Here is a 576,716-nt window from a genome sequence, read left to right as displayed (position 1 = left end):
TTAATAATCAAGAAATTGAACTGTGAAAAAATGTTGAATTTTAGGCAAGATTATGGTCTGAATCATCTTGGAAAACGTTGTATGTTCTTTTGAAAACAGACACTACCCCATGCTTCACAGCTAAACACCCAGCTCATCAAGTTTCTTCCAATAAAAACAACAGTCTCCGATTCTGATTAACCTAGGCCAAGCAGGGATTTAATGAAAAGTGAGTGGGGCTGTGGGGAGAGGGTCTAGAACTGAAGGAACAGATGAAGCCACAGAACCAAAGATCTTGTCCTGACTCTGGCTGAAAGTGGCACCAACTGTGTTCTGTTTTAGTGTGAGTACATTCTGTGTAAGGTTTCAAAGTAGCAAGGGTCCCTCTGGGCAGCCTGGAGGAAGGGCACAAGGGGCACTCAGTGGCCATGCAGAACCACCTACTGGGAGACAGGTAAATCAGCAAAGGCTGTGACTCAGGGAACAGGAGCGGATGTGGGGCCGTCACACCTCGCATTTTTCTGCTAAGCCACCATATCTCTGCCTGAGCTCTTGCTTGCCTTGGAATGTCCCCAGTCAACCTGACCACCTGTCAAACTCCTATTTCCAATCAAAATCCAGATAAAGTAACCCACTTCGATGAAGCCAGAAGAGGACATCACTTTGTATTCTGTCACCCTGTGTTGTAATGGCCTGTATCTGCATGAACATCTCCTATTAGACTTTAAGTTCTCTCAAGAGTAGACATAGTGCTTCATCATCTGCTGCTTGTGTGCCTGGGACAAGTTCCATCACAGAGTCAGCACTCAACAAATCATTGTTGAAATAAATGCAAATAGAAGGGCTGGGGCTGAGCTCAGTGGAAGTGCACTTTCCCACAGGTGTGAGTCCCTGGTGTTGGATCCGAAGTTCTATCAAAGAAAAAAGTATCAGGAGAATGCAGGGGAGATTCTACATAAACACAAAATAATGTTACCTTTGCAAATCTGCGTGATGTTTGAGAAAGCCTGGCAATGTCTTCAAGATCCAGATAAGAAATGATATACAGGAGCAAATCATCTGAGAGCCGTTCGAGGAAATCAAATTTACCTTCACACATATTGAAGACATAGTCTAATATCCTTGCACCAAATATTAAGGCAATTTGAACTGTAAGTCAAAGAAACCAATAAACCAACATGGTTATTATGTGCAATCACCTAAAAACTATAATAATCAGTGAGACACTGGCTTTGGGGCATTTCTTCCCTCGGGAGTGGGTTGCTAGACTGCTGTCATTCCTACTTTCCCCAAGCAGCCTTTGGGACTAATGACTTAAGGGGGGTTTGGTTTGGTTTTTTGTTTGTTTGTTTGTTTTTGTTGTTTTTTGCAAAGTCGGGGATGGATCCCAAGATCTTAAGTGAGCTAGGCAAGCGCTTTCCCACTGAGCTACAACCCCAGGCGCATGGCTTGAATTTCTTGAGGCAATTCTTCCTAATTGTTGCTGGACCCAGATGTGGCTACTTGGGCTGGATTGCCAAAGACTTGACAGACAAGGTGCGGGAGGGGGGGCAGGAGCAGTCTTTAGTGGAAACTAGGAGACCAAGAGCCGGAGGCCCTCAACACAGAGCCCATCTGCCTGCCCCCTGCAGATACTTCCTGCATGTTGTCACATGGAGAGGTGGGCCTATCTTATGCAGGTGCAAACATCCTCTGGATGGAGAATTTAGGACTAAAATTAGCAAAGGGTTACTCCTGGTGAAAAAAACAGAGGGCGCCCCTTGGGTGTTCTTAAATTCTTACAACTTAATCAACAAGAGTTAGTTTAAATCTTATCACTACTTTAATCGGCACCTTGTTATGTGCAAGCAAACTCAAAGACAAGATGTGACACTACAGAGCAAGCTGTGAGGTACAACCTGAGCTAATAGGAAATGGAACCTTAAAAGCACCAATAAAAGAAGTTAAAAAACAGAACAAAAAACACTTTTTTCCCCTGTTACAGATCTCCATTGTCAATTTATTTCATTGCATAATCTTATGTGGTAGGAGTGAATAGGGTGGCTGGGGATGTGGCTCAAGCGGTAGCGTGCTCGCCTGGCATGCGTGCGGCCCGGGTTCGATCCTCAGCACCACATACAAAAAAAAAAAAAGATGTTGTGTCCGCCGATAACTAAAAAATAAATATTAAAAATTCTCTCTCTCCCTCTCTCACTCTCTTTTGAAAAAAAAAAGAGTGAATAGGGACTTTGAATTGCTCAGCTACTTTCTGCTGGGTGGGAGCATGATGGGGGCGATAAAGTATGGAACAAATGAACTTGGTCAAAAACCTCTCTAGTTCTCTTTGGTCAGGAAGCAAGCTTTACTTTCTTGTTCCACATTCCCTTCCGTGTTACCTGATATCATAACATTGGCTTTAGGTATGGTATTCTCCATAATTTTGTCCTGAAATTCCCCTGTCTTAATAATGATCTGCCTCCTTGAAACTTGCCGGTATGCATCTCCAATAATGCCCCAGCCCAGGAAAGTGCCCATGGTTTGGGTTCCAGCCAGGGTCTACACGAGGGATGGCCATATTTGGTTCCTGCATCTCTGCCAGATTTTCCTGATGGAGACGACCCACTTCCTCCTGAGCCTTGTAAGTCACCAGTGGCCTTTCCCCCGTGGTTAGGAGACTATTCATTACAGCCTGCACACCTGCCCAGGTTGGGTGTTATGAAGCAAGTGGGCAACAAACAGCCCGTCATCCTCTGTGGGTGGCCCTTGAAAGAAGGGAAGTTATTTTTCAAAATTATTAAGTCTGAGATGGAAACTGGCCCATGAACTCCTAAGAATGCAACTGGTTATCAGGCATTGCATCAGAGGAATTGCCCTGCTCCACTTACAGGTACTCCCTAGCCAAATTGGGTGCCCTGTTGGGTCTTGCAAGAGATCATTCCTGACTCTGGCCCAGGTTCAGACTGAGGTGGAACTTTGCTTATTAGGAAGTCGCAGTACATTTTTTTTTTGAAGAGGGGGTGGTAGTGGTAATGGCAAAGATGGCATCGCCTCATTATATTCAGGTCCCAACTTGGGGGTTCATTCTGCTTCCTGTCCTTTCTTCATACCATGAGCACTGAATTCCCCTTTTCTCTTCCTCATGGAGGTTTAGAAACGCTCAGATACAGGGAATTCATCTGCCTTGTGGCCGGCCTTCTGGATGATGGCATTGTGGGGGAGTAGACACATAGGAGCAATGAGAACACAAGGTTAAGGGAATAATTCTATAAACTGAGCTCCCTGTGCCAAGCCTCACGTGTTTCTTCTTTTTCTTTTTTCAAAAAAGCAATTTACCTGAAGCCTTGCTTGGATTAAGTTGATAGGACATATTCCATTCCTCAGCAAACAACCTGTTATCTGCAGGAGAAATGCAGGCCCAAAATACCCTGAAGCAGGTAGACTTCTGTGACCCTTACACAGACCAGATAATTGCCCCTAACCATAAAATCTGTAAGAACAATTAGAACCAGTCAGCTCGGGCCAAAGTGACCAGGAGTTGTCATGGCAGTGGGAACTTCAAAGTCTAATGTCATCCTGCTGTCAGTCAAAAGTCAAGAGGTGGACCTGTAGGAGGTGGGCAGGGGTCTGGGGAAGCTTCCCTGGGATTCCCCAAACACTGGAAAGAAGGGGAGGCATGCCTTCCTTCCTTCTAAGAAGACCCACCACTCTCCCTTGAGAGTGTCCCCTTTTCCCTTTCTCCATCCCCTCTAATATAAACTCAAGCCTGCTTACTCCGAATCTGAGCAACATGAAATCTTTCTGGGATGATTGCAAGAACCGAGTTGGGAAAGGACAGCCATGGCGCCGCAGCTCTGGGCAGACCCACGCTCTGTAACAGTAGAATCATTTAAAGAGCCATTTGTTGGCCACCTTCCCTCAGACCCCAATACATACAGTGGTCAAGCAGCATTGCAGCAATAAAGCATTCTCTTTTTAACCATGGGGGCAAAACAGGAATCAGACCATTTTTCTAATTTTTTTCCTAAGGAGCTGTCAGCAGAAATTATGCTGGTATTACCCATGTCTTCTTCAGGAGTACGAGAGGGAAGGGAGAACAAAAAGATCCCAGCAAGAAAAAGAGGAGAACTGACTTATACCAGTACTAGGCAACAAACATGCGTCTTCCCACATCAAACCCAGACATGGAGTCCAACACTGTCTTGCCCTGCGGCAGTGCCAGAAGCAAAATGCAGCAAATCCCAGATCAGTGAGGTTTCACAAGCTGAGGGGACCTAACAGGCAGAAAAGTAGTCGGAGCCATGGCACAGGCCTGTAATGCCAGCAAAGAGGCTGAGGCAGAAGGATAGCAAGTTGGAGGACAGCCTCAGCAACTTAGTGAGACTCTGTCTCAAAATAAAAAAATAAGAACTGGGAGTGTGACTCAGTGGTAAAGCCCCTCTGGGTTCATTCCCCAGTACTTCCCCCTCCAAAAGGCAGAAAAGTCCATGAGCTGCCTGTAGACCTCGCTGTCGGGAGCCTGTCCATTGGTTTTCACTGAATGAAACTGGATTGAAAAAGTTCAAATTGGAAGGACAAGGAAGTTGCTCCTGCAGTGTAGGTCGGAGCGACTCACCCAGTGAGGACCCTCTGTTCTTCCAGACACAGATTCAGGGTACCTCCGCCACAGCTGGAAAGAGGAAGGGAACCCCAGGACCAAAAAGGTGTCCCAGCAGTTGCAGGGAATCTGATTGATTTTTGTGAGTCCAGATGGTCATGTGCTGCAGCCAGGTTGTGACCAGGACCTGAATTTAGCTACTAGCACTCGACTGCCATTAACTCTTGGTCAAGAAAGTAGAGGGGCTGAGTGCTATGGCTCACTTAGCAGAATTCTTGGAATTCCTACTACTTAAGAAGGGTTAGTTCACATCTTATCACCACAGTAATAGGTAATTTATTTATGTGCCATTTATGTGCCCAAGACAAGAAGTGGCCCTGCAAAAGCAAGACACATGTAGAGCCTCGCATCTACACTGCTAACTGTGAGTTACAACCTTCTACTATTGGAAAAGGAACCTCAAAGCACAACTAAAAGGAGTAAAGCAAAAAAATTTTCCCATTTTATACAATTGCTGTCCCTGCCCTAAAATCAGAATCTTCTAGGAACACTCATAGTTTAACACAGTGAATTCTGTATCCTTTGATCTCATTGGCACCAAACTCAAGTCTAGACCACAGATTTAACCTGTCCTGCATCAGCCTTGTCCTCACAGCCCTCCCTGGCAACAGCAGAGAGGAGAAACTACTGGTCCCTGTGGTTCTTCTATCACGCTGAGATAGGGATTTAGGAAAAAGAGAGAAACACTGAATCTTAAAGGCAACACTCACAAGCCATTGAGATGTAGAAAGCATAGCAGTAAATCTTGAGCAACACACCCTTGGCCCCTGCCCTTGTAAAAAATGAGAGAAATATGCAAGGGCAGGGGAAACTGACAGGGAAATTGTGCATCTCCACCCTGGGTCCACTCCAGTCTGGGCCCTGATACAGCCTTTCTATAAATGTTGGACCCCCCGCCCAAGAGAGGGCTGCTGCTCACTCTCAAGACAGCCTGCATGCTCCCTTGAATGTGTGTCTACCTTGCTAAATAAACCTGGTCTATGCCTTTGTCTGGCTTGTGCTGAAATTTTTTTTCTGTTATATATGCCAAGAACCCCACTGTTCCTGAGTTGAGATCCCCTCTTTACTAGGAACTCCTCGGACCCTTCTCTGGAGACATCTGTTCTTCTGTGACATCGCCACTCTTTTTTTTTTTTTTTTTTTTTTTTGAGACAGGGTCTCACTAAGTTTCCCAGGCTGGTCTCAAACTTGCAATCCTCCTGCCTTAACCTTCCAAGTAGCTAGGTATTACATGCTGCACCACGGCTCCAACTCCTGTTTGTTTGCTGTATCAGATGTGTTTAGGTAGGCCATTGTATTAGTTGATTGTTTATGAACTACTTCTTTGGAAACAACTAAAATGTATAAAAACACTCATCAAAAGTTATAATAAATTCTATGAAATAGCCAGGCACAGTGGCATATGCCTGTAATCCCAGCTGCTAGGGAGGCTAAGGCAGGAGGATCCCAAGTTCAAAGCCAGCCTCAGGAATGGCAAGGCGCTAAGCAACTCAGTGAGACCCTGTCTCTGAATAAAATACAAAATAGGGCTGGGGATGTGGCTTAGTGGTTAGGTGCCCCTGAGTTCAATCCCTAGTACCAAATAAAAAAAAAATCTATAAAATATCCGTCTATTTTTCTCTTTGCCTCTTTCAGATGACCCCGTGGTGTAAAGCACGACAAAGGTAAAGAGGAAAGGCATTTAAAACGACTCATAGGGTCTGAGTGTGGTGGTGCAGGCCTGTAATCTCAGCTACTTGGGAGGCCAAGACAGGAGGATCAAGATCAAGGCCAGCCTGGGCAACTTAGCAAGACCCTGTCTCAAAATTAAAATATTAATAATAAAAAGGGCTGAGGCAAAAATAAATAAATAAATAACACCACCACAGATAACAGATCCCAGCAGCTGGGGAGGCTGAGGCAGGAGAATCATAAGTTCAAAGCCAGCCTCAGCAACTTTGTGAGGCCCTAAGCAACTCAGAAAGACCCTGTCTCTAAACAAGATATAAAAAGGGGCTAGGGGATGTGGCTCAGTGGTAAAGTGCCCCTGTGTTCAATCCCTGGTATAAAAAAAAATAATAATAATAATAATAAGATTTCTTACCCCAGCTCCCTGAATAACTAAAGAAGGGAACATGTTTGGAAGAATTTGAACAGTGGTTAAATATGGGTGGTGACTCATTTTCTTCCTTTTGCTTATTTATCTTTTCTGATCCTCCTCCCTCCAATAATCCACGATTACCAATGTACTTTTTCGTTTTTTCTTGTACTGGGGATTGAACGCAGGGACATCTTTACCAGGGGGTTGCATCCCCAACAGTCCCTCTTCAACCTGGGACGTTCCTCTGGAGTAAGTGATGGAGCTGCCAAGAGTCCTGGCTCCTGGAGGAGAGGCAGACCTCTGGGATCCCAGGGGCTGGGCTCTCTGATTCCAGCACGGCTGGCAGGTGTGGGCTGGCTCCACATGAAAGCCCTGATTGTGCTGCTTGGAAGACCAGCCATTGGAGTCTCTCTAAAACTGGTTAGTCCAGCTTTCTCAAGGCATTGAGGTTGTTTAAGCTGCTCCTCAATTCCAAGAGCTTCCAATTCAGGGCACTTCTAACGTGCATTGGCTTTCTTGGGGGGAAAACCACCCTGTCACAATGCAGCCTTAACCGTAGGCATGGTGGGAAATCCCTGGCCACCAGCAGAACAAGAACAAAAAGCAATGATTTGGGTTTTTTAATTAGGAAGAAAAAAAGGCTATGACATATTGGAGGTATATGTTTTGAACACTTTAAAATGCCAAGAAACATGCCCAAAGCATGCTCAGAGGTACTTTAGGAAGTCTCTGCCAGTGAAGATGGCAGTGAAGTGTTACATTTACTCTTATCCCTCTGAAGTTTAGGAAACTTTAGTGTATGAAATAAACTGACAATAGACAGATAACAAAAAGAAAGAACGTGCAAACTTTTTTACATACCTAATAAACACAGGAGTGTAAGATGCCAAGAGGGTCAAGATGGCTGGGCCTGAGGGTATGGCAGTACCAAACCACAAAAAGAAAGAAAGGAAAGACAATGAGGGTAGGAAATGAATTCATCTGAACGGTAAAACACCTTCCTATGGAGATATGAAGACGATCATTAAAGCAATGGAGAGTTGATGGAAGCCAGATAGAGCACGGGAGCAGAACCGCCCTGGACAGGACAGGTACACACTGGAACCTGGATCATGAAACAACGGTCTTCCAGAGCAGCGTGGGATGGCTAGACAGACTACCGTTTACATCAACACCGAACGTCCTGCCACCCACCAATACACCTACACACTTGACTTTGAGTGAAGTATTCATTGTTGCAAAGGCAGAAGTCACCTAACTATCCTCAGTGGGGGAAATGGTTGAATAAACTGTGGCTTCTTGTGCAATAAACCCTATAATCCAAGCCACTGAAATGAAAGAACTGGGTCTGAGTAGCACAGCAGAAATACAAGAGAGGCAGGAGACAAACAGGTCATGGAGACGGTACCTTCAATCTGAGGCCTTGTGCAAAGCTCCTCAGGCCTTTCTCCCCAAGCCAGTTTTCTCTCCCAGGCCTGCCTCCAAATATCGGGAAATCCACAAATCTTCATTCACAATCTTAAAGTTACTGGAAATTCATTTATGAAAATTGCCTTAGCCAGGAAGATTGCAAGTTTGACACCAGCCTGGGCATCGTAGTGAAACCTGGTCTCAAATTTTAAAATATTTTTAAAAAGAGCTGGGGATGTAGCTCACTGGTAAAGTGCCTCCGGGTTTACACCCCAGTATCACACGCACACATACAGAATTGCCCTTTGCACCCTCAATTAGCCATCACTACACATGATTTTAGAAAAGCTTAAGCAGAGGCAGATACAAAGTCTATGACCCAGGGTGCTTCCCAATGGTTCTATGTGTCAGATAATGGAGAAGGAAACAACCTAAGGATCCTGAGATTTGACAGACCACCAGAAAGCATGCCGTGATCACTGATGTCATCCCCACATACCTTCCCACCAAATTCCTTTATTTGTTTCTGAAAATTTTATTGGTACATCATGGTCATACATAATAGTGAGATTCCTTATGCCGTGTTCATAGAAGCACTTACCATTATTTGACCAATCTCATCCCCCAATCACTCCCTATGCCCTTCCCATCTCATCCCACCTCTCCCCCACTCCTTTGCCAGTTCTCCTGTGTCCCTTCTAGTATTATTTTTAAAATAGTGCATCTTAATCATGTATGTAAGTGATTCATTATGGTATATTTGTATAAAAAGTCTTTTAAAAGAAGAGCCTGAGGCCTGGCACAGTGACCTGTAAATCCCAGCAACTTGGAAGGCTGAGGCAGGAGGATCACTAATTCAAAGCCAGCCTCAGCAACCTAGCGGGACCCTAAGGAACTTAGCAATATCCTGTCTCAAAATAAAAAGGGTTGGGGATGTGGCTCAGTGGTTAAGTGCCCCTGTTTTCAATCCCTGGTGCCAAGAAAGCAATAATAAAAATAAAATAAATAAATAAAAGTGGTCAACAAATATATGAAATATGTTCAACATCCTGGCATTAGGGAAATGCAAATCAAAACTGCACTGAGATTTCTGCTTGCTCCTGTCAGAATGGCAGCCATTAAGAATGCAAACATTGGGTACAATGGTTCACACCTGTAATCCAAATGACTCGGGAGCTTAAGACAGAAGGATTGGAAGTTCAAGGCAATGTAATGATGCCCTAAGCAACTTACTGAGACCTTGTTTAAAAATAAAATTAAAAAAAAAAAAAAGGGCTGGGGATGTGGCTCTGTGGTAAAATGCACCTGGGTTCAATGTCCAGTACCAAAATAAATAATAATAATAAAAATAATAATAATAAATGCTGGAGAGGATGTAGAGAAAAAGAATCCTTTTGCACTGTTGATGGGGCTGTAAATTAAAAGTATAACCACTATGGAAATCAATATGGCGATTCCTTAAAAGTCTAAGAACGAACCCACCATGTGACCCAGCTATACCACTCCTCAGTATTTATCCTGAAGAATTAGTCAGCATACTGTAATGATACATGCCTATCTATGCTGAGAGCAGCACAATCCACAATATCCAAATTATGGAACCAGCCTAAGTGTCCATCAATAGATGAATAAAGAAAATGTGGGTATATATACACAATGGTATTTTATTCAACTGGAAAGAATGATGGAATTGTGTCATTTGCAGAAAAAATGAAAGGAACTTGAGAACATTGAGTGACATGAGCCAAACTAAGAAAGTCAAGGGTTATAGTTTTCTCTCATATATAGAATCTAGAGAGGAAAAAGGAATAAAAAGATGGTGGTAGGGGGATCTCCTGAAAATTGAAGGAAGATCAGTGGAGTAGAAGGAAGGAGCCAAGGGACGGGAGGAGGAAGCTAAAGGGAAATACTGGGGATTGATACTGACCAAATCATTTTTTATGCCAGGTGCATCTACAAAAACGGAACAATGGGTCCCCAGCCATTTCCTTGGATCTTTAAAGTTCTCAGAAAAAAAGATTAGATTATGCTAAGCGAAGCTAGCCAAGCCCTAAAAAACAAATGCCAAATGTCTTCTTTGATATAAGGAGAGTAATTAAGAACAGACTAGGGAAGAAGAGCACAAGAAGAAGACCATCATTAAACAGGGTTGAGAGGTGGGAGGGAAAGGGAGAGAGAAGGGAAATAGCATGGAAATGGAACGAGACCCTCGGGTTTATACAAAATTACATACAAGAGGAAGTGAGGGGAAAGGGAAAAATAATACAAAGGGGAGGAATGAATTGCAGTAGTGGGGGTAGAGAGAGAAGAGGGGAGGGGAGGGGAGGGGAGGGGGGATAGTAGAGGATAGGAAAGGCAGCAGAATACAACAGACACTAGGATGGCAATATGTAAAGCAATGGAAGTGAAACTGATGTGATTCTGCAAGCTGTATAAGGGGCAATATGGGAGTGCATAACCCACTTGAATCAAAATGTGAAATATGATATATCAAGAACTATGTAATGGAGGGGTAAGACAAGATAATACAAATGGAAGAAATGATTTACAGTAGAAGGGGTAGAGAGAAAAGGGGAGGGGAGGGGAGGGGAGGGGGGATAGTAGAGAATAGGACTGACAGCAGAATACATCAGACACTAGAAAGGCAATATGTCAATCAATGGAAGGGTAACTGATGTGATACAGCAATCTGTATACGGGGTAAAGTTGGGAGTTCATAACCCGCTTGAATCAAACTGTGAAATATGATGTATTAAGAACTGTGTAAGGTTTTGAACGACCAACAATAAAAAAAAAAAAAAAAAAAAAAAAAAAAAAAAAAAAAACTTCAGAGACAGGGCTGGGGATGTGGCTCAAGCGGTAGCATGCTCGCCTGGCATGCGTGTGGGCCTGAGTTCGATCCTCAGCACCACATACAAACAAAGATGTTGTGTCCGCCCAAAACTAAAAAATAAATATTAAAAATTCTCTCTCTCTCTCTCTCTCTCTCTCTCTCTCTCTCTCTCTCTCTCTCTCTCTCTGTCTGTCTCTCTCTCTCTTAAAAAAAAACTAAAAAACTTCAGAGACAAATGAACAAAGGATACAAACAGACAAATGACAGAAGGAATAGAAATGGCAATTAAACATGACAGGATGTTGAGCTTGCTGGTTATCCATAACAATGCTGATTAAACATGATGCTATTTTTACCATCTGATTGGAAAAGATTAAAAAGAATAGCAATACCTAATTAACAATGGCAAAGGTCTAAGAAAACACCTAAGTCCTCCTATTGCACAAAATAGAATGCATACAGCAGTCTTCTGGGAGGACAATTGTGAAGATATTAAGTGACTGGCATTATGTAAGTTTTAAATTATTCAAAATTGAAATATTGTGACATCAAAATATTAATGAACCTCATACTTAGGCAGTAATGTTGAAATAATGTAAGTTGCTTAATTTAAAATTCTTTCAAAAATAGCATGAAGCTGACATAATTATAAAGGTCAAATGCACTGCAGAAGGCAAATGTGCTACATCCCACAGCAGTGCCATGGAGCTGGTTAACAGAAACATCACCCTTCATCAAGTCAGCCTTGAAATATGCAAGGTCTTCAGGAGTTCACCCTCAGATAAAATCCACCAAGACATATAATGTATGGAGCTTTGGATTTAGCCACTCCACATGTTGGAATCCACATGATTTAATTAAGTGTACAGATACACACGGCACAGAGTGCACCTAAAGGCTTCCGTATGGACAGCAAAACTAAAAGACCATCTGAAAATAATTATCCAATGAGGATTGAATGTTTGTACAGTAGAATACCATACATTCTTGGAAAAGAATGGGCTACTTGTTCATGAACAATAACAACTTAATGAAATATAAAATATATTTTTATAAACACATACACACAATCCAAACAGAAAGAATTCAAATGCAAATGAAACTGCTTATAATGGATCTCTCTAGTGAAAGGATCTGTAAGGGAGAATCTTCAATCTTTAAGATTTTTAACAACTGTTATAGCTAGAATTAACTGAGTACTTACTATATTCTAGGCAGATTCTAAGCACTTCATTTAATCCTTATAAATACCCTATAAAGTAGATACTGTCATTATTTTCATTATCAATAGTTGAGAAAACGGAGACTTAAAAAGATTAAATAATTTGCCCAAGGTCACATATTTAGTGGGTTTTAATCAACGTAGTTTATATTAAGCAACATTCTTAATCACCATGCCAACAGTTCTATATACTATGTAGTGTATGAATGACTTTTTTTTCTTTCAGTACTGGATATTCAACCTAGAGGTGCTCTATCAGTGAGCTATATCCCCAAGCCTTTTAATATTTATTTTGAGACAGAATCTTACTAGGTTTCCAAAGCTAGTCTCAAACTTGTGATCCCCCTGCCTTAGCCTCCAGAGTTGGAATTATAGATGTGTGCCTGCACACCTGGCTAATAGGGGTTACTTTATACCTATCTGTACAGAAACATGTCTATTCCATAATTTAAAGCATGCCTGGCCTGATTTTTATTCAATCAGAAATGGATAGTCTTGGGCTGGGGATGTGGCTCAAGCGGTAGCGCGCTCGCCTAGCATGCGTGCGGCCCGGGTTCGATCCTCAGCAGCACCACATACCAACAAAGATGTTGTGTCTGCCAAGAACTAAGAAAAAATAAATAAAATGTTAAAATTCTCTCTCTCTCTCTGTCCCCCTCTCTCTCTCACTCTCTCTTTAAAAAAAAAAAAAAAAAAAAAAAAAAGAAATGGATAGTCTTTCCACAACATGGTTCTTTTGTAGCCAGTGAGTTTTATAAACTCTTGCTATAGGAATTCATGATATTGTACACATAATAATGATATTGGAAGCAATCAATCCAGACCTTTATCTGATAAGTCAGTTTATCATTGCTGTGACAAAATACCTGAGAAAACCTTAGAGGAGAAAATATTTATTTTGGCTCATACTTTCAGAGGTTTCAGTCCATGGTCAGCTGGCTGCATTATTTCTGGGCCTGTGACGTGGCAGTACCTTATGGTGGAAGAGCATGTTCATCTTATGGTAGCCAAGAAGCAGAGAGGGAGATAAGGGGGCTAGAGAAAAGATAAAATTCCCAAGGGCACAACCGCAAAGACATACCACCTCCAAGTAGGTCTACTTCCTACATTTTCCATAACCTGTCAACAATCCTTTGGCTAGTATTCCATCAGTGGATTAATCCATCGAGGAGGGTGGAGTCCTTATGATCCAATCACTTCCCCAAAAGCCCCACCTCTAAACATTGCTGCATTGGGGACCCAGCTTTCATCACATAAGCCTTTGAGGGACATGACAGATTCAAACTATAACATGGCCCCTGTTAGGGTCTGGAGTTGAAGTGTCCTCCAAAAGCTCCTATGTGAGACAATGCAAAAGGTTTAGAGCAGCAATGATTGGGTTATGAGAGTCTCGACCAAATCAGTGACTCAATCCCCTGCTGGCATTAACTGAGGGTGATCACAGGTGGGAGGGTGCTGCTGGAGAGAGCGGGTCACGGAAGGGGGGGGCGTGCCTTTGGGATGTGTGTTTGGGATCTGGTGAGTAGAGTCTGTCTGCTTCCTGAACATCATGTTACTGCTTCCTTCTGCCCTACTCTTCCGCCACCATGTTGAGCTTCCCCTAAAGTCCAGAGGAACACAGCCAGCCGCCAACGGACCTCGGAAACTGTCAGTGTGCCAATAAACTTTTCCCCCTCTACAATTGTGCTGGTCGGATATTTCAGTCACACCACTGAAAAATCCGACTAAAACAGCCCCCAAAGGCTCATATTTATCTCATTATGTAAAACACAGACAATTTCCCTGAGTCCCAATAACCCTAACATTCCAGCCCTGCTCAAAAGTCCAAGTCTAGCCGGGCATGATGGCACCTGCCTGTAATCTCACAGCTCGGGAGGCTGAGGCAGGAGGATAGCGAGTTCAAAGCCAGCCTCAGCAAATTGAGGCACTAAGCACCTCAGTGAGACCCTGTCTCTAAATAAAACGCAAAATAGGGGTGGGGATGTGGCTCAGTGGCTGAGTGCCCCTGATTTCAATCCCTGGGATCCACCTCCCCACAAAAATAGAAAAGTCCAAGTTTAAAGTCTCCTCTGAAACTGGAGGTAATTCTCAGCTGTGAGCCTCTGTAAAACTCACAGGGTGAGTTACCTGTTTCCAGCATACAATGGTGGGATAGGCACAGGGTAAACATTCCACCCTGACACACACTGCAAAAAAGATGAGGAATGGGCACAGAAAGGAGAGATGGACCCAAACCAGACCAAACAGTAAATCCTGTAGCTCCAAGCCCAGCTCCAGGGCATATGGTAGGAAGATGTGGGCTCCAAACCACCGAGGCTGCCCTGCCTGTGTGGCCATGCTACTTGCCGGCCACAGACCCCTCTCCTGTCCTGGCTCTGCCTGTTGCCCGTAGCCTTCCTCCGCGAATTCCTGGCGGCTCTGGCTTGCTGGGTTCACCATGCAGCTGCAGCTTCACTCCCAGAGCTCCACATATTGCCTTCTGGACTGCCTGCCGGGCTCCACCCTGACACACTCTGCTCCGCCTCCTAGGTCTTCCTTTGAAATCTCAGTGGAAGGCAAGCGTGGTGGCTCCCAGCACCTGAGAGGCTGAGGCAGAAGGATCACAAGTTCCAGGGCAGTCTCGGCAACTCAGAGAAACCCTTAGTAACGTAGCAAGATACTGTCTAAAATTAAAAAAAAAAAAAAAAAAAAGACTGGGGACGTAGCTCAGCACCCTGGGTTCAGTCTCCAGTACAGAGAAGAAGAGCTGTGCCTCTTCGTGGAAGCCTCCAGGAGCTGCAACTCTTGCATTCTTTGTGCCTGCAAAACCAGTGGATGATGTCAAAGTAGCCTACTTGGGCCACGGCTGCCACGGTGTCTGAGTGCCTGGGCAGCTGAACACAGTGCAGGATCCTGAAGAAGTAAACTCATAGGTGGCCTCTGGCGACCCGCTTGCCCTGGAGTTGTCTTTTTGAAAATAAGTCTTTCAAATGAGTTTACATTTTAAATCCTAAAGACTTTGATGAATCCACTGGTTAGGTATGGTTTTCATAATCTGATCATTTCACCTCCCAAATTAACATAGGAGCTTTAGGGGACCACCTCATACCCAAAGACTAACTGAGAGTACAGGTGTGTGCCCATGTGCCCAGCCTCGCTTCTTTTTAGTTGCACTAATTTCTTCAGCAACTATCTCTTCCTTAGACTTAACTTTAAACATACTCCTTTTGTGACCAAACTGCAAGTTTTTCAAATCTTTTTTTTTTTTTCCTGAAACTTTAATCCAGGGGCACTTTAACACTGAGCTAAATCCCCTGAATTTTCTAGTTTTTATTTTGAGACAAGGTTTCACTAAGTTGCTGAGGGTCTTGCTAAATTGCTGAGACTGGCTTTGAACTTGGAATCCTTCTGCTTCAGTCTTCAGAGTTGCTGAGACTGCAGGCATGTGCTGCTGCATCCAGCTAAGTTTTTCAAATATTTCTGATCTGCTGGTGATGTGGCTCAGTGGCCAAGTGCCCCTGACTTTTTTTTTCTCTTTGTTCTCACAGTAAACCTGGCTAAAAGCAGCTAGCAGTATCCATGTTACTACTGAATGCTGTGCTGCCTTGATATTTCCTCTACCAGATAAGTCTTAGCTTTGAACAAAGTCTCAGGAAATGGATAATATGTAGACCAGTTCTTTGTCAAAATGTAACATGAATGGTTTCTAGTCTAATTCTTTTTTTTTTTTTAGAGAATTTTAATATTTATTTTTTAGTTTTCGGTGAGCACAACATCTTTGTTTGTATGTGGTGCTGAGGATCGAACCCGGCCCGCACGCATGCCAGGAGAGCACGCTAACGCTTGAGCCACATCCCCAGCCCTAGTCTAATTCTTTTTAAAGTCCTAATTCTAATCTGAAGTCTCATGAGCACAGTCTTTACTGTCTGCATTCCTATCAGCATTCTGGTCTTCTGAAATCACTCCAGAATCATCTATTAAGCTCTTCTTACAACATTTTAGGGCTTCTATTACTGCATCTCCAAACCTTTCCAAACTCCCCCCACAAATCAGCTCTGAAGACTTTTACATCACATGGTCAGGCAAAGTCACAACAGCCTTACTTCTTGGTACCAATTTTCTATGTTAGTCAGCTTTACATTTCTGTGAAAAAACACTTGAGAAAATCAACTTCAAGGAGGAAGGATTTGTTTTGGCTCATGGTTTCAAATATTTCAGTCCATGTCAGCTGGCTCCTGTTTCTGGGCCTATGGTGAGCAGTACATCTTGGCAGAAAGGTGTGGCAGGGGAAGGTGTCTCACCTCTTAGCAAACAGAAAACAGAGGAGAGACATAAACCCTTCCAGAGCATGACTCCCAGTGACCTAATTCATGGTTTACCACCTTCTAATAGTCTATTCCATTATGGTACTGAATTGATACATGGTGATACACAATCCCAGCAACTCAAGAGGCTGAAGCAGGAGAATCACAAGTTCAAGGCCAGCCTCAGCAATTTAGTGAGATCCTCAGCAATTTAGCAAGACCTTGTCTCAAAATAATAAAAAACCAAGTAAATAAAAAGGATTTGGGAATGTAGTTAAGTGGTAAAGCACCCCTGGGTGCAATCCTCAGTATTAAATTTTTATTTCAAGACACTGTTTCAAAATAAAATTTTAAGCTGAGAATGATGGTACACAGCTATAACCCCAGTGACTCAGGAGGCTGAGGCAGGAAGATTGCAAGTTCAAAGCTAGTCTTAGCAATTTAGTGGGGCCCTAGTCAACTCAGTAAGACCCTGTCTCAAAATAAAAAAAATAAAAAGGTTTGGGATGTGACTCAGAGATTAAGTGTTCCTGAGTTCAATCCCCAGTACCAAATTAATTAATTAATTTAAAAATTTTTAAAAAGGACTGGAGATTTAATCCAGAGGTAAAGTGCTTGCCTAACATGTGTGAGGCTCTGGGTTCTACTCCTATTACTACTACTAGATCATCATCATCATCATCATCACCATCACCATCGACTACTATACTTGACTTTTTGACTTTCCATGCTTAATCTTGGTGACATCAATATTTCCCTATAAGACCTTGAAAAGTCACATCTGTTGTAAATCTCATTATCTCATTATCTTACAGAGATATTATAACAATAAAATGGGAACATTCAAACAGAGTACTTGATATTAATACCATTGCTAACTATGACTAATAAGAATTTCTAGAGTTACTTCTAGTTTTAGAATTTTAGTATTAAGGAAAAATTATTAGAGTTTAGTTGAAAAGATTTCCTTTATTTTTAATGGATTTTATTCATCTTTGCATATGTAATGCTTTTTTTTTTTTTTTTAAAGAGAGAGACAGAGAACTTTAATATTTATTTTTTAGTTTGGGGCGGACACAACATCTTTGTTTGTATGTGGTGCTGAGGATTGAACCCGGGCAGTACGCATGCCAGGCGAGCACGCTACCGATTGAGTCACATCCCCAGCCCGGAAAAGAGTTCCTTTAGAGATACACAAAGAGCCAAGCACAGTGGCACATGTCTGTAATCCCAGTAACTCAAGGTTGAAGCAGGAGTATCCTAAGTTTACAGCCAGCTTTAGCAATTTAATAAGACTGTCAGCAACTTGGCGAGATCCTGTCTCAAACTTTAAAAACATAATCAGAGGCCTGGAGATGTAGCTCAGTGGTAAAGTGCCCCCAGGTTTGATCCCTAGCACAATAGATAGATAAATAGATAGATAGATATAAATAGATAAAAATAGAAACATATACTGAAGCAGCTTAAGAGGAAATGATGTACCAACTGGGATTTGCTTCAAAACAATCCAGGGCTCATTCATAGCTTATTTGGTCACATGTTGTGCATTGTTTAGACTAGGTTACAGGTACTTGAAAGCCATGAAAGAAAAAATTCTGCCTTCTTTTTATGTTTGAAACTTTCAGATTGAGGGAGGTTAAAATAATTGGGAGGCCATTAGGCTAAGATAGCTCCAGTGCCCTGAATTCATACCTAAGCAAACTGAAACCCAACTGGAATGAAGGGTCACAGCCCAGGAAAACAAAATGTGAGGTCAACCAATCAGAAACTGCCAGCTAATGTCTAACTGGAGAATTTACAAATCAGAAACCACCAACTAACCTCCAACTGGGACTTTCCACTTAAACTAGTAAAATATTTTCCATATTTTACCTCTATGAACACCTTATAAAAGTTTTCCCTTTCTGCCCTCTTGGTTGGGCCCAAACTGCTTGTGGTTTGGCACCACCCAATTCATGAATTTCTGTCCACTCAAATAAACTTGATAAAATTTTAACATGTGCCTACGTTTATCTTTTAATAGGAGGGAAAAAAGGAAAAGGGAAATTGGAAAGAAATTTCTATTACTTACTCTAATGTTCTACTTAATTAGAACTACTTCTCCAGAAAATCTTGATATTAAAAGAAACAGAGGGCCGGGGTGGAGCTCAGTGGTACAGCACTTACCCAGCATGCTTGAGGTCAGAAATGAAAAAAATAAATAAATAAATGGGAATTTCATTTTATTCATTTTTTAAAATCTCTACTTTCTTAGAAACAGATTTTAAATGACCAGCAAGATACAAAAGAGTACAAGAATTTGATAATTTCATTAAGTTTTCAAATAACCTTCTAATATATTTTTAACTAAAGGACCATTCTACATTCTCTTTAATTAATTTATTTTATTTTATTTTTCTGATATGTGAAATTGAACCCAGGGGTGCTTTACCACTACACTACATCCCCAGTGCTTTTTATTTTTTATTTTGAGAGAGGGTCTTGCTAAATTGCTGAGGCTGGCCTCAAACTTACAATCCTCCTGCCTCAGCCTCCTGAATCACTGGTATTACAAGCATGTACTGTTATATTGTTATACATGTATGTGTTATGGTTTGGATGTGAGGTGTGCCCCAAAAGCTCTCATGTGAGACAATGCAAGAAGATTCAGAAGAAAACTGATTGGGTTGTGAGAATCTTGACACAATCAGTGAATTAATCCCCAGATAGGGATTAAATGGTAACTGAAATGTTAGGGCGTAGCTCGAGGGAATGGTTAATTGGGGACATGGCTATGAGGAATGTATTTTGTATCTGGAGAGTGGAGTCTCTCTGCTTTCTGATCATCTTGTGAGCTGGTTCCCTCTGCCACACACTTCCTCCATGATGTTCGCCTCACCTTGATCCTGGAGGAATGGGGCTGGCCTTCTATGGACTGAGAGGCTCACCTCTGAAACTGTGAGCCTTCAAATAAACTCTTCCTGCTCTGCAGTTGTGCTGGTCGGGTCATTTAGTCACAGCAACGAGAAAATTAACTAAAACCCCAGGCTAGGAAACCCATTTTAAAGAACTATAGCAAAAAAAAAAAAAAAAAAAAAATTGACTTCCTTAATGGAATCCATGTTAATGTGGAATCTTAAAAACTTTTGAGATTTTTCCCCAAAGAAATTTCAGGATATTTTAACAATTTTCTGCTTTTTAAGAATACAATATTGTATATTAATTGTATATCAGTATTTCAAAAGATGATTTATTTGATATTTCTCTGACAAAAATCGATCACTGGACTGGGGATGTAGCTCAGAGGGAAAGCTATCGTGTCACATGAACGAAGCCCTGGGTTCCAACTCCAGGATTTCAAAACCAAAAACAAACAAAAAACTATCACTGGGGTTTGGCATAGAGCAGTAGAGCACTTGCCCACCATGTGCAAGGTCTTGGTTTCAATTCCCAGTGCCATAAATACATAAAACTCTATCACTAACCATAGAGAACTTAACAGCAATAAGTGCATAATATGTCCCTTGCTTACTTTGAAGGTGAGAATTCTCTAGGAAGTCTTCATGAGTTTCTTTTGTTTCCCCAGGTTTTGATGATCGATGCTCACTTCTCAGAGATATCTTCCACCATCTAAAAATTATCTGCAATTGAAGAGAAAGTGACAGGTTAAAAAACCGATTCCAGGGTTGAGGTTGTGGCTCCAAGGTAGAGCATTAGCCTAGCACATGTGAGGCACTGGGTTGATCCTCAGGAGCACATAAAAAATTAAATAAATAAATAAATAAAGGCATTGTGTCTACATACAACCAAAGGTGGGAGGGGGACTGATTCCAATCCTAGCAGCTATCCTATGTTTGGGGTTTTGAAAGATCACTGTGGAGCTGGGTGCAGTGGTGCAGGCCTGTAATCTCAGTGGCTCCAGTAGGTTGAGGTAGGAGGATAGTGAGTTCAAAGCCAGCCTCAGCAAAAGCAAGGTGCTAAGCAACTCAGTGAGACTCTGTCTCTAAATAAAATACAAAATAGGGCTGGGGATGTGGCTCAGTGGTCAAGTGCCCCTGAGTTCAATCCCTAGTACCAAAACCAAAAAACAAAAAACAATGGAATCAGGGCATTATGGGTCTTGGCTATAATCCCAGCTACTTAGGAGGCTGAGGCTGGAGAATCACAAGTTCAAGGCCAGCCTCGGAAGCTTACTGCAATTCTGCTTCAAAATAAAAAATAGAAAGGGCTGAGGGTGTATCTCAGTGGTGGAGTATCTCTGGGTTCAATACATAGTGCTGAAAAACAAAATCTATCAGGTCAATTGATGAAATCACCCAGTGCCAAATGGTTGTGTTCTTGAGAACAGAGATTCTCTAACTTGGGGAACTAATTCCAAAGTAATTGCTTGGCTCTCCTATTTCCTTCCCAGGCAACAGGGCAGACAAGATGATGGATAAATCCCTCAGAGAGCATGACAGTTACATGAATAGGAGCAGAAAAAAACACCGTTGTGCTTTGTGTGATGCATGAAAATGTGTCAGACACAAACACTTCTTGGTAACAGATCTGAGAATTTTGTCCATCTGAAGCAAACCTCATTCCCGTGGCATGGGCTGCACTCTGTTCTTTATTGATTTCATGGTAGTGTCACCTCCTGGGCCTGGTGAAAGCCCCTTGGAACAGACCCAGCTTTGGTCATGTTTTTAAACCAAGAGTGAAGCAGGGTAGTAAAGTGAGGTGACAGAACTTCCACCCATTTGAGAAACAGACCCTTTTCTGCACTTTGATGATGACATGGGAGGAAAGGAGGGATGTACCGTCACACTGGGGGTCAGGGCATCGGGTAAGGACTTGGAGGTGGGGAGCCTGCCCTGTATGCAGGTCTGTAATCACAGCGACAGAGGAGGAGGCAGGAAGACTGCATGTCCCAAGCCAGCCTGGGCAGCTGAGTGAGACCCTGCCTCAGAATAAAACTGAACGGGCTGGGGGTGTAGCCAAGTGGTAAAGTGCTTGCCTAGCCCAGAGTTCAACGCCCAGTACTCCAAGCAAACAAACAGAAAATGAGTGTGGAGGGCAGACAGTTCAGTCCATAATGAGGGCGATTCCAGTAGAAACTGCATGCATTGTGGAGCAGTGTAGTCCTGGACGATTCATTTCATCTCCCTGCAGTATAACTTTCTTTCTCTTAAAAATTAATATTAAATATTATAAAGATATTTCCTTTCTATTGAATGAAGACACCAGGCAGTCTGGATCTAAAACCCATGGGGTTTTCATGTTGTTTGGGGGTTTTGTTTCTTTCATTACTGGGGGTTGAACCCAGGGTTGCTCTACCACTTAGCTACATCTCCAGCCCTTTTTACTGTTTTATTTTGAGACAGGGTCTCACTCAGTTATTAAGGTTGGCCTGGAACTTGCCATCCTGCCTCAATCTTCCAAGTCTGTGGAATTATAGGCGTTCACCACTGCACCTGGCAATCTAGCATTTTGGGGGGAACTGGGAAGTAAAAATAATGTAGTCCAGCCAGGCACACCCCTATAATCCTAGCAACTCAAAGACTGAAGTAAGATGGCCAGTTTGAGGCCAGTCTTGGCAATTTAGTGAGACCCTGTCTCAAAACAAAATAAAAAGATCTGGGGACATAGCTCAGTGGTACAGCACCCCTGGCTTCAATCCCAATTATCACTAAATCTCTCTCTTATATTAATAACAATTATGATAATTTAGTCCATTTCTTACAACCATCCTGCAGATGAGCAAAGTTTCAGAGAGGTTAGAACGAACCTGTCTCCCTCCCCCGACCTTACTGCTAGGTGTCTTATGAGTGAGCACAAGTCTCAGACTGAATTCCACCTCAAGAGCGACAGTGCCATGGAGGTATCACCAGAGCCCAAAACATTTCTGAAAGTTCAGCAGAGACCCCCCTTTCACCATTCCTCCAGGTGCTGTCTGGCAACCTTTGCAGAAGTTTCTCCCTGAGGCAGGTGTCCCCATGTTATAATTAAAGGATCAGCTAAGCCTGCTGATCCAGAGCAAGCAGCAAAATACTTGGTTGGGGGGCGGGGGGAGTTCTGGGAAAAAAAAAAAAAAAAAACAGTTCTAGAGCCAAACGTGATTCTCCAGAGAGGTGTTGCAGACTCACCTCTGGAGGTGTTCAATGGCGGGCAGAGAGGGTTGTGCACATCCTATTGACTTCACCCCGCATTCCTTATGTAATTAACCAGCCTGAGCCTGACTCAGGAGGCAGTTATTTACAGTGCTTGTCATAATGCTCTCTGGAGGGAAGATCTCTGGGGCTTGGGTTCAGGTTAAGCACACACAAGCTTCCCACAGGCTCCCCTGGGGTGCTTAAAGCAAATTATCAGGAATACATCACCTACCTAAGGAAGCTGGCTGGCTAGGACCAGAGTCCTCCTTGCGCTGCAATGAAGATTCAGACTCACAGTTCAGCCTTGTCAAGACTTGGGTCTGTCCTGTATAATGTGCTTATCAAAAGAGGAAAATGGGTATCTTGAGCCGTTTACTTTCTCTTAGCTTGGTAACAATTTTTTTTTTCTTTTTGGTAAGTGATAAAACACTATTTTGGTGAGGACAAGGGAAACTGAGAGCCCCTAAAAGTCACTGAGAGGAGCTGGGTGTGTTGGCATACACCGTAATCCCAGAGACTAGGGAAGCTGAGGCAGGAGGGATGCAAGTTTGAGGCCAGGCTGGACAACTTGGTGAGATCCTAGAAAGAAAGAAGGAAGGAAGGAAGGAAGGAAGGAAGGAAGGAAGGAAGGGAGGGAGGGAGGGAGGGAGGGAGGAAGGGAAAAAAATTTCTCATTGTGCCTAGCATGAGTAAGGCCCTGGGTAAGATCCTCAGTACGGTGAAGGGCGTGGATTTCCTCAGTTTTGGACATACTACCCAACCTTTATACTCCTTCAGTGTTTTTTGTTTTTCAGGGCTGGGGCCAAACCCAGGGCCTCTGCATACTAGGCAGGCACTCTACCACTGAACTACCTCCCCAGCCCTTTATTTTTATTTTTGAGATAGGGTCTTGCTAAATTGCCCAGGCTAGCCTCAAAGTTGTGATCATCCTGCTTTGCCCCCTGTCTTTGAGGTCACAGGTAAGAGCTACAGTGCCCAACTAATATTAATTCCCCTGGATGTAGCAATTCTATTTTAAGATAAATAGAATCCTATGGAATTTTATCAGAAAACAACCAACATTTTATAAAAGATTTATCAGAGATGTGTACAACATTTTTAAAAGGATGGTTATTGGGGCTGGGGTAGTGGCTCGGTTTAGAGTGCTCACCTGATATGCACGAGACACTGGGTTTGATCCTCAGCACCACATAAATATAAAATAAAGATATTGTGTCAACCTAAAACTAAAAAATAAATACTTTTAAAAAATAAATAAAAGGATGGTTATCGTAGCAGCATTACGATAATGAGTAATAAGAATCTACCCAAGGCTCAATAGGTGGGACTAGTTAAGTAACTATCTCACATTAGATGATGCAGAGAGCACTCTGCAAACAACAAAATAACTTGTAGAAAAATAGCACTGTAATCCCAGTGACTTGGGAGGCTGAGGCAGAAGGATTGCAAGTTCAAGGCCAGCCTCGGGAATTTAGTGAGATGCTGTCTCCAAATAAAAGAATAAAGAAAGTAAAGAAAAAAGAGAGGGCTCCCCTGTAGCTTGGTGCTAGAGTACTGAGTCCAATCCCCGGCACCACAAAAAAGAAACAAAAGAAAAAGAATAACACAGAAGGATGTTAATGATCATTTGGTAAAGGGCTCAAAAGTATATGCATGACTGATCCAAATAGTCAAAAGAAAATATTTATTATGCAGGAGGAAGGAACATTAGTTGTGGCAGTAAGTGAACTGTGTCACACAACAGATGACAGATGCAGCTTGAAGTGAGCTCCACTCTAAGAATTTCCACCCAGTACTCTTAAAAAGGTAGCATCGATTATGGTATTAGCATATTTTAAGTTATATACACATACAAAGTTGTATTCGTATATTTCATCTCTATTTTGAAAACTTGTCAGTACTGCTTTACACATTTTGGATCTTATTGACTGCGACTGTTCTATTAATGTCTGTTAGCACGCCTGCAAGAAAAGCCACAGAGGCGCTCCCTGCCAGGTCTGCAAGACTGTTTACCTCTGGATGGAACACGGAGTTCACTGTACTCGCTCCGGGGTTTCATGAATTCTCCCAACCTCCTGTGAGCCATGTAAGACTGCCCTTTCATGGGTAAAGAAACCAACGGTGGTGGGACAGACAACCTGCAAGAGCTCCTCTCTCCCAGCACTGGTTGACCTAGACAACCTGCAAGAGCTCCTCTCTCCCAGCAGTGTTTGACCTTGAGTCTGTGCCCATGCATTGCCTCACATTCCTCAGGAGGGCCAGCCACCGGCCTCATGATAGGACACTTGCCTTACTATAGGTGACATAGATGACTCTCCAATATTTGGTACCCTAATTGAAATAATGTGGCCAGGGGTAGAATTCTTTAAAAAGTATATACTTAGCATACTTTTAGACTTAAATATTTCCAGTAAAACTTTTTAATAATCTTGCTAATTGAGTTTACTTTTAAGAGGGGTCTAAGACTCCTCATGAATCTCCGTGTACCTCCTCTGCCCAAATGACATTTCAGCAGGATGAGGAGGCAGGGCTGTTAACTCAGTGAAGGCCCCTGACATTCCCCACCATGTTGAGAGCCACAGTTTAGTCTGAATGACACCTGGCATTTTGCTAGAGGGAATGGTTGATAGGTGACCCTGCTCCTGGATTAGGGCAGCTCCAGGATTAGGGCTGATCCTGCTGGGATTAGGGCGGATCATGCTGCCTCGGGTGCCTGCTACTTTGGAGTTCCCGTTGAGTTCTCCAGGGTTTTGGGAGAACTGGCATGCGAGCCCGGTAGAGGTAGTGTGTTCCTGGGAAGTGTGTGTAGAGGCCGGTGAGAATTCGGGAATAAAGAGTTGCTGTTTGAACCTACAAGGCTTTTTGGTAGCTCAGTTATTTGTGCCCAGACAGACTGCGGCACCACCAGACAGCTCACAAGGAGGCAATAGGAAAACATGGGGCCAGCTGAGCGTGTTGGGAAATGCACACCTCCTTCCTCCACACCCAGGCTCAAGACTGTGACACTCCCACTACTATCTCCCCATTGGAAATCCTGTTACTGGGGCAAAGTGTAGACTCTGGGGGTTAGATGAGTCCGGGTTTAGACCCTGGTCTTTCACTTCCCTTGGGCAAAATGCTTCATCTCTTCTGGCCTCAGTTTCCTCATCTCCATAAAGGAAATAATGGTGGTTCCCAGCTCACTGGATTTGGAGGGATGACAGGAGACATATCTAGTGTCCTGCACAATGCCAGGCACAGAGAGGGTGCTCCACATATGTCCTCCTTCCTTCCCTCTGTTCACTCATGTACCAGTGTTTCATATTTATACCAACAAATTCAGCTGCAAATGCTGAGATAAGAACCCTCCATTCCGGCATGGTGGTGCATGACCATGATCCCAGCTACTCAGGAGGATAAGGTAGGAGGATCACAAGTTTAAGGCCAGGCCTGGGCAATTTAACAAGACCCGGTCCTAAAATTTAAAAAATGGACATAGCTCAGTGGTAGATTGCTTCCCTAGCATGTGTGAGGCCCTAGGTTCAATCCTCATGTCACTCTCTCTAGCCGCCCCCCCATCTTCTTTCTTATTCACTAACAATATTTAACCATAATTACACTTTGCAGGCATAGTGGTATACACATGTAATCCCACAGATTTGGGAGGTTGAGGTAGGAGGAATGCAAGTTCTGGACAGCCTTGGCAACTTAGCAAGAGCCTGTATCAAAACAAAAAATAAAGCCAGGCACGGTGGCACACGCCTGTAATCCCATAGCTGAGTGAGGAGTTCAAAGCCAGCCTCAGCAACTTAATAAGGCCCTAAGCAATTCAGTAAGACCCTGTGTCTAAGTAAAATGTTTAAAAAGGGAGGGGCATATGGCTCTGTGGATAAGTGCCCCCGGGTCCAATCTCCAGTATTAAATAAATAAATAAGGACCTGAGAAGTAGCTCAATGAAAAATGTACCTGGGTCTGATTCCCCAGTACCCCTCCCACCACACACACATTTCACTAAAGTCTACTTTCCTAATCATATTCTCTGAAAATATTTATTTCAGCTTTACACTCAGATCTGTTATTTATTTTTAAAATCATCTTTATAAATATTTTTCTAACTACATAACTGAAAAGAATCATCTATACATCCAATTAATAATTTGCTCATAAAACATTAGAGTGACTTGTCAGGTACCACATACTAAGTGGGGCATTCTGCATCTTTCCAAGAAAACACATTTGTAATTTAGTGTGCAAACTGTGCTTGTCCCAGCTCTTCTTTCCCTTGCCAAACTACTGTTATGCTACAAGGTCAAATTTTTCTGGGTTGGTTTGTTTGTTTTTTGGTACCTGGGATTGTACCCAGAGGGCATAACCAGGAGGCACAACCCAGCCTTTTTTTTTTCTTTAGAGACAGGGTCTCACTGGATTGTTTAGGGCCTCCCTGAATTGCTGAGGCTGGTTTTGAACTCACAGTCCTCCTGCCTCACCCTCCCAAGCCTCTGACATTACATTATAACTGTGTGCCACCACACCCAGCTTTTCCCGTTTTGAAGGTCCTGTATAATTAGGGGATTACATGTAATGGGATTGAGATACTATGACCTGGAGAATTTATGGAATTAGAACTTTTATTAGGTGAAGAAAGATCTTATCCGAACAATCTACTGAGAAGTGGAGAAACAAGCTCACACAGCACTGGCATTCCAAGAGGTGAAAAGGGTATTATTTTCCTAAAATGAATTATGAACATTAATTAATTAATTAATTAATTAATTAATTTTGGCAGTACTGGGACTGAGGCTGAAATGAGAATGAAATAAACTGAATTTCCTCTGTGGTTTACTTCCTTGTTCAGAAGGAGCAGGTCTTTATTTTTGGTTTGGTTTTATTTGGTACTGGAGATTGAATCCACAGGTGCTTTACCAATGAGCTACATCCCCAGCCCTTTTCATTTTTTATTTTGAGATAGGGCCTCGCTAAATTGTCCAGGCTGGCCTCCAACTTTCGAATCCCCAAGCTCAGCCTCCCAGGTCACTGGGATTATAGGCTTGTACCACTGCACCCAGTTTAGGAGGTAAATTCTGATCTGAACATGTCTATATTCCCGTTGGGGATCTAGTTCTTCATTACTGTTACTTGGGATGGAGCTCCGTGGCCAGCGCACACAAGTTCCAGCTGAGTCCTGGGGCAGGTTCTCCCGCTGTTATTTCCATAGCTCAGCTCTGACTCTCATCTGAGTCTGTTTCTTACCTTCATCATGCGACACACTGCTGTTCCTGTGGTAGCTATGCCTTCTCCAAAGAAGGCTGAATCTCAGCGTAGGAGGGAGGGGAGACGGCTTTCCTGGTTCTTATGTTCTTTACGGTCTATTCTCCACCAGCTTACAGGTAATAATTTTTTTTTTCTTTTTTTGCAGCTGCTACTTCTGGTCTCTCTCTTTTTTTAAATATATATTTTTAATTGTAGTTGGACACGATGCCTTTATTTTATTTATGTATTTTTATGAAGTACTGAGAATCAAACCCAGTGCCTTGCATGTGCTAGGCAAGTGCTCTACCACTGAGCCACAACCCCAGCCCCTACTTCTGGACTCTTAAGAGCCCTCTTTACTTCTTTTAAGTTCTTAATCATCTTCTGTCAGTTAACAGTGGTTTTTTAATAAATTTTCCCCAGAAAATAACCTATAAAGTGTCTATATTCTGAATATACCAACTTTGATATATTGGTATGATCATTATACAGGGCATTTAGTGTGATAAAAATTCTTGGTTAAAGGCCAGAGGATGAAGGCAAGGAAGAGATAAGAGGAGTTCATTTTAAACTGAGAGCATGTAGGTTGAAGGTCACCCATCAAGGTGACATCTTGCTTCTGCTGTAGAACCAACACCAAGAAGCATCAAGCTCTTCTCTGTAAGGACCCCTCCTGTTCCAGACATTGTGTGCTTCCTGGTGTCCTGCCTCTCTTATCTATAGCCAATGTAGGTTCCATGAAGATGATTTATGCTTTCTTCTTTCCAAATTTTTATGTTAAAATATTCAAGCTTCGCAGATCTGGTAGACATTTTCCATCTGCCCCTGCCCATGCAGCTGTTGGCTTGGGAATCCATTCTCAGGACTAGCTTCTCTAACAGATCAAAAAACCCTTGTTTCAGAGATCTCTCTCTGGGTCTCTTTAGTTTTTGATTTAACAGATGTTAGTCAGTTTTTCTTCACTGTGACTAAAATACCAGACAAGAATAACTTTTAAAAGATAAAATGTTTGTTTTGGCTCATAGTCTCAAAGTTTCCATTCATGGTGGGCCGACTCCATTGCTCTGGGAAGAACACTCTGGTGGAAGGGTGTGTGGAGGAACACTGCTCTCCTTCTGGGAGACAGGAAGTAGAGAAGAGGAGGGAAGGAAGGGGCCAATCCCTAGTGACCCACCTCCTCCAGCCACTCCCCACCCAGTTACCACCCAGTCAGTTCATTCAAACTAGGATGGACAGATGAGGTTACAGCTCTCACAATCCAATCATCTCACTTCCGGGCATTCTTAGATTAATACCGAAGCTTTGAGGGGATACTTCATATCCAAACCATAACAACATGTGAGAGCTTTTATTCCAGCATATATACTTTATGCCTAGGCTTTTTTTTTTTTTTTTTTTTTGGAGGGGGTGTATAACTTTTCTAGAACTGCTCCCCTCCCCCGCCCATTCTCTCTACAAATAATGGATCTCTTGGTCTAATTCTCTAATTTTCTCTTCCTTTCCCCATATTGTACCTATCTCTCTCTCTCTCTCTCTCTCTCTCTCTCTCTCTCTCTCTTTGGAGATTTTTCTCAATTCTGTTTCCAACCATTCTATTGAAAAAAATTTCATTTTTTTCTATCATATTCTTATTTTCTAAGAGCTCTTTTTAATTTTCAGTGTTACTTTTTTATTATGTGCTATTCTTGTTTCATGAATATCTCTACCATTTGAGGATATTACTAGTATTTTAATTGCTTGTATACATAATCTTTGTTTTCTTCAAGATTTCACTTAATGTATTTGTTGTTGATTTGTTTTGACTTTCCTCTAAAACCTACTGATTCTTAGCTATTCACTTGTACTTAGGATTGGGGAACTATGAAACTAATGGGCAATGGGCATCTAAGCAGGACTTGTCAGAGGAAGTGAAGCCAGAAGTAGTCAGGCAGTCAGAATAGATAGGTAAATCAAGTCAGGTCTGAAGGAGGAGGCCAATTTTGAGTGAGTCTGGAAACTTGGAGACTGTCCCCTGAGGGATTAAAATGTTAATTCCTTCAGAGCCCTTCCTCCACCCTTATCTAGAACCTGCCCCTGCTCCAACCTGTTGCCAAGGTAACCTGTCCCAGGAACTGCCCCTCCCTACAGGGAGCTATAAAGTTGTTGATGTGTCCTTGCCTACTCCTTCCTGCCCTTCCCCCTTCAGCCCACCTGTTTCCACCTTTGGGCCCTCCCACGGAGCACTCCTGGGCCTAGCCACACTGCAGGAAGGAGAAAGATAAGGGGGAAAAGGCAGGAGAATAAAGGAAGCCTAGGACATATAAGAAGGGCAGAACACCTCGCTTCAGGATACCAGCTATGGCCCCCTCTTCCTCCTGGGAGAAGTCTATGTTGCCCCTTTTTATATAAACCCTGCTTTATATGCTTGCCTCGGCGTGCTTCTCTAATGTTCAAACTTCAACATAGGGGGAAGCAGGACTTGTCATGGACTACCAGCAGTATCAGAAGGACTCAGTACAGGGAGACCTACTGGGGTTCTAGCCTTGAGGATCCCATTCATATCTTTCAAAATATCACTTTTATTTGCATTTACTTTACGTTGAATTTATTCCTGTGCCATAAGTTTTTGATTCTTTATTTTCTTGGGGGATATCTTTTTCTTTTGTGGAACTTCTTCTGGTGGTTCCTTTTCATTGGGGATCACCCCAGAGTGATCTAACCATGAGCTCTGTAAGTTTAGTGGTACATTCTGGGTGCCTTGTTCACCTGGATACGCTCAGGAGCCAGAGAATCTATATTTAAACCCTTAAGTTCAGCATTACTTTTGGTATTTTTAAGAAAGTGCAGCAAAAATTCAGCACTCTTTGGGCTACAGACTGTGTCCAGCTCCATTGTTTGGCCTAGACAAACCAAACAACTCCACTACTCTAATGCCAGATGGCACTGGCTGCTTCTTTAAAGTGATCTCTTTCAGCTACTTGGTGGCCTTTGGGATATGCATACTCTTGTTGGCCCAGGCAGTTTCATGGATGTTCCTAAAGTGAAGATGAAGATCTGAACCTCTTCATTTGCATGATTTTGTGGGGTTTTCTGAGTCAAGAGAGTAGCAACCATTTTCAAAGATCACTGAGGCCATTTTTATAAGTTGAGGTTATACCTTGAAATCTCTTGCACTGGTCTGACTTCCCAGAGAAGAATCTTCAGTTTAATGCCTGGAAGTTATGAGTCTAGTGGCCTAGAGCTTCCTGGGATCCAATGGGAAGTCAAAATGAGTCTCCTAGTACAGTATACAGATTTTAATTTAATCCCTTGTGTAGGAACGGCAGAAAAGCTCCGTAAACTCAACAAGCCGAAACATCCATTTACCTGTCCAAGATTTTATTAGCGGAACTGTGGCAGCCAGTGGCAGAAGAGAAGGAGGGAGAAAGCGAGTGAGTGCGAACAGGGTGTTGAAATTTATGGGCTCAAAAATAAAAAAAAAAAGAAATTTATGGGCTCAATGCAGGATGAGGAGGAGCAGGGCGAGTGGGCTGTTACTTCTTCGTTGGCCGAGAGTTGGCGCCACTTCAGGGATTGGAGGTGCGCCATTCAAACTTCGCGCCATTCACAGGGATTGGAGGTGACAGTTTGCGCGCCATTCAGTGCATCATGGACCTGCGCTCCCGGGAGAGAAGCACTCAGGGCGCCACCTTTGCCAACATTCCTGAGCTCCCGGAAGAGAAGCAAGAGAAGCGCTCCAGGCGCCATCTTTACCAGCACTTTGACATTAAAATTGTTTTTTGGTATGGGGATTAACCTCTGAGCAGCATCCCCAGACTTTTTTATATTTTATTTAGAGACAGGATCTCACAGAGGTGCTTGGAGCCTAAGTTGCTGAGGCTGGATTTGTATTTGCGATCCTCCTGCCTCAGTCACCTGAGCCACTGGGATTTCAGACATGCACCACCGCACTGGGCTCCTCTACCACTTTTATCACCGAGTCTGTGTCCTTAGCTGCCCAGGGTCCTAACAGTTTCTCTAGCAGACTCCTCCAGAGACCAAACTTCCAGTTCTCTGTAGGTGGACAGCAATTGTTCCTTGTACCTGGGACGGAAGGAATAAAGCAGATGGTGGTTCTAACAAATGTGTGTGCTTTTCAGATGTCCAGATGTTGCTACAGTTTCAGCCTCTTCTTTTTTTTGGGGGGGGGGGATTGAACCCAAGGGGACTCTATCACTGAGCAACATCCTCAGCTCTATTGATTGATTGATTGATTGAGACAGGACAGAAACTTGCTAAATTGTTGAGGCTGGCCTAGAACTTGTGATCCCCTTGCCTTAGCCTCCCAAGCCACTGGAATTACAGATGTGCGTTACTGTGCCCAGCTCTTCACTCTCACTTTCAAAGAAACTTATTTCCACTCCTTTCTTTTTTTTTCTTCTTTTTTTAAAAGAGAGAGTGAGAGAGGAGAGAGAGAGAGAGAGAGAGAGAGAGAGAGAGAGAGAGAGAGAGAGAGAATTTTTAATATTTATTTTTTAGTTCTCAGCGGACACAACATCTTTGTTGGTATGTGGTGCGGAGGATGGAACCCGGCCGCACGCATGTCAGGTGAGCGCGCTACCGCTTGAGCCACATCCCCAGCCCCTTATTTCCACTCCTTTCTAAGGCAAACAGATTCTGGAATAAAAACCTTATCTCTTTTTAGCTTCCTAACCCCTAGGATGAATTTTAGCTTTTTCAAAGCTGCTCAAAGAGCTACCATTAAGTGATCTATCTATATTCTGACTTGCAAATGTGTGTGTGTGTGTGTGTTACTAGGGAGTGAATTCAGAGGTACTTCACTGTTGAACCAAATTCCCGACTCTTAAAATTTTATTTGAGGGCTGGGGATGTGGCTCAAGCGGTAGCGCGCTCGCCTGGCATGCGTGCGGCCCGGGTTCGATCCTCCGCACCATATACCAACAAAGATGTTGTGTCCGCCGAGAACTAAAAAATAAATAAATATGTAAATATTGAAAATTCTCTCTCTCTCTCTCTCTCTCTCCTCTCCCTCTCTCTCTCTCTTTAAAAAAAAATAAATAAAATAAAATTTTATTTGAAGGAGGATCTAAATTGCTGAAACTGACTTTGACCTTGTGAAGCCGACTTTGACCTTGTGATCCTCCTACCTTGGCCTCCTGAGTTGCTAGGAGTACTCATGTGTGCCACACAGTTGACTGGCTTGGAATTTTACTGCCTTTTTACTTCCTTAATTTTCTTTGTCTTTATAGGTTTATGTTTTAGAAAAACCCTGTAATTGTCATTTATGGTGGTATTAGAGGGAAAGTAAATAATAGTTCTTTTATAGATTGATTGATTGCAGAAATGGGGATGGGAACCAGAGCCTCAAGCATGCTAGGCAAGTGCTCTACCACTGAGCTATGCCCCAACCTCTTTTAAAATTTCACTTTGATACAGCATCTCACTGTATCAGCATCTCACTAAATTGCCAGGGTTGGCCTAAACCTGAGATTCTTCTGCCTCAGCCTCCCAAGTAGCTAGAATTATAGGTGCACACCACCATGTGTATATATATATATATAGTCTTAAGATGTTTAAAATGCCGATAACAAGGATAACAAGGACTTAGACTTTTCACTCTTTCCTGCAAATATCTGATGAGTGGCTTAAAGTAGGATTAAAGACCTGGCATCTCTGCCTCCATTTTACATCTGTCTCCTTTGCTCTGAGTCACCCTGGATTCCAGGAAAAACAGATCTGCTAGATAAACATCTTAGGATGAGCTTCAGCTAACCCTCAGGCACCAGCAACTTTCTTATCCATACCAGGCCTTGCCTGAACAGACCCAAGATAACTACAGCAAGACCACACCTGATCAAGGTCACCGCTTAGAGAGCGGCACTAAACCTGGGCCAGGAAAACCCCCAATGCTTGCCCTCCTTCCCCTGTACATGCAACCTCACAGTCATTGGCAGCCCGGAGGACAGGATGAGTCCCGTTCTTTTCTCAGGGTAGCTTCACTGGTTGAAGTTCCTTTCATGCATGTGGGGGCAGGGTAATAAAGTCTTTCCTTTCATGCTTTTTCAGCATTACCTTTTCTGCTTGGTTCTTGGGGCTTGTACCAGAAATGATACGTTAGATTCCCAGAGTCAGGCCTCTGGCGCAGTAATAATACTACAGCTGTCATTTTATTTTTTTTGAACTTTATTTATGTGAGCCAGGTGTGCTAGCACATGCCTATAATCCCAGCGACTCTGGAGGTTGAGGCAGGAGGATTGAAAATTCAAGTAAGCCTCAGCAATTTGGCAAGGCCCTAACAACCAATTGAGACCTTGTCTCAAAATAAAACATAAAAGGGCTGGTGATGTGATTCAATCCTCAATACAAAAATTAATTAATTAATTAAAGATGTGCAGAGCGCAGTGGCGCATGCCTGTAATCCCAGCGGCTTGGGAGGCTGAGACAGGAGAATCGTGGATTCAAAGCTAACTTTAGCAACAGTGAGGTGCTAAGCAACTGAGGGAGCCCTGTCTCTAACTAAAATACAAAATAGGGTTGGGGATGTGGCTCAGTGGTTGAGTGTCCCGGAATTCATCCCCAGTACCTTCCCTCAAAAAAACAGAGGGCTAAGGATATAACTCTGTGCTTGACTACCATGTACAAGGCCCTGGGTTTAAAAAAAAAATACACATACACACACACATATATATACACACAGATATGTATATATAAATAAATGAATATATACATATATAATTTTTGAGTATAAAAGAGGGCTACAGATATACAGATGTAGTGTTGTGGTGGAGTGTTTGCCTAGTATGTGTGAGGCCCTAAATTCAATCCCCAGCAACACACACACACACACATCATACTTAAAAAAAAAAAAAAAAGTGTAAAAAAGCTGGATACTATGGTGCATGCCTGTCATCCTAGCAATTCAGGACTCAGAACTGAGGCAGGAGGATCCCAAGTTGGAGGCCAGCATTAATAATTTGGTGAGATGCTCAGCCACTTACCAAGAACCTGTCTCAAAATTATTATCATCATCATTATCATTATCATCATCATCATTATCGCTATTACTTTGGCACTAGGAATTGAACCCAAGTGCTTAACTACTTAGCCACATCCCCGGCCCTCTTTATTTTTCATTTTGAGACAGGGTCTCACTAGGTTGCTTATAGCCTTGCTAAGTTGCTGAGGCTGGCTTTGAACCTGTTATCCTCCTGCCTCCGTCTCCTGAGTTACTGGATGCATCACCACACCCAGCCTCAAAATTAAAAATAATTTAAAAAAAGTACTGGGAGGGCTGGGTTGTGGCTCAGTGGTAGAGTGTTTGCCTAGCATGTGTGAGGTACTGGGTTCAATTCTGAGCACCACATATAAATAAATAAACATAAAAAAGATCCATCAATAACTAAAAACATACATAAAAATAATTTTTTAAAAAGTACTGGGAATGTAGCTCAGTGCTAAATAGCCCTGAGTTAAATCCCCAGTACAAACAAAAATTTAAAAAAGTTTGATCTACATTTTTCAGTTTACTTTATTTCAGCTTTAAAAATTCTTGATTTTATTAGATTTGCAATTATGCCTCATTTGATTTTGGAAGCACTTGAGAAAATCAACTATGTTACACTTTTGTGATTATATATTGAAACGAAGGAGAATGTGTCCAGGGGCAGAACTGGGGATCGAACTCGGGGCCTTCAGCATGCCAAACACATGCTCTAGTACTGAGTTACAAACTCAGCCCTCACGTGAGATTAAGAATATCTATTTAGCTATAAAGGATTTGGGAATCAATAGATGGCCTTTAGAAAAACTAAAATTGATTCATGACTCATGCCCAATAGAACAAAGATCTGCATGTGAAGAAATGAGACCATACAAGTACTGAAAGGAAAAATAGTAAATTCCTTTATTACCTTTCTGTGTATCAAAATCTAAAAACCATAAGAGATTGATAAATTTGTCTGCATACATATACAAAAACTTTGCACAGCCAAATCTCCAGAAGCCTATACAGAAATGTTTAAAGCAGCTCTGTTCATAACAGCACCAAATTCAAAACACCCAAAATATCCATCAATTATTAAATGGATATAGGACAGTCATATAATGAATTATTCAACAATGAAAAGAAATACTAGCTGGGCATGGTAGTGGACTCCTTTAAATTCAGGGACTGGGGAGGCTAAGGCAGGAGGATCTACGTTCAAAACCAGCCTGGACAACTTAGGGAGATCTTGTCTCAAAATATAAAACAAGGTCAAGGTGTGTAACTTAGTGGTAGAGAGTCCCTGGGTTCGATACCAGTACTGCAAAATAAGAAAGAAAGAGACACTGATGCATGTAATAACAATAACATGGTTAAACCTCAAAAGCTTTTCCACTGCTGGGACTAAAGGATCCATCCAGAACAACTGTAACCGAAGAAGGATTTATTTAAGGGCTCATGGTTTCGGAGATTTTAATCCATAGACAGCAGTCTCCATTCCTTAGGGTTCAAGGTAAGGCTGAACATCATGGTGGAAGAGTGTGGTGGAGGGAAGCAGCTCACACCATGATCAGTAAGCAGAGAGAGACTCTACTGGCCAGATACAAATGTATTCCCAAGCCCAGGCCCCTAAGGAACCACTTCCTCCAGCTATACCCTCCACTTCAGCTACCACTCAGTTAATGCCTATCAGGGGATTAAGTCACTGATAGTGTTAGGACTCTTACAACCTGATCATTTCTCCTCTGAACCTTCTTGCATTGTCTCACATGTGAGATTTTGGGGGACATCTCATATCTAATCCATAACAAGCATTATGTTAAGTAAAAGAGACCAGATACAAGAGGAAAATTCTGGGGGCTGGGTGTATGGCTCAGTAATAGAGTGCTTGTCTAATATATGAGAGGTCCTGAGTTCAATTCCTAACACTAAAGAAAAAAACAGAACAAAACAAAACAAAAAAGTGTCTGTTTTCCATATGATTCCATTTAGGGTGTACTGAAAAAAAGAAATAGAAATCAGGTCAGGGATACCAAGGACAGAGGATAGGAGGGGAGACTGACCACAAAGGGACGTGAGGGCACTTTCAGATTAATGGAAATATTATATTATCTTGATTATAATGATGGGATACATTTGTCAAATTCATGGACTCTGAAAAGGATAATTTTTCCTGTAGCAAAAGTGTAGCTCAATAAATATGATTTGCTCTAATCCCAGCTACTCCAGAGGCTGAGGCCGGAGGATCACAAATTTTTCAGGGTCTTGTATGTGTGGGGCAAGCACTCTACCTAGGAGTAACATCCCCACCTGATCACAAGTTAGAAGCCAGCCTGGGCAACTTGGCACAAACCTGTCTCAAAATAAAATAAAAGGGGCTGGGGATGTAGCTCAGTGGTAAAGTCCTTTCCTAACACATGCAAGGCCCTGAGTTAAACCACACCAAAAAAAAAAAAAAAAGTAACATACATAGTCTTTATTCCTAATATACTAATTCATATTATATTGATAATATCAGTAAGTTAGAAATGGATATGGGAAAAATACACCCCATTATTATAGTTCAAAACCACAAAATACCAAAAATAATGTGAGGGTTATAAAACTCAACAAAACCAGCACAATGGCACATGCCTGCATTCCCAGCTACTCGGGAGGCTGAGACAGGAGGATCACAGATTTGAGGCCAGGATAGGCAACTTAATAAGACTATGTCTCAAATTAAAAACGAAAAAGGAATGGGGGGAGGGCGGTGGGGGAGCTGCGGTTGTAGTGCCATGGCAGAGTGCTTGCCTAGCATGGTGAGGCACTGGGTTCAGTTCTCAGCACTGCATATAAATAAATAAAATAAAGGTCCATTAACAACTAAAAAATATTTTCTAAAAAAAAGTATTGGGGGATTGGGGTTATGGCTAGTGGTAGAGCTCTTGTCTCACATGTGGGGGGATCTGGGTTTGATCTTCAGCACCACATAAATAAATAAAATAAAGGCATTGTTCCCATCTGCAAAAAAAAAAAAAAAAAAAAAAAAAAAGACTGCTCAGTGGTAAAATGTTCAAGCCCCCCGGCACTGGGAAAACAACAACAGTAAATAAATGAACAGCGGTGACACGATGAGCCATACATCACAACAAATCGTTTGAACCCCTACCATTCACAACATGTAAGAGTAAATTCTAAGCCAGGTGTGGTAGCGCAGCCTGTAAGCTCAGTGACTTGGGAGGCTGAGGCAGGAGGATCTCAAGTTCCAGGCCAACCTCAGCAACTTAGTGAGACCTGTCTCAAAAAATAAAAGGACTGGGGACTTAGCTCAGTGGTGCAGCACCCCTGAGTTCAATCCCCAGGACAAAAAAAAAAGAAGGAAAAGAGAAAAAAAAATCATTTTCCTTAAGTTACATCCATGACCACACAGCAGATTTTCGAGCCCAAGCTTTCCTAATATTTATGCGGTTCTATCCTCAGGCTAGTGCAGTCTGTTCCTTTCTATTTAGGCTCAGCTGGAATTAAGCAAAATCATGTGTAAGCATTCAACAAGTCATGGTCACGCGATCCACGCGTTACTGACATCGCCACACCTCCACCTATCCCTCACTGCAGGTTCAGCCCTTGCTTCTGTCCCTGGACTGCAATTTTAAGTCAGCTCCCTCAGGTGGCTCCTGGTGGCACCGAAGCTACAAGCTCAGTTTTATTTCTCCTGAGGAAAATTGGTGTAAAACTGCCTCCAGCTGGCTGCTGTCCAGCCTCTCCTGTTCTTCAGAGACCAGTTTTTCTAAGTGTGGTCTGTGAAAAGCATTTTCCCAAATCCCTCGCCCAGTCCCTCTGCAGCTCCCTGGGCCTGGCTCCACCCTGCTTCACTGACCCCACTATGCCTTAGTCAGCAAGAGCCCTTCAGTGGTTTAATAGGAAACAGTCATTCATCCAACCAGTACTTACTGAGTGTCCACCAAGGCCACACAGTGCTTTAGGTGCCAGGGAGACAGCAGTGCAGAAAATAAAAACGCACAGTCCCAGGGGAGCTCACGGTCCAGTAGCGGAGACCATGTAGGTTTGATTGACTGGCTGATTGGCTGGTGCTGGGGATTGGATACAGAGGTGCTCCATCACCAAGCTACGCCCCAGCCCTTTTTATTTTTTATTATGATGCAGGGTCTCACTAAGTTGCCCCGGCTGGCCTTGAACTTGCTATCCTCTTGGCTCAGTTTCCGGAGTCACTGGGGTTACAGGCAAGCACCATTGTGCCCCACTATTTATTTATTTATTGTTGGTGCTGGGGTCCCAGAGCCTGATGCATGCCAAGAACTCACTTTATCACCCAAGCCCTGCCTGATTCTCTTCCCTATCATCCTTATCTCAGTGTTATTCAATCCCAATCACCCAAGACAGAAACCTTCAGTCACCAATGAGTTCAGCTCCTAAGTCCCTTTTGAATCCACCCCTTCTCTCTCTCTCTCTCTCTTCAGTACTGTGGTACTGGGGATCAAACCCAGAGTCACTCTACCACTGAGCTACATCCTACATCCTTTTTATTTTTGATTTTGAGTCAGGGTCTCATTAAATTGTCAGCTGGCTTGAAACTTGAGATCCTCCTGCTTCAGCCTCCCTGAGTTTCTGGGATTATAGACATGTACCACTGGTGCCCAGCTCTGATTAAGGACCTTAAATCTCTTCCCCTTGGACAGCTACAAAGGTTTTCTGTTCTCTCCGCCCATTGATTCAACCTCCTGGAAGTTGTCCTTCATACAATTGTTGCCAAAGTCCTTGCAAAACACCAACATGTAAGCCCTGGGTTCCACCCCCAGAACCACATACATACATACATACATAAATAAATAAATAATTGAAGAAAACATCAATGTATCTATAATCACCATCTCGGGAGGCTGAGGCAGGAGGATGTCCAGTTCAAGTCCAGCCTGCACAATATAGTGAGACCCTGACTCTAAACAAAAAATAGGGGTGGGGTGGGAAAATGGCTCTGTGGTAGAGCACTTGCCTAACATCATAGAGACTCTGAGTTCAAATTCCTGCATCAACAAAAATAAATAAACAGGGATCAGGATAGAGCTCAGTGCCTTTATAACTGAGTTCAATCCCCAGTACTGGAGAGAAGAAAAATACAAAAGCACTCCTGGAGAGGGCAACTGTCTTATTTATCTCTGCATGTCCCAACATCTGCCATAGAAGCCAATTATATGAATGAATGTAAACCTCATTCATATATTAGTGACTCATAGTTCAGGAAAGTGAGGTTCAGAGGGTGAGTTTCACTGAACAAGGTCAGACAGCTAACGAGATTCTAATTTAGATCTAACACCAAAACTCAAGCTACTCCACTTATACTGAGGAAGAACAGAAGAAATGAAAATAAGTAGAAAGGAGATGTAAAGGAAGGACAAGGAAATAAAATTATAATTCAGAATTTCCACATACTTTTCTAGGCCTGTAAGTCTGTAAGCCACTCTCTCTCAGCCCTGTCACTCCTAGAGTTTCTGGGAAATCTGTAAATTATGCACTGTTAATTAACCCCACCCTACAAACAGACTAAGTAGAGAGACACAATATTTTGAGAAACCCCCATAATCTCAGGGACTTCCCAGTGTTATCTATGGTTCAGATAATGAAGACTTGTAGCCTAAGGATCCTGAGAATAACCACCTTGAACAGTCCTGAGACTACCTGATATCCTCCCTGCATACCCTCCCATGCCTGCCCTTCACTAAGTTTCCTTAAAAGAAGAGCTGGGGGGGCTGGGGATGTGGCTCAAGCGGTAGCGCGCTCGCCTGGCATGCCTGCGGCGCGGGTTCCATCCTCAGCACCACATATAAACAAAGATGTTGTGTCCGCCGAAAACTAAAAAATAAATATTAAAATTCTCTCTCTCTCTTTCTTAAAAAAAAAAAAAAAGAGCTGGGAACCACAAACACACCTCTCTCTTGAGTGTGTATCTACATTTCTAAATAAACCTCTGACTGGCATGTGCTTTAGTTCTTTAGTTCTTTTCTATCAAGTGAGCCAAGGGTCCTGCTGGTTTCGAATTCCCCTTCTTCCCAAGAACTTCCCACCTGTGATAATACCACCTCTCTCCCTCTCTGACACTGGTCCACTTTATGCATTGAATATAGCCCCTGCTGCTCTGCCACTGCAACTGATTTCAAAATGGACATATTTCTTTGTCTTCCTCTCTCCCTATCCTCCCTAATCTTGGGGAAATAGGATTACATTTTTCCCCCTATTTTAGGCAGATTTATCTGTCCTTGAGTACACACTCCCATAGGAACCAAGTAATCCAGACTTTGGGGATGGCACCAGAAGATCTCATAAGTGACCATCTCCCAGATTAACAAGTGAATTACACGTCCAACAGAGAACACGTGGAATGTAGCCTTTGAATCACCTGTTTCAAAGCCTTCTGTTCCTGCTGATGGGCAGAATCACAGCCTTTGGGACAGGAGTCCCCCTGTTTCTCCTCTGCTAGCAAAACAATAAACCTCCTTTTTCCCTTTTCTCAAAACTGTGTCCTTGTTATTGGATTGACATTGGGAACAAGGACAAAGCTTTCGGTAACACTTCTCCCATTTTGTCTTCTTCAGTTCTTTGGCTCTTCCCCTTGGTCTTAAACACACTCAGACTTCTCTGATTCCTCCAGCTTTATGGTCACACCCATCTCTCTCTCTCTCTCTTTTTTTTTTTTTTTTTTGGTATGGGAGATTGTAGGTGGAGCACTTAACCACTGAACCACATCCCCAACCCCCACCCCTGCCCTTTTAACAAATCTTTTGTTTAGAGATAGGGTCTCACTGAGTTGCTTAGGGCCTTGCTAAATTGCTGAGGCTGGCTTTAAACTTGCTATACACCTGCCTCAGCCTCAGAGCCACTGGGATTACATGTGTGAGCCACCAGCTCATACTCATCTTTATTTTACTTCTCTGCAGCATTATTTTTTAATTTCAATTTTTTGCATGGTGCTGGGGATTGAACCCTGGGCCTTGCACGTGCTAGGCAAGAGCTCTATAGCTGAGCCACATCCGCAGTCCTTCTCTACATTCGACACTTTCATTTTCTGGGTTCTTTTGGGATCTATTCCCAGGTTTTCTTTTCTTTCTTTGTATTGGGAATTGAACTCAAGGGCACTTAACCACTGAGCCACATCCCCAGCCCACTTTATTTTTTGTTTTGAGACAGAGTTTCCTTAAGTGGAAGACCTCGCTAACTTACTGAGACTTGATTGTATTCCTTGTGGCTTTGAAACTTACATGTTCCTTTTTCCCAGCCTTCTTCTCCCTGATCTTCTTTTCCTTGATGTCCTTCCTGATCTCTCCTCCCTAATCTCATTTTCTCTGAATCACCTCATTAGAAGACCCCTGTTCCTGCTGATGGGCAGAATCACAGCCTCTGTGACAGGAGTCCCCTGTGTTTTTCCTTTGCTAGCAAACCAATAAAACATTTTCCTTTTTCTCAAGACCTTGTCTTCATTATTGGATTGGCAGTGAGGCTCCAGCTTTTGGTTACAAGGCTGGCCTTGAACTTGCAAACCTCCTGCCTCAGGCTCCCGAGGTGCTGGGATTACAGGTGTGTGTCACCATGCCTGGCAGGTTCCCAGTTTTTCAAGGTCCTGCTCTCTAAGGATTCCTGGCCAAGAGTGCAGTGGTTCACTCTGAGACTGAGGCATGAAGATCACAAACTCAAGGCCAGGCTGGTAAACTCAGCAAGAGCCTGTCTCAAAATAAAAAAAAGGGCTGGGGCTGGGACTCAGTGGTGGGGAACCTGAGGGTTCAATCCCCAGCAGGTATGGGAAAGGCTTAGAATCCCTTTTTTACATCCAGTAGGGTCTTCAATATCTCACACTCCACCTAAGCTCATTGGTATGTACGAAGAGCTTTACCTAGTGGGCATGGAGCCCCCCAAATCCTAGTTCTTTGTACATAAAATTATAAAATCCTTTTTAAAATAGTCATAATCATTATGCATTTATGTATACTTTACCCTAAAATTCCAAAAGAAAAAAATACAAAGCAATTGGAATGACTGAGAAATATTTTGTTATAAAGTTACCATAGAAGTGTTTTTTTCTGGGCTGGGGATGTGGCTCAAGTGGTAGAGCGCTCACCTGGCATGTGTGCAGCCCGGGTTCGATCCTCAGCACCACATACAAACAAAGATGTTGTGTCCGCCGAAAACTAAAAAATAAATATTAAAATTCTCTCTCTCTCTTTAAAAATTTTTTTTTTAAAAAAATTAAAGAAGTGTTTTTTCTGAGAATGAGGAAAGATTATTTTGTAAGTGAAATTTAGTTTTTTAGGGCTGGGGATGTGGCTCAAGCGGTAGCGTGCTCGCCTGGCATGTGTGCGGCCCGGGTTCGATCCTCAGCACCACATACAAACAAAAATGTTGTGTCCGCCGAGAACTAAAAAAAATATATATATTAAAAAAAAAAGTAAAACAAAAAAAAAAGAAATTTAGTTTTTTAATCATTTTTAATTGTATTAATTACATTTAAAAAAAATGAAGACTAATTCAGTCACATCTGTTTTCCAAGCAGACAAGGAGCTACACTAATGGGCCAAATAACCCTTGCCCATTGCTTTTCTCCTTTTCTGAAAAGCTAAGTGAGGACAGGTGCTGAGAAAACCAGTGTGATAAAAGTGAAGAAATTATCATGCAGAGCTGCTTAAATAGCCATAAAAGAGGAAGAATAAGTTCCACAAAAGGGCTAAAAATATTGCAGGTTGGGCTTCAGATTTCTAACCAACTATCAGGCAATCCCTCATGTAACACAGGGGGATGGCATACTATTATAGAATTTTAAGACCTGGAAGTACTGGGGTAAACAGATCTCTAGGTAAACAGACTTGAGTAAGTAGCCTTATCTCTGTGTGTCCTACAACTAGATTTCCATTGAATTACTATGAATTGTGTAAACGCAGCTCATCTCTTTTTATTTCTTTTCTTTTTTTTTTTTTTGGTGTTCCTGGGGATTGAACCCTGAACCTCATAAATACAAGACAAGCTCTGAGCCACGTGACCAGCCTATTGAGACAGGGTCTTCCTAAGTTGCCCATGCTGGCCTTGAAGTTGTGGTCCTTCTGCCTCCACCTCCTGAGCAGGGATTATAGATGTAAGCCTCAGTGCCCAGTCCATCTCATTTCTTCATGAAGATTTTTAGAATAAAAAATAGGTCAAACCTTAAAAATACCTACATATACATGAAAAAAAATAAATGACCATAAGTAGGGGTAGGAAGAAAAGCTGTCTAGAGTTACTTTGTGGTCAAGGCCTGTGATATTATGATCATATTCTTAAGTTGTCGTCTGTGATTCCTGGGGCTCATAACTGCCTCTCCAAGGCTGGCCATAGAAAATCGACTTCCTCTTCCCTACGGAGAAATGGCAAGTAGTCCCCAGCTTTCTGTTTTGGAGCTGGTAGTAAAGGAATTCTCTGATCTTGGGACTGGGGAAGGAGTTCAGTGGAGCACCTGGTTGGTATGCAGGAGGCCCAGGGTCAGATCCTCAGCTCCAAAATAATAAAAATTTTAAAATTATTTGGTTTACCTTGTCTGACGTTGTTCCAAAGACTCTCATGTTGCAAGGAGTCCTGTCTCCTATCCAGGAAGAAGGAAGAGTGGCCAAGAAGAATCTGGACTGGCCCCTCTAGGTTAGATTATACCCTTGGTGTCCATCACATTTCTACACAGTTGTCCATCTTCAGTCGTGCTAAGGTAATGGAATTTCCTTAACACTCAAAAGCACAGCAGGCAGAGTGCTACTGAATGGCTGAACACTTGGAGCTTCTTGGCAGGTCGTAGGTCCAGGATAGGGAAGCGCCATACCTTGCCTTAGGCATCTCTTCATCCCTATACTTTATTTACTTTGTTACTGAGGATTGAACCCAGGCCTGCTTTACCACTGAGCTGCACCTTCATTCTTCTAATTTTAAATATTGAGACATGGACTAGCTAAATTGCTGAGGGTCACACTAAATTACTAAGGCTGACTTCAGACTTGAGATCCTTCTACCTCAGCCTCCTCTGTCTCTGAGATCACAGGCTTGTGCCACTGTGCCTGGCTCATCTGTATCCTTTCAAAGGTAACAACTCAGGAGGCTGAGACAGGAGGATCTCAAGTTCAAGGCCAGCCTCAGCAACTTAGGCTTTCAACAACTTAGTGAGACTCTGTCTCAAAATAAAAAATTAAAAGGGCTAGGGATGTAGCTCAGTGGTAAATTGCTCCTGGGTTCAATCCCTAGTAGCCACCCCTCCACACACTAAATAAATAAATAAATAAATAAATAGTTAAAAAAGATAAAAAAAAAAAAAAATAAACTGGTATTCCAAGACTCAAGAGGTGGAGGCAGGAGGATTGCAAGTTCAAATCCAGCCTCAGCAAATTAGTGAAGTCCTAGCAAATTAGTGAAGTCCTAGGAAATTAGTGAAGTCCTAGCAACTTAGTCTCAAAATTAAAACAAAATTTAAAAGGGCTGGGGATGTGACTCAATGGTAAAGTCCCTGGGTTCAATTCCCAGGACCAAAGCATAAAATAAACTGGCAAATGTATTACCCTGAGTCCCCTATAGCAAATTAACAGAACTCAAGGAGTTGGCTAGTCAGAGGCCCAGGTAAGACAACCTGGGGCTTGTAACAGGCATCTAAAGTGCAAGAGGCAGGCGGTCATGGGAATTGAGCCCTCAACTGGTGGGATCTGAGCCATCTGTGGGGGAAAAACCCCCACATAACTGTTTCAGATCACTGAAGTGACCTGTGTTGTCAAAGTATGGTTGGTGAAAATGAGTCTGAGTTGGTTCTTCCTTTCACATCTTCAGAGCCCATCTTTTTTTTTTTGTTTTTGTATTTTATTTAGAGACAGGGTCTCATTGAGTTGCTTAGCGCATCGCTGAGGTTGGCTTTGAACTTGAGATCCTTCTGCCTCAACCTCCCCAGCCGCTGGGATTGCAGGTGTGCACCACCTTGTCCATCTTTAAACTCAAAATTTCGATGACATTAATGAGTTCTTATTCTGTGTGCATAAATAAATGTCTTGTTAGATTTACTAATGATTACTATGATTATATTTCTAAAGAAAAATGCTAGGAGTACTAAATGACTGAAAACTACTCAAACCATACATAGAATTTCTTTCCCCACCTCAATCCCCCAGATCTGTAAAAACTAAAATGGAGGAATTAAAACATGTTACCCATTAAGACTGTCAACAAGGTTCCCATTGTTCTAACAGCAGAAAGCTCAAAAGTCTGCCAATGAGGATGTCTCCACCTTATGTGGACACCAAAAAAAGGTGAGTCAGTTTTCCTGGAGTATTTTTTCATTTATTTGATTTTTTGCAGCCATGGCCACACCTCTTCCTGAACAGTTAGCTGGCAAATCCCCCGTATTATTTTGTTGATGATATTGTTTTTAAAAGGAACATTTTTTTTAAAAATTAAAAAGGCTTCATAGTTTTTACAACTGACACAGCTGATCATAAATAATTCAGATAATAATAAAGAACATGTGGAGAAAGAAAAAAGAAATTTAATATTCAATTTCTAAGCATTAAAGTCACTCCGTCTATTTTTTTTCTCTCTCTTTTTTCTTTTTTACTGCTGGGAATTGAATCCAGGGCTTCTGGTACCCTAATCAAGGACTTTACCACTGAACTACATTCCCAAGCCTAAAGTATAATCTTTGACATATCCACCACACTTTTCTCCGATCTCTGTGTGTTTATCGACAGACTGTGGGTGTGTGTATGGGTGAGAGTTTTGCTTTTGTGGTGGAGGACTGCACCCAGAGCTGGGCAGTGCTCTACGGCTGAGCTACCCCCTCAGCCCTTGCATATGAGTTTTGCATGAAGCGGGTAAAGCTAAGCATACTTATTTGTGATGTCTTCTTTCACTCTATGTCACACACATCTACTCATGTGATGTCTAAATATAGCAGCATCATTTTTAGTGGCTTTACTGCTTTTTTTTGCACAGAAACATAATTAACCAATTTTCTGTTGAAGGCTTTTTAGCTGCCTCCCCCCCACATTTGTGTGATCATCTCTTTGGGGTCAATCCCTGAGGGGAAGCCTGGGGTAAAGGACATGCACATCTTGCCTTGGACTCAGTTTTGCTATCTTGCCTTTGGGAATCGCGAAGGTCAGGGTTAGCTTCAGCTGAATGGGGCAGAGCACCACCAGGGGCTCACAAGACTGAAGTCTGTGTGCAGGAGGCAGTTGGCCCCTCTGGGGTCAGGCGCCTTCCATTTTGGTAATCGTCTTCAGATTTGGCTTTCTTTCAGGTTTTTTTTTTTCTTTTTTTGTACTGGGGATCAAATCCAGGGGTACTCTACCACTGAGCTACATCTCCGGCCCAGTTTTTTGTTTTTGTTTTTTTCAATTTTATTTAAATATTTATTTTTTAGTTATAGGTGGGCACAATATTTTTTTATTTTATTTTTATGTGGTGCTGAGGATCGAACCCAGTGCCTCATGCCTGCTACGCGATAGCTCTACTACTGAGCCCCAGCCCCAGCCCCGCCATTTTATTTTTATTTTGAGAAACAGTCTTGCTAAATTGCAGAGGCTGGCCTTAGACTTGCAATCCTCCTGCCTCAGCCTCCCCAGTTACTGGATTATAGCAGTGCTTTACCATGCCTGGCTTTGGGCTTCCTCTTTATGGTGTGATGGATACCCAAGTCCTAGTCATTGAGTTTGCATTCTAGACAGCAAGGAGAAAGGTACAAATAAGGATCCAACTTTCAAAAATGCCTTTGGGAGGTCACACTCACCACCTCCACTGACACCCTATTGACTGGAATTTAGTCATGTGACTAAATGAAGCTTCAATGGAGGCTGAAAAAAGCAGTTGCTTTGTTTGTATACTCTGAATTCCATGTGTTCAGCCAAAAGTTGGGTAATCTTTCAAGTACAGAAAAGGAAAATTAGACAGTGGGGGCTACTAATGGTTTCTGCCACAGAAGGCTGTACCAGTTACCATCCCGTGGCCACCTTACAGGAGAAAACCCCCTCCCATGAATTTACCAACACTTTCATCCGCAGGCAAACACCCCATATTATTTTAAATGCATTTCATCACTTACAAGGAAAAATATTTAGCCTATCCTCAAATAATTTTCGTATCTTACGATACCAGTATTGATGTATAGTTCTTCCCCAAAAGAAAAAAAGAACGTGCACGTGTCATCACAAAATGTGAATCACAACCAATTTCTACTAATTTCACTTTCTTTACATCACTTGACATTCTTTTCATCTCCATGGTTCTCCATAGGATTGTGGCAAAATCTTTTTAAGAAGGCTGTCTCCACACTTTTTTTTTCTTTTAGAGAGAGAGAGAATTTTTTAATATTTATTTTTTAGTTTCTGGCGGACACAACATCTTTCTTTGTACGTGGTGCTGAGGATCGAACCTGGGCCGCACGCATGCCAGGCGAGCGCGCTACCGCTTGAGCCACATCCCCAGCCCCCTGTCTCCACACTTGAACCAGCTGGCCTAGCCTCACACAGCAGCTAAGACCTCTTGCTAAGCTGCTGCTGTGGGCGTCATCTTTCTGTATTCTCCATGGCCGAAATCCTGGGGTGGTGTGCAAGGCCCCGCGTGATCCCAGCCACCTCTTCAGCATAACTCACACTAGCACTGGACTGTGCCCCACATTTCAAGCACGTTGCCTACTTCCATCACCACAGAATTCAGTGATGGCTAAAAGGACTTCTTCTGCTTAGAATTGTTCCTTCTATACCCTCCTTTCCTTGGAAAACATCTATTCCATTTTTTAAAGACTCAGATCCTGTAGTCACATCCCATATAAGATCTTTCCTGACCTACTTCCTTGCTTTGTGACATTTCTTTCAAAATATTCCAACAAACAGGACTAATATTTACCAATTCAGCATCCACTTACTGATTCACACTGTGCTCAGCACTGTGCTAACAGCTGCACTCGTGACGGTGTGAGCTGAACAGAGGCTGCAGCTCTTGAGCCTTCAGTCCTCACACTTTCCATTAATCAAAGCTAACTTCCATTCATCACGACCGTTTGCTAGAAAAGAAATCCTCGCTCCTCTATCAGTCTCTTCTTAGCATCTCTTAGCCTGTTCCAGATCATGTCAAGAGATATCCAAACATTCACTTATTCTTACTTTTATGACTCCATGTTTTATAATCAAGTCACTGGATTTTAAGAAGAACTGGGCATAACTTTCATTTGTCCTGTTATTTCCTACATTTTCTCCTCAAACTCATCCCTGAAAAAGGCCGTGCTAACGGCTTCCTGGCAATGACAAAGGCAAATCAGGATAGCCAAGATCAGGGAAAGGATGAGCCTAGTGGAGAGTGGCGGAAGTAAAGGCTGAATGAAGGACAGAGATGACATTGGGTGACATTCTTATGGGGAAAAGCTACACCCCAGCCTTTTTTTTTTTTTTTAAGTTTTTTGGTACTGGGGATTGAACTCAGGGCACTTAACCACTGAGCCACATCCCCAGCCCAATTTTGCATTTTATTTAGAGACAGGGTCTCACTGAGTTGCTTAGTGCCTGGCTGTTACAGAGTCTGGCCTTGAACTCTCGATTCTCCTATCTCAGCCTCTTGAGCCACTAGGATTACAGGTGCACACCACCATACCCAGCAGCCCCAGCATTTTTATTTTTTATTTTGAGGCAAGCTCTCACTAAATTGCAGCCACTATCCTTGAATTTATGATCCTCCTGCCTTAGCCTCCTGATTTGCAGGGATTACAGACATATGTCAGTGCACCCAGCAAGAATCTTATTTCTGTGGGGTTCCACTGCAAGATTTCTAATCGTGTTTTACTTTTCATCTTCCCATTCCCAGTTTCTTTTATTGTCTATCCCAAATAAGAATGATCCTGAACTAAAAAGTTTTCAGGATGCAGATGGGCATGGTGGTACACACCTGTAATCCCTGGGTTTTAGTGAGCTATGTCACTGCTATGACTAAAAGACCTAACAAGAATAATTTTAAGGAGGAAAAGTCTATCTGGGGGCTCACGGTTTCAGAGGTCTCAGTCCATTTTCAGCTGGCTCCATCCTCGGGGCTCAAGGTGAGGCAGAATATCCTGGCGAGAGAGTGTGGTGAAGGGAAGTGGCTCAGGACACCACACCAGAGAGCAGGGAAAGTCTAAACTCAGTTTACCAAATACATACCCCAGAGGCATGCTCCAGTGGTCTCCTCTCTCCACACCCTACCTGCCTGCAGTTAGCACTCAGTTAATCCCTGGCAGGGGGTTACTTTACTGACTGGGTGATGCCTCTTTTTTTTTTTTTTTTTTTTTTTAAATATTTATTTTCCTGTTTTCAGTGGACACAACATCTTTGTTTGTACCTGGTGCTGAGGATCGAACCAGGGCCACACGCATGCCAGGCGAGCGTGCTACCGCTTGAGCCACATCCCCAGCCCCTGGGTGATGCCTCTTATAACTCAATCATTTCATCTCTAAACCTTCTTGCTTTGTCTCACACATGGCTTTTGGGGGGACACCTCATAGTGAAACCAGAACCCTCAGGGACTTGGGAGGCTGTGACAGAAGGATGGCAAATTCAAGGTCAGCCTTGTGTTTTAGACAGCTTTTAGTCACCGATGTGACCAAAAGACCTGACAACAACAATTAGAAAAGTAAAAGTTTATTTTGGGGCTCCCAGTTTCAGAGATCTCAGTCCATAAAAGGCCGGCTCCATTCTTTGGGACTCCAGAGGAGGCAGAACATCATGATGGAAGAGTGTGGCAGAAAAGAGAAATTGGGAACAGGGCACCAGGAAGCACAGAGAGCTTTGCTCAGTAAGGACAAAATATAAACAAACCCAAAGGCATGCCTCCAGGGGCCGCCTCCTCCAGCCACACCCCACCTGCCTACAGCCAGCATTTAGTTACTCCCTATTAAGGCATGAATTTACTGATTAGGTTAAGACTCTCAGAACCTAATTGCTTCATCTCTAAACTTTCTTGCATTGTCTCATAAATGAGCTTTTGGGGGATACCTAATATTGAAACCATAAGACCTGGGCAACTTAGCAACACCATGTCTAAAAAAAAAAAAAGAAGAAGAAGAAAAGAAAAATGACTGCGGAAGTAGCTCAGTGGTAGAGTGTCCCTGGGTTCAGGGCTTGGTACAAACAAACAACTTCTTAAGGACAGATGACATAGAGAAGGAACTTCAAGTACACTAAATTTTGCACAAAATAGGGAGAAACTTAAAATTAGAGTGAATTCCTGATAGATCAAAAAGGCTTGGGCATACTAATTCAGGACTGCTGGCCTCAAGAAACAAAAATTCACCAGGGCCTGGTGGTGCTCACCATAATTCCAACTATTCCAGAGGCTGAGGCAGCAGGATGGCAAGTTGGAGACCAGCCAAGGCAATTCAGCAAGACCCTGCCTGAAAATCAAAATTTTGGAAAGGCCTGGGGGTGTAGGCCAGTAATAGAGCACTTGCAATTTTGGAGTCCCAAGTTCAATACCCAGTCCTGCAAAACAAAACAAAAACAACAAAAAAGAGAGACAGAAATTCAATATCACATAATTAAGAAAGAAGGCAACTGTGTTGGGTTTTATAACTTGGGAAATAGTGATGTGGCTGGCCTGGGGCACAACAGGATCCAGAGGTGCCACAGGATAGTGTCAGATTATCAACCCATTCTCTTTCCTTCTGTTTACTCTCCCCTCTGTTGTTGGCTCCTTATTGCCAAAGGCAGAAGTGTGCTTTTCATGAGTGGGGGGACCTGACAAGAGTCAATCCTTGAGACTCCCCAGAGAAAATCCAACAGAAATTGAAAAATCCCAAGAATGATCACATTGGTTCAGGACGGCCTGGTGCCCAGTCTTCTTGGAAGTAGGGGACAAAAAGGTGTAAAAAGTGGGGTGGGGCAGTGACTGAAGTGAACTGAAGTCAGGGCAAAAATAGTTAATTTGACTAGAACAGAAACTTTGTAGCAGGGTATGAGGACACCAGTTCAGGGTGTGAAGGGTCCAGATTATACACATCCAATCTTCCATATGTACAATGGAGCACTGGCCATCCTGATTCTCATTACTCGTGGTCATTATGCTCTATGAAGTCACTGCAAACACCGAATTAGACTGTGAACCACTGTCTTGGGAGAAATGTAGGGTTAGAGTCCCGTGAACCTCTGGTCACATCTTATTAGTACATGACTTTGCTTCATGTGTGTTTCTGTTTAGTACCTTATTGGCTGTATCTTCTTGATTCATTGACATTAAGCTCCCAGGCAGCAGCACTGCCAGTTGTCCAAAGGGAGTAATAAATACGTCTATTTTCCCTAAAGCATGTCCTTCTTGTACTTAGGAAACTAGACAGCACTTTAGCCCCAAGTTCACTGTTAAACAGCAAAACCCACCAATATAAAGCACGAAAATGTGGCGCTAAGCACAGTATGAAAAGGATCCTTGCTTACAGGTTGAGGGCTGAGACAAGCAGCACAGCAGCTCCTTGGAGGACCTGGGGGCGGGGGGGCTGCATCTTTTACGAACCCTGGACATGTTCAGAAATGACTGGGAAAGCCCAGGGTTACACGCATATTAGCGAGAAGACAACTTCAAAAATATGGAGCCTGTGGATGATCATTAGGATCCACAGGTACTTTCACTTCCGTGTATTTTGGAGGGCAGGTTGAGGGAGGGAGCAGGATTCTTGGGACCAGGTGGGAGAAACAGCAGTGCCTCTGTGTCACTGAGGGCCAGGATGGGGGAGGAAGGATGAATACAGGCATCAGGAAGGCAGGAGGATCTGATTTGCCTCAGGGCCTGAGGGGAGCAAGAGGGCAAAGGTCAGTAGGAGGGTGGAGTCAGATTCTGGAGCCTAGAGTAGGAGGGACCCAGAGTGGAAAGGAATCTCACTTTGAGGGGCAGGGTAACAATTCCAAACTGAGTCTTTGCTTTTGTCAAAATGTACATTTATAACTTAAAAGCAATGGGCTGGGTGCCTTGGCGCATGCCTGTATTCCCATGACTTGGGAGGCTGAGGCAGGAGCATTGCAACTTGAATGCCAGCCTCAGCAATTTAGCAAGGCACCAAATAACTCAGCCAGACCCTGTCTCTAAATAAAATATTTTTTAAAAGGGGGATGGGCCGGGTATGTAGCTCAGTAGTTAAGTGCCCCTGGATTCAATCCCTGGTACCAAATAAATAAATAAGTAAAAAACAAGACGAAACCCCAATAAGTAATGAATGGGTAGTGCTCTATTGAATCTCTCACTGATGATCAAAACCTCACAGTGAACCCATACAGTACTCACTGGCACTCCAGGCAGTGTTCTAGGTCTTTTACATTTTAGAATCCACTTCTTCCTCACTGCCTGTGAGGTGATGAACCGGTTTCAGAGGAAGAAACTGAGGCAGAATGGCTATGCGCAACTACCAGGGGACACTAGTATTTCTGGTTATGATTTAAAAACTCTCTTTTTAGCACAAGGCTCCCAACCTGCCTCTCTCTCCCCACTCCACTCCCAACCCGGAGCTTTGTCAATGTCTCTCATCTCTTTTCATCCAAAACAGAACAATAACAAACCACATTCACCTTAATTTCTGTTAAAAAAAAAAAAAAAGAAAATGAAGGATTTTTCAAACTAGCATACAAATCCCTAAATCTTGGGCTGGGATTGTGGAGTGCTTGCCTGGCATGAGTGAGGCACTGGGTTTGATTCTGGCACTGCATATAAATAAACAAAATATAAAGTCCACTGACAACTAAAAAATTATTTAAAAAAAATCCCTAAATCCCGTTTCTTTCCTGAATAAACCTAACTAGATTCTTTATTTTATCATTTACTCGTGGTGCCAGGGAACAAACCCAGGGATTCATGAATTCTAGGTAAAGTGCTGTACCACTGAGCTTTGCCCTCAGTCTTCCGATTCTTCACAATTTTGTACTTTAAAAATGCCAGATTTTCCCCCCATCCCCAGTTTTGGGCATTCATTCCAGGGGTGTTCTGCCACTGAGCTACACCCCCAGCCCTTTTATTTTTTATTTTGCTAGGGTTTCATTAAATTGCCCAGGTTGGCCTTGAACCTGGGATTGTTCTGCTTTGGCCACCAAAGTGGACAGGATTATAGGCATGTGAATACAGGGCTTTTTGCCTTAAGCCACTCATTTGATTTCCTCATGATTAAAGGGGTGATACCATCTACAGAGTTGAAACACCACAGACCATCTATAAAACAACTGTAAAGTCCAAAATGGAACTGTTAAGTAAATGCAAGTGTTTCAATGAGGAAACGTACACTTGCCTAGACCATCTATCTCTTCTGTTTACTGCCTTTATTTTAGCTTTCATTTCACTTCAATTTTCAAATACTGCTTTCTTCTCAAGTGGAGCGTACAGGAGAGAAGTCTCTGAGGAAAGGGGGAAGGATTTCACTCGGTCAACACATACTATTCTCATCAGCACCCTGATGCTACACAGTGACCTCATGAAGTTTTTATACATGGATCTCGGGAGCTGTCCCCATCGGCAGTATATCTAGGTTCAAGTACACACATGGCCACGGCTCTAGGATGCCTCTGACTTCTTAACTCATGATTTCCAAGGCTATTGTTTTTTTTTGGTTTGATTTTTCTTTTGGGAAATTGGGTCTCATAATCACAGCACAGTGACTTAGGAACTCCAGACCTATCATCTTTGCCTTCTATACCCTTATTTATTTGGAAAGGCTGGGCTTCAAACAAGTATGCTCAAAACAAGTCAGTCCCAGAGATGCCCCAAAGCCATCTCTGGGACTGACTTGTTCTGAGCACACTTGTTCTGCAGGGACAGCTTGCCTGCTACTCTTGCCAAGGCTCATCAGCCAGGGTGACCATCTGACCTAAGTCAATTAGGAAGTTTTGTTATAGGTGATGGAAAACTCTCTCAAACGGAGTTTGAACAAAAGGAGAGGACCATACTGGTTGATACAGATGTGGTGCACAGCTGGCTCCAGAGGCTCAACTGATGCCACAGATGCCGCCTTTCTTTTATCTGTGGGCCCTTTCCCTCAGCAGGTGGGCTGTTCCTGGTGGTAACAAGATGGCTGCTAGCAGATGCTGACTGGATCCACTACAGTGTCAAGTTCGGGGACAAAGGAAATACACCTTTCTCAAGAGTTTGTAATTGGCTTGGATTGGCGAGTGGACTATCTCTGAATGACCACGACCACTAAAAATGTTGGGTATGGCTCCTTGAACCATCTGGCATAAGGTTGAGGGAGGTAAGTTCCCTTTGGAAAATTACCACAAGAAGACAGACTCAGTCTGGTGGTTAAGACATCAGCCAGGCGAGGGAGCGCTTGCCTGTAATCCCAGTGACCAGGAGGCTGAGGCAAAAGAATTCCAAGTTTGAGACTAACCTGAGCAACCTTAGTAAGGCCCTAAGCAAGTTAGCCAGACTCTGTCTCAAAATAAAAAATAAAAAGGGCTGGGGATGTGGCTCAGTGTTTAAGCACCCCTGAGTACAATTCATGGTACCAAACAAACAAACAAACAAAAATCAAAAACCATAACAGGAGCTCCTGCCACATGAGCCAGACAGGCATATTCAGCCCTCCTTGGCTGAATGAAATCATCAGATCCTTTCTCTGGAGGAAATTGGAACTTGAGGCTTAGAACTGAGCTCTTGGCAGCAGCAGCAAAAACAGAAAGACATGGAGTCTGGGTCATCCAGGGGCTCCAGGTCCTCAATTCTCCGGGGCTTGGCTTATCTGTCAGGTGTCCTTACCATGGTGTCCCACGCATTTCTCCTGGAAAAGACCCACTACTGCGCCAGGTAACTGGGAAAGGAACCCAAAGGTCCTAACCAACATAGTTGTGCAGGGGGAGGCAAAGAAAAACAAAAAGGAAAAGAAGCAAAAAGGTATCAGGAAGAATAGGGGACAAAGAGGGAGAAAGGACAGAAGGAGGTACTAGGGGAACATGGAGTGCTACCACCCCAAGTGCTCTAGAGCGCTCTGGTGGGGCCCGCGGGGTTGTTATCAGAGATTTTCTTTTCATTTTTGGTACTGAGGCTTGAACCCAGGGAAGCTTAACCACTTAAGACACATCCTAGCCCTCTTCACTTTTTATTTTTAGACAGGGTCTTGCTAAGGTGCTTAGGGCCTCACTAAGTTGCTAAGGCTGGCCTTCAATTTATGATCCTTCTGCCTCAGCCTCTTCAGTTGCTGGAATTACTGGAATGGCCCACTGCTCCTGTTTTGTTTTTTATGTGGTACTGGGGGATGAACCAGTACCACTGAGCTATACCCCCATCACTTTTTATTTTGATTTTGAGACAGGGTCTCACTTAAGTTGCCCAGGATTTCACTAAAGTAGGAAAATTACCACAAGAAGAGAGACAGTCTGGTGGTCAAGACATTTTCTGGTGGTCAAGACATTTTCTGGTGGTCAAGACTTGTGATCATTCTGCCTCTGCTTCTGGACTAGCTGTGATTAAGACATTAGCAATCAGGCTCCTGATTTTGGTTCTAAGCAGCTAGTTGAAGAGACCCATCCACAGTCCACTCCGCTTTTTGGTGCTGAAGATTGTCCCCATGGTGTGGCACAAGCTAAGTACACTACCACTGAGCTCCACCCCTAGCCCTCAGTTTCCTTTTAAGGGAATGTTTAAGTCTGAGTACTTACTGCCAGGAGTTTAGGACCTGCCATCATCCGCTGGGAGGCATTAAGCCCAACTCTATTAGGGTTACTAAAAAGCGAGAATGGCTGTAGAAAGGGGACATCCAGTTCCAGCTGTGGGTTCCCTCCCCGCCGTCATGTCCCTTCTCCGGGTGTGTTTCCCTGCTCCTGTCTTGCACAGACTTTGAAAGCTTGCATAAACTCCAGAATGGCCACTGAAGCCTCCAGGCACTTTCTACTTCAGTCCCTGAGGCTAATCCTGCAACTATATCCGTTTGAGTCTCTTAGTCCTAGTTTTGAAGAGAAGTTCACCTTTCCATAGGTAGCTGTACAAGTGCTTTCAGTGGAGTCACTGAAATAATCAGCCGTCCCTTCTTGGCCCAGAGTACTACAGCAAGATGTGGGCCAGAGGATGGTACCACATAGATGGTGACTCATCTCCAATGGAGGCTTGGACAAGTATGAAATGCCCAACATAGGCAACTATTTTCCTACTATTTGGGTAAATCAGGTAGGTGGGTCCCAAGTATCTTTACCTACTGTATTGATTTTTTCTTTTTTGGGGGTACTGGGGATTGAACTCAGGGTATTCAAGTCATATCCCCAGCCCTATTTTGTATTTTTATTTAGAGACAGGGTCTCTCTGAGTTGCTTCGTGCCTCAGCAATGCTGAGGCTGGCTTTGAATTTATGATCCTCTTGCTTCAGCCTCCTGAGCCGCTGGGATTACAGGAGTGTGCCACCATGCCCAGTCCCTACTGTATTAATTTTTTAGGGCTATCCTAACAAAGCACCATAAACAGGATAGTTTAAAGCAACAGAGATTTCTCATCTTCCAGTCCTAGAGGACTGAAGTCCCAAATCACACTGCTGACAGAGCCATGATTCTTCTGAAACTTGTAGGGGTGTCCTTCCTGGTCTCTTCTCAGCTTCTGGGAATTTACTGACCATGTTTGGCATTCCTTGTTATATCATTCCTATTTCTTCCCTTGTGAGTTTGTCTTCACAAGCTATTTTTTGGGGAATGAACCCAGGGATACTCTGCCACTGGGCTACATCCCCAGTTTTATTTATTTATTTATTTTTAGACAGTGTCCCATTAAGTTGCTGAGGCTGGCCTCAAACTTGTGATCCTCCTGCCTCAGTCTCCTGAGCTGAGTCCCTGGGATTATAGACATGTTTTACGACACCAGGCAGATGCCTTCTTCTTTTAAGGGTAGCAGTCATATCAAAGCAGGGGCCCACCCTACTCCAATGTGACCTCAACTTAATGAATTGTACCTCCTTTCTTCCCTCCCTTCTTCCCTCTGTAGTACTGGGGATTGAACTATGGAGCCAAATTCCAGCCCTCTTTTCTATTTTTAATTTTGGGGCAGGGTCTTACTGAGAGGTTGCTCTTGAACTTGGAATCCTCCTGACTCAGCCTCCCTCCTGAATAATTGAGATTATAGACATGTGACACCATGCCTAGCTGCAATGACCCTGTTTCTACATAAGGTCACTAATGTGAGGAACTGGGGATTAGGACTTCAACACATCTTTTTTGGGGAGGATGTAGTTCTATCCTTAACAGGGACCTATGTTGGCCATAGAGCCTCTTTTCCCACAAATCAGATAAACACCTCACCGCTACAGCAGAACTGCTCCCAAATGCAGATGCTCTACCGCCAAGCTACAGCCCCAGCCCTAAGGTGTTTTTTTTTTTTTCCAGTTGTAGATGGATACAATATTTTGTTTATTTTATGAGGTGCTGAGGATCAAACCCAGTGCCTCAATGTGTTTGGTGAGAGTTCTGCCACTGAGCCCCAACCCCAGCGCCCCAACCCTAAGTTTTAATTTTTATTTTTGAGATACAGTCTAACTAAATTGCCTGGGCAGGGCTGGAACTTGTGGCCTTGCAGCCTTGGATCCAGAGTAACTGGGACTACGAGTGTGCTCCACCTTGCCTGGTTTAGGTAGAATTTTCCCCTATTTTGGGGGATAAGAAAATAAGTCCAGGGCTGGGTGTAGCTCAGTCTAGAGCACTTGTTCAGCATGCACAGGGCCCTGGGTTCAGTCCCCGCACAGCAATGACATTTTTTTTTTTTAAAGAAAACAAGGCCCTTTTCCCTGCTCCCTTCTCTCAGCAGCCTCCTCGCTCCCTCCCTCTCTTGCCTTGAGCAGGGTTCCAGCTCTCTTCTGTGACTGTCATCATTTTATTCTGTGCAAAAATCCTGGGTGAATCCCTATGACCTAGACTAGCATTTTTCTTAGATTCTCTAAACAGAGCCCTTTATTAAGGGATGTTTTGTATAGATTTTATCAATAACCATGTTTATCTCAATTTATGCTTATTTGTAGAGTAAAAGGGTATTTTATGAAGACTTTAACAAATTCAAATGAGTGGAGCCAGATGTGGTGGCTCAGGCCTGATGCTCCAGCTACTCAGGAGTCTGGGGCAAGAGGATCACTTGAGCCCAAGGTTGGAGACTGCCCTGGGCAATGGAGTGAGACTCCATTTCCAAAACAAAACAAAACAGACTAATAGTGTTTAATTATTATGAAATTCGTAAGAACAAAGAGACTGTGGATAAAACAAAAAACTCTGAAATCAGGCAGCGAAATACAGGTGAAAATTAATATTAGAATCCTCAGCATTGGTAGTCTATGTCTCCATTTTATTATAAAGAAAATCATAATCCATGCACATAATCACAAATGTTTCCCGCATTACATCCAATGTGATCTTATAAAAATGCGAACCTGACCATCATGTCATCCATTCTAAATTGCCATCCTCCTCAAGATGCATTATTATTTTACATATAGCCCAGAAAAAAAGCAAAGAAAGCCAAACTTTGATTTTAGAGATATAAGAATGTACTACCTCTGCTGCTCAAAAGCCAAAGGTCTGTTTCTCAGCTTCAGAACAGTGCTCCTGATGGTGTTCTAAGCAGCCTGCACAGCTGTGCTCTAGCTGGGCTGGCTATCTTTCCTCTCACACAGTCTTCCAGGACTCAGGTCAAGCTTCACTCCCTCTGGACAACCTTCCCCAATGCACCTGACCAAGGCTACATCCTGCCTAACAGCCTGGACATTCCCACTGCCTAGATTGAACCCAGGGCCTCCTGCTGTAGGCTCCAGCCTTCTGGGATATCTTCTTTTAATCTTTTGGTACTGAGGATTGTACCCAGAGGCACTCTACCACTGAATCATATCTCCAGCTCTCTCCCACCCCCACCTTTTTTTTTTTTTTCTTTTTAGTTTTATTTAGAGACAGAGTCTCACTGAGTTGCTAAGGGTTTGAATACATTGCTGTGGTCTCCTGCCTCAAACTCCCCAGCTGTTGGGATTATAGGTGTGCAACATAGCACCCACCGGCTTTATGTTTTAGTTTGAAACAAGGTTTTGCTAAATTGCTTAGGGACTCATTAGGTTGCTGAGGCTGGCCTCAAACTTGCCATTTTCCTGCATAAATCTCCTGAATTGCTGGGATTACAGGTGTGCCTGACTGGGTATCTTGATAGCATTTATCATGGTAGACATCTTAGTCTGGTTTATGTTTACCTGATAAGTTTCCATCTCCTCCATTGGACAAGTACCAAGAGGGCACAGAGAATGGACTTTTGCTTCCAACCATATCCTCAGTGCTTGGCACAATACCTGGTAGTACATAGCAGACACTCAGACATTAGTTGCATCAAGCTGGGAATGTAGCTCAGTGGTAGAGTATGTACTTAGCATGCACTAGGTTCTGGGTTCAATTCCCAGCACCACCAAAAAAAAAAAAAAAAAAAAAGATCAGTTAAATGAGTGAGTTATGAGTTGAAATCAATCTTTTAAAATGTTGCTGATTTTAGGATACTTTTCAATTCTAAAGTCTAAAAGATCCATAAATGTAGAGTGATAAGACTTTTGTGTCAAGAGTTGAACCATTTGAATCATTAGCCATGTCCACCAAATTTTCTTCTCTATCACAAATATCAAATTTATATCAAAATCATTGAAAATTCCTTACTATGTGTAATAGCCTTCCTAGCTTGATATTATCAACTCAGAGTGGTCACTGTGTTTTTGTGAACTCTCACTGTTCCACAAGTTGGTGCCAAGCTGGAGTATCTGAACCTGCCATGATCTTCAGGTGTGCATTCTTCTCCAACTACACCTGATTTGTACCAGAGAGGGCTGGTCAGATAGAGCTCAGCTTCCCAAACAATGAAACACTGTGTTTTTGTTGTTATTGTTGTTTTGGCACTAGGGATTGAGCCCAGGGGTACACTACCACTGAGCTGCAACCCCAGCCCTTCTTATTTTTCATTTGGGGACAGGGCCTTGCTAAATTGCTGAGGATGGCCTTGAACTTGGGATCCTCTTGCCTCAGCCTCCTGAGTTGCTGGGATTATATTCACCTGTTTCTGAATAATGAAATACTTGTAAGAAATTCTTTGTATTCATAATGATGACGAATGCTTTCCTTTGTTGTCTTCACCAAAACACGTTTATCTTGATTTTGGAAGCACAAGGTATTAAAACTTGGTATATAACACATTTGAGAATATAGATATTTCTTTTGTGTTACACTTTTTAAATTTTAAATTTCCAAAGAGGAGATTTGAATAAAATGCTCAATTAACAGGCTGGGGATATAGCTCAATGGTAGAATGCTTGTCTAGCATGTACAGGTCCTGGGTTCCAGCCTCAGAAACATATTTATTTTCAAAACCAAAGAATAATTTGCAAACTCTTGACTCACTTTATCAAGTCTTAATTATTTTATTTATTTATTTATTTTCTTTCAGTAATGGAGATGGCACTAGAGCCTTTCACATGCTAGGCAAGCACTCTGCCACTGAACTGTGTCCTTTTAAAAAAATGTATTTTAAGACAGGGTCTAAGTGGCCCAGGCTGGTCTTGTGATCCTCCTGTCTCAGCCTCCCAAGACGCTGGGATTACAGGGATGTGCCACTTAGCCACATCCCCAGCCCTTTTTAATTTTTTATTTAGTGACAGGGTCTTGCTAAGTTGCTTAGCAAGTTCAAACTTTCGATCCTCCTGCCTTTGTCTCCTGAGTTGCTGGGATTATGGGTATGTACCACTGAACCCAGCCATAATCTGATTTTTAAAAAACCTATAGTGTAGGGTTTAATTTTAGGGCAAAATATTAAAAACTTTCTTCATAAGTCCATGACTAAGAAATAAAGGGATGAATTTCTTTTTGAAATTTTCATGGAAATCTCAGCCAACACAATAAAGCAAGGATAAAGAAGACATGAGGATTAGAAAAAAAAATAAGTCATTATTCAGAGATGACATAAATATATCATGGAAAACCCAAAAAAACCAACAGGTAATATAGCAAGTTCCTTAGATAAAAGGAAACTTGCCAAAAAAATCAAATGTGTTTTGCCACATTGTGTAGTGGTGTACAACTCTAATTCTAGCTACTCAGAAGTAGAGGCAGGAGGATAGAAGTTCAAGGCCAGCTTGGGCAACTTAGCAAGATCTTGTGTCAAAATAAAAAATAAAAATGGTTGAGGATATAGCACAGGAGTAGAATAGCACAGGGTTCAATCCCTAGTTTAAAAAAAAATCAGTTGGGTATTTATTGCCAGCCATGAACAGAGGATACAATTTTGAGAGGTAATATCATTTATAATTGAAAACCCCCCACAAACACCTAAGCTAAAAGTCTAAAAATGTAAATGCAAATATGTGTTTGCTATATTATACGTGATAGTGACCAAATTAAAGAATATCTAAGGGCTTGGTGTATAGCTTAGTGTAGTGGTAGAACACTTGCCTAGTATTCATTGAGCCCTGGGTTCCACCCCCAGCGCCCCCGCCTCCCCCCCTTTTTAATACACACACACACACACACACACACACATATATGTGTATGTATGTATGTATCTATCTATATAATCCCAGTCACTTGAGAGGATAAGGAGGGAGAATTGCCAAGTTTGAAGCTAGCATCGGCAACTTAGTGAGACCCTGTTTCTTTAAGAAAAAGAAAAAAAGGGTTGGAGGTGTTGCTCAGTGGTTCAGCACTTTCTCAGCATGGAAAGGCCCTGGGCTGTACCCTAGTACCTCAAAAAATAAAACAAAAGGTAAAACAAAAAACCTAAAGTAGAACTGGTGCCTTGCACACATATGGGTTCAATCCTAGTACCACAAAACAAACAAACAAACCTGAAAAGGAGGGTTTTATTATATTTTTATAATAAAATAAAAACATTTGAAAAGGAGGGTTTTATTATATTTTTAGATTGGAAAGTTTAATGTTGCAAGATGTCAATTCATCACAAATTGATCTATACATTCATAGTAATTCCAGTCAAAACAACCTACATATTTTGGTTTTCTGGGGGGTGCTAGGGATTGCATATCCTAGGGTCTTGTGCATCCTAGGCAGATGCTCTGCCACTCACTAGGTATACCCCAGCTCTTTATTTTAGAGGAAGGACTGCTAAATTCCCCAGGCTAGCCTTGAATTTGGGATCCTCTTGCCTCAGTCTCCCAAAAGCCTGGAATTACAGAGTACCTGGGATTAGGTGTATGTAACGGTATAGCAACAAGAGGTATTTTTGTGGAAAAGGAAGCTGAAAAATAAATAGGACTGGGGGCGTAGCTCAGTGGTAGAGTGCTTGCTTGGCACATGTGAGGCCCTGGGTTGGAGCCCCAGCACACCCCCACCCCCAGACTAAATAAAGTAATGTGAGATGATTAAAGGGTTCCTATGAACTTCTCATGGAAAAGGTGAAGTTTGACTGCTTTGGGGCTGGTATTAGGCGAACATCTCTTTGGCATTTCTTTGGTTTTACTGCTCTAGGGATACTGTTGGGTGTTTTCTGAAGAGTGTTCCAGAGTCTTGGTTCTTGGATCTTGAGGGCAAAGAGCATTCTGCTGTCACATGTCGTTAGTAAAAGTTTCCTACTGCATTCTCCTCTTAAGGAGAAGAGAATTCATGATATGTAGTAAGATTTTAAGACTTAGAAAAGAAGCAAATATAATTTTGTTTCATTTAGGATTTTCTAATCTTCCTTGATCATGAACATTTTCTTTGAAATACTGGAGTGATTTATATATATATTTGTTTCTTGCCCTATCTGTGAAGTAGCCAGGGGCTGAATTGTTAATTACATGGATGAAGAAACGGATGGTCAGGCAAGTGAAGATTTACAGGAAGTCACAGAGCTATAGAGTCTTTGATGCAAACCCAATTTTTCTAAAGAAAAAAAAAATCCAGTGCTTTTTTTTTTAATATCAAACACTACTTTTCATGTGAAATAGCATTTTAGAGATGGAATAAACCTTAGTGATATCCTTGACTAGTAATCTTATTATGTTGATGAGGCAACTGGGGACCAGACAAATTAAGTGCCTAGCCCCAGGTCAAGAGCTTGCAGACTAACAAAAGGAATGAAAGGATCCGTGACTCAGTGACTCCCAATTAAGTGCTCTACTGCCCTACATAATTATGAAGCAAATCTGTGTCAACGTAGGGTGAGACCAAATTGACTATCCAGATTGGGCAGGTGCTCATAGGTGCTGAATGATTTACCTGGAAAGAGAGATACCAAGCTCTGCCCAGGTGTCATGTAATTTTGAAATGAAGACTCAGGATCCACTTGGTGACTGGGTTATGATAAAGCCTAGTATTGAATATTGTTGTTGTTTTTTTTTTTAAGAGCTTAATTGCTTTACTTGTGTCATGTCTTTCTTCTCCTTCTCAAAGTGACAAATGCCATTTAGAAGGGATTTAAAGTTTCTGATTAGAAGTGATTTCACAACTCTAATTAGGTGCGTCCTAGAGTGTAACAAGGTTGGGAATAATTTTTCTAAAATGTGTCAGACATGAGGAATACAAGAAGAAGAATGCAGTTTATTATTACCCACACCTGGCCTAACCTGTAGGGCAGGGAAGGGCATGTTCACCGCAGTCTTGCTGTCAGGAAGCGCAGGTGAAGATGTGAATGGCAGGAGTAGGTAAAATCAAAACACACCTTGATGAGGGCTGGACCACAGTGGGCGAAGGTCCTCAGATGCAGTGAAGAAGGGCAGAGAGGAGGAGGGACCACGAGAGGAGACAGACAAAAAGACAGCTGAAAAGAGGAGGGTAAGTCAAGGCATATAAAATGGGGTTGAAGAAAATAAGTGAGTACAAGTATCATCCAACTTTTGGACATTAAAAGGAGCAGTAGTTCCTTTTATGTGTAAACATTTGAGCTGTAGCTGGTGGCCAGTGAGCAGAGTGGACAGCCTGGCTTGAAAATCTGCAGACTTCCATCAGTGGGCGTGGTTCCCTTAGGGACAAAGGAAAAACAGAAACAAAGAAGGCATATATACCTTCTCCATCTCTCTGCTTCAACTCTCTCTTAGGGACCTTTTTGTGAGTGTGAATGGAGTGGTGGTGGCTGCAGCAGAGTATGATTCTGAAATTCCAGAGTCCCCGAGGAAAATACTGATATCAGGCTGATTGCACCCCATCAAGCTCCCAGTGTGTGCAATCTAGTATTTACTTAATATGGTTTCAAGTTGCTTGAGAAAATCTGTTAAAAGCAATCCTTCAGCTGGGCACAGGGGTGCTATAACCCCAGCAGCTTGGAAAGCAGGAGGATCCCAATTTCAAGAACAGTCTCAGCAATTTAGTAAGGACCTAAGCAACTTTTCTTTTTTGGTACTTGGGATTGAACTCAGGGGCACTTGACCACTGAGCCACATCTCCAGCCCTCTTGTATTTTATTTAGAGACAGGGTCTCACTGAGTTGCTTAGGGGCTTGCTTTTGATGAGGCTGGCTTTGAACTCATGATCCTTCTGTCTCAGTCTCCTGAGCCACTGTTATTCCAGGTGTGCGCCACTGAGCCCAGCCAGCCTTAAGTAATTTAGTGAGACCCTATCTCTAAATAAAAGATAAAAAGGGCTGGGAATGTTGCTCAGTGGTTAAGCACCCCTGGTACCAAAAAACAAAAAAAGCAATCCTTCATTTTCTCAAAAGTAATGACCTATATTCGGTCCAGTGGTGCATGCCCTGTAATCTCAACAATTTGATAGGCTGAAGCAGGTGATCACAAGATTGAGGACAGTCTTTGCAGTTTAGCAAGATCCTGACTCAAAATAAAAAATAAAAAGGGCTGGGGATATAGCTCAGTGGCAGAGCACCCCTGGGGTCAAGCCCCAGCACGGTAGGAAGAAATAAAAAAAGAAGAGAAAGAAAAATTTAATACAACTAAAAAGGGGTCAGGGTCTGGGTATGTGGCTCAGTGGTAGAGTGTTTGCCTAGCATGTGGGAGGCACTGGATTCGATCCTCAGCACCACATAAAAATAAATAAAATAAAGGTATTGTGTCCATCTACAACTAAAAATATTTAAAAAAAAAAAAAAAAGAGGTGAGCCTTTAAAATAAATAAATAAATGGGGGTCAGGTCTGGTAGGTGCATACCTATAATCCCAGTGACCAGGAAGGTTGAAGCAGGAGGATTGCAAGTTTGAGGCCAGCCTCAGCAAGATCCTGCATTAAAATAAGAAATAAAAAGGACCTAGGATATAGCTGAGTGGTAAATTACCCCTGGGTTCAGTCCCCAGTGCCAAATAAAAATATTAATTAATTTTTAAAAAAGGAAACAGTAAAGTCAGGAGTGTGTAGATCCTAAAACTTACTTAAAATTCTATGAGAATCATTAATTTATTTGTTGATAAGTCTCTCAATTTCTAGTATTAGAATTATTCTCTGCCCACCAAACAGCAGTTTTAGGGATCTACCTATCAATGCTGCCCAATATTTAAGAGGCAGCAGAGGTAGCAATGGTAAAACAGGAAAGCTGAGGTGAAGAACAGGGCAATTTAAACAGTCTTTTTTTTTTTTTTTGGTACTGGGGATTTAACCTAGGCTGCTCTATCACTGATTTAAACCCATAGCCCTTTTTATTTTTTTAATTTTGAAACAGTCTCACTAGGTTGTCTGGGTTGGCCTCAAATTTGTGATCCTCCTGCTTCAGCCTCCCCAGTTGCTGGGATTATCGGTGTGTGCTGTCTCGCCCAGTGTATTTAAAATCTTTATTATATTACTTTTCTCTGGTTATAAAAATAAATGTCCACTGTGGAAAATACAGCTCTTTGAGAAATATGAACGCAGAAAGTGAAAGTACTCCGTCCCTAAGAGTGAATCACTTGTTTTCCCCTCTAACATTTTATTTGAAATTTCAATAACATTTATTTAAAATAATTTCTTTTCTTAAATGGGACCATATTATGTCTAACAGCAATTTGCCTTTCAATGCTAAAGATTTTATTTGGTCAATTGAGTACACAGAAATCTACCACATTGTTTTAAAAGATTGCATAGTATCCTATGGTATGAATGAATCACAGTTTAACCACATTTCCACTAATGGAAAAATGTTTTTACAATTAATTTTCTTTGGTGGGTATTCTTGTTCACTCACATATCCTTGTGTATGTGAAAGCACTTTTGGACATAAAACCCTAGAACTGGATTTGCTGGGTCTAAGGGCGCATGCATTAACATTTTTATTAGACTGCATTTAAATTTTAAATTTCCACAATCGTCTGTAGTTTGAAATGGCACTAGCACAGTTCTTTGTTGTCGCTCAAGCAGCCCTCAGCAAGCCTAGCTTTAATTCACTGAAATGATGGTTTCCTGCCACAGACTGGCATGTGACCTTAGGTGTTTTTAGTTTACACTTCAAAACCAGTTGCAATGAGACTGATGATGCAGTAGTTGCCTAGCATGTGTGAGGCCTGGGGCTTCACCCCCCAGTACCAAAAGGAAAAAGAAAATCATCTGTATTTTTTTGGTGGTGGTGGTGGGCTTGATTCCTTTTTTTTCCTCCCAAATTGACATTAGTTTCGGATATATTTTTGAAGTTTTTTTGTTGTTGTTCAATGGTGTAAGGGATTGAATAAGGGTGCCTAAACCACTGAGTCACATCCTCAGCCCTTTTTTGAGACAAGGCCTCCCCTGAATTGCTGAGGCTGGCTTTGAACTTGCAATCCTCCTGCCTCAGCCTCTTGAGCCGCTGGGATTACAGGCGTGCATCACTATGCCTGGAATGTTTTCGGAGTTTTGAATAGCATTTAGTAAAACAGATGAAACAAGACTAATTTATTATCCAATTCTTCCTTCTTTCATTGGTTGGAATGTATATGACAAGTTGGTGTCCTTGGGAGGGCCACTACGTTACTGGCTGCAAAAGGCCATACCTGCCAATTCTCATTTCCTTAGCATATGGTTACAGTTTCTAATGCTTTTCCCATATGAAACCTAAGTCATCAGTTCTGGCCACCTTAAGTCACACTTCCATTTGGAGAGGACAAAAAAGACATACTTTATTTCTTTTGGGGTACTGGGGATCAAACCCAGGGAGGGTCTCCCTTAAGCTAGGTAAGTGCTTTCCCATTGACTTACAATCCTAGAACCAGAAGATGAAATTATAAGAACACTGATAACAATACCTTTCTGTTATAAAGTGATTTTTTGTTTCCTATGGAATATGTATGTATGTATGTATGTATGTATGTATGTATGTGTGTGTATACACACACACATATTTATGTCCTACTAAATATATAATTTAGTACTGGGGATTGAACCCAGGGATGCTCTACCACTGAGTGGAATCCCCAACCCTTTTTTATTGTGAGACAGGGTCTTGCTAAATTGCCCAGATTTGACTTGCATTTGTAATCCTCTTGCCTTAGTCTTTAGATACCTGGGATTACAGGTGTGCACTACCATGCCATCTTGAATAACAGATTTTAAAGTATCTGTGCTATTTATTGGAACTAGGCATGGTTGTGCACCCCTATAATCCCAGTGGTTTGTGAGGCTGAGACAGGAGGATCTTGAGTTCAAAGCCAGTATCAGCAAAAGCAAGCCGCTAAGCAACTGAGACCCTGTCTCTAAATAAAATACAAAATAGGGCTGGGAATGTGGTTCAGTGGTTGAGTGCCCCTGAGTTCAATTCTGAGTACCACAAAAACCAAACCAAAACAAAAAACTGTACCATTTATTAACTGGGCAATTACTAATGAACTTCCTTAGTGTTAAACACCACCCCCACACACACACGTTAAACCATATAATTGTTTATATAAATCAAATACTGCATTATCCCTACCAGATTATATATTTCATGAGAGGAAGAAACTTGGTTTTGTTCATTGATATTTCCCTAGCTTCTAGAATAGTATTTGGCATATAAATTATGTACCAAAAGATGTTTGGTATGTATTTGTTGAATGAATAATGCATTCTTTGAAGCTAGAAATATCCTATATTTTGTGTCCTTATAGCAAATGCCAAGTTGTTGCTTAAAATTAAGGAAAAACAAATCCTCATTCAGGAATAGAAATATAAGACTTTCTTAGAAGCTATGTGTAAAATATTTCTGGCCTAAATAACATTCAAGATTCTTTCTTGCCTTAATATACTTTTTTTTTTTTTTTAAAGAGAGCGAGAGAGGGAGAGAAAGAGAATTTTTAATATTTATTTTTTAGTTTTCGGCGGACACAACATCTTTGTTTGTGTGTGGTGCTGAGGATCGAACCCAGGCCGCATGAATGCCAGGTGAGCGCGCTACCGCTTGAGCCACATCCCCAGCCCCTTAATATACTTTTTAAAGAATCAAAATTCAATACAAGAACACATACTCGTACTATAAAAACTAGAATAAGTGGGTAAATTTTTTTTTTTTTAGTACCAGTGATTAAACCCAGGGGTGCTTAACTACTGAGCTACATCCCAAAACTTTTTATTTTTTCTTTTGAGACAAGGTCTTACTAAGTTGTTTAGGGCCTTGCTCAATTGCTAAGGCTGGTTTTGAACTTGCAATCCTTCTGCCTCAGCCTCCCAAACCACTGGGATTACAGTTATGTGCCACTGGGTCGGGCTAAATATTTGATTTAGAAAGCAGTGCACTGTTTTTTTGTTTTTTTTTTTAATTGGTACTGGGAATTGAACCTAGGTGCACTTTACCACTGAACCATATCCCCACCCCATTTTGTAAATTTTGAGACAGGGTCTCACTTAGGGCCTTACTGAATTGCTAAGACTGGTCTTCAACTTGCAATCCTCTTATCCTCCTGTTTCAGCTTCCAAATTGTTGGGATTACAGGCAACCACAGCATCCCAGCTGTTTTTTTTTTGTTGTTGTTTTGTTTTGTTTTTTAAGATTTGAGATCATTGTTGTAAAAATCAGATCTGAGAGTTAAACTTCTTGGTCTCAAGCTATATAATTAAAGTCAATTTTCTGACAAAGCATAAAAATGTCCACAAAAATCAACATGGCATCAAATTGTTAATAGAAAGCATAAAACTATATTTTTTACTGTTACTTGTACAAGCAAGAAGACAAAGAAAATATTTACATGTAACATTTATGCTCTGGACTGTGCTAATGTTATATACATAAATGACACAAATGAGATATCTGTCCTCAAATACATATGACATGGATGGGATATTTGCCCTCAGATTCATGCCAAATGTGCAGTTATTTGGATTCAAAGCCAACAACAACATAACAAATGCAGAGAACAACAGTCCAAAAAAAGAAAAAAAAAAACAGAAAGAAATCTTCATTAAGGCAAGATCCATTTAAATTTAGAGCTTATACTGGATAATAAACAGTTTGTGAAATAGTCAGAAGAGAAGGGAGAGAAATATTCAAGCAACAATTTAAGGAAGTCCATTTTATAAGATCATTTAATTCCAGTTGTTCAGTACTTATTTATGTCAGACCACCTCTTTACTGAATGTTGAGTTTCCTGTACTCAGACTTGGAAAAACATCATCTTGTGGTTTGAAAATAGCATACTCTCAAGATAGTTGAGTGAAAAGTATATTTTTGGCTTGCTATTTTTTTTTTTTTACAACAAATTCTACTTTAAAATGAGGGTGAATTAACCAGACTTGAGATTAACTCTCATTGGTAGAACTGTGGGAGGTTATTCACTATGCTTGGAAGATAATGGACCAGAGCTGGGCGAAGTGGCACACCCCTGTAATCCAGCAGCTCAGGAGGCTGAAGGAGGAGGATGGAGAGTTCAAAGCCAGCCTCAGCAACAGAAAGGCACCAAGCAAGTGAGACTGTGTCTCTAAATAAAATACAAAATAAGGCTGGGGATGTGGCTCAGTGGTCAAGTGCCTCTGAGTTCAATCCCTAGTACCCTCCCCACCCCCCCCAAAAGATAACAGATTAGATTTTATTTTAGGCAGGGGGAGGGGTGGGAATCAGGGATTGAATCCAGGGGTGCTTAATTAAGAAGCCACATCCTCAGCCCTTTTTAAATATTTTATTTAGAGACAGGGTCTTGCTAAACTGCTTAGGGTCTCATAAAGTTGCTGAGGCTGGCTTTGAACTCACCATCCTCCTACATCAGCCTCCTACCTCAGCAACTGGGTTGCTGGGATTATAGGCATTTGCCACCATGCCCAGCTATAGATCAGATTTTCAAAAGCGTTTTATACATAAATCATTGACAGAAGAGGACCTGAAATAAAGAAGAGTTTTTGATCTGTTAATTATTATTTTTTTAAATTTAAGAATATAAAGGGGGCTGGGGATGTGGCTCAAGCTCGCCTGGCATGCATGCGGCCTGGGTTCGATCCTCAGCACCACATACAAACAAATATGTTGTGTCTGCCGAAAACTAAAAAATAAATATTAAAATTCTCTCTCTCTCTCTTTTTATTTATTTATTTATTTATTATTTTTTTAGAGAGAGAGAATTTTTTTTGGCAAGAGTTCCAGGCGAGCCTGTGCAACTTAGCAAGACCCTGTATTAAAAAAAAAAAAAAAAAAGAAAGAAAGAAAGAAAGAGGGCTGGGGATGTGGCTCAAGCGGTAGCGCGCTCGCCTGGTATGCGTGCGACCCGGGTTCGATCCTCAGCACCACATACCAACAAAGATGTTGTGTCTGCCGAGAACTGAAAAATAAATATTAAAAATTCTCTCTCTCTCTCTCTCTCTCTCTCTCTCTCTCTCTCTCTCCTCTCTCACTCTCTCTTTAAAAAAAAAAAAAAAAAAAAAAAAAAAAAGAAAGAAAGAAAGAAAGAAAGAAAAATTGGGGGAGCAAGAGGGAAGCTTTCATAAAACAGAGTAGAGGAAGAATTGTGCTCAAGTTAAAGGACAAAATCTGAAGAATACCAACAGCAGAAGCATTCTGGAGTAAAATGAATGCCAATAGCTCTCTCAATATGAATTTACTAAAATTAAAAGGTAAACAGCCTCAACTTGTGGAGGCTTACAACATCAGAATGTGCAGCACACTTGTGATACCAGACCTTCTAGGAAAAAAAGAAATACTCAAAACAAAAAAATTTTTTTTTTTTTAAGAGAGAGTGAGAGAGAATTTTTAATATTTATTTTTTAGTTCTCGGCGGACACAACATCTTTGTTGGTATGTGGTGCTGAGGATTGAACCCGGGCCGCACGCATGCCAGGTGAGCGCGCTACCGCTTGAGCCACACCCCCAGCCCCCAAAACAAAAATTTTAAAGGGTATGGAAATGACTCTAAAGTGAAAATTAGAACATTCTAATTTACTTTCAATAAATGAAAATAAAAATCACGAAGGATTATTAGATACTATTATGTTTTTGATCACTTATCCCAGAAAGTGAATTATTAGGATCGTATCTCTTCAAAGCCAATGGAAAAGTCAATGATCCTTCTAAAAATATTCAGAATAGGGTACATTTCAACATTTAAGAAATCGCGAAATAAATGTGTAAATTATTTGAAAAAAATGTAAAAATTAAAAATTTGACTGATATTATGCTTGTAATATTTCTAAATCATTTAAAAATATGTGAATATTATTACTTCTATTTTAAAAGATATAAGAAAAATTACTCTTTTGGGGGGCTTCTAGGAAAACTGAAGGCATAATCAATATCCACACCTAAACGTGCATGTGTGTGTGTGTGTGTGTGTGTGTGTGTGTGTGTGTGTATCTCTAAATTTCTTTTTAGGGATTATTATCTATTTAAGGTGCATGAAGAGCTCAGTGACAGTCCAGGAATCAGAAACCAGCTCAAGTGGATCATTTCATGAGCATAACAAATCACCCCAAAGCCCACCTTTAATAACTAAAGCAGTCATAAAAACAGGCCGATAGTTACCCTACTCCAGCGAGAACATAATCCTCGGGCTTATTGTTGTGAAGCAGATGTCATTATGGGTGGGGCTGACGCGCCGAGCAGCCGAAACATTTTTGAACCACCCCCCGCCCCCCGCACACTTTCAATGGGATAGAAGGGGCTCCAAAAGGTAAGGGGAGGACTCCCAATCGCCCATTCCTGCTAGGAATGAGCAAGTCTCGACGTGGCCGTGGTACTCGTAAAGACCACTGTGAGATTTCGTCAAATTCCCCACAATTAAGTCCTACTCTGCGAAAGAGACCGTCCCTCTCTCCCCTCCCCTGCCGGCTCCTCCTCGGGACACTTGGCTGAGTCTTTCTTTCCCTTCTTCCCACGCTGAGGTGAGGCGGCACGCAAGCTGGAGACGCCTGTTTTTCTCTGCGCGCGGAGGGAACGCTGCGGGTAGGAAGCCAGAGAGGCGGGAAGGGAGCGGGCGGCATTGTGGGGAGGCAGAAAAGGCTCGCCCGGGACGAGCCGGGCTGGGGGAGAGAAGGGACACGAGGGCCGCCGGGCCGAGGTGACGAGGGAAATCTCTGACTCCGAGCTGGGACAGGGCGCTTCCGGCGGGCCACGGTCGCTCTGGGCCTGGCGCGGCCCACCTTCCAGGCCCCAGCCCGGCCGTTTAGGGGATTAGGAGAGAGAGTAAACCGCGGCTCGCACTTGCCTCAGAGCGGGTGACCAATAATTGATAATAGTCTTTGCTGGGCGCCGGGCCTTGTCCTACAATTTCGAACAGTGTCTCCGGCAACCACGACGCCATCTTGGGACGCCACCGCCGTCGCTAAGACAACCAGGAAGGGGCGGGGCTTGATTGGGGTCAGGAGGCCAAAGCCCTAGTTTAAACCGAATCACGCTTTTGAGCTGGCAGGGGTGTTTCTAACTCGGAGAGATCGTTTCTTCTTCCAAGGGTCACAAGGAACCCTGGTCCGTGAAATTTCCACGTCCAGGTCTTGGGTGACCCGAAGGGGAATTAGTTCCTGCTACCACAGAGGGGAGGGGGTGACCCCGGCGGAGGGATACCAAGCGGAGTCCCACAGTCCCCTTCCTGGTCCCTCGAAGGGATCGGGAGGAGATCTGAGGCCGCTTGGAGAGTTGATCCAAGGCCTGGGGAGGGAGGGGCGATGTGATGGCCCGCGAGTAGGCAGCGGGGCCGGTCCCGCGGACGCTCCAGCGAGCAGGGGCCAAGGGGAAAAGTAGTTCCCAGAGGGTGTTGGAACGGGCGGGGAGAGGCGGCGCGGGCGGAGGCGCACGCCGGGCGGGGTGCTGCGGCTCAGCTGATAATTGAAGGGACCCGTAGAGCCGCCGCCGCCGCCGCCGCCAGGGGGGGGTGGGGGGAGCGAGTGGAAGTTACTGCCGCGCCACCGAGTCCGGACCGGAGACTTTGGGGCCTAACTAGGTAATTGGGGAGCAGTGCTGAGCGGCTGGGGCAGGCTTGGGGGAGGGGGCCGTACTGAGGGGTGGGGGATGACGGGGGGGGGGGAGGAGCTGGAACAGAAAGTCCCAGGAAGCCCGGTTGTGTCATCGCCGCGTTTCGGCCCCCGCTCGGCCTGCTCTTGGCGGTGGCGGCTGGGCCGCGGAAGGACCGGCCCAGGGGTTGACGGGCGAGGCGCTCGAGGAAGACCGCGGCCTGAGGGACCGGGGCCGGCGGGAGCGGGGCGGGGTCGCTGGGTCCCCCCTCCGGCCCCCGGCAATGAGGAGGGACCTTCACGGAATCGGGGTGAGGCATGTGGGTCTTGGGGAGTCCAGCGGGGATTGGGGGGGCCGGAAGTGGGCTTTGGAGCTTGGAGGGCGTCTAGGAAGGGAGAAAGTGGGGGGCCGGAAGTGCAGGTGGGGGGTGTGAAGACGGCAAGGGTTCCCCGGAAATGGGACTGGGGGCCCGGAAACCGGGAGAGGGGAGGCTTCGGGCCGGGGACGGCCCGGAAATGGAAACTAGGGAGCAGCTCGAGTGACAACAGTTGTGGGAAGCGAGGGTCAGAGGAGGGAGAGGCCGGAGTGACTTTAGACCGCAGTAAGGGGTTTCCTGCCGGGGGGACGGTTGGGGGCGGGCGAGCTCGGAGCCGGGGCAGCGCGGGGCAGTTGTTTTAGCCGTGGGAAGTTGGGGCTGAGGAAGGGTGACGACGTGAGGGTTGGTGGCGGGCATGGAAAAGGCCGAGAAACTTGGCTGAGAGGAAGGGAGCAATATCCGTAGAGATTGATGGGACTGGGAGTGGGTGGGTGGGGAGGTTAACTAGGACTTGGGGAGGGAGGTGGTCCAATTGTCACCTCAGGCGCATTACATTCATAGAGACTCAGGCGATTAATTTATATATGGATTACATAAAACCTGTTATGATGTCTGCCCCCTCCTCGTTCCTGCCCCGAAGTGAGCGGGGCGCTAGTACCGAGACAAGTCGGGGGGAGTCGGAGTAACGAGGGCTGCGAATGTCTGACCCTATGGGGGGGGGGGCTCTTGATTCCTCAGAAACGGAGAATATCTTAAATGTAAAGCTCGTGCAAATTGGGAGGGTGATAACTTACACCCTTGAGCTCCTGTGGTGAGGGGAGGAAGGGGCAGCTTCCAAACCCTCAGGACGGGCTTGTTTTGAATAATGCCGTTTTACTGTGGGGGAGATTGAGCTGGAGCGTCGCGCCTGGCTATGGGGATGGTTGAACCGCTTCGTTACTGAATTGGGGGAGGGACGGTGTGGACGTGTGCGTGGTGGTGGGCTGCTGACTGCGCTTGGATGTCTGACTGTCCTCCTGCCGCCTCCCGTACTAGTCGGCTCTCCCGATCTTTCCTGGGCTGCCAAATCACCCGATCTGCAGGCTTTCCTTCGTTTTGTAGGCCCTTTAATGTGTGTTTAACTTTTATTCCTCTCGAGAGTCTCATTAGATATTTTTGGCATTTCATTTAAAGACCTGGCAAGTTGAGGCTTAGAATCTCGTTTAAAAACAAGACAAAAATACGTGATAGAAAGTTGAAAGAGCTATTGAGTGGGGTAAAAAACGGACGCTGGGAACAAAGGTCCTAGTTGTGTTAGGGGAAAAAAAAAAGGGCAGGAGGCCTGTGTGTGAGGCCTTGTGTGTGTGTGTCGCATCTACTGGATGTGGGGACAGTTAGAGTGAGGAGTGGAGTTACCATAGGTTTAGAGACAATAAATTGTAGGGAGTTTTATACCATGCAAAGACTTCAGTATTAAATGTTGGAGTAAACATCAATATTAAGTTTTGAAATAAACACAATTTCTTTCTTTCTTTTTGGTACTGAGAATTGAACTCAGGGGCACTTGACCACTGACCCACATCCCAGCCCTGTTTTGTATTTTATTTCCAGACAGGGTCTCACTGAGTTGCTTAGCGCCTTGCCATTGCTGAAGCTGGCTTTGAACTCATAATAATCCTGTTTCAGCCTCCTGAGCTGCTGGTATTACAGGCATGCGCCACCGTGCCTGGCTGAAACACAATTTCTTATTGACTCCTTGTGCCCCGATTAGCCCCACCAATACAGAACTGGTGTGGGTTTCTAATTTTGTGCCATTACAGAGTTTCTACATTTCATTTACTTTAAGCTTAAGAGAACATTAACGTGGTTGGGCTTGTGGGCTTTGTATATGTCTGCTTTTCCATGAAAGTACCAATATCCAAAAGAATTGTAAACTGTAATTAAGATTTATCATTGTTTCCATCTGCTTCCCCTTTTCTCAGGAATGGGTAGGTTTTAAGTCCACTCAGCTGACATTTACTATTTAATTTGTGTCTGTGATCAGGTATTTTTGTGTGTGTTTTTTCCCAATTATCCAAAAGTTTGAGAACTCTTCTGGTATTTAGAGTTCCACAAGGTACTATAGTAAAATATTTTTAAAATGACTGGGATGCTAGACTAGGGTAAAAATCAGTGCTTTCACCTAGCAAAGTAAATTTTGAGTATTGTTTATTTTTCCACTTTAACTTTTAAGAGTACTATATTTATGTTATTTAGATGAGGTTTTCTGATCCTATTTTAAGAACCTTATCCTAGCAAAGAAGACACATCTACGCCTTGGAAATTCACACACTGCCAGTGTGACCTTGAACTAATCACTTCCCTATCTGCTCCATTTATTTTATCTATAAAATGAGGATGGATAATTACTCTTTTACCTTACCAGGTGGTTTTGAGACCCAACAATGGCTGTGAAAAAAGCCATAGTGTTAAATAAGTACTAGATATTGTCAGTTTTACAAAGTTGCATTAACTATTTTGAGGTAATTTAAAAAGGTGCAGTTTCTCACCATGGTGTGGTGGTCATCATCTATAAGGTAGGTTGAAGATATGAAATATAGCACTTTATAGGTAGAAATTGCTGCTTAATTGGTAGTGGGCACAAATTTTATCTGTTAAATTAATTTTAAAAGATTTTTGCATCAATATGCCAGAAACTTTTTCTCATGTCCTACTGAATAAGCTTGTTAATAAAATTCCTCTGAAGTTTTTCTAAATATGATTATTGACCACATTTATACCTGTTCTGGTTTGTGGTTGCCATGAAATTGACTTTCTAATGTCAGAGATCCCAGTAAAAAGAAAAAAATTTCTGACTCTTGGTCTCTGTTGACTTTACACAGTATAGAGGAAACTACCCCACCACCCCCCAAGTTGAGTTGAGGTCTTTCTGAGCAAATGTGATACCAATTGCTTCTTTAATTTTCCCTGTTTGCCCAGGTAATTTGGTGGACTTGAGTCAAAACAGCAACCTACTTGTTGCTTTTCTTTTTCACTCAAGTTAATTCTTGGCTGTTGCTGACCTAACATGCACTGTTCCTCATCTAATCAAAGCAAATGCCTATTACATAGTAACCTAGTAGCCATAGAATGTAAAGAACAACTTCATACCTTCAGCTAGGATCCTCAAACTTCTACCCTATGAGTTTTTTCTTTGTAATTCTTGGATTATAGTTCTGCATTTGTTGAAATGTTGTTTCTCCAAATGGATTATAGGCTTCCTGAGGGCAAGAGTTATCTCACATCACTGTGATATATACGAAGGTGCACTCATAACCCTGACTGAAAAATGTCCATTTCATTCCCAGACCAGACCAGTATGTTAGCCTTGTTTTGCCAAACATGTAGTCTTATGCTTGGAAGAATTCTCTCTCCCAACAGATTCTTCAGAATGCTTTCTGAGGTTTGATCAGTGATGGTGACCTGTTTATGTGACCCTAATATGTTGTGTGAATGCCTGAGTAGATGTTAATTGTCACCTACATGTTTCAGTATTAAGCCAGTGGATTATTCTGTGCCTTTTTTTCTGTAGGCCAAGCTGCAGTTAACAGGGTCAAGCCTGAAGGGAGTCCAGGCCAGATAAGATGGAAGAATAAGGATCTGGTGGATATTACTCAATAAGTATAATTGTAGTTGTTGTATAATCTTGGTGCTTGTAGTTTTGTTTTGTTTTTTTGCTACTGGGAATTAAATCCAGGTGTGCTTTACCATTTACTGAGCTGCATCTTCAGCCCTTTTTATTTTTATTTTTAGATTAGGTCTTGCCAAGTTGCCCAGGCTGGCGTTAAACTTGTGAGGTTCCTGCCTCAGCATTCCAAGTTGCTGGGGGTTTTAGGAAGTATCTTTAAGGCTTTGACACTATTAGATTGATCCATTGTGGATTAATAATTTCTCATTAATGAGAGGTGTTAGAAATTTTGGATTATGGGCAAATTGCTGAAATTGCAGGCATCTGCCAACACACCCAGCTCAGTCTCTTGATTTTTAAGTAAAATTTAATTTGGTTAATGTTTTGTATTTTAAAAAGTGTGGTTCTTTGATTAAATCTAATACCTTATTGATAGTTTCAAATTATTGGTTGAGATTTCCAGTATTAATACCTTCTATGGTATTTTAAACTGGATTGGTCAGAAGAAAAAGGAATTTATTATTCAGGCTTATTTGCTTTGTTTTGAGTGTGTAGAAGCTTGGTAAATTCCATGGTTATACTGACTGAAAAAGTCATAGCCTACAATGGAAAAGCTCCCCACCAATCTTGTTTTTGGTAGTGAACAGCGTTGTTCAAGTGAGTATCCTATTTGAAGAGAAAAGTTTCCAATTCTATGTCCTCTGTCTTTGTGATCTTGGGCAAATAATTTAAACTTCTGTGTGTTCCAAGTGCATAATCTGAAAAATTTCACTATACCTCCCACTTAAAGTTAATTGTTATTTACATGCTAGTTATTATATTTAGGAGATTAGGCTACACAGGTGAATTAAAATACAAGGCCCTTCTTAGAATATACCTTTAACATATACATATAATTCATATGTATGTAATTTTACCTGAAAATACTTAATTATATAATAATATTCCTTAGTCAATTATAAATTATTTGAAATCAGTATTCCCGAGTTTTTGCCTTAGTATCTTACTGAACCATAACAGATTTTTAAAGTGTTTGTTGAAAATAAGCCTTTTGAGAAAAAAGAAGGTACTATTAAAGAAGTGTTTTGAAATGATTTTGTATTCTCTTTTGTTTGTTTTGATCCACATTCTGCATCATTGTTAATGCCAAAATGATTTTTTTTTTTTTTCCTTTTTGGTAGGACTGGAATTGAACCCAAGGGCACTCTACTGCTGAGCTATGTCCCTCAGCTCTTTTTATTTTATTTTGAGACGGGGTCTCAGTTGCCAAGGCTGGCCTTGAACTTGGAATCCTTCTGCCTCTGCTTCTCTAGTTGCTGATATTACAAAAATTTGCCACTGTGCCCAGCCAGTTTTTGGAAGTTTTGGATCAATTGAGTGTGTTTTAGGGACTGCAAGTTCTTTTAAATAATACACTTTGTCAAAACCATTGCTGATTTTTTTTTTTTTTTTTTTTTAAGTCTCAAAAATGGTCCATGGAGTGGATGTATCTTAGTAGTAAGTAGAATGCCATGGGTTCAATCCCTAGTACTGTAGACATAAATGAACCATTTCATGTTATTCTTAAATTGCCTGTTATTTGCATTTAAAAGTTCGTTTTTATTTTTAAAATTTTTTTATTGTTTATTTTTTAGTTTTGGGCGTACACAACATCTTTGTATGTGGTGCTGAGGATCAAAACCGGGCTGCACAAATGCCAGGCGAGCGCGCTACCGCTTGAGCCACATCCTCAGCCCCTAAAAGTTGGTTTTTAAAAAAAACTGTTTTTGAGACAGGGTTTCATGCTATTGCTCCAGCTGGTCTCTTACAGGTGGGCTCAGGCAATCCTTCTAACTTAGCCTCCTGAGTAACTTGGACTGCTACCACCTTTGTTACCATGCTGGGCTTTAATATTTGATCATTTGAGGACCAAATATTGCTTTGGTATAATGCTAAATGATTAGTGTTTTCAACTAGTTTGTAATTTTATGAATCATTTTCGTTTATTTTTTTTGGTACTGGAAATTGAACCCAGGGGCACTTAACCACTGAGCAACATCCCCAGTCCTCTTAATTTTAATTTTATGTTACTTACAACCTTGCTGATTTGCTGAGGCTGGCTTTGAACCTGGGATCCTCCTGCCTCAGCTTTCCGAGCTGCTGGGAGTACAGGTTTGCACCACCACTCCCGGCTACTTTATTCTTTAGTTTATTCCCTTTTTTTTTTTTTTTTTTTTTTTTTGTAGAGAGAGTGTGTTTCTCTCTATAAATAAGGTGTTATTACCTATACATGTTTTTTGAAGACTATTTAATCAATAAGCCTTCAATACATAAAGTTACAGTATTTTAATGTACATTTTAATCAACTTGTTGTTAGCTGTCATAACCAATGAGTTCTAGCCTGACTTTAAGACTCTTTCTCTATCCTCGGGCAGCACTCTGAATAAATAGATTTACCTTTTGTTATCTTCTTAAGGTCAGATTAACTCAACTTGAAGTCTTTATGCTGGTAAATAAATGTGGAAACCTGAAGTGAGTTTTTATGGAAGACCGACTCAAGTTTACCATTGACTTGTGATTTAAGCTACTTTGTGTCCTTAGCAGTTTCAGGGAGATCATATGGAGTGCTTCCCTCTTTGTTTTTTTCCCCTCAAAGACCAAATTTAAATAGCAAATATGTAAAAATGGTATTAACTTCTGTGGCTCCAGCATCTTGTTAAATTTCTTTTCCACTCTTGGATATAGTGAGACTGAACTATAGTTCATCTCTGAAAACAAACAGAAACTCTTCAGCATTCTTGCCCTTGCTTTTATTGTGTCTATTGTGTCTACCTGAATTTTGATATTCTTCCTTATATGGTACCTCTTGTAGCTACATATCCATGCTTAACTTTCTTCTGACAGCTCCCAAAAGGTTTTTTACTCTGTATTCTCTAGTCCCGCTCAAATAACATTTTACTTACAGCTTTTATAGTCTCTCTTACATAATCAGTTATTTATACTACTTAATTAGATCTTTGCTTTTTTTTTTTTTCTTTTTGGTAGTGGGAATGAACTCGGGTGCACTTTACTGCTAAGCTGTATCCCCATTCCTTTTTATTTATTTGGAACAGTGTCTTTCTAAGATACTGAGGCTGGCCTCACAAATATGATCCTGTTACCTCAGCCTCCCAAGTTGCTGGAATTAGAGGTGTGTGTCACCATGCCTGGCTAGATCATCTTTTGGCTCTTTTTTTTTTTTTTGGTAATGGAGATTGAACCCAAGGGGTACTTTACCACTGAGCTTCATTTCCAACCCTTTTATCTTTTTAAATTTTGGAACAGGGTCTCCTTAATTTGCTTAGGGCCTCGCTAAATTGCTGAGGCTGGCCTTGAATTTGAGATCCTTCTGTTCCAGCCTACCAAGTGGCTGGGATTACAAGCACATCCCACTGCACTGGGCTAATCTTTGGCTTCTTGAGGGTAGAAATATATTATGCCCAAAGGGTCTGGCACAAGGCTTCCAACATAAACATTACATGGGTCAGTGACAAGAGTTTGTTTTGCTGTATCAAAGTTATTATTTTGCGAGATAATTTCAGCATTATTTGTCAAATTTACTGTTAACGTGCTTTTATTTTTTCAGGGCTTGGTACTTAAGTGTAGGATATAAATTTTTCAAAAGTAGGCCCATTAAAATTAAATACTTTGAAGGAATTGGTAAGGCATTAGAATATTTTATAACTTGGTCACAGTAAATTTAGCGTCTGGGATAATATTTATTAGTAGATGATGGTTTATTTATTAGTATGTATTTATCAAGTGCTTAATTTTTGCTAAAACTGTGCTGGAGAAATACAAAAGGTACTTAAAGCCTGGTGCAGTGGTTAATGCCTGTAATCCCAGTGGCTCTGGCAGGAGGCTTGATGATTCAAAGCCAGCCTCAGCAATTTAGCAAGGCCCTAAGCAAAAGGGCCTTTCCTCAGTGGTTGAGTGGCCCTGAATTCAATCACCAGTAAACCCCCCCCCCCCAAAACAAAAAACAAAAAACAAAAGGGCTTAGTTCTTGGGTTAAGCATGGGGCCAGCATATCTGTAATCCTAGCTACTCTGGAGGCTGAGGCAGGAGAATAGCAAATTTGAGCCCAGCCTCAACAATTTAGGGAGATCTGTCTCAAAAAATAAAAGCTAGTGGGGTAGCTCAGGGGAGAGCTCCCCTGTAAAAACAAATCCTTGTCCTCTTAGTTCTGTTGTTTCATATAGTTGATACATAACTTACTTGATCATTAGCTGTCTATATCTGTATGTGGGGTTGGGAATGTAGTTGAGTGGCAGTGAATTTGCTTGTTAGCATGGATGAAGCCCCTGGGTTCAATCTGGAGCACCAAAAAAATCAACAAAAACACCCTCCAAAATATCAAATAAAAAAGCCCCTAAATTCTATATGACATTTAATATTATGCATAGTTATTAAATACAAAATTAAGTTTTATTAAGTGGGCAGTCTGAAGTATGTAAATTTACATCTGGGTAGAAGTTATTCAGGAAGACCTGCAGAGAGGAGTTACTTGAACTGGCTCTGATAATTTTTAAATAGATACAGAAAGAAAGGAGAGCTTAAAGGTATTATGGCCAGGATCCATGTAAGGTTAATGAGGCCTTTGGAGTATGGGATCAGTATTTATGAAGTAACAGCAATTTGGGTTGGCATTGAGGTTCTTACAGATAAAGAAATTGGATTATTTTCTTTTTGCAGTACTGGGATTTTGGGGTTCTTTAAAATTGAGAGTACTATTTAGACCTAATACATGATTTTTTGAGATGCTCACTTAGTAATTTGTCAGTATTACAAAGGAGAAATGTTTGCTTAGCATAATGTAATGAAGAAATTGTATTTAAGGGGCTGGAGTTGTACTTCAGTGGTAGAGTGCTTGCCTAGCACATGTGAGGCACTGGATTTGACCCTCAGAAGCGCTTTAAAAAAAAAAAAGGCTTTGTGTCCATTTACCACTAATAATAAAAAAAAGAAATAAGGAATTTAAAAAAGAAATGATGTTTAAGATGAGTGAAGTGTGGTTCAAAAATTTGTGTGTGTGTGTGTGTATCTGCATCTGCTCAATGCTGGGAATTAAACCTAGGGCCTTGTGCATGCTAGGCAAGTGCTTTACTGCTTAGCTACTTTCCTAGTCTGAACATTTATATACTTTTAAAAAATACATATTAATGTTTAATGTTCCTAGTTTCATCCAATTAATTTTTTGGGGGGGGCGGTATGGAGGATTAAACCTAGGTATACTTTATCACTGAGCTGTAGGCTTAGAATTTGTGATCTTCCTGATGCAGCCTCCAAATTGCTGAGATTACAGGCATGTGCCACTACACCTGGTACCCTTTTACTTTTATAAAAATATGTGGAGCATAGTGATGCACACTTGTAATAAGTCCTAGCAGCTTGGGAGGATGAGCCAGGAGTACTGCAAGTTTGAAGCCAGCTGCAGCAACTTACTGAGACCCTGTCTCAAAAAAATAAAAAGGTCTGAGGATGTGACTCGGTGGCTAAGTGCCCCTAGGTTCAGTCTCTGGTAACAACAAGAAGAAAGTGTGTATGACAGGATTTTATAATTGAGGTTAGATCATGGCTAACAGAAACTAAAGAAAACAATTTAGCTTTCTTTTAACAGTTTTTATTTCTGGCATATTCTTGTAGATTTTGCTGATTGTGTTTTGAATTAATTTGATTCTTTATGTAGAAATAGCAGAGATGCTAGCTGTTAGTATAATCTAATGACTCAAAATGACACCTATTTAATCAGGAAGGTTGTATAGTCCAACATTTATGGGTTTGTGTGGACTTTAGAATCAGAACTAGAGTGAAGTCTGTTTTATTGCTACAACAGGCAAAAGGGATGTATTTCTCTGCAAAGCAGACATATTAGCTTTATGTGTTTCCTTTGCAAAGCATTTGTTTTCATTTCCTACCCACCTAGGGAAAGCAGCTTAGTCTCAGGAAGGAATTCCACCTTGATCCTTTCTCCTCCCATCCCAGATCCAAATATAGTTTTTGCCTTTCTCTGAATAGATAGGAAAAATTAATCTGAATTTTGAGAAAATTGAATAGTTTCAACTTTGTGATCAAACGCTAATTATTTGTCAGTTATAATTTTGACTTCAGAATTCTTTTTAGAAAATTAGAGTGTTAACTATAGAGTTTTATCTCCCTGCTTTTTAAAATGTTTGGCATTTCAGTTGCTGCTGATGAGGTAAGACTTAGAGAATTTCAGCCTTTGGTGTGTAAGATAATCTACTCCTGCCTCTTCTAACCATCTAGTGTTACCTTTCAGCTGCCTGTACATTAGGCTGGGCCATTTTTTCCCCCCAGGCATTTTCTCTTTACACAAACTAAGGATTGAAAGGAATTAAGGAAGAGACAGTAGGCCATCATTTCTTCTTTGTGGCACTGTTTTAATTGATAAATCTCTTAAATTATCTAAGCAATTGGTAAATTCAGGGTTTTTTTTCTATTCTATAGGATGTGCCTCACTTAATTCAAGTGTTTACTTAAATTCAGCCATGTGTATTAATATAATTTATTCTTTGTTACTAAAAAGTTAAGATGACTTGATTAACTTTAGAGTTTACTATATTAAGAAGCTTAGAACTTTTTCATGATGCCTCTGCTAAGTTTACATAAGTTTTTAATGTGAGTAAAAATTTTGAAAGTTTTTCATTTTATTCTTTCTGGTGCTGGGAATTGAACCCAGGCCTTGTGCATACTGGGCAAGTGTTCTGTCACTGAGCTTTATCCCCAATCTTCTGTATTTCTCTCCCCCCCCCCCCACTACTGGCGATTGAATCCAGGGGTGCTCTACCACTGAACTACACCCCCAACCCCTTTTTAATTTATATATATATATTTTGCAGTACTGAAAATTGAACCCAGGGGTGTTTTACTGATGAGCTACATTCCCAGCCCTTTTTATTTTGAGAGAGGGTCTTGAAAAGTTGCCTAGTCTGACCTCAAATTTGCATTCCTTCTTCCTCAGACTCCAGAGTTGCCTGGATTACAGGCAGGGATGCGCCACCATACCTGGCTTATTTTCTTTTAAGTCTAAAAAGGTTTGAGAAGAGGGCTATCTCAATACCATCTTGGAGTTGGGTGGTAGAATTTTAAGGTGGAGAAGAGATCATTGAGAGTATTGATTTGGGTTGGGTTAAGCTAGTTACATAATTTATAATTTATAGAAAAACATGTTTATCGGGCGTTTTCTGCATTTTTATGAGAAAAGTGAGGTCCTTAATACAGAGCTCACAGTTAAGTGATCAAACAGTAGTATTTTATGTTAGATCCTAAACATAGTTTAATAATAGCTTTTTTAAACAATTAAAAAAAATTTTTTTTAGTTATAGATGGATACAGTATCTTTTTATTTTTTATTGAACCCAGTGCCTTACATGTGTGAGTCAGATGCTCTACCACTGAGCCCCAGCCCCTAATAATAGCTTTTATTCTTTTAAATGATACCTTATTTGCATAGATGATGTAAAGGTGTAAAAAAATTATAATCAACAGGGTGTGTGAGTTTATTATTTTTAAGGTATAATTTAGGTATTCAGAATTTTTTGGTGGGGGGGTGTACTGGGAATTGAACTCAGGGATACTCGACCACAGAGCCACATCCCCAGCCCTATTTTTTTTGTATTTTATTTAGAGACTGTCTCACTGAGTTGCATAGTGCCTCACTGTTGCTAAGGCTGGCTTTAAACCTGGGATCCTCCTGTCTCAGTCTCCTGAGCTGCTGGGATTACTGGTGTGTGCCACCCCAGTAGCAACTAAAAAAGTAAAAGAAAAAAAGAACCGGAAGTAGATTAATGTTAAGTGCTTAGAGAAGTTTTTTTGGGGGCCAGTTTCTAAATTTGATCCAGGTTCAAATGTTTTTTTCACTGCTAATTATAGTATCTTATATTAAAATGTCAAGTAAGTTCAATGTGAGCAGTGTTATTATATTGTTATTTTTTCATGTCTTTATTTTGATAAAATATTAGACTTAAAAATCTTATAAGAAGTATCCCATATTTCCTTTTCCCTGGTTTTAGGTAAGTTTTTTTTTTTTTAGATGAGAAATTTATTAATGTAAAGTTTATAATTTATTTTTTCCTTAAGAAATGTTAATCTGTTGGAAAAAAATCAGAGTGAATGCTTTTTTTTTTTCCTAAATGTGGCTCTTTAACAGTTGTCATATACTTCTTGACTTCTTTGTCCTTGGTCATTATTGCTGAATGTTCATTTGTTATACCAAACCTTAAAACTCTTCACTGGTGATTGAACATTCCAAAATGGCCTGCTTTTTCTTGACTTTGCTTTATATAGTGGTATTTGTTGGTAGGTTTAAGTATTTTTAGGCCCTCTGTGTTGCACCTTACTCCCAATTTTTTAAATAAGTAAATTAATTAATTAATTCTGACTATGATAGCGGAATGCACTTTGATTCATTGTACACAATTGTTCTACATTATGTAGCATTGCAGCATATGTGCAGTCCTACATGTACCTGGAGTAATGATGTGAATTTCATTCTTTTTTTTATTAGTTATTTTATTATGATCAATTGTAAGTCTCATCCATTTAAAAACATTTATTCTAATTTGTTATACATGACAACAGAATGCATTTCAAATCATAGTACACATATAAAACAGTTTTTCATAATTGTACACAAAGTAGAGTCAACATTCGTGCCTTTATACATGTTGTCACATTTTTTATTGCAAAAGTGCTTGGTACCTTCAGAGTGAAGGTTTTCATGATGTGGCTAAGAGAGGGATGATGATTTTGATAGTTCAAATGTTTTTGTATTTTGATACCAGGGAATGAACCCAGGGGCACTTAGCTACTGAGCCACATCCCTAGCCCTTGTAATTTTTTTTTTTTTTTTTTTTTTTTTGAGATAGGGTCTAAGTAAGTGGCTTAGTGTCTTGCTAAGTTTCTGAGGCTGGCTTTGATCTTATGATCCTCCTGCTTCATCCTCCTATGCTGCTCCAGTGCTCAAAGGTAGTTTTAAAAGTACATTGGTTTGGGCTGGGGATGTGGCTCAAGCGGTAGTGCGCTCGCCTGGCATGCGTGCGGCCCAGGTTCTATCCTCAGCACCACATACAAACAACGATGTTGTGTCCGCCGAGAAATGGAAAATAAATATTAATTCTCTCTCTCTCTCTCTCTCACTCTCACTCTCTCACTCTCTTCTAAAAAAAAAAACCTTAAAAAAAAAAAGTACATTGGTTCTCGGTCCTTTTCTTGAGGGTATCAGTAGGCTTTATTGTTTATTTTTGATACTGAGGATTGAACCCAGGGGCACTTACAACCAAGGTACATCTCCAGCCGTTTATGTATTTGTGTTTGTTTTTTTTAAGAGAGAATTTTTTAAAAAATATTTATTTTTATTTTTTTTAGTTCTCGGCGGACACAACATCTTTGTGTATGGTGCTGAGGATCGAACCCTGGCCGCATGCATGCCAAGCGAGCACGATACTGCTTGAGCCACATCCCCAGCTCCTTTATTTGTTTTTTAATTTTGAGACAGGGTCTTGCTAAGTTGCTTAGGGTCTCACTAAATTACTTGAGGCTGGCCTCAAACTTGTGTTCCTCCAGCATCAGCCTCGTGAGTGGCTGGGATTATAGATGTATGTCTCTGACCTGGCTCCTTTGGTAGTGGGTATTAAACCCATGGATATGTTGCCACTGAGTTACATTCCCAAGCCCTTTTAATTTTACTTTGAGATAGGGTCTTGCTAAGTAGTTCAGGGACTTGATAAATTGCTGAGACCGGCCTAGAACTTCCTGTTTTTATTGTGGTCCCCCCACCCCCCCCTTTTGTTGTGAATTTAGGTGTGAACTACTATACTTTTTTTTTAATTTTTAAAGATGCTTTAAAACTCTTGTTTCTGAAAAATTAAATTTTAAGAGATTTCAAAGAAGAGAATAAAATTAAGTGAGGCCCTTATCTATAACAAGTGAGGACTTACCAAGTGCCAGCTATACATTATTATTGTTTAACCCTAACACCCCCCTTCCACCCTCTGTGTCTCTACCACTTAGCTGCATCCCAGGTCTTTATTTGAGAACAAGGTCTTGTTTAGTTGCCCAGGCTGGTTTTAATCTTGCAATTCTTTTGCCTCAGCCCCCTAGTTGCTGGAATTATAGGAGTGCTCCACTGGTTTGGTTGAAAGCCAAGTATTTAAAGTCGTTTTCCTCAGCTTTTGTATTAAGTTGGGAAATGTTCTCACATACCTGAGGGATTTGTATGTGTGTTTGTTGCAATTCATTGGGAAGAATCTGAAGGCTCCTTGAGGTTTACAAGGTCCTATATGGTCTTGGCTCTTGTTCACCTCTCTGACATTTTCTTGTACTTTTCTGGGCTTTGTGGTATTCTTGCTGCCTGGAATGTCTTTGGGATTTTACATGTCTCATGTAAGGTTTTAGCTCAGATGTTACCCTTCAAAGGGCATTTACTTGGTGACCTTGTGGATAATAATTTATCTGAAGAAATGTTTTCACCTGCAGGTAATAGAAAACTTACAGGGCTTTAAACAGATCAGTTTATTTTTCCTCATACAACAAGGTTCACCTGTATAGTGGCAAAGACCAGGCTCTTGTGTATTACTTTGCCCTGCCTAGCAGGTGATTCTCATGGTCACTAACTGACTCTCATGGCATGAAGTCATTGTGTTCACTACATTTGAAACAGGAACGGAAGAAAATATATTTTTTTTTTAATCCAGAAAGCAAAATTATTTCTAGAGATGACTAGTATACCTCCCCAAGTGAGTCTTCCTGTTGAGAAGGAGGTCATACCTTAAAAGTTCAAAAGTAATGGTGTTCTGTACAAAGACAGGTTTAGACCTCTGGTTCTTAAATTTTTTTGATATGCAGTCTGTATCATCAGTGTATGGATGTATATATGTATGTGATAGAAATAAATTTTATAAGCAATGCTGAATCATTTATGCATGCTGCCATTTTTAATATGTATTTCATTGGAAAGTTCTGGTTAGAACGCTTTTGGGGGGGGGATACCAGTGATTGAACTAAGGGGTGCTTAACCACTGAGAAATATCCCTAACCCTTTTTAATTTTTAATTTTTTAAATCAATTTATTTTTTGGTACTGGGGATTGAAGTCGGAGACACTCAAACACTGAGCCACATCCCCAGCCCTATTTTGTATTTTTATCTAGAGACAGGGACTCACTGAGTTGCTTAGCACCTCCCTGTTGCTGAGGCTGGCTTTGCTTGCGATCCTCCTATCTCAGTGTCTCAAGCCGCTGCGATTACAGGCTTGTGCCACCAAGCCCGGCCCCTTTTTATTTTTTATTTTGAAAATGGGTCTCACTGAGTTGTTTAAGGCCTCATTAAGTTGCTGAGGCTGGCTTTGAACTCGATCTCCTGCCTCAGCCTCTCAAGCTGCTGGGATTACAGGCCTGTGCCACTGAACCCAGCTGGTTAGAACATTTTTTTTTTTTTTTTTTGACTAATGGCACTTTATTGGTGTCTGAAAATAGTGCTTAGCCTTCAAGGCTAAGATAAAAAGCAGGAGAAGCTGTCTTCCCCAGACTCAATACCAATAGACTTTCTTGTGTTTCCAAGTCTCCTGGATCCCCATTGCTTCCATCACCTCTTCCTCCAGTGTCTTCAGACGAGGCACATAAGTTCTTTCCATAGCATCTTCCACTGATATGTCTTTGTGGCCATCAATCCATGTTTCAGGGACAATGCCATCAGCTCTGGGAAATTCAGGTTTGAGGATAATTCTTTCTGATCTTGTGGAGACTCATTCTCCTGCCTCATTAAATCTCCACTCAATCTTAGTGGGTTTCCTATCCACAGGATCCACAAGTTTGACCTGGGAGTGGAGCAAAGGGGCTTCACTAGGGATCTTGGTTCCCAGAGAATCCTTTTTCTTGCCAATGTAGCGGAAATGTGTGTTCAGCCCCTCCAGGACTACCCAATTCCGCTGCCGGCTAACTTGAACTACCTTGCCCTGCTTCCCCGCGTCCTTGCCTTCCAGGATCTGCACCTTGTCCCCACAGAACAGATGCCAGTCTTCATCAGAGATGGGGTCCACACCCACGGGGTGCCACCTGGTGTGGGGGGGTGATCTTCCTCTTGACTGCCAGGGAACCTGGGTGGCTCATCCCATAGCGGTAGTGAGGGGGCAGAATGACCTTGGATGCCAAGGCCAGCAATACAGAGAGACGCATAGCTAGGAGCTTTGAGAATTCTCCTCGCCAGTGAAGACTCAGAAACTTTGCTTGTTAGCTCTGCCTCCGGATGAGCCCAGGAATTGCAACACCTCTGGGCTAAACGGCGGTCACTTCCCTTTGCATTGCACTGCTGAGCTCCACTGGTCACCTCTGAACATGGGTCCTCAGCCTTGCTCGTCCCAGCCTCTCGGCCTTTTTCGAACATTTTTAAGTCCAGGAATTCTTAACCTTTTTTGTAGTGTGGACCCTGAAGCAGTCAGCTTGTTGGTACCTCAAAATAATTTTTTCTTTTTCTTTTTGTATTAGGGATTGAATCCAGGGGTGCTTAAGCCACATCCCCAGCCCTTTTTAAATTTTTCAAAATTTAGAGTTAGGGTCTCACTAAGTTAGGGTTAGGGCTTTGCTAGGATGCTGAGGCTAGTTGTGATCCTCCTGCTTCAGCCTCCCAAGTCACTGGGATTACAGGTGTGTGCTACCATGCTTGGTGGCAAAATTTATATATACATATATTTATATTTTGTGGTGCTGGGGATTGAATTCCAGGGCTTTGTGCATGCGAGGCACTCTACCAACTGAGCTATATCCTCAGCCCCTAAAAATAAAATTTTTAAACTCAAAAAATAAGACTCAATAAGGGGCTGGGGATGTGGCTCAAGCGGTAGTGCGCTCGCCTGGCATGCGTGCTGCCCGGGTTCGATCCTCAGCACCACATACAAACAAAGATGTTGTGTCCGCCGAAAACTAAAAAATAAATATTAAAATTCTTTCTAAAAAAAAAAAATAAGACTCAATAAATCAAATGTATCAAAATGTTGACACCTAGCTCCCGAACTTTTAAGCTTGTTTTAATACAGTAAGTAATGTGTTTATTAGAACATTCAGTAACATGGTCTAGCAGATATTCAAAGTAATGAACAGCATAAATGATATTTCAGAGTATCTGCAACACTTGTAATGTGCTATGCTATGATGATATCTGCCTTCTCTTGGAAAGTTAAAGGTACCAGCAATAATGCTGTGGTTGGTTGCCTGTTAATACTAGGAAAAAAATGTTAAATTTCAATTAGAGGTTAGTGAAATTATGTCTTAAATTCTAAGTGTATGAACTCCCGGTTGTGAATGAGTAGTGGGCTAACTTACTTTCGAGATTTAATTTTTTTTTTTTTTCAGTTGTGGAGATTGAACTCAGGCACTTGACCACTGAGCCATATACCTAAGCCTATTTTGTATTTTATTTAGAGACAGGGTCTCAAATGAGTTGCTTAGTGCCTCGCTGTTGCTAAGGCTGGGTTTGAAATCAATATTCTGTACTGGGGATTGACTCCAGATGTATTTTACCACTAAGCATATCTCCAGCCATTTTCATTTCTTTATTTTTGTTAAAAGGGACTGAACCCAGGGATGCTTTACCACTGAGCTATATCCCTAGCCCTCTTTGAGACAAATTCTTGCTAAATTCCTGAGGGAAGCCTTGAACTTCTGATCCTCCTGCCTCAGCCTCCCCAGTTGTGAATATAGCATGTGCCAACATGATCTGCCTCTTTTAATTTAGTATATCTCAAATAGTTTGTAAAGCAAGAGCATTGGTATTTCTTATCTTAGTACAGGAAGAATGAAAAAATTACTTCCAATAAGAAAGGTATTATGAGGACATTATTCTAAATCTCTCTAGTTTATATTTTGTACCCCTCTCCTTTTTAACTTCAAGACCATCTACTTTGCTTTCGTTGAGCATTCTTTCCTTTTTAAAGGCAGTTGACTTGAAACTTTATTAATGAAAATGCTAAAACAATTGCTTGCTATCATGAATTGGAATTTTGTTTCAACTTGGGTGATTAACTACCCTTCGCCTTCATACTCAGAATTGAACCCAGGGGCACTCTTTATTGAGCTACATCCCTAGCCCTTTTTATTTTGAGCCAAGGTCTTGCTACATTGCCCAACCTGTGCTTGAATTTGTGACCCTTCTGCCTCAGTCTCCTGATTTGCATTCTGGAATTACAAGTGTGTGCCAGTATACCCCAGCTCTTCATTTTCCTAACACATCAATGCCTTTTGCACAGTTTGACTGCAAATTTTTGCTGATTGAATGGAGATATATAGATATAGATATATTTTGTTGTTTTGTTTACATGTCTACTTGGAATAACCCTTAGATTTGGGTTATTTGAGAGTTATTCAAAGTACACGTAGTTTCTGGGTTTAGTGAATCCTAGAAGAACTTCTTTTCAAATAGATAAATGGCATTATTCATGTTGGATTTAATTAGTTTTAGAAAAATAAAGTTATACTGCTTAGGTACTTACAATTACAACATTAGTTATATTGTAGAATATAATAGTGAATTTTTTGTAAATACTTCTGTTTTTCAGTTTTATGTTTACTCCTAGTGTGAGAAACAAAGACTTGACTTTTTAACAAGTATAAAGACTGAAGATGAGAAGGCGAAGGGGTAAAAGGCTAGATGGTTTATTTAGTTTCCTAAGTTTCAGAAGGGATGGGGTTTTAAGAGTTTTCTGGGGTATACGGCTGCAGGATATGGGAAAGGGAGGGAGAAAACGAAATGAAGGTGGAATTGTGCAGATAAAGCCTTTCAGGTAGCCCCTCACAAAAGAATAGGTGATAGGTTGTGCTTTGCTCACAGAAGAATAGGTGATAGACTGTGCTATAAGTCTGTTCTGAGCAAGGTCAGTGACCTTTAGCGTTCTTTCTTGTGACTTGAGTTGATCTTAACTTGGTTTGATGAGATTCTTGGAATTCATGATAGTTGGGTTCTACTGTTGAACTGCTTTTAGTGTTGGATATGGGAAATATTAGAGACACCCCCCACCCCCACACTTTGGGAAGAGGGTGACAGGTGGCCAGAGACCTTCTGTGTCCTTCAGTTCAAAGCCTTGACAAGGTATCATATTTTGGGGTGAGGTTTTCTGAATCTCAACACGAGCGTCATTACTTTATTAAAATAGAGAATAGAAAGATGTACAGGTTATTAAGGACATCAGTTTATTAGTTTAGAAACTGCATTGACAAATGTACTTTAATATATTGAGAATTTTTTCATTCTTAACAGACATTTGTCTTTAAAATGTCAGTTGGGGAGCTGGGGTTGTAGCTCAGTGGTAGGGTTGAGTGCCTGCTTAGAATGAAGGAGATTCTGGGTTTGATCTCCATCACCACAATAAATATAAATAAATACATTAATAAGTAAAAAATTCAATGTTAGTTGGTTTATGGTATTTTGGGGGAGAGGTCTGATGCATCACATTGTTGGCATAGTTGAAGGTTCAAAAGCAACAACTTAAAGGTTTTCCTTGGGGCTGGGGATGTGGCTCAAGCGGTGAGGCCCGGGTTCGATCCTCAGCACCACATACCAACAAAGATGTTGTGTCTGCCGAGAACTAAAAAATAAATATTAAAAATTCTCTCTCTATCTCTCTCTCCCTCCTCTCTCACTCTCTCTTTAAAAAAAAAAAAAGATTTTCCTTTATGCAGTACTTTTGAAGGCAGGGAACATTTTCAGAATGAAATATTTTTAAAAACAGCTTCATTGAGATTTAGATCATGTGATATGTAATTTATTCATTTGAAAGTATGGTGTTTCTAATGAAGCTACAGAGTTATGCACTCATGTCATCCCTAGCAAATTTCTTTATTTTTATCTCTACAAAAAAGAAATCCTACACCCATTTCTTTTGACTTGTACAGGTAAAGGTTTCAGTTGTTGTGATGTACTATTTTCTTAGTTAAAATCTTGCTAATTAAAATCTGTAGTTTGGTACTTACTACAATTGGGACAAACTGGTTCTTTTTCTTTTGGCAATTTCAGTTTACTGTTTCTACTTAAACTATTATTTGAATTTAAACATCCTGCTAACTAGAAAATGTGCTTATTTGTTGGCTATAACATTGTCATTTTAAGAGGGTTGTATAGGATACTCTTGATGGAAGATGCCAAATTCACTTCAGAATCAAACTTGGTTGCTCAGGGAACAATTTACCATTCTTTTTTTTTAATATTCCAAGAATGTAGAAGCCTCAACTAAGAGATTAAAAGTTATGTGATTGATTCTTTAATTTTTGCTGCTAAGAATTGAACCCAGGGTCTTGGCATACTAAGCTCTCCCTGTGCCACTGAGGTACTCCCTCAGTTGACTTCTAAGGTCTTATATCTTTCTTATTTCCAGGTTTATAAGGAATGTTTTGTTTTAAAGGTCCTATTAACACTTTATATATTTGGTATGTAATTTCTTTTGAATAGTGTATGTGTGACTGGGATTGGCTCATGACTATAATCTCAGCATTTTGGGAGGCTTAGGCTAGAGGATTGCAAGTTTGAGATCAGCCTACTCAATTTAGCAAGACTGTCTCAAAATAAAAAGGTTGGGGATATGGCTCAGTAGTAGAGCGCCCCTCCATTCAATCACCTGTGCAAAAAAAAAAAAAAAAAAAGCGTGTGAATTTTTTATTTAGAGTTGTTGAGGTTTCAGGCTTTCTTCTGAGTCCCATTCCGAGTTATTTCCTGTACGTTTATTCATGACCTTTCTAAATTTGTTTCTGTCTGGAACACCCCTTAAACAGTTATTTCAGACCATCACCCTTCACTCCTGGGGAAATACCACTTTTATCTATAATAGTCTATATATTTCCTCCCCTGAGAGATGTAGTTTCTCCACCAGGACTTGTGTGCTCTTTTGTAGTAGTACTTAGGGTAGTTCCGTACTCCGTCACCTTTTATTCTGGTTATTTGTTTGGTTTTTCATTGGTCTGAGGTTTCCAAAGTTCTTTTAAACCTTGCATGACTTCTACCAAAGGCTCTCTTTCAACTCATTCTGTGTGTGTGTGTGTGTGTGTGTGTGTGTGTGTGTGTGTGTGTGTGTGTGTGTGTGTAGTGCAGGGGATTGAACCCAAGGCCTCTCATAAGCTAGGCAAGTGCTGTACCGCTAAGCTATACACACACCGTCTAGTCCTTTTTTTTTTTTGTGACCCCAAACTGCCTACTCCAGAGAAACGTCATTGTCTAATATTTTAAATTTTTGAAAGTGTGATAATAAGTCTTTTCAATCACTCCTTCCAGTATGTTATAGCTGGTTTTCTTTTCTTTGGAGGTGAGAAATGATTGACATAGACATTTCATGGCTGTGGTGGGTGTTTAGTTCTTTATTTTCTGCTTTACGGGTTTTTGTCTTTTTGGCAACAAGTTCTTAATATCTTTCCCAGGTTGTTTTTTCTAATTCCTAGACTCAAGCTTCTTCCTACTCAGCCTTTAGAGTTGGGGGTTCTGCAGGTGTTGCACCATCAAACGTGACTTTACTGGTTTCCTAATATTTTTATTTTAAAAACAATGGGAACAAAGGATACTAAACTAATGTTTTATGATACTGATTTATTAACATTAATATTGGGCAGTGCTTTTAGGCATGAATATTATTTTCAGATACTTTTATGTGTTATAACCTAAAAATGTTGATTATTTTGAATAAATGACTAGATATAGCATTCTGATAATGGAAGGTTATAAACTGCATTTGAGTTTATTCCATTAAAGGTAAGTTTGTAAGAAAATTAATTTAAGCTTAGATACTTCAGTTTAGTTGAGTTGCCTTTGAGCTTTTCTTCTATTAAATTAGTATATTTCTGATGTTGCTAAGGTTAAAAAGAGTGACATCAGAAATCTTTGTACACTGACTTAAGAGTTTTGTCTTTGTTGGGGAAATACTGAGACCATAAATGAGTTTGATTTACAATATTATCCATCTCACTTGGGAGTGAAAAAAAAGAACTTTAATATAAAGTTCAAACATTAATTGGACACTGGATTAGCTAGAATTATTACTTGAGATTGATTATGTCTAGTGAAAATTTAAGAATGGAATCTGGTAGCTAAGCTTTGGGAACAATTAACTAGAATCAGAAATTCAGATACCTATTTGTCTCTGTATCTGCTTCCTCTCTCTCTGAAGACTACTTTCTAATATGACTATTTTGAGTATTCAGTGAGTAGTAGATAGAGGCGGATGAAACATGGGAATAAAAGTATCTACTTGAAGTAGCATCTAATGAAATGTTGAAGTTTGAAAATTTTGATGAAGCTCCTTTTTTTTTTTTTTTTTTTGTTTTGTACCAGGGATTGAACCCAGAAGTGCTTTACCCCTGAGCTATGTCCCCAACCCCTTATGTTTTATTTTGAGACAGGGTCTTGCTAAGTTGCTTAGGGCCTCCTTAAATTGCTGAGGCAGAAGTCACTGAGATTACAGGTATGCACCACCATGCCCAGCTTGAATGGAGCTCTTTAGAGTGGTAATATGCAGAAACATTGAATTTTTTTTTTTTAAAGAGAGAGAGAGAGAATTTTAATATTTATTTTTTAGATATCGGCGGGTACAACATCTTTGTTTTGTATGTGGTGCTGAGGATCGAACCCGTGCCTGGTGAGCGCGCTACCGCTTGAGCCACATCCCCAGCCCAAACATTTAGAATTTTAAGGCAGGTGGAATTCATAAAACTACAGAGAATTATCAGTGTCCTTTACTTTTTAATCTCTTGTTATATTAGTTATTTAATCTCTTGTAATACTAGTCATGAAGAGAAGTGTTTGAAAATCCACCCTGGATTTGTATATCTTTAAAAGAAAAACATTTGCAGCCTTGTATATAAAATTATTTGTAAATTAAAAGTTGCTGTTTTCCTTTCTGGGTGTGGTGGTGCATGCCTATAATCCCAGCAACTTGGACAGCTGAGGCAGGATGATCACAAGTTTGAGGCCACCCTCAGTGACTTAGATCCAATCTCAAAATTAAGGAAAGAAAGAAAAAAAAAAAAAAGGAAGTCAAGACTAAGAATGTAGTCCAATGATAGAATACCCCAGGTTCAGTCTCCAGTACTACACACAAAAAGTTTGCTATCTTGCTGAATTAAATATTTTTATCATTATGAGGGTATCCATTTTATCACCTCCCCTACCCTTTTAAAAAAAGAAATTTTTTTTTTTTTTTTTCTAATTTTGAGACAGGGTCTCATTAAATTGCTTTGTGCCTGGCTATGTTGCTGAGACTGGCCTCAAACTTGCTATCCTCCTGCCTCAGCCTTCCAAATTGCTGGAATTAGAGGCATGTGTGACCATACCTTAATTGATCTTTTTAATAAGGGCATGATTGTAGTCTTTTTGGACCTGTTTTAGAAATTAAGCAGGGCTGGGACTAAGTGGAGCTTATTGTAGAGTTCTTGCCTAGTGTCTGCAAGGCCTTGAGTTCAATCTCTAGCCCTGTAGGGAGAAAAGAAATTAAAATATTACGTCTAACAAAATAATTAATGTACCTTCCCTGCTAATAGAAAATATACTTAGCCTACCAACTTCTTCTTGAGTTTAAGATATTGTTATCATTTTACTTTTACCGGTTAAAAAAATCCTCTGCTAGATATTCTTCTATAGTGTTAATGTTCATTTGTATTTATATTTGCTACTTTATTTTTTTGTCCTATCTCAACTATCCAGGTCCCTTTTCTTCTGGTGGAAAAGTCACTAATTTTAATCTGCCAGAGACTTGTTCATAAAAGGTAATTTTACCTGGTATAGTATTCTTTATATATCTTTTTTTTAAAAACACTTATTTGTGTGTTTATTTATAGTTGGACACAATACCTTTATTTATTTTTTTTTTTAAAGAGAGAGAGAGAGAGAGAGGGGGGGACAGAGAGAGAGAGAGAGAGAATTTTAACATTTATTTATTTTTTCTTAGTTCTTGGCGGACACAACATCTTTGTTGGTATGTGGTGCTGCTGAGGATCGAACCCGGGCCGCACGCATGCTAGGGGAGCGCGCTACCGCTTGAGCCACATCCCCAGCCCCCTATTTTGTTTATTTTTTTTAATATTTATTTTTTAGTTGTAGTTGAATACAATATCTTTATTTCACTTATTTATCTTTATGTGGTGCGGAGGATCGAACCCAGTGCCTCATACATGGCTGGCAAGCACGCTACCACTTGAGCCACATCCCCAGCCCTTGTTTGTTTATTTTTATGTGGTGCCAAGGATCGAACCCAGGGCCTTGCACATGCTAGGCAAGTGCTCTACCGCTGAGCCACCACCCCAGCTCCTATTGACACGTGTTTTACCATGCTGAACAAAATTAGAAATCACTTTTGTCTTCCGGTTTTCTTCACTGCTTTTGAGAAATCAGCCATGTGTCAAAAAATAGTGACCCCCACCCACCTTAATATTCTTTTCTGTTTTGGGTGTTTTGTGTTTGTGTTATGATGTTTCTAATTATAAACGTCTTTTATTTATCCTGTTTGGGTTCATTTGGACCATTCAAATCTGAATTTGTATCTCAGCTACTGTATAATATTTAGATATGCCTTTGCCATGTTCTCACTTTTCTGATATTAGTTAATTCTGTTTTTGTGTTGTATTTTACCCAAAATCTAGCTGCCTACTAAGGTCAGTTTTTTAAAATTTATTTATTTAATTGTGTGGAATTGTGGATTGAACCCATCACTTCATGTAAGTACTCTACCACTGAGCTATACCTCCAGCCCTGAGCTTTATTTATCATATTAGAAGTTCTGTTTGGTTCTTTTTCAATTCAATGTAACTTTTTTTTTTTTTTTTTAAGAGAGAGTGAGAGAAGGGGGAGAGAGAGAGAGAGAGAAAGAGAGAGAGAGAGCACATTTTTAATATTTATTTTTTAGTTCTCGGCGGACACGACATCTTTGTTGGTATGTGGTTCTGAGGATCGAACCCAGGCCGCACGCATGCCGGGCGAGCGGGCTACCGCTTGAGCCACATCCCCAGCCCTCAATGTAACTTTTAATGATTTTTCTATTTCTTTTGGGATTTCAGATTTGTCCTTTATATTCTTATGTCTGTGGTACTGTATGTCTGTGGTACTGATGATTGGACCTAGGGCCATAGGTATGCTCGTTAAGTAAGGTTAGGCAAGCATTGTATCCCCAAGCTACATCCTCAGCCCTTTTTATTTTTTATTTTGAAATAGGGTCTCATTGAGTTGCTGAGGTTGACTTTGAACTTATTTTTTTTTGTGGTGCTGGGGATTGAACTCAGAGCTTTGTGCATTTGAGGCAAGCACTCTACCAAACTGAGCCATATTTCCAGCCTGACTTTGAATTTACGAGCCTCCTGCCTCAGCCTCCAGAATCATTGGGATTTGCACCCAGTCACCACCATGCCTGACTCCAGCCCATTATACATTTTATTTTGAGACAGTTTCATTTAGTTGCCCCCTGTTTGAATTTGGTGATCTTCCTGCCTCAGCCATGCAAGTTCCTTGGATTATAGGTTTACATCATTGTGCACAGCTTGTTTTAAGATCTGATTATTCTGATATCTGAAGTCTTTGAAATTTTGTTTTGTTTTTGCAGGTTTGCTTTGTTGACTTGTGTGTTGTCCATATTCTGTTCATTGTCTCTAGATGATTTATTATTTGTAGAATTTCCCAGAGACCTGGAATAAACATTTCGCCAGGAAAAGTTTACCTACTTCTGTGTCAATATTTAGTTGTCTTACCCAAGACATTGATATCCATTGTGGTCCTTAGACTAATGGGAATTTGTTGGAAACATTGCAATCCTATCCTGTGTTTTAAAAATAATTAAATTTTAATAGTATTTCAAATAATTCTGCGACAAATCAGCAAGATTTAAATTACTTGGCGTGATGTTAGATCATTCATCTGATTTCAAAATGTCTGCAGATCTTGACCAGGCATGTACAAATTCTCATGAATAGCTTTTCTTTTTTTCTTTTTTCTCCTAATGTCTGTCTCTCTGTTCCTTTTATTGTTTAGCAAAAGGCAATCTGCTAGCAGATGGGAGGTATGGGAGTCATGAATTCTTTAGGTCATCTTAAACCCTGAAAGTGTGGCCCATAGATTTTTTGCCTTTAAGTTTGAATTTGGGTTCTTGAGTATTGTGGGTATGGAAAGTAGAATGGGGAGTGCTTCAAACAAAAGTATTCATTATCACTAGGAAAGTATGTCTTAGAACAATAAACTAATACTCCTACAAGCACATCAGAATATTTAAAGTTCATAGTACTGATACCACCAACTATTGTTGAGTATATGGAGTAAATAAAAAAAAATTATACTAATAAGTCTAATACTAATGTCTATAAAATAGCTGCTTTTAAAGAAGATATATGATTTTAGTTGTCAGGGTGTTTTTTTGTGTGTGTGTGTTGATGGGGATCAAACCCAGGGCCTTGTGCATGCAAGGCAAGCACTCTACCAGCTGAGCTATATCCCCAGCCCATCAATGGATCTTTTATTTATTTATTTAGGTATTGAGGATCCAACCCAGGGCCTCAAACATGCCAGGAAAGTGCTCTACCACTGAGCCACAACTCCAGCCCCCCAGCCCTGGTAGTTTTTAAAAAGTTTATAATCCTTATAATTTAGTGTTTCTATTCTTAGTATTTACTTAAGAGAATTTAAAAGCATATACCTATTGAAAGAAATATAGAGGAATGTTTGTAGCAGTTTTAATGACTCAAATTTAGCAATAGTTGTTGGCTCATAGTTGTAATCCCAGCTACTTGGGAGGCTGAGGCAGTAGGATTTCTGTTTGAGGCCAGCCTGGGCAATTTAATGAGACTTTATTTCAAAAAGGGTTGGGGGTGTAGCTCAGGAGTAGAGCACCCCTTGTGCCCAGTACCACAAAAAACAAAAAAAACTTAAGTTCACATATGCATTGACAGAAGAATGAAAGGATAAACAAAAATGTGATATATCCATACAGTGGAAAACTTTTCAGCACTAGAAGGTATAAATAATGATAGACAGCCACATGGGTAAGTATCAAGATATTATGCTGAAACAAGCTGAAATCTATGTAAGTGGCTATTTTGTGGGATGTGGGAGAGTCATGTAACCATTGCAAAGGAATAAAAGATGATAAACAATTACATACAAAATATGTACATGAGAGGGTACATGAGAGGATACACAGTTCTACTTGTATAAAGTCTGGAGTAGACAAAACTATATAAGATAAAAATCAGAACTATGATTTCAGAATTGGAAAGGAAGGTGCAGAGATTTATCCCGGAAGAGCATGAGGAAACTGGGTGGTAAACTATCCCTTTTTTTGTTATTTGGTAGTAGGTATAGAACCCAAGGCCAAGACTTCACACCCACATCTCTTTTTTTAAAAAAAATTTTGAGACGGGATCTTGCTAAATCGCACCATTTGGCCTAGAACTTGGGATCCATCTGCCTTAGGCTCCCAAGTAGATGGGATCATAGGCATGTACAACTGCACAATCAAAGTCTTGATTTTTGTTTGTCGCAACTCATTGAGTTTTACACTTAAGATTTGTGCAGTTGATGGAATTTAAATTTAACTGAAAATATGAAGTTACAATTGAACACTTATTTTATGGTGCACACAAAGTGTAACAGTGTCTGCAGTTTACTTTGAAATATATCCAGAAATTGGATGAGTGGATGAACAGGTGTCATAGATGAGTAGACATGGGTAAAGTACATGTAAAACTTTTTTTTCCCTCCCCCGGGATTAAATCCAGGGGTGCTGTACCTTTTTTTTTTTTTTTTGGAGACAGGGTCTCATTAAGTTGCCAAGACTGGCTTGTAACTTTAAGATCCTCCTGCCTCAGGCCTATTCTACTGTGCCTGGCTCCATAAGTTTTTTTTTTTTTTTAAATTTGCTTTAATTAGGTTTATATGACAGCAGAATACAGTTTGATTCATTGTATACAATTGCAGCACAATTTATCATTTCTCTGGTTGTACAAGATGTAGGTGTAGCACCGTATGTGCAGTCATACATGTACCTAGGGGAATAGTGTCCATCTCATTCCACCATCTTTTCTGCCCATGGCCTCCCCTCCCCCAAATTAATTGCAGGAGGTAGGCGATAGGGTTGTAATGCTGAACCCTCAGCTATTAAAAATATTTTATAATAAACTATTAGTGGGGAAGATAACAAGAAGTAAAAGAATTAAAGTGAAAAGGTTAGGAAGGGAATTGGATTTATATAACCAGCCCTGTTTTACAATATTTGTTCAATTTGTTTCTGCCCTTTTTGTGAGCCACATCCCAGCTGTATTTTGTATTTTATTTTAGAGACAGGGTTTCACTGAGTTGTGTAGTGCCTCACTTTTCCTGAAGCTGGCTTTGAACTCTTGATCCTCTTGCCTCATTCTTCTAAGCTGCTTGGGTTACAGGTGTGTGCTACTGCACCTGGCTTATTTCTTATTTGAAGAATCCTCCTGCCTCAACCTTCAGAGCTGCTGGGGTTACAGGTGTGTGTCACCATGCCTGGCTTATTTCTGCCTATTTGAAGAATGAAAGCTGTAGTCTTGTTGATGTGAACATGGACATGTTTTTCTCTCTTCACTTGTGCTGTCCCTCACATATGGCTCTCCTACTGTGCTATCCCCTGAACATGGCTTTTAGATTTTTGAATTTAACCACTGTATTCAGCTGAGAAAATTTCAAGGTTAGGAAGCTTGGTAACCACTGGTTGTTACCCACTTTTGTGTCTTGGAGATCTTTGTAGCTCATCATTATTTCCATATGGATATACTTCTGTATATATATAAGAAAAAGATCCAGTTTATGAAAAAGATGTCAGGCTGTAATCCCAGAGACTTGGGAGGCTGAGGCAGGAAGATTGCAAGTTCAAAACTAGCCTCAGCAACTTAAGAAGGCCCTAAGCATCTTCTGAGATCCTGCCTCAAAATTTTTAAAAAAGTTTTAAAAAGGATTAGGGGATATTGCTCAGTGGTTAAACACTACTGGGTTCAATTCAGTGTATTTAAAATACTGCTGATTAGTACTTAGAGGAGTTAGAAAATGTCTGAAGTATAAGTGGAGATGCTTTCTCTCTGTGGAAAACATTTGGGTCTCTGAAAAGAGACCCAGGGGAAGATATACACTGTTAACTCTTGCTGACTTTTCAAATGGATAGAAAAGATAGAATATATATATATTTTTAATGTGTCTTCAACTCTTGAGAGTCATGTTTTCTTTGATAATCTCTCAGGGTGTTAGAAGTGGGAGACATGGATTTAAAGGATGAATTAATGAAATGTAGGTTGACACATTTAGGTCAAGGATGATTTGTTCTGAATCAAGCTTAGCTTTTCTTATTTATTTTTTGGAATTTTTTTTTAAGAGAGAATTTTTAATATTTATTTTTTAGTTTTCGGCGGACACAACATCTTTGTATGTGGTGCTGAGGATGGAACCCGGGTCGCATGCATGCCAGGCGAGCGCGCTACCGCTTGAGCCAAATCCGCAGCCCCTTGAGCCACATCCCCAGCCCTGGAATTTTTTAATATAAGTGGTTTATGAATGTCTCTTTGAAAACAAAATCAAGTTTCTTTCCCTTTCTAAAGATAGTAACAACTTACTTTTAGTGCTTATTATTTTTTAACATTTATTTTTTAGTTGTAGGAGGATACAATACCTTTATTTTTATTTTTTAAAAATATTTTTTAGTTGTACACATACCTTTATTTTTTTATTTTTATGTGGTGCTAAGGATCGAACCCAGGGTCTCGCCCGTGCTAGGCGAGCACTCTATGGCTGAGCCACAACCCCAGCCCAATACCTTTATTTTTATGTGATGCTGAGTATCAAACCCAGTGCCTCATGTGTGCTAGGCGAACACTCTACCTCTGAATCACAACCCTAGCCCATAGCGCTTATTATTTTTAAAAGATTTTTACATAGAATATTTAATTTTTTTTAAAGATAGAGGTTGGGGGGAGAGAGAGAGAGAGAAAATGTTTTTTAATATTTATTTTTTAGTTTTCGGCGGACCCGACATGCTTGTTTGTATGTGGTGCTGAGGATCGAACCTGGGCCGCACGCATGCCAGGCAAGCGCGCTACCGCTTGAGCCACATCCCCAGCTCGTACATAGAATATTTTAAACATACAAAAATAAAAAATCCTTTCAGAGAGCCTAAACCCAGAGTAGCTTTTCCTTCCTCTTTCCCAATATTCTCTGCCTTTTCCCTGTTTCATCCTTCATGGCATTTACCACGGTGTGCCAGTAGTTTGGTTATTTGTCTTCCCAATTTTGTATGAACTCTAGTGTTGTAGATTATTGACACCAGTTATATAAGCCTTCAAATATTTCTTGAAGGAATTAGCAGTGTTTAGCAGTTAGAGAACAGTTCAGTATCTATGGCTCTACCTCTTTAAATTCCTCTCATTATTTTGTAGAATTGATACAATGTATTCCTTTTCTGAAAATATTTGGATCATGTGACATATGACATATCACAGTGTTATGATTACATAATTCTTGAATACTCAAGCAAACACTATTTTAGGTTAGAGTCCTAGAAAATTCTTAAAATTGAAATTGCTGTACATTAAGTATGATTTTTGACATTTAAAATTTAGAGGTATAAGAGAGTCTCATAAGAATGACCACAAGGAATAGATGCTGATATATAATTATACCAAAACAATGGCATAAAACTGTCCTCACACATAGCTGATATGAGAAAAATATATTCTGATTCTGAAAAACAACACTTGGTGATAGGCTACATATTCATTGTTTGGACCAGTCTTTATCAATATTGAAGTATTGTTGCAAAGCAAGTATAGACTGTTTTGTATAAGCTATGTTAAGTACATAAACCTCATTCATCTCATTATTATGATGTTCACAATTGTGATAAGAACATGTGTTGAGTACTCCAAAAGTATTGCCTTATTTTGTGCCTTTATACTCTAAAGGTCATTTGCCAAACATAAAATTGTTTTTGTTCGTAGGGATCACCTTGCTGTAATCTACAAGGTATTTGGTGTTTGACTTTCAGTAATAGTTCCTGGGTAAGAATCACTATCAATTTGCCCCCATGGGGGAGAAGGTATTTGTCATTCTCTCTCCTTTCCCTCAGTAGCTCACATGATCACTGTGCTTAATAAGTGTGTTACTAAGTCTTTATAAAGAAGAATTTTAAAAGTATTCCATTTAAGTGGAAATAAATGCTAAGTTAGACTTGAATAAAATGTGGAAGTGAATTGGATTTGAGACACTTTGTAGTCTTAATACCCTTTTCCCTTTTGTATCTTGATTACTGGGTAGATGTAAGAAACATCTTTAAGAGGATGTACTAAAAATGTTATAGTGATAAGCTGACCTACTACCCTCACTGACTGGCTAATTATGGTAGCCAAGCAGGACTGCAGACCTGTTCAAGCCAGATATGAGAGCCTTTTTTTTTTCTTTTTTCTTGCCATGTAGGCTAAAAGTTGCTGATTCTGGTCTAGTCTATGAGATCCTAAAAAGAAGGAAATATTAAGTGCATTTAGTGTTTTAATGATTATGCAAGCTATATGACCTGAGAGGATTTATATGACAAAATGACTTGCTCTATATTTTAGAAATAGTTGGGCATTGTTAATGAGGAGTGGTTGATCATTTTATAGTATTCTCAGAGTAGACCTTTGGTCCCTTGTTCTCATACCTGTTAACCATATATGAAAAAAGCAAGGCAAACGAGGCATAGTGGTACATGCCCATATTCCCAAATACTTGGGAGAGGCTGAGATGGGCAGATTGCAAGTTCAAGGACAGTCTGGGCAATTTAGCAAGACCCAGTTTCAAAAAAAAAGAGAAAAGAAAAAAGACTGGGAGGCATGATGGTATAGGATTAAAATCCCAGTGGCTCCAGCATTGTAAATTCGAGGGTAGCCCCTTTCTTACTTAAGAATTTGACTTTTGAATATATAATACAAAGCTGCAAATTTTGTATTGCCTCTTTCCTAAATCAAAGTGAAATAATATACTCTCTCAAATGTTTAACTTTTTTAAAATATATATATATATTTTTAGTTGTAGATGGATACAATATCTTTATATTTATGTGGTGGTGAGGATTGAATACAGTGCCTCATACACGCAAGGCAAGTGGTCTACCACTGAGTAACTATTCCACCCCTCTCAAATGGTTTGGTAGATATTTTTGGCCGTTTTCCTTCTCTAGTTCCTTTTTTATTCGTGATGGTGGACCTATTGTCTACTTACCTTTTCTTTGAAATTTCAGTTATTGAATTGTATTTAATAGATACCCACCCATTGGGTTAGGGGATGTAGATAACTGGTAGAATGCATGCTTATGTATAGGGTATAGGTATGTATAAGGGTCCTAGGTTCTATCCTCATCACTATACAGAAGGAAAAAGATGACAGCCATCATGTTAATAATTGGCAATTTATTGGAGAAACAAACTTAGATGAAGGTAACACATTTGTAGATCTTATTGGGTTATTAATTAGCATAGCCAGGAAATGAGCCCAGTAGGGAGATATAGAGCAGTAAGCTAGTTTCTGGTGAGCCAGAATTGTCTTATTTGCCCTTATATCTCAATACCTCTCAATCTTTTTTTTTTTTAAAAAAATATTTTTAAATATTTTTTTTCAGTTGTAGATGGACACAATACCTTTATTTTATTTGTTTATTTTTTTATGTGATGCCGGGGATTGAACCCAGTGCCTCAGGTATGCTAGGCAAGAGCTCTACCACTGAGCCACAACCCCGGCCCCTCAGTCTTTTTCATTCCTATGTTAAAGACAGGCTTACTTGAAGTCCTTGGCATTCTCACTTAAGAAAGAATGATTTCTGTCATAAGCAAAGGTGATTTTTCTGTTCCATCTTATTGTAAAGTTGTTTAATTTATGCTGCCTTTGTGTATGTAACTTACCATACTGTATAGGACATAGTCATTTCCTTCTTTGTCTAGTGTGGGTAGTTGTTCAGACTTGCAGTACCAGATGTCATTTATTCCTTTTTTGTTGGAGGGTCCAAATGCCATTACTTGTTTCATGCAGGCTTCTAATTTTGTAACACTTCAGTTTCCTTATTTGAAAAATAGGAATGAAGCAATGGTTTCTAGGGTTCATTGGCAGATTTAAATTTACTCCTACAATAAACAAATCGGTTAAACATTATGCAAATTATATTTATTACTATTGTTATTTAGCTCCAAGTTCATATTCTAAATCCAAACCCAGTCTCTGGAAGACCCATGAATAAGACATTAGTGGGGACACATTAGAAAAATAAGATTGGTTTTAAATGTCAATTTAAAAAGTGGAAACATTGCATATAATGCATAGGATACACAAGCATTTTATTTATTTTATATTTATTGTAAAATAGGTACAGTTTTCCTTCAGTTTTTAGCATTGCTTGTCAAATTCGTGATAGGTAGTAATGTTATTTATGAATATATTATCTGGCTTTGGGTCTGTTCATGAGTCTGTTCTGGGTTACTAAATTAGAGATTTGTTCCTCAGTCCCATCAGATATCATTCCTCTGATAAAAATTTTATGTAAATACAAGCAGCATCTCTATCCCTTCCATACTTCTGGCCATTTGACTAGGAAGCATACCACATCCTAAAGTGTCCCCCCCCCCCCCAAGTCTTTTTCTCTTTCTTTCTGGAGCCCAGGGGTGTTCTACCGTTTTTACTTTTTTTTGAGACAGGGTCTTAAGTTGCCTAGACTGGCCTTGAACTTGAGATTTCCCCTGCCTCCTCAGCCTGTGTCACTGGGATTTCCTTTTTTTTTAAAGTTTTACACCAAGGGGAGGATTGAAATAAAAAAAAAAAAATATATATATATTTTACTAGCCATAGTAGGCTTTCTTTTGTGTTTATCAGTTAGAAGTAAACCAATTTCCAAAATGTTTCTGATTGAGGTTTTCCTTGAAGGACCACCACTGCATAATCATCAGAGAATTTATGCTCCTTTTTTTTTCTTTGCAAGAGTGAGGTGTGACCATTATGAAGCTTTTTTTTTTTTCTTTTAAATTGTGCCAGTATTACTTAAACATAATTTCTTATTAAACTGTCTTTGGTGCAAGAACTGCAGTGACAGTGATTATGTGGTAATATTTTTTTTTTGTAATGCTGGGAATCAAACCGAGGACCTTATACATGCTAGGCAAGTGCTCTATACTACTGAACTACATCCCAACCCTATTTATAAATTTTGTTTTTTACTACCAGGATTGAGCCCAGGGGCATTCTACCATTCTCCAGCCCTTAATATTTTGTTTTGGAGTAATCTGAAATTTTTTCTTGGCTGTTCTTGAGCTTGGGTTCCTCCTCCTTCAGCATTCCAAGTGGCTGGGATTACAGGTGTGTGCTACCTTATCCAGTCTTGTTGTAAAATTTAATATGCAATTCTGTTTTTCCTAAATGAAGTTTTCTTATAGAACTATTTTTCACTTTCAATTAATAATACCATTTTACTCAAGCTACGAATATTTTTGTCATAGTTAGGCTGCAAGCAGAGTTGTAGGATTGTTTTTAACCTTTAAGGTGCCCATTAACCTTTATTATTATTATTAATTTTTGGTACCAGGGATTGAACTCAGGGGCACTCTACCACTAAGCCACATTCCAAGCCCTATTCTGTATTTTATATAGATAGAAACAGGTCTCACTGAATTGCTTAGTGCCTCGCTTTTCCTGAGGCTTGCTTTGAACTTGTGATCCTCCTGCTTCAGCCTTCCTAGCTGCTGGGATTTCTACCCATTAGTCTTTTTATGTTTTCTTCTTTGTCTTTGTGTTGTGTTATTTTGTCTTGAACTCAGTGTTGTACATGTCATCTATTTTATTTCAGTGTTTTAGGATTTAGCATTAAAGGTTTTATGTGAAAAATCTTAATTATTCCCACAGAAATGAAGGGTGTGTTCATTGTTAGAAGAGAGTGGTTTGTTTCAGTAGTGTATTTCATGACTTAATGGGAGAATATTAACAGATTGGGCTTAAAACTTTTAGTTTCAATAATTATTTATGAGGTAGCCTATTAAGATGGAATTTTTGAGTTTTTTTATGTATTTCAGGTCACCAAAACAAACACATAATTTCTAGCAGTATTTTTTTTTCTTTCCTTTTTGTGGTACTCGGGATTGAACCCAGGGCCTTGTCCATGCTAGGCAAGCACTGTATGAGTCCCTTTGTTTGTTTTAATTAGTTTTTCTTATTCTGAGACAAGGTTCATGCTGGCCTTGAACTGCAGATGCCTCTCAGCCTTGAAGTAATAACAGTAGGCATACATAACAAATTGGTTAAGACAGTACCGAATATTCCCATAGCAAGAAGGAAAACATGTCAGGTGCTGTGGGGCACTCCCATAATTCCAGTGATTTGGGTAGCTGAACAGAAGGGTCACAAGTTCAGGCCAGCCTGGGCAATTTGGCGAGGCCATGTTTCAAATTAAAAATTACAAAGGGCTGTAATAAAAATTACAAAGTTCAGTGATAGAGTACCCCTAGTTTCAATCCCCAGTACCACTTTAAAAAAAATAAAGAAAAAAATACCATTGCATGGTGAACTATTTTGACTTTTTGGGCTTTTATCTGGAGCCAAAGAGGAAGGAGTGGATTTTGATTAAAATTGAGGTGATGGTAATCTGTGGAAGGTAAAGTGTTCTCAGTATCAAGATTCAGAGAACTGGTTCCTCAGTAGATTTCTTGAACTCCATTTGGATTAATCTTGTATGGAAAGGGATGAACCTGACTGTCTCCAAGGGGAGGTGCCTTTCCAGCTATGATTTTTGTTTACCTGGTAGAGGGGAGATTATATATGTTAACATGCATCCCCTACTTCCTTACTATTTATGGACCCCAGGGCACTGGGCACTCTAGGCAAGAGCTATACCGTTGAACTACACGCCCCACTCTCATGTTAATCTTTTATTCTGATTCCAAAGTTTGACAGTCTGATTTCCTTCCTTAAGGATCAATTTTGACTTTTAAAGGCAGGGAGCACTTTGATAACCAAATGTGTTTGTGTTTGCCATTCTTTCTCTATTAAATCTCAAGAATTGTCCACAGATGTTTTGTGGACTGATAATAGTGCCGGTTGACAAGAAGAGGTATTAAGGTTCTTTAAAGACCATAGGTAAGTTATATTTATTTGAATGACTTACCACCCTATGACATAAAGTAGGTGTTTAATACCAGAAAGTGGGCAGATGAGAACTACCAACCCTGTTTAATAGTAGCATACTTTGCTTTTCAGAGTGAGAAAAACAGTATTTTGTACTATTCTGTACAGTATCTGTACTATTCAGGGTCTAGGTGAAATGGTATTGAGATGATGTTTGAAATACTGAAACTTCTAGAATAAATTCTGAAAAAAAAAATTGGCCTTTTACTTCTTAATGTAGTACAGTTGTTTTTTAGTATAATAGTACAACCAGGAAATCACTTTAACTATGTCTTCCATTTCTTGTACTCACAAAATGAGAATCTAAGAATGTAGGGGCCAGGTATTCATATTTTTAACAAAGCTTTCCTACTGATTGCTTTACCCTATTAAAACACTATTGATTGTCTTTTAGAGCAAAAACTCACTTCTGACGTAATTTTCCTAGAAATTAACCCATGTTAATGGTGATTTTTTGGGGTTAAGTTTCTACCAATTTGTCATATTTTTGTTTTTCACAGTATTGTTTTTATTCTTTAAAGAAGTGTAGATGCTTGTCATGCAGTGAGCCCTTCTATAAGATTGGCACTTTGATCTTTACTTGAATTTTCTTATTTGATCCTTACTCTATGAGGTAAATTCTTTATCCTCATTTTATTGATAGAGTGAGGCACAGAGAAGTGTATATGCACAGGGTTATACAACTTGGTGTTGCAGTGAGGATTCATTCTTGGGCAGTTTGACTCCAGAGCTTTGCACTTTGAAATGTGTTAGAGCAATCCACATTATTGTTTGAAAAGGAGTAATGAAGATTCCAGACTTCTAGCCCTCTTTCACAAAGGCAATGTTAACAAAACCTGTCTTATGAATCCTTCCCTTTTTTTCCTCTCCCTTCTTTTTTCTGGTACTGGGTGGGGATTGAATCCAGTGCCTTGAGAATGCTACAAGTATTCTACCAAAGTTAGGTTGCTGGCTCTTTTAAAAAGTTTTGAGGCAGGTCTTATGAAGTTGGCCAGACTGCTCAGCTTGATCACTTCTTTCCTTAGTGGATTCCTTCCTCCAAACTCCCAATAGCAGGGATTACAGGCCTGTGCACCACATCAGAATCATTCCATTAATTTTTTGGAGGGTGGGTGGATGTCAGAGATTTATCTCAGGGCCTAGGGCATGCTAGTTGAGCACTGAGCTACACCCCCAAATCCTATTCCATTAATTTTTTAACACGTAGACAATATTAAAAAATTATTTTTAGGATTACAGGCATGCTCCTGTATGTATGTTTACACACAAAGAAGATTTCCCATAAAATATAGTGGGAAGATGCTGAGCTTCTACATATTAGTGCCTGTAAATTTTAAGGTTTTTCTTCCTTTGTTTTATTATTATTATTATTATTATTATTATTATTATTTTGACCATGCTGGGGATTGAACCCAGGGCACCCCATATGCTAGGCATGTGCTTTACCACAGTGAGCTACATCCTCAAACATCTCTCTCGTGCTCATTCTTTCTTTCTTTGACAGGGTCTTGCAAATTTACCTAGCTGGCCTCAAACTTGTGATCATCTTATTTTGTCTCTGAGTAACTGGGATTACAGGCATGTAATCCCATGCCCAACCATTTCCCATTCTTTTCATATTTGCATAGCATTTTATCATTTTTTCTTAATGAAATTGACAATTCTTAAATTAGTAATTTGAACTTTCTGATTATAATTTACTTTGTTGTGGGCATGTGTGATGTAAAAGAACAATTTTTTTCTACTGAATAGGGTCAGCATATAACTCAAAAGAAAACCTTTTCGCATTACAGTTCACAGAATCTCTTTAAACAAAATCAAGTATCAAACTTGGTTATGATTAATTCACATTCTTTCTTGGCACCAATTTCTATAAAGTATATGGTCATTGTTATGCTGCCTTTCCCAGTAAATACATATAAAGAAAGAACTCTAGTTGGAATTTGAAGGGAGGCTTAAGGCTCAAAAATTGTGAAAAGTTGGATTTATATAAGTAGTACTTTTCTTGTACCAAAGAGTGAGCCCAGAGTTGCTTAACCACTTAGCCTCATGCCCACCCCGCCTTTTTTTGTTATTTTTATTTTGAGACAAGGTCATACCTACAAGGTCAGCCTCCTGAGTTGCTAGGATTACAGGCATGCTCCACTGTGCCTGGCACAGGGGTACTTTTTGTGACTGTAATTATTGGCTTGTTTTATCAGTGAAACTAATCTAATTATCAGCATTTTATCTGTACAATAATTACATTTCTTATAAAAACTGAGAAAGTTTATACTGGTGAAGAACTGTTTTGAGCTAAATTGATATGAAATACATTCATCATTTCTTGTTCCTGACAATCCTGTAAGATGGGTAATATACTGATTTTATAGAAGAGGCAAATGAAATCTTGGATTTATTTGTCAAAGTTTATGATCAGCAGAGCTGGTATTGAAATCCATGATATCTGGGACCTTTGCTCAGTTTATTGTACTTCACATGCTTTCTTTTCACCTCTGCACTAAGATAAAATAGTTTTGCTGGATGTGGTGGTACACTCCTGTAATCCAGGTACTTTGGAGGCCTCTAACTTGTGAAGAATCACAAGTTGTTTGTGATTCTTTTCAAGTTAGAGGTCAGCCTTGGCAACTTCATGAGATCCTGCCTCACAAACCAACAACAAAAGGGCCGGGATGTAGCTGGGGATGTGGTAGGGAGCCCCCCTGGGTTTAATCAAGGGTACTTAAAAAAAAATCATTTTCTTTGTATTATTTCATTTGTTACATCAGTAATGTGAAGTAGGTATGACTGTTGTTTTTAATTATTTGGTGAGGATTCTGAGGCTTAATGGATGTGATTTTTACAAAGGCAAACTCCTTTAATACTTGTTGTGTCATAGGACTTGAGGCAAGGTGTTTTGACTTTAGGTGCAGTGCTCATTTCTGTTGTTCTACTAGAGATTCAGGTCTCTGTATAATACTAGAAATGTGGAAACAGGCATATTCTCCTGTTCTGTTTTCATTGAATTGATAATTTCTTGGCTATTCCATGATAAATTTTGGGTGCTAGACCACATACTTTGAGTTTTTTTTTTTCCCTACCATTTTGTAACACATTGGTGTCTTACACTTCAGAGTGCAGCATTGCTAAATGCTATCATGTCAAATTTGCGTTAAATTTCCTCCTTTGGTACTCCTTGTTTCTTCTCTGTGTTGTGTGTGTACATCTAATTTTGTTGTTTTGTTTTTCTTTTAGTGAATGGTAGTGTCTAGAAAGGGTATGTCCCTTCAAGAGAGAGGTGCCAATGTCCAACCGGCCTAATAACAATCCAGGGGGGTCACTGCGACGTTCACAGAGGAACACTGCCGGGGCCCAACCACAAGACGACTCAATAGGAGGAAGGTATGTATTTCATGGTAATTTGAAAAGGAGTTGGGAATAAAAGGAACCATTCTTAAGGACTAAAATTTGAGTAATGATCCTAAAAATGGCTAATTTTTCCTGATTTCCATGAAACACCCAACTGAAACTCAAAACTAATGTCTGACTACTTCCCTAAATATGGAAGGCTGAAAAAATAGTTTTCCATCATTGACATATCAAACCTAATTTAAGGTTGTTAGCATATGATGTGTTGGGTTTGTCTTTTCTTTCTACTCTAGTACATGCTACAGTACATTTTTCCGTCATTTAGATCTTTATTACATGTTTTGAATTGATAATACTTATTGAGCAGAAGTTTGATTTGTCTTAAGAACTTATGACATCCAGCTTTTGGGGGTTTATCCTCATTATACCTTTTGACCACATATGAATGTGGTCTGAATGGTGAAGTATTCTGATTTTGTTAGCACCTGTCTTCTATCTCTAGTAATCTGGTGTTGATCTTTTTTTATTTTCTTTCCTTTTTCTCCAATTGGAGTAGTTTTACATGAAGTAGAGCAAACAGTCAGATGTATTCTCTGTATTATAAATTTCTGGATTTGATTGAGCTAAAGACTATCATTCTGGGTAAAAATTGCTCAACTCTGCTTGTAAGCTGAGTTCTCTAATCCAGGCAACTATGGAATGACCATATTTGGCTTGAAGTAGATAGGAAATTGTTACAGGATTGCCTGATGTAATTTGAGGCATAATCATGTATGTAATTTGTTTGGTAAATTATTTAAGCACTTTTAAAGTTCAAATATAAAGAACAAATTGAAACATACCATAGCAACATCAGACTATTTAAGTGGTTAATAAGTGGACTTTGGAGTAGGACAATTCTATGTGATTTCTACCTCTGCCATTAAATAGTTGTGAGTATTCTGTATGTGGGTTTCAGGAAATCTTAGTTTATTAGTCTGTTAATGGAGATAACTATTTTATAAGATTATTGTCTTTTTGTTCTGGCACTGGGGAATGAATAATATGGTGAGTCTTGACTACTGAGTTACAGCCCTTTTCATGTTTTGAGTGAGGTCTTGCTAAATTGTCCAAGGCTAGTCTTGAACTTGTGATCCTCCTGGTTCAGCCTCCCTCCCAAGGTCAGTAGGATTACAGACAGGCGTGCACCATCGCACTCCCTTCTTTTTTTTTTTTTTTTAATTTGAGATGGTCTCACTAAATTGCTGAGGCTGGCTTGGAACTTGTCATCTTTCTGCCTCAGTCTCCTAAGTAGCTGGGATTAAATAGGCATGTGCGCTCTGCCCAGCTTTTTATAAATATTTTTGTTTTGTTTTGGATTCTGGGAATCCACCCCTTTCTACTTGGGAGGTAAGGTCTCTACTACCGAATCATACCACTAACCCAGATTATCGCTTTACTTATGCTGAGCTTTTAGCACCATGCTTGGTGGAGAGTACTATTCTGAAAACTTTAGCTTTTTACATTCAGATTGTTTTTTGAAGTAGCCACCTTAATTTTATGATGATTTTAAAAAACATTCCTTCCATTTATTATAAAGAGTACTACATACTCATTTTGAAGAAATTTGAAAATACAGAAAATTACATTTCCACATTCCATATAATGTGGTCACTATTAATACAGCAATATGTCTTCTCAGGCAAAAATTTTTAAACTATGTCTATATGTGCATATGTGTGCACATAAATAACTTGTATCTTTTGAATAACTAATTTTATACATATTTATCTTCAGATTGTATTTGGATGATTACACATGAACTGACAAACATTTTGGGTTGTCTTAGTGCATTGGTATTCCTGGGTTCAATCTCCAGTACCACCACCAAACGAGAAAAAAAAGGTTCTTTGAAACCTGACTTTTCAAATTTTTGTGTTCAACTGTGTTGTGTGGCCACAGCACAGTTTAGTAATTTAGTAGTAACTTTGGATATTTACACCCCCCCCAATTTTTGTATATGGATAATTATCAGGATACAGAAACTAAGAAATTGGGCCAAAGAACCTTATCAAATTTAACTAAGAATGCAAATTAGAAGGTATTAGAATATCATTCTGCCTTCTTAATTGTTTTTCTGAAAGTAAAATCTCAGAGCAGGGAAGGGACTTTGAAGGTCTTCTCTTCAGACTCCAGACTAACTTTTGCAGCCCCTATAGAATGTGGTATACTATCTGTTAACCTAATATCTAAGAAACTTCTCCAGTGATTTTTGGGAATGAAAGGATTTGGATTATTTGGGTGAGAAACTTTATGACTATATTTTCGTTCTCTTCATGTGATTCCCATTAGTCAGCTTTCCTAAGTAAAATGTTGTTATGGTGGTTTTGTTTCCTGAAAACAGAGGCTCTGCTTGTAAAGATACATAACCAACAGTGATTGAAATAATGATTGTAACAGGATGTTACCACAGTAGCATTAGTGAAGTATTTTATATTTAAAAGATTGTTGAACATATTCTTTTAATTAACATTCACAGAAACTCTGTGTACCAATATGGGGTTTCTATTTATTAAATATAATCCCTATCTTATAAATGCAGAAGCTCCCTCACCCATGTGCAGTCAGTAGTCAGGACTCACTTCCAGACTGCTTGACATGAAAGTTTGCCATTCATTATGCCAACCTGTTTTCACTACACAGACCACTTGATTCATATAATGAAGGACTTAGAATAGAGGATAAAGTACTTTCAACTGAAGAGTGTTAATTTATTCAGGTTAGGATTTAAAAAGCAGGTTTTAAATATCCTTTATAATAAACCAGTAAAAGTGGAAAAAGAAGTAGGTTTTACTCCTAGAATTTTTGAATTAATTCATTTTTGATCTACTCTGTTTTCCATATCTGCATCAAGCTCTGCTGCCTTTGTAGCCTCCCTTTGCTGACCACTCCTACCTTTCTTCCAAATCAAGGTCACTTATTTTTTCCTAGGGATAAATGTAAATTATTATTCAAAGATAAAAGAAATTAGAATCTTTGGAATATATTTTAATCTCTCATGATTATTCCCCTCTGCTTTTTTTCACTCATCCATCATTACCATCTGTAATTAAACTAGATATCTTACTCCTCTTCTATAATTTTTCTCATTCCTTTCTCTCTGTGAATTTTTGGATGATAGCTGATCTGTTCCTCTCTTTTCTGTTCTCTTTTTCTTCTTTAGGAAATCACTACCTTCCACTGCTTCTCTGTTGGCTTGCTCTCAGGGATACTTCTAGCCTTTTCCACCTCTAGCACAGGTATTTGTAGGTTACCCCTTAGTTTTTTCATTATATTATGTGCTTTCCACCTGTTTTTCCTCAAATGTCAGTGGTGGGATTGAATTCACTTTTATAGCAATTTTGCTTAAAGTTCACATAGTGATAGTTTCTTTTTAAATTTGTTCTAATTAGTCATACATGGCAGTAGAATGCATTTTAACACATTGTACACAAATGGAGTACAGCTTCCCTTCTGGCTGAACATAGTCACACTAGTAATGTAATCATACATATATTTAGGGTCATAATGTCCTTCTCATTCCACTGTCCTTCTAATCCTAACACCCTCTCTTCTTCCTTTACTCCCCTTTCTGCATAATACAAAGTTCCTTCATCCCTCCCTTCACCCCCATTATGGATTAGCATCCGCTTATCAGAGGAAATATTCAGCCTTTGGTGTGTTTTTGGGTTTGGCTTATTTTGCTTAACATGATATTCTCCAGCTTCATCCATTTACTTTGCAAATGCCATAATTTCATTCTTGAAGGCTGAGTAATATTCCATTTTGTATATGTACCTCATTAATATTATAAAAGTAGTATATGGAGAAGAGAAAATTGAGAAGCTTCGGAAAATTAAATAATTCGAATCCTACCACTCAGACAACCATGGTTCATATTTGTACTCCATGTTGTAATAATTTTTCTGTACATATACTTCAACATTAAAATAGTAGAGATAATGTAGTAACCAGTTGTCACTAGATCTATTTTTTTGCAATTCTATAACATTATTACATGAGAATTTTCAATGGCTTCATAATTTTCTTTGATATGAAAGCCTGTGATTCAAATTTGGACTTCTAGTCTGGCTCCTCAAGTGTTTTGCTGTAAGAAATATGGATATTCTTGTTACATTTGAGTGAGATTCTGCTTCAATTAAATTCTTGAATATGGATTTATAGGCTTTAAGGTTATGAATACCCTTAATGAATTGCCAAATTGTCTTTAAGAAAGATGGGATCAGTTTATACTCCTAATACTTCTGAGAGTGCTCATTTCTACAAATCCTAGTCAATATAGCACCTTTTTTGTTTTTTCATATTTTTATTGGTGTATTGTAGTTGTACATAGTGATGGGATTTGTTATGTATTTTTACATTCCCCAGCATCCCTCCTGAGCTTACCGTTTTTTAAAAGAAAAGTTTGCAGAAAAAAAGGATTCCTTTCGCTCAACTTAGCATTTCCTTAGTTATTATAGAATTGAAAATCTTGCCACATTTTGGTCATTTTAATTTATTATATGTGTGTTATTTGTTAGTATTCTTAGTTTTAATTTCAGAGATGCTTCTTTTTTATTTTATTTTTTTAATTGTAACCCTTGGGGACTTTGCCAAAATATTTTTTCTTAATTTTATTTTTAAGTTTTGTTTTAATTTATAGAAGTTTATAAAATTAGGTAATCAAGTCTACATCACTGTCTATTTTTTCTTTGCCTTCTCCGTATCAAAAATAATAATTCTTCTCAGTTCATTATGAGTTATTTTTACATTTGACTATAGTCTATTGAAATTGTTTGAAGTGTGAAAGGAAATGATTGAATGTAATCCATCCAACCCCTTATTTCCTTTAAAAATTTGTCTACAAAAATGTAATAATTATTAATTACTGTGTCAAAGTTACTTGTGAGAACTATAGGCTATGGCTTTTCATTAATTTTTTCAAAGCTGAGGATTTTAAAATCAGCATTTATTGTATACAAAGAAATAGTTTTATTTTTGTTTAAAAAGTGTTTCAAAGGGATGAAACATGGGAAAGTACAAGAAGATGTATACCTTCCAGAGTTAATCCCTTACTTAACATTTTGCTTTTTATTTATCTTTGAAATACAGTTTGGCATGTAGATGATTTCACCATACATAATAGTATGCTCTCCTGCTCTTTTCACCCAGCATGGTAACATAAACATTTGCCTATGTTCTTATGATCTTTTGGTAATGTTTATAGGTGAACCATAACTGAAGAATATGGATTTACCATGATTACATTTCTAGGTTTGAGATAGCTAAATAGTCACAGTGGAAAAGTTGTTTGCTCATGCATGCTTAACTGTTTGTATTTCAGACGTCTTTGCAGTATAGATTCCTGAAAGTGTAATTGCTTTTTCAAAGGGAGATGTATCTGCAGTATAAGCTTCTGAAAGTGAAATTGCTTTTTCAAAGGGAGATATTTATGATCAACTTGTTTTACATTAATCTTTTTTCTCCAGTTTACATTATCACCATCACAAAGAGTAGTGCTTTTTAAAATTGTTCATGTTATCTCCATTTTGTATTTTTCTACTAGTGTGAAACTCAAAAGTTTTGTTTTACTGGTTTTACTCATTAAGTTTTATTCCCTAGTAATGAGATTAAACATTGAAAAAAATAGAATTAAGGGGTAGGTCTGGCTGACATTACCCAACTTGTGATTCTTCTGTCTCGGCCTCCCAAGTAGCTGTGACTGTAGGCCTGTGCCACCAGGCCTAGCTGGGGATACAATTTTTTCTCCCTCTTTTTTAAAAAAGTAATTATTAGTGCATTTAATTGTACAAAGAAATAGGTTTCATTGTGACAGTTTTATATAAGTATATATGTTATTTGTATCTACCCATTTCCCAGTTTTTCACCCCACCCCAAACTCTATTCTTCTTCCCTAATAGTCATGTCTTCCTTTTTTCCCCCCTCCCAGAATACTTTTTTATGTAAAGATTCTCACATGTTATCTCTCTTTGTACTACAGGAGAATTGACCTTTTATTTTGTTCAGCTGATATTTATTGGTTCATTGTATAAAAACTATAGTTCAAGTCCCTAAAGGTTGACTTGGAGAAGTATAAGGCAGTCTTATTATTTAGCAAGAGAGGAATTAAAGGGTAGAAGACAGGTGACTCACAACCTGTAGGAAGTGGCGACTTGAATCCTATAATTCCCATCTGTTTATAAGGATAAAGAAGATTTATAGAAGGGTAGACTTTTGAGTCTTTAAAGACAGGAGATTTGGATAATTGGGCATTCATCATAGCTTTGAATTTTTATTTGAATACATTTATTTATTTTTTGGATGAGGGTACTATGGATTGATCCCAGGGGATGCCTTACTACCTATTGAGCTATAACTCCAGCCCTTTTTATTTTAGAACAAGGTTGCTGAGTCAGGTGATCCTCATGCTTCAGCCTCTTGAATTGCTGGGATAATATGTGTGCACCACTGCACCTTGTACATTTATTTCTTTTTTAAGAGAAGAACATTTCATTATGTTTTGTTTATTCTGTTTCGTTATGCTTGCTAGCAGCCCCTCCTTTGGGGATCACTCAGCAAAGCACACTTTAAAATAGAATTATTACAAGAGAGTTCTTTTTTACGAGAAAGAGAAAAACAGGACCTTGAAAGTTAAACCATTACAAAGGGCAGTGACCTTTACCAAAACCAAAGTATCATATATGCTAACATAAAATATTAAGTAAAAATATAGGATTTAAAACTTTAAGAAATCCCTAGCACCACTAAAAACAAACAAATAAATAAAACCTTAAAAAATGTAAAAACCAGATGTTATTAGTTGTGGGCCATGGGGTTTTCCACTTGACTTATAGTGCTTTGGCACTCAAAAGGCAGAGGTGTGGGTCCACTATTGTGTTTGATCACCTTGCTGCCAGGCTGAGATGAACAACATGGCACAATCCACTCCAAGGCTCAATTGGCAAATGGCTGCTTTTGTGGCTCTCACTTTCCTTCATGCTTTGGTCAGTGTTGCTTACAGGAGTAGCCAGGGACAAGGATAGCTCTTCTTCTAGGGTTCCTGAACATGCTGTAAGAGTGCTCTAGATGGGAAATGCACAGGCCAAGGCTACCCCTCGAACTCTAGGCTGAAAGCAGTTCTTCTGGAGTTTGGCCTCCCAACCCATCCACTGGGAACACTGGTTGTCCTCATTAGCAGGACTGGGCTAGTCATGGTGCATGGGCAGCTACTCCCCAAAGGCCTGATTAGAGTGGGGGATGGAGGCAGCTGCTCCTCTTGAAGCCCAGAGACTGGTTGGCTGTGGCTGGGCTTGGCTTCTTTGATGTACAGCTCCAGAAGGACATTGGTGGGGTTCTTGTCTACCCTATCCCTGGGCATATCATGGCTAAGCAGCCAGCCTGGTGTTGGGCCCCAGCATGAGCTTGGCATTGCTTGGCTGGCTCCTATGCCAGAGCAAACCCACATCAACAGTGGTCTGGATCTCTAGCACGGCCATCAACATATCCTTGGCCAGCAGGCTGACCAGTGAGAACCCCTAGTGAGAACCGTAGATCTGGAGGTGCCACTTTCAGCACGTGCTTCTGCAGACCCTGAGTGAAGGGCATGTCTGCTGGTGTTGCATACTGGGCATAGGAGGTGAGGGTGGCAAGGACAGTTAGGGTGGCTCGAGGGAGAGCTTGTCAAGCATGCCCAGCTCACACACCAGCTGGATTTCCTCCTTTATGGTGGTCCATGGATAAAAAGGATAGTTCAGTGGCCTCAAAGTATAGGAAGGAGTCCCCATGTTGGCACCAGGCCTTCAGCAGCCAGGTGTAGCTGGCCAATAGAGTCTTAACAGTAGCAGTTGAAGGTGGCATCATGGGTTAGGTCAACTAGTAGCAGTGCTTGGAAAAGTCAGGGAAAAACAGGACCTTGAAAGTTAAACTATTACAGCTGCCCAGAATTCAGGGAAAGAGCTGGGCCCCCCCTGTACTCCCACGGAATCTAGGTGATCATAAGCTCCTTGGTGTTCTGCTTGAAGTGCTGAGAAATGGCCAGTGTACATATAGTAGCAGTCTCCCTGGTCCATCTGGGTGGGTAGCAGTGCACTCTCAGCCATGATCACAGCAGGAGGGAAAGCAGGACATCCAGACACTTGCAGAAACCATCAAGATGGGATGATTGTGGGTAGCCCCTCTCAAGAATATACACCCTGTCCTGCTACTCTTCAAAGCATCATTGCCTTCTATATCCAGGCCTTATATTAGTGACATGCTACTGGATTTTCAAGGTTCAGACAAAATTTCTTTTGATGTGGCCTATACTTAACCCTGCTCCAGTCTCAGAAATCCCACAGCACTTTGAACTGCTTTTGACACATTTATTTTGGTACCATGTACCAGGAACTACAGACAGACTTGATATCTGCCTGGCTGCTTCCATTGTATTTCTTTGTCGTTATTATGTCCATGCTCCTCTTTTTCACATCCTATCAAGCATATTTTGCTGTCTATTTATACATCTCATTTCTTTCTTTGTGCCTTTTGTTATTGTTAAGGCTTTTTAAATTTTTATTTTTGTTGATATTGGGGATTAAACCCAGAGGTGCCTTTATCACTCAACTGTATCCCTAACCCTTTTAATTTTTGAGAGCATATCTTGCTAAGTTGCCTGGGCTTGCCTTTAACTTGAGATCCTTCTACCTCAGTCTCCTGAGTCACTGGAGCTGTTATATGCCACTTTGCTGGGTGTTTCTAGGTTTAACTTGAGGTCTCTCATCTTCTCAACAATAGGTCAAGTTCTCTTTCTTTTGAGTTTTTCCAAGCATTATACTGTTTGCATGGGTGTATGTGTAGATGTTCTATCTCCTCTTCTTCTTATAATAGTAGTCCTTCTCTGTGGGATCTCCCATGGTCTTTCTCTGAGTAGCCATTGCCTAGATTTTGAGTGGGAAGAATGTACAATACCTCATTTTTTTGAGCACAGTGATGGGACTGGTGTCGTTATATGATAAAAGCTGAGTAAAATTGGAAGCTTTAGCCTTTTCCTTTCTGCTTGCAAACATGGGAAGATGTGACTCCAAAGTTGGCAGTTGGCATTTTTCCTGTGTTACAAAAGAAGATGGGCTGGCAGAGAATAGCAAAGGTATTAAGAGAGTATGTGTTTATTAAAGTTGTGACAAGTTTCAGTTCCACAGTTCTTTAGAACTTGGGTGAACACTTGCTTTTTTAGGCTTAATTTTTCTACTGTCTTGATTCTGGAGATATGTAATTTAATTAAACTTCTTTTGCAGGTTAGAATCCTACCTTAATACACTTGAAATAGACAGTCAATGTAAGACCATATTCATTTATTTGTAGAATATCATGTGCAATGCTTCCTAAAGCATTATACTTACATAAATAAGAATACGGTATCTTTTGACATAAGCAGTTTCAACCTGGTAGGGGAAAGGTGCATGCAAGCTGCTACTAGAGACAGTCAGGTGAGAAACTTTTCTAGTGGTAACCTATTGATCTGGACTCTGAAGGCTGAGTAGTGTTTAAAAAGTCACATGTAGGCTATGTTGTATTTACTTGATGGGGATTTATTAGTTACTTAGAGAGTTTGGATTTTATTTCTAGGTGTTCAATGAATACTAGTTTTGGTTAGAAATCAGGAGATTTGTTTTCAAGGCACTTCTAGGCACAGAAATATGAGAGCTTGAGAGCAGGGCGGGGGTGGGGGAGAGTGTGTGTGTGTGTGTGTATCCTAAATGATAATGAAAATGATTGCTGGATATTGTGGTACAAGCCTGAAATTACAGCAACTCTGGAGGCTGAGACAGGAGGATTGCAAGTTCAAGGAAGTCCCAGCTACTTAGCAAAGACTCTGTCTCAAAATGAAAAGGACTAGGGATTTAGCGCAATGGTAGAGTGTCCCAAAGTTAAATTCCTTGTACAGGAAACAAAACTTGATCAACTGGAGTGAAGGCAGAATTGAAATAAGATAGTTAAAATGGGCTATGTAGTAAGGTGGGCTAGAACAAACAGCTCCTAAACATTAGTAGTTTATAAGCTAGTGACTGATAAGTTGTTTATCTTATATCAGCTGAAGGCTGTACTCCATGTCTGAACCTTAAGATTCTGTGATTGTTGGTGTGTTGCTAGTTTCCTTGCTGAGGCAAGAGAAGGTGGTAAAAAAAACAAAAACCTCCATCTCTCCACAGCATCCTCCATAAAAATTATTCATTTCTGCTTACATTCCTTCGACCAAAGCAAATCAAATGGCTACACATGATTTCTATGTGATTTGACAAGTAGAAACCTATCATTTGTTTGGAAATAGGAGAACTATAATACTTGTGATATACCTATAACAGGTTAACTATTATTTTGCATTTTTATTTGCATATCTGTGGTAATTTGCTTTCTTAAAATGCTGCTTAGTAAAACATATCATAGTTTTGGTGTGTTCTTTCCCCCCTACTTAACCAGGATGAGTGCCTTTCAAATTTTACTTATTCCTTCTCTTTGTTTATTCTGTCCTTTGTTTTTATTTGAATGGACATTCAAGTTTCATCTGGTTGGGGAGGGAGAAGAGTGTTGGGGGAGACATGATGTGATGTGAACGTGACTTCAGTGTCTCTTATAACTGAATTTGAACCCTTTTTTTTTTTTTTAAGAGAGAGTGAGAGAGGAGAGAGAGAGAGAGAGAGAGAGAGAGAGAGAGAATTTTTAATATTTATTTTTTAGTTCTCGGCGGACACAACATCTTTGTTGGTATGTGGTGCTGAGGATGGAACCCGGGCCGCACGCATGCCAGGCGAGCGCGCTACCGCTTGAGCCACATCCCTAGCCCTGAATTTGAACCCTTTTAAGAACAATTTATAGTAGAATTGACTGAGTAACTTGTAGCTTGCTTCGTTCAGTTTTAGGACATCTCAGTGCTACAGTTGTACAGTGTGGAGTTTTAAGCTGTGGAAACATAGGGGCACACTTTTCCACTTGAAACACTGCTTTGGTAATGCTGAGAAAGCTAGTCTGTCCCATCTAGCCTTGGAGCCCAGAGGCAAGATTGTTGCATTGTGTTAAACACTGGCATGGTTGCCTTGGTCTACAGAGGAACAGAGGCCACTTTCCTCTAGATGGAAGTTGTAAACATTTGCTTTTTAACAGTGTCCATATTCAAATCTTTTCTTGGACCTACTAAATAATACCTTAACATTTAAAAAGTTTTCTTGGCCATTTATATTTCCTGCTTTAATCAACAATAGTGAAATTGAAGGGCTGGAGATGGAACGGACTAGTATAGTGTTTACGTGGCATGCGTGAAGCCCCAAGTTCTATTTTTTTCCCCAAAAGATAAAAAAGGGCAGGTGAAGTTGAGTCTATAATTCACATCATAAAAATGTATTAACTTAAAGTGTTGAGCTCTCATAGATTATTTCATGTCCTTTGCTGAGGATTTGCTTTCATTCTTACAGTATTCCATACTCAGTGTCTTCCTGGAAAGGTTCAGTGTGACCAAAAAGTGAATATATACAAGTGCTTCTTAACACTAACCAGTCTTTGCATCACATTTGCAAAGCTGTTTTCTTTCTTAAAATACAATTAATAGAAGATTTAAAGAAAAAGCCTACTTTTTTTCTACCTCATATAGCATCTCCAAACTCTTAAGTCATTTGTTTTGACCTATACACAGAATGGATAGGAAGAATTTAATAATTGTAGATGCAGGCCTTTTGTTTTGACTACTGAGCCTCTACTTTTAGCTGTGCTGTTGCAGATTTTTTTTTTTTAATATTTTTATTTTTTAGTTTTCGGCGGACACAACATCTTTGTTTGTATGTGGTGCTGAGGATCGAACTAAGGCCGAACGCATGCTAGGCGAGCGCGCTACCCTTTGCGCCACATCCCCAACCCCTGCTGTTGCAGATTTAGGGAGTTAAATGCCTGGGTTCAGTATTCCCTTTTCCTGCCTAGGAGCTGTGTGTGTGGCAAGAGCCTCCCTTCTCACACCCTTAAAATGGGAATAAGAAATGCTTTGGTGTCATTTGAGAATTAAGTTTGATAATGTATTTAATATAAATGTAATATGTTAGCATATTGACAAAATTTAACCTGTGGTCATCTGAATAGGTTTTTACCTAGGCATTTGTCAGTCATTTTAGTTTATGAGCTATTGAGTACTGCATCACTGATTTATCACCAATCACTTTTTGGTTATTTAGCTGTTTTTGCCCTACCTCCCACTACTTTTCAAATGTTGGGTTTAAAGTTTCCAGCCTTTTAAGGAATATTTTCCCCCATGGTTTTGATTCTGTACAATCTCTCTACCTGTTTTCTTTCCATAAAAATGAAAGTTGTTACAGTTTACTCATGCATACTCATTGTACCCAGGTCATTGAACATGTCGATATGTTGCTTTTGCACATTGCCCTGTCAATCTCTTACTGTAAATCATCAGAGAAAAGAGAGATCCTTCAGTAATACAGACAGAAATTTTCCCTGTCTAGCCTTAGCCTGTTCTTTCAGCCTTGTTTGCTTATAGATCTCTTTGTTCAGGGCAATTCATATCATTTTTTGCCAGGTGACATGTGGGTTTTGTAGTTTTTGATCTCTTCTTTTGTCTTGGTATACTGCTTTTGATTGGAACACTCCTTTTTGTATCACTTCCTTTGTCAGGGCCAGGCTTAAAAGCTGCATGAATTACAATACCTGTATTCTCTTGGTAGAGGTCATTTTTTCCTTTCTTGGGAACTTTAGTCAAGTACCTGGTGGTAGATCACTTGGTCTTATGAGACTGTGTCCTCTTTGAAAAGAGTGACTAGACTGTGTTATACATATTTCTGTGAGCTGTCATGAATTGAACATATTTGTTGGTAAACCTTTACATCTGTTGTGACTAGTTTTAGTATAGTGGTTCTCAACTCTTGGAGATCAGTGCTCCCTGTTTGTAATGATTATAATAGAATGTAAATCATGAGTTCAGAAATGCATAAAATGCCTGCCTACCTACCCATTGTTTAGAAATACCAGTATCAGGTACTAGAATTTTACAAAGATAAATGTAAACAAAAGGAGAAGAATTGATAACCAAATAATTTCTAAGTAGACTGTGAATGCTTGGGTATGGTAATACAAGATGACAGTGTACTCAGGTGTTTGCTTCTGTATTTGAATTCATTGAATATGACCACTACAATAGACTTAAATGTCATAAGCAGGATTTTTGGTGTAAACTTTAAAAATGGTGCACTATTCAGTAAAGTTGCAAAAAACCAGATTCTTTATTGATACTCATGCTTTCCTAAAAAATATAGCATATATAAAAACCAATCAAAACAAAATATAAGCTAAGAAATTGTTAGCATATTTTAAAATTTATGTAACTGCCACATCCTCAGGTTTTTTCACAAGGTCTTCATGTATTACCAAAGCCATTTAAAATACATGGGTCACAGGATGGTTCTTGATCGTGTCTGTTCTTTTCTGTGGACCTGGGGATTGAACTGAGGGCATTGGGCATGCCAAGCAAGCACTGTTTTTATTAACTGTATGGTATATATATATATTTTGGTACTGAATATAGAGCGTAGTGGTGCTTTACTACTGAGCCACATCCCCAACCCTTTTTATTTTTAATTTTGAGAGAAGGTCTTGCTAAGTTGCTTGGATTATAAAACCTGTATTCTCTTGTTAGAGGTCATTTTTCCCTTTCTTGGGAACTTTAGTCAAAGTACCTGGTGGTAGATCACTTGGTCTTATGAGACTGTGTCCTCTTTGAAGAGAGCAACTAGACTGTGTTATACATATTTCTGTGAGCTGTCATGAATTGAACATATTTGTTGGTAAACCTTTACATCTATTGTGAATATGTTGTAAAATCTTCATATATTATCACATCTTCCTCTTTAATTCAAAGGTCTTTCCCCATTTTAGTAAATGTGTCAACATTGTGGAAAACTACTAAGGCTGGCTATAAGATAATCTTGAAAGCATATAACCCAGGCCAGCCTCATTTGTGATCCTCTCATCTCATCTTCCCAATTACTGGAATTATAGGCATGTGCCATCATGCCTATCAAATTTAAACATTAAACCTACAATAAGGAATTACCTATTTGTAACTAGCTACTTTCTTCAGTTTGTACAAAGTTTTAAGTCTCCTTTGTCTCCTGTGGGTTAGAATTGTTGTGTTTTTTTTTTGTTTGTTTGTTTGTTTTAAAGGATGCTAGGATTGAATGCAGGGCCTCAGCCATGCTATAAGCATGTCATTTATCACTGAGCTATGCCACAACCCCTAGAGATATTTCTTAATCCTTTTGGCTACTGAGGATTTTACTAAATAGCAGTAAAAGTGATTAAACTATATAAGGGTACAGGCAATATTGTATGCCTTAAAGTCAAGACTTGCTTTCACGAAAAAAAAAAATTTTTTTTTTTTTTCCTTTTGGTAATACTATGAATTGAATTCCCGGTCACCACATGATAGGTAAATTCTCTGCCACTGAGCTGTACCTCCAACCCATTTTATTTTAACAAAGGAACTCACTAAATTGCCCAGGCCAGGCTTCAACTTGAAATTCTCCTGCCTCAGCCTCCTGAGTGGCTTGGATTAGCAGGCATGTACCACTAAGCCTGGCTTTAAGATAATCTTGAAAGCACATAACCCAGGGTTACTATAGTCTGTTCTTTTGCACTCATATGCTTGTTAAACAGGGAAATGATGTCAGTATAATGTGGAAGTAGTTTTGGTTTTTAGGTAATTTTTACTAAAATGGGGAAAGACCTTTGAATTAAAGAGGAAGATGTGATAATATATGAAGATTTTACAAAACCCTGCAAGTTTTGCAGAATTGATTTAAACATACCATTTAGTATAAATCATAGATAGGTAGATCAGGGGCTCCCAGAATCACTGTACTTTATAATGCTAAAACTATGATGAGAGTGCTGGGGATATAACCCAGTGGTACAAGTGCTTGTTTGTGGTATTTGTGGTGCTGTTTTGATCCACAGCACCACAAACAAACCAAAATAACTTGGGAATCTCAAAGCCATTTTGAGGAGGAGTTTTGATCTTGTTGAAACTTGTCTTAAAATGTCTTTAAAATTTTACATTTAAATGAAAATGTAAAAAAATAAGATGCCAAAGGATGAATTGACCAGTAACTCTTGCATATGTTAGTAGAGGTTTAATCTGTTAATCTGTTTTATTTGGGTGGAGGAGGGTGTTAGGGATTAATCCCAGGCCTTGTGCATGCTAGGCAAATGCTCTAACTGGAGTCACCCCCCTACCACAGCCCTAGATTTGGTCTTACATTAAAACTGATGTTTCAGTAGGACTCACTATAAAATAACATAGGTTTGAGTGTTTGTGTCCAGTCTAATTTTGATCACTATCCCTGTACCTTGTAATTAGTTTTAGGGGCTGGTATATATAATATATATATAAATTCATATATGTATGTATGTATGTTTTCTTTTAATAACATGAGATTTTTTTTTTAGGAACATTCATATGCTGTTGCAAAAACTCCTGAAAAACACACACACACACACACACACACACACACACACACACACACACACACTCTCTCTCTCTCTCTCTCTCTCTCTCTCTCTCTCTCTCTCTCTCTTTCTTTCTGATTTACTTGATGGGCTCACTCTAGTGCTCATTAGTTTGTCATGAATTTTCTATGCTATTCTGCAAATTTGAATTATAGAGAGTATAAATTTTACTAGACCTAAAGAGATTATGCTTCTTAATAAAAATTAACGTTGAGCATCAGGACACGATAAACAAGGGAATTAGTAAAATGGTCTACAAGGAGGTAGCAGCCAAGACTTCTCTGTGATTACTGTGGTGTTCTAACGGACTCCTTTAGATTGGGCATCATCAGTTTATGGAGGTTTACTTGACAATAGTCTTAGTATTAGTACTTTATAAATTCTACAACAAAAGGAACCTCATTTTCAGAGGCCCAGTGTTGTCACTTCATGTTAATCTGGTTGTCTACTCCTTGTTCTAAGCCAGGGTTGGAAAAATACAGTCCATGCATTTTTTGAATCTGGCTCACTGTCTGTTTTTGTGATTAAAATTTCAGTTGGAGCATTACTGTGCTCATTGGTTTGCATATTGTCTGCATCTGCTTCTGTGATATAATATCGCCCACAAAACAAAATATTATCCTTTACAGAAGATATTTAAGACTCCTTTTGCTAAATGTGAGCACAAGTGTGATAATGATAGATAGATATAAATTTAGATGTAGCCCTTGATTTGATCACAATTACTGCAAACAAAACAAAAAATTAGGTGTGTTTTAAGACTAAAGAATAATTTATTTGGAGATGAGAACTGCTACTACGACTATAGTAGGACCAACTTTAGGTAATGTAGATTAATTTGAGGTGACAGAGAATGAGATTTGTTAGGGATGTATAACACTTTTAATAACATTCTTAAAAGACTTTAATGTTTTAAATTTTATGTTTCATTAGGTTCTCTAGTTTTGAATGGATAATTTTCCTTCACGATTTTTGAATTATAAAACTTAATGAAAATACAAATGTTAGAGAACCTTCTGGGGCGTGGTGGCACACTCCTATAATCGCATGATTCTGTAAGCTGAGGCAGGAGGATCTCAAGCTTAAGGCCAGCTTCAGCTACTTAGCAAGGCCCTAAGCAACTTAATGAGACCCTGTCTCCCCCCCCCCCCCCAAAAAAAAAAAAAAGTGGGCGGGTGGGGGGGATGTAAAGGACCTGAATGCCAGAATTTGTAAATATTATTCTATGGCTATTGAATTCTGTACCCTGAGCACAGAATATTATACCTCTTTTTAAAATTTTTTATTTTTTAAGTTGTAGATGGACACAATACCTTTAGTTTGTTTATTTAGTTTTTTTAATCCAGTGCCTCATGTATGCTAGGCATTGCTCTAACACTGAGCCCCAGCCTACATTATACCTTTTTAAGTACTTATGGAATGGTTTGAAAAATCACTTCTCGATCCTAAAGAATAGAACTTTTGACATTCCTAAAGAAGAATAGAACTTTTGATGTCATAAAAATTAAAGGTCATGGGTCAAAGCAAGATTTTAATATTAAATGGATGAAAAATATAGGAAAAATAAAAATTCAGTGTATAAAAACCTTACAAGCTTCAGCTTGGTTTTACCTTGAGAGGAGAGAGATCTTATAGGAGAGTAGAAAAGGGGAAAGACTGAGGATCAAGTAAGAGAAGTGAACCTTTGTTACTAAAGTAAAAATTTAATACTTAAAATGAAGGTGTATTAGACTGCTTTGTGGTTCTGGGCCCGGAACCCAGAACCTTGTGAACACCAGACAAGTGCTGTACCACTAAGCTATATTCCCAGTGCAAAAGTAGTATTAGAGATCCAAAAACGGTTTCCTTTTATTGAAAAGCTCACTTCTTCAAGAATCTATTATTGAATTCAGGAAAAATGGAAGAGTAAATAAATATATTCAAAGAGAAACCCTGGGTGGTCTTTTTGAGGAGATGGTTTCACTTTTATGTTGTTGGAGATTTATAGCATCCTTGCAGATTCAGTTAGAGATATCACTGTGTGAGGTTTTCATTGATTTATTGCTAAATTCCTTTGAGAAGGTATTTGCAATGGAAGTCTTTAAAAATTTGGTGCTGTGTATTGGATCCAAGGCCAGCCTTATTCCTTTGAAACCCAGGCCCTAGCACTGAGCTACCCACCCCAGTCGATTTTTGTTTGAACAAAATATATTGATATGGATGAAATTTTGTTCTAAGTTCTCATTAGTATACAGACTTTTATATGGAGAATGGATGTCTGCTGTGAATTACATAAATTGCATTTATTATATGAATATCTCATATGTATAGTACCAATTTTCCTGGGTCTATATTAATACATGCTCTTTTTATTGGTTATGTAAATCTTCTTAATTATTGCTTGTGATTAAAAACATCTAACAGTTGAAAACACATCATGTTGGAGATTTTTTTCAAACTAGCTTTTAGAACATTTTTGGCATAAGGTTTGATTTGTTACAAATGTGATGCAGCCATATTAATAATGGACTCTTTTGAATGTGTTTGGAATATTTTATGGTAAATTCTTAAAGTATCTCTGTAGGACTTTTTCTTTGTGTACTTTCTATTGATATTTTAAGTTCTTGGCACACTGTCACTATCTTGATTTGATGTACATTACTATTAAATGTTTCTAATAATTTTCTGTGTAAAATCAGTTTGGGAATTTGTTCATCAGCCTCTGCATTACTATGCTTATCTGAAAGAAAAAATTTGTTTTGCTTATTTGAATTTTAATGTACAAATTGGAAACCATTATCATTGTGTGAATTACAAACTGCCTTTTCTGTAAATTTTTAAAAAATTAATAGTCATGCTATCAAGTTAAATTTTTAAATTATAAATTTAAGTTCAATAAATAAAAACAAAAATAATGGGGCTCCATGTGATGTTTCAGTGTGTTTACATTGTGTAAATGCTTAAATCAGGTTAAGCATATCTATCTTGTCATTTATCATTTCTTATAGTGAAAATATTCAAATTCTTAGCTTGTTGGGAATATACAGCCCATTGTTATCTATAGTCACAGTACTATGCAATATCACATGCTGTTTACAAAAAGTGGATTCTAAGTCTGGTTTTGCTTTTTGTAAAAATTTAGCATACTTTGATATCTATAGTAAAATTACTGAAAAATTCATTATTAAGTTGCCTTAATAATGTTACAGAATTATGACCACTGGTAGTAATAAGAAATCTTAATTTGCAGGTATGCTATAGCATTAGTTTTAACAGGGAAATTTCTTTGGCTATATTATTTGAAATAGAATATTTAATAATTTAATATTTAAAAGAAGGGTAGGTCAATAATGAAGAATTGGGAGGCTTTTTTAATGTAAAATATTTCATTTTCAATTTTGTATTTTCATCTCAGTGTCCTGATAGATTTCTGTTTTGATTTTCTGCTGACAGGTCACATTTAGGGCAGGCAAAACATAAGAGATATAGCCCTCCTGAGAGTAGAAAATCTAATTCTAAGGCACCCAAAGTGCAGTCTAATACTACTTCTGAACTGTCAAGGGGACACCTTTCTAAAAGGTAAATCTTCACATTGCTTATGTTTTCAAGGCACATCTTTTTTGCATTTGAATTACTGCATATATTAAAGCTTACCAGGTTATTCCAAACTGTTAAAACAGGTTTTTATTATTCTTGAGTATAACTTTTAGGATTAATAGTTTACCACCTTTGTAGCAGTACCAGTGCACTTTGCCCCAGACAGTGAAGTTTTTCCTTGTTTAGAGATCTCCGAGATTGCTTAACAAAGAATTATAGGCATCTAAAATGCCTTTTTACCATTTTCTTTACTATTTGTTGGAATTGTGGTTTAGGTCAGTGATCCTTAAGATCTGATTTGTTAGGAGTCTTTGGAAAGGAATGTTAATGTGAAGATTTGATATCACTACAAAGTAAAAGTTTGTAACACTTGTATTGGAAGTGCCTATGTTACATCCTTTGAGCTTTGACAGTTGTGTTTGTGAAAGGAACATCAAGATTCTAGTTTCTATTGACTCTGAACCACTAAACATTTTTTTCTTGTAATCTTAACTCTTGTTTTACAGTGATTAATAGTGTTTAGTGTCATTAATCTTTGTGCTGAAGAGTACCCTATCTTCTAGTCAAATATTTTTGCCATCCAAAATCACACATTTTTTTCTCCCTGCCTTCCAATTTTGAACTATTTGAAAACCTATGTTTTTTTTTTAATACTAGACTTATAAGGAACTCCCCTAACCCCCACCCCAAGCATTTCCAAAGGTTTAAGAAGTTAAGAAATAAGTGTTATATGATAGGTTTACAGGCTGTTACTAACTCTTTTCTTATCTAACTTCTTAGAAGCTGCAGTTCATCATCTGCTGTCATAGTCCCACAACCAGAGGATCCAGACAGAGCCAATACTTCAGAAAGGCAAAAAACGGGGCAGGTGCCTAAGAAAGACAATTCTCGAGGAGTGAAACGCAGTGCTAGTCCAGATTACAACAGGACCAGTTCTCCTAGCTCTGCGAAAAAACCCAAAGCACTTGAGCATACTGAGTCTCCCTCAGAAACGAGTAAATCACATAGTAAGTCAAAGAAGAGACATTTAGACCAGGAGCAACAACTGAAATCTGCACAATTGCCATCAACAAGCAAGGCTCACACCAGAAAGAGTGTGGCCGCTGGCAGTTCACGGAGTCAAAAAAGAAAAAGGACAGAGAGTTCTTGTGGAAAGAGTGGTTCTGGGTCCGAATCAACTGGTGCGGAAGAGAGATCTGCAAAACCTACCAAGCTGGCTTCAAAATCAGCCACCTCAGCCAAAGCTGGGTGTAGCACCATCACTGATTCTTCCTCTGCTGCCTCTACTTCCTCCTCGTCCTCTGCTGTAGCCTCGGCCTCTTCCACTGTACCACCAGGTGCCAGGGTGAAACAAGGAAAAGACCAGAACAAGGCTAGGCGTTCCCGTTCAGCATCCAGTCCCAGTCCCAGAAGAAGTAGCAGAGAAAAGGAACAGAGTAAAACTGGTGGCTCTTCAAAATTTGATTGGGCTGCTCGTTTCAGCCCTAAAGTTAGCCTTCCTAAAACAAAACTGTCTCTTCCAGGGTCTTCTAAGTCAGAGACATCAAAACCTGGACCTTCTGGATTACAGGCCAAATTAGCAAGTAAGTTAATGGAAGATCTTTTCTTTAGGGGGTTTGTCAAAAGTGATTATGTTTTTAAGTTATTTTTTCAGTCTGAGGAAACATAAGATTTATTACTTTATTTATATAATAATACTTGATAATTGATATTACATTTACTTTTATGGAGACAGATATATAAGAATCTTGCTTTTTTCTTTTTTTTTTTTTGGTAGTACTAGGGATTGAAAATGGAGGTGGGTGGGTGGTATTCTACCACTGAGGTATACCCCCAGCCCTTAATTTTTATGGCTTTTAAGGAACTTGGACTAAAGATGAATACTGCTAATGCCTCGTACACTGCTCTGGGTCCTAAGTTAGTGGGAAAGAATATTGCCCTTTTTGAAAGTTGGAGTGGACTATAAAGAACTAAAGTTTGAGAATAACGCATTTAAGCAAAGAAATGAGATGGGGGAAAACAGTGTTATGTATGTTCCTTTATGAGGTAGCTTGAGATCTTTGGGTACTTTCCCATCTCCTTTTCCTGAAAGGTTTCAGGAAGCTTCTTATTAGAACTGATTAGATCTAGCGATGACCCTCTTCAGTTATGTTTCCTGAAGTGCTAAAATATTTTTTTTTCTTCTAGTAGTTAGCTTTTTTTTTGGGGGGGGGCGCGTAGGAGGGGTGGGCTCAGGTAGGAGATAGGTTCTGTTTTAAGAAGTCAGAAAAAAATAGAATAAGAAAGCACTTATGCACATTTTCCCCTTATTTTGCAATATTGGAGATAATACCCAAAGCCTTGAGCGTACTTCGCGGGCAAGCACTATACCTCTGAATACATTTCTAGTCCTTTTTATTTTAAGACATGGTCTGTGTATCTGTGTCTGTCTCTCTCTCTCTCTCCTGGGGATTGAATCCAGGGATGCTTAACCAGTGAGCTGTGTCCCCAGCCCTTTATATTTTTTGAGACAGTTTTGCTAAACTTCTTAGGGCTTTGCTGAGTTGCCGAGGCTGACTTTGAACTTGAGATTCTCCTGCCTCTGCCTCTTGAGCAGTTGGGATTAACAGAGTACAGGAAAGTACCAGTGCACCTAGCTATTTATCCCCATTTTTTAAAAGCATTGAATTTTTGTTATAGATTACCTTTTTCCCTTTTGTGTCCTGATAGAAGATTGTGGTTTCAAATCTACATTTTGATAGGGCTAGGACCTTTTCTTGCTTATTTGAAGATTTTACATGATGTCTACCAGCATTCTTGTTGGTTGAGTTAATATTGAATCAGTTTAACCTAATATTGAATCAAAGCTCTTAGCTCTGTTTAACTATAATCTCTAACTACTTTTGATTTAGTATTAGTTGAACTTTAACAAGGATACTAGTAATCAACATTTAAACTGCACCGTAGGGTTATTGTGTTGGTAATATTTTTTAGATTGTAAAACTTTGCTCTATTTGGTGTTTTAAATATGGTATACATATGTATAAAATCTTTTCAGTTACAGATAACGAATCAGAACTTGTTAGATAGGAATCTTAACCTTAAAAGGAAATAAAAGCCCAGGTTAAAAAGGAATAGCAACTGTTTGTTTGTCCTGCAAAAGTTTTCTTGATAATTGAAATTATTTATTTCAGGTCTTGTACCTATTCTCTTCACATCTTTTAAGTGAAGTAGAAGCATGTGTATAACTCCATGTGGGTGTGTCCATTTAGTAGCTGTGTAATCTCCATAGCCAGTGGACCAACTTGAGTTCATAGTGAGTTCCATGGAATTCATTCTTCCCCTTTTCCCTGTTCAGTCTATCTCACTTGAAGAGCTCATGTTTTTTAGGTATTATTTGTAGGAGGATTCAAGTGCTGGGTGATATAGATAGTATTAGTGTGTCATAGCTTCAACACTTCTCAAAGATCATGATGTAGTATATTGACATGATTAAAAAAAAAAAAATCTGGCCCTATCAGTGGCTGATTAATGGGGTTTCCTAAGTTGTAAGGGAGCTCTCAGTCAGGAAACACCAAGATTTCTGGCAATGCCATTGAGCTAGTAACAGATCAGTTCAGAGAATTCTCTCAAGTGTGCTTTACACATAGTTACAAACTGATTTAGTATTTTAAAACTCATTTCATAATGATTTTCCTTATCTTCACAGAACCTCGGTGTATTCTATTATCACTATATTGCCTTTTTAGCCTTACTTCTACTTCTCTGGTTCTGATCTCTATTTATAGCCTAAGTCCTGGAAAGAAAAGAAACCAATCAACCATTATTTGTTTTGCATCTAGTAAGTGCCAGGTATTTTACATATGCATTCACATGTACTTGTCAAAATTGTGCTTTAGGATAGTTATTGAGTAACTTTATTCCAAGGAGGTGAAATAATTTCTCTGAGTTAGGATTTGAAGAAAGGAAGTATATGTGACTTTAAAGAGTTACCTGTATTAGTTCCTGTGTTTTACTATTTTAACATAATTGGGTCACTTGGAAATTTTAAGACCCCTGAGGAAATGAATTTTATTTTTTCCTTCTTTCCTGCTATTGATTAATCTTTAGGAATGATTAATAGGTGAACCCAGGGATTCATATACCATTCACCATGTATTTGCTTCTTTTCAAATAAACGAAAAACATTTCCAAACAAAGTAATGAAAGGCCTGTAAGTGCTTGACAGTTATTCTAATACTTTATATGGATACCTTTTATTTACCCCTCATCATCCCTGTTTTGCAAGTACGGGTAAGCCACCTTGAAATCATTGGTCAAGTTATGTGTTCAAAGGCAAAGAACTAAGAAGTTACAGAGTCGAGGGCATATTCAAGTCATGTAGAAATTGACCTTGAAAATAATGCACAGGAATATCGGATCAGGTGAGGTAAATCTTGGGATTCTTGAAGTCATACAGGGTGGGGTGTATCTTAGATATATGTTGGGGATGCAAATCAAGTCAAGATGGCGCCTGGCAATTTGCCAGGAGGAGTGGTTTGTGAAGCAATGCCAGCGTGCCATTAGGATGGTGAGGATTCCTTATTGGCTGACTGCTGTATCTAGATGATGATAATTGAGTCAAGCTATGTGTAATCAGTTCAGTTAGGTATATATATCTCTGCTGTCCCGCAATAAAGCTGCTCCTGCTGCCTTGGGTGCCTGCTATCTTGAGTTCTCGCTCAGTTCCCACTGAGTTTCCCTGCAATAAAGCAGTTCCCGCTTCAACCTTCAAGTTGTTTGTCACCTCCTGGTTATTTTTGCCCAGCCGGACTGCGGCAGATATGATTAAATAAACAGATTTCTTTTTTAAAAAAATTTATTTTTTAGTTGTAGTTGCACATAATACCTTTATTTATATGTGGTGTGAGGATGGAACCCAGGGCCTCACATATGCTAGGCTGAGCCACAACCCCAGCCCCAAATAAATGCATTTCTTCATAAAGAGTTTATATAAGAAGGCTTAGAATTGGTAGATAATTTCTCTGGATTTGAAATAATGGTATTTGGGATGAGGAGAGTACTTCATACAGAGCTAAAAGTCTTAGATTTGAGTCTCATCTTACTAAGTTGTGATTATGGGAAGTTTGTGAGTTTTTAAATTACTAAATATGCACAATAGTATTTGAAGAATAAATGAATATGTGTGGAGACTTGGCATAGTGCTTAGTACATGGGCATGACAAAATTTAGGGTGTACAACTGAAATTAATACCTTAAGGCAGAAAATATAGAGAACAACATTTTGAGACTGAATATTGAAAAATCCTGACCACTGATCAGGTTAAGGTAGTTATTTTTAGGTTTGGGAGACTCAAATTTAACATGCTGTTATTTCCAAGTTTATGAGGTTGAGGAAATAATTTAGCTATAATTATGATGCTATTCTTATTACAAAGTAATAATATTCATTCTTATAAAAGAGTAAATGTGAGAACCACTTTGTGAAATTAAAATATCATTTAATCTACCAGTATAAAATGGTGTATGAAGAATTGTGGTCTTGTATTTGACGGGCTTTTTATACATCAGGGCTTATTGGTTGCATTTGTTCTTGCATTAATCCAAAGGGCAGAAGTAGTTTTGATGGAGAAAAGTTGATAGATTTCTTATTCATTTAGACCTCAGTGGGAAAAACATATAGTAAATGGAATAGGCCTCTTAGTGATATAAATGCTTCAGACTGGGTAGTTTTTTTTTTTCTCCCGCAGATATTATTTGTTTCTTCCAGTTTTTAAGACTCAGTAAATCTGTTTGTTGGATGTTAAACCTTTCTTTAGGCAAAGACTGATTATAAGGTATGATTGGTTTATTGGGTAAAGGAAAAAAGTTTTTGAATTATAGAAATAATGGTACCTTCACGGTGCTTCTGAAAAATGATTTTTCATGGTCAAATATTACCCAATGATATCTTCATATAACTGCTTAACCCAGTTTTTTTTTACAGATTTATTTGACCAACTGTTCTTCCCTCAGGAGATAGCAGTGGATTATGTAGTACACTTTTGGAAGTGATACAGTCAGGACACTTAAGTAGAAAAACCTTTTGTAGTTTGTTACTCTGGGAAAGGTTGATAGGTTGGTGAACATGTATGTTCCTTGTGAGGAACTAGGGCTGGTAGAAGAGCTGGTGAAATAACTATCTTAGTCATGGAGTCTTCTGGAGCATTACTGCTTGCCATCTCCAACTGATCAAAATAGCTCTGTGATAGAGGTCACTCTGTATCAGTTGGTAGAGATCTTGAGACTACCACAGAAAGGATAGTCCTGTGTGATAATTTTTAATGTGTATTTGTAAATTATTGTAGCTATTATGTTCTGTTTAACCAAATCAGCAAACATTCTTACAAATTTATATAGCATAAATGTAAAACCAGTAGGATGGTTTTAAAATATAATGTTTAATACTTTAAATAACTTAGTTTGCCTTCAGAATATATTTTGCTAATCTGCCTTTTTAAAAACCACAATTTCAAAGTGAGATTAGTAGATGGTAGCACAGAATTATAAGACACAATTGGTGATCAAAATCTGAGTAATTACGAAACTTATTTATAGAAAATTTTAAAGATATTATATTTCCAGTCTGTGTCTATTTGTAGCTCTAGTTTACTCTCCATTATTTAAAGTGGACAACATGTGCATATTATTAATAACATGGTGAGCTTATTTTCATCTTGAGTATTATACTCTGCTGGTGACTTGCATACAGCTTGTGGCCATTATTAGAACTAAACAAGAATCAGGCTAGTGATGAATTTTGAGAAGCAATTCAACTTGAATTTAGGGCCCTTTCCATCAATCTGAGACATGTTACTTTTCTCCTTACTGAACTCATTCTTTCTTCTTCCCCTTACGCTAGGGATGAAAAGAACTGGGAAGTCAGATGATTTTTGGTTTCACCTTTTTGTGTCTTGTAGGATCATCTCTCTTGAGTTGAAAAGTTGTGGGTTATCTTTGAGCTTTTCTATATTACACAGCTTATGTTAAAACAACTTAGCAACTTAAAAGTTTTACTAGTTCCCAACAAACAGTATTTTTTGAGGCTTTAAGAAATTCAGTAAATTAGAAAAGACATGCCAAATTTAAAAAAGATCAGTAAAAAGAAACATATCTTTGGCTTTGTTAAAAAAGACTTTGCTTTGTTTTACATTGCTCATTAATTATAAGTGACCATGTTATATGTTTGAGTAAACTACGAATTGTCAAAATAATCTGATCCATATCAGGTAAAATCAGTCTTCTCTACTCTGGCCTGTGTTCTGTAATATCTTTGACACTTCTAATTCTAAAATATGCTATTAAAAACAAAAATCCAGAAGATACAGAAATCGATAAAGAAGAAAAAGATGTCACTTTTAATTTCGTTCATGAATGGCTACTTCTTTTTTTGGTGTGTATCCTCAAATTTTTCTCTTATTTATTAACAAGTAAGAGAGGTTTAGTCAAGGATTAAATAAGATTTCTTATTAAAAATTAGCAGTCATAGCCTTATGTGGAGGTGTATCTCTCATCCAACTTATTATTTTTTCAAAATAATAATAAAAAGGGCGGGGGATGTAGCCTACTGGTTGCCTAGTATGAATGAGGCTCTGGGTTTAGTCTCCAGTACTACAAAACCCCCAGCAGTCTTCTCATCACACTGTTTTTTCCCCATAGTTGATTATCTTGATATTCACTTGTCTATCTTGATATTCACTTGTCTGTAGATTATGTGCTATACATGTCCATTTGATTTTTTTGCCTTCCAGCATCATCTTATCTCCTCACCCAGTAAACAAATAAATACTGCAGATACTTTCCCCGTCAGTTACCACCAGTTTATGTAAATGTCATCTATACCAGCCACATGGGAATGTTTCCTTTCTTACTGCATGTTTGTTTTTCCTGCATTTAATGATGATATCTTTGTTTTCCTTACTTTTCAGTGATGCATCACTTCCTCACTCCATGCTGTATACTGATTGCCTAATTTTTTCCTCAAGCTGTCTTCATGGCATCTGTTTCATCTTCCTGAAGACATGAGGCCTGGGAATAGTTGATATTTAGGCCTGGTTACAGTACCTTTTTTTAAGCTTTGAGGTTTTCTTTGATCTTTAGTTTTTCTAGATCCCATTTCGTGTCTTTTGTTTTAGTGGAACACATCTTCCAATTGCTTTCTAAGAAAAACTAATGAGATTTTTAAAAAGCTTTGTCCTTTTTTTTCAGATTTTGAATACCTGGAAGTTATCACCTTGTTACCTGTTTAATAGATCAGTTGGATGTAGAATTTTGAATCAGGAAGTATCTTCAAAATTTTTGAAAAACTATATTATCTTAGTTTTCAGTGCTAGAACCATTTCTATTCCTGACCTTTTGTCTATGTAATTCATTTCTGTGGAAGCTTGCAGGTCTTTATTCCCAATATTTAGAAAAGTCAAGATATTGCCCATTGTTGGGTGTTTTGGTTTCATTCCTTCTAACCAATTATCCTGGCTCCCCTGGGTCTCAGATGTTCCCCAAGACAGTAGTTTCAGCTCTCATACCAGGATGTTTTTTCAATCACTCTTACCTTGTTTTCTCCTTCTTCATTTCCTATAATATGGGGATGGTCTTGATCTGACCTCCTTTTTCTTGCTTTATTTTTAAAAATGTTCTGTTTCTGATAGGTTGGAAGACAAAGAAACCATTCTGTTGATATTGCTTCTGTTAACTCTTTGTTTTATTTTCAAGAGCTTGTTTTCATATTTTATTCCCCATAGAATCCTGTATTTGGTCTGTGGAACTAAGTTTTTTGTTTATTTTTGGAGGGGATTTATTTTGGGGTAGATTTCATTTTTTAAACTGAAATTTCTCAGATGCTGTTAATTCCTGGTTGTTTTCTCATACTCAAGTGTGAGGTGAGACCAAAAATCTGTGAAGTTTGGAGTAAGAAAGTGAGATTTGGCGAGATTCATTGTCTACTGATCTGATCAGGCTGTTTTGTTGTGAAACCTCATTTTATTTTTAGATTTATTTCCGGGTAATTCTGTAGGCATAATTATTTCAAACTCCTGCCTTAAGGTAAAGGCTTAGGTGCCAGAGTGCTAGAGGAATAAACTGAAGAAGAGGTTTGAGAAAGAAGTGGAGAGTATGTCATCTAATATTTATGCACTTGATCCTCCTTCCCTCTCTGCATTTATGATATGGTGCACCTATTTATGATATGGTGCTGTGTACTTTGAGAATGTATGTTTTATACGCAGTAAATAATGATCCAGAGGTTTTTTGTTTTTTTTTTAAAGAGAGTGAGAGAGGAGAGAGAGAATTTTTAATATTTATTTTTTAGTTCTTGGCGGACACAACATCTTTGTTGGTATGTGGTGCTGAGGATCGAACCCAGGCCGCACGCATGCCAGGCGAGCGCGCTACCACTTGAGCCACATCCCCAGCCCTCCAGAGTTTTGCTGGCCCAAGAGAGATGCAGTTGTCCAGCTATGCAAGTGGGGGAGGGGAGCTGGGAATCTCACTGTTTCACAAACATCCCCTCAGTTAATCCTCAGTTTTAACACCAGAACTGCCCCCAGAGAATCTGGTATCATCAGCACCTGAGCCTTTTAGGGTTTCCATATTTTTTAATCTGTTAGTTGGTACTTATTTTAGTTTTATACTTAGAGCTTTTGGACTTTCCAGTGCATATACCTCTGGTATTGCAGTCTCTCTTCCATTCTATTCATCTGTGTTGATTTGTTTCAATTTTTTTTTTTTTTAAGATATTGTCTCTCTTTTTTTTTTTTCTCTCACCTATTTTGCTCAGTCTGGCCTCGAACTTCTGATTCTTCTGCTTCAGTCTCCTGAGTAGCTGGGATTAAAGGCATGTGACACTGTGCCTGGCTATTAGTTCTATTTAATAGTATTTCATGAGGGGACAGGAGTAAATGCCATGTTCAGTCATCTGTGTTTACCCAAAGGCAGGTACTTTTCTGTGTATGTGCACATCTTTTCTAAGAAGTAGGATCTTGCTATACATGATGGTGGTAACTGAGTGTGCATTTTGTGCCTGGCTCCATAATTGATACTTGACATATGTCAGATTTCATCCTCATAATTACAGAATGAGGTAATATCCATATTTTAAGTGTAGAGACACCAAAGTGTTTTACTTGTTCAAACATCAAGACTTTCCTCCTGTCAGAAAACTACAAACTGCTTGATATTAAAAGTAGCTACAAATGGCTATATCTTAGTCAATTAGTAAATGACAGCATATACACTATTCTAAATTTTTAAATTAAACATAGCTTTGTAATTTACATCCTTATTTTCTTGTTTGGTCACTGGTTATGCCTCTTTTAAATATTAATAGATGTTTTGAAATTGCTCATAGAAATATGAATTTATATTTCCACTAGTGGTTTAAAGGTGCCAATGTATTTGTTTCATTAACTAATAATTGTTTCTATAGATTTTAATTACCATATTGTTCTTTATTTAACCATTAATAATTGTTTCTATAGATTTTAATTACCATATTGTTCTTTATTTAACTTTCTTCTATTTTTATTTTCAGTTGTTCCTTTCTGCAAAAAATAGATCAATATCTTCGTGCCTTTCTGCTATTTTTAATATTGTTTGATCATTGCATGAAGTGTGGCTATGCTTTGACTACGAAATAATACTTTTGCTTAGAAAATTGTATTTGGATTTAGCTTATTATTATCCACAAAAATCAGTCTCTTATTACCGAGTTATTTAAAAATTTATGATACCTTTTTATGTGATCATAGATTACTTTTTATTTCATGAGTTTATTGTATCAAAGTAAACTATTAATAAAGATATATATGCTTGAAGGTAGTCATAGAGTATTCAAGGCATACCACAGTCTCATGATTCTGTTGACTAGTTTCAGGTGTAAATGTCTTTTAAAGGACTTAAAGCTGTTTACTGAAAAGGTACCCAGTTATTTTTCTTTATTAATCTAATAATCTAAGATTATTAATCTTAAATTTTAACCTAAGTTTTCTCAGCAAAATAGTCCTAATATATGAATGGTAAGTTAAATTCCTGATGGGTTGTAATAATCCAAAGAAATGGATGATTCTTACAGTGAAGATTATGGAACACTGATGAGAGAAATTGAAAAGGACATACACACACAAAACAACAACAACAAAAAAACAAAAAACAAGACATTTTATGTTCATGGGTTGGAAGGATTAATGTTGTTAATATCCATTCTATCCAAAGTAATTTGCATTGAATATGCAAGTCAAAATATCAGTGACATTCTTGAGTTAATTTTTCCTAAGGTCTGAGACATTTCAGATTAAAAATTGCATACCATTTTTCCTTTTTTATTTTCAAAGTTCAGCTCTGTGAACATTTTCTGTAAAGGGCCACATAAGTATTTTAGGTGTTTCTCACCCCATACAGTCTATTACATCACCATCTGCTTTTATTACAACTCTATAAAAATATGGAAACCATTCTTAGCTTGTGGGCTGTATAAAAAATACCGTCAGCTGGATTTGGCCTCCAAGGCACGATTTGACAACACCTACTTACAGTGAAATTTTTAATGTAGTAATTTCTTGTAATCAGAAGTTTGGGGTTTTATGTGATACTCAACTAAAATTTAACGGAAAAAGAACTCCATCCACATGAGTGGTAAAGCCAAGAGATTGGCTGACTTCAGGCTTGGATGGATCCAAGAAGTCAAATGAACATGGCCTAACATCCAAACCTTGTGGCTTAAGGACCCATCACCTCCTCTTCTCCTATAGCCCTCCTTCCAAAAAACAAGGACACACTGTCTCATCATTCATCTATCAATTTGTAGGGACGTCACTAGTTTCCTTGGGTCATATGCTTATCCTTAAATCAGAATCACTGTGATGATTAGAGATCATAGAATAGTCTGGTCTGAGTCCCACTTGTGCACAGATTGATGGTCTCTAACTTGTCTTAAACTTTTCTGACTTTACAGTGGTGTTAAAGTACACCAGTCATTCTGGTTTTCACTTTTAATACAGAATTCAGTAAATTACATGAGATATTATTCAATAGTTTATTAAAATTGGATTTGTATTAGATGATTTTATCCAACTGTACATTGGTATATTTTGTTCATGATTAAGGCAGTCTGGGTAAAGCTAAGTTGATTGGATAGATATATTAAATACATTATTGACTTACAGTATTTTCAGCTTCCGAGTTTATAAGAATGTAATCCCCATCATAAGTTGAGAAGCATCTGTCTTTGGAGTGTAACGTGAATGACAGTTTCTTCTGTACCACATGGAGAAAGGGCAGGACATAAGCTTCCTAGAAAATTGAAAAAAAGAAAAAGCATGGTGCTCAGAAAAAGGATTGCTAGACATTAGGTATAGTCATCTTGTTTGTCTTTTATCATCACTCCCAAATGAAAATATAAGCCTGGTATGGTGTCACATGCATATTATTCCAGTTACCTGGGAGGCTAAGGCAGGGAAATTGCTAATTTTAGGCCAGCCTCAGCAACTTAGATCCTATATCAAAATAAAAAATGTGTAGTTTACTGATAAGAGTACCCAGGGTTAAATCCCAAGTACTGAGAGGGAAAAAATTGGAAAGTTCAGTAAGTTGCATATTTAGAATACTTGATAATAAAGGGGGCTATATTTCCATTTAGGATTATGTAATAGATCTGATATATGTATATTTCATATAAAATATTAGCATACCTTCAATAGAGATTATGTAAGAATATTAAATATAAAAAATGACAGTGAATATGTACTGTTAATTTTTTAAAATATTTTGTTAGTTGTTGGTGGACCTTTATTTTCTTATATTTATGTGGTGCTGAAAATCGAACCCAGTGCCTCACACAAGCTAGGCAAGCGCTCTACCACTGAGCCACAATCCCAGCCCTTAGTTGTTAATTATTAAGTGATTTAGCAAAATTAAAGAATAGCAACTATATAATGTTCTATCTTGTTGGTTCCTTTAGTAGACAGACATGTACTAGTATTTGTTTTTCCTTCAAAGAACAGAATTGGAATCATGTCACAGTTGTGTACTTAATAAGAAATACCTAGAAAATTTAAAATAGAAAAGAAAAATCTACTGGGTCCAGTGGTGAATGTCTTTAATTCTAGCAGCTTGGGAGATGGAAGCAGGAGGATATAATTTTGAGGCTAGCCTCAGCAACTTAGGCCCTATTAAGCAAAATAGTGAGACCCTGTATCAAAATAAAGTCTGTGAATGTAGCTTAGTGGGGAAGTGCCCCTGGATTCAATTCCTAGCGCCACCCACCCCCCAAGAAAAGTAAAGTGCACCCAAAAGTGTGTTAACTCTTTTTATTTAAATGTAAATATCCAGAAAATATCTAGGCCACTGTCAACACTTTCTCTCTTGATTCATTTAAAATGTTTTCTCTTTTTTTTCTTCCCCAAAAAAGCTTAAGGCTACAGTCAATACATATGTAGTTTAAATGTTTCATTTTAAAAGCCACCCTTTGCAAAAGGACTCACTTTTTAAAAAATGATGAAGCTGTGAGCTTGAGTAAATCAAATTGGGGCTAGCAATGTACATTATTGGGGGAAAAAAAGTATATTGTAGAACAAATTACATTTTTTTAAAAGCAATATCAGGTTTTGTTTTTAGATACATCTGAAAGTAGAGTGTATTTTCACATTATACATACATGGGCTATAACATATTCTAATTAAGATCCCATTCTTGTTATTGAACATGATGTGCATTTATACTTGTGGTATATTAATATATGAACATAGGAAAGTTCCATCCCATTCATTCTACTGTCTTTCCTATTCCTATCCCTACTCCCCTCCCTTCATTCCCCTTTGTCCAGTCCAATGAACTTCTATTCCCTTGTCTTGTGTGTGTTAACACTTATTACAATTCTTGAGAATACAATATAGCTACCAAATTCTTGTTCCCATATAATGTCAAGAGCTTTGAGAAAAGTAGCTTGTTTGCATTTATTTCTGACTTGATTATTCAAAGACTTTGTGGTTAAGAGTATATTAATCTTATCAGTGATATTCCGGTTGCTTTTCATAGTGGCATCATAAAAATAAATGCTGAATATAATTTTTCTGCGTTACTGAACTTGGGAAAGAAATGTGCATTTATGTAGACCTATGCACATGTGTTCTATTGGTTTTATCTTCTTCTTACTCTTTGCTTGGCTAGTAAAATGAAGGAAATAACTCTGCAAATACTGTATTGGTTTATAGGTAGTTCTAAAATTTTCATTTAAGCCAGTAAGGTATAATTTTTATCACCTTGCCAGAAATATATTGAAGATGTAGTAGTCTCTTAGGCATCAAAATAAGCTTAGGAGTCATGTAGTTGATTGGACTACACACTTTTAAGCAAGTTAGTTAATATTTTTGTGTTTTGAATAAGAAACATCATCATCATAACTTATCTATGAAAGTGCTTTTGAACAACTCAAATACTTCAAAATTGTAAAGATAGTATATTAGAGCAGTGTCAGATACTGAATAGGCAAAAGAAAGTTAAGCTATCTTTTTTTAAATTATTTTTTTAGTTGTAGTTGGACACAATACCTTTATTTATTTTTATGTGGTACTGAGGATTGAACCCAGGGCCTCATGTGCTAGGTGAGCGCTCTACCGCTGAGCTACAACTACAGCCCAAGTTAAGCTACCTTTTTCTAAAAAGTCATTTACCAAACTGCTTCATCTTGTACTTTGCCATTTCTAATCTTCTAAAAACATTTTAGACTTTTGGGAAGAATTATTTATAAAAAAATTTTTTTTTTACTTGGTTTGTTTACAAATACTAAGTAGTTGTCATCGGGAGCAAAGATAATAGTAATTATTCAGAAGAGCTAGTTTTTTTCTCCCATCTTGGTTTTAGGCAGTGTTGCAAATAGTGATGCTCCTTTTCCACTGGAGAGAGCATAACATGTAATAACTCTTTCACCAGGCAAATGGATGACATTCTTTCAGAAAACAAAATGTTTGGAGTTATCTCTCAGTTTATTATGCTAGATGGGGGTCATGACAATAGCCTAACTAGTTATTTTATATTATAGTATGATTATAATATCAGCTCTAAATGTTTTTATGTCTGCTATTTTCGTTGTTCTTCTCTGGCGTACCTCACTGCAACTTAGACTGGTGCTCTTAAAAGTTTTAACACCACAAATGGATAACTAGATTGTGGCATGTAAATCCACTCAAGAATACCATTTAGCAATGAAAGGAATGGACTACAGCCAGGCCCAGTGATGCACATCTGTAATACCAACTGCTTAGGAGGCTGAGATAGAAGGATCATGAGTTCATGAGTTCAAAGCCAGCCTCATCAACGATGAGGTGCTAAGCAACTCAGTGAGACCCTGTCTCTAAATAAAATACAAAGTACAGCTGGAGATTTGGCTCAGTGGTTGAGTGCCCCCGAGTTCAATCCCCATTATCCCCTCCCACCAAAAAAAACAAAACAAAAGCCTTTTCTTTGTCTACCATCATTTGATTTCGGATGTACACGTGTCATGTGTATAACACATGGGTAACTATATGCCCCTCTCCTCCCCTCACTCCCTGTGCACATTCCAAAGTTTGTTCATTCTTGCCTACTTGGTTCGTTTATAAATACAAAGTATTTGTAAACAAATTTCTTTAGTATTTGTTCTTGCCACCCCCCAATGAATCAGCTTCCTCTTATCAGAAAAAATATTCCACTTTTGGTTTCTTGGGATTGCTTATTTTACTTAGCATGGTATTCTCTAGTTCCATCCATTTGCTTACAAATGTCATAATTTTATTTTTCTTTAACACTGAGTAATATTCCATTGTGTTTATATGCCACATTTTCTTTATCCATTCATCTGTTGAAGGGCATCTAGGTTGGTTCCATAGTTTAGCTATTATGAATTGAGCTGCTATAAGCGTTGATGTGGCTGCTTCACTGTAGTATGCTGATTTTAAGACCTTTGGATATTGACTGAGTGTAGGAGAGCTGGGTCAAATAGTGGTTACATTCCAAGTTTTCTGACAAGTCTCCATGACTCATCTTTAGCAATGTGTGAGTGTATCTTTTTCCCTACATCCTTGTCAACACTTATCATTGCTTGTAGTCTAGATAATTGCCATTCCATCTGGAGTGAGATGAAATGTTAGAGTCATTTTGATTTGCATTTCTCTAATAGAGATGATGAACATTTTTTTCATGTTTGTTGATTGATTGTAATTTCTTTTGTGAAATGTTGGTTCAGTTCCTTAGCCCATTTGTTAATTGGGTGATTTGTTGTTTTGATGTTGGGTTATTTGAGTTCTTTATATATCCTGGAGATATCCTGGGGTAAAGTTTTTCTCCATGGGTTCTATTTTTTAACTCTTTCTTTTTCCTGTGCAGAAAGTTTTTAGTTTGAGGCAATTTCATTACTGCTGTTACCCTTGATTTAGGGTCATAACTAAGAAATTATTCCTCAGGCCAATGTCATGGAGCTTTTTTATTAGGTTTTTTTTTTTTACAGTAGCATTATAATTTTAAACATTGCATTTAAGTAATTATTTTTGTATATGATGAGAAATAATGGGCCCTGGTTTCCTCCTTCTAAAAACAGCTATCCAGTTTTTGCAGCACCATTTATTGACAAGACAGTCCTTTTTCATTGTGTGTTCTTGGCACCTTTATGGAGAGTCAGTTGACTGTGTGGTGTGCGGTGCTATTCTGTGCTCTGTGTCCTGTTTCATTGCTTGATATGTCTGTTAATGTACTATTACTGTGCTGTTTTGATTATTACAGTTTTGGAATACATTTTGAAATGCAGTAATTTGATACTTGCGGTTATATTTGGTCAATATTGCTTTGGCTACTTAAGATCTTTCATGTTTCCACATGAATTTTAGGATTTTTTTTTTTAATTTTGTGAAGAATGACATTGAAATATTGATAGGGATTGCATTAAATTTGTACAACACTTTGGGTGATATGTACATTTTAACAATATGAATCCTCCCATTCCATCAACACAAGATGTCTTTTTATTGTGTCATCATCAATGTTTTATAATTTTTAGTACATGCATCTCTCACCTTCTTGGTTGATTTTGTTTTCAAGATTTTTGTATTTTTGTTTAAATACCAACACACCTGGCTCAAGCTCCATATTTTCCTAATGATTTTTGTCCAGATGATCTGTCTAGTTTCAAAAATTTTGCTGTTTCAGATTTTTGATATTTGCTTTATAAATTTCAGTTTTCCTAAATATACTTAAAATTGTTATTTATTCTTGATGAATTGACTATCATTATTTAATGACCTATTGTTTCTTTTGTTAGTGTTTGACCTAATGTTTATTTTGTCTGAAATACGTTTAGGTATACTTATGTTTTTGGTTTCTGTTTGCTGTAGTATCTTTTTTCATCCCACAAAGGGACTTTATGGACATGAGCGAATACCTTTGTCAGATTCATTGAATCATACATATAAAATCAATACTTATTATCATACTTGAATAAAGATTAAAAGAAATCTAAATACTAAAGTCTTATCTTCGTGCCTAAAGAGTGAAAGCATAAAACACTTTGAAAAATTACATCGTGCCAGGTATGGTGTTGTACACCTGAAATCCACCTTCTTGGCAGGTTGAGGCAGGAAGATTACAAGTTCAAAGCCAGCCTGGTCAATATCCAGACCCTGTCTCAAAATGAAGAGGGCAGGAAGTGTAGCTTAGTGGTAGAATACTTACCTAGTATGCATGAAACCTGATTTCCATCCCCAATAACACCAAAAATTAGCATTGTTTCAGTAGCTCACAATACATTCATTTAAATATTTTAGTTTTTTGTTTTTCCACAGTGCCTTTATTTATCTTTATGTGGTGCTGAGGATCAAATCCAGGGCCTCACACATGCTAGACAAGCACTCTACCACTGAGTCACAACCCCAGTCCTAAATATTTTATTTTGATTTCACTAAACATGAAGATTTGTGTTGTCCATTTACTGTATCATGGTATATTATATAGGTAGTTTAGTATTCCATGCGTTAAGTCACATTACTGACAATAATAGGAGGTTTTTTTTTTTTTTTTTTTCTTTTTTGTTGATGCTGGGGATTGTGAACCCAGGGCCTTGTGCATGCAAGGCAATTTCTCTACCAACTGAGCTATATCCCCAGGCCTAGAAGGGTTTTAAAAGTGACTTATTATTATATTAATAAGTGATAGCACTTCAGTTTTGGAATGTTTTAGTAGGATTTGTACTTGTGTTTTCCCCTAAACTGTATGTTTTTTGGTTTACTTTCACTTGTTAATAGAGTTCATATTATAATTAAATATTCTGAAACACTGTAAAATGTTTTTAATATTAAAAAATACTGATACAATTAACTGAATGCATTAAACTTGCTCCCTTGCTGTGTCGTGTTTTCTGTGTGTTTCTCAGGTGGCCAGGGTGTGTGCCAGCGCAGAGATAGAATAGATAGGGATAGCAGCGTAGGTATGTGCTTACATCAGATAATTCTGGTGATAAGTTGTATAAACAATCAACCTCAGAATGGAATTGAAATTTAAACTTTGGATGGTGTTCACCTATGTTGCCCAGGCTGGATTTGAACTCTTGTGCTTTTCAAAGTCATCTTCCTACCTCAGTCTTCCAGGTAGCTGGGACTATAGAGATCTGCCAGTGTGCCCAGTTAAAGTATCATTCTTTGAACCTTTTCTATGAGCTTCAGATGTCCAGATAAAATTCCACAAAAGTTATTTTTTGAGAAAAAGAAAAAGTCCCAGAAATAATAATGCCTGTCAGAACACAAGCTTTTGCTTCATGAAGCATGTGTTTTGTTTAAAGATTATTGAATAACTTTTCACTCATCAACTTTCTGTATATATGGTGTAAAGACTATTCCAAGTTGAATGAACTGTAGTATTGAGAGTTTAAAGATCAAGATGTCTAGAATCCTTTTTATCACTTATCTCTTTGACCTTTCACTGGTGCTTTTAACACAATTGAGAGGAAAGAATAACTTGTCTTTTCACATTTAAGCAATTAAAACTTCATGACAAAATGGAGGGGACTTGCAGGAGTATATCATCTCTGAAGAAGCTTACCTTCAATTAAGATGATGCCATAGTTCTTGTGGAAATATGTTTGCTGACTATAGAGATCTTTTACTGTTGAAGTCTCTGTTCAGAGAGAGCCTAGTACCCAGAATGACATCATCAGTGGCATTGTTTATAGAGTTGTAAGGGGCGGGGTGGATGGATGCCATCATGGCTTCTCCATATTGTCGTTATTTTTTTTAGAGACTATTAACCCTATATAAGCATTAGGTCCAGAAAAGTTAATCCAGCACACTTCATATGTTTTTCTTTCTAATTATACAATATTCTATAAATTGAACATTCTCGTAACATTTATTTGAAATATATGTTCCTTGTTCATGAAGTGGTATAAAGAAAATATTTTTTCTTAATTTATTGAAAAAACACTGCATAAACACTAAAGTGGAACAGTTTAAGGATAATATAATAAATTTAGGGTAAATTTAGCACATTTTAAAAATATATATACCATAACAATTCCTTGGCCTTAGTGGGGAGGAGTAGTGAAGAGATTAAATAGCTCTTAAAGGATGGTTTGGGAGAGGTGGGGCTGTCTTGCATTTTATGGGAGAGCTTGAGTCAAATTTGAGCCAAAGCAAGAAGACTGATCTAAACTGGAATGCCATGTACCATTAGCTTTCCCATTATTAGTAGGCTAGGTCAAAATCTGACTTTAGCATAGCACTAGATAAGTCATGTAATGATTCTGTGCACTTTTAAATAGGATGATGACCAGGAGAATTTTGTAAGTTTTAATTACTAATAGCTTCTCTTCATAAAATTTTACTTTGGTATTTTCCACGTACAGGTTTAAGAAAATCTACCAAGAAGCGCAGTGAGTCCCCACCTGCTGAGCTCCCCAGTTTGAGGCGGAGCACACGCCAAAAGACCACGGGCTCCTGTGCTAGTACCAGGTAGGTAATTAGTTTTGTTTCCAGTTAACTGTTTCATTTGCTTTCTTTTCCTAAGCTTATTAAAGTCTTGTCAAAATCCTTATTTCTAAACTCTTTTTTAAAAAAGTTAATAATAATAATAATAAAATATATAATAATAATGTCATACGTGACATTAGAATCCATTTTGACATGATCAGACAAGCATAGAATATGTCTTAGTAATGATCTCATTCTTGTGGATGTACATGATGGAGGGATTTACCATAATGTTTTCATATGTGCATAGGAAAATTATGTCAGGTTCATTCCACTGTCTTTTTCCTACCCCCCACTCCCTTCCCTCCATTTCTTGTTCTCTAATCTACTGAACTTCCATACATCCCCCTTATCGTGAGTTAGCTTTCACAAATCAGAGAAAACATTTAACCTTTGGCTTTTGGGAACTGGCATTTCACTTAGCATGATAGTTTCCAGATACATCTATTTACTTGCAAATGTCATAATAAAGTAATTCTTTTTTATGGCTGAATAATACTTTATTGTGTATGTATATACTACATTTTCTTATCCATTTGGGATGCCTATTTTAATGGTTGTAGTATTGCCTTGTTTCTGAAAGTGTTGGCCTTGGTTACTAAGCTAAATGAGAAAGGAAAAGAAAATCTCTTAATTTTTATATTTCAAAACCTGCCTATCAAAAGAAAGTGTAGTCATTTGAGTGTGTTCTTTCTTTAATTTCTGTATCTCCCAGTTGTTGTGGATATCATTTTCAGACTGTCCACCAGCCTTGATGTGTGGAACAGAATATTATTTCACATAGTTTTATTAAAACTCATTGAGAAACTTAGGTTAAAGGAAAAATCTTTTTCCTGAAATTTTCCTGAGACTTTCAGGCTTGGTGTTTGGTTAAGTGCACTTGTACTGTTAATTACTCTGTAGCCAGATGTTAATTCTCCCTCTTTCATATGTAGTTTCCCCTAGTAATTGCATCAAACCACTGATGAGGCTATGAATTTAGCTTGTCTCTTTCTTACCCTAACTCAGATAAGCAGAAAAAGGTTTTAAGCACTTAAATTGATTCTTCTGTTTTGATTGTTATTAGTGGTAATAAATAAGTCATACTATTGTATGACTGGTACTAAATCATAAGAAATGCCATTTTAAATTCTCACTTCTCCACTTTTTGGTTTCATTTTTTCCTCCTAGTGCTAGTAAAAAAAAAAAAAAGGGCCTATACTAAACTAATGCTCCACTAGCAAGCAATATTCCTAGCACTTGCAGTTATTTTCTAATTCTTTAGATTGCTTAAAAATATCTAGAATTTAGTACACATGTTTGGTTTTGAGGTTTCTTACTCATACTTCAGGACTTTTGAGAAAAAATTCTTCAGAGTTTTAGTTTTAAACTGTATTTGAATCTTAACTTACCAAAGGTTTTTAGTCTGAAGTATAAACTGAATTCTCTTTGGTTTAAAATTGATTTTTAACTTTTATGGGAAGCTAGATAATTTAGTGTTGTAATCGTCTTACTTTGTCTTTCTCTGTAGCCTTTTTTCCTTCTGCACGTGAATACAGAACTGATACGTGTTAAATGACTTGTAATACACATGGTCATGCTGTGCACAAGCCATCTAGTTCAACTGCCTGGAATACCCTTCCTTAAAAACCTCTTCTGAATTACTTGGGCTTCCACTTAAATTTAGTACCTTGACAGCCAACTGAGGTTATGTCTCTATCTTTTCTTGAAGCAAAAAAACTCCTTGAGGGCAGCAACCCTGTGTATCCAAAAAGTTCAGACCAGTGTGTTGTACAAATTAGATGTTGAGTGAATTTGAATCCCTGTTTTTTCTGGCTTTGATGAGTAGTGTTTGAAATTAGCTCCTTTTACCTATGAAAGAAAGTTTAGTTAAACCAACTGGATTTCGGGAGGATTTTTCATTAATTAGGAAAATAAATTCTTCAAGTATTCTGAGGTAATTCGGAGCTTTCATGTACGTATCAATTTTGCCTGCTCTCATCTTCAGGAGGCAGAATTTCACTAGTTTCTTAGTCTAAAATGTTTAAGTATATTTCTTAAGGTAATTTGGGGAGTTGCTGTTTAAATAATAGTTGTAGTACTGTGAGGTCATCTTTTATTTCTGATTTTTCTATGATGACAAGATCATCATCAAATATAATTTGTTTCATGAAAGATGAATAGTAGTTCTCTTTTCCATACCTTATTCTGTGGCTGTTTAATCTAAACCAATGTGTTCCCAAAAGCCATCTGTTTATAAATATTAAGTCTGTTCTTCTTACATAGGATGGAGTTACTGTCCATTTTTAGAATAGTTATTTTTGGATGATTTAGGTAAACTGGAATGTCTTTCTGTCCTCCTCTTTTCCGCATTGTCAGTGTCTCTTCAATCCAATGTATATTAATCTACTTTTTAGCCCCAAAGTGGGGCTCTATTTTAAGTGAATTGAATATTTCTCTTCAGGAGTGGTCACTTTCCGATTTATTTGGAAGTGTTTAAAAATAAAAAATTTCTGCCTGTAAGGATGACAACAGCTGCTAGTAACACAAAAGCACGTACTGTGAATGCACTGTAACTCGGAAGAATTTTAAACATACAAAGTCTTGGTTGTTACACATAGTGATTTTCTGCAGCAATTTTTATTTAAAAAGAAGAAACTGGCTTTGTCCTCTATGAATCTGAGCTTTGTGTTGTCTATACATTGCTCCTGGTTCACTGGTTATGCTGCCTATGATGACATTTTTCTGTTGCAGTCGGCGAGGCTCTGGCCTGGGCAAAAGAGGAGCAGCTGAGGCTCGGAGGCAGGAGAAAATGGCAGACCCTGAAAGCAACCAGGAGACAGTAAATTCTTCAGCTGCTCGGACAGATGAAGCTCCCCAAGGAGCTGCAGGTAGATTGGCATTTCTTAAAACACATTTCTCTTATATATATTTATTTAGACATAATTATTTTTTACCTGAATATGATGAAATGAGAGGAACATAGTATGCTGAATGTTACCATTAAATAAATTTTGTTCAAATTTGTTTTACAATATAGCCTTAGTATTTAGATTAATGGGTTTGCCATTTTAAAATTCCCATCCAGCCCAAGTTTGTACAAATAATATTCAAAGGGCTGTCAGGAGGTATTAATTCATTTCTGTTAAAGCTTTTTACATATTGACTAGTGCTTATTGATTGAAAGAATTTAAATTCATAATAAATGAAAACGAGAGGATACAGCTTGAATTACTTTATAAATAAGTGAATTTTAATTTAGAATTTTGTAACCCCTAAAAAATAAGTGTTCCATTTGCACCTAACCTATTTTAATAATAGTATTTAGATTTTTATGGGCTTTTAAAATTTCTTCTTGAACTCTTAGAACAATTAAGGTGCTTTTTTTTTTTTCACCCCTTGATTTAACTTTAAATGTGTAACCCTTGCCATTACCAAAACAAAGCTAATACTCTTAGCTGTTAAATGTGGCTACTCAGTTTTAAAATGTAGTTTATCATTGATGTTTCTTACCAGATAACAAAAATCTTATGAGTCCCTTAAATCAATGTTATGTATACAGGTTTAGATTTAGATAGCTACCCACTTTGAACAAAGGTATTTCATGTACTGTGTTTTAATATTAGAATGTGTGTGTGTGTGTGTGTGTGTGTGTGTGTGTGTGTGTGTGTGTGTGTGTGTTGCTTTTGTTACTTGGAATTGGACCCAGGAGTGCTTTACCACTGAGCTATATCCCCGGCCCTTTTTATTTTTTATTAAATTGTTTAGGGCTTCACTGAGGCTGGCCTGGAACTTGCATCCTCCTGCTTCAGTCTCCTAGGTTGTTGGGATTAGAGGCGTGCAACACCATCCTCCTCCTGGCTTTTCTAGTTTTCTTTCATGCCTGTGGTGGTCATATTTCATAATGATTTGCTAGGAGCATTCTGGTTTACCCACTACTGTTGTCTTGTCCTGTCTATCTTAGCACTTTTTCTTTTTTCTTTTTTTGAGTCATTACTCTTTTCCAGTTTGTACAATAAATTACATGGTAGGCTAATTTACAGGATATCTTCTTTGGGGAGATAATTTTTTTTTCTCACAACTTTTCCCTAGAAGAGTCTGAATTGATAAATATTTGGAAAAATAGAGGCCATTTCATGTGGAGTTCATTGAAGCCAGTCATGTTTTCTTCCCTATGTTGTACACTTTTGAGTCTTAGTGTTTATTTCAAGTCTATATATGGAAGTGGGGGCATTTCCAAAATGAATGACAGAAATGGAGCTGCTGAATGTGGCGTTGTTACATTAGACTCTTTACATTAATTACCATAGCTAACATTTATGGAGCATACGCTCTATTGCAGGCACAGTATTAAACACTATTCATATATTCTTGTTTACTATTCAAAAGAACCTGGTGAAATTTGAGTGCTGTTATTGCCATTTTATAAATGGGGAAAAACTGAGGTGCATTCAAGTTAAGCTTACCTAGTTTTACAAATTAGGATATGTGACTCTCAAATCCAGATCTTAGAAATCAACTGCACATTTATAACAGCTGTCTTTTCCCTGGGGGGTTATAAGAGTTTAATTCATATGGATGTAATTGAAGGCTAGAGTGAGGGGGGATATAGTGTAAACTTTTGTTCCCTGGTATATTATCTAAGAATAAAAGCTTCAAGTGAGTCAGGATAATCAGCTGACTTCCTAAACACTTGAATGTATTTCACTTCCATTCATATTTGAAATTGCAATGTGATATAGGTATTTTTCAAGTTTATGTATTGTTTCTGCTGATAAAAGATACGTGTGGGGTGGTCACTGCTGTTAGAGGATCAGTGGCTAGACATTTGATGGGTCCCTTTCGGATTGTAGGAATTCCTCTGTTGGCTGAATAAAGTATTTATGGGGAAAGGAGTGAATTACTTATCAGCTTCACGTTAATTCTTCCATGTATTATGCTTTAGTTTCTCTGTGTATGAAGTATAAAAATCAAGCTTCTAAATTTGTGTAGAGTATAGGTTTGTGCTTTTGACTTTTAGACTACCATTTGATGAGCATCCAGTTCTCAGACAATGCTTCATCAGTTGGTATGATACTCCCTTCCAAACAATAAAATAGCAGGGAAAAATCGGCATTGTTTTGCTTATCTGTTCTTTTGCTTTAAGAATCTTCATAATTTCAAAAGAAATGATCAGGGTCAAATCATAAAATAAAAATCAGCCTAGTTTTGCAGACTTTTCTCCTCCTAATTACTTTTATTTAGTATCACTACAAATGTCATGACTTTTCTCCTCCTAATTACTTTTATTTAGTATCACTACAAATGTCATTATGTCATGACCATTTGGACCTGTTGATGGAGCCCATGATAAGGAATCATTACATTCCTATTGCCATTTCTCTAGTTTTATGACACTAAGGGGGTGGCATGTGTTGCCTCCCTTACTTACACATTTGGTAAATGTTTGCAGTTCCTAGCAAGTAAAATCAAATTTCACAGCTTTTTAATATTTTGTCTTTCTTTCTGTGAAAGAGGTGCCATTGGTTAAAGTATTAAAATTTGGAGTTTTTTGATAGAATTTTTTACATTGCTGCCTTCTAATTATACATAATAATAGTATTCATTATTCCATATTCAAACTTGCACAAAGCTATTTCATCAATGTAATCCCAAGTATATGTTAGAATTTTTGTGTTCTGATTTAAACAATATTTTCTCAATTGTTTTCATTGAAGTATTTATTGTAAACCATAGTTCTGTGAAGATATGGTAGGACTAGATGGGAGACTACCTGGTTTAAGGAAAAAGAAAGATCAACCATCCTGAAAATCCAGTTATAGTCAAACTAACATTTGACTTTGGGGACAGATTTGTACATGTGCTCAAGGAGGTTTAAAGTAAAGACTAAAGAACTTTGTAATTGACTCTTTTTTGATTGATCACATTTTCTTATCTATTGGTCTTCACATAACAGCTACCTCTGCTCTTAACTCAAACTAGCCATGTCTTTGGACTAATTTGTCTAATTTTTAACAATATGCACAAAAGGAACAACCATGGGTAAATATTTTACACTTGCCATCAAAAGGGTTACAGAAGGATCCTTTTCTTTGCTTCTAGTAATTAATTTCTGTCAAGACTGGTACCGCCCCCCCTCCCCACACACATTTCCACTGAAAAACAACCAGCTCTGCCTCTTTTTGTAGTGGTTCTATGGCTGCACTAAAGATTGCAACTCCACTACACTAGAACCTTACCAGCTCTTTATTATGTGCTTTTATAATTTTATGTCTTGGTTAATTAATGTCTTTGTGGCACTGCAATTTGAGATATTCATTATGAAAGTCATAAGTATGTTTTAACGAGTAAGGTAAAGTAGAAATCTTTAATGTATGTAAATCTGCAGGACATTTTAAAGTAACACCTAATAAGCCCTCTGGTTAAAACAAAACAAAACACCAAAAACTTTAAAAAAACCAACATTCCCTTAGTGAGGTTTTGGTGGAGTTTTTTGGTTTGCTTTTTAATGTATGGGTTCCAGAGAATGCCTAAAAAACCAACCATTTCGTTTATTAAAACTTTGTATTTGCTTTCCACATGCCAGGAAGAGTCACTTTAATAAACTCAATCATTATTGGTACCTAATACCAGTATTTGTTAACAGGGGCTCTGTATAATGTGAAGAAACAACTGTATTTGAATTAAAAATTACTGCTGAAGAGTATGTTATGGATCTTAAGAGTACAGTCAGTGAAGTCAGACTGTCTGGGTTCAAATCTCTGGTCCATTTGGAGTTCTCTGACTTGGGCAAGTACACTCAAAAGTCAAAAAGCCTCAGTTTCATATGCATGATGAATCTTACACCACTTTCTATATTGTGAGGAGATATTTAGGCGATTTCTATAGACAGTAAGCATTTTATAAATGTTGCCTATAAGTGGCATCATACAGTGCAGTTACTGGATAATCTCCTTTTTCTTCACCAGCAGTATGGATTTTGCCAAACATGATACCCTTTAACATTAGCATTAGCATTAGCATTTCGGGTTAACCTACAGCTCTAAACCATGAAGTTAACATTTTCTCTAAGTGGCAGGACAAGTGTTTTAGACTTGATATGGTTTTTGTTACATTTACTCACTTCTATGATTGTGTCATGAAAGCAGCCACAGGCAGTATGTCAACAAATGAGTACAGTTATATTCTAATAACTCATATGCACAGAACCTTGTGGTGGACTGGATTTGGCCTTTGGGACATAGTTTGCTGACCTTTGTTCTTTTTAATACATAAATTTTTCTAAAAATTTTTTGAAATCTCACTGAAGTTATAGAAAATACTCAATGGTGTGTGAAGAAAGGTATAAAAATTCAGAGTTGGTGATTGGTGGGTGCATTGGCATCTTTTTCTTCAGAAAAGCTAATCTTAAATTTCACTTTCATTATACCTCTTTAAAATAGTCTTTCTGGTTTGCATTCTGTCACTCTTAAACGGGGCTTTTAAGGTACTATGAATGATGTGGTTTTTATTTATGTAGATCAGTCATTTGTTTAAAAAGACTTAGGACTCAGCAGACTCGTGAAGGTACAGCGGGCTGCTAGTTGTGCAGGAACATAGTTTCATTTTTGGTCAGTTATAATAGAATTCACTTCTGTTAGCATATGCTGGTCTTTTTTTTTTTTTTGGTTAGCATTTTGTGTAGTAGTATCCTTCTCAGTCTTCATTCTGTACTAAGTGTTTATCTTAGTTGCCTTCTCTTCTGTGCTTCATAGCAATGGTTTGCAGCCATCCCTTAGTGATAGTACATATTTCCAGTATTTTGTCCTAGAAATAAGAATATGTAATAGTTTTGCACTACTGAAATTAGAACAGATAAATTATTGTTAGCTATTTATGATACGTCACAGTGGTCTTAGCAATGTTTACCTTAATTGACTTCTATTAGAGGAGTCCAGGATAAGACTTAATTCAAGAGCAGTTTCAAAGGCATGAGGACACTGTCAAAAGCCATGTGTGAATAAAATGCAAAGTTTATATTTTTATACTTGTTTAATGCTAAAGTAGTTGAGTGCTGCTTTTATTTCTAAGTGTTATAGAATGATGTCTAGAATAGCTGAGTACAATAGAAAGGCAAGTTTAATTGAGTTTATTTATTGTAGTCTGTAAAACTTCGGGTTTTCTTTTTTAAAATAAGCCAGACACAATGAGTTTAAATGCTCCTCTCCTAACCTCACCTTCCCCTTCCCCCAAGCCTCTAGTTCTGTTGCAGGGGCTGTTGGCATGACCACCTCTGGGGAGAGTGAATCAGATGATTCCGAGATGGGACGATTACAAGGTAAAGACAGTCGTTGAGCCTACAAGAAAGAGTTTCAATGGACTCTCAGTTACTACTGTTTTTTACTGAAATTAGTTCACATATGTTCAATTGAATATTATTTAGCAGTGCCTGCTCCCCTTAGTGGTGATTTGATGATTTGGATTCAGAAGATAAGCTATCTGCATCTTTAATTTTACCATGTAACTATAGAAACCCCATTTTTTTGGTTGTTTTCCAAAATTGTCTTTATGATACTTGTGCAATTGGTTTTAATAAAAATCACAAATAGTATATTGTTACTCCTTGGGGGGAAAAAGCTTAATATATTGTTCCATTGAACATAATATTATAAATACATAATTGTTAATAGATGCCAGATGCATTCTTAATGTATCTACGAAGGTAGGTATTTTGGTTTTGTTTTGTGTTTGCCAGGATCTTTTTTTCTCTTTGATCACCTATTTTAAATAAGTTGTATAGTAGTATATAAATAAATTCCAGATTTTTTATGTTATAGGAGCTTAAAAAAGTTACATTATAACTAGATGGCTATATATTTTTATCTCAGGGACTTGACTTTATAATCTCCAGTGTGAGGCTTACATTTTAAGAAACATCGTTTTTAAGTCAGTTTCAGGTTGCTTTTACATTCCTAAGGAAATAGCAAGGAGTAGGATTCTCGTGAACACTTAAATTTTCAGGTGACAAATGTCTTTAGATCATGAGATCAACATCTGATTGGGGAATAATGTCAGAAGGAAAGTGGGGCAAAGGTGTTTAAAGTATAACTTCAAAATAGATATGATATGACATTGGGTTTTTCTTGGACTATTAACACAGTTCCTGTTGGCACTGAGCTTTTAAAATTCTCCATAAAACTTTAAGATAACTTGAAGTTTGCACATGTATATTTTATGTTAATTATATTAATTATGAGGGTGGTCTTGGAAGTTTAATGTAGCCTCTCTTAAAATTCAGAATGGAAAGTGACATTGACTAACTCAATTATGTGAGATAAATCAGTTGCTTGACATTCTTAGGTAAGATCAGTTGCATTAAATCAACTCAATTACTCCCCCCCATCCCTGCCCTTCTTTTTTCTTTAGCTCTGTTAGAGGCCAGGGGTCTTCCTCCTCACCTGTTTGGTCCTCTTGGTCCTCGGATGTCACAACTTTTCCATAGAACAATTGGAAGCGGAGCTAGTAAGTGCATAACTAACTTTAAATTTTTTCCTCCCTTGAAACCTCTTTATTAGTTAAATGCTGTTTTTACTATTGATGTCAATAAGTATGAGGAAGTTTTAAATTTTCATGAAGTTTATTTTTTAAAATAGGGCACGTGCACGCACTCACTTTAAATATAGCATCTATTATATTTTCTTCTGTACTTTTATTTTTGATTGCTAAATCAGAATCATTAAAAACTAGCCAGATTTTATAGGAAGAGTGACTCAATTTGAACTGTATAAAAGTAAAGAATTTATATTGAGTAGCAATGGCATTTGATTGCACAGTTTTAATTCCATTTTTTTATGGTTTAATAAACTGAAGCCTGTAAGACAGTTAAGATATAATATGAACCTGAAAGATTTTTAGCAGAACTCTGGTCACTACACTCATACCAGATTAATGTTATCCATTGTAGTGAGTGACTCTTGAAGTCCCAATTTTAGTAACAAAGAGCAGTTAAAATTACAAATCAAGTTATTTTTATTTCAGAGTATTATCTTTAGCTTCCTTAAAATTTATGTTTTATTTTTGTTAGAATTTCATCGATAGTGTTCCCATAGAATCAGGTTAATTTATAGACTTAAGTCTTGCTTAACTTCAAAATTCCTGAAGTGTTATTGAAGCTTATTAGCTCTGACCTTATTAATATGTGCCTTTATAATTTGTGTCAGATGTTTCAATTTTTTTTTAAGGCAATGAAATGTGTGTACCTGCTTTTTTCAGTTTCTGGCCTTAATATTTGACAAGGAAATTTAAGAAGCAGCTGGTATTTTTGTTTCTGTTTTGTTTTGCTTTTGCCACCCTGACACTCAAATCTCAGATAATATATCCTCTTGTAAAAAGTTGTTATCAACTCTTGAACATGGATATTAATTTACTCTATTTGGGAGGGGTAGGAATGTACTGAATCATAAATAAGATAAGCAGAGCTATTTCTCCCTGAAGCTTCCATGCTAGAGCGTGACCCTGGCAACTAACAATTACTATATAGTAAAATTTCAGAGACTTAAGTGAGGAAACCAACCATGCACAGGTCTGAGGGAAAGAATATGTGCAACCCTAAATCCATCAGTAATCACTAATTCATGGCAATATTGACATCATTAATAGCCTGAAGATTAGTTTTAATTAAGTCCTAGGCATTATTTAATCTGCTTATATTTGAATTTATAACTAAAAATAAGCTTATATTTAACATAACCACAGTGTTTTCTTTTTTAAGAAAAAAATATTTACTAAGTTCAAATATCTCCATCCTTATAAATTCATAGGAAATTTTGTTTCATTGAATCTGGATCAAAACCCAATTTATACATTGCATTCAGTTAATGTTTAAGTTTTTTTATTAATAGAAATGTTATTTTTTTTAAAAAAACATTTATTTTTAAGTTGTATTTGGACACAATACCTTTATTTTATTTACTTTTATGTGGTGCTGAGGATCGAACTCGGGGCCTTACATGTGCCAGGCGAGCACTCTACCTCTGAGCCACAACCCCAGCCCAGAAATTTTATTTATTTTACCACTTCATATACTACTTGGAAGAAGAGTGATCACAGGTCCTACATATTAAACATCTCAAATTCATGTTTAGGGTTAATTATTACACATGAAATTAAACCATAGATTGGAATTGGGGGATCAGTGTCTTTTCTCTTTGTGCCCTTGACCTGGCTTCAGCAAGGCCTAGCTCATGTTTAATATTTAGTTTATTCTTACCCATATCCCTGCTCCCATATTGGTTTGAAATGAATCACAAATGTTATATATTTTTATCTGTAAATATATCATCATGTAGCTCAAGGGTACCTACTGCTCCTTGAATTAAACATACGCCCAGGCACATACACAGGTTACTTTTATCACACTTAAATAATTCCTTAATAGATGCACAGTGTCAAACTTCCATTGTTTAGAATGTCTTAAATATTTCTTGGAAATTGGTAGTTTTGGGGGCTTTTTCAGATTTGAGTGTAATCCTTCTCTCCCAAGGGAAAAAAGGCTATTCAAAAGTGATAGTATACTCTTACATTAGAACTGCATGTCTGATTGTCTCTTAACAAGCTCTTGAAACTCAGTTTCAAGGTAACAAGGGTTAAAAGAATGGTGATACTTTAGGTTGAATAATTACTCTTCATTTATGAGAAGTAAAGCAACTTAGTAGAAATACATAAAAGAATATCTTTCCCTTATTTTCTATTTGCTTATTTAGGAGTATAGTCAATATTAGAAAAATTACTTTTCCCCCTTTATTTGCCAATTTTCAAAATAGTGGTTTGTATGTCTTCTACCAATGCCAAGGCTTTTTTGTGGGGTGGGGGTGGATGGAGGGTGTACTATTATAAACAGTGGTTGAGACATATTTTAGATATTTCGTTGAGTTTTACTGATTCTTAAATTGTCTCATCATTGGATGATGGGATCATTTTGTGAGGTACAGAATGTACCAGGTTCAGCTGACTTATTTTCCCCCAATCCCTGAAATAGAGCTCTTGCTACAAACTCTTGGTTTCTTTTTGTATGAAATTGTATTTAAAGATCACAATCTGGACATATTGCTACTGGATTGAACATTATTAGTAAACTTTTAATGGAATCTCGGAAATAATTGTATTTTTAAACACTCCCCCCCCCACAAGTTTATATTGATAAAGATGATTCAGATTTTGGGCTGAAGTGAAGGGTTTTTATTTATCTTAAGTGATGTTATCTCTCCATTCTCCGTGCTAAAAGTTTTTATTGCCCAATGGTAATTACATTGTGACCCATTTGCTTTACCCCACACCAACTTAGTAAGATTCCAAAAGAATTATTAATGAGAAAGTTGTAACAATTTTTTAATAGTTCTTTTGGTTCTTGAAATATAAGAATACTTGTGGTCAGCTTTTTGTCCTGTATAGTCACTTATTATGATTCCTGTGTTTGTTTATGCCACCAAGTGATTTGGTTCATCTGCCATTTATCTTTCTTTCTTTTTGGTATTGGGAAGTAGACCCAGTTTGCTTTACCTACTGAACTTCATAACCAGCCCTTTTCATTTTTTATTTCAAAACAGGGTCTCACTAAGGTGCCCTGGTTGGCCTTGAGCTTGCAATTCTTGCTTCAGCCTCCATATTGCTGTGATTACATGTATGTGCCACTATGTGTGGAGCTTTGATTTTAAGGGATTACTTTTTAAAATTTAATTTTGCTTTTATAATTGTGTAATAATTTACATGGTTTTAGAATTCAAATTTACAAATAAGGTATATTCAGAAATTCTTTTGCTGTCTCTTTTCCCTCTCTCCTCCTTCCACATATCAACCGTTTAAAATGTACGGCTTGTCCTTCTATTAATTTAAACAAAAAATCCTTATTATCCACTCCTCACATACTGTCTCTCTTAGATAAGAGAAGTAAGCTTTATAGATTCTCTCTAGCTCCTCATATATTGAGGGCAAGAATGAGATTCCCAATTCCTTTTGTAAAACTGTCATATTACTTCATTATTTGGAAGTACATAGTTTAATTTGACCAAATCTCCCATTATTAAACATTTGGGTTATTTCCAGGTATGTTTGTTGTTTGCTGTTGATGTTTTTTTTTTTTTTTCTCTCCATGCTGCAGTACAATAGAGTTTTTGCATTTTTTTTCTTGTATTCAGACTGGATTTTCAGAAGCAACTTGGAAGTGAGTAAATGCACTGCACTAACAATTTTGGTAGATGTTGTAAACTTGCACTATTGGAATTGTACCCCCCAATTTTTTTGTTTCTACAGTAATGGGTGACAACTGTATGGTGTCACACTTTTGGATATATGTTTTTAAAATTTTATTTACTTATGGAGTCGTACTGGGATTTGAACTCAGTGGTACTTTACCACCGAGCTACATCTTATCCATTTTTTGAGACTTGGTCTAAATTGCCAAGGCTGGCCTTCAACTTACTAGTCTGCTTTAGCTTCCTGAGTTGCTGGAATTTCACTGTACTCAGCATTTTTTTAGATTTTTTTCAAATGTACAGGTGCAAAATGGTAATTTATAGTTTGAGATTAATCAAATATTTTTAATAATTTTTTTCCTCTTTGATTAACTTTTCTTTGAATATTTCTTTAAGTAGTTACCCAAGAGATTATAATACATATACTTGTTTATTATAGCCTGCATTAAATTAATACTTTATCATATCCCAAACAGTGCAAGAACATCTATCCATCTTTCATATTGCTGTTTTAATTTGTTAGACTTATATACATACTAGAAACTTGATAAGGCATAATTTTTGTTTTAGACATCCATATTCTTTTATTTGTTCTTTGCAATGCAAATTCCTTCTCTGTTCCTTTCTTATCTCAAGAATTGTTTCCCTCTAGCTTGAAGAGCTTTTTTTTTTTTTCAAATAATGCAGGATTGCTAATAATTTCTCTCTGGTTTTGAGAAATTCTTAATTTTCCTTAATTATTAAAGGATATGTTCCTCAGGTGTAAAAATTCTCATCACTATGGAAGGCTTATGTAGTCTCTCTTTAGCAGCCTTGTTGGTCTTTAAAGTCAGTATCTTTTTCCCTCTGACTTTTTTTTTTTTAATGGTTTGACTATGCTAGGATGAGGTGACTTTTCATTGACACTTAATTTGCTTGGGCTTTGTAGCCTGTGAATATGAGATTTCGCATTTTTATTAATTTTGGAAAAGTTTTGGCTGTTATTATATCAAACATTGTTTGGTTTTCATTAGCTATTTTTTAAAAAAATTAGGTTCTCCTTTTTCTCTTTTTATTCTTTTCTTTTTCTTAGGTGTAGATGGATACAACACAATGCCTTTATTTTTATGTGGTGTTGTGGTTCCAACCCGGGTCCCACCCAGGCTACACGATTGCTCTACCGCTGAGCCACAATCAGTCGCAGCCCCTTCATTAGCTTTTAAACTATTCTACTTTGCTTTTAGGAGTATCAAGATCATACGTGCTCAGACTCTGGACTTTATCAACCAACTTGTTTTTTTGGCTGTGAGATTTTTTTTTCTCTGTCCAGTAGCTGTTGACCATTTTCAAATTCAGTAATTTTTTTTTCTGCTGTCATCATCTTTTGTTAAACCCATCAGTGAGTTCTTAATTTCAGGTGTTTTTTTTTTTTTTTAATTTTAGGCAATGCTTTCATTATTTCATTGTAGGTTCTAGTAGTGTTTAAATTCCATATATTGTTATTCCCAACCCCTTTTGTTATTTATTTTGAGACAAGATCTTACTCAGTTGCCCACGCTGGCCTTGAACTTGGATCTTCCTGCCTTAGCTTCCCTAGTAGGGAATTGTAGGTGTTCACTACTACAATTGACTTTGTCCTTTAATTCTAATATTGTTCTTTTATTTTCTCTGTCCACCTCTTGATCTCAGTTCCACATTCCTAGTTCTTCATAAATCTACATTTTATACAAAAGAACTGAAGAATTCCCCATATGATATCTTCTGCCAATGATGGTTTCCACTTTCTCTCTTTGAAAAATAAAGGGTCATAAGCTCATCACTCTTAACTCGAATTTATTCAAGACTTGAGTTTATTTTTAACAGAATTGCAGTTTTGGTGTGACTCATTTCACCTGTGGCTCATCAATGTTTGGTGGGGCCCTCCCAGGATTTTTTTCTAGAAACTTATAAATCTTTGTGTGCTCAGGGGCTTAAAAATATAACAGATATCTTGGGGGGGGGGATCTGGTACTATCTGTGTGCATTTGAAGAAGGCGGCCTCTGACTCTTGAGAATACAGATTTTTTTTTTCTTCTGTTTAAAATCAAAATGTTTTATGTAGCCCCTGTTCCTTTACATAGTTTCAGAACTCAGCAAATAAGTCTGGTGGGGTAGGTTCAATTCAATATGTTAGGCTACTTTGATAGGATTCAGCAAACTATTGCCCAACTGCCAAATCCAGCCTCCTGCATTTTTTTTTTTAATATAGCCTGTGAGTTAAGAATTTACATTCTTAAATGGCTAAACAATAATATTTAATTTGTGTCATGTGAAAATTAAAGTAAAATTTCAGTGTCCTTTAAGTTGTTTTGAAACATAACCACATTCTTTTGTTTGCATATTGTTCATGGCTGCTTTTGAACCAGGAGTTGAGTAGTTGCAGTAGAGAGTATATGGCCTGCAAAGTCTAAAATATGTTTCTGGCCCTAGATAGGAAATATTTGCTTGCTAACTCTTAACCTACAGTAGTGTTTCTCAAAGTGTGGTCTCAGTTTTTGAGTGAGGTTCTATGAAATCCTTGTATGGAGTAAGGTGAAAACTAGTAATAGTAATTATTTAAGTTTATCTTTTTCTACTTTATTGATGTTTAAATTAATTGTGTAAATGTATGTTGAGTAAAATTACTGGTAACATATAAGAATAAAAGTAGTGGCTCCAACTTGTCCTCACAGTCATTGTATTCAGTAAGAGATTGAATGTAGTTGTTTATTGCCACTCCTAGTTAAAATAATAATAATAATAATTCTAGTTTTACTCAAGGATATTCTTGAAGAAAGTTAAATAACTGAGTTAGGTCTTTATTTGTGAATTCATGTTGTTTTAATAATCTTTGTGACAGAATGGTGGCTAGTTTTTTATAGATTTCATCTCAAATAGCATCTCCACAGATTGAGTTTAGAAGTAGAGTTGAGAACCTGGTTGTCATTAACATTAGGATGTCATTAACATTAAGCTTAACATTAAGATGATTTGCTACAGATATCCAATGATGCCATCTTCTATTTATTTAATTTTTTTTTTTTTTTTTTTGTACCAGGGATTAATCTCAGGGGCACTTAACCACTGATGCACATCCCCAGCCCCTTTTATATTTTATTTAGAGACAAGGTCTCACTGAGTTTGTTACAGCCTTGTTAAGTTGCTGAGACTGGTTTGAACTTGAGAGGTACCTCAGCCTTCCAGGCCCCTGGGATTACAGGCATGTGCCACTGCACCTTGCCTGTTTATTGTTTTAATATTGTCATTTTCCACATAATTTTAAGAGTATAAAATGGCACTACATCCAAAATATACTGATATCAGTTGGATTTGCTTTACATATTAGAGAATATATTCTTTTAGTTTTGGCTTTCTTTTATTTTCAATTTGGCATGTGTTGTTTTTATCTCATGGTATTGGGTGATATTGGTCTTGTTAAAGAGTTTCATATAATTTGAATTACCAGCCCAGATATAAGACCCCTGTTGAAGGGCATTGTGTCATTTTTTTTCCATTTTAGATGGTTGTGCTGTTTAAGATACACTTAATATGAATTTCTTCATCCTTTTAAAGTGAATTTTGAAGCATCTTAGTGCCCCTCCCCTTCACATAAACACAAAAATAACTGGAAGTAGAGTATACTCTAACTGTAAGTACTTTCAGATCAACACAAGACAGGTAGTCAACAGTAATTATGGAATTCATTAATAGTCACAGTCTTAAATAATAGAGAAAACACATCTTCCAAGGATCACCATGTGCACTTTTTATCTCCCCTGCAAAATTACTGAAGCTTAATTACAGTAAGAAACTTTAGGCTTTGTTGTGAATTACAAATTGGTTATCAGTATCCCTCAAATATCCCCCTAAAATTCCAAATTCTTTGCATTTAAACAGTTACAATATGGAGTAGAAAAACCTGATAAAGAGTGAAAAGGTATAAGAAAAGAAAGGGCTTGAAACATCAACTTTAGGCTTGGTAAACATTAATTGGAATTAATTATGGTTTCATGTAGGAAAATGTCTGTGAAAAGTGAAATGGCTTTTTGACTGTCTTATTAAGCTTATTGACAACTCATTTCTCAGTGGTATTTGAGTCTCAGTTTTTGCCAATTGTTTGGTTAATGAAATTGTGTCTTAAAATAGGAAATACTCGATAGCCAGAACCTACACATGAAATGAGAGAAGATGTCAAGGCTATTTTGATGTTTTTACAGAATCCTTTGTTCTTTCTCATTCTTCTTTGTTAGATGTATTATTCTATTTGTCTTTATTTTCTTGCCCTTTTTTCTGTTGCTTGTATCCCATTTATTTTGGTGGCACATATTTAGAGGAATATAATGTTTCCTTTGAAGTCTTGGTTTTTATTATTGCAGAAAGCTTTTACTTGGTTTTTTTATTCCTTTAAAAGTAGGTGTATTAAAGTTATCAGGTCATAGTATTTGTTTTTGCTGTTAAAAAAACTAATGAGCTTCTTTCAATCAAATGACAAAAAATAAATTGTATGAATACCAAATAAGGTAGAACAGATCCAACTAATTTGATTCTTCTTTAACTATGCTAGTAGTGTGTATTGACCTATAATAGACCTAGCCTTTAGTTGCAATCCAAGGAAGATAAATCAGCCACTTATCAGTTAGTCACACCTTAAACTAAGCAATACTTTCCTTAAATGTTTAAAGATAATTTTTTTTTTTTCCCACCTGAAGGTTCTAAGGCCCAGCAGCTTCTTCAAGGACTACAAGCCAGTGATGAAAGTCAGCAGCTTCAGGCAGTGATTGAAATGTGCCAGCTGTTGGTCATGGGAAATGAGGAGACACTGGGGGGGTTTCCTGTTAAGAGTGTCGTTCCAGCTTTGGTAAGCATATGATGTCCCTTTGTTTCATCTTAATTGTCCTGTGAAGGTTCTTGAGCTTATTGTCATTATAATTTTAAAACATGATAGAACTAAGAGGAGTCTGTGCGTAGGTACTTTTATCTTGTGCTTGTAGATATTAGGAATGATGGCTAATGGTAACTTAATGAAAGTTTGTTTTCTTTTTTTCTTGTTTTGACGTTCTGGGGATGAAACCCAGGGTCTTGAACCTGGTAGGCAAGTGCTCTACTAGACTATTTTTTGATGAAGTTGCTTGATATTTGATAATGACTGGCTTTCCATTTTTAAATTGTTAATCCTGTCAATAACACCTTGACTCTTACTGTGTTACTGGGGGTACCAGGGATTAAACTCAGGGGCACTCAACCACTGAGCCACATCCCCAGCCCTATTTTGTATTTAGAGACAGGGTCTCACAGAGTTGCTTAGCACTTCACCATTGTTGAGGCTGGCTTTGGACTCTTGACCCTTCTGTCTCAGCCTCCTCAGCCACAGGGATTATAGGCATGCGCTACCACACCTGGCTAATAGTGTAAGCTTTTTGTTTTAACCTCCTGATCTATGGGGCAATAATAACAAGAAACTCACTTTGGGTTATCTTTGTGGACAGGAAAGGTTTAGTGTTTGGTAAGTATGTGCATGACAACAGTGGACAAGCCAGTATTGCCATATAGATCCTTCCAGTTTAAAAGGCTTTCATTTTTAAAAAGGTTTTATGTTAAGAGGGAAAAAAAGACCTTTTTAAAAAAGTATATTAAAAAAGTTTATATTGGTTCATGATTCTGGAAGTCCAACATCTAGGGACTAGGGACTACATCTAGTGATGGCCTTTTTGTTGTCAAGAGTCTTGAGGAGAGACAGGAACCACACTTATCTTTTCTGGTCATCCTTCACCCTCCATTTCTTTTATTGATGCATTAAAGTTGTATATTATGACATGCACACAATATTACAAGATAATTTGTCCAATATCATTCCCCAGTATATCTCCTTTCCTTCTTCTCCCCCCTCTACTTCCCGTCCCTTTACTCTACTGATCTCCCTTTGATTTTTATGAGACATTCCTTATCCCCTTTCCTTTTTCCTCTTTAGCTTCCATATATGAGAGAAAACACGACCTTTGACTTTCTAAGTTGGGCTTATTTCAGTTCTACTCATTTTCCTACAAATTAAAAAAATTTATCTTTTGGCAGAATAAAATTCCATTATGTATATATGCCACATTTTCTTTTTTCATTCATCCATCAGTGGACACCTAGTTTGGTTCCATAGTTTGACGATCAAGAATTGTGCTGCTGAAAACATTTATGTATGTATTGCTATAATATGCTGACTTTAGTTCTTTAGGGATAGATACTGAGGAGTGGTATAAATGGCTCATACGGTGCTTCTATTTGTAGTTTTTCTGAGGAATCTCCATACTGATTTCCATGCTGCTCTTACTAATTTCCAGTTCCACTGATAGTGTGTTCCTTTTTCTTTGTTAATTTTTTTTCCTGTCCTATTTAGTGTTCCTTTTTTTTTTAAAAAAACAAAACAAAACAAAACAAACATCTCTTCAGCTTTTATTATTGTTTGTTTTCTTTATGGCTGCCATGCTGACTGGAGTGAAATGTCATCACAGTATAGTTTTGATTTATATTTCCCTTGTCGCTACGGATGTTGAACAATTTTTTCATATATTTCCTGGCCATTTGTATTTCTTTTGAGAAGTGTCTGTTTAATTTCTTTGCCTAGTTATTAATTGGGTTGATTGGAGGCCCGGGGGTATAACCTTTGAGTACTGTATTTCGGATACTCTGCAGAAGAGTAGCTGGGTAATTGGCAAAACCCTATCAAAGGGTTGGGGATGGTGTTGCTAAGTATGTAGCTCAGTGGCAAAGTACCTATGGGTTCAGTCCCCAGTAACAAAAAATGGATGAATAAAGCAACAAAGACCTGAGCTAACTTTTGCTATTTGCTATCAATAGTTAAAATGAAGAATCAATGAAGTGTAGGAAGAATTTTGGGAGGATGAGAGTACCTGGGATTGAACCTCAGGGCCACTTACCCGTTTAGCCACATTTCAGCCCTTTATATTTTTTATTTCTAAAGGGTCTAGCTAAGTTGCTGAGGCTGGCTTTGAACTTGCAATTCTCCTGCCTCAGCTTCCTGAGCTGCTGAGGTTATAGACATGCGCCACCAGGCCTAACAGGAGAAATGTTGACACATAATTGAATTTACTTAATTTTCTGCTTATTGCAATATTAAGTACTTATTAGATTTGAGCCTTAGATGATGTTAATACTGACTATTAATGAGTTGTCCAAATTTATCAAAAATAGATATCTACCTATTACCATATACTCATGTAACCATAAATAGTCATTTTTGGCTTATGGGAAGCTATAACCATTTGTTCCATACATATTCCATCCAAAAGTTGGGCACTTAAAGTACTCTTTCTGTTAACATGACAACCCTTGTAGTTTAGACTTAAGTGGTTGATTGTAGGTGATTTGAGATGTTCAGTGTTGTTTGATCCTAAAATGTGAGGCCTGTGGGTATGTATTTTTTTTTTTGTTTTAAAACAAAAGTTGTTTTCAGGACCTGGTATGTTAGTATCCTGTACCTGGTATGATTCAGAGCTGAGAAGATACATATTCAATTGAGCATTGTATTATAATATGTGATATCTGTTATTGTAGTTAAGACATTTAACTTAAAGGATACTTTGACTTGTCTTTAGTACATTTGAAATTTTCCATTGCTCTTAGAAAACAATGAATTGACTGCCTTAGCTCCAAGGAGGAAATTCCTTTGGTGAGTCAGATTTCAGGAAGATGGAGTATATATACTGCTAGCAGTTTTGCATTCTTTTTGTTGTTTTTTTTTTTTTTTTTTTTGAAAAACATGGTTGAAATCTATTCAGGATCTTTTCCATAAAAACAAATAAAATCAGGTGTTCAGAATCACTTAGGTGGAATAATTACATTAATTTGTCTTAATCAGTTTCTGTTATGATCAATCTTGTTTTCAGAATTTTAAGCTGAGCTAAATGGTGCTTATTGTTTAGAAAGCTTGTTCATAAGTGTTGTAAACTGTGATCCTGAACCTGGGCTGACACTTATTTCTTGTTTTTGTGGTGCTGGGGATTGAACCCAGGGCCTCCTACATACTGGGCAAGTTCTCTTCCACTGAATCACATCCTTGTCCCTGTGCTGACATTTGCACTGATATACAAATGTCAGTGCAATTTTAGTCTCTGTGCATTTATCTGGCAAATATTTATTAACAGAGATAAGTCTCCAGTGATCATTAGTGGGATTCTGAAGGTGGTTAAATCCACCCAAAGGTTGGGTTATAAGCAAGAGAAAGGATTTGACTTTGACCTGGGTCATGTGGTGATGTTTAGCAATATGCTTAAATTAGAACTGTAGCATGTAACTAATGCCATCCTAAATGTACATGTAAGTTGTGCACAGCCTTCTAGGCTTTACCTTTATGTTATTTTTGTGAGGAAAAGTCTTGGATTAATGCTTTTCAGCCAGGCACAGTGGCTCACTCATGTAATCCCAGTGGCTCAACAGGCTGAGGCAGGAGGACCTTGAGTTCAAAGCCAGCTTTAACAACTTAGTGAGACCCTGTCTTTAAATAAAAAGTCTGGGGATGTGGCTTAATTGTTAAGTGTCCCTGGGTTCAATCTACAACAAAAAACAACAAAAAAGAAACCTTTCCATTTCAGTTAAAGAACAAGAAATGTTTCTAGGGCTATTCTAAGAATATAATTTCTACTTTGTTGTCTTTTTAACAGATAACATTACTGCAGATGGAGCATAATTTTGATATTGTAAGTATATATTGTATTTTTAAATACACTTTAAGTTTTGCTTTTGAGTTTTTGAGTAAAAGCCTTCTTTCTTTCTAGATGAACCATGCTTGCCGAGCCTTAACGTACATGATGGAAGCACTTCCTCGGTCGTCTGCCGTCGTTGTGGATGCTATTCCTGTCTTTTTAGAAAAGGTAGACCTGGGGAACAGAGTTTAAAACTCTGGAATTCCAACTTTCTTTAAACTAAAGTATATTTTTTAGCCAAGATTCCAGAAAAATATTTTATGGTTTACAGACCATTAAAGTTTGAAGCTAACAAATCGTTTATAAAATCGGCCCCATGTTACAATTTTTAGTAAGAACAGTTTCCACATTAGTTTATTATCTTTAAAGAACATCCCAAAGGGCTTGGTTTAAAAATAATGTTTCTAGGGCTGGGGATGTGGCTCAAGCGGTAGCGCGCTCGCCTGACATGCGTGCGGCCCGGGTTCGATCCTCAGCACCACATACCAACAAAGATGTTGTGTCCGCCGAGAACTAAACAATAAAACATTAAAAAAAATTCTCTCTCTCTCTCTCTCCTCTCTCACTCTCTCTTAAAAAAAAAAAATAATGTTTCTAGAAAATCCATCAGTGAAGTTGATAGCTGTTTATATCCTATCCTTATTGTGTAGCTGAAAAGGTTGAGGCAGAGTGCCTTGAGTAAAGACATAAAATTAAGTCGGTGGACAAGGACAGTTTTTTTCATATGGTGTATGTATGTTGTGCTTCTGGTTTGTCTTACGAGTCTGTCTTTTGATGTCAGTATGTGGCCCAGGCCTATCTTGAATTCCTGGGCACAAGTGATCTTCTCAACTTATTCTCTTGAGTGCTTGGACTATAGGTGCTTGCCAATATGCCTTTTCAGTGCACAGTAAAAGTTGTTTTATTTGATAAGCATGGAACACGGTGTGTAATTCTAAACCTGATTTTAAAATATTATTATGCAAAACAACTTGCCTATTTCAAATGTGAAGATTTATTCTCTACATAAAATGTATTTTCAATATCTCAAAATGGAACAAATTAATTGGGTGGAAACTATTAGTTGGCTCCATTTTATAGCTTAAGCTCAAGGAACTTGTTTCTTATGGTGGGTTTCATTTAGAGACTAAGTAGATGGGTGTAGAAGTTAACTTATTGGAAAAGAACTTAAATGATAACCTTAAGTTATTTATTTATATTTATATTTTCCCAGCTGCAAGTTATTCAGTGTATTGACGTGGCAGAGCAGGCCTTGACTGCCTTGGAGATGTTGTCACGGAGACACAGTAAAGCCATTCTACAGGCAGTAAGTGTCGTTACTAAAGGACTATATTTCATTCAGTGTTGTATTTTAGATCTGCATTTGTACTAATTCTGTGATTACAATCACTGTAAGAAGCACACGTTGTTTCCAAAGTAATTAGCTAGGCTTTTTAATAGTTAGTTTTTTGTTGTTCTTGTTGCCTTAACAGTTTTCTGTATTTTAGGGTGGTTTGGCAGACTGCTTGCTGTATCTAGAGTTCTTCAGCATAAATGCCCAAAGAAATGCACTAGCAATTGCAGCCAATTGCTGTCAGAGTATCACACCAGATGAATTTCATTTTGTGGCAGATTCCCTCCCATTGCTAACCCAAAGGCTAACCCATCAGGTAAATTATGAACTTATTTTATGTGTCACAAAATAGTTTTATTATGGTTATTCCAACTAGTACTATAAATCTTCGAATGGGGATAACTTTAATAGGTTACTGTGTAAGATTTTGGTGTATTTACCCAAATTAATAGTAATGTGTGTGTTTGATATTTTTAATTATTTTGATTTTAAGATTAATTTGTTATTGTAGCAAACATTAAGTGTTTACTATGTGATATGATCAGAATTTATTCTGGAAAGATCACCTTTTCTTGAAAGGGTAAGGATGGGATCAGGTTGAGGATATGGATTAAGAAGACCAGAAGAGAGACAAATCTGTCCCAAATAGAAATGAAAAATGTAGACTGAAGCTGTTTGGCATTGGCTAAGAGTAGTCATGTAGAAGGTAGAATCAAAGGAATAGAATTGGTGATGCAGTATGAAAAGCAGGTTTGTAAATTTCAAGGTTGTAGAGAAACTGAGTTTTTAAAACTGTAAATAAATGTTTAGCATAGAATGTATTTCCTTCTGATCTCTCTCTCTCACACACACACACACACACACACACACACACACACACACACACACAGAAAGTGCGCGCAGTACAGTAATGTTTTACAATTTTGTTGTTATGCTGAAGAAAGTTTTAGAAATCTGGCTTTAAAATCACCCAAAGTATGCTTAAAAATGTGGGAGATTAGGTACATAAAATACGTTTGAATAAATAAGGGATTTATATAAGATGGATAAATGAAAATGTACATTGAGTCATCCCTGAAATTTTTATGATCAAGACAGAGTAATGCCATTCACTTTTTTCTTTGTTCTTTAAAATACAGTTGACTAAGGTAATCTTTTTATAGGCTAAAAATATATTCTCTAATTCATTGTGATAATCAGTACTATATAATGTCCTTATTTAGAAATAAGATATAAAAATCAGAGAAGTTAAATACTTGGCCACTATTTGGTAGCACTCTTTCTGGTGTTACATAGTGGAAGTGAAAGGTGTAGGGCTTTATAAACCTCAATTTCTATTTTTTACAGAAGTAAGTATTTTTTTATGTATGAAGTCTACTTATAAATTAGGAAAAAACAAGGTCTGTCAAAATACTAGTGAAACTAGTAAAATATTCTTTCACTTATTATGAGGATTATTATAAATGTTTTCTCTAGAGAGATCATTGTAATTTTTATAGTGAATAGCAACTTGTTTTAATAGTAAATCATTTCTCATTTTGTAGAATTGAATCTTTCCTAGAATGTTTTTATACGGACTATAACAAATCTATGCCCAAGTTTTGGCATTATCAATACAGTTTGTCCTTTGGTATTTGTGGGGAATTGATTTAAGCCCTCTTTCCCCCCATTTAGAAAATTTGTAGATGCTCAAGTCCTGGCATACCCCTGGTTCACAAACTTAGACTTAACTATTTCTGCCTTTTTAGTGTGTATATATTTAAATATTTCTATTTGGAATATTTTAAAATATTTATTGACATAGCCTTTATTTTAGGTATTTGATTATATAAGCACAATATTTATTCTTCCTTTACTGTGTTTTTGCTTTTCATCTAGTAAATCAGTATAATTAATAGTACCAACGTTACCTTACCTAGGCTCATTTATGTTTGAATAACTTATATCTACTAATTGAAGTCCCCTCAGAGAATTAGGAGTTAAAAAAAAAGATAATATAGTGTATTATATTTTTGTATGAAGTATGACCATGCAAATTTTTTATTGATAAACTTAATTTTTTTTCTTTAAAAAAATAGGACAAAAAATCAGTAGAAAGTACTTGCCTTTGTTTTGCACGTCTCGTGGACAACTTCCAACATGAGGAGGTAATCAGCATTTTGTCATTGGTCATACTTTTCTAAAGTTGAGTTATCAAACCACAGTTTAACCTTTTTTTTTTTTTTTTTTTTTCCTTGTGTTCATGAAGAATTTACTCCAGCAGGTTGCTTCCAAAGATCTGCTTACAAATGTTCAACAACTGTTGGTTGTGACTCCACCAATTTTAAGTTCTGGGATGTTTATAATGGTAGTTCGCATGTTTTCTCTGATGTGTTCCAACTGTCCAACATTAGCTGTTCAACTTATGAAGCAAAGTAAGTGCTGTTCTATGACTGCATTTTAAGCAAGAAAAGTCGCTTGTTTTTCATTGATAAGTAAAGTCCACATAAGCCAAACAAGAGATTTTGAATGACATAGGATATTAAGGAAGATGGGTTGGGGATGTAGCTCAACGGTACAGCACTCACTTAGCATGAGCAAGGCCCTGGGTTCAGTTTCATGGGGATGGAGCAGGGAGTCATGGAACATACATATATATGGATGGGTGTGTGTATGTATATAAAATTTATATTGGACAATATATTAATGTTTCTAACACAGAATTTTAATACTGTCACTTAAAATATTTAAAAAATTAATCCTTGGTGATTTGGGGCTATTGACCCAAGATCATTGATTTCTATATAATATGAATCATACAAGAGTTTCTCATTAGAATTTTGAGTTTTATGTTATCAGTAACTACTTGCATTCAGTTTTGGGGTACTAAAATCATTTTTGCCCATATTATATTTTCCAGCAGCTTATGTGATTCTGGAATGTTTTCTTCCCTCAAAAGCTCAAAGTATTTTACTTTATTTGCTAATTTTGTGTTTCCATACCTTACCCAATGTTCAGGAAATAAAATTTTATTGTGTTAGTATTGCATACAGTTGATTGTTTTCTGCCTTAAACCTTTGATTTCACAAATTAATGTCAGAGGGTTGAGACTTCAGAAAACATATTTTGTTTATTTCTAGTAGAGTATTGATCACATTTTTGGAACACCTATAATTATGATTAATTTCATACCCATAATTCTGATCTCTGAGGGTATTAGTTTGGGAGTCAGCAATGATATTCACTGATAATGTTTGGTACATTAGTTCAGACAGTATATTTAGCAGTACAATATTTTCTTTTGGGGGAAACTTCAGTTTTTATGTAATTGAATTTCTTGTGAATGAGTGCATTGGCACAGAACTTGATAGAAAGACCAAGTGTTTGTTGAGGAGACTATTGAAAAGATTAGTCTTTCCTAAAAGTACTTCAGAGATGACTGTTTTGCCTGTGTCATGAATAGCAAGCTCTTGGCCTGAATAAGACTAAGAAAGATTTGATTCCTTCTCGAATAGTCTCAATTCACTTTTCTTACCATTAAAGTCCCCAGGAGCTCTTTAAACTTTATATTAGCTCAGAATTTCCATGACTTTGATTTCACAAATTATCTGCAGCTGTTGTGTTATATAGTAGTACATACAAGTTTGGGAAATTACTGCTTTACTTTGTTTTAACATTTTGGAATTTAACATGATGCATATTTTCACCTCTTTAACTCCCAAGAAGTTTCGCACACATTTATCATGGAGGCTGCTAGACATAATTTTTTTTTCCCTATATTGATATCAGAGAGGAAATGTGGACTTTTTCTGTTTGTTTATGTTTCTGGTCATTCAATTTCTTTAAAAAAAAAAAAATTCAAGAATTGATGACACTTGCCTAGCGTGTGCAAGGCCCTGGGTTTTATCCTTAGCACCACATAAAAATAAATAAAGATATTGTGTTCAACTACAACAAAAAAATAAATATTAAAAAAATTGATAATGCACAATTTTTTTTTTTTTTTTTGTGTGTGTGTGTGTGTGTGTGTTGCTGGGGGTGGGGGTTACTGGGATTGAACCCAGAGGCACTTTGCTACTGAGCACCAACCCCAGCGTTTTTTTAAGTTTTTTTTTTTTTTCCTTAAATTTGGCTACAGGGTCTTAGTTTCCTGAGGCTGGCCTTAAACTTTTGGCCTCTGAAGTCACTGGAATTACAGGTGTGCACCATCATGCCCAGCCTTTCACATTTCTTGAAAAAAGAAAAACTACCTTTTTTAGAAATTTTAATCACTTTCACAATTGTACATTTTTGCATATCTGTAATAATTACAGAAACACAAACACACACTAGCAACCAACAGAGATTCAGCTCTGTCCACAGAGTGACTAAACCTGTGGAGACTGGAAGTTCTTTCTATTCACACTATCAATGCACCTGGGCAGTTTTCATGCAGCATCTTCCAGAAACTGATTAGTATCTTCTGGGAATGGAAACTTATGTAGAGAATTATTAAAATGAGCCTCTATATGAAGTTGATAACTAAGCAATGTCACATAAGGCAGTGGCTTTCCTGATCATAGTAGGGAAGCTCCAAGCGTTCCCAGGTGCTACATTAGATCCTATTTGCCATACATTTTCATTATATTTGAATCAAAGGTATATATATCAATGTATGTGAATACGAGTATGTTGAGTGTACTTTTGTACAAAGTGCTGTACTCCTTAAGGAATGTAGTAAAAAAATTCTCATTCTCTGGTTAGATGGTTGTAATTTCAATTAGGAACCCAGTTAGAAGGTTTGGATTCAAGAGTGAAGTCCTTAGAAAGAAATGATTAAAATCTACATAAAATGTCTTCTTAGGTTTTTATTGTAGTTAATTTGGATTTTTTTTAACTCTTATTTTTGTATTATGTTGTTTTATAAGACAATGTGATTGTTTTCCCCTAGGGAATGATTTATTTATCCCCCACACCCCCTTTCTCTTTTTTGGTACCAGGGATTCAGGGACAGTCAACCACTGAGCCACATCCCCAGAGAAAGGGTCTCACTGAGTTGCTTTTGATAAGGCTGGCTTTGAACTCAATCCTCCTGCTTCTGCCTACTGAGCTGCTGGGATTATAGGCATGTGCTACCATGCCCAACTTGATTGTCTCTTAAATTAGGTACTACAACTAATTTAATAGGCTGTTGTGTTTTCTTGCTGGTTTCACAGATATTGCAGAAACTCTTCACTTCCTGCTGTGTGGTGCCTCCAATGGAAGCTGTCAAGAGCAAATTGATCTTGTTCCACGGAGTCCTCAAGAACTATATGAACTGACATCCCTGATTTGGTAAAGATGGGGCTAATAATAATTCTGTAGTTTGTGAGGTTATTTTAGAAGTCTAACATTCACCCATAGTTCAGGAAGCTACTTATTAAAATAATTGCACTTTTTGTTTTCAGTGAACTTATGCCATGTTTACCAAAAGAAGGCATTTTTGCAGTTGATACCATGTTGAAGAAGGGAAATGCACAGAACACAGATGGTGCGATATGGCAGTGGCGAGATGACCGGGGCCTCTGGCATCCCTATAACAGGATTGACAGCCGGATCATTGAGGTAGTAGTTTCATTGTACCATTTAAATATGTCTGTTTTGGTGGATAGTGGGTGTAGGGATGGAATGGGAGGTGGGTGTGTATACTTCCGGTGTGCTCAATTTTGAATTAACTTAAGATTCTCTCATTTTGTCTCCTGAGAACAAGGTCCTCATTTCTGTTCAGGTCAGAAAACATGATGTTCTAGTCCTGCTTCTGCTGCTAACTACCTGATTGACTTGGAGCAAGTAATTTAAGTTCTTTGTTCCATAGTTTCCTCATTCTTGAAAGGAAACATTGGAGAAATTAGGCTACATGCTTCTAAAATATATTTACTTTTACTTCAATTCAAAAGAAATCTCCCACAAACAAAGATTTACATACCTCCGTAATTTTTAAGAGCTACAACATGAAAACAAATATCTAGCTCTGGGTGAATGATAAGGAAATTATGATATATATGTAAACTCATAATTTGGTTATTAATGGGATAGATTTTGATGACATAAATGAAAAATATTATACACAAAAATTATATGAATCTTTTGGGAACTTCATGAGAGAAGAATAATACAAAAGGAAAGTACCAAAATGTCAACAGTGATTTTTTTTTTTTTCCTGGCTTATTTATTTTGATATTTCATTTTTATTTCTATACTTAATGTTTACACTGAAATATTTTTTTAAATTCTCAAATCAGCAAAATGTTTGCCACAGCTTTGAAATATTGCATTGAGATGTTATGTATCCTTTACTAATATTTTCTATATATAAAATGCCTATAAATTTTATTTTCTAATTTCAGCCTTCATATTTGAATATTCTTGGAACATCACACTTCTTTAAAAGACATCCGTCTTTAAAGATGTTTTCCAGTTAGTGTCTGAAAATGAATTTTTGAAATAAAATTTAACCATCGACATACATTTTAAAATTAAAACCTCTCATGAAGAAATCTAAACTCATAGTGAGGCTACTATTAGTGAAAGTGAACTTGGTTCTTTTGTGCATTGTTAGCCTTAGAATGTAAGCAGACTACACTTGCTAGTGGTCTTCATCTCTTAAGTGTTCTGTTTAGCATTTTCCTGGTAATTGCACTTCACTATTAGCTTACTCTGTTGTGTTTCCTAAGAGTCCTTTCTTACATTCAGTCTTGCAGTGCCAGCCTAAATTGAACTCTAAAAATGAATGAATAATCTGTGGCTTGTAAGACTGTCTGAAGTCAAACAGTGTTCCATCTGCTGTGTTCAACCTTGGAGATTACTCTCTTAGTTTTACTTGTGTTCCTTTGGATCTTGAGAGTACCATTTAAATGTAAAGTCTTCTTTGTGTACTCAAGGACAATTGTATAGGATCATTTTCTTTAAAGGAGGATATTGTGGGTTACAAAGAATTCATTATATAAATAATCTTTCTGATTTAGGAATTGGATTCTAAGATTATGGATAATAAATTTTTTTCTCTCAGCTATATCTTAAAAGCTTTCGTTAAGTTGGGGATATGGCTCAGTGGTAGAGCACTGGGAAAAAAAACTTCTTTAATGCAAATGGTAAAATGGTATCTTCATGTCAGTGTTGCTATATGGCTTTGTTTCATTAGAGTTTTATATGCATTTATGTCTAAGGGTGCCTCATAGGAACTTAGGTATATATCTTTGTTTAATTAAAAATGATTTATTGAATAAATGAATTTTGTCATATCCACACTTATTAAATCTTCCATATTCTGTTATCTCATCATCTAAGACCTGATTGGGGGGAAAAATGTAAGATAACATGTATGGAGGGTTCCCGCTGTGTCTTAAGGTAATGAATTTCTCCATGTTTATATTCAAGGTTTCTCTTTCTTTGCTCTCAGGCAGCCCATCAGGTCGGTGAGGATGAGATAAGCTTGTCCACTCTGGGACGAGTTTATACTATTGATTTTAATTCTATGCAGCAAATCAATGAGGACACGGGAACAGCACGTGCCATTCAGAGAAAACCTAACCCATTAGCCAATACTAACACTAGTAAGTACTTTGGAAGTTAAATAGTGCTATACTGTAGGTAGTGTTTTGTGTTTGCATAATAAATAATTGTTTCATTAAATATCCTTATTTAGCTTAAGGCACTTACTAAGAGTAATTTATGGGTTTTTTTAGTTTGTTTTTGCTTTTTAAAAATTATGTTCCTTATTTGATCAATGAACCATATTACTTAACTCTGGTGTCTTTCTCACAGTTATGTCTCAGAACTGGCCGGTCCTATTAACCCTCTACCTTTAGTTTTATTATTGTTTTTATTTTATGCCTTTGTGACAAAATTCTCTTCTTCACTGATGAAGAGAACAGATGATAGTGATTTTTTTTTTTCCATGTTTCTGACACCACCCATTTCTTGCACCCACTCCTTAATTAAGAATTTCTCTCAGAATTTCCCCTGGAATTCAGTCCATTGCTTTTGCAGCTCTAGTTTAGATTGCAGTGGTCAGCAAATATTTTTTCAAAATGGGTCAGAGAGTAAATATTTTAGACTTTTTAAATCATAATTCTCTATATTGGCCAGTGTCTTTGTAGTTCAAAGCAGGCATATACAATATACAAACCAATGTGCATGGTTTGTTCTAATAATAATTTATTTACAAAGCCAAGTGATATATTGGGCTGGACATTCCAGACTTTTTCCAACTCCTGGTTCATCAGTTACTTTTTCCCTATACTTCTTTCCTCTAAGCAAAGTGTGACAAAATCCCCTTGTTTATCCATTTTATTTAGCTTTCAGCTAAGTACTTTGCATTTCTTGGACTCTGCTTATTTCTTAAAAATGTTTTAGTTTGTTAGTATTGAAATTTCCCCAGTATTTCTCTGAATTATGTATTAGTTAAATAAAATGATATGGTGTGGTGATATACTTCATTATCTTTAGCTGGCTATAACAGTCAATAGTTTCCTGTGTATAAATTTTGACTTAGTAGTATTTTTAGTGTGTAGACCACAGTTGAATTCAACAATGAAAATAATGTTCTATAATGAAAAAATTTTCAAGCAGATAATTACATTGACTTAATTAAATACGTTGTGTATTGTGTTTCTGAAATCTTTTCACTATAGAACTGTATTTTTTTTTTTTAAATAACAGGTGGATATTCAGAGTTAAAGAAGGATGATGCTCGAGCACAGCTTATGAAAGAGGATCCGGAACTGGCTAAGTCTTTTATTAAGACATTATTTGGTGTTCTTTATGAAGTGTATAGTTCCTCAGCAGGACCTGCGGTCAGACATAAGTGCCTTAGAGCAATTCTTAGAATAATTTATTTTGCGGATGCCGAACTTCTGAAGGATGTTCTGAAAAATCATGCTGTTTCAAGGTGTGTTCATGGAAATAGTAAAAACATTTAGAAATTCAAGTCTTTGCAAATAATTTCAGGAACCTCTAGAATCAGTATACAGAAAAAAATATGTACATGACTGGAGCATAGGAGCCCTGTATTAATACAAAACTTTAATAAAAAAAGTATAAAATATAAAAGTTAAGAATTTAAGAAAAAATGTTAGAATGATGGCGTGGTTTCATGACAAAAATATTTTGTTCTCAAATTTAAGGTGATGTGGCCAAAAATAATGTCAAGTTCAGACAAAGTTTTTATATATGAATGCTTTCTTTTTTTAGTCACATTGCTTCCATGCTATCAAGCCAAGACCTGAAGATAGTAGTTGGAGCACTTCAGATGGCAGAAATATTAATGCAGAAATTACCTGATATTTTTAGTGTTTACTTCAGAAGAGAAGGTAATGTCATTCCTTGTAATAAATTAATGATCAATCATTCAGTCTAGATAGTACTTAAGTAGAAATAGTTTTAAATGTACAGACAATCTGAGCTTTTTAAAATACCAGATATTTACACAGTTAGAGCTTAAGTGCCTGTAGAATATCTTTTATGTATTTCTAAATGTTTGTATATAATATAAATGCAGTTAGTATGCTTTTTAATGTAGTCAACTAATGAATACTTAGTATTTTTCAATGAGTTGAATGTTTCCTTAAATACTAAATTTAAAATCAATTATGGACTTTTAACATATAGGTAATATATGACCACCCATAAAGATTCCTTCAGAAAGTCAAATGTTGCTTTGTTTTTTGTTTTCTAGCTATTTTATTTTTATTTGGTCTTCTTAGTTATACATGACAGTAGAATGTATTTTGACATATCACATATACATGGAGTATAACTTCTCATTTTTGTCGTGTACATGATGTGGAGTTAAAATAATCGTGTATTCATATATAAACATAGGAAAGTTATGTGCAATTCATTCTACAGTCTTTCCCATTCCCATCCTCCTTCCTAATTCCCCTTGTACAGTTCAGTGAAGCTTCACCCGCCCCTACCTGTTGCTTTGTTTCTTAGAATCATATCAACACACCAGAAAAATTCTCATTAGAAGATATATTTTTCATTCTTTTTAAAAGATTTTTTAAATTTTTTTCTAATTTGTTATATATGTCAGCAGAACACATTTCAATTCATGTTACATATATAGAGCACAATTTTTCATATCTCTGGTTGAATACAGTGTACAGTCATACCATTCTGTCTTCATACATGCACTTAGGGTAATGAAGTCCATCTCATTCCACCGAGGATGTATTTTTTATTGTGTGGATAATGGAATATTTTAAGGCTTGGAACAGTCTTCTAGAATGCAGTTTGTCTAGTTCTTCAGTTTGCACCATTTGAATGTCAAAATCAACCTGGTAGATCTGGTACTTTTCCATTTTTTTTTTAATGAAGATTTCAGAGATAAACCTATCAGTATTACCTAATTGATCAAGAAGTTCTTAACAGAAAATTTTTTAAGCCTTTCTGGTCTTTTAGGATATTAAGGTCTTATGGAGACATGGGGAAAAGTTATTTTCTCCCTCAAGTAATTTTTTAGTTTCATTTTCTGTTCTTTTGACCATTTTTTCTTCGACTGTGTCTTAATTTCTTCATATCTTGAAAATGAAATAGATAATATAATAGTATTGAACAAAATGGGAAGAGGCTTTCATCATTAAAGTAGGTTTCATTTAAATAACACTGTTTTGATTTCCTTTGGGGCCGGGGGTGAGGGGATACCAGGGATTGAACTCAGGGGCACTTAACCACTGAGCCACATCCCCAGCCCTTATTTTGTATTTAGAGACATAGTCTCACCTCGCTTTTGCTGAGGCTGGCGTTGAAGTAGCGATTCTCCTCTCTCAGTCTCCCAAGCCGCAGGGATTACAGGCAATGCACCACATGCCCAGCTTTTTCTTTGTTTTGAACAGTTTTCTTTCTTTCCTTTTTTTTCCTTCTCTTCTCTTCTCTTCTCTTCTCTTCTCTTCTCTTCTCTTCTCTTCTCTTCTCTTCTCTTCTCTTCTCTTCTCTTCTCTTCTCTTCTCTTCTCTTCTCTTCTCATCTGGAGTCTTCCTCAGCACAATGAGAATGTGTTTATTTTCCCTCAAATTCATTCAGATTTCTATATAGTTTCCTTGCCTTCATGTATATACAATTCTGTGATCCTACCCCAGATGAGAATCCCACCTTATAAGTTTACAGTTTGGCTTTCTTCATATGCCGCCAACAGTGACAGTCACCATCTTGGACAGCAGTGTCAACTTGTAGCACTTGAAGTTATAAAACAGTACTATGTTCCTCCCTCTCCCCTGATTGATCATATCATAAGATGTACTATATTTCTGTAATTGATTATTGTTTTTATAATGAATATTCTAAACCCTGAGTAGGACTTTATTTGCAGTCCTATTAAATTTTATATGATCTGGTTGTTTTTGTTTTGTACAATACTATGTATTGAACCCAGAGGCACTCTACCAGTAACCTACATCTGTATCTCTTTCTACTTTTTATTTTGAGGCAGAGTTTTGTTAAGTTATTGAGGCTATTCTCAAAACTTTTGTTTCTGTTTCCTTGGCCTTCCAAGTAGCTGGGGTTGTAAATGTGTGCACCTTGCCTATAATCTAAGAAAACATATCAATATAAATATCTTTTTTATAATTTTCATATCTTTATGATTGAGTCATGTTGAAATATATGGCTTCTAAACTTTCCCCCATTTGCCAGCTATTGTTTGATTAGGGATTTTGTAAGGTGGGAGGTGGCCCTCACTCCTAACTGAAACCAGCTCCTTTTTATTCCCATTATTATAAAGGTGTAATGCATCAAGTTAAACATTTAGCGGAATCAGAGTCTTTGTTGACAAGTCCACCAAAGGCGTGTACGAATGGGTCAGGATCTTTGGGGTCCACAACATCAGTCAGCAGTGGAACAGCCACAGCTGCCACTAATGCCACCGCTGATTTGGGATCTCCCAGCTTGCAGCACAGCAGAGATGATTCTTTAGATCTAAGCCCTCAAGGGTAAGTGAGGTTTTCAATATGATTTTTATATTCTTTGACTTTAGCTCTCTTTTGGTACCTGAGACTCAATAGGGATTTAAATGGTAGAATGTCAGAAAGTGAAAGAATGTCAGAAAGTGAACATTTTGTTTTTCTATCTTTTGTTAGACATTTAGCAGGTAAGAGGAAAATATTTTGGGAAAAGCTGCTTTATTTTTATTTTGCCTTGCTTTGGAACTACAAGATATATGTGCTATTTCCATTGACATAAAAGGCTCAGAGATGTTAGTAAATTGCACAACATTACAGATATAGTATTTCAGCTTTAGTTTCCATAATTGTGTGATTGTTTACTGTATTGCTGCATAAATATAACCTCTGAGACATCTAGGTACTGATACTGTGAAAAATATTAAAAATTGAAGTTCTAGACAAGGCAAAGATAACTGATTTTCCATTTATCTTTAATTAGCAAATAGAAGCAAATACCTTGCTTTGTTAACAAGTGAAAATGGGTAGTTCTTAAAGAATTTATCTCTGATGTACTATGTTAAGAATATTGGCAAACCCTCATTGATTTTCATATTGTTGAATTGGAAACATCACACTTTCTTGAACGGGTTTTTGTTTCTTTGGTGTTAGAAATTTTAATATTGCTATATGAATGGTATATGATGAAAAGATTCTGAAATTTGGAATGTTCTCTGATTTGGGATGTTCTCTGTGTAATTTTGCTCCTTTTTAACTGAAGAGTAAGTCTTGATAAAACAGAAACAGTAAGTGGGGCTCAAAAATTAAGGCTTGGAAACTTCAGGGTAGCATTGTCCTGTGCAGCTCACCAGTAGTAGAGATAGAGCTGCTTTTGGTGCCACCTGCTGGCAGTTGTCTACTCTAGCTTAAAGACAAATTTCAGTGGTTCTAGGCTTTGTAGCAAACTGTGAGTGTTACTTTAGGAAAACTCCTTAGTTTTGGTGGTATCTGTGTTATTGGCCAAGTTTGATGAGACTGGGCCAGGAGAATAGTGGGGGCTCACCACCTTCCCAATTCTGAGGTTGCACATGTATTGTTTTCCCTCATGTGTTGCTTTCCCTTCTAGCCACACATCATCCCTTCTCCTTCCTCCCTAGCCCCACTCCCACCCCTGGAGGCTGCAGTAAACCTGTTATTGTAGGATTTAACCATATGATACAGGCACAGTGTTTGAGACATCCATTATAAATGTACAAGTGAATTTCATGGTACTGGGATATAGCTCAGGTAAATGCAGTATTGTTGAGCCACTCTTAAGAAGTTGATTGGAAGGAGAAACTTTAAAAGTATTTTCAGAGTTTTAAAGGGTTTTATATTTCAAGTTCATTAATTCAGTTTTAAAGTAGAAATTGTCTTATCATATTTTAGTCTTATCATTTTTCTTAATTATCAAGCACATTTGAACACATCATTAAACATGTGCTGTAGAAATGTCAGATGTAGAAGGATTTTTCCAACTTTTTTTTTTCAATTTTACTTGAGCCACAGACTAATAGAAGTGAAGCATACATTTATGTATGTATTCATTCATTTATTTTGGTGCTGAGAATTGAAAGAACCCAAATATTTCATCTTTTCCATTTTACATAGTTTAGTTATTTAAAGAATCTGTTGCTACTTAAAATTATTTCTAATGTTGTTAAGAACAGTAGTTATAGACAGTTCAGTTTCAATCATGGTTCTAATTAAAAATAGGTTCCTTACACTGTCACTCAACTAGATACATACATAGGTTTTAAAAAAACCCCACTGAAGTGTTTATACGCTCATTTATTTAGTTTGTTACTCCCACTGGTGCACAACTTTGTGTAGGATAGTGTAAGCAGTTAGGAAAGAATTTTGATTGTGTGATCACCAAGTGCCATGCATATTTTAATTGTTATCATTTATATTAGGAAGAGATTTAGTACTCATATTTGACTGCTCTTCACACAACTTTTACTAATTTGGCTCTTATTATATTTGTTTTATATACTTTATACACCACATTTGAAAATAAAGCTGAACACATAGAGGATTAATCAGATATTCTAGTTGTTTCTATTTTTAGTCCTTATTAATCATTTCTTTTATCAGTACCTGTTTGAACATGACTGGTACAGAGTCAGCATTATTAAATAATCACTAAATGAAAGTTACCCTATTTCAATGTAAAATATATTGTGATTCATTATTTTTGCTACTGTTTTAGTGGTGATTACTAAACTTATACCATATTTTTCCATATTAGTCGATTAAGTGATGTTCTGAAGAGAAAACGACTGCCAAAACGAGGGCCAAGAAGGCCAAAGTACTCACCTCCAAGAGATGATGACAAAGTAGACAATCAAGGTAATTCCTTTGTGAAACTGTAGGGGCAAGATGAGATAGTAAATACCCAGTCTGAAGACCCAGTGATGTTAGTTCTTTTATTAATTAATGCATTAGGGCGGCGAGTCTTAAACTCTGTGGTTCTCATTAATAATGCTAAAATTACTTAACTGTTCTTTTTCTTTTCATAGCTAAAAGCCCCACTACTACTCAGTCACCTAAATCATCTTTCCTGGCAAGCTTGAATCCAAAAACATGGGGAAGGTTAAGCGCACAGTCCAACAGTAACAACATTGAGCCCGCTCGAACTGCAGGAGTTAGTGGTCTTGCCAGAGCTGCCTCAAAGGACACAATATCCAATAATAGGTGAAGTGGGGGGGGTTAATTCTGTTTTGCTTCTATTCTTATATCAGAAACCTTAACATTGTTTCATTCAGCACATTTATTGTGTGGAGATGATGCGTGGACACAGAACTTTAATTTGTTCTCAGAAGTGGCATAGCTCAAGGATGAGGTATATTCTCAATTCATGAACCCTGCATCTGTTTTTTTCCTACATTGCATCTTACTCCCAGCTTGAGTTTTAAAATGTAATATATATTCAAAACCAAATTATGTCCCGGATGGAAACTTTCCCTTCGTTTTGTTTTAGAGAAAGAAAAGCTGGTATTTTCTGTCCACACGTGTTTTTATGACAGAAATTTTCTTCCCATTTCAATCGAAAGTAAAGATTTGGAGGAGAGCCTTTTTTTTTTTTTTTTTTTTTTTTTTTTTTAAGAACTTGGAACTGTCAGCTAAACTATTTCAAACTAATTTACAAATTAGCTTTTGAGGTCTTTGGGAGTTTTTGTTTTGTTTTTTTTTGGCTCTGAATATAGAATACCAACGTGTAACTTTCTCTGCAAATGAGAAATTTCAAAAAATTAAATGCCATTGAGAAAATATGCACACTTTAAAAAAAAAGTGGTGATTTTTAGTTTTTTGGTTTTTTTCTGAATTTCACTTAATAAAAATAATTAAGCAAATATATTTCTGAAACCACCAGCACTTGTAATTTAAAATCCAGATCTTTTTGTCATACCTTATCACACATCTACAGGGTGCCTGTTTCTCAATAGTTTTTTACTTCAGCTCTCCAGGGAGCACAAGTAAGGACACCTTGGATATGTCTGTACTTTAAGAAACTACCATGTAAAATTTCATTTTGGTAAACACTTAGGAAATCATTACCTTGGTAGAGTAACAAGAAATTAGAATATCTTGCTTACTGTTCAAGTAATGACCTAAAGTGTATTTTAAGTACCTCAAAGTGAAACAATTTGGTTACTATGGAACCTGAATTTATTCATCTGAGCCTAGGCCAGAAAGTGTTTAAAATGTGGTTATTTACTTTCTTTTGATCAAAAGTCATAGTATAAACACTGAGAATTTAATATCTCCCTTTTCCTTGTAGAGAAAAAATTAAAGGTTGGATTAAGGAGCAGGCACATAAATTTGTAGAGCGTTATTTTAGTTCTGAGAATATGGATGGAAGCAACCCTGCACTGAATGTCCTTCAGAGACTTTGTGCTGCAACTGAACAACTCAACCTCCAGGTATCATGTCTCTTCCAGCATCTTTTTATTCTTGCTATTTCTTTTCTTGATGACTCTCCCTTACTGTGGATTTAGCTATCATAGGTCTACTTTTTTAAAAGAATCAAATATGTATCTTTACTACTAACATTTCTTTTACTTGTCTCTTGACTGTTGTGATTCATCATCTTGTCATGAAATGTAGAAAGTTAATCTTTCACTTTCTTTTCTTCACATTCCATTATTTCTTGATAAATGAAGAAATTTCAGAAATGTCCCTCAAGCATATATCTTTTCTAAACCTTTTTGAACTGATAATAATAAAGTTGGCTGGTCTCTCCTATGCTTTTCTCTACCTGGGATCTCATAATGTTGGAGGGGGCAGAGGCTTAACAATCCTTGTACATTTCATATGGTTGTTTTTTTTTTTTTTGAGGGGGCTTTTTGGGGGTGGAGGGGTGTGTTTATGTACTTTGAGCAACTTTGGTTAATTTTTCTAAGAAATCATCCATTACTTTAGGATTTTGAGTGTGTTAACTTGAAGTCATATTTTGTATTCTTGGGTCATCTTTTCCTTCTGGTATTATATCCTTTTATTTTTCAATTTATATTCTTTCTTCTCTTTAAAGAAAATGACATTGGTTAAATAAGTAGATCTTTTTTTTTTTCCCTTGTTATTTTGAATAGATTTTCTTTTTCATATATAACATTCTTGTGTGTCTTGGTATCAGATTCTATTTTTCATGGATTTATTAAGAATGTACCATTCCCTTGACCTCTTTGGGCTCTACATCCCTCACCCCCTTTTAAAAAAATATTTATTTTTTTTTTTAGTTGTAGTTGGATACAATACCTTTATTTACTTTTATGTTGTGCTGAGGATTGAACTTGGGGCCTTGAATGTGGTGAGCAAGCACTCTACCACTAGCCACAACCACCTCCACCCCCACTGCCCTTTTAATGTTTTTTTTTTTTTTTTTTGCAAATTTTGAGGCAGGTCTCACTAAGTTGCTGAGGTTGGCCTCAAACTTGCAATCCTGCCTCTTACTGGATTACAGTTGTGCATCACTGCCCCTATCTTTATCCTTCTTTTTAAAAGGTATTGAGAATATATTTATTTCCCTTTGGGGAAATGTGAATTTTGTGTTAATAAGTGTTGTTTAAGTCAATATAGAAATACTATTCACAACTCTTCCCCCCCCCCCCCCCCGCCCCCAGGTGGATGGTGGAGCTGAGTGCCTTGTAGAAATCCGTAGCATAGTCTCAGAATCAGATGTTTCGTCATTTGAAATCCAGCATAGTGGATTCGTGAAGCAGCTGTTGCTATATTTGACATCTAAAAGTGAAAAGGATGCTGTGAGCAGAGAGATCAGATTAAAGAGATTCCTTCATGTATTTTTTTCTTCTCCAGTAAGTTGTCTAATAATGTTTGTGTATCTCAATATCAGAGTCAGTATTCACTAATGCATGTTTTTTCATCCCAGTAATAAAATTTTAGTAGATGTTAGTCAGGATATCAAGGCAAAGTTTCTGCCTTGCTATAATGCATTTGGGCTCCTTGAATTGCTATGTATCATAGTAAATAGTAAATCAGTGAAATGATGATTTTGATGAAGCCCATGTTAATTTGTGTGGTTATGGTATCCTTTTTTCCCCCAGTTATAGTTAACCACGGTATTTTATTTATTTTGATGTGGTGCTGAGGATCGAACCCAGGGTCTTGCACATGCTAGGCGAGCACTCTACCACTGAGCCACAATCCCATGGTACCTTGAGGTGTTTTTTCCCACCTATAAGATAAGCCATTAATCTCCTACCTCTGAATATTTTTTTCTTCTCAACATTTGTTTTAGTTTTCAATATCTACTTTTAGGAAAGTAGGTAGATATAGTGTAGCTATGGCCATAAAACAGGCTATAAAATATTTCTATTTTGTACATAAAAGAGTCCTAGCAGTTCCCTTCAAGGGTACTCCTTCATCATTTTATAATGTAGATTATATATCCAGGAACCAAAGGCTGGCTCCCCCATTCTTCACTCACTGACTACATTTGAATTCTCTTAATTTAACTTTCTCCTGTTTATAGGTGCCTTAGAGAAGCATTCCCTCAGGAAGTTTCTTTCTGGATTATCTGGGTATTGGGCCTACAGGTTACTCTTTTATATTAGCAGAACTCTTTAACTATGCCCTTATAGTGCTCACAAGCATTTGAGACTGCTTGTATTATTTTAATTTATGGGACTACCTAATGCACAGTTGATGCTTATTGGAGATTAAACAGATAACATGACACCATTGGATGTTTTATGCCATGCTTGAGGAAAAGATAAAAATAAGTAGAATAATTCTTTTTCCTAAAACTGTTTATTAAATTTTCTTGTGGGAGTAGTATTCTATTCTCAAAAGACCTCACTTAACCAATGGTTTATTTATAACTTTAGCTTCCTGGAGAAGAGCCCATTGGAAGAGTAGAACCAGTGGGTAATGCACCTTTGCTGGCATTAGTTCACAAGATGAACAACTGCCTCAGCCAGATGGAACAATTTCCAGTCAAAGTGCATGATTTCCCTAGTGGAAATGGGACAGGCGGCAGGTAAGGACCATTGCTTGGGTATCCCCTTGCCACTGGAAATTTGGTGGTTATTTTAAGGTAAAGTGGCAAGGGGTCTGGTAAAGTCTTAGTCTGCCTGAAGAATATTCTTCTGTAATGAATAAAGAAACTGAGTATCTAAAGAAAGAATCAAATGCTTTTTATCTTTAAGATTATACTATGTGTCTTAAGTCTGATCTTTTAAAAGTATGGAAACCAGTGACTGTTGGTAACTTTTGTAAGAAACTTAGTTTTCCTTAAATTGATATACCTTAATATAAAGCCTCTGCAAGAATTTTGTGGATATGAATAATAAAATATTTACATAGTCTGATTCCATATATAAGTTGTTATAACCTTGTATTTTGATGGGTTTTAACAAGTAAGTGTAATTTAGAAGTTTTATTGACAGAAATTGCTGGTTTTTTTTTTTTCTATGATGTAGATTTAAGAATTTGTGGGATTACAGAAAGAATTGATTATAAAAGTTAATTTGTTGTGTGTTATGGAATGTTACAGACATCATGGAATATTGTGACTGAAAATAAGAAATCTGTTTCATTCTAAAACCCACAGACTGAGGTATTCTAAAAACATTTGAGAACTTTTGATTGACCAAAAAGCACATATTTTTAAATAAAGCTATCACAGCATAGACTAGGGTTGTTTACTGCCTTTGAAAGTTAAAATGTCACTAGTGTGATGTTGTATTCATTTTGGATCATTATACTGCCCTGCAATAACTACGACATAAAAGGATATTTTCAGCTCTGCTTAAGAAAATCATGAAGCTTTTTATTTCTGTTGAAAATTTGTATGAAATATGCTTAATATGTATATAATAGAATATTATACTTCTATTTGCTGCTTTTATATAATCTTTTAGAGAAACACTTTATAAGTTTGTTTATCTAACTCTTGCCTAATGGAAATGGGACAGAACTTTTCAGAAATGAGATATTAAGCATCATTACCAGATGTTAAGTGTAGTAGCTTAAACAGTTTTCATTCCAGAGTATGTGGTAAAATAAATTTCACAGGTTAGTTTTTAAAATAACTTCATAGCTGAAATCTTTGGCAGCAAAAACAGAGGTTTCTATTTTTTTAAATGGAATTTTATATGAAAGGACAGAATATTATACAAGTGGGTATGCTCAAGTAATTAAATAAATTTTAATTTCAGAGATACAACCAAATATCCATGATGTGGTATTTCTACTCACATGGATTCATGGTAGGACAAATTGAATGTTGATGTGTGCATACACATTCATCTTTTACTTCTTAGCTTTTACTATAATAACTTGCTTTATTGGCTTTCTCATTTATGGAACTATAAGTGCTTTTTTATGCTCTAGGAAAATGAATATATAACTTTTTATATGAATTAATGTGTATCAATTATGGAAAATAATAGAATAACTTTTTTTCATAAATTATTTTGAGCTTTTCTCTCAACAGAGGATCACAGGCTTTAAAATTTTTCAACACACATCAGTTGAAATGCCAATTACAAAGACATCCTGACTGTGCAAATGTGAAGCAGTGGAAGGGTGGACCTGTCAAGATTGACCCTCTGGCTTTGGTACAAGCTATTGAGAGATACCTTGTAGTTAGAGGTACTTTTCATATATGCATTTGTGTATCTATGTATTTGAGATGGAATTAGTAGTGAGAGAGAGATGCACACTATTTCCATATTTAATGCTGCTTCTGATCAAATCTAGACAATATCAACTTGTGTTCCTTCTTTCAACCAACCCCCCTTTTTTCCTGTTTTGCAGTGCTGGGCATAGAACCTGGGCCTTGTGAACTCTAGGCAAGCACTCTATCACAGAGCCATACCCTAGCCATTTCTTATTATAGGCATATGTTGTACTTATTAGGGGTTGACTGCTTAATTGAGAAGAACTAATTTTTTATGTTGGAATGCAATAGAAAGGTCATTTTGTGTTTGAGAATTTTCTTAGCTCTTTCTGTTTTAGAGCACAGACTATGATATGAACTTTTTTTTTTCTTAAAATATCAATTTAATAGTACATATAGGCTTTTCTTTCACTCAGTAAAATTATTAGACTTTTAACATTATTCTTTGTATGTAGGGTATGGAAGAGTAAGAGAAGATGATGAAGACAGCGATGATGATGGATCAGATGAGGAAATAGACGAGTCTCTGGTAAGATAACTAGTCCCATCATGTTGTATAATACAGTAGTTAACCATTGTCAACCACTGTCTGAAAACATAATGTGGAAAATTCCAGAAATAATTCATAAGTTTTAAGTAACTTTCATATAACTTTTACCACAGTGTATTGTGATAGTTATATTTTATTATTAATCTCTTACTGAGTACCTGGTTTATAAATTAAACTTTATCATAGTTATGTGTATATAGGAATAAATGTGGTACATACAGATTAAGCATTTCTAATTTGAAAATCCAAAGTCTGAAACGTTGAGCACCAGCATGATATCACACGTGGAAAATTCTGTACTGGACATCATGGCTCAGGTTATAGTCAAAATGAATTGTGAAAATATAATTTCAAGGCTATGTGTATAAAGTGCATATAAAACTAACTTGAATTTCCTGTTTTGACTTGGATCCCACTCCCAAGATAACTTGTGATATATATGAAAATATCCCCAGATTTGAAGGAAAAAAAAAAAAATCAAACCTGAAATACTTCTGATCCCAAGCATTTCTGAAAAGGGATCCTTGGCCTATATGGGGGCTTCAATACTGTCTGCTATTTCAAATATCCACTGAGGAGCCTAGAATGTAACTCTGACAGATGAGGGTGGTCTACTGTACAAAGGTAGTACCTATAGCTTAAATGGATTTTCCTTTGCTTTATTCAGGCTGCTCAGTTCTTAAATTCAGGAAATGTAAGACACAGGCTACAGTTTTACATTGGAGAACATTTGCTACCATATAACATGACTGTGTATCAGGCAGTACGGCAATTCAGTATACAGGCTGAAGATGAAAGGGAGTCCACGGATGATGAGAGCAATCCTCTAGGGAGAGCTGGTATTTGGACAAAGACTCATACAATATGGCAAGTGTGAAAATTACTTCTTTTGGTATTTTATGAACTTTGAAAACTGTTCATATGTCTTGGAACTCATATCAAAGTCATGGTGGGCTTTTGTAAGGAAAAGGGTACCTTAAGTTTTAATTATGAAAAGCCACTTCAAGTAATCATGTGCACATTTGTGTGTGTATGTAGCTTCCTCATTCAGTCTACTAGAAAACTTATTCAAGGGCAATAATAAATGACAGTTTACCTTTCTAGATGTATCGCAGTTCTTTAATTGAGACAAAAGTGTTTCCATAAGGTGATATTCCATTAGGTAATAGGAAGTTTGGCATCTTAGACTTCAGAGAGGCATTTGGATTTAGCTTGCTGCATTGCCTGTTAATGTAACTACTTATATTTGAAGAGAGACATTCTTCCAGAGCCACTCTTGGAGAGTCTCAGGTGGCCTCTCCAAGGAAGGTGGTAAATGTGGTCTCTTCTAGGAAGCCATCCCATTGGTAATTCTCTAAATCCAAACTACAGGGAGACAACATAGACTTCACAGAGTTCAGGGAACTGTTTGGTTTTGAGGAATAATTTGCAGTTTTAAAATCTACATTTGTTTTACACACTGCCTTATCATTTTAGGTACAAACCTGTGAGAGAAGATGAAGAAAGTAATAAAGATTGTGTTGGTGGTAAAAGAGGAAGAGCCCAAACAGCTCCAACAAAAACTTCCCCTAGAAATGCAAAAAAGCACGATGAGTTGTGGCATGGTAAGATGATGCATAAAGGGAAAAGGAGTCTTATTGTGTTCATGGTTTTAAATATATGTGAAAAAATATACCTAGTAAAGTCTTATTGAATATATTAGAAATGAATTACTACAAATGGTTTGATTGGTTTGAATCAAATCCTTGACTTAAGTATATAGAAAATGAGAAGTATCCAAAAAACTCATTATTTCATGAAGGGTGAAGCAAATTTCACTAGTAGAACATACTCACTAAAAAAGAGACTGGTGACTGGTTTTGGTAGATTGGCCCTTAATTTTTATTGTCATCGTTATAATGATGTAACCTAACAAATTATAGAAAGACTAAAAAGTGAATGACATGATATAATGGCTATATAATGAAGCACAGTCACTTCCCAAGTGACTTACTTTCCCTTGTAGTAGTACTACAATTTGACACCCTACTCTCACCATATTTTATATGATGGTAAGAATACCTTAGAGTTAAGTAACATAGCCTAACATGGAGCCAATCCCATTACAGTAATGTTCGGATACTGGTTTCCCTGGTCCAAGGATATAAGAGCATTATAGTAATATTGTTCATAAAACTAAGTTTGTTCCATTTAAAGGCTCTTTAAAAGCCAGGCATGGTGGCACATTATTGTAATCCTAGCAGGTCGGGAGGCTGAGGTAGGAGGATTTCAAGTTCAAAGCCAGCCTCAGCAAATTTTCATTTATTTATTTGTTTGTTTGTTTGTTTGTTTGGTGCTGGGGATTGAACCCAGGGTCTTATGCATTTGAGGCAAGCACTCTACCAGCTGAGCTATATCCCCAGCCCAAGCCTCAGCAATTTAGTGAGACCCTGTTTCCAAACAAAAAATAAAAGTTACTGGGATGTGGCTCAGTGGCCCCTGAATTCAGTCCCTGGTACCAGAGGTGGGGGAGAGAATGGAGGGACCTCTTAATTTTGAGATGGTATGGTGTTTTTCTTGGTCTTTAAATAAAAATGTCTTTTTTTTAGCTGAGTGCAGTGGTGCACACCTGTAATCTCAGGGGCTGGGGAGGCTATCTTGAGGCAAGAAGATAGAAGGTTCAAAGCCAGCTTCAGCAACAGCAAGACCCTAAGAAACTCAGTGAGACCCTGTCTCTAAATAAAATCCAAAATAGGGCTGGGTATGTGGCTCAGTGATTGAGTATCCCTGAGTTCAATCTTGGTAAACCTCATCCCCCCCCCCAACAAAAAACAACAACAACAACAAAAAACTTTAAAAAAATATTTTTAGTTGTAGATGGCAGAATAACTTTATTTTATTTATTTATATTTATGTGGTGTGGAGGATGGAACCCAGTGCCTCACACGCTAGGCAAGTGCTCTACCACTAAGCTATAACCCTAGCCCCAGCGTCTTTTTTTTTTTTTTTTTTAAATAGAGTGATGTTGGGATTTTTCATTTTTTCACTTTGTAAAAATAAATGACAATTGTTTCACTATATTCAGACCTTATTTTTTTTTTAAATGCAGTTATTAAAATCTAAGAACAAAGGTACTGCGGATCCTACTTAAGAACTATCATAATCTCTTCATACTCCTAAACCTTGGATTAAGTAACTAAATCTCTTTTACTAGTACAATTTAGGGATATTTATCTGTCTTATGTGACAGTTTTAAGTTGTATATGAAAAATTCAGGATATTTCCTTAACAGACAACTTAGGTTTAATAAGTCTGTTTTTATTGTTAATTGCCATTTCTGGTATAAAGGAGAGATGTAAATGAGTTTGTTTTCTGTTTTATATTGAGTATTGGTATAAGCCTGGATATTTTATGTAGAAGATGAAAAGGAGAAAGTAACTGTGTTTTGATACCTTAACAGTAGTAAGATCAAGAATTAAATAGCTTCTGGCTGCTGTTTTAGCCCTGCATCCACTGGCTTAATAGTTGGAACTTTAATTAAAACTTAAACTTTGGTCTTTTATTCTCTAGATGGAGTTTGCCCATCAGTATCAAATCCTTTAGAAGTTTACCTCATTCCCACACCACCTGAAAATATAACCTTTGAAGACCCATCATTAGATGTGATCCTTCTTCTAAGAGTTTTACATGCCATCAGTCGATACTGGTATTATTTGTATGATGTGAGTAATGTTACCTAAGAAGTTCTTATGGTCTGTTATTCATGACCTATTATCTCATGGGTTTTGTTCAGTTATAAATGTGTTAACCTAGAAACAGTGATTCAGCTAGCTAAACGCAAGGATCCTAGCCTAGTGAAGTACAACATACCTGTTCATGGAAACTTTGTCCCCACTTTTATTTTTCCTGTATTACATTCTTGGATTAGTTATCTTGGCTTTAGGAAATATTCTCTTGGTATAAATTTATTAAATTAAAACATGAAAATTAACCTTGAATTTAATAGCTAAATTTTTTTCAGTACATTTAGCCAAATTTTCATTTATTGAAGTTATGGTGTATATCAAGTAAAATGCTGGGTTGCAGTTGCATGCTGCTTTTGATATTTACATAATATGTAGGGGAGAGAGGAGGAGTTGGCCTCTATTGAGCCCGTACCTGTGGCTTCATGGGAGTGGGCTGAGGGTAGTCTCAGCATTGTGTCATAGGAATTCTTTAAATTAGGACAGTCTAGTAAGAGGCTGTATGTTGGAAACTCAGAGGTGAAACCTAGGTGCTCTGCATACGTTTTGTGATGAAGGAATTGTAAATATAATCTTAATGTTTTACTACATGTAGACTTTTGTTTGTTTTTAACATTTTACAGAATGCGATGTGCAAGGAGATTATTCCAACTAGTGAATTTATTAACAGTAAGTTGACAGCAAAAGCAAATAGGCAGCTTCAAGATCCCTTAGTAATCATGACAGGAAACATCCCAACATGGCTTACTGAGCTAGGAAAAACCTGGTAAGACAATTACTTTTTACTGGTCCTATGAATGTTATTGAGCTGGTGTTAATATATTTTATTACAGAATTATTGTCTTCAGTGGATCTCTTTATTAACATTGTCATATTTAATCACAACTTACATAGTAGTATAGCTTTATCATACAAACTAGTCAAGCTGCCGCTGGTATTAGTTCTCTCTGAAAGTATGTGTCTAAATTAAATGTGAAATGGGAAAAACCTGAAGATACTTGATTGAGAAAAGTCAAATCTTCTGCCATCATAAAATTAAGACTCCAAAAGTGTAGTTGCTTACTTCTATTTGAACCTATTTGATCCAGAGGCTGTAAACCTACACTGATAAATACAATGTCCACTCATCAAGTGTGGCTATTTACATTGAAATTATTCCAGTGAAATAAAATTAGAAATTGATTTTTTTCAGTGGCATCAGCCACATCTTTACATGGCTGCTGTACTGGACAGAACATCTGATACAGAACATTTAAGTTTGCATAGGGAGTGCTCTTGACAGCAGTATCAGGGACTCCCAAGACCTACATCAAGAGGTGGCCAGACCCTGGTGCAATAGTGCTGCAGCATTTATTCTTTGAAAATGAGTGCTGCCTTTGACAGTTTTGATGAGTTAAACAAAGACCAAAGCTGGAAGGAAAAAATAATGAAAATATTTAAATAATAAAAATATTATTAAATCTATCATTTATGTCTATGAGGCATAGTAGGGGTGGGTAGGTTTGCTGAATTCACTTTTCACGGGGCGGGCATTGATAGCCTTATGAAGTGGTGGTGGTCTTTAAAATTTACTGAAATCCTTGGGGAAGATTAAAGATGATCCTGGATAGACTTGATGTAAGTGTGGGAATTTAAGGTTAAATTTTAGGTTTTTATATTAGGCCATTTGTATCACTTGGCACTTAGAAATTTCAGCAAGAGCTGGGTGAGGCATCGTGTGCCTCATCTATTTTGGAGGCTGGTATGAGGGTTGCTTGAGCTCAGGAGTTTGAAAACAGTTTGGGCAATATAGTGAGACCCTGTCTCAAAAAACTTCAAGATTAATGAAATTCGTTATTTTGCTTAGGCTACTTTATTGGTTCTATTTATAATTATTACTTTGATTATATGAGAAGTTGTTTCTAATACAGATTACTTAATGACTCGTCATTCTTATCCAGACTATAAATTTATTTTGCATTTTTTTTTACAGCCCATTTTTCTTTCCTTTTGATACCCGGCAAATGCTTTTTTATGTAACTGCATTTGATCGGGACCGGGCAATGCAAAGATTACTTGATACCAACCCAGAAATCAACCAGTCTGATTCTCAAGATAGCAGAGTTGCTCCTAGATTGGATAGGAAAAAAGTAAGTATCTCCCAAAATACTCAACATGAGCTTTTCAAAATCATGAGAATATTAGAAATGGTGGCATACCAAATTATGTCTGTTGAATCAGATCCATTGATCCTTTTCACTTCATTAACAAACCACTCTCTGTACCAGTCAGCTCTAGTGTTGCTGACTTTGTCTCCTGCACTTTTAATCTTTACTCCAGAGTCATGACTGAGTTACAGTGCCGAGACCCAGTCCTACATCTTAACCAGCACTGCCTTTTACTTATTATTTTTCTGTTCATTTCCCTCTTCTGCTGAAGATTCAAGTATCTGTTCCAAAAGGCTTTATCTCCAAAATGCTCATAGGACCTATTAGCCATTACATAAAGAAGTCTCTGAGGACTGTGGGAGGAGTCTGTGATGAGAAACAAAGGAAATAAGATATTATACTTAAAATCATGTTATTTCTGTTTTAATTTGTCTCAGGATTTCCTAAACAGTGGTGATGACGCCATACTTTAGTATGCTGACTATGGCAGGTCAGAACCAGTAGGTTTCCAGCTTACTACCTGTCTCATCTGCCATCTCCATGCCTTTTTTTTTTTTTTTTCAATCTTCTAAGGATAAATATGCATAGGGCTGCAGCTCTGGATTGTATTGATGTTAGGGTTACAGAGATCTTTTTTCCTCCAACTTGAATTTTCTGTACTTATCATGGGCTCTAGATAGATTCGTTACTAAATTTGAATCTAGTTTTTCTTTACATATGCCAGGATGCTGTTGATGTTTGTAGCAACGTAACTACTTTTTAACCTTTCCTAGAGTGTGCGTTTAAAGAAATAATTTTTAACAGTTTGGGTTCTCTTGCCCTTCAGGAAATGCCACCTAGTGATTAAAGTGCATTGTCAGTAGAGTGTAATGGTTTGCTCATGTCTGTACTTTCTTTGTAGCGAACTGTGAACAGAGAGGAGCTGTTGAAACAAGCTGAGTCTGTAATGCAGGACCTGGGCAGTTCACGGGCCATGTTAGAAATCCAATATGAAAATGAGGTGAGCTTTTAAGTGTAGTGATGGTGTTCAGCTTGACTTGTGCTCTGGATAACTTGTCATTTGAGTTTCTTAATGCTAAGAAGTTGTGAAAGGCAATTGGGAAGGAAATTCACGCAAAACACTTAAGATGTACTGTATTTTCTCCTAAATGATTTGTTCAGAGCTCTCTTTTTCAAAAGTGTGTGATTAAAAACATGCTCCTCACCCCCATTCCCACATTAAAGCATATTTGTGCAATCTTTAAGTTCGTGAAATGAACAGCTATTTTAAGGATCTAATGACTTCAGAAATGCTTGACTGCTTTTTTTAAAAAAATCAGGTTTACTGAGACATAAAAGTAAATTGTACGCTTTTCAATTGTATAATTCTAATAATTAGTGGATGGGTAGTCTAACCACCACATCAGGATGAACGTCTGCCATTACCCTAAGTTTCATCAGATCACTTTGCTATAAGTTCCCCTTCTCATCCTCTGTTCTAGCAGTGTTGGTCTATTTTCTGACCCTGTAAATTTTGCTTGTTACCAGCTCAATAAATGCTGGCAACAAGCAAAGTCATGTAGTATGTGTGTGATTTTCTTTGACTTGGCAATCATGCTTATGAGATCCATCCATGTTGATGCATTTATCAGTTTATTTTTCTTTATTATTGAGAGTAGTCCATCATACAGATGGACCATAATGTTTACTAATCACCAGTTGATGTACATTTGAGTACTTTTCAAATTTAACTTGAACATTGTGTTCAAGTCCTTCTGTAGACATGTATTTCTAGTTATTTTGGGTAAATTTTTCAGAATTGAATTGCTAAGTCATTTGGTAAGACATGTTTTAATTTCTTAAGTAATATTAAACATGTATAAGTTCTAGTTGCTTCCCATGCTTACTCATACTTGGTATTCTAGAGTTTTATAGTGATTACTTACTATGGCTTTAATTTGCATTTCCCTGATGGTTAATGATATTGATGACCTTTTTATTGCTTTTTGGTCACTCCATATATCTTCTTTGGAGAAGTGCCCAAGAATTTTGTCCAAGTTTTCATTAGTTTTTTTGTTTTATCATGTTCCTTTTTCTGGATTCAAATCTTTGGTAAATAAATAGTGTGTAGTTATTGTCTTTCATTTTGTGGCGGTTGTTTTCCATTTCCTTAGAGTATTTTTGGAACAGCATAAGTTTTTAATTTTTATCCAATCTAGCTTATCAGTTTTCTTTTTCTGGTTTATGCCTTTCTTTCACTCTAAGAACTTCTCCCCTAAACCATACATTAAGTTAACTTTTAAATATGGTTTTAAGGGTTGAGGGTTTTGTCCTCCCCAAGACTATTAACATCGTTCATTGAAAAGACCATTCTTTCCCCTATGAATTACCTTAGCACACATCTGTTGAAAATCAAATGACATGAATTTTTGAGTCTCTTTCTAGATGTTCTATTCATTTCTGTCATTCTGTACCATCTTGATTAATATAACTTTATATAGTATCTTAATTGGGTAGTGTAAGTCCTCCAATTTCTATTTTCTCTTTCACAGTTGCTTTCGTTACTCTTAGTGTTTCCATAAATTTAAGTAAGCCTAAACACACATCGACAGGGTTCTGATTAGATTCTGTTGAATTTTGATCTTTTTGGAGAGAAGTGACCTGGTCACAGTACTGTTCCTTCTGATGTAAGAACATGGTGTAGCCATTCACTTATTTAGGTCTTTAATTTTTCTTTGTATTACTTTATAATTTCATTGTCTAAAATGGTGTTTAAAAATATTACTGTTCTTTCATTTCAGTTTTCAGTTTGTTGTTGGTTTATGGAAATACATTTGAGTTTTTGTGTATTGATCTTGTTTTCTGTGACAGTCATAAACTTTATTATTTTTAACAGATCATTTAGGATTATTGTAGACCCAGGACTTGGGAAACTTCTGTTAAATACCAGACAGTAATTATTTCAAATTTTGGGGTCTCATGGTATCTATCACAATGGACTTGTAAAAGTCACAAGGCATTATATAAGTGAATAAGCTTGGCTGTGTTCCAGTTAAACTTAGTGGTTACAAAATTTGAAGTTCAAAATCATTTTCACACATCTTGAAATACTATTCAAGATTTTTTTTTAACTGTTTAGAAATGTAGCAATAATTCTTAGTATGCAAACATTACAAAAACAAGCATTACAAGAACACAACAGAGCTGTGATTCGACCACCAGCAGTAGGTTTCTGACCTGTATTGTAGACAGCCGTGATGTCCGTGAATAAAGATGGCTTTACTTCCTCCTTTCTAAGCTTTTTGGTAGGTAAGACAGTACAACAAAAGCTTTAAGTAAGTAATGCCTTTTTTTTTGTATATTTTAACTACAAATAATAAAAATAAGAGACTTTTGTGTTCTCTGAAGGTCTTATGGTTTAAAACTAACGAACTTCCCCTACCAATTTACAGTAGCAGACTGCTTTGCCCTTTAGTTTCCTTATCTGTAAAAAGTGGGTAGTAGTACAGTCTCAAAATTGTGATGAGTTCATTTACCTGAAGAGTTATGAAATACATGGTAAGTACTTTATCTGATAGATTTAACAGTTAACCCACAGTATTGTCTGTAGATATCCAGGTAGTTTAAATCATGACTTTCCCATCATTTTTTCCTCCTCATTAAAACTTGAACATTCAGTCACCAAAATTAAAACTTAAGTTGTTGTTCACTGAGAAGTATATAGCATGCTAGTGATCCAGGATGTTACAGAATTTTCACACTCAAAAGATTACAGTGTAGCTGGGGAGGCACAGGACAAAAGCACAAAAGGGTGAGTGGCAAGTGAGTGGTATGGGTGCCAAGTGATAAGGCTTTCACACTCTAGGGGTCCTGTCTTGGCGATATGGGGAAGGGCTTATGGGAAAATAAGCTGTTTAGTTAGACCTTAGTGGAGTGATGGGGGGTGGTGGGGGCACTGGCTTCCAGCAGTAGGTGGGGCTGAATCATAGATGGGGAGAGGTGGTAATTGGTGAGTTCTGCTCTGGAAGTGTCATTTTGTTTTCCATCCCTCCCCATCTTGGCTTTTGCTCAGAGAATATAGTTTTTATATATTTACATATTCTCATTTCTTACTTAAATGCTGCAAAACCTTTGCTCTAACCAACTTGGTGTGCTTGCTTTGTTTAAACATGCTTTCTATTTTTTTATTCCAACATACTTTTCTCTCGCCAGGAATATCTTTTCCATTCTTCATGGTTCTGTTCAAATTGCATCTTACATGAAACATAAACAAGCTCAGAATGGCCTCACACTGACTGTTCTAAGACCAGGATTGAAATGCTGGTGCAGAAATCAAGGTTCTATGATCTTCCTTGATGGGTCTTACCTATTGCAGGACCTGGCTTCACTGGGGGAGGAGGTGGTCCCCCTATCCTTTAAGCACTGGCTTTAAAGATGCATAGGGCTGTGAAGCTGTGAATCATAATCAGCTGTAGAAATTACTTAGGAAGATTTTATGACTAACTCCAGAAGAATTCTAATCTGAAATATCACATCAACATCACTTGAATCTTTAATTGGAATGATAAGTAAGCCAGGGAAGAATCAATCAATCTCTGGGCTTCAAAAGCCATCCAGATCCTAGGACTTAAGTCTACAAAACACTTGGTCTCCTTGGGATGGTGAAAGGTTGGGGGCATACATTGAAGTCTGGTGTCTCTACTTACTGTATATTTAGGCAAGTTCCATAAACTCAGCATTGTCCTTATCTCAACCATGAGTATAATACAAGCATCCACCTTGTCATATTGTTAGAATGATTAATGATCTAGAAGATGTAAATCAGGTAGAACATTGTCTGTTGTATGGGAAGTATTTTTGAGGGGAAAAGACTTGGGTTTGAAGGCAAATTGTCAGCTTTTATGTGTTTTTGTTTCTAGAGCCTTAGAGTTTCCTTCCTTTAAAAACAGAAATGAATCAAAACCTTTTTCACAGAGAGACTGGGTAGAAATTGTTGTCTAGAAAGGTCTGTGTGATCTAGAGAGTGCTGGGTAGCCCCAGGTGGGCCATGTGTTGCCCGTGCAGTTATCACCTAGGCCTTCTTCCCCTGGAGACTCATGAAGGAAGCACCTTCAGTTATACCCATGGGATTTAATGTTTTAAGTTAAGTCTGTTTTAGTATTTGGACAAAAGAAATAGACTAATTGAATCAGTGACTACTTCTTAACATAGGATAATTTTATACCAAAAGAGAAGGAATTAACTAGTTTTAAAGCACCCCATCTGGTGGATGCCAAGTATTACTGCAGGGTTTTTTGCTTTTTCTTCCTTTCCCTCTCCTCTTTCCTCTAGTGCCTTGGATTTAGTGGAAAATGAAGTATACAAGGCTGCTATTGTTATAGAGCATTTCTTTTGTTTGGGGAAGGCTGACATACATTCATGTACACATGTGTTAGGCTGGGTGGTCAAGTGATGTTAAGGGTAGTATAAGGTGACTTTTGAGCGCCATGTGAGAGAAGAGTGGCTATGGCGGGCTTGGGGGGGGACACACAACAGTGAGGCAGTATTCCTGGCCTGTTGGACAATGGGAGTGATTAGAACATTATGAGCAAGGGTAGAGTCAAGGTAGAGTAGTGAGGGTCAGTGATCAGAGATGTTGGGAGGAAGCAGGAGAGAAATCATAGGATGTCAGACCACAGTGAGAATTTTGCTTCAGGTAAGGTAGGAAAGCATCAGGATGTGAAGGAGTGCTGTGGGCTTCTGTTGCTTCTGTTTGCTAATGTTCTGTCTTGCCCTGTGAGAATAGGGTGTTGGGTTGGGAATGCCATTACAGAAGTCATTTATCTTATCTAACAGTAGACAAGATAAGAGAAAAGGCAGTTGGGTCAGGTTGCCAATTATTTTAAACTATTGAGAGCAGAGCTTAGTGTGTGGACTGTGGGAAGTAAGGAAGAAGAGAGCCAAGAATGGCTGCAAGGTTTCCATTGGAGCTTGCCTTGTGGGATGACTAGTGATGCCATTTACCAATGTGGAATCCTAACAGGGGTGGCGGTTAATCAAGTCATCTTCATGATCCACCTGATCACCATTTTGAAAATCGGTTAACTCTGGTGACTGCATTTAATCTTTTAATCTGTTTTATTTCATTTTTTAAAGTAAATATAGCCAGGCATGGTGGCACACACCCATAATTCCAGTGGCTTGGGAGACTGAAGCAGGAGGATTGCAGGTTCAGAGCCAGGCTTAGTGAGGCTCTAAGCAACTTAGCTAGACCCTGTGTCAAATTAAAAAAATAAAGGGCTGAGGATGTTGCTCGGTGGTTGGGTGCCCTGGGGTTCAATCCCTGGTGTCCCCCCCACCCCCCAAAAAAGGGTAAATGTAATAAGGTAAATATTGCCCTTGGTGTTGTCCACACTGATACTTGGGAAGCTACGGGGTGAGGTGCCCAGAGAGTTCCAGTCACAGGAACAGTGGTGAAGCTGAGAGCTTTTGAGAAGCAGAGAGAGAAGCCTGGAAGAGGAGGGGTCCTGGCCATGTGGGCTGGCATTTGGCTGTACTGTGTTGGCCAGCCTAAGGTGCGGAGGGAAGCAGCTGATCTGATTTGACTTTATATTATAGAGAATTTTGAGCATACATATGAGTCTAATGAATCCCTCCACCTTGGCCAGCCCACCCCATCCTCATTCCCACCCATGTCTCCCTCTTCTGTGTTAAAGTAAAGCAAAGCCCAGACATTCTGTGGTTCCACCTATAAATTTATATTTCAGTTTGTATCTCTAGCAGACAGAGGCTTTTAAAAATAAAACTACCATTCATTATCATATCTAAAAAATAATAAAAATTCCTTAACATTATCACAACATATCCAGCCAGTGTTCACATCTCTCCATTGTCTCATAAAAGTCATGTTTATTTTTTTTTTAAATAGTGCCTTTTGTTTACACAAACTATAAGTGAAATGTAGCCTTCTTGACAGATTTCAGTTAGGCTATAAATTGTGATGTGAACTTGTCATTAGCTGCAGTCTTTTCTTTATGATCTGAGTTGGTAGGATCTTGTTAGAACATGAAGAAGTGATGAGGCTGTGAACACTGCCCTAGGCATGTTCATTTCATGCATCTTGTGGAGTAATGGCTTCGTTCAAGGCTGCATGGATACTTTTGGAGCTTATTTTTTAAATGCCACTACGCAGGCACTAAACCAGATCAAAATCTTATATGATGTGGCTTCCCCTCCATTGTGAATGATGATAAAACTCTTAGGAACTTGAATATACTGTGGGGGCTTAAAAAGCACTTAAAAGTGTCTTGTCTGTTGGCCCTGTAGGTGCTAAGGATCCAGACCTTCCTTATTTGTATTTCCGCTACCATGAGTTTTGCACTATAGGGGATGCGAAGTGACTGAAATATATTTTCATGTGAAATATGTAAATATGTAATGAAGTTTTGGTAAAGTATTTCAATAAGTGCTGAAATGTGACCCCTGAGATGAAGGGGACATACTGTTTGGCAGCAGACAGGGAAGCTTCCCCTGAGAAGGTGATATTTGAGTTTGTTCACCAAAGAGAAAAATGGGGAAGACATTTATACCCAGACAATGCAGTGTTGTTCCCTGAAAGCAAGACATACAACTGTGGCATTATCATCAGTACTTTTATCAGTATATGTTCAATTAGGACATTTGGAAAATCTCTAATACATCCTGGTAAACAGTTGTCGTTAGTGTCCAAGTTGCCAAGAAATTGGCTGGTGGGAGGGAAATAAAGAACCTTAATTTCTAAAATTTGAAATCAGTTGGCCAGGCATGGCAACATACCCCTGTAATCCCAGTGACTACAGGAGATCAAGGCAGGAGTATTTTACGTTCAGTGCCAGCCTCAGCAACTTAGTGAGATCCTGCCTCAAAATAAAAAGGGCTGGGGATGTAGCTTCGTGGTGAAGTGCCCCTGGGTTCAACTCCTAGTAACAAAACAAAACAAAAACCTAAAAGATAAAATCCTGAAATCATTTTACTTTCATTTTTGTAGGTTGGTACTGGTCTTGGGCCTACACTGGAGTTTTATGCACTTGTATCTCAGGAACTACAGAGAGCTGACTTGGGTCTCTGGAGAGGTGAAGAAGTAACTCTTAGCAATCCAAAAGGTAATTTAATCTGTGAGTCAGCGAGTATGTTATTCAGGTAATGGAATTACAGTTTATGAAATAAATTTAATTTCTATTGAACCATGTTCTCTGCCCTTGCTTTCTTTTAGCATTTATTTTTTTCTCATTAACCAAACAGGGAAGGTCCTTCAGCTCTAGAGGACTTATTCAGTAATCTGCTCTCCAGTTTTGAGAACCCTGAATTTCTTAAGTGTTCTTAGTTACGAGGTTTTTGGTTTGGTTTGGTTTGGTTTGATTTTGGAAATATCATCTGAAGTTGGTGAATTGCTCGTTTTACAGGAAGCCAAGAAGGGACCAAGTATATTCAAAACCTCCAGGGCCTGTTTGCGCTTCCCTTTGGTAGGACAGCTAAGCCAGCTCATATCGCAAAGGTTAAGATGAAGTTTCGCTTCTTAGGAAAATTAATGGCTAAGGCTATCATGGATTTCAGATTGGTAAGTTTAGGATTATTTGTTTTTCTACAATTTTGATGTACAGTGTTATGTTAAAGTACCTTAGTCCCCTGCACTCAATGCTATATTTTCAGCACTGCTTCTCAAACTCTAAGGTGCATATGGATGAGTGGAGATTTTATTAAAAATGTGAGTTCTGATTCAGTAGGACAGTAGTGAACTGTCTGACTGCCCAAGACAGTTTCAGAGCAGCATCTAGAGGATGTCCAGTTCCACTGTGGACCACTTCTTTAGTAGTCAAGGGTTCAGACAATCAGGCAGCATTACTAATAACATTTAATTATATTTTTAAAATTCTTTGACATTGCATTTTTAATTTTAAGCATGAACACATAGCTGAACCTTGTTAAATTTTCATTAATGTGCTCTTGTGAAAATAACTCAGTATTCATGGAGGTTTGAATATTTCTGGACTTTTCTTCATTTCCTCTTACAATTTCTGAGACAACTTTATCAGTATATGTAAGACATTTTCATCTGATGTCAAATTCGCAAGCTTACATTTCTGAGTATGGACAATTTATCAGTTATTTTAGAAGTTCCATTGTTTTTCTGTTTAAATATAATGAGTTCTTCACTTAAATCCCTTGTTTCATAATTTGGTAATATAAACTACAGTGGAATTGAGTTTACTTGACTCAAAATAGAGTAAAATTCCTCTAAACACCTTTTGGTATTTCACAGGCCGTCATGTAAAACGTGTTATAGAGAATATATGTCCACCATTGGAAGATTCCTTTTTAGCGCTAGTGTTTACTGAAGTCTTTTTTTTTTTTTTTTAAGGTATTTGTGTCTCTTTTTTTTTTTTAATATTTACTTTTCAGTTTTTGGTGGATACAACATCTTTGTTTGTATGTGGTGCTGAGGATCGAACCCGGGCCACATGCATGCCAGGCAAGCACGCTACCGCTTGAGCCACATCCCCAGCCCTGAAGTCTTAATCATTCTGAATTCCTTTGCAATGATTAGGGCACTGAATTGAAGTATTCAATTTCATGTAATGGGAGAAAACAGTTCCTACGTTATTTTCTTTCTTGGGCATTATTTGACCTTTAAAATGATCTCTAGAAGTGCCTCTTAGAGATTTGAGGTAATTCCAGAAGCTCATTAAGTGTTTTGCATGTTCTGTTTCAGGTGGACCTTCCCCTCGGCTTACCCTTTTATAAGTGGATGCTACGGCAAGAAACTTCATTAACATCACACGATTTGTTTGACATAGACCCTGTTGTAGCCAGATCGGTATATCACCTAGAAGACATTGTCAGACAGAAGAAAAGACTGGAACAGGATAAATCCCAGGTAGGCTTAGTAGAGGTGGTTAAGAGGATCAATTCTTTATTTTAGGAATATCAGTCATTGATAAGTGGTTTGTAATTGAACCAGTTGTTTTATGTTGAACTTTTAATAGAGATTGTTTAACAATATTTTTATACTAAGTGAAATGTACTATTTTATAGTAGGCCAAATAATCTATAACAACAGCAAGTAATTAGTAACAACTTGATTTCCAAATAAAATATCCTTCCAAACAAATGATAAATAAAAACCTTGTTTATTGACTATATAGACTGAAATCTAGAGATTTCAGAAAGGTCTCTTTGAAGGTCCACTATTTCTTGGGAGCACAGGTTGAGGTTTCTCTGTTATATCTCATGGATAATCTGAAGTTTCATATCATTACTATATTTTTATGTACATATTAACAAATTTAAAAAGTCATTTGGTGCAATCTGAGATTAATAGCAGTTCTGTATCTGGTATTATAAGAAAATAAGGTTGTCTTGTTTTAAAAGTGTCACAGTCCCAGATAGCTTCTATCTGGGCAGGTAACATAGACCAGTGTTTTGTTAAATCAGCTCTCTTCATAAAAAGTGTAGAAAGTGGAGAGTAACAATTGTGTTTCTGAATCAAGGGGGAGTGTCAGTTGTCTTCATGAGTTAGAAAGGAGCATACAGAAGAGGGTTGGGGTTTTAGAGTGCTTTTTTTTTTTTTTTTTAATAGGGGAAATGATTGGTAAGGAGCTTCATTTTTGTTTCCCAAATTGGTAATTATTTTTTTAAAAATATTTTTTAGTTGTAGTTAGACACAATACCTTTACTTTATTTATTTACTTTTATGTGGTGCTGAGGATTGAACCCTAGCCCAAGTGATTAGTAAGTGATATTTTCTTGGAAAAATGGTTATTAAGAGAAACTAGCATTTAAAGAATGCAAGCCCATTTTTTTATTCCCCATACAAGGTCTGATGTGTTAGAATTTTTAGAACAGTTTAGGTTTACATTGACCAATTTAGCAAGTTTTAAAGAACTGCAGTGTTGTTTAGGATAGGGTCATAGGTAAATAATGCCCCTGCCTTCCTCTCTAAAAAAGGAGGAGGAGGGAAGAGGTAAAACTGTGGCACATTCCAGGTGCCTTACACGTATGAATTTCTTTAATCCTCACAACAAACCTGTGAGAATTAGGTATTGTTGGTGTCTCACTTTACAGGTGGAAAATGGAAGGGCAGATAGGTTAAAGCTGGAACTTAAGCCCAGGCTGTTAGATATCCTTGTCAGAGACCATGTGCTACCACAGCTCTCTTCATAGTGCTTTACTTTTGATATTTGTTCTTTTATCCTTTATTATTCCTGATGGTTGTCAGTTTAAAAGTATAAAACTGCATAGTACAAATTCTGTACTCCAGAAATTGACTTATTGTATTAACCAACTTTCAGCCAGAGAGTGAGAAATGGCCACATTCTGAAATATCCTATCCTGTTATTTTATAAAGTATACAGATGAGGCTGGGCATGGTGGCGCATGCCTGTAATCCCAGCAGCTTGGGAGGTTGAAGCAGGAGAATCATGAGTTCAAAGCCAGCCTCACCAAAAGTGAGGCGCTAAGCAACTCAGTGATACCCTGTCTCTAAATACAAAAGAGGGCTGAGGATGTGGTTCAGTGGTCAAGTGCCCCCGAGTCAATCCCTGGTATCCCCATCCCTGCCCAAAGTATATAGATGAGGCAGATTGTTTTGGCTCAGATTCTCCCTGGTAGTTAAATTCTCAAAAGTTACACGGAAAAGGTGCTAAAACTTAGCTTTCAATTTAATATATGAGGTCTAGATAACAGTAAATTTCTTGTAAACATCCTGGATGTATTTATGTATTGTGGATTCCTATCCTATGCACTTTGTTTGTGTTGCATGCCTACATAATAAATAGATATGAGGGAAGAGATTTAGATTGGAATAATAGTGACTGGAGGTATAGGGACAGTCTTGACTTTCTAGTGGGTGACTATAAACTAATACCTCCTTTAATTTTTTAAAAAAATTGTTTTGTTGACAAAAAGATGTGAATGAAAAAGCCTCTGTTTGGGAGTCCTCAAGTAATGGATAAAAGCTTAACATGGGTCTTGTTTTGGTGGGAAAGTAAAAGTGCACATAACCCTCAACAACTACATTTCCTCTTAAATCTTAAGTAACGTGCTACTTCCCTTTTCAATTCCTTCTCAATTATCTAGTATCCTAATAACTTTCCTAAACAGTTTTCGTTTCCTTCCTTCCTTTCTCTTCCTCCACTTCCTCACTTCCTCTACTGGGGACTGGGATTTGAACCTATGGCCTTGTGCATGCCAAGGAAGTATTCTACCACTAAGCTATATTCCCACCCCAAGTTTCCTCTTTAAAAAAGTAATATAGTAGTCAGAACTTCCTAGCCTTTTGCAGTTTGAATAAGTGATTTTTCTGCACCATAATCGCTTATGCACAGAGGCACTTCTACTCTGGAAAGCCATTTGCCTTTTACTTCTCTATAGAATGTCTTTTATTTTCAGACAAAATGTGCATTCTTGCACATTGGTCTTTGATTCTTGATCTGATTAACAGTATTTTATGTAGAGACCTTTTTAAAAAATGAGTAATAGTCTGTTTTTATTTTCAGAGTATGATTCAACTTTTTTTAGGATTTTCTTGGAAGCTTCTTTCTTCATCACAGCATTACTGTATGAATACAAATTGGTTATGCTTGGAGGCCAAAAGTAGTTGAAGGAAGCATCTTCAAAGTGTTCTTTAGAGTTGAGCTTTGCAGTGTGTGTGTGTGTGTGTGTGTGTGTGCGCGCGCGCAAAGTTAATTACCATTATTAAATAGTACATTCTCTATATTTACAATTTTCCAACTGTATTATTCATTATGTGCTATCTATTTGGTTTATCAAGATTAGCTTAGAATTTACAAAAGGTTTATCTGGGTTTTTCTGGTTCACTCTTCAGATCAGCTATTACTCAAACTGTAACAGACTGTGTGAAATTTGATTTGTATATGCTTAAAGCAAGCAACAGTATCTCTCTGTAGAGGATCCTCCAGCAATCTTGTTTCCTAATCCAACAAAGGTTGGATTCTATGGTGCTTAACAAACTTTTTTATGATCTCAGATTACAGTGACTTGGTCATGTGTAGAGTATGTCTAAAAATAAATGAATAAATAGGTTTAAGAGATGGAGAAAAAAACTCATCATCTGTATTGGATTATATTTTAACAGTGAACTCTTGTGTTTGACACCTTTTTTTTTTTTTCTTCCTACCCTGAAGACCAAAGAGAGTCTACAATATGCATTAGAAACCCTTACTATGAATGGCTGCTCAGTTGAAGATCTAGGATTGGATTTCACACTACCAGGGTTTCCCAACATCGAACTGAAGAAAGGAGGGAAGGATATACCAGTCACTATCTACAATTTAGAGGAGTATCTAAGAGTGCGTAATCATGTATCTTTTGGGGAACAGGTCAGCTGTGGGGATTAGGACTTTGCCTCTTGTACTCCCATGAAGGGGGAAGAGAAGGGACCTCATTCAGTGAAGCCAGTTCATTTGGCTTCTGCCTATATGGACCGTCGCTTAAGCGAAACCTTCCCTGTTCTCAGACCATTCATGAAGGCCACTTTTTCAGGTCTTAGCTTCTGTTTGCTGTTTAGAGAACATACCAGATATCTCTTTATGCCTTTTATAACCTAAATTACCTATCCTCAAGCTTGGATATAATGCAGTTATACCACATTCCCTTGAAGAAAAAAAAAATCCATAATAAGGAGCTGTCACTTATGTTCTCATTACTGTGTTTCTGCCTTTCCTTCAAAGCAACTAGATTGACAAAAATGCCTCCAAAACATACATGTGTATGTACGTGTGCACACATACACACACACTTCTCTGTTTGGTAAGACGATCAGATTATTAACTTGTGGGCCTTGTCTATTATTTGCTAAATTGAGGAAAAGTAATTTTATATCAAAGTTAAGTTTATATTACCAATGTTAGAAGAATTTGTTTTGATTGTATCCTGACACTGGGTGGAAATAGCACTTGTTTCAAGCCAGAATATCTATATACACCTAGGCCTCACTTTTATATACCATCTTGGCTGTGGACAGCTAGCTTATTTATCAAGTTCAAAGAAAGAGAAAACATAGATTAAATAATATCCAAGCTCCCATTACCCATCAATTTTATAATCTCTAACTAATTTTAACAGGTAGTAGGACTATTTCTTGTACTAACTGTGAAAGAAATTACTAGCAAATAAATAATGTGTAATAATGCTTGTATTTTTCTATCAGCAAAACACTAATGTTTTCATTTCTATCTGAATATGTTCTCTTTCTGTAGCCAATGGATTAGCCAGGGCTGTTGATAGCTAGATTTGCTTTTTCTTACCCTTAATTTTTATGTACCTGCATGCCCAGGTTCTGCCTATTTCTGAGAGGAAGCATACACTGCAGAAAGGTTGGGTCTCCAGAACTTAACTACATTTAAAACTAAGCATTCCACTTTGAAAATCCTTAATAGTTGCTAATTTTGAATCTTGAAGTATTGTCTTTAATTCTTGATAGAAAATTCTTACTAACTTCTTATCTGGTAAGGTTATGTAAGTATACTGTAGGGTTTTACATAAATGAATTTTTAAAACACATTACATGTAAATGCATTGTCCCATCCCTACCAACACACACCCCATTTTCAAAGCCTGAAGTTGACCTGACCTTTTCCTCATGCAGTTTTCTGAGAGGTAGTTTCAAGACTGAACAGCATGGTTTTGTTGTTGTTGTTTCTTTTTAAAAATGATCCATAAAGGCAGTTTACTTTATATTGCCACATATTAAATAGTAGAAAGACATAAAATTTTGTTTTTAAAATACTTCTCTGTTTGCAGCTGGTAATATTCTGGGCACTAAATGAAGGCGTTTCTAGACAATTTGATTCGTTCAGAGATGGATTTGAATCAGTTTTCCCACTCAGTCATCTTCAGTACTTCTACCCAGAGGAAGTGAGTAGCTTATGTCTAAAGAAATGTCCATTTCTTGTTTTGTACCTATAATTATCTTAGTAGAATGTTTATATGCTATCTAATTAAAGACCCTGTTGTTTAAAAAAGGGGAAAAAATGGGGTTTGGGAGCAGGGTCTAGAATTTGGGAAAAGACAAAAATATTAAATTGGTGTCCCCTCTAGGAGAGGGGAGTGGGTCCTGATGCAATAGGGTAGGCATAATATCTCTGTCAGTAGTCATCCTTGATGCTCTTGGTAGAGAATGGGACTTGGGGTGTATGAGGCATACTCTGCAGGTCAGGCTGCAGGGACATTCTCACAATGAAGTGACACTGGGGAGATTTTACCTTTTAACTAAAATTTCTGGACTAGATGAAACATTGTTTCATTATCCAAATTAATCCTTGTGCTGGGATGTGGCTCAGTAGTAGAGTGCTTGCCTAGCATGCATGAGGCCCTGGGTTCAATCCCCAAAACACTCCCCACCCACACCCTTAGACCTCTAGCCACACACACACACATACAGTGTGTGTGTGTGTGTATGTGTGTGTGTGTGTGTGTGTGTGTCTGTCTGTCTGTCTCTATCTCCCCCACCTTCTCCCTTCCTCCCTCCCCTGCCCCCACTCCAGTTAATCCTTGACGTACAATAAGACTCTCAAAAACGACTTAATTGGAAGTGAGATGTCATAGAAAGTCCTAATTGTATTAGGTTTAACAGTTTAGAAACCTTGTTGTTTGCTTGTTTATTTAAGAGTTTTAGAGTGCACATTTATTTACTGACTGACTCTGGAAATCTTGGAGTGACTTAGTATTTTAGTCTCAATTATTTTTATGTCCTCTTTGATTTGCTGCTTATTTAAGTATGGCATGTTCTTGGCACTTAAAGGGACTGTGTGTCACCTGGAATTGAAAGCAGCAAGTATGGTTTCTGGAACTGGGGCCTGGTTCTTATGCATCATTTAGCTGCATAACCTTATCCAAGTTATTGTATCTGATATGACTATTTCATCTGTAAAATTAGGATAATCCCTATCTTATATAGAATTGGAATAAACTACAATTTATAGGATAATGAAAATTGAACGGATACATAATATACTTGACAATGAGTGACATAAAATAGGTATTAAACTTCATTTTCCTTGAACTGAATTTTCTCAAACTTGCAGTCTTCCACAAATGGGCAGTTAACCAGAGGAAAAGTGTCTTAGTTTGAAATTAATGTTCCATTTCATAAGGACATAAAAATACTTCTAATTTTTACTTTTGGTCCCCAAACAAACATCCATGTGGCAAAGATGTGCCTCTTTATAAAATATAAAACCCTGCCTGTTTGCTGTGTCCCACTTTAGCTTTCTTGTCTACCTTTCTCTAGCTCAGTTTTGGATCTCTTGACTTCTATTACTCTGTTCTGTTACTGTATTTCTGAAAACCAGAATTTACTGGGGAAAAAAAAAAAAATCCCCCTGGTTGGAAGCAGATTATCAATTTACAGCCCCTAAAGTAATGATACAGGATAGGAAAAGTAGAATTCAGGGTATCAAACCCTTCTCTAGAATCTAGTCCCTGCAGATGCACAGGATACCTATTAATGTGCAACTGAAGAGAAAAGGAAATATCTGAATGTGATAGAAGAGCATAGCCTATGAAGAGGTCCTAAAGCAGAAGGTTTCAGTACTGAACATGATAATCCTACTTGATGTATAGACTTTTATTTTCACTCAGGTGTACAGATTTCTTCTTTAATCATTCTCTATCCTTACTTAAACTCAAAGCTGGATCAGCTCCTATGTGGCAGTAAAGCAGACACTTGGGATGCAAAGACCTTGATGGAGTGCTGCAGGCCTGACCACGGTTATACACATGACAGGTGAGCACTGCGTCTGCCAGCTTTTCATCTGATAGCCACAAATTTGGAAGGGGTGTGTGTGTGTGTGTGTATACATAAAAGTTTACAGCTACAGTCATTCCTTGTAGATTTCAGCTAAAACAGCCAAACTAACAAATTTGATTTCATAGTGAATTGTAATGAGAATACACATTGCAACCGTATTGAAATTATCTAGGGTTGCAGATTGGGTAAATTTTAAAACTGTATTTTATCATAAAGAAATAATTTTGGTATATTTCTTTTTGTAGTCGGGCTGTGAAGTTCTTATTTGAGATTCTCAGTAGTTTTGATAATGAGCAGCAGAGGTTGTTTCTCCAGTTTGTGACTGGAAGCCCACGATTGCCTGTTGGAGGTGAGTATGATATGATGTTGATACTTAGCTATTACTCTACCTGTGGTTGTACATGTGTGTGAACTTCAGTACCAGCATAGAAGATTTTTAACTATTCCAATATCATAATGTTGTAAGTTTTCAGTTTGTTTCTAGAAGTACATTAAGATAACCACTAGCAGAAATATTCATAGAGATTGTCTTGAAATAGAATCACATGTAATGCTACTTCAGTAAAATTCTTTGGTAGTTGTACATCATAAATTTTAGTTGACTTAGATGAGAGTAGTGGATCGTTAAAATAATTAAGTTGTATTAGTACTCTGTTTTGAAAAAATCAGAAAATGAAACTATTAGGCAACGATTTTAAAGTGATACATAAATAAAGCAGGTTCTGAATACGTATTGAAAGTAGTTGGCAGGCAAGAAAGAATGCCTCATGCGTGTAGTAATACCATACAGCACAGCAGTATGGTGTTCTGAGAGTAATAGCATTGGAGGGGGAAAAAAACAACTCACCAAATTCCTTGGTCTGTCTGCTTTTTCTCTTACTCAGGATTCCGGAGTCTGAACCCACCTTTGACAATTGTCCGGAAAACATTTGAATCAACAGAAAACCCAGATGACTTCTTACCCTCTGTAATGACTTGTGTGAACTATCTTAAGTTGCCGGACTATTCAAGCATTGAGATAATGCGTGACAAACTGTTGATAGCAGCAAGAGAAGGGCAGCAGTCATTCCATCTCTCCTGATCACAACAAGAAGTCAGTGTCTGCCTGTTACAGCAAAAGAAAAAAAAAATCATGATTTCTTTTCTAACTGTATCACCTGAGTCAAGGAAACATGTTACGCCTTCTTGTTGTAGGAAAAACGGCTTGCAGATTATAAAGAGACGCTTGGTTGATATTCATTAATGGCCCCATGGACTTAAAAGTGATCAGGCCCTAAAGCGTTGTTGTGATGAGGTTTCTTTAGCAAGTTCTTGTTTAAATTATCATTTATTTGATGAGTGAAGTTTTTAACTTGCTTTGCTGTGTGAAATTTAAAAAAGGGATGTTTTTCCAGGCTGGAACAATAAATGTCGCTGTGCAGTTTAATTCTGGGCTGTGTGTATCCATCTAGCTAAGTCTGCAGTTTTGTTTCTTCCAGAGACAAATCTTTTACATTAAGTGCAGAAATTAAAGTTCACATGTATTTGACAACTATAGTTGAGTAGACCAGCTCTCTGTGCTTCTTAATTCCCTATAATTTCCTCTCCAACACATTATTCTCTGTGCATTTCACACAGGGTTTTGTTGTTGTTGTTTTTAATACAACACTCACAGTTACATTTCCTGAGCTGTGAGCTTTTGTTGTCCCATGTTCTCTCAAATTAAAATATAATTTAAGATTCATTACGTTGAAATAATAGTCTATAATTCAGACTTTGTAACTAGGTAGACTTTTCTTATAGCTTAGTTTTAATAGAGTTGTAGGGTATTTCTGGCTTTTTACCAGTCAACACACTAGGACTGTTTACATGGCAATTCTAGCAGCAACAGCCTCTGGGATGGAGAAGAGGAAGGTTCATTCATTTCTTTTGTGTTGGCCAAAAATTCTACAGCTTGGGCTGGCCAGTATTTATTCTATGACCAGAGCATTTTAAATTAAAGTTTTAAACAAGCAGTTTTCATTCCCTCTTAGAGTAAAAATATTTTATCCATTGTTCTTATTTTAATTTCTTTTCTCAGTCTTCTTTCTGTCTTTCACTCTTCTTCCCCTTCTCCCAGTGCTAACTTGGGACAAACAGTTCAGTCTTTGCCTCCACACAGATAAACGCACCTGTAAGCGATGCTGTCCATTTGTTTTATGTGCTGACTTCTCAAATCTGCAATAATCCATCAGGTTAATGTTTTTACCTGAAAATAAATAAAGTTTGCTTCACCTTTTTGTTTATAGTTCTGTGCTGTATGCATAGTGTTCAACTGTACAGATGTATGTATACCAATGCAAGTAAATCACGTCTCCATGGTTTGGGTCATGGTTGATTTTACTAGTGAACAATTTATAATAGTAACTTAAAGATCATAAAGTGTGGAAAGAAAATAGAAGATTCCTTCCTTCTAAGGTTAAAAATTAAGTCTGTTACATAAATTAGAATTTTCCATACTTCATCTCTTTGAAAATGATAGAGAAGCCATTTTTTTAACTGAACTTTGAGAAATCAAGTTTACCAACTCTTCCAAAGTCTTGATTTACACAGAAGCTGCTTTCCCCATCCCACCACCCAAGAAGAAACTTAATGTCTTATTTAGGATATTTCATTCTTTTACGCATACATAGCCTTGTATGAAAAATCCTCTCCTGAGAGTTAACTTGGACAGTAATCCCACTAAATGGGGAGAAGGGGACAGAAGAATTGGGGGCTGGGGAGGCTCATGTCCTTGAAGAGGCTTATGAATGCATAGCTTTGTCCTGAAATTGGAGTTGGGTTTCTGCAGTTTCACCACTGATAGCATAGGAGCCGAGCAGTTTAGTTGGGTGAAATTAATGACTGCCTTTGTTATCAGTTCCGATATCTTTTCACAAACAATACAGATTTTTCTCATTTTTAAAAGACGTGTATATAGACAAAGTAATGTTTCATATTAAAACATCTAGATTTTGCATTTTACCCATGGTGTAGTCCTGGTAGATTTGACCTCATTGATTCCAGCATCTAAGGAGGACATAAGTGCTTTTTACTTCGACTCTGGAGTCGGAGTGTTTGAGTGTCAGTAGTTACCTGTTTAAGTTTTCAGTCTTATTTCTTCTTCCACGCATGGGACGTTTGATTTATTTGGGTCAGGAAAACTCTTCCCAATTTAAAGCGCTGTCTCTTGGCAGAGGTCTTAATGCCTCAAAAGGAAAAAGCGTATACTTCATTTGCTGTTTCTCCAGCAAATGGAGTAAATTTGCTCAACAGTCCTCTCAATAAGCACCAATTCTAGTATGCTTTAAACACATAGACACTTGGGTAGTGATTTTTCCTTTAATTCTTGCTGAAATGAAGTCAACCAGATGTTGTTTAGAGCTGTCACAAAATCAATATTGTCATGTAGTTGCTCATCTGATCTGCTTTGTAAGAACATGTTACCTGTTGCACTTAGGTGGTTAAATATCACCACCTATCCCTATGCGCCCCCAAGTGAACTGTAAGTTCTGGTGTCTGATGGGCTGCAGGCACAGATGCGTTCTAGATGTCTTAGCCACACCACTCGTATTAGGATTGCAGATGTCTCCTCAAATGCTTGGGCTCTGGTTCTCCATATTTGTAATCAGAGAAATTTCTTCTATGAGAAAGTAGTATGCTAAAAGTTCCTCTTTTCTGGGTTTGCCTGTTAACTCTTGAGTTGGATACCCCATGGAAAGGAGTGGTGTGCTGATTGGGACACTCTTCCTGTTCTGGAGTGACTTCCCTAAGGCATCTTGCAGAAGGCCCAAAAGCTAGGGGACAGAGCACCAGTTTCTGCTTCCAGGAATTGCATCCAACTTGATTTTCCACAAGAAGGGTTATCCCGTACAAATTATGAGTTTGAGGTTTCCCTCTAGTTCATCATGGGTTGAGGCTGTTCCCCTCAATTCCTGTTAGTATGAGCTCAGGAAGTGGGAAATGCCATTGCTAATCCAAGAAAAAATGTGGTAAAATACTGTGCTCAGTCACAAGCCAAATCCCTTTTGGGTGATTCTGGATGCCATTCAGTCCCCATTAGCAGAAATTATCACCCTTTAATTTACCAATTTTAGGCTTTATTGGGGGAGAGGCATTTTGTTTCCTCTGTTGTAATGAGAACATTGTTTGGAAATGTCATATTCTGTATAATTCTCTGAGAAATGGTTTTGTATGAGTCGGGTTTGACACTGCAGTAGTTGGCACACACAGTACCTTAAGGAGAACCTAGTGACAAATCTCTGAAAATTCTATATTACCTCAAAAAAAAATTTAGATAAAATAGCACTTATATGGAAAGAAAAAAGTATTGGCCATTTTCCAAGAAATTGAAGTTAACGATACTTAAGAAAAAGTTCATAACTCTTGAAGACTTATTCCGCATAAAGGAGGCATTCTTTAATAATGGAAGAGGTGGTTTTATTTTTACTACAAGCCTACTCATTACCAAACCTATTACCAATTGCTGATCTGTGTAAAGTGGTTTTTTTTTTCTTTTATCTGAAACAGTGATTTATATGAACTGTTGGAATAATGGAACCTCAAACTACAAATGTGTATGTAAAATTGCATAAATGCACTGACTTCCTTCTCCCTGACTATATTTTTAATAAACAGCATTATCCTACATGGTCAGTTTTATTAAATTATGCACAACTAGAGGGTTCTTTGGAGGAGTGGTGTTTATATGGCTGGTTTGGGGGAAGGTTATTTTGCTAAGTAATGTAGCAATCTTCTCTTTTTTGGAGGCAGAGAGTGGAGAACAGTACAGAAGACATTTAGAGAGATGGCCCTGTTACTTGTGAAGAGACGTTTGAACTTGCAGAAGGTGCTCCTATGAACTGGTGAAATGGTGCCTTTGGGATTGGAAAATATGTGAAAATGTGCAATCAACTCGGAAGAACATGAAGTCACTGTTCACAACTGGTTCTCTACCCTTGGCAAATGTCTAGATCAGCCTGTTGCTGGAACAGAAAGAATTAATTTAGGAAGTGAAAGAGATGGGTTTTTTAAAGAGTAATAACTGATTTTGTTTTTTGGTGTGGAGGGGTTTAGGCTTTTTGCTATTGAGAAATGAAAACAAAAACTGTGTGTACACACATGCACACAAACACACATTGTCTTGATATAACTGCCTAAGGAAAAAACACATTTTTCCTTTGACGAATCTCATGGTTGGTGAAAGGACTAAGTCACATGTGAAAGGTGCTGCTAACTCCATGCCTTCCATGAGATAGAAAAAGATGGCAAGTTCATGACCAACTTGCTGTCTGTTACCACTTCTGTAGGGTCTGGTTAACTGCACTTGGTTGGTGTAATTGAACTGATGTCGGCATGTTAATGGATTATATGGATGAAGTTTTACATCATGGCAGTTGTTGGGTACACAGCATCCCTTTTGAGACCAAGGCATTGAAAGTCCACCACACATTTGGAGGAGAATGGAATGTGTGGCCACTGCATTACAACTCTCATAACATATGCTTACCGAAGCCACGTGTTCCTGGCATTTGTCTCACCCAGGTGTGAGACCTCAAGTTATTCAGTTTGCCACATCAATTCCCCTCCCATTTGAGATATGCGGGGTCACAGCTGATGCTTCATAGGAGTATTGCTGTCCTTATGTAAGAATCTGCAGGGGAACCCCAAAATGCATATTTAGTCCTCAAAAATTTGCTTGAGACTTTGGCACTCGAGTCTCTCAAGTGCCCTCTGTGGCTTTGAGGCAGGCACATGTGTTAGATTAGTGCACTCTCACTGGGAGCTGAGGTTTTAGTAATAGATTTTATCCTCTGAGGCTAAAAAATATGTCAAAATATTCATTGGAGACATCATGTTTGGAATTACATTATTAAGAAAATTATACTGAGGAATGTCAGGACAGAAGACTCAAGTCCAGCTTGAAAAAGGACAAGTTACTCACTGTTAATGAGCAGCTGCTACTTCCTGAAATGTTTGTAAAGTTGGTAGTTATACAAGGAAATCCCAATGGGCTCAGCCTGCTCTTTCCTTGTGTTCCCCCTTTGCAGTGCTAGGACTATATGGATGAAGTTTTACATCATGGCAGTTGCTCCAGGGCCTGGAGCATGCTAGGCACTTGCTCTTCTCTGCTCTCAGCTCCTGCTATTCCTTTCTTAATAAGGGAATTTGGGCCTTTGTTAAAACTTACTCATCCAGTCAGTCCTCTTCTATTCCCATTGCTTGGCATGCGTGAGGCCCAGGTTGATCCCCAATACCCAAAAGCAAAACAAAGCAAACAGAATCCAGAAAACAGATCATACAACTCTTGGAATCTAGGAGTCCCTGGAGGTGTGATAACTCGCATAGCTGTGTAAAGGGCTTTCTGAAAATACCTTGGTAGAGCCTGGAGGCCTGACAGAGCCCTGGCTCACTTTCCAGCCAGGAATGTGACTCCTAATCTTGCTGGGCCTTATTGTCTGCATTTGTCAAACCACTTCAGTGGTTCATGCTTTAATGTCCTTAGAGTCTCAGATGTTGATGCTTTGAAATGTCTTCCTTATTTCTCAAGGCACAGGCACTTTGGTTGTCACAATTCCAAGTGGAGAGCTGAGCAAAGCATCTGACATCTATGCTTCCAGTCATCATGAAAACCTTAAATGTCCTCTAGTACCTCCAGGTATCCCAGATGGAAGCGCTATATTCCCCTGGTTGAGAAAGCGTGATCACGTGGCAGCTTTGGGAGCTTTCTACTGTCCATGCAGCCAATTATTGGATAAGCAGGTGCAAGAGGAATGCAAAAGTTACCTTTAGAGAAAGCCACAGTTCTTCCCTACCACTTCCTTCTATAGGAAGGTGTCCTCTGACCTCTGACCTCCAGCTTAAGGGAGAGCTTCCACAGCTGTCCCATTTTTCTTAACTAAATCCACTAAGAAGAAAAGTTCAGTGGTTCTGATGATGTTAAATATTCAAGTCAGAGCTTTCGACTTTCTTTTCTTTTTACGTACAGTTTAAAATTACGGTTATTATAATTATACATAATAGGGGGAGTTATTATGACATTCATACATGCTTATAGCATAATTTACTCAATTGCATTTCCCACTATCTCCCCTTGTTGTCCTCTCCACTTTCCTCTTTGGTCTCTTTCCTCCTCTCTACCTGTTCTCCCTTCTATTTTCTTAAGATCCCCCCTCTCGTTTTTAAAATCTTTTGCTCTCTCTAGCTTGGAATCTGGCTTATTTCACTTAGCACGATTCCATCCATTTACCAACAAATGCCATAATTTCATTCTCCTTTATGGCTGAGTAGAACTCCATTGTGTATATAGCTTACACTGTATATGTGTACCACATTTTCTTTATCCATTCATCTATTGACAGGCATGGGGGATGTTTCCCTCCCTAATTTGGCTATTGTGAATTGCACTGCTATAAATGTCAATGTGACTGTATCCCTATAGTGTGCTGATTTTAGTCTTTGGGATAAATACCAAGGAGTGGGACAGCTGGGTTATATGGTGGTTCCATTCCTAGCCCTTTGAGGAATCTTCATACTGCTTTCCAGAGTTGTCGTACTAATTTGCAGTCCCATTAGCAATATAAAGTGTACCTTTTCCCCTGCATCCTTGCCACCTTTTATTGTTATTTGTATTTTTGATGATTGCCATTTTAACAGGAATGAGATGAAATCACAGTGTAGTTTCGATTTGCATTTCCCTCACAGTTAAAGATGTTGAACATTTTTTTTGTATATTTGTTGGCCAGTTGTATTTCTTCTTTTGAGAAATGACTGTTTAGGTCATTTACTCACTTATTGACTGGGTTATTTGGGGGTTTGGAGGTTTTTCTGAGTTCTTTATACATTCTGGGTATGAATCCCTTTTTTCTTTTCTGTTCACTTTCATCTCTTTTTTTCTTTCTTTTTTCCTCGTTTCCCCATTCCCAATGCAGACGAGGCACAGGGCCTGGGCTGAGGAGTGCATGGGGTCGGCTTCCTCTGCCTCTTCTTTCTATTTAGTCAGTGAAGAACAGAGCCTATGGTAAGCATCAGGAGGCCTGTTTTTAAGCCAATCCTCTGCCATTTTTGTTACCATAGCTCTGCAGATAGTTTGAGATCAGGTATTGCAATGCCTCCAGTCTCATCTTCTTGCTCTGGGTTGCTTTGGGTATTCTGGGGTCTCATTCTTTCATATGAGTTTTAGGACTGTTTTTCCTAGGTCTGTGAAGTGTCATTGGCATGTTGATGAAGGTTGCATTAAATCTGTAGATTATATACACAAAAAGTTTGAAGAGATGAGTCAAGAGAATTGCTTCTGTCCATACCTCCCCACAGCAGTCAAGTGGAGAGAGACCCACCAACCACATTTCTTCAGGAAATGAGAACAGGGGAACATTTCAAAGACTAATACAATTTTTAACTTAATTTATGTATTAGCTTCTGGGGCTGCTCATTGATTATGAGTAGAGAACAGTATGATGCACTGAATGCAAATTACTACAAATCAGTATCATGGGCCAAAATCCAGGCCTTAGCCAGGTCACACTCCCTCTGAAGTCTCTAAGAGAATCCATGTCTTGCTTCTCCCTTCTGTGGTGGCTTCCGCAGTTCTTTGCTAGAGACCTCATCCTTGCAGGTTCTGCTCCCTGGTCACCCTTCCCTTCTGCGAGTCTCTTTCTTTCAGGGACAGGAATGATTAGACTTAAGGTCCACCCAGATAATCAGGATAAGCTTCTCTTCCTAAGTTCCTTAGCTCTCACCTAAAGGTAAAGCCTGCTCCATTGCCATATAAATATTCTGAGGTTCTTGACATGTCTTTAGGGAGCCACTATGGAACTTGAAAAAGCATAGTAAAGTTTTAGAGATGAGAAGCAGAAGCTGCTGATGCTATTTGCCAATGGTTCCTTGTTTCTCTTCCAAGAAGAAAGTCTACCGTTTATAGGCTCCCATGTCTGCCAGTGGGTCTGTGTGGGCCTGAAGGTTAAATGACAAAAAGAAATGAGAGCAACATTTGAGTTTAAGCAACATGGCAACACTAAACAAGCAAAAGTTTGAGTAACTTTCAAATTGGAGCTGAGGGAGTCAAGCGTTCTAAGTCCCTCTTCTGTCTGCTATGAAGAGGTTCTCACCCCCCTCGCCCAGGGTTGTTGAAGATTAAGTGTTGAATGACATACCAGCTGAACTCTCTACCCATGTACCCTCACCTTTCTCCTCAAAGATAATTGCAGAATTCACTGGAATTCTTAATGGAAAAAGAAACAACCTGCATAGCAGATGAACAGGAGGGTCCCTCCTCCCAAAGGCCGCCTCTGTGTGACTCTCCGGATTCCCTTTTATGCAAAAATCTCTAGGTGTTGTTCACACATATTTTCAGCAAGTGACAAGCAGTGACAAGAGGTAGCTGAAGGCAGAAGCAGGCAGAAGTTTCAGCAGAGGGCATTGGGACCCCAGCAGTAATGGGAGCCTCCTCAGTCTGTGACCTTGAGCAGATTGCCTGGTCTCTCTGAACCTCTGTGTCAGAGGGTGAGGTGAGTGTAGGCATCACCTCAAAGGCCCAGTTGAGCTCAGCAATGCCCAGCAGGCATGTCAACTCCTGCACTAGCAAACATGCTGGCACCCTTGGTGCAGCCCGAGAGGTGGCCAGGATTCCCCTGACCTTCACTGTGTCACTGCCATGTGCAGTCCTCAGGGAGGCGTGAGGCCAGGAGTGGACTTCCTTGCCCGTCTTTGGTTCTCGGGAGTGTCCTCAGTCATGGAGGGTCCAGGGTCATATGGGGAACTCAGGAAAGGGAGAGGGATGACACTGATTCAGACTCATCCCACAAAGAGGCCATCAGAGCTCCCCCAATACCCAAAGGGATAGGACCTAATGAGGCTTAATATCTCCATCCTGCTGCCTGGTCTCCACTCCTTCCCAGCCCCTCAGCACTATCAAAAGTTCTTTGTCTCCATGGACACTTGGTATCCAGGTTGGGGAGAAAACAGAATTCCTGACTTCTAGATTCCTGAGTCCAATACTCATCATGGATATCAGTGTTATGGTTTCGATTTGCAGTGCAAAACAAAGCAGAACAAACAGCATCTCTGTAGAGAGAAGGAGGTGCTGCTTTTATCTTGTTTTTTGAATCTCGAATCTTGACTTTTGTACTCCAGCAGCCAAGGCCTCGCTAGTTCAGAGCACAATATACATGATTGGCATAGGCAGCAAAGAAGGAGACAATGTAAGAATTATTTTACTCTCATAGCAGAAGGAGACAACAGTTTGACCACTGCTGACAAGGGAGGATAAACAAGAAATGATAAAGACGAAATTGTGAGGGGCCGCCCAGAAGCCACTTGGCACCTGCAGGCCAGACTGCATCCCTGGCAGGACAGGAGGCAATGTCTTGTTGGTGCTGTAGGATTTGCTGGCAGCGTCAGCTTCCTCCACTGCCCAGGTCTTGGCTTCCCTTGGAAGCCACAGAGAAGCCTCCAGCTACGTACGTCTTCACTGTGCCAGAGCAGAGAACAGGGGCGAAGCGTGGCCTTCACTCACTCCAGGTTCCCCTGGGTGGATGAGCCTGAGTTTCTCGCTTCACTCGCTCACTGGTGGCAGGTGAAAAGGACGGGGTCAGTGAAGACCGGCCTTTGACTCAGCCATCACACACAGAACTGAACACAGCAGTGTTTTGTGGACGATCTGCTCTAAAACTTTCATTCTGTAATTTCTTACCTTGTTTCACCGGCTTCCGATCAATCTTCTCCCTACTTATAAAAGAAAAAAATAAAATGGGATAATTCTTTTTCTCTCTCCTGGGCGGGTGTTACAGCCCAGCACCATGATCTGCAAGGTCCACTCACTAGGAAGTTGCCATAGATATTACTGTGTAATGCTTAGCAGCCCAAAGTGACAACGTGTCAGGCTAGAGGCCTGACCCTGGAGGCCCGGACAAACTAGGGCCACTCACGGCCCCCCAAATAGCAAAGAAGGTGCTGGTGAAAAGCAGGAGAGGAAACTTGAATTGCTGGCCATACTGGAAAGGCAAAGTGAGATCCAGCACCCCAACCCTGTCTTCGGGGTACTGAGGGGAGCTGTGGGTTTGAACAGAGAAGGAGCTGGGCAGGAGTGCGAGGAACACACAGTCACGCAGCTTGGTCACACTGGGGTCTGGCTGACAGTTCTCTCAGCTCTGGCTCAGCCAGGTGATTCTGACCTTATCACATAAGGGAGCAATTTTCACCTGCTACTGAGGATATTTGTTTTTCAGATTGTGATTCTGGAAAGGGACAATGACAGGAGACTTCTAGGCACCACTCAAGGGGACCAAATGGTCAGATGCTGCATATCTCGCCTGTCATAAAGGGGCACAAAGATAGCTCAGGTAAATTAGGACTTTATTGTAGCAATACAATAAAATTGTACTGTTAGTGTTTAGATGACACTCTTTAAATGACTAACAGGCGCAGGTACAGAGCTGAAGACACATGCAGACGTGCCACAGGAGGACCCACTTTCAAGCCCCCCACCACCACTGCTATCAGCAGGAGGCCTCAACTCCTGGTGGACTCAAGGCTGGAAACCTCAGTTCCTTGTGACCGGTGCCTTTTCTTTTTATTTGAGTCTCAACCTAAGAGCTATGCTTCCCAAAGAATAAGCCAGGAGAGAGGCTGAGAGAGAGTGCATCCCCAGGACAGAGGTCACAGTCCCCTTGTCTCTGAGGTGGCTATTCCCTCACTTCTGGTATATTCTGTTGGTCCCAGAGACCCATGCCCGTAGGTCGCAGGAAGTACCTACACAAGGATGACTCGGGTTCCACAAGTGGGGACCTGAGGCATTCCTGGAGCCTGGCTACCACAAAAACACCAGCAGGAGCTGAAGGTCTTTGAAACTTGAACCCTGGAGGGGGAAGATAGAAAAGCAATAGAGGGTTCTGCCTGTTTTCTTCCCCTTGGCCAATAGCCTTTGAGCCCTAGTTCTACTTGAAAGGGGAAAAAAAAAACTTTAAATAACTCGCTTGCTCTGTCTTATCCCAACAAGGGTTTGCTGTGGTTTGACTAGGGCTGGCCCCTCAAGCTGATGCTGAAACCCGACTCCATGGAGGTGGTTTTGGGGTGGGGCCTTCAGAGGTGATGAGGTCACCAAGGATCAAAGCCTCTCAGCTGTGAGGGACCTCTCTCGGCCTGCCTACTTAGCACCACAGCGGGTTGTTAGAAAGCAAGGCGCCTCTTGTGCCTGTCTCTGGGGCTCTCTTGCCCTTCTGCTCTCCATCATAAGCTGGAGACTCAACGGGCCCTGCCAGAAGCCATGCTGATGCCACTGCATCTTGGACTTCCCAGCCTCCAGAAACATGAGCCAAAGTGAACTCTGTCCTATAAAAATCACCTAGACCCAGGTATTTTGCTTTAGCAACAAAAAATAGACAAAAATTATTGATGCCATGAATGTATGACTAGAGATAGCTTCAGTTGAAAAAACAAATAGACTAGAAAAGAGCAGAGCATATCGTCTGTAGTATGGGTAAGTACTATTGTGTGGAGCTTTTATTCTGGTTACTAATCTGTGTGCACACACAGTCAGTCATGGTATTCAATGTGATCTTAATTTTGGGTTGTGACAAAAGGTGCCTTTTGATCACACCTGCGTTTGTGCTAATTTTGTGACTTAGGGTGGGGCCCTAGATGGCTTCAGAAGGACGCAGGTCACTAGAAAGACCAAGTGATTAGAGGTGGGAATGCCCAGCCCACCTCCAGGAGGGAGGCACACGGGGTGAAGCTCTGGGGTGTCTTTAGCAGGCCGATTGGGGAGCTCCAAGGTGCCAGCCCCTCTAGCGCAGGAGCCCCGGGGAGGTCGGCCACCCCCGCCCTTCCTCACCTGGCCCTCTGCATCCTCCCTCTGGCTGTTCCTGAGCTGCACCGTGTGAGTCCAGTGTTTCCCTCAGTTCTGTGAGTGTTTTAGAAAATTACTGAACCCAAGCAGGGGGTCATGGGAACCCCTGTGATTGACCACAGAGTGCGGGGAGGCCATACCTGCAAGTGACATCTGAAGTAGGGGCAGTCTCGTGGGACTGGTGGATCCTGCTGCCACCTCCAGGTAGAGAGTGTGAGGAGGAAAGTGCTGGCTATGCAGCTGGAGTGTGCACGTGACCTAAGACGGACCAATCAGAGCTGAAGATGGGTCCACCTGTTAGAATCGCTGGGAAAGAGAAATGTCCCCAGGACTCTGGCCTGGGGGACAGGAACCTGCAGACAGGAGCGCCGTCTTGTCACCACAGGAGAAGCACTAACCGGAAATAAAACCCGAGAGGTGAAAGTAGGACTGAGAAATAGAGAACAAACCCTCTGCCTGAGGCCTCCCTTGAGACTTTCCATTTGGAGGAACCTGTAATTTCTGTTTCTTGTTTCACTCAATTAGTTTGAATTGGGTCTCTGGCCAGTAAAAGGATACATTGAAGGGTCTTTGCCGTCCACATGAGGTCACACTGATGGCTGTCCTCAACCCAAGAGGAGCGTGTGGTTTATTCTTGTGCTCTTTCTGAGACTCATTCTTAGAAGCTTCCCCATTTTTGTCTTTGGTTATCATTATAGAAGGCAGAGTATCTTTTCAAATGCTCAGACGCTATTTAGATATTTTTCTTTTGTTAGTATCCTTTATTACCTTTCCCTCAATTTCCTATTCATCAGGAAGGAAAATTCTAAATGAGAATTTCTGTCTCTATTGCAAAGTCATCTGCCAACACAATCACGTGATGTTGCCATTGTGATTCTTGGTTTAAATCCCTTTCAGAAGATTGAATAGGACAGAGGATAGGAGCAAAATTAAAAGGATTAGCATCCATTTAACTTTATGACTGTCTTCTGTTGACATTAGGGAACAAAGTAATTTTTATTAAAAAAAATAAAAGTCAAGAGCTTCAAATATTTATGAAGTCTGCTCTTCATGGAAAAATAACAGGCAAAATGGGAGGGAAATTATATTAATAAATAAAGCAAAATTTTACCCTATTGATTTCCTGGAAAAATAAAATCCAGATCTCCTCAAACTTACAAATAATTACAGTCTCTAACCGGAAGACAGATGAGCATTTAGCTTTTGGCTGCACATTACACTTCATTACATGAAGGGGCAACAAAGAACAGGAAAGAGAGGCCAGAGTTCAGAGACACAGGGGGGTTTTCATTGGGCCATTCCACTTCTTCCTAAAGGTTAATAGCAAATTAACCTTTCAGAGCCCCAGTTTTCTCCTCTGTAAAATGGGATAATTACATTGCCCACTTCTTATGGTTATAAGGATTAAACAAGGTAATATTTGTGAAGCACATGACCCGTTACAGATATTTGACAAGTATTGATTTTTCTGCTTTTCAAATTTCATTTGTATAGATTTCCCTCTGTACATCTTTAGCTTGCTATTATAGTTGTTGTTTTATATTGGGGGTTGAATCCAGGGGCACTTAACCACTGAGCCATATCCCCAGCCCTTTTTTATATTTTATTGAGAGACAGGGAATCACTGAGTTACTTAGGGCCTAGCTAAGTTGCAGAGGCTGGTTTTGAACTTCAATCTTCCCGCCTCAGCCTCCTGAGCCACTAGGGATTAAAGGTATGTACGTACCAACATGCCCTGCAGCTTTCATTTTTAATATCTGTTTTGTAGAAGGTCACGGCTAGCTAGGGATATGGACATACATCTTAGTGTGAAAAATAACATGGTAAGTATAACTACACCCTCTTGTGTTTTCACAATGGAGGGCTGAGCCTGGGTTCCAGGGCAGCTGTTCTCAATGAAGAGGACAGTTAAGTGGCAAAGAAAGAAAGAATGTAATTTGTTTATTGGGGTAACTTCTACTTGCATCTAAAAATATTTGATGTTGCTGGATGTCTGCCCAAGTCCCATTTCTTTTTCATTCTGCAAACAACAAAATCATCACAGAAAGATGATAGCATCACCTTTTACTGTCAGAGGTGACCATAGTTAATAGTTTATCACTACAAGAGCATTTTTATTTATTTATTTATTTATTTATTTATTACTGGGGCTTGAACCCATAGATACTCTACAATGGAGCTATATGCTCTGCCTTTTTAATTTTGAGACAGGGTCTTGCTAAACTGCTAAGGCTGTCCTTGAACTTGCTATCCTCCTGCTTGGCTTCCTGAGTTCCTGGGATTACCGTTGTGCACCATTGTGCCCAACCACAAGAGCACTTCCTACTTGTCTGCTTCTCCTTGGTTCTCTGGGATTTAAGCCCAGAACTGCTCCAGGGAGAACATGCTTCACTTAGCCACGTTGCCACCCATCTCTGCCAGGGACAGGTAGGGAGCTCACAGCTCTTAACTTGTGTTGTGGCCTTTGGGCCCATACAAACCTTCAAAGTGGCTTTTCCTTCCAGTAAGGGGTGGGAACAAAGGCTGCACTGAACCTCCTGACATGAGGGCTAAGCCTAGGTAGTAGGTACTTTCTCTTGCCTGAATAGGGCAGAATACTAAGGGGAAATAGTCACCCTATAGCCACAGCAGGTGAAGTGGCTGGCCCTCCTGCCTGATGGTACTGACTTATTGTCACCTTCTCCATCAGAGCTACTATAGTTTTTTTCAATTTTTGTTTTTTAACTTGGCATCATCTAAGTTGGAAAATGAGTGTGTGCTGTAATTTTCCTACTAGAAAAAAGGAAATACTTTCACATGGTCATTAACTGAAAACAGAAAACAGGGGCTGGGGTTGTGGCTCATTGGTAGAGCACTTGCCTAACATGTGCGAAGCACTGAGTTTGACCCTCAGCACCATATAAAAATAAATAAATGTACTATGTCCAAATACAGCTTAAAAAAATTAAAAAGCGAAAACAGAAACAATGTTTTGAGCTATTTAGAATAATTATTTTTTCTTTTCTTTTGGTTCTGGAGATTGAACCCAGGCCAACCACTGAGCATAATCCCCAGCCCTTTTTAAAAATATTTTATTTAGAGACAGGGTCTTACTAAGTTGCCTAGGGCCCCACTAAATTGCTGAGTCTGGCTTTGAACTCATGATTCTCCTGCCTCAGCTTCCCAAACTGCTGGGATTACAGGCATGCATCTCTGCACCCTGCTAGAAATTATATATATATATATATATATATATATATATATATATATATATATATATATTTTTTTTTTTTTTTCTATTTAAAGAAAGATAGATGGCAGAGCCACTACTCTTGCCCCTTCATGGGGGCCCTAGAGGACTGAAGGCAATAGGTCACAGATCTTGTCCACCTTGACCCCTCACTGTCCCCTGCCTACTGCCAACCACACCCAGCCATAGTCCAGGCAAATGACAGGAAGCTGAGATCTGTGATCCTCCCCTGTTAAAAGCGGATTGAACTTGGTGCTGAATTGTGAACAGATGCAGGTGATACCCAGAAGGATAATGATACAGGATAAATTTATCACTTCCAGTGCCAGTGGGAGAGACTTAATATTTTAGAAGCATAGTTAAATATTCAGAGACATTTCTCTTCTCCATGTGCATGTGACAGAATGCACTGCCTCCCTCATAGCTTACAAAAAGAAGTTGTGTGGCTGAGGGTTTAGTTACCCTGGGGGTTTCAGGTTGGTGTCGTTCTCTGGCCAGCTGGGTCTTATTCCCTTTTTGGGTCACATCGGCTTTGAATATGTACGTAAGTGTTTTCAGATAGAATTTCGCCGTAGCCAGCCAGGTTTATCTGTTCTTTTCAAATATTTCTGCAATGAACAGAACAGCAGTTGTCTCTTCATTGGTCCAGTTTGATTGTGGAATGGATTTGAAAAGTGGTGGAACAGGTCTCAGTTGGGTAGTTCTCTCTGAATTTCATCATCTGGAGGCAGCCAAGATCTCAGCCATCATCTGACCCCAGTTTCTCATGTTACAGATGAAGAAAGAGTCAAGACAGGCTCAAGGCCTTGCTTGTGTGGCTCCTATTGGCAGAGTCGTGATTAGAACCCAGGACCCAAAGCCGGCTCTCTCCCCTCCCGTTCAATGCTAATCTGTGTCCCAATCTTACACCAGTGTCCTCCTCTTCATGCACAGGCTCCTTCTGTTCTTCAACCCTGTTCTTTCAAAATTCTATTAAAGCGTCCTTTTAATTTTCTAGTAACAACTTTTTCCTGGAAGATCATTTTATTTTTATTTTCCATATCTCACTTTTGAATCCAGTCACAAAAATAGTGAAGAGAAGTGTCCCCTGCCCCTGGGTTTCTATCACTGGAGAATTAGGATGGGGTATAGTCCCTGACGGTCCTGGGGAGTCTCTCTCCCACTCCCCTCCTGTTTTCCCTAGGTTCCACAGAGCCACCATCCGAGGGGCCGGAGAACATGGGCTCCTTCTCTAAATGGCCTCCGAGGAATGCCGAGGTGACGTTAGCTCCACAGAGGAGGTTTTGTGTGGCCAGAAGACGGTGTCTTGCTGTGGAGCTGGAGTCTCCCTTCCTCGGGGATTTCTCGTTCCTAAACTAGTCTTTGGTAACCTTTCTAGTCGCACCAAATCGTGAGGAGGCCCTTAAGATATTTGGAGCACATTCCCATGTCCCCTGACTTCCCCGTCTTGACACTCTTCTTCTCTAAGCTACGTCCTGCCGGGTCCTTGTGGTCGGAGGCAGGCTGGTCGTTCTCCTTTAAACACCTGATGGCACCATGTCTATGGCTGTTCTGGTGGCCACACCTGGCTGTTCCCTGTTGGGTCCGGGTGTTTTCACACAGGTTGCCCTCAGGGAGTTCTAATTGGTGGATTTAAAGCAGGCAGGCAAGGGTGCTGGGTCATGGTGCGACTGACAGGTGGTCCCGGGCACATCTGCCTGGTCCACGTGGGGTCTCAGGGTCAGTGGGTCCAGCCAGGTGGGCTGCAGGGACGTGGTTACTAGGAGGAGGGTTCTAAAGGCAGGGGTCTGGATCAGTCACGAGGAGAAACTGGAAGGAGATGTCAAACTGGCCCCCTAATTCCTAGACAAAGATGTAGAGGTCATTCATGGAGGAAAGACTTTCCACCAACAGCACAGGACAATTGGACATCCATGGGTCACAATGGAGCTTTGAACTCAGCCTGATCCCTTACGTGAAAATCAACTTGAAACGAAGTTCGACCACCATGGAAAACATACAACTATCAGACCAGGCTGGGAGGAGCCTGAGGCAAGGCGGGTGCCTCAGACAGACCACAGGAAGCACTCACTCCTGGGGTTGTGCGAACATGACCTCGAAGGGGACAGGCTCCCTCCGTCTTGTGCTGAGGCCCCTCCCCGCCTCGCCCTCGTCCAGGCTTTGCTGGACACCTTTAAGAAGACAACAGGACATCTCTGTGCCAAGCTCAGCCCCAAAAGTTAGACAAAAGCATAATCGAGGAAAGAAAAAAAATCAATGAATTAGAATTCATCAAAATTAGGGACTTTTGTGAAAGACGCTGTTGAGATGGATACAAGGACAAGCAATGATCTGGGAGAATGTGTTTGCAGATCACATGTTTGACAAAGGATTCCTAAATAGATTTATATGCATTCTCTATATACCTCCTGGCATGTTGTATACAGACTATGCAAAGAACTCCCAAAATAGACAGACAACCCAATCACAAAGTGGGCAGAATGATATTTACCAAACAGAATGCTGTAGCCTGAGCGTGTCCACCCAGAGTTCTATGCCGAAACTTAGTGGAATAGCATCGAGAGGTGAGGCATTAGGAGGTGATTGAGTCATGGAGATGGGATTAGGGCCTTTATAAAGGGGCTTGAGAGAGGGGCTTTTCCTCTCCATCCTCCTCCCCTCTGGAGGAGGCAGCAACATGGCCCCATCCTGGAAGTAGAGAAGAACCTCATTAGGGACCACACATGCTGGCGTCTCCATCTTGGACTTCCCTGCTCCAGAAGGATGAACAATCAATTTCTATCATTTATAAATTGCCCTGTCTCAGGTATTTTGATATAGAAGCCTGAACAAACCAAGACAGAAAGTACACAGATGATAGATAGGAACATAAGAAGATGTTCATGAGAATTAGCCATTAGAGAAACGCAACTGGAAAACAGTTTGGCGATTCCATATAAAGTTAAACATGTACTTACCACCTGACCCAGCAATCCTGTTCCTGGATATTTTCCCTAGAGAAATAAAAATGTATGTTCACACAAAAACATGTACAACAAGTATTCAGATAACACTTCATAATTGTCAAAAGCTACCAGCAACCTCTATGTATATTTCCATGGAGGAATAAATTTTAAAAAAAATCTGTGGTTCATTCACACAATGGAATATTACTTATCGATGAAAAAGAATGAGATATTGTACATGTAACAGCTTGGATGGATCTCAAAGGCATTATACTGAGTGAGAATAGTCAGTCTCAAGACACCACATGCTGCTGCATGATTCTTTTTTATGATATTATTTTTTGGTGGGGGGTACTGAGGATTGAACTCAGGGGCACTGAGCCACTGAGCCACTGACTCGTGTCAATCATATTAATTTAATAAAAGTTATGCATGTAAAAGAAAGCATATATCACTAGAGTATTACTTGATGACTTTTCAGGAACCTCTGAAGCCAGCACCCAGATCAAGAAATGAAGCATTATCAAACATGAGAGGTCTCCTTTGTCCCCTATTTCATCTATCACCCCACAACCATGGGAACCGTGCTCTGGATTTCTAACAGCACAGATGAGTTTTGTCTGCTTCAGTACTTAACACATACCACATGCTATCAAACAGTAAGTCATCTTTACTAAGGAGAAATTTAGGACATATGGTTACTCTAAAATGGGACCTCAATGAAGACACCCTCATGGGGGAGAGAATCTGAAGGAATATCAGTGGGATAATTCACGTTTGTCTTGATGGGTAGATAAGAGAGCAGTGGTAAAGACGGTTGTTGCTGCTACGAGACAGAGAATGTTCTAGAGTCTGCCTGTTTACCCTTGATTCAGAGAGATCTGAGGAGATGCTCCCAGGGACTGAGTATGGAGAATCCACCGTTTGAGTGCGAGACTCCTTGGTCTGGGTCTCTTCCCTGAACAGGCAGAGCCGGAGACACTTCCAGCTTCCTGTCTTCCCCTCACCCCACTCAGAATCCTCACTCCGCTACAACATGTCTTCCTTGGCTCTCGCCCAGGGTCGGCGGGTGCCCCTGCAGGGCTGGATTCTCCCTGTACCAGGTCTTTTCGCAGCTTGCATTTGCTGATCCAGCAGTTTGATTGACGGACTCGCACAGGACAGGAACATATCTCTTCATAAGGGTCAAAGGTGAAAGTGGCTGGGGATGGGCTTGGGGGAGAACACAGGCAGGGCCACCTGCCCGGTGACCCTCTGGGGTTCTGTACCTTGCCTCTGGGAACAGGACCCGCTCTTCATCTCACCTTACCTGATGGCCCACGTCACTTGCCCAGTGCCTTTGCAACAGTGATACTCTCCGGAAACCGAACACCCCAAACTCCTGGCTCAGAACGAAGCCATCGACACCCTGACACATGACCTGTGAAGCGGGGTGACTCGTCTCAGGGGTTCGCTTTCTCAGAGATCACATACAGCGACTGTTATTTCCATCCTAATCTTTACCTTTTCCTTCCTGGTTTGCTTGGGGTTTGAATGGCTCTTCTTTTCCTAGTTCCTTTGGGTAGAAGTTTAGCTTATTGATTTGAGATCTTCCCTTTTTAACATAAGTGCTACAGCCATGCATTTTCCTCTAAGCACCACTTGCCATACTCTCTATGATGTATTTGTGTTTTTATTTATCTTAAAATATTTTCTAATTTCCCTCATGACTTCATTTTTGGTCTCTTGGTTGTCCAGGAGTGTGTTACTTACCTCATGTTTATAATTTCCCCAATTTTTGTTGATTTCTAATTTCATTCCATTGTGATCATAGAGCATACTTTGTTTGATTTCATTTCTCTTAAAGCGATTGTGGTCTATCTGGGAGAATTTTAAACACTTGAGATGAATGGGTTCTCTCTTTTTGTTGGGAGAGGGGTTCTATGGATGGCTTCTTATTATTGCTCAACTGGGAAACCTCAGCTGACCTGTTTTCAAGTTCACTAATCCTTTCTGCCTGTTCCAATCTGCTGTTGAACTCCTGTAGTTACTCTACTTTTCAACTTCAGAAATTGTTTTTTCATCATGATTTTCATTCCTTTATTGACATTCTTACTCACTGCGACGATCTACTTAGCCCTTCCTTTAATTTTTGATATGTTGGGTTTTTAAAAATTTCTTTGTATTTATCATAGCTCTCTTAAAATTTTTATTTAGGAAGTACAATGTTCAGATTTCTATCTACTGCTTTTTCCCCTTTGGAATAAGTTGTACTTTACTGTTTGTATGTTTTGTATTGTTTGCTTGTTTGTTTAAAATTGGCTATTTCCAGTAATAAAATGTAGGGATTCTGAAAGTCGGATTTTCTCTGTCTCTTCAGGGTTTGGTGCTGTTAGTTATCATTGCTTGTTGAGTGGCCTTTCTGGATGAATTCTGTAAAGTCCACATTCTTTCTAATGTGTGGCCATTGAAATCTCGATTTGGTTAGCTTGGCTGACACCTGACAATTGGGTGGAGATTTCTTTAAATGCATGGTTGTGGAGACAGAGGAGATCTCTCATGTTCTGATAATGCTTCACTTCTTGATCTGAGTTCTGGCTACATAGGTTTCTTCAATGTGTGAAAGTCATCAAGTAATACTCTAGCGATATATGCTTTCTTTTACATGCATAACTTTTATTTATTAAATTAAATGATTGACACCGAGTAAAACTGACTCTTTGAGAATGGTGTGGTAACTCTCCCAGCCTTTGCCGTGGGGTTGTGTGTGTGTGTGTGTGTGTGTGTGTGTGTGAGATGTGTCAGTGGTTTGACAGTTTACAACTTTGTCTCAGCCTTCACTTGTGGCTTGTGGAGACACTGAAATCCAGCTGGAGGTGGGAGACCGGGGCCTTCTTCAGCTTTTCCTGGCATGTGGATAGCCCGGCACAGGCACAGGTCATCTGTATTTCCAGAAATAGGTCAGAGCTCCTGGGTGTCGCACAGTTCACTATTCTTGCTGAGTTACAGCTGCTCTCCTTACATAGGTGCCCTTCAGGTGGTTGCCGGCCTCCGGTTGGCTTCCAGAGTTCTTGGTCCTGACGGTTTTCGCTCCTGCTCTTGTGCTGTCATAGAAGAGGGGGTTTAGAGTCCCTGCTCCACCATTTCAGAGGGGCTTCCCCAGCAAGGACTTAGCAGGTGTGAGAGAGCGAGCGAGAGCACGCGGCTGAGCGTGAGGGTGGGGAGTTCAGCCCCCAGGTGAGTGCAGAGGGTAGAGTCCCACCGCCTCACTTTGACTTTATAAGAAATACTTTCCTTGCTTTCATGTAAAGTCCATCCCCCAGAGCAGCCCTGGTGGGATGGAGCCTGAATTCTTTTTAAAACATGCTGCGCCCACGGGAGACAAGTGGACTTGGTCAGATTCCTTCTTTTCTGAGTGAGGACTGTGCCTGGAGAGGAGAGCAGGACAGAGGAGGACGGAGGCGCTTGAGGAGGAGCTCTTCTGTCGTCCAGATTTGTTTCGTGGAGAATTTGGGGTTGGTGGGGTGTGTGTGTGTGTGTGTGTGTGTGTGTGTGTGTGTGTGTGTGTGTGGTTCCTGGCTGTGAAATTAGGGGGTGGGAGGTGTAGAAGGCTACTTCTGGGCTGGAAGTAAGCAGGAGCCTGCCCTCAGTGGTCCTCCACGGAGGGGTTGGGAGGGTCTCTCTCTCTGTGGACAAGCCGACCGGAGCCACTTATTAGGTGGAAATGATGTCATACAAGTTAGAAGCATAAAAAATAGTGTTTTAGCTAGATTTTTTAAAAAATCACTGTGACCAAAAGACCTGACAAGAACAACTTAAAGGAGAAAAAGTTTATTTTATTTGGTTTCAGAAGTTCGACTCTTGGTCAGTTGACTCTATGGCTCTGGGCCCAAGTGAGGCAGAACATCATAGCAGAAGGACATAGCAGAGGAAAGGAGCTGAGGGCATGGGCACCGGGAAGGAGAGAGGGCGGGGGGAATATGTGTGAGCACTCAGCAGGGACAAATAATAAACCCCAAAGCATGATCCCCAGTGACCTACTTCCTCCTGCCACCCCCTACCTGCCAACTGCCACCCAGTAAATCCATATCAGTGGATTAATCCACTATTAGATTACAGCCCTCATAACCAATCACTTCACCTCTGGATGGACTGTCTCACACATGACTCTTGGGGAAGGAACCTCATGTCTAAGCCATAACGTATAGCAACCCAAAGTAGAGTGAAGTCATGACTGAAAACATTTCTGACTTATTATATGGGAAAACATTTTTTTTCCCTTTACAAATACAAGATAAAACAAAAGAACTACTGGATCCCATACAGCCGTGTGACATCTTTACTTCCTACCTTTGGTGTTAGAACGCATGTCCTGATCCTGGAACCTCACTACACATAACAAGGTCTTTCTGGGAATAACGTGGTGTGGCTCCACAGAGGGAGGAAGCATCTTCTTGCTCAGTCAAGTTCGGGCTCCAGGTGGATGGGGTTGGAGCACTGTCACCAACACTCACAATGAAAGATGGATGAAGCATGTCAAAAAATCCTCTTACTTGAAAACTGATGAGGAGCTCCTCTGAGACCAGAAGTTGAGTTTTCCATGCCCCTGAGTATTTGCACACCAGGTAAGCTGGAATGGAGCTCTTCACGTGCCCCTTATTTCCATGCAGGTTAATTTATCACTTTACTTTTCATCCCAAGGCCAGTTTCTAATCCAGGGCAAATAGTTTCTGTGGGTGTCTTAACCCTCTTGTCTAGGCCCTTAAAACTCTAGACCTGCAGAGAGTGTGTGCTTTCTGCTCTGCCCTTGTCCAAATTCACTTCCAAATTCTCCACTCCTCCCCAAAGGCAAATGACTGATTACAGTTTGCGTCTCTTCCAAAGGGTGTTTGCAACACAAGATGGACAAGGTCTTCAAAAGTAGCTGAGGCTCTTGTGCTTCAAGAATAGCAGGTGAGTGACACCCTATGGGCAGACCCCCCTCCATTGTTCTGTAAGCATTGTCTAGAGGGGAGGGAGAGGTCACATCAGAGCTGGGAGGGAACCATACCCTGATTGACCAGCGATGTCTGCTGTGGGTGAGCAAGGAATTCCCAGGGTACACAGAACCCATGGCCAAGCCTGGCAGAGGGGGACATGTCTGCAGTACAGTTCATCAGAATTGGGTGGAATTAAATGAGATGTCATGAATTAATGAGGGGAATGTGTGTTGAAGTGTTCAGGAAAGTGTGTGATTAGCAAGCAGTTCTGCTTCTCCAGGCTGCAAATTCCCTGATAACTCACAAATCCTTTCTTCATTTTTCCATTCCAGCACAGTTCATAGCTGCAGTAGGCTCTCTGTAAATATTTTTTGAGCTAATGTACGCTGCCTACAAAACCAGGGTGAGGGGCTGAGCTGGTGGTTGGATCTGAATATGCAGCTCAATAAGGAAGGAAGAAGTTGGGGTCCCTGGGGTTTCCCAAAGGCTCTTGAAAGTCACCCTTTATATATTTCTTCCTCTTACCTTAACTTGAAGAATTATTATTAAGGTAAAATACACAGGGGAGTGTGCTATCATGTGGGTATAATTTCCACGAGTTCTTAAAATTCGCATGCATGTAAAAAAATCAAGCCACCAACAGTTCCCAGGATCTTGGTATCGCCTCCTTCCATTGACAGCTATTTCTGTCTTGGTTTCTAACATTCTGTATTCTGTGACATCCAACCATGTTGTTTCCCAGTGTGATTTGCTCATTTTTATCAATGCATCATATTCTAGCATGTGAATTCACTGTAATTTGTTCATCCATGCACCCTTTGATGGATGACATTTACATGTTACCAGTTTGGAGCTATTACAAATAAAGTTACTATCAACATTTAGTATATGTCTTTTGGTGGGTTTGACCCATATCTCCATTGAATGTAAAACCTGGGCAGGAAATTACCAAGTCACAGGGTGGCATTATGTCTGACTTTTTAACACCATTCAAAAGTTGTCCAAAGTGGTTGTGCCAATTCTCACCACAGTGTGCATGAACCACCACTGCCTGCATCTGGTCAGCACTTGTCATTGTCACTCTTAAATTTTAGCCATTCTCTGGAGAAAGAAAATGTGGTTCTACAGTGGAGTAGTACTCAGTCATAAAGAATAAAGTTGTCATTTGCAGGAAAATGCATGGAACTGCAGAGCATCGTGTTAAATGAAATATGCCAGACTTGGAAAGTCAAGAGTCATATGTTTTTTTTTCTCATACATGAAATGTAGAGAGAAAAAAGGGGAAAAAGGAATCTCGTGAAACTGTAAGGAAAGACGCAAATGAAGGAAATAAAGAGAGAGGGGAGGCAGCTCAACAGTGGCAGGTTTACTCAGGACAAGCCTGTGCAGGGAGCCCAGTGGGGACAGAGACCCTCTTCTACTTATAGCCTGGGGGAGTGATAGGGGAGAAAGGAGGGTGGTTAAGCCATTGCTAGGGGGTCCTCAGGGAAGGGTCCTTGCGGTGTCACCTTCGTGAGGAACCAGGCTTCTTCAGGATTCCAGTCCCAGGTAACAATCGCCTTTCGCCTGAGGATGGAGCAGGGACCCAGAGCTGGTGGCCAGGGAGGGCGTCAAGGGGTGGTTCCGTTCCCAGTTTTCCGAGGAATCTCTGTACTGCTTTTCATAATGGTTGTCCCTTTGTAGAGTTGAGGCTTTCTTTCTTCTCAGGCCTACGTGACCCAAAGGCAGGAAGAGAGCTGTCCAGGGGGTATTGCTCATGTTGGAAAGAGCCGTTCTTCCCCTCCCTGGGAAGTGACCGGTCAGTGGGGAAGAAGTATCCACCCATTTCCTTTGCTTTGATAATGAGCTACCTGTCCTTTGCCTGGTCTCAGGATCCTCTGGGGTTTAGGTCAGGCGGAGTCAGAGTGACCGTGGGTGATTCTTGTTCTAAGAGGGGACGATGTGTTCCAAAATGGCATTGCCTAGGTCAAGTTCTTCCTAGAGGAAAAAGGCCAGGGAGAGGGAGGGACTGGGGAATGAGATCCATCCAATTATGTTATCCACAATGAAATCCCCTGTTTGGTCTAATGTTTTTTATTTGTTCTAATTAGTTATACGTGACGGTAGAATGCTTTTTGACCCATCATACATAAATGGAGTATAATGTCTCATTCTTCTGGTTGTACATGATGTAGAATCACAGCAGTCGTGTAATCACATATGTACACATGGTGATAATGTCCGATTCATTCTACTGTCCTTCCTACTCCTTCATCCCCTCCCCTCCCTTCACACATATTTGCCTAATTCAGAGTAACTCTATTTTTCCCTAGCCTCTGCCCCCTTTATTTTGAATTAGCATTCACATATCAGAAAAAACATTAGGCTTTGGTTTTGGGGGATTGTCTTATTTCACTTATGATATTCTCCAGCTCCATCCATTTACTGGAAAATGCCATAATTTCATTCTTCTTTATGGCTGAGCCATATTCTATTGTGTACATACACCACATTTTCTTTATCCATTCATCTGTGGAAGGGCATCTAGGTTGGTTCCATAGTTTGGCTATTGTGAATTGAACTGCTATAAACATTAATGTGGCTACATCACTACAGTATGCTGATTTTAAGTTCTTTGGGTATAAACTGAGGAGTGGGATAGCTGGGTCAAACTCCAAGTTCCACTCCAAGTTTTCTGAGCAATCTCCATCCTGCTTTCTGTAATGGCTGCACTAATTTTCAGTCCCACCAGCAATGTAAGAATGTACCTTTTTCCCTACATTGTTGCCAACATCTATTGTTGCCTATATTCTTGATAATTGCCATTCTGACTGGAGTGAGATGAAATCTTAGAGTGATTTTGATTTGCATTTCTTTAATTGCTAGTCATGTATTTGTTGATTGATTGTCTTTCTTCTGTGAAGTATCTGTTCAGTTCCTTAGCCCATTTATTGATTGATTGTTTGTTTGTTTGGCGTTGAGGTTTTTGACTTCTTTATGTATGCTGGAGATTAATGCTCCATCTGAGGTGCATGTGGTAAAGATTTTCTCCCATTCCGCAGGCTCTTTCTTTACGTTATTGGTTGTTTCCTTTGCTTTTTAGTTTGAATCATCCCATTTACTGATTCTTGGTTTTACTCACTGTGCTTTAGGAGTCTTGTGAAGAAAATCAGTTCCAAAGCTGACATGGTGAAGATTTGGGCCTGCTTTTTCTTCTATTAGGCACAGGGTCTCTGTTCTAGTGCCTAAGTCTTTGATTCACTTTGAGTTGAGTTTTGTGCAGGACAAGAGAGGTTTAATTTCATTTTGCTATGTATGGATTTCCAGTTTTCCCACACCATTTGTTGAAGAGGCTATCTTTTTTCTAATGAATGTTTCTGGTGTCTTTGTCTAGTAAGAAATAATTGTTATATGGCTTTGTTTCTGTGTCTTCTATTTTGTAACATTGGTCTATGTATCTATTTTGTGCCAATACTATGGCTCTGTAGTATAGTTTAAGATCTGGTATTGTGATGCCTCCTGCTTCACTTTTCTTGCTAAGGATTGCTTTGGCTATGCTGGGTCTATTCATTTTCCAAATGAATTTCATGATTTGTTTTTTCTATTCCTATGAAGAATGTCTTTGGAATTTTCATAGAAATTGCATTAAATCTGTATAGTGCTTTTGGTAGTATGGCCATTTTGACAATATTAATTCTGCCTATCCGAAAGCATGGGAAATTTTTCCATCTTGTAAGGTCTTCTTCAATTTCTTTCTTTTGTGTTCTATAGTTTTCATTGTAGAGGTCTTTCATCTCTTTTGTTAGATTAATTCTCAAGTTTTTTTTTTTTGAGGCTTTGTGAATGGGGTAGTTTTCCTGATTTCTCTTTTACTAGATTCATCACTGACATAAAGGAATGCATTTGATTTATGAGCATTGATTTAATATCCTGCTATTTTGCTGAATTCATTTGTTAGAAAATTCTAGAAGTTTTCTGGAGGAACTTTTTGGATCTTCTAAATATAGAATCCTAATTTTTGCAAATAGTGATAGTTTGAATTCTTCTTTTCCTATTCATATCCCTTTAATTTCTTTCATCTGTCTAATTGCTCTAGCTAGAGTTTCCAGGACTAAATTGAATAGAATTTGTGAAAGAGGGCATTCTTGTCTTGTTCCAGTTTTTAGAAGGAATGCTTTCAGTTTTTCTCCATTTAGAATGATATTGATTTTGGATTTAGCATAGATAGCTTTTACAATGTTGAGGTATGTTCCTACTGTCCTTAGTTTTTCTAGGGTTTTGAACATGAAGGGGTGCTGTATTTTGTTAATTGCTTTTTCTGCATCTACCTAGGTGACCATATGATTCTTATCTTGAAGTCTATTGATGTGATGAATTATGTTTTTTTGATTTCTGCACGTTGAAGCAACCTTGTATTCCTGGAATGAACCCCCTTGATCATGGTGCATTCTCTTTTTAACATGTTTTAGTATGTGATTTGCCAGAATTGAGCTGAGAATTTTTACATCTGTGTTCATCAGGGATATTGGTGTGACATTTTCTTTCCTTGATGTGTCTTTATCTGGTTTTGGTATCTGGGTTGATACTAGTCTCATAGAATGAGTCTAGAAGGGTTTCTTCCTTTTCTATTTAATGGAGTAATCTGAGGAGTATTAGTATTAATTCTTCTTTGAGGGTCTTAAAGATCTCGGCTGAGAATCCATCTGGTCCTTGGCTTTTTTTTAGTTGTTAGGCTTTTCATAGCGTCTTCTATTTCACTGTGTGAAGTTGGCCTGTTTAGTTTGTGTATGTCAGGGGTTGGGGTTGTGGCTCAGTGGTAGAGCACTTGCCTAGCATGTGTGAGGCACTGGGTTTGATTCTCAGTCCTGCTTATAAATAAATGAATAAAACAAAGGTTTAACAATATCTTTTTAAAAATATATGACAGCAGAATGCATTACAATTCTTATTACACATTTAGAGCACAATTTTTCATATCTCTGGTTGTATACAAAGTATATTCACACCAATTCGTGTCTTCATACATATACTTTGGATAATAATGATCATCACATTCCACCATCATTTCTAACCCCATGCCCCCTCCCTCTCCCTCCAACTCCTCTGCCCTATCTAGAGTTCATCTATTCCTCCCATGCTCCCTCTCCCTATCCCACTATGAGTCAACCTCCTTATATCAAAGACAACATTCAGCGAGCGTTTGGTTTTTTGGAATTGGCTAACTTCACTTAGCATTATCTTCCTAACTCCATCCATTTACCTGCAAATGTCATGATTTTATTCTCTTTTATTGCTAAATAATATTCCATTGTGTATATATGCCAGATTTATTTTTATCCATTCATCTATCGAAGGGCATCTAGGTTGGCTCCACACTTTAGCTATTGTGAATTGTGCTGCTATAAACATTGATGTGGCTGTGTCCCTGTAGTATGCTGTGTTTAAGTCCTTTGGGTCAAATGGTGGTTCCATTCTCAATTTTCCAAGAAATCTCCATACTGCTTTCCATGTTGGCTGCACCAATTTGCAGTTCTACGAGCAGTGTATGAGTGTACCTTTTTCCCCACATACTCGCCAACACTTATTATTGTTTGTATTCATAATAGATGCCATTCTGACTAGAGTGAGATGAAATCTTAGAGTAGTTTTGATTTGCATTTCTCTAATTGCTGGAGATGATGAGAGTTTTTTTTATATATTTGTTGATTGATTGTATATCATCTTCTGAGAAGTGTCTGTTCAGGTCCTTGGCTGAATTATTGATTGGGTTATTTATTTATTTATTTTTGGTGTTTAACTTTTTGAGTTCTTTATATACCCTAGAGATTAGTGCTTTAACTGATATGTGGTGGGTAAAGATTTGCTCCCAAGATGTAGGCTCTCTATTCACCCCACAGATTGTTCCTTTTTCTGAGAAGAACCTTTTTAGTTTGAGTCCATCCCATTTATTGATTTTTGATTTTAATTCTTGTGCCTAAGGAGTCTTATTAAGGAAGTTGGGGTCTAATCCCACATGATGCAGATTAGGGCCTACTTTTTCTTCTATTAGACATAGGGTCTCTGGTTTTATTCCTAAGTCCTTGATCCATTTTGAGTTGAGTTTTGTGCATGGTGAGAGATAGGGGGTTAATTTTATTTTGTTGCATATGGATTTCCAGTGTGCCTAGCACCATTTGTTGAAGCAGCTATCTTTTCTCCAATGAATGTTTTTGGCACCTTTGTCTAATGTAAGATAATTGTAATTTTGTGGGTTAATCTCTGTGTCCTCTATTCTGTACCATTGGTCTACCAGTCTGTTTGGGTACCAAAACCATGATGTTTTTGTTACTATTGCTCTGAAGTATAGTTTAAGGTCTGGTATAGTGATGCCACCTGCTTCATTCTTCCTGCTAAGGATTTTTTTTTTTTAAGGATTTTATTTATTTATTTATTTTTTAGTTCTCAGCAGACACAACATCTTTGTTTGTATGTGGTGCTGAGGATCGAACCTGGGGCCGCACGCATGCCAGGCGAGCGCGCTACCACTAGAGTCACATCCCCAGCCCCAAGGATTTCTTTATCTATTCTGGGTCTCTTATTTTTCCAGATGAGTTTCATGCCTGCTTTTTCTATTTCTATGAGAAATGTCATTGGGATTTTGATGGGAATTGCATTAAATCAGTATAGTGCTTTTGGAAGTATGGTCTTTTTGAAAATATTAATTCTGCCTATCCAAGAACAAGGTAGATTTTTACATCTTCTAAGGTCTTTTTTGACTTCTTTATTTAGGTTTCTCTAATTTTCATTATACAGATCTTTTACCTCTTTTATTAAGTTGATTCCCAAGTTTGGTTTTTTTGAGGCTATTGTAAATGGGGTAGTTTTCCTTGTTTCCCTTTCTGAGGATTTGTCACTGATATGCAGAAATGCCTTGATTTATATTTTGTATCCTGCTACTTTGCTGAATTCATTTACTAGTTCTAGAAATTTTCTGATGGAACTTTTTTTTAGGGTCTTCTAGGTATGGAATCATATCATCAGCAAATAGTGCCAATTTGAGTTCTTCTTTTCCTATGTGTATCCCTTTAATTTCTTTTGTCTGTCTAATTGCTCTGGCCAGTGTTTCAAAAACTATGTTATTATTCCCTGTCTTATTCCACAAATTAAAGGGAATGCCTTCAATTTTTCTCCATTTAGAATGATGTTGGTCTTGGGCTTAGCATAGATAGCCTTTATGATGTTGAGATATGTTCCTGTTATCTCTAATTTTTCCAGTGTTTTGAACATGAAGGGGTGCTGTATTTTGCCAAATGCTTTTTCTGCTACTATTGAGATGATCATATGATTCTTATCTTTGAGTCTATTGATGTGATGAATTACATTTATTGATTTCAGTCTATTGAACCAACCTTGCATCCCTAGGATGAATCCCATTTGATCATGGTGCATGATCTTTTTGATATGTTTTTGTATTAGATTTGCCAGAATGTTATTGAGAATTTTTTCATCTATGTTCATTAGGGATATTGGTCTGAAGTTTTCTTTTTTTGATGTATCTTTGCCTGGTTTTGAAATCAGGATGGTATTGGCCTCATAGAATGAGTTTGAAAGTGCTCCCTTTTTTTCTATTTCCTGAAATAAATTGAAGAGTATTGGTATTAGTTCTTCTTTAAAGATCTTGTAGAATTCAGTGTGTATCCATTTGGTCCTGGGCTTTTCTTGGTTGGTAGACTTTTGATGGTATCTTCTATTTTGTCACTTGGAATTGATCTGTTTAAATTGTGTACATCATCCTGATTCAATTTGGGCAAATTATATGTTTCTAGAATTGTTGATGCCTTTGATATTTTCTATTTTATTGGAGTACAAGTTTTTAAAATGATTCTAATTATCTTCTGTATTTCTGTAACGTCTGTTGTGATATTTCCTTTTTCATCAGGTATATTAATAATTTGAGTTTTCTCTCTCCTTCTCTTCATTAACATGACTAAGAGTCAATCAATTTTATTTATTTTTTTCAAAGAACCAACTTTTTGTTCTGTCATTTTTTTTCAATTATTTCTTTTGTTTAAATTTCATTTATTTCAGCTCTGATTTTAATTATTTACTGTCTTCTACTGCTTTTGGTGCTGATTTGTTTTTCTTTTTTTAGGGCTTTGAGATGAGATGTAATGTTAAGTTATTTATTTGTTGACTTTTTCTTTTAAGGAATGAATCGCATGCAATGAATTTTTCTCTTAGAACTGCCTTCATAGTGTCCTAGAAATTTAGATAGGTTGTATCTGTGTTCTCATTCACCTCTAAAAATTTTTTAATCTCCTCCTGATGTCTTCTGCAACCCATTGTTCACTCAGTAGCATATAATTTAGTCTCCAGGTATTGGAGTGAATTTTATTTTTTATTTTATCATTGGTTTCTAATTTCATTCCATTATGTTCTGATAGAATGCAGCATAGTTTCTCTACTTTTTTTAAAAAAATATTTGCTAAGAGTTGCTTTGTTAGTATATAGTCTACTATAGAGAAGGATCCATGTGCTGCTGAAAAGAAAGTGTATTCTATCATTGAAGGATGAAATATTTTGTATATGTCAGTTAAGTCTACGTTATTGATTGTATTGAGTTCCGTAGTTCCTTTGTTCAGCTTTTGTTTGGAAGATCTATCTAGTGATAAAAGAGGTGTGTTAAAGTCACCAAAATTATTATATTGTGGTCTATTTGACTCTTGAACTTGAGAAGAGTTTGTTTGATGAACATAGATGCTCCATTGTTATGAGCATATATATTTATAATTGTCAGCTCTTGTTGGTGTATGGTTTCCTTGAGCAGTATGTAGTGTCCTTCTTTATCCTTTTTGATTGACTTTAGCTTGAAGTCTACTTTATTTGATATGATGATGGAAATCCCTGCTTGCTTCCACAGTCCATGTGAATGGTATGATTTTTCCCCATCCTTCACCTTCAGTCTGTGGATGTCTTTTTCTATGAGATGAGTCTCTTGGAGGCAGCATATTGTTGGGCCATTTTTTTTTTGATCCAATCTGCTAGTCTATGTCTTTTGATTGATGAGTTTAGGCCATTAACATTCAGGGTTATTATTGAGACATGATTTGTATTCCCAGCCATTTTAGTTTATTTTTGGTATTTAATGTGATTTGGTTTCTCCTCTGATTAGGTTTTTATTTAGTGTAATACCTCCCTCTGCTGATTTTCATCATTGTTTTTCATTTCCTCTTTGTGGAATATTTTGCTGAGGATGTTCTGTAGTGCAGGCTTTCTAGTTGTAAGTTCTTTTAACTTTTGTTTATCATGGAAGGTTTTTATTTCATCATCAGATCTAAAGCTTAGTTTTGCTGGATATAAGATTCTTGGTTGGCATCCATTTTCTTTCAGAGCTTGGTATATGCTGTTTTATGATCTTCTGGCTTTGAGGGTCTGGGTTACAAAATCAGTTGACATACAAATTGGTCTCCCCCTATATGTGATCTGATTCCTCTCTCTTGCAGCTTTTAAGGTTCTATCCTTATTCTGTATGCTAGGCATTTTCATTATAATGTGCCTTGGTGTAGATCTGTTGTAATTTTGTACATTTGGTGTCCTGTAAGCCTCTTGTATTTGGTTTTCCAATTTGTTCTTCATGCCTGGAAAATTTTCTGAGATTATCTCATTGAAGAGATTGTGCATTCCTTTGGTTTGAAACTCTGTGCCTCCCTCTATCCCAATAACTCTTAGATTTGGTCTTTTGATGCTGTCCCATAATTCTTGAATGTTCTGTTCATGGTTTCTTACTATCTTCACTGTATGATCAACTTTATTTTCCAGATTGTATACTTTGACTTCATTATCTGATGTTCTTTCTTCCAAGTGATCTAGTCTGTTGATTATGCTTTCTATTGAGTTTTTTTTTTTCAGGGTTTCTTTTTTTTTGTTTTTTAAAGAGAGTGAGAGAGGAGAGAGAGAGAGAGAGAGAGAGAGAGAGAGAGAGAGAGAGAGAGAGAGAATTTTTAATATTTATTTTTTAGTTCTTGGCGGACACAACATCTTTGTTGGTATGTGGTGCTGAGGATCGAACCCGGGCAGCACGCATGCCAGGCGAGCGCGCTACCGCTTGAGCCACATCCCCAGCCCTCTAGTGAGTTTTTTAATTTGATTTATTGTATCCTTTATTTCAAGGATATCTGACCTTTTTTTTTTTTTTTTTCAGAATCTTTATCTCTCTCTTGAAGTAATCTTTGGAGACCTGTATTTGCTGTCTTATCTCTTTGTTGGAGTGATCAATTTTTGCTTGTATTTACTCATTTAGGTCATTCTTTAATTCGCAGATCATTTTAATTATGAACCTTCTGAACTCCTTCTCTGACATCTCATCAACTTTTCTGTCCATGGGTTCTGTTATTGTAGTGTCCTGGTTTGTTTGGGGCACTTTCCTCCCTTGTTTTTTCATGTTGTCTATGTGTCTTCCTTCCTTACAGTGTGGATCTGAGATGTTACAGTTTCTTTCCTATATTCTTGTAATACGTATGCAGATTGTCTGTGCCTCACCTGATGTTGGGCTTCTAGACCCTGCTGGTGTCCCTCAATGGATGATACTGCAACTCAAGGTGGTGATGGCAATAGCTGAGGTAACCCAAGATAATAGTGGAGGTGCCCCAAGACGGAAGCAATGTCTTACAGAGATGGGGTTGAAAGGTTGGGCCTCACACTCCCTTTGGGATGCCTGCTCTGAGATGCAGCTGCTTCTAGGCCCTGTCTCTTGTCAAAAAGTTAGGGGCTACTGCATGGGGAAGGCTGTGACAGTGACTGCAGTGTCCCAAGATGTGAGTGGGTTAGGCTTAGACTCCCAGGTGAGGGGGGGGGTGCGAACTCGGACCTACTCTGTACCTGTGTCCTGTGCAAGTCATTGTGGACGGATCAGGACTGGCTCTGGGCTCCTGCAGTAGTCTGCTGGTTGGAAGAGGTGGTCCTGTGCCAGAGGCTGGGCTCTGGCGGGCGCCTGCCAGTGGAAGGGTGCACCCGGGCCTACTGTGATCTGGGTCCTATGTGGGCTGGTGTGGGTGGTCTGGGCTGGGTATGGGCTCCTGCTGTAGGTTGCTGGTCAGAAGAGGTGGTCCTGTGCCAGAGGCTGGGTTCAAGCGGGTGCCTGCTGGTGGAGGGTGGACTTACTGTGAGCCTGGGTCCTGCACAGGCCGGTGTGGGTGGATCGGTCCATCAGCATTTTTAAAAACAAAAATTAAATGTGTATGTCCTCCTGATTTAGTTTGAGTAGGTCATATGTCTCTAGAAATTTGTCAGTGTCTTAGAGATTTTCTATTTTATTGGAGTATAAATTTTCAAAATATTTTCTAATTATCTTCTGTATTTCAGTAGTGCTCTCTGTGATATTTCCTTTTTCATCGCAAATTTTAGTAATTTGAGTTTTCTCTCTCTTTGCTAGCATGGCTAAGTGTTTATCAATTTTATTTATATTTTTCAAAAAGCCAACTTTTTGTTTTGTCAATTTTTGGAATTGTTTCTTTTGTTTCAATTTCATTGATTTCAGCTCTGATTTTAGTTATTTCCTGTCTTCTACCGCTTTTGGTGTTGATGTGTTCTTTTTTTTTTCTAGGACTTTGAGATGTCATGTTAGGTCATTTATTCATTGACTTTCTATTCTTTTAATAAATGAGCTCAATGCAATGAACTTTCCTCTTGGCACTGCCTTCATCGTGTCCCAGAGATTTTGATATGTTATATCACTATTCTCATTTACTCCTAAGTATTTTTTAAATTTCATACCTGATTTCTTCTGCTATCCATTCATCATTGAACAACATATTATTTAGTCTCCAGGAGTAGAGCAGCTTATATTTTTTATTTTATTTTTGATTCGTAATTTCATTCCATTATGATCTGGTTGAATGCAAGGCAATATCTCTGTTTTTTTGTATTTGCTAAGAGATGCTTTGTGGCACAGTATATGGTCTATTTTAGAGAAGGATCCATGTGCTGCTGAGAAAAAAGTGTTTCACTCACTGATGCATGAATTATTCTGTGTATGCTCCTGAAGTCCCAATTATTGGTTGTATTCTTTAGTTCTATAGTTTCTTTATTTAGTTTTTGCTTGGAAGATCTATCCAGTAGTGAGAGAGGTGTATTAAAGCCACCCAGGGTTATTGTGTTGTGGTCTATTTGATTCTTGAAATCAAGAAGGGTTTGTTTGATATACGTAAATGCTCTGTTGTTTGGGGCATAAATATTTATGATTGTTATGTCTTGTTGGTGAATAATTCCCTTAAGCAATATGAAATATCCTTTTTTGTCCCTTCTGACTTTTTTTTAACTTTACACACACACACACACACACACACACACACACACACACAATTTATTTATTTATTTTACAGTAGAATGCATTTTGACATATAGTACACAAATGGAGCACAACTTCTCATTCCTCTGGCTGTACATGGTTCAGAGTCACTCCACTCGTGTAATCATAGAAGTATATACATAGGGTAGTAATGTCTGTCTCCTTCTGACTAACTTTTGCTTAGAGTCCACTTTATCTGATATGAGCATGGAACCCCTGCTGTTTATTGCAGACCATGTGAGTGAGATCTTTTTTTTTTTCTCATTCTTTCACCTTTACTTTGTGGATGTCTTTGCCTATGAGGTGAGTCTCTTGGAGACAGCATATTGTTGGGTCTTGTTTTTTAATCTAATCTGCCAGTCTAGGTCTTTTGAGTTTAGGCTGTTAATATTCAGAGTTATTATTGAGATATAATTGAAAGTCAATTTTTTTTGTGTGTGTGTGTGGTGCTGGGGATTGAATCTAGGACCTTGTGCATGCAAGGCAAGCACTCTACCAACTGAGCTATATTCCCAGCCCAAGATATGATTTAAATTTTCCATTAATTTTGGTTTATTTCTGGTTTTTAATTTGACTTAGTAACTTCTTTCCCTTTAGTGTCGTTCTTCCCTTTGCTGGTTTTTGCTTTTTTTTTTTTTTCTTTCTCATGGAATATTTTGCTGAGAATGTTCTGTAGTATAGGCTTTCTAGTTGTGAATTCTTTTAACTTTTGTTTATCATGGAAGGTTCTTATTTCATCTTCAAATCTGAGGCTTAATTTTGCTGTCTGTAGGATTCTTGGTTGGCCTCCATTTTCTTTCAGAACTTGGTATATGTTGTTCCAGGGCCTCCTAACTTTTGAGGATCTGGGTTGAGAAATCAGCAGATATCAAATTGGTTTCCCCTTATATGTAATCTGATATTTTTCTCTCTTGGCCTTTAAATTCTATCCTTATTCTGTATGTTAGGCATTTTCATTATAATGTGCCTTGGTGTGGGTCTGTCGTGATTTTTGTACATTTGGGGTTGTTTGATGTAATTATTGTGCATCAATAAAAATAAATAAAATTAACCATTCTTATGATGTGTAGTATTATTTATTCTCATTTCTATTTGCATTTCCCTGATGACTAATATGACCATCTTTTCACATATTTACTAGTCATTTGAATATCTTCTGTATTGAATCCTCCTCTTGTTTTTTCAAGACCATACTTTATAATTAGAATTTTAATTCTTAATTAATATATAATATTAATTCTTAATTAATATGTGATATATAATAGTTACTAGAAGCTATCAAATTCTGGTTTGGTAACTATAATTTAGGACCTCTATGTGAAACTGGATGCTCATTTCTTTTCTTGGATGGTAGAGACCAATAGTTATGAGTTCTCCATGTTCAAGGAGAGCTCATGCTGTTGTATTCAGTATTCAAGTCCTTTACATTTTGTATTTTAGAAATATATTTAAAATTAAAAAGTAAAACATTATTCTGCTCTGCAGTTGCCCAGGTTTGGACTAGCACTCCAATTTGCCTTCCTGTCATTCTGCCAGAAAGAAGCAAAACACTGAGGATCTGATCACCTTCAACAGTGCTATGGAGCGGGCAGTGAGCAGGCCCCTCACAGGCCCTGGACGCTGTCCTTGGTCAGCTTTTACTTCCTGACTCTGTAGCTGGTGAACAGGTTATTCCCCCACCCCAACCCTCACGCCCTGCCTTGACTTCACCATTCCAAGGCAGTTGCTTCCAGCCATGGTTCTTTGGGATTTATTCTCAGAGTGTAAGCACAATTCAATATTTTAAAAAGAAACTATATATATAAAATTTCTTTCTGAAATTAAAAAAATTTCCTGTGGTCCATGGGTTAGGTAGCGAGTGTTCCTAAGTATTTGATTTCTGAAATTCATCCTAGTTGATAACCAGGACAATGATACACAGTCCTGACAGCTTAATAATACAGTAGAATAACAAGAGGAGAACTCATGAGCACTCCTAGGAGCGACTTGCTGAGAAGAGGGGGCGGGTTCAACCTTGGGCTAATTTGTGCCTTCAGAGAAACGAGGGAGCTCTGCTCACTCCTCTGATGAGCTGTTGTGCATATATAAATGTTGTCTGGCTTGTGTCTATTAATTCTCATCTCAGCAGCAAATGGAATATGTGCTGCCAAGTAGTTTTTAATCGGTCTGTGACATCTGCATCTAAATAAATTGGCTTCATCTTGAGATAAATGATTGCAGTGGCCATGGCTCCTGGCTATGTGAAAGTCCTTTAGTATTCACAGCTCATTCTTTGAAGGATGCTCAGATTACACATTACCTCCTGACGCACAAAAGGCCACGTGAGCTGTGATCACATTGGATGGTGACGTGGGCTCAGTGCTTCTGTTAATCATCAGGCAGGGTGACATGGCAGCCCAGGAGAGTTGGAGCACTCAGTCCTTACAGGGAAAGATTTCTGCTGGTTCCCAACCCTTAGCTTTTCCTTGCAATTTAATTAGGTTCCACCAAACAGAGCTGCTCTCTTTGTGCATCGTCAGCAAAAATAATGTGCACAGACTGTCTTTGAATTCCTGATTTTCTTTGGAGAGCCGTTAAACCGCAAATTTTCTAGATTTCCTTTTGAAATCCGTATCCTCTTATTTCATTTGTGCCTTTGGAAAGATTGAAAATAAATATGTGAAGGGACACATTTTTGTTCTTTTAGTAGGAGCACTAGGCTTGCTGTTCAAGGCTTGCACCATTTTTGGAAATGTATACTAGAAATAGAAATAAAAACATATATAAAATTTATAAATAAAATTTATTTAGAAATAAAATGTTATTATCAAACAAAAGAAAACAAAAATAGCAATTTGGGTATCTTTACTATAACATAATGAAAAGGAGCTGATGAATAGCTTCAGACATGGCATTCAGTTAGAAGTACTGTTAATCTTTAGTACCACTTCCTTATCTATTGAGTCACTTCTCTCCCTTATCTTGCTTCACCTGGTAACCTAACGCTCACTCCTGTCTGTAAAGGTGGCCCCACTCACCCTTTCCGACTGGCTGCTTCTCCACCTGACCACAGCACCCCTCCTCCCATTCCTCACTGTCCCAGGAAATGGCCAATCCATTTATGCAGTTGTTCAGACCCAAGGCATCTTGAGGCATCTTCCTTAGCTCCTGTCCATCAGACCATGGACGGTGACATGTGACCACCATATGACCTATGGCCACTAGATGGCCTGTGGCCTGTGTTCTTCAAATACTCCCCAGCATGGGCCACTTCTCCCCACCTCCAGCACCCCCACCCTAACTTAAGCTGTGCGTCACCTGCAGTCCGCTCATCCACACTGAGTCCCTTTGGTCCAAGCATCCACAGCGAGCCTCAGGGATCTTTCTAAATCTCAATCCAGTCATATGCTTTCTCTGTCTCTTCACTGGAGGGAAATAAAAAAATCCAAGCCCCGTATCCTGGCCCACAGCTCCACAAGATGGAAGCTCTGCTCCTTCCTGGCGCCGCTGTTAATCCTGTTCTGGCAGCTGTGTCAGTGTCATTTCAGTTCAGGGACTAGCTCCTACAAATCAGCAAGCAAGAGACCGCTGGCACGAGAGAAAACAGGCTGTGGTTTCAACAGGGTTTACTGCTCCACGGAGCCTTGGCAGTGTCTCCGAAGGGAAAAGGCAAAGGGAGATTCCACTGGGATTTTTTGTTGTTGTTGTTTTTTGGTTATTCATGACTGTAGAATCCATTTTGAATTAATTGTACAGGCCTGGAATATATCTTGTTCTAATTCTGATCCCAGTACCTCTCCTTTTTCTTCCCTCTTCCCATCCCCTGCTCCTTTCCCTGTATTGATCTTTCTGCCATTTACCCATGTTATTTATTTATTTTTATTAATTTCTTATGGATGAACATGATGGTGAGATTCGGTATATTCCTATATGAAGAGAGGAAAGTTATGTCAGATTCATTCACTGTCTTTCCCCACCCCATCTCTTCCCTTCATTCCCCTTTGTCTACTCCACTGGACTTCAATTCTTACTGCTTCCCTCATCATGGTTTAGCTTCTGCATATCAGAGAAAACATTTGACCTTTGTTTTTTGGGGGATTGACTTATTTTGCTTAGCTTGATCATCTCCAGATTCATCCATTCACTGCTAAATGTCACGAAGTCATTCTTTATGGCTAAGTAATACTCCATTGTGTATTTATACCATATTTTCCCCCCATTCATCTGTTGAAGGGCACCCGAGTTGGTTCTATGGCTTAGCTATTGTGAGTTGAGCTGCTAGAGACAAGTTTTAGTTGAGGCAGGACTTTCAATACAGGGGCTTGAGGAGGATCTGGTCAAAATCATAGCACAATAGGATTTTGAATGGTGGAAAGGCAAATATTTTGTGGCAAAGGGTTTTAGGGCTTAAGCTGCTGGTGGTTTATTACAGTGTCAAGGGGTGTTTTCAGAAGTTTCTGTAATGAATACTGAAGTTGTTTATTTAGGCGACGGAGTCCTGGAATAGTAAAGCAATGCTAGGGCAGGGTCTAATAGTAGTCATGTTCCTGTGGAGCCTACACTGTGGACAGTTGGGTGTGTGTGTGTGTGTGTGTGTGTGGTGGGTAGCATCCATCTCAAGTTCAAACTGTGTGTGAGGGTAGATGGAACCAGTTCTTAGAAAAGTCAATCCACAGGAAAGAAGATACAAATGTCCCTGAAGTAGTTGCTTACTTTGATTCATGACGAGAGATATATATTTGAAAATTATGATAAGAAACTGATTTTTACCCATGAGGTTCTACAAAATGTTAAAGTTTGACCAAACCTTATGATGGGGAGGAAAACAGAGAATTTCAACATGATTGGTGGGAATGTAGGTGGTAGAATCCCTCAGGAGTGCAATCTGACAATATCTGTTAAAACTATAAATGCACACACCTGATGTGCAGAATGTATTGATCCAATCAATCGACCAATATCCAAAGGAGCTGGGGGTCCTATGTGGCACATTTTGGGAGTGATGTTTAAGGGATAGAGATCTTTGAAGTATGCTAATTATCTTACTGATTTATAGAAGTTCTCTCTAGAGTAGGGAAATTAGTTCTTTGATTTTGATTTAAAAAGTCATAAATGTTCTTTCCCGATGCGTTCTCACTGCGTGTGATGATTCTTTTTCATGTGAAATTTTGTAAATTTATGTTGACAAATGTTTGATTTTTTAAAAAAAATGATCTCCAGATAGTGTCACATTCCAAAATTATAAAAATATTCTACCTTGGTTTCTTCTTGTGTTTATATAGCTTTCTGTTTTTGGTTACATTTAATTCCTAGGTCTATTTGGAATTTATTTGGGTGTATGTCGTGAGGAATGGATTCAATACTATTAGTTTTCTGGATGGTGACTCACTTGTCTTAGTAGAATTCATTGAGCAATCCCTCTTAGCATCTACGAAATTCCCAAATGTTTAGGTCAATCTCTGGAATTCCTTGCCTGTTACATAAATGTCTGCCTATTTATCTCACTATTTAATTTTGTAGTTTCATATTGTGTTTTAATATTAGTGAGTCCCACCTCTTTTACCATCTTATTCAGCATTTTTTTTTGGACTCTCCTAGATTGCTTATTCTTCATGTGAACTTTAAAACACAGTGTATCTAATTTCATGTCTTCACCCACCGAATCCCAATGATGATTTTACTTATTGTGTTAATTTATGGCTCAAGGAAATTTGTGTATTATGATAGTAAGGATTCCTATCCAAATTTGTGGCAAGCCTTATATTTATAAATGTCCAATGCATTCTTTGGTAATATTTTAATTTTCCTTGACAGGTATTTTACTTCCTTGTTGCTTATCATTAGTTTTTTTCCCCTGGTAAATGGAATTTTTTCACCCACATCTATTAACTGCTTGTCATTAATATTAAGGTTTTAGGTTCTGTATGTTTATTTTGCGTTCAGACACCTTATGGAATTCTCTTATTGTTTATAATACGTTTTGGTTGGATTCTCTAGTTATGAAATGCTATTATTCGCATATTATAATAATCATGTTCTAATTACATATCTGTAAGTTTCTTTTTGAATGCTCTTGAGGACTAGAGCCTCGAGAACAATATTGAATAATGTGGGTGATGGGGTATTGTCTTATTCTCAGCTTAAGTGGGTGCTTAAGGAAGTACCTGTCTTTTCTCATTTTATTCAATATTTCTCAAGAATGTATGTTGGATTTTATCTAATGCCTCTTCACATTTACGAAGAGAACCATAGAATTTTTCTCCTTAAATGTATTAATATAAGAGAACAGATTTCCCGATTCTTGATCATGCTTTTATTTTGGGAATAAACTCTACTTGGCCAATATGTCTCAATCTTTTAATACTTCCCTGACTTATTTTGCTAATTTTTAGAGGCTCTTTGCATTGATCTTACTTTATGTGTGTGCTAGGGTCACATGTCTATCTGTGAGCCAATCTGTCACCGGGGGAATTCTAGGCATTATATTTATAATACATTTTTGATTGGATTCTCTAGTTATGAAATACTATCATTTGCATATTATAATGATTATTTTCCAATTACATATCTATAAATGGTCCCATGGGCCACTCATGAAGGTGGGGAGAGTTTCATCTGATGCACGGGGGCTGAGTTGTGTAAATCTGATTCTCTCAAAGCAAAATTTGGGCCTGGTTATTCAAGGAAAGATGCTCTGGTGAAGACAACAGAGGTCCCACCCACAGCAAAGTCGGTGACAATCCAAAGTGAACGTTTCTTTTTCTTCTTCTTTCTCTCTCTTTCCCTTTTTTCTTTCTTCCTTCCTCCCTTTGTTTCTTTCTTTCATCCTTCCTTTCTCTCCCTCCTTCTACTCCCTTCCTTCCTTCCTTCCTTCCTTCCTTCCTTCCTTCCTTCCTTCCTTCCTCCCTCCCTCCCTTCCTTCCTTCCTTCCTTCCTTCCTTCCTTCTTTCCTTCCCAGTGCAGAGGATCAAACCCAAGGTCTCAACACGCGAAGCGAGGGCTCTACCACTCAGCCCTGGCTTGGGTTTTCTAAACATCTGCAGTAGCAGCAGGAAGTTTCTCTGCTGATAGAACCCAGGATATCTTTTCTCACCCCTGGGCCATCAACTTCCAGACTTCTTTTATGTGGAAGAATAAATCCCTATTTTGTTTAAATCATTAACAAAACCCCTTTCAATATGAAGAGAACAACATGAAACATTTTACATTCATCAAAGCTAAGACAAATATTTCTATCAACATGGAAAGTCCAGAACTAGAGCTGTTCCAAGCACTGTGTTTCAGAGTTCCAGAGTGAATTCAGGAGCAGGGAGGCCTTGAATTGAACCCTCACTTGCAGGTTTGCTTGATGTGGATTCCTTCTTGAAAAGACTCTATGTTCTAATATGGCACATTTCTCATAATAAAATGTTGGAACTAAAAACAGTTATTGAGTTTAAAATAATTCTCATGTTCTTGGGAGTCTGAAAGATCTGATTTCCATTTGGTGGTAGTTCAAGTGCTTTATGAAATATTTATATAGGGAAGATATGCTTCCTTCAAGTCTATATTCAAGGCCTCTCATTTAAACCTGCCCTAGATCAAATCAATATGAGAGTGATAATGTAAAAGAAATTAAAACTGCTTTAAACAGCTGCTAGAACAGTGGTTTAATTCAAATCAGAACAAGTCTAGAGGGAAGAGAGTAAATGTGAGCCTATTTCAAACAGCATTTGAGAATTGTTCTGTGATAATTCAGAATAAGATAACCTGAGTATATATGCTAAAACACTTCCGTGACTCATTATCATAAGGATACTACTAATTGCAGGAATAAGATAATTGTTCTGGTGTTTTTGGCTGTTGCAAAACATGTCCATTTTTTGTAAAGATGAACTTTATTTATATTTTTACACTGCCCTTTGGCTTGATGATGACAGGTCAGTGAACAGAACATAAGACTGGCCATCTGGAAACTGGGGTCTCATTCTGCTTCTGCTGCTACCTGGCCTGGGTTGGTGATTCACCTCCTCAGTGCCTCACCTTCCTCCTTGGATAAGATCTTTAGAGTAGTGTCCCATTTTGATGTTTTGAAATTCTGCAACTCAGGGGTAGTAATCACCTTAATCAGAAAGCAAGTAAGCAAACAAAGTAAAACCCTCAGTCGCCTCTTGATAAGTAAGTCAAAACTTGGCAGATACTGTGTATCATACCATGCAACATTGTACATGTATACCATACACACATCACATACATGACCCGTGGGTCACACATACTATATGGAATGCTGTTTATACATGCATATAGGATATAAATATCATACATATACAGTTGTTCCTTGGTATCTGTGGGAAATGGTTCTAGGACCCTTTACAAATATCAAAATCCATGGATGCTCAGTTCCCTCATATAAAAAGGTCTAGTATTGGCAAAACCTACACATATTCTCCTGTAAGCTTTAAATCATCTCTATTACTTATAATTCTTAATACAGTGCAAAGGCTATGTAAATAGTTGATAGGGTATGGCAAATTGTTTAGGAAATAATGACAAAGAACAAAAGTTGGCATATGTTCAGTACAGCGGTAATTTTTCTTCCAAGTATTTTTGATCCATGGTTGGTTGTAGAACCCATGGATTCCGAGAGCTGACTATATATGATGGCATGCATCACAGTTATATACATATATGTGTGTACATGTCTCTGTATCTCTACCTCTATCCCTGCTTCATGTACTAAGGATTGAACCCAGAGGCCCTCCACCACTGAGTTTCATCCCCATCTGTTTTTATTTTTTTCCTTGAGATAGGTCTCACTAAGTTGCCCAGGCTGGCCTTGCATTTGTGATCCTTCTAACTTGGCCTCTTGAGTCACTGTGATCATCATGCTCAGCTCAATTTTCTCTTTTAATTTGGTACAGGTCATGGTTTTCTACTTCAAGGTGATGACATTAGGATTAAGTGAGGTAATATGTAAGATATACTCATATTAGTGCCTGGCTCACTGTAAATCCTCTGCATTATTGCCATCATTATATTTATTTCTCCCAAAAGGTCTATAAAGTAGGGATTTCTATCTCCATGTTATGTGGCATCCGAAAGTCCAAGACACAAAGTAACTTGCCTAATGTGCTTACAGGTCCTCCTAAACTACTGTGACCAGAGGAAGCTGTTTGGGACTGTTGGAAAGGAAATCACCACCAGGCAATAGGTCTCTTCTCTCTGTGTGTGCCTGAGTTTTCTTTCAAGGGGACTGCAGCTTCAGTCCAAAGTCCAAGCCTTTTCTCTGCAGGGGCACCGGCATTCCCTGGTGCTTACTGAATGTGAGCAGAGGCAGAGGAGTGAGTCACTGTCTGCAGGCAACTCTGTGAGTGGGAGACAAGTGCAGGGACCACCTTGCCGATGGCTGCAGAACACTGAGGGGCTCTGGAGAGACGGTAGCTCTCTGTGGTGCTCCCCATAAGCTGGAGGTGATTGTCACCTGTGTCAGTGTTCCAGTTGGAATCTTAGTTCAAGCCCTAGGAGGTCATACCAGGTGACTGTGTTAGTCAGTTTTTCCTTGCTGTGACCAAAATACATGACAAACCACTTGAAAGGGGAAATACTCATTTTGGCTCACAGTTTCTGAGGTTTCATGTCCTGGTCAGCTGGCTCCATTGTTTAGGGACTGATATGAGTCACAGCATCATGGCAGAAGGGCATGGTAGAGGAAAGCTGTCCACTCATGAGTAGTCAGGAAGTAGAGGGAGAGAGCGGGGCAGGAGGGAGGGAAGGGGTTGGAGAGAGAGACTGAGAGAGAAATACACACATACATGCTAGGGACAAGATATACCCTTCCAGGGCACACCCCCAGTGCCCTTCTTCCTCCAACTAGGTCCCACCGTCTACAGTTTTCACCTCTCTGTAGTCAATTTGGCCATGACCCATCAATCCTTTGATGAAGTTTGCGCCCTTGTGATGCAATTACCTCTGAAAAGCCTTCTTAAATAGGACTCTGCTCTCATGGGTGGGATTAATGGCATTATAAAAAGGCAGGTTAGGGCCCCTCTTGCACTCTCTTGTCTTTCTGTTTTCTACCACGAGATGATGCAGCAAGAAGATCGTTAACAAGTGCCAGTCCTTGTTATTGGGCTTCCTCATCTGTGAGTCTATAAGTTTCTCCATTATACATGTCCCAGTCTGTTGCATTCTGTTATACAAGTCCAAAACAGATGAAGAAAATGGATGAAGACTTGATGTTCTACAAGTTTAGAATAATAAACAAAGGCATGGATGATTAAATTTCTATCTTTCACTTAAATGTAAAGCAGATATTATTTTCATCACTTCTGTTAATAGACAAGATAATGCATTAGTTGGACTTTGTAGTTGAGTATTTGGGGGTCTTACAGATGGTTGGAAACTGTCAGCCAAGTTTCCAGCCTTCAGAGCCTACAGAAAAGGCCTAGTTCTCCAATTACTAATTGGGCATTATGTAAAATTGTGGATGTATAACCGACGTGATTCTGCAATCTGCATTTGGGGTAAAATTGGGAGTTCATAACCCACTTCAATCTAATGTATGAAATATGATATGTCAAGAGCTTTGTAATGTTGTGAACAACCAATAAAAAAATAAAAAATTAAAAAAAAAAAAGAAAAGGCCTAGTTCTCTGAGCATGGCAATGGTAATTACCCGTGGTTCTTAAGAGCATGAATGTTTTGGAGCCAGGGCATACAAATCCATGTTCTATTTTCCAAAACTAATCACATGGCTCTACCTATAAACTGAAAGATTTAGTCTTCCTTTTTAGCATGGAGAAAACTAAAATGGTCTCGTATTGTTTATGCAATAATATGACTTTTAAAGATTAATGACAGACTTTTAAAAAATGGAATATTATCTGGAAAATTCAGAAATCAGCATTTAGAATATAAACTCTCTTGTTAATTGGCTTCTATTTCAAAGTATTATGAAATTCACAAAGGGGTCCCTTAGGCAAAAATGTAATCAACTAAAAATGTGATTTTAATTAGCTTACAACATTTTAAAAACCGCATCCTTTGCTTTGTTCATGTGTGTGGTGGTGGAAGGAAGTGAGTGGCACTATCCATAAATCTGAGTCTTGGAATAGAAGAGTTAGTGTCAGGAGAAAGGATGTAGATTCCAGGGGCACAGAAAGTGCAAAACCACATGAATAATGAGACTAGTGCCAGCAGAGGGTGCTGGCGTGGCACAAAATTAAGATTTTTTTTTTCCCCTTCAGAGGAGGTCTCAGATAAAAAGACAGCAGGTGTTAGGGAAAATGTAATACTGTTTGGATCCACTTGGAGGTATGAATTTCCTCTGCTGGTTTCCTTCATTGTCACATGAATTTTAGGCATCTCCTAAAGCACAAACCTCTGCCATTTGTGTCTGTGTCTGCACAGGGCTGATAGAGTCTAGGAAGTTTGCCTCCTGTTTCCTCCGGGAGGACTTCTAATGGCCCCTGGCTGCTCATCTGTGTCTCCTCAAGCATTTGGACTCCCTACTTTCTTATTTGCCCAGTTTTTACAAACCTCTTTATGTGAACCCTAAAAAACCCATCAAACCCATCAACCCAAAGGGGTCATTTTTTTTTTCATGAGGCCACCTTAAAAACAAGGTAACAAGTTCTGGGGAGCCCTATGTAAAGTAGAGGTTGTGGAAGTTCAGGTGGTGGAGACAAAGCGGGGCTCAGTTTTGGGCTGAGGAGAGTGGCCTCTTTGGAAGCAGGACATTCAGAAAGGTCCCCAAGACAGGTCACCGTGAATGATCCTTTCATGCAGAGGTCAGCAGGAAGTCCAGCCGCCCACAGGGCCTTTGCGAACCGGCGCTTTTAAACTGTTCTGACAAAATTCTGGGCTGGGAGTCAATTGACCTACTGGGTCTGGACTTTCTCCTTGGTTTAACAACAAGGTGGGGAACTTTGATCCAGAGGCCTCTTCCAGCGCTCACAAGCTAAGGACAAGCATTTCTAAGTGACACCGCGGGCTCTGAACTCAGGAAAGGGCCAGCGAGAAGAGACCTGACTCGGTCAGCACCAAGGACAAGGGCCCGGGGCCCTCCATAGGACACAAGGTCACTTCCAAGCAAACTGGGCGTTGGTTGGCTTCTGAGGTGGTGCAGGAAAGCCGAGTGTGCTGGGGCAAGTGTCAAGTGTTGTGCGAGCGGGTGGAGCAGCCCCGGAGAATGAGGTCAGGCCGGTGCCCGCCGCGGTGTCACAGATTCTGCGCCAAGAGGCCGCGGGCGGCTGCTGCGAGCAGTCAAGTCCTCCCTCCAGCCTGCGTGGACCTCTCCATCCTCTCTCCTCCCCAAGCATCTCCTGGCTCCCCTTACAGTCTCGTGCTACCATCGCTGCGCCCTCGGGGCTTTCGGACAAGCTCGCGACACCGACCCCTTGGGGCGGAGGACCCAGGGCAGTCTTCCTGGACTCCAGCCCCAACTCCCCACCAGGAAAGGGTTCCTACTCCTCTGTCCTCCTCCCCGGTGCCCCGCCCCCGTTAGCCCCGCCCCTCCAGCCCCGCCCGCGGTTGCCTGGGGAACCACGGATCCCCGCAGCTGTAGGAGGCGTCTGGCCCCGCCGAGCAGCCCCAGACGCCACGGTCGCTGCCGCCGCCACTGCCACCGCGCCCCAGCTTCGGCTCCAGCTCCCGCGCCCTCCCGGCCAGCCATGCCTCCCCGCCGCGCCCAGGCGCCCGGTGCGCAGCTGCTGCCCGCGCTGGCCCTGCTGCCGCTGCTGCTCAGTGCTGGGCCCCGCGGTGGCTGCCTCGCCAGCCCGGTGCCCGCCGCGCCCCTGACTGTACTCGGACCGTGTGCAGCACAGCCGTGCCGGAACGGGGGCGTGTGCACCCCACATCCAGCGCCCGGCCAGGAGCATGCCGTCTCCGCCGGGGAGCGCGGCTACAGTTGCACTTGTCCCGCTGGGGTCTCCGGCAGCGACTGCCAGGTGAGTGGACGCTGCACGCGCGGTGAGAAGGGCAGGCTGGAGACCCGCGTCCTCTCCCTGCCTGCTGTTGCTGCTGCTGCCTGACGCGGGGCTCCAGCACGCCCGAGACTGGCTTTTGCCACTTTAGGGAGCGAAAGGAGCCTACCTCTGGACCCATCCTTTAGGTGCGGCTAGGTGCGGCTCCCCTGCCCACACTAATTCGCGGGCAATGCAGCCCAGGTCCCAGAAACCACCCCAGCTCCAGTACTCTTGTCGCGACCGCTGGCCACAGAGTGGCGCGCCCCTCCTGGCCCCGACCGAGCCAATTTCTGCCAGAGCGCGGTCTCCGTGCCCAGGGTGGCAGCCCAGAGGAGCCGGCTCCAAGCATCCCTAGTGAGGTGTTGGGTGTTCAGCTAGCCCCTGCTTCCTATCCCATTAGACCCTGTGTGTGTCGAGGGTGCACGATGTGGGAGGCAGGTGGCAGTGGGCCGGGTGCCAGGTGGTCCACTGCTTTCCTCTCCTCCCCCCACTTAGAAGAGCTCTGACAAGCAGCCATAGGCCGGAGGGCAGCTGCCTCCGCTCGGCCTGCAACCAGCCCTTTCTAGGCGTGGGAGAGGGCACTGGAACAGTGCGAGGCATTCGCGGCGCCCTTAAGCGTGGGGCCGGCGGCGTCGCCCTTCTGGCTGGACGCTCCTCGAGGCGTACTTTGGGGGCTGGCAGCCAGGGTGTGAGCAGGGCACAGCGACGACTCCCAGAAGCGTGTGGCGGTGGAATGAACGCGAGCGGGCTAGCCACCGTCCTTGAATTAGAGATTTCCGAGAGAATTTGGCACAAAATAATAAATGAGGCTTTTCCAAGTATAATGAAGCTCGGCGACACCCATTCGCATTCACATTTTTCAGAGGGCGAATTGGTAGGGCCAAGTGTGTAGCTAGAAAATCCTCAAGTCTCTTTCCAGGGTAAGGATGAATCCGAAATGATTAAATCAAACCACGTGAACGTGGAGAGTATTTGGGATCGCTTGCTTTCTTCCTTATATTTAGGGTGGAGGAGTTTGTTTCATGCAAATATGATACAAAGAAGAGTTACTTTGACGGTGCTCAAATGGGCTTTTCTAAAAAGGGGAAAAAGGTCTCTCTGTCTATAACATAGACTTTATTTTTTTATTTAGCGGGGGTAAATGGGATTGAAAAGCTTGACCTTGACTGAATTTTTGCTATTTGTCTAGAATCTTTTTTTATTTAATAGCGAATTATGAGCTCGAGTTTGTATTTTCAGTATTTTTTCTTCCTCTTTGTTAACTGGTTTCAAGAAGCTTTAATTTCTTTAAAGATGATGGTGGTGGTGGTGAATTTTGTGATATGAACACCAGGAGTACGTTTGGGGCACGTCAGCTCTTTAGGAGAAGTGCCTAGTGGAACCATCCTAACCGTTAGAACAAAGTCTTGCTTTTGCCAAAATGAGAACTGCAAATGAAAAATCAGAGAATGAATCATACTAATTCTCCCTGCTGATTGATGATTTATATGACTTTTCCTGAAGAAGAAGCTTCTATTAAATGACTGTTGCATTTACAACGAGGTCTGAATTCCTCCTTTGAAATAAAGAGCTGACCTGCACCCAGAATAGAGTGGGAATAGGCAGGAGAAAGAAGGTGAGCATGCACATCAGTTCAGATCAACCTGAAGAAGACTGGGCATTGGGAATTTAACACAGCTGGCAGATTTTTTTTTTTTTTTTGGTGACTCTAAAATTAGATGTAAGAAATCTTCAAGAAAGGGGAAGAGTGTGTTAGTGCTTCCAAAAGATGACTAATAGAGAAGCACAAATATTTTGATTTGTCTTAAGTAGCGACTTGATATATAAGGTAATTTATTCAGAAAAGTCATGAACTAATACATAAATATTGCAGAACCAACTGGTTCAAAACAGATTCTGGTTTCCTGTGTAGTTCCCACTTCAGCAGGCTTGGCTGTGTGAACGCTGTCCGTCTGAGAAAGGACACTGGATGCTCCGAGGTCCTTGTTGGAGAGAGTGCAGTAACTGTAATTCTAACAGGAAAACTTAGCAGGTCGGACCTGGTTACCCAGAAGAGCTTCTGGCCTTATGGCCATCATAGCCCATAAAAAATTCATTCCTGATGATTTTAATTTAATCTTTCATGAGCTTGCAGCAAGACTCCAGACTCTCATTTCTATAGGAACAGAGAACAAAACAGATAACAATACTACAAAAGGCAACCTCAATAGAGAAATTAGAAAAAACAACCACAAAATCCCCACATACTCAGCTACAGATAAGGGGAGGGAAGGTCCCTATTGCAGCCCCTGTCGTTGTTCACAGGATAAACTGAAGATGGAATTTGATCTGTGTGTGAAGAGACTCTTCTAAACAGAGAGTGCCACCCCTCCTCTAATTACAAATGCAGTCATGTTGACAATAGTGGCATTCGGATCTAGAAATTTCCCTTTGTGTGGGAAATTTTGAGAAAACCAGGAACCACTAATTGGGACCCAAAGGGGTGAGGCTGTCTTCAGCTTTTCTGGGGGGCCCCTTGGTGCTGGCTGGGTAAGCAGGTGGTGTCCCAGGTGCTTCTGTGTTATCTGAGGGACAAGGAACTCACAGGATCTGGACATTGTAGCAGGGCTGTCTGTTTCCTCACTTTCAAATTACCTCCCAGGGTTGGTCCTGAAGAGTCTGATTCCACGTTTTGATGTTTGTTGACAGCTTTTAAGCCTCACCTTGCCGTCTCTCCCGTCCCCCGTGCCTAGGCAAGGTAATAAGAGCCTGTGGCCTTCCTTCTTTGGTGCTCTTGGGAGGTCCCAACCCTGCACACTGTGCAGTTCCAACCCAGGCCCCAAGCCAGCCTTTGTTTCTTGCTTTCTCAAGCCACCAGAATTCTGGGTCTTCTCTGAAGGTGTTTTCCCATAATAACCTGCAAGTGCACGCTAAATAAAAGAAATATAAATGTTTTAGGTAGGTTTGAAAAAAAAAAAAACGTTAACTTGTTAAAATTTGAGGTTGTTTGTGTTCGGGTTTGGATGGGGAAACAGGTATCAGAGTGGTGGCCGTTTGACCAGTTTTTCTGGCAAGTGGTACAGGAGGTCCTCTTTTATACTGGGCTATCCATCAAGGGTAAGGATTATTTTAATGTTTGTTGGTAAAGTTTATTTTATTTAAATGAACTAATTCTTTGCAAAATATCCAAGCAGTCACCTTTTTTCTTTTTTAAAAATTACATGTTTACTAAGGAATATATTCTTTCAAATTATAATAAAAATGTGTCAATTTCTGCACTTGGAAAGAAAAAGAGGTCTAGGGCAGCTGCTTTTCATGCAAATTAATATTACTCATTTAGCTGATTCTATAATCCTCTCTTCTGATCAAACATGCTAACATGAAATGGTGAACACATTTTTTAAAATTGAGATTTGCTAACAAAGAACAACATAGAAATCTAGAATCTAGTTCTTTGTATGGCATTGGTGTTCTCTACTGGACTTTGTGCGAACACACGCGCGTGCGCGCACACACACACACGTGCAAAATGTTGGATACCAGCAGCAATGTCAAAGGACATTGCTGCCCTTGTTTTGTGTGGGTTTTTGTTGTTTTGTTTTGTGGTACTGGAGATGGAATATGGGGCCTCATGCATTCTGGGCAAGCGCTGTACCACTGAGCTATATCCTCAGCCCTAGGACATTGCTTCTTCCTCTGGCCATTCTATTGAATATTTATAACCTTGAGAGAGTCATTGTCCATCCCTGAATTTCAATATTTATATCTCTAAAATGGACTAATAATACTTATTTTCTTTATAGAAATGATGCAACTCGCAAATGAGAACTCTATAAAGTTTTTTCTATAAGTATAAAGAAGTGTGGTGAGGATGAATTTTAAAACATTTTGAAAAAGCAAACTGTTACCCATGTACAAGGTATATCAAGAGAGGATTATCTTTTCCCTGTGTAAACTATGATTATTCCAATTTATTCACTGTCTGTGAATAAATTGTTTTCCTTCAATGAACAGACTTGATCTTTTCTCTCTACGAGGATAAGCTATGCTATGACATCAGTTTTTAAAATGACAGATTAATTGCATTAGAATTTTTATCAACACATAGTTCTTTTACCCTGAAATAAACGATTTCTCAGGAAATTCTCGGTGACTTGACATTTTCCTTTGAAAAGAAAGAAAAAAGTGTCAAAATTCCTGTAACAATTTTAAGAAGGAAGCAGTTGACTTTTTTGGTGTTATTAACTTACAATTTTCTTATTTCATGCATGGTGCTCTTGGTGCATGTTTAGGAAACGTCACCTTTCTCACATGGGCCACCTGACAAGGATGCATTCTGGTCCTAGCTTCTTCACTTAAGCATCTCATGTGACATGGTGCCATCCAAGATGGTTTTGTTTATGTCCTCATTTCACAAGCATCAGAGGAAGAAAACCTAGTCTGAAGTTGAAGGGCATTTGAGTCAGAAAGCTGAATGCCGGGTTGTATTTTTAGAGTCTTTACGTCCTTACTAACTCAGGAAGCGGCTGTGGACAGAGCCACCTAACCCAGAGCAGCAACTGCAGAATCCTGTCCCCACAACCAAAACCCAGAGACATGGCCAACTTTCCTAGACAGAATGTCTATGTATTTACTCCTCCCCTGCTTCACCTGCCCTCAGCCCTGGCTGCTTACTGGGGTCACCTGGGAGCTTTAACACCCGTTCTGGGTCCTTCTCTCCCCCATTCCCCAGATTCTGATTTAATTGGTCTGGGGTGGGGCCTGGGCACTGGTCATTTGTAAGTCCTTTCCAGGTGATTCCACTGTATCGTCAGGGCTGAGAAGACTCTGCTAGGCTCTCGTCGCCTGTCATACCCAGCCTGCCAGCATGCAGCACGAGGCAAAGGAAATAAGATAGTCACATCCACCCTAGTTCATTCTGACCCAGAGGGCATCCAGGTCCCAGGTCCAGGAATTCCTGGACACCTGCAAGTGGATTCTGAGTGAAAGGAGCACAGCGAGGGAGTGAGGCCTGGCTTGGAATCTGGCCCCGGTGCCCTCTGAGGCTTGGGGTTCTCATCTGTGGAGACGGGATCCTGATGCCAACCTTGAAGGTGGGTGTGGCTTAGAAAAATGTCTTGTTAGTGCCAAGCCCCCAAGGAGACACCACCAAGGAAAGGTGGCTCCTCCTGTCACCTGGGTACGAAGAACCTAACACAGAGCAAAAGAAGCCTGTGCCGGCAATCTTGGGTTGTTATGGACTCACTAATTGTTTTTATTTGAACTCACTAATCTCCAATCAGTAATCAGGATGTGCATCTTGGAACTGTTGTCTTGAAGAGCAGGGGCCTGCTCTCCCCGCTGGAGGGAGGGCAGACAGGCTCCCAGTGCAGGAGCTACGTGTAGTAGTGTTACCAGTCTAGGCCTCTTTGGCCCACTGTGTGGCATGCCAATGAGTTTTGCAAAAGACAGAGAGTTTATTCATGAGGTGACTGTGTATAGAGCCAGGACGGCAAATCTCAAATTCGTCTCCCTGAGGAAAGGGTTTGGGGCTATTGATGGGACAAGGCCTGAGGAAAGATGGATGGTGGTTAGGAAGTGATTGGCGGTTTGCTTGCATATAATCAGACTTCTTCAGTGGTCACTATCATGGCCCACACACCACAGGTCATGGCTCACACGCCTCTCAAATTGGTGATTTTTAAAGTCAACTAAAAGCAGGTGAAGCAAGTTAAAAATGAAAGGGTGTATTTAGGAACTAAGAGCAGGTAAAGCCAGTAAGTGAAAGGGTCGATCCAGGTCTCCCGTACATTCAGGAGGTGCTCCATAAATATTGCTGAGTAAGTACTGGCCTCAGTGGGGTACAGTTAGGGGATTGGGGGGCACTGGGTCCCATGGGGCAGATCCAGGGCATGTGTGCGGGGGCTGTGTTTAGGAGGAGGAAATTTCTCGAAGACAGTTAACCTGTGTAATACTTTCTGGGTCTGTTCTGGGAAGTGCAAAATATTTTTTCCAAAGGCTTTTTTGAAGTAGCCTTGGCTTTTACATTTCTAATAAAACTTCTTCATAAAAATACTTTCCTGATGAACTAAATCAGGGGTTGGAAAAACACAATCCACATCCCCTCTCCTCCCCCTCTGCCCATGGCTAAGAATGACATTAATATTTTTAAGCAGTTGAAAAAAATGAGGCTAATTTTTTTTTTGGTGATAATCCTATGAAATTCAAACATCAGTGTCTGTGGCTAAGTCTGTGTCATGCACAGTCACCTTTTTCATTTGTTTTGTCCGGGCCATGCATGGTATGGCTGCAAGGCCAAAGATGTTTATTATGTGACTTTTGACCCTCTCCTAAACATTCTGCACATGTTTTTGGAAATATTTTATTTTTTTCATTTTGATTTATTTGACTTAGCTAAAGGCTTGTTCCCTTTCTATTCCTTTTTGATGGATATCTGTAGCTCAGACTCTTGGGCTGACCAGTGGGGCTGACAAACAGAAGAATAAGCAAGAGTCCCTGTCTTCAAAATGCTTAAATTTCTAGAATGTTCTAGGATAGACCTTAACTTTTCATTTTATATCTGCCCTTGGTCAATACTTGGATGTCCAGTAACAGTCTATTTCTGGGGAGGTGCAGGCAGCAAGGGAAAAAAAAAATGCTAATCTGAAAGGTTTCAGGTGCATGTGAGAATGAATCCCTGCTGAGTTCCTACCAGCGCCTTAGCTTTCCTGAAACCTATGTCCTCATTTATTAATAGGATGGTTGGTAGGATATAGAAGGGTGATACCCAGAACTGGGCAGGGGACAGGGGAAGAAGCTGCCTCTGGCACAAATTGGCCTTCTATAGACACAAATTTTTTAAAAAGTGCCATTTTTATAAAAGTGCTAATGATTCTTCACTTTATGGCTAAGGAAATTTACCACGGGTCATCCAGCGCCATGACATCTGAGCCTGGGCATTGTGGCCTTGAGCATAGTTTATTACTATCATCACTATATTTGCTGTGGCCTTGAACCTCAAGTAAGTACCAGAGGGAAGCAGAGAAGAAAAGAGGAGTTGGTGGTTCCAGATGAAGCAGTTTTAGTTTTTGGAGGGATGCTTTGAGTCAGTAAAATGTTGATTTTTTTTTTCCCCCTTGGAGAAATAAAAGTAGAAGGCTTTTGAAAACAGTGGAGATCTGAGAAAGGAAGCCAGTGCACATAACGAAAAGTCACTTGGAAAGAAAACTCTGCTATGTTTTGCTCACAGCTCCGGGCTTGGTACATCCTTTAGAATTTCAGTGCTGGTACTTACCTGGTTCTTATAGTTCACTTAAAGGAGGATTTGTAATTGCTTTGGGGTTCCAGAGGCAGACTGAAACTCCTTTCTGGAGTTTCTGTGGTAGAAGCAATCACAAGAGAGGAAGACTATCTAGTCCTTCTTCCATGGGAGATCACAAGCATTCCCTTGAGTTAATGCTTAGGATTTACTGGGGTTGCTAGGTCACGTGGTGAATGCATGTTAAACTCTCTGAGTAGCTGCCAAACTCTTTTCCAGAACAGCTACATGATTCATTGGTATCAACAATGAAAGAGTTCCAGTTGTTTGTGTCCCTGTCAGTTCTTGGCATAATGTTGGTGATTTAAATTCTAGTTTTTCTAGTAAGTGTGTAGTGGTGTCCTATTGTGGGCTTAATTTGCAATTCCATGTTGGTTTATGATGCCCACCTCTGCATATGCTATTTGCCATCCATTGTCCTTGATGAAGTGTCTGTGTGTGTGTGAGCTGCAAGAGTTTTCCGCCATATTTTGCACACATAGCCTTTATTGGATATGTGATTTACAAATATTTTCTCCCAGTCTGTGGCATTTAATTTTCTTAATAGAACCTTTCAAAGGGCAGGTTTTAAAAGTGGATAAAATGTAATTTTTTTTCTTTTATGGATTGTGATTTTTTTTTTTTGTGAACTAAGAAATCTTTGCCTAACTCAAGACCTCAGAAATGTCCTCAGAAATGTCCTCCTATGTTTTTTCATGTTTTAGGTTTTACATTTGGTCCTACGTCCCCTTTTTAGTATTTGGATGTTTTGTTTGAATGTAGTTTTGTAGGTCTTATTACTGTAGTTTTGTTTATTCTTTTTAGACAGATGATATCCGATTGTTCCAGAAACATTTGTTGAAAAGATGATCTATCTCCATTAAATTATTTTGGCACCTCTGTTAGTCAGCTTGCCATCACTGTGACAAGATAGCCAAGAAGGTCAACTTGGAGAGGAAAGGTTTATGTATTTTGATGGTTTCTGCCCATCTTGCTTGGCTCCTTGGCTGTGGGCTGGTTGTGAGGCAGAACACCACAGTGGGTATGGCAAGGCAGGCTCTTCATGGAAGTGGGCGCAGTAGGGAGGGAGAGTGGCTTGGGGGAAAAGACTGGACAAGATCATAGCCCTCCAGGTTACCACCCTGGTGACCTGCTTCCTGCATCTTGGCCCTCCCTCCTCAAGTTCCCAGTACCTCCCCATAATGCCATCAATGGACTAATTCATTGATCAGGTCAGACCTTTCATGAACCAGTTCCATCCCAGAGCCCCACCTCTGAGTGGTGCCACGCTGGAGACCAAGTCAACACACAAACCTTGGTGGAAGATTCCAGATCCAAACTGTAATGACAGCTTTGTCCAAAAACCATTTGACCATACTTGTGTACTTGTGTCGGTCGGCTTCCCAACTCTTTATTCTATTCTGTTGAGTTTATATATCTATCTTGTTGTCAGTTACTTACTGTATTGAGACTGTTGTAGCTTCTGGGAAGCCTGGAGTCAGGAGGCATGATGACTCTCAATCTACCAAATCGTTTTGTCTCATCTAGATCCTTTGGAACTTGCTCTTTAGGATAGGATAGAAGGGGGAACCAGGGAGATATTGAGATGACAAGAATTCTCAAAAAACAGGATAAAGTTTTGCACTTAGGTGGGACTAGGATTCTGAACCTGGGCTCCAGAGGTGATTTCAGGAGTAGGTGGATGTACTGAGAAGCCCAACTGTGTGTGTGCATATCCTAGTGGGGAACGGTCCACTCATTTGCTGTGGTTCTTTAAGGAGTCATCCACCCATGAATCTACCACTGGAATGGAAGAAGCAGCAGCTGCATATCCGGGGGCCTCTGGGCCTGGATTGAGGCAGGTTAGGAGCCCATCAGGGACCAGGAAGGGTCACAGGGTAGGGGTGCAGGATAACGTACAGGACGCTCAGTTCAGACTGAATTTCAGATACACAATGCATATAAAGTATGTGCCAAATATTATACTTCATTTATCTAAGATTCAAGTTCAATGTGGACGCCTACATGTTGATTTGCCAAATCTGGCAACCTCACCCCGAAGGTCTGACGAGTCCCTGTTCTGATTCCCAGCTTTTTTTCTGAAGGGTTAGTCAAATTTCTGAAGGGTTAGTCAAATTTTTCTGAAGGGTTAGTCAAATTCTTATCACATAAGGCAAATTTTATTAACCTGAATTTAACTTGTGTATGGAATCGGCTCATAGCTTTAGGTCTTCATTGGCCCCTCCAGGGTAATGGTCAGACTGCCAAGGCGTTAAAAATCTGTGCAAACGTGGTAAAAAAGGCCTAGGGGTCGACTTGTCTTGCCCGCTCTGCCTCTTTGCTAATTACCTTACCCTCTGCCTCTGCACCACTCACTGTTCACGTTTTAGTGTAGCTTTACATTTTCTTCTCTGTACACATAAATACATATGAAAACTATGTAAATACTTGCATGCACACGTGTTTCATATAAAAACGAAATCCCCCTATCCACTGTGTTCGGCAACTTTTTCCTGAATCTGTTTTGAATATGTTAACTGTGTCTTAAAATGGAAAGCAAGCTCATTCTTTGGATGAATGGTATTCCAATGGATAGTATTCCCCAGTGCTGCTGAGGACCCAGGGCCTTCTGCATGCTGAGCACATGCTCTACCACGGATCCGCACTCAGCCCTCTGCTGTCTGCATAGTCATGTATTCCTTTATGTCCTCAATAGTGCACATTTTTTCCAATCTTTTTGTTATAATACTGTTGCCCCAATGACACCGCAACACATGGCCACCCCTCCACATACCTTCTAATTAGTGTTGTTAAAGTGTCATCCAAAAAGCTTGAATAATTTTGCATATTTACTAACAGCATATAAGAATGCCTATTTACTCACATTTTTATCCACACTGGCATTCAAAGTTTTGTTTTGTGTATATGTGTGTTCATTGATATGTAAAACATGACATCTTACTGGTTCTCTTTGCGTTTTTGTTTTTATTTTACTTATTGTTTTTCAGTGCTGGGATCAAACCCAGGACCTCGCACCTGCTAGGCAAGTGCTTTGTCACTGAGTTATATCTCCTGCCTTCTCTTTGCATTTTTGAAATTATAAAGGTGGGAAAACATTCCTTATGAATTGTCTACTGTTATTTTTGCCTTATTTCCTTTGGGTTGAGTTTTTTTTTCCCCATTGATTTGTAACAGCTCTTTGTTAATGAAGGAAATCACTCCTTGGTCCTTTGTGTTGTGAACACTGTCCCCCTGTCTGTAGTTTTCCTTTGATCTTGCTTACACTTGTTGTTTTACTCTTTAGAAGCTTAAGATTTTTGGTGCTTAATTAACCAGACTCATCAATGGGGGTGGTTGATAACTTTTAATTAGAGCTCTTATGTTTGATGCCACTATCATTACTGTACAAATATGTTGAGAACTCCGATTTGAGCCAAGAGTTCACTTTTGAAGAATTCCATTTTGGCCAGGATTTATATTGGTAGAGCCGACCTCTGACCTTTTTAGAACATAGTATTAGATATGGCCACAACTTATGCCTATTTTAAGCAGGGGTTGGCATAAATCATATTTAAACCTTTTCAAATGTCTCAACTTTTTATTGAGACTGGAAAACTGAAATGGTTCTGTAACGATTAGGATTCTTCATTGCTTTTTTATAAAAATAATAACTCAGCATATTTCTTTAATAATTGGTGTGGCTTCCTTAGTATTTTATTAAAACCACTAAGTTAATTTTAATGGTATTATTGGATAATAAAGAATTTCTTAAAAGTCCTTGTCATGGTCTGATTTCAAAAAGAGTTCCACTTCCAGGCTCAGGCAGAAAAAGATTTGTCCTAATATTCAGCAAAATGCTAATTTCCTTTATGCTTTAATCTCTGTATTGTATTTTTAGCTCTTTCCCCTTGAGAACAACCTCATTCTCCTGACCAGGGATTTCTGCGGTCCTCTATCATCATCTGCACTTTTTAAAATTGACCACTGGGTTTTTTCTTTTTTTTTTGCTTTTGCAAAAGGGAATTCTTTTATTTCTGTAGAAAAGCCTCATAATGAGACAACTAATAGGAGAGACAGAAAAATAAGAACTAATATTAGCATTTCTATGAAGCACAAAATAAACTCTCAGCTGGAGAGAAGTAAATTTACTGTTATTGTTTTTTCCTTTTGGAAAGGGAGGGCTGGATAGGGCAGGGTGGGGACTTCCGAGCTAAACTGATAGAAAGGGAAGTCAACCTTTTGGTTTCCTCAGGAAAAATCTTGTTAATTTTGTGTTCAGACTTAACAGCATGATGCTAAAACATGATGTTGACACCTTTTTGAAAACCACAACTTGATCTCTCACCGTGGCCAATGTTGGAGGCCTAGAGAAGGTTTTCTAGGTAAGCAGAGCCGGTGGGAACCAGGGTCAGTCCAGAGCCCTTGCTCCTAACCTGAGTCTTCTAGTAGCTGCCTTCTTTCTTCCATACAGTTGTAAATGTCCTTTCCTGGACAACATTGACATGTGAGTGTCGCCAAGGAGATGGGAGCAGCAGGGGACAGGGCACTGGCAGGGAAGTGGGGCTTACCTCCTCCTTATTCCTCCCTGCCATTCCCTGTGGATCCCAGAAGACCCCCTTCCTTGCTGGGTCAGGTCTTCTCTCCCAGGAAGAGGGGTCCAGCTGTAGACCTGCTTCCTTGGAGGGTCTCCAGATGAAAGGCTGCTTCTCGGTGCAGTTCACAATAGTCAGACTCTGGAACCAGCCTCTGTGCCCACCGACGGATGAATGGATAGAGACAGTGTGGTGTGTGTACGCGAGGGAATTTTATTCAGCCATAAAGAAAAATGAAATTACGTCATTGGCAGGAAAATGGGTGAAACTTGATCTCATGAAAACTAAAAAGAGATCAACAGAAGAAAGGGGTAGGGGGAGGGAGGGAGGAGGGGGGAAGTGCCTCACTGCTGGGCCACCTCCCCAGCCGTTTTTATTGTATTTTGAGTCAGGGTCTCACTAAGTTGCCCAGGCAGGCCTGAAACTCAATATGATCCTCCTGCCTCGGCCTCCCCAACAGCTGAGGTTACCTGTGCGCGCCACTGTGCCCAGCTTAGAGTGACTGTTTAGAGTCAACAATTCGGCGGCAGTTAGCATGTTTACAATCTAGTTCCAAAACTTTATATAACCCAGAGAGGGGGGTTATAAAGACCCTCCCTCCTCCACCCCCATTCTCTAGCAACCGCCAATCTGCATTCTGTCTCTGAGGGCTCGCTTATTCTGGATATTTCATAAAAATGGAGTCACGTGATACAGAACCTGTGGGTCTTGCTTCTCGGCATGCTTTTCTTACTTGTAATGTATAGGTGCTTTTTTTTTTTTAAAAAAAATAGCTGAGTAATATTCCATCCTATACATAGACCACATTTTGTTTATCCATTCCTCTGTTGATGGACATTTGAGTTGTTTCCACCCTCTGGCTGTTGTGAATAGCTGCTGTAAGATTCTGGTCCAAGTAGTTGTTTGAGTCTTTGCCTTCAATTCTTTGGGGGCATATGCTTCGCAGTGCGGTGGCCGGGCCACATGGCGATCCTGTGTTTGACTTTTGAGCACCCACCAGATGGTGTTCCATCTGTGTTATCCCCTTATGCCACCTGAACCCCAGAATCCCCTGTGGATGGCTACTTGTACCCTCTGTTCGCACGCCAGACTGATGTCCTCTGGCCGCTGTCTTTGTCTGGGCACATAGTGTTCCAGAAGCGTCATTTGAGAGCTGGTCTTCAGTTCAGCTCCCGGGGACACTCTGCTAGTCCACCTCCACTGTGTCTTCATTCATGGTCCTGCTTCTCATGGCTCCCTCCCAGAGGGCCTGCCTATCAGGATGCCAACTCCCATCCAGGGCCCTCTCCACCAGAGTGTTTAAGCCCAGTCATGGCTAACTTGGAAGACAGTCTCTGACTCACCCAGGCCCTGAGACTGCCCTCCTTCTAGTTCCTGTGGTCTCCTGGGCCCACAGGGGCTTGCTTGGAAGGCACTTAAGCCACCACAAATGGTCCTAGACGTTATTGGCCCAATGGTTTCACTTCCTGAAGAGGAAACGGGACAGAAAATTAGAAAAAGATAAGCAAGGCCACCCAGATCCTGAGTGTTTTTACAAGACTCCAGCAAAGTCTTTGATAGCTGATTGGGTAACCTTCCGAGACCCTGAACACCTCCCCTTTCCCAGACCCTGCCACCCCTTAGGCACATTCAGTGCATTCCCTGGAGAGACTGAGCCCATCCCAGCTGACTGGCTTGCTAAGGGACTGGCCCAGGTGGGTTCATGGAGAACACTGATGAATAGTCAGTGTACATGAGCAATCTGAGTGAGCGTTCCCTGACCTGCCAGAGCAGGGCTGAAGGACTGGAGATCCCTTGTTGCTTAGCAACTGCTGCCAGGCTACTTGGTTCCTACTCCTGACCCTTGTTAATGTCCTCAGGGATTGGGATTTAGGCAGTGAGTTTAACAACGAGGTTTAGAAAGGAGCTTGAATTGGGTGTCTTTTAGGCTCAGTTTGGCCCCTCAGGTACAGGTCTGTCCCGCCCCCTAGTCTCCCAAAAAACAACGGAAGCAATGATCATCCAGGGATTTGGCAGTTCTGGAAACTGGGCAGTTTGAGGCCTAAAGCAGCTCACAAAACAATTGCAGGCTCGGATCAAGAATTGGCGTGCACTTCTGCTTCCTGCCCAACCCTGCACCTCCATCTGCATCTCTCTGTCCTACTCAAAGTCTTCATTTGGCTTTATGGAATGATGGGAGGGAGAAAGGGGCAGAGCTCTTTGTTTTTCAATGCAAGATTAATTCTATTGGAATCTTACCCGACTAGAGCCATTTTTTTGAGTACTGATTACAATGGCTAAAGTTTCATAGATAGGTTTTAGAGCTGGGAGGGATCTGAGAATTTGTCTTGTTTAGTCCACTCATTTTGTAGAAGAAACTGAAGGCCAGAGAGATGAACGCTAGAGTTGGGATTAGAGTTTGCCAACTCCCATCCAGAGCTCTCTCCACCAAAGTGTTTAAGCCCAGACATTGCTAACTTTGAAGACAGTCCTGGAGGGGTGGATATGGGGATCTATAAGAAAATATCCATGTTCTTATGGATATTGAGATTCATGTCAAATGCTCGGTTCTCTTATATGAATGGCTGCAGGCTACATTCTTGATGTTTATTGTGCTTTGATCCTCGTATTTCTTTGGAAGAGGCATTTTCTCCACTGGATCCATGAGAAGACCAGAAAGAGGTTCTTGGTGACTTTCCTGGAGTCCTACAGTAGGTTAAGATTGCGTTTCTTGTCTACAAATGCAGAGCTTTCTTCGTGTGATCACAGCTGTCCGCTCTTCTCATCCCTGAAGCATAAGTAAAGTTCTTTACACAGGCATTGGGCACAGTTCTCCAATCCACTAGATTCAGTTGAAGACTGTGGAATGGATTAAAATGGTGGACTACCAACTGTATGCGTCACATCATTTCATTTTTTGGCAAATGATATATTTTAGTTGGGCAAGAAGTTTTAATATGGACTAAAAATCATTTTCATTTAGATCACAAGCAATTTTTTTTTCTGCATGATTTCATGCTTTTATCCAATACTTTCAGAAATAACTATGTTGAAAGTGTGATTTTTTAAAAAAAATTTAGTTTAACAGAAAACCTGTAAAGACAAGCTGAGTTTTTTTTCTTAAAAAATGGTAATTAACTTGCATAATCACTTGTGCCAAAAAGTTCCATAATTTGGCTAATCACAGCTAAATGCCAATAGGAGTGCTAAGATGAAGAGGGTGCCTGTGTATATGCATGAGTATGAGCAGAGTACAATGATATGTCTGAGTTTTGTGAAGTAGACCTGTAGTGTCTTGAATATGACTTCCGTGATGAGGCCACATCTCATTTTGTCATCTGATGCATGAGAGAAAGTAAAGACCATAAAGATGAGCAGACCAGGTTAGAACAAAGTTCTTCTATAGTGTATGTACTAATCAGAATTCTTTGGGTTGTAAGCAACAGAAAGCCCAATTCAAATAATACAAGCAAGATAGTAAGTCTGTAAGCTCACATGACTGAAAAGTGTTGATGTAGCAGTGTCTGGGGACTCGGCTCCTATCACGAAGGTAATGAGCTTCCTCATTTGTCAATTCCACTTTTCTCTGTGTGGCTTAGTTTTCAGATTCCAAGTGGTGATCCCTGTAAGTTCCAGGTTCCCATTAGCCTTATTGTCAGTAACCCCCGGGAACACACCCCTGTATTCAGTCGTTCTAGAAAGTCTTGGGATGAGCTTTGTGGGGCTGACTTGGGACTCGGGTAGATTTCTAAACCAGTCATTGTGATCTTGGGGTTGGGTGCTGCTGATTGGCCTGGCCTAGGTCGTGTGTTCACCACGGAACTTGGTGAGCAGCTCCGGTTAAGCATGGGATCCAGGAATGGAAAGAGGTCTTTTCCTAAAGAAATTGCGATCCTGCCCTCAGAGGAAGAGGAAATAGCTATCGAGAATAAGATCAACAGATGCCCAGTAAGACTTATTACCATTTTCACTGTGGGCTTTTTTCATATTTGAATGTCTTTGATAAAAGCTAAACACCTTCTCTGTTTCTGTGAAGGTGTTGGCCTGGTAGAACCTCTCAGAGAGGTACTTTCATTTTAGTTTAACGTGTAAATCACTGCCCATGTTAATCTCTACAGTCTTATTTTAAGTGACAATATCTTATATTGGAGTGCAAACAAGGACAAGGTACTTTCAACATATTGTAATATATATATGTTTTAGGAGAAGGTTAATATCTATTTCTTTGTTTCCCCCATCTACTATGTGCACATGCACACATGCACATGCCAACACTTGTATGCACACACACTCACACCCTGGCTGGGCCAGTTTTGGGAAATGTGTGTGTATTTTAATATCTGGTGTCCCAGGACTATCCAGGATTATCTACCTCATAGGTGTCCTGATGCAATGACACTGACACTTACAAAAAGAAAAGGATCTCAGGAGACAGAGCTCAAGTTTTCTCATCAGTCGGATTCTGAGATCGAAGGGAATTTTCCAGGGACTTCACTTTCCCATGCCTGGGTCCATGCCCCGTGGTTGACGTAGTAGGAAGTGTGGGATTTGGAATGGGAGGACCCTGGTTCTGGTTTGGCCAGTTATGAGGACGGGAAGCAGGTGTGTGTTTTACAGGAGAGAAGTTCATGGCAGCTGTCTGGAAATGTGTTTCCAAATACATCCTTCCGTGGGAGAAGGCACCATGGTTCTGAGCAGAAGAATCCCCTGTAGGCTATGGAAACGCTCTTCACTCCAGCAGGGGCGCCTGACTCCCCACTCCTTCAGTGTAGGCGGTGCATGGTGAGTTCCTTCTAAAGAATCCACGTGGAGAATGGAGGAACCTCGGCCGGATGATCAAAGGTGAGAAGTCATGCTGACAGTACGCACTCTGGATAGCATGGGATGGCAAGGACACTCCGTCTCCTCATGGAGTGACATTCTACAGAATATCTGACCAGTACTCCTGAAAGTCGGAGAAAGAAGTAGTCATGGCCGAGAGGACACTCGGAAGGCATGACAGCTAAGGTAACGTGCGATCTTGCATGGAAACTGTAACAGGAAAAGGACATTAGAAAAAAACAAGGATCCAAATAAAGTGTGGACCTTGGTTGGTAATAACGCATCAGTATTGGTTGATTAAATGTAAGACGTTAACATGAAGGGAAACTGGGTGTGGAGTGTATGGAAACTCTGTACTGTCTTTGCAACTGTTCTGTAACTTTAGAAAACATCTAAAATAAAAAGTTTATTAAGAGAAAATGAGGGTTTTTGACCTGTGGTTTGATAGTTTTGTGTTATATAAATAGTCAAGAATTGAATATTCAGTTCAAAATGAGAGAAACCAATCTGCCAGATGTGCATAATCATTTTATGGAGAGTAAATTACAATAATAGCTTATGTTTATTTTGTTCAAGGCACTGTTTTAAGCACTTTATATATATGTATATATACTAATCTGTTTTATCTTTTTAATTACACAGTAAGGGGAATAGTGTTAGTATTGTCATCATCTGCACATCCCACTTTAATTTTATAGAAGATGAAAATGATGAAAGAGGTTATGCAATTTTTTATTTCTATTTCTTTTTTTTCTTTTTTTAATTGGTTGTTCAAAACATTACAAAGCTCTTGACATATCATATTTCATACATTAGATTCAAGTGGGTTATGAACTCCCATTTTTACCCCAAATACAGATTGCAGAATCACATCGGTTACACATCCACATTTTTACATAATGCCCTATTAGTAACTGTTGTATTCTGCTACCTTTCCTATCCCCTACTATCCTCTCTCCCCTCCCCTCCCATCTTCTCTCTCTACCCCATCTACTGTAATTCATTTCTCTCCTTGTTTATTTTCCCATTCCCCTCACAACCTCTTATATGTAATTTTGTATAACAATGAGGGTCTCCCTCCATTTCCATGCAATTTCCCTTTTCTCTCTCTTTCCCTCCCACCTCATGTCTCTGTTTAATGTTAATCTTTTCTTCCTGCTCTTCCTCCTTGCTCTGCTCTTAGTTGCTCTCATTATATAAAAGAAGACATTTGGTATTTGTTTTTTAGGGATTGGCTAGCTTCACTAAGCATAATCTGCTCTAGTGCCATCCATTTCCCTGCAAATTCCATGATTTTGTAATTTTTTAGTGCTGCGTAATACTCCATGGTGTATAAATGCCACATTTTTTTTTATCCATTCATCTATTGAAGGGCATCTGGGTTGGTTCCACAGTCTAGCAATTGTGAATTGTGCTGCTATGAACATCGATGTGGCAGTATCCCTGTAGTATGCTCTTTTAAGGTCTTCAGGGAATAGTCCGAGAAGGGCAATAGCAGGGTCAAATGGTGGTTCCATTCCCAGCTTTTCCAGGAATCTCCATAATGCTTTCCAAATTGGCCGCACCAGTTTGCAGTCCCACCAGCAATGTACAAGTGTACCCTTTTCCCCACATCCTCGCCAGCACTTGTTGTTTGACTTCATAATGGCTGCCAATCTTACTGGAGTGAGACGGTATCTTAGGGTGGTTTTGATTTGCATTTCTCTGACTGTTAGAGATGGTGAGCATTTTTTCATGTACTTGTTGATTGATTGTATGTCCTCCTCTGAGAAGTGTCTGTTCAGGTCCTTGGCCCATTTGTTGATTGGGTTATTTGTTGTCTTATTGTCTAATTTTTTGAGTTCTTTGTATACTCTGGATATTAGGGCTCTATCTGAAGTGTGAGGAGTAAAGATTTGTTCCCAGGATGTAGGCTCCCTATTTACCTCTCTTATTGTTTCTCTTGCTGTGAAAAAACTTTTTAGTTTAAGTAAGTCCCATTTGTTGATTCTTGTTATTAACTCTTTTGCTATGGGTGTCCTATTAAGGAATTTGGAGCCCGACTCCACAATATGTAGATCGGAGCCAACTTTTTCTTTTATCAGACGCAGAGTCTCTGATTTGATATCTAGCTCCTTGATCCACTTTGAGTTAACTTTTGTGCATGGTGAGAGGAGGGGATTCAGTTTCATTTTGTTGCATATGGATTTCCAGTTTTACCAACACCATTTATTGAAGATGCTATCCTTCCTCCATTGCATGCTTTTAGCTCCTTTATCAAATATAAGATAGCTGTAGCTTTGTGGATTAGTCTCTGTGTTCTCTATTCTATACCATTGGTCCACCCGCCTGTTTTGGTACCAGTACCATGCTGTTTTTGTTACTATTGCTCTGTAATATAGTTTGAAATCTGGTATCGCTATACCGCCTGATTCACACTTCCTGCTTAGAATTGCTTTTGCTATTCTGGGTCTTTTATTTTTCCATATGAATTTCATGATTGCTTTATCTATTTCTACAAGAAACGCCGTTGGGATTTTGATTGGCATTGCATTAAACCTATAGAGATGTTTTGGTAATATCGCCATTTTGATGATGTTAGTTCTGCCTATCCATGAACAGGGTATATTTTTCCATCTTCTAAGATCTTCTTCTACTTCTCTTTTTAGGGTTCTATAGTTTTCATTGTATAAATCTTTCACCTCTTTTGTTAGGTTGATTCCCAAGTATTTTATTTTTTTTGATGATATTGTGAATGGAGTGTTTTTCTTCATTTCCGTTTCAGAAGTTTTGTCGCTGATATACAGAAATGCCTTTGATTTATGCATGTTGATTTTATATCCTGCCAGTTTGCTGAATTCATTTATTAGTTCTAGTAGTTTCTTTGTAGACCCTTTTGGGTGTTCTAGGTATAGAATCATGTTGTCTGCAAATAGTGATAATTTAAGTTCTTCTTTTCCTATTTTTATGCCTTTAATTTCTTTCATCTGTCTAATTGCTCTGGCCAGTGTTCCAAGAACTATATTGAATAGAAGTGGTGATCGAGGGCATCCCTGTCTTGTTCCAGATTTTAGAGGGAATTTTCAATTTTCCTCCATTCAGAATGATGCTATCCTGAGGCTTAGCATAGATAACTTTTACAATGTCGAGGTAAGTTCCTGTTATCCCTAGTTTTTCTAATGTTTTGAACATAAAGGGATGCTTTACTTTGTCAAATGCTTTTCCTGCATCTATCGAGATGATCATATGGTTCTTATCTTTAAGTCTAATGATGTGGTGAATAACATTTATTGATTTCCGTATATTGAACCATCCTTGCATCCCAGGGATGAATCCTACTTGATGATGGTGCACAATTTTTTTGATGTGTTTTTGTATCCAATTCGCCAGAATTTTATTGAGGATTTTTGCATCTAGGTTCATCAGAGATATTGGTCTGTAGTTTTCTTTCTTTGAGGTGTCTTTGTCTGGTTTCGGAATCAGGATGATGTTGGCCTCGTAGAATGAATTTGGCAGAGCTCCCTCTTTTTATATTTCCTGAAATAACTTGAAAAGTATTGGTATTAATTCTTCTTTAAAGGTTTTGTAAAACTCTGCTGTATAACCATCCGGTCCTGGGCTTTTCTTGGTTGATTGCTTTTTTGATTGCTTCTTCTATTTCATCCATTGATATTGGTCTGTTTAAATTGTGTGTATCCTCCTGACTCAGTCTGGGCAAATCATATGACTTAAGAAATTTATCAATGTCTTCACTATCTTCTATTTTATTGGAATATAGGTTTTCAAAATAATTTCTAATTGTCTTCTGTATTTCTGTAGCATCTGTTGTGATATTGCATTTTTCATCCCGTATGTTAGTAATTTGAGTTCTCTCTCTTCTTCTCTTCATTAGCATGGCTAAGGGTCTGTCGATCTTATTTATTTTTTCGAAGAACCAACTTTTAGTTTTGTTAATTTTTTCAATAGTTTCTTTTGTTTCAATTTCGTTGATTTCCTCTGTGATTTTAATTATTTCTTGCCTTCTGCTACATTTGCTGTTGTTTTGCTCTTCCTTTTCTAGGGCTTTGAGATGAAGTGTGAGCTCATTTATTTGTTGGTTTTTCCTTTTTTTGAGGAATGACCTCCAGGCGATGAATGTCCCTCTTAAAACTGCTTTCATTGTGTTCCATAGATTCCTATATGTTGTGTCTGTATTTTCATTTATCTCTAAGAATTTTTTGCTTTCCTCCTTTATGTCTTTTTTTATTTTCCTCCTTTTTGTTCATTTTCCATGTGATATTGGATTTTCCCTTCCTTCTTTTATCATTGATTTCCAGTTTCATTCCATTATGATCAGATAAAATGCATGGTATTATCTCCACCCCTTTATATTTACTGAGGGTTGCCCTATGGCATAATATATGGTCTATTTTTGAGAATAATCCATATGGTGCTGAGAAAAAAGTATATCCACTTGATGATGGTTGATATATTCTATATATGTCAGTTAAGTCTAGGTTATTGATTGTGATTTTTTTGAGGGGGGGGAGGGAGAGAGAGAGAGAGAGAGAGAGAGAGAGAGAGAGAGAGAGAATATGAATTTTCTTTTTAATATTTATTTTTTAGTTTTTCAGTGGACACAACATCTTTGTTTGTATGTGGTGCTGAGGATTGAATCCGGGCCACATGCATGCCAGGCGAGCGCGCTACCGCTTGAGCCACATCCCCAGCCCTATTGATTGTGATATTGAGTTCTATAGTTTCTTTATTCAACTTTTGTTTGGAGGATCTGTCCAATGGTGAGAGAGGTGTGTTGAAGTCACCCATAATTATTGTGTTGTGGTCTATTTGATTCTTGAACTTGAGGAGAATTTGTTTTATGAACGTTGCAGCACCATTATTGGATGCATAAATATTGATAATTGTTATGTCTTGTTGGTGAATGGTTCCTTTTAATAGTATATAATGTCCTTCCTTATCCCTTTTTATTAATTTAGTCTTGAAGTTGATTTTATTCAATATGATGGCCACCCCTGCTTGCTTACGAGGACCGTATGCATGGTATATTTTTTCCCAACCTTTCACCTTGAGCCTGTGTATGTCTTTTTCAATCAGATGTGTCTCCTGGAGGCAGCATATTGTTGAATTTGTTTTCTTAATCCATGTTACCAGCCTATGTCGCTTTATTGGAGAGTTTAAGCCAGTAACCTTTAGAGTTACTATTGATATATGTTTTGTACTGCCAGCCATGTTTGATTATTTATCTTTTTTTTTTTAAATTTAGTTTGTTTCTCCATGATTAGCTTTCCCCCCGCCCTCTGTCATTGCCGAGGCACTTCCCACTGATGGTTTTGGTTGTTGTTTTTCATTTCTTCCTCGTGTAGTGTTTTGCTCAAGACGCTGTGCAGTGCTGGTTTTCTGGCTGCAAATTCTTTTAGCTTTTGTTTATCATGAAAGATTTTTATTTCGTTGTCGTACCTGAAGCTTAATTTTGCTGGATACAGAATTCTTGGTTGGCATCCATTGTCTTTCAGTGTTTGAAATACGTTGTTCCAGGATCTTCTCGCTTTCAGCATCTGTGATGAAAAATCCATTGTTAACCTTATTGTTTTACCCCTGAATATAATCTGCCTCCTTTCTCTTGTAGCTTTTAATATTTTCTCTTTGTTCTGTATATTGGCTATCTTCATAACAATGTGTCTTGGCGTTGGTCTACTGTGATTTTGTGTGCTCGGAGTCCTGTATGCATCTACAATTTGTATATCCATTTCCTTTTTATTTCTGGAAAGTTTTCTGTAATTATTTCATTCAGCAGGTTACTCATTCCCTTGGTTTGAATCTCTGTACCTTCCTCTATCCCGATGACTCGTAAGTTTGTTTTTTTTATGTTATCCCATATCTCTTGGATGTTTTTCTCGTGATTTTTTACCAGCCTTTCTGAGTTGGCTAGACTCTTTTCAAGAAGATATATTTTGTCTTCATTATCTGACGTTCTGGCTTCTACTTGCTCCACTCTGTTAGTGATACTCTCAATTGAGTTTTTCATTTGGTTTATTGTTTCCTTCATTTCTAAAATTATTGTTTGATTTTTTAAATAATCTCTATCTCCTGATAAAGATGATTAACTTCTTCTTTTATCTGTTTATGTAATTAATTTTCAATGTGTTCTTTCACTGTTTGGATTTGCTGTCTCGTATCCTCTTTAAGGTTCCATTCCATCTGTCTATGATATTCCTTGAGTTCTTTATATGACCATTTTTCTGATGACTCTAGGTCCTCCTGAATATTTCGGCTGTCCTTCATTGTTTGTACTCCTTTTCTTCCTTGCTTTTATGCTGCTCATGTTACTTCTTGTTCTGTTTGACTGCTGAGTTACTGTTTACTCTTATAAATTTATTTGATGCTTGGGAGGAAAGATATTAGAAGGGAAGGGAAGAAGTCACTAAAGAGAATGAGAGTAGGGAGATAGAATTCAAGGAAGGAGGAATAAGAAAATTGAAAAGAAATGAAAAGACAAAAGAGAAAAAATAGAAAAGAAAGAAAGAAAGAAAAAAATTAAAAAAATTATAATGATAATAAAAAATGAAAATGAAAATTAAAAAAATAATAAAATAAAAATTAAAAAAATTAAAAACATTTAAAAAAGTTAAAGAACAACAATAAAAAAAATGAAAATGAAAGAAAAAAAACCCCAAATTAAAAAAATAATAATAATAAATGCAGTCATAGAGTTCGATTAACTTCTCTTCCTGTAGGTGGAGCTGTGCCCACTGGGCCAAGCTTCTCCTCTCAATAGATGGGAACCAATGACTGTGCAGCAGCTCTTCCTCCCAGACTGGGCGGGTCTCCAATCCTGAGTGTCTAGGGCCTTCTCTTGCGTTTCCTCAAGCCAGGCCCCGCTCACCTGTGACGCTCACCATAGTACTGGCTACACGCCAGGTCTGCTGCTCCTGGGAGCCCTGTTTTCATGAACGCCTGGGCACACTCTCCCTGTTTGCCTCCCTCAGACCCTAAGTTTGTAGAGCTTGGGGCTGAGAACCCCAGCGAATTTGCTTGCCCTCCGGTAGCCACGCCCCGGTAGCTGGTGCAAGAGACCTCAGTGGTCAGCACTGGTGGGAGCGGTAGCCGGGAGTTCCATGCCGCGAGTCCCGCGCTACTCCTGATTCCCTCGGTCTGGCTATCACACTCACCGGAGAGCTGGGAGGTGCCCTTAAACTTTCCCTGCTGTGTGGAGAGGGAAGGCTAGGGGGTTACACACCTTTCGCCGCTGGTTTCAATGAAGTTATCTCGTCCGCCACGTTCTGGTGACGTCAGTTCTCTGCCATGGTGGTATCCCATGCAAATGGTGACATTGGTCACCCTTTGCCGGGTGACCAATGCAACGGGTGGGTCCTGACTGTCTCTCCCAAGCCCCGTTTCAAACCTGTGGCCACATCCTATGAAGGCTCGGTTGGCTTTTACCTCTGTAAGTTCAGAAGGGCCGACCAGTTATTTCCGTGGGATCGTTAGTGCTGAGTCACGAGAAGCAGGCGAACCGGAGCTTGAATGCAGCCGATCCAGGCTCGATGTGTGTTCTGAGAGGCCCAAACTGTTCACCCCAGATCCACGTCAGCTCAGCATTGCCTAGTGATCCTGAGCAAACAGTATTTAGACGGTTTACGACTCCCTGTGCCCGCGAAGCTGAAGAGGTCAGAGACTTGATCTCTCCGCGCCCGCCGCCATGTTGGATCTCAGGTTATGCAATTTTTTAAAGCCACACATGACGTGGGAGAGCTGGACTCTGAACAGTCTGTGCTTCCCCCCATGCTGTAATTTCTCTGCTTTGCATTGGCGGTAGCTGTAGTCTCTTAGCTAACTTAGATTTGCAGCCTATTTGTTTTTAAATAATAATAAAACAACATACATATATATATATGCATATATGTATATATAAAAATATATAAATAATTTGTGTGTGTGTGTGTGTGTGTGTGTGTGTGTGTACTGGGAGCTGTGTAGGATCACAGATACCCAGCATCCAGTCATCTTGTGTGTGTGTGGGGGGATTTCCTCCAGAAATAATCAGGCATGCTTGAGTTCTTCATGCATCTGTTCCCATAATTCCCAAAACACCATAAATCTTTAATGTTTCCCATGTTATGAGCCTAGAACAAATTATTTCTGGAAATTAGTTCAAAGGTCAATTGATTCAACAAATAGTGTTGGGAAAACATCATCCATGTGCAAAAGTATGAATGGGACCCTTACTTTATGCCCTATAGAAAAATGAACTCAAAATGAATCAAAGACAAACATAAAAACCAAAACGGTTGCATTCCTAGGAAAAAAACATTGGGGAAAACTTCATGTCATGAGATTTGGCAATGATTTCTTGGATATAACACCAAGAACCCAGGCAACAGAAGAAAATATAGATAGTTCAGATCTCAAAATGTAAAACTTTCATGCATGAAAACCCACTTTTCAACAAAGTGAAAGGCAACTCATAAAATGGGAGATATATTTGCAAATCATCTATCTGAAAATCAGGAACTGATATTCAGAGTATATAAAGAACTCCTAAAACTCAACAACAAAAACTACATAACCAAATTTTAAAAAATGGGCAAAGGACTTGAACAGACATTTCTCTAAAGAAGATGTACAAATGGACAATAAGCACATGAAAATATGCTTCACAGCACTAGTAAAAGGAAAATGCAAATCAAAATTGCAGTGAGTATTAATGGTGTAGATAGAAGGTGTTCCCCAAAAGCTCATGTGTGAGACAATGCAAGGAAATTTAGAGGTGAAAGTTTTAGATCATGAGAGTCTTAACCTAGTCAGTACATTAATCCACTTGAATGGATTAGCTCGATGGTAACTGTAGGCAGGTGGGGTGGGGCTCGAGGATGCAGGTTGCTGGAGGCATGCCTTTGGGGTTTATACTGTGTACCTGATGAGCACAGCTTTTCTTTCCTCCTTCTGCCTCACTTCAGGCCCAGAGTCGTGGAGTCAGCTTTCTATGAACTGATACCTCTGAAACTGTGAGAACCAAATAAACATTTTCTCTTCTAAAATTGTCTTGTCAGGTCTTTTGGTCACAGCAATGGAAGAGCTGTCTACAACAGTGAGCTACCACTTCATACCCATGAGGATGGTTATTATCAAACACACACATACACACACACACACACACACACCATACTCACAATATGTTGGTGAGAGTGTGGAGAAACTGGAACCCCTGTGCCTTGTTGGTGGGAATGAAAAAATGGTCAGCTGCTATGGAAAAAAGCATGGCAATTCCTCAAAAAATTAAACACAGAATTGCCATATCACCCAACAATCCCACTTCTGGACATTCACCCCAACGGAGTGAAAGCAAAGGACTCAGATATTTATATACCTAGGTTCACAGAAGTATTGTTTGCCATTGCCAAAGGTAGACATTACACAAGTGTGCATCAGTAGATGAGTGGATAACAAAATGCGGAATATATATACAACGGAATATTATTCGACTTTGAAAAGAATGGAAACTGATACATGCTATAGCATGGATGAACTTTGAAGACATTATGGAGAATGAAATAAGCCAGCCACAAGAAGACAAATGTTATATGATATGATCCATTCTATGGAGTTTCTAGAGTGGTCAAATCCATAAAGACAAGGAAGAATGGTGGGTACCAGGGGCTGGGATGAGGAATAGGGATTTGGTGTTTAGTGAGTACAGAGTTTCAGCTGGGTAGATGAAAGAGTACTGGAGATGCATGATTGAATGGTTGTACACTGTCTTTCATACTTCATGCCACAGAACCATATACATAAAATTGCTAAAATGGTTATTTTACATACACACATATCTTTGATACATATTTTTTTAAAAAATCATGTGGTTAAAAATGAAAAAAAAATTGACAATAAAATGCCTAGATCATTAAAGGAAGAAAAAAGTATAAAGAAAGATAATCAGCTCTTATTCCTGGAATCAAAGCTATGCCTAAATAAATATCAAATTGATGTATTTTTTTTGAAATTTGTTCATATCATTTAAAGGTCCAAATTTATTGACATGAATTATTCAAATTTTCCTCCTATTGTTTTTAAAGGTTCTGTAGGATCTGTAGTGATGGCTCCATTAATTTCTGGTCCTACCTTCATTGTTTTCATTTGATGTATTTTGAAATATTTCTTGGTCAGAAGGCTTAACTTACTATTTTTTTCTTAAGATTTTCTTCATTCTCAATATGTATGTTAAAGGCAATAATACCTTTTCCTCCAATCTTGGCTACAGCTGTATCATACAAGTTTTGGCATATAGTATTTTCATTATTATTCATTTGAAGTTTTTCTAATTTACTATGTAATTCTCTTTCTTTCATAGGTTATAAAAGATTAATTAATTTACAAGATTTTTCTACTATAATTGATTTCTAATCTAATTCATGGTCGAGAACATATTATGTTTGATTTCAATATTTTCATGGTTCATTTATATAGTCTTTTGTAAAATATTTTTATGTTCTGTGTAAACAAGTTTACAATTGTTTTGTTTTCTTATTAGTCAGTTAAATCTTTTATCCTGAAGTATTCCTTTTTTTGCTCTAGTTTTGTTACCTTAAAGTTTACTTCGTCTGATGTTAACTCAGACATCAATTTTATTTCACTTAGTATTCTCATAGTATGTCCTTTTTCCCCCAATTTTTAATGTTCTCTATCATTATCATTATTTTGCAGTACAAGAGAGCAAACCCAGGGCTTTGTGCATTCCAGCTCACGGTACCACTGAGCTACATCCTCAGCCCTTACTCTTACATTTAAGTATGTAGCATGTACTTGGGTTTTTCCTTTCTGGTTGCTGGGACGGCCAGCAGGTAAGGCATGTGGCTGATAAGCACTGTGTTAGATTTCCATTGCTGCTGCAAAATATCTGAGAAATTCAATGTAAAGGACAAGAGGTTTATTTTGGCTCATGGTTTCAGAGATTTCAGACTTTGGATCATGGCCTCTATTATTTTTAGGCCTAAAGAGAAGCAAAAATCAAGGCAGGGAGCACATGCTAGAGTAAGACTTCTCCCCTCATGGTAGTCAGCAAGGAAAGAGAGAGTAGGCAGTCAGGGTCCCAATATCCCCTTCAAGGTCATGTCCCCCACGACCCAAATTCCTTCCACTAGGCTCATCTGCTGAAGGTTCCACCACCTCCCAAGAGCACCACAGGCAGAAGATCACGCCTTCAGCAAGTGGTCCTTGTGGGACATTTAAGATCCAGAGTATAGAATGCATTAAGGTTCATGGAAGGCATTTGTCCTCTCCTTTTTCTCTCCAGGATCTTTCTATCTTTGCAGGGAAGAATTTCCTATATTGAAACAAAACAAAACAAAACAAAAAAACCTTTTCCTGTACATTTTTTTTTTGTTCTAATGCCTCTAGGAGATTGTCTTAGTTCAGGATGCTGCATAGCAAAGTGCCATGGACTGAGTGGCTTATGAACAACAGAAAATTACTTCTCATCAGGTCCGGAGGCTAGAGGTTGGAGTCCTCTTCTGCCAACTTCTTGTCTCTTCACAAAGTGGAGAGGAAGCAAGAGAGATCTCTGGGTTTCTTTTAAAAGGGCACTAATCCATTCATTAGGGCCCCACTCTCATGACCTAATTATCCATGAAGATAATCTCGCCTCCTAACACCATCCTATTGGGGGGTGGCATTTCAACATGAATTTTGGGTTGGGGACATATATACTTAGTCCTCAGCAGAAGTGGACTGAAATGTTTGCAGAACTATCTGATATATCTTTCACAAGACATCTAAGGATGTATTTTTCTGGGTGCCAAAATACAGTCCTCTCAGTAACTTGGAAATTAGTTTTTTTTTTAAATTTATGGGGCTGTGAAGGGTCACTGGAAGAGATTCATGTAGATGAATTTTGTTGATGTCTATTACCCTGTGTTGAATTGAAATGAGAGTCATAGTGGAAGGTCAATTGTCTTCAAACTGAGTCCTAAATCTGTGATTTGGGGTTCACTATTCCCATTGATGAGAGAAGTTCTGGCCTCTAATTAGTAAATTAAGACATGCCATAAAGGCCAATTTTATAGTATAAATGAAGCATTTAGCTAGGCTATCCACAACTTATGATGAGCTCCCTCAGGATGTAAGGATGAATGCATTGCTTTAGTGATCCCACATTTCAGATTTTGTTGCTACAAAGAAAGGAAGGTATTTCTTGTGTTGCCTGGATCAGATCAGTTGGGGTTTGCCTGGTAATTTCCCCTTCACATTATTTTCTATAGAACTGGACAAATGCCTAATAAACGAGACACATTCTTGCCTTGCATATGTTTCTTTGGGGAAATTACTGGAGTTAGTTGGCTGCATGGTTGACTACTTGGTTTATATGTGAGAGTGGAGAAGAAACTTCACCCTTGGGGATGGCCCTTTGGAAGATTTCCTCATCAACATTCCAAGACTACAACGAATAACTGAAGGAAAATAATTGCAACCTTCAAGTTATTACTCAAATTATGCTCACCAAAGGTTGTTGGTGGTGGGGTGGGGACATATATACTTAGTCCTTAGCAGAAGTGGAATCTTGCACCTAAGTGGAAGGACAAATTTAAGTGGTACTAGCTTTGGGTACTAGAGTCGTATGCCAGAGAAAGTTCTAGATGGGACTTAATTAAACCACCTGCATGCTGGAAATCTGGCTTCTGGTCTCTCTGAGCTTGTCTTGAGGTCTCTGATTACTGCAATTCTAGGAGTTCTGAAGCTCCTTCATGGAACCAGAGAGGGCCATTGATGTGTGCCCCTCTCCGCTTCCCTAGCACCCCCCAAGAGAAGGAATATGCACATGGTGTATGTGCTTTTAAAATGCAGGCCGTGCCAAGGGATTTTCACACTGGTAGGTGGTGGTATTTCCTCTCTACCAATATGAGTTCAATGGGTCCAACATATTTTTTTTTCCTGCCTTGATATCCTGCCAAGTTACATCTCCAGTGCTTTCTAGCATGCGGTTGTGGATGCTCTCATCTCACTTCTTTCCTTCCGTATACTTTCAGGCTAAAATAAATTGTGTGCAGAAACACATTTTAAATGGTTTTAAACTTTGCATATGTTTAAACGAATTCAAAACGAGACATATGTCTAAATTTCCCCATCATTAGAAAGTCATGACTCTACTAAAGTCACCTACTCAGTGGCTTTGGTAGCAACAAGGTGCACTTCCTGCAGTGTGGGGAAAGACACCTTCAATGCCGGGCTGAGGAGGGGAGGGGATGAGCAGGGGAAGAGTAGGACAACAACCCCCATGGCTGACGGTGCATGGATAAACTTAGGTTCTAGAATGCACTGTAAATGTGTGCTCAGATGATGTACGGTTTCTTAGATCTACCAGCAATCAGCCTTGTTGACTAAATCCTCCTACATATTATTGAAGCCCACAATGTGAGAAGCAGGATATTTCATGAAGGATTCACTCTGATACCTAGAGGGAGTCAAAGTCCTGAAGAGAATCAAGTCTGCCATTTGGTGGCATCTCCCGAAAACCATAGACAGTACCTCAAGGACCCAGGAATGGTTCAGAGAGGGTGGTCTGGCTGGTGCAGCAACCACATTTTTCTGTCATCTGTCATCAGGTAGATGCTGGGGAAACGCCTCTTTCTCTCCATAAATTTCCATAATTAAACAGTAGGACAGTGACCTGGTCCACTTGGCTGAGGCTACAAAAAATTCAAAGTTACACAAATGCCATGGGTTCATCTGTTGAGTGCGTTGGGAAAGTGCAGGGTGGGCAGGGCTGAGTGCCTGTGCACTTTCCAGCCAGTCTATCTGCTGCTGTGGGTTTGCCATGGCAGAGGACTGGCATAGATTCTGTCGCAGCCCGAACTTGCCAAACATGGCCCACTGTTAATTACCAGCCAGATTAAGAAGACAGAAAGGAATAAAATCACCGTTAAGGTGAAGTTGACTGAGGATCCATCTGGAGATCATTATGGTCCAAAGTCGTGCCAGATATATAAATAGTGTGTGAAATTACTCTATTAGCCCTATGATTACATTTGGCAGCTACTGATATTAAAATATTTTGACAGATTAAAGTAATTTCAAATTGCATTAAAGTATATCCCTTAAAGTAAAATGGGCACTTATATTAATGTTGGATGTGCAAATTGGTTCACTTTTTGAAAGTAATTAGGTAATGTGGATTAAGAATCTTAAAGTCTTTGACTCCATAATACCTGCTTTAGAAGTTCGCCGTACAAAAGTAATTGGGAATTTGAACAAAGTTGTACAAACCCAGATACTGTCGTCACATTGTTTGTAATAGTCTCCAGTGAGAGAACCCCTAAATGTAATAGAATAGGAGAAGGTTTAAATAATGGTACAGCCGTCTGATAGTTTTAAACACTCATTGTAAAAGATGTTTTTCAGGACAATTTTGCACTTAGGAGATTAAATGAGAAGAAAAATCAGAAGACGTGAAATCGAACCAGTAATCACACTTACATTAAGGTACATAACACAGAACTAGAAAGGAATATGCTCTGAAGAGAGCGGCATTAGAAACAACCAGACCCAGCCCTTTTAAGTTATTTCAGGATTTGGGCTTCATTTGCAATGTGTCTGTACATGTTATATTGCAATTCAAAGAGAGCTGGGGATGAAGTCCACAAAAGACTCTCCTGGCATATTGGTACGACTGGAATTTCCACCATCAGTCACTTGTTTGGGTTCAGGTTTTAAGGGTATCCAGAAAGTCCATATCTAGACTTAGGGCAGGAATGTGGCATTCAGCCATCCACGATCTCTTAGATTAACAGAGATTTGTTTCTTGCTACGAGGGTGCTGGGGGCAGTCTGAAGCGCACGGAGAAGGGGTTGCCAAGGGCAGCCTGCAGTGGGTCCTGGTGGAGTCCACACTGAGTGGGGCTGACGATAGATGAGGTGTGGGTGTGTGGCATCTCTGGGGTCGCCTCTGTTGGTTCACCTGACTACCTGGAGCTTCTGCCTGTTCCAGCCCAGGTTGGGCAAGGTGGGCCCAGCACCAGGCCTTCTATGAACTACTCTGGATTGTGCTGTAGATTCTTGGGACCTCGCCTTCCTGGACCCAGGCATGAGCAGTGATGGTAAGCCTGGCTCGGAACCTGGGTGGGGGCCCAGACTGACTGGGCGGTGGTGGTGGTGTGGGAGAGGCGGCTGGCAAGGCTGGAGCTGCCCCAGATGAGCCATCAATCCATAGCCCTACCTTGCCAATCGACTATTTTGTGTGCAGTGAAAACTTGAGTCTATATTTTTTTCCTGATAAAATGTGACCTTGAGGAGTTAGGGGTCTAGCTCAGTAGTAGAATCCTCATCTGAGACCCTGGATTTGATGCCCAGCACTGCAAATGGGGGAGGGGTGCTTGGAGGTTCCAACACTTCTGGAATAGTTGGTAATTCTTTTTCATCTTTTTTTTTAAGTTACTGATAGACCTTTATTTTTATTTATTATAGGCAGTGCTGAGAATCGAACCCAGTGCCTCTTACATGCCAGGCAAGTGGGCTACTTCTGAGCCCCAGCCCCTAGTTTGTAATTCTTAAGGAGCGGGGACCACCAGTCTCCTTTTTACCTCACTCACTATGGCTGTCCCATGCTGGAAGGGCTCCCAGCACAAGCACAGACTCCCTCTTCTCCTGGCTCTCCCCGGGGCTGGCTCCCCCTCATCCTTCAGGTAACCATTACACATCACTGCCTGAAAGAGTCCTCCTCGGACCGCCTTCTACAGATCTTAGCCTCCTGCTTGCTTCCTTACCAGTTCCTGCCATGATGTCTAATTTTGGGGTTGTTTCCTTGTTTGCTGTCTCTCTGCACCCGAGAGATGATGAGGTGGGCGCTATGTCTCCTGTGATCCAGTTCCTTGCTCTGTGCCTGGTGTGGTACCTGGCAAAGCGCCTGGCCTCGCTAGCTGCTCTGCGACCATTTGTTGTGTGAATAACCAGCCCATGAATGAACAGAGAGCATGTAAAATGATTTGTACACTGACAGCCACCATAAAGAATGGGAGGGTGCACACTATGGAATGGCTGTCACTTGCTGGGTCCACACATGCCTGTGTTCCTGTGCCTCTTTGGTGATGGTGAAAATGATGGTGGCGATGGCAGCTGATGCTCATTGGGAGGCGCCATGAAGTGGCTGCCCTCCTTTGTAATTGATGTTCATTTTTTTTTCATTTGGTTTTCCCTAAAATGTTTTGAGCTGTTCTGTGGCAGGAACGATGACACTCTGCCTTGAGACAGCCTTGTGAAGCATCATTCTCCTAGTGCTGTTGTTCAAATTAGAAAGTTTTATGTCATTCTTTCCATGATTGATTCCAGCTTCAAAATCAGGGTGAGGATAGAAATAAAAATGATGGCTGATCCAGCAAAGTATTCATTTGCATACTTGTATTTAAAGCAGAACAGTTTTTATAATTCTAAAACTTTTAAATAACTGTTGAATTGCAAACAGCGTCATTTTGCCATCGACCCTTGATCCCTCATTCTCCTCAAAGCTGTGGGTTGCTAAGCAACTGGAGATCAGAGTCCTCTAAACTTGTGTTATTATTATACACCCACAGTCCCAGTGGACAGGAAAAAAATCAACAAAGATAAAAACATGCCCCAGAATGATTATAATAATTCAGTGATTATCTAGATTGCATTCTCGAGAATCACATTTATTCCAAACCATATGCTGTCTCTTTATTTTTACTGGGTCACGAGAACAGCTTTCATCTAAATTATCTATAACTATGGATTCTCATTATAATTCTTCAAAAAAGTAAATTATTTTAAATTAGTTTCAGTTGGAAAACAGCCCATGCTGCCCTATGATTTGTGGTGGCCGTAAGTAGGTCACAACCACCAAGACCTGATCTGCCAGGACTTTTTATTGAGGATGTGGCCAAGGGAAAATGGGCCAGGGGGCAGGCAGTACACTTGGTGGCAGATAGCCCCGGGTGTGCTTTGTCACTCTTTGGGTGACTTTGGGCCAGATCTTAAACTCTCCCAGCCTCAGTTGGCCTGTCTGTAAGACGGAACCACGGTAGCATCTCTTGTAGGGAAACTGTCCTAGTCACTCTCTCTGGAGGTTAGGCTGTGGCCAGGTGACGGAAGCTTTGTGTATTGTGGTCAAATGTTTTGTTTCATCCTAAGGACACCTGGGAGCTCTTGGAGCATTTACAGAGGCATTGTTCCCCTCCAACACCCACTGATGAGTAGAAGATCACCTGAGTCCTGGAACTCACGAACCACCGTTTCGGTTACCTGTTGTTGAGAAACAAACTACCCTGCAATGGAGTATCCTAAATCCACAATCACTCTGTTTATTGGATCTGTAATTGTGACAGGGCTGAAAGGGGGAGCTTCTGGAGTCCCCTGGGATGGCATAACTGGGCTGGAGAATTGCTGGCATGAAAAGCAGGTTGTTTCTAGATTTTGTCTGGAAGCTCAGGTGGGGACAAGGACCTCCACTTTTCCTCCCTGTGATTTCTCCAGCACGCCCATTGCATCGTGGTCTGAAGGCAGGTGGACTTCTGCATGGCCACTGGCTTAACCCAGAGCAAAGCAACCAGAAGCCTCCAGGGCTTCTTAAAGCCTAGATTCAGGCTGGGAGCTTTAGTGCAAAGTCCACCCTCGCAGTCCACCCTTCAAGCTCTTTGAGCTGTTACCCACCTGTGGGGAGCTGGATTCGAATTCTTTTCGTAGGATTGTGACTTCCACCTTCTTCACAATCTGGAGTAATAGTTCCTATTTCTCTGTGTCCTCAAGGTCGTCTCTCCTCCTCATCTCAAGTAGCTCTGACTTCTAGAAACTAATCCAAGAAGTTGAGATGTTTGCAGCCACCTTCTGTGTGTTGAGCCAAGCAATACTATTCTCTCTGCTTAAAAAAGAAACAGGAGTAGAAGAGAAAATGCAAACTAAGTTCTCAAATTTTCCTGCTGTCCTCTATCATTGTTGTTATTATCACCATTGATTTTTAAAGATATTTTTTATTAAATAAAGGATTAATTCAACAGACAAATCTCGGCCAAAGACAATAAATGTAAGTTATCAGCTTGTAGACAGTCATGGAAGCCAGGAATAAAATCAGCTCACCCAGACAGGGAAAAAGATGAGAGAAGAGGAGGGAAGGTGGTCCCTTGAGGAACTTCAGCATCTAAGAGATTTGTCAGGAGAAAATTCTAGAAAGAGGTGGGAAGCCGACCAGAAGCAGACGTAGCTACGGGCGGGAAGGAGGGACACAAGTTGCTGTGGTCAACCCAGAAGGACTGCGACGTAATTGTTAGGTTTAAAAACAAGTCTGTCCAAACCTTAATTGTGTTGGCGTGGAAGGGGCTTTCGGCAGACAGAGGAGTGAGTCTGAGCGAGAAAGTGGAGAAAGCAAGGGGTCTCCTCCTTAGGAGGCTGAAGAGCGCTGGAGTTACGGGACCTGAAGGGAGAATTGGGGTTGAGGTGATTTTTTTTGAGATTGGAGGAGCCTTGCCTATATTTATTTAAATGAGAAACAGGATGGTACGGGGTGGAGGTGGAGGGTGAGGGACTAGCCACAGAAGCAGGCGGGAATGGGGTGCAGAGCTCAAGAACAGGGAGCTCTAGCCCATCCTCTATAAGGGATGCAAAGAGAAGATGGATCTGGATGCAAACTGCTTCGGTGCTGAGGTAGGGTACCGAGGGAGCTGTCATGGAGTTGGTTCTCTTGACATAAAAGGCATCTGTTGAGAGTGAGTGCTTAGGTGTGGCTTGAGAACACAGAGGGCAAGGGGTAGACCAGTGGAGGAAGCTGGAAGAGCATACTGATGGGGAAGCCCAGGAGGCGGCCAGCTGGCCTGAACACCCTGGCGGCCTTGTCCTGGGATCCCTGAGCACCACGGGTTGGCTGGGAAGCAGACTGGGATCCGCTAGCAGGGGCGATGGACAACGGCATGCAGAGGAGTTGAGGGTTTGGGCAGGAGAGTGGTTGGGGTTCTGAACCTGGGAGTCCAAGTTGGGGAAGCACGAGGGAGGCGGATATGGAGAATGCCAGGGACTGAGGCTTCCACCGGTGTCAGAGAGCAAGACTGCGGGAGTGACTGACAGGAAGCTGTGTTTGGACGGCATGATCTTTGACTTTGTGATTTCAGAAGGAATAAAAATGTGCAGGTTGCAACAATGACATAGAGATGAATGCCATTTAAGATGGATCATCTCTAAATGGAGAAACGTGGAGTGGAGCACGGGCTGGTGGGAGCAGGGGTAAGGCGGGGAGGTGGCAAGAAGAGTCAGGGCATGGCTGAAAGTATGGGAAGGTTTAAGCTATATCCATAGACCTTTGTATTTTTTGAGACTGGCTCTTGTGACTTTCCAAGGCTGATCTTGAACTTAGGATTCTCTGGCTCAACCTCCTGGGTTGCTGGAATTATAGGCGTGCACTACCGAGTTCAGCTAAATCATGCTATCTATAGAACACCCAGATGTGAGTTTGAACGCTTTTCTCTAGGAGGGACCAAACTCCTTTATCTTGAACATAAATGACTTAGGCGAGTGACACTAGGTTACAAGAGTGACCTTGGCCTATAATTCTATCCTTATAGAAACTGAATAGGTACCTGGGAGTCGGTGGTTCTTCCCTGGTCAGTGATAACCAGGTGCATCCAGTCCACTATTACGCTATTTTGGGGTCGTGGATGAGATGTTTGGGATCCATGACTTGGCATTAGAGATGAGGCCTGGTCTATTACTTTTTAAGCATTCTCTATCTTTGTCTAGTATCAATCTCTTATATGATATCCTGGTACCAGCTAGTACCAGTTTTGTATCCATGGTTGTTAAGTTATTTGAAATTGTGCAAGTTATTTGAGGTGATGTTGGCAACTTGAAATTGGCCATGTGGGAATTTACACCATGGAAATTGGCAGAGGCTACCAATCAGGGTTCCCATGTCCCCATAGAGGTGGTTCTTGAGCTTTCTACCAGTACCCTACTATGTATCCTTCTATTTTTGAGACTGTAATTCTGTTTTCATTTCATTTTATTTTATTTTTTTTTGGTGGTACTGGTGGAGCACACGCTAGGCAAGTGCTCCGCCACTGAGGTCCATCCTCAGCCCCATCGGATATTCTTTAATTATCTTTCTCTGCCGTCTCATTCACTTCCGAAGCTGGTCTGTTTATAAGGGTTGTCTTCATCAATGTATCCTTAGTTACTAACTCTGTGCCCAACACACAGGAGGGGCTTAACAGTTCTAGAAATCTTACATATGCTCAGTCAATGAATGGATATTTCTAGAAATTTTGGACATTTTCTTGAACTTCTTTATATATTCTCCAACTTGGACGCTGTTGGAAAGATGGATTTTTGTGGCCGTTATTTTTAGGAGAAATAACATTGACGAGAAAACCAAGTGCTGTGGTTGAATGTCCTCTCCCGAATCCTTGATATTCAGTCACCGTTGGGAGGTGTTGGTAGGGTGGAAACTTCAATTAGTGTAGTATTTGGAAGTAGGACCTCTGGGAGGCCATAAAGGTGGGGCCCTAATCCAATGGGGCAGTGGCTTTATGACAAGAGGAGGAGAGACCTGGGCTAGAATGTTCTGTCTTGCCTCGTGATGCCTGTCCTGCCTTGGGACTCTGTAGAGCGTTCCCACCAGCCTGAAGAACCTCACTAGATGTGGCCCCCTGAACTTGAACTTCTCAGACTTCAGAACCATAAGTTGAAAAAAACCTTCTGTTTTCATAAATTACTCCGTGCATGGTATTGAGTTGCAGCCATAGAACACAGACCAGGACAGTGGGCTGTGTGACCCTCCGAGTTCGCCTGCTTGTCTCTGGTGGAGAAGTTCCAGGCTCTGGACTGCCCTCCGCACCGCAGTGTGGAGACCAAGTTGCTCGCTCATCAGGTTGTGCTCCACGTGATACCTGCTTTCAGGGAAGGATGAAATTGGTGACTATGTGGCCTCAAGGGTCATCGATTCTTTTCTGGTTGTTATGAATTACCAGGTGCATCCAGTCTGCGATGCAGGAGTCACCCACAAGAGCAGATCCCTGGTCCACGTCACACAGAGCAGCCGAAGGAGCCCTTCAGGATGCAGCGAGCCTTCCCTGAGGCAGCTCTGCAGGTTGGCCCTTTCTGCAGAGCCATGTGTGACTCGGGTGTTTTAATGTGTCCGATTCTCTGGACCACATTGTCTTACATACCTGGGACTCTATGTTGGGACTAGTGGGAATCCGACATTATTACTCTTTGTGAACATTGGTTTTCCTTTTACTCTTTACTTGTGGGTGGTAAAGGTGACCCTTTCTTCCCAGTGTTTTAAGATTTGGTGTACAAGACCAGAATCACTATGTCATGATCATATCATGCAAGGTTCGAATCAGATGCCCTTAAAGTTTGTAGTGGGGGAGACCTGACTTTTAAAACTCCTTTTGTTAAAAAACAAACAAACAACAACAACAACGACAACGACAACGACAAAAACTAATGGTGTGTTATATATAGTAGCGGAATTCATTGTGCCATATTTGTACAAGCACATAGTACGTATCAATCAATCACGTTTCTTTTCTTTTCCTTCCCTGATCTGCTTGCTCTGTTCTACTGATCTCCTTTACAATATCATTATTAACATTTTAATTGGTGCATTAAAATTATATATTACAGCAGAATTCATTATGGTCTAGTTGTACATGGACACAGCATGATTTGTTAGAGTTTATTCCTAGTTCTCCCTCATTCCTCCTTCCTCCCCATCCATTCCCTTCCTTTACTCTATTGGCCTTCCTTCTACACTTGTGAGAACCCCCTACCCCCCTTTAAAAATTTCTTTCCCTGTTCCTAGCTTTCACAAATGAGAGAAAACATTCAACCCTTGACTTTCTGAGTCTGGCTTATTTCACTTAGCATGTTCTCCAGTTCCATCCATTTACCAGCTAATGACATCTTTTTATTCTTTATGGCTGAGTAGAACTCCATCATGTATGTCTACCACATTTTCTTTATCCATTCATCTGTTGAAGGGCACCTAGGCTGGTTCCATAATTTGGATATTGTGCATTGTGCTGCTATAGACATTGGCGTGCATGTATTACTCTAAATGTGCTAACTTTAGTTCTTTCGGATAAATACCAAGTAGTGGGGATATCTGGGTTATAGAGTGGTTCCATTCCTAGTCTTTTGAGGAACCTCCATCCTGCTTTCCAGAGTGGTTATACTAATTTGCAGCCCCACCACAAAGTATGCATGTACTCTCCCCCCCACCCCCAGTGTCCTTGTTAGCAATGACTGTTATTTGTATTCTTGATGGCTGCCATTCTGGCTGGAGTGAGATGGAATCTCAGTGTAGTTTTGATTTGCATTTCCCTGATTGCTAGGGATGGTGAACATTTTTTTTCCCCATGCGTTTGTTGGCCATTTGTATTTCTTTTTTTTTTTTTTTTTTGAGAAAAGTACTGCACAGTCCTTTTCCAAATGAATTGGGTTGCTGTTACTGTGCATGATTCCACGCAGTGGCACACAGTGTCCCCCTGGAGTGGAAGGGAGGCACCCAGTTTTTATGAGCTAGCTTGTGCTGACTGGATTCCTAGTGTGATGGAATTGGCCTCAGGTTTGATGTGAACAATGTTGAGGTGGGTGGCTTATAATCCCGGGCCTTTCAATGGAGGGCAGGCTTGGGCATTCTTCTGCGTGGCCTGTGGTGAGAACCATGACTCTCCCGTGATGCTCTAGGGTAGTTACAGGGTTGTGAATAGTTATTTTTCTTCCAATATTGGAACCACAGTCAGAAGCCAAACAAGAAGCCTCCTGTGCACGTTTCCTAGGGCTGCCGTGCGTGGCAAAGGGCATGTGACTTGAAGCCTTCGTTGTCCTGCAGCTCTGGAGGCTGCAGGTGTGAGCTCGGGCATCAGCCAGGTGGGTTCCTTTTGGGGGCCGTGAGGGACAGGTGGTTGTCCGCCTCTCTGCAGCTCATGGTGCCTCCCTGGCCACTGTTGGCTTTCCTGGGCCAACCTCTGTCCTCACATGGCCTCCTCCCAGGTGTCTTCCCAGCTTCCCTCCTCCTGCATGGCTCTCTGTGTCCAGCTGTCACCCCTTTTTAAGGACACCGGTCATATTGGAGTAATGTCCACCCTAAAAATCTCAGTTCACCTTGGTTACCTCTGTACAGACTCTATTTTCAAGTCAAGTCACATTCTGAGGAATTGGGGGGTAAGGACGTGGCAAATTATTTTGGGGGGACACGACTCAACCTGTAACACCTCCCCAATTCTAGCAACATCCAGGCTGGAGGTGGTTCTGTAGTATTTCCACTGTGTGGTGGAGGGAACGGAGGAGTCACTGGGGAAGCTGGTGGGCAGGACGAAGGATGACCGACTCAGAGTCCTTGAGTAGTAATCGGGGAGGAGCAAATGGCTGCCACTTGTGTGGCCCCAGAGAACACAGGCCTCGAACCTGGCCATCGTCATACATGGTTTTGGGTGGAGAATTCTGGTGTGGATGGGGCTCAACATGCATTCTATGAACGAAGCTCATTAAGAGGAAATTTAAAGCTCCCGATTGACCTTTGGGCAAAGGAAGGTATGTGCACAACTGAGGCTCTGCTGACTCAGCAAACTCCTTCCCCACGTAACTCATTTATGTAGACCTGGGGGTAGACCACCCGGCCAAGTCCCCCCAGCCTACCAACTTGAAGGTCATAATTAATTTTTTTATTCCATCTGTCAGGACACAGTCCTGATGAGGTCATGGGCATCTGGTTATTGCTTTGATTCCCTTCCAAATTTAGAATATTGACAGTGTGACTGTGATGGTGGAGCTGCTTCCAAACCTGAAAGTGAATCTTTGTCTTTCACTTGAATATTGAAGATGAGAACACTTTGAAACTTAAGTCATACTCTACAGAATTCTTTGACTACTATTGTTAATGTAGATTAAAAAAAAATCATCATCATGCATCTGCTCTAGGGGATAGGGGCGTATTAATGAAAAGAAGAGGGTGGCTCTGTTTTTCAAAATCACAGCTGCCCAGAGCTGTGAGCAGTGGGAATTTGCACCTGGCTTCTACTCCTTCTATCAGCTCTGAGTGTTTGGCATCATGTATAAAATGAGTCAAAAGAGGGACTGGAGACTTTAAAAATGTTCCTGAAATCTAGGTGGTGGGAGAACTTGGACTGGCACCCCATCCCATCTCAGATTGTGCCTGGATGACCTCATTCATGGTGCTGTGGGAAGACAGGAGAGAGATGCAACGTCGGAGACACAAAGCGCAGTCTACTAGCAGCAGAGGCTGTGCCTGGCCTGGGAGCCAGGGGAACCTGCCTCACGTGTGGAAGAGACATGGGAAGGAAAGCAGTGCCAACCACGGAGTTACCCAGAAGGCAGAGGAGCAGCCCAAACAGGCTGAGGCTCTCAAGGGATGAGGTGGCTCAGATGGCGAGTCTGGGGAGATGAAGATGAACTTTCCTCTTCAAGAGGAAACCAAGGAGGAAGACTCTTAGGGTCATGAGTCATGGAGCAATTGAAGTGGGAAGAACGAGACTCTGAAGGTGACACTGTATACTCAGTGGGCCAGCAGTGGGATTTCACAGGAAACCATGCTCAAGAAAAGAGGAAGAGAGAATCATCCCTGTCCAGCTTCCTGGGCAGATGGGCGAGCCAAGAGCAGTTACATCTGTCGGGTAGATTGTTGGGAACATGGTCCCCAGTCCCTACATCAGGGTGAGGAAATGGTAAACCTTCCTCTCCACTTTACATAGCTCTATAATGTTTCGTGGAATGGGAAATACTTCTCATGAGAATCTCAAGTCTGTTTTTGCAGTGAATTCTGCAGGGGCTGGGGAGGAATAGATTCGGTCAGGTCTCCCACCCCAGCCCTGGCCCCAGCTCCGGCCCCAGTCCCAGCTCCGGTGGCACCCTCGGCAGCCTTCCTGCTGCTCCTCATTAACTGTGCCCACAGTGACTCAGAACCCCTGGGGATCTTTGCAGGAACTCTCCTCAGGAGATACTTGTCTGCAGGTCCTGTGCACAAACATTCTCCAGTTGTGTTGTTTAGAGAGGAGGACTTTGTTGAAGTGGCTAATAACAGGGATGGATGGGGGATGGAGACTAAAAGAGCAGCTCAGGAACAGGATCTCAGGACGGGACTACCATCAGCACTTGTGTGGCCATTTTTTTTTCATGCTCATTTAACCTTATTAAACTATAATTTAGCAAATGTCAGATGTGATTAAAGCAGGTAGGTGTACCCGCTGGTCACTGCTTGCCTGGGATCTCACGAGGTGGCTGAAGCCTGCCCTTCTGTGTGTGAGTCTGGGGGCTCCTTGTTGGCAGCTCAGGCAGAAGTCCCGGGCAGTGTTTTTGAGGCCACCTCTGCAGTGGGACTGACGAGGGTAGGGAGTGGAGATTCCCCAGCAGCAGCAGCAGTGCCCAAGAGAACTGCAGCTTCCTGCCCTCCTAGTCCTTCCGAGATGCCCCAGAAACGCCAGTGGGCACCCCTAGAAGTCCTGTGTCCAGGGGGCTCCCTGTGTCGGCTCCTCTTAGAAGACAGACTTCACTGCTCGCAACACGCTGGTCCTCACGGGGCTGATGGCAGGCTGGGCACACGCCCTGGGATCTGGGACCTGTTGGGCCTGACAGAGAGAAGTCTGTTTCCTCTTCCATTGAAAGCCCACGGGTGCTTTAAAGTAATCATGAGCAGATACGGACAGCTGTGGCCCTAGCAGGGGCCTGTTGGTCATTTCCTCTTTGAAATCTGAGCCGACTTGGAGGCAGGACTTGAGAGCGTCCCTTTGGAAGATAACAAGATTGCTTCTTGGATCATTAGCCTTCAGGGACACACTCAGCAATGAGAGATGAGGAAGGCCTGTGTCTGCCACTGCTCCCTGTCCTTTGTGTCACCTTTAAGTCCAGTTCTCTGCTGGATATTAATGAGTCGTGAAAGTGGCGGCTCGGATAAAATTCCTGTCTGCAAATTCTTTGAACTGGCTCAGAGTGCAGGCAGGCCTGGGATCAGAGCTGATGGGGCCCGGTGATCTGTGGTGTCGAGGTTGGCAGAGAGTGGCCACTGGGACCTGTTGGGCCCGACAGAGAGAGGTCTGGTCACGAGACGGCCCTGTTCTGAGCCCCCCTCAGGTCCCGTGAAAGCAGCATAGCTCCTTCTACAGGTCCCGCCTTGTCCTCATGGTGGGGAGGTGTCTTTGGTGGCATGTGTTAGGTAGCCTGGCTCATGCTCTCCTGTGTGTATTCAGTGTTGGTCCTTCATACCCCCACTTAGACACACACATGTGCTTGCGTGCACACATACAACGACATGCACGTCAGCCTCTGTGTCAACAATTCCCAGTGTGCTGCCTGAGCTTTGAGCAATGGAGGACTGAAACCTTCAGGAGCAACATGATTTTATTTATTTATTGTCTGTCTATCTATCTGTTGTAAATGGACACAATACCTTTATTTTATATAACATTTATTTTATATGTTTATTTTCATGTGGTGCTGAGGACTGAACCCAGTACCTCACATGTGCGAGGCAAGTTCTCTGCCACTGAGCCACAACCCCAGCCCAGCAACATGGTTTTTATGGAAAAGAGGGCTGGTGTTGCTGGAGTGCACACACCTGTGATGCCAGTGACTTGGGAGGATGAAGCAGGAGGATCACAAGTTTAAGGCCAGCCTGGGCAGTTTAATGAGATCCTGTGTCACAATAAAAATAAAAGGGCTGGGGATGAAGCTCAGTGATAGAGCACCCCTGGGTTCCATCCCCAGTTCTGAAAAAAGAAAAAGGGTAAAAGCATGACTAATGCTGACAACTTGTGGATGTCCTTTCTGAGGTGGCTTCTCTTTAGGAGCACCAGGCAACGAGTGACAGAAATCACCGTTTATAATGTGCATTCCCCTGTTTCTGGGAATTGGAAATTGACATTCCTTGTAGCTTCCCCATAAATATTTGGCCTCATAGAGTGGAATAGAGCAGGTGGGCTGCATGCTTCATGAAAGTAAAGTCATTCTCACCACCAAATCCAGCTGTTGTCCTGGTTGTTAGAGCTCATGGTCATTTGTGATAAAGGAATGAATGGGGATAGAGCAGGAGATAAGCCACTCAGGATTCCTGCTGATTTACAGCTCATATATACTTCACAGAGACTGATAAAAAATAAATAAACAAGAAAACAGCAGGAAATCAGAGGTGCAGAGAGTTAAATGTAGTGACCACATAGGTGACTGGTTGGTTACATTAGATAGGAGGCAACATTTAACTTGAGCAGTAAATTTTGTTTTTGTACCAGGGATTGAACCCAGGGTTGCTTAACCATTGAGTCACATCCCCAGCCCTTTATATATTTTTTATTTTGTGATAGGGTCTTGCTAAGTTGCTTAGGGCCTCGCTAAGTTGCTGAGGCTGGCTTTGAACTTGCAATCTCCTGTCTCAACCTCCTGAGCAGTGAACTTTAAGCAGCCATAAGGAGGAGACTTGGGAATATGGCAGAGAAACTTGGGAAGCCTGAGGTGAGAACAGCAGCAAGTTCAAGTGCTCACACAAAAGCCAGTCAGCTGCAGCTGGTGGACTGCAGGCAGATCTGAACTGGAGCCTCTTGATGAGTGGTGGTCTATTTGGGTGCAGACGTGGTTCATCTTTATAGGTCATATATGTTTAGTCAGCTTGAGCATGACTCAGTTTTATAATAGCCTTCTCAGAATGGCAGGCGTCAGATATAAGAAGTGTGGAAGTTGTCCTGTCTTGTCCTTTTGACATTTTCAGCATTAATTTATTTTTTTCTGATTATAAAAATAATCTGTGTTCATTATTTTAAAAAATTTGGAAAAAGAGAAAAAAGCATACAAAAGAAAAAAAATTGACCAACAGGCAACCAGTATCACATATTTTGCCCTTATTTCATAGTTGAAATTAATCACTAGGCCTGTACTGTTTATGTGGTAGTCAGCAGCTTTTAAATTAGTTGCAAATACATAAAATAAAAAAATTCAGTCTTTTACTCACAGTAGCCAAATTTTGAGTGAGTGCACAAATGCTGCATTGTGGGTGGCTTATGCAAAATAGAACGTTTCCATCATCTCGGCGAGTTCTGATGGGCAGCATCATGCTAGACCCAATCCTGCTCCCACATTTTTAAGCATTCAGTGCTTTTTTTCCTAGTGCACTTTTCCACGACGTCTTGACTTAATGCAGAATTGGCATTGCCTACAATTGTCTATTTAGATATCTATGGTTGCTGCAGTAACATCCTCTTCCCTTTATAAGGTTCTGGTTCTTTGGAGAAATGACAATCCGTTTCATTCCTATAGTCAAGCCAGTCTGTTTTGAGTGACATGCCTCCCCAGGATGCCAGCCAGTGCTTCCCCTGGAGTATTGTGACTCACCCCTGTGATGACAAATACATGCAGCTGGAAGGACTCTCCCAGCACCATCACATGCAGCCTGTAGTACCCTGGATCACATATTCACAGGTGTCATCATGAGAAGGCATGGAGGCCTTGTTGACCTTGACCTTGTAGGAGACACAGTGAGGGGCTTTCCCTGATAAGATTGAACTGGAGTCAGCTTCCAAGGTGGCCATTTATAGTGCCTTTAAACCCTGCATCATGTGCACAAATCTGGTCTGGATCCTTTGAACGACTTTGGTCTTTTCTGATTGTAAATAACCACGATTGCTTGATGCCCAGTGAGGATTGCTGTAACAGCATTTCCGGAACTCTAATGGTTTCTGAATGATGTAGGGTCCGTAGGGCCCTTCCTCCAGGGGGCTGGCTCAGCAGCTTTGCTCTGAAGGGAAGATATTGAAGCCACTCTGTGCAAGTTGAGCAGGATTAATGTGCTTGAGTGGATCGTAACCATTTTGGAATGGACATTTCCTGCGTTACTACACTCAGTGAGAATTCTCCACTCATGTGTTATTTATTTAGAAAAATTTTATGATTCCCCATTTCATCTTTTCCTGTCTCAGAGACTTCCAAGTTATATTCTTATTCTGTAATAGGAATGCCTATTCTTTCTGGATCAAGATATTAGAAGCTGCCCCTGTCTTTTCTGGGACACACAAGGATGCACACAGTCTCCCTGACAGTGATCTTCCCTCGGGCGGATTTCAGGTGAAGGTCAGGTGAGCGTGCCAGGAGCCCACACCAGGCCACAGTGGTCTTTCCAGCAAGGCCTCCCATCAGGAGGGGAAGACAGGTGAAGTGGCAGCACTCCCAGAGCTGGATCCTACTGGCCACGAGAGCTTCATGTCTGAATGGTGGTGGACACAGCCACGACGAGGGGGTGACCTCAAATTTCTCTCAGTTGTGTAAATCATGTTAAGTCTGGATGAAGTGAGGGACATTATTTGGCACATTTTTGGGCTTAAAAAATTCTTTGTTATAGACATCTCTCGTTAACCACAGGATGGTGTGGTCTCTGACGTGGAATCTCCAGCAGGTTCCTCCATGGCCAAATGAGCACACAGGCTTGTTCACATTCCCTGGAGAAGGCTGGAGCCTGCTAACCCCAGGACCATTTGAGAGCAAATGATCACTTCCGGCTGTTGTGTAGACCTCCCCCGCGCCTCCCTTATGTTTTCAAGTCTTCTCTCCCTCTTCCCTCATTATACTAAAGTTTTACTTTATCTTTTTTATTTTAAACTTAATATAGACTTGTTGGAAAAATAGTCAGATCTATGGAAACATCTCAGCTTCCATTATAACAGACAACACTCTTGTCAAAAAATGTGTTGGGGGTAGAGACAAGCCTAGGGGACACACAGCCTTCAACTGGCTCTAATTTATTGGGACAGATGCTCTGGGATAACTGTGTGTCAAATTCTGAAAGAAAAAAAAAATTGGGGAAACATAAAGAACAAAACTGGTGATGAACATCGGCACCCCTTGGTGCTTATGACCTTGAGCAGCTTATGTAACGGTCATTAAAGAGGTCTGCTCCCAGGAACTTTTTTGATTAAAATACTGTGCTTAGCATTCTCAAAGGCATTGGCTCGTCAGAAATTCTCTGCAGCCTCATACAGTGCTTTCTTTGTTACATTTTTCTACGTGTCACTTTGCAGAATGGCCAAATCAGAAGGCTGCTTTGGACAGATGCACTTGCTGTCCGTAGAGAGAGAGAGAGGGCGGTGCAAGCCATTCAGCCCACTGAATCTTGGTGAGCGGCTCCAGGGGCTCTGTCTTGCTGAGCAGGAGCCTTTGTCCAGGCCACCTGTGACCCGGGATGGGGGGAGATGTTTGGATAGTCCTCCCCACTGGGTCTTTCCATGTCTGTGACAGGGAAGAGGGGTCGCAGCGTGCTGCATGTCACTGATCACAGGACGCACAGCTATTTCAGAGGTGGTCTTGGGGTGCTTCTCCTGGTTCTTCTTCCCAGGGATATCAGGTCCTCTCTGTCAGGGTGATTTTTGTATTTTTCTGCCCAGGCAGCCCCCTCTGTCAGCTTCACCCCCAGAGGAACAGCGTTTGGTCAGCTCCCTTCAGGTACTGGGGGGACCTCCCTCCGTTTTGCACAGAGTCCAGCAGGACACCTGTACTTAAGGTTCTCCTGAAGACAAGGGATTCTCGAGTTTTCTTACTGGAATAAGAAGTTCCATGACTTCTTTTCCTCGCTCCCTCTCTTCCTTCCTTCTGTGTTAGGCATAAGGTCTACCAAAGCAATGCCTAATTGGATTTGAAGTCAAAATAAAATAGGGTCTAGTACAAGTCCCCAGCTCTGTTAGAACTTGGGATCATCTTTGACATGGGTGAAGGTATACGGGACCCTGTGCACCTGGGCTGCATCTTTCCAGCCCCCAACAGAATCTCTGTGTGGGCTGCACTTTCTGTGAAACCGTTGTCGGGCAGACCGTGCATCATGTTGTTAAATGTCCTGACTGTAATGACATGTGGACAGGTCCTTTGGTTCAGAGCTGAGGAAATTGCATCTCTACTGATGAGTTCATAAGATAAAACTCAGTTGAAAACTACTTACTTTATCCTGTGTTATCCTTTGCCACGCTTGCTGTGAAGCTCAGAAGTAATTTTCGTGCTTCACTGTAGGGACTCTTCTACTTTTAGCCTTAAAAAATATGATTCCCACTCCTCCTCACCTGTATTATTTGTGTTTGGGGTTTGTTCTGCTGCAACTGTGCTTTTTATGATGTGCCACATGAGGTTGTCTTTGGAAACAGAAATGGAAGATACACCAGTGATTTCTTCGTGATCTTTCTCACAATACTCATGTGATACTGATCACCACCAGGCAGGGGAAGAAGGCAGAAGAGTGTTAAGGGGGAAGGGAAGAGGATGTATGTACTTAAAGAACATTATGAGTGCAGGCTGGGAGCTGGGCTTTGTGCTGAAGGAGGTGAGGTGAGCAGTTAGGTCATATGGGGAGTGATGAGGACCCGGTAGGAAATCTCCATGAGCAGGTAGAACCGATTCTTGGAGTCTGGATTTGGATACCAGGCCTAGGACTAAGTTAGGTGATTGCTGAGAAATGTGGGTTTTTGAATAGAGGTGGGATTAGATGAAAATGTGATGTAGACTATTTATCTGACATGCACAGTGGCTGGAACAGAGTGGAAATTAGAACAAAAAGATCAGCTAATAGGAGGTTGCCGGAATGGAGGCGCTCCTGAGAGAGCTCTAGATTTGCAGAGATGAAGGAGAGGTGACCCTGAGCTTCGATGTAGAAAAAGAAAGACCCAGGGCTGAGGTTGTGGCTCAGAGGTATGTGTGAGGCACTGGGTTCGATTCTCAGCACCACATATAAACAAATAAATGAATAAAGGTCCATCAATAACTAATAAAAATTAAAAAAAGAGAAAGACCCAGAATATTTTTGACTCTCCTTCAACCTGTGTCAAAGATGATCCCAAGTTCTAACAGAGCCTGGGATTTGTACTAGGCCCTATTTTAGTTTGACTTCAAATCCAATTAGGCATTGCTTTGGTAGACATTATGCTTAACACTGTAGGTTAGAAATATTCAACACCAACATTCGGGCATTCTTTGTTATTGCTTGAATATTGCATTGTAACCATTTGAGGTCAATATTTACCCATCTACTTAAACATTTTGACAGTATGCTGCTGACCATATTTCCTCCTAATAGTATATTTTCCAGTAGATGTTTTAGGGAATTATGTAAAAGTGCTAATCGTCAGTGTTAGTGGCCTGGCTTAAGTGTGTGATTGGTTGCTTGCCTGTTTCCCCAGCTCTTTGTGGGGCCTTAGGGTTGGCCAGCTCACCCTCCCATCTGGCTTGGGCACTGGTGGAGTCAGTGACCAGCCCTTGGAACAAAGACTGACTTTCTTGGAATCCCCTGGCACTGTGGCTTTCTTTCTTTTGGTCCTTTCTTCAGTTAGTGTCTTAAATTTACTGCCTTGAATTTATTTCTTACTTTGATGACTTTCTAACACAGGATCTGTACCTTGGTCATGTGTGATATCTCCTTTTCAGTTTGCAGAGGCCTTTAAAATCAGATCTATGTGGGCATTCGCTTTAGCTCTCGTATTTCCTGCCAGAGGAAATAGCTGTAATGAGGACCATACCGCTCAGTAATCTGTGCCCTGATAAACTGGTTCTTAGTAGCTATTCCACAAATTAAAGGGCCTGACCCGAAGCTCGCTTGAATGATCCGACTAATGGGGGACAGTTCTTCTCCCGAGGACACGAGTTCTCAAGTTTTCTTACTGGAATAAGTGGTTCCATATGATTTCTTTCTCCCCCCCACCTCCCTCCCCTGCCTCCTCTCCCTCTCTCTCCCTTACCCTCCTCTCTCACCAGGGTCCACATTTTCCCCTTTTTGTTTCTTCATAATTTTAGAACTATAGATTATTAGAACCAAAAGAGAAATTAAAGCCAGGTGATTTAATGCGTTTTTATACTGAGAATGGATTACTTGATTAAAGTCCTGCAGTTGGTCAGTGGAGGAGGAAACCCACGGACCCAACTCGGAACAGTGCTTTTCATCGTGTTGCCCTGTGGCCCCCGAAGCATCTGTTCTTCCATCCAGGTAAAACCAACAAAATCATCACGGGAGCGTGCCTGGGGTCGACTTTGGGTACTTTTTTTTTTTTTTTTTGCAGAGTAAAAACTGTGCAATATTGACATATTATGGACTTTTGGGTCAAATCCTCATGCTTTGAATTAGCAGCTTAAGGTCTAGTTACACAGCTTCTCTGCTTCAGCTGACCCCTCTGGGCAGTGGGAATGAGCCATGTTGTTTTTGGAGTGGGGACCCATCTAGGAACACTGCTGCCTTCTGTTCTTGACCTGACTGCTCTTGATGCCTTGGAGCGTGCTTGCATCCTGTCACCGCCAGTGCACGCAAGATGTCCCTAAGTGAAAACTACTTTGATTTTAGTGATTTTTCTTTGAACATTGGAGTTGGTTAAATTAATGACTAGAGGTGTAGACCGGGATAAAATCTCTCTTCAGTTTGGAATAATCAGTACCCAACAAGTCTTTGCAGCTGAAAAAAGACAAATGCAAAGGATTTCCTCAAAACCAGTGCAACCCAAGAACTGAAATATGAGCAGGGACAGTGAAGCACTTCTTGTACTGGTACTGTGCCAGTTAGCTCAGCCTTTTCTCAGTGCCACGCTCACCCTTGATCCAAAATGGAGATATCTTCATCTAGCCCTAAGACTTTTGCAAAATCACTCTTGGTAATTTATGTTTTGAGGCAACTTTATAGGTGAAGTGTGTTTCAGATGGTCACTCAACTACCCACCTTCCATCCCTACCTGTGCTACTGTGGAACACAGGATGGAGCCACTTTGGAATTCAGGTGGCAGTGAATGGAAGTTGACCATCGGGTATTGTTCAGGAAACATTATACATCTGTTCGTCTGCTTCTCCTAATGCCCAGGGGAAAAAAAATTCAAAACTATCTACTAGTGTGGCAACACTCTCCTAAGATTCTACCTCTTCTCTACAATAAATGTTCACAGCACGACTCCAGTTCATCTGCTGGATGCATTAGTGAGGGTGCTTGATATCAAGGTAAGATGTACGCCCATGGAATGCCTGCTTTGCACAATACAAGCAAGATACCCTCTTATTGCTTTTTAAAGTTCCATGTAAAAGTGAGATATGAAAGTTGAAATCTTTCCTTGAAAAGGAATGTTTGATTTTGTACTCATTTACGTTGTCTGTGCAGGGTATAAGCATGCTAAATTATAATTCCCTCAAAAATGCACCATGCAAATCACTTTGGATAAATGATGTCTTTGGTTTGTTCATGTGCTCAGAAATGAGCGCCATGATGGGATTGAATCAAGTCATGAAAAATGCTGGCTTTGGAGTGATTTGAATTCATTTGCTTTCAGCATGATAAAATGGTGGTTTGATTGGAAGGAAGCTTGCGTTTTTCATTCCATTCTGTTATCCACTGCATTTCCTTTTTTTTTTTTTGATTCCCCAAAAAGAGCCACGAACTAAAATGCTTAGAATTTTTGCTTTTGCTATTTTTGATTTTTTTCCCCCTAGATCAAAGCTAAACACCCTGATAGAGAAAAGTGCATGAAAAGTTGCTTTTAATCCAGTTCAATGGCTTAAGCGTATGCCTGGGACAAAACACTGAGAAGGCTTGGTGTGTTTTTTTTTCCGAGGAGAACCAGGGAATCATTCAACCTGTTCCTGCTACTCAAGTCACGGTTAGGAATGAGCCGAAAAGACTTGCTGCAGATCCCGGGGTGGTCTGCCCAGAGACAACCCTGTTTCTTATTTTACTTCAACCCAGTATCAGTGGTGCTTGGTTGCTGGACACTGGTTTGATTTGTCTCTGTGGACCTGATGGGGCTGTTGTGTCTGGCCTGGTCAGCATAGGCCAGAGAGACCTGCTTTTTTCTGACAGCCGGGCTGGTTCTAGCTAATGAGGGCGCCTTAGCTTGGAGGCCCTGAAGGTGGGAGATGAGAAGAAATGGGCGGCTCTTTTCTCCCTCAGAGCCCATCTTTGTAGTGGATGAGAACATGGCCGTTGGCCCCAGGGCCCCTGCTTCTGTGCCTTGGCTTTGACACTTACTGGGTGACTCTGGGTAATTTATTTTTTCTCTCTATGCTTCAGTTTTTTCATCTTGTTAATTTATTGCAATGTCAAACCCTGAGGACAATGCCTGACAGGTGGTGAGCACTCCACTGGCACGTTATTGCTCTCAGTGGGTCTACCTTGGTCAAAATGGGTGCCCTGTTGGATGATGCAGCTTAGAGATGCAGAACCAAGGGAGAAAGTGTAGTGTGCGTCTCCACTGGGTGACGCGGCTGGGGACGTGTCTGCTGTGCTGACGGAGAGCTCTGTTCCACTTCCTCTGATGACACTGTGTTCTTCTCTAACCAATTGGATTATTGATTTTCTTTGTCAGCCTCATACTTTGGGAGGTAGCTTGCTCTTGTAAAACTGACACAACTATGAGTAAATTTAGGGCTTTAGATTATTATAAGCACTTGGCTATAGCTATTCGATGTGAAAGCAAATGTTAATTGATTTAAAAAGCAGTCAAACAAATCATTCGGTGTCATGGACAAGAAAAGCCTTGTCACGGTCACCCGTTGGAGCTATTGGCATCACGAGGATGCAGCTGTGGGTTTTATTTCTGTCTTGATTATGAATCATGAATCCTAATGCCAATAAATCACGTGGAGGGACAGCATTTCTTCCACTGTTCTCACAGAGGTCACCACGAAATGACAGCATCTGAATGTTCCATGTAAACTCCGTTGAAACACGGGTCGCACTCCAGCTGTGTCACGGGAGTGGCTCTGATCTTCAGGTGTACTCCAGGTTGTTTGACCTCATGCTGCTTAAGAATCAGCTGTTTATTTTCTTAACGTTTGGTTCCTTTCCTTGGTCATCTTTCTGAGGAAGTTTTCTCTTTAATTTCTTTGACATTTTGTGTTCCAGGGCACCATGCTCAAGGTCATCTTGCATCTTGAGGTCATCTTTCTTTGGGCTGTCGATACAAAGGTTAATTCCTGACAGTTTGCTACAATCAGATTTCATCTCTTGCTTCTGGTTGTCGATGGTCTTGGCAGCTTAGGGGTGGATATCGGAGGGCTTTATCTCTTCAGCTGCAGTGAGACTTGCCCAGAGGGAGTGCGGGACCCTTGGGCTGAATATGCCAGAGATCTGGGGAGGCAGCGTTTCATTCTATGCCTGATTATAGCATCTAAGTAACTCTGGAAAAATATGTGTGTGGTTGTTGACGACCACTCATAACCCCCATGAGCCATGATGTTTTTGGCATGAATAAAGAACTTAATTTTATTCTTTCAACAAATACTTATTGCGAGGGTCCATGTTCTACATACTCAGGACACTACGGATAATCCATGGACACAATAGAGGATGCCCTCTCCTGGTGGAATTCACATGTGAGTCCAGGGTGGGGAGAGGAGAGGAAATGGGTGGGAAGAGAAATGGGTGGTATGAATAAAAGCAATAAACAGAATTCCTGAGGTTGATAGCAGTGTTCTCACCTCCACTCCACGTTCATTTTCTCTTAAATTATTTCCATTTAATGTAACAATCTCACTTGTAGCAGGCTACACCCCCCAGTGAACTCCACACAGAATTTTTTTTTATACCTTTATTTAATTAATTTATTTTTAATGTGGTGCTGAGGATTGAACCCAATGCCTCGCGCATGCTAGGTGAGCGTTCTACCGCTGAGCCACAGAGCCACAACCCCAAGCCGCCACACAAGCAGTTTTAAGACACGTCTTCTTCTTTGGGGTTGAGTTCTAGAAACTTCTGAATGTGGGTGTAGACTTTCCTAGGTCAAGGTTCACAGATTACTGCCCCCCACTAGGTTTGTCAACCTAGATCCAGGCCCTGCAGTTGGTTCACTTCTTGTGACCAGACTACAAATCAGAACCTCCATACTGCTTTCTGAATTCCCATGTTCATGCAGCTTATCTGCAATGGCCGGTGAAGAACCAATCTAACTAGTCTCCAACGAGTTAAGGGACAGGATCATCCTCACATTTTACACTCCTGCTAGTGATATCCCAGGATGTCACTTCAGAAACATGCATGAATCCATCAATGCCACATATAAGATCTGGGTGGCAGGTTAGGGTGACTTGGTGGTCTTATCTTCCCTCGATCCCCTCTGCCAACCCAGATCTGTAATGGGCCCACCTCTCCAGCAGGTTTGAAGAAAAGACTCTTAGAGCAGCTCACATGAGAGACATCAAATTCTCACTTAAGGAAGGAGCACCTCTATATTTTCTTAAATCAGGTCCTTGAAGGTCATCTGTGTTGAAAATAGGTCAGAGCACGTCCCGCTGCTTGGTTTCAGTCTTGTCTATATAGCACACTCTCAGGCGTAATGATATGCAAATGATATGATAATGATATGCAAAATGCTGAGTGATCATTCTATGAGCATAATAGGATGATGTCATTTGACACTGTGTCATGTAATACAGTGTGGTATATACTACTTACTATAATGCCGTAGCACGCATGTGCATCCACCATACACAGGTATAGTACATGCCATCCTGCTGAGCAACAGTAGGTGTATATCAGCAGATGATCCTGAGGGATCATAAAGATTCCCGGGCCCGCTGTTTTCTTACCTGGGATGTGTGAGTGCTTTTGACCGCCTTCACACTGAGCATAAGCAACGTTGTGTATGTGGAGAGCCCTGGAACTTACTTCAGAATCTCAAGGTGGTTTGTTTCAGAAATGCTCAGGGAAACTGGGTCTTCTAGGCAGAGCGAGATGCAGGGAGGCACTGAGCTGCTCAAGGTCATAGGGTTTTTGTCAACCTAGATCCAGGCCCTACAGTTCACTTCTTGTGACCAGACTACAAATTAGAAATATTTATATCACAGTGAGGTTAAATCAGGTCAAATGTTCTGTCCTATATAAGTTCTGAATGTTTGTGACTTTGTGGAGTCGGGGACTCGCCACCAAACAGATTGGGAGCTATCCTTCCTTTCTGCACAGGTAAGCTGCTAGCAGAGCTTTTCAGAATGGTTTTGAAATTGGCAATAATTTGTAGGTGAGTCTATAGTAACTATTGAAAATAATAAACTTATTCTACAAAACAAAACAAAACAAAAAGCTTAATGGTTTAAGATTCTAGTTCCTCCATGAAGCCCGTTTCCAGTGTTTAATCAAGTCTAGTTTTAGGGCCCTTGAAGGACACTACATCCTTGTCTCAGGACAAAGAGACTCACTTGTGTCTAGCTTTGAAAGTGCAGTCACCTCTGCCGCTATTTGCAGTGTTCTTCATTGGTGACTACCGGTTCTGGGTGCTGCAGAATTCCGACCACACCGGTGGCAGGTAGCAGCTCTACTCATCACCACACCTTTCAGGACAAACTTCAGATGCAGAGAAGTGATGATTTTTTTTTTTTTTAAAGAAACAGCATACTACAGGGACCCAGGCATATCAATGTTTATAGCAGCACAATTCACAATAGCTAAACTGTGGAACCAACCCAGATGCCCTTCAGTAAATGAATGGATAAAGAAACTGGCATATATACACAATGGAATATTACTCAGCAATAAAAGAGAATAAAATCATGGCATTTGAAGGTAAATGGATAGAGTTAGAGAAGATAATGCTAAGTGAAGTTAGCCAATCCCAAAAAACTAAATGCTGAATCTCTAATTTAAGGATACTGATTCATAAGGTGGTTGGGGGGTGGGAATAGGAGGATTAGATGAACTCTAGATAGAGCAAAGGGGAGGGAGGGTTAGGAAAGGGGCATGGGGGTTGGAAAGACAGTGGAATGAGATGGACATCATCACCCTAAGTACATGTATGAAGACATGAATGGTGTGACTCTACTTTGTGAATAACCAGAGACATGAAAAATTGTGCGCTGTGTGTGTACTATGAATTGTAATGCATTCTGCTGTCATATTACAAATTAAAAAAATATATAACATTTCTTTTAATAGAAAGTTGGCCAATTTTGTAACCTCTATTTTTTTAAGGACTACTTTTTAAGCTCTAGAATTTCTTTTTAAAAGATGTGTTGTTTAAACTACAAAGTCACCTCCACGTTTTCAGCCTGGAAAGCCTGTTCCTAATTCTAGAAGGGGGTGGGGGTCAAGGTAAATTAGATCAGATTCTAGGTGTGTTGGCATGGATTCTTGCATTGGTAGTCATTTAGAGAAAGGATTAAAATATATTTATTTATCCAAGGTCTTTCAGACAGGCAGTTGAAAAATAGAAACAACTCCTACCGCCCAAATGTGTCTCAATAAGAGGGACATTGTTAGTGCTTAATTAAGTCTTCATAAATAAATTCATGTTGGATGAATAGCATCTTCGATTTTGATTTGTGTAAATCAGTGGACACACCATTCCTAGCTTCAAGCAGGACAGGGGCGTGGGAATGTCTGCTTGGGTACCCCAGGACTAGAGAGGGTGCTGTTTTCGTAACGGGGTATCTGAAGGCCGTTGGGGTGCAGGCGTGTGCATTAACACAGGGCAGCTTGCATGGCCATCAGGGTGGAGAGGCTCAACAAGGCCAGTGCAAATGCTGACTTCTCTGACGTTTTCAGGTGAAATGAAAAAGTGTTTCGGAAGGTACTTGAGTACAGTTTTCCTATGTTAAGGTCACGTAGCCACGAGAGAGAACTAGAGTAGGGAAGCTTGGATGAAGCCAGGCACTGACATCTCGTTTTCTTGTCACATAGTAGGTCCTGTGCAAACACTGGAATGAATGAGGACGGTTACTTAGCTGACGGCAAAAATCTGGGGTAAATTCCTTTGGGCTCATGATTCTTTTTTTGTTCCCGATGTAATGTATGTTGAAATTAAAAAAAAAAATCATGGCCTTAAAAAATTTCTTTTGAGGAATCTCCATACTGTTTTTCTGGGTCCCCACGTTCATTGCAGTATTATTTACACTAGCCGAGAAGGAACCAATCTAAATGTGCCTGGATGGGCAACTGGATCAAGAAGATGCGGTATCTATAGGCAACAAAATACTGTCCTGCCACAAAAGGAAGGAAGTCTTGCCACTTGAGACACCATGGATGAAGCAGGAGGACCCAAGGTCAAGTGAAACTGGCCAGACATGGAATTTAAAAGTCAATCCACAGAACGGGGGCAATGGTTCCGGGGGCCTGGTGATGTGGAAAATGTAGATTTGTTGATTGAAGATACAAGTTTTCAGTTATAAGGCGAGTCAGTTCTGGAGTCTAAGACACAGCTTGTCAACTGGTGGTGATACTGTATTGTGTACTTGAAATTTAATGAGACACCCATACACACACAGCGGGATGTGAGGGGACACATGTTAATTAGCTTGACAATGTATATGCATATCAGATCATCATGTTGAACGCCCTGAATATGTACAATTTTTATTTTTCAAGTATTCCTCAGTAGAGCTGGAAAAGAAAAAGAGAAAAATCATCGCCTGTATTTTTTTTTAAAGAAAATAAATGAATTGTATTATAGTTTCATAGCTCCAGGACATCAAAATATCTCAAAAACACATTTGCTGAAATTGCGCTCCTCCTGAGAGAACTAATGAACAAATGCATAGGTGTGATAGTTGGAACAAAGCATATCCTCTAAAGTATTATAAATAGAAGCATGGATATCAAGGCACTGAGATTATTTTAATTATTGATATCGAGAGTACTGAGAAAACCAGGTTCAAAGAGTTAGACGTTGGCTTCTACACATGCCTTTGCCATGGCCTTTCCTTCCATTTGTTCTCAAATCTCCAACACACATTGCAGTTGACTCTGAGTTGGAGCTTAGTCCATGCTTGGGGCTTGGTGTTTGGTTGTTGGTGCTTGGTACTTGGTGCTCCTTGGTGGAGAACACGAAGTCAAGTGTCTCGCCATGTCTTCCCCATGCTGTGCTCTCTTCCAGGAATGAGCTCATTTATTCCCTGACAATATTGGGTATGGGCAGTTTTTACCACCCACAATTTAGAGATGACAGAGAGGTGAAGAAACACGCCCAAGGTCACACAGTAAAGAGTTGTCAGAATCTGGATTCAGCCTAGGTATCAAATTTGGAAAATTCTTCTTCCACCTATAAGTGTCCATGTTTCCCACTGGACCACAGGTGATATTTAGTAACCATAGACTAAGGATAGCTTTTCACAATCACTTCCATTGTATTAGTTTCCGAGGGCTACAGTAACAAGTTACCACGAGGAGGTGCTTAGGACAATAGGAAGGCATTTTCTTACCTTCTCTTACAGTTCTGGACACTGCAGTGGGAAGGCAGGTGTGCAGGGCTAGGGAGCATCCTGCTGTGCCTTTGCCAGATGTCCTTTTCAAAGAAGTCACACACTTAGGCTCTGGGTTGGGGTGTGGGTGCATCATTTTGGAGAGGAAATCACAGGAAACCTGCTTGTTCTTTTACATACCCTGAACTTACCAAGTACTTTTAAAACTAAGGAACCAAAATACCACCCAAGGAGGCTGGGAGTGTAGCTCAGTCAGTAGAGTGCTTTCCTCGCATGCACAATGTCTTTGGTTCAATCCCCAGCACTGCAAACAAACAACAACAACAACAACAAAACACCACCCAAATGATGGTCCCTGGTGTTTGGTGTTAGCTTTCTGTCAATAACAAACACCTGAGATGACCAACCTGTAAGGAGAAAGAATTCACTCACAGATCAAGGACTATCAGCCCATGATGGTGGACCTCATTGCTTTCAGGTTTGTGGTGAGGATGCTCATCAGGGTGGAGGGATGGTTGAGCAGAACTGCTCACCACATGGCCGAGAAGTGACAGAGGATGCTGGGGCTAGGGTCCTTGTCCTCTCCAAGGGCGTGTCCACAGTGACCTCCCCTCAGCCTCCTCGTCTTATAGCTTCTGTCACCTTCCTGTGGCACCACACTGGGGGCCACGCCTTGGCCACGTGGACCCTCTCTTGGGCTGTGCAGCCTGACTTGCACCTCCGCCTTCGTTTTCACACGGGCCTCTGCATGGGCTCCTTTCCTGGGTCTCTCTTTCTCCTCCCTTCCTCTCCTCTTTCCGTCTTTTCTTCTCAGGACTTGTCATTGGATTGACAGACCACCCAATCACAGATGATCTCATCTCTAGATCTTTCTTTTAATTACATCTGCAAAGACCCCATTTTTCAAATAAGGTCACAATGCGTGGGTTTGGGGTTAGGATGTGGACGTGACATTTTGGAGAGGTTGCCATTCAACTCACTTATGCTAGTCAGCATTTTGTTGCTGAGACCAAAACATCCGACAAGAACGACTTGGAGAAGGAAGGATTTATTTTGGTTCCTGGTTTTAGAAGTTGCAGTCTGACTGGTGGACATCATTGTTCTGGGCCTGATGTCGGGCAGAACATCATGGCCAAAACCTATTGTGGAGGGAAGCTGCTCAGCTCATGGCATTGGGGGGAGGGGAGAGAGGGAGGGAGAATGAGGGGGGGGAGGGACAGGGAGAGGGAGGGGGAGAAAGGATAGATAGTAAGGAGTGGGGAGGGAGAAAGGGGCCAGGGATGCAGGTCCCTAGTAACCTACTTTCTCCAGCCACGCCCCATCTTCCCATGTTATGCCTCTTCTCTAAAGTTCATTCAAACTATTAATTCATCAAATTGGTTAATCCACTGACAAGGTATTTACAATCTTCATTGTTTCATCATGTCCCCAAAGCCCCATCTCTAGACATTGCTGTATTGGGGACCTAGTCTTCAACACATGAGCTTTTTGGGAAATTCCAGATCTTGACCGTAAGAATGCCATAGTATACCTCTTGTTTCCTTTTACATACCCCAATTTAAACTAAGTTCTTTTAAAATCAAGGAACAAGAATACTAATCAAATGATCGGCTGCTGTGAATGGTGTATGCTTTGTTTATTCATTTGGATCTTCTGAATGGTCTCTCTTGGCCTTTGTGCTCCTGAATCCTAGGCTTGCAACGACTTAGTGAAACTTCTTTTCTTCCTGAATCCACTAGTATGCAAATCCACTAGTATTCAAACCTCATGGCCCCATGAGGTTTTCAAAAGATGATGTCCTGGTCCTATACATTGTTTTGAAGATTTTCTTTCTTATTTTTACTAGTTTTTCTTCATTTCTTTTTATAAATTTAATTTACTATTTTTTTTTCTTAAAAATATGTGTTACTTAGATATAAGGTTCCCTTCCTTTGGAAGACTCTTGACAGTGCCTGGGCTTAGTGTATTGGAGTGAAGACACTCTCCTTTGAGGGGTATTGGTGGTGATGACAAAGCGGCCCCACACATGTCAGTGGGTGTCACAGCATTATGGGGCGATTTTCTGGGATTTGGCAGTGTTTTAAAAACTAGTTTCATTTTACATTAAATTAGCTAGTAAGCCCTCCACCACCAAGCAGGAGACAAGGGAGTAAGACCAGCTCCTTGGTTCGTTCGATCAGATTCATCTCAGTATCCATTTCTGAAACGTGTTCTAAAAATTACTAGGTGCTATTTTAAATAATGCTTTTGGTATTTATGTAGATTTTTTTTCCTTATGAACTGGAGACCATAGAGTCAACACTTCCATTGGTTTAAATTAAGCTTTTCCCTTGTGAGGAGTATCATGTTGGTGTTTTATAATGTGAGCTGCTCAGTGTGTGAAGGCTGGCTTTCAGGTGGCTTGCAGAGCCGTTCTGATCTGACCTCAAACATTTGGAAACGTGTCAATTTGATGGTAGTTTCTGTAGCTAAGAAAGCCTGGGTCTTGTTTTTGTAAGGATTGGAATCTTATATTTCAACTCCAAAGGTCAACCTTATCTGACATAAGTCTTACCAGCACTCAGGAGCCAGGGCATTGGAATTCAGGATTTTCGGGGAAAGGGTTTGGCTGCCAGCAACCACAGGTGACAGCCAGACAAAATATACCCTCTGGGGTGGGATTTCCAAAATTGCTGTTTCCTTTTTGATATTATTATTACCTTTGTAATAAACACATATTGAAGTAAGACCAAAACTCTTCCATGCCCTCTGTCTAAACCTCCCTCTAAATATAGATTTAAGATAGCATTGCAAAGCTTCCACATGGACTTTTGTATATTTCTTTCTCATTTTGTTGCATGAGTAATTTTACACCAAGGAATTTCAACTATAAGTCTGTACATTTTTCTTTTTCTTTTTAAAAAATTTACTGGGAATTGAACCCAGGGACACTTTACCACTGAACTACATTCCAGTGCTTTTTTACTTTTTGAGACAGGATCTCACTAAGTTGCTTAGGGCCCTCACCAAATTCCAAAGGCTGGCCTTGAACCTATGTTCCTCCTGCCTCAGCCTCCCGAGTTGTTGGGATTACAGGCATGTGCCACTGTGCCCAACCATATTTCTTCTATGTTGTATGTTTCCCTTTAAAATCAGATGGTTTCAAGCTTGTAAAGCACACGTGGGACTGCAAATACTCAACCAGAGCAGGAGCAGGGAGAGACATCATGTTCTTAGGAGGTGGATTTATGGAAGCTTAATAGGGGCCGATTTTACTAGTTTGGCTCCTGCTTGGTGGTGATGGAGGGTTTACTAGTTATCTAAAGCAAATTGAGCCTCAATTACAATTTTTCTCCTCAATTTGAACTGCTCAGGTATAGCAGGAAAGGATCAACAACAACAAAGTCGGTGTCAGGGATCTGTCAAAGATGGACTCTCTCCACACTGCATGTCCTCTAGCTGTGGCTTGGGATACACACACACACCCCACCACACCCAAGAAATTGGCTCATCCACATAAAGAAAACAAAACAAAACAACCATGGAGTATTTGTTTTTATTTTGTGACAAGTGACACAGGAGAAACGAGTGCCCCCGGCGAGCTTGGGACCAATGATGTTCAATTCCACCCAAACCAAAGCTTGATTTACTTCCGTGACTGATGCCGAGAACCCAGACAGTGATGCCTTTTCTGCCAGGATCCCCAGAAGCTGTCTCAGCTCCTCCATTTCCAGTAGCACTGGGTGGCAGCGGTGGGCACTGGGGGCAGCTGTCTTCCAAAGCCAAAATGGCAGTAGCTTTTCTCCCCCAACCTCCAGCCCAGGAACCAAGCGCTTCTCAAGTGCCATGTGACACAGGAAAAAAGAAAAAAAAAAAGAAAAAAGCGTGAGTCCCGGAGCCCCCTGGTTAAGACCACAGAAGCAATGGAAACTGGCCTAATGGAAAGGCTCACTGCGCTGCCCACTGAGTCGCAGGTCCAAATTAGCCTGCTGCGCCACAGCCCTAGATGAGGGTTCTGACGAATTCTGATGGAGCTAATCCTCTGACCCTGCTCATTAACATACTGCCTGGCCTCTCTGCCTCCCTCTGCACAAACGTGAGCAGCTTCTCACGGCTTCTCCTCCATCTGCTGAAGGAAACGGTGGAAAAGCGGCAGCAGGTGAGGACTATTTTTAGACGAGCTGGGAGCAAGGTGTTGAGACCAGCTCCCACGGAAGACAGCCCAGACGTGGAGATGGGAAGCGCTGGTCTTTTCTGCCGCTCCCGGGCTCCTGACTATCTTCTGTCTTCCACGCCACTGTCCCTGCCTGACTCTGCCTTCTGTCCCTGGGGCAGATGTGGGGGACAGGCGGGCGGATCGCCTCCCTTCATGGCACCTTCTCTAGTTCACTTGGTGGCATCTTGTAACGGTCACTGTCGTTTTTAAAAGCATAACATGGATGGGATCCTGCGTGTCCTGTACTGGTGTCCTCCCGATGCCAGGTCCGCGGTCCCTCTGCGGTGCCCTGGTACGTGGTGCCAGATCACACCGAGGACTTCACAAGTGTCAGTGGGATCTGGCACCAGGCACCATGGTGCGCTCTCATTTATTCTGCAGAACAAATCTGCCAGGTGATGGTCTGTCTTATTGTGCAGATGAAGAACAGGGGATGGAGGGCGCAGGGAGCTGCTCAGCCTCTGTCTAGTCAGGGTAGGGCTTGAACCAGCCTCGGTTTCCAGACCCCACACTGCGCTCCTTCCTGCTGCCATGGCCGCCGCCTCTGATTTCATCTCAAACTCTTCTTGCCTACAGGGGGCGGGACTCCATTTTCCTTTTGATGTTTCTTCTAGCACTTTGATTCTATCATTAAGTCAATCTCCTTTGAGCACACTTTTCCTTTTTGGAAATGTTACAGTAATGACCAGTAATAGCTAGATGTCAAATGCCTGTCATTTCCATTTTCTAATTGAGACCAATCCATTATGCTCCCCAGCGACTTTCTTCTACCGCCAGGAGGCCTGATTTAATTGTCCCGTCTCTGCCGCATGGCTGTGCTGCTGAATCTTGAGAGTCCTGGTCGTGGGCACCAGGGTGCTGGGATTGCTTGGCCTGAAGGATCATGCCAACTTGCATGCTGCCCTTGGTCTGGACTCTGTGTGATTACTATGGCTTTCTTATGATCCCTTTTGAAACTCAGGGACTTGTTCTGAGATGTCACCTACCGAAGGTCCTGGAGGTACCCTTGGCTAATATTGTGCTAATTCATTGTTTGGGAATGAAAGACTCTTCCATCTGTGTCCTGTTCCTGTGTGTTGTCCTTATCCTCATTTGCCCTGTGCTGAGTTACCTGGGAAGGACCCCGGAGAAGAGCTGATAGAGGGACTTAGAGCAGACAAGACCTGGTGGATGTCTTTTCTGTCGGCTCCCAAAGAGTATTTTTCCTCCTGAAATTCTGCTTTCTCTGAGACCTAGGTCATATCTCAAGACCCCATGGAATATAAAAGAAAAACAAAACAGAGACATGGAGGGAGTAGAGAAGGGGAAAGATTGATGGCAGGGTCTGCTCCTGGGAGAGCTTGGGAGAGGACACTCCAGTGTCCCCCAGGAGCTGAAGGAAGAGATGTAGGAAAGCACACGACTGAGGACATTCACTCCCATTCACCACACCTCCATGTGTTTATGCCCTTTAGACCTCTCAGCAACAGAAACAGACTCCCATTAATTGAAGTAAAATAGAAACTAATCTGGAGGCCACAGTGCAGCACACAGAAGTGAAAACCCACCTGGAGGGGACCAAATGGCTCTGGGGAGCAGGATCCAGGGAAGGGCTCTTTCCTGGGCTGCCCTGAGGGCAATTCAGCCCTTATCTTCATATCACTGGAATCGTGACTTGCACAAGAGAGAGGCTGATGGCCCTGTGTGCCATGGGCCACCTTTGGGCGCAGTTCCACTAGGCCCCCCCAAAGGGAAACCTCGGTGCTCATTCCAGGTGACAGGCAAATGGAGGAGAGGGAAGTAAAACGTATGGGTGTCCCTGTGCAACATGTTGACCTCAGGCTCCGTAAAATCTGCAGAAAGCCTCTCACATCTGTCCACCCAGTGGGTCCTAGGTCCCTTCAGAGTCAGACATGAAGTGGCCCCTGGAGCTGCCACTGCTGGATGAGGCACACAGCAGCTTGGAGTGGTATGTGCCCTGATTGGGTGGCTCTGGGCAGGCAGGTGAGGCACATTCTGGCAGGTGAGGGTCCCTAGGTAATGAACATGCCCCAAGTGGGGCCCCGAGAGAAAATCACGTGTAGGGACCAGTGGGTAGGTGGTCATTCAAGGAGGGTTGGGAGCAGGAGTAAGAGGCCAGGAATTAGCCTCTTTTTAGCAGGGAGGATTTGGCTTTGCAAGACTGGTGTTCTCCCAGGAGGACCTGTCTCCACAGTGTGTAGGGAGAAGACTTTTTTTTTTTTTTTTTTTTTGCCTAGAACTAGCCCTAGGTGAGATGCCAAACAAGAAAAATGCATCTTATTATTTAAAAAAAATTTTTTTTATTTGTTCTGATTATTTATATATGACAGTAGAATGCACTTTGACACATCATGCATAAAGTAGAAGTTCTTATTCTGCCTGTTGTACATAGTATAATCACAGTGGTTGTGTAGTCATAGATGCACATAGTGTCATAATGTCCTGTTCATTCTACTATCTTTCCTACCCCCATGCCCCTCCCCTCCCTTCACTCCCCTCTACCTAATCCACACTCTTCTTCCATAGCTACCCTGCCTTATTGTGAGGAAAGTGCATTTTAATTTGTAAAATCCTTTCCCTTTTCTTGATGATGTTTCCAATTAGGTATGGGGCATAGGAAACAAAATAGGGCATTCTCCTTTGGTCATCTCTCCTCTAAGGTGCCTTCAAAACCTGGTTCTTATAACATTCACACTAAGGTATAAGAAAACGAGAATAGTTGAGTGTGGAATATTTGCATTTTCCACTGGAAGTTGAAGCCCAGGTAAAGGGTTAAATCTCTAGCAGATGGAATCTCTATAGCCAGGACGTGTGAGAGAGTTGGAAATAGTTGAGTTTGTTTTGTGGAGTGTAAGTTTTGTCTGGCAATTAAGGCGATGATTTTGATGCCTTTCCATAAGAAGATGTGAGACTAGAGAGCAAAAGGGAAGAGTTAAGGATAATTCTCGACCAGTAATACAATGTATAGCAAGCCCAGGTGTTAGGACTCTTCTGCAGGCAGGTTGTCAGCCATTAATGCAAAACCCTCCTGTCATGATCTCAATTGCTGCTCAGTTCCCTACTCGTCAGGAATAATTTTCCAGGTAGTTGGTTATCAGCCTATCACTGGATAGAATTCATTTAGAAGAAATGCGATTATGTACCTAATGCTTTCTCTCCTATGAAAGGGAAGATATTTAATGTAGTTTGTGGAACTGAAAAAACACAACTTAAGTATAGTACTGATGAGTGCGTAAATGTATAGTTAAGCTTTCTTAAGTATCTTTGTATTCAGCCTTCAATATTCACTTTTGACCCTGAAAAAAATAAAAGAAATGAAATTTTTTGACTGCATCAGGAAATCAATCCTGAAATGATAGCAGATTAGAACAGTCGAGAATGTCAGCCAGGAGCATACTAAGCAGTTATGGTTGCCCAGCTTTTACTCACCCCCTCTTCTCTTCTGGTCTCTGTTCGTGGAGAGAATTACAAGTGTCAGCAACTTGCTAAATGTGCTGAGTTCAGGACAGTACATGCTTCTTTCATGGATTTTGGCCTCATGACACAGGTTAGCAGATACATTATTGCCAGATGGGAATAAGCCTAGTATAATTACCAGCACATTTTCAGTGGGGAAAAGGTTTAGCAAATTAAAAAAAAAAAGTGTTTGGAACACTGAGTATATAGAGGCAATGAGTTATTCTGGGGAAAAATATATGATTCCATGAAATGTTATTAGCTTTTGTATCTGAGTCATAAAGAAACAATGTGTGGGTCCTAGATAATCAGAGCACACGTGTAGAGATGTTCACTGTTTGATATCTGATCTAACCTACTTTTATTATTGTAATGACTATCATGCAAATGCTTGCAATTCCCAGTGCAAGACTAAAGACTTAAAAAAAAAAGAATTCTTTGGAAAACTAGATATTCTAAATCATCTAAGTCATTTCTGAGGCAAAGTAATGAAGAAAAATAGGGAGAAGTGGAGTAACTACGGTGACTTTGGACAGGTTCCATTCGGCATTCACAAGTAGCATGAAAAGCTCACAGTTAGTTCAAGCACTCAAAAGCTCTGCAAAGAGCCACAAATATTCCATCAGAATGTGAAACAACCAAGCGTCACTCTAGGAACAGAGTGCGCTTTGACTTATTTAGAAGACAGTTATCCCCACTGACAGTGGAGGGATGATTCTAAATAGCAGCACTAATGACTCTGAACTTATGACTTGCATGATTCAGTTGGCTTTTACCAAGCAGCTACTGTGTAGCATGTTCCGGGCTGGAGCCTGGGGGTGCAAAGGTGAACATGACACAGATCTGTGTCCAGGTGAATGGGAAAGCAACCTCTTCAACAAACAGAAAAATACAACCACAGGGATAAGGGGAGAACTCAGTGCCTCATCAACACACTAAAGCGAAATCCTAAGTTTTGCAGAGGAGATAATACATTTCTAGCTGTGCGCTACTCCTTTTTTTTCAAATATTTATTTTTTAGTTTTAGGTTGACACAATATCTTTATTTTATATTTGTGTGGTGCTGAGGATCGAACCCAGTGCCTTATGTATATTAGGCGAGCACTCTACCACTGAGCCACAACCCCAGTAGCTGTGGGCTACTCTTAAGAACAGATATAAAAAAGGCTAATGATACAAAATGATATATTTCTATTTCTTTAATTGTTTTCCCTTATAAATGTAAATCACATCCTTTGTGGAGTAATTAGAAAAAAACTTTATTAAAGTGGAGAGAAAATAAGTCACTGTGATCCTCTAACTCAGGTGGGAGATGATTACCATTTAGTGTATTTTCCCTGCAGAATTATTTATATGTGCATGAAATACATCACAGACTGCAGGTTGGAATCATTTATGTATGCAATTTTTTACTCTGTCCTCTCAAAATTCTCAGGAGCCTCATGGCATGTGACCAAATATCATGCAAAAAACTCGCTTTTAAATCATTTTCCAATATCTCATCATACAGACATATTGTAATTCATTGAGCATTTCCTGTCATTAGACTTAGAGGACATTTCCAAATTCTTGCATTTTAAGTAATACATCTATTTTATGTGGATATCTTCAGATACCCTTCTATAAAAATCTTTTTGTGAACATTTCTGACACATCTTCACCATAATTTCTTAGGGAACAGAATTACTGAATGGAGTAATTATGGTAGTTCTAATAGCTTTTGACACACATTTCTGGTTTGCTTTCTAGAAGTGTTTCCTTCTTTATATTTCTACCTGCAAATATGTAAATATTTTCAAGGTGTATGTTTTAATACTAGTGCAATGGATGTGAATGGGGGAAGCTGAGTTCAGACAAGACATTTTTAAACTGTTAGTTGGTACACAGTGAGTCCACTGCTTTGCCGTTCCTGCGGGCTCGTGTGCTCCTCTGCCAGGTCCCTGCCCACTCCTGATGAGCTTCCTTCCCCACATCTTCCCTGTGGAGCAGCTGTCTTGGAACCCTCTGACCACTTCTTTTCTTCCCCTTTTGTTCTTTTTAGATATGCACGACAGTAGAGTGTATTTTGACATATTATACATACACGGAGTCTAACTTCCCATTCATGTGGCTGCACGTGATGAGGAGTTTCACTGGTCGTGTTTTCATATATGAACACGGGAAAGTTATGTCCGACTCCTTCTACTGTCTTTCCTATTCTCATCCCCCTCCTTCCCCTTCATTCCCCTCGGTCTAATCCAAGGAACTTCTATTCTTCTCCCGGACCACCTGTGTTAGCATCCATACAGCAGAGAGAACATTTGGCCTTTGGTTTTTGGGATTGGCTTACTTCACTCTTAGCATGATAGTCTCCAGTTCAATCTATTTACCAGCAAATGCTGTAATTTCATTCTTCCTTGTGGCCGAGGAATACTCCATATGTATATATACCACATTTTCTGTATCTGTATCTGTTGAAGGGCATCTAGATTGGTTCCATAGTTTGGCTGTTGTGAATTGAGCTGCCATAAACATTGATGTGGCTGCATCGCTGTAGTGTGCTGATTTTAAATCCTTTGGGTATATGCCGAGGAGTGGGATAACTGGCCCAATGTGGTTCCATTCCAAGTTTTCTGAGGAATCTCCATACTGCTTCCTCTGACCACTTCTTAACCTGTTTTATTTTTCCTTTTTATTAGTAGTATTGTTTGGCAGTGATATTTGTTATTTTTTTATTTGATTTAAATTAGTTTTTTTTATCTGATAGATAAAACCATAAAATTACACATATTTATGGGGTGTATTGGATACATGTATAGGTTGTGTAATGTTTAAATCAGGTTAAACATCTTTTCAAATATTTGTCATTTCTTTGTGTTGAAAATATTCAAAATATTTTCCATTGTCTCTGGCTACTGCATGTGATTCCCTGGGGGCAGGGACCTTGTTGGTTTGCATGGATCCTGCACACTTGGTGTGTGCCTGGCCCAGAGCATCCATTTAGTAAACAGATGTTGGATGGAGGTGCCAATAAAGGACGGCAAAAATACTTGCAGAGTTGGGTTGCTTTTATATTCTTTATTTTTGTTCCTTCAGAAAACCTGAGTGTACTGTTGCATAACAAGCATCTGTCAGATGTTTAGTCCACCCTATTAGTAACTCAGAGATGGCTGGCTTGAGCCTTTCTCCCCATAAATTATGTCAACTGCATCATTGCTTACATAAGCATAATACCCCTGGTCAGCACCAGCAAGATATGAATAAAAACTGATGGTTATCTGACTTACCCGTGCTGGTATTTGGGCTTCTGAATTAAACCTGTACAGCATCATTTATTTCACACAGTAAGCCATCTGTGTTTACACTGCTTTTCCCGACCATATTTTTTTTGGCTATCTTACTATTTATTACAGATTTTTCTTGGCAAACCCAGCAATCTACTAGTCTGTGCTTGTTGGAACTTGTTTAGTCATCAAACTTCTTGTAATAGTGCCTTAAAATCAGAAGGTGAAAACTACCCATGCTCGGGGTGGGACTATTGAGTGCATAATGTCTGGTAGTATGTACACACTGCAGCTTTCATAGGAGGCGTGGCAAGGAGAGAAAAAGAGAGAAAGAGGGGGAGCTGCCTGGAGTTGCAGATCCAGGCACTAGTAATGGGCATAGTCCAGGAACTGAGCCACCACTTGCTCTCTCTGCACAGTGGCTGAAGGAACCGATTCCCCCAGATGAGTTGTTTCTGGCTGGTTACATTGGGGAGGACTAGCCCTCTTCCCCCAGTGCCTCTCTCAGGACTGTGTGCATATAGTTGTTCATGCCCCTCTGCTTGCATTTGGCACAGGGCTCATGAATGCTCCTGCAGACTCCCTCTGCTAGTAGGAGTTCTGCAGAGTCAGGAGTGATTCATCCCTGTTCTCTCCAGTCCCTTACCCAGGGCTTGGCACAGGTTAGCTAGAAAGTATTTAATGGAGCAAATGAGAGAAACTAAAGTAGAAATGATCCACAAAGCTGGATTAGGTCGATGCTCTACCAACATTCACGTGGGGTGACCATGCTTCTAGATTTATCTCCTGGTGGTTACTAATGGCGCCCCTTTTAGTCTTTAAAAGCATCCTGGTTTAGATGATAAATTATAGTCATCTTACATTCCAGGTTTTATGACAGATTGGTGAACGTATCTGAAGTAGCTAAAAGAAGGTGCTACTCAATTTGTACAAAATGTGTGGTCCTCTTCTGGGGCTTATAAGAGCTTCAGTCATCCCAGAAGCACAGGTTGAGAGGGACCTATGATGTCATTTGGCATAACTGCACTTCTGTCCTCCTGTTAACCACAATTTACTACAACAGTAGTATTTTAGTGAGCTCAGTGTTGCTGTGACCAAGATATCCAATCAGGACAGCTTCGAGAAGAGAAAGTGTAGTTTGGCTCATGATTTCATAGGTTCAGTCCAGAGTTATCTATCCTCACTGCTCTGGGCCCCAGTTGAGGCAGAGCATCATGGCAGAAGGGTGTGGGTAGGAAGAGCTGCTCAGTCCATGACAGCTGGGGGGTGAGGGGGGTGGGAGAGAGGGAGGGAGGGAGGGAGGGAGGGAGAGAGAAAGAAAGAAAGAAAGAAAAGAAAGAAAGAAAAAGAAGAAGAAGGAGAAGACGAAGACGAAGAAGACGAAAAAGACAAAGAAGAAGACAAAGAAGACGAAGAAGATGAAGAAAGAAGAAAGAAGAAAGAAGAAGAAGTGTGTGTGTGTGGTACCAGGGACAAAATATATACCCCAAAGACATGCCCCCACTGACCTACTTCCTTCAGTCACACCCTATCTACCTACAGTTGCCCACCAGTTAATCCAGTCCAGTGGGTTAATCCACTGATCAGGGTACAGCTCTCATAATTATCTCTGAACTCTCTTGCCTTGTCTCACATGTGAACTTCTGGGGAATACCACATATTCCAACCTTAACAAGTAGCAAATATCGTGGGCTTCCTGTTTATTCAACATACAGTCTCATACTAAATGCCTAATCCCCTCCCTTGCCTGCCCAAGGGCCCTAATCTCATAGCTTCTTCGATTCTAGTCCAATGAGCTGGCACCAGATTGAGGGGCCGGGTTAAGCTCTGCTCCTGTCAGTGAGAACATTCTTGAGATCCCAACAGTTACTGAGCACTCTTCTTCATTTCATAGGACAATACCTGCAGCTGATGGGTGACCTCTGAGGACTACAGGTTGAGCATAAACTTGATGATCTAAGTAATCACCCACTTTTAACTATCAAGATCAAACAGGTCTAGGAACCAACTGAAGCCCTCAGGTGATCCCTGAGTTGGAGAGCATCTCTGCATGCCACAATGCTGAAAAGTAAGCTCTGGCTTCAGAAATCAAGACACCACCTTGCTTGACAGATGGAGGGCAAAGCACAGTGACCAGTGACTTTTAGGACATTTAGAGGTTAGGGCAGGGTTGACCCCGGGGCTGGCCTGGATTGGGTTTTCCTTATTGCCCACGATAAGTGGCGGTCAGTGGTGCTCACTAGCCCTGCAGGTCCGTTAGGGGTTGCTGAGCACTGCTTTGCCCACGGCAGTGATGCGCTGGTGATGAGGGGCATCCACACGGCTCTTACCCTTCAAGATTCTTTGACAACTCTCATCTGGGGATGTAAGAAAATAATCAACTTGACTTTGAGAAAGTAGAAGAAGAAAATCACAAAATGAAGGCGCTCATTTGGAGCACACATGAGGAAACAAAATACTATAGAGATAAAATGTAGGAGAGTGACCAGGTTTTGCAAAATGACACTGTGTGCAGCGTGGTAATGCAGCCCGTGTTCACTGACTCCCAACTACTTTCCAAGCTCTTAGGCACTTTACATGGACTTAACTTAATCCTGGATATTATTGCTCTCCTCCTCCTCTTCCTCCTCTTCTCCAGTTCACCAGTGGGGAAACCAAGGTCTGGGCAGGGCTAACCTACCTAACCTACCCAGGGCTGGACAGCTAGGGGAGCTTCAGAACTGGGATGGAAGCCCTGGTAGGCTGGGTCTAGACCTGCTCTCCTGTCTGTGCCACCCTCCTGCCCTGGTTCAGGCTCAGAAGGAGCATCCTGTGACTACACAAGGCCCTTGTGATAATTGTAAGTGCACAGGGCTCTCCCAATTCTGGAGACCCTTTCACAAACATCAGCTCCTCTTATTGACAGCTAGCCTGAGATCGATACCATCACACCCTTCACTGGGAAACTGAGGCTTATGGAGGATATAACCTGCCTAAGACTATACAGCAAGCAACTCTTGAGACCACTGTACTATTCAAATTTCTTATTATAATTCTTAAGCTTCCATATTTTATATGCTTCTGTGATCCTTCCCACAAAGACCACTACTAGAATATTCTGTCCAGTTCTGATCTCTGCATTTATAGGGGATGTTTATACAATGGAAAGGATTTGGTGTGAAGCAGGAGAAACTCAATTTTATTGCAGAAAGCTAAGAGGAAGACAAAGTTCATAGACTGGCAATCTGAGCTGTCTGCTCCCAGGTGGCTAGAGCCAAGGGCTCCTGTGCTCTTTAGTCAGGAGCTAGGGGTCAGCCAGAGGCTACATAGCAATCTTTTCCTTCCAGAAAGTTTGTACTTGTATTGTATTTCTTGAAGTCATGGACCTTGATGTTCATGTCCAACAGGCCACCTAAACTGGTCCCCTTTACCTTATTCTGCAAGGAGAAATTGGTGCACTTTGTAAAATTCTGTACAAACTCTGTCAGAGTGCCTTTCTTTTTATTAGAGGAGAAGGATATCTCCTTGTCAAATTGTTTCTGAGTAAAAATGCAAATAATTGTTGGGGTGAAAACAGAATTTAAGAAAATATAAGTGATTTCTATAAAAGCTACAGCAAAAGGCCTAAGGTACTTTTTGCCTTTGAATCAAACATTATTACGAATGCAAAGAAAATTTAAAGACACATTAGTAATATAACCGTTAGTATTTTAATATAATATAATAAGCTATATTTAGAATACAAATATAAAAGTTAATAAAAGCACAATTTTTGTAAACAGCAGACCTCAGGTCTGCTGACCTTCTATGCACAGAGATGTGATGTCAGCACATCAGGATGGGAAAGAGAAAGGAGTAGTCAAAGAAGTGATTTTTAAAAAATCATAGTTGCAAAAGAAGATAGAAAAATATGAAATATTTTTTTGTACAAAGATCTGAAAGGGCAGTAATTTCAAGTTACATTTGGAATCTAGGAAATGTCCTCTTCCCCCCTCATTTACTTACACACACACACACACACACACACACACACACACACACTCACACTCACCAAGTTAATATCAGTCCCCAGGCCTGTGATCTTGGGTATGCTGATCTGTATACAAAAAATATTTCATATTTTGCTAGCTTCTTTTGCAAGTATGATTTTTAGAAAATCACTTCTTTGATTACTCCTTCCTCTTTCCCATCCTGATGTGCTGACATCACATCTCTGTGCAGAAGGTCTGCAGACCATGGGTCTGCTGATTTCAAGGTTCTGCCTTAAAAATCAATAAGCTGTTCCACCAGGGGGAGCTGAGAAGCCAGGAGGAGACACCGGCTTTTTGCACAGAAGAGTGGAAGTTGCCTCATTCCCCACCTTCCAAGGGATCAAAGTCTTAACGTCCCAGGAGAACATTCGGTGCTTTTCTTTTTTTCGGTGTTGTTTCTTGTCATGGAGGACTGCTCAGGCACTGTGCACTTACCTGTTTCATTTTCTGGGTGTGAAGTTTGCAGTGTTGCTGGTGGATCAGGAGACCCATGGTGGAGCTCCCTAGTTCCTGTCTAGAGGGGTTGCTTATTTTAAAAAGCCTCTGAGATCACAGGTCTGGGGACGGATATTAACTTGGTGAGTGTGTGTGTGTGTGTGTGTGTGTGTGTGTGTGTGTGTGTATGTACATGGGGGAAGAGGATGTTTTCCTAGATTCCAAGTGTAACTTGAAATTACTGCCCTTTCAGATCTGTACACAAAATTGTACTCCTTGGAAGATGATCCTACTCTTAACCCACATTGTTATAATTCTCATATTTCTCAAAAATTTTCATGTTTGATTTACTTTCACCCCTAGGCCATGGTATCATTGGTTTCTTTGTAGCAACTCATGAAAACCCATTTAACATGCCAGCTTTATTGTGTTTCTGTGCCCCCCCCACCCCCACCTGCCTCCTCCTGCATCTGTTGTCATGGTCATTCCATTCTGGCCATTCTCACCCATGACATGTCCTACCCAGCATCATCTCTGGAACTGCCGACTCCTGGAATCTCTGATTCCCGTTTCCCGTCCATCCATTCCCACAAGCTCTCCAGATCCCCACCCACGTGCCTCTTCACCCTGTCACATCTGCCCTTCAGCCTCAGAGACCTGCAGGGCCTCTGGGGATTCATTTTCTCTCATCTGACCTCCTACCAGACTCCACCCCTTTTGTCTGTCTTCTGAGAACTTCTGGATTGCCATCACTTGACCCAAACTCTTGCCATTACTCTCAGCTCCTGTACCTCTTTGGACATTCTTCTGTACCAACCAGCTCAGCAAAACCACAACCCAGACCAGTCCAGGTATTGCCCTTTCCTGCCTGAAAACCAGGCTGTGGCCCTCGGCCAGAGGAAACCACCATCTTGGATCCCAGGACCACTGCATATTCATGGTCTTTAACTTCTGTGGGTCCTCAGCTCTGCCCAGGGAGTCTTTCATAGTTCCCATGAACCCCTGGGCCATCTGATTCCCGGCATTGCCTCAATTCCACTGAGCACACATTATGCCCCCAGAATGTGGCCTCATGCAATGCTTAGAGTAGACTTTGCTGTCTTTCTTTTTCCATGTTTATCATGACTGAGAAAAAGTGCAGTAAAACCAAGCTGAGTTGAAATATTTCTTGACTCTATGTTGCTCTTGCCCCAACTACATGAATTCTTCATGCAGCGTCGAGTGGAGAAAATGGTGTTTCTGTGACAGCTTTGTACAGGATGTACTGAGCTACTTTTCTCCTCATGTATCAGCTGACGCTAATGTTTTGCTCACTATTAATATATCTATAAATAATTTGGCACCTTTCTATATTAATCCTTTCAACACAGCTATGACTGTGAGTGGGAAGGATTGCATTGTCGTATAATCCTGAAATGTGCAAATCAGAGCTCAGAGCCGAGGAGGTGGAGACCTGCCACAGCACAGTTAGAGTTGGGTTGACCTTACTTTGCAAAAGCACACCTGGGAGGATATTAGCCTTTGATGGGTTTTGTTTTGTTTGTCTTATAATCTTTTGAAATAGCTCCCTGAAGGTGAAATAGTCTAAGAGGTGGGCTGGAAGAGTGCCACTGAGCGGTGAAAAGAAATCCTAAGATGGTTGCGGGAAGGGCTCCTGCAGATGTTCCTTTCTCTCAGTGTGATTTTTCTTCGAGGACTCTTTTGTAAATATGTGCTAGTCATTAGGATCCCAGTTCAAACAGAGGACTGTCCCTTGGAGGAGGAAACCGGAGTCTGTGGTTCAGGTTAGTTGGTGCAAATATGCAAGTCTGTGAACTCCCGAGTCTGGTGTGGAACCACCATCACAGGACTGCCCTGAGTCATGGGATTGGAGTCCCGGGTGGCTGCAGTGCCCATCTGCAGTGCCCGTATACATAGACAACTGCTCAGTTTTTGTGAGAATTGGGATTGAGACCCTGGTCTTATCTGAGCTTTGGTCTTAGCCATTTTTCAGATGTAAACCCTCAAAACCTTATACCTCTAAACCTTATAAAACCTTAGTTTTATAAAGTATTTATTCTGATTTGTTACTGAATACCATGGTGTGCTTGAGCAAGATGTTTCAAAATGTTTAAAACTGTCAGAGGGAAAGTTAATTTAGGCTTACCATGATCTGTGTTTATCATAAGCCCTGTTTTATCATTCCCAAAGGTGGTTTCCCTGGCCTGGTCTAACTTCTCAGGGCTTTTCTTCAGACCCACATGGTGTCATAGAGCAGTGTCTTTGTACCCCCCGATGACTGGGCTCAGAGTGGGAAGCTGGCCCCACTTCCAGACACGTCCAGGTGGCCACATTCATGGGATCCCCAGCTGACTCTGCTTCGGCGGAGTCAAGGTGCTCGAGATACTCTCCGAGACCGCTGGAATCCAGGGCCTTCTCCAGAAGCCTGAAGACTCATCCCTGAGGCTTTAGGATCTTGGAGTGGTGACCTAATTGTGCTGGAATTTATTTTCTTAATCTGTGAGGAGGGTTGAATTAAATTGTTTTATCAACATGCTTTTGTGAGTTGTCTTTGATGACTGTATGAAGCAGTAGTGAGAAAAGTACTAGTAAGAGTTATGGTATTTTATTTTAGATTTTGACAATAGGTTTAGCTGGTCTTAGTAGATAAATGAGTTCTGCACTTGATCTGTTTAAATACTGAGAACAGAAATCATCCCTGCCTCTCTGATTGATTGCATTCATGGCCCTGGAAAGACGCACGTCCCAGGCCTCGCTTTCTGTCCTTCAGCTTGTGCACGTTGCTTGGCAAGATGTTCTGATGGACAGGGAGAGCTGAGCACTGGGGACGTGGTTTCTGTCTGGATGCCTATTTTCCCCACATGGTTTGTTGAAAAGAGTGTTCTTTTCCTATTAAACTTCCCTGGCACCTTTGCCGAAAATCAATTGACTGTATGTCAGTGTCTATTTCTGGATTCTGTTCCACTGATCTGTTTGTCTGTTTGGGGGCCAATACCATATTGCCTCATTTACTCTAGGTAATCTCTACAAGGCTGCAGTTTTGAAACCACCTTGTATAAATCCTCTAATTTCTTTCTTTTCCAAAAGTGGTTGGCTTTTAAAAGTCATGAGTTTTAGAATCAATTTTTTCAATATATGTTAAAAAAAAAATCCTGCTACCCTTGTAGGTAGGATTGCCCAGAGTTTATAAATCAGTTGGGAAAGAATCGACATATAAACTGCAAATTTTCCCTCCGTGCCATGTTGGCTTTGGTTAAAGGATTTTTCACAGTTTAAAGAAGAGAAAATCCTCCTTAGCAAATGTAACACTGAGTAGAAAACAGATAATGAGTTTAAATTTCCATTAATGTGCTTTATGTGGCATCTATTCCAATTATTTCCAAGGCAATAAGAACATTAAATAATTTTCCTAAAGCAACTTAATGATTTTTGAAAGAAACTAAATTTAGTCAAAAAGACAAATACACAATGTCATTTCTATATTAACAAAGAGGCCAAATATCTCCATATCCACTCCAAATTATTAAGAGGATGCCATTCAAGCCTGCTTTTTCCTTAACAGCAGTAGTAAATATTTAACTACTGATTCTCCATAAAATGACAACAACAAGGTTTGTAGTCTGCTAATTTCTATGGTGTAAATTCTCCCACTGCAGCTGATTTCAAGCTACCAAGATGGAGCCTCTGACTGCAGAGCTGGGAATAGATGTGCCCAGAACACCATTATTTAGAACTTTCATCATGCAGATCCAATAGCTGTAAATAATACCAAGAACATAGAAGATAAAGTATAATAAAATATTCAGACAGAGATGGGTTTTGAATATTTATTACATTTGTTTTTAACATAATTTAATTGTAAGTTTGTTTAATTAAATTTTTAATAATGTCTGCATTTATCAACCAGCTCACAAAATTCCTGAAAGTTTTATAATGGAGAAGTTGGCATGAGCTGGCTACAGGAAACCACTGTGGCCCATGAGTGTAGAGTAAGGCATGTTTAATGTCAAACTGAATGAATGGTTAATTAGTTAGTTGCAATTGGAAAAAAATAAAAGGAGGCGTGTTGTATTTGGTAAATTTAAATACTGAATTCAACAATTCTGAACTGATGGAGTTGGGTAGACATGGCATTACCACTTTATACATAAATGATCTGGGTGTATCTGGGTGTCTTGAGGGGATCGGGTCTGTGTTAGTCAGCTTTGGGTCTCCATGATCACAACACCTGGTAAGAAGAGCCTTTGGTTCATGGTTCCAGAGGATTCAGTCCATGGTTGACTAGCTCCAAGACAGAAACATCATGGTGGAGGAGAGTTCTCTGCTCATGGCCACCAGGAAAGCAAGGAGGCAAGATAAACCCTTCCGGGGAATGGCCCCAGTGACCTACTTCCTCGTCTAGGCCCCTCTTTCCAGTAGTCCATCCAGCTACCATTTGATGGATTAATCCACCAGTGAGGTCAGAGCCCTCCGGATCCCATCACCAGGTGCTGTCTGGGGGATGGTGCTTTCAACACGTGAGTTTTGGGGGCACATTCTGGCTTCAAACCATAACAGAGTGGATCAGGGAAGATGAGCTGAAACTCTTCCTCGGTTAGGGGAGAGGGAACCCATTGACCCAAACGTGTAATGGCTTCTCACTAGGAAGACCTTCTCACTGATTTAGTGGTGGTAGCCAAGGCAGTTCCGAGGGATGATTTGGTTTTACTTTTTTGGGGAGGAGGGTGTCACTTAGTCACTCAGGGACCAGCTTAAACCCAACTCTGCAACTTTATCCAAGATCCCACGGGTTTCATTCCGCACAGTGGAAAGGGGACAGAGCACAGAGGGCCAATCGAGGCCGCTAGTGTGTCCAGGCACGGAGGTGGTGCCTGAGCCTACACCTCAGCCATGTGACCACAACCCTGCCAGGCGGCTGGGGAAAGTGGCCTGTGTGCTGAGGAAGAGGAAGAAATGACCTGGGAGAGCAGGTTGGATCTTCTTACCCTTTCAGTTGTCTTCACTTGAAAATAGTTAGGTCTTGTTACTAATCCTACCATCGGACAGCCCTAGCCCTCTCTTGGACCCAGTCAGAAGATGCAGGGCTGACACTGGGTCCCTCCTCGTTCTGTGACACTACGAATTCACTTCACTCCATCTTCCCTACCTGTCCCACCTGTTCTCTCCTCTCTGTTCTCTCTCCTCTCCTTTCTGGTCTCCTGATCTTGTCTCCGTCTATCCCCTGGTGCTGATATAAGCCCCTTTCTGCCAGGGGATCGCTGGTCTCTCTATGACTTAGCTAGTCTACACCTGCCTGGTTGGGATCAGGGCCGAGCAGCACAAGGCACCATGACTCAGGGGGTTCTGGGGGACTGGGGAGAACTGTGCTCAGTGCAGCTTGGGGGGGGTGTTTCTGGAAGCTATTCCCATTTTTTTTTTCCCAGCCAGAAAAATGCCATGGTTAATATGCTGGTGTAGACAGTTTGCTCCAGCAAACACTGTCTGGGAGGAATTGCAGTGTGCATGGCCTCTGCCAGAAAGCCTGGGTTCAAATCCGAGTTCTTCCCTTTCAGTGTTGGTAACTGTGGTCCAATCACTGAATTGCTCTGTACCTCAGTTTTCTCTCTCTGTCAAATGTCAATTAAAATCATGTCAAACTATTTTTATATAAAATGACTCGGATGAAGCTAATACCGGCAACATGTGCAGACTGTACGGAGTGTTGGTTTTGGTGGCATCATTATGGATATGGTGATTTCACAGAGTAAGGAGGTGGTGCTCTTATGGGCATTGTGAATAGTCAGTAAATGGGTCACAATCCAGTTCCTTAAAAATTGGCAGTTGTCCCACTAGATTGTGCAGCACAGCTGTGAAAACTCTCCCTTCTGTGCTATGGTGGTCTTCCTCTCCTCTTCCCTGTCTTCCTTCTCCCTCCTTACATTTCTTTTCTTTTAATTTGTTGTATATGGCAGCAGAATGCATTTCAATTCATAGTACACATAGAGAGTCGACATTTTTCATGTCCTTGCTTGTATACAAGTAGAGTCTTCCTACGTGTACTCAGGGTAATGATGTCCACCTCATTCCACCATCTTTCCTCTTCCGTGCCCCCTTCTTCCCCTCCCTCCCCTTTGCTCTATCTAGAGGTCATCTAATCATCCCCCGTGCTCCCACCCAACCACATTATGAATCAGAAATTTCTTTTTCTCTGTGGAAAAGTAAAGACACTGGGACTTGTGGCAATACTGTAGTGCCAAATCAAGCGCTGTAGACCTTTGATCAGGTCAGCATGGGGTCCCACATCTTCCCTCATCCTCCTTTTATACCCTTGGGAGATGTTGCTCATCAATATGGGCCTCCCACCCCCAATTTTAATTCCTGCACTGAAAGGAGCTGTGTTCAAAGCATTTAGCATCTGGGGTTGCAAAAAGACTTGGTCCTGGCCGGGGCCAAGGTTCCCTGTTATTGTTTGTGCAGAGAGAGGGTGAAAGGTTCTCAGGGGGAAAGTCCAAGCATCCAGGGCAGCTGTGGGCTGCAGGACAGGGAGAGCTGGGGTGCTCCACACTGTGGGAAGAAGGGAAGTATTTTTCCATGCTCACAACTGGTAGCTGTGCAGACGGGTTGAATATTAGTCTTGTGTAGAATTGTTTTCAACACGGACATTGCCACCAGCTGCATTGGAGCTGGAGGTGACAATCCTGTGTTATGAGATGTGGCTCAAACAGGAGGTCACCGCTGTTCTTGAGAGTCATGGAGAAGTCAAGAAGGGTTCGAGTTGGGCCTTGAAGGTTTGCACTGGTGCGGGAAGGGGATGTGCAGCCTCTGGTGCCTGGCAGCCCAGGGAGGCAGGCCCCTCCTCCACCCTACTGGGGATGCTCTGCCAGGTTGCCATGGCAATGACAGACTCCTTTGGGCCCCACAGCAATGTGAAGCCACTAGAGCAGAAAAGATGGGCAGTTCCCCAGTTCCCATTTCTGCCCAGACTGTGAAATGGCAGTAAATGTCAATCTGTTTTCTTCTAGAAACAGTAGTTTCTCTTTGAGCCCTACATACATCATAATTTCTAGAGAGAAAAAAAAGTCACCTAATTCATATGCATGTAATTATATTATAAATGTACTGTTTCTCCTTTTTGGATACATATTTCTAGTATTCAAAAGTAAAATGGTCCTACTTTTAAAATTAGCCTGAATACAACCTAGATATTTGAGAATAGTCATTTCTGCAAATTTATTGAGGTAGAAATGCTGTAGTTGTGTGATAAAAGTCGGGTAAATTTTACTGGGACATTTTATCTCCTGCCTTTCAATTTCTTCCCTACAGAAGGGCATGACATTATTTTAGAGAGAGTTTGCAGAAAAAAAATTAAAAAGAAAGAGAAGAGTCATAACGAACACAGCCGTTATAATTTTTCACTTATTCTCTGTTTATGTTTGTTCAGGTCTTTTGAACAAAGTTGTAATCATGGCCTCCATTTGCTTTCATATTCTGCTTCCGGCCTCTGCCTTTGTTCACGCTTTCCGTAGGCTGTGCTTGTGTGTCATTGTCCCTTAAAGAGGACGAAGTCACAGCCTGCTGAGGAGTGACGTTTATAATTGGCACCTTACCCTCAGAGTCGACATGGTGTCTGTACTTGGATGGGTGTCCTCTGCATTTCTGATGGCAGTTGTCAGTGTGCTTGGCTTCAGGCCCTCTGTGAGGTGCATGAATAAAACAGTGTCCCTGGCTTTCTGTGACCCGAGGGAGGCTCCCTGAGAGGAGTCTCAGGGAAGGTCCCGTCTTGCCCAGGGAGGGTGCTGGCCGTCCTGGAGGGCGGAGCACACCTCTGTCAGCGGCAGCTGCTCTTACCCAGTAGGGCAGGAGCCCGGTGGCTTAGCCGTCTGTCCTCGGGCCCTGCCCCACCCTTGGGGACAGGTGCCGGATGCGCATCTTCTGACCCAGGGGTGGAAGGAGCTTTGCTTATTTTCTGCAGACTTTAGGTTTTACACTTGTCTCTTTGTTTCAGCTTTAATATTTTGTGTTCGTTTTAAGTCTGATATAATTCTAAATCCTTGCTCAGATTACTTTGCATTCATTTTAGTTTTCTCAAGGAAAATTTATTCTTTTAGTTGTTTAGTTCTTAAAATGTCATCGATTCTCTTCTTGCACACTGCAAAAGTGGCACAAGACCATTACAAGAAGGTTAGAAAGAAAGATCCATAACCCTGACTCAGTTCTTATAATTTTTCTTTATCCCTTATTAATATTGAAATAGTTATCAAGTCGTAAACGTAGTTTACAAAAAAACCTCCTATCTTTCTCTCTAGCCTATCATTGCCCACATGTTTCCATGTTGTTTTCTAGGTTTTGTGTTCTCTGGATGTTATATTCTTCCATGTGGTGGTTTTGCCTCAGTTGACCTATCGTTTCTCTGATGTCATACACTTAGTTTTCTTCAAACTTATCACTAAACTATTTTTTGTTCAGCTTTGAACTTTTAGCTTTTCCCATATTAAAGGTAGCTTAGACCACTTGATAGTTTATTGCCTAATAGATTTCCCAAAGGATTTGGACCAATTTGTAATGTCCTAGGCAATGTTGAAAATGTTGCTGATGTTTAATATGATAATAACTATTTATTTTTCATAATTTATTAAGGAGACTGGATATCTTGTTCCAATGTACATTTTTAATTGCTAGTAAGCTTTTAGAGCTTTTAATTTGTGAAATTTTTGATTCTTTGAGTATTTAGGCCTAATATTTTTCTTAGTACCTTAGATAAAAATAATGTTAACACTGTGCCACAAATATTCATTTGTTAAAATTTAGGATACCTCTGGGCTGATGTTCCTATTTTACTGATTGGTCTTCCCATATTAAGACCACCATCTGTGATTCTTTTGGGACTTTATGTTCTTTTCCTTCCCCTTTTTACCTGAAATTCATTGTTTTGTGAGTTGCTGCAACCCCACATCCTACCCCACAAAATTCCTGCTTTAACTTTGATTGTACATGAGCTAAAGCCACACATTAAATTTGGAAGCACAGGTCTTTGTGTCTTAGTGAGTGCTTTATAAAGGAGATGAGCCTTGGTAAGTGTTTGTGGAACTGGGTTCTTAAGAGGCTCCATCTATTCCCACACAAAGATTTGCTTTGTGAGCTGTTAGGTTTTTTTGGTAGGCAAGCGCTGTATAATAGTTGTGTTTATTTAGCTTTAGATTGAATGTGTCAGGGTCTCCTACTCAATGTTTTGTAATATGTTAATAGAAAACATGAGTAACTTTAAATTTACAGTCTTCTCTAGGAACGCTGTTTTAAGAACAGCTTGGATGTTGGAGTGCTTTCTTTAATATCATGTTGTTTGGTGTTGAAGCAGTGCACTGTTTAGCTTCTTCATTTTTATAACTAGCAGCAGCATCTTGTGTTCAGTGACATTGCATTTGGTGTTAACGTTTTAAGCAAAGAGATTGTGTTGGTGAGCTTTGTGTTGCTGTGACCAATATACTCAATGAGAACAACTTTGAGGAGGAAAAGTTTATTTTGGTTCATGGTCTCAGAGGTTCAGTCCATGGCCAGCCAACTCCATTGCTCTGGGCTGGAGGTGAGGGAGAATGTGAGGGCAGAAGGGCACGGTGAGGAGAAGCTGCTCAGTTCATGACAGTCAGGAGGCAGAGAGAGCTTGAAAAATGGCTTAGTGATAAATTTGGAGAAAACTAAATGTATGACATCGGAGGAACTGATGCAAAATCACCACATGGAAGAATGTCACATCTAGAAAGTACAATCCCTCTAAAACAATACAGAACTATGTGAGTGGTGATAGATTGCAAAGAAAGATACAAGATTACTTGTAGACCATGTTATAACTTGTTAAATATCTTAATATAGTCCCCACGGCACGCCCCCAGTGACCTGCTTCCTCCACCTACATCCTACCTTCCTGCAGTTACTAATGCACTGAATTATTGAATCCACTCAGATTATTAATCCATCAAGTGGATTAATCCTCTGATCAGTTTAACACCTCCATAATCTAATCATTTTCTCTCTGAACACTCCTGCATTATCTCACACACGAGCTTTCAGGGGATGCCTTATATCCAAACCATAGCAGAGGGACTCTTATCATCTTTATATTTTGTCAGAATTTATATTAGCTCAGCAAGTGCCATGGTACACTTTAGTAGGACTAGGGAAAATACTGGAGGAACTATTTTATTGGTTGACAAAATTAATAAAGAGGAATGAAAATAATCCTACTAGACATTTGGGTTCTGGGTGACTGTCACTTTTGTTACTCACTGAACTCTCAAGTTGAGCCAGTAAGGTAGATACTGTGTTGCTTTCCATTTTGCTGGTGAGGAGACTGAGGCACTGAGAGCTTCAGTAATTTACTTCTGTTTCTTTTCCTTTGCTCTTTCACTCAGATGTGGAGTCAAAGTGGTGGTAACTGGCTGCTCAGGAAGCATTTTTGGTGCAGAATTTAAGAACCAGAAGTAATGTCTTTATACCATTTGGTTCATGGTCTGGTCTTTTTTCAGGTGAGAAGAATCAGAGCTCAGAAAGTTTCAGTAATTCCTGAAATATATTTTTAATTACAAACATTATGTTTACTCTGCAGAAATACACAAAGGAAGAGGTCCCTCATTTTCTTTTCTTCCAATTTGACTCCCCAAGAAAGGGTCCATCAGCAGTTTGAAGCAGTTTCTTCTAGACTTTTTTTTCCATATCTAAATATCATTTCTTGTTTTCAGAGGGAGTTGAGGGCAGAGTAGTTCTTCCAGGTACCCTACAGTGGCTCCTAAAAATACCCCCTGCTCCAATGAAGCACTGGAGGCAAGAAAATGGTCAGAATGCTTCTGTAGCTACCAGTGCTCTCCTCTGGGTAAGCCCTGTTCATCCATTACCTGGTCTTTTCCAGGGGAACTCATGGCTTGAAATGATTTCCCTGTCAGTATGAAAATAGGGTGTATCAATGAGAATCCTTTGTCCAACTATGAATCAGCTGATAGGCAGGAATCCACAACACTCATGTTCAGCACTGGCCAGAGGATTCTATTTTCTGCTAGTCTATGACACTTCCTAGGTGTCTTGGCACAGTCCGTGTTGAATTTCTGATTAAGTGCTGCCAAAATTTAACATGCCTTATGTTGTCACCTGTTAAAATAGAAGAGGGACAAATCTGGTCAAAATAAACACTGGGAAAGGGTTAGAGATAAGAGATGGTGCTCAAAAGTAAGATTGATAAGAGGCCAGATTCTGCACTCTCCTAGTTTGAAACGTTTTCCTTACCAGATGTAATAGCCTTATACGGCATGTTCGGTGCTGGCCAGCCACCCTTTCTGGAAATGCTCAAGTCAAGCACGTGTGATCAAGGGGGAACCACAATAAACGTTGCTTTAAAGATCAGTCCATCCAGACAGCGGAACCCATAGCTGTGGTCACAGAGAGCCAGTCATTGGCAGTGCCACTCATTGCATGCCAGCTGCTCTACCAGCATGCTCGCCAGGACCTTGTAAACTGGAACTTCTCAGCCTAGCCATGAGGCAGGGTAAATGAAAAAACGGTGGTAGTCTATAGACATTTTCTTTAGCTTGCTATTTTCCAGATCTTCTCATCTAAGACTTTCAGTTTGGGGTGACTGGAAGCCCCATGTCTGACTCACCTGACCTGGCACCCTGGAGGTGCTAACTTGGCTGATGCAGATGGGGTGACAACAGAAAGCTCTTGTTAACCATTTCTGCCCAGTGAGGCCTCAGTATGGTGACCACCGTGCTGTCGAGCCTCCTGTAAAATGTAAAGAGCTTTCCTAGGGCTAGTACTAATCATAGGCAAATAATTTTGTTTCTTAAAAGAGCTTATGCTCTACGATGTGGCTGAGGTTTCATTTGTAAATTCCTCCTTACCAGAATATTGGAAAGTCAAAAGTTTTAGTTAATAATGATGATGCAACATTGATTGAGCCCTGATTATCATGTTGTTAACTCATTTAAATGTGACAGTTTTATGAGCAGGGTTTCTATTCTGATCACATCCATTTCATAACTTTAAAAATGGAGGCACCATTGCCTGGCTGGTAATTGGCAGGCTCGGTTCGGAAATCTAGGGAGTTCCAGCGTGGTCACACAAGCATCATGGAAAACAATTTTCCATTTCTTTGCCTTCCTTCCTTTCACTGAGAGAAAGAGGGGAAAAAGTATGAGGAAGGAGGATGGAAGGGGAGAGAGAGGGTGAGAGATTGCCAGTGTCGTTTAAACACCTGTTAAGACCTGATGGAAGTGTTCGAGGACGCACACACACTAGCGAGTGGGAGCAGTAGTGGTCAGACCTTGAGATAGGGACGCAGCTAGTCCAAGGACAGGACCTTTTTTGATATCCTGGGTTCCAACTCCTCCCCGATCATTAGAACCAGGCTCTCTCTAGCTGTAGAGGCTGAGTTTAGGAGCCTCTAACCTCACTGGAGGCTGCCCTGGGAAGCGCGGTCAGGGATGGCTTCCTGGGTGCCTGTTCTTGGTCCTCTTGGTGAGGCGCACACGTTCACCACATCACTTCTAGGATGGCACCGTTTCCTATTTTGGGGTTCTATGGAGATCTCTTTTAGGCAAAAGGCTCAGCAGTTCAAGATCAGGTGAGACTTCCTTCCCTGCAGGACTTGTTACCATGGTGCTCCTGTGTTTTAGGTGCCTATTTTTGTGTAACAGAGTATTCTCAGAACTCAGTTGCTTGAAGCCACCGTTTTATTTCCCTCGGGGTTTTGTGGGTTGGAGATTTGGGCAGGGCTCTGCTGAGCAGATGGTCGCTGGTGCAGGCAGTGTCGCCTGGAGCTGTCGGTCCCCCGCTAAGATGGCGTCTTCCATCCTAAGGTTGGTGCTCCTTGGCACGTCCTACACCTCTTTGTGTCTCAGGCTTCAGGGCCTCTCCACATGGCGGAGGTCTCTTTCCAACATGGTGGCTGCCTCTCAGAAGGCAGGAAGCAGTAGCTGGCAAGTGTGGTAAGCTCCTTCCTGGGACTGGTGTGATGTCGCTTCCACCTGCTCTCTTTGTCAAAGCAGTCTGAGCTCGCTCACATTCAAGAGGACAAGATTCTACCTCCTGGTGGGAAAGTGGCAAAGTCGCACTGCAGAAGAAGCTTCAGGATGGAAGCCATTGTTGTGCCTTTTGGGAAAGTTCAGCCAACTTAAACCTGTATGTCTACAGTTGTGAGATAAACAGTTCCACTTAATTTGAGGTGACCTGTTGTGATATTTTATTTTTCTTTTCTGTCACCAGTCAATTTAGACCATGCAGGGTAATATGTGTTTATTAAATTATAGACATTTGCAATAATCTCTTTCTAGATGCTTATTGTGCAAAACTGAACAAAGGAAGCATCTGTGTGGGTACAACACAGGGAGCCTGCCTGAGGTTAGCATAGGTAGTCTTTATGGTGGTTAACTTGAAGGAGAAAATAAGTATAAATCGAGGTACCTGGAATAGTAATCTGCATAATAAGAAACATAAGCCCCTTGGTGTGTTTTAGTGGAAAGTAAAATGTGTCACCTGTGCTGGAATTTTAGGTGAGTGATTTAATGTCTCTTGACCTTGGTTTCCCAGCATGACTGATGATGAGGTTCATCTCTATCATCTCTACAGCTCCCTTCGGCTCTCAAATGTTCTCAGGCTTTCTAAAGGCCACTTGGAATGGGTCTGTTTTCTTTTATTTTCAAAGGGGCGCTTCTTTATGAACGTGGAGAAATGTTATCAAAAGAGGTTTCAAAGCTCAAATTGCTCAAAATTTACTAAAAGTAAAAAGACAACTTGAAACAAGCCCCTCAGACTTCAGGCTGAATCAATGCAACCATCTCGCACCGGTGCCTGCCTTTTGTTGAAGGTATTGACTTACTGATTTCCCTGCCCACGTGGAAAGCTGGTGTTATTTCCCCAACAGGCCAATGTGGGATTAGTCGCCGCTCCCTCCTCCTCACCTCCCCAACTCCAGGGCCCCACGAGGCTCTCACAATGGGAAGAGCATCGATTCTCTGTAATTGCTTGATTCTCTGTAACTGCTTTTGGTAATGTGTTTGAATTTTTTAAAAGTTCTAAGAAAAGGCCTGAAATAATGGCTGTATAAGCAATGGAGGAGCGATCGATTTTGTGCTTTGTCCAGGTTTTTAAAACATCTATACATATTTGTCGTAACTCAAAAATGACACATGAACTTCTGATCAATTTATTTCTGGTGTTGAATGAAGTGGTTTGAGGAGCTGATTGTGTCCTCTGTCACTCAATAGTCCCCCTCGACCTTTGGATTACATGGAAGGAAGCTTCTGGTTCCACCGAAGCTGCATGGTCCAAGCCCCTCCGTGCTTCCCAGACGTGCGAGCTTTGCATCTGCACCACCATCGCCACTCCTTCCTTCCAGTCCAACCAAACTGGACCGTCCTACTGCTCTTGGGTTGGCTTCATGGTCCCTGCTTCAAGACCTTGCTTAACCTGTGTCCCCCGACTTTCCTACCTGACCCCATCGGTTCTCCTCTTCATTCAAACTCAGAGTCATTTCCTCAGTCAATCCTGTGTCCGGCTGGGAACACAGCTGATGTGTAACCTGGAGGCTCTTTGTCTGTTCTGGAATCCTGCACAGGCACAAGGTGGACTTTTCCACTGGCTCCTGAGCCCTTCCCCTCTATCTCCTTTGTCTTCTGCCTTTGACAAACCCTGTGGCAATGGCTTTCATGCTCCATTCTGGCCATGACCTGAGCTGTGGAAGAGGCTACCTCCATGGGGGAGCTGTTGTCCAGGAGGGGATGGGGCCATCCAGGGAGGCAGAGTGTCAGCAGAGAAAATGTGACATTAGACAGACAGAGGGATGCGTGGGGAGACTGAGCTGATCTCGGCCATGAATTCAGTTCTCCACACTCTGTTTGTCCCCCCTCTTCCCACCCACAGCCCTAATTGATTTTTCCATGAAAACGAAATACAAGAGAACGGCGCTGAGGAAGTAGGTTTTTATGAATTTGCTCTGTATGATTTTCTTTGGTTTGGCTGCAGTTTCTCTTTAGCTGCGGGCTTTAGGCATCCATTTCAAAGAGATGCCTTCATGCTATAAACCTTGTTTATCCTCAGTATAATAAAATGAAATAATAGTGGATTCCTCACACTCACATAGAGGGGACTTTTGGAGATTTGCTTACACATTGGAAATCTGAGGCAGCTGGCTCAAAAAGAAGTGATGGAAATTGGAGTCCCAGAGTATACACCTGGCCCAACCTCAGCAAGAGGGAAATTAAGGGGAATGATTTGAAATGATAATTTTGTGGAGCCTCCAGAAATGCACACAAATACAAAGGTGTTATGGAGCTCAGCTCCGGCTCTGTCAAGACTGCCTGGGAGCAAGGCTGAATGTCACAGCCTAAAAAATGCAGAGAGAAAACGATTTCAGGTTATTTTAGTAACTGGTGGAAACTGCTGATCGCATGCAGGCAAACATACCCGATCCTGTTGAAACCAGGACATGCTACTGTATTTAAGACGGGCATTAACTTACGCTCTACTAATTTGACAGAGGTATAGGAAGACATTAGTGGGTTTTTGGTTGTAAAAAGGGTTAGAAAAGTCTCTTAAAGCCATTGCTTAACTATTTTAAAGTTTATTACAAGAGTCCAGAGACTTGCTTTTTGATTTTTTTTTTCCTGGTGCAAAGTAGAAAGTCAGGGTAGAATGTTTGGAAGAGAGAAATGACTTAGGTTCCTGTGCTATTTTTCTAGTAGTCTCTTGCTGCAGAATTTTTACTGTCCATTAATGAATGATCTGAACTGTGCTCGTAGGACCCAGGAATCTGTGTGCCCCGTTGCTCTGCTTTCCTCCTGCCCGTGCCCGTGGGCGCCTTTTGTTACATTCTCCCTCCTTGTCTCATACGTCATTTTCCTACCTCCTCAGCAGATGCTCAGGATCAACTAGCTGACCTTGGCCTTCTGCATCGCACTCTCCCAGCCCCAGAGACCTTTCAAACGCTGTCTGAAGAACGCTTGCCAAGCAGCTGGGACTGCCGGGAGGTGGATTTCCACACCTTTAAAATCTTCCATCGTTTGAATGTCTTAAAATCCATTCCAACCCGAACCTTCGGTCTTCCTGAAGCCTCACTGTGGCCATTAGCTATCCATCAGGACTTTCTGCAATCTTAGGTAGAGAAATGTCGGAGGACTTGTTCCAGCGTTTTCTGCCGTCTTCCCTACTGGAAACGCCAGTGCCATGATTTATTGCCTCCCTTCTCTGGCTCCCAGCAGCTGCCTTCCCCCCGAGGGCTAGGGGCTTCTGCTCAGCTGTCTGGGCTGGGGGTGGGATCCTGAAGTGCAAGGTTTGGGAGTGGGGAACCCATTGGCTAATTCCTTAATATTATCCCTGGACCAAAAGTAGTCTTGGGAAAGGGCCCTCTCTGCTGGTGGAGAGGGGCAGGCAAGGGCTTGTGGGGCAGTGGCCTGGCAGGATGGCTGGAAGGAGGTGCAGGAGGGAGGGTAAAGACCGTCCACAAGGAGCACTGGTTCTTGACCCTTTAGGGACTTCAGGATCACCACATAAACATCTGAAAATAAGGGCCAAACAAGGCAACCTGGGTGTGGGTGGAGTATGCTCCCAGCATAAGATCTGCCTCTGACCTCAGGGCCAGGCAGAAGAGAGGTTTATTTAGAAGGGACAATTAAAGGAGTCCAGAAAGGACTGGGTTTGGGGAGTACGAAGGGGAATGTGAGCTGGCATCGGGCGGGGGGCAGCTGTTTTTCTGCACTTCAGTAGTTTCCTGAGGCTGCTGTCCCAAGTGCCTGCCACAGACTGGACGCTCAAACCACAGAAATTTATCCTCTTTTGGAGGCCAGAAGCCTAAATGGTGTCAGCGAGATTGCTTCCTTTGGAGGCTCCGAGAGCTAACCTGTTTCACGCTGCCTGCCTCCCGGTCTGGTGCTGCTGGCCAGCCTCGGCGGTCCCTGGCGGGTATGTGCATCACCCCAGTCTGTGCCCCCACCGTCACGGGGCCACCTTCTCGCCATGTGTCTCTGTCTCTGCTCTTCTTGTAAGGATTCCAGTCCCAGTGGACCAGGACCCACCTCGTATGACCTCAGCTTGTCTGATTATATCTGCTGTGACCCTTGTTCCAAGTGAGGTCCCTTTCTGAGGCGCTGAGGGTGATGATTTCCACATGTCCTTTTGGGGGGACACAATTCTACTCATGATTCTCGGGGGCTCTGAAGGAGGTTGCTCTGCATTCCAGGGTGGGCTCAGGCTGAGGGTGGATCTGAGTTCACAGGCCTGTAGCCGAGAAAAGACCGACCCGAGTTCGTTCAATCACCTCCGCAGTCATTTTGTCCAGATGGGCCAGCAAAACCCACTGGTCATTCATGGGACGAAGGCTGGGAATGTGGAGGGTCTGTGTTCAGCCTTGACAGAGGTCAGCGAGGTCAGCGTGAGTCTTATCCAGGGAAGGGGAATCTCTGCAGTTAACTGTTTCCTGGAACACTCTGCCAGAGGGCACAGCTCAGGGGAAATTCAACCTGGTCAAGCTCTTTGAAAATCTCAGGAGAATTATGGGCCCTTTTTCCCGGAAAAAGGCTCATCTATGTAAAGATTTGCAGACAGTGTCAGTGGACTAGATACCTTGGAAGCCTTGTGGCCTCTAGAAGTCCATAGTTCCAGGTAGGAGACACAGAACAGAGGCAAGGAGTAAGGAAAAGCTTGGAGCACCCAGGTGGGGCCCGCGAGTCCTGCTGGGGGTTGTCCTAGAATGCAGGGCGTGTGGGAGCAGGTGTGGTTGGAGAGGCGACCTGGGACTAGACTCCCGGGGCTCAGTGACTTCACCTGGTGTCAGTGAGAAGCCTGTGGACACTCAGGGCAAGGGAAATGGGTAAAGGTTAACTGGGGAGACAGGTTAGAAAATTATTGCAATAATTTCTGATGTTGGGCATGGTCATATCATTATTTATCACTTTTGCAATATTAAAATGCTCACTAAAAACACTTAGCCACATGATCATTAAGGATTTTTATCTTTGGAAGCACATACAACCTTGTGTTAGTTTTTTAAAAATTGGTTCTTTTTAGTTATACATGACAATAGAATCTATTTTGATATAATTGTACAGCACGGAATATTTCTTATTCTGATTCTGACTCCAGTATCTCTTTATCCTCTTTGATTTTCCCACTCTCTGTTCCTTTCCCTCTATTCATCTTTTTGCCATGTACCCATAGTTTTTAAAATTAATTTCTTGTGAACGTACAGGATGGTGAGATTCACTGTGGTGAACCCATATATACACATAAGAAAGTTATGTCAGAGTCATTCCACTGTCTTTCCTTTTCCTATTCCCCTTCTTGTCTAATCCAATGACTTCTCTTCTTCCCTCTCTCCCTTATTATGGGTTGGCTTCCACATATCAGAGAAAACATTGGATCTTTGGTTTTTGGGGATTGGTTGATTTCATTTAGCATGATGGTCTCCAGATACATTCATTTACTGGCAAATGTCATAAACTCTTTCTTTATGGATAAGTAATATTCCATTGTGTATATATACCACATTTTCTTTATCCATTCATCTGTTGAAGGGCACCTAAATTAGCTTCATAGCTTAGCTATTGTGAATTGAACTGCTATAAACATAGATGTGGCTGCACTTCTGTAGTAGGCTGATTTTAAATCCTTTGGATATATACCAAAGGGTAGGATAACTGGGTCAAATGGTGATTCCATTCCTAGTTTTTTGAGGAATCGCTATATTGCTTTTCAGAGTGGTCCCACCAGCAATGTGAGTGTAAGTATTAGTTTTCTAGGGTCACTATGACAAAGGACCACAGACTAGGTGGCTTAAAGAGCAGAGACTATTTTCTTGTGGTTCTAGAGGCTGGGTGTCTGAGAGCCAGTGTGGACAGGACAGGTTTGTCCTGAGGCCTCTCTCCTTGGGTGTGTCTTTACCTGGTCTTCTCTCTCTGCTGCTGCAGCCCTGATGTGCTTTACCCATGATCTTGTTTTTTAGTGAATTAACTCTTTAAAGACCTTATCTCTAAGTATGGCAACATCCTGAGGCCGTGGGGGAAGGAACTTTAACTTACAAACTTGGGGGACACGATTCAGTCTGTAACTACATTAAATTAGAAAATTATTGCAATAATTTCTGATGTTGGGTATGGTCATATCGTTATTTATCACTTTTGCAATATTAAAATGCTTACTAAAAACACTTAGCCACATGGTCATTAAGGATTTTTATCTTTGGAAGCACATACCACCTTGTGTTCGTTTTTTTTAAATTGGATTTTTGTCTTTGGAAGCACTGACACCTTATAGCTGGGGTCAGTGGTTCTCCAAGGAATTTACAGGATCTCTGTTAGGAAAGCAAAAGAGAAGGGTGTGTGTCTGTGGAAAGGACCAACACCTGTCACTGCTTGGGGGGCTTCTGCCCGACTCTGTGGCTCCCATCCTCACACACAGGAAGGTGATCGACAGGAGCCCTTTGAAAGTGATGCTCAGTGGATGACATTTAATTGGCTGGAACAAGGTGGGTGTCGGCTCTGAGGCCCATGTGGATTGTGGTGATACCCATAATGATATGAAAGTAATTTGAGCCAAAAATGACAGATGAAAAAATATTAAATGATAAGGTTGATGGCTGGTTTTGCTCATCCCTTCCTGTTGACAGTTCCTTAATTGCTTTTTTGGTTTCATTTCTTTTCTCTTACTATTTTTAGCCATGGTGCCCCTTGGGAGAAGTGTCCTTCTCAGACCCCATTTGGGCCCTGGAGGTGCAGGTGACCCTGTTCTGCAGCAGCTGTAGGCTGTCAGTGTGCCTATCGGCACGGCTGGGGTTCTGAAAAATGTCCCAGTGACTTTCACATTGGCTCCATCCATCTGCTTCCTCGAGTGTGAAGAAGCTTCACCCTGGAGATTTTTCTCTTCCTCTCCACTTCTTAATAATACACAAACAGTTAATTACTTGATCTCTCAACGCTTTTCCTTGTTTAAAAACAAAGGTGAGTTTGGAATAGCAGTCCAGGCAGAGAATGACCCCCAGGAGGAGACAGTAATCTGGAAACTCATTGCTGTGGAATCCAGGTGTCCTGAGAATTCATGGAAAGGTGAGCGTTGGTGGAGACTCTGGTGTTTGCTCAGAACCATGGAGCCTTCCTTCTGCAACCCACAACCCCCCCGAGGAGTTCAGTTGCGGGATCAGCGATACTTTAAGCTTTAGAGAGATGGGAAACTTGCCTGGTATCTTATAGCTAGAAAAAAAAAATGACCAAGATTGGAACAGACGACTGTCCTGGGTCACCTCTTGTTGAAAATCTGGTTCTATTTTTTTGAACCAGGTTAACTTGACACATGCAAAACCAGCAGGGACAGGGTGTCCGGTAGCTTTGCTATAATTGGCATGAAAGCCCCCTATGATTAGAATGTGACAGGCAGCCTTGCTAATTTCTAATAGTCCATGTAAAATTATTAATAAATCCCATTTCATATTACATGTTCTTCAAAGATGCTGAAGGATATAGTTTTTTAAAGTGTACCACACTTGTAGCCAGGAGTAGTGTCGAGGCTTTGTTTATGGCCAATTTGTTCTTTCATTACTATTATGAATATATGCATATTGAAGGGTCTTTGGAAATAGGTCTTCATGAAGATAGCAAAGTTTCAATTGAGAATTATCAAACCCAGTCTGGAATCCCATATTTAAAAAAAAAACAATAAAAGATATTTTCATGCCTGTTTTGTGCTTGTATTTTTGTTACATGACTTTTATAAGATATGAGGATGGCAGACTGGATTTCTGAGACCCTCTTCATGCTTACAACACACTCTCACACTCTCTTGTTCTGGTTTGTTTGTTATATATAGAAATAAATGACTTGAATATTAACAAAATGTAAATTCTTTGATGTTCCCCCCCAAAAGGACACAAAGGTTGCTGGGCCTCTTTAACAGCATTTTTGGAAGGGTTGTGAGTTGTTAAGAACAGTTATATCTAAGCAAAGCTAATTTAAAAATTATAATTAATTTCCCATTGTCTAAATTGTGAGGAGCTTATTTGGAATAATAGTCACAGGTGACAAGCTTTTAAATTAAATGAAAGTAAATCAGTATTTAAAATAGCTCCATATAATTAGGTTGCAATTATTTGAATAAATTGGATCTAAATACTGAAAACGATTACTGTGTCCTAACCTCTGTGCTAGAATGCAAATTTGTTGTTGTAGAATCAAAAAAGGGAGGTTGTTTCTCCCTCCCTCCTTTTTGTCCTTCCTTTTATGGACCATTCCTGTCCATCTTGATTCTTCTTCGTTGAGCTTTGAAGGATTTCAAAGTGAGATGAAGGATTTCCTATTTATTGAATTTATTTTTCAAAATTTGAAACTAATGCAAGATTGAAATTCCTACTTTTCCTCTTTCCACTCCCTGTGAAGATGTCCTCGTTAGCGTGTCAGGACTTTTCTGGTCAGGTTGTCTCAGCACAGCTGGGCAACCTGTACCAGATCCTCCCATGCACATCATGGTGCCAGCAGACTCGGCTCGAGACGAGGTGAGGCTGTTCTCCAGAGGAGCACGGTGACTTGAGACACGCTAGGAAGGCTCACCCAGCTTGTTTTAAGCTTTTGCCCAGCACCATCCCAGGGTATCAGAGACTGATAACATTATAAAGAGCAGGACCTCCAGGGGCCTTAGACCTCTATATTCTAGGTGGCTCCCTCATTGCATCCGCAATGCCCAGAGATGGGACAGCCCTCCCCCCAGTGGATACAGATTGACACTGTTCTACTGATTCGGTGACTAATGTCCTTCCTTCCACAGCAGTGTTTCTTGGGACAGAAAGAGGGAGGAGGGACAATACACTGTCCGTGGTTGTTCATGGGTGTATTCTTGGGGACACCTGCGAGTTGGTTGAAAATGCAGACTGTTTGGGGTCTGTTCCTGTTGCCATTGCCTTAAGTCTGAGGTGACCACTGCATGGGCAAGTCCCACTCAGAGAATCACGGCCTGTTTGGGTTTATTCCAGAACTGGCAAGTGAGAAAAATAAAGCCAAGAGTCACCATGGTACCATAGAACCAAGTTTTCAAAGTGGATTGAAGGAGGAGAAGATGTGGGAAGGATGAATATCCACGTCATGGTGGCCCATGGGCCCCATGGTGGTCCACAGTAGTAGCATTTGTGGGCGAGCTCAAGAGAACCTTCGTGGAATAAGGTCACCTCATGAGCAGCCAGCTAACAGCAGTGAAGCATTTTTCTTTATGACATTTTATTAATTTGCCTATTATTCCTCTTGTCATCTTAAATACATTGAAAAAAAATCTGTTGAGTTGACCATTTCAATTTAGGTCCACATTGGATATCTGCAAAACTTGTTTTCCAGTAAAAAGGGTTCCTTCATTTTTCCACATTCAATAAAATATACCAGCACTATGCTGACCTTGGAATCTCCCTGTTCACCTATGGAATTGAATCCTTGTAAAATCAAATTCTTAACCTCATCCTACCTACCTTACTCTCCCTCCCGTGGCTACTTACATTGCAGCAAATTTAAAGAGTTTTTTTTTTTTTTTGGCTACCAGTATCATAATGAAAGGATGACCATGGAGTAAATGCTACCCTTTGTCCTCTAGAGCAATTCTAAACCCTTGGGACATCTCTTCCATTGGGCAGTTTGGAAAATGCACTGCGGTGTGGGGAGTGAGGACGTGTTGCTGGCTGTCCTGACCTTGACTTTGGCATTGTGGTAGATTTCTCTTTAGCACTCAAGAATGAGCTTTGGGTCATCCCCGTTACTGCTAATATTAGAAAATAAAGTCTTACATCTCATGAATGGTGTGAAAATGTTTGGGTACAATCAGTGACTTGAAAAATTGTGCTCTATATGTGTAACATGAAAAGAATTGCATTCTGCCATCATGTATAACAAATTAGAATAAATAAATAATTTAATAAAAATAAATAAATAAATTCTTACCTCAAGTGACATTATCTTGGGTAATGTAAGGTGAATACAACTTCATGGTAATCATTTAGGATCACATTGCACTGTACATTTGATTTCTTTTTATTTTCAATGCTATTTTTAATAAAATATTCAAAGGTTATTTTGAATAGGCATGGAGATGGTAGGGAAATAAATATTACCAGGGAGTGATTATATTTCATGATATTTTCATGAAATTTTTGTGTCATTTTTAACAATTAAGAATTATAAATATCTTCATGTTGCGAGCAGTATGAGTCACACATTAAAATAAACAAATTATGTCAAATGATGCTAAAAAATCTATTTCCCATATCTAATATATTACAGATGGAGGATGTAAATTTTAAGTAAATACAGAAAGGAAATTTTATATATAACAAAGATGTTTTTATCAAAAGTCAACTGCACATTTTTCTAGTCAAAATTTAAACGATTTCAAATGAAATCAGAAACCATACCCTAATGTCTGCTGTCACCATGACTATTTAACATGACTTGAAGGGTCCAGAAAATTCCCCAAGACACATTCATGAAAATCTCACAAAAACAACTAATGGAAGAGCTAAATTTTAATCCCATTTTACTAGTGATAATATTGCATGTACATTTGATTTTAACAAGCATCCATGAACAGAGTGAAGTGGGAGGTTATCTTTTGTTTTTGCTTCTTTATTTAAGTTAAATTATTTCCCCCCCGCCCCAGTACTATGAATTGAACGTGGGTCCTGGTAGGCAAGTGCTGTACCACTGAGCGCTACCCCATCCATCCTTTGCTTTTTATTTGAGGAAACGGAAATTCAGAGCCCTTGCTGGCCTTTGCCTTGTGCTGTAGCCTAGACACAACCCTGGTCTACTTCAGAAAGCCTGTAACCAAGTCTCTGGGACTCGGAGCTACCTCCCTGGTGCAGGAAATTGCTGCTGTCCTGTTCTGGAGGGGACTTTTGAGTCCAGCAGCTTGAGAAACCCTGGTGTTCCATCCAGTTGTGTTTTATGTTTTTTTTTTCTGATGGATCTTGAATTTCTAGATACTTTCCTTCAGACGCACATCTCAAATTCCTCACAGTACTGAACTTAGTCATTTGAACTTTGCTCTTGAACTTGCTTCATCTGCGCCATAATCTCCTTCAGTTAACTCTGTGGTTAGGGGTTTCAAACCCAGCAGTTGTGAAGTAGCTGGGGTGGACACTGATGACTTTCAGTGGATCACTTGTTGTCCAGTGTGTCCTTCCTGGTAGGACAAAAACAAAACCCAAGCCCTGCCACGCAAGGGCTCGGTAGCACTAGGTTTCTGGAAAGGCAGAGGACAGCCAAAGCAACCTAGCTTGATTGTGCTCCGTGCCACACCGCGTGGCCCATGTGAGCTTCTCTGCAACCTCAGCTTCCTACCTCGAGGGTGGAGTTGGTGAAACTTGCCTTCTAGAGTTATTTTTAGATTCCAAAATAATGTTTGTAAGATTAGAGCCCTGCTTCAGGGGATGTGGGAATTTCTAGCACTGATTTTGTTTTCTACCTACCACACTGAATGTGTCAAAGTTCATAAACTGATTTGCTGTGATTATAATTCAGGTGAATTCTGCAGTTTGTGCTTGATACTCCAGTGCTTGATTTTGCTTTTTACAATTGCAGCCGCTGATTGCCATTCTACTGCAAGTGCTATGGTATAATTGGTAATGCTATTTGGATTTTCTTTCTTTTCTTTACCAGAAAAACTTCTGTTTTTAGAAGCCATATTTATAGAACGAACTGGCTATTAATCTATTTTGTATTCAGCAAAATTAGATTTGCAGTAGCTCTGTTTGCTCAAAATCTTCCCTGAAGAGATAGACAATATACTGATAACTATATCTCATGTCAGATGTTTTGCAATGCAAATTTGTTAACAAAGATACAAATGGAATTGGATTTTAAATAGAGTTAAGCCATTGTTTTATTTTAGCAAATCACTCAGACATTTGCCTTGAATATGAAAACACATAATTTGGACTAAAATAATTTTGAATATTTGAGTTCAGCTCTTGCTTTATGACGCATAGTAATTTAGTTTGGGGCACTTCAAGATATCTTATTAATTCATTCAGTTCTTCTTCCATATGTGCCTAGATATGACAATGAAAATAAATGACCAGGGTCTTTCATAGAATTATTCACCAGGTCTAGGGGCAAGGACCGAAGGCCAAAGGTAACTGGCTTAGAGCTCATTGTGACTAATACTGGTCAAAACAGAACCCGGGAGGAGTAGCTTAGTAACCCCGTCTCCAGGCCACCTGGCAAGGGGCAGGAGAGCATGCACCTGCCACATTGCAGTCTGCTCTGTGTCCCCAGCTGGACTGCTGGGGCCTCAGGGCTTCGACCTTCAGAGGGACAGCTCCCTCAGTGGACGTTCTTCCTGGACAGCGGGGTCAACCCACGTGCAATATTATCCCATGCTTTGAACCCTTGACTGAGGCACCCTTGCTGGCCGTGGTCCCACCACACACCTTCTTTCTTTAATGCAGATCTCTTCCTGGGAAATTCTCTTCCTTTCAGCAGACGGGCTTCTATTGGGGTCCCCCCGTGCACCCCTGATGCCAGTAACATCAGATCCCCTAATCATGGACAGTTTAAGTCCTTCTAATCTAATTGGGTGATGTGTATCTGAGCAACTGGGGCCCCCCACTCACCAGTGCCAGCATTCCACATCTGAGTCCAGCTTCTCTCTGGTCATCCTCAGCTATCTCTTAAAGAAAGTGATAGCCCCTTTGCACAAGTGGTGAAACCAAGGAGTTGAGAAGTTATTGTACCTCCTCAAGGACGAAGAGGTGCTCTCTGGTGGTGCTGGGACTGCATCCTAGTTGTACAAGGCTCCAGAGGGCATTGTCTTCAGTTTGCAGGGAACACACCCAGCCAATCCACATCATGACTGGGGAGCTGCCAAAACCCAAGAATGGCAACTCATCAGAAAGGGACAGGCTACTCCTGCAAAGGCTTTGCGTTGGTCCCTTGGTGCTGCCATGACAGAACACCTTAGACAGCATGGTCTACAAACAGCAGAAATTTACCTCCTGAGGTTCTAGCAGCCAAGAAGCCCAACATCAAGGTGCTGGCGAGGGCCTTCTTGCTGCATGGTGGAAGGCAGAAGGTCAAAAGGCCATGTGTGAGAAAGGGGGAAGGGGCTGAAGGCACTCTTGTACCAGGAGCTCACGCCTGCCACAGCCCACCCCCCAACAGTGGCATCACTCCATCCTCCAGGAAAGGGGTCTGGGGGCCTAGTCACGTCTTAAAGGTCCCACCCTTTGTTGTTGTACACCGGGGACTCTTCCTTACACATGAACTCTGGGGACACATTCAAAGCACAGCAGGCTTCATCCTCCTTACCTGTGAGTTAAAGAAGAAGCCTTCAAAGGGGCCAGGATGAGTGGTTGTGTAGATGGAGTGACTTCCGCTGTGTTATTGATGGTTTCCTGTGAGGATGTCTTGGGAAAGAGCTGTGGAAAAGGGCTCAGGAGACTGGTTTGACTTCTGCTCTGTCATGAGCAGAGCCCCAACACTCATGTACCCTCTTAGGACCTTGGTTTCCTTCTCCATAAAGTGGGGTGAAGCTTCAGAGAGAGGTGGTGAGGACGTTCATGGGCTGTGCCAATGGCGGGTGTTGCCAGCTCGATTTCTGTCACTTCCTCTGTGGGTCGCTTAAGGGTCTTCTGAAATTTCAGCTCTCTTTCTCTCAAAAGATGAAGACTGATGGACAGCTGAGGTTCCAGATTGTTGAGATTTCTAAAATTTCAGAACTTTGGAAATTTATATTTTTATGGAAGTTATTTAGAGAATCAGACACTTTATGAAGAAAAAGAAAGAAAAAATTTGGTGCAGTACTTGGGATAGAACCCAGGGCTTGCCATGCTAGGCAAGAGGAGTACCACTGAGCTACAGTCTGGGCCCAATGAGAAATGTTAGATGTATTGCCTCGCAAGAACCAATGTGTTCCAAGCCAGAGGTTCCCTGACTTTCTTGGTTCACAGTGATTTTAATGTGTTTAAGGCAGGAAGGTGTTACCAATGATTTTATCTATTAAGTAGTTACATCCAACAACTTAAATCCAGACAACTTTGTAGCTGTTTGAAAATACAAGTAGATTGCAAGAAAGAAAGATGCCTTTGTTTCAATTAGTAGCCTCAATTTCCTGCTGAATAGCTTCTCCATAGATCACTGTTTCTCCCGTTTCACATTGATTGTTGTGGAGAATTTGCTTTTTTATCATGGCAGTTGCTGTAAACCCAGCTTTGGTAAGATATGACACCACCAAAAGATGACAATGGTCTCTAATATTGTAACCATGAACTATCTCCAGCTAGTAGTTTGTGTGCTATTGGACAGAAATTGTAGATCTGTGTTTCTCATGGAAATGTAAAAATGATGTCATCCACGATGCCCCAGTACCTTCAGCATGGTGTCATAGGACACTTTGGCATCCAGCTTGGGAACATAAGTTGCCATTGTCATTTGATAGATGTTGAAGCTGTACTCAAGGTCGTTCAAGGTGCCCAAGCCTTGTGAAGGGACCTCAGGCTGTAATCCAGCTCTGGTGAGTTGCTGGTGGTCTTCCAGCAAGCTGTCAGGGAATGGTAAGCTTCTGAGCCTTGCCAGATGGGACAAATGCAGATACTCTTGTGCTGTTCTCCAGGACCTGAGCCAATCCTCAGAGTTCCCCCTGGAAAGTGTAACAGCAGAAGTGTCTGTCTGGATGCAGACACGGGTTTGAACTTGGAGACGGTGTCTTTGGGAACAGCGTTTTAAGTGAAGGCATCCTCTCCGGCAGACTGCTCTCCTCTTCGGTGTCTTTGACCCCGAGGCTCTTTAGAGGCTTCCTTTGATTTTTGCAGCATGACATAGTGACCAGGAATGCTGCCTTTTCTGGGTCATTCCCATTCTTCAGTGACAAAGGGCACCCATCCTTGGTGTTTATTCTTAGAACTTGAACTTGGGTTTAATGGGGAGGTGTGTCTCGTTCTAGAGTCTAATTTTCCATCATCAAAACAAATGGTAGCAGGGAAGTTTTCATATTCACTTTTAACTGGAGGCACAAGCAACACTGAAAGAATCATCTAAAGATTATGCAGTTATTTCAAGTTGTTTTTACAGTTTTTTTCTAGGATGGATTGGTTTTTCTTATGAATTTTTTTGCATGATAAAATTCATATTCTGAACACTTCTAACCAATGAGTTGAATCAGTGATATAATTCTTGGGAAGAAGATAGTAAAAATATTTCTAGACATTACTCCTGCCTCACTGAGAGAGCTCCATGATTATTTAGCCCTTCTTATTGAAGCTGTAAAAAGTAGACTGTATAATCCAAGCAAGGAAGTTGCCCTTGCCTTTCCTGCACTAGCTGATCCACGCAAGGCACGTGTGTGACACTGTTGACACGTCTGGGTGTTTGTCATTGTGCCCCTGAACCAGCACTGTGGGGGCAAGAAGCACTGCCCATTCCCAGAGCCTCATGCAGGTAGGGGTCAGCAAACTTTTTCTATAAGGGGGGCATATAATTAATATTTTCAGCTTTGGGTTGACAAGACTTCTGTAGCAACTACTTATTTCAAACATTCAGAAAAGAACAAAGAGGAACATAATCAGCCTCTGCCACTGATATTCAACAAGCATCACTCTGACATATTGGCTTCAGATTTTTTTTTAAAATAAGACATCCAGTATAATGGACAACTATCACCCTCACCCCCAAACCTCTCTTCTCCTCCCAAATCTCATTTTCTACCCTCTCTACTCAGATAAAATTGGTATTCTGAGTTGGTATATAAGTTTTCTATGTTTTGTCCTTTTACAACAGGTACAAGTGTACAATCCTTCCCCATCTCACTTTTTCCCTCTTGCTACCATGTTTCTGTAGTCTGTGGTTTTCACACATGGATCTAGCTCATTCATTTAAATTTTCATGCAGCTTAATATATTCACCTTCTCTTTTGTCTTGTTTAAGATATTCTTTCCTATCTTAATGTCACAAAAATATTTTCCTGTATTTTATGTAAAGCCAGAATCATAAAATTATGTACCAAGGACCAGAGACTGCGTGTAGTCATGCGTCTCTTAACAATGAGGATGTGTCAGGCGATTTAGTCATTGTACCGACACCTTAGGGTGTAGATGGCATGGCCTGCTACAAGCTGAGGCCATGTGGAGCAGCCTGTAAGCTTTCAACCTGTGCAGCCCGCTGCTGTCCTGGATACAGTAGGCAGCTGTCACACAGTGATATGTATCCATGTATCTAAACATATCTAAACACATAAGGTACAATAAAGACTCGGTATAAAAGATGAAAAATGGTAGCCCCGTGTAGGGCACCTACCTGGATGGGGCTGTCAAGTGAGTGGGAGGGAAGGTGCTGGCCCAGGACATCACTGGGCACCACCTCAGACTTTACAAACACTGTACCCTCAGGCTACACTAAACTGGTAAAGATATATCTTTTTATCTTTAATAATAGAGTAATCTTAGCTTACTGTATAAACTTAAAACAAACAACTTTTGGCTGTTTTATAACACTTAATTGAAATACAAACAATATTTACAAAAATGTTTTCTTTCTTTATATCCTATTCCATATTTTAATTTTTTTATTTTTTAAACTTTTTTGTTAAAACCTAAGACATGGACACATTAGCCTAGACCCACACAGAGCCGGGTGTCCACACCTCTGTCCTCCACCTGGGCACCCTATCCCAGTGGGAGGTCCTCAGGGCAGTGACATGCATGGAGACATGCTATTCTGTGACAAAGAGGCCACTCCTGGGATCCCCACTAAGGGACCTAGCCAAGGTTCTCCGGGAGGAGGTGTCTCTTCAGGAACAGGTGTGTGGTGATGTGCTTGTCTCGTTTCTGTTCTTCAGCCTAGGTTTGCTCGCAGGCAGATAAAATGCACCATGAACACTTCTATGAATGAAAACCTTCAGGGCTGGGGCTCGTGTTTTCAAACCTTTAAAGGAGCTTGTTGAGGTCTTCAGAAGCTTCTGGGAAACCCTTCACGGTGAATTTTCTTGGGGCTTCTTGTTTTCCCTCTCCTGCAGCCTTCTCTTTTCTTGCCTCTTCTTCAGTGCTGCGTGCCTGGTCTAGCTGGGAGAATGCATGGACCACTGTGGTATACGTGGTCTGTTGTTGGCCAAAACATCATTATGCATCCCATGGCTGTATTTCAGGCCACACCTTCTGTGTTGCAACTGAAACTGGATTTAGAGATGAAATCAGATTCTTGCTTCTACTGGTGTAGTTGCCAGCAGGGTTACAGCCCTTTGCCTCACATCAAGGGGTGCCCCCCAGCTTTAGAGGGCTCCCCTCAGCTGGCAGGACTGGGTTTTTCAGCAGTGGGAAGCCAGATTTGGCTGGGTTGCAACTCTGTAGTGTTGTGGCAGACTGCAGCCACCTGCCAGTGACTTCTTTCCAGGTTCTTGACTCATTCAAAGAATGACATCCACAGACAATGAAGAGTGAGTGTAAAAGAGTGAGATTTATCCAAGTGGGGAGAAAAGAAGCAAAGCTCTTGCTGGGCAAAAGGGGGACCTTCAAGCAGGTTGCCACCTAAGGGTAGGGCTTATAGAGCTATTGGGGGATGCATTGATTGAGATCTGTGCTAATCAGGTGTAGGAAAAATGCCACGGTGATTGGTTAGGTCCACATCCTTATGACTGACTGTGCCCTTTTAGCCCTGGACTCTGCAGCCTGTATTCCTCTCCCCTGCAACCCCCACCCCCACCCCAGCTTCTTCTCTGGGACAAAGGACTCTGGAATGTTTCCATAGGTTAATCTCATGGTGTGGCCTTTATATTTAGAGAAGGCTTTCTGGGGCTTATTGCCCTAACTGCTTGCCTGTTTTGCTATCCACTATCTATACACAACTATAACTGTGGGAAAGCAGATATAGACACTGAATAAATTATTGGATGTGACTTTGTTCTAATAAAGCTTTATTTACAAAATCAGGTCAGGGGCAGATTTAGCTAGCAAGCTGTAGTTTTCCTACCCTGATTTAAAGGCTTTGAGGTTGTGTTTTGAACATTTTGACACAAAAATGCACACAGAATTAATAGTGGGTATGTGTGCATTCATGGGAATGAGCTAGATATTTATGTTGCCACAAGGATCAACCATTATGCAAATTTCACTTACTAAAAGGTTTATCTTTTCTACACTAATTTTTAATGCCTTCCCTGTTCTATCTAAATTTCTTTGTAGGCTAAATCTGTGTGCTCTGTTTTCTGACATTGTCCAATTTATCTAACCCCTCTGCCGGGATTGCAAGTTACAATTATCACAAATATATAAAAAACAAGTCTTTTCCAAAATCATTTTTGAAAATACTTGGTCTTTTCATCTGTGTGAGTTTTAGATCTAATTTGATATATTAGAAAATGTGCAATTTTGATTGAAACTGTGTTGTTTTACCTGGATTAGTATTCTCATCATGTTCCTAGCAGTAGGACCATTGCAAGTTACTCAGGCTCTGAGGCTCAGAGATAATATGCAGATGATGGTTCCTGCCTTATAGGGTTACAGCAAAGATTAAATGGGTTAGTACCAGGAAACACTGAGAACTGTGCCAGGCATAATGTAAGCATTTGGAATTCTTAGCTATTATTAGCTATTAATCTTCTGTGGAAGAAGTCCTCTTACTAAAGGTATCAGGACAGTTAATCAGGTCAGTTAAAGAAGTAAAGTGTGGAAACTAAAGTTTCAGATCAACTTTAAGTCTTTCACTTTATTTTACGATGGACATTCATGCAGCAGGGAACAGGGTTTTGTTGACTTTTTACCTGCAATTCTGCATACTGTGCAGTTTTCAATTTTCCCTCACGTGGTTCAGAGTGTTTTTTTTTTTTTTTTTTGGTATCAGGGATTGAACCCAGTGGCACTTAACTACTGAGCCACAATCCCAGCCCAATTCCATAATATTTTTGAATGCTTTATTCTGAATTTCTTCTTTTCTCCTACAATTCTTATTACACATATTACTATCTCTGGTTATATACACAGTATATTCACACCAATTCGTGTCTTTATACCTGTACTTTGGGTAATAATGATCATCACATTCCACCATCATTAATAACCCCATGCCCCCTCCCTTCTCCTCCCACCCCTCTGCCCTATCTAGAGTTCCTCTATTCCTCCCATGCTCCCGCTCCCTATCCCTCTATGAATCAGCCTCCTTATATCAGAGAAAACATTCGGCACTTGTTTTTTGGGGATTGGCTAACTTCACTTAGCATTCTCTTCTCTAGCAAGTTTTTAATGTTAATTTCTTGGCTTAAAATGGCCACATCAAGGTGGGAGGTTTCGATTACTCCTGGAAAACTCTCTTTTCATTCAAAGATCCTGGAGAAGTGTCCGTTTTTCTGTTCATGGGTTTATCTCGTTCCCCTTTCATCCTTTTTTTCTAGGCAGATTTGGAGGCCCGAATGGCTTTCTATGTGGTCCAGTAGAGCCACCCCTCTTCTCCAGGTTAGGTCTCCTCCCTCAGGTGACTTCCAGGACCCAGGGCCCTAGCCCTTGGGTCTTCTTTCCAGGTCCATAATCTCTGTGGCCATGCAGCGTCTTCTGTGGTGTGGATTCTCTTACCATTTTTGGAACTTGAATAGCCTCTTTCTCCTATACCCTGCTTCAAAACTCACCTCTGAATTGAAGAATTTTTTATTTTATCTATTTTTTTTAAAAAAATACCTTTTTAACTGTAGAAGGGTCTGACCATCTGTTTATTCTTGGGGAATGATATTGATGAAATTGTTTTTATGTACGCATGAACAGGGCATAGTGAAACCCACCATTCTGTATAATTAATATGCACCAATAAAAATGTCCTGGGTGGTGAAATTTTCCATAAAGTTTTTCTTTTTCTGGGAGCCTACAACATTTGCACATGCAAGGTAGGTTGTGATGTCTATAATCTTTATACAGTAACATTTCTCATGGTCCCAGTTGGCAAGCATTCATAAATGAGGTTGGTTTCATCAAAAGTCTTAAAACAATCGCAAGATGTTCTGTGCTCAAAAATTAGTTTGCTGAAAAGCTCTTCATTCTTTATGGTTATTCTTTACTGACAATTTCCCCCGTGGGCTTTTCTAGCCTCCTAATTTCATGCCTTAATTGGAAATGCTAAATATTTGCATTTTTTAAAGAGATAATTTGGATGATCAGTATTGTAGTGTCTCTGAAGCTATAGCACCCCATTATGCTGCTTCCGCAGATGTAATTTTACAGGTGCCAGCTCTCTGGTGATGTCAGAGTCAGCTGCTCATGGTGGAGGTGACCCCTCTATGCCTTGTAAGACGATGAATGGAAGGACATTCCTTGTAGGCTGTCCCGTGTGACAGGGCTTGAAGGTCAGGGTAATGGTGCCTTTCCACCCCATCCTCCGCCCTCACTGCTGGACTGTAGACTCCCGTCTGTTGCTGACTGTCCTTCTGTCTTCTGTCCTGACCTTCTTGTCCTTCTTTGTTTCTTTCCTTCATAGTTTCTAGTTTGTAAGGCTTTTGTGAATTTACTATTTTTTTCTTTTGTTTCTTCTTTCTTTCAAACCATAAAGGTTTTTTTTTTTTTTTTGTTCTTTATGGAAGAAAACCTCTGGCTTTAAGGGATAGCTGATCGGGGTCATAGTCCCCTTCCCACTGTGTCCCATGCATCCTTTCTTCCATCCCTTGATCCACAGAATGGTAGCCTTTAGAACTACTTTAACTGCTCTCCTCTATGTAGCCAGGGTCAAATCCAGTGTCTGCTTTCCGGTATTTTGTTCTGTATAGCACACGGCAATTGGCCACACTCTTCTCCCCCAAACCACTTCTCTACCCAAGGAGATAAGGTAAGAGGCTCTGAGCCATATGGAGCCATTTGGAGTCTTCTGTTTTGGGTTCAAATCACAGCTCTGACATCTATGTGGGCTTTGGAATATCTATTCAGGATCTTCATTTCTCCATAGGGAACTATGGCTTAGAAAGACTATCTACTAAACGGGTTTTATTTTTATTTATTTATTTTTTTTTAGGAGAAAATGAGTTAGTGCACTTAAAGGTACTTATGGTCCCTTAACACATTTAACCCCTGCCCTTCCTCTCCCTTTTTCCTGTTTTCTTTCTAATCTTTTGCTGCCTCCTCTGTCTGACCCTCCCAGCCCATACTGCTGCCCTCTCCCTAATTCCTGCAGTACATGAGAGGGTCACCTGATAGACCCAATCTGATCTTTTCTTAAAATTGGAAGCCATCTTGCCACAAAGCCATGAAAAGCTAATTTCGGCTTTACTATAAATTACTGCAAATTCTGAACCTGCTTGGAATGCCTGCCCGTGCCTTGAACTCACCCATGCCTGGCTCTCTGACCAGATAGCAGCCCTCTCTGAAACTTTAGTGACACCTCATAAGTATTGGCCTTCCCTGGCCAGACAACGACCCTCTCTGAGGCTCTAAAGGTCCTCATAAATTCTGATGTTGGGGCCAGCAAAAAATGTAAACTACCATTAGTGTGATGCTCGTCAGAGTTCTGTTATCTGTAACCCCCCTTTGTGTAACTTTCTGGGCTATAAAGCTGGGCTGCAGGAAAGGTGGGGTTGCTGTCTTGTTCCCGCCGTTTTGGGAGGGAGAGGCAGCCCTGCCGGTTGAAATAATAAGCTTGCTTTAATTTGATTTTAATTGGAGTCAGTGGTCTTTTCTTGCGTCCTGGTCTAACATCACCCACCTCCGTATTCTGGTAATTTAGGAGAATTGGCTTGTTCCTTTCTTCTGAGCACCCAATCTGTGTTTACAGCCACTTTAGGACATCACCCACTCTTCCCTAGACACCTGGGTAGCTTCCTGCTTCAAATCCGCAGTCCCAGCTTCCCGAGCCGTCTCAGACCTGCTCTTCCCCAAGTCCATATTTCATTCAGTGACCCTACTATTTGCCTGGTTGTCTAAGTCAGAATCCAAGGCACAGCTTCTGCCCTGTTTGGCCTCTCACGTCTCACCAGCTAGCTTCCTCTCCCCACTTACCAGGCTGCCTCCTCCTGGCTCTGCATGGACCCTCCCCGAGCTCCATCGTTCTCCCGGAATGACTGCAGGGATTCTGATGCCTCCTCGTTGACCCCGTCACATGCATCACCCTCCTGCCTGGCAGACAGCTTGTTTTTTTTTTTTTTCCTGCTGTGACCAAAAGGACAGTTTTAGAGGAAGAAAAGTTTATTTGGGGTTCACTGTTTTAGAGGTCTCAGTTGCTCTGGGCTGGAGGTGAGGCAGAGCATGATGGTGGAAGAGGAAACAGCTCAGAACATGAGGACCAGGAAGAAGAGAGGCTGAGCTGGACTCACCAGGGACAAAATAGGATACCCCAAAGGCACGCCCCCAATGACCTACCTCCTCCTGCCACACTCTGCGGGTCTACAGTTACCACCCTGTGAATCTAAAGATAAATGCACTGATTAGGTTAAGGCTCCTGTAACCCAGTCATTTCCCGTCTCAACTTTCTCGCGTTGTATCACACAGGAACTTTTGGGGGCTGCCTCATATCTAAACCATAACGATTACCTACTACAAACTGATCTTCGTTTTTCTCAGTAAATCTTGTTTTTAAAGTCTATGATGTGTTTTATTCTCCAGCAAAATAGAGTTCCTTGCATTTCTCTCAATATACCACTTTTTTAATGCCCCATGGCCTTTGTGCTTGTTCTCTGGCAGGACCCCCTTTCCCATTTCTTTCCTTGCATGGTTCTTCCTTGACCCTTGAGGTTCACTCCACACAGGAAAGCTTCCTAAATCCCCTTGGTGAGTTAATCACCCACACAGCATCTTGTGAGCATGTGATAAAATTATGCATGACTCACCAGTTACCTGTTAATGGGTAGCTTAGGCCTTCTGCCATTTATCCGTGTGTGCAGGTGCCTAGCCAGCCCACTCTCCTAGTGGCTGTACTGATCATATGACTGCTTCCTTTTCCACATCGTTGCCCGAGGTAGCTATTATTAATTTTAAAAATTAATGTCAATTTGAAGAAAGAAAATTCAAGCTTCATAAAAGAATCTAATTGTTTGCATAAAACAAACCCAGGATCCTTGCCCTGTCAGGCCCTGTTTTGCAGAACGCTGGACTGTAGGAGAGCAGAGTGAGTGATGGGGAAAGGTATGGAGAAGGAAGGTCGGGGAGGCTGCAAAAGGTGGGACTTACCTTTGACTTCCTCGTGGGTCAAAGTAAGCTAGCTTTGAATATATACTGAGCATTTGGAAAAAAAATTAAAGCATTGCAAAGTAAACACACAAAAAGGGTCCTTTGAAACTGTACCTAGATAGAAAACACATTATGTTTGAAGAATTTACTAAAATCATTGCATATATCTATGGTAAGAACTATCTCATGACCACTTAGTAATTTTTGATGTGATACTCTACAATTTATATATTCTACTCTTTTTAATTTTTTTTAAAAAAATTCGTTTTAAATAGTTATATATGTCAGTAGAATGCACTTACGTACTTTGATATATTATACATAAATGGGGTGTAATGTCTCATTTTTCTGATTGTACATGTTGTAGGATCCCATCAGCCTTGCAGTCATGTATGTACAGAAGCCACTAATGTCTGCTTGGTTTCACTCTCCTTCCTATCCCCCTAGCCCCTCCCCTCCCTTCACTCCCCTCTACCGAATCTGAAGTAACTCTCTTCTTCCTTAGTAACCCCTGCTCCTCCCACTTATTGTGAATTAGCATTCTCGTATCAGTGAAAACAGTTGGCCTTTGGTTTTGGGGGGTTGGCTTATTTTGCTTAGCGCGATATTCTCCAGCTCCATCCACTTACTGGCAAATGCCATATATTTTCTGCTCTTAAAAGACACTTGGGTGGTTTCCACTTCATGGCTCTCACACATCCTGAGACTCAGAGTGTTTCTGCATCTGCCTCTCTGTGTGCCTTGCCTGTGTTTATCTAGGAGGCAGAGGTGGCTCTCTGGGCCACAGGGTGTACCTCATTCAGCCTTGATAGGTAACCAGTGGTTTCCCCAAGCCCCATAACAACATGTCTACCCTGCTGTTAGATCCTCATATTTGGCATTGTCAGTCTTTGGTAAATAGATTGTCGGCTCCTGGGTGATTTTAATTTGTATTTCTCTAATTACTGATAAAATTGGGTAATTTAAAAAATATTTATTAGCCCTTTGGACCTAATTTTTTTGGTAAAGAAAACCATTCAGGTCTCCTGCACATGCTCTGTGGGCTGGATCACCCCCGCCTGCAGGGCTGTCAGGACTCCTCTGGAGGAGAGAGAGGAGCCCTTGGTGGGCTGCAGGTCTGCACCTGTCTCCCTCTGCCCAGTGGCTGGCCTGCCTACTCTCGCCCTGGTGTGCTTTAATGAGAAGTTCATGACTCTGTTCCATCCAGTTCTCCCATGTCCTTTCTTACAGGGGTGCTCTTTGTAGCTTGGTTGTTAATTATCTGCTTACTCTGAGGTTATGAAGATGTGCTTGTCTGTTATCTTTTTGAAGTTCAAATTTTATCTTTCATATTCAGATCTACAATCCAATTTGGATTTTTTTTGTTTATGGGTAAAAAGTCTTCATTTTTTCTTCATATCAATATCAGTTCATTAAAAAGATCCTATTTATCCCACCATTCTGTTCGAGAAGTCACCTGTTTATATGTGACTCATTCTGTTTCCCATGTATTACATTCCTCTGTTCATCTCTCTGCCAACATCACACTGTTCTAATCACTATAGCTTTCAAGTTCTTGACCTTGTATACACCAAGCTTTCCTACATTGCTAATTCAAGAATATCTGGGCTATGTTGGACTATTTATACAGGAAGAGGAGGAGGAGGAAGGGGAGGAGAGTTGTGATTTTTTACTGCAATAGCATTGAACTCCTAGACAGCTTTGGTGGGAAATGTGAATCTCTGTAATATTGAGTGTTCTGATCTCTGACTAGAATATTCCTGTCTCTCTCTCTCTTTCTCTCTCTCTCTCTCTATATATATATTTTTTTTAAAATTTAAATCCATACATTATAATCATGCATAATAGTGGGATTTGTTGTTCTGTATTTGTACATGCACACAATACAACAATATAATTCGGTCATTTTCATTCCTCTTTTCTCCCCTGTACCCACTTCCTTACATTTGAAATTTTTCTGGGTTTCCATATTTAACAGTTTGGAGGGATGGCACTCAACTACAACTTCTTTGTATTTTTTTTTCATTGAGTTATTCCTTAATATTTGATTTTTTGGATATGATTTAAACAGCAATTTTTTTAAAAAAATTATCTTTTATAGCTAAGATGATGCAATTTAAAAAAAAATTGAGGGCTGGGGTTGTGGCTCAGCAGTAGAGCACTCGCCTAGCACATGTGAGGCCCTGGGTTTGATCCTCAACACCACATAAAAATAAATAAAATAAAGTTATTGTGTCCAACTACAACTAAAAAATAAATATTTAAAAAAATTTGACCTTATATCTAGCAAACTTGCTAAAGTTTCATATACTGATAATTTATCTGTTTATAACATTATATAGACTATGAATGGTGACAGCTCCTTTTCCCATTCAGTTCATTTACCTGCTTTTTGCTTTTGCCTCATGGCCCTGGGTAGGACCTTCAGTGCAGCATTCCACGGGAGAGGTGAGGGTGAACACCCTTGCTTTGTTCTTGGTTTCAGAGAGAAACCTTTCAATGTGTCACCAATAAGTATTATGTTTGCTGCAGTTTTTTTTTAAGTAGATACTTGGCCAGTTTGAAGAAGATTCCTTCTCTTCCTAGTGGGCCAAATCCTTTGCTCTAGAAGGAGGTTGGCTTTAATCAGAGGCCTTTTCTTTTCTTTCTTTTTTTATTGATTAAATTGTTCTAATTTGTTAGACTTGACAGTAGAATGCATTTCAGATCATAGTGCACAAATGGAGCACAGTTTTTCATTTCTCTGGTTGTACGCAAAGTACAGTCACACCATTCGTGTCTTCATACGTGTACCTTGGGTAGTGATGTTCATCTCATTCCACCATCTTTCCTACTCCCATGCCCCTTTCTTCCCCTCCCTCCCCTTTGCCCTATCCAGAGTTCCTCCATTCCTCCCATGCTTCCCTCCTCTATTAGGTGCAGGGTCTCTGGTCTAATTCTACATACTCTCATTATGGATCAGCATCCACTTATCAGAGAAAACATTTGGCCTTTGTTTTTTGGGGGGTTTGGCTTATTTTACTTAGCACGATATTCTCCAACTCCATTCATTTACCTGTAGATGCCATGATTTTATTCTTTTTTTAATGCTGAGTTATATTCCATTGTGTATATATACTACAGTTTCTTTATCCATCCATCTATTGAAGAGCATCTAGGTTGGTTATTGTTAATTGTGCTGCTATAAACATTTATGTGGCTACAGTGTTTTTAAGTCCTTTGGGTATAAACTGAGGAATGTGTTAGCTGTGTCAAATGGGTGGTTCCATTCCAAGTTTTCCAAGGAATCTCCATACTGCTTTCCAGATTGGTTACACCAATTTGCCATCCCACCAGCAATATAAAAGCGTGCCTCTTTTCCTGCATCTTTGCCAACACTTATTATTGTCTGTATTCTTAATAGCTGCCATTCTGACTGGAGTAAGATAAAATCTTAGAGTAGTTTTGATTTGCATTTCTCTAATTGCTAGAGATGTTGAACATTTTTTTCATATATTTGTTGGTCAATTGTATGTCTTCTTCTGAGAAGTGTCTGTTCAATTTCTTAGCCCGTTTATTGATTGGGTTATTTGTTTTTTTAGGGTTAAGTTTTTTAGTTCTTTACGTATCCTGGAGATTAATGCTCTGTCTGATGTGTGTGTGTGGTAAAAATTTGCTCCCATTCTGTAGGCTCTCTCTTCACCCAACTGTTTCTTTTGCTGAGAAGAAGCGTTTCAGTTTGAAACCATCCTATTTATTGACTCTTCATTTTATTTCTTTAGGAGTCTTGTTAAGGAAGTAGGGGCCAAATCTGACATGATGAAGATTTGGGCCTACTTTTTTTTTTTCCTATTAGGTGCAGGGTCTCTGGTCTAATTCTACATCCGTGGAGACGATTGTGGGTTGTGTAAACTTCACAGGAATTTGATTCCCTGTCGCCTGCAGGCTTCTTCTCGGGAGCAGGCAGGGAGAAGCAGGTTGCCGTGTGTTTCCTGTATTCCAGGCCTTGTTCTTTTGTAAAAGGAGTTGGCTACAGTGTACAAGTGACTCCCGTGAGATCTGAAATCAAAATAAATGCACTAGAATTGTTTCGCAAATTTCTGATTCAAGAAATTGGTCTTTGAATAACAAGGAGAAGATGTCATTTGAGGTTAGAGTGCCTCCACTAGTAAGTGTAGTTAGTGCCATCCCTCCAAACTGTGTTAAATATGGAAACCCAGGGACAGACGGCATGCCTGTTCTTGAAGAAAAATTCATTTAATTCTTGATACATCTGCAACTGAGCAGGGCTTCAAGATTCACCGGGATGATGGTTGACTGCCCTGTTAACCAGGCTAAAGTAACAAACTGCAATTTTTCAAGATAATTTCAAACTGCTGTATGTTTTAGAGACACCTTAAGAATGTAGGAAACAATTAGACACCGAAGAGTTTATTTTTACACGCATTTATTTCAAAGTCACAAGTTGGAATGTGCTTGAAATTTCCTAAAAAAGCAACTCAACACACATGCCAAAACCAGGACAGTCTGGCTTCAAGACAGCTGACTCCACTATCGGCTGCCCAGGTGGGTCTTTGAATAATTTTTTGAGTGGATTTAGAGCACTTAACCCAGAGATAAAGAAACATCAAAACACAGTAATGCATATTTCAGGAAGATAGATAGTTTGGGTTCAGTAAAGGGAATGAGAATTTTTATTATTTGGATTTGAAAAAAAGTTCTTGGGCTGCAGTTCTTGGCTGGGTGTCCTCCTGGCATGAGCACACAGTGATTTGTTTTTTTTCATATCTTTACTCCCAGTGAGGAAGCAGTTGGTGTGGAATGCAGTTGAGATCTTTATTGAAGAAAGTGGGAAAAATTCCTTTTTAAGACAAAAATACTGTGACAGTTGGACCCAACATTGTTCATTTCCCTTTTAGCTCAAAGATGACACTTATAACCAGTGTGATTACTATTTCCATCCAACACAGAAACACAGCACTAGGAAATCCAAGGACATTAGAGCTCTCTGGTCCTATCTTTTTGTAAGGTGAGAATGCTGAGCCACAGGCAAGTTCCTCACCTTGTCCAAGGTCATGCCCACGTGAGTGGAAGCCCAGTTTTTCTCTCATGTGCCACGGCCCCTCAGGGTAGCGATGGCTCATTCTCCTTTCCCAATAACTCTACCCTCTGAGCTCTGGAGTCACCTGTGCTGTGCTCTCTCCCAGCTGGAGGGTGCAGACAGGGGCTTGCCTGCTGGTTCCAGGCCCCTTGGACTCTGTGACCCTTCCCAGCCCATCGTCCTCCAGGGTTCCATCTATTTCTGAGTTTAGCCTCTGCTCTGGGCTGCCCATCACTCACATGCATTTAGTGCAGTTGATAGTGGGAAGGTAGCAGGAGGGTCCCCGTTCCCTCTGTGGATGGAATGATGGGAATATGACCTTCCTTGTGGTCTTGCTCCGTGGTAGAGGAAGTACCCCTTTCTCAGTGACAAGATTCATTCTGCTGCATTCCTGCATGGAATAATGATTGGAAGAATAAATTGTATTGCAAACGTTCCTTCTGTTATTTATTGATTTGGTACTGCCAGCCCAATGAGAGAGTAGGATAGAGTAAAAAAAAAAAATAGATGTTCTCGCTGTCAAACTTATATGGCCCTGTTCAGGATGATGTCCTTCAATGAAGTCTTCCCAGGTGACCCCACTTACCTGTTTTCTTTCTTCTATTAAACACCAAGTCCATGCCACCCAGATCAGGGGATGGTGAACTAGAGGGCCAGGGCCAAGCAATAAATATTTTTTTCATATATTTGTGGCCAGAATAGCTCAAGCCTGCTGCAGTGTGCTGCCAGTGGCCAGGCAGAAAAGGTGGCTGAGGCTGATTCCAATAAACCTTTATTTGCCAGAACAGAGTGGATTCTGCCCATGGCTATAGTTTTCCAGCCTTGGTTTATAACAACGATTTCTAAATTTTGGGTTCGGACCAGGTGCATCAGAATCATCTGAGCCATGTTGAACGATACAGGTTTCTAGTCTGAATTTCTGATTATCAGTTTAGAGCTGGGGAATCTGCATTTTAAGAAGTTCCCTAATGGATTCCGCTACTCAGACCATTTACTAAAATAGTGATTCATTTCGCTTTCCTTTCCTTTCCTTCCTTCTCCACTTTCCTTTCACATAGATATAAATAAACACGCAATGTTATGCTTTGTATTTAAGGTGAAATAAAATAGCACAATTCTGTATTTGCTGGGTAATTTCTTTGCCTTTTTACTAAGGTGTTGATCTCTGGAATTCTTCATGTAATAAGGGAATTAGTTGTACATTCTTGGCTTTTAACTTTATATATGGAGTTGAATGGATTTTAAAAAGTTACTGAGGAAATGAATACATTGATGTCTTTCTTTAAGGTGGTGGTCTCAACTGGGGATAATTTGTCCCCAGGGGACATGGGCAATATCTGGCAATATCTGGGATTCTACTGGCATCTAGTAGAAGGCTGCTCAACATCCCAGATGTGCAGGTAGGTGGCTTCCCACAACAAAGTGTCTTTAGTGCCAAGGTTGAGAAACCCTGCTTTAAGCCTTTTGTTTTGGCTTTAATTGACACTTTCTGTTCCTAGAACACTAATATCACAACAGAATGCATATGGAAAGTTCTTTGATTGATTCTGCTGCTCAAACTATAAAAAAAGTCCATTGTGCTTATTGCTAACACCACATACAGATTCCCCTTCAGTTATTTCCCTCTTACTCAGAGCTCCTATGTCCCCTCAGTGACCAGGGTGGCGATAGTACTGGCCTGTTTCCTGTTACTGTAATGAAATGCCTGAGGCTGAGTCTTTATATTGAAGGGGCTTATTTAACTGATGGGTTTGGAGGCTCCAGGTCTGGGATGGGTAGCCTTATTGATTCAACCTCTGGTGAGGGCCCATTTGGCTGGATCACATCATGGCAAATGACATCACTGGTTGAACATATGAGGAAAAAGTCACGTGGTGAGACAGGTAGCCAGGGAGCACCTGGGACCCATGACGATCACATCAGTTACTTCTGAGGGCAGTACTCCCAAGGACCTAAGCACTTCCCACTAGGCCCTCCCTCTTACAGGTCCTACACACCTTGATGTCACTACACCGAGGACCACGCCTCCTTCACAAGAACCCTGGGGGACAAATCATATGCAAATGGTAGCAGACAAGTAATGCGCTCCATCAGTGCTGGTGAGTCTCTGGCTGCACTGGGTTGGGTTTCCTCAAAGATGCTCCTGTTTCCCAGGATGTCTTTGCCCCCTGAGCACGGGCATAAGTGAGAGTGGGGGTGGACGCTATTCTGCTCGGTTCTTCTCTGGACCTTGGGAACACAGTAGCCATGAAAGTCAATAGGATCCTAACCTGCAGGAGACCTTGCAGGTTCTGCCCCAGCCCCTCACTGCATGAGGGATGTGTGTCTGGAGCAGGTGAGCGGCATGTCCCAAGTCCCCCCGCCTCATGCAGACAGGGCTGGAGCCAGGTTGCTGGCCGCCCGGCCGGTCAGCTCCCCTTTCCATTCAAAAACTCCCAGGCTGCCTCTTCTTACTGGAGCAGCCAGTTGCTACTGATTATGTTGAAAGCTACTAGTGTCATTCTAAAAGAAACTGGCTCTGAGACTTGTCAGCTTCTCATTTCATACCTGCAATTATGAATCCGTTCTCCAGCTCAGCATGAGGACTTTGAAACTCGTCTAGTTTAATAGGAAGGAGGGGGCTTCTGCTCCGTCGAGCTCCCGTCGAATGATGGCAGTGGTCGACATGCACAGAAGCAAGCGTAGAGCAGGCAGTGCAAGGCCAAATAAGTAAGCCTGGCTCTTCCCGGCTTGGAGCTCTTCGAGGGCCAGCACTGGGCTTCATTCCTGTCCTGAGCCCTCTACTTGAAACCATGCCCTGCACATCACAGGTGCTTGATGAATGTCACATGAATTCCTGTTTAGCCATGTTGAATTTTCTGTCAAGTACAAGATGGGCAGGGAAAAAGCTTGCCAGTTCTCAAATCTGTCCTGGAAGGACCACCTGGAAAGGGAATCCGGGCCATTCCGCAGGCCCACCTCAGGGAGTGGAGGTGCACACATTCACACCTTGCAGAAGCCTTTAACTTCCACTTATTATACCTAACGACTGTAAATGAGCCTTTTAAATATCTCTCTTCATTCTGACCTTTCATGCTTCTGTTTCTATGCTGCAGGGGATGGGGTTATTGCCAGAAGCATGGGTAGCAGACAGTTTAAGGCCAGAAAAGAGGCCCTGGCTTAAATGTCACCCTGTGATGGTCTTGGAGCCACCAGCTCCAGGGTTGGCAGACACCTGTGCTCAGGTGTGGGCTCCCACCTCACTCTGGGCCATGCCCCCCTGTATGCTCTTGGTTGCAGTATAAATCATTTTACACTGGTAAAAAGTCTAAGATAAATGTGAAAAGAACAACTTCAGGTTAGTTCTATGATGTGGAAAAAAAAATTGGCTTAAATAGAAAATTAATCGGATGCAGCAAACATACAGCATTTAACAAATGAGCCCGTTGGTTACCTGTAAGCAGAAAGCATTAACCTGCTGGCTCTCTCTTTACTTTTTATTATAGCTGGCATTACAAAAGCTTAATCATTTCCAGCCATCATTAGAAACTAGAAATTATGGCTCTAAAATATCACCTATTAAATGTTGAGTATTCCCAAAGTCAGGTCTATTAATTATGATATTTTTGCCTCATTACACATTTTGGCAGTTTGGTTATTACCTGCTTATAGTTCAAACTTAATGGGATTCGAGAGCAGTAGTGACCTCTACCACAGGACTTTTCCACCATGAGATAAAATACAACTTAAAAAAAATACTATGGTGCGTGTACAGCAGCACTCGCAGTAAACACTCAGGATGCCAGGATTTTGCTTAAAGTTTAATTCTTGCATTTTGCCTTGTATTTGCCATCATGAACTAAAACAGACAATTTTTAAAATGAAACTGGTATGAAGTGTGAGAGACTTTGATGGCAGATAGTTGTCTCTGTTAGTGAAACAACTAACTCACAAGCCAAGGAAGCAGCATGGGATGAAATGGTGATTTTTAAAAAAGGCATCGATGCCCCTGTGATGCTGTAGACCCCTGCTTTGCAGCCTGGGGTGTGAGTATGTGAGTGTGTGTGTGTGTGTGTGTGTGTGTGTGTGTGTGTGAGTGTGTACGTGTGTGAGTATGTGTGTGTGTGAGTGTGTGTATGCGTGTGAGTATGTGTGTGTACGTTGAGTGTGTGAGAGTGTGTGTGTGCGTGTGTGTGTCTTCTGGCACATCATCTATGCTCTGAGTCCTTTCTGCACCTTTGACAGTTTAACTCTTGGCTTTTGTCCTCTTTCCTGGGAGTGCGTCTCTGGCCCCCGCGTGGTTCTTCACGCCCGCCGTGTGCTGAGCGTGCTTTCCTCCCATTGCCACCACCCCGATGGCAGACCTCAGGGCTTTGCTGATTTTCCTGCTTTCCTTCCAGTGCTCCATTCCCCGCCTGTGGGACTGTCACCTGGATATCGCTGTGGGCCCTGTCCTTGGCCATCCAGCTTTGTCTGCAAGCACCTGTGCCCACTGTGGTGGTGCTCGCAGATGTCTCTGGGGACAGAGGTGGCTTGGCTGGCAGAGCCCTCAGGTGAGGGCTGCAGCTGGGCTGGTTCTGCCTTCCGTCCCGGGCTGCAGAGCCTTCCTCTTGTTCTATAGCAGATGTGAAAACACTGTCGTGGGGACACGGACTTCTGTTCTTTGACTTATGTTCTCAAGACCTGGGACTGGGTTGGGAGAACCTGACTTGTTCTACACGCCTCCCGGGCTCTGGAGCTTCTTTTCATAACATCAATCACCTACCTGCTCACTGCGTGTTTACTCTGCAGCCTCCCTGTGCCTGGTGCTGGGGGGCAGACCCTCAAGTAGACAAAACAGAAAAAAGAAAAAAAAAAAAAAAGAAAGAAACCTACTCTCTCCAAGCTTACATTCCAGTGGAGGAAGACAGTCAATATCTTAGTTTTTTAAAAAAGCAATATGTTAGATGACAGATGTTTTATAAAAAATCAACCAAAGCGGGAAGAGTCAACAGTGACAGGGTTGGAGACTACATTGTCACATAGGATGCTTGGGGACACCCTCTCAGAAGGTGGCATGGGAGCAGAGACTTGAAGTAGGCTCAGGGCAGCAATGAGCAGTCAGGGCAGTGCAGGCTGAGTAGGTGCAAGAGCCCTGAGGCAGGTGAGTGTCTGAGGACTTACAGGAGCAGTGCTGGGGTTGGTGTGGGGGGGAAGAGGCTCAAGAGACTGGGGTGGGTAGATCACATGGGGCCAGTAAGATTTTGTGAAGCCTTTTACTGTTATTCTGAGTAAAAGTCAGTGCCAAGCCTCAGTACTAAATAATGGATGATAAATACCTGAGAGGCTGTGGGGAGGAACTTAGGGATGTGAACTGTTCAACGCTCAGTGCTTGGCGGGTGGTGCTGGCTCTTCTTAGTGCTGAACTAGGTTTTTAGACATGAACGCTCTGGGGGCAGGGCCTATGGCTCTGTTGTGCCTTTAACATTAACCCCCAGGCCTGGCACAGCCCCTGGTGCACAGGAAGGCCCCAATCAGGTTCACTGAGCATCGGCCTCGTCTACCTTTATGCTAAAAGGCATTCGAAGTGATTCTCATTCACCCACATTTAGCCTGTCTTTACCTTTTGTCTCCTACATAAATAGGACTTTGCCTTTTGCCTTCTCCATGAGGATTTTTTTTTGCATGAAAATAATTTGATGTCAACTGTGGACGTCAGAGGACGTGGCATGGTTCTGGCTGTGACGGGCCCTTCTCTCCCCGTGCCCTTCCCTTTCTGACACAGGCTCAGGGCTCTTGGGAGGACAAGGGAACTGCCACACGGCAGTGCTCTTTGAGAACGTAGCGGCCATGTGTTGGGGACCAGGTGGCCTCTACTGTGGGAGGGGGACATGCTGGCTCAGGCTGTGCCACGTTCCCCCAGGATGAGCAGTGATGGCAGCAGAGACTCGGGGTGCTCCTTGGCCGGCAGCACCCTCCGCTAAGCCGTGCAGCGAGGCCTGGGCTCCCAGATCAGCTCCTGTGTGAATCCTTGTCGTTGAACGTGTGCCTGTTTTCTGTCTGCATGGATGAAAATCCCTTTTAGTGTCTAGGCCAACCTCAGATGTTTTTAAAGTTGATTTACGGAGCATAGGTTTATCGTCCTCTTTGTTCCTGCTAATTAAACCCTTCCTTCTTCCTGTCAGACGACTCTTGAGGTGACACCGTTCCACGAGGCCTTCCTAAAAATAAATCAGCCACGAGCTAACGTCATGACCAAATGAGCCACTCACATCCTCCCCAGCACACACCGCTTCCCAGATACCAATCCGTCAATCTGTGTCTCTCTCCTTCAACATCTTAAAGTCCTCCCATGTATTCTGTGTCCCTTGGCAAAACAGGGATTTGCTAATGGTGCAGCTAAGTTCCTGCCTTCATGGAACTCATGTTTTTGTGGGATAGAAGAAAGGGACTATTTTAGATTGCCTAGTAGGGAAGTCTTCTCTGAGGTGGTGAACTAAATGAAATGAGGGAGAGAGCCATACAAGTCTGGAGAAAGTCATCCGAGTCAGAGGGCCAATAGGCACAAAGGCCCTGGGGTGGTAATGAGCTTGGCACAGTCCAGGGACAGAAAGTGAGAGGGAGGGTGCAGGGCAGGAGAAAGGTCCACGGGAGGAGAAGACCTCAGAAGGTAGGTAGGAAGGGCCCAGATTAGCAAGGGCTTTGTCTTGCTTGGAAAGAGGGTTTTACTTTGATTTGATAGATGATCAATATTTTGAATTATTGATGCTTGAGCATCTCTTCAGGGACTATCCCAGCCACTCTTATCTGAGATTCTGTGATGGAATTGCCAAGTAATAGCACAGAATTAATGTGGTGTTTTCGGAGCTTCATTTGATCCAATCCCCAATCCCTTGCTGTTCCTTAAGGAGCTGGTTGGAAATTGCTAGATGAGGGTAATTAGCAGAAGGAGTAGCCGTTTCACCAGGCAGAATTCTACCCACGTGTGTTGACGTGTGTGAACTCATTTCAACAAGAGAATTGAGGGCCCCGTTTCTCTGTCATCTACTCTGCACTGAATCCTTTTTTGCAATCAGCTCTGGAAAGCCCAGGGTACGGCAGCCAGAGATCTCATTTTCTCTTATCACAGAAACAAATCATAACTGAATAGTACTGAGAGCGTGCCTGGCCCCTTCTGTGGCCTCCAGAGGAGCAGTCCATCTTTCCCCATTGTTTTCTAGTGTCCCCAGGTACCAACCAATGGCCCCCCAGAGGTCAGCAGCAAAGGACTCGGAGATAAACTCTTTCTTCATGAAGACATAGAACCAAATTTTTGTCTTCCATTATCTATTGGGGTCACATGTCTTTGTAATCACTCTCCAAAATAATGAGGTAAAGATGTCATTAAATTCTACTTAAGCACCCCCCCTACCAGCTTCAGTTCTCATGCAAACTGTGATGCTATTGAATTAATAGGGTTGCCAAGCAGGAAGGAAATTGGGAGACCCAGGTAAGCCCACTCCATAGGGCAGGAAAATTGGTCCATCGTTGCCCACGAGGAAACTTTGCAAAGGTCCAGGATATGAAAAAGGAGATTCCAATTTAGATTCCTGAAACCTTTGTCATGACAGACAGCTACAAATGTCAAATGTGTTTTTTTCCTAATAAGCCTCAGTATTAACAATTTTTATTTTAGAAAATTCTTCCAAATAACGAGATCCTGAAATCAGCAGTATTTGGGGTTTGGGGTTGGGGGAAGGCTGTTCTCCACTGCAGTTCCACAGGCTGGGTGCCTGTTCTCTGCAGCAAGGTCAGTGTTGAGATGACCTTGGGAAACACACATAACTGAGAACAGAGGAAGAGCGTTTCCACATCACGGTGACTCCGAGACCGGGAGCTAATTTCCCAGCGATCGCACCGCTTTTCTTATGAGGGAATAATTGACCCATTTATGCTCTCGTTTCAGCTCGTTGTAGATCCTTGTGCCAGCAGCCCTTGTCGCCATGGCAACTGCAGCAGCCCCAGCAGCAGCAGCCCCAGCAGCAGCAGCCCCAGCAGCAGCAGCGATGGCTACCTCTGCACTTGCGACGAGGGCTATGAAGGTCCCAACTGTGAACAGGCACTTCCCAGTCTCCCAGCCTCTGGCTGGACCGAGTCCATGGTGCCCAGACAGCTTCAGCCTGTCCCTGCCACCCAGGAGCCTGACATAATCCTGCCACGCTCTCAGGCAACAGTGACACTGCCAACCTGGCAGCCGAAAACTGGGCAGAAAGTTGTAGAAATGAAGTGGGATCAAGTGGAGGTGAGCTCATTGTATGGTGTATATTTTCACATAAGAAACCAGAAACGTTAAGATAATTCTAGTGGTTCTTATGTGAGCAATAAAGATGGAAGACCTATAAAGTTTTCTATTGAACCAAAACGTGGGTCATGTTACTCTGTACCTGTGTGTATCATGGCTTTGCAAGCATAAAAGGAGTCAATGAAAACCAAAGTGAAGGAGATTATTTTCTGGAGTGATATCCACTTACATTTCTGTGAGATAATCTTTGATTTGGGGGCAGACACCTCAGTGTAGAGTCAAATAATCGAGTCATTGTTGAACTGGTTTTCCTTCCTAGGGTATGTCTTAGTCTGTTTGGGCTGCTGTAACCCAAACACATAAACCAGGTGGCTTATAAACACAGATGTTTATTCCTGACAGTTCTGGAGACCAGGAAGTCCCAGATCAGGGCAGATTTGGAGCCTCGGGAGGGCCCACTTATTCACAGAAGTGCCTTCTGACTGTAACCTCATATGGTTCAAGGGGGACCAGGATCCCTCAGGCCTCATTTATAAGGAGTTAGTCCCGTGCATAGGGCTTTTCCCTCGTGAGCTAATGACCTGCCCAAGGCCCTGCCTCCTAATACTATCAGCCTGGGAGTTAGGGTGTTAAGATGTGGATTTGGGACAATACAAACCTTTAAAGACCTGATTGTTTTTTCTGTTATCATATTACTGTTTAGTTTTTAATTTTGGTACCTTGCAGTATTTCCACGGGATTTAGTCTATCAGGTTTTGGCTGTTATACCTTCAATGTCTTCTAAAGTCTCATCCTGCTGGCACGGTGGCACGTGCCTGTATTCCCAGTGACTCCTGAGGCTGACAAGACGATTTGGGGTTCAAAGCCAGCTTTAGCAACTTAGCGAAGCCCTAAGCAACTTCACCAGGCCCTGTCTCTCAATAAACAATGAAAATGGGCTGAGGAGGTGGCTCAGTGGTTAAGCACCCCTGGGTTCAATCTCAGGTACCAAAATAAGTCTCATCCTGCGGATTTTTTTGACAGGCTTCTAAAAGTTGACATAAAGTATAATTTTGCTGGCTAGAAAAGTTGGAAGGCGAATCCACATCAAGAATCGGAGGTGACATTGGTAGAGCACAATTCCATCCCACATCTTTCACTATACGTATCTGACATTCACGTAAACCCAGTGACCTATTATTACAAATTTCATAGCTTGAAAAACACATGGGTCTTTGCGAAGCATGTATTAGAGTTGAGGAAGGTGTCTAAAAATGTCCCTGATGTTGTAAAGGAGGCAGTGAAGTTTCTTCTCCCATTTTCTTGCCTGCTAAACGGTTGACCCACTTCTTTTTAGTGCCGCTCAGTTTACGACGGCCTCGTTCTGACTGCAGGGCAGTGGTTCCAGCTACTTAAAACGCGGTGAAACTGGTTCTGACTTCAGACTCTTAATAAGTGCTTTGAAGTTAGGATTTGAATCCCTCCTTGCGGGATGACGCCTTTATTGAATGTGAACTAGATTTGATTCCAAGTTTATCTAGGAGGCATCCTTTAAAGAAAATCTCCCCCCCACCAGCCATTTCAATCTGTTTATTTAAAGTCATGCTTTCCTCAGACGGAAAGTGTAGAGAAGAAATGCTCCATCTTGTAGTCGTGCTCTTTGTCTTGGGCTGTTGGGCTGTTGAAGAAGAGGTTAGAAGTGTCGGCAGGAAATATGGGGGGATGCGTTTGGGCTTCCCTTTTCCATGAAATAATGCTGCTTTGAAAACATGAAGCTATTTGGGGCTTAGGGGACTGAAACTCAACGACCAGTGTCTTTTCCACGAATTTAACAATTTAAATTTAAAATGGAAGTCTTTGAGTATCAAAGGTGGATTTTAGCCACAGAATGGAGCTCTAGGGTGTTCTGGCAAATAAGTGTTGGGGGAAATTCCTGACCATTTCTCTACTGTTTTCAGTTGATTCTGTGATGGGGAAGTGTTTTCATACTCCTGTTTTCCCTGCTCTAGGTGAAGGCAATTAGTTAATTAATTCAATTTAACAATGTAGGTGTGGCCCTCAGGAGAGAAGGGCAGCTTCCCTGCATGGCTCAGGGAGCTGGGCCAGGTGCTCCCTGTCCTTGCAGGTGTGAAGGTGTGCTCTCCTGGGCACTAACACTCACAGCCACAATCCCTCCCGTTCTTTAAGCATTCAGTCCCTTGTCAGCACCAGGATGCGCAAGGAACAGGGAATGAAAAAGAATAGGGAGTGAAACCGTGCCTCTTTTCCTAAAATAGCGTATGTATCCATTTTTAAAGTCCTGGAAACCCGTAGACTGCTCTTGTGGGAGCTGCAGTTCATAAAGTCAGGGCAAAGTCTCCTCTTCTTTCAAGGCCTAGTGCATGTGTCCCTTGCAGCCGGACAGCAGCTCGTCTGGAGAGGCCCAGGGGTGTGGCTCATGGAGTTGTGCTTTGCGACCTTGTCCTGTACTGTGATCAGCCAACAGCATGTCCTCCTTTTCTCCAGGTGGTCCCCGACAGCGCCTGTGGGAATGCCAGCTCTAACAGCTCTGCAGGTGGCCGCCTGGTGTCCTTCGAAGTGCCACAGAACACCTCAGTAAAGTAAGAGGATTCTTGGTGGAAATTTGTTAAGATTGCGGGGCGCAGTGGCGCATATCTGTGGTCCCAGTGACTCAGGAGGCTGAGGAACGAGAATTGAGAGTTCCAGCCCAGCCTGGGTGATTTAGCAAGACCCTGTCTCTGCAGAAATTAAAAAGGGCTGGGGATGTAGCTCTGAGGTAGAGCATCCCTGGATTCAATCCCCAGTACTGCAGAAAAAAAAAAAAAAAAAACAGTCACCAGAACCTGAAAAAACACAATAGCCATCCAAACCACCCACTCCCACGGAACAGCTGCTAAGCTTGGTACCAGCACCTGTGTGCTGGGTGGTGCCCACAAATGTACCTGTCAGCACCAGGAGGCGCAAGGATCACTGTAAAGGGGCAGTGGTCTGCAGATCATGAACAGAGTCCATAGGTAGACGCAGCCCATGCTGCTGGAAACCTGGAGGAAGCTGTCTCAGAAGAGGACTTTAGAGTTGGGACCCAGGGGGCTGGAGATGTGCAGGGAGGAGACTGGATTGGCCGAGGCTAATGGGGGGACAAAGCCCTGAGGCCTCCGATGAGACCTGGAACCAGGTACTTCATCTCCCACATGACTGTGGCTTCCAGGATTACTGGCCTTTTAAGATATTAATAGAACATTTGGTTAAATTCATTTGCATAATTTATCCCAAATTTAAAATTCTCACATTACAATTTCCTCCTTCAAAGCAAGCAACTGAGTGTTTTGTTTTGTCTTAAGTTTAAGCTTCTTCAAATCACAAACTGTCCCCAGGGGGAGATGGAGGAGAGGCAGTGGGAAATCAGCTTTCCTGCATCAGGGAAGTCAGCACTGGGGACTCACGGTGCGGGGGAGTGGGGGCAGACCCAGCACCGCAGTGTCCAGCCTGGCTGACACCCCCTCTGCCTGTCCTCCTTTGTTCCACCCTCCTCACACCACCCATGCAGTCTCTGGACATTTGCTGTCCAGTCGTTGGGGATTTTAGAAGGTTGGGGACATGAGGTCCTGATCAACCATTTCAATGCATTACTTTCCTTTTAAGGGACTGTGGGCACTCTAATCCTTTTTCGTAAATATGGGTCCTTTTGGCCCATCTTGCTTTCCCAATAGTGGCATCTGGAAGGGGACTTGGTTACAGTGCCCCTGCACCCTCCTCCCCAGGTCTTGAGGTTCCTCTGGTAGGGGAAGCGCCAGAAAGGGCAGTGGACTTGGACACAGGAGCAAGGTCCCCGCAGGGAGGAGGGTCTGAGGCCACTCCCAGCTCCACCAGCAGGGGGACCCCGGTCCTCAGGGTTTTAGGTGCTCACAGCAGCTGAAAGCCCTAGTCCAGAACCGCGTGAGGGAGTGCCGAGGAGCGCTGTTGACTAACTCGTGTACTAGTTTCCTTTTTAAGAAACCATCTCCCAGGCCTTTCTTGCTCAGATGATACTACTTGGCTCTCATGAGCCTGTCTGAATTATTCTGGTCTTCTGTCCCTCTAAACACTTTTTTTCCCTCTCACTCAACAAACCTGAGACCCTGTTAGGCTGTAGAACTGGATGGAAATGACCCAGACTGAGCAAAGTCAGAATGCCAGATGATCTGTGGGCACCCCAATCCATGTGTGGGGTTTCCTAGCCCCTTACCATTTAATTTATTCCTGCATTCAGTTGTTACCAAACTTTCCCGAGCCCCCTGGGGCTCTGTATTGGGGGAACAGCTCTGCAGAGAGCACCCGGGGAACCTTCAGCCAGAGGTGGAACCAAGTCCTTCCGGGACACAGGGAGAATGGGCAGCTGCTAACGGGCAGCTGTGTATTTCCTGGGTGCAGATGGAGGAGCTGGGGGAGAACTGGGCTGGGAGGAGACAGGGTAGCTCCTCCCTGCTGGGGCGCTGGGTTACTGGGATAAGGTGCAGGAGTCGGAGCAGGGAGGGGTTGAGGGCCTTTGATGGCAGCTCATTCTCTGGATTGTATCCTGAAATCCACAAGAAACCAGGGGAGACCTGAAGGGGGCAGGGAGAATGACACAGTTTGCTCATCTGGGCAGTGAATACAACCCAGGGGGTTGTGTTGAGTTGCCGTACACATTTGAGATAAATTTAAGCAAGACTCTTTACGTTGTGTGGTCTGTCTGTAAAAGAACCATTGTGCTCCTTTTATCATTTTAAAAAATTGTTACCAAGGTGAGGCACCCTTCAGTTGCCCTGTGGTGGTTTTAAGCAGGTGGGAGTTAGACGTTTCTAGTAAATGTGGGGAAACTTGGGGGGGGGTACCCAAAGTTGACAAGTGTCCACACCATCCTTCTCTCAGCTTCCCCACATCTCTGGGATGGACATGCTGCCTTTAGTTTTAACTTGACGAATTGGTTCTGGGATGGATTTTTCTGGAAGAGATTTTCAATGACATCATTCCTGTTTTCAGAATTCGGCAAGATGCTACTGCTTCTCTGATTTTGCTGTGGAAGGTCACTGCCACGGGGTTTCAACAGTGCTCCCTCATAGACGGAAGAAGTGTGACCCCCCTCCAGGCTCCCGGGGGCCTTGTCCTCTTGGAGGAGATGCTGACTTTGGGGCACAATCACTTCATTGGTGAGTGGCGGCGGTCTCCTCCATACCACGTCTGATTCAGCGCAGCCTTGGTTGGTGTTTGGACATAGACTGGAAATCTTGCTCAGATACTATGAATTCTAGATATCAACTATTTTAGATATCTATTTATTTCCCTCCATTTTAGATATGGTTTGACTTGGAATCAGAATGGATTTCTATTTTAATATCTGCAGCGCGGCTCAAAGTGGAGGAAGCAGGAGCTCTGGGTTCCAGAGGCTGTATCGTGAGCCACTTGCTCAGATGTCACAGGAGGGATTACAGCTTCCTCTGGGCTCCTTGGCCTCACACCCACTGCTGAATGGGCCTCTTGCAACTTTTCACTCTTTCTTGCCTCCGTAATTTAACCTCCTTGAACTCGTCACATACCCAGAGAGTTGTTTTTAAGTTTCTCTGTGGAGTAGAAATGTCCTTCAGACAGCTAAGCCCCCAGGTTCCCTTCTCCAGTCCCACCCATGCCCCTCCCGAGGGCTGCCCTTGGACAGTTTCGTAGGTGACCTTTCCCCTGGCTTAGCATTCTGACCGTTTCCGCCACTTGTCCTCACCCCTCACCTGGCGCAGGGCACTACTCGAGTTGGAACTTGTAACTCTAGCCCCTTAATTTTGCTGATGTGAGGGACCTTATTAGAGCTTCTTCCATCTATAGCAGCCACGTAAAGACACAGGCTGAAGGGTAGAATCTGCCCCTGCCAGTCTAATGCCCCCACCTGTTCCTGCAGCTCACACTTTCTTGGGTCCAGCCAGGTATTCCAGCGTCCTCCTTTAGAGCATGGGATCTTTACACCCGTTTGAAATATTAGCTGTCATTTATGCCCTTTTGGTTGTAACATGGGTTTAAGTTTGGACGGACAGAGGTGCAGGTGGGGATTAATAGGGATTTACCAGCATTAATATAAATGTATCTTTTGAGATAGGAGAAATTCTGTGAATTCACATACAGTTTGAACTCATTTTGCTAATGCAATTTTAAGGAAAAAAATGATCTCTCTGGTTGAAATTTATTATTCCTGGGAGGTATTTTTTTTTCCTTTTTTCCCCCCCAGTCCTGGTGTTGGAACCCGGGGCCCCTCATGCACTCTCAGCAGGTGCTCTACACTGAGCCACACTCCTGCCCAAATATATTATTCCTTAGAGGAATAATCTTAAAACATTAATTTCACATACTCAAAATTGAGGGACTCTTTCTCCCCACATTAGACTTTAGGTTATCACGGGGAGGCCATGAATTTGAGTAATGTCATTTCTTTCCAAATACCATTTCTTTCACTTGGAAATGTTGTGATCTGCTGTCTTAGATTTCCTGGCTAGAGCTGGTAGGGCTCCTGTTTGCTGCAGAGCCTGGCTCCACAGCAGAGATCCCTGCCTCCCTGCTCCTCTCCCTGAGGTGGCGGGCGGTCCTGTCGCCAGCCCCTGCAGAGGAGCCATGGCCAGCTTCCTGACAGTGACAGTGATAAATTGGCTACACCTACACACCGCCAGCCTCCTCCTTTACAAGATCTCTTTGTCTTAAAGACACAAGATGTATCTTTTGTAATCAGGGAAGAAGCCTTATGCTTACTCCATTGACATGTGTTTAATGCTCTTTTTATTCTGTTAACAAAGGGAGCTTAAAAAATAAAAACTAAAAAAAAAAAGGAGCTTAATAAAATAATTCACTTTCCTAATCTGGGCTCTTTAGGCATGGTTTTAGCAAAGACCATTTTGCGGAGCACAGTGACACATTCATGTCACAGACGGACAGGTTGGTGCTAATGCAGGTGGGAAGAAAACATCCATGTCAGGGGAGGGCAGAGTTCCAGAGCGGTGTGGTTCAGACCCTTTTGCTCCCTTCTAGGAAGAAACTTGGAAAACTTACAGGGGTGGACTGTCTCCTGTCTCTCCACTCTATCTACAGACCCCATACACTTAACCTCTGGCCAGGGCGTTTCAGTAATCCCATGCAATATGGCAGAAGGATCCCTTCTGTGTCTTGGGGAGACCAGGTTGTTTGCTGTCAGTAGATTTGGACACCTTTTAAAAATTAATTATTTTTTAGGTGATGGTAATGTATTATGAATTAAGGAGTATAATCTATTTATTTTTTAAATCGATACATATAAAAGCATAAAAGTTACAGGAGTAGGGGTCCGCAGGATACTTCAATACACGTATACCTCGAGTAGCATCTAGATCAGACTGCACACCTCTAGCTCCTCCAACGCTCATCGACCTTCATGGTGAGAGTGAAGGTGTGGTGCAGTCCTTTCTTCCACACCTGTGAAGTCGTCTGCTGAGCGTGTGATGTCCGGCCCAGGCCAGATGACCCCGATGTGGGCGATTCAGCCTGTTTCAGCGTGCCCACAGTTAACTCTCTTAGTTTTCCTTCGTGACCATTGACTTACTCACATTTATCCTGTTTCGGGGAAAAAGCAGAGAAGTTTCTAAGACGTGTGTGACCCTGGTCCCTGGGTCCTCTCTACCCACCTGTTCCCTCCTGAGTGACCACCAGATTTCACGCTCTGCCTTCTCCTCAATCACCCCTTTTGGTTTTCTTCAATGCATCTCTCCCACATTTATTATTTGCTTTCTGCATTGTTTGGGGGCGAATAATGAAACAAGCTCTGTTTACGCCGTCTGCCCTGTGGGGAGCATCGGAGGTGCTCATTAGCCTAGTGACTCAGTACCCCACAGTTTGTGTTTCCAGGGAGTCAAGTTCATGGGGTTTCCCTGAAGCGCAGTGTGACTCCGCGTCTTTAGGAGGCGTAAATAGACTTTTACTCGCAGTGGCTCCAGCACACTGATGTGAGGGGTGACCTCAGGGGCGAGGCCCAAGCAGCCCTCTGGGATGTGACCTCTGAGAGAAGGCTGCTGAAGGAGTGGGGAACCATCTCCCGGGGGGAAGCCCCTCTGGACCCCTCCCCAGGCGTTTCCTCCTCTTGTCTCCTGCCCCAAGGGACAGGTCTCCTCACTTGTGCTTGGTGGTCCTCGCTCTACCGGGCCCATCCCCAGCTGCATGGCACCCCAGACTCTCCCTCCCTCAAACCCCCAAATCCCTTCTTCCTCAAGTCCTCATTTAAACTCTCCTCGTTTGAGTCTCTGATATGGAAATTGGCTGCCAAAGACTCTACTGCACATGGATTCTCAAATCTCCTTTTACTCTCACAAATTCTGCCCCACACGCAACGGCCTGGGACACTCTGCTCAGTCCTCCCCTTGCTCCGGAAGCCCCAGGAGCCACATCAGTCTCACCCACGCTTCTGCCTACCTGCTCGCTCAGGGGAACACCGATTTCCCTTCCGCACTCTTCTCTCCTACTCCAGACTTCTTGTGAGCTGGATCGGGTAGTCTATCCCTTTGCCCTTCTTTGAAACTGTTCTCATTTTGAGCCAGATCATTCATCTTCTTCTTGGCAGTTGCTCTACTTTCTTACAGTTGCCTTTTCTCTTCCCTCCTTCTCTTCTCCTGCTTCTAACTCCTGTTTTCTCGGTGGCTTTTATCAGGTACATGTTTGTGCCGAGATTTCTTGTGGTTTCAGCACATTTTTATGTCTATCTTATAACAATACGTGTACTGGAATATTCCATCCAGACCAGTGGTACTTCATTTATGATCCCCGGAGATTCTCCTCTTATAACTTGTTAAGGCGATAAGACTTCCCTGGTGCAATAGTCTTTCATGGGCCCAGGGGTTTAGTTTTTCATGGACTTACCTGTGCATTTGTCCTCACTGGAATTACAGTCCTGAGGAGATTATAGTCTTTTGAGTCTAATAGTTTATTTAGGCATATTTTAAAAACAGCAGAATTCTCAATACCCAACCAATACTGTTATTCTTAGGCAAAAGTTTTGCACTCTGGGCTCAATTGCCCCTGATTTGGGGAGTCACGGGGTGCAAAGGTGTATTTCATGGATACTGTGGATCTCCTGAAAATGTATTGTGTGCATCTCTGCATCTTTCTCAGGAGAGTCAGAACTTCACTGGATTCTTAAGGGCATCTGATTCCCTAGAAATTATAGAGCTACTGCTTTAAGCTTTGTGTGTGATCCTGTGAGAAGACATAGGACTTTTCAGGTTCTTGGCTTATCCGCTGAAGTTTCCTTTGACAGGTTTATCTGCTTCCTAAGTCTGTATTGAGGAATTTAATCTAGTTTTATTCACTTACATTTGTGGGCAGCAGGACTATCGGAAATATTTAGTCTGTTAGGTTAGAAAACTGGAATTGCGAGCCTCTATTTCTCAGACACTTTTCTAGTTTGCGAATGTGAAGATGATTTAGGTGTCATCTCCAGGTGCGTGGGGTGGCAGGGAAAGGCAGGGACCAGTGCCATGACAAGGAATGTGCAGAAGTGGCCAGAGGACTCAAGGAAGGAGCAGCAAACTCCACCAGGGAAAGAAAGGCAGGCAAAGTGTTCTCCTGGGAGGTGTGGGATGGGTTGTGGCACTCGGTGGCCCAGGCCTCTGTGTGATTAATTTAATAATAGTGCTCCCTACTACTGGCTGTCACAACTGGGAATGACGTTTAATTTCAACAAATATATAACAGAACCTGGAAAATCTCACTACCTTGTATTATCTCTCTTCTTAGATATGAGCAAATTTATATCAAGTGAGGTGCTCAAGGTATGGATCTTGTTTTTTTGGATTCTACATTCATCCTCCAAAGAAATGGAGGGAATCTTCTGGTCTTTGGTGTGAATTTTCGGGTAGCCCTTTGGAGTCTTTAATGAACCTCTGTTTTCTCATTCTGGAATGGTATCTTTTCCCTCCCTTCTGTTCCTATAAGCCTTGTCCTTCAAAACATAAGTTCTAAAAATAACTTAGGTCAGATTGGGGTGTCTCATCTTGCACATCTGGTGGAGAGAGGGATTTGGGGGGAAGTGTTCCTGAAAACCTGGAACATCACCAGGACACTCTAGTTGGGGTAGGAGTGGGCAGTATTGTAAGTGAGGTGGGCAGTACTGAAAGGGGAGAAAGTTCCAATGGAATAGTCAGGACAGGAGCTTTTGCTGACCTCTCTGTTTGGCTGGGGAGTTTCCTGAAGCCATGCACAACAGTCATTGCTTGTTTTGGGGGGTGTATATCTAGGTCAGCAATTTAGGCCTTGGGATTCTATACGGATATTTTTTTGATCTCATTCATTTCTTGATGAATTATTTGGTTTCTTGGTCAGGACTTTAACTCAGCAATAAATAGTCTGGTCCGCCTCTCCCTATCTGCCCACCCTTCCCCTCTCGTTCCTGTCTGGCTTCCAGCTCCTGCGATTGCTTCCTGGCCATGGGTACCATGTAGAGCAGCCAGAATCCATCTCCTATGGGACACTCACTGTGGCAGGGAAGGTATAGAGGAGGGAGAGGCCAGGGACAGACCAAGGCATGTCAGAAGGAAGGACACCCCTGGGGCTGACGGGTGCACAGCCTCCGTCGTCCTCCTGTTGGAAAGGGCTATGCAGAGATGCAGGATCAAAGTGACCATTCACCTGTGGCAGCTGCAGGGACCTGAGGGCCCACTTATCTCTCCTACACACTCTAACCTCAGGTTATGTTTCTCCTTCCTCTGATGTTCAGTTAAATTTGCATTTTGCCATTTAGTGTTATGTATTTTCTGTAAGCCTCTTGGATCATTAAAAAATGAGTTAGGATATAAAGAAATAAGACAGTGGGAAGAACAGTTGATTTTCAGAGTGTCCTTTACTGTACCTACATTACGTTTTCATTGAGCATGACTTTTTCAGGTCCGTTAGCTTAGGGATCAATATTTGCCTCTCAGCCGTGACCCAGCGAGGCGGGGTTGATTTTCTGAAATGTTCTAGCCCATCTTCCCAAGTCCCTCTTTCTTGCATGCAGCCTGCTGCCACACCACATTCTAAAGTTGCTCCTTAGTTCTCCTGGTGCCAGGCTCTGTTCTGTCACCTGCAGCCTCCAGTGTCCAGGCAGGCTGTTCACTGGTGGTGGTGGGGGTGCCACAGTGTATCTTACTATCCAAATCTGGGGCTAGGGGGTCCCTGGACCCTGGACTGAATGTGAAACTGGGTTCTTCCCTTCCACCACGCAGAGCTCCTGGGCTTCCGTCGGCTTCCTGGAGTAAAAATGTCTTTCCTTCGAGTGTAAGGTCCCCATGCCTCCAGTCCCGTTCCTGTGACTGTCACCTTATCTTGCTGCTGCACAAGAAAGACCCCTCCTTTCGTGGTCTGGACTCTAACTTCTTGATGTCCCAGTAGCTCTGCCTTGGACCATGCTCCACTCCTAGATGCTGACGCCAGCCCAGTGTGGGGCTGCTTCTTTCCTGCCTCTGAGTCATGGGGTTGGATTGCTCTTCTGGAGGTGTGCCCAGACCCACCAGGTACGTCCCCTGTGTGCTTCTCTCTGCATAAGACAGGCAGCATTCAGCGCCATTAGCATAGGGATCAATATTGGCATCTCAGCCGTGACCCAGCGAGGCTGGGTTGATTTCCCAAAATATCTAAGCTCATCTTCCTGAGCCCCTCTTTCTTGCATGCAGCTGCTTCCACACCCCTTTCTGAGGTTGCCAGTGTGGTCTTTACTCTGGCTCCTCCCCCAGTGGCTTTGCTGGTTGTTGGTCTCTCCTTTTCCTCTAATAGCAGCGTTTGCAGCCATCATCACACAACCCAGTGTCTGAATATTCTCTTCCTTCACCAACTTTTAATTTTAAATGTTGGTTTTATGTCCTTGAATTGTAGACCTCTACAAAGAAGAGACGGTGTCCTAGCTCCTGGCAACCATGGTGACCACGGGGTGCTCACCTGGCTGATCACATTTGGTTTAGACAAAAGTTACTGCTCCGTAAATGCCATGCGAAGAAAATTCCCAGCTGCAAAATGTCAATCTTAAGAAATCTTTGTAGATTTTCATAACTCATCTCTGTGACATTTAAATGCCCCCCTTTTATTACATTAAATGTATTTTAGAGGATCAAGTGCAAAAAAAAAAAAAAAGAAAGATAAAGAAGGCAGAAACTTCTCATCCTTTTGGGAGTACTACATCTTTCCTTTAAGTATCTTTCTCTGGGAGCTAAAATAGTCAAAGTTTGGAAAGGTTACCACCTATAGAATCATTAACATCTTCTTTCTATGGAAATTTAAGATTTAAAAATGAAAATGCAAATATTTCACCTTTTTATGGTCATCTTAAAACCAGAGTTGAACAAGGTCTGTGGAGCTTATTATAATAGAGAGAGAGAAAAAAAAAAAAGAAACCCAAACTTGGATGTGTTCAAACAAAAAGTAAAAGCTAGAGAAGACCAGAGGGAGCATGGAGCTGCTCGGAAGAGCACAGCTTACATCAATTCCTACACTTCACATTTGCTAATAAGAGGCTTCCGTGACATTGAAATTGCACTTAAACTGAAACCACACTTCGGTGTTATTAGCAATCAGGATTATTGTTCGTTTTCTTTTTGTCATTGAGTATTAAGATCAATGAGCATTAGGATTATTGAGTATTATGATTTAAAAAAAATCAGTTGTCTGTCATTAAACTTCATGTCCTGCTCCTCTCTTCCTAAATATTGTCGCGGTCAGCATCATTTATTTAATGTGTGGATTGATTATGATGATAAATTGAGCATTATTGAAAGCACCCCACCATGGGCATGCATGGCAGCTATAGCTGCCCATCTACAGCTCAGAGGCTCCACTGTGCTGGAACGGGGCAGATGACTAAAGATTCGTCGTGAGGTGTTCCTCTTTTCCTCCAAGCCAGACCTGTGAGCCAAGCAGATTCCTGGTCTTCCCACAGGCCGGATAGCTCTGCAGAGGAATCTTCTACAAGCTCCTCTGGTGACTCGTTAGCACACGAGAGTTTGCAGATTCCAAGAACTAACTGAGAAGTAAAGGATGACCCCATGGTGGAGTGAAGCCATTCCAGCCCAGAAGTAGGGCAATGGAGCAAGGTGCTGAGGCACTTCTGTGGTTTTTTGAGGTTTGCTTTCAGAATTTAAGACAACACACTGGCTGCAGATGGTTCTCCTGAGATTGGACCCAGCACCCTAGGCGGAGAGACTTCCTTGGTTTCACAAAGCCAACCCGAGCTTCATCTTTGTACCGTTGATTCTCCTTTTCACTCCATTTGGTTTTCCTCTCCTTCAGTCCTTCACTTAAAAAAACAGTGCACCTTACTTACAAATCAATTTAGAAAAATCGAATGATAAAGAGTTATTTTTATGTTTTAAAGAATTTCTTATTAATACCTTATTTTGTAACTAATATCAGTGAATTTTGGTCCAAACCTTACCCTCAGAATTTGATGAAAACATTTTTGAAAAGCCTTCCTCGCTTCCTCCAACTTAGAGACAGCCCTCCTCACGCCTTTGCCAGTTGTCTTAGCTTTGGCCAGTGCACATTTCAACTAAGAAAGTAATTTTTTTAAATTGCCTCTGTGGAGGCCAAATGCAAGCCTTCTCTCTTTCTTCTTCCTAAGGGGGTTGGTTGGAAGAGAGGGAGGGGGAGAGAGGAGCAGAGGAAGAAAGAGGGAGGTGAGGGGGTGGGCAGAGAGGCAGGGGGGAGAGCTTCTCTGTGCTAAATATGCCCCCCCCCACCACAGTGGTTTTCTCTCAGAGAAAGAAGGTAATTTTCCAGTTACTCTCTTTTGAAAAATTAAACAAAAAACAGTTCTATTGTTTATTTCTTATTATGAAAGTGATATGTGGAAGGAAGAAAAGGAAAACTGAAATTTACTCTGATCCTCTTCCACTGGCAGAGTACACCTGTCTTGTGGCATTTTCTTGAAGACACCTTTTTTGTGTGTGACAGGACGTGCATACGCCCACACACGTTTTTGGGAAGGAGAACATAATTCATGTATTGTCTTGTCTATTTTTTTGAACATTTAATGTCCCACTAGCTTTCCTTTATGCTAATAAATGTAAGGCTGTAGTGTTCTTCTAATGGTTGGGTGGTGTTCAATTGGCTCCATTTATGATAATTCAGTTTCTCAATATGCGATTGTTTAACAGACCCCCCTCCCTCCTTCACCTTTTAGACAGTATTCCAAACATGACTATCAACACCTCTTTGTGTCTTTTCTGATGGGTTAGATTTCCAGATATGGAATTTGGGGGGTCAAAGGGTTTATATATCTCAATGTCAAATTTTGATGTATGCTAAGAAATTAGCTTTCTGCCCAGTTTTCACTCACAATAGCCAGTTTACCAAGGGCGTTGGGCACTGTTCTTCCTCCCTCGGCTTTGGCTAACTGTTCACCAGATTCCACGTGACATTGACACACACGCCGCAGCAGCAACTCCTCACCAATAAAGACTTGTGGGCATCTCAAGGAGAGGAGTGGTCATGGCGTGTGTCCCTCAGGAGAGGGTGTTACGGTGGCTTCACCACCGCGTGGCATCTGGACTCCACAGTGGTGGTCAGTGCAGCGGCTCCGTGGTGTCTCTGCATTTGCACATCAGAGTGGACATGGGTGGGGGCGCGGACACAGTGGCCGCTGTTCTCCGGGTCTCTCTCGCATCCACCTGTTCTGGGGGTGTGTCTTCCACTGCTGTTGTGCACACCTTTGTGTTTCAGAAGGCTGAAATGTCACTTCCACCTCCCCTGCCCTTCTTGGCTTTCCCAGTACACCATCCGGAAGGTAGATATTTCAGTTCCTTTTATCATGGGCTTTCTATGAGGCTGGAATGATTCCGTGAGAATAGGGCAAAGGATGTTCCAGAAAAGACTAAAAATTGGAAAACCTATCATGGAGGCTTCAGAGAGGAACATTTAGCTCTTTTCCTCCCAAAATTATGGGAGCCGTGATTGTTTTTGGCAAAGGTCTTGAGTGGGCTACTCAGAGCAGCAAGTAAATGGGCCAAAGTGGGGGTGTCAGCAGGGGAGGGGGGATCTGGTTTCCAGTGAGGAATATAAATAATTAGGATTGAATTTCAAAAAGACTGCCTTGCTCCATCATCGACAGTGCTCTCCCTGACATTTGGATTCTGAATGCCACGGTATTTTTGGTTTTCACATGCTTCCTTAGCAAGCCGTGCTCTTTGAATGCTGTAATTGTGAATTTGACCTACGAAAGTTATATTTGCTGGGTAGACGAACGGGAAATCTCCTTAAAGGAATACCTTGAGAAATGCTGCTGGGCTACCTCACTACTACTGAGAGGCAGCCTCTGGGACATTACCCTGATAAAGCAGGGCCCGCATCGTCTGCTCGTCTCTTTACAACCCATGCTTAGCACCAACTGTTGACTGATTTCTCTGCGTAGGACACTGTTCTCAGGATTGGGGATATAAAGAAGTATCAGATACAAAGATGCCAGTCTCTGACTTTGAGAGACTTTGTGTGCCTCCGGCACACAGGATGCACTCATCTTGTGACCCAGATGAACCTTGTGGCCACATGACCCGGTCTCATTGATCAAGGCACATTCAGATAAACGTAGTCGTAGCCCAGACGTGAATGGAAGCACTTTAAATCTTCCCTCATCTGTTTGGGGAAATGTGAGTAGGAGTGGGAAAAGTACACTCCTATGTGCAGCAGGATTGGCACCTGCTGTTTAAGATCCTCTCTCCCACTCTCATGTCTACTCCCCAGAGCACCCGCCCAGCACCCAGCCTTGGAGGCTTTCTCTTCCTTTCCTCCCCTTTCGGCTCATACGCCAGTGGAGCTTCTTGGTTGCTCCTTCTTCTCTCTGTTGTATCCATGACCTGGATTTGCCACTGCAGAGAACTTGACTGGGAACTGACGGCACAAAGGAGCTCTTTCCCCCACAGCTGAAGTAAGGGGATGACTTTAAATGTCCATGTAACAAGTAGTGTCCTTATATGCTCTATGTTCTGTGCCAGGTGTCAGTGATTCTGAGTGACGCTGCACATAAGGAGGTAAAAGAGAAGAGAGTGCATGTTAAATATTGCATGAGTTATACAGGGCGACATGGATTGTGAAGGGATGAATGATCAGGTGTCAAGGCTTTAGACCTGAGGAATGTCTTGAACTTGGTTGGCCTCAGCCCACAAAGTAGGATGAGAGGTGAAGGCATTCGTGAGTGGGCAGCAACAAGGTAGAAGGGACAAGCTCATGATATTTGCAAATAACAGCATGCTTTGGCTGGGCACATTGGGGTGCATGCTGTGTGGAGGGGTTCGTGATGGCTTGTGGGCAGTGGAGATCCAGGGTTTTCAGCAGGGGTGGAGGAGCAGGTGGTCACAGTAGCTGTGGTATCGCACGGTGAGTGTTGCGAAGTAGCTTTCGATGGTGAAAAAAAGTTCAGATCAGGTGGGGGGGAGCAGAGATCAGGGCAGTGGGTACCAGGCAGGCGGTGGAGGCAGACTCTCTGGATGTGCTGCGTGATGGGGAGGCACGGGGAGAGAGAAGACAGAATCACCAGAGACTCGCCGTAGTTTCGAGTGGGTGCGTGGGTCTTATTAATGGGAACATTACTGAGTTAGAAAGGAAGGGTCTTCCTGTGGGGTTCAGGCTGGATGTGTCTTCCACACTCAGCAGGAAGTTGGAAATGCTGAGTCTCAATTCAAGGAGGGCGGCCAGGGCCTCCTGGGAAGGGAGGGGGAGAAGAGAAGGGAATTGGGCAGGGCCCTATGTAGCATAGAGCATGGGAGGAGGGAGCAAGCCAGCCCCAGAGGAGGGAAGGAGGAGGCCAAGGGGGGTGGTGCAGGGCTGAGAGGGGAAGGCAAGTCAGAGAGGGAGTCCCAGGGTTTGAGGACTCAGGTCAGACGTGTCTTAAGTGGCCAAAACCCTGAGTGTGGCTTCCCTTTCTGGGGAGGCAGGTTCATCTTCTGGTTGGTTGGGCTGGGCCTTAGCATCTTCCTTGACTTTTCTTTCACTTCCCACATCCATTTATGAGGAAATCGCTTGAGCTCGAACGTCAACACATCCCACCTGCTCTGAACTAGCCTGGCCCCCCTGGACCTCTCTCCTGGGGGCTGTTCCTCCTGCCTGGCCTCCCTGCTCCTACGTCTGCCCCCCAGCTGGGCCACGTTTGGGGAGGGCTGTAGCAGGTCCTGCCTCTGCTTACAGGTCCTGCAGTGGCTCCCATCTCCCTCAGAGGGGGCCAAGAGGGAGGCCAACAAGCCTGGCATGTCTGCCCCTTAATTCTCTGACCCGACTCCTACTCCTTGCCTCTTACTCCCTCCCCTTCTAGAACTTTCCAGACACCCCCCTGCCCCTTATCTGCTTCCTAACCTTGCATACTTGTCTCCCTGTTGGTCTGAGCACCCTCTTGTCCAACTCCTTCTCTCCTCAAGGATGCTCCTAGCACACCTCTCCCCAGACCCCGTTCTTTCCGTACCCATGGAACCTACTACTTCCTAACAGAGAATATAATCTCTGTATCTGTTGTCTGTCGCTCCTGCTGGCAGGTAGGCCCCACAGAGGCAGGGAACTTTGTGTTTTGTTTACTGTTGCTGCACAAACATCTAATGCAATGCCTGGTTCATCCTAGAACCCAGTAAATATTGACTGAATGAAGAAATCCCTTGGATTACTGGTAGGTAACAGGGATTATTTTTCTGAAGGTGGAAGCTCAATTCAGAGTTGCCTCATGGAAAACAACCCAAAGCTGCAAGCAGAGGTGGTGGGTGAGACTTGCGTGCGGTTGACTGATTTGGTTTCAGTGTCACAGCCAACTTTAATAGAGGGGTCTTCTGTGAGAAAATGATAGCACTCTGGAACATCTGGCTTTGACTTGTGTCTCAGACCTTATTTTACTAAACACATGGTTGAGATACATAGATGCACTTGCTTATGTCATTCTGTCCACCATGTATAGAGACCCATGTGCACAGGTGTACCATATGTGTGTATACTTATGCAAAGGTACGTGTTCCTGCAAATATGTGGTGTGGCATGGATGTACTTCCATGTACAGATCCCTTGGGGCATGGGCAAGTACACACACAGGATTTAAAATATTTATATAGGTAGAGAATGTGTGACTGTGTAGGTCACTAGAGGTGTGTAAGAGAGGGCAATTGATTTGGAAAAAAAAAGTTTTTAAAATTGGAAATAATGCCAGTCTTTTTGTGGTAAATATAATATAAATAGCTGTTGTTCATGAATACAAACCAATCAGCCAGTTAACAAATTAATTGACTATTAATGAGATAGTTGTATTTTAAAGTCTTTTCTTTAGAATACTAATGTGTGGTTGCCTTCTACAAAAAAGCCTGATTGTAAAGCCTTTTTCCCACCCTAGGAGCCTGGTCTTGCTCCCTCCGGTAACAGGAGGCCTTTAGCAAACATTAGAATTAGAATTAGCATTAGAAATAGAACCCAGAAAAGAATGAGATCCACTTGATAAATTTGATATTTTTTTTCTTCCTTTAGAATGTGAATGTTCGATTGTGTTTCATTCTTTTTTGGGGACCCCACCTTACGTTCTGTGGGTCCTGTTGGGTATTCCAGCAGTGAAAGCAGCCTCTTCAAAGTCGGTGGGGGGATTTGGACTATAAAGGCTGTAAGGAGAGGGTAGAATTTTTAATTTGCCGAATTGACCATCACAGAAAGAATCAATGATCAGTTAGAGGTCCCAAGACTTTTGTAAAGACTGAAACATAAATAAAATCTGTTCTGGGCAGATAAGGGAAACCCTTTTCAGCCCAACGAACTGATGGTCACATTAAATTAAAGAATTTAATTTTGAGAGAGAGTCGGCCGGGAGCAGGGACAATTGGCAACGCATTCTTTCTTGGTAAGCCGTCCACGCAGGGTTGGTGCCGATGGTGTGTCTGCAGCAGGGCACAGTCTGGAGTCACACTGTCCGCCTAAATTGGTCCGGGGCTCTGCATCCAGGTGTCCCCTGCCTGGGGCTGAGCTGCTCTGTGGTGGGAATGGTTCGTGAAGCCGTTTGCTGGTCTGTTCTCATAGCTACCAGCTTTCTCTCTGTGCATCGCTCTCCTGTCCTCACATTTGTGGTTGACACTTACCTGCACTCCCCACTCCCGTGTGCATGTTTTCACGTCTTCCTCCCTCCTTCCCCAGGTTGCTTTTCAAGCCTTGACTGTGAGCCAGGCACCATCTTGGCCCTAGAAGAAGTCAGAGATCTTTGTCCTGGGGCATCTTGCATTTTAGTGGGACAACAAGTATTAAGGAAATAATTAACTACACAAGTAAATAGAAAATCATGATTATGATCACCACGCTGTACAATGACTGGAATTGATGACAAAAATTTGATGTGACTTTTGGAGGTGTGTGTGGGTCAACCTTGAAGAAAGAGGGTCAGGCTGAATCATCAACTAGGCAATGGGAAAACCCTTCCAGACAGAAAGTTGGACCTGTGTGTGCAAAGCCCCTGCATCTGAGAGAGCACCTACCGTCAGAAGAGCCATGAGGGTGCAGCTCAGAGAGTAAGCAGGAAAGCTGAGGAGACATGCCAAGGAGTAGGCTGAGTTAGATGTCAGGCATGTTTAGCTGCAGAGGCCCTATTAGGATCTGGTGGGAATGGAAGCCACGGCAGGGAAGGAGCTGAAAACCCCACGCATTCATCCTGGTCTAGGGTCCCTGCTGAAATGTGTCGTTTTAACTGTGTAAGAAGGAAGTCATTCCCAAGTCAAGAGCTTCCGGACAAGGCCACAGGCATTCGGGGGAGTTGGTACATCCGTGTGTCTTGGTGCCTGAGTAACAGTTTATTCAATGAACTCTGTGGGCAATTCTAGCATTTGTGAGCCAGGTGGGAGGGGGGCTGAGTGGCAGAGACCTTTCTGGGGCTCCAGCAAGTGGATCAGATAGGGAAGGCTGCCTGGGAGGTCTTCAAGCAGAGGGTGAGCAGCTCTCGGGATGAGAATACTAACGGGAACTAGAAATAACCCGGCTGAATCAGGCTTGACCTCCCCAGACCTCCGCATCTTTTTCCCCCTCTGAAATCATGGCACCCCTGGGACTTTGTGGCAGGACACTGATTAGTTCTATTTTTAGTGCAGTAAGTTCATGCCCTGAAAAATAAAGTTGTGATGCATAATTCAAGAAGGCAGTACATCTTAAATTAGAAATCTCACCAAACATTTGTAAATTCAGGTAATTTCTTTCTACGACCTTGAAGTTAACGGACACCTTGTGGGTGACCATTTGAACTTGGATTTTTGAATTGAAGCAGAGCAAAGAGCTTCTATTGGAACAAAGACAATGGAAAGATCACGTTCACAGCGCTGGCAAGAGCCAGGAAGATAAACATGGCAAGCAGCACCTTTTCATGTGAGCTCATCCGAAGGCCTGGTTCCCTGGTTTATGAGGTCATCTGCAGCCCCATTGGGTGTGCATTTATAATCTCCTGTTCCCCTCATGTCAGCACAGAGAAGTGATGAATTATTTTGGCATTCATAGTAATGCCATTAATCAGGAGGCATTCATTGGATATTAATGGCTGGACATGGTGGGCAATTACATATGAGCACTACAGTAATTTAGCAATTGATTTTTTAGTATTTGGTGAGTTGAAACTACACTAATGGAAGATTAAGTGATATGATTCTAACTGATTGTGAAAGGGTGATCAAATACACATTGAAAAAGAGATTAAATAAACAAAGAATTGTAATTGCACATTCTGTGTGAGCCAAAAAAATTCCAAAGGAAAAATGCAAATTAATTTTCATGTTCTACCAATGAGCTTTCAGGAAATAGCATTAAAAAAAAGTATCCAATTATGATGCGGTTTGCACATGTAATGAGGAAATATTTTTGCTAAATGGAGGTTATTTAATGTCAGAAATAGGCACATGGAGATAGTTAAGACGTCTAAGGTCAATTGTTCTTCAAAAAAGGATTTTATAATTAAAATATTTTACACCTTTATGCTCATTAAACTATCAGTCTTTCTTGTATTAGTTGCTTGTTATACTTAAAAAAAAAAACAACTCTTAAGTCCTATGGGTGTTTTTTCACATTTTTTTTTTTTACAACTTTAAGTAAGGCTTAGTGTAGGCTTTTAAAATAGCCTAGATATGAATTATTCAAAGTGGCAGAGAGTCAAAGCCATTTTCTTCCCATTATGATTGTAAGAGATACTTTGATTTGGATATTATTTTTAAATTCTAGCAATAACTTTAAATAGTAGCTATCATTTAAAAATAATTCCATTTCAAAGGTCCGGTTTGAGAGGGCTGCATAGGGGCCTCTGGAAGTGACCTTCTTGCTAGCATGTGGCCTGCTTTCCTGGGGGGGGGGGCAAACTTCCAGAGCTTTTTCCTCAGATTTACACAATTCTAAGTTCCCTTTAGGATCCGCAGTAGCCTGAAGTCTCTCTCAATCAGGTTAATTAGGAGGGAACTTTGGGGAGATAAGTTCACAAGGTTGGAAACTCCATGAATTGGATTAGCAGGCTCCCACACCCCTTCTGCCTCTCCGCCAGGAGATGGCCATTGTGAACCAGGCAGGGTGGGCCCTCACCAGACGGCAGCTTTGCCAGTGCCTTGGACTTCACCGAGAAATGAACTTCTGCTGCTTGAAGGCTAACAGCTGGTGATGGTCTGTTCAGGAGAGCGCAGGACTCATTTTTAAATGCATACCCATGCTTGTGTATTTATTGAATTTGTATTATATATTCCAATGTGTGTCCAAATACATATACGTTTATTTTAACGTGTGTTTGAGTCTTATAGATTGCTATCATCACAGTCACACGTCACATTGTGACGTTTTGGTAAACAGTGGGCAGCAAATGCAGTGGTGGTCCCTGAGGTGGTGATGGAGCTGGAAACCTCCCTCACCTGGTGTTTGGGGTGGTGCTGTGTACACAGACCTACTGCGCTGCCGTGGTGTCAGGTGTGGCACATGCACACAACGCTTGGTAATGGCAGCAGCTGGCTATGTGGTTGGTACGTGTATCATTATTTTAGGGTGAACTTCTACTTATTAAAAACATACTCTGCTGTGGGATGGTCTGCCAAGCTGTGCCGTGGCAGCCTCGTATCTGTGTGTGCCACGTCTCTGGGTTGCCTGGTTTTCTCTTGTGTTGATCTCACCTTGTGCTGTTGCAGGACTCATCTAAAATGGATGTTTGTTGCTGCTGCAGCTGCTGGTGGGGCGATGGTGAGGGTGCTTATGTTGACGGCGGTGGGGGTGGGATGATTTATAGAGTCCTAACCCTATGCCTGCACTTCTTTACCATAGAAGACTTTTCATCAGCCCAAGAAATAGTGAGTGTTATTATTCTATTTCAGAAAAAAGGAATCCAGGCCGCATGCTCCATTCCCTGTCCAATAGATGGTGAGCCACTCTGGTGGTCAGCCCTGCTTTGAAAATGCTAAGGAAGAGCAAGGAGTGGGCATAATGGAGTTGGCATCTTGTGACTGTGACATGAGATGGTGGTTGAAAGATGGTTCTTTCTGCATTGGGTGGCTGACGTGGTGGCATGGCACAGGAGGGAGGGTCTGAGGATTTCTTTGCTGGCTTGTATTGGTTCTGGTACAGGCTAAGCTGTGGCAATAGAGATAGCTCAAGTTAAACAAGTTACAGATTAATTTCTCCCTCATGGAACAGTCTGGAAGTGGTGGGTCTAGGACACATAGGATCCATCTCTGCAGTCATACTGGCTGTCCCAGTGGCCACTGTCACTTTGGACATCATCAGTAGGAAAGGGGAAGGGCAGGGGACACAAGCTCAGTCCTCCTTCACCATCACTGCCCTGAGTCCTGGAGGAGGAACTTAATCTCCGGCTACATGGCTCATTTCCTAGCAGAAACCCTAATTCTGTTCTTAAGGAATGTGGGAGGATGGAGGCCATCAGTCTAGTTGGCAGCTGGCCATCACTCTCACAGTTCTTGGGTCTGACTTAGGACGAGCAATTCAGTCTTGTATAAATGGCCAAAGGAGTAAGGCATGGTGAAGACTTTCCTGAAAAGAAACAGCTCAAATGCAGCCTGCAGGCTGGTGACCCTCTGCATGGGAACAGGGCTTTCCTTGGGAGATGTGTGGAACGCCAGTCTCAGACTCTCCATCTACATTTTTTTAATTAATTTTAAGCCTATCTTTTGATATTGAATCTTTAGAGTTTTCTCTGCAGTATGAATAGACAGCCAGCTGTGGAGAGGCTGACAATTTGCTATCAAGGAAGGTAGTAGTTAAGATCACGGTATATGACAGCAACATTTGTTGAGAATAACTCAATCTATCTTTTTTTTTTCTAGAAATTCTTTTCATTATCCTTAAACTCTTATTCTTTAAAGCAAATGATATTACTTAATTTTAATTTCCATAGTCATTGGCTAAATGTAATCTACCTGATGATTTAAATGACTGACAAAGGTAAAAATGTTTGCTGTTATGAGCCACTCTGTCTCCTAATTCAGAAACCATTTTTGGCTATACCTTACTCAAGAACCCACAGAAAATGAGAGATCCTATATGGGAAAAATTGCCAAAAAAGCAATTTACTCCCTTTAAGCTTCAAAGCTTGCAAGTAAGCAAGCAACCACCACTACCACCCCCATCTTTTAGATGGAAAAAAAACCAAAAAACAAAAAACAACCTTTATTTCTTAAAGGCAAAAAGATCCTCAGGAGGTCGTGGGTGGTGGTGGGGCCATGCTGGTTCTCCAGTGAACAAGGTTTACTTGTATCTGTGCATAGTGTCTTGGCATCTTCACCTCCTGGTCTGGACGGTGCTCTGCATAATTGTGGTCGGAGGGCAGCTGAGTTCCTGTGGCCGAGGGGAGCCAGTAAGCCTCGTTTTATTAGCATGCTGCCCGATGCTTGGTCTTAGCTCAAATTTGTTCCAGGACTCTTTTGCCCCTGATGTGACATTGTCAAAACACAATTTATTTCTCAGGGTTTGCTTCCCAGGACCCAAGTACTGGGTTCTAAATCCAGGGGTGTTCTGCCCGGCTTATCAGGCTTTGTGCTAACCCTCACCCTACCTTCTTGAGGAATTGGCTCAGGTGCGCTGGTTCACTCTGCTTCTGCGGAACAAGAAGTGGGGGTCACGGTGTTTGCCTTCTGGAAGCCCAGGTTAAAGTAAAAGCCCTGGTCTTCAGCTGGAGCTGGAATCTGTAATATTTGAAAGCCTTTTGGCCTATCTGGTGCCAGTCATGGGACTTCCCTGGACTGCAAGCCATTTTTATAGGTAATAGGTCTGTGTCTTAATAGGAAAACTTGGCCTGGTCTGTTTCCAGAGCCCACTGCTCAAGAATTTAGGGTTGGAATTTATATTTTCCATGTATGCTTTCCCTTTAACAGGAAAGAAAATGGTCATTAGCCAAACGACTGAAGTGAGATGTGCAAATCCCATTTGCTATTAATCCCAATGAGGTGTTAACTACAAAGTCCATTTAAGACTCTTTAGCATTAATATTAAAGAAGATAAGCAGTAGACTAAGCAGCTAATGGCCTGCAGCCAGTCCCGTGTGCTTTAATTGACGCTTGACCACTGGATTCCAAAGACGATGACTGGACCCTCTTCCACTGGCTTCTCATTTGCACAGGGGGAGGTGGGTTTGGCAAAGTCACTGTTTTAAAAGGATCGTAATGATTGCGGAACATTTTGTTGCTGTGTTAACGAACACCCCTTGGAGCTGCGGGTAAGACAGAACATGCATATTTGTGTGGATGAGTAGGAAAGTAGGGGAGGGGAAATGTGGGGAGAGAAGGAAGCCCAAGTTTTTATTTGTCATTATAAGGAGCTGCCTGAAGGCGTTAACAGATCCCTGGGTGATCTTTGCAGAAACTTTTCCCTCATTACGGTTTTAAAAGTCCTTAGGGAAATCACTCAGTTTTGTCGCAAATAGAAAGGTGTCTCTCCCTCCCACCCTCCCTTCCCTCTTTCTTTCCCAGCTTCTAAATGCTGAGTTGAACTCTGTAGAGTCCTTGAGACAATTTTCCTTTTTATGGAACAAGTCCCCCTCTTTAGTGCTAATGTTATCGAAGTTCTAACATGTAGTTTATGTGTCTATCTATCTACGTAGATTTTTTTTCTTTTCTTTGTCATGCAAAAGTGTTGTCTTTTCTTACCAACTCCATTATGGAAACATCACATCGCTGTTTGTTTTAGTTCATTTCTCTAGTATGGGGATGGTCTGATATCTGTGGGAAACTAAGTTTAAATTGTGAATATTGGGCTTTAGACTAAAGTTTGGTTCTGGGCCCGGTTCTTTCTTTCCTTCTTTCCTATGTGCACTTTTCCTGTCCCAGTTCTTTTAATCCCACCCATATTCAGATGAACGTGTTTCTAATTACCAGAGCCCTGTGCCCAGCTACCACTCCGACTGCTCCATTTGAGGGTCTCACAGCCATTTCAAATGTCAGACGTTCACCGTGGGAATCTTGATCCGCTTGCCCTCTGCAACTATCCCCGAAGTTGTTTAAATGATATTAGAATTTCTTACTTTCCCTCATACCTACATCTAGTCTTCGTGAAAATCTTGGATCTTCTTCTTACATGAGATCTTTGAAAGAACACAAGTCACGAGTTATTCCCTGCCTCAGACTCCTCAGTGGACTCCCATTGTGCTTGCCATGGCATGAGCTCTCTGCTGAGCTTCACGAGGCCCCTGTGATCCGGCTCCATCTGCTTCTCTAACCTCGTCCAGGTGCTGGTCTTTGGGGTCCATCTGACCCACTGACCCCCTCGGCTTTCTTCACTGACCCTAAATGCTTTTTCCCATGGGAGCGCCACAAACATCTGCTCGATTTTGCATGAATGAATGCAAATCTCCCTCCACCCTATGCTGCTGTCCCCTCCACCAGGCCACTGTCCCTGCCCCCACCCAGGACACAGGGCTCGTCTATTCATGGCATGCAGGCTCTGTCCATTTAGAGTGGCTTGGTCTTTCAGCCTCATCATCAGGATCACACCCTCAGACTCCATATGATTAGGACTTAGTTTATTCATGATAGTGTTCAAAGGACTCAATGTCAAATTTTGTAACAAAAGGTATGAATGAGTTCCTGATATTTTTGACAGAAAGCCTATGTTTTTTTCTTTCTCCATTGTTACTTTACTTGTTCTCCCGATTAGCATTTCCCTCTCTTTCATCTCACTCAGTATGGATCTGAGGACTTGATTTTCTTTTCCTTTTACTCTACCCAGTTCTTCTCTTCCCTCCTTCCCTCTTTCTCTCCTTTCTTTTATAAATCTTCTCTTTCTTGCTTTTAATTTAAATTGGGCTTTAGTTGAAGTGACTTCACCACTGCCCATGCAGCACCAGTTCTTTAGTTGTTCCCGTATGTTCAAGGCTAGTTAAAGGCACAGCTGTATCTTCTTCTTTCAGCCCAAGGAGAGTCAGGGTAAATGTCTTGTCCCAAAGCCTCAGTGATGGGAGTTGAGGGGTCCTGGGGACCCAAGATCAGCCTAAAAATAGAGTTGTTTGTCGTGGGTGATTTTCTATTTTCTCACTAGCACCTGGTTCTTAGGAGACATTAGAATACACACCACGCAGATTGAAGCAGGGAGGAAACTGGTGGCCTTTCACAGGTGGTTTTCCTGGAGGACCTGGGCTGCCTGGGGACTCACCTGCACGGGGCTGGCAGCCAGTGTGGACAGGTGGACATGTCAGGTGCCAGTGTGGACAGGTGGACATGTCAGGTGCCAGTGTGGACAGGTGGACATGTCAGGTCCTCATTGAGCTCCTTGGGCTTCTCCTTGGCGGGCTCCCTTCACCAGGGTGTAGTCTCTGGTTTGTTCCATTTGGGGCTTCATCCCCATCCTCTGGTCTCCTGTCTACTGCTCCCTTATGTCCCTCTGCTTGGTGCCCATGAGATGCCGTCTTTGCTAGGCCTTCTTTTCTCCATCAGTGGCCCCTCCGTCTGTCTTTGGGAAGGGGACACTCGTCTTCCTGGCCCTGTATGGCATCTGAGGGACTGGCTTAGCTTAGAGAAGGCCTGACTGGATGCTCAGGAAACAGGAGGTGGAACCCAGAGCCTCACTTCCCACAGCTGCAGGGAGCAGTGCTGGGAACTAGAGGACTTCTTCCCCATTCCTGCTGACCCACTGGTGCTGAAGGGATCTCCAGGAACCCTCACAGCAGAATCCCAAACCAAAGACCCCAGAGAGCATGGGGTCCCTCCATCCCTCAATTCAAGGGATTTCTTCACATTTAAAGTATGAAAAGTGAACCCTAGTGTGTCAGGCACTACTGAATAAATCTATGATAATGGCCTCTGGGGATATACAGCACCCAAGGATTTCTAAGCTGAGGACATTGGAGCTATTTGGAAAGTTGTTAATTTCTTATTAACAGAAGCAACATGTTCTGAAGTGACCACCAGTTAACGAGATGCTGCTACTTGCCATGCAAACAAGGCGACTTAACATGGGTCTCATTTCTCATTCAGTTTGTTGTCACTATTTTAATGCAATGTACTTAATGAACAAATGAGATTCCTCACATATGTGATGCAATGAGGGGAAAAGAGCTCAAAGAGGACCGAGAAGGTAACCACAAAATCATCTGGGGGCTGTGTGTCCTAGGTGTCGGGATACTATTTTTCTAGCCCATCAAATCCTGTTTGCAGTTGTGATGCCTGATTATAATAAATAATATTAAAAAATTTAGTTAAATAATATTTTAAATATACATGAAACTATAGAAATGGATACAGGGCTACTTTACACACAAGATTTTAATATACATTTTTTTGTGTTTTCTTTATATATTATTAATAGAGAAATAGTATCTATACAGTCAGAGGTGCCCTCCTCTCCCACCCTGTTTCCTTCTCTCCTTCTTTTGATGTTGGTTTGTTTCTTTCCGCACATCTTTATATACTTTTACTGTGTATGTATGTTATGTTGACATAGCAGTAAGCACTTATCACTGCTATGTAGGTTTTAATATTTACATAAATACAAATAATGTCTCAAAAAGCAAGTGGCAAAAGAATTCCTTGTATATTTTGGCAGTTAATCATTTGCTGGCTTTATGCATTGTAAATTTTATTTCTAAGCCTGAGTCTAGTCTACCACATTTATTTATGGCTATTTATATACAATTTAAATTCACAGAAAGCTAAATTAATTGATTTATTTTTATGGGTTATTATTTTGTATCTTATTTAAGAAATATCCTACCCCAAGATCAGTGAAATAGCTTTCTATGTTTTCCACTTGGAGGTTTAAATTTTTTTTTGCTTCATGTTTAGCTCTTTAAGCTATCTAGATTTATTTTTAATGTATGGTGTGAGGTACGGATTCAAATGCAGTTTTTTTTTTAACCTGGTAATGGAATTAATTTCAGTTGGCCCAAAAATTATTTTCTCTCCTGTTTTCCCCACTTATTTTTGATGCCATCTTGGTACTAAAAATCTTTTGGCATAAAAATACCTATGGACATAGCTTCATAGTATTGAGGCTCTTGGACTTGATCTTATTCTTGAACATCATTGATTATGGGGTATTGAGTATCTTGTCAAATTCATGAGTTTTATTTTGTTTCGAAGTAAAAAATCAGATATAAATGAATATTCTAATTAGGAAAAGGTGTTTGCTTACTGAAATAATTTAATCATTGATACAATAAATAGAGCATTTATATCTCCATTCCAGTTACAGAGTATATTTATTTGTCAACTTATTACATATATATTGCTACCTACGACATATGAATGGATGCATTATTCAGTGGTAAATACGCCATATCAATGAGATTTCAGTCAGTATCCCACTGTGAGTAGTCCTGTTTTATTAGATGGCCCAAATCATGTATTTTATTGGATGCATAAAATTGATGGTGAGGTCAGACTGGTGGTCAAGTTAAACATGCATGAGTAAGCCCAGTATAGAACGTGTACCTGCATTGCACACCCACCTGGGAGGGGACTGAGCACTGCTCAGGCAGGCTGATGCAGGGTGGGGCCTTTGGGGATCTCCCACATTTGTGACCATTCAGCATGACAGGAGGAAGGGGTGGGTTGCTCCCTGGCAAAAGACCAGGTTCAAAAGTAGAGAAAAAATTCTAAGGTGGAGCACAGAGTTGGGATTGAGAGACAAAGGGCAGGAGCAGAGCAAGGGTGTCAGATGATGGCTGAGCCACCACTGCTCCTTTCCCTTGGCCCAAGTGGCCACCCAGGATCTGCGGCCTGAATGGACAGTGGCCATGTGCTTTATTCCTTTGCTTGAATGTGTTTTATGCATCAGACTTGAATGCTGCTTAAAGTAAATTCAGTCTTACAGGTAAACCATGGGTAAAGATTTGTGTTTCCTATTGTCCCATTTTCTTTTAGGTTTTGTGAATGATTCTGTTAGTAAATCTATTGTGGCTCTGCGCTTAACTCTGGTGGTGAAGACCAGCACCTGTGTGCCAGGGGACAGCCACGCAAATGACTTGGAGTGTTCAGGAAAAGGAAAATGTACCACGAAGCCATCAGAGGTAAGGGGACAGCCGGTAGCTTGTAGATCTAGGTTGACATAGAGGGTGGTGGGTGAAGCAACCCGAGAGGAAAGACCAAGAGCATTCACTGAAGGAGCCTTCCGTATTTCTGGCTCCAACCATGTATCAGTATGCAACATATGGATGTATAAATCTCCTTGTGATTTATAAAGCAATTGCAAGACATTTGTGCAATAGTGGATCTTGCTTTGATCCGGAGGAGAGATCATACCTGGTAGTAGAATCGAGATAAATGGAAGAAAGAAAAGGTAAGCGCAGTATTTATTTTTCAGCGGTTGGAACTGTTGCCTGCCAGTGTGACAGTGTCCTTGCTGGCCTTCACATTTTCCTGGTGATGATAACAGAGCTACAGAAGCAAAAGGCCAGTAGGAAAAGGAGTGAGAAGAAGCAGGGTGGGAAGCTGGCCCACGGTTCTTGGTCTTCGTGGGACCAGCATCTTAGACACTGTGGATGCTCCGGGCTCTGTTCCTCATTGTCTTTACTAGCAGTGGTCACATGGGGCTCAGGGCAAGGCTCTGAGCAGAGCTTCCTCTTCTGCCTCCTGGTTCTTGATTGGCGATAGGGGTTCAGGAGTCAGACAACAGGGGAGCACAATAGCCCTGGGGGCCAGTCCCCATCAGGATGCCGATCCCTTAAGACACTTCAGGTACCTGGACACCAGGCTCCACCAGAAGCTGCCTGATGAGGGAGATGGTGCTCTTCGTGAGAGGCCTGTCCACGGGGCCGTCTTCTCCTCTGGCCCTTGTTACTGCTGTCTCGGGCGTCTTTTCCTCTCTCTAGCTGTGCACCTACTTATGCTGAAGCTAATGTTACAAAAGGGAGTCCCCCAGACCCAGAAAGAGCATGATATGGTTTAGGTTGGCTTTAAGGGCAGCCAGGTGAGGGTTCTTGGGTGTCACCTCCTGTGGTGATGTGGACACACTGGGTAACAGTGTGTGACGTTCAAGTGCTGAAGGAATGGGGCTAACGCTGGAGGAAGATTTCCCCACATGCTGCCCTTGCCATCTTGGAAAACCCGCGATTTTCCTGTCTTAGGTGTAATATTGCAGATGCTTAAATATACTATTCTCCTTAAGATATTTCCTGGAAAAGGCAGAATGTGGCCAGGAACCCAAGAGAGTTGTGGAAATGATCATTTTTGCTAAATCTTTGAAAATGAACACAGATGTAAACGAAAAGGCGAAGCTATATCCCTGTTTGGGGGAGGAGGGGAGACTGGTGGTGGTGCCAGGGGGTGACACACAAGAGGGGCTTTTACCAAGCCAAGCCCGTCCTTTGGATCCTGCGGGCTTCCGTCTCTGCCAGTTGGCACCAGTCTGCTCTCTTTCCTGAAGAGAAGCCTCATTTATCAATGCATTTTATGGAAAAAAAAAAGTGAAGGGTATTGAGTGTTCTATGCCAGAGAAAGCCGGGCAGGGGGACATAACGGGGGAAGAGCCGTGGGAGCTACGAGCACCTAGTCACTAAGGAGGTGCAGGAGGGCAGGAGTGGGGCCCAAGGAGAGCCAACTGAGCAGGTGGAAGAGCGCCAGGCCTGCCAAGGTGGCAAGAGGCGGCTCACCGGCTCCCCAGGGACATCCTTGCTGGCTCCTGAGGACCCTTTCCAGGCCTGATCACCTCTGAATAAGACAACATGAGCAGAGTGTCTCCGAGGAGGAACAGAGGGCGCTCTCGGGAATTTCTGAATGACAGAGTGGTCGGGGTCCTGTGAGCTTTCTTTCCCAGTGGCTGGTCCTGCCATGCACACGTTTAATCGACAAGGTGGTCACCATGTCCTCTTGACTCATGGACATTGACCAGATAGGGGCAGGAAAGCCCTAGCCAGGAGGCCCTGCCTAGAACTGGCTTGGAACTGACTCCTTGAGAAGGCAGTGGAGGTGTTTAGCACCTGGCAGGAAACTTGGCAAACCCAGCTGAGCATGAAGCAGTGACTCATGTGTCCATGCTAATTTTAGCAGATCATTTCATAGGAAGCGCATCTTCATCAGGGGCACCTGCTTCTCTCAAGAGCTTCGGGCACCTATGAGATAGAGCTTCCTTCTGCCACTGTCACCTCTCAGCCTCGTGCTGGTTGTCTGTAGGGTGGAGTCTCTGCTGTTGTTGATTCTGCATTTAGCTTCAGTGAATATAGGGAAAGAGTGGCCGGCAATCTTATCTGAACCATTGCATTTACCCCTGGGTGACTCTAAGCAAGCCAACAGGCTGGGGTCACCAGGTCCCCTGCCAGACCACGTCCTGGGGCACAGTGTTCCCTCTGAAGCACCCTGGAGCTGTCAGCTGCAGGGGCGGTGTGGGGGCGGAGGCGGAAGGCCATCCTCTCTGTCTCCTTGAGACCTCTGGATTGTCGTCAGGGCAGTTACAGCGACTTAGAAGCAGTTTTCTGGCAATAAAAGACCATCATCGTCATGTTTCTTTTTACTGTTTTCTAAAATTGGAAGTTATAAAGTCCCACCATCCACTGAAGGCAAGAATCCACTCCATAGCACAAAACAAATAGGACTGTATTTGGCGATTTAATGTTATTGTTTCTAATCATTTTTATATCTTTTTATTAGATCATCCATCAAAATAAAAGCCATTCTGTTATTTCCACACCACTCTCGTTTGGTAATGGAACTCATTTCTTTCCTGTCAGCTGCACTTTGGTGAGGGGATGTCTCACAGTTGCGGGTTGATGGGTGGCTTGTGATAAAGCTGAAGCTTGCTTTTCTTAGACACTGCACTGTTCTGGAAAGGTCTTTTTAAAGTGTTTACTATTACACAGGCAGGGGTGCTTTAGTTTTTGAAAACTGCTTCGGTTTCAAGGGTTGATTGTTAGGAAGATAACTTGACTGTGGGCCAGCATTTCCCTCTTTGAATGTGGGGCTTACCAGCTGTGGCCTAGTTGATGATTGATCTCTTAATTATCTTATAGGTTAAGTGTCAGAGAATCTGCATGGGGCTCTTTGCTGGTGGCATTCAGCCTTCTTAGATCCCAAATTAGATTCCATTGACCTTATCTCTCAAGGTCAAGAGGTTGCATTCATCTGGATTTTCCAGAGAAACAGAACTAATAGGATCGGTATAGGAATTGGCTTATGTAATTGTGGAGTCTTGATCCAGAATCTGATGGGAGAAGCTGGCAGATTGACTCTCAGGGAGAACTGCTGGACTTCCGATTTGGAGTTCAAAGGGCACCCGCCATAGGTCCAGGGAAAAGCCAGTGTTGCAGATGAAATCCAAGCATCATTTGCTGGCAGAATTCCCTCTTTGTTTGAGAGGGCAACTTCTCTGAGGTTGCCATTTAGGTCTTCAACTAAGGGCCACCCACATTATAGAGGGAAATTGCTTTCCTCAAAATCTGCTGATATAAATGTGGATCTCTTTAAAAAAAAAAAAAATCTCCTAGGGGCTGGGGTTGTGGCTCAGTGGTAGAGCGCTCGCCTGGCACATGCGAGGCCTTGGATTCAATCCTTAGCACCACATAAAAATAAATAAATAAAAGTATTGAGTTCGACTACAACTAAAAAATAAATATTTTAAAAAATGATCTCCTAGAGAACATCCAGAATAATGTTGGAGCAAATATCTGGGCACTGTGGTCCAGCAGAGCTCATATGCATAACTCACCTCTCCAAGATTCTCTCAGTTCTTCTCTCAGTCCCCTGTTGCCCTCTTTCTACTCGATTGATTCCCAGTACCCAAGGTTAAGGGAGTTTTTAAAATTTTTGTTTTCTAAGAATAGCCCTTTGAGAAATATCATCTTCCGGGCCCCTCACTCCAGTTCTCATGGCTTTTGCTGGGCAGCAGGTGATTCTGATTCCAAAATCCATCATGGACAACGACCCTGGAAACCAAGGCTGTGGGCATCCTCATCATTGCCCGCTTCTTACAGACTTTCTAAAGCACATACGCAGCAGCTTTCTACTCACAGATGGTGTTGTTAGTGCCCCTGCCGTAATCCCTGCACCCCTCTGCACCCTGGAGATCTCTGTAGTTTTGCTCATATTGTTCCTAGAAGGTTAGCCTCCTTCCTGTTCTCTTTCCCTGCATCTCTGCCCCTGCCTCCCTGCCCCTCTGCCCTCCCAACTCCCCAGTGGTATTTCAGGTTCAGCTCAAAATCTGTCTGCTTCAGAGCAAAGTAGCTCCCTCAAAACCAGTAGCAACCTCCTTTCCCATGAGACACATGGATTTTGATTTATGTTGTTATTTCTTCGTGTCCATTATCATTTGCATTCACTTTATCACAGAGTTCTTGAGCACCTGCCTTATGTCTGCTACTTCCCTAGGCTTGGGGAATGAATACAAGTTTGATCCAGGAAGCCATGACTTCCGGAAAGAGCTGGAAGGCCTCAGGAGCAGGGTGCTGGATGAGTCACCTGTAGTTTAGAGCAATGTGATGTGCTGCTTTGGGAGCCCAGAGGAAGGTCCCGGGCAGATGTGAGATCATGGAGGGCTTCGGGGGGGGGGGGTGTCTCAGATGGTGGACTCTTGTTCTGTATCTATGGTAACAACCTGCCTGGTCTTTTCACATGGGAGAGGCTCAGAAACTGTCTGCAAACTGAATGAGGAAGATAAACAAAAGAAAACAACGGGATAGCAATCAGTTCTCTGAGCTTTTCTATTCTGTATTTGAATTCTGTATTTGAATTTTATATTTGAAGGGTCTAGGAAGGTGGAAAGTACATGAATATAGGGGCACAGAAAGTGAGTTTAGTTTTACAGAATAATAAGGCAGGAAATACTCTCAGATCCAAGGTCATCTCACGGGGAGGGGGGGGACCCAGAAAGTTAGTAACCCCTCAGGAACGTTGTAAGTGACACCTTCAGCAGCCTCTCCTCATCCTTTCAAAAAGAAACAGGTCAGAATAATTTGCACCCACAGAGTCTCTGATGCTATTTCCCTGTTGGTTTGAAACCATCAGCGAACCCCTCGGTCGGTTAGGTAGTGACGATGGGCAGAAGGCAGGAATAGATGTCCTACCATTCCCTTTCCCTTCTCTGAGAGCTAATTCTGCCTCCTCATGAGTGCAAACACAGAGTCCCCCGTGAGACCTTGAGGAGAGGCACAGTGACCCGGTAGGCTTAGGAGAAAGAAATGGGATGGGAGGACAGATGGGGGAGCCCACAGAGGGCGGGAGGAGCGGCATCTGGACAGCAGCAGCGGTCAGAGCATCAGAATGGGCCAGGGTCCTTCTAGGGATCCCCACGGCTCTGCCAGCACTCTGGAGAAATCTCTCCTTTAGGGAGCGAGACACAAGCAGGGAGGGCGCCGAGTGGATGACAGGAGGGACAGGCCTGATGAACCAGAGGGAAGTGGTGTGACGGAGAGCAGAGACACATCGCTTCCAAGAAAGTCTTCTGAGAGGACGTTGAAACCCCTTTTCTTGACTGAACGAATACCTTGGTGACAACGCTTATTACAAACTTTTGAGCCAAAGAATAGATGCTTTGGACTTCAGCCCCAAAGGAAGGTGCTGGGGATCCACTTACTGCTAACGAAGGAGGTGTCTTCTCTCCAACTTCACTTGCAGAAACTGCCTCAGAGAGAAAGCACTTTTATGAATAATAAAAATACAATAAGCATTAGAAACACATTGGCCCGAGATCGTGAAGGTAAGCACAGCCCGGCTGTCGGTTTGTTAATGGGTAAAGGATAAGCCCGTCTAGGATTTCCCTGGCTTGTGTTTGAGTCATGACTCCTGGGACTCATGTGATTAGGAAGCCATCTCTGCCTTTTACGTTATGGAACAGAAGGAAGATCGTATCGCTGCCTGCACAAAAATATGTCGACGTGTTTGAATCATTTATTATAAATTATTTAAAGAGCTGATTCTAAAATTACCTCCCAGAGGAGGTGCGTTTCATCACGTTTCTATTGAGCATCGACGTTCTGCGGAAGGTTGGCATGTGTCCCCCACGCTCACCATCGTAGAGGCGTGCGGAATGCTGGTGGCCTTCCAGATCCCTCAGGCGATGGCTTCATCGCTGTGACATCTTCAGGGTCACAGGATTTAGAGTGAAAGGGGATTTTAGTCGCCTCTCCATCTCTTTTATTTTAAACACTAGGAAACCAAAGTTTAAGAGAGACTTAAGCCAGGCACGGTGGTGCAGGCCTGTAATCCCAGCAGTTCAGGAGGCTGAGACAGGAGGATCATGAGTTCAAAGCCAGCCTCAGCGACGGCAAGGTGCTAAGCAACTCAGTGAGACCCTCTCTCTAAATAAAATACAAAATTGAGCTGGGAAATGTGGCTCAGGGGTTGAGTGTCCCTGAGTTTAATCCCCGGTATCCCTCCCTTACCACCCCCAAAAAGACTTAAGCCATTTGCTTAAGGCCCAGGAGCTAATTCATGGCCCAGGGAAGACATGGGAGAAGGGAGAGCTCTGGACTCCTGCCCTGGGGCCCCTCCTTCTGGGCCACACTGCCTCTACTCCCCCTGTCCCTAATGTCCTCTCTTAGGACACTCAGGATTAAAGCAGTCTTCGTGGCGTCTTTAGCAGTCTCAGGTCAAGTTCAGCTGTGAACCATAAGGAAACCCAGGCATCGGACAGAAACAGAAGTTTCTGTCCGGTTGGGTTTGACCTTTTGTGCCGCATTTCTCAAAACTTTTTCTGTGCGCACAGGTCACGTGGGGGATCTTTCCAATGGCAGAACCTGACCCAGCAGGTCTAGGGAGGGTCCTGAGGTGAGATGCAGGTGAGGTGGATGCTGCTGGCCTGGGGACGGGGACAGGAGCAAGGTACTGAAGCCACTATTCCCAGGACCCCTTGGAGGAATCGAGATCTGTCCAACTCTTCTGTGATCTTCTGTGGTATATATTATGCCAGGGACTAAACCCTCTGGACTTCTCTTTCTCTAGAGCAAAGTTTGGTTCAGGTGAAGTCAGGAATTCTGGGGAAGAGAAAATCCCGGGACGTGGCCGTGGGGCAGTGTGTGCGGCTTGCTACACTCTAAGGCTTCCCAAGGACGAGAGATGCCCATTCAGCCCTGTGTTGAAGACGGGTAACTGTGAGTCTTAGATTCTAATTCATGACCTTTTAAACATGGTGTTAGGGCTCCCACTCAACACTTCTGTTCAAGAGAAGAAGCGTGGTGGCCTTGCTGTCCTTGTTAGTCTTTTCTCAGAAGGGCCTCTCCTTTCGTCCTGTTTTCCAGTTCATAATCAGTGAGCTGCATGTGCTCCTGGTTATAAAGTGGCTAGGCTGTGCCTGGTGGCGGGGTGCCCACGGGGGAACATGCAGTCCCTCCCAGTTAGCACCTGAAGACCGTCAGCACTGCTCACTCCCCAGGAAGGGACTTAGTCCCTGCACTTGTCATCTTGGGGGTTCAGTGTTGTGAGCGCTAAGAATGTGCCAGAGTCACATCTCAACCTGGCAAGGGTGAGGGCACAGACGTGGTCCCTGCTCTCCTGGTGTCTCCGTTCAGAACACTGGCATTGGAAGTCCTTGAACTTGACCCTCACTGATGCCCAGCACGTTGCTGACCTCCTCAGCCTTCTTTGGTACTTCTTTCATATTCTAAGTGGGGAACTTTCTGGTCTTTCCCCACCAAGGTCTTCTGCCCTCTGTGGCTGCTTCAGATTTGGCTTGAAATAGAAGTGGACTCATCTGTTTTTCTGAGTCATATGAGATTAGAGCTTTAGTTTATTGTAATAATTGCCCCTGTGGCCTGGTCTAAAAAACCCTCCCAAGTGTAGAATGTCAGGTGGCTTCTGAATGACCCGTCACCTATGTCCGAGGAAGCTGCTGCTAGGGGACACAGCCTAACTTTTCCAAAACTGGACAGAAGCACTAGTGGGGTCTGGTAAGGGGCTTCTGCATCCATACGGCAGCAGGCTCGACGGACTTCTTCATGATGTTAAGGCCACTTGACAGCGGGGAGAAATGCATTGTTGGGTGACTTCGTTATTGTCGGAACATCACAGAGTCATCTTACACAGATGAAGACAGCTGTAACTCCAAGTCATAATAACGGTCACCATGGTATTTGACTCAATGTCCCAAGGCAGTGCAGGACAGTGGTTGAGATCCACAGGCCTTGCCAGCTGCCCCAGGGCTCTGGTCTCCAGAACTTGACCCATTTCTGTCTTCTGAGTCACAGACTCCCTGGACGACGTGCCACTGAATACGGTGTCAGGAGTTTTACTTGCAAAACTGTCTGTCTTTGCCCGGCATGGTGTCTGCAGACTTTTTGGCCTTGGAAGCCTTTTATATTTCTAGAAATGAGTGAGAACTCTGAAGAGCTTTCGTTGAGTGGGTTAGGTATTGATAGTTATTGTATTAGATGGAAACTGAGGCATTTACAGTTATTAATTTATTCAATGAGCATATCCCATGTTAGCATGAATAACACCTCCTATGTGAAAAAGAACCATATTTTCCGAAACCGAAAAAAAAATAGTGAGAAGAGTGACATTGTTTTCATTTTTACAAATCTCTTTCATGTCTGGCTTAAAAGAAGACAGCTGGAGTTGTGCATTTGCTTTTACATTCAATCTGTTGCAATGTGTTGTTTTGGTTGAGGGCTAGGGGAAAAAAAAAAAAACCTGAGTCTCACACAGATATTTAGTTGGAAAAGGGAGAAACGTTTTTAAAGTCCTTTCAGATAATTGTGGATATTCTTGAAAATACTTCCAAACTTGACAAGTGGTAGATTTTTAAAGGTTAATGGAATGTAGAATCTGAAACCACATTGATAAACTTTTGCACTCTGCTATGGTATCCCCTATTGTCCTTTTTCGAATTTTTTGCTCAGGCATGGTTCTGTAACGTCTTGTATCAGTGAGTTGGAAAATATTGAATCACTGAGTTATACATGGAGCTTCCAAGTGTTGACACATTTTTAATACAATATCAAAATATCGTATCTATGATTAATATCACCATCAATCTCATCAGAAATGTCTTTAGGTATTGGGAATCTGTCAAGCCTCTAATGGAAGATAAGAGTTTTCCCAAACTTCTAATTCATCCTTGAAAGCTCAGATTTAATCTCTGACAACAAAAACTGTTGGTTATTTTCCTCAAAGTGACAGGCTCACTTTGTTAATTTGAGAGAAAATGTTGGCCAGATAGGCAAGTTTGGGAAACCATAGTTTGTCTTTCAGCCATTCTTAAAAACTAAAAAAAATTTAAAAAGGCACCCTATGAAAAATAATTGCCTCCGTGTATTTGCTTAGGGGTGGTTGGGCTCTGCGTGCTGCAGAGGTATTTGATGTTCATCTCCTGTTCTACTGGGGTGTGAGATGTGCACCCCAGGCTGACAGGTCTGGAGGTTTCCACTCTTGCTGGCCGTCAGGGGTGTTCTAGGTGAAGCTGACATTTCCCTTTGAGAATGTCAGGTCTGGGAGGGTCAGCTGCGGCCCAGACCCAGCTCTGGTTCTTGGGAGGGTGTTGGGAATCTTTCTCATGATTGTTTTTGCATCTTTACTGCCGTTGCTGACACTGTAAAGGGCGCTTGTTTTAATATTTTTGTAAAATAATTTCGACCCTACGGACCCTCCAGAAGACTAGAAACTCGACTTTCACAACTCTTGCTTCTAGCCCTTTTTTTTTTGGACCTTTTAATGTTTTTTTTCTTTCCTTAAAAAAAAAATTCCATACCTTTAATCTCTTGTTCTAAGCACACCAACTTGGCTTGAGTGCTTCAGTTCTGTTCGGATACATCAGTACTCTGTCATTCTGCCTTAAAAACTCATGGGAGCGTTCTGGCTCCTTTGTGGTGGTTCTTAGGAGGGCTTCCTGGTCACAGCTCTGGGTGGCTTTGCTAAGAACGGAGCTGACACACTTTCCACCTCTGGCCTCCGTCTGCCTCTGGGCTCCCCACCCACATCCTGGGTCCCACCCACAGCCCCACCCACCCCAGGGCAGCCTGTCCAGCCATCCCTGGGACATGCAGGGACTCTTTTTGAATTTTTTAAAATTATCTATTTATTCTCATCAGTTAGACATGACAGCAGATGCTCTTCAATTCATTGTCCACAAATGGAGCACAATTTCTCTCTTCTTTGGTTATCCACATGGTGTGACCCAGGGATTCTTATCTCATCACCTTCTCTATCGGAAGCCAGCAGGGCTCCGATCAGAGACAAACCACAAACCAGTGCTCCCTGGAACCTGTTCAGAGGAGATAACCAAGGCAGGCCAATTAAAACTTTGGACATCTTCTAAAGCGGTTAAAAATCAACCTTTTTGTTAAACACTAGATAGCGTTTCTAGATAGGGAGAGGGAACAAGGAAACTGAGCAGTCTCCTTTGGGAACATTGGCCTGCTCCTGACTCCACTTCCGGAACTCCAACCTGGGCTTGGACCCCACCTGGGAGAAGAGGCCAGGAATTCCCCCTGGATCGCTGTGGGCAGGGAGCCCTTGAGAGGGACCAGGAAGAGCCCTAACCTGGGGGGCTGCCTTTTTGCTAAGTTTGATATGGACGGAGGGCCAGAGCGGGATGGTGCCCTCAGCGGGACACTGGGTGGCCAGTAGGGTTGTTTCCTCCAGAGCCAAGGTCGAATCACAGGGAATCAGACCCAAGGGAGACACTGGCCGCAGACACTGGAGGTGGGGCAGAAAGCGGGTGGGTGAACGCATGAAGGTTGGGGGAGATGGAATTGAAAGAGGTGAGGATGGCTGTGGAGTGCGGTGGACACAGGACCTGGACACTGCCTACCCTGAGGCGAGAAATGCCAGACAAAAGACTGGGCAGAGGTATTTTAAATCTTTAGAAATTGAGATGAAATTCAAATGACATAAAATTACCATTTTAAGGTGAACAATCTAGTGGCATCAATACATTCACCATGTTGTGCAATCACTATCTAGCTTCAAAATATTTCCATCACCCCATAATAAAGCTCCCATGCTCTAAGCAGTGACTCCCCACTTTTCCCTTTGCCCAGCCTGGCCACACCAGTCTGTATTCTGTCTCTGTGGATAACTGGATGCTTCATGCCAATGGAATTGTATTCAGGAAAGACCTGCTGGGTCCAGCCTGTCACTCAACACCATGTTTCAATTCATGCTTGTACCATGTCCAGCACTTCATTTCTTTACATAGTTGAATAATATTCTGTTGTATGAATATGCAGGCCAAGTATTCCTTATCCAAAATGTTTGGGCCCAGAAGTGTTTTGAATTTTGGATTTGGAATATTTGGTATTCCAAATTTGGAATATTTGCTTTTCCAAATTTGGAATATTTGCTTATGTATAATGAGATTGTTTAGGGGGTGAAACCCAAGTCTGCACAGGAAATTCACTTATGTTTCATTTACACCTTGCATGCATAGCCCAAAGATCATTTTGTACAATATTTTAAACAGTTTTGTGTGCTTTGACTGAGACCAAGAGTGTGAAGGCTGGTGTGGAATATTCCACTTATGATACCTTATGATTGCTCAGAAAACTTTGCAATTTGAGCTATTTTGGATTTTCAGGTTAGGGATGCTCAATTTGTTTGTCCATTTACCACTGATGGGCGTTGGGTTGTTTCCACCTTTTGGGTGCTGTGAATGGTGCCGCTGTGAATGTGCGCACAAGTGTTTGAGTCCCTGTGTTCAGTTCTTTTGGGTGGGTGCCTAGGTGTGGAAAGCTGGGTCACATGCTGATGGTTGTCCACTTTTTGAGGAACCGCTGAACTGTTTTCCACAGTGGCTGAACCACTTTTAATTCCCACCAGTGATATTTCTCCACACACTCACTAATAATTCTTATAATTTCTGACTCCTGCCACTCAAGTGTGTGTGAGAAAATATCTCATTGTGGTTTTGATTAAACTTTTCCTAATGACTAATGATATTGATCAAAGTATTTTTTTTTGTATTTACTAGTGCATTATAGTGGGGTACGTTTTGAGATATTTACCAATGCATAAAACATAGTTGGCTCCATTTCAATCCCCAGTACTTCCTCGTCTCCCCTTCCCATATTTTTAAAAAAAATTCTATGATATGTTTTATGTCTTTAGAAGAAACATTTTAAACTTTCCATCTAAACTAAATTTCAATTGCATCCTTCTTTTGTGCATGAGGTAGATCTTGGTTACAGGGCAAGAAAAAAATGGCAGACACCACTTTGATGAGTTGCTTCGGTGCAGCAGCTCCTGGGTGGTCAGGATGCTTTGTCTCTGGCTGGAGGCACATGACTCAGTTGACCTGGGCTGTGTTTAATACTGATCTGGGTTAGTTCAGAGCTGTCATGCCGGCTTTATGTCAGTCCCAGATTATCTTTTGCCTGAATATCTTTTAGAAGCTGGGTTTGTTTCTAGGGAATGTGAGATAAGGCAGTCTCAGAGAAGATGGTGCCCAAATATTGCCTTGACCCCGAACTGGCCAGGAACCCACCACCTCTGTGGGGAAGGCGCAGGACAAACATCGCTCCTCACAACTGTCAGGCTTCCATGGATTGTTACTGGTTTCCTCCATTGGACTGCCTTTTCTTTGTACTTCAGGAATAATCCCAAGAAATGTGGCCTCAGCCTGCATGTCCGCTACTCACTGATCATTCAGTACTCAACTTCCTTCACGTCATGGGTGTTTGAGGTTAGGATCAGCGTTAAATTGAGCCGCAGGCGTGAGTCCTCTCCCAAGTTCACGTTAGAGGAGGACGTCTAGTTTAATGAAGATTCTGTGGTTAAACAGGATATTTCCAAGTCAATAAGGGATGGAGAAGCTGGCTCCAGAGGGAAGGAGAAAGCTCTCCCTGGAATACAGTAGCTGCTCAATAACGGATAAACTGAGCAAGGTGACCACAGCCTCCTTGGGCCATTGCCATGAACACAATCATCTATTCTCTGTGACTGTAGTTGGTTTCCACACAACTTCTGAGCAGAAAATTAGGGCTGTGTCTCAAACCTCAGCCCGAGGTGGTTATGTGATATGCGCAGAGGGGCATCTTGGAGGGCTGGAGATAGAGGAGGGCTCGGGGGAGTCTAGTAGGACAGTCTTCAGAGAATCAGAGCGGGCCCAGGAAAAGGTGGAATATTTCAGTTTCCCAGGATTCAAGGGTCATTAATAACTTAGAGCATCAGAACTGTCCTTTACACATCTTATTTTTGCAGTCACAATATTTTGGCAAGAAATGGGAAAAAAATTGAAGCAAATGAAGAGTTCATAAGCAAAATACCAGTGTTGAGCAGCATAGAGTTGAACAAAGTCATATAAATTAGGTAAATTAAACATTGATGCCAGAAGCACTAATGTTCAGTGGAATATAAAATATTGAAGGAGTGAGTTAGAGCTCATGGAAGCACCAGCTGAAGTGACAATAAGACACTCTTCTGAGTAAGGCGGTACCGGAGTTGTGAATGGAAAGAGCCTTTGGCGGAACACGTGGGTGATCAGGGCCCTGGTTACCCTGGTGCCGTAGGAGGTGGAGGCTGGGCTGGGCTGTGGACAGTGGGGGTTGGTCGTGGAATAGGGTCCCTTTTCTGCAAACTTGAACTATTTTCATTGATTTTGCAGTCAACGCTTACCCCTCCTAGGATTTTTCCATGCATGGTAGATTTGGGGGATTAAAATATAAAGTTATATTGTGGTATCTAAAATCAGACTCCACAGCCAAATTTGACTTTTGCCTGAAGGACCTTTTCAAGTTGCTAGAATAAGTGAAAACGTGGGAAGTATGGACTTCATGTTTAGGTTAGTATAGATTTGCATGTACATTTTCTACCATAAGAACAACCTATTTTATAATTTAATCAAATGTACTCCAATACACTTAGCCTGGTTTAATTCACAGGATGCTAATGAGACACCCATTCCGTCTGTGCCCTGGCAGGAAGGTTCTTCCACATGCTGTTGGCCTGACATGTCTTCACCCAAATTAGAGGTCAGGAATATTGAGGCTGTCTGGAATTAAGTCAGGTAATTTCAGTGAAGGTTGGAATTTAAAAATCTTATAGTATTTCCAAAGGTCCTAACATTTTCAGTTTTGCTTAGATCAGGAAGAAATGTATGAAGGCCTATTTTTGTGAGCTTTGGAGAGAGAATTGAAGGTGACAGCAAATACCTTGTCTTAAAAGAGCACTGGCCCTCTACTTGGTCCAGGGGGTACCAGTGTGGGTTTCCATGTTTGTACAGAACCCTCTGGTGCAGTGTGAGGCTTGTGCTGCAGTCGAGGCCAGAAGACTTGGGGGTAAAGATTGGAGTCTGGGGTCTGACTCCAGCTCTTCTGAGATTGCGTCACTTAGCCCCTTGGAACCTCAGTGCCTCCATCCAGAGATGGGAATGAAGGAAATGTCCACGTCACAGGGCTGTGGCATACGGGAAGCTCTGGGCTGGCACAGATCTGCAGAGATGCTGGAAAAGCCCTCATGGAAGTTGACATGTGACTACATGTATGGAAGAATTTTGCAATTTTACAAGTAAGAGGCGGCCCGTGTGATCTGCAGACCACTGAAGGTGGCCTCTGTTTCCTCCACCCACAGCCTTGGCTGCTCTTGGCATCTGTGTTAGGCAGCTTTGGATCACTGTGACCAAAATACCCGGCAGGAACAACTCGGAGGAGGAGAAGTTTATCTGGGGCCATAGTTTCAGAGGTTTGGTCCATGTGGGCTGAGTCCATTGCTCTGGGCCCCAGGTGAGGCAGAACATCACGGTGGACGGGTGTGGTGGAGGGGCACTGCTCCATTCATGGCCGTCCAGGAAGTAGAGAGAGGGGAAGGAGCTGCAGGGAAGGTGCCCCCTCGAGCCACATCCCACCTGTCTACAGTCTCCGCCAGTCAGTCCATTCAGCTAGGAGGGAGCATCAGGTTCTCACAGCGCCATCCTTTCACCTCTGAATATTCCTGCATTGATGGAGGAGCTTTTGGGGGACACTTTATCTCCAAACCATAACAGCATCCCCACCCTGTTATCCTGGGGCACGTTTGCTTCCATCTTTCCTCTTTTGAACTACCCAGAGTGTATCTGGCCAGGACAACTGACTTCAATTGGCTTTGGCGGTCATCAGATCATCTGGGTCTAGACTTGTGTTTAATTCCCTTTTTTTTGGAGTTCTCATTTTGAAGGCTAATGGTTGGGAGAAGGTTGACACTGAACTTCTGAATCTAAGTCACCAGCATATGCTTCATTTGCTAGCTTTTGTGCTTTTAGAAACTGTGTCACAACAAGAGCTGGTGCCACTGGCGACAGGAACAGGCAGCTGGGTGCGTGCCTTCCATTTTACCCATTATTTTGACTTGACTCAGGCAAGTGAATTTTAGTTTTGCAGTTAAAAAATAAAACTGTTTTCAGACATCAATTTTAGCCAGAGATATTCATGAGTTTATAAATGTTCCCCAGGAGGAAACCCGATACATAGGTCTTCTAAAGAATAACAAAACCGTAGTTACCAGCCAGCAGTAATAGCAGGAAGTAATTTAATTACAGAAAAGTTTTTATGAAGGCCCATGTTTTGGAACTAAATTAAAAAATATTTAAAAATTAAGAGTGACTCAACATTGGTACAATCCAGTTGTCCATTGCTGTTGGACAGAAGGATGTGGCCTGAGGGGGCTTACATGGTGAAAGATTCAATCCATCTGGGGAGGTCTCTTTATTCCAAATTTCCTTGAGACAGCAGCCTGGCAGGGTGCTAGGATTCCTGTTTTTTGAGCTTAATTCCTATGTAATAAAGGCATGATTTCCTATTTAAATGCAAATGTCCCTAAAAAACGGTAGCACATTAAAAAACTGGAATAATTTAGCTTCCTCACGAGTGGGTTTCAGTAGGAGAGAGAAGAGTAGATTATTCTAGAATTCAGGTGCTGCCCGAAGCTGCTGGGTATAAGAACAGGAACCTGGGAGTGGAGAGGTGAGGTTTGGCAAACCTGTTGGCAAATCTGCATCTCTTCCTAGTTCAGAAATGGCAAGGCGGGCTACATGTGAGCCATTCTTTGGAGGCAGATGTTATGCCAGATAAAAACAGCTTTTATTCCGAAGGAGCCTTAGAAACACGAGGGAAGGCCTCATCTGTGAAACAAGTGACTTGAGCTTTATTCCACAGCAAAAGCCCAGCTGTGTGGCCTTCAGAGAGGACAGAAATTTGGGGCAGTTTATAAGACTTCCCCCTTTTTAAAGAACACATAAACCCCTAGAAATTATCATTTGAAGAAAGGATTTGAGATTGGCCTCCACACTGAGGACTGGGTATGACTTGAGGCCGTGCTGCAGGGTGTGTTGACTTCTGCCAGAGGTCGTGCATAGGAATGAGGAGTGTTTCCCCACATCCAAATGGATCTGTGTCAGCCTGAGGACTCCCAGATCCCCAGCCCTGTGACGGGGACATTTTCCTGATCAGATAGGGAACCGAGGCATGGATTTCTTTTTTTCTGAATAAAAGAGCCCAAACCCAATGTCCTAGTTGGGATCCTAAACGAGTTACAAGCATCATGCTGGTTAAAATCCGACACATTAACCAAGACATGTGTGGAAGGAAGACAGCAAGCGAGCTCATGCTCTTCCATTCAGACTCTGCTGCCTGTCTTTCTTACTCACACCAGAGACTTGGGTGATCCCAAGACAGCAATTGCTTCACGTGGACATTATAGATGAATAAAACAGCTTGAAAGCAAACAAGAGTCATTTTGTTTGTGAGCTCATCTCATTCCTTTGCCACTCCGGAGTTAGATATTTGGATGCAATTCTTCCAGAGATTACTAAAATAATTCATTTCTAATTGTTCTGGAGAAACACATTTATTAGACACAACATGCCTTTTGTTCAATAATAAGTGACAGAAATGAGTGTTGAATGAGCTGAGATTTAATTAACATGAATGACGGGACCTGCCCACCTTTGCCGGTGCTGTTTCAATTTATGTGGGTATAGACTCAATCAAGTAAGAGAAGCGTTGATCACATCAAAGACTCCATAGAAATAAAATATTTTATAACAAAATGAAAAGAATTTTTAAAATATTGAGATCTGTTCAGTCAAATTTCGTAGTATCAGGGATTATGTAAACCTCTTAGAATTGAGGCTTCAATGTCAATATTCCATATTGAAGCATCTACTCTTACTTCTATAGGAGAACTATTAGGAGAAATTGGCTTTCACCCTCCGAAGGAAGACCTGACTGATCCTGCGCCACCTCTCTGTTTGGCTTTACTGTCATGTTTGTTCATGGTCTCTCTTTGTATTTGATAGAGGCTCTCCACAAAAGCACATAATGCACTATCATATAGTGAGGCTGCCAGCGCCTCATCAGGGCCCTTTATCCTGCCCAAGAGGGTGTAAGCCACCTGAGAAAATCAAAGCCTTGAATAATTAGCAAAGAAATAAAAGGTGGAGTTGAAGAGTAGGTTTTAAAGAAGAGCAGCTGAAAGATTCTTCCAGTCCTGGTAGGAGCTGGCACAGAACAATTTAAAAATGGCTTTGGTGGCTTATTTAAGGGGACGCATCAAAGCAGGGATAAGGTTTCAGGGGTGGAGTCTTGCTTCACGATGTCTTGTAGTCAACAGGTTGATTGGCATCTTGGCAGACCACACCCATCTCTGGGAGTCTGTGTGGCTTCAACAGGTCACCCCCATCTCTGGTGCTGTGTGGGACCTTTTTGGCAGAGCTAAATAGAAATTCACATGTATCTGGGTGGTCTTAACCAGTGGCACTGCCACTGGAAGTTCCCAAATACCAGATTTTCCTATTCAATGGGCTCCCATGCTGACTTGGGCCATACCTAGTACAAGGAATTGCTCTCATCACTGTAAAACAACCTATGAAGAAGAAAATATGTGGGAAGACTGAGTCAAATGAGAATTGTGAGTCAAACAGGAAAGAGAAGCTGGGGTAAAGTGTAGATGTGTATGGGAAGACTGGTGTGCTGGCTTAGAATGGGAATGGGGACACACACGTTGGTTAGCTGTGGCCTGTTGCGTTAGGGGCCATGCGTGTTAAACAGCCCAAGGAAACTAGGGACATAGGAATGGAGGACAGGAGGAGGAAAGCAGAACCCACGCCACTGTGGCGTTCTCAGGCAGCAGCCTCGCTCTTAGAGTGGGTGCCACACAGAGGCAGAACTTTCCTGTTTATACCTCCCTCAGGGCCTGGAATTTCAGGTGGTGGCAAATGTCTGAGAACTCAGTGGTTCATTCCCCAAAGGCCAAAGGCTGTCACTTAGAATTGGACTAAGGATCAGTGCAGAGAAATCAGAATGTTGGGTAGTCAGTGTCTTTATCAGGGCCAGGTGTTGTCCCTTTTACCTGGGCCAGGTACAGGAGCAGCCCCTGCCTGGTATCCACATCTGTCTGAGCATTTCACCCTTTCCTGTCTCCAAGGTCTGCAAAGGGCCAGGCCAGCCTTAGTGAAGAGGAGAGAGAGGGATTCTGATGCTCTCACCCAAGCCCGGCTTCTAGACTTCACCTTCGTCGGAGTCCCTGAACCCAGTCTCTAGGAGATCTGATGGTTGGCTTTTATCATCCTGTGTCACTGACACAATTATCTAAGTGGCTGTCTGTGGCAGACCCCTTTGTTACTGACGAGTGTTTCTGAATGTCCTTTATATTATTTTGTGTTTTAGGACAACTTTACTGAGCAGTTCCCCCATCTTACAGTCCAGTGTGCTGCCCAGTGGTCTGTCCTCTGTTCACAGGGACGTCCATCCCCACAGTCGGGCTTAGAGCCTCCAGTCCCCTAGGAAAGAGGCTCCGTCACCAGGGCCGTTGCTGTCCATCCCTCCCCACCTGTTTTCTTCCCAGCCCCGGAGGTCACTTATTTACTTCCTGTCTCTCTCCATTTGCCTATTCTCGACTTTTTTTCCTCTCCTAACTATAATGATACATCTTTGGATCAACATCTTCGCCTGCCCAAATCACCTGGGCTGCTGGTAGCCACCTCCTACTCCGTCCTTCTCGGAGATCAGATTCCACCTACAAGTGAGAGCATCCAGTATTTGTCCTTCTGTATCTAGATTATTTCACAGGACGTACTGTTCTCCATGTTCACCCAGGGTGTTGCAACTCATAGAATTTCCTCTTTATAGAGGCCGGATACCATTCCGTTGTGTATACATACCACACTTCTTCATCCACCCGTCTGTTGCTGGATACCTAGGGTGATTCTGTGTGTTGGCTCTTGCGATTGGTGCTGCCGTAAACATGGGAGCACTGATGTATCTTCAACAGGTTGATTTTGTTTCCTTTGGATATGGACCCAGCAGCTGGATTTCTGCATCGGATGCCTGTTCTATTTTTAACACTCTGGGGGACTTCGGTGCTTTTTTCCGTAATGGCTGCACTAATTTACATAATTATTTTAGCTCTTTCAACAGCTACATTTTAAAAGCACAACATAAATGATACCATCTTGAGGCCGTAGCACGTCTCCTGTGTTATTGAAGTGGGGCCCAACAGGAACAAAGCAATGAATGACACATTTACTTGCCCAAGGAAGGGAAAGAGAGGAGCACCAGGAGTAGGCGCTCAGCAAACCAGGTGGTGTTATCTCTTACTCCTTCTCCATGGTCACCTGAGTCAAGTTCTTCTAACGTGGAGGGCAGCCCTGGCATAGACTCCCTGCACTCAATCTCCACACTTCAGTTTATGAGCCTGCCATCTACTCGTCTGTGCCTTAGCTTCTTCCAGCATAAAATGGCAATAGCCACATACCGAGGTGTCTCTGAGGATCTGTGCGGTGTACAGAGCCCTCTGAGCAGAGCCGGGCCCTTCCTGGATGCTCAGTGAATATTCACGGCGAAGATGACAGGGGTGACTAGACCTGGTTCTTGCATGTCCCCTGTGTGCAGGCTTATCTCTTCACACAGGAGTCCCTCTCAGAATAGGGTACACGTTCTAGAATAATGGGGTGAGTATAGCAAGTGTCAAGTCTCCGTGGAGGACTGACCGCAGCATTCTGGAAGTAGCTGGAGGAGTAAGAGGGGGTTACGGGCTCACTCTGCCCCTTCCCATGTCGAAGTCCTAATCTCCAGGACCCAAGGAAGTGGCCTTATCTGGATGAGGTCTTTGAAGGGGCAAACAAGTGAAATAACGTCACAGGGTAGGGCTTCGTGGGACAAGACAAGACAGGGTCCTGATGAGAGGAGGCTGTGGAGACACACGCAGGGAAGCCCAGGTGCAGACACCCAGAGGAAACCGGCCCTGCCCGCCTTATCTCGGCTTCTGTCCTCCAGAGCCGGGAGCAGCAAGTTTCTGGTGTTCCAGGCACCTAGTCTGTGGCTCTCTGTGGTGGCCCTCTGCGGTGGCATCCCCAGCAGACGCAGGCAGCAGCGTGAGTGGCAAAGAGCCCCAGGAGATGGTTGTTAGCACCTGGAGTGACGTGAAGTGCCTGGGACAGAGGCAGTGGGGGTTGGTGCCCTTCACGGGCCACAGATCCAGGAGGGAAGAGCCACGGAGATCATCCCCCCTCAAATGCCCCTCTCTCTACTTTTCTCAAAATCTGTTAGAAACCGGCACCTCCTGCTTAGGTGCCCAATTCTTTGCATTTCTGAATGTCTTAAATTGTAATAATGTCTTTACAGGGAGACCAGATCTGCGCCCTGTGACCTTGAGCAAGTTGCTTAACTTCTCTGATCTGTTTCCTCATTGCTAAAATAGAAAAATAATTCTTATTCTGCAAGGCCCTTAGGAGGCTCAGGGAGATCACCCCCATGTGGTACTTGAGGACTTCTTCAGTGGATGACAGTTTTGTGCCTGCTCCGTCTCCACCAACTTTCCGTCTTTAGTTACCACTGGCTTATCATCTCTGCTCCCGTCGGAGGTAACCTCAGGAAGAGGTTGGGAAGGATCACCCTTCCTCAGCAAGACCTTCTCATTAATAATTTATACATAAATTTCCATTTTCTTAAAGCTTTTTTTCTTACCATTTTCTTTTGATGTAGCAAAGGAAATGACTTGAAGGCTAAATGGAATTTTAGAATAAGAAAGTAGAACGGTATGCATTTGCTTGTGGAATCAGGCTTTCCAGAGAAATTCAATAAAAGATGAATTTTCAGTGACTTTTTTTTTTTTTGGTCAAACTTTACTTTTGTTAATGGATTAGAGTGTTGCTACAAATAAATGTCCGGAAGTTAGTGAATTGAAGAACACAACTGATGGCATAGAAATCTTATGCCTAATTGTGATCACCCCAAGATGCTGAGAATACATCAGTTTCTAGGAGATGTTTAGAAAATGCTTTTGAACATCTCCATTCTGTGAATCCATACATCTGGATTTAGCAGGAAGGCTTTTATGAAATCCCCTAAAAGACTTTTACTTTCCTCTCCCCTGCCTATTAAAGTAAAATTCACTGTCCTATCAAAGGAAACAGCGGGACTCTCATTATTGCTACTATTATTTAAAATTTAACTGTTAAGCCAGAGGAATGCATTATATGATTTCACAAATGTCCAGTCTCAAATTTAATGCTCAGATGGTCTGTATGTTTGCTTTCCCACACCATCCCTTGCCCCCCACTCTCCCTTACAATACTGGGGATTGAACCCAGGGGCACTCTACCACGGAGCTATATAATATATCCCCAACATGTTTTAAAATTTTTATTTTAGGTCTCACCAAGTTGCCCAGGATGGTCTTGAACTTGTGATCCTCCTGCCTTAGCCTCCTAAGTAGCTGGGATTACAGACATGCGTCACTGTGCCCAGCTTAAGTTTATATATATTTTTGACCAGTTATTATATTTGCAGTTAATAAATCCAAGTGGAAAAATAATGGTATGTCTAAAAAATAAAATTGTAAGCTATAAGCATTATGAGTACGTTGTTTAAATGACACGTATAACAAATAATAGAAGATAGGACCCAGCCAACAGATGAAATTTTTGGGGAGGGATTACTGGGGATTGAACTCAGGGGCACTTGGCCACGGAGCCACATCCCCAGCCCTATTTTGTAGTATATTTAGAGACAGGGTCTCAACTGAGTTACTTAGCATCTCACTTTTGCTGAAGCTGGCTTTGAACTCGCGATCCTCATGTCTCAGCCTCCCTAGCCACAGGATTACAGGCGTGCGCCGCTGTGCCCAGCATCAGATGAAAATTTTAAAAAATGCAATTCATAGTAAGTTTTCCTTTGAGTACTCTCTTCCCGCAAAAGGCAACAATTTGTGCTGTGGCTGGGTTCCAGGAGTTCTTGTGTGGTCTCAGCTCAGGAAAAGACTTTCCTAGGCACTTGTACATTATAAATAGAATTTTCAGATAAGTCTCTTAAATTCTGCATCCCAATAATCCCTTCTGCCTCTCGAAATACCCAGTCTGGGATTAGTGAAAGGCAAATTCCATCTAGTCTCGGTGTGCTAGACTGACCTCTGACCTTTCTAGTTACACCTCAGCTATGCTTGATCAAATACAAATGCATGCAATGGTTTCTATTTTGCACCTGTGTGTTTGAGTTTGCCAGCTCTGTAATTTCAGACCCAGTGGCCATCTGATGTAGTTTCACTGCTGAAGAGTCCTTGGATGAGGATCACCGTGGCCTCTACCTCCAAAGGTTCAGGGTTAAGGCCTTTGGCGGTGATGGATGGTGCAGGCTGGGGTCTAGCTGTGCCCTTGTATCTAAGTGAGTGAGGACTCACAGTCTAGTTCCCAGTGTTTGCTGAGAGGGACATGAGCTCTCACCTGCAGGAGTTGTGAAATTCTTATTCCTGGAGACGTCTCCACAGACGGTCACTCTTGGAGCCCCTCCAAAAACTTTGCAGTAGAAAGATTCTAGAACTTTCCAAGGTTGGGAAACAGACTCTCCTTACTAACGCTGCCAGTGCTGCGAGGCCTTTGAATTTTACTCTTGCTCTGTGAGTGGGGCTCCCTCTCTTCCCGCACAGGGCTGGCTGGGTCTGCCCCACTCATGACCCCCGCAGCAGGGGAGGCTGAGAGGCGGCCAGACCTTCTTTGGCACAGGAATGGCTGACCCTTCTCTTCATGCAGACTGGGTTGTTTTGAGGGAAATGTGACTCATGGAATCTACCAGGGGAACATGAGTCGGTCCCTTCAGGCCAGCAGAGCTGTTCTTGGCACTGGATCTGAACTGAGTCTCCGGAGCGGGACTTCACATCTGGGGACCCAGTGACACAGACTTCTCCACAGTCTGCCTCCAGCAAGTGCCAGAGCGGATTCCCCAGGAGGAGCTGGACACAGGAGGCCACCGTGGATTCCAATGTTTCAACATTTTATCTTCCTTTCTTGGTCCTTAGCCAGACTCATACGATAAAAAAAAAAAAAAATTATTATGGAAAATTTCAAACACATATGAAAGTTTGGGAGGGTAATTTGGCAAACTACCACATCTATGTCATCCAGCTTCCAAGGTCATCCACTCATGAGGCAGAGCATCAACCTTGCAGGTGGCCAGACGTTTAACTATGAGTGAGCCAGACGTCAGCAAGATGTGGCTTGAATCATCTCCTCTCTGTTCTCGAAGGTTTAGAGACTCTTTGTCATCTGGTTGAGGCTCGTCCTTTCATATGAGATGTGTGCTCAAGGAACATAAGGGCAGCCAGGATGCTATTTTAACACAAGCCAAGGTTATCAGAGATAGACAAGGAAATAGAAGAGGACCTGGACTGACAGAACCCCCCTCTAAGTCCTAAATGAGGGAATGAGTGGGATTATGAATTCATCGTGGACAGTGGCAGCTCCACTCAGCGAATACCCATCGTGTCTGAGTAAGGACAGCCCGAGACTTCGAAGCCTCCAGTCCTGGCCAAGAATCACCCAAAGTCTGTTCACGAGTGATGGAGAACTTTATGTACAAGAGATACTTTCAGCCATCGGGAAGCGGCGTCTGCACGCTGTTTTGGCACTTTCTGAGAATGAATGAGGTAGGATTCCCAAGACTCTGGGAAACTAGAATCAGTGAATCAAAAGGAGAGTCAGTAATGCAGAGCTCAGAAAGGCAGCCTAGCAGGGAGGCAAGAGGCGGAAATCACGACAAACTGCAGTCAGAACTAAGGTGCTGGTGAGTTTGCAGTTCTTTTGGGTGTCCTGAACCTGAGGCCCTGATGCCAGTGAAGGACATTATGGATTCAGTCAAAGTGGTTTAAGCCTTGACTTTGTACTTTCCAACAGGGACACCCGAAATAATTTATCTGCTCTCTCTGTTGAGACTGTGGTCAATTCATAAAATGCATCCAGTAATACCCACCTGACAGAGGTGGCGACAATTCATGAGATAATTCCATGTAAGCAAGTTTTATAAACAAGGAAATCAATGCGTAGTCTTCTGGGACTTTTATGTTCATATTGATATCACTGGGACATCAAAAACAAAGTCCATTTTCCTAAATAAGTCGACTTTATTTAAGTGAAATAAAAAGGAAATAGAATTTATAAATTAAGATTCTCAGAGAGAGAAATACAGTTTCTCAGAAAACTTATCTCTGTGGGACAATTTGTCAGTCAACAATGAAACTTTATTGACGGGTAAAAATTACCAAGAATGAAACTGAAGGTAGGCTCGGGCCAGATTTCCAAGGACCCTTATTAATTCATACATTTAGCTTTATGTTTTGTAAAATATTTAAATAGACAAATACCAAAAAATCTGAGGGAATACATAAATTAGATGGCCATAGTCAAGTTAGGAGGGGGAAATAGTCTTACAGGTCATACAGCCCTCGCTAGAGTGAAGGCTGAGGTTCAGATAGATTCTGAGCCACAGGAGCCAATCCAAAAGAAAGAAAAAAAAAGTATCACAAACTGTTCATAGGACAAAACACCAGGTCTCAGATTAGCAAAATGAGTGGCACTTACGTGAGTGGATTTTCTTGGGTCAAATTTTATAAACCAGAACCACGTGACATGTCATACGGACTGTTCTCCACAGCGGCTGATGCTAAAGGCCTTCAAGGGTGTTCCTTACAGATCCCTTCACGACGCTATTGAGAGAGTAAGGTGAAATAGCAACTCGGTGTCATCTGGTTTAGGCTGGTCTAGGCTGCCAGGGGGACGAGAGATGAAAGTCACCTTGCACCCCACCATCGTCCTGTCTCCTCATGTATTGATTTATGCTTGCTGAAACCATTTGTCACTAGGTGACAGGATGTATCTGGTGTCACTCTAGGACGTTATCTTAGAGCGCATCTGTCTCTTCCACTAGTGCATAAGCTCTGAGAACACTGTGTCCTTGTCCCTGGCCACAGCTCTGGTGCCCACAGTATTGACACATGGCTTGACCACTGAGTGAGTGGGATCATGAGTTTGTCTTGGACAGTGGCATCTCCGGTGACGTTCTGCAGCAACATTCTAACTCTCTTCTAACTCTGTCCTTTAAAGCCAGCAGCAAGCTCCTCGTTGTGACAACACAAAGCGTCTCCAGACAGTGCTGAATGTGCCCTCGGAGGTGGATGGCCCAGCTGAGGACCACTGTCCTGCATGACCCCGTTGTGCCCTTCATTTGTCTTGACCCATGACTCCGTGGTTTGCTCTGCTTCAGCCACACTGGCCCCTGGATCTTTCTTGAAAGTGCTAGGCGTGCTCTAGCTGGAGTCTGTGCTCTACCTGGGCTCTTCTCTTTGCCTACACATCTTCTCCCAGACCCTCCCTCGTCTCCGCCAGCTCTCTGCTCGCTCCTCACCATGACAGTGTACCTTGGTTAAAATTCATACCCCACCCCCACTTCTCTCCCCCTCTCTGTTTCCTCATGTCATTTGTCACTAATCCACTATGCCATTAACTAGTCTGTCACTCCTGCTAGAATATACTCTGCATGAGAGGCATGTTCACTTTTTTGACCCTGACTCCTAGGATGGTTCCTGGGAGGTAGTAGGTGCTCGGTAAATAGTTGTTGAATGGCTGAATAACTGAGTGCATGTATGAGTGAATTTTTTCTTTAACCTAAAACTTTTCAAAGTAAACTTTCTACCACTGACTGAGAAAGTTTCATTAATGTACAAATGGAATATTTGACTTCAAGCTGTTGTGGAAAATTGAGATTCTGTATTGGGTTTTAAAATTAATCTTTGAAGGTCACTTTTCATTTTACTTGGACAATACTTCTATATTTATATATGTATCTCATACTTTTTCAAGGAACTATCTGTAATTTAGTTGAACTACTGATTTCAAGTAAGTCTGTTTTGTCCCTTATGCTGGTGGAATTAATTGGATCTAAATTTGGGCTGTCATAGGCAGTGGGTTAAATCTGTCAGGGACAGTACAGCATTTTACACTTTGCAGTGATCAATAGAGTTTTCCACAAAAATACACTAATAAATGTAATTTCCTATAGTAAACATTCACAATCTCTTTTAAGTCCACAGTTTTAAAACTATCAAAATGAACATTTTAATATTATAGGGAAGCTCTTTGTTCTTAGAAAATATATTCAGAAATAAGTCTAACTTTCTGGATGACATGATAGAGAATACACAATGATTTAACCAAAATTTTATGGTTGTGGATATGCAAACATCTGTTCGTCTCCTGCCCCATTCATCAATCAAGGTTTAAGAAACAATTCAGTGTTTTGCTTTGTCAAAAGCAATTGTTTTAGCAGTTTTTAAAGCCTCTTTCAAGGTTCCTGTTTAAAATAAAGCAAAACAAAATGTGTAGCTTCTGTTTCAGCTTTAAATCCAATCAAAGCTAACCCGATGATATTTGATTTGGGGATTTTAATAATTTATTTTCAAAAGCGACGTATTTTCTGTGGCACTACTGGATGAGTTATATGCAAATACATCCCTCAAACAACCAAGGAAATTTATCTGCAGCACAGAATGCCTGGATACAAATCAAGTAAATTTGAGAAGACAGCTGCCAAAACCAATGTCATATAGTAATTTATCACGACACAGAGGCCCACTTTGGAACTGTATGCACTGGGCGTGCACAGCATTTACATTTCAAAGGTGGTCACAAATCTTCGGTGCACAAAGGACTCCAGACAGGACTCCTGCAAATATCCAACATGTATTCTGTTGGGCATTTGAGCAAGGACAAGATTTTTCCTTAGAAGACAATTCTGAAAAAGAAGTTTCCTATGTAAAGGGAGAGAATTCGAACAGTTCTTGATGCATTTTCAACCAGTTTCCAGCTACTAAGTCCACACAGACACACAAAGGGAACGAGCTCACATGATAAAAAGCCAGAGGTGTCTGCAACCTACTGCTAGGATGCAGGAGAATTTCCATTTCCAAGAAGAGCACAGAGAGATGATACAAGTTGAAAATACAGCTGTAACTAAAGAAGGAGGTCTATTCCTTTTATTCCAGTAGTTTCTATGATAAAATCAAAGACTGTGTTCTTAAACTCAAGGAGACTTAGTTATGCAAATCAAAAGAACTTGTTATATTTCCTTAACAAAAATATATTCAATCAACAAAAGAAACACACCTATACAAAACCTGTCAGTTTGGTCAAGCTAAATGTCATGATTTATTTCCTGGCCTCATAATTGGTTGTCTGAGGTTGGGGTCCAACAACCGTCCATTCAGTCACTTGTGCAAGGGGCATTCTCTGATAGTGTGAGACATAACCTCAGGCCCAAGGATAGTTTTGCTTAAAAGGGAGTCAGTAGGGGAGAAGGGGGAGAGAAGAAGACACTAGAAGTATCACTAACCACAAATTGAATCCAGCCACATGAAAAGCATTTTGCATACTGACCTAAGTGGGTATTTCTTCCAGGAGCATAAGGGTGAATCAGTACTAGGAAATCTAGCCATTCCATGCATATATTAGTAAGTCACAGATGAAATCAATAGATAATTTCTACGTAATCAGAAATGACATTTGATAATGTTCAGCAATCATTGCAGCTTTCTGTTTAGTGATACATTCCACAAATATCCCTTTGTGGTCAAAATTATTCTGGAAAAATTTCTGATACATCCTTTGTCTCTGGAAAAGAGAAGATGATAGAGTTGCAGATGGTATGGAGGGGTGTGTGTGTGTGTGTGTGAGAGAGAGAGAGAGAGAGAGAGAGAAGGGGGGGAGAGAGAGAGAGAGAGAGAGAGAGAGAGAGAGAGAGAGAGAGAGAGAGAGAGAGAGAAAACCTGAGAATCAGCTGAAATTTCTGACCCGTAATGAAAGCTCAGTGTGACAACTGGTATCAAAACCCTAGCATCTTACATGTCAGGAATGATCACTAGCAAGTATGACAGGTGCCATATGAATGGGATGGGGAAGTGCCTTGTGATCAATTGCTACAAAAAAAAATCTTAACTACGCAGCAGAAAACTTACCAAGAAATGTACCAGAATTATAAAACCTGCTTAAGACAAAACATATTAAAGAGAATTATGAATAACCCTCTCCTCTTTCCAAAGGCAGGCAGGCACAGGACCGTGCTATGGGCTACTAGGTCGTGATCCTGGGCTGACCCAGGTCAGGGTAGGAGGCTGAGGGGGGGAGAAGAAGGGAGGGTGGGACAGTGGCCGTGGGTGGAATTTTGAACCGTAGAGTTTTGAACACTTGTTGCCACAGGGTGTATGACCAGGAGACCGAGCAGTAAGTCAATCAAGATGATTTCCAGAGCATCAGAGTCTGGCCACTGCAGTCTCCTGGAAGTCACAGTAGGGTTTGGGGTCAGAACTGAGAAGTGTGCTTCTGTCTGTTTATTTTTCTTTTAGGTGGTAAGGCTTGCTCATGTAAGGCTTGTCTTTTGCCTCTCTTCCTCTCCCCTGCATGGAGTCTCCTGTAGTGATCTACATTGCCTTGCATAGACCTCATTGGTGCTTTGTTTCAGACCTGTCACTACCCTCAGGGTGACATTAAGAAGGGAGCAGGAAGGCCCCGTTTTATTTGGAGTTTGCAGTCACCTCAAAAATAAGCTTCAGAACTCTGTGAGTTACAGTCCTTTGCTAAGATAATGTGACTGTAATGAACCACACAAAATACTTACTTGAATTATTATACTCCTTTTGTTGTCCCTTGCATTCAGGGAGTCTGAAGGGCTGTACACTGAGGTCAATTTAGAGAGTAATTCAGCAAATTCTTTCAGTGCCCTGGAAGGACGGTCTGAGCACAATGTTGGTGGTGGCTTTTTTTTTTTTTTTTGCAAGTGCTATCTCTGCTGAAGATTTCAGTTGGTTGGAGTGACATCTCATTTAATGGCTGGAGCACACTGTATCTGCTCGAGCATGATTGCCATTTCCATGTCAGGCCAGCAAAACTTCATTTTTAGCTTAAAACATGTCGTCCTTTCCAGGTTTATTTTTAGGAAGATTGAAAATGGCTGGGATAAATATGACTAAAGAAGTGTAAAAATAAATGTCTGAAATTAAACTGCAAAGAAATACGTACTATTTCTTGTAAAGCTGGGATTTTTAACCAGATTATGACATAAGGGATGTGATTAACGTACTCAGCACTGGGATCTTTATTAACAGGACTTGGCGATTTTGAGCTTCGGCGTTTCACAGCCCAAGGTAACACACACCGGGTCTTTGTGTTCTAGGCGACTTTTTCCTGCACCTGTGAGGACCAGTACGTGGGCACTTTCTGTGAAGAATTTGATGCGTGCCAGAGGAAGCCCTGCCAGAACCAGGCAAGCTGTGTGGACGCCGATGAAAAGCAGGACGGGCGCAATTTCACCTGCCTCTGCCTTCCCGGTATGGTGTTCCCAGCTAAGAGTGTGCATTTCTCTGTAGAATGTGTGCTCATCAGTTAGGTTTGGTTCAATGATACTTTGTCCCGCCAAGGGACAAGGTGACATCAAGACCTCATTTGATTCTCTCAGTCTGCATGTAATCAGGGATAGAGGCAGGATTAGTCATGTCCCTCGCCTTGCTTTCTGATTTTGAGTGCTTCCTTTTTAGCATCCCACCATTTTTGTCCTGGGAAAATAATATTTTTGTCCTGGGAAAATGATATTTTTGGTCAAACAGAGTCCAGGATGTTTCCAAAACAATTTCGTAAGTATGTACTGAGCATGGGCTGGCACTGTGCCGGGTGATTGTGTTAAGTCAGTTAAGAAAAATCAAGGATAAACTACACAAGCTGGTTGGGCAAAGCCACCAAATCCTGTTTTCGTTCATTTCCTTTTGTTTTTTATACGTTCGGTCTCCCAAGTTTGTGGGAGGCTGTTGTGCACACTGTGGCGAGTCCTCGGTTAGTAACATCTTGGATGTTAAATGAGACTTTGAAGTCCTCTGGGCACACTGTGACTCCCAGGAGATGGCAGTGGCCATGTGCCTACAGATCCCGATGCTCTGGCACTCATCTTACTGCTCAGCCTACCAGGTGACACACCCTGGGGGAGCCAGAGGGCGTCTGACCTGTGAACATTCAATACGGCTGTTTCCTCCGCGCAGCTTGAACACCACCAGCAGGTTCCTCCTGTTTCACTGTCACTAAGACACAAAACTGAGGTCGCCTCTCCTCTTTCCATCTCATCCCGTTGCCAACTCCTGCCCCTGGGTGGGGATTCCGGATGAGGATGGAGGGAGCCGTGTCATGAGCGGGTTGTGGAGACGAGGTATCACCGCACTTCAGCAGCGTAGGAGTGTATGGGTTCAAAAGCAAGAGCACTTCAGTCGTTTGTCCCCATCCAAATTTAATAGAACCACAGGAAGGGGTGAGGGGTGTGGCATCTTCTCTCCAGACCCAGTGGGGCGGGTGTCTGTGTGTTCATCCTCTGGACAGATGATGAAGTATTTTTCTGCGTGTTTTAAGAAGCGGTCATGATGGTGCTCTTGGACTTGCTTTGCAGTGTCCTTCGCTGGTAGATGGCAGACATCCTTTCTTGACAGAACTCAGGGCACAACCCGTTCATCCGGACAGTCCTGTACAGTGTCTCTGCTCGTCAGCTTTTCATGGCTGACAAAGCCAGCTTGAGAGAAACTGACCTTAGGAGGAAAGGTTTATGTCACCTCATGGTTCGGTCCCTGGTTCCTCAGCTCCATTGTTCCTGGGCCCGTGTGAGGCGTACGCCATGGTAGAAGGGCGTGGTGGGGCAAAGCTGTCACCTCACGGTGGGTGAGAGAGAGTCAGGGGAAGGGGCCAGGCACAAGACAGCCCCTTGCACAGCATGCCTCCAGTGGCATTTCCTCCGACTAAGCCCTACCACCTGCAGCGCCCACCACCTTCCAGTAGTCCATCCGCTTAGGAATCCATCAGTGGATTCTGTATGGAGGAAATCAGAGCCCAGTCTTTCTCAGAGCCCCAGCTCGGAGCAGTGTAGCATGGGGGACCAAGCCTTCAACATGTGAGCCTTTGGGGAACATTCCAGATCCAAACCATAGCAGTCTCTTACCTCCTACCCACGGATCTGACTGCCGACTTGGTATCTGTCTAGATGCCCAGGCCACCTGCAGCTCAGTGGCCCCAGACTTAACCCCTCAGGCAGCAGCACCTTGTAGTTCACGGTCCAGTGTTCCATCCATTTCTGTGACCAGACACCTACGAGGTCACCCTGGTACCCCGTCCCCTGCTCTGTCCCATTCCCTCCACTTCCAGGTTTTCTCTATTTTGTCATCTCAAGACCTCTCATATCCACCACGCCCTCTGCAACTTCTGTCACCTCGCCACCCCCCCAGGCCAGTTGTCTTGTTCCTTGCCTGTGCTACTGACTAGCCCCTGTGGTGTCTCATCCACTCTTGACCCCACTCACCCTGTCACCACAACGGCCTCCGTGGCTCTATTCTCCAGGTGGCCACAGGGACCATTTTCCAATGGAAATCTGATGTAGTTGCTTTCCTGCTTCAACTCCTTCTTGCCAATGCACTTTTTGACTTTCTGAGTGTGACGTTTTCCACTTAATATAACGCTCTCAAGTTCTATCCATTTTTCTGCAAATGACATGAGCATTTTAATTATTTTCAAATTTTAGAAAATGGTATCATGTGTGAATTAAGTGACAGCATCAATTTGCACCTCTCTGGCCCTTACTTCTTGCACTTAATACTATGTCACTGAGGCATAGACGACCTTTTTTTGGTACTGGGAACTGCAACCAGGGGTGTTTATCACTGACTGACACCCCCAGCTCCCCCACCCTTTTTTTAAAAAATTTTGACACAGGGTTTCACTAAGTTGCTCCGATGATCCTCCTGCCTCAGCCTCCCACATAGCCGGGATTACAGATGTGAGCTGTGGCACCTGCTAGAGTTCATTCTTTTTTGACTGCCATGTGGAATTTCACTCATCTGTCCTTCTGTGGATGGGAACTGATAGGCATTCTCGTGCATGTCTTCTATGTGTACGTGCTAGAGGAGAGATGAGCACCAGATGTGCTGGAACATGTGTGATCCATCAATTAAGGAGGTCTTGTCAAAATACTTTTCAAATTTTTTACACAAATGTAAACCCACATGTGCAATGTGTGAGTGATGTTGTGGATCTGCAGCTTCTTGGTAGTGTTAGACTTTCAATGTTTGCCAACCTGATGAGCACAAAATAAGTATCTTATGTGATCTCTGTGTTTCACTGATCATTATGGACGTTGAACTTCCCTTCATGTGTGTTGGTTATACACATTTCCTTTGTATGTGATATTTGTCTTTCCATTTTGTTTTTCTTTTCTTTCTCTCTCTCCCCTCATCTCCCACACTATTGTTTTTTGGTACCAGGGAGTAAACCCAGAGATGCTTAACCACTGAGCCACATCCCCAGCCCTTTTTATTGTTATTTTGAGATAGTCGCTGAGGCTGAATTTGAACTTGTAATCCTCCTGCCTCAGCCTCTGGGATTACAGGCACGTGTTCCTCTGTGCCTGGCTCTTTGCATCTTTCCTCTGTATTGTGTGAGTGGCTCTTGTTGATTTGTAGAAGCTCTTCATTTCTGATACTAATATTTTTCTCCAAGTTTTCAATTTGTCTTTTGACTTCAAAGAGTCTTTTGAATGGACAATCTTACTATATTTTTCAACTTTGCTTCTGCAGTTTATGTATTTTACGTCCTATTTAAGATTGCTCACACACGTTCCAGCTTATCGCATATCCTATGTTTTCCTGTCTAAAGAGCTAAGGAAATTACTTTATATTTTCCACTAAGCATTTAAAATTTTTGGTTTTCACCAAAATCTATAATCAATATGAATTTAAGTTATGTTTTTATGGTGTGCAATAGGGACCCAATCTCATATTTAATGTTAACTTAAGTTTTCTTCTTCAGAACTATTCTGTTTCTATAAATACACAGTATATGAAATGTCGTCAAGTTCCATCCAGTTTCCTGCAAATGACATAATTTCCTTCTTCTTTATGGCTGAATAAAATTCCACTTTGTATATATACCACATTTTCTTTATCCATTCATCATTGACAGGATGGTTCCATCGTTTAGTCATTATGATTTGTGCTGCTATAAACATAGGTAGGCATTTGTCACTATAGTATGCTGACTTTAATTCTTTAGGGTAAATACCAAGAAGTGATGCAGCTGGGTCATCTGGTGGTTCATTTCTCATTGTTCAGGGAAGCTCCACGCTGATTTCGACCGTGGTTGTATTAACTTAAACCTCACCAACAGTGTAAGTGGGTTTTTTTCCTCCACATTTCCTCCAGCATTTTTTACTCTTTGTATTCTTGATGGCTGCCATTCTGACTGGTGTGAAATGAAATCTAGGTGTAGTTTCGATTTGTATTTCCCTAATTACTAACGTTGAAGATTTTTTCATATATTTATTGGCCATTTGTATTTCTTCTTTTGAGAAGTGTCCGTTTAATTCGTTTGCCCACTTATTAATTTGGAAAACTCCCCAATTTTCAAGAAACGATGTGAGGTGTTATTTTAGAAGTAGGAGCCTTTCTGCTTTGTTGACAGTTGAAACAAGTTCCCAAACTCACCGTCTCCACACCGAGATTCGCATCAAGCTGTGTTCTGGAAAGGTGTGGTGTTTGCTTGGGGTTGCCCACCTGTGACAGAAATCCCCCATGTGAAAGTTCTTTCCTGCTGAATACATTTTAGAGCCACTGCCTCATCAGAGCAGTTCAAATAAATTCTCTTGCGCTCGCCTTGAATTGGCAGCTCTCACCGCCTCTCTCACCTGCTGCCGCCCCCCCAGGTGGCCCCACGGGGGCTGGGGTCCCTCAGCCACCCTACCTGGAGCCGGGTCTCCCTCGCCCCCAGCAGCTTTCCTTCACTGCCCTTCACGGAACAGGGGACATGGGCTCCCTGCCCACTGGGTGCTGTTCTTCCTGGTGCTCTAGAACCAGTCCCTTCAGAGGGAGGGTGATGGGAGGCCACCCGGCCCTAGGTCGCATGCTCATCTACCTTGGCTTGTTCCTGCTGTTCTCTGGAGCAGGTTTCCTCAGCTCCATCCCCTGCAGGACCCCACCCCCATGTCCCCGTTCCTTCCGGCCAACTTTCAACAGGCTTTTCCTCGTCGTGGGCACACATACAGCCACTGCTCCTTGGCTTCATCACGTGCCAGGTCCGTGCTGAGCGCTTCTCAAGGGTAATGCTCGAGTGCGGAGGAGTTGATGCCCTGAATTATGCTGGTTTCTTCCTTGAGGACATTGAGGCACAGGGGAGTTTTGTAACTCGGCTGGGAATGGGAGAGGGACGCTGGGCTGCATTGCAGGAACGACCAAGTCCCCCAACCCCAGTGGCTTCCAAGCACAGCTCAGTTTCCGCTTGTGTCACAGTCTGGTGAGGGCACTTGCTCTCCAGAAGGTGACTCAGGGATCCAGGTCCCTTCCTGTTGGGGAGATTCCACCCTCCAGAGGTGCCCTTCACAGCTGCTGCTGAAGGGAAAGGGGGACCCGGAGGTCCTTTCATGTCTCAGGATGGTGCCTTATATGTGTCACCTCCACTGCATGCCATTTGCCAGCATTCTGTCACTTAGTCCCTAGAGGGTCTGTCTAGGAAGAGAAACCAAGGTGGTGAACACCTCTTGTTGCCAAAGCGTGCCAGGTGCACCAGCCAGTGACAGCCGGGACTTGGACCAGGTCCTGTGGTGGCCCCCAGAGCTCATGGGGGCGATCCTTTTGCTCTGCTCTCTCTGGGGAGGAGCCACCTGGAAGGCTGAGTTCTTCTCATTATAAATGTGTTCAAGACGGTTCTACCTCTCAGCTTTTCATGTCAAACAAATCTCCTCTTAAGAGGGAAATATTAGGCAATTTAATCCAAAAAGGGGGTTGGTTGCTCAAAATGAGGAGCTTCTTGCATATAAGTTAGTTCCAAACATCTCTGAAAAAATCATTTTTTTCTATAGAAAAATTACATTTCCTTTGTGGAGGAGCTATTTACAAGTACATTAACATCAATTAATTCACCTTGAAGGCAACAGATACACATAAGGACTCTCAAATAGTAGGAAGTGTGCATTCCTTTTGAAAATTGACTCTATTGTGCTCTGATTGTTGCAAGATTGATCTTGCAAAATTGTTTGGGGAATAAATTAATTCAAACAATGTTGTTATCTGAGAACAAAAATGTTCCCCTAAAAGGGTATTCATGGGGGTGTTTGATGCAACATTTGTTTCTCCTGAGAGGAGAGCATTTCTTGGTAAGTGAAAATATTATTTTTAGCAGAGAATATGCACACCCAAATTTGTCAGTGTTTTTATATTTTGTTTTATCTTCTATGTCAAATGTCAATAGATATTTTTGATTCATGAATAATCTAGAGATCATGAGTATAATGGGTTGGAATCTGCGGTGATTTGGTCACAAACTCTCTCCTCTAGCTTTCATTTGCTTTTTAATATAATGGATTCAGACACTCAATGCATGACTAAGATGGAATTTAACTTCTTTAATCACAATTTGTTTTATGAAAGTCTTCTAATTTCAGGAATATAATTTTCCCTCAGAGGAGCCCTTTCTTTTTCTAAGAGGAATGGCTGTGATGCGTGCTCAGAACCAGTGCTGCCAAAATATTATTAGCAGTATGCAAAGCATTTTTCAACTTCAAAGCACTACATTGTTCTGACTAATTGGTGATTTCAGCCTATTTTTAAATCTCGTCCTCTCTGAGGCAAGGGGAGTGTGACACGTGCTCCTGTCCCAGCTTTCCCTTTCCAGCCCTGACTGTTGGAGGAAGCGTTGGTGTCTTTGAATGGTGGGGTTGGAGTGGGTCACCTCCTTCTGATCAGAATTAGCTGTGGGTCCTCACCCCCAACCCGATTCCACTCAAGGAGTACGTGCATTAGCAAATCCTGAGCACAGTTTTCAAAAGTGGGTGAGTTCAGAGTTTCAGACCGGAAGACACCTCAGAACTTGCCTCTGGAGGCTGAGGTGTGAAGGTCATAGAGCTTTGGGGACACACTGAGATTCGGGTTCCTTGGAGTGTTCGCGGTTCTGACAGGTCATGAATGTGTCGCCCCAAGGTCTTTTATGCCCTCTTGGTCCCAGAGGTAACATTAGTTAGGACTAAGGAGGACCAAAACCAAAATTGTAACATGGTGTTTCAATTTAGCCCCTTCCACTAGCTGACTATGTGACCTTGAATGACTGTCCTTTTTTCCTAAGTCCTGTTGGTTTCCTCATCTTTAAAAATAGAGGTTGTGGTAAGGATCAGTCATTCATTCGACCACCATTTACTGAATATCCACTCCATGTCTGCCATTTCCTGGGTGCTGAGAATACAGTTGCTAGCAAAGCAAAATCCCGCATCATGGTTTTCATGTTTTCATGAAGGAGATGAGGAGACAGCACACATGTGTGTTCTTTGGTGTGCGTTTGTGTGTGTGTACGGGTAGTTGATAGAACAATGGGTGTGATGAAGAAAAAATTAAACAGAATAAAAAGATAAAGAGAAATGGACGGGGCTGTGGATAGGGTGACGAGGGAAGACCTCCCAGGAGGGGAGCATTTGCCCTGAGACCTGGATAGAGTAGCTGGTGAGCCGCACACTCACCAGGGGAAGCAGGATCCCAGGCACAGGGAATAGCACACCTGTTAGGGCCTGAGCGTCGTGTCCACTGAAGTCCATGTATGGAAACGCGATTACCAAGGGGAGGGATGGCAGTGGAAGCTGGGGACTGGGGGAGTGATCAGATCGTGAGGTGGAGCCCTAGTGGTTGCAGTTGATGCTCTTATAAAGGAGGTTCGAGAGAGCTGCCTTCCTCCTCCACCATGTGAAGACACATGGGAGGCACCGGCTGTGGGGACCGAGCCCTCCCAGGCACTGGATCTGCGGGTGCCCTGAGCTGGGCTCCCAGCCCCCAGCACTGTGAGCGCTGCAGAGAATCCTTCACAGATTCCCTGGCGGGAGGGATCTTGCTCCAGGAACATGACAGGTCCTGAGGCGCTGGAGTACAAAGCCCAGGTGACCCAGGGAGGAGACGCAGAGCTGGGACCCAGCTGGACTGGGCCGGGAGTGAGGGAGCCATGGAAGGCGAGAGCTGGGCAGGCCATCTGAACGCTCCTCTTGAAAGGGTCATCTGGAAGCTGGGGAAGAACCACCACAGGGAGGGCGTTTGGGGAAGCCATTTAGGAGGCTCTTCCTGACCCTCTCCACCTCTCCCCCGGCCTCTGTCTGCGGTGATGCCCAGGTCTCCTCCACGAGAACTGAGTGAATCCTTGCTCTGCTTCCCTGTGTGCGCCTCCTCTCCTCCGCTTCCTCCTGGGTCTCCTTTCCCTCTTCCCCTCTCCTCCTCCTCCCTCCTGGCCACTACACTCCTCTCTTTCTCCCCGCCCTCCCCCCTTCTCCTCCCTCTCCATCGCCATTACTGGCACACACTGGTTGGTCTACGATTCCTAATTTCCTACCCGCTCGCTCACATTGTTTGCCCCTTTATATGGTGAAACTGCTTCTCCAAGGTCATCGGCGTGTCCTTCTGGCTGCTTTCCAGGGCTCTTTCCTAGCGCATGCTAGTCACCTCTCCAGGAGTGCCCCTCGGCTGTGTCACAGAGCCCTCCATGTGTCTGTTCTCCTGAGACCGCTCCAGGCCTTCCTTCTTCCCCACCCCTCAGCTGCTTTTCTCTGCCTTTGGGAGCCATCGCTCATTCCGAGCTGTCACCACACAGGTGGCTTCCAGACCCTCCTTCCAGCCTGGCCTCTTGCCTCCGCTCCAGTATTCTTTCTGGACTTGGCATCGATGCATCTGCTTACTCCTCCTCCTCCCCTGACTCAAACCAACCCCGGTTCCTGGTGCCAGCCTCCCTTGGCCTCCCTCGCAGGCTCTCGGGCCTGGCTTTCCTGGCATCTTCAGCGTAAATCACTGGTGCCACCAGCGCCCTCTTCCCTCACACTGGAAGCCGGGCCATTGTGCCTGCCGCCCTCATCTGCTTGATCTTTGGAGAGCCACCAAGCTTGCTTTATTTACAATGATTCCCCATCTGTCTCTGCTCTTCTTTTCCCATGGCCAATACCCTGATTCAAGTCCTTGTCATCTGCTGTCTGAATGACGGTGACAAGCCTCTGCTCCCTCCCTCCATTCTCTGCTGCTTTGCTCACAGAACTGAGTTGGGCAGGAAGTTGGATTGTCCCTGCAACAAGCTTACCTGTTTTCTGTTTGACCTGGGGGAAATTACTGACTCTTCCTGATTCTCAGTGATCTATCTCTAAATTGAGATGGGTGAGAGCATGCAACCCAGTCTTGATCTGCAGATTCAGAGAGATGATATATGTGGTGTGCCTGGTACCTAGTAAGCCCTTAGAAAACACTAGCTGCTATTCATATTGTGACTGTCCAGCCAAGAGTGTGAAGCCCTCCACAGAGCACCGCCTCTCCTGCCTCTGGACAGAGGTGGCTTCAGCTCTTTCTGCAGCCTCCCCCTCTGGTGAGCCAAGTCAGATCATTTGTGACCCTCAGAACCTTGTTGTAGCACTGCGGAGACTGTGGGAGAGTCACACCTGAGTGAACCAAGCCCTGCCCACTGTCCCTGGCTTCTGGGCTGGCCTTTCTGAGGTCTCAGAGTCTTTTCAGATGAGCTTCATGAATGACAGAAAGGATTCTGTGACTGTTAACAGCAGGGGGTTCAGAATCCAATGTCCTGGACGGATTCCAGGTTGAGTCACTTACCAACTCTACTTATCTACTTAGGCCCAAGTTTCATCATGTGTGAAATGGAACAGCAGTACTGACCTTGTAAGAGTAAAAGAGAACACACACACACACACACACGTATATGTGTACACACTCATACACATACTACACATGCCCACACAATATATGTGCACACACACATAACACACACATATGCACATTGACACAGAACAGATGACCCACAAGGACACCTCTGTTGCTTCTGAACACTGAGAGAGAAGGATAAGGATAAACTTCTGCTCTCTTCATTCTGTTTCCCAGGGTTTTGCCCACACCTCCATCCTCCACCTGCATTTGATAGCTCCTGTGTACCTTCCTCAGGTTGTCTAGCCCAGAGCACCTGCTGATAGAAAGAAGAGAAGAGAACCCTGGGCTTTTCCCAAAAAATGAAGCATTGGGAACAGGAAGTGTATAGCCTACAACCCAGGAAGTGATAGCCTACAACCCAGGAAGTGTTTAGCCTACAATCCAGGAAGTGATTAGCCTACAATCCAGGAAGTGTTTAGCCTACAACCCAGGAAGTGATTAGCGTACAACCCAGGAAGTGATTAGCCTATGATCCATCTTCATATGTCCGAGCTTTGCAGAAAGCCTCAACAACGCTTTTTGGAGAGACCCAACTCTTCTGCATGTGGGTTGGGTTCTAGCATGGCTGGGCCTCAGCCCAGCCTTATTCCCCGGCCCTTGAGTCAGCCCAGCCTCATCACTGTCGTCCAAGTGTCTTACTCTGTCCATGGCATTCCTTTGCATTTGCTCCTCCATATTTAGCTGTTTCCTGGGAACATGTCTTGTCTTCTCATCCAGACTGAGAGCTCACTGAGGTCAGGAGCTGACTTCCCTTAGGTCCCCCAAATGTGAATTTTCACTTGCAAATTTCCTTCTGAAAGACTGAAGGAATACCTCTTCTATGGTCAGATTTATTGTCTATACTGATGTATGCCTTTAAGCCAATTCCTCAAATGGTCCCATGGCATAAATTTTTTATTTATTTTCCTTTTGATTTCAGTCTCTGAGGGATGGTCATCAGGACACACAGGAGACTTTTTTTTTTTCTTATGTAATCTCTAGATTAAAAGGTACAGGGGCATTCATAAACCTGTCCTGCATGACCATTGGAATTTTTTAAATTTCATTCTATTTCAATGGAATAAAAGCAGTTATTTTAAAAATTGCAGTGCATCATTAGTTCACTGTATAAAGAGTACCCAGGATGTCCCCGGCTCTGTGCTAGAGGTTGGGACATTGAAAATCAACGCCTCCCTTAAAGAATAGGGAAGTAAGTCTAAAAAGAAGGCAGTGATTGGTGCAATAATTGAGCCTACAGGTTCCCACTCCCCAAGAGAAGAAGAAAACGTTTCAACCATGGAATTGCTGAAGATTTTTGGATGTGATTCAATGGTTGACTTTCACCCATTAGCTTCTGTTTTATTTTCCCTCCATAATCTGAATTGTATGTGTAATTCTAGATGAATGATTTTAATAGTTGATATTAAAAGACTGCTTGCTGCTTGTTCCCAGGTCAGCATGTACTTTACTTCAGAATTGCCTGGGAGCCTTTGTAAGCCTCACCGTGCTGGGCTTCAGAAGTTGAGGGATGATGCATTTGAAATGAGTTTCCAGGTAGTGCTGTTGCTGCAGGTCTGAGTGACCACACTTTGAGAACCACTGCTCTAAATTGCCTGTTAAAAACAGAGGTCAAGTGCTACTGGCATATAGCTTTGCAGTTTTAAAATCCATAAGTTCTACATTCATTAAAAAATATCGAGCCACCTAGAACACGCCAGGCACACTGCGAGCTATTGTGGATTCAGGACACACTTGATAGAAATGGCGCCTGCTGCTTAGAGCCGATCTCTTTCCCTCTAGATGAGTGTCCTGGGAACTAGCTATCTTTAGCTTCCTTTCACCCATGACAGAGATGAAGGTCAAGTCCATCCTGCATGAGCTCACTCAGCTGGTGGAGCATCACCATCCGGGAACTTCAACTCCCCCACCACTGTCCTTGCCACTGTGCCTCTTGTCTGTTACTTGCTAGACATGGCTGTGTTTTCCCTAACCTTGAGACTAATTTTTCTAATTCTGATGAATGTCCGCTTTCTCTTATGCTTTCATTGTTATTATACATCCCCACTTTAATTATATCTTGTTGGCTGCCTTTCACAGACGGGCCACATACATCATTCCTTCTTTGCCTTTGGTTTTCAAATCAGTTTGCATCTGTCCAGATGTGTTGGTTTTTCTCTTTCCGGAAGATATTACTTTTTTTCCCCCCTGTTAAATAATTTCTGCCTTCTGCCTTTGAAATTGAATGCCACAGAGATGGAATATCATGATGGTCGCAGATTCCTGCTATTTATTTCTTGCTTCAGTGTGCTAATATTAGGTACTCCATCTCGGCTGCAGTGCAGAGGCCCCCGGGGCTGCTCTGATTCCCTGGGGGTGAGAGCCCATAGTGAGTTCTTTTGGTAGCACCAGACTTTCAGCCCCAATTCAGCAGCTTCACTTCACTGCACAGACCAGGCTATAAAAAGACCAGGAGAGTTAAAAATAGCTGTTGCTACAATTCCCACCTAGGAAGCTTTCAGGACAGCTCTCCAAAGAAACAATTAGATTCTCCCTCATGGGGCAACACAGAGGAGTCTTTTTCAGGAAAGCAATCATGAAACAAACATCATGCCCAAAAATGACTGTTCAGGGAAGATTTTTTTTTTTTTAAATCCACAATTGATCAATTGCCCTTTTTTTTTTTTTAAATAGTCTGTCTCATTTAACTAACTTCTCTTATACCTCATGTGTTTGCCCTTGACCTCCAGAAGGTTTTCTTTCATTGCAAGAGCGCAGGCAGTGTGGGTAACGATATGTGGGTAGGTGGGGCGAGGGTGGAGGTTCTGTTAGGTTGCTGGAAATCAGAGCAGTACTGTTTGGATACAGTTTCCTCCCAGCCATTCTCACAGGGAAACTCAGCTCTTCTTCTCTTTCCATATCCTTAGAAACTTTACATCGTATTTTATAGCTAAATCGAAAGTCAAGCACTCCCAGTCCATATTAGATGGAGTGTAATCTGCTAACACCAAGTGGCCCTACAGTTTGAGGCAGATTCCTGCAGGCGTCATGGCCGGTTCCGCCTAGCTTCTCTTTAACGAATCGCCTCTCTTCTAGGCTTCAGTCACCAGCTAATATTTTAAAATATCATTTGACATTTTTATTGGCGCACTACACTTATACGTAGTGGCAGGACTCACTGTGATGTATTTGTACATGCATGTAACATAATTTGGTCAGGTCCACTCCCGAATATCTCCCCTGGCCTTCCTGACCCATCCTTTTTCCGATGGGTCTTCCTTTTATATTCATGAGGTCCTGCCCCACTTCCCCCCCTTTTCCTCTCTAGCTTCCACATAAGAGAGAACCCCTCCTTCTCTGGCCTTTCTGAGTCTGGCTTATTTCCTATAACGTGATGCACGACCCTGAGTCAAGACTTTTCTTACATTTGTTCTCCAAAGAAACAATAAGCCCTCTGTGATCCTAATCAGCATTTTCAATACTTCTCTATTTTTGAACCTATTATTTATTTCTTTGTAGAATCTTTGTAGATATTTGTAGAATATCATGATTACAGTTTCATGGGTAACTTAAAGTTTTTAGAGTCAAATTTCATAATTTAACATGTTCTTTAATTTGCTAGAGGTCATAAGTATTCCTAAGAATTCTGATTCTTTTTTTAAAGAGAAAAGGAGAGAGCGAATTTTTTTTTTAATATTTATTTTTTAGTTTTCGGTGGACACAACATCTTTATTTTATTTGTATGTGGTGCTGAGGATCGAACCCAGCGCCCCGCGCATGCCAGGCCAGCATGCTACTGCTTGAGCCACATCCCCAGCCCAAGAATTCTGATTTTTAAAATTCTTCTATCACGTTGTGTCTTTCTTTGCAAAGGAAGAGTTTCTGTTTAAGGAAAGCAGGAGGCATCCAGACAAAAACAAAGGTTTTTAGTGTAAAGGACTGACGTGGCAACGATTAAACCAAGGTTTGGCCTTAGGGGCGTTTTTGGACTGGACGCTTCTTGGTTGTGGGGGCTGTCATGTATTGGACATGGTTTGGCAGCTTCCTGGGTGTGCCTGCAGCACCCCGAAGGGTGTGATAATGGACGACAGGCGTCGCCAGATGACCGCGGGGGAGAATCAGCGGGCTGAGAGGCCATGCTTGAGGAATCAAGGTGGGTGGGGCTGTTGAGGAAGAGAAGGTGAGGAACTCTGCTGTAGCCCAGCTGATGTACCAGGGCCCTGTTGGAGGTGCTGGGCTCGCAGGAGAGGCCAGACCCACACTCAGAAGAGGCTCCGCTGAGTTCTCTCAGGCTGGCTGAGGAGGGCGGGGCCTTCGAGCAGGGCAATGCCTCTTTGCAGTTTCCCAAATTGGCGGGGTGGTGCAGGCCCTTGGAGCACACAAGCTGATTTCTGATAGCACCTTTTTGAGGTAACCATTGTTTTTTTTTTAAAATTAATAGCTCTGTATTTATTTTAATGTGCATTAGGGAAAAGAATGGCTGGCATAGTTCATCCATTGCTGTTCCAGATCGTCTTGCTTAGAGAGAGGCAAATCTACAGTGAAAGATGCAGCGATTTCAGGGCAAAACTTCAAGGAAATGGGTGCATTCCTTTGACAAATATTGGTGCAGGAAATGTTTTAAGGGTCCAGTTAACAAGACAAAGTCCGATTCTCAGGGAGTTGAGGATGTTCTAGGAGGGGGAAGCATGTGTAAGTACAAGTGAGTTATTGAAGGGGAACTGGTAAGAAAATCGTTTCAGGTGACAACGTCATTGTTGTCCAAGCCCTGGGAGGACAACCTTCTCCCTGGGTGCCTACTAGGGAGGCCGGTGAGCCTAGGCCTGTGTCGTCAGCCAGATACAGCCAAGTCCAAGAGCAAAGGAGGGCCCAGGCTGAGGTCTGAGCAGGCGACTTCTGAGCTTAGGTGCGACTAATGGACAGAGCAACCTGATAGGATGCAGAGTCAGAGGGACGAGCCATGCCAAGTGACAGTGGGGACCGAGGTCTCTGACGTTCTAAAATGGCCTTTGTGCACAGGAATTTTCCATTGTCTTTGCTCCCCTTGTGGGAATTAAACTTCAAAAACAACAGTGATTATCAAGCTCTGCTCAACATCTCAGTGTGAACTCACCTGACCTTAGTTCAACTCTAACTCATCCATCAAAAATCAATTCTCTGGTGTCCGTTTTCATCTGGAGCCCTGTCTGACAGAGTCCATGTTTTCTCGGCCAGTTCCTATTCTCGGCCTCCCAGTGTGTACAGATCAGCCGAATCCAAACACAAAGTGGCAATACCCTGGTTGGACCTAGGCCATCTCCATATTTGGTTCTCTCTCTTCTGGGTTTAAAAGACTCATACCGTTAAAAGTTCAGCTTTATTCTTCTAAGCTATTTGTAGTTCTTGACCCAAATGAAATGGAGCCAGGATCCAGAAGACCGAGGCTGTTTTTGGAAGAGGCATTTTTCACTGCGTCTTGAGACCTGGGCACCTAGGGCACTTCTCCTGTCTGTGAGAAGAACTCACGCCACCCACACCTCCCTTTCATTGCCTCCAACGACAGGGACCTCCAAGCCGGTAACTCTCCAAATGAACCTGATCGCACACCCCACGGCCTGGAGGTTCGGGAGCACTACTGCTCGGATTTTCTGATCTTCTTTGCGACCCCTCCTGGAGTTGAAGCTGACTTCTTCCCTCCTCGAGACAGTCTCCCATCTCCTTCTCTGATTTAGAGGTTACTTTGCTGTGAGGACCTCTACTCCTGATTCACTTCTGATCTCTGCTGTCTGTACTTCCTGATCCTGGCTGATGAAGCGCTACGGCACCTCTCCTAGTCCTCCAAGGTGGCCGCCGCACAGTGGTCACAGGGGACAGTGAATGAAGATGAGAGAGGCAGAGGCCACATCATGTTGGGCCTTTAGACACCAGGCACAGTGTTTGGGCTTTATTCCAAACCCTTTGGGCAACCACTGGATGGGTTTCTTAAGAATCTCCCTCTGGCTACCTGTCATGGAGAATGGGCTGTAAGAAAGCTGGTGTGCAGCGAAGAGCTGGGAAAGCACGCTGGAGGCCTAGCAAGAGGCGGTGGTGTCGGGAGCTGGATCATGTAAAAGGTGTGATCGGGTTGTGACAGTTATTTGGAAGAGGGTCCATTCGTGCTGAAAGTCCAGCTGTCAGGAGGAGCCACATCACTAGCTGGAAGAGAGGGAACTCGGGCCATTACTGATTCTCACCTCTGTCCTAGGTACACAGTTTTTCATTTGAAACCACAGTGAAGGAAGGTTGTCAGTGTTGTGCATTTTCAGGAAAGTGTACCAGACAGTCACACCTTCTCTGCACACGTCTGTGCCTTTCCATGAGCTTCTCTCCATACCTCGACAACTGTCCACTTGGAAATTTATGGCATGGACCCTTGAGGGGGAAACGCCCACTCGCATACGTGCTAGAGCACATCCTCCGTGACCCACAGAAAGGGCTGCACACGCCACCTCTCCCGCCTGTGGCGGTTGGCACTTGCAGTCTTGCCCCCGCATCTCCAAGGTCCCCCGTTACTTTAGTAGAGTAAGGGAATATTTACGGTTGGCGTGGTGACTTTACTCCCCAGAGAAGACACCAGCTTTCAACCAGATGGAAGGAAGAACCTGGGCAAAGCTTTAACGATGCCAACTTGAATTCCTACAGTCACCCATTTTGTGTTGACTCCTATGTTATGAGCCTGAATTAAAAAAAAAAAAAAGATGCAGAAAGGGTGATGTGGGAAGTGTTAGGCACCAGTCCAGAGCGTGGTGTGTACATGATCTGCTCTCCCAGGGCTCAGGAAAGGACTCGCTGACATTTGAGAGCCCCTTGATCCAGGCTCAGGATGCTCAAGGCTCCTGGTCCTTTCTCCTCCCAGAGGTGGCCTCCTCAGCTGGTGAGGATAATAAATAAATTTGGAGCCTCCAGCTAGTAGCTCAGCCCAGGCCGGCCTGGATTCTCTTGACAAGCCAGGTAGGGACAAGTAGCAGGGCCCGAACGACTGCTCTAAGATTCACCTACAGAAGAAGATCCCCTGTGATCCTCCAACCCCATCACCCCAGCCTGCCTCCCTGTCCCCCTGCCCATCACACCCACATTCCTCCACTATTGCTTTTCATCTGCAGTAATAGCTAACTTGTAGACAGGCCAGTGTGGTCTGGTGACTCCACATAGTCTTTCCCAGCACAGTTCCATGGTCTCATTCTTTTCAAATCTTTAACACAGTTGGGCACACAGTACACAAGCCTGTAATCAGGAGGCTGGGGCAGGAGGATTGCAAATTGGAGATCAGCCTCCACAACTTAGTGAGACCTTGTCTCTCTCTCTCTCTCTCTCTCTCTCACACACACACACACACACACACACACACACACACAAATTCTGCAGAAAACAAAAACAAAACTAAAACCAGACAGCAAACAAACAAATGAAACTTTAAAGACTGAAAACTAAGGGGAAAAGAAAAGCAGTGATTACAGTGTTCATGTCAGAGTGAGCTCCTTATCGGAGGGGCACTTTTGGAATTTTGAGTGTGACAACTCTGTTGCCTAAGGCCATCTCCAGGAGTGAAAAACTTCAACCTCTTCACTCATTAAATGCTGGTGTGACCCCAAACCATCCTGACAACGTCCAACCCCCAGCACATTAAAAAAGGTGAATTAGCCTCTTAGGTTGAAACCTTACAAATCTTGCATATGGTACTGGAGCATTGAACAGCACTTAAGATTCATCTTATAGGTTGAAGTTATTGGATCTATAAGAACTAATTATGTGCATAGGAATATTTGTGTATTATAAGTCAAATGTGGTTCTTAAAAAGGAAAATTTTGATAACAATCAATACAGTTGAAAGTGTTCAATTGGAATTTGTAAATGAGACCAAATGCTAATTAACAAGGACATTAAAAATACTCTTTGGAACAATCTCTTTTTATACATTAAAATATTTACAGATGAAATGAAATTTGTTTTAAAATACTTGTGGGGAAAATATGAACATAAGAGGAGACCAGATGAAATCAAACATAGGAATGTTAAGATTTCAATAATGATTGAAGCTTGGTGATTGGTTTGTGAATGTGGTTTCACATTCCAGTTTATGTTTATGTTGGAAATTCCCGAATACAAATTCGAAGAAAGTGGTTGCCACAATTTTCTTTAAGGAACCTTGAAGTCCACAGAGCCTATGTTATTCTACTCTTTCCGTCTGGTAGGGACATACAGTCCTTTTAGATGATACCTAATTGCCTCCTGGCTGTCGTTCATGTTTGCATCTGATTCTGTGGTCCCAGGTCTTTGCATGACAGGACTCATGACACATCCATACTGCCTCTAAGAACTTATCACTCATAATCAGTTATAGATTTCATAAACATACTTTTCTATTTTAGAATATTTGAAGGCAGGGATTAAAAAAATCATTCTTGCCATGTCCAGACCAAGCATATGACACATAGGCTGTAAGTTATGCAAGAATATCTAAGTCATGAATGGAGCATTTATGATTTACTTTTTATCTATCTCTGTATCTGTGAGGATTTGTTTCTTTCCATGATTTTCTTCGATTTTTCCTTCATACTAGATCCATGTTTGCTAAGCATGATGGCACTCACCTGTGATCTCTGTTATTCTGGAGGCTGAGGCAGCAGGATCACAAGTTCCAGGTCAGCCTGGGTAACTTAGTGAGACCCTGTCTCAGAATAAAAACAATAAAAAGTGCTGGGGATGTAGCTCAGTGGCAGGGTGTCCTGGGTTCAATTCCCAGTCCTGAAAAAAATTAATAAATAAAAATGAATCCATGTTTGTTGATGTTAGCGATGCTTAGTGCCTTAGGTATGATGTCGTGTTTAAGGGACTGGACACAAGCCTGTGACTCCTGGATGACTTTATGTGAATTACTTGACCTCCCTCATCCTCAGTTTCCTTATTTGTGAAATGGGAGTGACCTTAGGGGGTTGCTGTGAGGAGGGGTCAATATGTAGGTAAAACATAAGTGCTCCATGATAAATATTAGCCATTATTTTTTAGCCAAAATTATTCCTAGCATTCCTCTTAAAAACAGTTCACTGTCCTATACTTTGAATTTAGAGATGTCATTTGAAAGTATATTCTTAGCATAGTATTATCGTATTAAAATATCCTGGATTTTTAAAAGAGGGAATTTTTAACTCACAGGCCTATCTTACCCATCTTCTCGTACCCATGAATTAGCTAGAATCTTCTAGAATTTTTTCCACCATGAGAGGAGGAGCAGAATTGCAAATGAATCCACAGTCTGCGATTTATACTAGTGTGGCAGGTAATTGAAGCTCAGGCAAATGATCTTTCATCTAATATCATTTATTTATCTTTGCAAATCTCTTAGGCAAGTGCTAATGACAGCCTTTCAAAGCTATTAATTCAGAAAGACAAAGTTTTCTACGTTGATAAAACCATGGTAGGAATATATAAAATGTTGCAGTATTATTATAATCATTTAGAAAATATCTTGCATAAAAATCTATGATAGAAACCATCTCCATAGTATTAATGCTCCTGTCACTTAAATAACATAATTAAGAGCACCTTTTTTCCCCCTCTTTTGATTTCATGTCCTGTAGTTTCCAATTTTTCTTTCAAACCATTGACCACTTTAAGATGAGAAGTATATTAGTATGCTAGTTTTTTTTTTTTAAACTTGTCTCTCTGGAGGGCTTTGTTTTCACAATTAATAAAAAATATGGAATTTATTTAAAGCTTTTTGGCCCCAGGTGTAGTAGTAGATTTACATCCTTATTTCCTGTTCACATGCATGTGATTATGTTACTATCCAACAAAATCACCATGAGAGGCTGGCTTCACAGGGAATTTAGAATCGGATTTATGACTCAAATAAGTATTAAGAATAATATATTAATGTGCTTAGCATTATAAGTGCCTCAATCTGTTTATCTTTAAAATGAGGGGATAAGACACAGAATTAAAACAGATGGGTTCCTCTAGCTCTAAAATATTATGAATTCAAAATTTTAATACCCAGACATTTTCCTAATGCCATTTGCAGAGGTATTGCTGTGACCTAGGGGGAAGTAGCCGTCAGCTAACTTACTTCAAGCAGCGCCCTGTAAATTCTCCAGTCAGAAGGAAGCTGTCGACAGGGATGCTGGCATTCATTCTGAGCTTCTGGAAGCTGGGACAAGATAAAACAGACCCTGGAGAAAAGTCTTCTTTTGCAGGAAAACAGTTTTACAAAGCAACTGATTTTTTTTTTAATGGATTCTAAAGTGCTATGATCATTTCTGGTTATAAAACTAAATGACAGATATCTAAGAGTGGCTGAGAGACTATCCCCAAGGCTTCTGCCTCCTTGGGTGGGTACCAGTTAAGTCCACCCATTCAGGGGGTGGCTCCTGGGGGTTCTGGAATAGCGCATTTCCTAAAATGCACCTCTCGTTTTGCACAGGTTATACTGGAGAGCTCTGCCAGTCCCAGATTGATTATTGCATCTTAGATCCGTGCAGAAATGGAGCCACGTGCGTGTCTAGCCTCAATGGATTCACCTGCCAGTGTCCAGAAGGTAAAAACCCTTCATTATCCTAGTGATGCTTGGCCTTTTCCAGTTTAAATCATAAATTAGCGTGATCAGCTTTCTACTCTGAATTTCCGAAATCTCTGCACAAATGCACATTCTATTTTGTTTCAATTGTGAAGTAAAAATAGATGACTCTTTTTTTAAAAAAAAATGCTACAATAACTTGAAAGATTATGTTTGAATATTAGATATAACGTAGGAATTTCAGTGACTTCTATTTAGGCATGGAAATGAATTTCTATAATGAAATAGGGTGAAATAGAGTCTCTTTCTGATTTCACTTGTTAAGATTCCTATTTCGTAAGCTTACTTCATTTTTGGGGGGGGGGCGGATTGAACCCAGAGGTACTTGAACACTGTTTTAGTCAGCTTTTTTGCTGCTGTGACTAAAGTATCCTACCAGCACATTATAGAGGGGGAAAAGTTTATTTGAGGGTGATGGTCCCAGAGATCTTAGTCCGCAGAAGGCCGGCTCCATTCCTCGGGGCTCAAGGTGAGGCTGAACATCATGGCCGGAGAGAGTCGGGGAGGAAAGCAGTTCCCATCATGGTGACCAGGAGGCAGAAAGAGAGACTCCACTTGCCAGATACAAAATATATACCCATAGCCCCACACCCAATTGACCACTTCTTTCAGCCACACCCCACCTGCCTTCAGCCACCACTCAGTTAATGAGGGCTTAAATCACTGGTTAGGTTAAGACTCTGACAACCCAGTCATTTCTCCTCTGAACCTTCTTGCATTGTCTCACACATGGGGGGACATCCAAGCCATAACAACCACTGAGTCACATCCCCAGCCCTTTTTATTTTTTATTCTGAGACAGCGGCTTGCTAAATTGCTTTGGACCTCACTGAATTGCTAAGTCTGGCCTCAAACTTGTGACCCTCCTGCCTCAGCGTCCAGAATCCCTGGAATGATAAGTGTGCATCACCATGCCCAGGAATGATTTGTTTTTTGATACCTGTTCACGTAAAGAATTCAACAGAAAGTTCACCTACTTTAGTTTTTAGGTCAGCTTTATAATGTCTTAGAAAATTCAAGTCACCTGGAAAGCCACATCTTTAGGGGCTTTTTATTTTTCAAAACAGTTTTACTGTTTGTTTCTCCTGAAGAAATGGACAGATAATCACAGGCGGGTACTGGCCTGGTGTTCAGGGAATGATCTTGCACATTTCTACTTGGGGGATGCTATGGAAGGGATTTCTTTAAACCTTCAGGGTTGTAAGAATCATGTGGCATTAGAGTTGTTTTTTCCCTTAAAACCACCGTGTAAGCTCCTGATCCACAGAACTGACGTTGACAACTACATAGAGTAGAGTCACACCCTCTGCCCAGATGAGGCCTGCAGCCTGAATGTGTGGGGCGGTATCTCTGCACTCGGCTCTACCCCAAACCGCCCTGGCTGGGGGTGGAGGTGGGCAGTGGTGTGGACGGTGTGAGTGAGTCCGTTTTATTGCTGCTGTGGCTGAAGGACCTGACAAGAACAATGTCAGAGGGGAAGTTTCTTTGGGGGTTCATGGTTTCAGAGGTCTGAGTCCACAGCCAGCCAGCTCCATTCCTTCATCATGGCAGAAGTGGGTGGTGGAGGAAAGCAGCTGGGGACAATATGTAAACCCCAGGGCCCCCGTGACCCACCTCCTCCAGCCACACCCTACCTGCCTACAGGTACCAGGCAGGAGATGAGTCCACGGACGAGGTCAGACCTCTCATAACCCACTCCTTTCACCTTTAAACTTTCCTGCACTGCCTCACATTGAGCTTTTGGGGGACACCTACCCTAAACCATAACATGACCGGATTGGGGTGTTTATAAGAGGCCATGGCCTGGCCAGTGCTTGGGTCCCCAGAAGCTGCTCCTGTGACCAGCAACTCCTCGTGCTCTTTATTTTTCACTATTAGTTATAGATGGATGCCACACCTTCATGTGATTTCTTTATTTTTATGTGGTGCAGAGGAGCGAACCCAGTGGCTCACACGTGTGAGGCAAGCGCTCAGCCACTGAGCCATGACCCAGTCCCCCGCCCCCCACCCCCTACCCCCACCCCCACACTCTTTCATGTTTGGGGAAATGAGTGTTCACTAAAGAAGGGCAGACTCTCATCTCCCAGCTTCTGTGCAGAGGCTGGGGCTGAGCTTGGGGCAGGGCAGGAGGGCTGTGGTGCCCCCCAGTGTCCCCCTCTGTGTGGGTCACTGTGGTCACCATGGTGATGGGCCCGATCCCCCACCCCAGCTGTCTTTTGAACACGGGCAAACAAGTGGGAAAGCCTGGACAGCCCCGAGGGGGGTCTCCCTGTGTGGAAGACCAGCAGGGTTCAGTCACCCTTTGAAGGACCCATGGGCCGAGCGGGCGGCACCACGGCCTCTCCCTGCTGGTCTTGCTGCACTGCCTCGGAGCTTTGCCACACCCTTGAGGAGCCAGTTGCCACCCACCTCTGGTGGCCGCCTTGCTGTTTGGTCAGGGCAGTCTTCAGGGTCATTGTGGGATCCAAAGGGATTTTTTTGTGAAAGAGTTTGGATGACTCCAAGTGCTCTATTATTAATATTGCTCTGATTTTTTTACTAGAAAATTACAAGAGTTCCCAGAGGCTCAGAGAGGGGGACATTGTACAAAATCTACTCATATAAATGTGACCCTTGAAGTAGAAGCTGGGAGTTTTGCTTCCACTCATACTTCCTTTTGTGGTTGGTAGAGATTTTCTGAGCACTTGCTATATGCCAGGTGCTGTTTTAGGTCCTAGGATTTAATGGTTGGCAAAAGTATCTAATTGCATGCAGTTGGTGCCTCAGAGATGTACAGGAGGGATCTGCTGAGCCTCCAGGGTTAGAAGAGACTCCTAAGCGCCAAAATCCTGAAAGAAGAGAGGGAGGAGATGGTGTGGTGGAAGGTGTGGCTGAGCTAGGAGTATGGGGACATGGTGGCAGCAGGTCAAAGGGGCAGGGCAGGCTAGTGGGGCTCCATGGGGCAGAGGGCGGCCCTTCATCTTCAGTCTGGAAGGAGGGAGGCAGAGGCTTAAGTTTGAGGTCCAGTTCCACCACTTACTCCCCAGGTTTGGTTCATGGGCAAGTGATCCACCTCTTAGTGCCTCGGGGCTTCCATCCGTAAAATGGGGGAGGTGATAATGCTTGCTTCACAAGTCAGCGTACTGGTTCCAAGGGATGATGCAGACAGAGGGCCTAGGGAGTATGCGGCTGTGTGCTCAGTACATGTTCGCTGTTTTCATCATCATGGTCTTCATGACAGTTATTACTATTAAACCATGGATACATTTAAACAGGGAATTTGAAACACTCATTCGGTGACAGTGTGGAGCGTCAATGGGTGAGAGACAAGAGGAGATAAGAGAAAAGGCTGGGGACAGAGTGGCAGTGCAGGACATAGAGCACAGGGCTCCTTGGAACAGAAGGATAGGATTGGACCAGGAGAGAAGCCGCTAGATCCAAGAGAAATTGGAGGGTAAAGTAGAGAGGATCTAGAAAAGGATGGGGTGTGGCGGCTGAGGGGACGAGGTGGCAGCAGTGTGCTTGGCCACCTCTCAGTTGGTGGTTCTGTTTGGGAAGAAGCAGAGGAATGGAGCCGGGCTCTGTGTTGGTCATGCTGGGTTTGAGGGCTCTTTGCTCTCGGCGTGGAGATGCCCGGGAGGCAGGTGTGGGGCGACTCTGGAAGAAGTGCTGGCCAAGGCGAAGCACAGCACCCAGGCCTTGGAGTATCGCTTGAACCGGGGAGTGATGGGGCTTCTTGGGCCTTCTCCTTGATGCAGTGGCCTCTCAGCCCCCCCAGGCCGCCTAGAGAAGGCTCAGAGGAAACGCAGGGCTTCCCCAGGGAGTGGATGACAGTTTCTGTGCAGCCCTTCATTGGGAGGTCTCCCTCTGGAGGAGACCAGCAGGGTTTGGTCACCCTTTGAAGGACTCCCAGCCCAGGGTTTGAAGCTCCCCAGCAGGAGCTGGGGCCTGTGGTAGGGTAGCCCTTGTAGGAACTAAGCTGACAGAACATCTCGCCCTTTGAAAAGAGCCGCTGTCTCCGGGAGCTCTCTCCCGCCAGCCGCACGCTGAGAGCAACTTTGAAAATCGCCTCAAATTGTCAGACTGTTGTGGAGCCCTGAGCCCTGACCCTCTGCTTCCTCCCCACTCCTCTCTGCACCCTGGTTGTTTTAGTCAGCTTTGTCACTGCTGTGACAAAGGACCCCATCAGAACAATTGTAGAGGTCTCAGTCCCTGGACAGCAGGCTCCGTTCCTCAGGGCTCGAGGGGAGGCAGGGCGTCGTGGTGGAGGTGTGGCGAAGGGAAGCAGCTCACCTGGAGGTCAGGAAGCAGGGAGAGACTCCCCTCTCCAGAGACAAAACATATACGCCTTAGCCACGCCCCGATCCCCCCTCCTCCAGCCACACCACTCAGTTCATCCCTATCAGTGATTAATTCACGGATTGGGTTGAGGTCTCATAACCCAATCATTCTTCCTCAGAACCTTCTTGCATTGTTTCACATGTGAGCTTTTGGGGGACACCTCACCTCCAAACCATGACTCTGGTGTTGATTCTGTGTCTCCATTTCTCTGAGCCATCCCTGACAGAAGGAAATGAACTTTATTCATCTTGCCCTCACCTGCTCCAGTAACCCTAGCTACATACAGATCGTGTTCTGTGTTAGCACAGGTTGGTTAATATTGGGTAAATAAAGTCCAACACTTAGATCTCTCACTCTGCCTACCAGTTTGATGCTCATGATACTCCTATGCAGGGAACATTATTAATGTTTCCACTTAACAGACAGAAAAACTGAGGCCCAAGATAGCAAATAACTTGCCTGAGGTCATATAGCCGGAAATTGAGACCCCGGCATCTGGGCTCCCGAGCTCCTAATCACTGTCCTCTACATCTCTGAATAGAGTCTTTAAAATAAATCTCGTGATGTTGATTTGTCAAGACTTTCTTTGTAACCCCAGTTGTGAGTAAAATAATCGCAGAGCTTTTCAGGTTCTAGGACTTCTAAATGTCCCTGCTATTTCAATTCCTACATATGGAGAAAGTGAGACGTTTCTCTCATGTGTCTGTACGTCTGGGTAAGGACAGTGGCATCCTTGACAGCCATCTTTCCAAGGCCAGCAAGCTGCCGGAACTGCCTGGGTGCTGCTTGCAGCACCGCACGCTCATACCCCGGCTCTTCTGTCCATTCACCTCCATCCTGTTCCTCTGAGGGTCCTTTTCCATCTCATCCGGGCAGATCCCCAGAGTCCTTCCTGGGTACTGAGTCTTGCCCAGAGTTCAGAGTTACACCTGAGAGCTCCATGAGGTCATGGGTCATTGCTCATCGGTCCCCATCCCCCAGGAGGTATCTGCTCTTCTTCCACATCTAGGTTTCGCCCTTCGTCTGGCTTTTCTTTGAATTTCTAATTTACTTTCACTGCACTCGTATTTGAGAAGTGTCGTTCCAGATTCTGGTTACAATGGGGGCAATAAAACAGGAAAGTGAAAATGTCACGTGTATTTTCCTACCTTACTGAACGATCACAGCAACAAAGTTCCTGGAATCCGCTGTTACTGCTTTTAAAAGTCCTCCTTACCCTGAGGTTGTCTTTATGTTTAATTTGGAACTTTGTGATCCTTAAAATTTTAAACTAAATGCATTTAAATTCTAAAGATTTCTATGTGTACTTCATATCACTGCACATTAGCATTTGAATATGTATACTTAAATATATGAATATATAGCTGGGTGAGATGGTGTGCACTTGTAATCCCAGCTGTTCAAGAGGCTGAGGCAGGAAGATTGAAAGTCTGAGGCCAATCTGAGATCCCCACCTAAAAAAAATGTGTGTGTGTGTGTGTGTGTGTGTGCGTATATGTATTGACATTTAAATATATAGTATTATAATAAAGGATATGTGTATATATACTATATAATGATATTATAATCATATTGTGATATGTAACATACATTATAATAATATTATATACATACACACATGCATATATATGAATATATTTAGATATATATGTGAATAAAATCTGAATACTACTGTTCAGACACCATCATCCCCCCCGCCCAGGGATTGGAAGAACACCACATGAATTAATAAAGGAAACCAATAAAGACAAAGCAATAGGGCGTCTCTCAGTTCTGCAGGTATGACCATTCTCGTTGTGCCTAGCTTGGACTCACCTCCTGGCATCTACCTGCTACAGAAGGTAGTCAGAGACCAAAGCAAGAATATGGGCTTCATGGTCTGTTCTGGGAAATATTATTTATCCAATATATTTAAAAACATTAACATTTTAAATGCTAAAATGTTTAAAAATGAAACGTTTTCCAGCTGGGAGGGTGGATATGTGGCATTTGGTGGTCTGCCTTGCCCTGGGGTGGTGCAGGGAAGTGATGCAGAGCCTGGGGACCAGTCCTCTCTGTCCTGAAACTGCCAGAGCATGGCGTCGGCTTGGCTATGGGATCCTGAAGTTCTTTGAACACAGAAAACCCCACGGCCAGTGTGGAGAGTTGGTGTCCTTCCCTGCCCAGAAGCTCCAAGGCTGGCCCAGTGATGAAGCCCAGAGCGGAGAGGTTTGGAATGTGGGTTTTACACTACATTGTTTAGGTCTGAAGTCTGCACCAGCTTCTTGTGTCAAACTCCCTTACTTCTCTGAGGCTCATTTTTCTCAATTACTCAAATGGGGATACTAGTCTACACTGCATACCAAGTTGGTGCAAATACCAAGAGCTGCCTAAGGTCAGCCATCACGTTGCATCATGATTAAACAGTTGCATCTCCTGAGTGGGTCACATAATTTTTATCTCTTCCAGCCTTCATTTTCTGGTTGTAAAATGGTGACAGTTGACTACTACCTTCAGGGCCCTTATTCCTCAAAGTCTTTGACTCAGGTATGTCAGCTTAGGAGCCTCTTGCTGAGTCAATAAATCCATCTTGCTTCAAGTCATGTTTATAGACAAAAGGGAAGGCCTGAGGTTTAAATCTTTATATTGGCCCAAAGGTCCTGTAGGTTAAATCCCGTTGCAACGAGCTCCAAGGGTTTATCCAAACTATTTGGTTTTCCTGCATTTTATAGCCTTGGGAATCCTCCTGTCTAACTCAGATTTCAGTGGTAACACTTTTCATCGTAAAGGGATTTACAGGCAATAACAACACATGTCATAAAAGTTATCTCTGAAATAATGTGTATTGTTCCAAAACAAGGCATGTGACCTCATCACATGAGGGCTGGGCTTCCCGTAGTTGTGGGATCTGGTTGTGTCTTGCAGTGTCTCACATGTGTGACCTCCATGAGATCCCTCTCTTACAACCCCGTGACACTGTGCGCTTACCTAAGAAACACACCACGTGTCCCCATAAAATCAACAGGCCCAGCTAAAATGCTGTTCCTCTTTTAAAACTGGCCATTGTCTCTGGATCACCTCTCCATTCAGGAATCTGAGCCCCTGAGATGCAGGGTGCTCCACGTGGTGCATTCTGTCACCTTTTAGGGACCAAAGGGAGTGCGAGGACGTAAGTGCCAGTGGGATTCGATGACCCCTTGCTGTGGGCTGGTGAATTTTTGTTTCATAACTTAGTTCCTATTTTCTGTCTTCCTTTCTTTTCTCACATACAGCACAGTTTCTCTGACGTAGTTTAAGTAGAAATTCTGCAGGGAATTCTGTCCGCTTGCTTCTTCCCATTAGCAGTGGGGAGGCAGCTGCTCTCCTCAGGGTGGCCGGGCTCCTGCCTCAGCTTCCGCAGCTCTACCTGAGGGAACCTGCAGGTGGCAGTCAGAAGTGACCAAGTAATGAACAAACAAAGAAATAACCATAGATTGATGTTTTTCTTTCTAAAAAGAGGATACGCTTCACAGATGAACACAAATTTTGGAGTTTTCCAGGTGTGTGTCCAGATCTGCACAGGACGATTCTTTAGCATTCTTACAACTTCTTAGCTTTAAAATCCAGGTGAATGTCTGAACTTCAACTATTGTGTTTTTCTTATGGCTCATATGATAACAAGGGCACCAGCAGTGACAATGACAGCACTGATGACATCTGTTGATGGTTGGGTGCTCTTCGTGTGCTGAACCCTGTGTTTGCCCTTTGAAGTTCCTATTCAGTGTGATTCTGTGGTCAACAGCTGAAGCTCAGGTAGACTTTGCTATCTCCATCACTTAGTTCCTGGTGACCTTGGGCAAGTTACTTTAACTCTCCTTGACTCCTTGTCCCCTCCTAGAGAGTGAAGTACTATTAGAACCTATCTCATGGGGTTGTTCTAAGGTTTTAGTGAGCTCCGAGTTTACAGTGTTTAGAATAGTGCCTAACAGAGCACAGGTGATCGATACCTGTCACTGTTCATCACTGTGACAGCCGTACAGGGAGATGTTATTGCTTCATTTCACAGGTGAATCAAGAGGCCCAAGGTCCTAGTGGACCCAGGATATAAATCCTCATTTGACTCGGAGGTCCACATTCTCTGTGCGCAGCAGGTTCTCCCGGATCGTGTACAGTCCCCTCTGAGAGCTGTGTGGATGCACCTCCAATGTCCCTTGGTAGACGCTAAGCTCCCTGCGGGCAGCGATGCTAAGTGCTCTTGTGTCTCTTAGAGTGCTCAGCATTTAGGTACATGAGAGACATTTTTTCAGTGAGTGTATGGGTAGATAACTCCATCTTGTTCCAACAAAAGCACTCTAAACAGGAGGACACTCCCACGTAGCCAACATGGATTAATCAACAACCAATAAAGGAAACAGGTGGCTCTCTGTGGCTAGACTCATTGCAACCCAGTCGTGACAGCAGGGAGGAGGCTTGACCTCTTTGGTCTGTTGTCAGTGCCTCATTCATGCTTGGTTTGGGGCCATCCAGAGACTTGGGCAAGGCAAGACTTGCAGAATTTGGGGGTCCCCTTCTCTGATTCTCTTCTTCTCCAAGACCCTCCCTCACTCCTCATGGTGAAGCTGTCCCAGGTTCCTTCACTGGGTTCCTGTGGACAGAAGGCACAGCTTTAGCAGGGCACAGTGGTGTATGAATGTGATCCCCGCCACTCAGGAGGCAGGAGGACCACAAGTTCGAGGCCAGCCTAGGCAACTTAGCAAGACCCTGTCTCAAAAGAGCAACAACAAAAAAGGGCTGGGGATGCAGCTCAGGAGCAGGACCACTTCCTGGTGTGCATGAGACCCTGGGTTCCATCCTGTTACCCTCCACCACCCTCCACACACACACACACACACACACACACACACAGCCTCAGTGCTGGTGTCTGAGGCTCCCAGGTCACAATCATAGCTGTGGCCTCCCTTGATGGTCACACACAAAACTTGCCCCAGGCTGCCTCCCATTGGACTCCCTCCCCAAGGTGCTGCTCTGCCTCCCTGCAGGGCCTTGTGGTTGTGGGTTCTGTTTGGGGTCTGGAGTTTGTAGTTGTCTTTTGTGGGAAGGCCTGACTGCGGGACACTTTTTTCTCTATCCCAGAAACAGGACATTGTTCTTAAACACCACAAAATCCCTTACAATAGAAATGAAGAAAAGTGAAGAGAATTTTAATTTTTATTCGCAGCAGCAGAATCTGTGTCCTCACACACATCCCTCTTTAGACCACAACGGTGGAGAAGGCTGGAGGGACAGTTTTGTCCTTCACGTGGATCAGAATGTTATGGGATGCAGTTCTGGGCCTTATTCGGAACCGTCCAGGTCCGGGTTGTGACTCCCGAAAGCTTCCTAAGGTTGAAGCTCAGACTCACCCCCAGAGGAAGGAGACCAAACGCCAAGCCCCCGAGTGAAAGTGTGTTCTGCTGATGACCCCATCAGATTTCAGCTTTGGTTAAATACACCTCTCTCTGCCTCTGTTTTTCCAACCTAAATTCGTCTCCCCTGACCTAGTGTCACACAGGCAGAGGGAGGTGAAGACACTTCTGCTCACCTCTTTCTCCAGACAGGCATTCTCCCACTGTTCTTTTCAATCGTCCCATTTAGGTTCGGTTGTAGTTTACAGGAAGAATTTGTCACTTTTACAGTCCCCTCCTCACTTTCAAATCCCAAACGGTCCACACCAAGTGGTATTTCCCGTCACGACGGCCCAGGGCATCCACATGGGACTGTGTATTAGCCACTGGCCATTTGACTACATTTGACCATGGGCTGCTGGTCTGCCACAGGCCAGGACATTATGCAGCACTTTAAGTCATTTTTAGCATTTTCCCTCAATTACTGAAGTCTGTGCTCAAATGAGCTCAAAGCAAAAAAGAAAAGTTCCCATGACCAGAAGAAGTGTCCTTAATGGCTGAGCTTTATTCCATCACGTGAATGTGGCACAAGGCATTTAATGAAAGATCTAATCACTCACACACTGTTTGTGGGTCACCATCCTGGTGGCAGTTACGGTGGCAGTCACCAGACACACTTGGCTTGGCCTCATGGGTCATGTGGACAGTGACCACAAGAGACAGGTGGACAGGAGGACTGGGATGGGGCAGGGCTCTTTTAAGTTGAGCCCTCTCACCCAGGCGGGGGTTGGGGAGTGTCGGGAAGGGTTTCCAGGGAAGCGAGGTTCAAACAGATCTGCAGGAGAGAGCAGGTGGAGTGCAGCAGAACCCAGTGCAGAATGAGATGGGGAAGGTGTGCGGCTGAGAGGGAAGATGTCGGCCCAGGCAGCCCTTTCAACAGCCCAGGGAAGGGACTGGACGTCACCCGGGAGTCTGCAGGAGGGCAGCTTGAGTGGGCTTGGCAGGGGAAGGGAAGAATCTGTTTGACATTTAAGCTGAGAATTAATACCTAAGGAGGGGCCAGGTTTGTAAGCAGGCAGGAGGGGGAACTTCCAGGCAGTGGAAACAGCCTGTAGCAGGACGCTAGCAGTGGCTTGTTATTTCTGGGAACTGAATGGTCACCCCTGGGGCCAGCTGCTTGCCTGAGGCTTAGACTGCTCAGCTGGGGTCAGAGCACACAAGGCCTGTCCAGGGAAGGGATTTCAGATTTTATTCCAGGAACAATTGGAAGCATGATCATGTTTACGTTTTGAGAAAATGATTGCCATTGCTCTTTGGAGACTTGGTCGCAGGGGTAAGCTGGAACAGGAGTGCTGTCAGAGGAAATGGTTGTATTAGGGGAGAAATAATTTGTGACTTTGGCTAGGATGGTGGCAGCTGAGACGAAGCCAAGTGTGTGAGTTAAATTGTTAACATTTTTCAGTTCCTTATTGCTAGTGAATAGAAATAGATATATTTTGGAGATGATATATATGAATAGATATATATTGTAAGATTCGCTGATGGATTGGTTGGACATTGGAGTTGAGAGAGGAAACTATCAGGATGGTGACAGGTTTTGACTCAAACCATTTGCCAAGGCAGCAAATCATGAGTTAAGTTTTAAATGCCTCTACACATTATTTCTTCCATGTGAGTTGTTTTACATTGTCAGCAAAATTGCCAGTATCACTTTATTCCATATTTTCCCTTATGAATGTTGCATAAATTCCTGACATCTAGATAGCTTTCTGACAATATACAGAGTGATTTCATTGTCTCATAATTTAAAATCTTTTGGTAATAGATTCTTTTGGTCTTCGCTATCTGATTTTCAAGTTGCATATTCCTCAAGGATGTTTTCTTTTTATTTACCTAATAAATATTCAGCAGGCATGTTCATATAAATATTGGTTCAAATATGAAATTAGAAGTAATAGTCTAGTAGCTAAATTATATATTTTTTGTATTAACCCCTCAATCCTTAGTACGTTTCTTTTGTAGTTCTATTTTATTTATTTTCCATTTTGATCCTCAAATCTTTCATCCTTTTCTAATTATCATATCATTATTATAATCAGTTGTTTTAAATCTCTTGACTGCTGACATTGCTTCCATATGATTGAGATCCAGTTTTTCTCTGGATCTATTGCATTTTCTTTCTGACATTTCCTAATGTGCATCCTCTGAGATCTGTACAACTTGAAATAAACTACTCCCTATAATACATATTGCAGATTTCATCATTCTCTTTGCACTTTTCGGTTAACATTATCAAACAGTTTTTCATCTCCTACTCTTCAAAGAAGATTGTACATCTGAATATATTGTCTCACGACCATCTAGTTAATACTACATATTATTCTCCTATTATAGTTTCTTAATCTGTAGTCAGTTCGGAAGCACTACTATTATATTCATCACTTAAGTTACAGTATTCCACAAAACTCCACTCCATTTGTTCTTAATACACAGCTCTTCATGTTTTCTTCGTGTTTTGAATGTGTCCTTGGTAGGGCTTGAACATTTGTTTTTCAACACTCTTGCTTTTGTCACAAGAACAAGTTTGGTTTCTGCAAGGAGATTTATTATTTATTCACTAACCAAGCAAAGATCTTAAAGGGTTATGTTACTAAAAATAGAAACCTTACCCAAGGATATCTAAAATAATCTAATTTAGGGTCATAACATCATACTTCAAAACGGAACAAAGCAGAGTGGTTCCTATCATTGGAGATGAAGTTTACAACTCTTTACATAATGTACGTCTGTGTCTAAACATTGAGAGTGAGAGTGGGGAGATGAAGGGAAGGGAGAAGACATAGTGATGGAAAATCTTGGTTCATTTTTAGTCTGTCTTGGAAAGATGAATTCTGTTCTGAGTCTCAGCTACAGATGACCTGAAATCTTGCAGCATGGTGTCCTAATTATAACCTAGTTAATATTTGTTATTACTTTAATGCTGTGAATCTGTGTTCTCTTTCTCTTTTCTTAAAGTATAGCTAAAACCACTTGATGTGTATAGCTGTCCTTTTATTTGAGGAAATGAGACAAATGAGGAAGTTGAGACATATAAAAACTAGTTACTCGATTGGAATGACATAGTTTATCAACTAGAGTTTGATTTAGTTTCAACTAATAGAAACCTCAAATAACAGATATGGAAGTAAGTCAGTTTGGGATGAATTTAGATCTTAACAATTTCAAGACTTCTGATCCATGAACATGGTATAGCTCTTCATTTTTGGGGAGTTTTTAATGTTTTGTAGTTTTCAGTGTAAAGGTCTTGCATACCTTTTGTTAAACTTACTTCTGTTTTATCTTTTTTTGATACTATTTATAAAGGACATTTAAATTGTTAACATTTTTCAGTTTCTTATTGCTAGTGAATAGAAATAGAATTGATTTTTTATAGTGACTTTGTATCCTGATACTTTGCTAAATTTACTTATTAGTTTCCATAATTTTTTATTTTTTGGAACTGGGAATTTAACCCAGGGGTGCTCTACCACTGAGCTATACAACAGAATGCATTACAATTCATATTACACATATAGAGCACAGACCTCCAATCCTTTTTAATTTATTTTGAGAAAGGGTTGCACTAAGTTGCCCAGTCTGACCTCAAACTTGCAATCTTCCTGCCTCATCCTCCTGAGTCACTAGGATTACTGGCATGTACTACTGTGCCAACTAGTTTCCACAATTTTTGCTTTTTTTGTATTTTCATCATATAAAATAATAGATTGGCAAATAATAAGAATCTTGATTATTTTCCCTTTACATGCTTTATCTTTTTTACTTGCCTGACTGTATGTAGCAAAACTTCTATGATATGTTGCTGAAATATACAGCCTTACTTTGTTCTCTATCTTAAGGAATAAGTATTTTTTATAACATAATTAAATATGGATGTTACTTTAAGTTTTTTGTATATGTCTATAAGATGGAGTAAATTACCTCCTATTTTAGTTTGCTGAGAGTGTTTTCTTTTTTAAAAATAATGAATGGATATTAAATTTTGTCTATGATTTTTCTATACCTATTGAAATGATTGACTTGTATCATGTACACATGAAAGAAATAAATTATTCAAATTTTGCAAACAATAACTCATTTTGTCCATTTAGTCTACCAGTTAGTGAGAAAGAGTCCTTCTCTAATGATTTCTATTTCTACTGCAGTTTTTTCTTTCATATATCTTGAAGCTATCTTATTAGGTACTTACACATTTTGGACAGTTAAATCTTCCTGGTAAATTGCCTACTTTTCACATTAGACATCTCTTTTATGTCTGATAACACAACTAGTCTTGAAGTCTACTTCTCTGTTATTAAAAGAGCCATGTCAGCTTTCTTAACCTTTCTTTTTCATGTTTTCCCCATTTTTTGCCTCCATTTTTATGTTTTTTTAAATATATTTAAAGTGTTCTTTTGGAGAATATATAGATAGGTTTTACTTTTTCTAATACAGTTTGACAATTTCTGCCTTTGAATTAGAATGTTGGTCCGTTTACATTCAGTGTAATCATTGATGTGTTGGATCTAAGTCTAAGCCATTGCCATTTATTTTATCTATCTGTCTATCTGTCTATCTGTCTATCTATCTATCTATTACTTTGCCAAACTTCTTTTGGGAAAAGAGAGCATCTTAAAAATATTGTATTTCCTCAGTTGGATTTGTAGCTATACTGCTAGTTTTTTTTTTCTTTTTTAATTTTGTGGTTGTTTCTCTTTTGTTTCTAGAGGCTTTCCTGAGGACTAAAGCACGCAGCCTTAACTTATCAGAATCACTTCATGCAAAGTGTATAATTTAAAGATGGTGTGATTTTACTAACATCCCCTCATTCTTTGTCCTTGTTATAACATGACTGTTCATGCTATAACATGCTATGAATGTTAAAACATCATAAGTCAGTGTTTGTATTTCTGCTTTTAACTGTTATTTTTGAAGAAATTAATAAAAGAAAATAATTAATATTTACCTGCTAAATGTACCATTTCCAGGGCTCCTCATTTCTTCTTGAAGATCTGAGTTTCCATTTATTGCACTTCCATTCAGCTTAAATAACTTTCCTCGATATTTTTGTTGTGCGGATAGCTCTGCTGGAAACAAATTCTTTCAGCTATTCTTTATCAGAAAATATCTTAATTTACCCTCATAATTTTCCTTAGAAGTAGAATTCCAGTAGACAGTTTTATTTTTCTCAAAGATGTCATATCTTTTGCTTCCAGACACCCCAGTGGCAAGTCATTGGTCATTGTGAATGTAGGTATTGTGAATTTTCCTCTGACGCCTATTAGTATTCGTGCTCTTTCTCTGTTTTTCTCCCTCCATTTTCATCAGTTTGACTATGATATTCTTGAGTATTCTCTTTGAATTTAAGTCATGACGCCTGTGACCCAGACAGTGGATGAGGGAAAGGACAAAAGTAAAGACCAGAGGGTTCATGCCACATGTCTTAAGAAGTTTCCTCAGAAATGGTCTCAGGACATTCCCACTTGCACCTCCCTGTCCTGGATGGAATCTCGGGTCTATATGTGGCGGCAGGAGAAACTGGTGAATGTCGTCATTATTCTGCGATGGGAGCAGAAGTTCTATGACTAAGGGAAGTTGGGAAATGGACATGAGGACAACAACTTCTCTCACATGTAGCCACTGAGAATTTGGGTAAAATCCTGGAGCACCTGTTTCCCTGTTCTGGGCCTTTCTGCTACACCCCAGACGTGGATTGTTACAGCAGCGTATTACTTGGGATCTAGTATTTTGGATTAGACTGTGTCTAAATACCATGTCTGCCCTTTACTAGCTGTGTAACCTCAGGTGATGTACTTGGTCTTTCTGTGCCTAATCCCCTACCTGAATATGAAGAAATAACGGTCCATACAGGGTTGACGTGGGAGCTGAGTCAGTCCAGTCAGATGCCTGGCACAGTGCCTGCTCACACACGGGCTTGCTGTCAACACATAGTTGGCACAGGCTGTCCTGAGCCCAGGCAGAGATCTCGGGGACGCTCCTGCCTGCGTCTCTCAGCTGTTGTGCCAGGACTTCATCCTCCTTCACCAGCCTCACGGGGTGGCCCAGTCACTGTGCGTGTTCAAAGAGCAGTGTGTGAGCACTTCCTGGTTCCAGAGACACCCCGCTGAGGGACTCACGAAAAAGTGAAATTGGATCATGTTCTAGAGACTGACTAACAGGCCTAACAGACTCTGAATGTACAGGCAGATTGAGGTTTCCCAGAATCACCCCCCACAGCAAAGAGGACCGGCCTCTCTCGGACACCTTGTACCACCTTATTTAACCCTAGGAGTCCACACCATTCCTAGGCAAGGAAATTAAAGCCAAAGAATAAGGGAACTTCTGTCTCCCTGGGATTCGATGGCATTAGCCAACCCCTCTTTGTCTGCCCTTTTACCTTCCCAACTCCTAGAAATCACTTTTTCCACTCAGGTCAGCTCTTTTTAGCTGCCACGTGTGAGAGAGAATATGTGTTATCTGTCTCTTTGTGTTTGGCTCCTTTCACTTAATGTCCTCTACTTCTGTCCATCCTGCTACAAAGGTCAGGGCTGCGCTCTGTATGGCCAGCACTCTGCTGTGAATATGGACATCTTCTTCATCCACTCGTGCCCTGGTGGGCCCCTAGGTTGTTCTGCAGTCTAGCCATTGTGAGTTGTGCTGCAGTAACCAGGGCAGTGCAGGTATCTCTTTGGTTTGCTGATTCCATATCCTTTGGATGTATGCCCAGAACTGACATTACAAACCAGATGGTAAGATTACCTATTTCTTGTTCACTTTTTGAGTTTCTTATGTGTTCTGGACATTAATCCTGTGTTCGATAAATAGTTGGCAAATATTTTCTCCCATCCTGTAGGTTGTCTCTTCACTGTTGATTGTTTCCTTCATTCCACAGAAGCTTTTTAAAACATTTGGTATAATCCCATTTATTTATCTTTAATTTTCTGTGATTTTGGGGTCATATCCAAAATACCATTGCCTATACTGATGTCTTAAAGTGTTTCTTTGAGAAGTTTCATAGTTTCAGGTCTTAAATCGAGGTCTGTGTTCCACTCAGTTGACTTTTTTACGTGGTAGCAGACCAAGGTCAAGTTTGAGCCTTCTGCATGTGGATATCCAATGTTCTTTGCTCATTTATTCCAAAGGATGTCCTTTCTCCAGTGCGTGTTTTTGGCACCTTGGTTGAGGATCGGTTGGCATGGGGTGTATTTCTGGGATTTCTCTTCTGATCCACTGGTCTAGGTGGGGCTGTGCTCTTCTGGTTACTCTGGGGTGTTTGGAAGTCAGGTGTTCGACTGCCTCCCGCCTTGTTCTTCAGGTTCAAGATTGCTTTGGCTATTTGGGGTCTTCTGTGTTTCCATGTGAATGTTTTTTCCTTCTATAAAGAATATCATGGTATTTTGATGGGTATTACATTGGCTCTGTGAACTGCTTTGGGTAGTACAGATGGTTTAACAATATTAATTCTTTGAACCTAAGAACACATGAGGTCTTTCTAGATTTTTGTGTCATCTTCAATTTCCCTCACCAGCGTTTTATAATCTCCATCATCTAGATCTTTCATGTCCTGGGTTAAATGTATTCCTAGGGACTTTATTATTTATAGCTGTTGTGAAGAGAATTGCTTTCATGTTTTCTTCCTCAGCAAGTTTGTTATTTTTTATTTTATTTTATTTTATTGTTTTTATTGGTTGTTCAAAACATTACAAAGCTCTTGACATATCATATTTCATACATTAGATTCAAGTGGGTTATGAACTCCCATTTTTACCCCAAATACAGATTGCAGAATCACATCGGTTACACATCCACATTTTTACATAATGCCATATTAGTGACTGTTGTATTCTGCTACATTTCCTATCCTCTACTACCCCCACCTCTCCCCTCCCATCTTCTCTCTCTACCCCATCTACTGTAATTTATTTCTCTCCTTGTTTTTTTCCCATTCACCTCACAAACTTTTATATGTAATTTTGTATAACAATGAGGGTCTCCTTCCATTTCCATGCAATTTCCCTTTTCTCTCCCATTTCCTCCCACCTAATGTCTCTGTTTAATGTTAATCTTTTCCTCCAGCTCTTCCTCCCTGTTCTGTTCTTAGTTGCTCTCATTATATCAAAAATGATATTTGGCATTTGTTTTTTAGGGATTGGCTAGCTTCACTTAGCATAATCTGCTCTAGTGCCATCCATTTCCCTGCAAATTCCATGATTTTGTCATTTTTTAGTGCTGCATAGTACTCCATGGTGTATAAATGCCACATTTTTTTTAAAATCCATTCATCTATTGAAGGGCATCTAGGTTGGTTCCATAGTCTAGCTATTGTGAATTGTGCTGCTATGATCATTGATGTGGCAGTATCCCTATAGTACGCTCTTTTAAGGTCCTCAGGGAATAGTCCAAGAAGGGTGAAAGCTGGGTCAAATGGTGGTTCCATTCCCAACTTTCCCAGGAATCTCCATACTGCTTTCCAAATTGACCACACCAATTTGCAGTCCCACCAGCAATGTACAAGAGTACCCTTTTCCCCACATCCTTGCCAGCACTCGTTGTTGTTTGACTTCGTAATGGCTGCCAATCTTACTGGAGTGAGATGGTATCTTAGGGTGGTTTTGATTTGCATTTCTCTGATTGCTAGAGATGGTGAGCATTTTTTCATGTACTTGTTGATTGATTGTATGTCCTTCTCTGAGAAGTGTCTGTTCAGGTCTTTGGCCCATTTGTTGATTGGGTTATTTGTTATCTTATTGTTTAATTTTTTGAGTTCTTTGCATACTTTGGATATTAGGGCTCTATCTGAAGTGTGAGGAGTAAAAATTTGTTCCCATGATGTAGGCTCCCTATTTACCTCTCTTATTGTTTCTCTTGCTGAGAAAAATCTTTTTAGTTTAAATAAGTCCCATTTGTTGATTCTTGTTATTAACTCTTGTGCTATGGGTGTCCTATTAAGGAATTTGGAGCCCGACCCCACAATATGTAGATTGGAGCCAACTTTTTCTTCTATCAGACGCAGAGTCTCTGATTTGGTATCAAGCTGCTTCATCCATTTTGAGTTAACTTTTGTGCATGGCGAGAGGAGGGGATTCAGTTTCATTTTGTTGCATATGGATTTCCAGTTTTCCCAGCACCATTTGTTGAAGATGCTATCCTTCCTCCATTGCATGCTTTTAGCCCCTTTATCAAATATAAGATAGTTGTAGTTTTGTGGATTGGTTTCTGTGTCTTCTATTCTGTACCATTGGTCCACCCGCCTGTTTTGGTACCAGTACCATGCTCTTTTTGTCACTATTGCTCTGTAATATAGTTTGAAATCTGGTATCGCTATACCGCCTGATTCACACTTCCTGCTTAGCATTGTTTTTGCTATTCTGGGTCTTTTATTATTCCATATGAATTTCATGATTCTTTTATCTATTTCTACAAGAAATGCCATTGGGATTTTGATTGGCATCGCATTGAACTTATAGAGAACTTTTGGTAATATCGCCATTTTGATGATGTTAGTTCTGCCTATCCATGAACAGGGTATATTTTTCCATCTTCTAAGATCTTCTTCAATTTCTTTCTTTAGGGTTCTGTAGTTTTCATTGTATAAATCTTTCACCTGTTTTGTTAGGTTGATTCCCAAGTATTTTACTTTTCTTGAGGATATTGTGAATGGGGTGGTTTTCCTCATTTCCATTTCAGAAGTTTTGTCACTGATATACAGAAATGCCTTTGATTTATGCGTGTTGATTTTATATCCTGCCACTTTGCTGAATTCATTTATTAGTTCTAGTAGTTTTTTTTTAGACCCTTTTGGGTCTTCTAGGTATTGAATCATGTCACCTGCAAATAGTGATAATTTAAGTTCTTCTTTTCCTATTTTTATGCCTTTAATTTCTTTCGACTGTCTAATTGCTCTGGCCAGTGTTTCAAGAACTATATTGAATAGAAGTGGTGATAGAGGGCATCCCTGTCTTGTTCCAGATTTTAGAGGGAATGCCTTCAATTTTCTTCCATTCAGAATGATGCTAGCCTGAGGCTTAGCATAGATAGCTTTTACAATGTCGAGGTAATTTCCTGTCATCCCTAGTTTTTCTAATGTTTTGAACATAAAGGGATGCTGTACTTTGTCGAATGCTTTTTCTGCGTCTATCGAGATGATCATATGGTTCTTATCTTTATGTCTATTGATGTGGTGAATAACATTTATTGATTTCTGTATATTGAACCATCCTTGCATCCCAGGGATGAATCCTACTTGATGATGGTGCACAAATTTTGATGTGTTTTTGTGTCGGATTCGCCAGTATTTTATTGAGGATTTTTGCATCTAGGTTCATTAGAGATATTGGTCTGTAGTTTTCTTTCTTTGAGGTGTCTTTGTCTGGTTTCAGAATCAGGGTGATGTTGGCCTCATAGAATGAATTTGGCAGAGCTCCCTCTTTTTCTATTTCCTGAAATAACTTGAAAAGTATTGGTATTAATTCTTCTTTAAAGGTTTTGTAAAACTCTGCTGTATACCCATCCGGTCCTGGGCTTTTCTTGGTTGGTAGTCTTTTGAGTGCTTCTTCTATTTCATCCATTGGTATTGGTCTGTTCAAATTGTGTGTATCCTCCTGACTCAGTCTGGGCAAATCATATGACTTAAGAAGTTTATTATGTCTTCACTATCTTCTATTTTATTGGAATATAGGTTTTCAAAATAATTCCTAATTATCTTCTGTATTTCTGTAGTATCTGTTGTGATGTTGCCTTTTTCATCCCGTATGTTAGTAATTTGAGTTCTCTCTCTTCTCTTTGTTAGCATGGCTAAGGGTCTGTCAATCTTACTTATTTTTTCGAAGAACCAACTTTTAGTTTTGTCAATTTTTTCAATAGTTTCTTTTGTTTCCATTTTGTTGATTTCCTCCCTGATTTTAATTATTTCTTGTCTTCTGCTACATTTGCTGTTGTTTTGCTCTTTCTTTTCTAGGGCTTTGAGATGAAGTGTGAGCTCATTTATTTGTTGGTTTTTTTCTTTTTTTGAGGAATGACCTCCAGGCGATGAATTTCCCTCTTAAAACTGCTTTCATTGTGTCCCATAGATTCCGATATGTTGTGTCTGTATTTTCATTTATCTCTAAGAATTTCTTGATTTCCTCCTTTATGTCTTCTGTAACCCATTGATCATTCAGTAACATATTGTTCATTTTTCATGTGATGAAGGATTTTTCCTTCCTTCTTTTATCACTGATTTTCAGTTTCATTTTATTATGATCAGATAAAATCTCCACCTCTTTATATTTACTGAGGGTTGCCCTATGGCATAATATATGTTCTATTTTTGAGAAGGATCCATGTGCTGCTGAGAAAAAAGTATATCCACTTGATGATGGTTGATATATTCTATATATGTTAGTTAAGTCTAGGTTATCGATTGTGATATTGAGTTCTATAGTTTCTTTATTCAACTTTTGTTTGGAGGATCTGTCCAATGGTGAGAGAGATGTGTTGAAGTCACCCATAATTATTGTGTTGTGGTCTATTTGATTCTTGAACTTGAGGAGAATTTGTTTTATGAACATCACAGCACCATTATTTGGTGCATAAATATTGATAATTGTTATGTCTTGTTGGTGAATGGTTCCTTTTAACAGTATATAATGTCCTTCCTTATCCCTTTTGATTAACTAAGTGTTGAAGTCGATTTTATTCGATATGAGGATGGCCACCCCTGCTTGTTTACGAAGACTGTGTGCGTGGTATATTTTTTCCCAACCCTTTACCTTCAGCCTGTGTATGTCTTTTCCAATCAGATGTGTCTCCTGGAGGCAGCATATTGTTGGATTTGTTTTTTTAATCCATGATACCAGCCTATGTCACTTTATTGGAGAGTTTAAGCCATTAATGTTTAGAGTTACTATTGATATATGGTTTGTACTGCCAGCCATGTTTGATTATTTATCTTTTTTTTTTTTTAATTTAGTTTGTTTCTCCATGATTAGCTTCCCCCCGGCCCTCTGTCTTCACCGAGGCACTTCCCACTGATGGTTTTGGTTATTGTTTTTCATTTCTTCCTCGTGTAGTATTTTGCTCAAGATGCTTTGCAATGCTGGTTTTCTGGCTGCAAATTCTTTTAACTTTTGTTTATCATGAAAGATTTTTATTTTGTTATCATACCTGAAGCTTAATTTTGCTGGATACAAAATTTTTGGTTGGCATCCATTGTCTTTCAGTGTTTGAAATACATTGTTCCAGGATCTTCTCGCTTTCAGCGTCTGTGATGAAAAATCCCTTGTTAATCTTTTTGGTTTACCCCTGAATGTAATCTACCTCCTTTCTCTTGTAGCTTTTAATATTTTCTCTTTGTTTTGTATATTGGCTATCTTCATAACAAAGTGTCTTGGCATTGGTGTACTGTGATTTTGTGTGCTCGGTGTCCTGTATGCATCTACAATTTGTATATCCGTTTCCTTTTTTATTTCTGGAAAGTTTTCTATAATTATTTCATTCAGCAGGTTGCTCATTCCCTTGGTTTGAACCTCTATACCTTCCTCTATCCCGATGACTCTTAAATTTGTTTTTTTCATGTTATCACATATCTCCTGGATGTTTTTCTCGTGATTTTTTACCAGCCTTTCTGAGTTGGCTAGACTCTTTTCAAGATGATATATTTTGTCTTCATTATCTGACATTCTGGCTTCTACTTGCTCCACTCTGTTAGTGATACTCTCATTTGAGGTTTTAATTTGATTTATAGTTTCCTTCACTTCTAGAATTATTGTTTGTTTTTTTTTTATAATCTCAATCTCCTGATAAAGATGCTTAACTTCTTCTTTTATCTGTTTGTGTAATTCATTTTCAATGTGTTCTTTCACTGTTTGAATTTGCTGTCTCATATCCTCTTTAAGGTTCTATTTCATCTGTCTAAGTTATTCCTTGAGTTCTTTATATGACCATTTTTCTGATGACTCTAGGTCCTCCTGAATATTTAGGCTGTCCTGCATTGTTTGTACTCCTTTTCTTCCTTGCTCTCTTTCATGCTGCTCATGTTACTTCTTGTTCTGTTTGACTGCTGAGTTACTGTTGACTCCTATAAATTTATTTGATGCTTGGGAGGAAAGGTATTAGAAGGGAAGGGAAGAAGTCACTAAAGAGAATGAGAGTAAGCAGGTAGAATTTAAGGAAGGGGGAATAAGAAAATTGAAAAGAAATGGAAAGACAAAAGAAAAAATATAAAAGAAAAAAAGAAACCATGAGCAGAACATATAATATAAAATATAAAAGAAAAAAAGAAACCATGAGCAGAACATCCAAGAATTATGGGACAATATCAAAAGACCAAATTTAAGAGTCATTGGGATACAGGAAGGCACAGAGCTCCAAACCAAAGGAATAAACAGACTATTCAGTGAAATTATACGAGAAAACTTCCCAGACTTGAAGAATGAGACAGAATCACAAATCCTAGAAGCCTACAGGACGCCGAATGTGCAAAATCATAAGAGATCCACACCTAGACACATTATAATGAAGATGTCCAACATACATAATAAGGAGAGAATTTTAAAAGCTGCAAGAGAAAGAAAGCAGATTACATTTAGGGGCAAACCAATCAGGATAACAGCTGATCTCTCAACACAGACTCTGAAAGCTAGAAGATCCTGGAATAATATATTTCAAACACTGAAAGAAAATGGGTTCCAACGAAGAATTGTGTATCCAGCGAAATTAAGCTTCAGGATGGAAGATGAAATTAAAACCTTCCATGATAAACAAAAGTTAAAAGAATTCGCAGCTAGAAAACCATCTCTTCAAAAAATCCTTGGCAAAACATTACAGGAAGAGGAAATGGAAAATAACATTGAAAACCAACAATGGGAGATAGGACAATAAAGGGGGGAAAGTAGTCAAAGAGGATAACAAATCAGGTTTAGTAACATCAACAAACAAATGCTAGAAGAACAAATCATATCTCAATAATAACCCTAAATGTTAATGGCTTAAACTCACCAATTAAGAGACACAGGCTAGTAGAATGGATCACAAAACAAGACCCAACAATATGCTGCCTACAAGAGACGCATTTGATAGAAAAAGATATTCATAGACTGAAGGTGAAAGGTTGGGAAAAATCATACCACTCATATGGAATGCGGAAACAAGCAGGAGTGTCCATACTCATATCTAATAAAATAGATTTCAAGCCAAAGTTAATCAAAAGGGATAAAGAAGGACACTTCATACTGCTCAAGGGAACCATACACCAACAAGACATAACAATCATAAATATATATGCCCCAAATAATGGTGCAGCTGTGTTCATCAAGCAAACTCTTCTCAAGTTCAAGAGTCTAATAGACCAACATACAATAATCATGGGAGACTTCAACACACCTCTCTCACCACTGGACAGATCTTACAAACAAAAGTTAAATAAGGAAACTATAGAACTCAATAACACAATTAACAACCTAGACTTAATTGACATATATAGACTATACCACCCAAAATCAAGTAGTTACACTTTTTTCTCAGCAGCACATGGAACCTTCTCAAAAATAGACCATATATTATGTCACAGGGCAACTCTTAGACAATATAAAGGGGTAGAGATAATACCATGCATCTTATCTGATCATAATGGAATAAAACTGAAAATCAATGATAAAAGAAGGAAGGAAAAATCAAGCATCACTTGGAGAATGAACAATAGGTTACTGAATGATCAATGGGTTTTAGAAGACATCAAGGAGGAAATTAAAAACTTCTTAGAGTTAAATGAAAACACAGACACAACATCTCGGAATCTATGGGACACATTGAAAGCAGTTCTAAGAGGAAAATTCATTGCTTGGAGTTCATTCCTCAAAAAAAGAAAAAACCAACAAATAAATGATCTCATACTTCATCTCAAAATCCTAGAAAAAGAAGAGCAAAACAACAGCAAAAGAAGTAGAAGGCAAGAAATAATTAAAATCAGAGCTGAAATAAATGAAATTGAAACAAAAGAAACAATTGAAAAAATTGACAAGACTAAAAGTTGGTTCTTTGAAAAAATAAATAAAATTGACAGACCCTTAGCCATGCTAACGAAGAGAAGAGAGAGAACCCAAATTACTAGCATACGGGATGAAAAAGGTAATATCACAACAGACACTTCAGAAATACAGAAGATAATCAGAAATTATTTTGAATCCTTATACTCCAATAAAATAGAAGATAGTGACGGCATAGATAAATTTCTTAAGTCTTATGATCTGCCCAGATTGAGTCAGGAGGATATAGACAACCTAAACAGACCAATAACAATAGAGAAAATAGAAGAAACCATCAAAAGATTACCAATTAAGAAAAGCCCAGGACCGGATGGGTATACAGCAGAGTTTTACAAAACCTTTAAAGAGGAACTAACACCAATACTTTTCAAGCTATTTCAGGAAATAGAAAAAGAGGGAGAACTTCCAAATTCATTCTACGAGGCCAATATTACCCTGATTCTGAAACCAGATAAAGACACTTCAAAGAAAGAAAACTACAGACCAATATCTCTAATGAACCTTGACGCAAAAATCCTCAATAAAATTCTGGCGAATCGGATTCAAATACATATCAAAAAAATTATACACCATGATCAAGTAGGATTCATCCCTGGGATGCAAGGCTGGTTCAATATACGGAAATCAATAAATGTTATTCACCACATCAATAGACTTAAAAATAAGAATCATATGATCATCTCGATAGATGCAGAAAAAGCATTCGACAAAGTACAGCATCCCTTTATGTTCAAAACTCTAGAAAAATTAGGGATAACTGGAACATATCTCAACATTGTAAAAGCAATCTACGATAAGCCACAGGCCAGCATCATTCTGAATGGAGAAAAATTGAAGGCATTCCCTCTAAGATCTGGTACAAGACAGGGATGCCCTCTCTCACCACTTCTGTTCAACATAGTCCTCGAAACACTGGCCAGAGCAATTAGACAGTCGAAAGAAATTAAAGGCATAAAAATAGGAAAAGAAGAACTTAAATTATCACTATTTGCAGATGATATGATCCTATACCTAGCAGACCCAAAAGGGTCTACAAAGAAGCTATTAGAGCTAATAAATGAATTCAGCAAAGTGGTAGGATATAAGATCAACACGCATAAATCAAAGGCATTCCTGTATATCAGCGACAAATCCTCTGAAATGGAAATGAGGACAACTACTCCATTCACAATATCCCCCCAAAAAATAAAATACTTGGGAATCAACCTAACAAAAGAGGTGAAAGATTTATATAATGAAAATTACAGAACCCTAAAGAGAGATATTGAAGAAGACCTTAGAAGATGGAAAAATATACCCTGCTCATGGATAGGCAGAACTAACATCATCAAAATGGCGATATTACCAAAAGTTCTCTATAAGTTCAATGCGATGCCAATCAAAATCCCAATGGCATTTCTTGTAGAAATAGATAAAAGAATCATGAAATTCATATGGAATAATAAAAGACCCAGAATAGCAAAAACAATGCTAAGCAGGAAGTGTGAATCAGGCGGTATAGCGATACCAGACTTCAAACTATACTACAGAGCAATAGTAACAAAAACAGCATGGTACTGGTACCAAAACAGGCGGGTGGACCAATGGTACAGAATAGAGGACACAGTAACCAATCCACAAAACTACAACTATCTTATATTTGATAAAGGGGCTAAAAGCATGCAATGGAGGAAGGATAGCATCTTCAACAAATGGTGCTGGGAAAACTGGAAATCCATTTGCATCAAAATGAATCTGAATCCCTATCTCTCGCCATGCACAAAAGTTAACTCAAAAGGGATCAAGGAGCTTGATATTAAATCAGAGACACGGCATCTGATAGAAGAAAAAGTTGGTTATGATCTACATACTGTGGGATCGGGCCCCAAATTCCTTAATAGGACACCCATAGCGCAAGAGTTAACAACTAGAATCAACAAATGGGACTTACTCAAACTAAAAAGTTTTTTCTCAGCAAAAGAAACAATAAGAGAGATAAACAGGGAGCCTACATCCTGGGAACAAATCTTTAATCCACACACTTCAGATAGAGCCCTAATAACCAGAATATACAAAGAACTCAAAAAATTAGACAATAAGATAACAAATAACCCAATCAATAAATGGGCCAAGGACCTGAACAGACACTTCTCAGAGGAGGACATACAATCAATCAATAAGTACATGAAAAAATGCTCACTATCGCTAGCAGTCAGAGAAATGCAAATCAAAACCACCCTAAGATACCATCTCACTCCAGTAAGATTGGCAGCCATTAGGAAGTCAAACAACAATAAGTGCTAGAGAGGATGCGGGGAAAAGGGCACTCTTGTTCATTGCTGGTGGGACTGTAAATTGGTGCAGCCAATTTGGAAAGCAGTATGGAGATTTCTTGGAAAGCTGGGAATGGAACCACCATTTGACCCAGCTATTCCCCTTCTCGGTTTATTCCCTAAAGACCTAATAAGAGCATGCTACAGGGACACTGCTACATCGATGTTCATAGCAGCACAATTCACTATAGCAAGATTATGGAATCAGCCTAGATGCCCTTCAATAGATGAATGGATAAAAAAAATGTGGCATTTATACACAATGGAGTATTACTCTGCATTAAAAAATGACAAAATCATAGAATTTGGAGGGAAATGGATGGCATTAGAGCAGATTATGCTAAGTGAAGCTAGTCAATATTTAAAAAACACATACCAAATGACCCCTTTGATGTAAGGGGAGTAAACAAGGACAGGGTAGGGACGAAGAGCTTGAGAAGAAGATTTACATTAAACAGGGATGAGAGGTGGGAGGGAAAGGGAGTGAGAAGGGAAATCGCATGGAAATGGAAGGCGATCCTCAGGGTTATACAAAATGATATATAAGAGGAAAGGAGGGGTAAGACAAGATAATATAAATGGAAGAAATGATTTACAGTAGAAGGGGTAGAGAGAGAAAAGGGGAGGGGAGGGGAGGGGAGGGGAGGGGGGATAGTAGAGAATAGGACAGACAGCAGAATACATCAGACACTAGAAAGGCAATATGTCAATCAATGGAAGGGTAACTGATGTGATACAGCAATCTGTATACGGGGTAAAGTTGGGAGTTCATAACCCACTTGAATCAAACTGTGAAATATGATGTATTAAGAACTGTGTAATGTTTTGAACGACCAATAAATAAAAAATAAATAAAAAAATAAAAGAAAAAAAGAAAAAAATTTAAAAACTAATAAAAAATTAGAATTAACAACATAATAAAAAAATTTTAAAAAATTTAAAAAAACAACAAAAAAAGAAAATGAAAAAAAAACCCAAATTAAAAAAAAATAATAATAAATGCAGTCTTAGAGTTTGATTAACTTCTCTTCCAGTAGGTGGAGCTGTGCCCACTGGGCCAAGCTCCTCCTCTCAATACACGGGAACCAATCACTGTGCAGCAGCTCTTCCTCCCAGACTGGGCGGGTCTCCAATCCTGAGTGTCTAGGGCCTTCTCTTGCGTTTCCTCAAGCCAGGCCCCGCTCACCTGTGACGCTCACCACAATACTGGCTACACGCCTGGTCTGCTGCTCCCAGGAGCCCTATTTTCATGGACGACTGGGCACACTCTCCCTGCTTGCCCTTCCCTCAGACCCTAAGGTTGTGGAGCTTGGGGCTGAGAACCCTCAGCGAATTTTGCTTGCCCTCTGGTAGCCACGCCCCCGTAGCTGGTGCAAGAGACCTCAGTGGTCAGCATTGGTGGGAGCGGTAGCCGGGAGTTCCGTGCCGTGGGTCCCACATGACTCCTGATTCCCTCGGTTTGGCTATCGCGCTCATGGGAGAGCTGGGAGGGGCCCTTAAGGTTTCCTCGCTGGGGGAGAGGGAAGGCTAGGGGGTTACACACCTGTCGCCGCTGGTTTCAATGAAGTTATCTCCTCTGCCACATTCTGGTGACGTCAGTTCTCTGCCATGGTGGTATCCCATGCAAATGGTGACAGTTTGTTTCCTTTGCTGGGTGACCAATGCAACGGGTACGTCCTGACTGGCTCTCCCAATCCCCATTTCAATCAATTTCAGTGGCCACTGCCTATGAAGGCTCGGTTGGCTTTAACCTCCGTAGGTTCAGAAGGGCCGACCAGTTGTTTCAGCGTGATCGTTTAGTGCTGAGGCCCAGCAGTTTGTCTGCGGGAAGCAGGCGAACGGGAGCTTGAATTCAGCCGATCCGGGCTAGGTGTGTATTCTGAGAGGCCCAGACTGTTCACCCCAGATCCTCGTCAGCTCAGCATTGCCTAGTGATCCTGAGCAAACAGCATTTAGACGGTTTACGACTCCCTATGCCCACGCAGCTGAAGAGGTCAGAGACTTGATCTCTCCGCACCCGCCGCCATGTTCAGCAAGTTTGTTATTGATATATAAAAATGCTATTGACTTTCACATGTTGATTTTGCTTGCTGCAACCTGGAGTTGTTTTGTCAGTTCTCATAGCCTTTAAGTGGAAATTCCCCCTTTAATTTTTCTTAGATAATAAGATAAAAACTTAAGTTCCTATCCAACTGAACATAAATTTTGTGTTAACTTGGTCATTTTTTCCCCAAAACTTATTTCTTCATATTAAGGGGAAAAAAAAACAGGTTTAATTACCTTCAGTGTTGTACACAATTAGAAAATGGAAACATGACTCTGATACATTTTCTAGACACAGATAAGAATAGCTAATTTTATTTTGTTCTAAGATGAAGAGGTTTGAGATATTGTCCTGATTTGAAAATAGCATGTCACATAGTGACGATAACATAGAGTGCTGTTGTTTATTGATAAGCCTTCAGGTGTCTTCTTTTCAATGAGAATAAAATGGAATACATCTCAGGAAGGAGAGAATTATATTTCACTCCTTGTTCATTCTCACTGTGGAGAATTCAAGTATTTTTAAAACCCATGGTATGGTACATTTTAAGTATCATTCCTAAAATTTAAAGGCTGTCATGAACTCTACCCAATGTTGAATAGCATTGTATTTGAAATTTTTTTCTATTTCTATGTAGAGTACTATCAAGTTGAATATGCCAAATATGATAGTGCTTCCAATAATTAAATCTGGAAGCTATTTTTGTTTGTTTTATATATTTGCTATGTCCTTAACAATTACTATAAAAATGGCCAATTTTGCTAAGGAGATCGGAGCACAATGCATCAGTATAAACTTAATACAAGTATACGTGAGCAAATTTATTTAATTCTTCTTTCTACGATTTAAATTACCTTCATTTAATTTTCAGATTACTCTTAAAGTATTAGAAGAAGTATAGGTTTTATCCAAAGCATTGTTCACTGCCCATAGAAATACAGATGCACATATGTATGTATACATCATGTTTAATGAGACAAACACCCAGAGAAAACAAAATAAAAATTCCCTACACAATTACCAAATTTAAAAATGTAACAGCTTTCCATAATTTTTACACACTGTAAACTACATTCATGTTAAGTGTGTAAATTCCATACCATAAACTCATCCTCTCAAAGCCTATACTTCAGTGTTGGGCAGTCATCTCCACCCTTCAGTTTACAATGTCTCCTTCTGTCCCAATAGATCACCCCTGCCCATGGCCGTTGGTCCCACATCAACCACAGCATTTGTCCATCTGCTTTCTGCATTTAAGTGTCCTTCCTCTGGACATGCTGTGTAAAGGGAATATACTTTGTCACCTTTCGTGTCTGGCTCCTTCTCCTGGTCTGTGCTGTTGAGGTTCCTGGATGTCATAGCACCTGTGGGTGCTGGTTACTTTTTATTCCCTGAATTGCTGTGCATTGTACGGACATGCAGTACCATTTTTGTGGGTTTCAATAGCCAACTTGTAAAAAAAAATATGTATTGAATAAACCAAATCAAGGTCAAAGGGATAGGAATAGGAGATTTTTTTAGTGCTTGTTATTTTATACGGTTTTAATTTTTGAAATTAAGGATCGTGTCTTATCTGTTAAAGCAAAGTGAAGAATGTGTATAAACAAGACAGTAAAGCCTTACACTGATCCAAATCCTGCCTTCCTTTAGAGAATTCCCATCAATTTATTTTAAGCATTATTCAAGAATATACATGCGCACCTACACACATGCATGTAAATATACACATGCACACATAATGTGGGCATCAAAGCAGACATATGTTTTATATTAGAACAAAAGGAGAATGTGGAGCTTAGTATTTTAACACAGAAAGCAAAGCTAAGAAAAGCAAAGGGATTAATGAGCTAATCCACTCACAATGAAGAAAAGGGAAAATCTGTGGACTCCATTTGTTGGTTGCTATGTGCAAACTTGTTTTCATTTCTTAAAGGCCCCTCTGTGTTGTCTTGCAGGATACTTTGGTTCTGCTTGTGAAGAGAAGGTGGACCCTTGTGCCTCGTCACCGTGCCAGAACAATGGCACCTGCTACGCAGACGGGGTGCACTTCACCTGCAGCTGCAGCCCAGGCTTCACGGGGTCCACCTGTGCCCAGCTCGTTGACTTCTGTGCCCTCAGCCCGTGTGCCCACGGCACGTGCCGCAGTGTGGGCACCAGCTACAAATGTCTCTGTGACCCAGGTTGGTGCCGCCCATAGACCACACACCTCTTCTTTCCTCAATCTCAAAAGACTGTTCGTTTTTCTTTTGCATCTGAGTAAATGTCGTCCCTCGGGATGTAAATAGAAGTAAATTCTACTCAATTATGGCACACTGTCGACTACATTAGGCAGGGCTTTAAAAATATCGTTTCCCCTTTTCATGACTGTTGCATGACCAATTCACATTCATTTCAGAAAACTTAGAATATTCACGAAAGCACCAATGGAGAAAATTAAAAGGCTTCATCTTATAACAGGGCAATTATTTTTAACAATTGCCTATAGGCCATTCCAGAGCTTTTAGTGTATGGTTTACCTTTTACTGTTGTGTGCTTAAATGGACAGAATAGGCTTTCCTATTTTAGTGTGTGCATGAAAAGTGAAATGTGCCATCTCTTAAAATTCTTACTCTGTGCATAGTCTGCTACCCTCTGACTTCCTGTATAAACGTTCAGAAGCTTTACCTTTTTATTGTATGAATGTCTTTTTTCATTTGTAATACCAATTTTTAATCATGGAAGTTTTGATACTCGGAGATCAGAGTGATTACTAGTTGCAATTTGTGTCTTTCCAACCTTCTGGTGTGGTCTGAAAAGAATTCATGGATTGCCCTTTCTTCTTTCTCGTTTCCATTCTGCCCACGTCTCCATTCTTGTATGAGCTAGCTTTTTAGAATGCTTCACACACACACCCCCCTGACCAGGCAGCATGGCTGGTTTTGTTTGATTTGAGCTCTGCCATGTGCCTGGGATGCCTCACTGGGAAACCTCTGGGGCTGAGATTTCTTCTTCCGGGTTCCAGCCATCCCCCACGATATTACTTTTGCAGTTCTACACCATGAGGCAGTCCTGCACTGAAAATGACCTTTCGGTAAACAGAGGGCACATGCAATGGCATCCTGTCAGATGATGCATCCTCCTGGATCCTAGCTGTTTTAGCTTGTGCAGGGAACTACTCTGATGTCCAGATAGTGACAGACTCGCCACTCCTCAGCATGTATCCCATCCCTAAGTGACACATTACTGTATCGATTTTCCTTGCATGTGTCTCTCTTCCTTCAGGGGTGGAGGAAGTGTGCTTTCTTTTAACAGCTTTTGGCTCAACAAAAATGGTCCCAAACCACCCCCGAGTGATAATCTTTTTGCATTCTGAGCTGGGTGAGTCACATCTTTGGTCCTTTCAGGGCCACATTTTCACTTTGTTTTGGAGGTCCAGTCATGCACCTGTGGTCACACACCCAGTGGGGAGCTGAGCCCAGATTCCAACCCAGGGCCTCCTCATGGTATGGCCCCAGTGCCTGGCCCAGCACCTCCAAAGGGCACACACACTCATGAGTCAATTAAAGGAGGTAGTTGGAAATGCAGCTGAGCATTTTAAAGGTTTTGAAAAGCTTTTTTTTTCCCCCCATAGATTTCTAATTCTCTGATTTGCTAAGCAATTGACATTTTGCCAAGTTCCTCTTTCCTCTCTGGTCTGAATTACAGAGGAGGGGCTGTTTAATCGGCTTGGTAACAGTGTTAGGATTCTCCAGAGAAACAGGAGGGAGAGAGGAGATTTATTTTAAGTAACTGGCTCATGCAATTGTGGGGACTGGCAAGTCCAGCATCCGCAGGGGAAGCTGGCAGGCTGGAAACCAGGAGGCTTTCTGCGTTGTGTGTTGGGGCTGAATTCCTTCCTCTTTGAGAGACCTGTCTTTGCTCGTAAGGCCTTCCAGCGTTTGGATGGGGCCCACCTGCATGTGGAGGGTCAGTCGCTCTACCCAAAGTCTACCGATTTAAATGTTAAGGTTACCTTTAAAAGCCTTCATAGCAACATCTGGATTTGCATGAGAGCAGATACCTGGGTACCACCGTCTGCCAAGTTGACACAGGGAGTTCACTATCCAGTACCTTTTGGGTCTCTCCTAAACCTCAGAGGAAAGAAGTTTCTTCCGTTCTACTTATGACACAAGGGTATTTTTCCAGATTCACACCATCTTCTCCTGTCTGAGTTGGTGGAGAGGGGAACCCGTCCCCTGAGGGCCCAGTGTTCATCCGTGTGGATCAGGGCATGTGCAGTGGGGCCGATGCTGAGGACAGGGATAGAGTCCGCCTGTGCCCTTCCCCACTGGAAGGCAGAGCACCGGGACCGTTCTGTGTTTGCTAACTAAACAGGCTGCAGTTGTGCTGGGGAGAAGGGCGCCTCGTCACGGCGGGACTCACGGGTCGCTGCTCCTGCACGGCACTCGAGTTGTCATAACATGTGGGGTGAATCCCCTCAGCAGCAATCGGAGGTGCAATCCTCCTGTCAGGAACTTCCTCCGTACTTCATGATCTGTCCCCTGAGAGTTCTGACTCCCCCCATGACATCCCACAAAGAAGAACCAAATATGACAAGGCTGAGAAACAACTTCAGTTTCTCCTCCTCTTCTCCTCTGACGTCCTTCCTTAGCCAAAGTCTATATGTCTAGTTGCTTTGTTTTTAAAACCCTAAATTGAGTGCGGTTAAGATAAATGGTGCTCCTTAATAATACCAAGTAGAGTTCTTCTGTGAGGGGTGTCCCTGGCCCTAAATGAAAACACAAACACAACATTGCTGAGTGTCCCTCTTTGCACCTGGGAGAGGTACCTGAGAGTGGAAGAGATCCTGCCTGTGTGATCCCCACTGACTGACTATGACCAGAGCAAATTTGCAGGGCATCTCTGGACCTCAGCTTCCTCCTCAGTTGGAAAGAAGAGAAGGGCTGTGTTTGAGAGCATTAAATGAGAGTCACGTAGCCCCTTCCCTGGCACGCAGTAGAAAAAGCTCTTCATTCTCCTTTCTTTCCATGCATCGAGATTCCAGCAGCGTTCTTCAAGCCAGAATGGCAAAAGAGCTCCTATTTAAGTTCCACTTTCCCCTCCCTCTGTTCTCTACTAAAACGTCATCCCTGTCCATTTGGAGCATTTAACTTGGAAATTGCCTGAGGCCCAGCCATATCCCTAAGGAGCCCTGAAAAGCCTGGAGAGACAGGTATCCGTTCCCCGAGATTCTCGTGTGTCAGGCAGCCTTGGGAGACAGAATTGCTTTCAGAGAGGATGCTTCCTCAGATTGTTAGGTGACTTTGTATGAAATAAAAAAAAAGGCATTTTAGCATCTGGCAAGAATTTACATTTTAAGAGGTGAACATGACAAGTCTGTGAATGTGAAATTTCTCGTCTTAATCTTTTGGAGCATGTGATTGCTTTACTACTAGTTTGCATAATAGAAGAATTTCATGAGAATGGGTGAAATTGGGCATTGAGCTGCCGAGCAGGAGCCTGATCATCTTAATCGAGAGCAAACGGATCCCATTTCGTAAATGGCAGCAGATTGAAATCATGGCACGTTGATAATTAGTTCCCATCTGAAAAAAAAAATACCATTTTGATGCTTGCAAATCAAATTCGTCAGGTGCTTTATTTTCAAGCCTCATTTTTAGCTTGTCAGACCAGGCATTTCTGATGGGGTTTCATATTAAATAATAAAATGTCAGCGCTGAGAAATCACTGAAATGTTATCTTCCAGTGACAGTGTTAAGTGATAGGCCATTCTCTTAAAAAAAAAAATTGCAAATTGAAATCTTAAGACTGGAGAAAATGAGACCTAGAGCTGCTGCAAACATTAGGCGTTTGTCCCTGCGCATGGGCACCGTGGAGTTTTATGTGTCCTCCATAGCATCTGAAGATGACCATTTGGAGGATAAGCACTATAGATGACCACGGCAGGAAGCAGACTTTGCGGGAAGGGACATGGTTTGCCTGAGCTCAGTGGGCCTGGCCCCTGACTGATCCACCTGAGCTTTACAGGTGGTGGCTTAACCACACTATATAAAGTGTTTAGGATACTTAAGAGTTTAAGGTATTAGATTCTTAAGTTATTTAAGGTACAAAGCATAAGAATCTATCAACTTTTATTTTCGTGAATAATGCCTTCGATGCCCGTCAATTCAACCGCAGCTGGATTCCTGGACCGGACCTAGGGCAGTTGCTGATCACCATCCTTGCCAATTCTTCTTGACCAAGGGGTTGATATTAAATTACATTGTCCAGACACACAATATACTGTAAAATAAAGGATGTTTAGGTTTCTTCCAAATGAAGTGGTTTCTTTTCTAAAGGATGGTACGGGAATTTCAGATGCTATTTCTTTCTGTGGGTGAGATTTGCCTTACCCGTGGGCAGGGCTTCTGGTCTGTGTGGCCCCTAGGACACAGCTGGTGTTGCTTCCTCCTCTTATGTGCAGACTTAGCAATAGCAGCACTCTGATAGTATTTTCTGGAAACAGAATTAAGACTCAGTGATCAGGATTTTAGTAGCAATTGAGTAACAATAAGGAAACTAGCATACCCACAGAGCTCTGAAGACACAGCTCTCTGATGAGTGCCTAGATGTATTTAGATTCCTTGGAAAGTGTAGTGGACAACTTCATCTGTTACTCACCAGGGAACTTGATCTGGCTCACCAAGATGAAGACAAACACGGCCTCCTGATCTGCATATCACCTTGAGAGTGGATTGTATAGAACATACCATCTCTTTCCCCCAGATCCGAGACCTGCTTCATACCCTTCCTTGTTTTATCCTCCAAAATATGATGCCTACTTTCACCATCTGGATCCCCCCAGGAAATCCTGTTTACCTAGATATATCAATTTCTAGGGAGGTTTGCTTTAGTTTTTATAATCTGTATTCTACCTCAGAAAGAGTTCACATCTCTGTGTGGATATCATGGTGACTGAAAGAACTGAGAAAGAGAAGAGCAGCCGCTAACAGAGTATCTCCTGTGGAACAGAAGGACATAGACCACCTCCTAGATCACCAATATTGGACATAATCACTCAGAGGCCCTGACAAAGTGAGACAAAACAAGACCACTTCATAATTTTGTCTAAGACAAAGATCACCATGTAACCCATAAACTCTAAACATTTCTCCTTTTTTTTTTTTTTGCATCTAGTGAATTGGTCGCTGTTTCATTACCAGCCTTGTCTGTCCAGATACCCCCAAACATAGAATTGCTCCTGCATTCGGACAGCATCCACTTTGGCATGAATCCTCCCTAAATCGCCCATAAGGAGTTCAAATTCTATAATAAATCCTATCTAACATTTTCTTGCTGAGCTATTCCATGGTTCCTCATTGTGTCATTCAACTTGACCAACTCCAAGTGTGTCTATGGTAGCATTTTGTTGAAGGGCATGGACAAAACTTAATTGATAACAATGCTCTAATTACTGAGGTAGGCAATTGATTGAATTTCCATATCGACATCAGTTCGACCGGAGTTTCTAATCAATTAGACATTGAGATCCAGTTGGCTGCAGGACAAGATGCTTTAGATGCTGTAATGAGTAGTGAGTCTGAAATGCTCGTTAGGGCAGATTGAGGAGCAATGTAGATGCTAAGGAGTTTGGACAGTGAACACTTGGAGAGTTTTTTTTAGAGGGTATGTGTGAAGAGATGTGTGTTTTAGATCATTCTCCTGGTTTTTGGTATATAGCACAGTCAAGAAGAGTCTAGAAGACAGGAACTTTTGGCAAATGGAGGTAAAGACTTGCACTTGTGCAGTGGGCATTGAAAGGATGGTTCAGACACTTATGTGAGGAAGCGATTATAAGAGTTTTGCTGTGAGAAGGAAACAAAGGTGCGAATGGAATCAGTGGGTCCCTAAAGCTTTTTCTTGGGTAACTCAGAAACTATGCAAAAGGATCCTTTTTGTAATAATAAAAAACACTCTTTTTATTCTCTTGGGTACAGCAGGCCAAGTGAGGCCGATGCTGCACCACACAGTTGGGCTAGGACTTGGGGATGAGGTGAAACCAGGGAAATAAGAATGGACTTCCTGTGGTCTGGGTGCTACAGAAAGTCATGGCAGCTGTTAAGAGAGAAGAAGGTGAGAGAACCCACTCAGACACAGTCATCGGATCCTTGCAAAGTAGCTGAGAACGTCCACTCGAGAAAGGACAACCTTTCTGACAAGTGGTGCTGGGAAAACTGGATATTCATAAGCAGAAAAAATGAAAATCGGTCACTATGTTTCACCCTGGACAGAGATCAGCTCAAAATGGATCAAAGACCTCGTGATTAGACCAGGATCTATGCTACTTCTAGAAGAAAATGTAGGGTCCACACTCAGCTTATAGGCCCAGGTAATGACTTTCTCAATGAGACCCCTAAAGCTCAGAGAGTAATGACAGAATTTAATAAGTGGGATTGTATCAAATTGAAAAGCTTCTGCACAGACAAAGAAACAAGACTGTGAAGAGAGAACCTACAGAATGGGAGACATTTTTTTTCTAGCTACTCTTTTAGCAGAGGATTAATATGCAGAATATATAAAGAACTCAAAAAACTTAACGTCAAAAAATCCCCAAAGTAATAAATGGGTAAATGAACTAAATAGACACTTCTCAAAAGAAGAAATACAAATGGCCAATAAATATACAAAATGGTCAATATTGTTAGCAATTTGGGAAATACAAATCAAACTGCACTAAGATTTCATTTCACTCTAGTCAGGATGGCAGCCATCAGGAATATCCACAAGAATAAGTACTGAAGAGGATGCAAAGGAAAAGGAACACTTTTACATTGTTGGTGGAACTATAAATTAGTACAATCACCTCTGGAAATCAATATGGAGGTTCCTCAAAAGTCTAGGAATGGAACCACCATATGACCCAGCTATACCACTCCTCAGTATTTGTCCTAAAGAATTAAAATCGGCATACTATAGTGATATAGTATGCTATATCATGTTTATATCAGCACAATTCCCAATAGCCAAACTATGGAACCAGCCTAGGTGCCTATCAATAGATAAATGAATAAAGAAAATGTAGTATATATACATAATGGAGTTTTATTCAGCCACAAAGAAGAATTAAATTATGTCATTTGCAAAAGAAAAAATAGTTGGAATTTGAGAACATTATATTAATTGAAATAATCCAAACCCAGAAAGTCAAGGATAATATGTTTTCTCTTATATGTGGAAAATAAAGAGGAAAAAGGAAAAGAAAGGTGGGGGTAGGGGAAACCTCATGACAATCAAAGGGAGAAGCCTAGAGAAAATGGATGAGGGGGAGGGAAATGGGAAAATACTGGGGAATGATATTGGCCGAGCTGCGTTGTCATATGCGTTCATGTACAAATACATAACAAAGAATTCCACCATTATGTATCAGTGTCACGCTCCCATAAAAATATGGGAAAAGAGATAGCTGAAGGTGAGCATATGAGAGAAAGCGGGGAATTGGGGAGACCGTTAGAGAGCTCTGCATGGAAGCAGCAGCTGAAGGTGGTCGAGAAGCCCTTGTCGACGGGGTGGGAGGGTCACGGAGAGAGGGGAGGGCAGGGCACGGGCACCAGTGTGTGCTGGGGAGGATGGGAAGGCACTTCTGGGTGAGCAGCTCGCCCTGTGGGGGCTTCAAAACCACAGTCATTCGTATCTGTGACCTTTGACGACTTCCTTAGGCTGACAGCCTGAGGGGCTCACCCAAGGACACTGGTGAGGAGTCAAGGGAGACCACCTGGAGGAGCATGTGGGATTTTTATGGGATTCCCTCTGTTAACAAGCTACTCCAAGGCCGCTTGCTTTCTGACCTCGTCGGAATGGCTGATCCATGTGTACGAAAGTGTTCATGAACTGGCCTTTACTTAAAAGGGATTCTGCCCTCACTGCTCCCCAGCTTCCTCTCAAAATTCAAATCATTCACGACTCACTCTTGGCTGGACTAATGTTGAAAAGGCGTGAGATCTACCTGCCCAAAATAGGAGTTGGCGTTGCCTGTGAGGACAGCAGAAGTCACCTCCCGTCGTCTCCCCTGGAATGGAAGTTGGAAATGGCAGCTGGTGACAGGTGATGTTGCTGACCAGTGCTTGTCTAGGACAGCTCTATCTGCCAACATGGGATTCCAGGAAATTCTCATCAAGCCTGTGGCCCTGGAGGCCAGATGGAGACTTGTCTAAACTGTTTTGTAACTAAGCCATCAACTCCTGTCTTGCTTTGTGGTTGGAAGTTATTATTAAGCAGTCTCTACTGTTTTCTGACTGCTGGAGAGTGTCTGAGAACCCGGGATTCAGAACTGAAACCCTCCTGCAGGCTCTGCCTCCTCCCTGGTGTGATGGGCGGGGCCTGGATTCTCAGCTGTACCTGTAAGCAGCTGTGAGTCAGCCTCTGTTGGCTGCTTTCCTCTTCTGTAAAATGGGGATAAACATGAACATCCAAGCAGATGACACAGACGTCATTGACTTTGAAATCTACGAACTGATGGTGGGGCCGTGCAGCTATCAGGCATTTCTTTTCCTGGGAAAGACCATTGAGGAAATTATTAAATCTGGGCTCTGATTATCTTCTTCTGAGGTTCTAGGTTAGCGCTGGGGTGGCCGTGGGATCAAGCTTCACAGCCGTCGTGGGCATTCTTAGGTGATCCGCACACACGTCGCTTTGTGAGGGATGGGGAGGTTGCTGGCTGCCATCACAGCTCTTTGTGACTCTAGTCAGAGATAATTAAGGGACAGGTGAGTGGCAAGTCTCAACTAGACTGGCTTCCTGAGTGACCAGAGTCCTCACCCAGTGGGACCCGGGGTCATCGTCATTCTCTGCCATGACAAGGAGCTGGTTACGGGTGGAGCCTGGATCCCACCCAGGCAGGCAGGATCCAGAGCCTCTGTTGCCTTTGAGCAGATAGGAAATGGGGTCAAACTGTGACCATCACTCTCCAAGGGACTGAAAAATGAAGATGTGAATCACATTTACTCAGTGCTAGTTGTCTTAATAGCCAGCTCAAATTCACACCTTAAGTTGAGATCATCACCCACATTGACTGCACTCTGTTGACCCGGGGCGTGACCTGATCCAGGCGGCTTTGCTTCTGGTAGCTCCCATCCCTGAGAACCTACGACGTCTAGACTCTGCCAAATGCTGAACGTCTTTTCTCTTACTTGTTCCTCAGGGCTTGAGGCATAGCTCAGTGGTAGAGCGCTTGCCTCGCCCGTGAGGACCTGGGTTCAATCTGTCCCAACAGGCAACAAACACCACTCTTAGTACTCCTATCCTTCCACTTAAGGTTGAGGAAAGTGGAGCATTGAGAGTTCAAACAGCAGGAGGTGGAGGTGATGGGGGACCAGTTTTAACCTGGATTTGCCTGACATTCAAGCCCCTGCTCTTGACCAAGAGGCTGGACTTTTGGAAGCCTAGTTGTGGCCTCCCATGTCAGGTGTGACCCTGTCCTCTCGCTTGTGGTTGGACCAATCAGGAGAACAAACTTTCAGACTCGCCTGTCTCAGGAGTGCTCCTGAGCATGGGATGCCAGCTGCAGAGGTGGTCTTGATTGTCACTTGGTGAATGGCTTTTCACCAATAGAAGCTTCTCGGTTCCCGGAACAGAGGAGTTCAACTCACATCGGAGGGAGTGGAACGGCTTGAGAGCAGGTAGACCCCTTCTGCCTTGGCCTTACCCTGAAGATTCAGCAATCTGCTACTTTGAGACTGTTGCTGAGGGCTACCTGCAAATGATTTCACTTGACCTGGATGCACTTAATTAAAGAAACTGCTCTTCCTGTGACTCCAAGGAGAAAGGCAGTCACAGCCATGACAGATGAGCTGCCCTGCAGGTTGGGTAGGTTCTCTTGATTGGCACTTCTCACTTCTGGGGTCCCCAGTGGCTACTAGCAATTTTTCTTGCCCCAGAATTCCTAAAAGCCTCCTGCACTGATTGCTCTATGCCAGGGACTCCTTTGCTCTTGTTTCTCTTCACCTGGCTCTGGAAATATCATAGTTTGAAATGTTCTTTCCTCTTCATCTTTGACTTTTGTGTTTTTAGTTCTCTGCCTTGGGGTAGTCTGATGTCACGCACTGTCAGTAGCACACCTTCCCAGGAGGCTGGCTCAGTGACAAGACTGAGGTATCCACTGGGCCTCAGAACTTGGGGATTGGAAACCTGTAACCACGTGCCCTCATAGGTGGTGTCTGAGAGACGTTGTGACTGATGGAAGACGGCGTCCTAACTCCAGTTAGACAACCAGGATATCTTTGGCTGCGAGACCTATTTTTTTTTCTTTCTGGGCTTCTTGCCTTCAGTAGGCTTTTAAATTCCTCAGTGATTTGAATTTGTATAAAAACCTGGGGACAGTGCCTCACAGTTTTTCCATTGGTCGTGCCCATCAATTTGCAGTTGGAGAGCACACTTTAAAAAAGTCATTGTCTTCACTGCTTTTATATAATTGCTTCAGTTTTAATGAAGATCCAGAGTTCTCAGGTTTGCCGAAGCAGACTGATACAGGCTCTTCTCTGTGTCAATCTTAGCTTTTGTCAACTCAGATCAGATACTGATTTTCCTGAACAGTGTGTCCTCTTCATCTGACTCAAGGGCTTCCTTACACAATGCCATGATTCTCTGTTTAGAACCCCATTTGGCTTCCTAGGGGTGGCCTACAGAGATCCTTAGCTGGTTGGAATGAAGTCTTTTATTTTCTTTTGTTTGTTTTTGTTGCACTAGTTACTAGAGATTGAACCCAGGGATGCTTTACCACTGAGCTACATTCCCAGTCTTTTCTTTATTTTATTTTTTTTTTGTGACAGAGTCTCCCTAGATTACCAAAGGTCTTACTAAGTTGCTAAGGTGGCCTTGAACTTGTAATCCTCCTGCCCAGGTCTTCCAAGTTGCTGGGATAATAGGCATGCGCCACCATGCCCGACTTGGACTGAAGACATCAACATGTCTTAATGACATAATGATGATTGCCAGGATTGTGTTTCAACTTCCTCTACCTGATGTTTCCAATGGCAAAAACTATCACAGAGTGAAGGTCCCAGGTCTCACTCATTACTCAGCTCTTACTTTAAGGTTGGATAAGCCCACACGAAAGAAGATCTGTATTGCCTGGTGCCATGATTTGGAGAAAACTCTCCTTTGTCAAATACTCCCTAAAATACCTTTCCTTCCAGTTCTCTGATACCTAAAAGTTGATTTATATGGTTTTATTCTTTTAAGCTAGGCATTGTCCTTAGCAATTAAACCTTTGTATCAGTTAGTTAATGCTGCATAACAAGCCACTGCAAAACTTGGTGGCTTAGAACAACCATTTATTGTTTACAGTTCTGTTGGCTGATAGTTTGTGCAGGGCTTGGCGAGGATGTCTCGTCTCCGCTCCTTCTGGTGTCAGGTCTTCTCGTCCTGGCAGTTAGCTGGAGTGATGGGCTCAGCTTCTTCACTCACAGCTGGTTCCCACCGCAGCAGCAGAGGACCAGCAGCCCGCTCTTCAAAGCTTGGTCTTCTGTTGTCGCTAATGTTCCATTGACCTAAGTCACATAGATGCTATGTCTCTCTCCCCTTCTTTCCCCCTCCCTCCCTCCCTTTGGCACGGGGGATTGAACCCAGGAGCACTCTCCCATTAATCCACACCCCAGCCCTTTTAAAATTATATTTTGAGAGAGGGTCTCACTAGGTTGTCCGGCCTGGCCTTGAATTTTTGATTCAGGGTAGTTGGGATGACAGGTGTGCACCCCTGTACCTCACAACAGACTCTATATCCTGATGGCAGAAGTTGCAAAGAATTTCTGGCTTTTTTTTTTCTTTTACAACCTACTACAACCTTAAACGTAACAATATAAAGAATGTGGAATATGTATGTGTGTGTCACATATATGTTTTTCTTACATAGAGAATACTTTGTGTGTGATATATATGTTTTATGTCTGTGTGAAATACATACGTGCTTCTGTATGACATATATACTTTGTGTGTGTGTGTGAATGATTATATATTCTCTATGGAAGAAAAAAGATAAAAGAAAGGGAATTGAAAACAAGACCATTACATAATCAGCTTTCTTGAAAAGAAGAGGTTCCGCTGAGCTTGTCTACTCCTAAGGAAAGGAGAAGGGATTCCCAGGGACAACTTCTTTTTCTTAGTTCCTTGTTCTGCATAGATTGTACTTGGTCCTTGGCTGTATTTCAAAGAAGTTTCACTTCCCACTTTAGATGATCAATGCTCATATTCTCTTAATATTGTAAGTTACCAAGTAAAGACATAGTTTTGATTTTCCTCTGTTTTATAACTTCTTAAGTGAAGGATGCTTTCCTTTTCATCTTTAATTGAAGATAGTCATTTAGAATGGATTCAGGATTAATCAGATCATTCAATTGCGGCTCCAGTTTATTTACATTTTGAGATTTTCACAGTCACAATGTTTTGCTCTCGGTCACACAAAAACTTTCTATCACACAAACTTTTCTCTCCCATAAAAACTATGCATTTATGAGGTCTCACAGCACAGCTTTGACAGATCGTGTCTCCCTTTCTAGTTTGTGAACATGACCACCTCTGATTGTCACTTTCTGATAAAGATTCCTTTTGGCGAAAACATATTCCTATTGGTGAAGGAAGCTGGATGGGAAAAAAGAATCGTGCTCACTAATCTGAATCAGGACTCGTCCCTCCGCATCCTCTTAGGTGTGTCTGATTCCTGCAGAGTTCCTGATTCAGTAGGTCTTGAGCGAGGCCTGAGAATGTCCTAAAGTTCCCAGGTGAAGTGGATGCGGGCTGGTTTGAGGACCACTCTGGGAGAACCAATGATACAGTTCAGTGAATGCAGACATCCCAAGGGAGTGTACAGGTCGAGCGTCCCTTATCCTAAACGCTTGGGACAAAACATTTTGGGTTTCTGAGATTTGGGGAATATTTGCAGAATCATAATGAGATATCTTAGGTGAGACCCGAGTCTAAACATGAATTCACTTATGTTTCATATACACACAGACTGAAGGTAATTTTTTATAGCATTTTTGATAATTTAATGTGCCTCCTCTGCAGCCCTTCACATAAGGTCACATGTGGACATTTTTATGTGTTTTCCATGTTGGTTCTCAAAATGTTTCAGATATTAGATCGTTTCAGGTTTTATATCTTAGGAATAGGACTATTCAACCTGTCTATTAATAACCGAATAAATGGCAAATGAAAATAAAATTTAACCCATTGTGAGACACATTAAAAGGAATTAAACATTGCAAAAACGTTCTTGTATTTTAACCCTTAAAATTTCTGTTTGCTAATGTGCATATTTGCATGAAAAGGGTCCTCTAGGTTTCATTTCTCTCCAAGGCGCTGCACTAGAACCTTAGTCTTTGATTTTGAGCCCCTGCCCCAACATTTCGGTGCTGCGCTGGGTCCAGCAGGCCCTCAGCTACAGCCACAGTGAGAAACCTCTGGAATGTGAGGGTTCAGGGCTGCCTTTTCTAAGTCTCTTGTCATCCTGCTTAACCTCAACTGTAAACTACCGCAGCACAGTGACGTTTCAAATCAAGCACCTGTCATCCATCATGCTTTGCTTCAATCCGGGTGCTTTAATCATGGTGTTATGAGCATTTGCATTTAAAAATAATTTTATAGAGCCCACAAGAGAAATAGACCACTTTATAATGAATCACTTCGACTGTCAATACCTCAGATGTAGAGGACATGTTAGTGAATTTGTTTGTGACTGCAAAGGAATGTTTGTTGAGTTTTGTTCTTAAAGGCAATAGTGTTTCTTCTTTAGATAAAACTTGGTGGATTGACTTGCATCTCCTCATGCCATGTGTCTCATTTTATAGAAGACATTTTTATATAGTATTCCGTTCCTAAATTCTTGAGAGACATTTTCCCCTTCCTTTCAGCTGGCACAGATCATAGGTAGAATCTACCCTCTAGTGGCCAAAAGCAACATGCAAAAAAACGACTTAAAAAGGCTAAAGTATGAGGAGGAGATGGGTGTTTTTCCTCACATGATGTGTTTTTAACCTAGTTCTGAAGGCACTTAGAAAACCATCAGTTGCAATACTACAATTAAAATGATGAGATCAAGATGGTCAGAAAATTCCCAAGCTGATGGTCAAGTTTAGGTTTTCAAGAGCCTGAGGGAGACACACAGGTGCTTCTGTTAATGCAGGTCTGCTGTGGCGTTCACCTGCACCATCTACGATACACTCTTTTGTTAGATTTTAATTACTTTTGAAGGAGGATGCTATTTGTAAGTGTGGAGAGCAGAATAGTCAGGGTTTGCTTTTCTACCATATCTTTAATAATTTTTTTTTCAAATGAATTAGTTATGGTTTATACTTTTGATAAATTTTGAGAAGTTTCTGGATTTTTAACATCTCCAATGATTTTTCTGTATTAAAAGGTGTAACTCTTCTTTTAAAATGCATTTTCTTTATTAGAAGTCTATCTTAGTATGATGGCTGTTCCCTGTGGCTTAAAACGACTTCCTTAATAAGATTGATCTTTTCCCTTTAGAGACGATAAGAATTGCCTTTTTCTTTATTCCCTAAAGAAATTCCACAATAAAGTCAAGCTTTTTCTGATGTTACCTGTTCTTTTACTGTCCAGTCAGGTGTTAGACATAGAACATGGTTATCATTTTCCTCATTATGGATGACACGATTTGGAGTTGCAATACTACAATGAAAATATCCATAAAGCACAGATGATGTTATCCCTTTGTATTATACAAATGATGTATTTCCATTGTAGAAATCATAAAATATGAATGTGCCTATTTAAATCTATAAAATAATCCCTTAATCAAACCACTGTCAATTTTGGAAAATGTTTTTCCAGGCCTTTTTATGTATATTTGTACTTAGCAGAAAAGAAATCTTTTGCATTTATGAATTGAAAGGTTATTCCACCCTATGATTTGATTTTCTTTGCAAATGAACTCAATTTGATCAAATATCTTCTATATTCACCCATCTGTGTGCTCAGAAAATGAGAAGAGGATAAACTGTTGTTGAGGAGAAAATACAGAGTTTGGAATCCAAAACTGAGCAGTGAGTCAAATTTTTACTGTTAAGCAGGAACCTGCATCCAGCCTGAGAGGTTAGTCTCAGGGGAAGAGACTATGGGAAGGAAAAAGAGGAGGTTTTTAAAAGCCAAAGACAACTAGGAGGCTTTGTATCAGAAAAATCCAGGTTTTTCAGCCACGGGCCAGTGAAATCTGGGCTAGTTGGCCAGGCACAGCGGCCGTGCAGAGCCAGAGCCCTTTGTGTCGCCCGACGAGTGGTCTCTGCTGCCCAGAAGAGGCAGTGGCTCGGGGGATGGCGTCCCAGCATCAGGCTCAATACCTTAGTTGTATGTGATGGGCGCTGACTTCAGGGATGGCACCCAGATTGCCTGTTCAGGTCAGGTTGGAAACGCAGACCACGCAGTGTGCTTAGCACCTGCTGATTACTGCCAGACATCCTGCTGGGTGCTTTCCTGTTGTCACCTTCCCATGACAGTGCTGTCCACATGTTCTCCTGCGGGCAGGACAGGAGCCTCTTGTCCTCCTTTTGTAACAGCACGTCTGTTCCCTCAGGGGCCCCTGAGTGACCTTGATGGAGGACGTCACTCACGGGTACTGAGCCACAGCTCCGTATCTGGGTGGTCCAGAGCTCCCACCCATAAACGCCCTCAATTCTGAGTCACAGACAGTGCTGAAGAAGGGAAAATGGTGTCAAGCTACTTTCTTTTAGTACAAGCTGAATTGGAAAGCAACATTCTACAGTGTTCCGTCATCTCTCAAACTCCAGAACTCCAGACAGGCCGCCATTTCCACGTCCTCCCGGGGCAGTGTCACGGTCATTGCGCCAGGTGGTGTTATGGCTTCTTAGGGGATCTGGGCACTTCTGGAGGGACTCTGCTCCCTGCCTGATGCCATCCCCCATGTTCTGGACCAGTTTCTCTTCTTTTTGTGGGGTGGGTGGGTGGGGGATGGGGGTTCTGTCCTTTTTTTCTTTCTTTCTGACTTCTTCTCCGGGTCTCTGCCTCCCTCCTTCTCCCCCCTCCTCCCCTCCCAGGCTCCTTCCTCTTCCTGCTCTTCCTTCTGTCTGCCTCCCTCCCACCCTGGCATCCTCCATCTTCTCACACCTCACCTCTCTTTGTCAGCCACAGCCCCTCAGCCTCCTCAGCACTGGGTTCCATTCAGTGAACCAAGGGACTCTCCTGCTTGCTGCCCTTTTCCTGGAGAAACATGCTCCCTTTGGCTCACCTAAGGTCCAGTTCTCCTAGACGGTGTTCCCACACCCCTTTCCGCTCTAGCCCCCTCCCCAGCTGCCTCCTCCTCATGAAATTCTGCTGCATTTGAACGTGCTTAGAGCCCAGTGGGCCACGGAGGGGCCCAGCGAGGGCTGGTTGCTCCACCCCTGTGAAGAGGTCTCAGCGTCTGCGCCTCCGCGGCCTGGCCCTCGGCCTCTCCTCTCTCACTCTCACATCCTGTTTGTTACCAGGTGTCTCTGCTTGACCTTTTAGATGGCCCTGACCGCCGCACCCTCATCCCAGGCAGGACCACTGCGTTGCTCCACCCGGCTTCTCCTGGTCCCCCCATTCTCCAGCAGGTCACTGGAGTCCCCTTCCTGAGGTGCAGGTCAGATCTTGTTCCCTCCTTTACAGGTACCACAGGCCCAGCCCCTGCCTGCCTCCCGCCTTCTGTCACTCCGCCCATCTCCAGAGGAGCCAGGAGCCCAGTTTCCCTCCCTGGGGGATCCTGCACACACGCTGCTTCTCCTGCCCCGAGGTCTCTCATCCCTGCTGTGTGCACCCCTGCTCTCTCCTCACTCCCTTCCTCAGGGCTGCCTCGCGCGGGCACAGTCCACTGTCCCTGCCCCTGCTCCCAGGCATGTACGACTTCCACTCACCCAGCGGGTTCTATATGGATTTGGGTGTTTGATCAATCAATCTTTCTTTCTTTTGATTGAACGCAGACCACACCCTCAGCCCGTTTTATTTTTCATTTTGAGGCAAGGCCTCACCAAGTTGCGGAGGCAGGCCTTGAACCTGTGATCCTCCTGCCTCAGCCTGCCAACTTGCTGGGATTACAGTTGTGACTGACGGCTTTGTCTTGGTGCCCCAGTGGAGGCGCTGCACCCGTCTGGCCTCAGTGACTAGCACACCTCCTGGTACAGAGTCGGCGTTTGGTAGCTCTTTGTTGAACCAAAGGATAATTGATTGAGGAGGCAAAGCAGGAGACCCAGAGGGTCACCACCTGTTGCCAAGTGGCTGTGAAAGGCAGCAGGTCTTTGCAGGGAAGAGAATGAAAACACCTGGTTTGTGCAGTTAGGATGTGTTTAGAGCCGGCTCTTCACCATCCAGCCTTTTGGAAGCCCAGGGAGAGAAGTGGGAGTTTGTAGATGGCTCAGTATCACAAATAACAGGGAGGTTTCACAATCTAACACTTGAACACGGCTGTGTCTTCAGCCCTTCCAGTTCAGTGTTTATAAGAACTGCAATAGTGGAAATATTGACTGGGATGGGTCTTTTGAAATATGTTTTCTTTTCTGGTCCAGGTGCCATGAGCAATAATAGGATAAGAAATCAGGGAGTAATAGAAAGAAGTGACCTCCACAGCCGGTCCTCATGCACCAATAACGTCCTGGGTTACACACGTTTTCATGCTTCATTGTGTGTGTGGTGGGTGTGGCTGCTCAGTGAAAGGTGCGCATATTCAACCTCCGCAGGTCTGTTTAGAGAGAGCATCTGCGTGCTTGATAGGATTAACGCAGGCAGGGGAGACACCCTGGGATTATTTTTTCTCTTCTAAATAGATTCCTAGTATGAACCTAGCAGCGAAGAGACACGAGGGAGACAGGCACACAGTTTCCCTTGCCATACAGCTTTGCCATAGAGAAACGAAAGCATCGCCTGATGCCCCACAGTGCCGCAGGACTGTGTCCCTCGTGGGTTTCACCAGAATTTGGAAGCTCACAGTCCTACACACTCTCTGTGCCCCTGTCTTTAACCTCTAGGGCGAGGGAGAAGATTTGATCTCTTGGGAGCTGCCTAGACGTGAATCCTGGAGTCACAGGCTTTCCCATTTTATCCACTCCCATGGAAAGAGGTGAGCATCCTCACCAGGACTGTCCCCACACTGCCACTTACTTCAGCTCAACTGCCAGGCAAAAACAAACCCCAAGCCCCCAGAGCACTCTAAACCCTCCCTCACCTCCCTCGACCAGTCTGCGCTGGGGAGGGAGCCTGGGGCCTGACCCTGCTGGTCCTGGACATGTTGTAACGGTTCCTTGAAGGTCCTGCTTCGCTGCTTCTTCTGAGGTGGCAGGAGACACACATCACCCTCCAGAGGTGACACAAAATAATGAGTTGCCAGAACTTGTCACCCCAGGTTGAAAGCCATCGGGCTATAGCCAGAGCCTTACAGTTCTGGATTTCTCAGTGTGACGAAGTGACAGGCCAGGCGCGGGGTAGCTGGTGTGGGCCAGAGCCGTCTTGCTCGGGCTCCTATGAGAGGGAACGAGGACCTGGTGGAGAAGAACTCTCCTGTCTGTGGGGAGACAGGAACCAGCATCGCTTCAGACAGGACCTTCACCTGCCACCCATCCAGGATGGAGTGTCACCATCTCTCCAAAGAGCAGGAATCGCTCTTCCTAGTCGGCAGCTCCATCAGCCAGATTGGTGGGAGCCTGGATGATCCTCAGCCTGGTGACGGACATGCCAGGGGCTCCTCACATACCTCCCTCTCTCCCATTTCTTGGGTGTGACCCAGCCTTGGGTATCCCTAGGATAGCACTGCCGGAGTCACCCCAGGGGCTGGTGTGACCGCAGACCACAGGGCAGATGTCCTGCAGCACTTCCCGAACACTCGTGCCTTGGCGGGGTTTGCTCTCACTCTTTGCAGCCATTTGAAAACTGTGTGTCCTCAAATCATCCCAAGTTGCTCTCATAAAGGGGATCTAGGACAGTGGGTCTCAAAAGAAATTTCTGTGCTCCAACAGATATGTGACCACACCTGGAGACTGTTTAAATCATCACAACCAGGGTGGGGTGGTGCCCCTGAAATCCAGCGCGTAGAGCGCAGGGCTGCTGCTGCTGGGCACCCTGCAATGTGCGGGACAGCTCTGACCTGGTCAAGCATGCCAATGCAGCGTCCCCTTATCCATGGGATCCATTCCAAGACCCCCAGTGGATACCTGACACCAGGTGAACTGCCAAACTCTGTGTCGTCATCCATTGGCATCTGGGTGGTGCTGGTTCCAGTGCCCCTCCCCCGTGGATACCCGAACCTGCCATGCTCAGGTCCTCTGTGTAAAATGGTGTAGTATTTGCATATGGCCTACCCACATCCTCTTGTATACTTTAAATGTCTCTAGATTATTTATAGTAACTAACAGAATGTAAATGCTATGCAAATAGCGCTTTACTGTATCGTTTAGGGAATAGTGGCAAGAAAAACACTGTACCTGTTCAGTCAAAGGCAACCTTTTTCCCAATATTTTTGAACCTTGGTGGGTTAAATCCACGGTGCACAGCCTGCAGGTAGTGAGGGCTGGTTCCCCCTGAGCACACCTAGAATACACCATGGATGCCCGGAAAAGGGGATGATTCATGTCCCAGGCAGGACAGAGAGAGATGGTGTGAGATTTTATCATGCTACTCAGAGGAGCATACAATTTATAACTTCTGAATTGTTTATTTCTGGAATTTTCCATTTAATATTTCCAGGCCACCGTTTGGTGCAGATAACTGAAACTGCAGAAAGTGAAACTCCAGATAAGAGGAAACTTCTGTAGTCCTGGGGTTGAAAAAAACCTAATCTGAAATGTTACAGACTGAATCATGTCCTTCCAAAATCTGTGCCCTGAAGTCTTAACCCCCAGGGTGCCTTTGGAGATAGAATTTTTAAAAAGGTGATGAGCATTCAGCAAGAGGGTGGGTCTCTGACCCAACAGCACTGGGGGCCTTAGAAGAAGTGTTCCAGGGGTGTTCACATACAGAGAAGAAGCCACGTGAGACTCAGTGAGAAGGTGGCCATCTAGGACAAGGAGAGAGGTCAGAGGGCAAATGGAACCTGCTCACAGCTTGGCATTGGACTTCCAGCCCCCAGAACGGAGAGAAAAGAGCTTTCTGTTGTTTAATAGAACTGGTCTGTGGTACCTTGTTATGTCACTCCACCTTCCTACCATGTCCCCCCAGCAAACTAACACTAGCATGCATCTTGGGGACAAGATGGGGAAGCAGGAGGAGCACGGAGGAGGTTTGACTGGGTGGCCTTGGCCCATTTCTTTACTTTGAGATTCTTATTTAATTCCCTCTGGAACTGGGAACAGTCCGGCCCATGCCTTTGGATTTGCATAAGGATTAACAATTTAAAAAGTCAACACACATAAAGGGCCTGACCCCCAGCAGGTGGCACTAATGTTGCTGCTCCTTGAAGGTGGGAGGCCCTGCCATTTAGCTCTGTGCCTGAGGCACCTGGAAGCTCCAGCCATCACAGGCACATCTTAAGTGGGTGCTGCTGGTAGCGTTTTGGGTACTGATTGGACTATGATATGTATAGTTTTTCTGTCCCAGATAACTGTGGTACAGCTGTGAGCACTGCAGCTGTGGCCTTGACCTTCAGATTTGTATCATAGTGGGGAAGAGAAACAGTAACCAAGTAAAGAAATAGGATTTCATCCAGTTCCAAGTGCTGTGATGGAGATAAAGATGGAGATCACTCGCTGTGATGAGTAACTGGGGTGGGAGTGTTTTTGCATCGATTTGTCAGAAAACTCTCTGAGAATGCAATATTTTTGTTTTCATCTTATACTGTTATAGGTGTTCTTTCTTGGTGATTTAAATTCTATCAGCGAGGTCATTTTCCAAAACGGTGAGCAGCTGTTGGTATAGTCGTCTCTTGGTCACCTGGGAGACATTGCAGGAGAACCCAGTCTAACTCTAACCTGGGATCAGCAGTAGCTTCTGGTCCAGGACAGTATCAACAGAGTTTTCAATGACATGAACCTCGAGGAGGGAGAGTCCAAAGTTTGAAGGATGCCAGGCCTTTCTTTGTTGTGCAGAAGAATCCTGGACAATGCAAGGTGTTAAGTATCTCTGGTCTCCACCCACTGAATTCTAGTAGAAAGTTCCAACCCTCGTGATAAGAACCCTTCCCACTTCTAGCCTCCAAAGCATCCTCTCACCGACATCCTCTTCCCTGTTAAGATCTGTGGTTTTGAGGGGCTCCAGTGACCTCCTGCTCCTCGAATCCAGCTGTCATTCTTGCGAGGTCCCTTGGCCCTCCTATCCAGTCCCCCTGCCTTCCTCCCCTCCCTGCCCTCCACACTGTGTGCGTGGGCTCTTTTCTCCTCCACCTGGTCCTTGCCCAGTGTGCTGATCTGAGTTTTTATTGTCCACCCGACATCTCTGAGATCTGACCTGGGTGCCTTCTTTCTTCCCTTTCCATTCTCGGGGAAGACTTCAACACACCTTCCGGGCAGCTAGTCCCAAAGTGCTCTTTCTATGCCATTCACACCCATATTTCCAAAAGCTGCCTGTGCTACCTGGTGTCCCAGCAAGGCCCCCGGTGGACATGGCCAAAGTTCAGCTGGTCCTCGCCTGATCCTGTGTTGCCCTGGTTCTGCTTCTCTGTGTCGATGAAGCCATCCACTTAGTGTAAACATGGCCGCTCTCACTCCCTCGCCCAGGTGCTGTGTTCTCTCAAGTCAAAAGCAGTTGTCGGAGCTGAATATTAGCACAGGAGCACATCATATGGAGACGGGGTGTTGGTGCTGAAGAGCAGCACCCTGGAGAGCCACTCGGATCCCGCCCTTCTGGTCTCTCATTTGATTTTTAAGAAATGCCTTGGGCCAGCTTATTTTTCATCTCCCGGGCATACGGCCCTGAGCTACTGTGTTTGCCTGAATTGATTATCAGCAGGAGGAGGCTGCCTCATTTTCCCAGAACCCTTCTCTTTTGGAAGGAATGCCTTTTTATTCGGTCTGATTCAGGCTCTTTGGCATCAAGTGTAAAGGGTGCCTTGACATTTCCATAAAGACATTTAAATGTTACCATCTCTGAAGAAACAGTTTTGGAATATGAAACCTTTATCTGTGTTTCCCCCAAGGAAAAAAAACAGAGTCAGCTCAATTATCTCTGTCAAATAACTTCCTCATTTGCTTTTCAGGTTGCTAGTAGAAAAAGATGATGATACTGTTTTCAAAATATGAAACAACTAGGGGTGACTTCGTGATTTTTGGTTTCTGTCTGTGTATCTAACACCTCAACCCAGAGGGTAAAGACTTGTGTCGTCATGCCTTCCTGGTTGATAAAAACCTGTGGGAAGGGGAGACCAAACACCATCAAAATGATGCTGTTTGTCTTGACCCTAAAAAAGTTTTCGTAATCAGGAAAAGGAGATGAAGGACATTTAACTCTTTATCCATACATATAGCTATTATTATCAGAAACAACAAGAAGTCTACCCCTTTAATGAATTTTCCAATGTACAGTGAAGAGCTGTTTATCGTGTGTGTGCCCTTGTGCAACACAACAGCCACTCCCAGTCTCCTCCTCTTCCAGCCCCCTGTCAGCCAACATCCTACTGTTTATTTCTGTGAGTTTGACCTCCTGTAAGTAGAATCAGCAATACCTGTCCTTCTGTGGCCAGCTTATTTCACCTGGCATCGTGGGCTGAAGGTTTGTCCATGTTGTAGCCTTTGACAAGATTTCCTCTTTTTTTAAGCCTGAGTAATATTCCTCTGTATGTGTGCATATGTGTCACTTTTTAAAATTCATTCATCTGTTGATGGACCTTCTGGGTGTTTCCACTGCAGTGAACATGGAGTACTAATATATCTTTGAGAGCCTGTTTTCAGTGCTTTGGGATAAATACCCAGAAACAAGATTGCTGGATCGTATGGTAGTTTTATCTTTATTTTTGGAGGGATCTCATTACTGTTTTCCATAGCAGCTGCACGGTTGGAATTTCCATCAACATGGCCCAAGGGTTCCGGTTTCTCTGCATCCTCATTAATGCTTGTGATGTTTGTTTTATTTGTTTTATAATGGCGATCTTAACAGGTATGATGTAATATCTCATGGTACTTTTGATCTGCGCTTCCCTGATGATCAGTGATGTCAAGTATCTTTCCACCTCTTAACCCAGTGCTATTACTTACACCATACACACAAGTACACTTGGAATGGATTAAAGATTTAATGCAAGACCTGAAACTGTGGACATCCTAGAAGAAAACCCAGAGGAGCAGCCTCATAGCATTGGTCTTGGTAGTGATTTCTCGGATAATGAAATCCCAGGCCACAGGTGCAAAAATAGACCAGAGCCACTGCATCAAACCAAAGCCCTCTGAGCAGCAAAGGAAACCATCGGCAGAGAGAAACGGTGGCCTGTGGAATGGGAGGAAGCATCTGCAAAGTATGATTTGATAAGGATTGTATATCCAAAACTCCTACAAGAAGAAAGATCTTCCAGTGACCTGAGATCAGGACTCAGCAAATGTGTTCTCTGAGGGCCAGATAGTAAATATGCAGACCTCGAAGCCCACAGGTCTCTGGAGCAACTACCCAGCCTGCTGTTGCAGTGAGGAAGCAGCCACAGGAGACATAAACACAGCTAGACATAAAAGCAGGTGGCCATGTTTCAAGTGCAATCTTATTTACAGAGATAAGGTGGATGGATTTGGCCTGTGGGCTAGAGTTTGCTGACCTCTGATCCAGAGTCTTTGCTCTGGGTATGGGGGGTCCTATGCATTGCCACATGCTTAGCAGCATCCTTGTTCCTACCTGTTAGATGCCCTGTCCCCTCATCCAAGCCACAGATGTCTCCAAAGGTTCTCAAATGTCACGTCTGGGTGACAGAATTGCTGCTGGTTGAGAATCTTTAACTTAGATGATTGAAATAATCTGATAAAGAATAATAGGAAATATTTCCCTAAAATTACAAAAAGTAGGGTAAGATAGAACAGTTGAAACCCACGGTATATTTGTCTTAGGTAGGTCAAGGTCTCTTCAAAGGGGCCATTATCACTGCCTAAATTTGGAAAGCAGTTCAAAAATAACTGAAGTGGCAACACACTTGAAAAGTGCTCCGTTAATAATGCAAATATGAGCTTAACCTACTTTGGCGATAAGCACAGGAACCAGCCGGTTCCACTCCCGAGCGTGTTCTAATGGGGCTTTCTGAGTTCGGGGGTCGGCTGTGGGGTGTGTTGAAGGGGCTGGGGAAACCTGATGTTCTGATTCCCACTAGTGCAAGGGGTTATTTTTTCTGCTTATCTAAATTGCGATTTTGGAAGGCACATGTTTCTGGTTACTTGGACAGGGCTGGTGACAAATGGCCTGATTCCCTGCAAATTGGCAACAACACATGTTGTTGAAAGTTGAAATCAGCACGGGCCTCGTGAGCGACTCCCCAAGAACCCTGTCTCCTGCTCACCTGGAATAAACCCCTGTTTTGCACACAGGCAAGGAAAAGCCATCTTGAATCAGAAATTGCTGATTTCTTTTTCTTTATTCCTATTACACTTTTAACAATTCAAAAAATTAAGTATAGTCTGAAATATTACAACTCACATCGTCATATGTTTAAACCAACAATAACAAAACCCATTTTTCATCAGGAATTTCAGTTAAGCCCTCGGAGCTGATGTTCTCTGTGAACCTGAGAAACAAAGGAAACACATTGGTGTACGCGCCTTTAAAAATTTTTGTCTTAAAAGTTCATTTTTCTAATTGATCTGGAAGGAAAGTGTGGTTCTTGTCCTTGGAAGAACCTGTTTGTCATTCCCCTAAGGCTCTAGTCCACACACTGAGGTGCCCATCGCCCCCACATCAGAACCACTGGACACAAAATTGTGATACCCTCCAGTGGCTAAATGGGATCACGTCTTCCATAGTGGGAATCACAGAAGAGAGCAATAAGAATACTTTTGTTGTTGATAGCCTCCCCCCAAATCCACAGTTCCGTCTTACCCTGTAAGATCCGGCTCCCCAACCCCAGCTGTGGGGCCACTCTCCAGGGAGTACCTGGCGCCTTCCTAGCAGGCTGGTCCAGGGCCGGTTCTAAGTGGGGTTCCTCTGACGCAGGCCTTTCTCTCTGTCCCCAGGATACCACGGTCTGTACTGCGAGGAGGAATACAACGAGTGCCTCTCTGCTCCGTGCCTGAACACCGCGACCTGCAGGGACCTCGTTAATGGCTACGAGTGTGTGTGCCTGGCAGAGTACAAAGGTGAGCGGTTCTTGGCCTTCCTGAGGCAGCTGGCTCCCGATGACCTCCTCCCGGCTTCCTCCACTTTAATGCATATGCCTCTACTTAGAGCACGAGTCTGTTTAGAATCCAAATCAATACCGAGGCTGGAATGGTTTGGGGGTCTGGGGAGACCAATTTGCAAGTCTCAAGTTTCTTCCTGGTAAACTGAAAAAAATCTCTCACCCTTTCCTCCTCCTGGCATCCCAGCTCTCTCTTCTGTCGAATGTCTAAAGTGCCGGAAACAAAAAGCATTATTAAGGTGGCCTGGGAGGTGCCGGTGAGAGGCCATGCAGGGGACAGTGGAAGAAGAAGCAGGTCACTTGGTGGGGAGATGGCAGGTCTGGCCCACAGTCAATACTCCCGTGCCCCTGCTCTCTGCTGGAGGTGACCTGAGGAGGTAGACTGCGCGGAGGAGTCTCCAACGCATCTGAAGATCTGGGTTTTCAAAAGGATGTAGGTCTGGGGGCCTTTGCTTGAAGCAAAGAGCAGGGAGCACCAAGGACTTGGACATCTGTGCCTCTCAGGCCCCCTCAGCTCGTTGAGAGGAAGCACTGTAAATGCTGTGTGGGACTCCATGAGACAGAGGTGTCCCCTGGCCTCCCGTATATGGGCTGCCCTTTAAGAGAATTGCCCCAGGGCTAAGCTAGCCCTTTATTTATTGGGTGGTAGGAGAAAATAATCTCACTCACTGGGTGAGAGCCCCAGGAACCCCAAACTGGAGGCCCCTCTCTGCCCCAGGCCTTAGCAGACAGGACCCAGTTGGCTGGCCCGTCCAGCACCGGGGGAGGCTCTCCAGTGTCACCTGTGTGTCGTGACGGCCGCCCTCCAGCCCAACCAGGACTGGGAGCTGGTACTAGCAACTCAGAGAGAGAGAGAGAAGGAGAAGGGAAAGGGAAAAGGAGAAGGAAATCGAGGGAAAGGAAAACAAAATGGAGTCCCTAACCACTGGAGAGGAAGTGAGAAAAGTAACGTGTGCCGCCCCAAGTTGAATCTGGATCTGGAAAAGCAAAAGGAGGAACCACTTTATGAAAGACGTAAAAATTTGAGGAAATGGAAACCACGAGTGAAAAGATAGGAAATGGGGAGTCAAAATCCGAGGGAACTGCTTCCGTCCGAGGGACAGATGCTCCGGGAGAAGGGACCCAGGGAGACAAAGCAGAATTGACTGACTTCAAAGGGAAGAGGCGACGAGCTGAGGGAGACCTTGTTTCAGTAAAGTGGGTGCCTGGAGTGACTGAGGAGGGTGACGCCCCAGTTGAGATTTCTGGGCAAAATCCTAGGATAAAGAGAAATTTTCACAGGATTCTGCCCACGGGTCGAGTTGCAGAGTTGCACCAGCTTGAGCTGCTCTTCTCTCTAAGGAAGGTAGACAACAGCGGAGCCATATTTTTAAGGAAAAGGGACCGGGCATCAAAAGATCATCCGTATTTGAGGGCGAAAGAAAGACACGGCCGTCTATTGAAGGGTACAGAAGCCACCCCCCACGCCCTCTTCAGGAATAGTGTTTTAAACCGCATCCTCCCCGATGGGAACTGAGTCAGCACAAAGACGTCCAGGTGGGGGGAGCCTTAGAATGCCAGGACCGCGGCCCTGACTTCCTTCAAGGCAGGGGTCAACTAGAGAGGTGACATTGATGTGACTGCGAACAGCAATTGAAAGGCAAAGGAAAGTCTCTTAATTAAAACACATTTCTATTGCTACATAACAAATTGCTCCACACTGGTATTAAGGCGACTTCAAATGCCTTTTCAAATTTTTTTGTCTAATTGTTCCGTGGGTTAGATGATAACCTGGGTTCCTTGGAGGCCCAGCGTCTCAGAGCACAGAGTGAAGGTGCTGGCTGGGCCGAGCCCTCCTCGCTGCTGGATGCCCTGCAGCTCAGGGGCAACGTCACATCCTCCTGGCTGTAGAATGGCCTGCTCCTTAGAGGTCCACAGCAGTGAGAGCCATGCTCCTTCCTCCCAGCTCCCAGATTCAGGGCGGCCTGGACCCTCTTACGGGCGCACCCTGGCCAGGTCAGCCCACTTAGGATAACTCAGAGCCAACCTATTAGGACCATAAGTGCGTCTTCAGAATCTCTTAATTTTGCCATATGCTAGAAGCTCAGACCTAAAGGGAGGGAATTATACTGGGAGTAAGCGCCACCCAGAGTCTGTCTGCCACACCTGCTCTTAAGGACAGATGTAAATAAGCAAACTAAAGTTTTATATTATTTTAACCAAACACATGACTCAGAGAGAGTGGGATGGGAAGGCCTGGGAGGCACATGGGTGTGTTCAACGGGCAGGTAAAGTGTTGAGTTTTGCTAAACTGATGAGGCTTGGGTTTAAACTGCTGAAGATGGGAAGCAGCCGCTTGCAGTGCCCAGTCAATGGTGGCACTTTCCGAAGCAAGAACTTTGGCATGTGACTGGCAGGTCAGGGGAGGGAACAGGAGGAATGAGAGGCAGGAGTGGGTCCCATCTCCAACCAGAGGAAGGGCTAGGGAAGAGAAAGCCTGAGACCCCAATCTCCTCTCTCCTCAGGACGGAGGTTCTCTCCCATTTGGAAGCATTTCTGCCAAACACATTTGCATGGGCATGTCTGCGACAGTCTGGGAACTGTCCTCAGGCAAGCGTCCACTGCTAACTGGTATTTATTTGGATGGGAAGAGGTAGTGTGTTGGGCTTTAACTTCCTACTTGACTTCTGTATGTTTTTAAGTGGTGATTTTTACTGCTTTATGCTTAAAAAACTTCAACAAATGAGAATATAAACTCCTAAAACGAAGGAGGTGCAAGGAGAAGTTGGGCAATGATAACTAACAACATTTGGAAAAGGGAAAATGAGGTGGCAATTCTTCCAGATGTCAAAGCTGATTCTAATACCTACAGTGATGATTTCATTCAAATGCTCCTGGTGCAAGAATGGACAGACCACCGAAAGGAGTCGTGGCCCAGAAACCATTGTCCACAGCTCTGATGTACGGCTCTCAAAGGGGAATCACTATGAATGAGAAGAGAATTAAAAAATGGTGCTAGGAAAAAAATCTAGCTGCTAAATAGAAAACAGAATGTTCTGGCACTTCCACTTAATTTTATATGAATAATAATGATGAAGAAAAAACACACCCTCTTCTTCGACTTCACATCCTCCTCTACTCACTTAAAGTCCTTTCTACTCTTTTCCTTTTTTCCAGCAGGTTCCTGAGAGCTGGCCCAGATGGCGCTTCTGTTTCTTTTTATTCTTTCCTTACCCTCTTTTGCTGTGCAGGTCCATGCAGTGGCCGGAGGTATTCTGGGAAATGCCTGGTGCACTACTGCTACTGGGAGGCTCCTCTGGGACATCATTGGCTTCCCCTTCCCGACAGTACTGACAGTATTCCTGCCCTTTGCCCAGCTGGCTGCAAGGACTATATACATAGCCCTGATCCCTGTTCTGCAGCCCATTCCTTCCACCTGACTCTTCCCTCCCACCCTCAGTCTTTGTCCCCTGACATCCTGAACGCTCTGGCCCCAGAGTTTCCTTCTTGGCCCCTTCCCCTCCCATTTTCCTTCACCTGCTTCTGTGTCTGTGCCTCATCCACTGTCTGAAATGCTCACCCCAAACAGGTACCTTACCCAGTATTTGCCTAATATTTGCCACGACCATTATATTTAGCCTTGTATTCAAGGCTTTCTGGCTCCAGAGTTTCCTCTCCCCTTCACTAAAATCATAATCACTGAAGGCAGTAACTATACAGGGTTTTCCCTTTTTTCTTTTTTTTTTTATACTGGGGATTGAACCTGAGCTGCATCCAAAGCCCTTTTTACTTTGAGACAGGGTTTTGCTAAGTTGCTAAGGCTCGTCTCAAACTTGCAATTCTCCTGCATCAGCCTCTGGAGTCCCTGGGATTACAGATGTGTACCACTTGCCTGGGTTTCTCTTTTTAAATTCTCTGCAGCTCTTAGTATGGTGGTTTGTACACACACAAGATGCTCAATAGCTATGTTTACTTGAATTAAGGCTATGGTTCAACATATCAATTAAATAAAGGAAGCCCCCTGGAACATTTTCCTAAGATCAAAGTTCTCACTGTGGATAATCACATTGTGAGAAAGCCAGCTGCATTGAGGGCCCCCCAGCACCTCCCCTCACCTCACCCAAACGTCCGTACTGCCTTCAACACTAGTCCAAGCTGCTTGGTGTTTGGTCTGATAGGACTTTGGTCATGTTCATATCCTCAGATTGTTGAAAAGGTCAAGGTATGGCCTCATCTTGGATTAATTTTCATTTATGGCAGAGAAAAATCACATGCTCAACCACATATCTATTTGAATTTTTTGGTGACGAGTTTGAAAGAAAACACTTCAATTATTTATTTTTTTTTTGAAGAACACACAGTATCTTTATTTATTTTTATGTGGTGCTGAGGATCGAACTCAGTGCCTCATGCATGCAGGGCAAGTGCTTTACCACTGAGCTACAGCCTCAGCCCCTCAATTTTTAATTATAAAAACAACCTAACAACAGTAAAGATTCTAGAAAAAAGAGAAAATTTTAAATTGCTCATAGTTTTTAACAACATAACGCAAGGGCAATAATTTTATAGCTTCCATTTCCTTTAATATCCATGTTTTTACAGTTGTAATTGAGTATAACGACAATTGTGTATTATGCCCATACCTAACATGTTATTAGATTTGATCTCTATCTTGCTAAGAAGGCTGACTAATGTGCCCATGAGGGACAACTTATCTGTGCCCTTGTTACTCGGATCCTCTGATGGCTCGTACTGATTGACTCTAATGGACTGTTATAAATAATCTTGAGTGAACATCTTTATTCATATAATTTTCATAGTTTCTGGATTAGATGGGGTGCGAGTGTCTCAGATATGAGATTACCGGGTTATAGTTTTGGTCATGTCCTTTTTACTTGTTTGATTTTTAGAGGCTATGGTTGAAAGAATGTGCACTCCTCCTTTGTTTGATGAGGTTGTTTCTGTGCCTAAATCTGTCTGATCAGGGGCAAGTATTCTGGGTATCTGGTGTGCCCAGCCTTCTCCTGTCCTGGGATAGACACAAAAATGACTATGGCAAGGCTCCTTCCTTCTTCAGACTGGAAGAGCAGGCTTAGGCTGACACAGAATATTGCGGCCTACGTTGAGATGTCGATGGTAATTTCTAGAACAGTCTAGAGAATGTTAAGCTCTGTGATGGTTGGAATTCTGAAAAAGTGTTCATGGAGAAAGCAAATCTGAATAAAATGAGATGATGCTTCAAAGCAAATTTTAAGTACAGAGAATACTTCCGGTTAATTTCCTTTACCTAGCTAACTTTTCCTGGAGATAAAATAATGCTCTTCTGTTTCCAAATAGTAATTGTCACTACAGTTGTGATGACACCAAAGATATATAATTGATGCGCTGTCTTTTTAAAAATTCTATCTCATTTTAATTCTAAAATTAAAGTCAGTAAGGAGCCTGTTGGAATAGAAATCCTTTCAGAAACATTGCTTCTTCATCCCTTAATATTAAAAGTATGAATATTTTATTAGTTTTGACTGAATTGCAGTTTATTTTTGCCTGAGACTAAACACAGGTTTTGTAATGGTGCGTGCCTCGCGCTGTGCCAGCGGGTGATGTGTGTGTCATTTCAGACTTAGTTTGAAGTGTGGTCTTGGTTTTCCCTGACCAAACAGGGTGTTCCTGAGGCAGATTTGGAATTTGGAACGGCTTCTTGCTCCTGGCAGTCTCACCTGAGTGTCAGCCAAAGTATACTGGCCGGCTGTTGTCCCTTTTGAAATGACAGGATTCTGGTGTCACGGCTGTAATTTCTTCCATGCATTAAGATGAGGCTTCTGCTCCAGAGGCCCTCAGAGATTTGGGGGGGCTCAGACAGGGGAACAGAGGAGTTATGATTTGGCACAGCAACCTCCGTAACAGCGGGGATCCCAGCTGCTCTTAGTGGGCCACGGCGGAAGCTGCTCTGTCTTGCCTTGGCCTTGATGGACGAGGGCTATTGTGCCTGGTGGGGTCCAGGTTGGGTGGAGGGTGAAGGAAGACGTGCTTTTCAGAGGAAGCAGGATGCCCAGGACAGTGCTGGGTGAGAGCCTGGGAGCCCAGGAAGGGGTGGCCCCCAGCCTCAAGAGGAGCCCCCAGCACATCACTAGTGTCCAGCGGTGTTTGTTCTCGGTTTTTAAGTCTCTTGCTCATGGGTGTCCAGCTGTAATGACCACAGTGCAGCATGACGGGTATTTTTATGCAGGGGTTACCAAAGCTTAGCTTGTACAAATGGGAGGAACCTGAATGTTCACTGGGGGCTTGTGAGGCCATCTCAATTCATGTGATTGCCTCCGTGGAGAGTCGCATCCAGCAAGCCTGCTGCCAGCAAACTCTAAACGGATGCTTAAGTGGCCGAAGGTCTCATCTTTTGAAAATGAGAGCCAGCGGGCTACAATCATTGCCAAAACACCCCAGGACGCTCAGACATGCAAAAGACTGAGATGGCCTATTGTCCTGGGCATTTTCATCAAATTTATTGTATTGAAGACTTTAAAGTTATTAGGTTTACACATCTGGCCTAGAATTTGCCTTCCAGCCTTATTTGAACAATGTGGGAGTTTGCTTGAATTGTACGATATGACCCTGACTGCGCGAGCCCCTGCAGTACTAGAAACCAGGGAGGGTCTTCTGACTGCCTGCACTTTAGCTCTGATGGAGTTTTGTTCAGGTGTCAGACATCTCTGAACGCTGTGTAGTGTATTTCTCACTAGAGCAGAAAGTCTTTTTTTTAATCAGCAGTTCCCATGGAGCAGCCCCTTGGGAACTTGTAATAATGTGAATCTTTTGTTTCACGATGAACATTTTGAAGCAGATAAGGTTTTCCTTCATTTTATTTTTCTACTGGAATCCATGCTATGTGAGAATCAGGGAATTGAGGCTTCTGGGAGAAGAGGCAATGCACATCCAAATGAAGAAGAGTCACCAGATGTGTGCTGATCTTAAAGTTGGTTTGATCTTCGAGATTACTAAACCAGGAAGTTTCTTTCAAGTCCCTGGAGACAGACATGGCTAGGGGGGCTGTATCTCACCAGGCACAAGACAAAGGGGTCTGGGTTGTTGTCTCAGGAAGAAAGGGAAGGCCAAGCTGAAAGGTCCCCCAGAACAACGTCTGGCAGAGCATCATTAATAGCTTGGCTACGATGGGCAAAGGATAAAAAGGAATTAAAGACCATCCGTTCTCAAATGCTTGGCTCCAATAAGTCGTTGGTGCAAATATAGATAGGAAAGTCTGTTTCTATTCTCTTCTTTTTCTCCTTCTTGAGTCCAACTTCTGAAAGCATTGACAAAGACGAGAGAGAAAAGCCCAGCAAGAGTGATTTCAGTGCTGCCTGCGGATGAGTCACTGGGTGTGGCTGTCCACTTGCACAGTATGAGCTAAGCAACGAGCCTGGGAGCAGATGAAGTAAGACCATGCCCTTGTTATCTGCTTTGTGCTTATTTTTTCTTAAGGCTTAAAGAAAAGACAGATATGCCATTACTTACACTCTTACCTATATTAGGATATAATTTCTCCTTCTCTCCTAAGGGAATGGGATAGGGGTGGGGAGTGGGAGGCCAATCCGTTTACCCATCTTGCCCTCCAATGACACCAGCAGATGTCAACAAAGCAGAATACATAGATGTGAAGTCAAAGTAATCCAGTCCTGCTTCAGGCATTGGCATATATACATGTAGATATGTATGTAATTTTTATTATATGTAATATACATATGTTACAGAAATGGGACATTTTCTGTTTTTACTTTACATATTTTCTAAAAGCCTCTTTGTTATTAAATGTGTGCTGAGTTCCACAGAGTTTTGTTTCTTTCCATGGCCAGTCTGAGGCAAACTATCCAGCCAGCAGAGACTGTATTTGGATGAGCAGAAGGTTTGAATCGCAGCTTGTGATCAGAGATTCTTTCCTGGGTGTCTTCATCTGTAAAGTGGGGGAATAAGGGCAATTATCTCACAGTGTCTTTGGGAAGAATAAATTAGAGCGAGGGCCTGGAATGTGGCCCAGGCCGGGTGCACACTAACTTTGCGTGTGGAGTGTGGTTTGGCCTTTGAGCCCAGTGTCCAGTCCTGGAGCTGATCCTTCCCTCTCCTGCAGTTCTCCACAGTAGAGCTGGGTCTCGCTGAAATATTTGACTCCAGATCCTCATTTTTGGGGTGCTGTTATCAATTATATTGAAATTTTATTAAGACTGTCTAGCTGTTTTCTGATTCTTTTGGAGACGCAGAGAGCATTTGCCATTGAAAAAATTTTATCTCTCAGGTTTTTATTTTTTTGTTTGTGTGCCCTATGCATTAGGGACATGTAATCAGAGAAAGTGTGCATTAAAGTTTTTTCTGGTAGGGCCTGTGGGAAAAGATGGAATCTATTTACTAATAGGCCATGTTTTTATAAGAGTAAATGTAGAAGTTATGTTTTACAACAGTAAAGTCAGGAATGGGCACAGGCATGTGTGTGCGCACGCGTGCACACACACACACACACACACACACACACACACACACACACACATATCCCGGAATCTGTCCCCACACCATCCCATGTCATTCAAGTACTTCGTTTTCAAGGCCACCGGAGCTGGAGATTGCTCTGTGAGTCACCCCTTTTGTGTCTGTCTCTTTGCAGGAACACATTGCGAATTGTACAAGGATCCCTGCGCCAATGTCAGCTGTCTGAACGGAGGTACCTGTGACACCGAAGGTCTGAATGGCACCTGTGTCTGTGCACCAGGCTTCACAGGCAAGTGATCCGTGCAATGGGTCTTCAAATTTACCACCAAGTCCCTGATATTGCTGAGGCTAAGATAGCTCCAAATCCTCCTCGCTTAAATGATTGCAGATAGGCATACAACTTCGAAATGTGGAGGTAGTACTTGCGTGAAGATCTATTTTAAAACAATCAACTGTGTGTCATTAAATGAGGCTCTACTGAAATGAGTATTTGGTGCGTAGATTTGCTGAAACTGTCATTGCCATGCATTTTCAGAGCTATAGCTTTGAAACATGAGAAATGAGCTGTTACATGAACACTTGAGAGTGTGCATGTGAATGCAGGTCAGGAAGGAAGGAGAGTGTCTTCCTTTGAAACTACATTCAGCTACTACATTTCTTTTTATTGAATGACATAAAAATAACAGAATTTTGAAAAGTGAAGAAAGTTGGTGGTGGGGGAAGTTAGGGAGACCGTCCAGGTTGTGGGTCTGTTGCTGGCATGGGTCTAGACGCTGCTGGAGAGGGTCAGGAGGAGTGGGCTGGGAGAGTGGGTGGGGGCCGGGGGCTGGTTCCCAGCAGCCTTAACGGCCACTGAACCGTGTCAGGAAGTCACTACTCAGTTGTGGTATGCAGCCTAGTCTTGGGATCTTTCTGCAAAGCCACCACTTCCATGAGCTTCGAGGAGTTTGTGAATCTCCAAAAGTGGATGTGAGCGTTCTGTGGATGTGTCTGCTGAGGAGAGGTTCCTAACATTTCATCAGATTCTCAGAGGGACTCCAAGGCCAGCATTCTGTTTTCCCAACAGACCCAGGAGTCCTGAAATTGAAAGAGCAGGACGGAGTCTGTGTTCTCTGGACTTTGCTTAACCAGCAGGGGCATAGGGTCACTCCGGCCTGCAGGTTGAGAGAAGCTGACTCACAGGTGCCCCTGGGAGAGCAGGCAGGGAAGCCTCTAGAAACATGAGAGCCCCTGGCTGGCCTGTCCCCTGCTGAGCCACTGAGGCCTCCAAACCCTGGAGCAGTTTGCAGGGCCTCCTCCTCCTCCACCCCTGGGCAGCCTCATCTGTGCCCCCGGTAGGGTGCCAACAGCCACCAGGTGGAAGGAGCACCTTCTGATCTTCTCTCTATTTGTCTGAGCAGTGCTCTGTTTTTCTTTTTATTTTTCTGGGATTGAGAAATGGGCTTATTCCAGAAAAGGATTTGCAGATGGTCTTGTTTTCCTGAATGGTTTAAAAACACACGGAGACATTTATATATCAGTCAGGGGAGGTAAAATTAATACTGGGGAAGAATTCTGGTTTTTTTTTTCCACAAATATTTTTATTCTACCAGTAATAAAAGGCATGGGAGGAAAAAATAGAAAATACAGGGCGATTGAAAAATCCATCACTTTAAACAGCACTACTAGGAAATTATTAACATTTTGATAATTTTGATATCCTGGGATTGTTCCCAGAGGTCTAGGTGTAGAGCAGACAGTCAATAGTGTGTATTCATGAACTCTGGAGCATGAAAGGAATCAAACTGCCCATTACTAATTTGTAACCCATTTTTCGCTTGAAATATATCAATTCCACGTGTTTCCACATCAAGAAACATGCTTCTGTGTAACATTTGTACTGGTTGGTTGTAGATCCTTGTATGAAATACCATGACTTTTTTGTCATCTACCCACAGTGTGACCTTTCCGTCTTGTAAACACATCGACAGGGATATTCTTAGACATCCTGTGCACTTATTATTTTTTGGTATAATTTCCCCAAAACATAATCTCAGAATCAAGAAGAACACATACCTGATCTCCACGTTATTCTCCAGGAAAACAAAACAACAACAGTAACAAGAGAAAAACAAGAATCAACATGGTGCCGACATCCGCTCCTCCTCGGGTGGCAGAAGTATTTACTTCATCATTTGACACAGATATTCCAGAATCCTCATCTGGCTGGCAGCAGTGCCATTTTCGCATTGTCCTAATTTGTGGGTCTTTGATTCCTTAGGAGGTTGGAAACTTTTACAAGGTATTTCTTGTGATTGGTGTTTCTTCTCTTAGGAACCCTCTATTCATGCCATCTGTCTGCTGTTCGGCCAGACCTTTCATGCTAATCTTTATCCTTCTTGATTTGAAATAGCCCTTTGTATGAAGTATATTACGTTTTATCTGACAAGGTCATAAATATTTTCCCACTGTGTTTATCTTTTAAATGTGTATCAAGTGTCTTATTTTGTACACATGAATTTTCATTTTATACGCTCTATCTTGATATTTTCTTTTGTTGTCATTTCATGAAAGATTCTATCAATCAAGACTACACATATCCTCCTATATCATTATAATCAAGTGTGAGTTTATTTTGTGCCTTTACATCTTGATTCCATTTGAAATTTATTCCAGTATCTTTGGGGACAGAAATCATAACCTTTTCCCTAGAATTTTTAGCAAAAAATTGCCTACTCAGCACACACTCTGGGGCATCTCAGACACCTCAAATCATAGATTCTCTGCTTCCTTCTTTAAATATTTGCTAGCTTATTAAATGTTGTTACTACTACCTCCAAGTTGTGCTCGCCAGAAACTGGGGAATCATCCCGACACCCCCTCTTCTTCCTGTGGACATGCATTCAGATACCAAGGACTCCACAAACTTCTCCCTTGGCTGCCTTTGCTTTCTGCACCCCCTCCGACAGCCCCCACACCATGCACCTATCCCAGTCCATTTTCCACACTGTAGCCATGTCTCCAACTGTGTTCCCTAATCGTATGGATCATTCTAGCCTTCTCCCTCTGCATGCAGAGACCGTGCATATTGATCCTCTACTCTGCCCACTCCCTATTGACATTTGATTGTCCTTCAAGAACAAGTTCAACGTCCTGGTGCTGATCATTGAGACCTGGGAGATCTGGTCCCGTCTAGCCTTTCCATCCTCGTCCTGGTTCCTCTGCCTGCCAGAGCCCCGAACACACCTCATTGGTCTCTTCTCAGTAATTTCTTTCCTGTCTCCTACTCTCCAGTCGCCTCTTCCACCCTGGCCTCCACTGCACCCATATGCACTCAGCCAGCAGGCCCACGCCTGGGCATTTCTTCATGGTTCCCCCCCGCACCCCCCCCCCCCCCCCCCCGATCGTAGGGAGCAGCAGGACTCACTGAAGTAGGTTCAGACATCGCTCTGCCTGGTTTTTGAAAGCCATACATGCCGATCTATTCAGCCCTGGTGCGTTTTCAGCTTGCAGAAGACCACAGAATAGTTACAGAAGTAGTTTGGGGAATTGTGCTGCTAATGTGTTTTACAGAACCAGTCCCGGGAGATACGCTGTGGAAAAATGGTTCTGTGTCCAAATAAATTTGAGACGTGGTACGTGCCACATAGAAATTCCTAAAGGATGCTCACATTCTGAGGGCTCTGAGCAATCTCAATCGAGAGTCTTATTTACCTTTGTTTATTTTCTGAATAGATTAAATCATAAAACCATTTTTCTTCCTTAAAAAAAGAAATCTTTTGTGTCCTGATCACTACTGCTGCATGGGAGAGGTTGATAAAATATTAACTCCTTCAATATAGGGAACATGGTTGTCCCTGTTGTTGGAGGTTGCTGCCTAGGAACCAAATAATTTTTCACTGCACTCAGGGTGTAGCAGAACTTATACTTGGTCAACTATTGAGTGTTTGAGAGCTCCCAAACTGATGTAATGGAATGAATTAGGCAAACCATTGTTATTTAATTAAATAAGACTCTCTCCTTTGGATCCAGATCCTTCAATCTCAGGCCAGCCGGCAAACCCCGGTATGTGCTATGTGGAGGACAATTTTTTTTCTTTTTCTTGTTGATCTTGGGCTTCTGATTGAAAATATATCCCCTCTAATCCTCAGAACCCATGTTCCTACCATAAGGATCATCGCCTGGAGGTCCTTCCTGCTTCCACTTATCAACTTACCTGTGTCCACTCTGGTCTCCAAGGCTTTGCCATTCTGATAGGCATGTGGTCACAGCTCATTGTGGTTTTACTTTCAATTTCTGTCATGATGAATGATGGGGGGTGTCTTTTCATGTGCTTATTTTAACGTCTGATGTCCTTTTGGGTGAATGCTCTCTTGCCTTGTCCGTTTGCCAACCCCCTCGCATTATAAAGGCTGCATACCATCCAGGTGACTTGTAACCATCACTGTCGACCTTGGTCACCCGATGAGGGGGGTTGTCAGGGTTCCCACTCTAGTGTCGCTCGTTTCCTCCTTTCCCTACTTTCCCCTTTGGAAGGAAGTCACGTGCGTAGCTCACCATTCACCAGGGCAGGGTCCAGGTTATGTCCCCCCCCCTTTGAGAGGGCAGCAGCTGCAGAAACCATTCCGAATTTTTCTTTGTGATCGATCTGTTTATTCTCTTTCATTTGTTTATTTATTCAATCATTTATTTATATTAACAGGGACTCATGGGTGTTTATTTTATACTTTGGGTTAAAATCTAATACTTTTTAATTTGTTTTGTTGCTCAAAATATTCCTGCTTTGGACATTGGGAGGTCTTTCAGTCTGGTTCCTGTGTTCCTTTGATATGTTGCCCCAGTATTGGGGGGTGGATAATTGTTGCTGTCATTTATTTCTTTCAGCTTTTTCTTTTTGGCACCAGGGATTGAACTCAGGGGCAGTTCAGCACTGAGCCACATCCTTTTTATTTTGAGACAAGGTCTTGCTAAGTTAGGGCCTCATCAAGTTGCTGAGGCTGGCTTTGAACAGGCGATCATCATGCCTCAGCCTCCTGAATTGTCTTTGAATATTTTTTTTGTATACTTTCAGGAACTCAAGTTGCTTCAGTCTCATCCTGTGTATTTCCTGCCCCAGTCCTAGAGAATTACCCATTTCTCTCTCTCTCCCTCCCTCTCTCTCTCTCTCTCTCTCTCTCTCTCTCTCTCTCTCTCTGCTGGGGATTGAACCCAGGGCTTTGTGCACGTGAGGTAAGCACTTTACCAACTGAGCTACATCCCCAGGCCTAGAATTACCAATTTCTCTAAGGATCCCTGGTTCATTATTAGAGAATGACTTTAGAAATAAAGATATGAGCACTAACATGCTCACTACTGCTGGGGTGTCATTGCTCTCAGGCCCTCTCAGCTGATAGAGCAACAAAGAATATGTGTTTACTAACCTACACACACACGTGCACATCTGTGAATATTGCACTCTGTGGCCATCCATACCTACAGTAAGCCAAGCATGAGTTCATAGGGATGTCTCCAACTCTATTCTATCCTCTCATGGATCATTTATCGGTCTCCTCTGCTATTTGAATATTCCCATCACAATGGCCACAGACCTGGCTCCCACCCTCAAATATCTATTTACTTAATTGGTCAGTTCCAATAATCACAGGTAGCCGTTTCAAACTCGTTAACCTGCGTCCAGCTCATTCTCATTGAGTCTAACCAGTGCTACTCACTCTGCTACTGAGGTCAGCACCTCCCCACAGCATTTGTTATATAGTTCCATTCTTTTTCCACAGATATATCCTTTCCTGGGGTCTTCTAAGAGGAAGTTCACTTTTCTTTGCCTAGAGAAGTACATTTTCTTAGACAACTATTTGTTAAAAAGGCCACGTTTTCTTTCTTTAATTGCTTTTGAACCTTCATCAAAAACAGTTGGCCATTTTTATGGGGGTCTATTTGGTGTTCTCCATTTTTTTCATCGACTTGTGTGTCTATTCCTCTGCAATGCAGCTCAGCCTTGGCTACCTAAAAGCTCTTGTGGCTACATAGCTATTAAAATTGGACAGAATGTTTTCTAGGACTTCATTCCTTTTTTAGTTCCATTTTTTTTTCCTGCATTCATTGTGGGTTAATTGTTGGGTGCAGCGATTCCATTGTCTTTTTTCTTTTAAATGCTGGTCTTTCTCTGTGGCAGGTAAGTTACTTGCCAGCCTGGTCGGTCTTTCAAGGCTTGTTTTTGTATTCTGGGGAGGTGATTCCAAATGCATAGCCTTTACTCTTAGGACAGTCATGCCCTCGTGCTAAGAGGTGACCCTTTTGTGGCTTCATGGATGCAGTGGGTGGCCGAGGAACTGTGAGACTTTGGATACTTTCCAGTCCTCTGTGAGTTTGGAAACTGCTCATCTTCCATTTTGTTTGCCAGGCTCCGGGAGTTTCAACTCACGCACAGTATTCAGCAAGGGACCCAAGGGACGCAGCATATTTCTGGTGCTCTTTTTCTGAGTGGCTCTATCTTCTGTATTTGGTCTTCCCTACAAATTACCTTGGCCTCCACAAACTCCAGTCTTTGTCTCCTCAATTCAATGAGGCCGTTGTGTTCTAAATTGGCCCCAGGCAGAGGTCCAGGCTGTGTGGAGCTCAGCTGCTTCATTTCCTCCCCTGCAGCTCAAGTCCGGCTCTTAAACGTGGCTTTATTTTGCATGTATTTCATCCAGTTGTCTAGCTGTTCTCCGTGGGAGGACAGGACAGGTTCCGGGTACTCCATCACGATAGCAAAAGTTCCAAATAACTTTTTAGACCCGTCTCATCTGGAATAAAATTCTCACGAAGTAGGAAGGGATCAGAGTTGAGGCATCGGGCCCAGGTGTGGCACGGGGCCGCCGAAGTGTGCAAACACTAGGATGATAGCCGTCGGTACCGTCCAGTGTGGATTCTGTTAACCCAAGGATTTACAGCTGCGGTGACTGGATTTGTTTTGTTTTGCTTTGAATTTCCTCATTTATCTGGGAAGGCCTATGGGATTAATTAGGAGGCTTGTTGACTTGCCTAAGGGCTACCAAACATACCTCCTATGCATATTGCCCCTTAGAAAGGAGTCGATTGAAATTATAACCCATTTGGAGGTCAGACCCTGGTTGCCAGTCCCAGTCAAGTGGAAATTTATTTGGTGCCAGGAGTGGTGGTGCCTGCCTGTAATCCCAGGAACTCAGGAGGCTGAGGCAGGAGGATCCCAAGTTTGAGGCCATCCTCAGGAACTTAACAAGGGCCCCAGCAACTTAGTGCTTAGTGAGACCCTGTCTTTAAAAAAAGAAGAAGAAGAAAAGGATGAGACTGTAACTCAGTGGTAAAATGTCCCTGGGTTCCCTCCCTAGTATCTCAAAAAGAATAAAAAAATCGTTTGGTAACTCTCTTCACAAATGCTATTTAAGAATAATCGTGATTTAAGAGCAACTGATGTTTCTCTAACTCAATTAAAAAAAAAAAGAGTGAGTGAGCTGAAAAGTCGACTGTTTCTGGCCAGCAGAGGCCTGAGGGTGTGCCGAGTTAGCTGTTAGTAAGGACCTCATACCCAGCACTAAGAATTCTCCTAGTAAAATAAGCTACAACGCAAATTAATTAGAACTGGAACGTCAGGGTGTGTCAGGGTCTTAAATGCATATGAAAACATAACGCTTTTACATACGAGGAAATGTAAGTAAAGCCAGACTTGTTTCCCATAATTCACAATAAACCTCCAAGCGTTTTGTGTCAATGGATGGCAAAAAGCATGATCACTGTAGCGAAAGGCAGCGGTCCTCCGTGGGGTCTCCTGGATGGAAACCCCCTTGGTGGCCCCACTGACAGTCACCCCATCTCCCTCCCATGCTCCGCATCACCTCGATTCCAGCCCAGGACATGGTGAAGGCCCCAGGCTGAGAGCTGGGGGAACATATTCAGCTTTTGGGGCAGGAGAGCCGTCTGCTGACCAGGCCATGGGGAACAGGTGGAGGCACCCAGGACCCGGGTCACTGCCAGCACTCCTGCTGCATCAGGAGCTGCCCACTGACGGGCCTGGCGTGAAGATGACATGGTTCAGTTATGACGTTTCATTCCAAGTGCATCTCTAAGAACAGTGGCGGTGAGAAGCAGCCTGACATCGGTTTGACGTTCTCTCTGGGCCCCGATTCTTGAGATCATGGTTTGTAGATGTTTTCCCCCCCCTTTTTTAAATCAACTCTTTCTAATCTGGTGGGTCCCAAGAACAGTCCACTTTAGGGATCTTGGACTTCTGCCTAGATCAGAGGCCCTCAGTGATCCAGACCTGCCCTGAATTTGGCCTTCACCTCTGTGGAGGAGCTTTGGACCAGAGCAGGTTGGACAGATGGAGGCCACAGCTGCGCAGGTGCACTGCTTTTAGGGAATTAGATGGGTGTGATGTTGCAGTAGACCTTATGGGGCGGGGGGAATTTTGAGTTTTGTCAGCCTATCGACGTAGGAAAAATGAGGCCCTTGCTGTGTTGGGAACCGAGCAAATCATTTCAGTCTCTGCAGTGTTCAGATTTCCAGCTAAAGAAAGCCATGTTCAGTGAATGCGTTGATTAACTTGTCTTCCTAAGCAGCTGGGATGTAGTCCTGATGAATTTACTATCAAGGTCTTTGATTTCATCCTTTAGCGTTTCTCAGCACATTCCTGTTTACTGTCCCCTCGACTAGTCTGCCCTGCAGGGCCATTTGTAACAGTTCAGTCTCTTTCCTTTCCCACTCAGAGCCATCGCCCTGTTAATACAAAGACAAACTTTGAAATAGGTTAGCAAGAAGCAATCCATTCCATGTCCTTTCTATTGAAATCAATGACTATATTTATTGCAAGAAACAAATTCATTTAGACACTGCCAAATTATAGTCACCCTAGTATGACCTAAACATAATAAATGTTTCATTCGACAGATTTTACTTCAAAAATGAAGTAGTCAGGTGCCAGGTACCTAAAGACTATGAAATGAAACAGTGGTGAAATATTTTAGTGTGAGATTCTTCCTCTAAAATCATCTGTGAGTGACAGAGTAATCTTATAGATGTGAAGTAAACCAATAGCAGACAGAAAAGCAATTTAATGTTATATAAGCCTGGAAGTAATTACCTGAATGTACTGAAATATTGTCTTTTAAAAAATGGACAAAAATCTTTGATTTTGCTCTTATTGATCTCTGACTATAGCAGTGGTAGGAGTTTCATTTTTCATCCCATTCTGTATTGAAGCAAACGAGGCCTTATTTTAGAAATTTCTTTTTTTTTTTTCATTTTTAAACTTTTATGAGAGAATGTCTCAATTTGAAGTATCCTTTTCGGTTCTGATGAGCCGCCTTTATTTATAAGAAGCATATTCAATTCATATAGGCTCATCGTGATGGCTCATCGTAAAAGTCACTCGAAGGTGGCTTTGTTCATATCACTTTTGGTCACAAGCTATTTCCTGTAAATTGATGTTTGGCTCAGAGTGACATTGGCCCAGGTCCTGGTTTGTAACTTTATCCCTGGTTTTCTGAGGCCAGTAAGGCTACCCGGAAAGTCTGGGTCTAGTCAGGGTCAGAAAGAAAGTCAGGCGCTTTTCTTTACGGGGGAGGACAGATTGGAGGGTTTTGTGAGCTTCCTTTGGGCTGCCATTTCTTAGAAAAGACAATGGGCTGACCCCCAACTTCATGATTGTCTGTCCTGAGCTGGACGTGCTGCTCTCCAATCTGCATGTCCTCCAGGCAGATCTAGGGATCTGGAAGGTAGAGGAAATTTTATTAGTTGACTCAGGCTAGGCACACAGCTGTGACCAGAAGAGTCAGTGTCCAGTCTGCACACTCAAACTTTTGGCTACAAAATTATCATAAACAGTGAGTTTTTGCCTTTCTGGGGTTTTAGAAAAATAAATAAGACTCAGCTGCCAACATTCAAAATAAAATCGACTTCCTTAATAAATTCAGGAACCTAAGTTTGCTTTTCTAATCAACCTTGAAGGGCTCATTCAGACTTGGGAATCAGCTTCTATTAACTAGTTAATGGAATAAAGGAGAAATTCTTCTCATCAGTGATAATATTTTTTTTTCTTTTTTTAGTTTTGCTTAAATAAAAGATCCCTTGTCTGGAATTTTTTGAGAGTTCACACAAAGAGCAGGTTGGGCTCTGCTGCTGGAGGTCATGGTCAGCTGCAGGTGTCTTGGTTTTGCCTGAGAAGTCTTGGGAGCTGTGAATGCAACCAGTTCATTGCCATTTTTCTTATCTCCCCAGGTGAAGAGTGTGACATTGACATAAATGAATGTGACAGCAACCCTTGTCATCATGCTGGAACCTGCCTGGACCAGCCCAATGGTTATATCTGCCATTGCCCTCATGGCTGGGTGGGAGCAAACTGTGAAATCCGTAAGTATTTCTGCAGCAAGAGGATGCCAACTGGGACCAGAAAGTCCCCGTGTCACCAACGAGCAGCAAGGCCCTGAGGGACAAGTTACCCTGAGTTACCCGTGGATCCTAAGTCCCAGCCTCATGCTTTTGCCACTCCCCCCGCCCCCCCCCCCCCCCCCCCGTTATGCTGTCCTCACTCCTTCCTGAGTCCCATCCAGCCTTTCCATCAGGATGAGAATTTTCAGATGTCATCCAGAGTTCACTGCTACTCAGGCAGCCAAAAATGTGCTTGAGAGGAGCATTAGAATCATATCAAAAACTAGAGTCTCTGGGTTGCAAAATGTAAGAAGCAACACAGAAGGTAAATTCACTCTGCACTTAGGTCTCCAAGAAGTGTCTTCGAGTGTATGAGGTTCCACCCGTTGCCTAGAGAAAAGTCCAGTGAGGGCCACCACAAAAGCTGAAGAGCACTTGGGGGCTGCCTCTCAAGCCCAGTGCAGTGTGTGGGTGACCTAGCAGAAGCGTGACAGTGTCAGGATCCAGGTTTGAGATGTTGAAACCACAGATGCACAGCACGGAGGCGAAAAAGAGCACAGGTGTAGAACTGTGTTTCCAGTTGTTTTAGATACGTCTCAAAATTCAGCATCGACAGGGACTTTGTTCTTATCCGAACTAGGGGGGTTTGATCCTCTAAGGTGGAAGAAATCCAACCACGCGGGTTAGAGGACGCGTCCTTCCCATTCCAGATGCTTCTCTTCACATGGGGGATGTTGGGCCAGCTCTCCTTCCTGGACCCTCTCACCCACTTTTGCTTCTTGACAGATGATCACAACTTATCAGCTGTGCAAATTTGGGGGGAGGCAGGACCCTTAGCCCCATCTGTCTGTGAGCTGCCTAGAGCCTCTGCTCTCTGTGCCTTAGTGTCACAGGCTCAGGCCCCTCGCCCGTGGTCCAGCACCGCCCACGGCTGCAGCATGGTGTCTAGCTCTGAAGGTCAGGGGGAGGACATGTCCAGCATTAGGAAACTCTCTCATGCACAAATGTGAAACACATCCTCCACCATCAGCGTGAGGGGTAACAAATGTGATATTTGGCCCCTCGGCTGCTTACTCTTTGTCTTTCCTCTTTGGTTCCTAGCATGAGAAGGAACAGGGACTCTTCCCAGATGTTCCTACACAGAAGGTCTTAGGGCCGGCTTTCCTTGTTAAACAAGGGCAAGAAATACTCCCGTGTGAAGATGGAGATCAGGTAGCATTTTCACTGGAATTCTTTTCTGACAACTGTAAGTTGGTGTAAGACACCGAAGTGGAATCTAGTGGGATCTGTTGGAAAGGCCTCGAGCTTCACTCTGACTGTGGCGCTTACTGTGTGACTGCATCTAGGTACAGCCAGCCTCGGCTGACTTCTCTCAAACACGGGGCCAGTTTCCATTCTAAAATTTGGTACTTCTACAAAATGAAAACTGTTGTGCCCTGGGGTAGAGTATTACCTATTTTTAATTTTTAAAATGGTATTTGTGGAGATAAACATATAAAAGTAGAATTAGAAAAGTCAGGAACATGTAGGATATCCTAAAAAAGTATCTGAAGAAAAATTTATACAGGTATAGAAAAAAAAAATCTTAATTTTAGATCCCTTGAGTGATGACAATATAGGTAAAAGAGGCACAAAGATAGAGTAGGAAAGAGGATCAGGTTGGCTTCAAAATCCCGCTCCATCCTATTCTGGCCACATGATCTGGGCAAACAAACTGACCCTTCAGAACCTTACTTTCTCCCTTGTGGTTACATTGGTCCCACCCAAATAGACCAGGACACCTTCCCCATCTCAAGATACCCAATTTAACCAATCTTTGGAATCCCTTTAGCCATAGAAAGTAAGATATTCAAAGATTCTGGGGATTAGGACATGGACATCTTTGGGGACCATTATTCTGTCTACCATACCACCTTATCAACAGTCTCTCTTCCTCCTATTTGTTCTTGAAAATGATCATATTTAGAGATTATTTGGGATCAATTTGACCTATCACAACATTGTCCTAATAATTTTGATAAGTATTTACAAAAAAGTGATTACACTAATTGAAGGCAAGAATCTGAGTAGAATGAATGCTGCCCTGGTGGCCAGGGAGCTGGGTTCCAGGCCTGTACCTGCTGCTGCCTAACCACCCCCAAGATTGTGCAAAGTCATTTCATCTCTCTGGAGCTCAGCATCTCCTTCTATAAAATGACGGATTGAATGACATGGTTAATGTTCACACTTCCAGCTCTAGTATTACAGGCTTCATCCCCAACAATGTCACAGCATGCCAGGAAGCACAATGACAAGGCAGAGCCTTCCGACTACCTTTTCCTGCACTGAACCCCATTGAAGTTGAGTCTAGTGGGATCTGTTGGAAATATAGTCTGTTTGGGATACTATAACATTTACTATCACATGCAACAAAAAGAAAAACTTCAGTATACAATGTGGAATACTCCCAGATACCTAGGGTACGTGCATATCCTGAAAACAGAGATGCTGAGATGGATCAACTTTATCATTAGCCACCACTAGAGAGTCTGAACCCCCAGTAGGATTTATACGCAAATGAATACCATTTTAGCTGTTGCACAGTTATCTCCTGTGTCCAGTGTTTGCCCAAGTAATGATTGTTTCTTGGGAATTTGCCCCTTTGGAGTTATTATTTGGTTCCCAATTAGAGTCAAAGCAGAAACCTAGCAGACTGCAGAGTTATCAAATGCAACAAGAGAAGTGATCCAGGACCATCCTGGTGGGATGAGTCCAGGCACTCTAAGGTTTTATGCATGCTCTGAGGTGTTTGTTCTGGAAATCAGCTTAGCATCCTGGCAAACTTTTAATTCTCCTCCACTTCTTTTTATCACCTTGGGACTGATCACAGTGTTTTTCCTTTAGATTTCAGAAAAGGGAAAATATGCCTTCTTAGGACCAAGGTCAAAAACCAAAATAGACCCTATAAATCTTTACACAGTGGGTGTGTTTTGTACCATCTGCGTTGGGACTATGATGTTTATCTATGTCCGTCAACCTGGATGATTGGGGGTCAGCCAGTTCTGTACATTGAACAGATAAACATGAATTAATGCCATTCTGTGGTTGAAAAATAGGCAAGTGGGCTATCTTGGGTTTGTATACTCAGTCAGTAATCAAGAGCCTCCTTATTAGCAGGCCTTGCAGGTAGGGCCTGGGTTATAGAGAATTAATGAAAGGAACCTGCCTTCAGGAACTCATAAGGGTGGGTAAGTCAGAGTGCATGATGGGCATCGCTGGGCAGCTTTGCACAGGTGCTTCTAGGCACCAGGGAGGATCAGCATGACTCCTCCCAGGCCAGAGAAAAAGTACAGGTGCACCTCTTGGGCCTCTTCCTCTCAAACAAATGACATCTAATAACAGCCCAAGACATCCAGGAGGCGATGTTACGTGGCACTCCTGGTTATGTGAATGGGTCGGGTCCTTCGGTTCTCTGGTTGTCCTTCTTATGTAAAAAAGGATGTGACATCTAACCTCCCCACCCAGACGTCCACCTCACTCCCCCAAAGTAACAGCTGCTGGACATTCAGGAGAGATTCTTCCAGAGATAGTCAGGCGATGGAAGAGCCTCTGTGCTCCCCCACACTGAAAGGAGTTTTCTGTGCACATCTCCAGCCTCTTGTTTTTGTTTTTAATAATATATCTTGAAGGTTTATCCAGTTAGGTTATGCAGATTTATCACATCTTTACCACCACATGACAGTTCCATTTTGTAGAGGCTCCATAATTTATTTCATGATTTATTTAGACAGATGATCCACTCTGGCAACACTAGAATGAACATTTTTATAAATGCATCTGTCTTAGTCTGTTTGGGATACTATAACAAAATGCGTTAGACTGAGCAATTTTATAAACAGAAATTTAGGACTCAAGGGTGACTTACAAACCCCATTTAATTCATAATTACTTTATGAAATACTCCGACCAGCAGGAAGGCATCCTCTACCTATTTCTCAGGGAATGGATGTGGCTGGATGTAAGGAAAGCAGATTGATGGAATGGAAATAAGGCTTGCTGGATTCTGTGCCTGAGAACTCAATTCTGTGAGTGGAGCTGGTTTCAAATCCTAGCTCAGGTACTGACTTACCAGGCATCAATAATTGGGGTAATAAATGTAGAGAGTAGAGTATAATGCCTGGCACTTAGTAGGTGTTCAATAAATGGTTGCCTTCATTATAATCAGCTGTCATTCTCTTTGCACACCCAGCAGCCTTTGGGTGCCTGCTTAAAATGAAGTTTTTCCTTCCCTGATGGAATATTGATATATTAGATGCTTTTGAGTTAATAGCTGCTAATTCTTTGTAAGTACAGAATGTTTTAGGATAATAGGCATCATGTAGGAAGATATATTATTGATATAATTAGACCTTGACTTTTCATTCCAAAGTAGATACATATATCTTCTCCAGGAGGAGAGTCTTTCCTTCTTCCCTGTCCGAATAGTCGATCCTGGACAACAGTCAATCCTGGGGAAAAGTTCTTCAGGCCTTCTGACTGCAACCCACAGAGAGAAAGTATTTTGCATCTTGATTCTAGATGTTACACACAGACTAACATAAACACACAGAATGTAATGCTCATTTTTATAAGTGTGTCACACTCTGAGGTGGTCTTCTAAAGTAAAATAAAATTGAGACATAAAATTTGTACATTTTCATGGGGCACATTATGCTAACTCAGTACATGTACAGAAAGCATAATAATCAAGTCAAGGTAATAAACATTTCCATCTCCTGAGGCATTAATCATGTTATGTGTTGGGAATTTTTTCTCTTCTAGTCATTTTGAAATGTGTCCTAGGTTTTTGGCTAGTAGCTGCCCTCCTCTGCCACATGAGGAAGCAGGACTAATCCACTCTCTAGTGTCCTGTGCCCCTTATTGAACTTCTGTCCATCCCCCTTCCCTGGCATGTCCCCGTCTCTCATGTCCACTCCTCCACTCCACTAGTGTGAGAGTGACTTCTTAGTGTCCACAGATGAGTGAACACACATGGCATTTGTCTCTCTGTGTCTGGCTTATTTCGCTGGACAGAACGACCTCCAGTTCCATCCATATTGCCACAAATTATGCTTCGCTTTCCTTTATGGCTAGTAATATTCCACAGGGCGTACGTAGCACATTTCCTTGATTTGTTCCTCCACTAACGAGTGTCGAGGTTGATTCCAGATTTCAGCTATTGTGAACCGTGTTGTGATCAACACAGAAGTGCAAGTACCTTTCTTATGATGATTTCATCTCCTTTGGATACCTACCTGGTAGTGGAATTGGTGGATCTTATGGCAGTGCCGTTTAGGTGCTTTGGGAATCCCTGCACTGTTCTCCATAATGGCGGCACTAACTTACACTCCCATCAGCACTGTGTTAAGATTTGCCCTCCTTTGCCTCCTTACCAGCATGGACTTTTGTCCTTTTGGTGATGGCCATGCCAACTGGGATAAGATGGTATCTCCTGGTGATTTCAATTCGCGTTTCCTGGATGAGTAGTGTGCCTGAGCATTTTTTCATGTACTTATTGACTGTTTGAATAATTTTGAGAAGTGTCTGTTTAGTTTTTTAGGCTATTATTTAATTGGTTTATTTGGTGTGATGTGTGGTGTGTGTGTGTGTGTGTGTGTGTGTGTGTGTGTGTGTGTGTGTGGCTTTTTGAGCTCCTGGTATTTTTTGGATATTACTCCTTTGTTAGATGAGTAACTTGCAAATATTTCCTCTCATCCTGCAGATTGTCTCTTAATTCTGTTGTTTCTTTTTCTGTGCAGAGACTTCTTAGTTTAACACAGTAAAACTAACCATTTGTCTACTTTTTTGTTGCCTGTGCCTCTGAGGTCTTATCTCAATAATCATTGTCACACCAATGCCATGAAGGGTTTCCCTATGTTTTTTTGTAATAATTTCATAGTTTCAGATTTCACACATAGGTCTTCGATACATTTTGAGTTGATTTTTGTATATGGTGAGAAGAAATGATCTAGTTTTATTCTTCTGCTATATATATTTTATGTATACACACATAAAGACATGTGTATGTAATGTATGTGTAAATATATGTGAGATATAATCATATATGGGTGTGTGTATGTGTGTGTATGTGTGTGTGTGTGTATATATATATTCAATTTTACTGGCACCATTTATTGAAGATACTTTCTTGTGTTCTGTGTTCTCGGCACAGAATAGAGAAGCCAGAAATTAATCAATGTTTATACAACCTACCAATTTTTGACAAAGGTAGGTTTGACCCCCATGCACTGATTTGGATAATCTGTAGTTTGGAAAACACTGCTATTGATTGAAGAGTGAAACTTTAGAATCAAATCACTTGGGTTTATTCCCAGGTTCTACCACTTGCTATGTGAGTGACCCTGGGCAAATTACCTCCCCATGTAGAATCTTGGTTGCTTCCTGTGTAACGTGTAAGGAGTAAAGCTGGCTCCCTCTTAGCTTTATAAGAGGAATAAATGAGTTAGCACCTCAAACACTTAGGATAGCATTCAGCATACTGAAGTCAGTAAATGTCAACTGTTAACCAACACCGCGACCTAAGCATCCCAGCACCACCATCTGGCTTCACCACTGGGGTGCCTTGAAGGCATGTCACAGCTCCTCTGTGACGCGAGCTAGGACACCAGGGCTTGGTGCTGCTTTCTGTCCCTTACAAGAGCTGTGTTTTGTCTAGTTAATTCCACCCCTAACACAGCACGCCCGCTCAGTGCCTCTCTGATCATCCCCCCGCCCCAGGCCAGGCCACCCCAGCTCTGCCCCAGACTGGCTCCTGTTCTTGCCCCTAAAACCTGGTCTCACATGCGGCCAGAAGGATCCTTTCAGAGTGCAACTCTGACACTGGGACCCTCGCTCCCTGCTGGTTCAAGCTCTGTTCAGCTCCTGCAGTCGCTGAAGGCCAAGGGCCAATCTGTTGCCCACAGGGTGGGGACTGCCTTCCCCTCCGGGAGGCACCCCTCCTCTGTGCGTCCCTCCCCCTTGGTCCCTCCTTCCAGGCCGTTTCCCTGCTCTGCTCTGCTCTGCTCTGCTCTGCTCTGCTCCCGAGGGCCTGGGCTGCTTCTGGGGCTCTGCCTGGGGTCTCCTTCACTTTGCTCTTCCCCATCCCTGGTCAGTGCCCACTCACCCTCAGCACCCTGCCACCTGGAAGCCCCTGGTGCAGATGCTCTTGATGTTAAATTAGATGAGCACCCTGGTCCTCCGCCGTGCCTCTGTCAGCTTGCCCCTCGCCGACTCAGCACAACTGTACATTGATTTTGTGATCATTTGATTGGTCTCTGATCCCTCAAAAGCCTGGTGCCCTTAGAGCCCAGTGCCCTGCTTCCCTGATCCCCAGCGCATCATAGAGGTTTAATTGGTGCATGTTTGGTGAATGGATCTCTGTGAAGGAGAAAATCTAGTCTTTCCCTTCCCTTTTCTGCGCATTCCTCTTCTGAAAATTAAACAAGGTTGCTATTTTTTTAAATTTCATTTACTTTATTGTACAGATACCCTTTAGCTGTGGAAAACATAATGGAATTTGAAATCCACCCTTGCAGTTGTTCTGGACAGTTAGATATCTACAAAGTGACATCATCACAAAATGCTCTCGTGTACTTTCACTGTCTTTTAAATAACTTAGATGGGCAAACTAGTCTACCTACCTTCACCAAGGTAAATTCAAAACATGGACGTGGGGGGTGTATTTAGAATGAATATTAGGTCAATTGAAGTCTATTTTGGTGGAGTGGAGGTCTTTAGCAGATGCATTTTTTAAAATTGTTGATGGAACTTTATTTTATTTGTTTATATGTGCCTCACACATGATAGGCAAGTGCTCTGTCACTGAGCCACATCCCAGCCCCCAGATGCAGTTTTATTCAGCTTACTACTGACTGTCTGATTCACCTCAAGCAGCTTCTCTGAGTCTAGCCTCTACCTAGACACAGGTGATTGTTTGAGGCCAACTGAAATGTTAAATGCAAAAGCACTTTGAGAAGTACAACATCTCAAACACATTTAGTTTAAACAAAAATGCAAATGATCCCTCAGACTCTGTTTGCTACGTTTTTCCCCAAACAGCTCAGGCATGTGTGTGCTCAGTCACGCACCTGCTGGGCCCGTGAGAGCATCTCATTCTGCGCATTCTGGTTCAGGATCTTTCCAGGGGCTGAGTTGCAGCCAGCATAGTAAATGACTCATGCGATTGAACTCCCAGGATGCAGCAAAACGATGACTTGCGAGGATGGCACCTGGGCTGGGAGATGGCATTTGTAACCACCTGGTGCGGATAAATTTGCTGCCTCTTGGACAGAGAGAAAGTACTGGGTTTCTTCCACGTACTGGCTACTAAACTGATTAGCCTGCAGAGCGGGCAGCTTCATTTCCATCAGAAAAGTTTTAGATGACAGTAAAGTGGAATCTAATTTAAAGAAGAGGACAGGGGAGGGACAAGTGCAGAGGCTTTAGAAGAAATTTTGATAAACTTTCCCCCCCAAAGTCCAGATAGCTGGGAACACAGGGATTTGGGGAATGGAGCAGATGGGGAGAAACGCAAACAGCGTAGGCAGCTCCTCAGACCTGGAACCCGGTGCTGCGTGGAGCTCGAGATCCCGCAGGGCGGTGTTTTGCAGTGGGGCCCACGGGGTTGTGGACTCACTGTGTTTACATGACCAACATGACGTGTAGGTTGTTTACATCAAGCGTACACACAGGCCCTAGGAACTCATCAAGGACTCTGAGGATCCTCCCTGGTGACCAGATCTGGGCACTCTACACATTGGAGTAGAAACTGTCCTGGCCGCCCTCGTGTTGGTGCTAAGTGTATGCGATAACATACTCCCGTGAGCTTTGGACTCCAGCCTGCGGCAGAATTTTTTAGGGAATGTTATAACACTTGGAAATCAAGTGAATCACGCTTACTTTCTCAGCCAGAAAAATGAGCCGTCTCTTGTGCGCCAGGTATTGCCAAATGAAAGGGCTGCCGATTTGGGGGTTGGGCCTTGGTGCTGGTTTTACAAGACACCTACTCCCTTCCACCAGGATTGTTTACTTGTTGTGATCTATGTTTCTCCGTCTGCCCGTGTGTGAGTTGGCTCAGATGGAGCAGTGAATGCTCTAATGGTCATTTAGTCTCCCTAAGCTCCCGGCGTCACCTCCTGAGCTTGGCAGCCAGACTTGAATGGCAAAATCGGGCTTCACAGGTCTCAGCAAAATACTCAGAAATCAGAGGATCTCGATGCAAAATCAGAGGCCACTTCATTCATCCACTTTTCCCAATCGTTCTAGAAGCATTCAAGACAAGTACATGGGCTATTTTCCTTTTAAGCTTCTAGGAAATGGGTCTGCAGGCCTGGCCCTGTGTTTGGGTATCTTCCCGAGTAATTCCTCAGGCTACTACTTTTCAAGATCAAGAATAGCTGATTCTGACTCCATCATCACTGAAGACGTAGTTAGGACGAGGGACTGGGTATCCAGAGGCCACCGATACTCTCACTGAAAACAGAACAGTGAGAAGAGTCCTGAGGATTTCATGGGAAGGCAGCTCACTCCTGTTCCCATCCATCTGTGAATCCCGTATCCAGACACCATGCAGGTGGTGGCTTGGAAGGGTGGTGACAGTGGTGACAACGTGAATAAAACAGAGAAGTCCTCCTCTCTCCCAAAGGAACTCGTCTCTTCTTTGGTTGTACCCAGCTCTTTCTAATTTGCAAAACTTCCTTTCAAATCCCATTCACCTTAGCTAGAGTTTCCACTCTTGTGCACGTCTGTAAACAAGCGTGATTTGACAACCAGTGCCAACCACAGCAAATTCCTCCTGTCCTTTCATTTCCTCCTGTTGATACAGTTCGGAGCTTTGAGGAAGCACACAGGTAACTAGTGCTCCATGGTCTTCAGCTCAGAGCATCTGCACTGGAGGTCAGCATGCTCTCCCGTCCTCCACCTTCTGGCATCTCAGCTTCTCCTCCTCCTCCTGCTCGGAGTTCACCTACCATACACCTTCTTCTGCTTTTTTTTTAAACGTGTTTTCTAACCTATGCTCACAGCAGGCCAGCAAAATCTGCCTTGTTATTTTCATCTTACAAATGAAGAAACAGGTTCAGGGAGGCCAGTTGTCTGGAATTGGGATTGAAAGCAAGGAGGGTGTGGTCCCAAGGAGCACAGTCTTTTCTGTTACCCTGGGAGATAATCTTATGAGCATTTCTACCCAGAGCTCATTGTTTTCTTATTTTTTGGTTTTTTTTTTTTTTAATTCTCCTTTTAAAAATTTGGAAAAGACAGAGAAGTATAAGGAAGAATATAAAAATCTTTTGTCATCAGGCCTTCCAGTGGTCACTGTGCAGTGACCCCCAGATCTGCCAAAACACTCATCCCAGAGGGGTGCCAGCTTCCCGGCCTCCTCTCTGCAGAAAGGGGAGGGAGAATTACACATCTCGTGGGGGTTCTGGCTCAGTGAGGTGTTGCGAGGAGCTTAGTCCACAGTGGGAAGCAATCTGTTTTCCGTGGTCCTCCCTCTGGCTGAGCCTCCCAGTGTGTAGGTGGAGGCCTCCACTGAGTGCCGTTGCCCAGTTATGCTCTGTGAGTAGGTCTTGCTTTGGGGCATTCTTTTCCCTTCTGCTGTTTAATGAACTGTCTGTCCATTTCACCTTTAGTTGAATATTTAGGTTGTTTCCCATTAGGGGGTTTGGTGGGTGGAGAGGAAATGCAAATGTGGGGGACCTTTAGTGATACCTGTAATTTGTGTGTGTGTGTGTGTGTAGCAAAAATGATAAAACATTAACATCTATTAACCCTGAGTCGTAAGTACATGGGTCTCTGTGATTATTTTTTGAGCATTTTTCCAAATGTGTGATGATCAACAACCTTATATTTAAAATTTGTGGTGCTAAGATAAATGTTCTTGCACATAGGGCTTGTGCATTTCCAGGGTTATTTCTGCAACATAAATTCTAAAGCAGAGATATCTGGGTTAAAGCATTCAGTGAGTCCAAGAAGGGTTACAGTTCAGTTTGCAGTCTCCATTTCTGTGCCAACTGTGGTTTTCATAATTTTAAAATGATGTTTGGAGCTGGAATGGGAATTACATTTTTTTTATTGTTGTTCTAGGGATTGAACCCAGGTGCACTTAACCACTGAGCCACATCCCCAGCCCTTTTAAATATTTTATTAGAGACAGGGTCTCACTAAGTTGCCTAGGCTGGGTTTGAACTTGTGATCCTTCTGCCTCAGCCTCCTGAGCTTTGGAGATTATAGGTGTGTGCCACCATGCCAGGCCGAGGATTTGCATTTTTTAGAGTAATTATAAAGCTGAACAATTTTACTTTTTAAAATTTCTTTGGTGGTTTCCTCTTTATATCTTTTGCCTATGTTTCTGAGGTGTGTTCCTGGTTTTTCTTAAAGAGTTAGAAGAGGTCTTTATGCATTAATGGTATTAGCCCTTGATGTGGATTATTCACTGAAATCAATTCTTCCTGTAGAGTTGTTACTGATGCACGGGCCGGGAAGACCTCCAGACCCTGCTGGTCCCATTTATCCGGCTCTTTGCTCTTTCCACCCTCAGACCTCCAGTGGAAGTCTGGGCACATGGCCGAGAGCCTCACCAACATGCCCCGCCACTCCCTCTACATCATCATAGGCGCCCTCTGCGTCGCCTTCGTCCTGATGCTGATCATCCTGATCGTGGGCATCTGCCGCATCAGCCGCATCGAGTACCAGGGCTCTTCGCGGCCGGCCTATGAGGAGTTCTACAACTGCCGCAGCATCGACAGCGACTTCAGCAGCGCCATCGCCTCCATCCGGCACGCCAGGTGAGGGCCAGTGCGGGCAGCGCGGTCACACCTGTCCCGGGCGCTGGGCACAGCACTTCCCATGCACAGAGAGGGTTTTAAAGGGTAAAACATGTTCAATGTGGTGCTGGGGGCATGTCAGGACCTCTTCATGAGCAAACCCCTCTTCATTTGAATGCTCCATTCATTTACCTTGTACTGGTCCGTGACTACACATATCTGATTCTTAATCGCTGTCTATTGGAACATTTTTTGATGATTTCTTTCTGGAATGCCTTTATGTTGCTCTTAAAATAGTCCACATGGACATAAATGGTTCCCTTTGATTTAAAGACCCACAAAAATAAGGATAAACAGCTACATGCTGCACTTAATGCACATAATGCAGCCTCCTTTTCTGGAGGAGTCAAGGGTTGGTAGGGTGTCACAGGAGAAATTTAGTCCAGGTGCCTGAAGTGTGGCATTAACGACTCCATTCCATGACTCCATATTCCAGACAGATCATGTAACCTTCCACAAATACAGTTCCCCACCTGCACAGAAAAAAAACTCTGGCAGTCACATTGAATTACAAATGTCAAAGAATATATAGAGAATCCTGTATTTACTTCTCTAAATCTACCATATGATGCTAAAAAATAAGCTACATTTTACTGATTTTTGCAAAGAATGTTCATTTCAAAATTAACCACAAAATTGTTTGTTGAAGTAAGCCGTGGTCCCTGTTCACTGATGGAGCAATATCAAGCATGCAGTCCACAAGTCTTTCCTGTGGCTTTTCTTTCTATGGCTCCAACAAGTCCTGGCACATAGTAAACTTTGCTGAAATTTGAGGTCTGAAATGAATGCATGATCTCGGTTCAGGATTAGGGTTAGGTGCTTCAAGCCGTTTGAGAGGTAGATTCATCCCAGGACACCAGCTCCGTACGTGACTCTGGGATGTATTTGCAGTATCACTGAACCAGAAGCAGAGAATGCAGAAAGAAATGGAGAATTGACATGTTCCCTTGATGTTCAAGAGTCTTATTTTTCCTCTCTGTTCCTGGAGGAGCTTGGTTCATCAGGAGGGATCAGAATCCATGGCTGCTTTATTTGATGTGTTGAGAGACCCAAGAAATCAGATTCCCTCCAATCCCCAAGGAGCGTGCAACTAAAATCCTTCAGGGCTGCCATGGAGGAGTATTTTATTTCAGACCCAGAGTAGTTCAAGATGGATGCATTGGAACATATTGCCTGTATAGCCCACTGGGAAGATAGTTACCTGAATACGTTTGAAAGAAAGAATAGACTTGAAAGCATTGATAGAACCCAGCTCTTACATGGCGCCAATGTTTGTCAAAAATGTGTAAGGCATGTTTTCTAATCAGCATGCTTCTACATGCATCTGTGACCGCAGATGAAACTATCAACATTAAATATAATACTTTCCCAAGTATCTGGAATTTAGGAAATCTTTGCTAAACATTCACTCAGCACAACAGCATTTCAACAGTCTGCCCGTAGAGAGGTCATGGCTGGGTGTCTGGCTCCTTGGGCTTCTTTGTTCTCTCTTCTTGGAAATCCTAGAAGAGCCTTGGCAGAATCTCAGCCTCTTTGATGTTACTGTCTCCCTAGTTTCTAGCAGTGGCCTGTGGCTAATGTCCATTTCATGGGATGTCCCCTACCACAAGCCTAGAGGTGATGGTGAGTAGGGTGGATTGCAGCCTAGAGGCCACACGAGATGCATTCTGAGTGGGTCACCTGCGACACTCAAAAGATACTCTGGCTCTGCCTGGTGATTCTGATGTCAGAAGGATCTCTCTCTCTCTCTCTCTCTCTCTCTCTCTCTCTCTCTTATTTTTTTCTCTCTCTTACCAAGAGCCATCTGTCCCACAGCTGCTTTGCTTATACACAGACAAGACGGGGTCTGCAGCCGAGCAGCAGGAGCAAGGCCATGGCTCTCCAAATTCTGACGCCGAGGTCACATCTCAGTGGCCGACTGCTTACTGCTCTATGTGCTAGAGGTGTCTGATCATGAAAAACAGAAAAAGGAGAACTGGGAAAGGACATGTTCACTTTCCCCTAAAGAGCTCGAAACCTTCTGATCTCAGCCTTTCCCAAAATGAGATCTACCTGACGTTCTCTGCTGTATCCTTTTAGCTCCTGACTTTGGGGGACTGTGAACCAGAGGAGCGGACACTCTGATCTCGCTTATAACTCGTGGCAATATCTTTTGTTTCTTTAGAGAAATGGGCATGCAAGACTTGTCACCAAATACGGTGTTTGAGGTGTGTCTGTGTTACCATTACTGCTGGGCTGAGACTTCTGTTAGTGCCTCTGTGGCGGCCAACATTGACTGAGAGCTTTCCGTGGGCCAGACACAGTCTACACTATCATCCACATTTTCAGGAGTTTCACAAGAATCCTAGGTCGTGTGTTTCTTCAGCTCCCTACATATGCGAGCAGAGTCTGAGCTCAGCAGGGCAGGGCAGTATACACAGGGTCTCAGTTTGTGAGGAGGCCAGGATCGAAGCAGGTGTGCTGATCGGAAGCAGATGCCTTTACACCCCGCAGCACATGAGCTCGTCAGGAGCAGCAAAGGTGAGAGCTGCAGTTCAAGGTCCCTCGCATGCATGAAGGCTTCAAGGAAGTGTTCAGAACCCAGGCTCAGGAGCTGCGTCGCTCCACTTCCCACAAGGACTGTGACCTTGAGATGATCTCCAAGCTTCCACTTCCTCATCTGGGAAGTGGCACAGATGGTACGTGCTCACCTCACAGAGTTGCTGTGACAGCAAGATGAGAAGATCCATCAGTGAAAATGAGACATGGGAGGTGGTGCTGAATGAGTGCCAGAACAGTGCCTGATGCGTGAACCCTCATGGGGCCAAGGCAGGAGGTGTGGACACAGCCACCAGGCGATCAGGGCCCATGGGCTGCTTTCCAAGAGGAGGGGGGTGTCAATTCATTCTCATCTTTTTAAAATCCCTCAAGCAGACATTCCCAAGTGTCATGGTTGGGTTGTGGGATATGAGCTACCATATCAGGGGAACATCACACAGAACGTTGAGTATAACCCCAGTTACAGTCTTCTCTCAGTTTTGTCAGAATATGCAATAAATAGTCTCTGTGTCACTCTCAGAGATGTTCGATACATATTTGCCAAGGGAGTTGAAAGGATATGGGGTCAAGAGGTGGACAGACTAAAGAATAATGCACACAATGTCCACACCAGGTCCTTTGGAGAGATGGACTAAGGGCAATTCCTGGGGTCTTCCTCAGAGGCCCACACCACAGCTTGGACTCTGCAGTCCAGCTGGCTCTGCTGTGACTACTGCACTTTACCTGTGTAACGGGAAAGCAGCCAGAGACAGTATGAATGGCTTGACTGTGTTCCAATAAAACTTTATTTAAAAAATAGGCAACAGGCTAGAATCTGGTTACTCTACATTATAATTTTCTCTAGTTTCCAATTTATAGTTTTACAATTAAAATACACCTTCCAGATAAGGAAAAAAGTATGTCACTTTTTTTAAAAAAAAGAGCAGTCATATAAAAAGTCTTGCAATAAAATAGGCAACCTTTTACATTGGTTTCGTGCCTGAGAATTTAAAATGGAATTTTACAAGGGTTAGCTGATTTTTACCGTCCTCTCAATTCTAAGATAGAAGATATAAAAAGCTGTTAGCATTTTCAGCATGGATGTGAACGCACATACATTTATCACCAAGTGGGAGCCTACTGCTGTGAGAGCTGTGAGATTCCAGAAAAGTCTTGCCTCAGTTTACTGGGTGTTAAAAAGCTCCAGTGTTTCTGTAAAGCAAACTGTTTTAGCTTCCACAGGGCAGATTCTGCACTTCCAACAGAGACCTCTGCGACTCACCCAAGGAATCTGCACGGGCTCTCGGAAACCAGGAAGTTGAAGTAGAGCTCCAGGGCTGTCTGTCTCTTTCTCTAGTCCTGGGCTGTTTTCTTACTTTGCCCAGGTTACTGCTGTAGTCAGCATTATACTTTATGACCCATTCTGATTGGTGTTAACATGCCCCATGCCACATGGCCACGTAAACCAGCCTGGACACAAAGGATGCGCCTTGTGGTCTACTTTAAACATACGTGGGTGAGCAAATGGCCCTCTCCGAAGTGGGTTCAGGACGTGCTTTATCAAACTTGGTGAATCTGAGACACCCATCCTCACACCTGCCTTTGGGTCCATGGCAACATTCAGCCCGTGGTCCTTTGAACTATCACTGGCAAATGAGTGGCATAAAGTAGAGGCTCGAATTTTCTAGATTTTTGAGAAAACAGGTTCTTCAAACTGTGAAATCATATAGAAGTAGGTTTTTAAAAGATATATTTGGCTTATTAAGTGGCTTGCACTTTTCCTATCAGCCAGCTCTTTTACTAATCAACTAGTTAACAGGATTCCTTGCTCACACCAGAGTTCCCACGGTGAACAATCCCATGGCTACAAGGCTAGGATATGAAAAGCAGTCACTGGGTTGCTGGATTTTTTTTTTCTAAAATATCACTATTATGACCAATTTATCTAGCAATGATATGAAAAAGATTGTCAAGATATTTGCACCTTAAAGTAGGAGCTTTTGACATTTTCAGACTTGCAGGGAAGCATGGGATACAGTGGGCTTTACTCTGTTGCCACTTTCCCTGATCTGATTACACAGCTTCATTCAGTTCAGATCAGCACCTGAGGGCCGAGCCAGCTTCCCCTGTGCAGGCACAGTCATGGATCTTCAGTGAGACTTCACATTTTTTAAGTCCCTCTTAATATTGCAGTGACAGCTGTGGGGTTCTTAGGGGCAGAGTGCGTTAACCCTAACCCTGGCCTCCGCCTGTCCGGGTTAGGCCACCGCACCCTTGAAAGCTAATCCCTCTTTAGTAACTAGGGACGTAACCTAGGTGGAGGTTTAAAATTAGAAGATCGTGCAGGGCACAGTGGCACACGCCTGTAATCCCAGCAGCTCGGGAGGCTGAGACAGGAAGATCACGAGTTCAAAGCCAGCCTCAGCCACAGCGAGGCACTAAGCAACTCAGTGAGAGCCTGTCTCTAAATAAAAAACAAAACAGGGCTGGGGCTGGGGCTCAGTGGCTGAGTGCCCTGAGTTCAAACCCAGGTACCAAAACAAACAAACAAACAAAAAACTAGAAGATCTCAATGTTTTCTCCTTGCCACTCCATCTTCCTCTCCTCTCCATGCAGAGGAGATGGACTTTCCAAAGCTAGCAAAGGGAGAAACAGGAAGACAAAAGAGAAGTCACAGCAAATACGCCTTTAATTCCTAAGGGCTCCATCTTAATAACCTTTTTAAAATTTAAGAGTTTTGGAAAAATTCCTTTTTAAATGAGCCCTGATGTATTTGAAAGAGTTAAAAAAAATGTGGTCTATAAAAAGGAGCGGGGGGGTGGGGTGGGGGGGCGTGTTCATGTGGAAGACTGCTTAAGTCATGTTTGACTCCCGAGGCTTAGGAAGGTGAGGTCCTGAATGGGAAGCGACCACCCAGAAGGTGGATTTGTTTCATTTTAGTAATTGCCATCCTAAGACTGGTTTGGCAGGGAGTTCTGAACTTGGATTCTGACTCCTCTGGCTTCTGGGCGTCAGTTGGCCGTCAAGGGGGATTTTGCTCTATACAAATCTGTTGGGACGGTGGCTTTGTGCTCAGAGAAAAGCAGTGGCTTGTGGGTGTGCAAAGCAGGAGGGTCTGGGAGGTAACAGGTGGGTGGGATTGGATGGCCATCCTGGCAGTTTGTGGACAAACACCTCGTGTTTTAGGTCAGTTCCTCCCTCTGCCCTCCTGCTGGAGCCTTCACAGCTTCACAGTTCCCCCCAACTCCCAGGGGAGAGGCTGTCTGTTCCCTGCCACCACCCCCACAGCCTGTCCCGGGGAGCCTGTCCAGCTAGTCTGTATTCCAGGCACTCATGTGGATGTAAAATAAACCTGCCTCTCCAAATATTTATGGGTCTTGGAAGAGGAAAAACAAATCAATACACGTTTTCTTAAAACCTATTGTAGAGCTGTCCTGGCTGGCTGCTGCTCTGCCAAGATTCAACCTGGAAGCTTCACCCTTCACTTGGGCTCCACGCTTTGTGAAATTGGCGTTCTCTCCCTCCTGCACCAAAGACTAACATTTACACTTTTTCAATTTTAATATCAGGGTGTCTTAAGTTTCTGTACTGGCTGGAGAATATATTTTTAGAGCACTTCGACAGTTCCATTTGATTCTTGAAATCTTTTATTCTCACCATTTGCCCTTCATGGGACTTGGGGTCCAATATTTGTCTCACCAGAATGCCCTCTCTTTAATTTCAGGTTTGGAAAGAAATCCCGACCTGCGATGTACGACGTGACCCCCATCGCCTATGAGGATTACAGCCCCGACGACAAACCCTTGGTCACACTGATTAAAACAAAAGATTTGTAATCTTTTTTGGGGGGATTATTTTTCAAAAAGATGAGATACTACACTCATTTAAATATTTTTAAGAAAAACAAAAGCTTAAGAAATTTAAAAACGTTAGCTGCTCAAGAGTTTTCAGTAGAATATCGAAGAACTAATTTTCTGCAGCTTTTAGTTTGGAAAAATATTTTAAAAACGAATTTGTGAACTCCATAGACTACGTTTTAATGTACTCTCAGCTCTAAACCGTAGGCTTCTCCTTGTGTGTGCTCTTTTCATGGTAGAGACTACGCAAAGCCCAGATGAATTTCTGTGGTTGTTACAGAATAAGTCTAAGCGAGGAGAAGTTTCTTTTTGACATGTGAGTGCCGGCTTTTTGAGTAGAGGTAGGAAAATCATGTAAAGTAGAATATGATGCATAATACAGTATACCCGTTACTTAAAAAGAAGTCTGAAATGTTTGTTTTGTGAAAAAGAAGCTAGTTCAATTTATTATTCCTAACCTGGATGACATTAGCCTTTGCCTTACTCTGTGCATGGGTAAGTGACTTCTGCTCTGTTTCACTGAACTCTGCAGAAACATTCTTTCAAGTTGTCTTTTTCGTAACAGTCGTTGAACTTGGCCTTGAAATCATACGTAACGAGCGGGCCTAGCGAGGCAATTTACGATCGGTTTTTATCCATATTTTTCCTTTTGAAAGTCAAGGTTTTTATATCGTGAGTAAATTAAATTTATGTTCTGAGTTATTTGTTGCTAAGAGGTAGTAAATGTAAGAGAGTACTGGTTCCTTCTGTAGTGAGTATTTCTCATAGTGCATCTTTATTTATATCCAAGACATTTTTTTGTGGCTGTATTTGATTGATATGTGCTTCTTCTGATTCTTGCTAATTTCAAAGAATATTGAATAAATGTTAGCAAGTCAAGGATGCACCTGTCTCTTTTGTCCTTTCAAAATTATATAAAGTGTTTTGGATTGGAAATGGGCTGTCAAACAAGCAATCCTGCTGTTTGTGACATTTTAAATGGTCTGAGCAATACCCCTCATGCAGTTTGGACATCCTGTGCCCCCTAAGGTCCATACGCTGGAAGCTTGGACCTCAGTGTGCTGATGTGGAGGTGGTGGACTTTTAAGAGGTGGGTGAGTAAGATGTCCTTAGGTCATTGGGGGACTATCCTGGGAAAGGGCTAAAGCAGTTCTCATGAGAGAGTGTTGTTATAAGAGAGTGTCCAGCCCCCGAGTTTCTCTCTGGCTTCCTTTTTTGTGACCTCATCTCTTCCTCCCATATATACATCCACCATTGTGACACTGTGTACCATTAGGCCCTCGCCAGAGGCCAAGCAAATGGGGCCCTCTGATTCAGACTTTGAATCTCCAAAACTGTGAGCCAAAAAAAACCCCTCTTGTCTTGATAAAGTTAGCATGCATCAGGTATTTTGTGAAAGTAAACCAAAATGGTCTAGTATAATAGTCCCGTGGCTGCTGGAGCCATTTCCTACAAACTCTGGGAGCCTCTCTTACATCCTGATTGATGTTCAGTGCTGCTTGTCAACATGAAGGGTGGAAACTAAATTAATTTGTGCAACTTGATTTGCCAATGAAATGTGGCATGCGTGAATGTCGAGAGATGCAATCCAGAGCGGCTTCTAGGCATTATGTGCAGCTACCAGTGACCTCAAGAACTATCTCACGCTGCTTTCCTTCAGGGGTCAAATGAAATTGCCTCAGCAACCACTCCATTGTCCTTAGAAAATTGAAGGTAGATCAGAGCCACCCTGTGTTCAATTTCACTCTGGGTCTAAATGCTGCGCTGGAGTTCCTGTGTAATTTTGGAAAATGCATTTTTAACTTCACAGGGAAACTTTGGTAAGGCCAAGTGACATTCTGAAATCAGGTGCCTGGTGGGGCGGGGGGGGGGAGGGGGGAGGTTGAAGCAAAGAGAATAATTCAAGACGCTTTTCCTCTCCTCCCTCCTCTCAGAACATCTGCCCCTAATCTTACAAACGACATAGCAAAAAACCTACACTCTGATTATTAAATGAAACAGTGCAATATATTAATATTTTTAGTTTGTTTCAGTGTTTGGAAGTAAAGTAAGAGCAGAACATCAGCTGTCAGTTGAGTTGCCATGGCAACACTCTGGAGGGTCCTGCAGACCTTGCTCCCTCCTCCTTCCTGTGAAAGCCTCTGCTGGTCCTGAGGCACACAGACACCTCCAAGGAGGACAGGAGAGGCCCGGAACACTGGCAAGAGTAGAACCCACAAGGTCCACTCCCCTGAGGCCCTGCAGCTGCGTCCACCCTGCCGGGTCTCCTCTGCTTGCTGCTCTTCTGCTTCTGTCCGACCCTCTAATCATTTTCAATCCCCCAGATTCCCCAAGGACGTCTACATGACACCCCTTTAAGGACTTGTTTGGAGACTGAAAGACCGTTTAGTCTTTCACCAATGACGACTTCTCTTTTTAAAGCAAATTAATGAAGCCTACGGATTCAGACAGGCTGAGAGCAGACCCTGAGCACCCTGAAGACATCCACTCATTCATTCGGACGTTCAGTGATGATAATTCGTCCCTCTGAGCGTGCTCTGCATCAGACAGATGATGAGCAGCAAGAGCCACACGCAAGGACCCTGGCTCTTAGGTCTGGGGCTTGCTTTGAATTAGATCTTCATCTAATAAAGAGGTCCAATAAACAGGGTCCTGGAGGGGAGGCTCACTGGCCTCCATCTGCTCATCTGTAGGAGTGGATTAAAACCTTGCTTCAGTCATTAACTTGATAATGACTTTGAGCAAGCGACTCTCTGGGCCTAGGCTTCGTAATTTGGAAAATAGGGGTAATGGTAGGATCTCCCATGAAGGGGCATTGAGAGAATGACACATCAGAAGGGGTGTTACTCAGCCCCCGTCCAGTGCACCTTAAGCCTTCAGCACCGTTAGCTGTTGTTGTTATTGTTGTCAGTCTTACTTGAGATACATTGTTACAAAGCAGATCAATGCAAAGCTCTGATGGTGGGGGTGTGACTGTGGTCTGTAGGTGGTGCTCCCTGAATGTGCTCATTGAGCTGCTTTGGCCTGGAGCATGTTGTCTAAGTGTTAAACGCTCTGCCATCTTGCACTGTCTGGGAAAAGTGCATTGGACAAGGTCAACTACTGCTCAGACCCAAGAGCGCTGATGATCGTGAACTGCTGGGGTGAGAATTAGCCCAGTTCTCATCCACGGGCCTTCACAATGTACAGACAGGAAAGGCTGCCACTGGGAGTGGTGTAGCCGTGTCTCTAGCTTACTGGAGAGTTTTCCCCTGAGCTTTTTCTTCTTGCAAGGAAATGACACACACAAACGAGTTGCTTCCTAGGGATCTTAACAGTTGAGAATTGTTTCCTTCCTTCCTTCCTTCCTTCCTTCCTTCCTTCCTTCCTTCCTTCCTTCCTTCCTTCCTTCCTTCCTTCCTTCCTTCCTTCCTTCCTTCCTTCCTTCCTTCCTTCCTTCCTTCCTTCCTTCCTTCGTGAGGCAAGCACCAGCTGAGCGATATTCCAGCCCCAGAGAATTGTTTTCTTTGATGTAAGTACCAAAATCTCCACTTAGCACAATGAGGTTTGGACCCACAGAAACTGAAGCTTGTCTTGGATATGATTTGATCTTTTTCTCGAAGGATATGGATTTAAAAACAATAACAACAACAAACTTTTGGGTACAAATACTCTGAGACCTCTTTTTTTTCATTTATAGAATTTTATAGTTTACTTATAAGGGCAAATATTAAAACTACAGGAAAGAAAGACATATGCTAAATAGTTACAGAGTGTAGGCTTCAAAGCTCCGCAGACCCCCAGCTGTCTCCAGAGCAGCCACTGCTCCCCTGTCTAACCCGGGGAAGCTGAAGATGTTGGAGGTCACCTTTCCAGCTTCCCTGCCCTTTGGAGGGGAGCCCATGGCTCAGCATTGGCCGGCGGGACTGTCTGGGAAATCTCCTGGGGAGCCCCCCATCAGGGAGAGACTGAGTCCGGGAGCACCATCGGATCCTCCAAGTGTGGCAGAGGAGACTGCTGCGAGGTCACAACATAAAGAGCAGGGACTTGGACACTCTTCCTAAGAGGTTTGATGAACCCCAACGTGATCAGAATCACTCCTGCACCCCAGCCGTTTTTCAAAACAGAGGAGAGGGAATGGAAGTGGTTAATTTAGAGCAGGGGTTGGTAAACTAAGGCCCAGAGACCAAGTATGGGCAGATATTTTTTTTTTTTTGCAGACATCAAGCTCACCCTGAATCCAGTGATGCACAAAGGTTTCCTACCCTTTCAAGGATTTTGATCTTTCTTCTAGTAGACTTACAGTACCACGAAAAGGACACGGTTATTACTATATCTTAGTGTTCCTTTTCGGGACTTCATTTTCTCCCTTGTTATGCACGTAGCTACATAATGCCCTTCAGTTTCAAGGCCGAGTGAGATATTTAATATCTGGCCCTTTACAAAGTTGCCTGACCTCTTTCTTAGGGCCATGTTTTAATCAGCTTTTTTGCAGCTGTGACTAAATGACCCATGCAGCACCACTGTGGAGGAGGAAAAGTTTATCTGGGGGCTCGCAGTTTCAGAGGTCTCAATCCATAGACAGCAGACTCCATTCCTCAGGGCTCAAGGTGAGGCAGGACATCATGGAGGAAGAGTGTGGAAAAGGAAAGCAGCTCACATGGTGTTCAGGAAGCAGAGACTCCACTCTTCAGATACAAAATATATACCCCATGGCCACGCCCCAATTCCCACCTCCTCCAGCCACACTCCACCACTTCAGGTTCCACTCGGTTAATCCCTATCAGGGGAGTAAATCATGGATGGGGTTAAGACTCTTACAACCCAATCATTTCCTCTCTGAACCTCCTTGCACTGTCTGACATGTGGGCTCTGGGGGACACCTCATATCCAAGCCATAACAGGCCACATTCTGTAGTTGAGGGAAGCCACACCCCTCAGGTCTAGCACAGTGCTGGCACGTAGTAGGTGCCCCGTGCCCGTGAGTGTGCTTCATCCACACCTGGATGACTCTGTCTTATTCAACTTTATCACCCTACTTCCCGGCCTGGTGTCTGACCTCCAACAAGTCATTATTATTCCAATGGATTGAAAAGCACATTTCAGGATCAATTAAAGGAGGGACAAATGGAAGCTGGTATGTGAGAGAACAATGAAGGCAGGGGCTTCACCTTGTGAGGCAAGACTCTGGACTCATATGGCACCAGCAGGAGTGGCGGAGGGATTTCACACGCTGACATGCCAAGTCTCTGCAAGCTCTCTCTCCTCTGCATCTGATGACCTGGGCTGGGGAGTGGAGGACCTGGACTGGTCAATTGAGTGTATAATTTTTTTCATTTGCTTCAATTCATTATGTTTCCTTACATACCACAGTACTCGAGGGGGGTGGTCATAGACTTGAGTGAGGGCTTTATGGGATGCGGAGATGGGGCACAGGCCTGGGAAGTGGCCTTCCACCACACTCAGACTCCACTGCGTCTCCTGGTTTTCCCTCGTGCTCATCTCCCTCTCCGGAACCCAAGAAAGTTAATTCCAGGTTCTGTTCTGTTGAGCCCTTGCTGTGGCCCTCAGGGTCCCTTCTATCCCAAATGCACATCAAGCTCATTTCCAAGCAAATATTGGTCTCTTCCTGAAAGGACTTGTCAGGGAAAGCCCCCAAGAAGATTAAATTGTCCACCTGCCATCTCACCCATAAGTGGTGAGGATGCCTCTGACGACAGGTAACACAACACCCACAGTCGCTTCAACCGTAAGGAAATCCTGCACCTGGAGGTCCAGGATCAAGGTGAGCTTCAGGATCAGCTCGATTCAGAAGCTCTCACTCCAATGCTCTGCAGTCCCCTTGGTCCTGCCCTTCTCTGTGGGACGGCTTCATTGTCAGGCTGCTTCTGTTGATGGCAGGATGGCTGGCAGCTTCAATACCCAGCTATATAAATGTTCACTGCTCATTCCGTCTCTACTCCAGTTTCTTTTATCTGGTGTTATGATTTTCCACCAGACCTGCTCCTATCTGAAATCACATTGAGTTACCTTTTTAATTGTTTATTTTCTGTTTTTCTGTTTTTTTCCCTCTGACGGCTTAAATTCTAAGTCTTGTCACTTCTGCATCAACCAGCGCCTAAAAAAGTGCTTATGGCATGGAGTAGCCGCTTAAGAAACAATTGTTGGATGAATGAACACAAGGATATTCAGAGGGCGAAACAGAGGTGGACTCAGAGGCTCCTTAAGGGGTTTCTACTCCACATATCGACTTTACTCTCTTTGGTCCAAACTGTGCATTTGGAATTATCCCTCCTTATGTCCAGCTGGGCCCTTCCTCCTAGTGAAGTGAAGACTGTGTGTCTGTGTTTAATATGACATCAGCAGACACCCTGCCTTCCTGGAGATGTTTCAGTTAAGAGCTCAGGACGAGGCTGGTGATTTTCAGTTATTTATTTATTTAACAAAAGCACATCGTCTTTCTGTGACAGATTAAAATAAACACGATTCTCAGTTGAACCTGGTTAGGGGTCCCTGGTGCCCAGCCTATTTGATACCTCCACTCACCTGTCCCCCCCCAGGGGTCTCTGAGGGGATATGATGAGCCTAAGAGTCCCCAGAAGACAGTTTGAGAGCCATTGGGCCAGCTAGTCCGTTCCCAAGGCTCTCCATCTCCCTGTCCTTCACTGTCCATCTGTCCAGGAGAGGTTAATGGAGCACTCGGCGTGTCAGAGGCCAGAGCTGGGAACTGCCGACTCAGCCGTACCTACAGCTGACCGGGTGATGCCCGAGTAAAGACGTATGGACGTGTCATGGTATTGGGTCTGATGGCAGGCGGATGGGGGCTCTGAGCAGGAGCACTGGTGGACTCTGTAGAAGTCCTTGATATGTGACATCTTACAGGACCCAAAGGATGGGTAGCAATTCCTAGGTGGGGGAGGGGGACATGCAACATCTCAGAGGGTGAGAGTGGACCTGACTGTGGACAGAAGACCTCGGCGGGGCTGGAGCTCGCAGGCGGGCTACGGATAAGCAGGATCTGCTCTGTGCCCAGCAACTGGCCCCCGGGTGACTGCTCCAGAGCACACACACACAAACAGAGCCTCAGAGGGGCGTTCATAGTGACTCTATTTGCAATGGTCCCTGATGCCCCTAGAATACCACTAACACAATCCAAATAGCAGTTGCCTCTGGATACGGAGGGTGGGGCCTGAGGAAATGTCCAGGGGATGAAAATAGTCTACTTGGGGACTGGAGTGACAGTAACAAGATACATGTGTCAAATACCATCTGACTACAGACTGAAGATCCGTGCATTTCACTGTGCATAGATTTTTAAATATTGATTGATAAAGTCTAAAATAACAATAAACCCCCCCAAATCTCAAGAGAGAGGATGGGTAGATTGAAGATGGAGAGGGGGCCGGGCCGGAAGACCTCTGGTGAAGGTGGGAGGCAGAGAACGCCACGGTTGTGGGCTGCAGGCTTCACGCAGAGCTGAAACGCAGCTGGCGCCTCCGGAACCTCCGTTTCTGGGTTGGATCAGCAGCTCCTTGGTGTTTGTAATGTGGGTTTTGCTCAGCTGAATGTCCACACTAGTCATTTCAAATTTCCTTATTTGCAGATTAAAATTTCACCCACAAACACGTTTCCTGGCTGCCGTGTGGCAGGAGAGGCCAGCACACGGTCCCTGGTTGTCATTTTTCTGCTGGCTTCTTTGAAAACTCCGAAGTGCTAAAGAGAATGTTCACAAAATTGAAATCCTTTTATTATTGAACTAGTCCATGTGGAAAATACTCCATGGGCAAATTATCTTTTAATAAGGCGATTTCCTGCTTTCCCAACCCAAAAGGCCCCTTACCAATTTTAAATTCAGATGTTGTGTTTCCCTTATATTAAAGGCAAGCAACTCTTGCAGCCTTTCCAAAATGTGCCTCCCATGGGGAATTTCAGTTTAGCTCATGATAGCATGATCTTTTACAGTGAGATGTCTGTAAATACCTTGATATAAAGAATATAATCAGCACACAAAGTGGTCCTTAGATGGAGCTGAATTTAAGGCACACCTACCCTCAAAATGCATGTGTTGTGTGTGTGTTACTGCGTAGACACACATGCAGGCATGAGTGAGGGAGAGACAGGGAGGTAGGTGTTCTATGGGAGAGCAGAGTTTTAAAAGCAACGAACTTGGGCTGGGGATGTGGCTCAAGCGGTAGTGCACTCACCTGGCATGCGTGTGGCCCGGGTTGGATCCTCAGCACCACATACAAACAAAAATATTGTGTCTGCCAAATACTAAAAAATAAATATTAAAATCTCTCTCTCTCTCTCTCACTCTCTCTCATTCTCTCTTAAAGAAAAAAAAAACAACGAACTAGGTTCTCTAAAGCTCTGCACTGTCAACATCTCGGATGAGAGAGTTCCGCATTGTGGGGCTGTCTGTGCATTGTAGGAAGTTTTGTGGCATCTCTGGCCTCTACGCATGGGATACCAGTAATTCCTCCCTCTTAATGACAACCAGAAGTATCTCCAACATGCCCTGGGGAACAAAATCACCCCTGAATGAGAACCACTGAAACAGACAAGCTGCCATCCCCTCTGAGGCTTTTCATGTTTTCCATCTCTCTGTACATCCATCATCCATCCATCCCTCTATCCACCCCTCCCTCCCTCCTTCCATCCACCCACACCCAACCAGCTTCCATCCATCCATCCTCCCATCCATCCCTCCCATCCATTCTCCCACCCATCCCTTCCATCCATTCTCCCACCCAATCTCCCATCCATCCTCCCATCCATCCCTCCCATCCATTCTCCCATCCATCCCTCCCATCCATCCTCCCATCCATCTATCCTCCCATCCATCCATCCTCCCATCCATCCTTCCATCCATCTCTCCCATCTATCTCTCCCATCCATCTCTCCCAACCATCCTCCCATCCATCTCTCCCATCCATCCTCCCATCCATCTCTCCCATCCATCTCTCCCAACCATCCTCCCATCCATCTCTCCCATCCATCCTCCCATCCATCCCTCCCATCCATTCTCCCACCCATCCATCCTCCCATCCATCCCTTCATCCCTCCCTCCATTCATCCATCCTTCCATCCATCCCTCCCCCTTTCCATCCCTCCATCTACCCACCCATCCAGCCCTCCATTCATCCACCCCTCCCTCCCTCTATCTATTCAATTCATTCTGTCCATTCGTGTGACAAGTGTCATGGAGCACTCACTGTTGGCTGCACAGGACGGCTCTCAAGTGCCTGCTCGGGACCTGCTGGTGCTTCCTGACTGGTCTCAGGGTGGCTCTAGCAGTGCACTATTCATTCTAAAGTATTGAAAATGTGTAAACATCTTAAATAGTCAGGATTTAGAGCAATTTGGGTTTCCTTTGTAGTACGAGGAATTTCACTATTCCAATAAAGGTAGTTAACATTTATTGAGGCTAAATGCATGCTGGCCAAAGTGCTGAGCAATTTGCACAAATGATTTCCTTTAATCTTTGCAATATCCCTGTGAGATAGGATTTTTTTTTTAATTACTGCCTTTCTTAAGGTGAGGGAGCCTAGGTCCTAGGGAGTATTAAGAGCTTTCCAAGATCCTACAGTTTTTAAGACTTGGAACCAGAGCTCCTGTTCATAATCATCATCTATCCCTCCACTCACACATCCATTTAGACCTTCCTTAATTTATCCATTCATCAAATATTTATTCAGCACATACCATGTGCCAGTAAGATGTTCCCTCATAGATTTTCATGTTCGCTTTGTGAAGGCAGCTGACCATTACCACCGTAGCAGGCAGAGCAGGAATCACCTTGTCCTGGACGTCATGACCTTCATCAAGGGTGCTACTGTGTCTGCGTCTCTTAACACAAGTGGGTGCAGAGAAGCTGCTTCTGAGTCTCCATTTAGGAAACAAGGAGGTAAGAATTGATTCTGAGAACCGTGTGCAAGTATAGGAAGAGGGCACTTTCAGAGAGTTGGTCAAACTTTCCATACTGCCTCACCTGTCGTGGACAGGTGAAGAGCATTTGCCAATTAATCTGTTCCACTCTCACTCTCCAGATGAACCAGCTGAGACCTTGAAAGAGTGGGAGACGACTTTCCCAAGGTCAGTGGGACAACAGAGGTAGACAGGTTCGTGATCGGGAAGGACCAACAGCTTCCTTCCTGGCACATGCCACACACTCCTCACTGAGTCATTATTCCTCCTAAAGTGCCCTGGTGTCCTGGCCCCACAGAGACCCGCTGCATGTACAGGAGAGAGAGAAGCATGGGGAGGTCAAGGACTCTGGAGTCCTGTGGGATTTGACTAGCTTCCCAAGGTCCCACAGTCTCATGAGTGCTTCAGCTCTGCCCTCGGGGGATTAAATGCAGAAGGCTTCCAGGGCAGGATAATACCCACTGAAAAGTCTCCCATGTCTGGAGCCAGGCAGCGAGGGATGTGACTCCTGTGCCTTGTTCTTGATGTGGCTTTCAATGGATTTGCTTTAATTCTCAAATGCTACTGAGGAGAAAGGTTTACATAATAGAATTCTTAAGAACCTCGATCCAAACAGCTGTGGATGTGGAGCTGCTGGTTTGGCTCCGTGGGCATACCTGCGGCAGGAGGGTTTCGTGGGTGGTTAAGGTTTACATTGCTGACTGCTTTCCAGGGCCGTATAATTAGGCAGAATCACCCTCTCTGGGAAGGCTGATTATTTGGGAGTTCCCCCTAAGTATGGGGGATCTCTGCACCACCCCTTATGGTTCTTCCCTTGGAGGAAACTACCACTCAACACAGACGAGACTGATTCCCAGCAAGTTTCTTCCAGGGGAGCCTCACTCTCAGCTCCATTGCTACAGGCACAGACAACTTTTCCTTTAGCCTCTTCCATTTGCTTAGGTACTTCCCTAACTGGATCACTTGGTCCCTCTGGGTGGAGACTCCATCTCCCAGCTGAATCCCATGCACCAGAGGCAGCCCTTATCTGGGGTGATTCCCACCTTATCACATCTGGGAGATTGGAGAGTGTCAGTGAACTCTTCCCAGTCCTTCCCTTTCACCCAATTCCCTTAATTCTATTATTGCAAATTAAGTGTTTGCACCAAATGAGTTTCACACACTTGCCCGATGGATCATCGGGCTCCTGGCCTGCTGGTAAGCAAGCCAGAGTCCAGGACCTTGCTTACTGGAGACTTATTCCACAAACATCTATCCTGCACTTGCTTTGGGCTAAGCTTTGAGCCATGCATGTGCTAACAGTTTAGGGTGAATAAACTGATTCAGGTTGATTTATCTGCAACCCCCCAGCCCTCCCCTCTCCTGGGGTGGGGAGTGGTTGAAGGATTTTAGAACTTACAGGTAGGAGGTGGCAGAGAGCAGAATATAGAGGAGGAAGCACCACTGTCTAGAACCAAGGCTGAGCCAGGCCCATGAGCAGAGCCTTTGTGTCAGCTTGAAGTGGGAAGACTCTTACCTTGAGGGAGAGGTGATGAAACCAATCCAATAGCAGTTCCTTCTGCTCCACACCACTTTTGCCATAACCCCTTAAGCTCATCAATTTGGCTGCTGTCAAACAGTGGCTAAAGAGTCGCCTTGAGCTCTGTGCCCTCAGGACTGGCCCCCACTGCATTTTCAAAGATCCCTTCTCAAATTAATTTCTAAGTGCCAAAGACTAGGCTCAAAAAAATGGATATATTTTTGTGTGTGTGTGTGTGTGGCCCAGCAACATATTTAAATCTAGTTCTAACTGAAAATAACTCCCCAATCCCAGGTCCAGAGCAACCCAGAATTTTAATCTATTATTTGTACATTTCATTTATGTGTATTAAAAATAAATAATTCTGTTTAAAATGTTTTCATACTAGTCTAGGGACAGGAGGACATGGTGGGGCGTCTACAATCTGGGTGCTTTCGAACTGTGCCCTATTGGGCTTGTCTTGAATGTGGAAAAGCATTTTTAAGTTATATATTAATTAAAAAGGGCTAGGATGAGGCTGGGATACATCTCAGTGGTAGGGCCTACCTGCTCAAGACCCTGTGTTTGGTGCCAGTATCCCATGTATATTCACACACACACACCATACACACACACAACATACACACACACACACACACAAGTGTGGGATATTCTGTCCCTTCTTGCTTTCACCCTATGGAATATGGCGTCATTTTTGCTTACTTTCAAAGGAAAACCTCTTCCCTTCCCAATGGCAAGAATGCAGCAGGGAGGCGTGGATATGTGGTGCTCACTCAGATAGATCCCCCAGTGCCCAGAGGGGTCCTCAGAGAATCGCCCAGCTGAAAGCTGACCCCTTGTTCTTATTAGCCAGCAAGCTCTGACTTGAGCAAACCATTCCATTCTGCAAAGAAGTGATCATGGCCTTCAGATTGATATTATTAAGGAATTCCAGTTTTGTTTTTTTAAGGTGTTCTTCTCTGAAGCAGAACAGGTTGATTTGTCTGCAACCCTCACCTAAACCTGATTTTTGGTACTTGCAGGTAGGAGGTGGGCGAAGAGCAGAATGTAGAGGAGGAAGACACCACTGTCTAGTGCTGCACACACACAGAGAGCTTCAAATTTGTTTGAAGAACCTTGCTTAGTGTTTAGATACCGGACATATGGTCTGTGTTCCTCCAGCAATCTTCTCACCCCTTGTCCATCTGTTACCAATAAGGGGTTCAATCCCTACAGATCCATAACATCCACTCTGCTTATTGACAGTTTAAGATCTCTATATGTACATATTTATGTATGTGTATACATCAGTATATATGTTTACATACACATTTATCATATATCATACGTATTTTATATATATCGAGATGTATATGGGTATATATACAAGCGCACACACATGTATATTTTGCTAAAGTATATTCTGTGGTGAGGCGCGGCTCTCCTCTTTTTTGTTCATACTTGTGTTTCCAGGGTTAGCCAGGTAGAGTAGGTGCTCAACAAATATCTGCAAAATGGAGAAAGGAGTGAATGCATGGCATGTGACAGACTGTCCAATGGTCACTCTCTAAACCTTCAGTCATGGTTCGTGGTTGGGCACTCAAGGGATTTCCAACTTCTCACTTTTTTTGGAACTGACAATCACCTCTGGGTATAGTTTGCAGTTCCCTGAGCATTTCCTTGGCTGACGCCCAGCTGTGGCTCTCTTGGAGGTGCCTGGAGGTTCTTGTGACGGAGTTATTGTCCACACTCCTGCCTTGAGGTCCTTCCATCCTTTCCATCTCCCCCATCACATGCCAAAATCATCCTTAGGTCTCCCTGCAGGTCCCCCATCTTCCGGGGCTTCCTCCTTCCCCTCAGATCTTTTGAGTGCTGAGACTTTTGAGGACCGAGACTCTCCTACTAACCTGGTAGCTCTCGTTGTCTAGCACAGGGTGCAGAATGCCTCAGGATGTTCCAGCCACTCCCGCAGTGCGTGGCTAATGAACCAGAGGCCTAGCAGGTGGGGTTGGAGGAGAACATGTTGCCCTGGGAGCTTGACGCCTGTCTCCTGGGCCCTCCAAGTTGGCCTGCTGCTGCGCACACCGCTCCTGGTAAGCAGATGGTGTCCTCACCCGTGGAGGCCTTGCGGGTGGACAAGAACCACATGAGTCACTGTGGCCACTGAAAGCCGCCAGTGTGACTGGGCAGCAGGAAGAGTTGGGCTCTTTGCCCGGGGGGAAGATTCTGTGTCTTCCAAGTTTCAGCAGGGGCCTTGGTGAAGGAACGGGATTGCAGTCTTAACCTGAGAAGGGACACACGGCCTCAGGAGTCTTCTGGGTGTAATCCACCATGAGTCCACCTGGAGCACCAGGAGGGAGGCCAGCGAGGGCTAATTGGTTGCTTGTGGA

General features: G+C 41.7%; 3 protein-coding genes, 1 non-coding gene and 2 pseudogenes across 29 annotated transcripts in view; 2 read left to right on the top strand and 4 right to left on the bottom strand.

Annotated features, from left to right (window-relative positions):
• Positions 1–73,554, bottom strand: part of Fbxo36 (F-box protein 36) — an 82,327-nt gene extending 8,773 nt beyond the window's left edge. Inside the window, exons 1-4 of one of the 3 annotated variants that reach the window (XM_078018164.1) lie at positions 73,165–73,554; positions 51,054–51,221; positions 19,952–20,060; positions 956–1,128 (exon numbers count right to left, since the gene is read on the bottom strand). In XM_078018164.1, coding sequence (XP_077874290.1) covers positions 956–1,128; positions 19,952–20,060; positions 51,054–51,056 — 285 coding nt within the window. In that variant the 5' untranslated portion in view covers positions 51,057–51,221; positions 73,165–73,554. Of the gene's footprint in view, positions 1–955; positions 1,129–19,951; positions 20,061–51,053; positions 51,222–59,902; positions 60,107–73,164 lie in introns of those variants that run through there. The other 2 variants (XM_078018165.1, XM_040267990.2) reach the window with 2 other exon arrangements.
• On the top strand, positions 72,773–223,661 carry Trip12 (thyroid hormone receptor interactor 12). 24 transcript variants are annotated; one of them, XM_078018155.1, is made up of 43 exons: positions 73,754–73,896; positions 113,287–113,433; positions 132,385–132,510; positions 133,309–133,964; positions 134,052–134,111; positions 152,402–152,507; positions 155,259–155,395; positions 160,738–160,821; positions 161,910–162,005; positions 170,440–170,588; positions 174,400–174,435; positions 174,514–174,609; positions 175,655–175,747; positions 175,929–176,090; positions 177,853–177,921; positions 178,023–178,188; positions 180,949–181,066; positions 181,180–181,336; positions 183,171–183,324; positions 184,433–184,661; positions 184,964–185,082; positions 187,494–187,701; positions 189,941–190,041; positions 190,212–190,386; positions 191,474–191,615; positions 192,813–193,004; positions 194,037–194,188; positions 195,647–195,804; positions 196,288–196,361; positions 197,050–197,249; positions 197,859–197,986; positions 199,932–200,083; positions 200,728–200,870; positions 202,077–202,233; positions 203,153–203,251; positions 210,236–210,350; positions 210,651–210,805; positions 211,958–212,122; positions 215,391–215,555; positions 217,009–217,122; positions 218,898–218,992; positions 219,262–219,365; positions 219,901–223,661. In XM_078018155.1, the coding sequence occupies exons 2-43, from the start codon at positions 113,336–113,338 to the stop codon at positions 220,095–220,097; spliced, it is 6,102 nt and encodes a 2,033-aa protein (XP_077874281.1). In that variant the 5' UTR covers positions 73,754–73,896; positions 113,287–113,335; the 3' UTR covers positions 220,098–223,661. The 24 variants fall into 24 exon arrangements, 21 of the variants coding, with proteins under 21 accessions (XP_040123903.1, XP_040123907.1, XP_077874287.1 ...); XM_078018154.1 differs by having other exon boundaries at positions 181,180–181,339; positions 195,632–195,804; XM_040267969.2 differs by lacking the exon at positions 73,754–73,896 and adding an exon at positions 72,773–72,902 and having other exon boundaries at positions 133,309–134,111; positions 181,180–181,339; positions 195,632–195,804.
• Positions 89,344–90,213, bottom strand: LOC101961538 (large ribosomal subunit protein uL24m pseudogene; annotated as a pseudogene).
• LOC110598252 (uncharacterized) lies at positions 120,645–121,517 on the bottom strand (annotated as a pseudogene).
• Positions 223,662–226,919: 3,258 nt separating the features above from the next.
• On the bottom strand, positions 226,920–227,050 carry LOC120883821 (small nucleolar RNA SNORA51). Its single transcript, XR_005726013.2, has one exon. It is a non-coding gene; the product is annotated as a small nucleolar RNA SNORA51 (small nucleolar RNA).
• A 40,727-nt stretch (positions 227,051–267,777) lies between these two features.
• On the top strand, positions 267,778–563,804 carry Dner (delta/notch like EGF repeat containing). Its single transcript, XM_021727111.3, has 13 exons — positions 267,778–268,198; positions 390,396–390,731; positions 393,216–393,310; positions 395,712–395,878; positions 420,002–420,147; positions 449,461–449,614; positions 469,443–469,556; positions 500,628–500,852; positions 525,735–525,857; positions 534,522–534,635; positions 544,559–544,690; positions 556,263–556,509; positions 562,790–563,804. Exons 1-13 carry the CDS (start codon positions 267,923–267,925, stop codon positions 562,899–562,901), a joined length of 2,241 nt encoding a protein of 746 aa, XP_021582786.2. The 5' UTR covers positions 267,778–267,922; the 3' UTR covers positions 562,902–563,804.
• The last annotated feature ends 12,912 nt before the right edge of the window (positions 563,805–576,716 follow it).

Source organism: Ictidomys tridecemlineatus, chromosome 7, assembly GCF_052094955.1.
Source record: "Ictidomys tridecemlineatus isolate mIctTri1 chromosome 7, mIctTri1.hap1, whole genome shotgun sequence".
In the NCBI taxonomy this organism is placed as follows: Eukaryota; Metazoa; Chordata; class Mammalia; order Rodentia; family Sciuridae; genus Ictidomys; species Ictidomys tridecemlineatus.
The sequence above is the reverse complement of the archived record's forward strand: the minus strand, read 5'-3'. Positions and strand labels throughout refer to the sequence as shown.

Bases quoted from the DNA above. Each gene is read 5' to 3' on its own strand.
- Trip12 (XM_040267969.2), top strand. From the start codon at position 113,336: ATGTCCAACCGGCCTAATAACAATCCAGGGGGGTCACTGCGACGTTCA. The intron at 160,822-161,909 runs GTAAAGACAGTC...TTTTTTCTTTAG, and splicing joins CGAGATGGGACGATTACAAG to CTCTGTTAGAGGCCAGGGGT. The intron at 193,005-194,036 runs GTAAGTTGTCTA...TTATAACTTTAG, and splicing joins ATGTATTTTTTTCTTCTCCA to CTTCCTGGAGAAGAGCCCAT.
- Dner (XM_021727111.3), top strand. From the start codon at position 267,923: ATGCCTCCCCGCCGCGCCCAGGCGCCCGGTGCGCAGCTGCTGCCCGCG. The intron at 395,879-420,001 runs GTGAGTGGCGGC...ATTTTCTTTTAG, and splicing joins GGGGCACAATCACTTCATTG to GTTTTGTGAATGATTCTGTT. The intron at 534,636-544,558 runs GCAAGTGATCCG...TTATCTCCCCAG, and splicing joins CTGTGCACCAGGCTTCACAG to GTGAAGAGTGTGACATTGAC.